This window comes from Gorilla gorilla, chromosome 4 (genome assembly GCF_029281585.2).
Source record: "Gorilla gorilla gorilla isolate KB3781 chromosome 4, NHGRI_mGorGor1-v2.1_pri, whole genome shotgun sequence".
Classification (NCBI taxonomy): domain Eukaryota; kingdom Metazoa; phylum Chordata; class Mammalia; order Primates; family Hominidae; genus Gorilla; species Gorilla gorilla.
In genome coordinates, this window is record NC_073228.2 from 137,036,894 (window position 1) to 137,613,609 (window position 576,716).

Consider the following 576,716-nt stretch of genomic DNA (forward strand, 5'->3'; position numbering starts at 1 on the left):
TGGCAAAAATTATTATAAAGACATAGGAGTTGATTTCAGAGCCTAAGACCAGGAAGGAAGCTGGAACTCGGGAATGGGTGGAGATTAGAACCTGGAAAGTTGTCAGTTTCCTTGCTTCCTCCCTTGCTCCCTCCCTCTCCTCCCTTCGATTCTTCTCTCTCCCTCCCCCCTTCCACTTCCTCTCTTCTCTCTCCTCCCCTCTTTTTTCTCTGTAGACCAGCTTTCTCTGGCCATAACGGGGAAGACGGCCACCCCCACACTCTTTGAGCTTTACTTGGCTCTCAGTTCCAGTCCCACGAGGAAGTTAATAACTGAGTCTACCTGGAGAAGATTCTCACTGACCCACCTTGGGGCAGGTAATCTTCCCAGGTAATAGGTTCTGTCACCTCTGGCCAGGGAGATGTGCTTCTGAGGTGCACACATGGCTGCCGTGACCCACACTTGTGGTGTGGGAAGGCAGTTTTCAGGACAATGGGATGACCCATGGACTGGGTGAGTCATCCCTTTAAGGTGTTTCCCGCAGGAGGCACTTATGTGACAAATACATCACCCAAGTGGGGGAAATGCTTATGGGGCTCCTGTTGCTATTAATGTGGCTAATCAGACTACATAGGATTTTGCACTATTGTCTGAGCAGTTTTCCATGTTATTACAAACATTTTATAATAGAGACTTTAAGTGACTTTATTACAAATTACTTAATAAGAATCTCATTGTGGGACAGGTTTTAATTTTGTTTCTACTATTAGAGGTAAAACAACAGTAGTCATCCTTATGCATAGGCCTCTATCTAGGTTTTGGATTATTTTCTTTGAAATAGATTGCCAGAGGTGGAATTATAGGTTAGAGTTTTTATTTGCAAATGAGAGAATCCACTTTCTCTAGATGTTGATATTTAAGGAGAAAGGAGTCTTTATAGAAGATACTTAGCCACTTTGGGGGATGGGTGCAAAGAATCAGGTTGGGATATGACAGCAAGGAATGATGTTGCTAGGATCAGTGCTCTGCCCCATTATGGGACTTTCCAGTGAAATATCGGTGCTGCTGCGGCCTGCTGACTGGCACAAATGACCCCAGGGGTGGTCTTCAGAAGCTCTGCCATAGATTCTCTAAAAGGACCAGTTTTCTCCAACAGCATACTACTAGAAGACTGAGCTGCTTGCGCATGGCTGTCAATTCATCTCCCCTTCCATCCATATGGTTGGGTCTGATTGGCAGAACCCGGGACACATGTCCTCAGTGTAGAGTGAGGATGTCTGATAAGTGGGCTTTGGCTTTGTAGTACAGGAAGGTAGGACACATGAGACTGCCAAAATATCAAGCGGTTATTAAAAAGATGCCAGTTGTCTATGAATGGTGGATACCTACTATGTGTTCAGATGTAAGTTTAGAGGAAAAACTATACAGGCTGGAGCAATGGCTCAGTGATATTGTTAAAAGCTCAGGTGCTTTCTCTCTTCCAATGTGTTGACAGAGTGTCCAAGGAGGAAAGGAAGGTATGGGAGCAAAGGCGATTTATTCTTAAGAGCTCTCCCTTTCCAGGAATCAAAGTCTCCAGCAGGGCTGGGCACAGTGGCTCATGCCTGTAATCCCAGCACTTTGGGAGGCTGAGGTGGGAGGATCATTTGAGCCCAGGAGTTTGAGACCAGCTTGGGCAACATGGTGAAACCCTGTCTCTACTAAAAAAAAAAAAAATATATATATATATATATATATATATATATATATATGTGTGTGTGTGTGTGTGTGTGTATGAATATATATATGTATATGTATATGTGGTAGCCAGGCATGGTGGCGCACACCTGTAATCCCAGCTACTCAGGAGGCTGAGGCAGGAGAATCACTTGAATCCAGGAGGTGGAGGTTGCAGGGAGCCGAGATCGCACCACTGCACTCCAGCCTGGATGACAGAGCGAGACTCTGTCTCAAAAGGGAAAAAGAAGTCTCCAACAGACTTTCTTGTAATGGTGTAAGTCAAGTACCCACTCCTAGACCTATCTCTGGCAAAGATAACGGGACTACCCTGGTTGCATCAAGGCTGGGGACATTGCCACCCAGGCTGGAGTGCAGTGGTGTGATCATAGGTCACTGCAACCTCAAACTCCTGGCCTCAAGTGATCCTCCTGACTTAGCCTCCCAAGTAGCTGGGACTGTAGGCACATGCCATCATGCCTGGCTATTTCCATTTTCTATTTTTATAGAGATAAGTTCTCCCTATGTTGCCTAGGCTTGTCTCTGACATTTGGCCTCAAGTGATCCTCCCGCCTTGGCCTCCCAAAGTGTTGGGATTACAGGTATAAGCCACTGTGCCTAGCCTCAGCTGCTAGGTTCTGTTAGCAGGAACGAGCAGCTCTTGGGAAAGTAATAGTATCTGCCACAAGGGGTATTAACTTTTTTTGTATGAACGTTTTAAGACTCTTGATGCATATTGCCAAATTATCTCCAAAGTGGTTGTACCAACTCAAATTCTTATGAACAGCATATGGGTCTATATGTTTTACCACATCCTTGCCAGCTAGTTTCACATATTTATTTATAACCATAGTACTGAACTCTATTCTTAGTAGTTCTGATAGTTTTTTAGATTAAATGACCTTGAATTTTATAGAAATACAATCTTATGAATGAATAAGTGGAAATGATTTTAGTCTCATTTTTAATGGTTACATTTTATTTATTTATTATTATACTTTAAGTTTTAGGGTACATGTGCAGAATGTGCAGGTTTGTTACATATGTATACATGTGCCATGTTGGTGTGCTGCACCCATTAACTCGTCATTTAGCATTAGGTATATCTCCTAATGCTATCCCTCCCTGCTCCCCCCACCCCACAACAGTTCCCGGTGTGTGATGTTCCCCTTCCTGTGTCCATGTGTTCTCATTGTTCAATTCCCACCTATGAGTGAGAACATGCGGTCTTTGGTTTTTTGTTCTTGTGATAGTTTGCTGAGAATGATGGTTTCCAGCTTCATCCATGTCCCTACAAAGGACATGAACTCATCCTTTTTTATGGTTGCATAGTATTCCATGGTGTATATGTGCCACATTTTCTTAATCCAGTCTATCATAGATGGACATTTAAGTTGGTTCCAAGTCTTTGCTATTGTGAATAGTGCCGCAATAAACATACGTGTGCATGTGTCTTTATAGCAGCATGATTTATAGTCCTTTTGGTATATACCCAGTAATGGGATGGCTGGGTCAAATGGTATTTCCAGTTCTGGATCCCTGAGGAATCGCCACACTGACTTCCACAATGGTTGAACTAGTTTACAGTCCCACCAACAGTGTAAAAGTGTTCCTATTTCTCCACATCCTCTCCAGCACCTGTTGTTTCCTGACTTTTTAATGATTGCCATTCTAACTGGTGTGAGATGGTATCTCATTGTGGTTTTGATTTGCATTTCTCTGATGGCCAGTGATGATGAGCATTTTTTCATGTGTTTTTTGGCTGCATAAATGTCTTCTTTTGAGAAGTGTCTGTTCATATCCTTTGCCCACTTTTTGATGGGGTTGTTTGTTTTTTTCTTGTAAATTTGTTTGAGTTCATTGTAGATTCTGGATATTAGCCCTTTGTCAGATGAGTAGGTTGCAAAAATATTCTCCCATTCTGTAGGTTGGCTGTTCACTCTGATGGTGGTTTCTTTTGCTGGGCAGAAGCTCTTTAGTTTAATTAGATCCCATTTGTCAATTTTGTCTTTTGTTGCCATTGCTTTTGCTGTTTTAGACATGAAGTCCTTGCCCATGCCTATGTCCTGAATGGTATTGCCTAGGTTTTCTTCTAGGGTTTTTATGGTTTTAGGTCTAACATGTAAGTCTTTGATCCATCTTGAATTAATTTTTGTATAAGGTGTAAGGAAGGGATCCAGTTTCAGCTTTCTACATATGGCTAGCCAGTTTTCCCAGCACCATTTATTAAATAGGGAATCCTTTCCCCATTTCTTCTTTTTGTCAGGTTTGTCAAAGATCCCATAGTTGTAGATATGTGGCGTTATTTCTGAGGGCTCTGTTCTGTTCCATTGGTCTATATCTCTGTTTTGGTACCAGTACCATGCTGTTTTGGTTACTGTAGCCTTGTAGTATAGTTTGAAGTCAGGCAGCATGATGCCTCCAGCTTTGTTCTTTTGGCTTAGGATTGTCTTGGCAATGTGGGCTGTTTTTTGGTTCCATATGAACTTTAAAGTAGTTTTTTTCCAATTCTGTGAAGAAAGTCATTGGTAGCTTGATGGGGATTGCACTGAATCTATAAATTACCTTGAGCAGTATGGCCATTTTCACGATATTGATTCTTTCTACCCATGAGCATGGAATGTTCTTCCATTTGTTTGTATCCTCTTTTATTTCCTTGAGCAGTGGTTTGTAGTTCTCCTTGAAGAGGTCCTTCATATTCCTTGTAAGTTGGATTCCTAGGTATTTTATTCTCTTTGAAGCAAATGTGAATGGGAGTTCATTCGTGATTTGGCTCTCTGTTTGTCTGTTATTGGTGTATAAGAATGCTTGTTATTTTTGTACGTTGATTTTGTATCCTGAGACTTTGCTGAAGTTGCTTATCAGCTTAAGGAGATTTTGGGCTGAGAAGATGGGGTTTTCTAGATATACAATCATGTCATCTGCAAACAGGGACAATTTGACTTCCACTTTTCCTAATTGAATGCCCTTTATTCCCTTCTCCTGCCCAATTGCCCTGGCCAGAAGTTCCAACACTATGTTGAATAGGAGTGGTGAGAGAGGGCATCCCTGTCTTGTGCCAGTTTTCAAAGGGAATGCTTCCAGTTTTTGTCCATTCAGTATGATATTGGCTGTGGGTTTGTCATAGATAGCTCTTATTATTTTGAGATACGTCCCATGAATACCTAATTTATTGAGAGTTTTTAGCATGAAGGTTGTTGAATTTTGTCAAAGGCCTTTTCTGCATCTATTGAGATAATCATGTGGTTTTTGTCTTTGGCTCTGTTTATATGCTGGATTACATTTATTGATTTGCGTATGTTGAACCAGCCTTGCATCCCAGGGATGAAGCCCACTTGATCATGGTGGATAAGCTTTTTGATGTGCTGCTGGATTTGGTTTGCCAGTATTTTATTGAGGATTTTTGCGTCAATGTTCATCAAGGATATTGGTCTAAAATTCTCTTTTTTGGTTGTGTCTCTGCCAGGCTTTGGTATCAGGATGATGCTGGCCTCATAAAATGAGTTAGGGAGGATTCCCTCTTTTTCTATTGATTGGAATAGTTTCAGAAGGAAGGGTACCAGCTCCTCCTTGTACCTCTGGTAGAATTCGGCTGTGAATCCATCTGGTCCTGGACTTTTTTTGGTTGGTAAGCTATTAATTATTGCCTCAATTTCAGAGCCTGTTATTAGTCTATTCAGAGATTCAGCTTCTTCCTGGTTGAGTCTTGGGAGAGTGTATGTGTCGAGGAATTTATCCGTTTCTTCTAGATTTTGTAGTTTATTTGCGTAGAGGTGTTTATAGTATTCTCTGATGGTAGTTTGTATTTCTGTGGGATCGGTGGTGATATCCCCTTTGTCATTTTTTATTGCGTCTATTTGATTCTTCTCTCTTTTCTTCTTTATTAGTCTTTCTAGCGGTCTATCAATTTTGTTGATCTTTTCAAAAAACCAGCTCCTGGATTCATTGATTTTTTGAAGGATTTTTTGTGTTTCTATCTCTTTCAGTTCTGCTCTGATCTTAGTTATGTCTTGTCTTCTGCTAGCTTTTGAATGTGTTTGCTCTTGCTTCTCTAGTTCTTTTAATTGTGATGTTAGGGTGTCGATTTTAGATCTTTCCTACTTTCTCTTGTGGGCATTTAGTGCTATAAATTTCCCTCTACACACTGCTTTGAATGTGTCCCAGAGATTCTGGTATGTTGTGTCTTTGTTCTCGTTGGTTTCAAAGAACACCTTTATTTCTGCCTTCATTTCGTTATGTACCCAGTAGTCATTCAGGAGCAGGTTGTTCAGTTTCCATGTAGTTGAGTGGTTTTGAGTGAGTTTCTGAATCCTGAGTTCTAGTTTGATTGCACTGTGGTCTGAGAGACAGTTTGTTATAATTTCTGTTCTTTTACATTTGCTGAGGAGAGCTTTACTTCCAACTATGTGGTCAATTTTGGAATGGGTGTGGTGCTGAAAAGAATGTATATTCTGTTGATTTGGAGTGGAGAGTTCTGTAGATGTCTATTAGGTCTGCTTGGTGCAGAGCTGAGTTCAATTCCTGGATATCCTTGTTGACTTTCTGTCTCATTGATCTGTCTAATGTTGACAGTGGGGTGTTAAAGTCTCCCATTATTATTGCTTGGGAGTCTAAGTCTCTTTGTAGGTCACTAAGGACTTGCTTTATGAATCTGGGTGCTCCTGTATTGGGTGTATATATATTTAGGATAGTTAGTTCTTCTTGTTGAATTGTTCCCTTTACCATTATGTAATGGCCTTCTTTGTCTCTTTTGATCTTTGTTGATTTAATGTCCATTTTATCAGAGACTAGGATTGCAACCCCTGCCTTTTTTTGTTCTCCATTTGCTTGGTAGATCTTCCTCCATCCCTTTGTTTTGAGCCTATGTGTGTCTCTGCATGTGAGATAGGTTTCCTGAATACAGCACACTGATGGGTCTTGACTCTTTATCCAATTTGCCAGTCTGTGCCTTTTAATTGCAGTATTTAGCCCATTTACATTTAAGGTTAGTATTGTTATGTGTGAATTTGATCCTGTCATTATGATGTTAGCTGGTTATTTTGCTCGTTAGTTGATGCAGTTTCTTCCTAGCCTTGATGGTCTTTACAATTTGGCATGTTTTTGCAGTGGCTGGTACTGGTTGTTCCTTCCCATGTTTAGTGCTTCCTTCAGGAGCTCTTTTAGGGCAGGCCTGGTGGTGACAAAATCTCTCAGCATTTGCTTGTCTGTAAAGGATTTTATTTCTCCTTCACTTATGAAGCTTAGTTTGGCTGGATATGAAGTTCTGGGTTGAAAATTCTTTTCTTTACGAATGTTGAATATTGGCCCCCACTCTCTTCTGGCTTGTAGAATTTCTGCTGAGAGATGAGCTGTTAGTCTGATGGGCTTCCTTTTGTGGGTAACCTGACCTTTCTCTCTGGCTGAATGGTTACATTTTTAAGTATTATTTTTATCTTATATGTATTGATGAGGCCTTTCTGAACAGTGTTAGATAATGGTGGTGATGAACTCCTTGTGTTTTCCTGATTTTTTTTTTTTTTTTTTGAGATGGAGTCTCACTCTGTTGCCCAGGCTGAAGTGCAGTGGCACAGTCTCGGCTCACTGCAACCTCCACCTCCTGGGTTCACGCCATTCTCCTGCCTCAGCCTCCCAAGTAGCTGGGACTACAGGCGCCCGCCACCATGCCCGGCTAATTTTTTGTATTTTTAGTGGAGATGGGGTTTTACCGTGTTGGCCAGGATGGTCTTGATCTCCTGACCTTGTGGTCCGCCCACCTCGGCCTCCCAAAGTGCTGGGATTACAGGCGTGAGCCACTGTGCACAGCTGTGTTTTCCTGATTTGAATGTCAAAACTACAGTGTTGTTTTGGTAGGTTTGATGTGAGTTGTTCGTTTGAGATATTTCTTATTTTCTCAAATTAAGCTGTTGCTTATAAGATGCACCAACTTAATAACAACTTTTGGAGGATGGAGTGGGGAGAGGAAAAAGCTACTTAATATTAACCTTACACGTTGAAAGATACTCTTATTGCAATGAAGGTAAATGTGAAACAAACGTACCTTAGAATAACTAAAGGAAAAATTATATAAAAAATTTTCCCTTCCATTGTTAGTGTCATAATTAAATACACAGTCAATTGATGTAAGCAGTATCCTCACAGAAGATAAGTTCTTTTTTTTTTTTTTTTTTTTTCCTGAGTTGGAGTCTCACTGTGTCACCCAGGCTGGGGTGCAGTGGCACGATCTCAGCTTACTACAACCTCCGTCTCCTGAGTTCAGTCTCCTGCCTCAGTCTTCCAAATAGCTGGGATTACAGGCGCCTGCCACCACACCCTGCTAATTTTTGTATTTTTAGTAGAGACGGGGTTTTGCCACTGTTGTCCAGGGTGGCTTCAAACTCCTGACCTCAGGTGGCCCGCCCACCTCAACCTCCCAAAGTGTTGGGATTATAGGCATGAGCCACTGTGCCTGGCCAGATAAATTCTTTATACAGTATATACTTTATGATGTTCAGCAAATATCATTCTATTCTATTTTAGAATTTTCATGAGAAATGGATGTTGAATTTAACAAGAGTCTAAGCGTAAGGCTATCATTAGAAAGACTGATGCCTTGATATGAATAATTTCCTAATGCTAAACCATTTTTGCAATCCTGGGATAAACCCTACTTTATTGCTCTGTATTATTCTTTTAATAGTATGTTGAATTGTATTTCTGATATTTTATTTAGGATTATTACAGCTATTTTCCTAAGTGAGGAGGATCCATGGGATTTTTTTTTTTTTTTTTTTTGCCTATTCCTGTCAGATTGTGGTGTAACAGTTATGATCATTTCATTACATAAACTCGATGGTTATGCATCTTTTTTTAATGTGGTAGAACAGTTTATATGACAAAAATTAGCAGTTCTTGAAAGCAAATTCAACATCTGGACCTAGAGTCTTTTACGGAAGTAAATATTTGGTAACGTCTTCAACTTTTTTCTTGATTATTGGTCTTAAAAAGCCTTATAGGGTCAGTTTTGAGAATTTATATTTTCCCACAGAAATTCTTGTCATTGAGATCTTCAAATTCATTAGCACATGATAGTGAAGTATCTCATAATTTTTAAGTCTTCCCTTTATCTGTTTCATTTATTTGTTTTTATTTTTTATTTTATTTATTTTATTTTGAGACAGAGTCTCGCTCTGTTGCCCAGGCTGCAGTGAAGTGGCGTGATCTAGGTTCACTGCAACCTCTGCCTCCTGGGTTCAAGCAATTCTCCTGCCTCAGCCTCCCTAGTCACTGGGATTATAGGCGTGCACCATGATGCCTGGCTAATTTTTGTAGTTTTAGTAGAGATGGATTTCACCGTGTTGGCCAGGCTTGTCTCAAACTCCTGGCCTCAAGTGATCCACCCACCTCAGTCTCCCAAAGTGCTAGGAGTACAGGCATGAGCCATTGCGCCCAGCCTGTTTTATTATTTTTGAATTAATTTACTTAGCTACTCTCTGCTTTTATTGAAGTCATCTAATGTTCTCAATCTAATCAGTGTTACGTCTCATCTCATCTCTTTTCTTCTCTTTTCTTTTCTTTTTTTGATGGAATCTTGCTCTGTCTCCCAGGCTGGAGTGCAGTGGCGCAATCTCGGCTCACTGCAACCTCTGCCTCCTGGGTTCACACCATTCTCCTGCCTCAGCCTCCTGAGGAGCTGGGACTATGGCTGCCCGCCACCACAGCCAGCTAATGTTTTTTATATTTTTAGTAGAGACAGGGTTTCACTGTCTTAGCCGGGATGGTCTCAATCTCCTGACCTCGGGATCCACTTGCCTCTGCCTCCCAAAGTGTTGGGATTACACGCGTGAGCCACAGCTCCTGGCCTTTTTTTTTTTTTCTTTTTTTTGACAGGTGGCGAGAATTGGGTTCCTACTTTGACCTGTGACAGTTTTGCTGCTGATTTTCAGTGTTTCGTCATTGTTCTGTGAGTAAATGCTAAGGGGAAAGGGGCTTTGTTCTTTCACTCTCCGATGTTTCCTGAGCATCTAGAACACTTCCTGGCCATAGTAGTGGTGCAATACTTATTCATTGGTCAAATGAGAAAATGACTGTGGGGAAACAGGTGAGAAGCTGTCAGAAGCCTCCTTTTCAGGGAAGACCTCATAAGGACAGAAAGAAGTAGGCGACAGGTCTTCTCCTGTCTGCAAAGGTGAACTTTTGCTATGACCACTCCCCGCCTCACCCACCCACAACACCGACCACACAGTTCGAAGGGAATTCTTTCTTGGAGTTGTTGGTGGGTGACTGGTGTAAGGGACTGTTCCCTCTGAGCTCCCTGCTCCCAGGCCTGAGCTTTCAGGGCAGTGAGGCCTTCTGATCACAGAGATGCGCAGGCAGGAGCATGATGGTGGGGAGACAGGCGGGTTCCTGGAGGTGGAGAAGGTGACCGCTAGGGCAGGAGATGAGGGGCTTGATGGAGGAGGTCTTGGGACAGGGGTTGAAGTAAGAAGACAGTTACTTTAGGTAAGGTTTAACTTCTGGTCCTGGAAAGCTCTGAGCTTGAGCCCAGGATAGCTGAGCTGTGGCTGCTGACCATGAGGGTGACTGCATCAGACTCTGCCTTAGGGATGAGGGGGGCCCTGTGGGCTGGTCAGGAGAGGCCCTGAAGGTGGACACCTGCCTTCACTTCATCTTCAGCTAGAGTCGCCAGATAAAATGCAGGATGTCCAGTTAAATTAGAATTTCACATAAATGATGAGCATATTTCTTTAGTATGAGTTTGTCCCATGGATTTGGGACCTCTTGATTTACCCATCTCTGAGGCAGGAGACTCCCAGGACCTGGGAGGGGCTTCTCACTGGGAAGGCAGGAAGGTGCCTCCCTCTACCCTATATCCCCCCAAAATATTCCCAGCAAAAGGGAAATCTTTAGCTGCCAATGAGCAATACCCCTCCTCCCTCATCCACTCTTGCTTCTCAAATGGAAGCATGAACTAAGCACACTCTCTATACCCTCCTCTGCTTGGGGGTGGCCTTCTGGCCAGCTTTATAGGCTCTGCTGGACACAGAGAAGAGCGTGAGGAGTGCTTACCTTCCAGCAAGCCACAGTCAGTCAGAGCAAGGTGAGGCATAGGCCCCGGAAATAGGAGTCTAGGCAGGCTGGTGGGCTTCTGTAACCTAGGGCGAGGGGCATAATCAGGATAGTGGGCTGGAAGATCAGGTGGGGAGGAGGGGCAGGGAGGAGGTGACCAGAGGCCGAGGGGAGAAGCCCAATGGTGTAGAGTGGCAGGGGCAAAGCAGGAAGGTCCTGAGCACCCCCTCCCTGGTACTTCCTCGGTGCTATCTGCTCCCAGGTGTTCTGGAAAAGCTGAAGGTCAAATTCTAACTTTCTGGGCTAGACAGTAAGCTTTGGGAAGTAAGTGTTGTGAAGGAGACAACCTCTAGGTATTGTCACAAAGTTTGTGTTACCCTCAGATTAGCCTCATTTATTTCTGGCAGAAGGTCAAAAACTATACAAATAATTTTTATGAACATAATTATGTTCTCATCCCAAAATAATGTGGCACAGTTCCATAATTACTCAGAAATGATAATTGTGTGAACAGCTATTAATTAGTGAATAGCTTTGGAAAAAAGTTTCAATAGGTTTGGGAAGCATTGCTAATAACCCATTATGATATGTCTGGGGGTCAAATCACCATGTCATGTCAAAGCGTAGATTTATAGTTCCATTTTAAATCATTTCAAAATAATTAAGAATGTGCTGTGCATCTGAGTGGGCAGAGTTGAGGCACAAAAACCATATATCTGCATTAGGAAGGGAACGGATCATTTCCGGCCAAAATGGAGATCAGAGCTCTTTCAACATCCATTTGGCAAGAGCACGCACATTTTATGGCTTCTCAAGAAGTATCAGTGATTTTAGATAAATAGCATTCAGCTCTTCTTTCCCTTTCCCCATGGCCTTCTTGCAAGCCAAGAGAGGAGAATTACAAATCATCAGGAACTTCTGACCTTGACTTAGAATTTCAGGTGGGAGTCCAGCCATATGCGCTCTTCCTGGCAGAGTGGGGATATTTCTACATTACTCTTTGCTGCCTTCTAGAGTGGGTCTGGGGGAGACAGCTCTGGCTCTGCTCTTTCCTCTGAGACACATTCTCTTTTTGGGGTATGTGTGCTAGAATACCTTTAGCCCAGCAACCTTCCTGCCTCCCTGGAACGTTAGGGCACCTCTAGTCTTTTGGAGCTGCCTTTCCTCCTGGGCGTCCTTGGAGCCCTTGTTGGGGAGGGGAAGGAAGCTGTTCCTTACTGAGTGCTGATGTGCTCCGGGCCCTCTGCTGCACACTTCATGCACATGATTGCAGCCTCCGATTGGGCAGGTACTGTTATTCCTGTGCGGCCAGGGAGGAGATGGAAGCTCAGAGAGATGAGAGGATTTCTGCAAGCTTGGGAAGGAAGCCTACAGCTGGAGGGAATCTTTAGGTTCAATATGCCATATACCCTCAGATGTTCGACCCCTCTCCCCCACTCCCTTTTCTTCTTTTTTTTTGAGATAGGGTCTCATTGGGTCACCCAGGCTGGAATGCAGTGGTGAACAAAGCTCACTGCAGCTTTGACCTCCTGGTCTCAAGTGATCCTCCAACCTCACCCTCCTAAGTAGCTGGGACCACAGGCCTGTGCCATCACTCCCAGTTTATTTAAAATTTTTTTTGTAGAGACAGAGTTTCGCCATATTACTCGGGCTGATCTCCAACTCCGGGCTCAAGTGATCCTCTTGCCTTGGCCTCCCAAGGTGTTAGGAATCCAGGTGTGAGCCACGACACCTGGCCTGGCTCCCTTTGGTGACTTACCCATGATGAGGTCATCTAGTCCAGGCTTAAACACCTCTTGTGGAGTGGCGCTCACTGCCAATGACATGTTCCATTCAGCATAATTAGTATACACCCATTGTTTAAACCAAAAATGCATATAAAGTAAAAGATGTTGGCTTCTCCTATGCCCCTGCTAATCCTATTCCTCAGAGGAAATCACTGTCAGCAGTTGGGTGTGTATCATTCCAAATACCTTCCTACGCTATATATATGTACATTGAAAACATATCAGTAGAATCATACATACTGATGTGCTTTTTCACTCAATAAATTGTGGATGTTCACTCAGGTGTATGTATGCACCTACATCATTCTATCTATTGCCTGTTGACCTAGCTCTCATTGACATTTCTTTCATCTCTGTTTTATCTCTTTCTATTTATTTGTATAGTTACTTTTACTTCTGTCTTCCAAATATGATCTTCAAAATAGATCTTACCATTTCTCTCACCTTGTCCGTCTCTGATGTGGACTATTATCATAGCCTCCTACCTGAAATCCCTGCTTCTGCCCTGGCCCTGCCCTATAGCCTGTTCTGAACCCAGCAGGTGTAGTGGGCCTTTCAAAATGCAAGTTGCATCATGTCACTTCTCTGCTCAAACCCTCTTATGGCTTCCCTCCCATCAGAGTTAAAGCCCAGCTGTCCCACAGCTTGGAGGCCATCCATGCCCCTGTGCTCCTGCCGTCCTGCTCCTTGTCTTTGGCTTCGTCTCCCCATTGTTTTCTCTGCCCCTGCTGTGCTGGCCTCATTGGTGTCCTTTGGACTTGCCAGGCCTGCTGCTACCTCTGGGCCTTAGGACTTACCATTCCTACTGCCTGTAAAGTTCTTTCCAGAAATCCAGGTGGCTTGCACTCTTACTTCCTTTCAGATTTTTGTTCAAATGTCAGTGAAGGCCTTCCCTCCCTACCTCTCTGTACACTGATATGATGTCTTAAGGTGAGTTTAAAAAATCATCTACACATATACCCCAAGTCAAAGCTGGCATTATACTTACTGATGAAACAATGAAAGCATTCAAATTAAATGAGGTACTTACGTACCTGCACTGATGGTCTGGGAAGAAAGAGAAAGGACAAAGAACTGGAGGGTCTGGAGTGGTCAGTGATTGTCCGGTGTAGCAGTAGTCTAACAAGCTGGAAAGGGAGGGTGTGGGCATGGTTTGAATTAATGATACTCATAGGGGAGTATTATTGGTGGATGACAAGGTCCAAGATGGGATGCTGAGCAGCCAAGATGGAGTGAACGAGGACACTGGAGTGAGGTGGTGATATGGTTTGGCTCTGTGTCCTCACCCAAATTTCATCTTGAATTGTACTCCCATAATTCCCAGGTGTCATGGGAGGGACCCCTTGAGAGATAATTGAATCACGGGGGTGGTTCCCACCTACTGTTCTCGTGGTAGTGAATAAGTCTCACGAGATCTGATGGTTTTATCAGAGGTTTCTGCTTTTGTGTGTTCCTCATTCTCTCTTTGCCTGCTGCCGTCCATGTAAGACGTGACTTGCTCCTTCTTGCTTTCCACCATGATTGTGAGGCTTCCCCAGCCACGTGGAACTGTAAGTCCAATTAAACCTTTTTCTTTTGTAAATTGTCCTGTCTTGGGTATGTCTTTATCAGCAGCATGAAAATAGACTAATACAGGTGGTGAAGGAAGTGAAGGTCAGGGTGCAGGTTGGGCCGTCCGTGTGGATGTTGGTTGCCTAGGAGGAAGGAAGGCCTGAGGGTGGAGGGGAAGATGGGCACTAGGTGCCCAAGTCTCAGATGAGTTGCCCAACCTTGGTCAACACAGTGAGGAGGGTCCTGGCAGTGGGGAAGTAATGATGTAAGAGCAGAGAGGACAGGGACTCCACTTCCCATCCCTGAGGGCCCTGGGGAGGTGGCATCCACTGTGGAAAGCCAGGTTTCATTCAAGGCAGAGAGGCCTGAAGGCTGGTGATATGGAAGGGTTTTGAGTAGAGGCTGGTGATATGGAAAGGTTTTTAAGTTGTGGAGCTGCAGCTCTGGAAGGCCCAGCGGAAGGCTGGGGTGTTAAGAGAGCCTGTCCTACAGACTTGCAAATAGTAAAAGTCTTAATAGAAAATTTCAGACATCCTAGGCCAGGTGCAGTGACCCACGCCTGTAATTCCAGCACGTTGGGAGGACAAGGTGGGCAGATCACTTGAGGTCAGGAGTTTGAGACCAGCCTGGCCAACATGGTGAAACCCCATCTCTACTAAAAATACAACAAACTAGCTGGGTGTGGTGGTGTTCACCTGCAGTCCCAGCTACTCAGGAGGCTGAGACAGGAGAATCACTTGAACCTGGGAGGCAGAGGTTGCAGTGAGCTGAGATCGTGCCACTGCACTCCAGCCTGGATGACAGAGCGAGACTTGCTTTCAAAAAAAGAAAATTTCAGATATCCTTAATGTATTTATCATATTTATACTTATTTTCCTTCACCGTTTATCAATCTAAGTATAATTATCATCTGATTGAGGCCAAATTCCTGCTTTCTTTCTATATACTTTATGATTCCACTGTTGTCTCAGTTGGCATGTCACCTTCCAAATCTGAGTAAAAGTACCTTCTGCTCTAATTGCATCCCCTCTTTCCATAAGTTCACACCCGAATCCATGAGCCCAGCTGGGGACCAGTATCCAAGACAGCTTCCGGCTGGATTCTCCCCAGCCACCATCCTTCTGAACAGCAGGCCCTGGGCATGGGCAGCTGTGGCAGGAGTGAGGCGCTCTCATCCACAACACTCCCAGAGAGGGCTGTTTGACCTCACGAGTGATCACCCCAGAGACCCCATTTTTACTCATATTTCTGGGGAAATCTTACTTGAGGATCAAATGGGAGAGAGCCTATAAAAATGTTTAGCAAGTTGCTTGGTACATAGTAGGTTGTGTGTTTTGCTAGTCGAAGGCATTCTTCTGGCAGTGGGATGTCCGAGCAGCTTGTCTAGCCTTCTTGTTGCACAAACACTGCTGCTGCAGGCCCTGTCTATCAGAACTGTTGCTGTCATGGAAGAAGTTGCCGATGCACAACCATGAATCACAGTGTGAGAACTGCTCATAATTGCCTTATATGTGTTTTCAGTTCTCAAATTTAAAACCATTTACTGCTGGGAACAGATGTTAAATTCAGGACGCTTGTCAGTTGTTGGCGCGACATACAAAAAAAGATGCTTAAAATTAGAAGCCTGATTGAATTTTAAGTACAGTGATCACAGTGGTTGGGATGAAAATAATTGAAAGGGTGAACAGCTTATTGTGAGAGATGGAAGTACGCAATGGAAGGAGAAGCTGAATTTGAAATTGGAAAACTCATGATGTGGAATTGTAATAGGGATTCTACAATGATCATTAAGTTAATTAACAGTTAATTGTAATAGAAACTCTCTAACAGCACTTAAGGAACATTAATACCAGATAGACTCATTCATAACTTAGGTGATCACAAGAAAAGCCATGTGGATTCAATAATGATAACAATGATTACTCTTATGTGTTGGGCACCTACTATGTGTCAGATAATGGACTTGAACCTGTATCTATCTGATTAGCGTTTAGACCACTGATTGTTCTTGGAGACCACGAAGAACTGGCAGTCCCTTGCTTTGGCCAATTGAAAAAAATTGTGCTAAAATCACACAAAATTTACCATTTTAATTATTTTGAAGTGTAAGATTCAGTGGCATGAAGCAAGTTTACAACACTGTGCAACCATCACCACTGTCCATTTCCAGATCCTTTTCATCATTTCAAACAAACTCTGTACATATTAATATTAAACAGTAAATTTCCAGTCTCCCTCATTCGCTGGTGGCCTCTACTATTCTTTCCATCTCCATGAATTTGCCTAGGCCAAATTTGGTAACACTAATGTCACCTCTACCTCACCCCAACTCCCAAACTGCTCATTGACGACAAGGTCTGCTGTCCTCATTGTGCTGATCCCTCATGGCATGCAGAGCTGGGCAGGCTGGCTGGAAACACCTCTGGACCCCCAGAACGTTCTCTGAGGCATTAGAACCAGAGCAACTTCATCTTGAATAGGAGCTGGGTAAAATAAGGCTAAGACCTACTGGGCTGCATTCCCAGATCGTTAGGCATTCTAAGTCATGGAACAATATAGGAGGTCGACAGGAGATACAGGTCATAAGACCTTGCTGATAAAACAGGTTGCCATAAAGAAGCTGGCCAAACTCTACTAAAACCAAGATGGCGACAAGAGTGACCTCTGGTCGTCCTCACTGCTACACTCCCAGCAGCGCCATGACAGCTTACAAGTGCTATGGCAACATCAGGAGGTTACCCTATATGGTCTAAAAAGGGGAGGCATGAATACTCCACCCCTTGTTTAGCACATCATTAAGAAATAACCATAAAAATGGGCAGCCAGCAGCCCTTGTGGCTGCTCTGCCTATGGAGTAGCCATTCTTTTATTCCTTTACTTTCCTAATAAAGTTGCTTTCAAGATGGACTTGCCCCGAATTCTTTCTTGTGCTAGATCCAAGAACCCTCTCCTGGGGTCTAGATTGGGACTCCTTTCTGGTAACAACATCACAAGGAGGTCGTTCTCAGAGAAGGCTGGACACCTGCCATCAGGCTGCGGTAGGCCTGCTTCCCCTGTGAAGGCCACGTGCTGGCTGCTGGCTGCTGGCTGCGTTCCTCATCCTGTCAGGGCTCAGGATGGAGCGAGCACGTGGAGGGTAAATCCTCCCATATTGCACACCAACTGCAGCAGCTGCTTCTAGTTTTGTGAGTGGGCTACAGCCTTCCTGGCTTCCAGGCATTTGGACATGTTGATGCTTCTTTCAAGAACACTGGCCCCTCACTGTCTCTTTTGCTTTGCAAAGCTAACTTATAATAATTAAGTCTTGGCTGAGAAGTTCTTCCAGGAAGCTTCACTGCTTCTGCCAGGGTGCCCCTCCTCTGCCTGGTATGGTGTTCAGCATCCTCCCAGGGTGTCCTGTGTGTCTTGTACCCCAGCTCTGATCACACTGGGCTGCCGGCATCTGCTCACCGGTCCATTTGTCCTCCTAGCTCAGGGGTTGTATGAGGAAGACCCAGGTCCCATTCACGGCTGCAGCCCCCATCATTGGCACCAGGCCTGGCACATAGTTGTTATTCGGTAAGTGGGATGAATCCCCTCCATAGCCTCTGCACCCCGGAGAAAAATCACAGTACGCGGCCCCTTCTCTGCCTGTTTTGACTGGCATGTGCCCGAGTTCCCATGCTCCTGTACTCACAGGGTTGCCCAAACACATGGACTTCTGGGAATAGATGTTTATGGAGGGTCCATGGAGAAGTGACAGAAAGGGGAGGAGGCTGCCAATCACCCCTGCTCAGAGGCTGCACTTTGGCTCCCTGAGGAGTAAGTGTATTGTGTTGCATAGAAATGGGTATTTGTTGAAATTCAGTGAGTTCAGGTCACGACTCAGTTTGTTTCCTTCTGAAGTTTGCTCCTCAGCTGGGATTCCTGGCTGCACATGTGAGCTGTGAGTGTCACAGTCTTGCTTGCTTCCTGTTGTGGACTGTGAGCAAAGTGAATTTTAATTTTCCTAAACCTACAAATGTTATTTCAGTTTGAAATGAAACAGAGATATCCTATTTCTGCCTTGTTATCTGTTTTGTGTGGTGGGTGAGAAAATTATGATGTAAATACTGTGTGTCAGGCCTGGATCTTACATAAAGAACTCGATGAAAAGCACCAAGAGGGTGCCAGCCATCCAGGGAAAGTTCTTGGTGATGTTGCAGAGTCCGAGTTCAAGTCTCCATTGTGAGGTCTTGACATGGAAGAAGCATGGCCAGCACTGTCCATCAGTGTGAACAGAGGACTGACATGCAGATTGGGAAAGTCAGAGCCCCTCACGTCTCTTTCCTTTACTGAGTCCTTTCCCAAAGGTGCATCTTAGACACATGTGTCCATAAATTTGTAATTGCCACAAGGCAGTGAATGATTAAGATAGAGTAGATTTGAGTTCAGGTTCTGTCACTTATTAGCTCTGTGACTTAGGGCATGTTACTTACCTCTTTGGGCCTCAGTTTCCTCATCTGTAAATTGGAGGTGACAATTCCAGCCTCCTAGAGTGGTTGTGAAAACAAAATGAGACAAAGCAAGTGCTCACCACTAGGCCTGGCACAGCATGAATGTTAAGTATAGGGTAGGTATAGTTTTAGTTCAGTTACGACTTAGAATTGCTAGCACACATTGAATTTGGGTTGCAGTCTCCCATGTGCTACCAGACAGACTGGTTTCTATATTCTTTCTTCTTTCCAGAGTAGAATCATCCGTGATTCCTATCCTGAGACTAATTTATTCTGTGATTGAATAAAACATCTGCAGGAGGGTGTTCCAGGCAGCTGTGTGCCTCCCTGCTTGGGGAAGACTCTTCTGTCTCAGGTTATTCCTGCTTAAGGTGTTTGGCACTACAACCATGAAGGAGAAATGTTTGGTGTGGTTGGGGCAGGTAACAAAGGACTTCTTGTGGCAAGTCTGGGTGTCCCTATACTATCAATTGTGTGCTCCTCAGCAGGGGAGGGCCGTACGCACATGGGCATGTGCGCGTACATGGCCACGGAGGCCTCACAGTGCCTGCTGGGGGCCTGGGATTTGCCCAGCTGTCTAATGTTGACTAAAGCTGCTGCTGTGACAGATGTTCTTTTGCTTAGAGATTCACTGTGGAGTATTTAGTACAAGAACTTGGGGTAAGCAGTTACTGCTTGAAGATTCATACTCTACATTAAAACTTCTTTATTAGCAATCTGATTTAATGGGCAGATAATCCAGAGTCCTGGAGACAGTCATCTGCCACCGTTTGAACACATTTTATCAGATAATGGTGTGAGAACTGTCTGGGCAGCAGCCCTGCAGGGGCTCAAGTTGCTCTCAGAGCTCCCAGGATCTAGCAGGGGTTGTTCTTTTTTTTTAAGTGTCTAAAGGTATCCTCCGTTTCCACTTTATCTCAGTCCTGCTAGTTTTTATATGCAAAATCCCTGGTGAGTAGAGTCAGAGGGAAAGAGCTGGGCCTGGAAGTCAGGCTCTGCTGCTTATTTGCTATGTGACCATTTTGCCTCTCTGGCCTGGCCTTGTGACCATGTCACTACCTCTCATAATACAGGTTATGGAAAATTCCCTCACAGCCCCTCTGATGCAGAGTTCTGGTCTCACGGAGGAGAATGGGTGATCACTCAGCTCTCACCACCCTTGATGAAAGTGCTCTAAGCTCCCAAAGCTTTCCATTTATCTTCCAAACAGCCAGGGTTATAGGTCCCTTGAGAGGGTTGCTGCATGGGCCTGGCTATTCTGGGGTTAGGAAACTGTTAATGGAAACAAGATGCAACGTTTGTCAAACTCCCCTTGTGTTCTGCCTCCTGGGGTCTCTCTCATGGGTATTTTGTTCTTGGTTCTGGAAAAGTCTGAGGGATGGTGGCAAAGGCAGCTGGAATGCCCATGATGCCAACAGATATGCTTCCTGCTCAGGACACGGGAGCCTGGTTTGCTGGTTAGCTATAGAATTCTTTTTTCTTTTATATTTTCCATTGTGTGTCTCGTATATTGCCTCTTTTCAAAAGCATTAGTAGGTAGTTTTCTTAAAACAAGAAAAAGGGGCTGAGTGTGGTGGCTCATGCCTGTAATCCCAGCACTTTGGGAGGCAGAGGCAGGCAGATCACCTGAGGTCGGGAGTTTAAGACCAGCCTGACCAAGGTGGAGAAACCGTGTCTCTACTAAAAATGTGAAATTAGCCGGGCATGGTGGCACATGCCTATAATCTTAGCTACTCGGGAGGCTGAGGCAAGAGAATTGCTTGAACCCGGGAGGCAGAGGTTGCGGTGAGCCGAGATTGCACCATTGCACTCCAGCCTGGGCAACAAGAGCGAAACTCCATCTCAAAAAAAAAAAAAAAAAAAGGAAAAAAAAAAAGGGAGAAAAAGAAAAATAGTTAGATTGAGCCAAAGCAGGAAGAATATTGAAAAGTAAGATCCTTATCTAGTTTGTCTAGCTTTGCAAAATCTTATTTATCTTGACTAATATTTCCATATTTCATCTTATTCTTCCTTATGTATTCATACATTAAATCAATGTGCTGTGACTTGCTCTAGTAAAGTGGAACTGAAGGTCAAGAATTCAATTGCCCAGTAGCCACAGGGATACTCTTTGGTGTAACACCTGACTGGTTAACAGATGGATTTCTGGTTATGGAATCCATCAGGGCCTTCAGTGGTCCTCACAGTTAACTCTCACAACAGAAGCGTGGCTGCTCATTTGTAAAGCCTGTATCTGCATTTGAGGGCTTCCTCAGGCATATCCCCAGACTTGAGGGAATGGTGGCACATGTGTGCATCTGGCTTTCCATTCTCCTGCGAGAACCCCCTTCCTGGTGTCAGGAGCCATGTCTTGGTCCATAGGGCAAGGAGTGGGCCTGCAGGGCAGGCAGTGCAGGCTTATAGCAGATCACTTTGCTAAAGCTCAGAGAGTGTTGTTGGCCTGGAAAGAAGTTGTACCCAGTCGCTAGCTTTCCTCTTTCACCTGGACCCAAGCCTATAGAGGTACATGGCTCTTTGTGGTGGGGTTTGCAAGGGCATCAGAAAAGTCCCCCATTACCCTGAAACACAGGTAATTTCATTACCCTGAAACACTGTCCCCACCAACTTGCATTTGTGTTTGACATCCTAGGGCGCTACCCTTTTTGTGTTAAGACACTCCCCGCCCCCATGAGGGAGTATCCATATAACTATGACCATGGTGCTGGAGGACACTGGTGGTTCAGCTCCTTTCTCCAAGGTCAGGGCTGGGCCCCGGGACCGGTGAGGTAGAATCTCCAAAGCCATACGGGGCCTGGGAGCTTTGTCCCATATCACACTGTCAGTTTGTTTCAGAGTGATGCAGTCCTCACCAGCCTGGTAAAGAAGAACTTAGTCACTGAAGTGAAGGTGTTTCCTGGGGCTGCTTGACTTCGGCCCTGGGATTCAGTAAATTCTGGGATTATAAGAGCTGAAAGGGAAACTGACAAGGCTGGGTGCAGTGGTTCATGACTGTAATCCCAACACTTTGGGAGAGGCAGGAGGATTGCTAGAGCCCAGGAGTTCAAGACCAGCCTGGGCAAGATGGCAAGACCTCATCTCTACAAAAATTAAAAAAATAGCTGGGGTAGCCAGGCTTGGTGGCTCATGCCTGTAATCCCAGCACTTTGGGAGGCTGAGGCGGGAGGGTCACTTGAGGTCAGGAGTTCAAGACCAGCCTGGCAAACATGGTGAAACCCCATCTCTACTAAAAATACAAAAATTAGCTGGGCATGGTGGCGGGCGCCTGTAATCCCAGCTACTCAGGAGGCTGAGGCAGGAGAATCGCTTGAACCTGGGAGGCGGAGGTTGCAGTGAGCTGAGATCATGCCACTGCACTCCAGCCTGGGTGGCAGAGCAAGACTTCCTCTCAAATTAAAAAAAAAAAAAAAAAGCTGGACATGGTGACACGCACCTGTAATCCCAGCTACTCGGGAGCCTGAGGTGGGAGGATCACTTGAGCCCAGGAGTTCGAGTCTGCAGTGAGTTATGGTCACACCACTGCACTCTAGACTGGGTGACAGAGTGGGACCCTGTCTCCATTAAAAAAAAAAAAAATAGTGATATGGATTTAGCTGGTCCAAGTTCCTTGCAAGCCCCAGTCTCAGAGAAGAGAAGGTGATTGGAAGAAGGTGATTGCCAGACGCAGGTGCTGTGTGGAGATGGCCGGCCTCCGTTCCCTGTGTCCTCGTTGAACTTCCTATACGGCCAGCTTCCCCAGTCTCCCTTAAGAGGATGCCCTTAGCAGTTGGGCCCCTCTCCTCCTTGGTGTCCTTCTCTCCTCTGTAGCTCAGTATTTATCTTTGCCAGCTCCTTAGCTTCTCTGGCTCAAAAAAATCTCTCAGTCCTATCTGTGCTGTGGTAGCCCCACTTTTTTCTCTTGGAGTTTTCTGGTGGCTCTCTGGGGCCTTAGGTGGGTCTCTGTATGCAAAGGGGCTGAGCTTCAGGCAGACGATTGGCTCGGGTGGGAAGGCCCAGCTTTCCTCAGTGTCCTTGTCCTGGCTTAGTGTCTGTGAGGGGCAAGGCCGGGGCTCCTGAGCCCTGACAGGAGGCCAGAGTGTCTAGAACAGGGTGGCTTGTAGGGATGGGTGTTCCTAACCCTAAGGAACTCTTCTGTTGGGGGCTGCCAGGGCCCCCTCCTGAGGAAGTTGTGTTCCAAGCTCTGCCTGAGCTCCTCCAGCATGCATCTCTCCTGTGTTATGTTCCTGTTTCCGGACTGGGAATGACAAAGCTTGGGCCTGTGTGCTGGTGCCTGGCCTCTTCCAGGGGTTAACGAAGGTGCCAGGTTGGGGATATTTGAGGACTGGGTGCAGTGAGGGGGATTTTCTCTTGGAGCTCAGTAAAATGATCATGGGTAGAAAGAAAATGTTCCCACAGCCACAAAGCTGAAAACAAGGGGAGCATAAATAATTAAGACAGAAAATCCTTTGGGGCTCATGTCTGAGGTGGGAGATACAGATTTGATAATCAAATTTCATCAAAGTGCCACATGCAGGCTGGGTAGCCAGACCAGTGAGCAGCAGAACCAGGATGTCTCTCCAGCCTGGAGTGTGGCACCATCTGATGCAGGGGAGTACAACAGAGATTCAGCTAATACCTGTAATTTCCAGAGAAATAATTTAGGTGTCACAATCAGAGCATGGAATTGGAGTGAAGAAAATGCCCAGGAGCTGATGAGTGTCTTCAAAAGGAATTGGAATTTCGTGCACTTTTTTTTTTTTGAGACGTAGTCTCACTCTGTCACCCAGGCTGGATCTTGGCTCACTACAACTCTACCTCCTGGGTTCAAGCAACTCTCCTGCCTCAGCATCCTGAGTAGCTGGGATAACAGGCGCCTGCTACCACGCCCGGCTAATTTTTGTGTTTTTAGTAGAGACAGGGCTTCACCATGTTAGTCAGGCTGGTCTCGAACTCCTGACCTCAGGTGATCCACCCACCTTGACCTCCCAAAGTGCTGAGATTACAGGCGTGAGCCACCGCATCTGGCTCAAGCACAAATTTCATATTCACCGAAGATGAGCAGAGGGAGCCCAAGGAGGAAGATGTTTCTTAAATGTTGAGTCCCAGATCAGGCCCTGGGACTTTGCCTAGAAGAGATTGTGTAGAGGATCCTGATGGAGGGGTCATCTTTGTGGTCACACCCCAGACACTAGACAGAGAGGTAGGCCAGTTCTTTAGCCAGGAAAGAAGTGTGTGAGGAATGAAGTTCACTCTTGACTGCATTTGTTCAGGTCAGAACCATTTTGGAGGGCTCTTTCTTGGTCTTTTTGCCCTTTGCAGGCAAGGTTGTCTAAGGTTGTCCTTCCTGAGGGTTGGAACCATGAGAGCCTGGGAGTTGCTGCAACTAGGAGGGGACAGAGGCTCTTAAATACTGGACAGAGCTCATGGCTAGTAAAGACAACAGGAAACCAGCAGGTGCTGGTAGGTGTCACTTCCACCCTTAAAACCTCTCCCAGGCCGGGCGCGGTGACTCACGCCTGTAATCCCTGCACATTGGGAGGCAGAGGTTGGTGGATCACCTGAGGTCAGGAGTTTGAGACCAGCCTGGCCAACGTGGTGAAACCCCGTCTACTAAAATACAAAAATTAACTGGGCATGGTGGTGTGTGCTTGTAATCCCAGCTACTTGGGTGGCTGAGGAAGGAGAATTGCTTGAACCTGGGAGGTGGAGGTTGCAGGGAGCCGAGATTATGCCACCGCACTCCAGTCTGGCAACAGAGTGAGATTCCATCTCAAAAAAAAGCCTCTCAAACATATATACAGTCATGCACCACTTAGGATGGGGATGCATTCTGAGAAATGCGTCCTTAGGTGATTTCATCATTGTGCAAATATCATAGAGTGTACTAGCACAAACCTAGATGGTACAGCCCAATACACACCTAGGCTATATGATATGGCCTGTTGCTCCTAGGCTACAAACCTGTACAGCAGGTTACTGTACTGATTACGGTAGGTACTTGTAAAACAATCCTAAGTATTTGTGTATCTAAACATAGAAAACGTACAGTACAAATATGGTATTTATACATATATACATATATGGTATATTCTATGTATCTACATAAATACAAATATACCCATTGAAAATTCATAGTACTTGTGGGTATGTTTATGTGTGTGTTTAAAAATAGGAGAGGTAATAAATACATTCTACAAACTTGCTTTTTTCATTTAACAAAATTTCTTGGCTATCCAGCCACATTATCAGTATCTAAAGGTCTCTTATTTTTTAAAAACAGCTTCAGGATTGTGGTAGGCAGAAGAATACACTCTGCCCCCCAGCCCTCACCAGATGTCCACTGTGAATATATTATCTTCCATGGCAGAGGAACTTTGTAAATGTGATTATGGGTAAGGACCTTGAGAGGAAGAGATTATTTTGGATTATGAATGTGGGCCCAATCTAATTAATGGGGGCATTAAAAGTGGAAGAGGGAGGCAGAGGGTAGGTCACAGAGAGGCGATGGGAGAAGGACCAGCTGTTTGGAGGGTGGAGGAATTGGGCCATGAGCCAAGTGATGCAGCAACCTCTAGAAACTGGGAATGGCTCTCGGCTTGCAGCCAGCAAGAAAGAGAACAAATCAGTAGGAAATGAATTCTCCCCGCAAGCCTCCAGAAAGGAACACAGCCTGGAGACACCTTGATTTTAGTCTGGGGAGACACGCACTGGACTTCTGAGTACCAGAACTGAAAAGGAATAAATTTGTGTTGTTTTAAGTTGGTAATTTGTCATGGCAGCAATGAAAAAGACCACAACAGTGTTCCTTGGGGTAGCCTCCCCATGGTTTATTTAGCTATTCCCCTGTTGGTGGCGGAAGTTTACATTCCTCATTTTCTTTAATGGAATGCTTTATGGGAAGTGTGTACACAAGGAAAGGTGTTGTTCTAGGACAGGGTTTTCTAAAAATATCTTTGATAATCTGCGGTAAGAAATACATTTTATGTAATGATCCAGTGGACATACCCTCATATAAAACAAAACTTCAAGAAACTATACTTGTCCTCAATACCTGTGTTACATTCTGATTATTTTCTGGGCTACTCTATTCTATTCCATTCAGAACAAATGCTGGTTGCCAGCCACTAACTTTATTTCACAGTTCCTGAATGGATTTCAACCGAAAGTTTAAAAAAATACTACTCTAGAAGCCGCTTGGCTAGGCTATCATGTGGTAAACTAAGTGCACGTGTGCTCTGATCACCACTCAGCCCAGCAGGGACACCAAAAAATGAGGATTCATTTTTTTTTTGGTTCTTAATCTTGAGGATTCATTTTTTGATGACATAATCTACAATTCTGCCATCAGAAAATTTAGAAATAAGTGATTTTAGCATATGTTTTATGGTTTAGTATTGCTCTTATTCATTCAATTTAAAAACTTTTTATTTGGAAATATGGAGTCCCAAGAAGTTACAAAGACACTACATAGAAGTCCTGTGTGCCCATCATCCAATTTTCCCCAATGGTTACATCTTACATAATATTTTTTTGAGATGGAGTCTCACTTTGTTGCGCAGGCTGGAGTGCAATGGTGTGATCTCGGCTCACTGGAACCTCTGCCTCCCGAATTCAAGCGATTCTCCTACCTCAGCCTCCCAAGTAGCTAGGATTACAGGCACCCACCACCACGCCTGGCTAGTTTTTGTATTTTTAGTAGAGACGGGGTTTCACCATGTTGACCAGGCTGGTCTGGAACTCCTGATCTCAAGTGATCCACCCACCTTGGCCTCCCAAAGTCCTGGGATTACAAGTGTGAGCCACCATGCCCAGCCACATCTTATATAAGTATAGAACGAGATTGAAACCAGGAAACTGACATTGGTATGATGTATTGTATGGTTAATATCATTTTATCAGTTGTGTGGATTCCTGTAGACAGTGCAATCAAGATACAGAACTAGTATCTTCCTGTAAAGATCTCCCTGGTGCTACCCCTTTGGAGTCAGACCCATGCCTCTTCCTCAGCCATTCCGAACCTCTGGAGCCACTAATCTATTTTCTGTCTCTATAAATTTGTCATTTTGAGAATGTTATATAGATGGAAAAATATGTGACCTTTTAAGATGGGTTTTTTTTCACTTAGCATAATGTCCTGGAGCTCCATCCAAGTTGTTGCATGTATGAATAGTTCATTCCTTTTCATTGATAGTAGTATTCCATGGTATGGGTGTTTGACCATCATTGTATTAAGGGAGGTTTTTATTGTTTCCAATTTTTGGCTATTGTAAATAAAGCTGTTATGAATAACCATGTTCAAGTGTCATATGGATATATTAGTATTCCTCATTGATTTCTGGGTCATACACAATTGCCAGTCATATGATAAGTATATATTTAATTTATTTTTTTTTTTGAGATGGAGTCTCACTCTGTCGCCCAGGCTGGAGTGCAGTGGCGTGATCTCGGCTCACTGCAAACTCCGCCTCCCAGGTTCACGCCATTCTTCTGCCTTAGCCTCCCGAGTAGCTGGGACTACAGGTGCCTGCCACCATGCCCAGTTAATTTTTTGTATTTTTAGTAGAGACGAGGTTACACCATGTTAGCCAGGATGGTCTCGATCTCTTGACCTTGTGATCCACCTGCCTCGGCCTCCCAAAGTGCTGGGATTACAGGCGTGAGCCACTGCACCTGGCCGTATATATTTAATTTTTAAAGAAATTGCTAAGTTGCTTTCTGGAGTGGCTATATCAGCAGTGTGAGAGAGATACAGTTTCTCCACTTCCTTGTCAGCAGTTGGCATTGTCACTATTTATTTTAGCTGCTCTAACAGCTATAGTGATAGCTCATTGTAATCTTGATTTGCGTTTCCCTAATGGCTAATGATGTTGAACATCTTTCGTGGGTTTATTTGCCATCTGTATATTCTTTTCAGCGAGATGTCTCTTCATGTGTATTGTTTTTTATTTTGAGAGTTTCATGCTAGTCTGTTGGGAGATGTGGTAGAAGCACAATATTTTTTGGTGATTTTTAGTGCTGAATGGATACTAAGCTTTGAAATTTCTGGTCTTTGAATAATCAGACATAGACAAAGTGACTATAGTAGTTTATACTTCTAGCACTTTTTGGGGTGCCTGTTTCCACATACCTTCATAAATATTTAATGTTGTTAACCTTATTCTTTTTTTTTTCCAACTTGATGTGTCACAATTGATCCAACTATTTTAATCTGCATTTGACTGAATACTAGTAAGGATAAGCATCTTTTTATAATGTTTTGGACATTTGTATTCTCAAAAATGATCTGTTTGTAGCTTTTGCCACTTAAAAATGAATCTTTAATCACACAAATAAATTACATCTTATTTATTTATTTATTTATTTATCTATTTATTTATTTATTTATATTTTGAGACAGAGTCTGTCTCTGTTGCCCAGGCTGGAGTGCAGTGGCAACATCTTGGCTCATTGCAACCTCTACCTCCCAGGCTCAAGCGAATCCTCCTACCCCAGCCTCCCGAGTAGCTGGGATTACAGGCCAGTGCCACCACACCCAGCTAATTTTTGTATTTTTAGTAGAGATGGGTGATTTGATTTGGCTGTGTCTCCACCTAAATCTCATCTTGAATTGTAGTTCCCATAATCTCCACATGTCGTGGGAGGGACCTGGTCGGAGGTTATTGAATCATGGCGGTGGTTACCCTCATGCTGTTCTCATGATAGTGAGTTCTCGTGAGATCTGATGGGACACTTCTCCTTCCTGCTGCCTTGTGAAGAAGGTGCCTTGCTTCTCTCTCACTTTCTGCCATAATTGTAAGTTTCCTGAGGCCTCCCCAGCCATACAGAACTGTGAGTCAATTGAACTTCTTTCCTTTATAAATTATGCAGTCTCAAATATGTCTTTATTAGCAGTGTGAGAATGGACTGATAACAAAGGGGTTTTGCCATGTTGTTCAGGGTGGTCTCGAACTCTAGAGCTCAAGTGATTTACCTGCCTTGGCCTCCCAAAGTGCTGGGATTACAGGCGTGGGCCACTGGGCCCAGCTTGTCTTATTATTCTTAATCATTTTTTTTAAAAAGGAAAATTATCGGTAAGGCTAAAGTCCCTTTGAATACCATTCTGTCTCTTAACATATCACCCCAACACTTAGTTGCTTAAAATGACAATCATTTATCCATGAGTCTACAGGTTGGCTGGGTAGTTCAACTGATTTGGGATGACCTTGCTCATGCATCATGACCTTGGTCAGCAAGCTGGATGCCTGTGGTGTAGTTGGTCTGATGGCCTGGACTGGAACGACTTTGCTTTCCTGTTGTTATCTTTCATATCCTTCCATTAGGGTATTCTGGGAATATTCTCATCACGTGAGTCCAAGAAACATTCAAGCACTTTTTGAAGACCCTTCTTGCGTCAATTTTGCCTCTGTCCATTGGCCAAAGCAAGTCACATGGTTAAGTACAGAGTTAGTGTGCAGTGATACTACTAAAAGGCACAGATAGAGGGAGGTGTGAAACTTTGGGGCCACTAATGTAGTCAGTCTACCATTGTGCACTTTTGGCCACAACTAACCGTATCCCTCCCATACGCAAAATATGCTCACCCCCATTCTAGGATCCCCAAAAGGTTATCCAATCACATCATTATGTTTGAAGCCTAGGATCTCATGATCTATATCAGCTCTGCTTGTGGCTCCTTGGATGAAATTTCTCTTGATCTGGGGACCTATGAACTAAAAAGATAATTTATCTCCCCCTCCCAACATACAGTGGTAAGACAGGGACAGGAAAATTGCAATAGGTACTCCTACTCAAAAGAGTGGGAGGCACATTGCATCACTGTCGGTAGCAATTCTACAATCCAGCTTGGAAAACATTGTCAGGTTCCCCTGTTTTGGGAAGAACTTCACTTGCAGATACCCCTTACCACAGGGGTGGTGAATATCCCTTCATTAACACCCAATTCTGCTCACTCAGAGTGGCTTTCTTTTCTTTTCTTTTTTGAAAGAGGGCTTCTAGTTTCTATGAAGTTTTCAAATCCACTATTTTCCAAGGCCCTTGGCTTCACCCTTTGAGGTGTCCTCCTTTTTCCATTATCCTCCTTGGCCACTTCTGAAGACAAGATGTGCCCTTTAAGCAATGTCCTTCTCAGCCTTCTTCCTGTCCACAGACCTTTTTTCATTTTGAATAATTTCTACTCAGACTGGGGGCATTTATGACAATGGAACATCCTCAAAAACATTGTGGGTTTTCTAGGCTTCTCATTGCATTTAATGCCATTTGTCAAAAACCACACCCATAATTTTTTGAGAACTTTCTTTTTTAGACTTAACCACTGCTGCTCTGGGCATGTCAGACATGTTTTAAAGACTCCTAGGTTCCCTTTCTTCAGGGACAAGAACTATAAGGCAATACCAAGTGTTCATTCAAGCTTCTGCTTATGCTAAGTTTTCTATTGCTCCATTGGCCAAAGCAAATATGTAGCTAAGCCCAGTGTTAGTATGGGCAGGCAGTGCAAGAGGGCATGGATTCAGGGAAATATGAAAAATTGAGGCTTTAATGCAATCCATCTATCATAAAAGGTAATTTAAAAAATTTTGGTGTGATTTCTTGTGTGTGTGTGCACATGAATATTAACTGTATATGATTCTGCATCTTGCTATTTTCACTTAGTAATATCTTTTCTTTGATAAATTTCTTTTAACTGCTATAAGAATTTCATAGTACAAATGTATAGTGCATTTTACTGAGCCATTTCTGTGATGAATGAACATTTAGGTTATTTCTAATTTTTTCACTATTACTTTATACAGTCTGAGATGTACTTTCCCCCCCTCATTTTATCATCTCTGATATTATTATGATACCTTACAAGTATTTGGAAGTTTTATTCTTAGTATGTAGAATAACAATGCATCTTGTAATCAGTGTTGCTTTAGGTTTGATAAAATGTGATACAAATGTTTATGAACATTCTGCTTGGACTGATTGCTGAATCAGTTTAACCGTTTATACTCTCAGCACTGCTTTCCATCCTTGCCAATAATTGGTTCATAGTTAGTTTTTCGTGATTTGCCAACATGATAGATGTGAAATGGTATCTCACTGCAATTTTAAATTTACTTTTCTGATTACTAGTTAGGTTAAACATTGCTTCATATTTCTTGGCCATTTAGGTTTTCTTTCTGTGAATTAATCTGTTTAGATCTTTTCCACATTTTTAGGGTTGTCTTTTTCTTACTGATTTGTAGAAATTCTTTATATATTATAGACACTAATCTTTTGTTGGTGTGTTGCAAATATCTTCCTCCATTCTGAAGTTTAACTTCTTTGTTTGTAGTGTTCTTTATTATACAGATAATTTGAGTTTAATGGAGTTGAATTTTAAAAATTAATTTTTTAATGGTTTGAAATTTTTGTGTCTTGTCTAAAAAATTCTTCACTACTGTTACTACTAGTAGTAGCAGCTACTATTTCTCCAACAGTTACTATGTGCCAGGCACTGTTCCAAGTGTATTAACTAATCCAATTATCATAACTCTTTTGGATAGTTTTTATTATTAACCTTACCCTACACCTAGAAAACTGGGTGAACCAGTTTGTGCTAGGTTAAATAATGCACCACCTCAAAGATAACCACATCATTATTCCTGGAACCTGTGGATATTACCTAAAGGATGGATTTTATATGGCAAGATATATAATTGAGGTGAAATTATCCTGAATTATTTGGGTGTGCCTCCAGTGTAATCATAAGTATCCTCATGAGAAGGAGGCAGAGGGAGGTACCACACAGTAGAAGAGGAGAAGGCAATGTGGCCACAGAGGCAGAGGTTGGCATGATGCAGCCACAAGCCAAGAAATACCAGTACCACCAGGAGCTGGAAGAGGCAAGGAACATGGAACATACTTTCACATTATTGTCTATGGTGTTTTTCCTCTTTAATAAATTGCCTGTCTATCCACTTTCCTGTTGGGTTCTCTTTTTTCCTGGGAGATCTTCATATAGACTGGATACCTAGTTATGTGTATGATACATACATATTTTCCAGTGTGTAACATGACTTTTTGTGTTGCTTATGTTGTTTTTCGCCAAAATTTTACATTTTGAGTTAGTCAACTTTATTATTTTTTCTTTATATACATCTGTTTGTGATTATTATGTATGTTTCTAGAGACAGGGTCTCATTCTGTTACACAGGCTAGAGAGCAGTGGCCTGATCATGGCTCACTTGAATCCTAGTCTCAGGCGATCCCTCCATCTCAGCCTCTGGAGGAGGTAGGACCATAGCCACCCATCACCACAACCAGCTAATTTTTTTTTTTTTTTTTTTGAGACAGAGTCTCACTCTGTCACCCAGGCTGGAGTGCAGTGGCACTATCTTGGCTCACTGTAACCTCCGCCTCCTGGGTTCAAGTGATTCTCCTGTCTCGGTCTCCCGAGAAGCTGGGATTACAGGTGTGTACCACCATGGCTGGCTAATTTTTGAATTTTTAGTAGAGGCAGGGTTTCACCATGTTGGTGGTCTCAAACTCCACCATGTCAGGCTGGTCTCGAACTCCTAACCTCAGGTGATCCACCTGCCTTGGCCTCCCAAAGTGCTGGTGCGAGCCACCACGCCCTGCCTAATTTTTAAAGTTTTCTGTAGAGGTGGGGGTCTCACTGTATTGCCCAGGCTGGTCTTGAACTCCTGGCCTCAAGAGATCCTCCTGCCACAGCCTCCCAAAGCACTGGGATTACAGGTATGAGCCACTACACTTGGCCTGTTTGTGATTTAAGAAGATTTTCTCAAACTTTATATTGTCTTCAAAGCTTTGACTTTTTGGAATATTTAGGTTCTTTCATCTATCTGGAATTTATTTTTGAGAATAGTGTGTAGGGACATAATTTTATTCAAAAATAGAGAGTCAGTTGCCTCAGTACCATTATTAACACATCCAGTTTTCTCCCACTGACTTGAAATGATGCTATCTACACATGAACCCATTTCTGAGCTCTCAATTACATTTCTTTGGTCCATCTCTCCTTACTCTAAAACCAAACAATATTAATACCTATAGTTTCATAACATGTTTTGATACTTGGTAGGGCAAGTTCTCCTCTTTTCATTTCAAAACAGTTATTTACTATGTTCACATATTTACATTTTCATGTGCATTTTAGAATCACCTTATGCAAGTCCTTGCAAATCTTGTTTTGGTATTGGGATTGTGTTTGCATTGAATGTTTAGATTATTGGAAGGGAGCTGAAAATGTTATTATAAAAAATCTTACTGTTCTCGAAAATGGTTTCTCTCTCCGGGTCATTTTCATTATTGTTCAGTTAAGTCTTACAGTTATACTATTTCTTGCACATTTCTTATCAGGTGTATGCCAAGGCACATTATGGTACTGATATCTTTCCTTTCCTACTACAAAACTGGTTAGTGCTAATATATAGGAGCAATTGATTTTTTGCTATATAGAAGTTTGACTTGGTTGTAGTTGTAGTCGAATTTATGATTTTTTTTTAACTTTAACAGCTTCTAGATTTTAAATTATATGAAGGAACGTTCTCTCCCAATCATCATGTTGGATATTCACCTGTGTTTTTTTCTAGTACTTGTATGGCTTCAGTTTTTAACTTTTAGGCCTCTGATCTGTTTGGCATTTATTCCAGGGTTTGGTGTAAAGGATGGACCCAGTTTTATCTTCTTCTCCATGACTATCCTAGTGCACCAACTCCATTTTATCCCTAAAGCCTATCTTTCCCCACTGATTTGAGATACTGCCCTAATGTAAACTAAATGTTCTTATTTCTGAGTTTTCTCTTCTGTTCCATTAATCTGTCTAGTCATGCACAGTACTCTACTGTCTTAACCATAGAAGCCTTATAATGAGTTTTCATGCCTAGTAGGGCTGGGTGTGTGTGATTTATTTATTTTGGCATTTAGTGGGCCCTTTCATTCTGCAGACACATGTCTATCTTCTGTTATGGGAGGTGTTTATTTTTCTTCCTTCTTCTTTTCCTTTGCTAATTTTCTTGTGTAGTTTCTATCATTCTATTCTTTGGTGACCATTTCTGGAAGAGCTCTGGGCCTCTGATTCATTCTTTAGATGTGTTAATTCTGCAACTCAGCGCTTTTATTATCTTCTTAATATCAACAGTTCAATTTTTATTGAGACTGGTTCTTTTTTCATTGCCTGTTCTTTTTACTTAATGGATGTGGTATCCTCCCATATTTTTCTAAGTATATAAAATATTCTTATGGTAAAAGATTCTGTTCGAGTCACGCTATTGACCCTGTTTCCTTTGAGCTCTCCTGTTTGGTGAGTTTGTCTCTCCCTCATGGCGTAGACAGTCCTCAAATGTTTGGAGATCTGTCATTGTGCGCTTATTTTTAATGGAGAATCCTTTAGCGCCTGTCTGTTGCCTGTTATGATAATTGCCCTATTAAGTCACCTCTGACCCAAGCCTTCTCTAGCTCTGGGTTTCTACTGTGAGCATGAAACATCTTGTGTGTTTTTTTTTTTTTTTTTGTCTTTCAGGGACTTCTCATATTTTGTGGTCAGCCAGAGTGTCCCTTCTTGTTTTAAGCATGAGTATATAGTAATTATTAAAATTTTGCCCAGTATTTGAATAGATTTGTTGCAGGAGTGGGAGACTATCCTTGATTCAGTTCATCATCTTGAAACTGCAACTTCATCATGTTTTCTCTTTTCTTTCCTTTTTAAAATTTTGAAATAATTTTTTTCAGGATTCATGGTAATTTTCCCCCAATTAAAAAATATGTTGGAATATACATAACATAAAATTTACCATCTTAACCATTTTAAAATGTACAGTTCAGTGGTATTAAATACATTAATAATGTTGTGCAAACATCACCACCCTTTTTCTCCCAGACTCTTTTCATCTTATAAAAGTGAAACTGTGTACCTGCTAAGCTACTTCCCGTTAGCACTCCCTCCAGCCCCTGGATGCCACCATCCTACTTTCTGTTTCTATGAATTTCACTACTCTAAGGACCTCATATAAGTGGAATCATATAGTATTTGTCTTTTTGTGACTGGCTTATTTCACTTAACATAATGGCCTAAAGGTTTATCCATGTTGTAGCATATATCAGAATTTCTTACCTTTTTTTTGTTGTTGTGTTGTTGTTTTTGAGACAGAGTCTCGCTCTATCACCCAAGCTAGAGTGCAGTGGTGCCATCATGGTTTACTCCTCAACCTCCCAAGTTCAAGCAATCCTCCCAGCTCAGCCTCCTGAGTAGCTGGGACTGCAAAGTGCATGCCACCACACCTGGCTAATTTTAAAATTTTATTTTGTAGAAACTGAGTCTTGCTATGGGCTCAAGGGATCCTCCTGCCTTGGCCTCCCAGAGTGCTGGGATTATAGGTGTGAGCCACCGTGCCTGGCATTCTTACCTTTTTATGGCTGAATAGTATGTGTATACCACATTTCACTTATTCATTCATCTACTGATGAATGCTTGGGTTGTTGCCACATTCTAGCTATGGTGAATAATGCTGCTGTCAACATAAGTGTACAAATATCTCTTTGAGACCCTGTTTTCAATTCCTTTGTGTGTATCCTCAGAAGTAGAATTGCTGGATCATATGGTAATTCTATTTTTAATTTTTAATTTTTTTTTTTTGAGACAGACTCTCGCTCTGTCACCCAGGCTGGAGTGCAATGGCGCGATCTTGGCTCACTGCAGCCTCCACCTCCAAGGTTCAAGCGATTCTCCTGCCTCAGCCTCCTGAGTAGCTGGGACTCCAGGCACACGACACGACACCTGGCTAATTTTTTTGTATTTTTAGTAGAGACAGGGTTTCACCATGTTGGCCAGGCTCCTCTCAAACTCCTGACCTTGTGATCTGCCTGCCTAGACCTCCCAAAGTGCTGGGATTACAGGTGTGAGCCACTGCACCTGGTGTATTTTTAATTTTTATGGAAGCCTCATACAGTTTTCCACAGTGGTTGTACCATTTTACATTCCCACCAGCAGTGCACTAAGGTTCCAATTTCTCTACATCCTCTCCCACATGTTATTTTCTGTTTTATATGTTTTTTGATAGTACTCATCCTAATAGATATGAGGTGATAACTAATTGTAGCTTTCATTTGCATTTCTCCAATGATTACTGGTATTGAGCATCTTCTCATGCTCATTGGGCATTTGTGTATCTTTAGAGAAATGTCTATTCAAATCCTTTGCTTCTTTTTGAATCAGATTTTTGTTTTTTTTTTGTTCTATTTTGGATATTAATCCATTATCAGATATATGGTTTGCAAATATTTTCTCCCATTTTGTGAGTTGCCTTTTTACTTTGTTGATATACAGTTGTCTTCTGATGCACAAAAATTTTAAAGTCCAATTTGTCTATTTTTTCTTCTGTTGCCTGTGTCTTTGGTGTCATATCCAGGAAATCATTGCTAACTCCAGTGTTGCAAAGTTTTTGCCCTGTGTTTTCTTCTAAGGCTTTTATGGTTTTAAGTCTTGCATTTAGGTCTTTGATCTATTTTGAATTAATTTTTATTATGGTGTTAGGTAAGGGTCCAACTTCATTATTGCACATGGATATTCGGTTTTCTCAGTATCATTTCTTAAAAAGACTGTTCTTTTCCCATTGAATGGTCTTGGCATCCTTTCAAAAATCATTTATTTGACTATGAGAAAGTTTATATCTGGGTTCTGTACTTCTTTGGCCTATATGTCCATCTTTCTGTTAGTACCACACTGTTTTGATTACTGCAGCTTTATAGTATGTTTTGAAATCAGGAAGTGTAAATCCTTCCACTTTGTTCTTCTTTCTCAAGATTCTTTTGTCTATTTGAGTTCCCTAGTGATTCCATAAATTTTAGAATGGGTTTTTCTATTTTCGCAAAAAAAATCACTGGGATTTTAATAGGGACTACATTGAATCTGTAGGTTGCTCTGTGTAATATTGATATCTTAACAATATAAGCCTTTCAATCTATGAATGTGGAATGTGTTTCCATTTATTTATGTTATCTTTAGTTTCTTTCAGCAATATTTTATATAATAATTTTTGTTGTTTAGTCTTTTACCTGCTTGGTTAAGTTCCTAAGTTTTTATTGTTTTTGATGCTATTGTAAATGGAATTTTTTTTTTCTAACTTTCTATTCAGGTACTTCATTGTCAGTGTATAGAAATGCAACTGATTTTTGTGTGTTGATTTCATATCCTGTTGTTTTGCTGACTCATTTATTAGTTCTAATACTGTTTTTGTGGAATCTTTAGGGATTTCTACATAAGACCATATAACCTGTGAATGGAGAGAATTTTACTTCTTTCTTTCCAATTTGGATGTCTGAAAAGATTTTTTTTTTTTACATTCCATCAGTACCTAGTTTATTGAGAGTTTTTAGCATGAAGGGCAGTTGAATTTTGTCAAAGGGCTTTTCTGTATCTATTGAGATACTCACGTGGTTTTTGTCATTGGTTCTGTTCATGTGATGGATTACGTTTATTGATTTGCATATGTTGAACCAGCCTTGCATCCCAGGGATGAAGCTGATCTGATCGTGGTGGATAAGCTTTTTGATGCTGGATTCGGTTTGCCAGTATTTTATTGAGGATTTTCACATTGATGTTCATCAGGGATATTGGTGTAAAATTCTGTTTTTTTGTTGTGTCTCTGTGAGGCTTTGGTATCAGGATGACGTTGGCCTCATAAAATGAGTTAGGGAGGATTCCCTCTTTTTCTATTGATTGGAATAGTTTCAGAAGGAATGGTACCAGCTCCTCTTTGTACCTCTAGTAGAATTTGGCTGTGAATCCATCTGGTCCTGGACTTTTTTTGGTTGGTAGGCTGTTAATTATTGCCTCAATTTCAGAGCCTGTTATTGGTCTATTCAGAGATCCAACTTCTTCCTGGTTTAATCTTGGGACGGTGTATGTGTCCAGAAAATTATCCATTTCTTTTAGATTTTCTAGTTTATTTGCATAGAAGTGTTTATAGTATTCTCTGATGGTAGTTTGTATTTCTGTGGGATTGGTGGTGATACCCCTTTATCATTTTTTATTGCATCTATTTGATTCTTCTCTCTTTTCTTCTTTATTAGTCTTGCTAGTGGTCTGTCAATTTTGTTGATCTTTTCAAAAAACCAGCTCCTAGATTCATTGATTTTTTTGAAGGGTTTTTTGTGTTTCTATCTCTTTCAGTTCTGCTCTGATCTTAGTTATGTCTTGTCTTCTGCTAGCTTTTGAATGTGTTTGCTCTTGCTTCTCTAGTTCTTTTAATTGTGATGTTAGGGTGTTGATTTTAGATCTTTCCTGCTTTCTCTTGTGGGCATTTAGTGCTATAAATTTCCCTCTACACACTGCTTTAAATGTGTCCCAGAGATTCTGGTATGTTATGTCTTTGTTCTCATTGGTTTCAAATAACATCTTTATTTCTGCCTTCATTTCGTTATTTACCCAGTAGTCATTCAGGAGCAAGTTGTTCAATTTCCATGTAGTTGAGTGGTTTTGAGTGAGTTTCTTAATCCTGAGTTCTAATTTGATTGCACTGTGGTCTGAGAGACAGTTTTTTGTGATTTCTGTTCTTTTACATTTGCTAAGGAGTGCTTTACTTCCAATTATGTGGTCAATTTTAGAATGAGGGTGATATGGTGCTGAGAAGAATGTATATTCTGTTGATTTGGAGTGGAGAGTTCTGTAGGTGTTTATTAGGTCTGCTTGTTGCAGAGCTGAGTTCAATTCCTGGATATCCTTGTTAACCTTCTGTCTCATTGATCTATCTAATATTGGCAGTGGGGTGTTAAGTCTCCCATTATTACTGTGTGGACGTCTAAGTCTCTTTGTAGGTCTCTAAGGACTGCTTTATGAATCTGGGTGCTCCTGCATTGGGTGCATATATATTTAGGATAGTTAGCTCTTCTTGATGAATTGTTCCCTTTACCATTATGTAATGGCCTTCTTTGTCTCTTTTGATCTTTGTTGGTTTAAAGTCTGTTTTATCAGAGACTAGGATTGCAACCCCTGCTTTTTTTTTTTTGCTTTCCATTTGCTTGGTAGATCTTCCTCCCTTAATTTTGAGCCTGTATGTGTCTTTGCACATGAGGTGGGTCTCCTGAATACAGCACACTGATGGGTCTTGACTCTTTATCCAATTTGCCAGTCTGTGTCTTTTCATTGAGGCATTTAGCCCATTTACATTTAAGGTTAATATTGTTATGGCTGAATTTGATCCTGTCATTATGATGTTTGCTGGTTATTTTGCATGTTACTTGATGCAGTTTCTTCATGGCATCGATGGTCTTTACAATTTGGCCTATTTTTGCAATGGCTGGTACCGGTTGTTCCTTTCCATGTTTAGTGCTTCCTTCAGAAGCTCTTGTAAGGCAGGCCTGGTAGTGACAAAATCTCTCAGCATTTGCTTGTCTGTAAAGGATTTTATTTCTCCTTCACTTATGAAGATTAGTTTAGCTGGATACAAAATTCTGGGTTGAAAATTCTTTTCTTTAAGAATGTTGAATATTGGCCCCCACTATCTCTGGCTTTTAGGGTTTCTGCTGAGAGAAATGCTGTTAGTCTGATGGGCTTCCCTTTGTGGGTAACTTGACCTTTCTCTCTGGCTGCCCTTAACACTTTTTCGTTCATTTCCACCTTGGTGATTCTGACAATTGTATGTCTTAGGGTTGCTCTTCTCGAGGAGTATCTTTGTGGTGTTCTCTGTTATTTCCTGAATTTGAATGTTGGCCTGCCTTGCTATGTTGGTGAAGTTCTCCTGGATAATATCCTGAAGAGTGTTTTCCAACTTGGTTCCATTCTCCCCATCACTTTCAGGTGATCAAATCAAATGTAGATTTGGTCTTTTCACATAGTCCCATATTTCTTGGAGGCTTTGTTCATTTTTTTTTACTCCTTTTTCTCTAACCTTGTTTTCTTGCTTTATTTCATTAATTTGATCTTCAGTCACTGGTAACCTTTCTTCCACTTGACTGAATTGGCTATTGAAGCTTGTGCATGTGTCACAAAGTTCTTGTGCCATGGTTTTCAGCTCCATCAGGTCATTTAAGGTCTTCTCTACACTGTTTATTCTAGTTAGGCATTCGTCCAATCTTTTTTCAAGGCTTTTAGCTTCCTTGTGTTGTGTTCGAACATCCTTCTGTAGCCTGGAGAAGTTTGTTATTACTGACCTTCTGAAGCCTACTTCTGTCAACTCATTAAAGTCATTCTCCACCCAGCTTTGTTCCATTGCTGGCGAGGAGCTGCGATCCTTTGGAGGAGAAGAGGCGCTCTGATTTTTAGAATTTTCAGCTTTTCTGCTCTGGTTTCTCTCCATCTTTGTGGTTTTATCTACCTTTAGTCTTTGATGTTGGCGACCTACAGATGGGGTTTTGGTGTAGATGACCTTTTTGTTGATGTTGATGCTATTCCTTTCTGTTTGTTAGTTTTCCTTCTAACAGTCAGGTCCCTCAGCTGCAGGTCTGTTGGAGTTCGCTGGAGTTCCACTCCAGACCCTGTTTGCCTGGGTATCACCAGCGGAGACTGCAGAACAGCAAATATTTCTGCCTGATCCTTCCTCTGGAAGCTTCGTCCCAGAGGAGCAGCTGCCTATATGAGGTGTCTGTTGGCCCCTACTGGGAAATGTCTCCCAGTTAGGCTACACGAGGGTCAGGGACACTTGAGGAGGCAGTCTGTCTGTTCTCAGAGCTCAAACGCCATGCTGGGAGAACCACTGCCCTCTTAAGAGCTGTCAGACAGGGACATTTAAGTCTGCAGAAGTTGTCTGCTGCCTTTTGTTCAGATATGCCCTGACCACAAAGGTGGAGTCTAGAGGTAGTAGGCTTTGATGAGGTGTGGTGGGCTCCACCCAGTTCGAGCTTCCCCGGCCGCTTTGTTTACCTACTCAAGCCACAGCAATGGCAGACGCCCCTCCCCCAGCCAGGCTGCCTTCTGGCAGATCCATCTCAGACTGCCACAATAGCAATGAGCAAGGCTCTGTGGGCATGGGAGCTACTGAGCCAGGCACGGGAGAGAATCACCTTGTCTGCCAGTTGCTAAGACCTTGGGAAAAGCACTATATTTGGGCAGGAGTGCCCCATTTTTCCAGGTAGCCTGTCATGGCTTCCCTTGGCTAGAAAAGGGAAATCCCCTGACTCCTTCGGTTTTCCGGGTGAGGCGATGCCCCGCCCTGCTTCCGCTTGCCCTCCGTGGGCTGCACCCACTGTGCAACCAGTCCCAGTGAGATGAACCAGATACCTCAGTTAGAAATGCAGAAATCACCCGTCTTCTGCATCAGTCATGCTGGGAGCTGCAGACTGGAGCTGTTCCTATTTGGCCATCTTGGAACGCCCTCCTTTTTTTTTTTTTTTTTTTTTTGAGATGGCGTCTTGCTCTGTTGCCCAGGCTGGAGTGCAGTGATGCAATCTCGGCTGACTGCAACCTCTGCCTCCTGGGTTCAAGCACTTCTCCTGCATCAGCCACCTGAGTAGCTGGGATTACAGGTGCCCACCACTACATCCAGCTAATTTTTTGTATTTTTTAGTAGAGATGGAGTTTCGCCATGTTGTCCAGGCTGGTCTTGAACTTCTGACCTCAGGTGATCCACCTGCCTTGGCCTCCCAAAGTGGTGGGATTACAGGTGTGAGCCACCACACCCAGCTGAAAAGAATTTTTTTTTGAGACAGAGTCTTGCTCTGTTGCCCCCAGGTTGGAGTGCAATGGTGTGATCTCGGCTCACTGCAACCTCTCCCTCCCAGGTTCAAGCAATTCTCCTGTGTCAGCCTCCCAGGTAGCTGGGATTACAGGCGCTTGCTACCACGCCAAGCTAATTTTTGTGTTTTTAGTAGAGACAGGGTTTCATCATGTTGGCCAGGTTAGTCTCGAACTCCTGACCTCAAATGATCTGCCCGCCTCAGCCTCCCAAAGTGCTGGGATTACATGCATGAGCCACTGTGCCTGGCCGCTGAAAAGGATTTTTATTTATTAAAAAAATTAGAAAATTATATCCAACATCCAGAGTTACATTTGTATGTGTGAATAGATGATCACAATTTATGGTATATACTTATTTATTTGTACTTTAAATAATAAAAAGTATAGCAATGAGTTATTTGTTTAAAATATGAAATACAGTAAAGTATAAAAGTTGGAATTCTCTCAAGTTTTTTTTTTAAATGTATCAGTTATTTAATTAGGTTCTTTGTAAGACATTTAATTTACCAATTTGTGAGGATAAACTCCTTTCCTCAGGGCAAATAGATCACAAGTAGCCCTGGAGATGAGAAATAGCTTTGATTTTTGATGAAATTTTCAAGTCCACATCTTTCTGATCAACCCTGCACTGCTTTGTAATCTCATATTTCTCTTTATGTGTCAAAGATCTCACTTTCCTGGCTTCTGGGCTTTCTCAGCTGCTTCTTGACGTAAGCATCAGTGAGATTATTTGGGATTTTCACATTGCTGATATTAATTTTTATGGAGGTGGCAATGATAATTTCTGGTGTGTTCTATAAAGAGGAACTTGCTTGAAGACCAGAGGTCTAGTCACAAGTAGCTCAGCTGCTTCAGAAAAGCCACCCTCTTGTGTCTGTAGTGCCCAGTGATGATGGTCAGAGGGTCCCGGGAGCGATGCTGGCTCACAGTTTTCTTGGATGTTGACTGAAGGGTTTTCACCATGGCTTGGCAGCTTTAAAGGTACATCTTCAGTAGGGTAATATCTAGGCATTTTGCAAAGTTTACCCACCTGGGTACTACCATTCTCATCACCACCAGTTTTTTGGTTGTGTGACAGTGGCAAGAACCTTCTCCTTTTTCTTTTCAATCCTGGATTTAGTGGCTGAGTGTTTCCTTTTTTACTGGAATACATAGCAGATAGGGAATATCTGCCAGTTCCTCTGATGAGGACAGGATTTCAGCTGTCGTGGGGCTTCCCCTTCTTGGGATTTTTGGCCGTGAGGTTATCCTTTTTCACCTTGCCACCAGCATCAGCCTTCTTGGCTTCACATTTCTTCTTTTTAGTATCTGGCTTCTTGACTTTTTACCTACCATCTTGCAAGAGCTCTCTCAAGATTCTTGAATTATTTACAGGATGGGTTTAACTTAAAAATTATATTCATTATGTAGAAAAGTACAGAGGAGTGTATAGCAAATACTGATGTGTAATCATCACTTACTCTTTGCTACTCTATCAAATGTCAATGCCATATTTATTTAGGTTAATTTTATTTAGATTAAAAAATAATAGAAAAAGTCGTATAGATACAGTTGAATTCCATTACACACCCTTCCCTTCTCCTATTCTTTTTACTTCTACTTCTGAGGTAACCATTAATATGGATTTTTTGGTTGTCATTATCATGTATATTTCACTGCATGTAAATGTAGCAATGGACAATGCATAGTGTAATATTTTGCATATTTAAAAAACTATATAAATGGCATATTGTGCACATCTTTATAAAATTTCCTTTTTGTTTTCTTTTTCCTTCTTTTTCTTTTTGTTTTTAGACAGAGTCTTGCTCTGTCACCCAGACTGCAGTGCAGTGGCATGATCATAGTTCATTGTAACCTCAATTTCTTGACCGTAAGTGATACTCCCACCTTAGTCTCCTGAAGCATTGGGATTACAGGTGTGAGCCACAACACCCGGCCTAATTTCCTTTTTAACCTTGCTTGACATTTATCCATTAATACATGTAAATCTAATTCATTCATTTAATATTTCATTTTGTAAATATACCACGATTTATCTGTTGTTTTGTGATGGTCATTTAGGTTGTTTCCAGCTTTTCTCTATTACAAACAGTGTTACTGTGAACCTTCTAAAAATGTTTCTTTGTGCATATGTACTAGAGTTTCTCTAGGGTATATACTTAAAAATGTTACTGCTGGATTGCAGGATGTACACATCTTTAACTTAATTAGATTTTGCCAAATTGCTCTCCAAAGTGGTGGTGTCAATTTGCACTCCACTAGAAGTGTATAAGATATCCTGTGTTTCCAAGTGCTCATCAACACTGGGTGTTATTGAACCTGTTAATTACTATCACTCCTCTGAGGGTGAAATTGTATTGCAATGTATATTTAAACAGCATTTTCCTGATTATTAATGAGATTGAGTAACCTTTCATTTGTTTACTGGCTATCAAGTTTCCTTCTGTGATCTGCATGTTCATATCTTTGTCCAGTTTGTATTAGATTATCTTTTTCTTAAGAATTTCCTTATGTAGTCTGGATACTAACGCGTTATTTATTGTATGACTATAAATATCTTGCTTCAAATTATATGCCTTGTGTTTTTACTTTGCTTATGGTGTCTTTTGAAGTATAGACTTTAAAACACTTGTTTGTAAAATAGGTCGTATAATCAACACTATTGTAATTACTCAATTCCATTGGGGTACATTTGTCTGTCCCTACAGCAATACAACTGTGTTTTAATTATTATAGCTTTATAAGAAACCTTACCTGGTAAGATTAATTCTGTCATTCCCTGTGCCCCAGATTGTCTTGGTTATTCTTGGCCTTATTGGCATTTGATTGGATTTAATTGGAATTATGCACTGCATAATGATGTTTCAGCCAATGATGGACCACATATGTGATAGTGGTCCCATAAGATTATAATGGAGCTGAAAAAGTGCTTTTCTATGTGTAGATTCGTTTAGATACACAAATACTTACCATTGTGTTACAATTGCCTATAGTACTGAGTACAGTAACATGCTGTACAGGCTTGTAGCCTAGGAGCAATATGCTGTACCATATAGGCTAGGTATGTAGTAGGCTATACCATCTAGGTTTGTGTTAACTATGATGTTCACACAATGATGAAACCACTTAATTATGCATTTCTCAGAACATATCCCTGTCCTTAAGTGGTGTGTTACTGTACATAACATTTATGGATTAATTTGGGGGAAAATTTCTATCTTTAGGATACTAGGCCTTCCTAGTCATGAACATAACATATATCATCATTTAAAAAATTTTATTTATTTATTTTTTTGAGACAGAGTTTCACTCTTGTCGCCCAGGCTCTAGTCCAGTGGTGTGATCTTGGTTCACTGCAACCTCCGCCTCCCTGGTTCAAGCGATTCTCTTGCCTCAGCCTCCCAAGGAGCTGGGATTACAGGCCCCTGCCACCACGCCCAGCTAATTTTTGTATTTTTAGTAGAGACGGGGTTTTGCCATGTTGGTCAGGCTGGTCTCAAACTCCTGACCTCAGATGATCCACCCCCACCTCAGCCTCCCAAAGTACTGGGATTACAGGCGTGAGCCACCATGCCTGGCCATATCATCATTTACGTAAGTCTTTATAATGTCTTTTATAAACATATAATTTTCTCCATAAAACACCTGCATACTTTTTGGTTAGACTTATTTTTTGGTATGTTGTATTTTTGTGCTATTATACATTATTACTTTAAAATTACATTTTCTAATTGTTGCTATTATATAAGATCACAACCAACTTTTCTATATCTATTGGCAAAGTTACCAAACTCTTATTAGTTCTTAATAGTTTATCTTTAGAAACTCTTGGATATTGTATGCATTTACACCCACTGTAAATAATGATATTTTAATTTTTTCATATGCAGTTCTTATGCTTGCCATCTGTCTGTCTCTCTACCTTACTACACTTGCTAGGACCTCCAGCTCCATACTGAAAGGAGGGAGCCATCCTTGATTTGTTGTTGACTCTAAAGCGAATGGGTTTAACATTTCACCTTAAATGTGATGTATTGTTTCATTATCTCCGTTAATTAAGATAATATTAATAGCGGCTATAACAAGCATCAAAATCTCAGTGTCTATAATAAGTTTATTTCTTGCTCAATTAAATTTCAAAACATGTATTGCTGATGGGTGGCCAGTCTCCAAAAGATCACTTAAGTGGGCTGGGTGTGGTGGCTCATGCCTATAATTCTAGAACTTTGGGAGGCCAAGGTGGGTGGATCACTTGAGCCCAGGAGTTCCAGAGCAGCCGGGGAAATCCTGTCTCTACAAAAAAACACAAAAATTAGCTAGGCATGGTGATGGGTAACTGTAGTCCTAGCTACATGAGGGGCTGAAGCAGGAGGATTGCTTGAACCTGGGAGGTCGAGGCTGTAAGTGAGCCAAGATTGCGCCACTACACTCCAGCGTGGGTAACAGAGTGAGACCCTGTCTCTCGCAGAGTTGGATTTCATGCGCTAGGTCTGGAAGTGGTGTGCACCACTGATGCCTGCTTTCGAATCAAACTCCAGGTGATGTGCAGGCCTCTCCTTTAAGTCCTGACATAGTTTCTTGTCATGTGGGGATCCATGAACTCAAAAGACAAGTCCCCGCCTCCCCCACCCCCCGTGCCCCCAGTGAATGACCGGTGATGTTGCAAGCACAGGAAAAAGCACAATAAGAATTTGTACTCAGAAAAAGGAAGAGGAGATACATAGCCGTGCCTGGTCAGTAGCAATGATTAAAAGCTGCCAGGTAGGCATTGGGAGGTCGCTCTGCCCACTCAGTTTCAAGTGCCAGCAGTCTCATCCAAAGATCATTACTAGAGGGAATTCTCAAATCTGACTTATTTCCTAAGGAAATTGCCATCTATTCCTAATTTATTAGGAGTGTGTGTGTTTTTATTAAGAGGGGGGGTCTTGCTGTGTTGCTCAGGCTGGACTTGAAGTCCCAGGGTCAAGGGCTCCTCTTGCCTCAACCTCTCGAGTAGCTGGGATTACAGGTGCATGCCACTGCACCTGGCAGGAGTTTATTTTTTATTTTTGTTTTTTAATTTTGTGACAGGGTCTTGCTCTGTTGCCCAGGCTGGAGTATGGTGGTGCAATCTCAGCTTACTGCAACCCCCTCCTCCCAGGCTCAAGCAGTGCTCCCTCCTCAGCCTCCTGAGTAGCTGGGACTACATGTGTGTGCGCCACCATGCCTGGCTAATTTTTTAATTTTTTTTGTAGAAATGGGGTTTTGCTATGTTTCCCAGGCTGGTCTTGAACTCCTGAGCTCAAGCGATCCATTGGTCTCAGCCTCCCAACATGCTGGCATTACAGGTGCGAGCCACCATGCCCGGCCCAGAGTTTTTTTTAAACGATGAATGGGTATTGAATTTTATCAAATGTTTTTTCTGTATCTACTGAGGTGATCACAAATTTTTCTTCTTTAATGTGTTAATGGAGTGAATTACATTAATAGATTTTCTAAAGTTGATCTACACTTGTATGACTGGGATAGTCCCTTCTTGATCATGAGGTATTCTAAAATCTGATTTGCTAGAATTTTATTTAGAATTTTTCTATCTATTGCTCTTAAGTGAGATTGGCCCATAATTTTCATTTCTTTTACTGTTCTCATATGGCATTTGTTTCAGGGTTTACTAGTGTCATAAAATGAATGGAGGAGCTTTTCCTTTTCTATTTTCTGAAACATTTTATGTAAGATAGAACTGCGTCTTAAACTGTCTGGGCCTAGTGCTTTTGTTTTTGTGTGTAGATTAACTATTGATTTGCTTCCTTTTATAGACTTACCTGGGTTTTCTATTCCTTTTTGAGTTTGTTTTGGCAAACCATTTTTTCTAGGAAATGGTCCATTTCATTTAGGTTTTTATATGAATTGCATAACGTTGTTCATAGTGATCTTTTGTTTTAAAACGTCTTTGCTTAATCTGTGAAAACTGTGTCTTCTTGTTCATACTTAATATTGTTTATAGTCTTTTTCCTGATCAGTCCTGCTGTGCATTTGCTATTCTATTAGTTTTTGCAAAGAGTCAGCTCTTGTTTTTTTCAATCCTTTTTACAATTTGTTTTCTACTTTTAAAATGTCTCCTCTTCCTACTCTATTTTTGGCCTTCTACTTTCTTTGGTTTTACTCTGCTGTTCTTCTTGTGATTTCTTGAATTAAATGCTCAGATCTCTGATATTTAACCTTCTATTCTTTTCTAATGTAGGCATTCTTTTGTAATGTATACATTTCTATTACTTCATGTGCAGTATAAAGCTCTGATATATATCTCTAATATATCAACTAGTATATTTATGATTTGATATATCTATGCATATCAAGATATATGTATGTATATGTATAGTTATATCTCTGGTAATTTAACTGGAAATATTTTCTAATTTCCATTATGATTTCTTCTTTGAGTTCTGGATTAATCATACCTTTTTTTTTTTTTTTTTGAGATGGAGTCTTGCTTTGTCGCCCAGGCTGGAGTGCAGTGGCACGATCTCGGCTCACTGCAGCCTCCACCTCCCGGGTTCAAGCGATTCTCCTGCCTCAGCCTCCCGAGTAGCTGGGACTACAGGCGCATGCCACTGAGCCCAGCTAATTTTCATATTTTTAGTAGAGATGGGGTTTTACCATGTTGTCCAGGCTGGTCTCAGACTCCTGACCTCAAGTGATCTGCCTGCCTTGGCCTCCCAAAGTGCTGGGATTACAGGCATGAGCCACCGCGCCCAGCATAATTACACATTTAAGTCTCCAAATGTATGGAGATTCTTTGGTCAGCTTTTTAGTCACTGATTTCTATTTTATTGCATTGTGGTCAGATAATATGTTCTATGATTTTGATTCTGTGGTAGTTATTGGAAATTTTCTTTGGCATTGTACCTAGTAAATGGTTAGTTTTTTGTATAGTTTCATGTGAGTTTGAAAAAAATTGTATTTTTTTCTAAATTCTATATGTAAGGTTCTATATACATCTATGGATCAAGCTTATTGTGTGGCTTAAATATTCTGTATTTTCATCAGCTTTTTAAATGTATTTATTTTTTAAGTACAGTGGTGTAATCTTGGCTCAGTGCAACCTCTGCCTCCTGGGTTCAAGTGAATCTTGTGCTTCAGCCTACTGAGTAGGGATGCTACTATTACAGGCGCATTAGGATTACAGATGTGCCACCACACTCAGCTAATTTTTGTATTTTTAGTAGAGACGGGGTTTTGCCATGTTGGCCAGGCTGGTCTCGAACTCCTGACTGCAAGTGATCCACCTGCCTCGGCCACCCAAACTGCTGGGATTACAGGTATGAGCCACTGCATCTGGACATTTTTATCAGTTTTTATTTGTTCAAGACAATTACTGAGAGAGCTATGATGCTCTTTCTCTCTCTGCTGTGATGATAGATTTGTCAGTTCCTCGTAACACTATCAATTTTGCTTTATATATTTTGAGGCTATGTTTTTAGAATTTGTTGTATCTGCCTAGTGAGTGGACACTTTTATCAGGTAGTAACTCTCTTTATTCCTGCTGTTTGCCTTAAAGTCTATTGTCAGGTATTAATATGACTACAACAGTTTGTTTTTAAAAAATTATTACTTGGTGTGTATTTCTAATCCATTGTTTAAAAAATTTATGTATATTTTATTGAGATATAATTCACATACCGTAAAATCTATCATTTTAAAGTATACAGTTCAATGGTGGTTATAGTTTATTCACACAGTTGTGCAATAATCACCACAATCTTTTTCCAGAACATTTTCATCTGCCAAAGAAATACTATAGTTAGCTGTCAATCTCCATTTTCCTCTCCCCTAGCCCCTGGCAGCCATGAATCTCTCTGTCTCTATAGATTTGCTTATTCTGGGCATTTCATATAAATGCACTCATATGACACATGCCTTACTGCTGTGCCTGTCTTCTTTCACATAGCATAAGGTTTTCAAGGTTCATTCAGGTTGTAGCATGAATCAGTATTTCACTCCTTATTATGGCTGAATAGCAGTCAGAGTTTTTTCTGATACTTTTTCATACTTTTTCTAGTTTCCCTGAGCTAATGGGTAAATTTTTCTCCAGATCACGCTCCCTGAAGATAAATTCCTTTGAGTGTCTCAGGTTTATTCAGGAATCTCAGTTGACAATGTTTCACCTCGCTTGGGTCCGAGGTTTTATCTCTGTTCACACTTGTGTATCACAACCCAAGCCCCAGTTTGTCCATACTTTCTCGTATTTATCTTTTTCTTTATTGTTTTTTGTAGTTTTTCTTTTTCTTGGCTGTACAGTTTTAAAGGTATTTGTTTTCTTTTCTCCTGCATTTCTGGGTAGTAGTGGATTTTTTTTTTTAAACATGGTTCATGATATTGCCAGAAACAGAAGTCTTTTAATAAACATTTTAATGTAAGATATAACATAATGCACAAAGTACATATAACATAAATGTACAGTTCCATGAATAATTATAATCACTACCAGGCCAAGGAATAGAACATTGTAAACACCCAAGAACCTCTCTTTGTGCCTCTTCTTAGTAGTAATCTCTTCTCTTTTCTCATGATTCTGACTTTTGGGATAACCATTTTCTTGTCTCTCTTCATAGTTTTATTACTTATGTGTGTCTGTGATAAAGGACAGTTTAATTTAATTTTGGCTGTTTTTGAGCTATGTCTACCCTTTTGTTTGACATGTTTGTGAGACTTATTTGTAATGTTTTGTGTAGCTGTACTTAGTTCATTTTCATTGCTGTATTCCATTATATAAACGTATCATTTTTTTCTTTGTTCTGCTACTGAAGGATATTTGCATTGTTTCCAGCCTTTGCTATTACAACAACTGCTGCAGTGACTATTCATGAACATGTACCCTGGTGTATGTATTCCAGTAACATTTATTGAAAAAGTTTGTCTTTTCCCCACCAATCTGGAGTGCTACCTCTGCTATAGATAACATTTTCATATATACATATATTTATTTCTGATTCCTATATATATTTTTTCTTTTATTATTATACTTTAAGTTTTAGGGTACATGTGCACATTGTGCAGGTTAGTTACTTATGTATACATGTGCCATGCTGGTGTGCTGCACCCACTAACTCGTCATCTAGCATTAGGTATATCTCCCAATGCTATCCCTCCCCCCTCCCCCCACCCCACAACAGTCCCCAGAGTGTGATGTTCCCCTTCCTGTGTCCATGTGATCTCATTGTTCAATTTCCACCTATGAGTGAGAATATGCGGTGATTGGTTTTTTGTTCTTGCGATAGTTTACTGAGAATGATGATTTCCAATTTCATCCATGTCGCTACAGAGGACATGAACTCATCATTTTTTATGGCTGCATAGTATTCCATGGTATATATGTGCCACATTTTCTTAATCCAGTCTATCATTGTTGGACATTTGGGTTGGTTCCAAGTCTTTGCTATTGTGAATAGTGCCGCAATAAACATACGTGTGCATGTGTCTTTATAGCAGCATGATTTATAGTCCTTTGGGTATATACCTAGTAATAGGATGGCTGGGTCAAATGGTATTTCTAGTTCTAGATCCCTGGGGAATCGCCACACTGACTTCCATTGTGGTTGAACTAGTTTACAGTCCCACCAACAGTGTAAAAGTGTTCCTATTTCTCCACATCCTCTCCAGCACCTGTTGTTTCCTGACTTTTTAATGATTTTCATTCTAATTAGTGTGAGATGGTATCTCATTGTGGTTTTGATTTGCATTTCTCTGATGGCCAGTGACGATGAGCATTTTTTCATGTGTTTTTTGGCTGCATAAATATCTTCTTTTGAGAAGTGTCTGTTCATGTCCTTTGCCCACTTTTTGATGGAGTTGTTTGTTTTTTTCTTGTAAATTTGTTTGAGTTCATTGTAGATTCTGGATATTAGCCCTTTGTCAGATGAGTAGGTTGTGAAAATTTTCTCCCATTTTGTAGGTTGCCTGTTCACTCTGATGGTAGTTTCTTTTGCTGGGCAGAAGCTCTTTAGTTTAATTAGATCCCATTTGTCAATTTTGTCTTTTGTTGCCATTGCTTTTGCTGTTTTAGACATGAAGTCCTTGCCCATGCCTATGTCCTGAATGGTATTGCCTAGGTTTTCTTCTAGGATTTTTATGGTTTTAGGTCTAACGTTTAAGTCTTTAATCCATCTTGAATTGATTTTTGTATAAGGTGTAAGGAAGGGATCCAGTTTCAGCTTTCTACATATGGCTAGCCAGTTTTCCCAGCACCGTTTATTAAATAGGGAATCCTTTCCCCATTGCTTGTTTTTCTCAGGTTTGTCAAAGATGAGATAGTTGTAGGTATGCGGCGTTATTTCTGAGGGCTCTGTTCTGTTCCATTGATCTATATCTCTGTTTTGGTACCAGTACCATGCTGTTTTGGTTACTGTAGCCTTGTAGTATAGTTTGAAGTCAGGTAGCATGATGCCTCCAGCTTTGTTCTTTTGGCTTAGGATTGACTTGGCAATGCAGGCTCTTTTTTGGTTCCATATGAACTTTAAAGTAGTTTTTTCCAATTCTGTGAAGAAAGTGATTGGTAGCTTGATGGGGATGGCATTGAATCTGTAAATTACCTTGGGCAGTATGGCCATTTTCACGATATTGATTCTTCCTACCCATGAGCATGGAATGTTCTTCCATTTGTTTGTATCCTCTTTTATTTCCTTGAGCAGTGGTTTGTAGTTCTCCTTGAAGAGGTCCTTCACATCCCTTGTAAGTTGGATTCCTAGGTATTTTATTCTCTTTGAAGCCATTGTGAATGGGAGTTCACTCATGATTTGGCTCTCTGTTTGTCTGTTGTTGGTGTATAAGAATGCTTGTTATTTTTGTACGTTGATTTTGTATCCTGAGACTTTGCTGAAGTTGCTTATCAGCTTAAGGAGATTTTGGGCTGAGACAATGGGGTTTTCTAGATATACAATCATGTCGTCTGCAAAGAGGGACAATTTGACTTCCTCTTTTCCTAATTGAATACCCTTTATTTCCTTCTCCTGCCTAATTGCCCTGGCCAGAAGTTCCAACACTATGTTGAATAGGAGTGGTGAGAAAGGGCATCCCTGTCTTGTGCCAGTTTTCAAAGGGAATGCTTCCAGTTTTTGTCCATTCAGTATGATATTGGCTGTGGGTTTGTCATAGATAGCTCTTATTATTTTGAGATACGTCCCATGAATACCTAATTTATTGAGAGTTTTTAGTGTGAAGGGTTGTTGAATTTTGTCAAAGGCCTTTTCTGCATCTATTGAGATAATCATGTGGTTTTTGTCTTTGGCTCTGTTTATATGCTGGATTACATTTATTGATTTGCGTATATTGAACCAGCCTTGCATCTCAGGGATGAAGCCCACTTGATCATGGTGGATAAGCTTTTTGATGTGCTGCTGGATTCGTTTTGCCAGTATTTTATTGAGGATTTTTGCATCAATGTTCATCAAGGATATTGGTCTAAAATTCTCTTTTTTGGTTGTGTCTCTGCCAGGCTTTGGTATCAGAATGATGCTGGCCTCATAAAATGAGTTAGGGAGGATTCCCTCTTTTTCTATTGATTGGAATAGTTTCAGAAGGAATGATACCAGTTCCTCCTTGTACCTCTGGTAGAATTCAGCTGTGAATCCATCTAGTCCTGGACTCTTTTTGGTTGGTAAGCTATTGATTATTGCCACAATTTCAGATCCTGTTATTGGTCTATTTGGAGATTCAACTTCTTCCTGGTTTAGTCTTGGGAGGGTGTATGTGTCGAGGAATTTATCCATTTCTTCTAGATTTTCTAGTTTATTTGCGTAGAGGTGTTTGTAGTATTCTCTGTTGGTAGTTTGTATTTCTGTGGGATCGGTGGTGATATCCCCTTTGTCATTTTTTATTGCGTCTATTTGATTCTTCTTTTTTTCTTTATTAGTCTTGCTAGCAGTCTATCTATTTTGTTGATCCTTTCAAAAAACCAGCTCCTGGATTCATTAACTTTTTGAAAGGTTTTTTGTGTCTCTATTTCCTTCAGTTCTGCTCTGATTTTAGTTATTTCTTGCCTTCTGCTAGCTTTTGAATGTGTTTGCTCTTGCTTTTCTAGTTCTTTTAATTGTGATGTTAGGGTGTCAGTTTTGGATCTTTCCTGCTTTCTCTTGTGGGCATTTAGTGCTATAAATTTCCCTCTACACAGTGCTTTGAATGCGTCCCAGAGATTCTGGTATGTTGTGTCTTTGTTCTCGTTGGTTTCAAAGAACATCTTTATTTCTGCCTTCATTTCGTTATGTACCCAGTAGTCATTCAGGAGCAGGTTGTTCAGTTTCCATGTAGTTGAGCGGTTTTGAGTGAGATTTTTAATCCTGAGTTCTAGTTTGATTGCACTGTGGTCTGAGAGATAGTTTGTTACAATTTCTGTTCTTTTACATTTGCTGAGGAGAGCTTTACTTCCAAGTATGTGGTCAATTTTGGAATAGGTGTGGTGTGGTGCTGAAAAAAATGTATATTCTGTTGATTTGGGGTGGAGAGTTCTGTAGATGTCTATTAGGTCCGCTTGGTGCAGAGCTGAGTTCAATTCCTGGGTATCCTTGTTGACTTTCTGTCTCGTTGATCTGTCTAATGTTGACAGTGGGGTGTTAAATTCTCCCATTATTAATGTGTGGGAGTCTAAGTCTCTTTGTAGGTCACTCAGGACTTGCTTTATGAATCTGGGTGCTCCTGTATTGGGTGCATATATATTTAGGATAGTTAGTTCTTCTTGTTGAATTGATCCCTTTACCATTATGTAATGGCCTTCTTTGTCTCTTTTGATCTTTGTTGGTTTAAAGTCTGTTTTATCAGAGACTAGGATTGCAACCCCTGCCTTTTTTTGTTTTCCATTTGCTTGGTAGATCTTCCTCCATCCTTTTATTTTGAGCCTATGTGCGTCTCTGCATGTGAGATGGGTTTCCTGAATACAGCACACTGATGGGACTTGACTCTTTATCCAGTTTGCCAGTCTGTGTCTTTTAATTGGAGCATTGAGCCCATTTACATTTAAAGTTAATATTGTTATGTGTGAATTTGATCCTGTCATGATGATGTTAGCTGGTTATTTTGCTCGTTAGTTGATGCAGCTTCTTCCTAGTCTCGATGGTCTTTACATTTTGGCATGATTTTGCAGCGGCTGTTACTGGTTGTTCCTTTCCATGTTTAGTGCTTCCTTCAGGAGCTCTTTTAGGGCAGGCCTGGTGGTGACAAAATCTCTCAGCATTTGCTTGTCTGTAAAGGATTTTATTTCTCCTTCACTTATGAAGCTTAGTTTGGCTGGATATGAAATTCTGGGTTGAAAATTCTTTTCTTTAAGAATGTTGAATATTGGCTCCCACTCTCTTCTGGCTTGTAGGGTTTCTGCCGAGAGATCCGCTGTTAGTCTGATGGGCTTCCCTTTGAGGGTTACCCGACTTTTCTGTCTGGCTGCCCTTAACATTTTTTCCTTCATTTCAACTTTGGTGAATCTGACAATTATGTGTCTTGGAGTTGCTCTTCTCGAGGAGTATCTTTGTGGCGTTCTCTGTATTTACTGAATCTGAACGTTGGCCTGCCTTGCTAGATTGGGGAAGTTCTCCTGGATAATATCCTGCAGAGTGTTTTCCAACTTGGTTCCATTCTCCCCGTCACTTTCAGGTACACCAGTCAGATGTAGATTTGGTCTTTTCACATAGTCCCATATTTCTTGGAGGCTTTGCTCATTTCTTTTTATTCTTTTTTCTCTAAACTTCCCTTCTCGCTTCATTTCATTCATTTCATCTTCCATTGCTGATACCCTTTCTTCCAGTTGATCGCATCGGCTCCTGAGGCTTCTGCATTCTTCACGTAGTTCTCGAGCCTTGGTTTTCAGCTCCATCAGCTCCTTTAAGGACTTCTCTGTATTGATTATTCTAGTTACACATTCTTCTAAATTTTTTTCAAAGTTTTCAACTTCTTTGCCTTTGGTTTGAATGTCATTCCGTAGCTCAGAGTAATTTGATGGTCTGAAGCCTTCTTCTCTCAGCTCGTCAAAGTCGTTCTCCGTCCAGCTTTGTTCCATTGCTGCTGAGGAACTGCGTTCCTTTGGAGGTGGAGAGGCGCTCTGCTTTTTAGAGTTTCCAGTTTTTCTGTTCTGTTTTTTCCCCATCTTTGTGGTTTTATCTACTTTTGGTCTTTGATGATGGTGATGTACAGATGGGTTTTTGGTGTGGATGTCCTTTCTGTTTGTTAGTTTTCCTTCTAACAGACAAGACCCTCAGCTGCAGGTCTGTTGGAGTACCCTGCCGTGTGAGGTGTCAGTGTGCCCCTGCTGGGGGGTGCCTCCCAGTTAGGCTGCTCAGGGGTCAGGGGTCAGGGACCCACTTGAGGAGGCAGTCTGCCCGTTCTCAGATCTCCAGCTGCATACTGGGAGAACCACTGCTCTCTTCAAAGCTCAGATGGAAATGCAGAAATCACCCGTCTTCTGCGTCGCTCACGCTGGGAGCTGTAGACCGGAGCTGTTCCTATTCGGCCATCTTGGCTCCTCCCATCGATTCCTATATTGTTTCATTGACCTGTTTGTCTAATGTTGCTCATACTGTCTTAATTACTATAACTTTATATTAAGTCTTGTATTTGATAGAGTAAGTCCTCCCAAACTTTCTTTCTTTTTTTTTTTTTTTTTTTAGATGGGGTCTCACTCTGTTACCCAGGCTGGACTGCAGTGGTACAATCTTGGCTCACTGCACCCTCTGCCTCCCAGACTCAAGCGATCCTCTCATCTCAGCCTCCTGAGTAGCTGGGACTACAGGTGCACACATCCACACTTGGCTAATTTTTGTAGTTGTGGTAGAGATGAGGTTTTGCCTTGTTGCCCAGGCTGGTCTTGAACTCCTGAGCTCAAGTGATCCATCTTCCTTGGCATCCCAGAGTGCTGGGATTACAGGCGTGAGCCACTGTGCCCAGCCCTTCCCAGACATTTTTCTTCAAGAATTTCTTAACTATTTTTGACATTTTAAACTTCCATATAAATTTTAGAATTAGCTTGCCAAAATCCTTTCTTAAAATTAATTGGGCGGGCACCTGTAGTCCCAGCTACTCAGGATGCTGAGGCAGGAGAATGGTGTGAACCTGGGAAGTGGAGCTTGCAGTAAGCTGAGATTGCATCACCACACTCCAGCCCGGGCGACAGTGCGAGACTCCGTCTCAAAAAAAAAAAAAAAAAAATTGGGATTGCAATTATTCTCTAAATCAGTTTGGGAAAAATTAACATTGTTATATTATTAAATCTTCCAATCAACATGGTATATCTTTCAATTTAATGTTTCTAATGTCTCTCAAAGTTCTAGAATTCTCTTTAGAGAGATCTTGTATATCTTTATTGATTTTATTCCTATTAAAAATGTTATTATAATGGTTTTTTTAAAAAAATGCGTTTAAACTGTTGCTGTTATGGAAAAATATAATTATGTTTGTTGTATTAATTCTTCGTCATCAACCTTGCTAAACTCTGTTGCTAATTTTAATAATGTATCTTGTATATTCATTTTAATTTTCTTTTTGCTGTGTCGCCCAGGCATGCAGTGGCACAGTTATAGCTCACTGCAGCCTCGCTGGGCTTAAGCAAGTTTTCCAAGTAGCTGGGACTACAGACATGTGCCACCATGCCCAGCCAATTTTAAAATTTTTTGTAAGACTGAGTCTGGCTTTGTTGCCCAGGCTGGTCTGGAGCTGCTGGCCTCAAGCAATCCTCATGCCTTAGCCTGCCAAATTGTTGGGACTACAGGCATAAGCCACCTAGCCCAGCCCCCTCATTTGAATTTTTTACATATACAATTATATAGTCTTGTTTCTTTCCAATTCTTGCACCTTTTGTTTCTATTTCTTATTTTATTGATCTGGCTAGGACTATAGTGTACAGTGTACAGTGCTAAGTCACAGTGGGTCCTTGCCTTATTCCCTGTATAAAAGAGGGCACTCTCAATGTTTTACTTTAATATTTTTACTTCAGTGAAGCATGTTTGCTATAGACCTTCATCTCTAATAATTAAGACAATTTCTGTTTCTACTTTGCTTAGAGGAAATCATGAATATGAATGAATTTAGGATTTTCTCAATGCTTTTTCTGTGTCTCTTGAGATGCTCATATGCTTTTCCTTTAAGCTGATAATGTGGTGAATTACATCAATTTTTTTTTTCTAATGTTAACTTTGCATTTCTGGGATTCATCCAACTTATAATGCACTATCCTTTTTTGTAAATTGCTGGATTTAGTTTGCTGATATTTTGTTTAGCATATTGGTATTTACATTATGAGTAAAATAGGCTTGTAATTGTCCCTTTCTGGGGTTGTTCTTGTTTTCTAGTATTGCAACATGAGTTGGGGATTTTTTTCATCCCTTTCTATTCTCTGGAAGAGTTTGTGTAAAACTGGTGTTACATCTTCCTTAAATGTTTGATAATATTCACTGGTGACACCATCTGGGCCTGGAGGTTTTTGTTTTTTCTTTTGAAATAATTACAGATTCACATGCAGTTATAAGAAATACTATAGCAAGATCCTGTGTACTTATGCTCAGTTTCCTCCAAAAGTAACATCTTGCAAAACCATAGTACAAGATCACAGCCAGGATACTGACATTGACACAGTCAAGATACAGGGCATTTCTGTTGCCATAGGATCTCACATGTCATCCTTTTATAGCCACACCCAGGTCCCTCCCACTGTATCCCCCTTCTGCATCCCTGATGATCATTAATCTGTTCTTCATTTCTACAATTTTGCCATTTCAGGAATGGTATATACATATATACAGTATGTAATCTTGGAATGGAATCATGTACAGTTTGCAATATTTTGGTATTGGCTTTTTCACTCATTTTAATTCTCTGGAGAGTCACTCAAGGTCGATGTGTCTATCACTAAGTCATTCCTCTTTATTGCTGAGTAATATTCCATGGTATGAATAGACTGCAGTTTGACTCCTCACCCATTGAAGAACATCTAGATTGTTTCCCATTTTAGTCTGATATGAGTAAAGCTGCAATGAACATTTGTATAGAGGTTTTTGTGTGAAGGTAAGTATTTCTGTGGGATAAATGCCCAAAAGTACAATTATTGAATCAAATGATAGTTAAATGCTGATTTTTGAAAAAATTGCCAAACCGTTTCTCAGAGAGTCTGTACCATTTTTTATATTCCCATCTGACATGCATGAGTGACCCAGTTTTTCTGCAGCCTCAGCAGTGTTTTTTGTCACTATTTATTTTATCAGGGTAGTATTTTCACAATTGTAATAGGTGTGTAGTGATATCTCATTGTGTTTTTAATGTGCATTTCCCTAATGGCTGATAATGTTAAATTTCTTTACATGTGCTTATTTAACATCTATATATCCTCTTTGGTGAAATATCTGCTTAAGAATTCTTTTTGCCCATTGTCTTTTCTTTCCCTTTTTTTTTTTTTTTTTTTTTGTCTGAGACAAGGTCTTGTGCTTTCACCCAGGCTGGAGTGCAGTGGTACGAACTCAGCTCACTGCAACATCCAGCTCTGGGGTTCAAGCAATTCTCCTGTCTCAGCCTCCCAGGTAGCTGGGATTACAGGTGCATGCCACCATGCCTGGATAATTTTTGTATTTTTAGTAGAGATGGGGTTTTGTCATGTTGGCCAGGCTGGTCTTGAACTCCTGACCTCAAGTGATCTGCCCACCTCTGCCTCCAAAGTGCTGGGATTATAGGTATGAGCACCTGGCTTTTTTTTTTTTTCCGCCTATCTTCCAATTGAATTGTTTGTTATTTTACCATAAGTTTTGTGAGCTCTTCATGTATTTTAGATACTAGGCCTTTGTTGGATATGTGGTTTGCAGATATTTTCTTCTAGAATGTTGTCTTTCTGTTGTTTTAACAGGATCTTTTACAGAGCAAAAATGTGAAATTTTGATGAGGTCCAGTGTATCAAATTTTCCTTTTATGGATCATGCTTTTGGTGCCAAGTGTAAGAACTCTTTGCCCACCTGTAACTCTTGCCCCCATTTCCCTGTGAGGCCACTGGAAGGAAAGCCCAAGTGTGTGTGGAGAGGCAAGCGCTGTTGGGAGAGAAGCAGCTCCCTGCCCTGCCCTTGTCTCTGGGCGCTCACTTCTCCATTCTTTCCTCACCTCCTGGATGATGTTCTTTAACATTTTTTATTTTTAAAAAATTTTAAAAAATGTTTTTAGTGGTAAAATTGTTCTGAATGATTTAATCTTCTCCCTGAAGAGGAAGGGAAATCTGACCATTGTTTCTGAGGTAGAAGTTGGTGAGGCACTTACATACTTGGTGGTAGCCCAAGGGGAATTCTTGCCTGGGTGTAGGAATGAGTCCATCTTCTTCGGCTCATCTGTTTTGTTTTCCTTCCCTCCTTTGCGCAGGAAGGAATAGGTAGGATCTACAGGCTCTGTAATCGTGTCTCACTCTTGGGAGATAACAGTCTCCCCTCAGGGTGCCCCTGTTCACCAAAGACATGAGTCCTTGTTCCTGACTGCTGCAAAGGGAGCAAGGGTGGACAGGGAACCATGCTGTCTGTGTTGCACCTGTACCACTCACGAGTGAGTGCCAGTGTCAGATTTCTCTTAATCTTGATCACAGAAGTGATACAAACAGTTTACTGTAGAAGTTCTAGACAATAGAAATAAACATGTAGAGGAAAACCAGATCCACTTATAATCCCAGAACACGGTGTTTGACATTTTGGCCTATTCCCACTTGCCCCCGACCCCCGAATTCTACTTTTTTTTTTTTTTTTTTTGAGACAGGGTCTCACTCTGTCACCCAGGCTGGAGTGCAGTGGTGTGATCTCGGTTCACTGCAACCTCCACCTCCTAGGCTCAAGTGATCCTCCTACCTCAGCTGGGACTACAGGTGTGTGTCACCACACCCAGCTAATTTTTGTATTTTTTGTGGAGATGGGGTTTTGTCGTGTTGTCCAGGCTGGTCTCCAACTCTTGGGCTCAAGTGATCCACCCACCTTGGCATCCCAAAGTAGTGCTAGGATTACAGGCAGGAGCCACCAGGCCACCCACCCCCAACTCCGCCCGCCCCCGCACTCCAGTATTCTTTTATAAAATGAGAATATACAGCATGCATTTTCTTATATCCTGAAGAAATGTGAGTGAGCTTACTTAGCAGTGCATCAGGAGATGCTGATTCAGATTGCCTTGCAGGTTCCAGAGAGCCTGATCAGTGGGAGCACAGGGCCTGGCTCCTTTTAGGGTTCCCCAAGGGTCTGGTCTATAAGTCACATTCTCTGTCTCGTACCCCAGGGATGCTGAAAGTCTCCCTGTTGTTGCTCTGCCTGGGAGTGCATTCTCCCCATTGCATACAGGGTGGGTCCTGGGGGCCGTCACTTCCCATCCCTTCTTCCTGGGCCACCCAGTTCCACTGGTCACTGCTGACCAATATCTCCTGCTTGGTAACTGGATTTCACTTCGGCAGGAGACTCTGGTTCAAGGGGAGGAACTCTGAACATGGGGATTATGGCCAGTGGCCTTGGATAAGTGAGAGTTAAGGAAACATAAACTAATTTTCTTTGGATGGAAGTTTACACATAAAGATGATACTCACCTAGACTTGCAGATAATATGATGTACTATTTATTGCATAAATACATTTGATTTTAAAACAATATTAATTTTAGCTCTGGGCATATCCAGCCTTAGCTAACTGAGAATTGTAGCTCTGGGACCATCTGCTGGCTACTCTCCAGACTGCCACACCGGTCTGGGAAGCTGGCTCTCTTGGGATGGAGGTTAGAGCAAAGCCCCTGCTATAGGTAGCTTGTGCTTCCCGGGGTCTGCAGGGAAGTGAGGCTGGAGCAGCTGCAGTTCAGACATTTTCATGGTGGTGGATATCTCAGGCAGCAGGATCAGCAGTTACAGTATGCGTTCTGACCACAGACATAGATTCGGATTCTGGCTCTGCTGCTCTGAGCCTCAGCTTCCTCTTCTGTAAAGTGGGGATAATAATAACACATACCTTGTTGGGTGGTTATAAGGTTTAAAAACAGGTGCTTATTAAGTGCTTATCACAGGGCTAAGCACATGGAGTAGTTTACACCTCCAGGAGAGATGGGGAGCAGTACCTTGTTTATGTCACTGTGATGATTAATGTTATGTCAGCTTGGCCAGGCCACTGCTAAAGACTGAATGTTTGTGTTCCCCACAAATTCATATCTTGAAAACCAGCCCCCATTGTGATGGTACTTGGAGGTGGGGCCTTTGTGAGGTGATTAGGGTATGAGAGTGAATGGGATTGGAGCCCTTAGAAAGAGGCTCCTGGAAGCTCCTTTGCCCCTTCCACCACGTGAGGACACAGTGAGAAGATGGATGCCTAGGAACCAGGAAGTGGCCTCTCACCAGACACCAAGTCTGTTGCTGTCTTGATCTTGGGCCTCCCAAACTCCAGAATGATGAGAAATAAATTAGTTTATAAGCAACAAAGTCTGTGGTATTTTGTTATAGCAGCCTGAACAGACTAAGACAGCCGTGGTCTCTGGTGTCTAGTCAAATACTACTCTAGATGATTCTGTGAAGGTACTTTAAAAATGAGATTAACATTCATTTCTTGGTTTTTATTTCTTGAGACAGTGTCTCACTTTCTTACCCAGGCTGGAATGCAGTGGTGAGATCATGGCTCACTGCAGCCTCAAACTGCTGGGATCAAGGGATCCTCCCACCTCAGCCTTCCAAGTAGCTGAGACCACAGGTGCACACCACCATGTCTGGCTAATTAATTAATTAATTATTATTATTTTTTTTTGTAGAGATGGAGTCTACCTATGTTGCCCAGGCTGGTCTCAAACTCCTGGGCTCAAGCGATCCTCCTACTTTGGCCTCTCAAAGTGCTGGGATTACAGTCATGAGCCACCACGCCCAGCTCAGATTACCACTTAAATCAGTAGACTTGGAGGAAAGCAGATTACCCTCTGTGATGTAGGTGAGCTCCATTCAATCAGTTGAAGGCCATAATAGAAAAAGACTGGCCTCCCCCTAAGGAGGGGATTCTGCCAGCAGGCGGCCTCTGGACTCAAACTGCAACTCTTCTCTGGGTCTCTGGCTGCTGCCTACCAGGCCGATTTTGGCCTTACCAGCCTCCATAGTCACATGAGCCAATTCCTTAAAATAGATCTCTCTTTCTGTCTCTTTCTTCACATATACACACATACCCTAGGGGCCCTGCCTAATACTGTCATGGCATAGCCGTCTTTAAGCTCACTAAAGGCAGGTGCTGTGTCTCCTTTGTTCAGCCCTCTGTCGGTCATACCCAGCACAGTGTTGGCTCCCCGTTAGTAGCCTGGTGATTACTGGGCACTTCCCACTTTCTATGTCTCAGTTAGAAGGTCTGCCCCAGTGACAGCCAAGAGTGGGCGGGGTAATGGATTAATGTCTGGGGCTATAGTGAATTTTTAGTGCCTGCCAGGGCAGATGGTGGGCACTTTTGAACCAGATGTGGTTGTGCATTTTGGGAGCTGAAACTTCCACATGGAGAAGAGAGACTTCTGGGTCCAGATGCCTGCCTTTGTCCAGCCACTCTTTGGACTGGGCCAGAGCATGACTATCGCACTGTGATCAGCAGGAACCTGCAATTACGATGGAAAGGTGGGAGAAGGACGCAGAGTGGTTTTGCCTTAATCAGTTCTCACTTTAACAACTGCAAACAGACTGGCACCAGAAAAAGGGGACTTTTCTCAAGTTTTATTGTAAAATCCTCAGAAAAAGAGCATTTACAATGACAATAGTTTATGATAATTTGGAGTCATGGTTATACCAAGTGGTACTGTAAATACACCATGTGTTCGATACTGTGTAATAGGTCAAAGTAAACACAAACTTATTTCAAATGCCACATACAGTTACTGTGTTGGTACAAATTTCTACTAAAGTTGATGTATTAAAAATAATTTATATATATTTTATAAATAAGGAAAAATTCACATGTATAATAATTACAGGAAGCCTTTTGAGAAATACAGGTGATTACAGAAAATATATTTTGGAGGCTAGACAACGGTTCAAAATAATGTAATCTGCCTTGACATGAGAGATCCGAGAGTTTTCTGAGGTGGGGAAGCATGAGACTCGAATAGGACAAATGATGTGTGTGGCTTCACATCTTGAGGGTCACTCAGCTGCACTACAGCATGAAATGGTGTGTGTGACCACGCCAGCAAAACTCCATGCCCAGTTCTGCTTTGAGATAATCTCACACAGCCTTTGGGAAGCATGAGAAGCAAGGGAAAGGTAGGAAGCCACAGGGCCAGGCTAGGAAGGATGAGGGGGCCGGCCAGCCCCAGGAGCCAGGCAGGGAGGGAGTCGGGAACTGCGGGTCTGTGGTATGCGGCTTGCAAACCTGTTTCTCTCACCTCTCCCAAGTAGCACAGGACTCACAACTCTTCAACCTACGGCAGATGTCATGCTGGGCAGTGGATAAAGGTTTAGATTTGGGGCATTTTCTCAAGTTAGAGCTCTTGGTCCTCACAACCCAGCCAATACTGGTTGCTCTTACTCAGAAACAAAGCTCTGATCTTGAAGAGGGTGCCTCTGAAGGGCAGCAATCTCTGATCCGGCCGAGCACATGTCGCCAAGCTTGGTGTAGGGGCAAGTCAATAGTTATTGCTTTGTGGAGTGCTGGCTGAGCCCTCGAAAGCCCTCTAGGGCGTGGCCTATGTTCTCTGGGGCCACATGAGCAAGGGCTGGTTCCATATATGTAAAGATGAGCTTGGAAAGAAGCGTGCATGAATTGTGTGTTTTTTTTTTAAAGTGCATGCTAAATACTCTGGTGCTGGCTAAAGAAGCCTCGCTATGAATTTTGGAGGATAGTCCCCGCTCTTGTATTCTCCATAATTTCATACATTGTTATTTAGTTAAATTAGGCTTCCCCACTTGCTGCCCACAGCTCCAAAGGAGGATGTGGATGCACAGGACAATGCTTGTTTGTGTCCCAGGGTCTGCTGTGTGGCTGCTGCCTAAAGCATGCAGGCCCAAATAAGATGCTCAAATCCTCATGTGACTTAGCAGGTAACCTGGTATAGATAAAAGCAGGGAGTGGATTGCATTCCACTGGCTACTTGGGGTCTTGTAGTCACACCCTGAAGATAGGCACTGTATTTTTTTTTCCCTTGAATTTTTAAGCATCTCTGTTTTATGATCTCTATAATTTTGGAGAGAAACCAAGGCAGCTAGTGACTTTCTTGAACAAAATTTCTTTGCCTACATGCCAGTTTGGGAGCACATAGTAGTATCTGGCATATGAATGACTTCTGGCTTGTACCCCAAAGCAGGAAAGCGGCACGGGCAAAGACCACGGGGTAGGGGCCGGTGTAGCAGTCAGGTCAGTTGCTCCTTGAATGGTAGGAGCTGTTGTGGAATGGCTCATGAGCAGGGAGCCTGAGACACAGGAATGGAACAGGAAAGAGGGGAGAATAAAAAGGGAGTTGGAGGGAGGCTGCAGGGGCTTGGGTCCTCTGAGAGATGATGCTTGGCTGAGATGTCATGGTCTCGCTATTCCTGCTGGACGACACCTGACTTCCCTGATGGTTTCCAGCCAGCTCTCTCTAGTCTTGGTCATCTAACTCCAAAGGTCTGCAAGCGAGGGTTTGGAGGGTGTGATTCTGGGCAGCAAGGGGCTGTGTCCCTATGGGTTCTGACTGTACTTGGAGTGGAACCTGGGGTCCTGGGTGGGGGAGGCTGTCGAGGACTTCTGTGGCAGTGCTTCAATCTTATGTTACCTGCCTGGCCTCCTGGCTGGGGGTGGAGGGGAGTAGCATTCCGGGGGTGCTGGGTGCAGGGGCAAGTGTGAGGTAGATTGGTGGATGCATAGGAAGGAGCTGGGAGTGGTAGTGTCAACTCTCCTGGAGGCTTGCTTCTGAAAAGGAGGTTTGAAGAGTGGGAGAGAGTTGTGGGATTTGCTAGTGAAGATGGTTTGTTGTCTGTAATAATGGAATGAAACACATCATGATAAATGATCAACTATACTTTTTAAGCCCCTTGTAGAAAAATATATCCAGAGTGAATCTGTTTCACATCTCAGTTCTGAAATCTTTAGTTCACAGGTTATTGGTCAACAGAAAACAAGATGTGGCCGTACAAAGCCAACTCCTGGCTGCTTTCCTAAATGAAGACTCAGTGGTTGCAATCTCTATGGCAGCAGGCCGTTCTCTGCTTTATTTGGGGTTGAAAGCCGGCTTCCAGTGCCTACCTGGAATGGGGAGCCTTGTCTGGACAGATGGAGATGGGGAGATGTCTGGGTTGGGGGTGGGAATTGTAGGGGTTGAGTTTCTGTCTCTGGTGATGCTATCTCTAGGTCAAAGTACCTGATGTTTGGTATTAGTAGTTGGCTCCAGCCAGGATTTACAGGGCTCTTCTAGCTTCTTCCTGGAGCTTGGGGAAAAGTAGGACACTCGAATGACTTGGAGACTGAAGAAATAAGCCCAGCCCCAGGCAGGGTGGGCTGGGTCAGTGTTGGTGAGGCTGGGATGATAGCTTTGGCCGTGGGTGCGATGCCCATCAACCCTCCTCATGCAGGCAGGTCGTGCCATCGTCCAGAAGCTGACAGTCCCCCTTCCTGCCATCCGTCTGGGGCTGCCTGGGTGGGCTTTTGGACCCGGAGCCTTTATGCAAGGTTCTGCCCACTGGAGCAGAAGAACGAGGGCCTCTATTTCAAAGCCTTCCTGTCACCACAGGTGCAGATTATTTGTCATTTTGGGAAAAAAAAACTATCAAATTTTTGTAAAATTAATTTTATTTCAAAATGACTGAGGGGGTTTATATAAATAGCTTTCTTGATGATTCTTTTGGTAAAGTCAGTACTTCTTTAATAGCTAAGATATCAGTTGTGAATTGACCTTGTGGGTTCCTTAGGAGGATTACTGGCTGGGCTTGCTACAGGAGGCCCCCCTGTAGTGAGGCATTTCCTCCCAGTGGCTTTCCAACTGTGTCCCATGAACCTCTGCTGGGGTGAAGTATGGGAGAAAGGGCAGGCCAATCTGGCCTTCCTCCTCCTCCTCCTTCTCCTCCCGCCCCTGACTCCCCACCCAACCAACTCTATTGGTTTTCCTGCCAAAAGGCATTTACCTCCCTGCATTGGTGACTTTGCCTCCTGGGGCTGGACTCCTGAAACCCTGACCTAGGCTTCAGGCCTGCTTCGATTCAGTTGTGTCTGGCATGCTGTCAGTGAGACCTAAGTCTGCCGTCTCCAGGAAATGCACTCTGAGGACAGCAAAGGGCAGCTATGCTTTTTAGACACATTCCAAGATGGAAGGGACAGTGGGGGAGAAGCAGGTGCTGCAGAAGTTGACTCTGTCACTCCTGATTATTTTAAAAGGCCAGTTTGGGTCGAACTGGTCTTTGACTTAGGAATCCTGCTGCCCAGAGGGGCTCGTGTTCTGGTCTGGTAGTTGGTGGGACTTTTCCTCCTTTAGGCTCAGAGATCCTTTTTCTGTCAGGGGCTGATACAATGGAAATTTTTCCAAAAAAAAAGTTTATGAAAGTTGGAGAATTTTAGTGGTAAAAATGGGAGATTGGGAGTAAACATATCAAGATATTGAGGCAGGAAAAAAAAAGGGGTGAGATGGGTCATCCATGCATCCCAGCTACTGTGAAACTGCATTCTAGGCTTTTGAGGTGAGCTTCCTCAACTTATATCTACATAGCATATCTTTTAAAATAAAAAACAGACGTACCTGTCTAGGCACACCCCAGGGAGTCGCAGGGGACAGGCGTTTGGTGGACCAAGTTGCGTGAGACATACAAGTGATTGATCTCATGAGATCTGGGGCGGGGGATGCAGGTGGCTTGGCAGTCAGGCAGGAGTGAAAGGAGCTGTGTGTGTTGAGAGTGACACAGAGTCTAGGGTTTCCTCTCCTTGAAAGAGTTCATTCCTCAATGGCAAAGGAAAATCCTGGTCATGTCAGTAGGTGAAGGTGGCCAAATTAGCAAAGACGTCTGTGGTGAGACCACCTCTCCCAACCCGTGTGGCTTGCAAAACGATCATTCAAACCAGGACACATGTAAGTTCCACTCATATGTGGGAAAGGGATGGCGAGCCTGTTTTTGCTGAGTCTCTGATCTAGGCGGTCTCCAGAGGGCTATGTGGGTTGTACTTCTTCGATGGCCATGTGAGAGTCACCACAGCCTGAGACACATAAGGAGAATGCAGTAGTGCCAGCCTGTGGCCTTCTGTTCTGGGTTCTGCAGTGTGTGTGTATTGATTGGGGAATGTGGGTAAGAAAACCCTCGCCGAAATGTGTTCTCTCTGCAGTGCTGATGCGGGGATGGGGTACCAGAGATGAGTGGATGGGCCACAGGTAGGAAAACAAAATCTGTTTTGAACAGGTATAGCTTCAGGAACTCACCTGGCCCCACTCGTGTCCTTGGGGTTTCTGCATTGAGCCTGGAGGCCACCCATACCTTGCCAGGCAAGCCCAGTCTGCCCTGAATCTGGGGTACCAGACCTGACTAATGAGATGTCTCCCTTCTGTGCTGAAAAGGAGGCACGCAGAACTTGTTCTGGTTTTTTGGGGTCCCAACACAGAACCGAGTCCTTACGGATGAGGTGGCCTGGTCTGCTCTTGGAGAAGCAGGGTGGCAATAGTTGACAGGGCCAGTATTCTCAGATGACCATTGTTCTTTCTGGCTGTGGAATGTGGGGTTGTGACCAACCCCAAGACTCGGCCTAAGGCAGGGAAGGATATAGTTGGACCTCGGAGAGCATCTTTCTGCTTACTAGCATTTGAGATTATAAAAATTTTTTTTAATCAAAAATTTCCAAAATAAAGTGAGTGATTTCCCCATCCCCCAAGATGCAGTAAGTCTTGTTGGCTCTCCCTCAGGCTTACAGCAAGTCAAATGGAAAGAAAAGCAAGAAGCAGCTGCGAGGGAGAAGATGCGGTCCCACGCGAGGACGGATGGGCTTTCAGTTCGGGAGGGAGGCCCCTGCTCCTGGTCGGCCTCTGCTTCCGGGCCACTCCGTCAGGGCAAAGTCTGGCTGGGTCTGGCGGTAAGGGACAATGACTATGTGAAGGCAACTGACAGAGGTGTCTGCTTGGAGAGCAGGATCCCTTGGTTCCATGATGTCCCCAGGTCACTCGGTGTGCAGCTTGGCACAGAAATGATCCCTTTACACAGCAGCATATGTTCTCATCGTAGCTCAAGGCATAAATCATACTTCCTAACGAAAAAACCCCAATCTTGGTAGCAGCGCATACCTTATACTAGGAAACTTGCAAGGAGACCAGTGTTGAACCACAAAGCGAGTACAGGTTTTTGCTTTTGTCTGTAAAAATGTACAGCGCACCTGCTTGAGGCTGCAGTGTCAGGACTAGAGGGTGTCCCTTGGCCCAGGGCTCTGCTCTGGGCCCTTCATACCTCACCCACCCACACCACTGTGGTCCCCCCCTTTATACCTGACACCTCACACCGCAGCGTGTTTTGTCTCCCATTGATGAGGAACAGTGACTCTCGGGCTGGTGTGAGGAGGTACTGTCCAAACAGCCCACTGTCCCTCATGATTCTGTGGGCACCCCCCCAGGGCTGAGCTGGCCCTGTGGGTGGCTCCTTTAAGTTCTTCAGCATGCCCACCTTCCCCGTGGACAGCTCCAGGAACAGCAGGTCCGGCTCCGTGTGCAGAGCCGCATAGATGTTATATTGATTGCTTTCAGTGAAGGAGTGCTGGAAGGCCAAGTCTGAGATGCCCGAGTTTATCTGCAGGTCATACAGGGTCTGGATCTCGCCCTGCACTGTGATCTCCTGCACGTGCAGCCAGGGGCTGTCAGCTGCAGCACTGACTATGAAGCGCCCGTCAGGGGATGTGTGTGGGGTGCCTGTTACATCACCATTGGGGCCAAGCACAGAATCTGTGACACTGTCAACGAGCAGCTGTCGGGCAGCAGAGGTGGGGCTGTCCTGTCGGCACTGGATGAAGAAGTAGCCGCCCAGGTGGGTGTGTGCCATGGCCTGGGGCACGCAGCCATGGTGGTGCAGGCCGATGGTCTTGAGGGGCATCATTGTTTCCAGGTCCACCTTGTGGACTGCAGGATCAGACTTGTTGAAGATGAAGCCAAACCTGGGAGGGGAAGAACTGAGGTCAGAAGTTGCCTCCAGGGGTGGGGAATCTGTCATTTGTCTTAAACAATTACATCCTCTGCCTTTTCCCTTTATTATAATCTTTCAGTGATCTAATAGCCTCGTAATAAGATCTATCATTCTGCAGGGGATGTCTGCATAAACAAATAATCTATGATCTCAATCCAAACGCAGTGGAGTTACAAATGTTCCTGGATTTATGCTCTTGTAACATGCACTCATCGTTGGAAATCATTATGGAGGAAGGTGAGAGGCCCTTCAACTGCTTCTCCATTTATAATACTTATGATCTGTTTCCCTGAGGCCCATGCCAGCTAGAAAGGGGAGAGTCTGTGTCTGGATGGTGAGCATGGAGGAAAAGGGCAAGAGATCCCTGCCCCGATTCTGCCTGTTACAAAGATAAGAAAAGAGTTCTATATCCTTGCTGTTTTCTAGACTAACTGGCAAGTTAGAATTTGAGGATGCAGATGCAGCCGAACAAGTGCAGATGTCCTGTTAGTACCCTCTTCCCCTGGAAGGGAAACATGCTGGGGCAGTCTCTTCTCTGACCACATTGGTGATGCAGGTAGGAAGAACCCTGGGCATTGGGGTTGAGGACAGCTTTTCCCTCTGGAGCCAGATGGCCTGGTGCCAGCACACTGCCCTGCTAGCTGCAGAGCCTGGGGCAGGCTGCTTGCCTCTCTGAGCCTCAGTGACTCTAACCAGGTTAGCTCCTTCCTAGGGCTATTGGGAGGATTTGATCTAAGAGGGAACTTTAGCAGAGGGACTCAGGTAGGTGGGAGTTGCTCACATCTGGATTTTCTAAAATTCCTCTTTGGAGGCTGGTTGGAAGTATGGAAAAGCCTGACTCCAGGCAGGACTTCCCTTTGATCTTGAGAGCCTGTGCCTAAATCCCTTGCTCACAGAGGCCTTTTGGTGCTGTGTACACCTGCAGGAATAGAGCAGAATCTCTTCTGTAGTTTTCTCTAGAAAAACTGTACACCAGAGTAGAGGAAAATACTCCCTCCAAGGCACATCTTTAAAGCATCCTTAAAGAACCAGAGCATGGAAATAGCAAGAAAGAAAACTCTGCTCTTATAAGAAACTTTAAGTTAAAAGCCACACATAGGAACTGCAGAACCTCTGAATGTGCCCGACCCTCAGCTGAATACAGCTGCTTTATGAGGGCTTCACCATTTAATATACTCTTAGAGGCTCTTGCACAGGCTCTCTCTGCAGTGGGAGGGTTCATAAAGTGGCTTTCTTCCTTGGGTGAGGGTGAATGGGTGCATCTCCAGCAACAACTTGCAAAAACGAATCATTTCTTTCTGCAGAGAGGTGCTTGATGGCGGATTATAGAAAGGTATAAATAGTGCTACAAGACATTTGGGGTCTTGATGGCTTGGAGACAGGCTTGGTTGTCTGGCAGTGGTAAGTTTACAGAAGATATTGGGGGCTCTCTGAAGTGAATACGGATGGGGACTGACCATGCTGGGCCGAGGTCTGCAGTTGAGGCCATGGATCTTATTATTGGGTGTTGTTTTAGGTAGTGGCAAACCATGGCAATCAGGAAGCCTTGTCTCTTTGTGGGCTCCCCGCACAGATGCTCTGGGAGCTCCTAAAGTATTATGGGCTGTGGTTAGATGGGAATGTGGAAGAATGGTGCACTGAAACAAGACTTGGCTTTACATTTAGTCTGACTTTGCCAATTCCTAGCTGTGTGACATTGGTCAGTGTCTTAACTTCTCTGATCCTTATCTATAGCATAGGGGTTAAGACCACTTGGACTAGATTTTTGTGTCTAGCAAGCAGAGGGTGCTCAATTTACCGCTACTGTTTCTTTCTTTCCTCTGCTGCCTTTACCTTAAGGATGGGACTTCCTGACCTTTCTGGGCCACTGAGGGCATTAGGAGCTGGGTGCCTTCAGTATAATAGAGTTACTGACCCCAAGCAATGAGGACTAGGCTCTGGGTCTGTTTTACTGGACCTTCTCTGTTCCTTCGTGATGGGGTCCAAATCCAGCATGGGAGTGGAGGAGACAGAGAAATGAGCAGGTCCCATGCTGGGCAATGCTGCCCCTTGCAGGGCTGAGCTGGAGCGGGGAGTGCCTTAGAGGCATCATGGGCCAGTCTCACCTGATGTGGTTGATGATGAGGTTTGTTGGGGGAATGAAGAAATCATCCACTCCTGCGAAGGGTGTGCGGATGAGGTGCTGGCTCTGGCCGGCGCTGGCTTCTGTGATCACCTACAACACAGAGTGGGAATCCTAGTGAGGGCCCATGCAGGTGGGGGCTGAACCTGGAGACACCTGTATGCTCAGGTGGAGTCACCCCGGCAGAGGGGTGCTTGGGAGAGAGATGACTAACAAACCTCAATCTCAGGGAAGAGGCAGGAGCAAAGTGGAAGCAGTTCAGGCACATCCTAGGCAGGGACCCGTTCTTCCTGAAAGAGGAAGTGGTGGGACAGGACTGATTGCCCGAATTGCTTCTGCCCCATGGTTAAGCCTGCCTTGCTGCACTTTGTCAGCCACCATGATGGCAGAGTGAGAACCTGAGGGGTGGTGGTGGGGTTTCCAAGGGAAGTCTCCAGAATGGAAACATCACTGTGGTTGCTCAGAGACCACCTCCTCTCGTAATGGGGAATCCTACCTTCTCAACATGTAAGCCAGGCTAAGGAAAGTGGGAGAGGGCTGTCAATCATGAAAATGTCACGTGGTGGAACTGTCTACTGGGAGTTCATTTTTCTCTGGTGCCAGATGCCTGGGCCAGTTTGTTGGTAGTCTCTGTCGGATGCTACTCACAGGCATTCTCTGAGGTGCGACTCCAGGACTGATGAGAGAAAGCAGACATCCTATGGGATGCCACTCTGACATGCTGGGCTGTTTAGATGTCTTGCAATTAGAGTGCTGGGAAGAGGTCCTGGTCTCACACAGGAGACTTGCTGTAGAAAGTCAACAATTAGGCCCTGTGCCTTGTACAGATTGGTAGTGACAGAGCACGGCTGCCTCTGCTTCCCTGGAGGTAACGCTTTCTCCCCTGTGGACTTGGCAGGAGACAAGAGCCTTTCCCTGGTGTGTGTCCCAGCTGCACTCATGTCAGGGAAGGCACAATGGCAGCTCTGAGCAGAAGCCAGGTGGTGTGTGAAGTCAGATAGGATGAGTGAGTGGTCCGGAGTCCCTGCCATGAAACCCCTGTGGTCAGGCTGGGCAGCCCCTCTGTCAGCTAGTGAGGCCCAAGCCAGCCAGACTGTGTCCTCCTGCCTTCTGCATATGCTCATCAGCCTTCAAGTTCTAGGCCACTGCCCAGAAAGCAGCAGACCAGTGGCCCGATGAGGGGCTTGGCCAACTTATAGGCCCCGAGAAGCCCAGACCCTCTGTGCAGGAGAGGAGGCAGATGGTGGGCCCCTGAACGGGAAGGTGAGACACTTTTTCTAATCATGATATTGTGGCCACACGTGTAGAAAGGAGGGTCTAGATTTCTGCAGCCTGAGGCTTGGCCTGCAGGGTGAGAGCTGACTCTGGTGGGGGCTTGTGACTCCCATGGCTGAGAGCTCTGGATGCTTCTACTTTTTAGGAATGGAGCTGCCTTCTGGCTTTTACTTTTATGACAAAACAAACAGCACCTGGCCTGCCTCCTCAGGCTGGCTGGAGGCTTGTGTCTTTTTTTGTCTTGCTTTCCTCTGCAGTCAGCAGGCAGAGTGCTGGGCTGGAGTGATACAAGCCATGATTTTCAGGTTTGAGGCAGTCCTCATGTTGCATTAGGTTATTTCTCTGTGATTTTTTTTTAAGAGGCCAAATGATTACTTCTATGGTAAGCTCATAGGAAAAAACTCATAGAAGTGGGTGTTAAGAAAATATCAGCATTTGGAAACTGGATCTTAGAGAGTCTGAAAAGAAAATGCCAGGGAATTCCAAGAAGCCATGCAATCATTGCTTGGTATCAGGCCTGTCATTTTAGCTCATAGTAGAGATGGAAAATTACAGGCTGTCATTGGTCAATGTCATTCACGCTTCACTGCTCTGACACCCTATATTCAGAGGTTACTTCATCAAAACGCAGTGCCACGGGCCATTGAACTGATGTGGGCATGTCAGCCTCGTTTCTCTGAGTCACGAGTTCCTCCTCGGCTTTTTCTTGTGTCCTAACACATAGCTGGGCCCACAGTGCCCTAAAGATAACTGTCAAGCCCCTCACATTTGCTGCCGTATGGGCTTGGTACAGGAGATGCATGCATGTGTCTGAATCTCAGGATGTGCCCATCAGTTGGCAGGGTGGGGACAGCAAGGCTGGGCATCTCCCTCAGAGGGGTGTATGAAGCCAGCTGGGAAGTGGCATGTGGAGGGGTGGGAGAACATGGTATCCAGAGGACAGGCTGGGAGGCAGCTAAAAGCTGGCCTGAGAAAGGGGGTGGGCCAGAGAGTGCTGGGCAGCATTGGAAAAGATGCCAAACCTTCCAAACCTGGGTGCTGAGGAGGGCTTTGGTGGAGGGAGCCTCATTTGTACAAACACGTTCATGTAGTCTTCCCAAAGTGTGTTCAACAAATCCTTCAGTGTTGGATATTTAGAAACAATATTAGGATATTATTTTTAATCTCTTGCAAATACAAACAATGCAGTAACAAACATTGTATTTGTGAGAGATTAAAAATAAATGTCATAGCTCAATTTTTGTCCACATCCATGGTTATGGCCTTTGGAAAAATTCTGAGAAGTCAAGTTGCTGGATCAAAAATTACTCTTTCACTGGCCAGGCATGGTGGCTCACACCTGTAATCCCAGTACTTTGGGAAGCTGAGGCGGGCAGATCACTTGAGGTCAGGAGTTTGAGACCAGCCTGGCCAACATGGTGAAACCCCATCTCTACAAAAAATGCAAAAATTAGCTGGGTGTAATGGCATGTACCTGTAATCCCAGCTACTCAGGAGGCTGAGGCACGAGAATTATTTGAACCCGGGAAGAGGAGGTTGCAGTGAGCCAAGATTGTGCCACTGCACTGCAGCCTGGGTGCAGAGTGAGATTCTGTCTCAAAAAAAAAAAAAAAAATCTTTCAGGCTTTTGGTTCACACTTCCCAATGGCTCACCACAAAGACTATGCCAGTTGACTTTCCAGGAGCAGTTTTTGTGAGCAATGGTTTCTTTAACCCTAGCCCACAGTGATGAAGGTAGGTTTATTCAAATGATTTCATACTTTTTTTTGTGATAATGCATATCCTAGACTTTCCAGTTATGAGAAGGGAAGCGTCATGCTGTAATTCCTGGTATTATGCTTTCAGTGTTTTGTCATTTAGGCAAAGGTAAACTATTGGTTATTGGTTTTGGAGAAGTAGTCTTTATTATATTTAAAGAATTTCCTTCTATTCCTATTTTTAGGCTTTTTATTAAGAATGCCTGCTGTATTTAATTAAATGTCTTTTCAGTATTTATTGAAAACGTCCTACATGTTTTCTCTTTCAATTTGTTGGTGTTATGAATAATATTGACTGATTTCCTGACAGTGAACCATCATTGCATCCTGGGAATGTGTTCCCTGCTTGAGCATTTAGACACATTCCTGGATTCTATGTCTTTTTCTTTGCGTGTGTGTGTGTGTGTAGTGTTTGTTTATACACATGCATCTCTCCTGTGAAACTCCCTTTTTAAAATAAATTATCCTTGCATAATATTCCTGGATTTGTATGTTAGACAAGGACATGGGTCCAAGTCATCTCTTGGATTCTAGTCATTCCTGTAACCAAAACCAATTCTTCACAATTTATTCATTTAAAAAAATCATAAGCCATGTGGTTTCAATGCGCTTTAATTTGAATTCAATTAAAAAGAATTTAACAAGTCAACTTTTCCCAAACAAAACTTTATATTCTATTTTCTTTAGGAGCTCAGTGAATCTAAACATTAAGTTTCAATATAAAATCTTTAGAAACACCGTAAAACTATGTAGTTTGCATCTCTTTGTTTGTAATCACTGAGCCCATGAAATTCAAAGCCAGACAAATCCTTGTACTACTAAGGGTCATAAGCCAGAATGTCTTAAAAAATATCCTCAAAGCTTTGGAATCCAGTAAGAATTAGGAAATGAGTCGGAGTCAGACACCCCGAGCACAAACTAGTGCAACCCCACAAAACATGTTTGAGTTTTCATCCTGGACTCTATTTCTAATAGTATGTTAGAATTAAAAACAGAATTCTGCCTCTGTATTTATAAGTGAGATTAGTCTACAGTTTTATTTTTATACTATTTTAATCAGGTTTTATAATCACAATAACACTGGCTATTTAAAACAAACTGTATATTTTCACCCTATGGTCTTGGGATAGTTCAAGTAAAATTATATTTTGAGGACTTGACAAAACTCAGCTGTACATTTTTCTATGGTAGATTTTTCTTTAAAAAATCCATGGTAATTGCTCTAGCTCAAGTTTCTCTTTTCATAAGTCAGTTAATTTTTTTAAAACATTTTGCAAGCATTCACTCATTTCTTCTAGGTTCTAAAATTTCTTGCCTCAGAGTTGCAATGTAGTGTTATTTTTTGAGATAAAATCTCATTCTGTCACCCAGGCTGGAATGCAGTGACATGATCTCGGCTCACTGCAACCTCCACCTCCACCTCCTGGGTTCAAGCGATTCTCCTGCCTCAGCCTCCTGAGTCGCTGGGATTACAGATGTGCATCACCACACCCAGCTAATTTTTATATTTTTAGTAGAGACAGGGTTTCACCATGTTGGCCAGGGTGGTCTTGAACTCCTGACCTCAGGTGATTCATCCACCTCAGCCTCCCAAAGTGCTGGGATTATAGGCATGAACCACTGCGCCTGGCCTATTTTTCAAGTCTTTTCATCCTCCTGTATCTGCAATAAAATTCCCTTTCTCATTCCTCATTTTGTCTATTTTTGTTTGCTTTTTTCTTTATTGGGGTTGTGAAGGATTCATCTTTTTTGTTTTGCTTTCTATTAATTTTAGTCTCTATTCTTTCTTGCAAGTTTTGTTCTCTTTGAATTTCTTAAATACTTCCTTTTCAGGCTTTTAAGCCCCAAGAATTCCTTGGTACAGCTTTCTCTGTATCCTGTAAATTTTGATATGAAATAATAGTCTCTTTTTCTTTGCTTTTGAGACCATTGGTAGTTTTCCTTTTAATTTCCTCTTTGATTCAATAGATATATCCAGGAATGTTTTCTTAATTGTCAGAAAATATAGCCTACAACATCTACTTTTACAAAAATTTAAAGTTTCTTTAGTGATATGCTTTTTTATATGGAGACATACTAAAAAATTCTATTTGGCTGATGAAAGGCTTTCTACGTTTTTATTAAACCAAACTTCTTGTTTATATTCAATTTTCCTGTCATCTTGTCTCTTCGTATATTTTAAATCAAGCTCTTCTATGTTAATCACTCTTGTTTTACGTATTCGTTCTGTTGATATAGATCAGCTGTTCAGCACCTACTGTCTCTCAACATGCTTAGTGCTCTTAACCCTAAATTCCACATTGCCTGACGCTACCATGCATGCATGCTTTTTTGTTCACCTGTCATCACTATTCTCACCCCTTTAAGGGCAACCTTTTATTATCACTTTATGTGTGTTTCTTGGAAAAAAGTTATTGCTAGTTTTTAAACCCAGTCTGCTCATCTCTGCTTTTAATTGGGGAATTCAGTCATATTTGATATAATGAGATGTTCACTTCTCAACTACCAATTTCAAACAACATTCTCTGTATCCTCTCTTATCCCAATAAAATGAGGTTTAAAGTGAAGTTTTGAGTATTTTTACTCCCCCTTTCTGCATACTCCCTACTTTTGTTTATTTTTTGAAACAGGGTCTCACTCTGTCACCCAGGCTGGAGTGCAGTGGCATGATCTCAGCTCACTGCAGCCTCCACCTTCTAGGCTCAAGTGATTCTCCTGTCTCAGCCTATCAAGTAGCTAGGACTACAGGTGCATCAGCACACCTGGCTAATTTTTTTTATTTTTTTTTTGTAGAGATGCGGTTTTCCAAGGTTGCTCCTGCTGGTCTCCAACTCCTGAGCTCAAGTAATCCTCCTGCCTCAGCCTCCCAAAGTGCTAGGATTACAGGTAAGAGCCACTGCACCTGGCTCCTACTCTTTTTACTGAAACAATTTATCTTTAGTTACAGCTTGGTATCAGAATTTCTTTCATTGTCTCTCTCCTCATTCAAATGTCCTCACCTAGCACTTATTGTACATTTCTAGATAGCCTCTCCTCATCCATTTTACTTTTAATTTTAGATCTTCCTCTCCTGGTTCATTACTTGCCACTATCTATGTCCACCTTGATGTCTCTAATCTGGCTCATCTGATGTTTGTCTAGTATCTTTCCTTAGGTGTGGCGCATGAGTGATGGGCTCCCTGAGTTCCTGCGTACCCGTATATCTTTCTTTTGTCCTGACAGGTAAATGATGTCTTGCTTGGGAATAGAACCCTTGGAGCGTGTAGATGGGATACCATGGTCTTCCAGCTCCTATTGCAGGTGAGAAGTCCACTGTCAATTTGATTAGTTTTTCTTAAAACTTGGAGTTCTGGAACTTTATCACTAGTGAAGAGATGTGTCATTTCTCATCAGTTTAGCCTGGACTTGTAGATGCCTTTTAATTTACAGGATTAAGTTTCTTCAACTTGAATATTTTATTGGAAACTTATTTAATGTTTGACTCCATTCTAATAGTTATCTTTTCTTTCTAAACTTCTGTTCTTCCCACTTCACGGCTCAAACTCTTCATGGGTTTGCTCTGTGATTTGAGAGAGCTTTTCTTGTTCTTTATCTTTCAGGCTACTATTTTGGGTCTCAGTAGAAACCATGCATTTTTCTTTTTTTTTGTTTTTTGAGACAGAGTCTTGCTCTGCTGCCCAGGCTGGAGTGCAGTGGTTCCATCTTGGCTCACTACAACCTCTGCCTCCAGGGTTCACACGATTCTCCTTGCTCCTGAGTAGCTGGGACTACAGGTGTGCACCATCACGCCTGGCTAAGTTTGGTATTTTTAGTAGAGATGGGGTTTCACTATGTTGGCCAGGCTGGTTTCAAACGCCTGACCTCAGGTGATCTGCCCACCTTGGCCTCCCAAAGTGCTGGGATTACAGGCGTGAGCCACTGCGCCTGTTCACATTTTTCATCTATTGCAGTTTTAAACTGGGAAATCTTTTTTGTTCTTTTTCTAGTGGCCCCTCCTCTTGAATTTTCTGAAGTGCTTTCTTATTTTTTGTTGGTATTTCTGGCAGCTGTATTTCTTTGGGCTGGTACTCTGTTCTGAGTGACCTTTATTGTGGTGTCCAGGCTCTCTGATAGGTTATTACTATTTTTTGTCACCTCACTGGACCCAAGAATGGCTGGTGGCTTCCCCAGTGTGACAGTGGCCTCAGAGTATAGAAACTGAAGTTGTGAGTGATGCAGAGGTGCAGGTAGGTGGTCAGTCCCTAGAAGGAAGCTTCTCCAGACCCTGGTCTTTCTGCCCTCTTGCCAGTCTTGGTTCCAGAGGGTTCTAGAGGGGAGTTAGCTCCATTTGCAGCCCTTCTCACCTTGGGTTCTGAGAGAGAGAGAGAGAGACCCTAATCTCCAGAGGCATCCATTATATGTAATGAATTAACTTTTCTCCTGTGCACCCAGAATGGTTCTTTGCACCATCTTTGGGAGAATTGAGAAAATAGGCATTCAAATCACTTTACAGGGCTCATTCCTCTTATGGATCCCTGATGGGCAAGGCTGGGCAGGGCATACTCAAATTACTCAAGTCAGGGTTGCTATTGACCTTTCTTGGCTGATGGGGGAAGGGATCCCACGGATCTCTGGAGCCCAAGCTCTACCCAAGGGAGTGCTAGATGTTTGGGCTCCAGAGCCACACTGTCTAGGGTGGACCATAGGCAAATTATGGAACTTTTCTGTACCCTAGCACACTGTAAGCACTTGGTAAGTGGGCTTTTGTTTACAGATATAATTGCTGCTGCTTCTCCTTCTTCATTGGCTAACATCTGCTGCTTGCTTTGACACTATTCTCCAGCCTCCCTTCTGGACCCCAGAGCCTCATTCTGTTGGGACCCAGGAGCTATTGGCTCAAGAGAGGCAGGATTGTGGGGCTGGATGGGGATTGGGTGGCACATTCTGATTGTTGTGATGTCAGAATCCTATTCATCATCATTATTGCTGTCATCAATTGCCTGTGAGGGGCATTGGCCTGAGGCTGTTTCCTACTCTCTCCTTGAGCCTTTATGGATATATTTTGGATAAATGTAATTAGCTACCCGGGGAAGCAGGAGATACTTATTTTATAGGGAGAGAGTTCTTCTCTCAGTGGAGTGTGGGTATCAGCCTCCATGTGCTCAACATACCTGGAGACTTGGTTGGGACTTGTGCACATCCCCCCAGCTCAGGACCCACACTTGGTCATGTGACTTGTCATAGGACAGCTTAGCCGGCAGAGGGTCCACACCTATGGACTTGAAAAAAAATAGTGACATGTTGTGAAAGCTGACATGATGGTCATTTCTGGGCGTTGTATGCATGGGCATCACTCCTGGGCGAGGGGAAAGCCAGTCTAGAAGCCTTGCCAATGGTTCCATTTGGGAACCCAGGGCAGAAGCTTCCCATCTGTCTTTTTTCTCAGAGGCATAATTATTATTATTATTATTATTATTATTTATTATTAACTTTTGAGACGGAGTCTTGCTCTTGTTGCCCAGGCTGGAGTGCAATGATATGATCTCGGCTCACTGCAACCTCTGCCTCCCAGGCTCAAGAGATTCTCCTGCCTCAGCCTCCCGAGTAGCTGGGATTACAGGCATACACACCACGCCCTGCTAATTTTGTATTTTTAGTAGAGATGGGATTTCTCCATGTTGGTCAGGCTGGTCTCAAACTCCCGATCTCAGGTGATCCGCCCACCTCAGCCTCCCAAAGTGCTGGGATTACAGGTGTGAGCCACTGTGCCTGGCCCAGAGGCATAAAATTAGTGGTCAATAATGTTCCTTATTTTCCTGCATGTTTTACTTAAAGGGACCTAGACCAACATGGCAAAAGTCTGAACACAGAGGCTAAGTTTTTCACTCAGGAACCAGCTCCAGGGTTCCTTCATTCTTCCTGAAAGTCTTGGACCCTCAGCATCCTTCCCTAGACTACTCTGTGGCCTAGATTCTGGTGAGTTGGTCCTCCCTCCTAGGTCATCTGAGGTGGACTTTGAGATCATCCATTATCACCCCTCTCTATCTTTGTTCTACTCTGGGCAGTTTCTATCTTGCACAGCCTTTGACTGGCGCCTCTGGGTCTCAGACTATGGCATCAGCAGACGTGCTCTTTTTTAACTGCAGTACTGCTATCCCCTGATGATATAGCTTCTCCTATGGCCCTGTCAAATGAAAGCTGTTTTCTACTTCTTATAGATTACAAGCTCAAAAACTCTGTTCTATAATGCTCATGCCACTAGACTATGGCACCCTGCTCTTCTTCTTGTCACTGGTCAACATTCTAGTCCTCCCTTTGCTGTCTTCCTCTCTACTACTCACTTGGTCACTAAGTTTGGTGCCTTCAATCCACATGGAAGAGTCATCCAAGGCCCTCCTTTCTTAGTTCCTTCTTGGTTTCAATGATCTTTTCCTCCTCCCCACCTCAGCCACCATAACTTACACTTTGTTTTATTTCACCCACTCATATTCTAGTATTCTAGTCTCTCCGATGAGGGGGAGAAAAACTGCATCATCTCTGCCTCCACTGGTCAAAACTTTTCTAAAGAAGTAAGCATTTCTCCTTAACTCACTTTCACCAAGTTTCTGAATTCATGCCGAATTCAGAGATCATTCTGTAATCCTATTTGACATTTCAGTAAGATTCCACATGATTAAACCACATGATTGATTAAACCCTTACATACCCTTCCTTACCTCACGTGGCCTCCCACCTCCCTGGCTTCTCCTCTTCATTCTGACTTCATCTTTGACTGTCTTCTCTCTTTCACTGGAATGCCATGGCTTCTAATAACCCTCTATACTCTGATGACTCTAGAATTCATTCATCTGTTGATGATCTCAACCTAACATATAGAGAATTGAACTCTTGATTTTTTCCCACCCTGCTGAAATATATCTCTTCTCCACTCATCACCATCTTTGAAGTCTCCCTTTACTCTCTTGCTTTAATTACTCTCTTGCTTTAATTAAAAACTCTTGTCCCCTGAGCCTTAAGTAGAGGCTGTTTTTTGTTTTCTAGACTTTACATACCCCAAGGCCTTTGTAGCCTCCAGCTACCTGTATTTGTTCCTGCTAGTTTCTCTTCATTCACCAAAGGCTTTAGCACCTGACACTGTCTTCCTCTACTGAGAGCTTCCTAACCCATCAGTAATGGTACCATCTTAACAACACATTCTCCTCCAGCTATCCTGTTAAACTTCCCTCAAGTTAGGACTTTAGCTGTTCTCTCTCCTTTCTGCTTAACCTTCTCCCATTGGATTTCATACTCTTATTCTAAGGTGGTATGGAGCAGGAGTCCAGAGAACTTAAGCCAAAAATCATTTAAATTCAGGACAGAATTTTTCTCAATGTGCTGAGCAGCAAGGCTATGGCAGCCAAGAGATCTGATCCTGGCAAACAAGCCCCAGGATTAGGGGCAAATCAGAGGCAGGCTGAGCCCTACAGAAGCTTCAACTCAGTCTCTACTCTCTTTGCCTAGCAGAGGAAAGTGTAATCTTCTATATAGAGTGTTTGCCATTAAAAGGCTTATTAGAAACAGAAGATAGTTGATAGAACATATCCAAATTGAAGCAGAAAGAGACATGTGAGACCCAATGGGAAGTCCTAACTTTTTTTTTTAGAGTTCCCAAAGAAGAGGTGAGAGAGAATGAGGCAGCAGAATATATGAAAAAATAGTGGCTGACATTTTTTTCAATCTTTTGAAAGATATCAGTATACATATTCAAGAAATACACATATTCTTTGTAAATCCCAAATCATAATAAATACAAAGAATTCCATATGCACACACATAATAAACTGCTAAAGATCATGGAGAAAAGTCTGGAAAGTAGAGAAAAATGATACAGCACCTTCAAAATAGCAACAATAAGACTATCAGCAAAAATAACTGAAGATAATGAAATGATACCTTAAAATGCTGAAAGAAAAGAATCGCTAACATAGAATTCTATACTCAGTGAAGAATAGAAAGTAAAGAAAGTTTTTTTTTTTTTTTTTTTTTTTGAGACGGAGTCTCCCTTTGTCACCCAGGCTGGTGCAATCTTGGCTCACTGCAGTCTCTGCCTCCCAGGTTCAAGTGATTCTCCTGTTTCAGCCTCCCAAGTAGCTGGGATTATAGGCCTGCACCACCAAGCCCAGCTAATTTTTGTATTTTTAGTAGAGACAGGGCTTCACCATGTTGGTCAGACTGGTCTCGAACTCCTGACCTCAGGTGATCCACCTGCCCTGGCCTCCCAGAGTGCTGGGATTACAGGCATGAGCCACTGTGCCTGGCCTGAGAAATACAAAGTAAAGATATTTGAAAAGAAAAACTGTGAGAATCTGTTTCCAACAGATCTTCAAGCAAAGTTGGTGTTAGAACTATTCAGGAATTAATGGTAAATGTGTGGGTGAATATAAATTAATGTCCTGTGGGGTTAAATTACATATACAGATAAAATTCATTACCGCAACAATGCAGAAGTAAGGGGTAGGAGGGTTGAAGGAGTTGAAGTGTTTTATGGTTCTAGCATTATTGGGGATATTAAGTAACAATTTGTATGAGACTGTATTGATGCAATGATGCATGTTATAATCACTATTATGTTAACAACATAAAAGAGTGCATCGTCAACAACAGAATAATTAAAATGTTTGGCAAATCCACAAGAAAGCAAAAAGGAGAAAAAAGCAACATAAACAGGTAGGTCAAATAACAAAAGTAACATAGTAGATAAAAATCAACTATATAATTAATTACATTAAACATAAATGTATCAAATACTCCAAGTAAAAGACTAAGATGATTAAATTAGATAAAAACCCAACTACACATGGCTTTATAAAAGAGGACCTTAAATATAATGACATAGAAAGGTTGAAAGTTAAAAGGAGGGAACAATTATACCATGAGAAAACTAATTAAAATAAATCTGATTTAGCTATACTAGTGTTAGACAATAGATTTTCAGGCAAGCAGCATTACCAGAGATAAAGAGGGATATTTTGTAAGAATAAAAGGAAAATGATATAATGTTAAAGCAAAAATGAGTAGCACTTTGAGAAATATAGTGGAAGATGTTAACACACCTCTCTGCAGCTGATGGACTAAGCAGACAAGAAAATCACCAAGGATAGATCTAAATCACCAAGGATAGATCTGAACAATACAATGAACCAAGTAGATATAATTGACACATATATAGAATACAGTATCTAACATCAGAATGCACATTCTTTTAAAGTACACATGGAACATTTACCAAAATTGGTCATAAACTCAGTCATAAAACAAGCTTCAATAAATCTCAAAGGATTGATATTATTCAGAGTATGTTCTCTGGCCAGGGGAATCAATAACAAAGAGACAGTTGGAACACGTCCCATTGTATTTGCCAAGAGAAACACGACCCTGGCTATTTCCAACTTTCTTCATATAACAAGCCTTTACTGGGGAAACTGAGCATTGTTGAAGAGATCCAACTCTGGTCTCACTTTAAATTTATACCCACAATTCTTAAGTGGGCCCTCATTGTTGCCCAGCAGTCCTATCATATTTGCCTGGCCAGTTCAGTCTCATGTTGAACTTTTACCTCTCTCTTCAAACCTCCAGGCTTGACTGAGAAAAAAACAACTCAAAAAGAAGTTCATCTAACTACCACCCATTGCATCACCTATTGTACTTGTGCCTGGATGTAAGATATTCCATTTCCTCCTGTTATAATGAAAGGATGTGATTTTTCTCTGGGGCTAGATCTCCACTTGTGTGCTTTGGATTTCATTGACTCCTGCCTAGAGTCAATGCAGGATGAGGATGCAGGAGAGACAGAGAAGAATTGTGGGAGTAGTTATTCTCAGTAGCATATAGTGCTGTAATGTCACCTACTTTAAAAAAGTTCTTTTGTCATTCCCTTCCAGGCATTGCCTCATTTCTTTACATTTACTCACCTTTACAGCAAAACCCTTCCATATGATTGCCTGTATTCACCATCTCCATTTCCTCACCTACGATTCTAACTTGAATCCACTCCAGCAGGCTTGCATTCCACCATTATCCTATCTGTTCCTGCCAAGGTGATCCACGACTCTATGGTACCAAATCCAATGGTCAGTCCTCAGTCTTCATAACATACACATGCTCATCACAGCATAACTCCCTTGAAACACACTCTTCTTTTAGCTTCAAGAATCTCTCTCTTTATCCTAATTTTTTCCTATCTTTCAGGTTACTCCTCCTTGGTCTCCTTTATTGGTTTCTTCTCTCCTTACTGATCTTTAAATGTTGGAGTGCTTCAGGACTCCACTCTTGACCTCTTCTCTGTCTATACCACCTCTTGGTAATTTCATCCAGTTTTCTGGATTAATACAGTTCATATGGTGACGATACCCAAATCGATATCTCTAGCTTAGGCCTCTCCTTTGACTCCAGACCTGTTTATCTAACTGCTTACTTGACTTCTCTACTTACACATCTAACAGTATTTTAAACTTAAATCACCCCCCAATCTGCTCCCTGCCTTGCCCGAAGTCTCTTCTCTTGTAGTGCATGAGTTTCATATTGCTGTAGTAACCAATTATTAGAGATTTCATGGCTTAAAACAACACATTTACTCTCTTACAGTTCTGGAGACCAGAAAGCCAAAATCAATTGAAACCAGCACTCCTAGAGGTTCTAGGGGAGAGTATGGTTCCACGCCTTTTTCCAGTCTCCAGAGCTGCATTTCTTGTATCCCTTGGCTTCTGGCCCCTTCATCCCATCTTCAAAGACAGCAATTCAGCATCTTGTTTCAGTTCTCACATTGCCTTTTTCATCTTTGCAGTCAAATTTTTCTTTGCCTCCCTCTTATAAGGACATTTGTGATTGCATTTAGGGCCCATCCAGGTAATCAGGTAATCCAGGATAATCTCATTTAAAAATCCTTAATTTAAACACATCTGCAAAGTCCCTTTTGCTATATAAGGCGACATCCACAGGTTCTGCAGATTAGGATGTAGACATCTTGGGGGCTATTATTTAGCCTACCACACACTGTAAATGGTATCACCCTTCTATAGTTGCTTAAGTTAAAAGACAACTTAAATCCTTTTTATCTCAAGCCTTATATTCAATCTGTCAGAAAGAATCTATCAGAAAGTCTTTCAGGCTTCATGTTTAAAATATGTCAAGAAACTGATCATTTTTCACCACCCCCACTGCTGTTGTCATCTCTTGCCTGGATTACATCAGACCAGATCCCTGCTCCATCTTCCTGTTCTTTTGAGACAGAGTGTCGCTCTGCTGCCCAGGCTGGAGTGCAGTGGTGTGATCTCAGCTCCCTGCAACCTCCACCTCCTGGGTTCAAGTGATTCTCCTGCCTCGGCCTCCCGTCAAGTGATTCTCCTGCCTCAGCCTCCTGAGTAGCTGGGATTACAGGCACTTGCCACCACGCCTGGCTAATTTTTTGTATTTTTAGTAGAGATGGGGTTTCACCACATTGGCCAGGCTGGTCTCAAACTCCTGACCTTAGGTGATCCGCCCACCTCAGCCTCCCAAAGTGCTGGGATTATAGGCGTGAGCCACCAACCCAGCCCGTTTGTTAACACAACCACCAGGTTGATTCTTTAAAGATCTAAGTCAGATTGGATCAATCCCCTGATGAAAGCCCTTCTGTGACTTTCTCACTGAAATGTCCTCACTTTGGGCTTTGTTTAGCTCCTGACTGGCCTCCGAGGCCCTGTGTGAGTGGGCCCTTGCTTGGCCTGACTTCATCCTCCTACTCTACCCCTCATCACTGTGCCTTCTCTCAGAGTCTCGGTCCTACCTGGCATCTCATTCACCTTGAGGGAAAAGGCCAATTGAAAATAGTCTTCCTGTTCCTCTTTTGCTTGGAACCTGGTTTTTCATAGTCCTTATTACTTATAGTTCTCTAAAATTCTGATTTATGGTCTGTTCCCCAACTAGAATATGAGTTCTAGGGAAATTATTGCTCATTCATGGCTGTTTCCCTACATAGTAGACAATCAATACTTCATGAATAATTACACATGAATCTTTTCTCCCTTCAGTCTGACCGCCTGGCACAGGAGCTGGGGAGTAGGCAGAAAGCAAAGAAGAACGTGGCAGGCTGTGCCCCAGAATTTGAAGTTTTCCTCACTCCATTAAAGAGGTGTACCTGTAGGACTTTCTGGGCTTGGATGTCGACCACAAGGACTCTGCTCAGTGCTGGCTGGGCTACGTAGATGTACCGGTTCCGGACGTTGACTGCAGATACCCACTGGCAGGGCTGGGTGGCATTTTTTTCTCTTTGAGGACAGATTTCTTCCTGCAAAGGAGATAGGCTGTCATATATCTTCTTAATTGCCCTTGCCCTCCAACATCTCTAGGTACTCTCTCCCCTGACCCTCCTCTGTGCCTTTCTTCCTCTCTCTTAGAATCCTTTGGATCCATAGAACAGGGCACCCAAGCCCTCCAACATCACTGACTTCTCACTTAACATTCCTTTAATCTTTTGGGGCTAAAACTCCCTTTGCACCCGCTCAGTTAGCAGCTTCCAGGTTCATGTTCTTCTATTCTGTACGCTACCTTCTCCCTCTCCTCATCCTCATTTTAAAAACTTCTGTTCATGGCCAAACTTCTGAAAGAGTTGCCTATACTCCTCCTCCACTTCCCACCTCTTGCATGCTCATTAACACTCTGGCTGTAGTCCTCAGAGCTGACATTGTTCTCCCCAAGGTCAACATGGACTCCTCACTTATTACGTTAAACCTGTGTTGACTCCCTCTGTTCCCTCCCCTCCATCCTCCCTCGGCAGCTGATCCTCTGTTGCTGGACTCTGCTCAGTGTGCTGATCTCTATATGCTAGGGTGTCCAGGGTTCACGCCTAAGTTTCTTCTCTAAAATCCACCCCCTTGTTAATCTCATTGAAACCTATGGCTTTAAATACATTCTATGTGCTCACAACTCCCAATTCATACCTTTAGCCCAGGCCTCTTCCCCGAACTCTAGACTTCAATAACCAACTGCCTAGCTCCACTTGGTTGTTCAAAATCAACTCTTGATTTTACTTCCTAATCCTGCTCATTCTACTGAAAACCCGGCAATTCTGCAGTTTTACTTCCATAGGCCAAAACCTTACAATCTAGTGAAGTGAGGCCATCCTTGATGCCTCTAACCTCAGGCCCCATCCAATGTCTCACAAGTCATTTCAGATTTACCTTCACAATATATCCAGAAATAGGCTCTGACCATTTCTGCTCCATCACCCTGGCCAGGTCACACTACCTGCCACTTAGGTGACTGCTATAGCATCCGTGTATGCTCCTGGATTCCACCCTAGCCTCCCAACCTGCTCTTGACACAGCAGCCACAGGGATCATTGTAAAATTCAAGTCAGATCATGTGACTCCTCTTTCTCAATTCCCCCTCACTCCCAATAACATTATTTCTTGTTCAGAATAAAATCCCAAGTCTTTCCTACAAGGCCCTCTACATTCGGTCTGCTGCTTTTCTCTCTTACCCACCCTACTCCACGCCATGGGCATGCCCAGCACACTCCTCAATCATGCCACTGTCCTGCACCAGGGCCTTTGCCTTGGCTATTCCTTTTGCTTGGAATGTCCTTCCCCAGATATCTACAGGGTTTATTTTCTCATTTCCTTCAGGTCTCTGCTTAGTGTCACCTTATTGGGAGGTCTTCTCTGACCTCGTCTATCTCAGCTCTCCTTGTACCCTTACTCTCTTACCAGCTGCATTTTCCATTTACCACTTGACTTTCTGCATTCATTTGTCTACCTGGGCACAGCCTTTCCTCCTTCACTAGATTGTAAGTAAGCTCCTTGAGGGCAGGTCTTTGGTTCACTGCTATATGATTAGCACCTAGTACAGTGCCTGGCACAGAGTCAGTGCTTAAAATGTATTTGTTGACTGAGTGTAAAAGGGGACCTTCTTTTCCCTTGTCTTACATGATATACAGTCTCATGGTTTTCCTTGCGATTGTGGCCCAACTCTGTCTCAATCTTCTTTGTGGTTCCTCTTAGTCTGCCTGTCCCTGAACTGTTTGTTGGTGACTCCAGGGTTCTGTTCCAGATACCCATCTCAAATCACTTGCACATGCCCTTGTCTGTCCCATTTGGACAACACTTACATGCTAATGGCACCCAGATCTGTCTCTATCTCAGAACCTTCTCCAGCTCCTGCTTGGTTCTCTCATGCCACCCCCCTTTCTCTCCTAGGTGACTGCAATAGCTTTGAAACTAGTCTCTCTCCTTTTACTCTTGTTCTCATATTTAATCCTTATATAATCCCAACTTGCCTATGAGACAACTGCAGCTTAGAGAGGCTAGGTAACTTTTCTAAAGCTACTTAGTCTACAGAGGTGGGATTTGAACCCAAGTCTACCTGACTCTGAAGGCTATGCCTTTATCTGTGACATCACGCTGCCTCCTTCTGGAAAAAGTAGACATCTAAGCCAGCGGAGAGGCCTGACGTGGGATGCACCAATCTCCTACTCACCAGCCCTTCAGGAAGAGGCTTGTCCCATTGTAATTCTCGTTAGGTGTTTGAGCATTTTCTAGATGGAAAATCGTTCTTTGGGATCATTCCCCAGCTCACTACAGTCTTATATTGCCTGAAACACCTTCAGGACCTCTCTGCGTCTTGTGTCTAGCTTCTTATCCAGGAAAACTAAATCCCGGTTAGGATTTGAGAGAGTCCCTCCAAGTTACAGGTTAGGTTACTACAAATATATGAGAAATTTGTGCCAATGTGATGGAGTGCAATTATTTAAACCTAATTGCTGGAACTCTTTCTAACTGGCTTCATAGCTGTTATTAATATATGGAAGGAACATTGATGGGAAATAACACTTCTAAAAAATAATTAACTCAAATGAAACAGCCTGGAAAACAGCTTTTCCCAAAGCCACAAATGTGAGAAATGGAACAGCCTGAGATATACCAATAGCTAGCACAGCAATGCTTTAGGAACTTGCCTGGGCCAAGCCCACTTCCTCCATGGGCTCCAAGCCCGTAACTATTCACTGAGTGAATTGTGCACAGTTATTTCATTTTGTACAACTGAGGACACACTGTATCCTCAAGGGGAAGGCATATGGGGCATTGACATGACCCTTTGGGATTCAACACTATAGTCCTGTCCTCAAGGAGCTCAGGGTATCCTGCAAGGCCAAGTGGGAAACAAGCCAGAGGAACAGAGGCCTGGTGTGGGGGCCACAGCCCTGGGGGAGGCCTCCTGAGGCTATCCTGGAAGGGCTTTCCTGGATCCTCTATCAGCAGTCATCTCTCCTGCCTCTGCCCACTGAATGTTCCATCGTTATTTTCTACCTGGCCTTAGTTTCCTGAAGGCTACTGAGAAAACACCTGTTTGGCAGCTGTCTGTTCACATTGCTGTCTCCATCGTTTGACTGTGAATTTCTGGAGGCCAGGAACCCATTTGTACCGCCTGGGCCTCACCTGAGGCTCAGTGCAGAGAAGTGGCTTCTGGATGAAGGAATGAGAATTTTAAATTCTCAGCCTCATCTATTCCTCTCTTAGCCTGGGAAAAAATTTGGAACCACACCACATATAGCAAATGGAATTTTAGAAATCAAATGGCATGCCTGGTTAAAGATGGACTTTTAGGATTTTGCCTGTGTATGATGTAGAAGCTGCCCCAGGCACAGATACTTACATAGCTCATGAAAATCTTTTCCGTGGGTTTGAGGTGCCTCTGGATCTCACAGTCCACAGGATGGATGACGATGATGCCGTCGTCGGAGAAGACATAGAACATGTTTCCCACGCTGAGGCCTGGGAGGAGCAAATGGAATGGGCATGCCCTCCAAGCAGTCGGCCCCTGGGCAGGGTCACACGCGGCATTGAACACACAAGAAACCGGCCACGTGGATGCATCTGGTGCAGGCACGAGATGCAATTCCTGGTCAGGGTGGGGTAGAATGAGCAGCCAGCTTGTAGCTGGATGGGTACAGAGAGGGCCCCCCAGGACTATGAATCAGTAAAGCATGTCACAGGCTACATACAGCTGCCCTAAGTCATCTAGAGTTGGCCACAGGTTTTCAGATAAAAGCCTTGGCTTTGATGTACATTTGACCTTTCCTGTTCTGAAAGGGAAAGCCTCCCTTGATTGTTTATAATATAATATATATAGTATAATATTATAATATACTAGTCAAATCAGGATGGATCAGTGGATGCCAAAGTAGCAAAGGCTTTCATTTGCTTTTTTAAACCCATGTATGTACAGTGTCACTTCCTGGAATGTGGAGTCTAAGAATGCTGCCCTTTGCCCAAACTCTGTCCTGGCTGTGCTGGCCAACCCCTCTTTCCAGACAGCTGGCTCTTACTTCTGTTCCCTGCCCCCTGCCCCACCGCCCCCCACCGTTTCTCTGGCAGCCCGTGCCAGGCAGCAGAACCTACACTCCAGTCATGCCCCACTGCCTGCCCTGACCCCGGCCCAGGGCTGTAGCTGTCTGGGGAGAAGGTCTAAGCAAACCAGCTGAGAAGGGGCCTTGGGGACCAGCTAGCTCAGCCTCCTTATTTTAAATACAAACTGAGGTCCAAGGAGGGAAAGGGACTTGTCTGAGGCCACCCGTCTCTGTGCCAGAGCTGGAGCTAGACCCTGGGCCCTGCATTCTGGCCTCTGTCCCTCGTTCTGTCTCTATAAAGGGGGAACAAGGTACAAAGAGATGTAAGCTCTAGAAGGTACAAAGAGATGTAAGCTCTAGAGCGCTCCTTCCCTCTTTCCTTCTCCCTGTCTCCTCCTGACTCTGTCTCCTTATTTCTATCTCCCCTTTCCCTTCCTTTCTTCATTTCTTTTAAATCTAGAACATTAAGATCTCTGTAAATTCTAGGGTAAATATGTAGAAAAATCTCTTTCCTAGGTTTTTTTTTTTTTTTTTTTTTAGCATGCTGAGAAAACTGGTATGCTGGTTTAATGGACTATCTGGGCAAGTTTTTAGTGAGTTAGAAAACAACAAAACAGGAATCACTGTTTTACTTTTTTCCAACAACTCTGCATGCAGTTTTCTGGGCCTTGGGTCCTTGGCACCCAGAGGCACTAATGTGAGTGGTCCTTGCTGTTGAACAAGGGGCTGACTCTATGATAAACCTCAGCCGCCTCCAGCGTCTGTGCTGAGACAGGCTCTGGGCAGGAGGGCTCCTGCCACCAGGAGCAGCTGGAACCCAGCCTCTCAGAAGCTGTGAACACCAGGGAGTATCCAGCATAGCTCTCCATAAGCAATCCCGGGAGACTCAGGGGCGCTGGGCAGCCCGTTTCTCAAAAACCAGATGAAGCTCAGCTCCCGCCAAGAGTCAGTCTTAGCTTCACAGCATCTCAGTGTTTGGAGCCAGCACTCCAGCACACACCTGCCCTGACCCCATCTACCTCCCCCACAGCATCTACCTCCCCCACAGCAGGAACTTCTCTTCTGTACTCTTTCACCTGACAAACTGCTTCCACGCAAACCTAGGGGCCAGAGGGGTCAAAGTCCCCACTAAGCCACAAACTCCAGGAACAGCCTCCCAAGACTGCTTAGAAAATCGGTGGTTGGAAGAACCTCGGTAGTTGGAAGAACCAACATAAGATTGAAAGCATAATAGAGCCCACATGGGGTTTGTGGCTGTAGCTACATCCTGGGCTGAGTGCAGTACCTTGGCCTTGCTCACAGTCGGCCCTGGAATATGAGGCTCAACAAACAGTCATTCAACAAGTAATTGACTTCATGGGATACCCAGCCTCCTGATCCAGCTCCCTGGAAGCTGCCTGAGTGTAGCTTCTGCTAAGAGGGCCCGAAGGAGCTGTTTTTGCTTTTGTCTGTTCTCATTTCTCCTGTTGAGACTTGTGTGTCCCCTGAGGCCTACTGGCCTCTTCATTTTGGCTCCTTATCCCTATCTCCAGACCTTGAGTTTCAGGAGTGAAGGGTACAAGCATCTAGCTACCCAGGCAGTATTGAATTTGTTCACTGCTCAATTGTTCAATATACACACCAACCCTATGCCCCAAGGCGGCTGTGGGTCTTTAGCGGGCACTTGGGTCTTTATAGCTGATTTCACATCCCATAGGGCCTCTTGCATTCTTGGTAGGTCTCTACTTCTGAAACTTGAGACCCTTTGTAGTAACCTCCCCTAAGGAAAACACCACCTCTTAAACACTTGAGTGACTGCGCATCTCAGCCTAGATGCTGCTAGTTCAGCAGCTGTGAGAGTCTAAGGGGCTGCTGTGATCAGCGACTGTTGCTATTGACAGCAGTTCCTCGTTTTCTGGGCTCTGCCTTTGTTTTGTTCCCAGACTTATCATGTCAGCTTTCGTTCCTGACGTTCAGGAAATTGTTCTGAGTATGTGTCTGCATGCATATGCCAGACTGCAGGTAACACCGTGTGAAGTTCTTGAGGAAAAAATGAGATGGGAAATGTCTTGGTTTTCAAACAGGGAGATTTTGTGCTTCACCCATCAATCACATGGCACCTCCTGCTGCTGCCCACTGAGCTGGAGAATGAGTTACCACAGGGGGATTTGGACTCAGATCTGGTTGTGGGGACACAGTGGGGACTGGGACCCGGGCATGCACCTGCACCCCACACAGTGACTCAGGCTCTGCCACCAGCTCCCACACATGCCCACTATATTTTCAGCCATATGAAATTGTCAATATTAGACCACTTTGATGCACAAAAATGGCAACTTCATATGGCTCAACTTACTAAAGATTTGCTTGATAAATATGTTTCTAAACATCTATACATTTAAAAATATACATTGGCAGAAATCATGGCAGCTTTTTTTCCTCAGCATTTCCTCAATCAAAGCATATTTAAGGTACAGTAACTATCTAGTAGAGATCTACAACTTTTGTCTTTTTAAAACCACACAAGATAAGCAAAACACTAAACCCAACACCAGTCAGCTACTGGAAAAAAGTTTAAGGCCCAGATCTGACCAGGAACCCTTACCAACTGTTCTGCTTCAGCAGAGGTTACAAGCCACTTTTAATGACAGCTCTGCATTTAAAAATTTCTCATTAAAGACATGAGTACATTTTAAATTTGATTCAATGCATATGCCACTTGAATTTGACATTGACTTCCTGCTCCCATAGGGCTGCTTTGTGTGGGAAAGCTGATGGCAGACCATGGAAAGACGGCCCATCATAGAACCACACACACGTGATCACAGGCATGACGCAAAACAATGAAGCTTGGTACCTTCCTCTCGCCACAGGATGTTTGCAACTGCAGCAGCAGAGAATGAGGAAAGCAGGAGTGTGATGGAGGGAAGGAAAAAGAAGAAAGCAGTGTTAAACTGTCACTGTAGTGATTCCATTTATGAAGATCCTGGTACCTAGTCCATCACTTACAGAATCTATACCACTCATTGCCCTGGGAACAGTATCTTGGGGGAAGCTCTGGACATGAACAAATGCTTTCAGGTCTCCAGACCCTTTTGATTCTTAAGTGAATCTTTGAAATCATGCCCTAGGACCACAGAAGCTAATGGAATTTCTCACATTTCATGGATGATCAAGAGTAAGCAACATCTCTCCCAGATTTCCTGGACAACCAGCAGGAGAAGTGACTTTCAACTAGGATTCTCCTAAGATGACCACGTGAAATACTTCTGATTATCTACTTTGATGAAAATGGCTTAGCCTGGAGTCTTTGACCATGATTAACACCCATGTCTATGAAATCACACCTGCAGGCCTACCTGGGGAGCGGTGGTTATGAGGAGAGCACGCTTAGCACACCGATGGGCTGGACCCCTAGCGTAAAGGCTACCACACTCCCAGTGGTGTGCATGTGTGCACAGGTCAGGTTCTGGGCCACTGTGGGACATCATGTGGATGAAGGGCAGAGGTTCAGGGCATACAGCAAGTAAAAAGCAGAGCTGGGACTCGACTATTTGGGCTTCCTTGTGTTCCTGGGCTCTGTCTGCTGTCCAGGGAATCTCCCTGTCTGTTTCCAGAGTTGTTCTAGGTTGCCAGGGAAGGCCTGCTCACCTCTGGGTGCCCTCCAATTCCAGCTTTATGCAAAGAGGGATATGAGGCTTACCCCTGTCTTCACGGGCTCATGGTTGGCAGCTGTGGCCCTGGTCAATTGGTGCCCTCCCTTGCCACCCAACACCTCCCAGCCAGCTCAGTGAGAAGCATAAACGTGTGTCGACTTACGGGTCTTTCTAGCTGAGTCTTCAATGAAGAGCGAGGAGATATCTTCATCCACACCCACTTCATTTTTGGCAATGCAGGTGTACGCCCCTGTGTCTTCATACCGAACACTGCTGATGTGGAGTTCGCTCCCATTGGCTGCAGACAGGACAGCGCTCAGGGTGGACTGCTTAGCTGGAGACCCACTCACTTTCCTTTATGGGGCCGTTGAGAGTGTTAGGGCTGCCCAGCCCCTGGGCAGCCAGCAGCCCTGATTATACGCCCAGGAAGGGCTGGCACATCTGAAATGCACTGAGGGTGAGCTGGACCTGAGTGACAGCTTCTCATCATTGCTCTCAGAAAGCCCCAAAAGATCTGTGTGAGCCCAGATAACAGGGAAATTTGGGAGCCATCTGTTCACTCCTAACCTGTCTGACTTATAAACAAATTATACCTCTCATTTCCATTCCTGGAGTCTCAGCTTGATTTGAATGGGAATATCGCATAGACGTCTACCAAGGGCAGTTCTTACCTAAAAGGGAGAGCTGTTTAGACATCTGAGTTGAGACATCCATGCCGTTCTTCAGCCAAGTGATTCTGGGCATGGGAATGCCCTCAGCATGGCATCTCAGGCTGGCTGCCACTCCGGGCTCCTGTGCCTGGCTCTCTGGATAGACACGGATGACTGGCGGCACTGTGGGTGAGAGTCAGTGCTGGTGAGAAAGAGACGGCCCTGACCTGGACTTGGGCCTGTGGCCCAACCTGAGACCCTGCTCCAGAGGGGGTGAACCCAAGAGGTGACTGGAGTTCTGTGTTTAACCAGATTATAATAATCCTGTCCAGCAACTCAAGCTCTAAAAGAAAGGGCTATAAAATGGATTGCAGATAATAAACATGTCAGACTTTGTACCCTATGACTCATGGCTTTCATCATTATTCTAAATACGATCAGAAGGCCATCCAAATATTTAATGCTGTTCAGCTGCTACATGTAAAGAGCAGCAGCCACTGAAATTTATTTCTGAATAAAATTTAGATACATTCCCTTTCTGTTATCAGAAAGCCATTGGATAAGGGTTAATTTCTTGCAGGAAATGTATCAGAAAGCACTTACGGCACTGACTGGCAGGGCCTCTGTTCTGGGGAAGTTCATTCATTTTCCAGTGGGCCATTCTCATTTCTCCACTTCTCAACCCCTGGAACATGGGTGAAAGGCCAGGTGTGCCCTCCTCAGCTTGGAGTGACTCAGCCATGGGCCCTGGCAGTCAGGCTCAGGGTTGGGGGTGTGAGCCTGCCCACTCACCAGACGAGCATGGGTGGGCAAGGCTCCAGCACCCTCCACAGAGCTCTGGCCCTTCCTACCCAGCCTGGCTGTGGGGAGGGGCCTGGAAGAAGCAATGACGGTCTGAAGGACCCTCCCTCTTACCCCTAGCTCTGGGTCCAGGAGATAAGTATCATTTTTAGTGGAATTGAGGGTTCTTCCTTATCTATAGCTTTTACTTTACACACTTCCAAAAAAGATTTGTGAGATGTAAACATACCTGCATATTAAACTAAACTAAACACACTGTCCCTGGAGATGGGGGAGATGGATTCTTCTTGAAGTGGACAGCTACATTTTCCTAGAGTTAGTTATCTGGAACTCCCTGTTGTTCAGTTAAAGAAAGCATCCCAGTACTTCTTTAGAATAGAGAAGATTTTTCTTGGAACCAGAGCATAGAACAAATTGGTACTTATGTACAAAAGGCAATGGTGTGGATCCCAGGACCTGAGTGGGGTAGAATTTTTGTGATGCATGTGGGGTGGGCAGAGGATAAAAGAAAAACTCCACAGCCTCCCTGTGAGAAATGAACTCTGTAGCTCCTGTCACAGCTCCTCAGGGGCTGCTCATAATTCTATCAACTCAGTCTGAATTTCAAGTCTTTTCTTGATCTGTGGGACACAGTTGGAGGCAGAGGTGAAAGCTAAATGGACAACTGCCTAGGGAGACAATCCCATCCTCCAGTGGTCCAGAGCTGTTTCAATAACATGAGCTCAGAGCACCCAATGCCAAACCACACAGAGACCCAAAACAATAAAGTCAGAGTCCTCGCCTCAGTTTTTCTTTGTTTGAAGCCCTGGGGGAGAATGCCAGGGAGTGGCAGAAAAGCCTGTCACAAGTCAGGCCACTAGGGGTAGAGGAGGTCCACGGAGCTCCAGCGGAGGCATGTCTGGAGGACTGCTTCCAACATAAATGTGTAGCTCTCTTCTCTGACCCGTTTGATCCAAAGAGGAAAGAAAGAAACTTCCCTGCTTGATTCAAAGAGGAAAGAAAGAAACTTCCCTACACCTTGCCTTGGGTAGAGGGAGGAGTGGAGTTCCCTTTGAATAGATAGAATTTTGGTCGGAATTCAGGAACCCAGAGAGAGAACCAGGAGTACTGGCCTTGGGGGTGGTTGGAGAAGGTGGTAGCATAGAGCCACCAGAGTTCTAGAATAGGAATGGCCAGGACCTGGGGTTAATAAGCCTGGGTTCTTACTAGATCACTGTCTATTTCTACAAGCCTGCCTGGCAACCACAGAGTAAACTTAAAGAATCAATGGAGACAGAAGCATAAATGAATGAATCAACCAGAAAGCTGAAGAACAGAACTGGTAAAGAAATCTAAGAGCTGTTTGTAAAAACCAACAAAACAGCCAAATTCCTGGGATGTTTGATCAATAAAAAAATAGAAAAAGAACACAGAAGGGATTAAAAAATATGAGAATGCTGTATTCAATTATTGGTAATAAATGTGAAAGTCTCAGTGAAATGGATCATTTAAAAGGAAACTTTAGGCCAGGTGCGGTGGCTCATGCCTATTATCTCAGCACTTTGGGAGGCCGAGGTGGGCAGATCCCTTGAGCCCACATGTTTGAGACTAGCCTGGGCAACATGGCAAAACCCCACCTCTATCAAACATACAAACATTAGCCAGGTGTGGTGGCACACACCTCTGGTCCCAGCTACTCAGTAGGCTGAGGTGGGAGGATCCCTTGAGCCCGGAAGGTCGAGGCTGTAGTGAGCCATGATTGTGCCACTGCACTCCAGCCTGGGTGACAGAGCAAGAACCTCTCTCAAATAATAATAATAAAAATAAAAAAAGGAAACTTGGAAGTACCAGCATTGAGTTAAGGAGAGAATATTTAAAACAACTGTAAAGTACTACTAACTCAAAAGGCACTCTGACAAGTTTTATCAGATAATTCCTTCATTCATTTAAGGAATGAATAATTCCTAGAGCATAGAACAGGGAAGATGTTCCAAATTACATCATGAAGGTAGCATAACCTGGACACCAAAACCCGGCAGAGAATGCAAAAAAGACTACACACTGATCTCACTTAGGACGTGATACACCAAAATTCTAAGTAAAATATGGACAAGTCAAAACTAGCATGGTATTAAAATAACATACTGTGGGCAAGGGTAATATGTTTCAATGGCTAACTATTAGGAAATCTACCATTAATCATTCCAAAGTCAAGGAGAAAAACCATTTGACTCTCTTGCTAGACACTAGAAGGGCCTTTGAAAAAAGTTCAAAATCAATTTCTTGGGGAAAAACCCTCAATAAAATAGGAACAGAATGATATTTTCTTCGTGCAATGAAGAATATCTCTATAAAAAGAAGAAACGACACCATTCTTTTTCAAATGGTGAAACATTAATTTGGGAAAAAAGAAAAAGGACAAAGGAAGAGAGGCAATACCAGACTCCCAATGTCACACTGGATGTTGTCAATGGAAGGCAAGAAATGAGAGGCACAAATAGTACAAAGATGGAGAAAAATCATATGTAATTATATCCAGGTAATGCACCAATAAAGTTATAAGGATTAATTGGTATGTAACGAGGCCAGTACTAAAATATACAAAATTAACAGCTTTCTTATACACCAGCAATGGCCAGACAGAAAATATAATGGAACTCAATGAAGAAAACAATAAAACCTCACTGATGACATTAAAAAAGGCTTGGATAATTGGAGAGAGATGCTCTTGGATAGAAAGACTTAATATCGTTAGGAAACAAATTAAAAATTAAGCCATATGTTTAATCTAACGCCAATTAAAAAATCAGTTGGTAGGTGCCAGGCACCATGGCTCATGTCTGTAATCCCAGCACTTTGGGAGGCTGAGGTGGGCGGATCGCTTGAGTCCAGGAGTTTGAGACCAGCCTGGGCAACGTGGTGAAACCCTGATTCTACCAAAAATACAAAAAATTAGCCAGATATGGTGGCATGCACCTGTAATCCCAGCTACTTGGGAGGCTGAGATGGGAGGATTGCTTGAGCCTGGAAAGTTGAGGCTGCAGTGAGCCTAGATCATGCTATTGCACTCCAACCTGGGCAACTGAGGGAGACCTTGTCTTAAAAAATAAAAATCAGTTGGTCGGGGCTTGACAAAACAATTCTGAATTTAGAAGAAAAAATATGCAAGAACAGCTGAGGAAATTTTGAAAAAAGGGAGTGATTGTCATTTTGCTATATCAGATATTACAAAGTTAGATAATACCAAATGTTGCAAAGTGGGGTGCAGGGAGAGAGGACTGAGGAAGAGCTGAGGGCGTTCTGAGTGTGGCACCGCCTTAATGATCTTGATGCATTTTACAAAGCTGTCAATTCAATACTGTGCAGCCAAAGTTTACTAAATGCCAGCCAAGTGTCAGGCATGTCACACATAGAAGTGGGGAGATAGCCTCAGGCCCTACGCTCATGGAGCTTTCTGTCCGGGGGAAGTGATTCAAGAATGAACCATGAGTGAGACAGTCACTTCCAGAGGGAGCTTTGGGAGCACAGGGACAGTGGTCCCAGAAAACTGTCAGAATAGGGAACAGACTCCACCCTCTCACTTCACCCAGGAAGTGCTTCCTGATGTCTATGGTGCCTGTCCTTTTACTGGCGATGGGCTTGTCCAGTGAACTGGAAACTCAAGGAATGAGCTTGCCTCTGTATGGTGGGTGGTACACCGGCCCCTCAGTGAGGTGGCCAGCACCAGGGCTGGACACTGGCCTGTGCCTCAGCCCTGCCCTCTGATAGGAATCCTGCAGACCCACATGAATCGCACAGGGGCAGGTCGGGGGAGCCTGGTAAAGCACGATGCTGGGCTCACCCCCAGCGTCTGATTCCTAAGATCTGAGATGGGGCTGGAGGATGTGCATTTACCTAACAGGTTCCAAGGGAGACCCTGAGTCAGTTGTGACTTGGAAGCTCTCCCAGACCAATTCAGGGCTAATTTTGAACCGAAGTGCATGCCAGTGTTCTAGAACAAAATGAAACCTGACTGCAAGTCAAGGGTGTGGAATGAATCATTCACTTAAAAATACATGACTAAATGCAAGACACCTGGGTCTCCATTAGCAGGGGCAAAAAGATGGCTCACATGTGCTTAGAGTGAGATGCACCCTCTGCTGGTCTTGAGGTTTTTTTGAGCCAAAGCGGGTAAGATGACTCCTCACTGGCCTCCAGCCCTTCAGCAGGACTAAAGAGGGGGCCTCAGATCTGCCTGCTCCACCTCCGGTGCCCCTGTGTCTCCCCAGTTTTGCCCCATCTCTCTACTGGGGATCACTAGGCCTCTTCTCCTCCTGCGCCTTATCCCAGATCATGCCAATCTCCACTAGAAGCCTAGGCCTCTGGGGCATCCCTCCTCCCCAGAACCTTCTGTCGTGCCTTCTGGAACTCATGTTCTGTCATTAGCAACATCTCCCACATCCTCAGACTCTTCTATGAGCACTCCTTCACCTTCTTGCTCCAGTGGAAACCTGGCTTCCTCCTGAGGATGCAACTTCTCCTGCAGCGGCTTCAGGGGCGGCCCCTTCTCTTGGTACCACTAGGGTGGGAGGTGGGGTAGGCGTCCTCCTGGGCCCTCGTTGCCACTTCCAGACCATTCTCATGTCACACCCACCTCCTACCTAGACACCACCCCTGCTCGGACATAGCTCCCACGCCTCTCACTCCTGCATCCTGGTCCCCTTTTATACTGGATTTTTCCTGTTAGCCCACACAATGCTTTTATTTCTCCTACCTTGAAAAAAGAAAAAACCCTTCTCTTTATCCCAGTTTCTCTCTCAACTATGCCCCATTTTTCTCCTTGAAAACACCCTGAAGTGTTGTCCATACTCAAAGTTAGAGCCAGCTCTGGGCAGCTCCTACCTGTGCCAGAGCTCTGGATCCAGCCTCCTGCCAGGAGGATGGACCAGTGTGGACAGGGAGGGTCTATGTGGGTGTGTGAAGTTCCTGGGGCCCTGCCAGGAAAGGCGGAGACCAAGCTCTCTGCCAGCAACGTGGCAGAGACCCAACTCTTTCCTTTGGCCCTGATCTCCTCTTTTGCTTTTGTGTTAATCCACACATTAAAAATAATGTGAAATTAATATATCCTAGGCACACACATTCATTTTCTTTTTTCTTTGAGATAGAGTCCCCCTCTGTCGCCCAGGCTGGAGTGCAGCAGTGCTATCTCAGCTCATTGCAAACTTCACCTCTCGGGTTCAAGCAATTCTCATGCCTCAGCCTCCCAAGTAGCTGGGATTACAGGCACGTGCCACCACACATGGCTAATTTTTGTATTTTTTGTAGAGACAGGGTTTCACCATGTTGGCCAGGGTGGGTTCGAACTCCTGGGCTCAAGCAATCCAGCCTCAACCTCCCAAAGTGCTGTGATTATAGGCGTGAGCCACCACACCGGCCTCATTTTCTCTTAAATTTGAAAATCTTCAAGTGAAAACATTTGCATCCATAACACAAAGGCCCACTGTCTTTGGGAAACACCGACCATTCCCAATGTGAAAGGCAGCGTAAATAGATCCTTAAGTAAGAGGCACAGTCACGAAAGTAGCATGCGGGGGTAATAAACAGATTCAGGAGGTTATTATTGTGTTTTTGGGAATGAATCGCTACTTGTCTGAACTGTGGGGAGGTCAAGGGTGTTTTTAATTTAATGGATTAATCATTTATGTCTGATTTCTTTTTCCTTCCTATGAAAGCAATGCAAGAGGTTTACCCAAAGTTATAAATCACGTCAGTGCTCGGGCCGCATCTCTGGGAGGTCTGGGCTATGGGCAAGTTATACTAATAATTTGAGAGAGGAAGTAGTTGCTGGAATGGTTTCTTTAGTCAACCGAATCAGGGCAGAGTCATGGAAGGGGACGTCCCAGAAGGTGGTGGCCGCGCCTGTGCATGGAATCTTGACCCCACTGCTGGCAGTGTGGCAGCTCCAGGGAGAAGCAGCCTATATTCTATTCTTGGCTTGAACATTTTCTCTGGGTCTTGATTTTCCAAACTGTATAATGGGAAGGAGGCTCTCTGAGGGGCCACCAGCTCTGACCATCTGTGTCCACCAGCTATAGCTAAATTTGGCTTGAGTTACACCAACAATCACCCCCGTATCTATCCTACCTTGGACTTTGAACTACATCCTCTGCCAGGCATTTCCCAAGCATTATATACATATTCTATTTCATCAGACGAGGTTGAGGCAGCCAGCAGTGTGACCTAGAGGTCAGAGTATGGGGTCTGGATCCAGAGCAACCCCCAGCAGTTGTGTGACCCCAGGCAAGTGACCTTTTTTAGCAAATCATCCATGAACTGGATTAAAATACGTGGATGGGAAGGTCCATGTGAAGTGCTGAGTACAGGGACTGACCAAGGCAAGTGCTGGGAAAACCCTGGCTGCTGTCATCAGGAGGCAGTGAATTCTTCAGTTTCTGGGACTCCTGGCAACACAGGGCCTGTGAGAATCAAGGAAAAGCTTCCAAGCCTCAGTTTCTGTCCTGGCTTGGCTAAGATGAGGCTCATTGGGCCTCCTGGGGAGGGAGACGGACACAAGCCCTTGTCGGAGGAAATAGAGCCTCCTAATTGAACAAGTGATATGGTTCCATACCACCTGGAAGGAGTGGTGGATTTCAGTTTCTGCTCTCACTAGACCCAGATGCCACAGTGGCTCACCAGCACTGTGTTGCCTAAGGGGCATGCTCCATGCTCCACACGGTCTGTGGCAGCCCCAGCTGCTGAGCGTGACTGGCCTGAATGGCTCACGCCATGGCACTTGGATTTGTTTCACCTGTGGAGGCTTTGGGTGGAGCCAAATATGAAAATTGGTCAACAGACTTTGCCCTTTCCACACGGTTCCCCTTTACTTATAAGAGAGATGATATATTTTGGGGTTAGATATTTCTTTAAGATGACAGAATACAGGAGGGGGCGAGGGTTGATCTGAGCAGCAGTTTGGGGAGGCTATGAGAGGACAACATGCATGGAGCCATTTACTAACCATTCACCTGCAGGACGTGGGTCTGGAACAGCTGCTCGTGGCCGGAAGCATGGCAGGTGTAATTGCCCATGTGGATGGTGGTCACCTTGGTGATGTACAGGGAATCATCCTCTCCAAAGTCCTGCACAGGGCAAAGAGGACGATGAGACTGGCCTCTTTATTGAACGGGCTGGAAACCATAGCTGTCTCCTGGTTTTCCAGAAATCCTGCAGCTGGGAGAGAGTTCCTTTCTGCCTGGCCCTTGCTCAGCCAGAGCTGTCTGCAGGGGTGAGCCGTCCTGGGGAGCAGCAACCCCATCTTGCCTCCACATTGTGGGCCCAGACCTCTGCATCTGTTTAAGGCCTTGTGTACCTGGCCCCTCCTCCACGAGGCCCGGTTTGAACACTTCCCCCAGCACACGCCCTCTCAATTTCAAGCAACTAGGCCCACGTGTCCCCCCATTTACCAGCTGCCTGCTTGTTTCTCAGGGGTGTTGCTCACCTGATGAGCAGCTCTGTTTCCGGAGGCCAGGCCTTGTTTAGAGCAGGGGTTAGCCGACTTTCTTAAGGGGCTAGTGAGCAGATATTTTTGGCTTCATGGGTAGCACAGTTTCTGCCAAATACCCAACTCCACCATTACAGCATGAAAATAGCCTTCACGACACATAAATTAATGAACGTGGCTGTGTTCCACTGAAGTTTTATTTAAAGTTGGTGGCCTGGATTTGGCCCATGGGCTGCAGTTGGCCTGCCTATGGTTTAGATCCCACCTCAATCCCAGCATGATTTCAGGCTGCTTGCAGAGATCTTGGTAACCCAAGGGAAGGGAACTAGAACTAAAGGGAAAATGGGGCAAACAAAAAAACCAGGGCAGGAACATCAAAGAGCACTAGGAAGGGCGGATGCCCATGGGTTCCACAGGAAATGGCTCAATAAGCCTCAGCACTGTCATCTCTGCAGCCTCACACGATGGGTGGGGTCTTACTGGGCCAGTGCATAGAGGAGGGATGGGCAGGAGGGGCTTTTGGCTGCATCAGAGTCCACTGATGAGCACTGGGCACCAAGCACTTGCCCAGTCAGCTGCATTCCCTTTTGCAGACCTGTGCCCAATGCTGGCCCTTCCAGGCACCAACTACAGACATGCCAGGAATCGGAATTACCCGTTTTCTACAGAGAGCCCACATCAGGTTGGGCCTTGGCTACCAAACATTTCCCAGGATATGGTGCTCAGAGCTGATGGTACAGAGAAGGCCCAGGCTCACTGATGAGCAAGAGGGCTGTGCACTATCATCTGCGGGGAGTGATGGGAACTCAGGACATCCAGGATTCAGCTTGAGCTCTGCCATTGACCAATGTACCCAGTCTCTCTGGGCACTGGCTTCTCCACCTGTAAATCGTGGACAATATATATGGCCTGCCTGCCTTATGTGGTGTTGGGAGATCCGGTAAGAAAATGCATGTGAGTGTATTTTTGAATGTGGGATGCATGATATACACAGGGGATGTTATTTTTCTTGTTATTATTAGCAGAAGATGCAAAACTCCTCTTGATCCCTGGAGCAAATACCAAATCATCCCTCCTGCCTTTCCCTGGCCCTTTCTGAGCTCCCTTTTCCCACAGAAGCATTCTGGTGGCAGGAGAGAAGGCTGTGGTGGCATGAGGGCTAAAAGCAGCTGAGGGCAGCTCCCTGGATCCTCCGCTGATACTCATGTGAGCTCCTGTTCCTGAAATGCTGATGTTCTCTCTTGCTAACACTCCAGAGGGCCCGGCCACAATGGTCCCGAAACCCCTTAAAGACACTTTCTGAGCCGGGCATGGTAGCTCATGCCTGTAATCCCAACACTTTGGGAGGCCGAGGCAGGTGGATCACTTGAGGTCAGGAGTTTGAGACCAGCCTGGCCAACATGGTGAAACCCTGTCTCTACTAAAAATACAAAACAAACAAACAAACAAAAAAATTAGCTGGGCGTGGAGGCGGGCGCCTGTAGTCCCAGCTACTCAGGAGGCTGAGGTAGGAGAATTGCTTGAACCTGGGAGGCGGAGGTTGTAGTGAGCTGAGATTGTGCCACTGCACTCCAGCCTGGGTGACAGAGCGAGACCCCACCTCCAAAAAAAAAAAAAAAAGACACTTTCTGGCTAATTAGCTGGATGAAGGGGTGCCAGCCCAGAGTGAAGCTTGGGGTAGGGCAAAGGCAGGAAGTAGATGGTGAGCACATGCAGCCTGCTTGCAGGGAGGGTCAGGATAAAAACTCCTAGCAGTGCTCTCAAAGAAGTAAAATGTTGCAGAGGGCTGCAGAAACCCTGAGAGTTTGTTGTGAAACACTGCTCTGCTTCAAAGAGCCCTTTTCTACCATTCTGCGGAAGCCTCCATGATAAAATAAAACACCAGATAGCTGATTTGTCCTGTATCATAAGAATCATAAAAGGTTCATATCTGAGTTGTTTATGAAAAGTTAATGACTAGTCAATTCTGGGACCGACATATTTCTAGTCTAAGCTGTTTCCTGTGTCAAAACCTAAGTCTGGAGGAAAATCTGTTTAGCTTGGAGTCTCAGTGGTGAGATGGCATCCTGAAATGGTACAGCCATTTCAAAGGGAAAAGGGTGGCAGGGCTTGGAAACTCCTCAGCGTCCCAGTTGGTGGGTCCCAGGGCAGACACCATCCGAGACGGCAAAAACCAGAGCTGCTTGCAGGGAGCCTGGCGCTGTGGACCTGCTGGCATTTTCCCTCCACACTGCCTTCCTGAGCCTTCACATCCACAGCCCCTTCTCATGATGGCCCTTGAAGCTGGCCTCAGGCTCTGGCAGGCCCTGCCCTCATCACCACCTGTGTGGTGTTGTTTAGTCATCAGCACCACCACATTCCTCAGGTTGAGATGGGCCCTGGGCTCTGAGGGCTGTTCCAAGGCCACTGTTCCCAGATACCAACCTCAGGTTGACACCCATCAATACCAACATACGGTCTTCAAGAGGTTACCATGTGCCGGGAACTTACATGTCACCTTGTATGTATTTAATCCTCAGGAAAAAAAACCCCTGAAAACCCCAATCCAGAAAACAAAAGCCCAGTTCCCCAGGGGCTGAGACACTAGGCTCTCCTTGCAGATTCATTCAGAGTGGGGTCTTCTCTCACCACCTCCATGGCTCCTGCTCTGGCCAGCTGCCACCTTCCTGGGGGATGCCAGGGACCCCGGCTTCCGGCCCACAGACTCTGCCCTGAGCCAGCCACATCACGCCTCTCATACTCAGAGCCTTGTTTGCTGGGGGCCAGCCCCTCTCAGACCCTACCCCCTCGCACACTCCCCTTGCTGTTGCTCTAGCGTGCCAGGCATGCTCCCCTCCTCCCAGGCTGTCTGTCTGTCTCCCTTTCCTGCAAGTCTGCTCCAACCTTGTCTGGCAGCCCCATTTCTGGAGCCTAACCTCTTCCCCACACCCTGCTTGGCACCTCCTGTGGATGCACTGCTGTGCCGCCTGCTGCTTTCTGTACTTACCTTGTTTGCTGTCTGTCTTCCCCTGCAGAATGTGAGCTCTGCAGAGGAGGGCAGGGAGGCTTGTGCCCTGTGTGCCTGTCACAGTCCTGGTGCACAGTGGGCCCTCAAAAAATAGCTGTCGAGTGGACTGTACAGGGCACCGAGCTAGGCTTTCTGAGGGGATTCTTTCAGTTTGACAGCCGAGGTGCCCACCTGCCTTCCTGTCCACTCAAATATTACCCACCCACACAGGCTCAAAATGAGGCAGCTGGCGGGAGGAGCAGAGCACTGGTCTCAAGTCTCGTCCCCACTTCCCCACTTGTCCCCTTCTCCGTCCTGCAGCCCTCGGGAGAACTTGAGGCTCTTTTGCACTCCTCAGGCTGGGGCACGCTGGAATTGACCAAAGCTCAGAGCAGCAGGAAGAGATGGAAAAGCCCATTGCGCATGGATTCCCACCCGCTACTGATGACTTGTGCTGTGCCTCCAACACAGTCATTTAACCTCACTGTCTGTTTCTTTCCTGCTTACCAAGTACACATCCCTGCTCCCCAGGAGCAGAGACTTAACTCTTGGGCAATCACTCAGGTGCTGAGGGGGGTGTGTGTCAGCCCTTGGAGGACTTGAGGGGCTGCTGGGTGTGTTATGGCTCTTCCATGAGAACCTAAGCATTACCTGCCTGTGGCTTCAGCTCGGAGGAGAAGCTGACTCTGTAATAAGTAAAATAACGTCTCTGGGTGAAAATGATAGGCATCATATAATTACAGAACAAAGCGCATATTGTTTTCTGGATATGAATACTGGCTACAGAAATCAAATTTACCTCATTGGATGTGAGAAAATTACTTTAACAATTGATTTATAAGAAGCTACATAAAACTAAGCCTGCAATCCTTCCTCTCCTGAATGTTCTTTGAGATGCATCTGAATACTACTATCAACGCTTGATTGCATCTCTGTACTTGTCTCTTTATGGATGGCTTTTTTTTGCTCTGATGCATAGAACTGTATTAGCAAAATCAAGGTTCCTTACAGAAATAAACAGATGTCAGATTAGACCATTCTTTGTATTGATGCATATCTGTTTTCTGGGAAAGAGACAATTTTAAAGACATGGTTCTCACCTTTTAAAAAGCGATTTTCTAAGTATCTGCCCTTAATAAAGAACACAATTAAATGAGACTTAAGTATTAAACAACAGTTAAGCAGAGATGAGATGGGGGATGTTGTCATAGTGATCCATGGGAGTCAGGTATATATGGAAATGAGTCATCAATACTGAATATTTAGAGACTAAATGTTCAACGCAAGGACTCCAGAGTAATATTAGAGTTTAGGTTAATGATACTGTCAATGTTACAAGTTCAGACTCAGTTTAGAAACAATTATTCAGAGCTTTTCTGACACTGCCCTCCTCAGGAGCACCCCTGGTTCTCTTTGCGGGAGGAGGGAGCAAAGGGGGGGTCTCTCCCCCAACAATCCTTCAATTCTGGCCCCCAGAATGCCACTAACTGTAGCATCTCACCTGCACAGTCAAATGCAGCAAACTTAAACACAGAGTGACATGTGGTGCCTCGGTGATGGCCATTCCTCGAACATGTCTAGACTTGCCTGGCCCTTATCCAGACCAAGCCAGGACCACATGCACATGTGGGTGAGCACACACAGGCATCCACATGGACACATGCAGTACATGCGAGTGTGCACACATGGGGGAGGGAGCACACCCAAACATCTACATGGACACGTGGTACACATGATGATGTACACGCATGAGTGCACACACGTACCAACATACTGGCTCCCTAGTGCTGACCTTCCCGACCAACACTGAGGTTACAGCAACATTCACTTCATTCTAGCCCCTCATAGTGAGAGATGACAGCGTGCTGGCAGCCCTCGCAACCCTCGCTCGCTCTCGGAGCCTCCTCGGCCTTGGTGCCCACTCTGGCCATGCTTGAGGAGCCCTTCAGCCCGCTGCTGCACTGTGGGAGCCCCTTTCTGGGCTGGCCAAGGCGGGAACTGGCTCCCTCAGCTTGCCGGGAGGTGTGGAGAGGCGCGGGCGGGAACCGGGGCTGTGCGAGGGGCTTGTGGGCCAGCGTGAGTTTCGGGTGGGCATGGGCTCGGCGGGCCCTGCGCTCGGAGTGGCTGCCAGCTGGCAAGCCCCAGGCAGTGAGGGGCTTAGCACCTGGGCCAGCAGCTGCTGCGCTGGATTTCTTGCCGGGCCTTAGCTGCCTCCCAGCGGGGCAAGGCTCAGGATCTGCAGCCCACCATGCCTGAGCCTCCCCCACCCCCGCCCCCCTCCCTGCCAACGTGGGCTCCTGTGCAGCCTGAGCCTCCCAGAAGAGCACCACTCCCTGCTCCAGGGCGCCCAGTCCCATCAACCACCCAAGGGCTGAGGAGTGCGGGCGCACGGCGCGGGACTGGCAGGCAGCTCCACCTGCAGACCTGGTGCAGGATCCACTGGGTGAAGCCAGCTGGGCTCCTGAGTCTGGTGGGGACTTGGAGAACCTTTATGTCTAGCTAAGGGATTGTAAATACACCAATCAGCACTCTGTCTCTAGCTCAAGGTTTGTCAACACATGAATCAGCACCCTGTGTCTAGCTCATGGTTTGTGAATGCACCAATCGGCACTCTGTATCTAGTTATTCTGGTGGGGACTTGGAGAACCTTTATGTCTAGCTAAGGGATTGTAAATACACCAATCAGCACTCTGTCTCTAGCTCAAGGTTTGTCAACACATGAATCAGCACCCTGTGTCTAGCTCATGGTTTGTGAATGCACCAATCGGCACTCTGTATCTAGTTATTCTGGTGGGGACTTGGAGAACCTTTATGTCTAGCTAAGGGATTGTAAATACACCAATCAGCACTCTGTATCTAGCTCAAGGTTTGTAAACCCACCAATCAGCACCCTGTGTCTAGCTCAGGGTTTGTGAATGCACCAATCGGCACTCTGTATCTAGATACTCTGGTGGAGACTTGGAGAAACTTTGTGTGGACACTCTGTATCTAGCTAATCTAGTGGGGACCGTGGAGAACTTTTGTGTCTAGCTCAGGGATTATAAACACACCAATCAGCACCCTGTCAAAACGGACCAATCAGCTCTCTGTAAAACAGACCAATCGGCTCTCTGTAAAATGGACCAATCAGCAGGATGTGGGTGAGGCCAGATAAGAGAATAAAAGCAGACTGCCAGAGCTAGAAAAGGCAACCCGCTGGGGTTCCTTTCCACACAGTGGAAGCTTTGTTCTTTTGCTCTTTGCAATAAATGCTGCTGCTCACTCTTTAGGTTTACACTGACTTTATGAGCTGCAACACTCACCCTGAAGGTCTGCAGCTGCACTTTTGAAGCCAGCGAGACCACGAACCTACCAGAAGGAAGAAACTCCAAACGCATCCGAGCAGCAGAAGGAACAAACTCTGGACACGCCGCCTTTAAGAACTGTGACACTCACTGCGAGGGTCCGCGGCTTCATTCTCGAAGTCAGTGAGACCAAGAACCCACCAATTCCGGACATAATAGACAGACTTGCCATCCTGCAAAGACCTGAGGAACCATCCTCTTTCTCAGAGTCCTCTCAAGAAAAAGAAGTCTCTGCAACTTGGAGCAATCTCTAAGTAGCTGACTGAGCCCCCTGGAAGAGCGCTGTTGTGGGCAGCTGCGTTAAGTGTGAGCAACCCGGAGTGGGCCTGTCCTCCTGCTCGTTCCCAGGTTCAGGCCTGGAAGAGGGAGTTGGAGGCATGAGAGAAGCCACTGTGGGGAGAGCACCTGGTTCTTCCAAGGCTCGGGGCATGTGTGGTCCCTGGCTGACTTGGGTGTCCTCTGGTGTATGCGGTCAGTCTTCTTCTGACTGTGGATGCCAAAGGGGAGGCCCTTATCTTTTAGCGCATGACTCATCTCTTCGCGCATGACTCATCTCTTTGTGCATGACTGTATTATCTTCAGCGTGTCCTGTGGTTCCTGGGAATAACTGAGCTCAATGAATATTTGCTGACTTCAGGGAGTGTGTTAGCCTAGGATGCTACCTCCTGGGAAGCCCTGAGAGGAAGGATAGTTAAGAATTCATATTACCCAGGGAGGTCTGGCCTTGCCCTCTTTGGCTACAGGGAGGCAATCTCTAGGCTCTGGAATGTCACGCCTCATAGGGGTCTCTTTATTTGCCTGGGGTCTTTGGGCCAGGTGGTACCAGTTCTGTCTCTAGAGGGGCTGGGGACGAGAGGGCAGCCATGTGGGCAGTATTTGAATGAGCTCCAGCAAAAGCTTTGGACACCGAGGCCTGGGTGAGCTTCTCTGGGAAATTGACACTGTGACAGTGACATGTCTGTGACTCCACTGGGAGAGGAGAACAGAGGTTCCACGTTTAGAGCCCTCCTGGGCTCTGACCTGTGGGCTTCATCACTTGGCTGACTTTAATCTGTACTCTTTTTGCTGTATTAAACTTTAACTGTGAGTATAACACTTACAATGAGTTCTGTTTTTCCAGCAAATTGTTGAACCTGAGGGTGGTTTTGGGAACCACCTGACTTCCAGTTTATGTCAGAAGTGAGGGTGTCTTCTGTCGAAGAGCCAACTTCAGTTGGCTCAAAAACTCAAATAGGGAAGTTCTGACCTAGTGGTATGCGTGTTGAAATTGCGTATAGGGACAAACATGATTATCTGGGTATACACAGGGGCCCAGGCACCTGCAACAGAAGGCTCATGCCAGAGACATTGCTCTGAGCCCTCCACTTGTCCACCCTTAGAGGCCAGCAGGCAACTACCTCTTGACATGCCAGGACTCCAGAGTGTTATGTAGTAGGGGTGGCAGCTAATGGGGCCCTCTGGTGAGGTGCAGGCCTGAGCCCTTGAATGGGGCTTTGGCTCCTTGGCTAATTAGCGTGGCATCCCCAGCTGGGGCGGGAAGGGACTCAGGTTCTAGACTGCACTGTAGCAGTCATCTGAAGTTCCAGACCACCTCACACCTGCTGCTTTCCTTTGGGTAACCTGCAACCCTCTTCCTGGGGATCCTTGGATCCTGAATCCCCAGGCTGAGAAGGCCTTACCAAGGGTTTCAGCTCCTGACTCTAACCTGGACCACACTCACAGCCATGACAGCTGATTTCTGTCCTTGAGACACTCTAGAGAGGATTTAAATAAATTTCCTTCTATGGCTCATTTCAGGGACCAAGACGACTTTCAGTTAGGAATTTCCTCCTGACACGGTGTTCAAAACTCTTACACATTGTTGGAGAGGGCGTAGACTGGTGCAGCCATTTTGGAGGGAGATTTGGCAAAACCCATCAAAACTGAAAATGCATCACTTTCGAGAACTCATCTTACACGTCAACTTACACACATGTGCAAAGAGGTGGGTATAAGGATGTTTACTGCAGTCTTGTTTGCTGTAGACAAAACCTGAAACAGCTGCATGGGGCTGGGGAGGGGGAGCCCAGGAAGAGCAGTGCTTGGGCATGGCTCATGGGCCGCAGGACCTCCTGGTGACTCCCTTGTCCTTGCTTAGTGCAGAGAGTGCCTTGGAGGGGTAGGCTCCAATCTGTAGTGGCCAAGAGAGGCACCAATCGGCCTCCTTCATTGACTGGGCCTCTGTAGGGAGGCAGTGAGGCTCAGGGAGGAAGAGACTCTGTGGGGGGAGTTCCTGGGTTCTGCAATCAGGGTATAGAAGCTGAATCAGAACCTTCCTATGGGACCCTGTACCTTGGAGATGGGGCCGGAAGTGGTCACTGAGTACAAATCAAGCCCTGAGGCCAGGGCTTCCCCTAAGGCTTTCCCCTAAGAGGGGAAAGAGGACCTCGAAAGAGGCACTGAGAAAGCAAAGGCCAGAGGAGATACTTGGCAGGGCAGAGTCACCCCACAGGTTCCACAGGCTGGAGTACCATAGGCCCCGGCCCCCATATCTTGGAGAGCTCTGGACAATACTCCCAATGGTTTGAACACATTCAAAACTCTAAAGAACTGGATGTTCAGATGTTTTCGACACAAGCTACAGAGAATTGGCCAGAGTCTTTAAGTGCTTCAAATGTAGTGTTTTCTAAGATTTTAAAACAAAATGTACCCAAGCATTTAATGAGATTATTTTAATGCAGAGCCTACAACCACTGTCTATTGTGGTGCAAACAGCTCTCCACGCTAATCAAATGCCTCTCATCTTTTCACAATGAATTCATGACTGGTTCATATAAAGACAATAAAAATGAAATGAGTCATGAGCTCCTAAATCATTTTCTTTTGGTCTTTTTAATAACTCCCTTCCAAAGAAGAGCTAGCTGAGAGCATACGCTTCATTAGAATTATTTGTTCCTGGTTTTATACCATTTAGGTATGGGGAGAAAAGTGAACATTTTAACACATCCTTCAAACACTGCCACAAATACTTTCTTCTAATGGGTTTTGTTTTTTGCTTTTATCACCGTACTCTGCCTGCCGACATTAGAAAGCCCCAAATAGCGAGATTCAGTGAAAAAAAACAAACCCAAAACAAAAAAGAGTGGCTCTTTCAAGTCATTTGAAATATACCGAGTTTGTTGTAGGCCTTTTTGTTTTTTCTGTTTTTTTTAAAAAAGAATACAATAGAAAAATGTTTTCTCTCCCTGAGAATATCCTGGCTAAACAATTCCACGTGCTGGTCTCAGAGCATGTTGCTTCCTTCCTTGCTGGGGCCAGAGGCCAGCAGCCAGTAAGAATAGGAGCTCCACACACAGGGACCCATATCCAATTTGATACATTCCACTGGGGCCTGGGAACTACAGACAGCCCCACAGCAAAGATTTGGAATTGCTGGGGGCTAGATATTATGTCCCACAAGCAAGGAACCCAGAGAGCTCTGGGCCAGGGCATGTAGGTGGCTGTAGGCCCATGGGCAAGTTCTCCACTCATCTGAATGAGTTAACCCCACATGCCTCATGGGGCAGGGGTATGGGATGAGCTGATGCTTATGACCTGACAACCGGCACGGAGCCTGCACTGTGTATGAATGGTAACAACACTGGCAACAACACTTGTGATGGTTCAACCCAACAGCCATTACCTGTGACTTTTGAGATGCCCTGTCCTTATTTCTGCCTGTTCCTGTCTCCTGGCCCTCAGGATCATAAAGGACAGTGAGGAAGACAGTTATGAGATGAAGGGTGGGTGACATTGTTGAGGCAGGATGTGCCGACTAGGTTTGGGGACAGTCACTTCACCCTCCGAGTGGCCGCTGTGCAGGCTGGGTGGTCAGAGAAGCAGAGGGCTGAGGCTCAGAATGGGTTTGCATGTTCTGTTTCTGCAGAAAGTGAGGCAGCACCCCATCCTTCCCAACCCCAATACCTAGAATGGGGGCCAGAGTAGGGAGGGAATGTGTGGATCTGCTTCTGAGATGGGTCTCACCCCAGCCCCCAAAGCCTGGACCTGAGTCCCCAGGAGACAGGGGCTACAGGGGAAACTCACCAGGGAATGGTCCCTTGTGGGGGCCCCACAGCAGGGGCTGGGGGCAAAGTCTCCCCTTCTGCCAGACACAAGCACAGGCACACTCCTGGGGGCCGCCTAGCCCAGGCCCAGGTCATGCAGAGCACAGGGTGCTGCTGGTGGCCACGCCTCTGCTTAGCTTCTGAGGTGGGGGCAGTGGGCTGTGCCTCCTCAAGGACTGAGGTGAGTGGGGACACAGGGCCAGGTCAGAAGCACATCCAGACACACAGCTGCTTCAGTAACAAAACCCACAGTCAGCCAGGAAGTAAACAAATTACAGGCTGCACTTTGTTAGCTCTGGGGAACATGAACGTGAGCAGACACTACTGATTTCTCATCAAACGAACAGAAGGCCGCATCATGATCCAGAGACCCACTGCCAGGAGGGGCTGCAGCATGTGCCCTGGGCTGCTGATCTGCTGGGGAACACCTGTCTTTGGGGGCCTTACACCATTCGTCCATAATTCTAGCCTCTGCTCAGTGGTGGATTTGTTTTCCCTCCTGCAAGCTGGGCTGGGTAAGGCTGAAGCCTCCTGCAAGGCAGTGGCTCAGGTGTCCTTAGGAGACATACCAGGTCCAGGCCCAGGCTGAACTTCCTGACAACCTTAAGAAGGCAAAGGCCAGGTACGGTGGCTCACACCTGTAGTCCCAGCACTTTGGGAGGTCGAGGCAGGAGGATCACTTGAGCTCAGGAGTTTGAGGCCAGCCTGGGCAACATAGCAACACCCCTCTCTACAAAAAAATAAAAAAATTAGCCAGGCATGGTGGTGCATGCCTGTGGTCCCAGCTACTCTGGAGGCTGAGATGGGAGGATCGCTTGAGCTCTGGAGGTCGAGGCTGCAGTGAGCCAAGATCATGCCACTGTGCTCCAGTCTGGGTGACAGAGAGAGACCCTACTGCCTAAAAAAAAAAAAAAAAAAAAAAAAGGCAAAGTGAAGACATCATGAACTGAACCACTGCCCCATCAGGGGAGACTTGGGTGGAAGCCAGGGGGACCCTGGGGCACTGCTGCACTCCAGATGTGCCATTGGGGAAGTTAGAGAGGAGGAAGACTCAGAAAACATCAACAAGGCTCCCCTCACTTCTGGGCCCTCTGTTATTTGAACTCCCTCTTGGATGCATGTTTAATCTTAGGCTGGAAAAGGCGCTCCAGACTCTTGCAGCACACACATCTGACCCTGTCACTCCCCCATCAAACATCTGCGCTTCCCCACTGTCCACAGGGCAATTGCTAAGACTCTTAATGTTAATATTCAAGGAGTTTTATGTTCTAGCCCCAGTCTGTCCCTATAGACTTCTTTCTCACTCACTTATTCCTGTCTCCTGAAGCCCCAGTCAGAAGGGCTCCTTTCTCTGGCCCCCAGAACAGTTGCTAGTGGTTACTTCGCCTCCCTGGAGGCTGCGGACAGTGTCTTTGTTCTCTACTCTGGTATGGAGCTTGTGACTCTCAGGCACTTAGCAAGTGAGTCAACCCAAATGATGACTCCCCATGTACGCCACCTGGATGGGCCACACACGATTGGGTGACTCATAAGTGCTTCTGAGAGCAACATTACTCGCTGCAGAATCTGACTGACTCCTTCTTACTTGGCTCCAGGCGAGAGGGGTACATCTACTTTCTGATCAAATATTATTCTGATGCTCAGGGCATGCTTGATGTTTGCAAGTCAGAAAAGTTTAATTACATGTGTCATTAGAATGGCATTCTGTAATAGCTCTGTGACTGAATTCATTAACAGAATTCTTAACAGATAAGACAAGACAAATTAATATTTTGTTGCTCATGAAAGCTTCTCATTAAGAGAGTAGTGAAAAAGTGGTTAATATTTTGTTGCCAATCAAGATGTCTCATACAAACGACAAAGAAAGGAGGCCCACGCTCCTTCGTGCTCTGTGATCTCCCCGCCTTGGGTTTTGAAGGCCGATCAGCTTGCCCCCGTGCAGCCGTGTTTGGGGGTCACCACTGATTACAATGCCGGTGATCGTATTTCATCTCCCACTGCCGTGGGGTGAACGTGGCTGCTGAGACACCTCAGGCCGAGGGACTCTGGGAGCCTCATCAACCCCAGAATCTTTGCTGCATCAGTGTTGCACTCCTGGGCTGTTCTCCCCTAATTCTTGCTTCAGAAATGCGAGTGAATCCCGATGACCTGGCTTTAGCCCCCTTCAGCCTGATTTCTTCTAAGGGTTGCTTTCCACACCGTCCCAAGTGGGGCTACTGCTTATGAGCACCTCTTGTGTGCCAGGCACTGAGCTGGGTCCTTGGTACACTTCAGCCTGAAAACGCCCATGTAAGGAGCACATCATGCTTTTTCTCCACAGGCTCAGAGAAGTCCAACAGCTCACCCGAAGCTGCTCTGGATTTGCTGGAGGCAGAGGAGCAGTGCCTCTCTCCCTGGGTGAATCAAGGCTGACGTGGACAGTGAGACCTCCGTTCCCACTGCGAGCAGTGGGGGCATGCCAAGGTCCTATCTGCCTGACTGGGGAGCCTCACCCAGCTGTTGCTGGCTGCTTGGTGGGGACTCAGGCTGCAAGATGCTGAGAATATTATTTAGCAGCAGCAGGAATAATAATACAATAATAATATTAATGATAGTAACAATAGTAATGATGACAGTGATAATAGCATTTATAGAACACCATACGTGAAGAGCCTTACATACATATTGTCATTTAGTCCTTACTGGAACCCTGTGAGGCTGGTACCATTATTTATCCCCATTTCACAGAAGGGAAAACTGGAGCTTAGAGCAGTCAAGGTTACTAGACTAGTAACTTTCCAAGGTTCTAGTTAGTAAGTGGCAGACCCCAGGCTCATGCCCTTCCCTAGCAAGCTGTGCCGCCTCCTTCCCTCAGGTAGGGGAGGTGTGCATGTGTTTTGTGTGTTTGTACACATCAGGCTTGGACCCCTGCGGGGCTGGTGCTGCCCTGCTCCCTCGTGTAGGGGGTTCTGAGAAGCACTGGGCCCTGCCTATTTGCGGGCTACTGACTCAACCATGAGCAGCAAGTGTTTCCTGGGAGATAATGAGGGGCCATTCATCTCTGGTTGCACCCACAATTACCCAAATTGCTAACCTTATTGTGAAAAGTAGAAATGCAATTGAGTTGGTGCTGGAGGCATGTTTGAGGGAGGGGAAGACCACTCAAAGTAATTTAATTAACTGATGGCAAGTACATTAAGTGGAGTTTTGCCTCTGCTTTTATTTCTGATGTCTTTCAGTGGAGCGCCAAGTAATGCACATGAAATGCTCCCACAGACACAGGTGGAGCTGTCCCAGTACTGATCAATCTTTCCTGGCCAAACATGTTTAAAAGCTGGCACTGCACCTTGTGAGCAGGTACAGTAGAGGACATCACACTCACAAACATGCACCCCAACACAGTCCAGTCTTTACAGATAGGACACTGCTCTTTCTTGCTAAGTTCTCAGACAAGCCCTGGCCATCGCAGGCCCAGAAATTGAAGGGTTCTGCCCATCCAGCATCTGTCCAGCAAGCACCCACCAGGATTGTGCTGCATTGACATTCAAAGTTGTATAGGATACTGGCTATGTTCACCATGGTGGGAAATCACAAGAAAACAATCCTGTCCAGTGTGACAAGGCTAGGGGAAGGGCACTCCTTGGCAGCTCTGCCCAGGGTAGAACCTCCAGAGTGGCCCCCTCTTTCCATCTGCTTCCCCCATGACCCCCAGGGTGTAGCTGAAGGGGCCTAGAGAGTAGGAGAGGACTAACTTTGGTGGTTCCTGCAGCATTTCATGCTGGGTCTCTCTCCCCACAAGTCTCAGAGTTGGAAGGGACCTCCAAGGTCACTGGGTTTAGCTGCCCTCTTGTGGCTAGCAGCATTGCTGACCACAGTCCCTGCCTGAGCTTGCATATGCCCCTTGGGATAAGGAGCTCAGTGCCTCCTGTGGCGGCTCTGTCTCCATGGTGGGGCAGGTTTGATGGCTGGAATGGGGTTCCATCTAAGGAGCCCAAATTGATCTCCTTTTGAGGTGCACCTTGTGCTAGTCCAACTCAGGGAGTCACACAGCCCAGGTCAGCTCCCTTTGCCCCAGCCCCTACCCCACCACCTTCGAGATGTTAGCAGGAACTGACCATTCATCCCACGGGTCTTTCTTCTCTGGGCAAGCATCCCACTGTGGACCAGCTGTCCTGTCCTGAGCCAACAAGGCTAGGGCTGCCTTCTCTTCTGCATGAAAATTATATTCCTGTTACTGTAACCTAAGACCCGTCAGCTGTCCTGGCAGCTCACTACATGGGTGACCTCACTCTGTCTTCTCATATGAACTTCTGGGAAGCCACATCACCTCTTGTGCCAAACCTGGACCAATAAATATCCTTGAATTATGCCACTTCTTTAAGTCTAATAGAAGGGAAGTATTGCTAACGTTTTTCTTATAGATTAATTCATTGAGGATCGGCAGGTTAAGAAATTACTCAAAGTCACAAAGCTGACGCGGGTGATGCTGGGACCCCAACGGAGGCTGCCTGGTTCCTCAGGGCACAGACGTACCCCCTGATGGCCACACTAGGCTGCATGAGCTCAGTTGCTTTCTTCTTCCACACAGCAGCACTTAACTCATCACACCCTCATTCCCTTACCCAGCAACGAACGTCCCCAAGGTGGCTCCCCTCTGGCCTGACCTGGTTTCCCTCCACCTTCTCATCTGGCACCTGGCATTTGTCTTCCAGCCAACCCAGCCCAGTGGCTCACCTCTGCCCTCCACAGGGACCACCCCTTCCCTGCACACAGCTCTCTACAGCCTACCCAGCACTAAGGCCCAGAACCTCCTCCTAAGGTCCCCCAGCCCACTATTCTCTCAGCTGTGGAGCCTGCTGCACTCTCTGCTGGCCTGTGGTCCATCTCTCTGAGCCCTGTGAGCAGGCCCACACAGTCTGTTCTCAGGGTCACCTCCAGGCCTTTGCTAATGCAGCCCCGTTCAGAGGCCTCCTGTGTCACCCATCGCATCTCTCTTCTCTTCCTTAGCCGGACATAGCATGGCCACCATTCATCTATTTTCTGCTGTGGTGGGACTTGGATTTTCTGATACTGCCAAGCTGACAACAGGCTAGAAAAGCACCAAACACAGGATGTTAAACTAAAACTCTCCCGTCCTGCCACTGCCTGTGGCATCTTACCCAGTGTACTCTCCCAGGGAGGTGTGCTTGAGCTCAGAGTGAATTCCAGGTGACTTACATTGATGTCTTCCAAGTCCAGGAAGTTCAGGGTGAGCCCGTTGCGCTTCCAGATGATTGGTGGCCTCAGGTCTCCACGGACGGCGCAGGTCAGCACTGTGCTCAGCCCCACGGTCACTGTGGTCACACTGACCCTGTCCTCGGGGGCGAGGCTGAGCTCAACCACTTCTGCAGAGGGAAAGGAGGAGGCACAGTCAGGTGCAGGCCCAGGGAGTGGAGTCTCAACTCAAGGTGAATAGCCATGAATTTCCTGGGTAGAAGAGGCCCAGAAGGGCTTCATGACTCCCTGAAAATTGTTTACAATGTGCTGACTAAATGTAGAGATAGACACTTTTGCTGGGCGAGGAGCCAAGACTTAGGTCAAATGCCCAAAAGGCTATGTGAGTCCAAACAGGTCAAAAACCATAAGTAATGTGCTGGGGACAATCTGGGCCATAGATTTGTGTCAAGCCAAGAATGTGGGCTGCGAAGGCCAGGGGGCCCACCACAGAGAGACCGGGGGGCAGGGGTGCAGCGCCCTGCTCACAGCTCCCCTGGCCTATTGGAGTCTGGGCCTTGCTAAGTGCAGACAAGGTCTGCTGAGTGAGCTAACAAGTTTCTCATCCATCTGGGGTCAGTTTTAAAGGTTGTGCTGTCTGAAGTCTGGGGAATGAACTGGCTGATCTTTGAAGGTTTGTTTCTGTCTAAGGATTCGCTGAACTTGGATTTGGATTTCTGTCCTGTGACCATGCATTGTAGCTTTTAATTTTCTGAAGAATACTTCAGGCTGCAGAAACGATTAATCCTTGCCATTTTGCACTTGATAACTGGCATTAGGACTGATCATTCTTCAGGCAAATGGGAAGAATCTAAGATAGTTCTCTGCAATCACAAGCTTTTTGAAATTCTCAGGATTTATGAAAAAATTAATCAAACTCAGGCTGCTCAAATGACCAAATGGGATCAGGCTTTGGGGGACAGTCAGCGGCCCACTGATGGGACTGGCTCCCTTTTGCTCTTCCCCCAAATCTGTGCACTCAGGGAGGCTGGGGCAATAGCCAGAGGTGGCATAAGCTGAGGGAGCCAGGCTGGCTCTCAGTGCAGTGGGTACTATTTTGTCTATTCCCTATTCATGCTTATGACTCTATTGGGACCTGGGGGACCCCAACAGATGTATCCCCCTGAACTGGAACGAAGCAGAGTTGGGAGCTGAGCTCTGCTATTCTGCGGGACGCTTGTGAGCTGTGACCAGGCAGCAGCAGCCCCGCAGGCAGCACATCTGTGCTCACACCCTCTTGCCCGTGTGTGTGGGAGAAGGGAAGAGGGAGCGAAAACAGCCGCAGGTGCAAGGCACAGCAGAGCAGCTGAATTGAAACCAGGGCCCTGAGGTCAGACCCTGAGCAGCAAAGCCCTCCTTCCTCCACAGGTGCTGAGTGGCTCCGCCTTGGGCTCACAAAGATGAACAAGCTACGCTAGGTGCTTCATCAGTGCTGTTGGATGGATGGATGAGAAATGGAGAAAATGAAATAAAGAAGTAAAAGAGCCAATAGGCCGGTGGGGAGGGGACAATCACACACAGGAAAAATGTGACTAACGGTGAAGGAACCCTCAAGGAAAGATAAGCACCCAGTGATGGATGCAGACGCAACTGGCATAATATTTTACCAACATTAAAGTGATGCATTTCAAGTTCCCCCTTAAATCAAGTTCTGCTCACTACCCTCCCATCTCCGAGTCATGAGGCTTATTGCCCAGGGCAGGAGAGAGAAGGCACTAACTCTGTAGCATGACCCGGCCTTTGGAGAGGGGAAAGAGAGAGAATGAGAATTTGCTAAAATGGTTTAGCTCCCACGGTACTCTGCGGGTCCGTAGGACTCAGACCTCAGCATTCTCCCCAAGAGTAGAGGAGGCATCCTTTCCTCATCAGATGACCACGAGGCTCCCCTGGGCCACGAGGCTTTGTGCCGCTTCTCCTGCCACCTGGGGCAACCGCATGTATCTGGGCAGAGAGCCAGAACCACCTTGGCTCCTGGTATGGAAACAGGCCCAATTTTCCCAGATAACTGAAGCTTGAGAAACTTAAATTTGTTTCATCTGAGTTCTTTTAACAGGAAACCAACCAGCAGGCCTCCCAGATCACGGCATCCAGACAATGAGACACACCTGCTGCCTATTGGCCATCTCCTGTCTTACCCCTCCCTAATTCCCTGCTATCTAAACCCCGAACTTTAGTCAGAGAGATGGATTGGCAACTGGTCTCCCATTTCCAGGCTGATGTCACTGAGATTAAAGCCTTTCTTCCCTGGCAATATTCCATCCACTCAGTGATGGGCTTTCTGTGAGGTGAACAACCAGACCTAGGCCGAACCCCTGATGTTCAGCAACATCATATCTGGGACCTGAGAACTGCCTTGGGCTGCCAGACCAAGGTCCAAAGGGAAGTGCCCCTGGCCTCAAGGGGCATGGAGGCCAGTGGTGGCTGTGGGAGGCCTTGCTTGGGGGAATATCCTGACCCGCGAGTCCACCAGGCTGTGAGCCCAGATCATGAGCACACCCAGGGCTGAGCTCAGCTTCAAGTGACCTCAGACAGGGCAACTCAGAGTCCCTTGCCGTGGGAAGTGAGGCCGCAGTGCACCACCACGCTGCTTCCCTGGACACTCAGAAGCCAGCCGGGGAGAGCAGCTGGGACGTGGGGTGGAAGCTAGAGACACAGAGCAGTTTTTAGACAGAGCACTACTTACGTGGACTGTTAAAATCGTCAGCTCGTGCTAATCTTTACAATGGATTGAGCATTTAGTTGTGTTTTTCTCCCACTGGGGTGAGGCTTGTAAAGTCAGGTTAGTTACAAAAGGAACCAGATTTTCCCTGCAGGTCTGATCTGTGGTCAGACTAGAAGGAAAAGACCAATTGGGCCATCGGGGAGGGGCTCTTGGAGGCAGCAGCAGGGCTTCCCCTGGGCCCTAGAGATCCGCTTCTCAGGTGCGGCTCCCCAGCCACCTGTATCATATCTCTGGGGGTGGGTAATTAAAACACAGATTCTTGCCCCTCTGCCTCAGGCTGATGCAGATGCTCTGGTGGGCTGGATGGACATCCAGATTTTAACAAGTGGGCTGGGTGGACATCCAGATTTTAACAAGCATCCCAAGGGGTTCTGTGGTGGCCTGAGAACCACTGTGTTACAAGATGAGAAGGGCTCTGGGTACATAGAGAGGGGGAATGCAGGTGGGAGACAGGGAGACGAGGCAGTCTGGTAGGCTGGGGTTTCCTGGGGCTCTAGACACAAGGCTAGGAGCATGGCCCCTCATTTGGAACATAGGGCTGATGTGAAAGGTAGGATCCCCTCCTCCATGTGGCCCCAAAGTCATATATTCCAAGCGGCTCTAGAGAAAGGTCTGCAGGAGCCTCAGACATGGGGCTAATAGGAAACAAAAATCCAGGTGGGAGACGGAAGTCTTCTGTGTCCCTCTGGTCCTCTGCCGGCTGGGATAACTGGCTGCTGCATCCTCCTTGAGTTATCCCCAGTCATTTGCATGTAGAAGATGTGCACTTTGCACAGGAAAAACTCATGCAAAATTAGAATGTGTGAATACTGATAGAACCATCGTAATTCTGCTCCTGTCAGCTACATGAATATTAACCAAACAGCAAATATTTGGATCACTTAAAGTTTAATTAAATGAATGTTTTATTGGATTTAATTTGTGTCAATATTCCCCAGCTCCTTTCACAATTCTGAAGGGATTTATGGCTACTGAGCCCTCTCCTTCCACCCTCACTCCCCGTTATTTCCTGGTCAACAAGCCTCCCCCTGGCGGGTCCTCCTTCCTTGCTAAATGGAAAGAGTAGGACTAAGTGGCTTCCCAGGGTGACTTCCAGGGAGAGTAAAAAATGAGACAGCATCATGTGCTGGGCCCCGAGTGAGCAGGGCAGGCCACCTGGCCCCCAGGCCTGGCTCTGCTGCTGACAAGCTCAGTGGCCTTGGCAGCTCCCTTCCTGTCACTGGGCCTCAGTTTAGACATGGATACAATGAGGGCTTGGGCCCCCCCTCGCTTTTGACTCGGAGCCGATTATTCTATATTCATGTCCCTGGAGACCCCCTGAGTCTTGCAAGTGCTCCCACTGCATCTTTTCTTGCCCCTAAGTGTCATCTGCCCCTGTTCTTTGCCCACTTACCCATGATGGTAAAAGTGATGCCTCAAGTGGCAGCACCAATGGGTGCCAAGTCCCACTAAGGCTTTCCTCCTGATACCCTTTGAGGACTCCCCTGCCCCATCCCAGGCCCCCTATAGCTTCCTTCATGGTGACCCCTCCAGTTTGCCCCTGCTGCCTGCAAGTGTCTTGTTGCCACTGGCAGAACAAGGTACATCTCAGCCCTGCTCAACAGCTGTCAATGGCTCCCTATTACCCACAGATCACCACATAGAATCCAGAAGAGTCCCCAGTCTTGACCCTGCTGTGTCTCCAACATTATTTACCACTGCGCCAGCTGGCTCCCCATGGCATTTGTGTCTTCAGACCTCAGCGTGGGCCTGCTTGGCACCTGCTGCTCATCTATTCTGAGCTCCTCACACTACTGGCCCCTACCTCCAAGATGACCTCATGGGATGTTTCTGGGACCCTGAAGTTTTAATGTAAAGAAACACTTGGACAGATATTAGGTGAAGAAGATTGAAAGAGACTGTCCTGGTGAATTTATCAGAACTTTTTCAGGCTTAGTAACAGAAACACTCAGAAATGCTCAACTATTAATAGCTTAGGGGGAAAAAGGTGGTTTAGTTCCCACAATGGGAAATCTAAGGGAGGTGGAAGAGGTTGCAGGCATCCAGGGCCTTCGACAGTGGCATTCTCTACTTGGTTGCAAGATGTCCATTGGTGGCCCCACACTCACATTGTTTCTGTACGTGGGATCCCAGAGGAAGGGAGCAAATCTTGCCTGAGAGCCCTGGAAAAAGCATGGAGGAGCTCTGATTGGCCACATACAGCTCCTGTGTTCTTCCCTGAAGCAAACACTGAGGGCAAGAGGACTGAGTATTGTGCAGGTGTGGGACTGATTGGCCCATCAGGCCTGGGCCGTGTGGCCACCTCCAGGGGCAGGGACTAGGTGTTTGGGCTGGGGTAAAATGGCTAATGGAAAGGGTATATTGGGCAGATTGACAACCTATGACCATCATAGGGATGCAGAGAGGGCCCCCTCCCTTCCCCCTATCTGCATCACAACTGCATCGGGAAGCCTGGGCATCGTGCGTGATCAGGGCAGATAGCCGCAGTCATACAGTGAAGACGGTAAGAATCGTCAGAACTGAAACCTGATTTAGGCTACTACAGTCCTGCCTCCACCCTGCGCCTTCTCTGGAGAATGATGGGGGCAGCTTTCACAGGGAGGAGATGTGGCCCAACTAAGCAAACCCCACCATCCTGTTGAGCCTCACATCCTGATGGCGAGGGTCTGGAATTTGTGGAGATGGCCTTTTGTGTTCAGTGATCACACATCTCCTGAACCTCACCCGCGCTGGCCACATCTGCAGGGCTGTGGACCAGTTAAGCCCCAGGCCTGGTCTCTGCTCTGGTGGGGAGCCAGGCCACATGAGAGGAAGATGAAGATGCCACATGCAGCCCTCTAGGGGGCAACGAGTGGTCCTTCTGGCTCCTGGCTGTGGCTCCAATGCCCCCGTGTTGACTGACCATCTGTGGGCTCATTAGCCACTATGTGGGAAGGTTTCCAAGGTCCCTGGACGACCAAACGTGATATGCCCAGCACTCAGAGTGTGATCGGGGGTCAGTGAGAGAGGGCTCAGCCAGATGCTGTGTCTGGGGTGAGAATGTGTCTACACACTGAGGCTGGTGTCTTTGGAAAGAGACGGCTGGGTTGGGGGTCAGAGCAGCCCATCAGGGAGCTTGTCTGGCACTGCTGGGCAGAAGTCTGTGCCCACAGAGGGACTGACGCCCTGCTATGAGAACTGACATTGGAGAGCTGCTCTGCAAGTAGGGAATCTGAGGAGGGCAAGGGAGTTGGGGGTTTCTCAAAGCTCAGGGCTTCCCATGATATCCCCCTGGGTCACACTGCAGTGATGGCCCAAGTCAGTGTGGGTTGGTTGGCACAAGACAGAGCTTCCTGGACCACTAGCTAGGCTGCGTGTCCCACAGTGGGATTCTGGGCAGGGCTGTCTGGCACTCTGGTGCCTAGCACAAGGCGTGGCACACAGTAGGTGGGCTCAAGGCCATGACCTATCTCTCTAGGCCCTTCAAACCAGTGCAGTAGCATACCCTTGGTTTTCCAGACATGAGATGCCACAAACACCCGTCCTCACCTTTCTCCCTGAGTCTTGGAGCTTGGAGAGAAGAGGCAGTCACAGGGAATTAATGGGCTTACCATAAGCAGGCTAACAAACACCCTTCCTGAAAGCAGGAGGCCATAACATTTCAGTTGTTGGAGAATTGGGTTTTAGTTCCTATTACAGCTTTCCCTTAATCTCAGGCGCTATTTCTCACACTGACTTGAACTCGATGAGACACTCATAAACCCATCAGCACCCTCTCAAACAGGATTCTGGTGCTTTGTAGTGATAGAAATTAAATTTCTCAAATTCTTGTCAAGCTGGTGTTAGTTTTCTTATGTCAGAAACACACTAATGGAACACATTCCTACTGGGATATTTGCCATTTTTCAAATGATGCCATTGGTGAAAAAAACCCTGTCAAAAGCTCAGTAACCTGCCTGCACATCAATATTTTTGACTGAGCCTCGGAGGGCAAACTCAGGCTCAGGGGCCTGCTTGGGAATGAGGGCAATTTGGAGAGAGCACAGGCCAGGCGCTTAGACACATCTCTCTAACTGCGGCCTCTTCCCACATTGTTCTCCTTCTAAATTAATGTGCTTTCCTGAAACAAACCCCTCAGGTGACCTGGGTGCCACCAAAGAAGCTGTGGCATTGGAGTGACAAAGTCTATTGATCTGGTCCCATCCCTGTGACCAGAGTCACACTGTGAAGTTGGCAAGTAGGGGAGGAGCCAAGGTGGAGTGCGCATGCCCAGTGTCTCCTGAACAAATAGGGCAACATCTCCCGGACCTTGTGACTTTGGCTGGTGTTTACAGAGTGAAGCTGCTTTGGCGTATCCTGGTGAGCCGGGCAAGGCGGGTGGGAGGGATGGTGTGCTTTTTGTCTCCTCTGTTCCCTCTACCAGAGATTGTCACTCTGGGATCCTTTCAAATAACTGCTGAATGTTTGTGGATGGGAGGCTGGGGACAGGATGTCTTAAAGCCTTTCATCTTGACATTCCTGTTTAGAGCACCAGGGTGCATCCAGCCTGCACAGGTGGCTCTGTATTAGCCAGACTTGCTCCAAAGCCACACAAGAGAGCACTTGCATCTGTCCCAAATCTCCTGTTTCCTTATGTGTAACCAGATTCAATCTTCCTGCCATTGTCATTCCCTCTTGCTTGCTTCATTTTGGGGATGGCAATAAAATTACTAGTTAATTACCTGCGGGTCAGTGGGTAATTTACTTTTTCAACTGGCCTATGTTGCTTGATGTTGCTTCAACTTTTATTACAGTTTAGTTATCAAGTTCCGCTCTCTGGTGTGAACAAACACCTTTGTAAGCTGCATAAAGGCAGAGACTATATCTGTTTTATTTATGTTGTATCCCCCAGCACCTAATACAATGCCTACCATGCAGAAGGGACTTAATAAGCAGTTTTAAGCAAGTGAACTATTAGGGTAGTGCTCAGTCAACAATTATTTATGGAGCTGGTACCAGGAGCCAGGATACAGTGGGAATATACTGGCAAGAAAAACAGGCCCAGTGCTTGCTAACCTGGAGCTCATGGCTTAGCAGAGAAGACAAGTGTGAAGTGGGGAGGGAGAGCAGAGGCCTGAACCTGTCTACAGACCCCAGGTTAAGGGCCCGTGACTCCTGTAAAGCCTGGTTGCCCTCTTTCTTGGTAGAGCCCTCCCTGTGTGCCCGGCCGACCTGTGTCCTGCTATCAAGACATCCTAGTCTGATGTAGTATCCTCCTTGTTTGCAGGAGGGGCCGGCCTGTGCAGGGGCAGGGTTACCTGGGCATCCCTCTGGGCTCTGGGGTTCCATTTAGCCTCCTCTGGCCAATACATCTTTTTAGTTTTGAGAAAACTAAACCTCAATGTGACTGCTATGTGCAGACGAACAGGAAGTTAGAGCACAACTCAGTGCCCAGGGGCTGTGACATCACCATCCTGGGTATCATGGGGTGCCACAGTGTGGCAGGCAGGAGAGGCATCCATCAGAAGGGGAAAAGGGTCCTTGCTGAGGTGGAGAGCACAGGGCCTCCTGGTCAGCAGGGGCATGGCTGTCACAGTGCTGCATACCAGCTCTTCCACCTCCGCTGGTTCCTGTGTGTGGGGTAGCCTTGGTCAGCTTGGCCACTCTATGTGTCTCTCCCACCCTACTGAGTCTACACCCAAAGATGATGGGCATACTTCTGCTCAAGATATTTGCAAAAGGAGAGTATCCTAACTGCCTATTACTTTGGTGTCTTAAGGGGGAAAAGAATGTATTACCTTATGTAATTATACAGAGCTACTCAGAATTTACAAAAATTCATACAGATCTCTAAGGTTGGATCCAGAATCTCCTGAGCAAGTCAGTGGAGAAGAGCAAACAGTTTTTACCTAACTAGCAAGAGGGGGCCATGCTGTGTGTTTCCAAATGCCAGCTCATCTTCCAATTCCTGTGCACTCATTATGACTATTTCCTGGCCTCTCTTGGAGCCAGAATGGGGCCATGTCATTGGGTTTGACATGGTAGGTGATAGGAGGTGACCATGCCTGGCCACACAACCTCTGTGTCATTGTCTTGGTTAGTTTTATGTGTTACCTTGACTGGGCCACAAGGCACCCAGATATTTGTTCGAGCATTATCCTGGGTGTGTCTGTGAGGGTGTTTCTGGATGAGATTGACATTTGAATCAGTAGACTGAGTAGAGCAGATTGCCCTCCCCAATGAGGGCAGGCCTCATCCAATTCGTTGAAGACCTAGATAGAAAAAATGAGCCTGGGTAAGAGGGAAACCCTCCTGTCTCACTGCTGAGCTGGGACATTGGTCTTTTTCCTGCTTTCAGACTGAAACTGAAACACTGGCTTCAACAGAAGCCAATGTTTTATTGGTTCCGTAGAAGACATATACATCTTCTGTTGGTTTTATTTTTCTGGAGGATAACACAGTCATCATCCATGCTCTCCTCTCTTCGTCTTTGGAGGTCATGCATTTGATGAGAGTGAAGAACACGGTCTAGTCACTGTTTAGGGAGAGCTGCCTGACCCCATCGGACTTGATGAGGATGGGAAACCAGCCTTTACTGTACTACACTACTGAGATTTTGGGATTTCTATAGCAGCTGGTGTTAATTACATAACACACCCCCTCAGAAGGGAAAGAAATACCAGTTAACGTATTTCCACTGAAGAAGTCATAAGGAAATGGGAAAGAACCTTTTGACAGGCCAAGTCATCCAGGTCAGGAACCTTCTGAGAATGTTCTAACAAGAGTAGGTCCAACTTTGGCTCCAATCCCCAGAACATCTTCTGTACAAGGAGCTCACTCCTTCACTCCACATCTGTATCTGTTGCTACAGCGTCCAAACTGCTGGACTGAGGGAGCAAGGGCTGGGGGTGGGGGGTGTCTCAGAATAGGCTGGCAGAGAACATGCAAACAAATTACACAGTACAATAAGCATTACGGATAGAAAGAACAAGATGAGAGAATACCAAGAGAGTAGCAGGGGAGGGCTATTAAGGTGTGCGTGTGGGGGGTGGGTGCTGGTGTGGGGGGAAGCCTCTTTGAGTAGAGAATATTTAAGTGAAGATCTTTAAAATGAGAAGAAGCCAGCCAGGCCAAGAATGGGAGCAAGGACATTCTAGTTAGAGAAAACAGCCCATACAAAGGTCTTGAGGCAGGGTGGGGGCTTGGAGTGCTCTGGGAGCTGAAATAGACCAGTGCAGCTGAAGCACAGGGCACAAGGCAAGGGCATGTGGCACAGATGCGGTCAGAGGCAGGAAATAGCTAGTTAGAGCAGGCAGAGCAAGGTAAAGACTGATGGCTTTAATTTAAGGAGATGAAAAGTGATCAGAAGGATTTTTTTTTTTTTTTTTTTTTTTTTTAAGGAGGAGTCTCGCTCTGTCACCCAGGCTGGAGTGCAGCGGCGCGATCTTGGCTCATGATCAGAAGGATTTTAAGTCAATCAGGGATGTGACATGATTTGCATGCTAAAGAGTCACTCCGGCTGTTGTGCAAATAATGGACTGGTGGGAGAGAGGGAAAAAATGCAGGGGGACCATTTAGGAGGCCAAGGCAGTAGTTCAGGAGAGAGACAGGTGGTGACTGTGGAGATGAAGAGGAAGGGACAGGGCTGGGAAATAGTTTGGATGGGGTGTCAGGAATGACTCCCGTGTTCCTGACTTGATCCTCTTGCATAATATGGTGTGATTTCCTGTGGTGAAGCAGGCTGGGAGGGGAGGTCCAGGGACCCCACACAACATTGAGGTCCCATCTTTGTCTTGATGATAACCCCCTAACCCTCCCAAGGCATTTGATTTGAAATGTAATTTGGGATCACTTTCTTGGCCTCCTCCAGTGAATGAGATTTGAAGATGATTTCTAAACTGTGGCATTCTTGTTACTAAAAACCCTCCTCCAAGGAAGCAGAATAGATGCAAGTCTTTATCATCTGGGTCCCCGTCGTCCCAAGTTTCCTGGGGTTGGACTGTGTCCGGCGGGCCGCTCGAGCAGCCGAAGGCAGACACAGAGCCTCCCCCACTGCATCCCTTCACCATTTCCACCCCACAGCACAGGCTGTGCCGTCTCCAAATGGGGGACTGTGCTTCACATGCAGGGAGGGGAGAAGCCACTGGGTCCTGAAAGAACATGAATAAATATAACTTGTTTTCTGTTTAATTATCCAGTCTCCTGAGAATGCTCAGTCATGGCTGTGTTTTGTAAACAGGCATCTGCAGACCATTTTGAACAGTTTACATCAGTGTATTTGTTTTTGATTCCAATTTCCTGAGTGTGCCACAGTGGCTGATGAACTCCTGATGAGGGGTTCCTGTGCCAGCCATCAGCTCTGCTGCTCCCAGGGACCACAGAGCTCCTGCTGCCTTCTTTTTGTAGAGGAAACATTGCTCACAGCCTCCTGGCCCCTCTCTAAGCACGGCTCCCAGGGACCTCCGCCCTCCACCTCCTGGTCCAGGGGAAGCCGTGATCAGACTCTGTTTCCCACTATGAGAGACTCTTGGTATCCTGTTTTCAGGGCTCACCTGAGAAGCTCTTACAGCTTGTTTGCTGAATATTTAGTAACATGGCAGGGAGCTCAGCTGAGCCCAATTGTTGGAAGGGCAGGGGCACTGGCCCCTGATGGCCTGATTTAGACTTTGGCAGAGGGGTTCAGGAGTGGGGTTTGGAAGAGCCTCATCCCTCTCCAACTGGTGACACTGTGGGCATGAACAGAAAGTGGAAATGTGGAGTAAGGAAGCCCTCTGGGGGCAGTGGTAAGAAAGGAGGCTGGAGATGTTGGGAGGAGGGCTGGCGGGGCCTGTGGTCTGGTAAGGAGTCTATGTTTGATTTTCTAAGAAGCTGTTGTAGGATTCTAGGCAGGAGACTAAAATGGTCTGATTTACACCTTTAAAGACCATCTGTGTATTGGTTGAGATGGTCTTCAGCTGCATTAACAGAAAATCCTGACTGGAAATGGGGCTGGCTAATTTGGAAATTCTATCTCCATCACGAGAAGGCCCCACTGCATGTTTCCTGGGCAGGTTAATTCCATGGTTCCCGAATGTCACCAAAGCCTCAAGCTCTCTTTTCTGCAGTCCTCAGCACGCTGTCTTGATGCCCGTCGGGGTTACTGGGAAGCCTACAAACAGGTGGAGGCATCACACGTAGGTACATATCCGGTGGAGAGGATGTGAGTTTTAAGAACTATAAACTAAAAATAAAATCCTAAGACATCCACCAAATGGATGGACCCCCCTCTTAGCCAAGAGGACCCCAGAAAACTCTTAAAAACTGACTTCCCAGCCACGATGGGAAAAAACGTTAGACACGCCTTGTTATATCCACTCCGTTTTGCAGTTTAGACACAACAATGGACCAGCATTCATGTTAAAACAGAGCTCATGAGAGTGACAGGCCAGGCGCGGTGCTCACGCCTGGAATCCCAGCACTTTGGGAGGCTGAGGTGGGTGGATCATTGAGGTCAGGAGTTTGAGACCAGCCTGGCCAACATGGTGAAACTCCGTCTCTACTAAAAATACAAAAATTAGCTGGATGTGGTGGCGCACACCTGTAATCCTAGCACTTTGGGAGGCTGAGGCAGGCGGATCACTTGAGCTCAGGAGTTCCAAGGCCTGCCTGGACAACATGGCGAAACTTCATCTCTACAAAAAATACAAATAATTAGCCGGGCATGGTGGTGTGTGCCTGTAGTCCCAGCTACTCAGGAGGCTGAGGTGGGAGAATTGCTTGAGCCCAGGAGGCGGAGGTTGTCGTGAGCTGAGATTGCGCCACTGGACTCCAACCTGGGCAACAGCAGAGTGAGACCTAGTCTCAAAAAAAAAAAAAAAAAAAAAAAAGTGACAGAATAGACTCTTTGTGGTAATAAAATACCAAATTATAAATGGGACCTAACGCCATGTCAGGCAAGGGTTAAGTCTTGCACCCCCTATGCTTGAATAAACTGCGCTCTACCTGCCACTAGGCTTTTCCTTTCCTCCAGCAGCTAAACAAGCACTGGCCTTGAGATAAGCAATGCTGGAACAACTGCAGCTCCCCTGGAGGCCGACTCACTGCCCCAGCCCCTGTTCTACAAGTCACAACTACAGCTTCGACTGGACGAGAGACTGATTTCAGTAATTTTCTCCTGATAAGAGGACCACTGACCCTGGACTGATTCTGGCTGCTTTACACAGGCTGCACACTTGAGTGCCTTTGCATCCTGAAAAGACCTTTTCACCTATAGGGCCTAATTGTAATAGAGTGAAATGTTAACTTTCCACTCCAAAGTGAAAATGGGTCATATGTTACATGCATGCTTGTTCAATACCCATGCGCCAGGACCACCTTCCTAAATGTCCACAGCTCCTCCTGTAACCTGTAGAATATGTCTACTTGGCCAACCACATTCAGCATAAAGCTCCGACCACAATCCCTTCTCCTTCCAAGCGCCTGTCTCTGGTCTTTGCTGCAGGCTGCACTGCCCAGCCTGCGGGATGGTAACCTTGCAGGCTGTAATCCTTTATAAGAAAGAAAGTCTCCTTTTCTAAATTGACACTTATGTGATTTTTTTAAGTTAACAAAACAAAGAAGCTTCTCCAAGAGGCCCCCAGCCAACTTCCCCTCAGGTTCATTGGCCAGATCTGTGTCACATCACTCCTAAACAACTGTGGAAAAGCCACCCTGACTGGCATCAGGTGGTGTGGGGGGAGGTGGGCAAACAGGTTCTGTCAGGAAGGAGGGAGGGGCTGAGGGTGTTGGGACAGCACTCTGTTGGTTTGGGTGTCGCGGGGTGGGTGATAGAGGAGGCTGCCACCCAGGCATGGCGCTCTGGACCGAGCATGGCTCTGAGAGCAGGTGCTGGGGGCAGACTGATCGGGCCACCTGCTGGAAGAGGGGCCAACAGGCTTGACTGGATGGGGAGATTGAGGGAAAGGGAGGAATCCAGGATGAATACTGGGGTTTTGGCCTGAAAAACTGTGTGGGTGTTGGTTCCATTTGCTGAAAGGCTGAGGGTTAGGGGAGACGTTTCAGCTGAGATGCAGAGTTCTGTCTCCTTGGGGCTCAGGAGAGTGGCCTAGGCTAGGTGTGCAACCTTGAAATTTATTGATGCATAAGCAATACTTAGAAACACAGGATCACATGAGATCCCTGGGGAGAGAGTGTGGAGTGAGGAAAGAGATCTGAGGGTGGAGTTCTGGGACCCCCAGTGTTTAAAGGCGAGAGGATGGGCAGGGGCCAGTGAGGAGGGTAGGGCTGAGGAAGAAGGGCCAAGGAGGGTGTGGGTCACTTGTGCCCAGTGTGGCCGAGAGCTCCAGGTGGATGAGGAGTGAGATTTGACCATGGGCTTGGCAACACAGAGGTCATTTGGGACCTCTAATGTTTCGTTAGAGCACTGGGGAATGAAGCCATCTTTGGAATGGGTTGGACAGAGAACGGGAGGTGAGAAGGTGAAGAGGCATTCTTTAGAAGGGTTTTGTCATGATAGAGAGCAGAGAAATGGGATGGTAGACAGAAGGTCAAGGATATTGGGTTGTTATGTTTTTAAGGTGTTGTGTTTGTATTGCTAGTGGGAGTGATCGGATAGAGAGGGAGAATTGTATGCTACAAGAGAGAGAAGGGAGAATTTCAGAAGAAAAGTCTCTGAGTGGGTGAGGCGGGGGCATGGAGCCTGAGTGGGGGCCCAGCCTCTGATGGGGCAGAGACCTTGTGCATTGTGACAGAGGGTGGGCAGAGCCTGGAGTGTAATGGGGATGTGGGGAACTGAACCCAATGGTGGAAAGATTGGGTAAAACCCATTTGGTATATACATTAGTGCCTCTCAAACAAAGTGAGTTTTCTTAAGAGACGTTTGGAAATGCCTGGAGGTATTTTTGGTTGTCACAACTTGGGGAGGGGGTGGTTTCTTACTGGCATCTGGTGGACGCAGCCTGAGGATGCCATGGAACAGCTCAAAATACACAGAACAGTCTCCATGACAAAGAATTAAATGGCTCCAAATACCAATAGTGGTGCTGTTGAGAACTGTGCTATATATTAATAACCACAATGCTAGCAATAAAAATGTGACTTGCACACCCTTAAAATAAATACTTATTTTTCGTATGTTGGGAGTGACTGCCCACCCACTACCCTGCCCGAGGAAGGGGAGATCACCTGTGTGGATACATCCCTGTCCTAACTCACCCGTGTCTTGGTGGTTACACTCTGGGGAGGCCCCCTGTCATTCCTCATCCTGAGCTTGACAAGGCCAAACCTTGCCCGGGGGTGTGGCTATCACACTCTCCTGCAGACACCAGGCTTGGGGGGCTCACCTGCCGTTCCTGGTGGTAGAGGGTCTCTGTGCAGGCAGCTGACTGGGAGGGAGACTCAGAAGAGTGGGTGTCACCACCATTATCGTTGTGACATAAAACCAATTCCTTTGCCTTTGCCAAAACCTTTTCTGTGTTAGGCAGACGCATGGCAGCAAAGTTTTAAAGTATTGGGATGCGAGAAATCTCTTTCCCTTATATGGGACATTTCTCTGTCTCTTCGTCTTGGGTAGGTTCTTTAAATTATCTTGCAGTGAGAACCCTATCATGTCATGTATGCTTTGTCCAAGGACAGGTCTTGGTAAGAAAAATGCCTCTTGTTTCCTCTCCAAAGACTCCTCCGCCATCTGTCAGTTTGGAAATCTCCACATCTTGACCCATGGCAAATTGCTTCTCAGCAGCACTGATGTGGCGCTTGCCTTAGGAGGCACAGGCAGAGGCTGCCAGCTGGCTGAGTGAACGGTCCATTTTAGGGATGAATGAACCAAAATCTCGTCCACTCTCCCCATCTTAACAATTACAGCCAGGCACCCTCCCACTCCTCTGAAGCCACACTTTTCTCTTCATCCCCTCTGTGCTGCTTCTAGTAGGGACTGCAGCATTTGGTGGCAGGAGGTGGCCTCTTCCCTGGGAATGCTGGCCATAGGGTGGGTCTGTGCAGCACCACCTCCTAGGCCCCGTCCCCCCACATCATCTCGGAGGGAGCGGGCTCCTCTGCCTGGCACTGAAGGCCTGCTAGCACCTGATTTCCAGCCTCATCTCCCACAACTCACACTGAGCTGGACACAAGCGGAACTGCCGGCCACTCTCCAAATGTCCTGGGCCTTCCCCCGTTGCTGGCCACCAGGGAGGGCACCACCTCACAGAGGAGCTCAAAACTATGCAAATATGCCCAGATCATCTCAACTCAAACTGGGCAGCTGAAAGTCAATGTGAAAGTTCCAGGCTTTAGTGACATCTCTGCCCTGCCCTTACCCCACCCTGCCTCTGGAGGTGACACAGGTGTGGTGACTGCCCTGCACCCAGTAAGGATGCCTGTCTGGGGCCTCTGGGGCAGGGATGGGGCAGGGCACAAACCCACAAAAATAAATTTCAATGATCACAAAGGTAGGGGTGAAACTAAAGGTTTGAGAAAGTATCTTTTGACAAATTTGCCATGTGGTGGGTTGGGTTTTGGAGAATTGGCCTGTAGTCTGAATGCAGGGGAGTCACTCCCCCTCCCACTAGGGACCCACAGGCTGGCAGGAGATGCTCCACAGGCTGCCCCTCCCCCAGCACCCCTGCACGGCTGGTCATCCTGGACCTGATGCCACTGACAGGCCTGTCCCATGTGGGGATGTGAAAGCGGAGGCCCAGAGAGGTACTGTGGTACTGTGGACACTAGCGTGGGGGCCCTCTCCTAGGGGCCTCATTTGCTGTGCTGAGTGTGGTTGGGACTTCACAGCCTACCACCCACACGATGGGGGATTGTCGAATGGCTCCAACCAAAATGTACTCTCCCTAGAGGCTAGTGGCAGCCCTACAAGTCCTGGTCATGTTGTCCCCACCCAGGCCCACAGTGGAGTGGCTGAGCCCTCGCTAAGGGTGAGCGCACCATGACTACACAGCTGGCAGCCCAGAATCCCACCGCCTGAGCCTGAGCACTCCCAGGAGGCCCTCACTGGACATCGTGAGCCCAACCAGCGCTGGCCAGACAGCTCTGAGCATGCAGAGCGCAGAGCCTAGGCGTGGGGGCCCCTGTGGGCAAACCCAGGGTACACAGACCACAGCACGCACACCCAACATGGCTGCTGACTATTTTCAAGGTCCTGACCTTGGCAGCTTCTACAGACGGATTAGGAAGTTGTGGGCAGAACGGCTTTGTGCTGTCCTGAAACAACACTCTGATTTAATGAACTCCCTGTACATGCAGGGCAATTGTCAGTGAAATCTGCCTATTAAAATGCATGTGGTTTGGAAGGACGCTTGGCCCTCTCCCGGCTGAGGCCGAGGCCCTGCCCGGATCCTGCCTCTCCACCCTTCCCCAGGGCTGCCGTCCACATGGGCTCGGAGAGAAGGTGGTGAGCCAGGAATGCTGTGGAGCAAATCGCTGCATGTCAGCAGAACCTGGGCTTCAGAATGCCTTTGTCCTTCTGTAAGAAGCAGGTGAGGCAGCTGCCTAGCTCTGCCCAGTCTCTCACTGATTAAGGAGTGGGGGAGTCTGTGGCAGCAGATGGTAAAGGACACTGTCCACTCCTGTCCTCTGCTTGCCTGGTGTCCTGGGAGCCAGGAAAGCTGGATCAGGCCTAGGACTCCCTCTTGGTCAGCCTGCAGCAGACAAAGCAGCCTCTGCTGCCCTGCTCAGAGAGAAGCCTGGGCAGTGGAGGTCAGGAGCAGTGACCACAGCTTCCCCCTTGTGGGCTCCTCACTCGGTGTCCTCAGCTTTGGGAGGGTCCTGACGTTTCTGGATCACCCCCATGGGAACCAGAAAAGGATGTGCATGTCGCTGCCCCCAGTGCCTTCTAAGAGCACAAAGGTCCCCACAAGTCACACAGGTGGAGGGTCTGGCCTGCCAGCTGGGCAGGGTGGGCTCCTGTGCTGTGTCTCCACACGTGGAGTCTTCCCAATCCCATGTCTCAGGACCACTTTTCCCGGGAGGAGGAACGGTAGTAGGAAAAACTGGGTGATGATTCAACAGGTTCTGGGGATAGGGGAAGAAAAGGGAGGAGATGGGGTCTGGGAGGAGGAGGTGCAGGATTCTGGTAGGGGTTGGTGAGGAGGCGGCACAGGACAGGCCCAGCACCTGCCATCTGAAAGCTGCAGACTGTGTTTGCATGGGGCCATGAGGGCCTGTCCCTGAGCCCTGGCTTAGGAGGGCCCCAGGACCCATGAGAGGGCCTGGGGCTGGGGTTAAACAGGCAGGGGCAGTAATGACAACCTGTTCTTCACAAAGCATGCTCATATCCACAGCTGCATAAGCCCCACAGGGAGGCTAGGTGAGGAGCATCTGCCCATCTCACAGATGAAGAGGCCGAGGCTGAATGAGGTGAAACAATTTGCCCCAGGTCTCAAGTGGATCCTCTCCCCTGATACCCAGGCTGGTCAGAGCAAGGGAAGCCCCATGGCCATAGTGCTCCTGGGGTGCCCTTGCTAAAGGGGGGACTTGGTGTTGCTCTCCTGCCAGTGGATACCTGAGTCCATCACTGAAGATGTGTTTCAGAAACTGAGACACACCTGGGAAGGAACTGCCTGCCATGCTGTCAGTCATTAACACGCAGGCAGAAGAGACTGCTAGATAGGTTCCAAGTAGGGGAGGTGTGATTTGCTTGGGGCAGAGGTCAGGGTCCAGAGAACAGGAAGAAGGTCATGAGACATAGGAGGCAAACTCTCCCGACCTCCACATTTCCCTGGCTTGGCTGGGGCAAGAAGGGCTGCGTTTAGAAGGCACGTGAGCTACACATTCAGGCTCAGCAGAAATGAACAGTATCATTGAGGAGCTGTGTCTGCCACTGACTCTGGAGGAATTTGCTTTCAATAGCATTAGCCATTTAACTGAAATTTTACCTTAAAAAAATGCCAAAACTAATGGGCTCAAATAAAATGTTAGCTATTATGTAGTAGTTTCTGAAAAATCCAGCTGGTCACAACTCAAGCTTTAAAGGTAGTTCACTTGGAAAACCAAGGTGCCAGAGATATCAGGTAATCAGAACAGAACTGATAAACCCACTCAACAGGCTTTAGCATGAGCACTGTCTTCACCAAGAGCGGAGGCTAGATTCCCCTTCCTGGGAGCTTCATCTATTGTCGCCCAAGCTCCCAGGTCATCAGTTTACAGCACAGAACACTTTGGGTCCGGTCAACTTTGGTCTGTGCCTTCCCACACCACATGATGGAGAATTCTATGCTGACTCCCAGGGCTCCAATTCCTCCCTGGCCTGTGTGCTGTCCCCTACTTTGAGTGAGACAAGTCACTACCCCCCTACATGGGTGTTGTTTGAAAGGCTGGGCTAATGCACATTTGAGTTCCCGGGTGACTGAGGAGTCCTGGGGAGTTCTGAGGACTTTGCAGGTCAAATGGGAGGTGGTGGAGGCCCGGCTCACTTGTCTTGGTAGCCCGGCTTCTGCAGGAGCACGGTCCAAGTGCAAACCTCACCTGCCTTCCTGCTCATCCTGAGACAGGGAGGAGGGAGTGAGCTGTTTCATTTTTTCCCCTAACTTTGGAAACCATAAGACATGGAGACAAGAGCCAGTCACTTTTGGAAGAGTTGTCAGGAAGCCTCTAGTGAAGGTATCCGATGGTATACTTGCACAGATGTGCAAAGATATCTGTGACCAATGACACCAATTGCAGTATTATCTAGTGAAAAACTAAGAACAACCTGAATATCCATCATCAGGGGATTGGTTATTATGTTTTGGTTTCAAATAGAATTTGAAAGAGCCAGGCAGGCTGGGCGCGGTGGCTCGTGCCTGTAATCCCAGCACTTTGGGAGGCCGAGGTGGGTGGATCACGAGGTCAGGAGATCGAGACCATCCTGGCTAACACGGTGAAACCCCATCTCTACTAAAAATACAAAAAAATTAGCCAGGCGTGGTGGCGGGCGCCTGTAGTCCCAGCTACTCGGGAGGCTGAGGTAGGAGAATGGCGTGAACCCGGGAGGCGGAGCTTGCAGTGAGCTGAGATCGTGCCACTGCACCACTCCAGCCTGGGCGATGGAGCGAGACTCCGTCTCAAAAAAAACAAAAAAGAAAGAGCCAGGCAAATCTATTTGTACTGACCTGAAATGGTTTTAAATGAGAAAAGCAAGTTGCAAAACAATGTGTGGAGTCTGATCCCAGGTCACAAAAATACCTGTGCGGTGTTTGTACATGCAGGAAAGAAAGCCTGTGTGGGTCCAAGCAAATTGCCAATGGTATTTATCCATGAGGCGTGAGACGGGGGATAAGAGAGCAGTGGGGTTTGGGAGGGGTTATCTTTCAACTTCTTATGTGCAGTAGTGTACAATTAGCATGTATTACTTTGAAACAAAATATATTCCAAAAGAAAGGAAAGAAAACCGAGGAACATCCGTGTCTCAGGGTCTAACGATGGCCACACAGAGGCAGCTAGACTTGAAGGATATGTTCTTACGAACTCATGCTCATTTGGGTTCTGGAGTTTTTCAATCAGCCCAATGCTCTGGCCCAAGCCCTCACTAGAGATGGTCCTTTGTCTGCTCCATGTAAGGGGTGCTGGGCCTGTTAATCCTGTTTGCCTTTGAGCTCACTTTGGTTGGGGTCTGGAAAGTTCTACCAGTCACATCAGTGTGTCTCTCTCATCTTACATGCTGACTGCAGACTTCACTGCAGCTGGGACCCTTATGAATATGGGTTTGGTGAACACTGTGCTTGTAAAGCTTAGAGAGGAGGTCTCAAATTTGACGGCATCTGTTGCTGCCTACCCAGTTCCGATGGAAGCCTCCATGCCCACGCACCTGCTCTGCTTCTCTCTCTCTCCTTTCCTCTCCAGTTTCTTTAATTCAGATCAACCTTCCCTGGTAGCCCCTAACTCAATAAAGCATGTGTGCCTAACATGGCCCTTCCTGCAGGGTTCCACTTCATTATCTCCATAATCCAACCTGGGGCTGCGTAAGAAGAGCACAACCACTCTCCAAGTGATTTAACAGGATGCTTTAATGATGTATTGAAAATGAACATTGATCCCAGGTAAGAGGTGCTAAACTGATACTTTAAAAGCACACCATCCATTTCGCTCTGATGGACTCTCCTCCTTAAATCACCGTGTTGTCATTTTTACGATGCAGATCTAGCTATTGAGGCTACAGGACTGTGAAATGTCATATAAAAAAGCCAATAAGAAAAAAATAAAATTAAGTTGCAGAGAGCGTGCATTAGCATTTCAAAAATGTTCTGTTGCATTATGCTATTATTCTCTCTCTGTCAAGGGGCACTGGGATCCTGTCCTCCCCATAAAGAGACTGTGCCACAGAATGTATTAGCGCTCCATTCCTGAAACGGCGTGGCAGTTGAAGGGCATAGTTACAATAATGGCAAAATACATTCCGGACTAAATTTGATAGGACGTGGGGGCAGTCCACCTCCTCTGATGACAAAGTCCTGATTGCTTCTCTCCTTGTTGGCTCAGTCCTGTGGCTTTCAAAGTTTTGACAAATGAATGTTTTCAGCATTTCTGCCCTGCAAGAAAGTGAGGAATGAGATCTGCTGAGGTGAGGGTCCGACTCTCGCATTTCAGATGACAATGCGGGGGCTGGGATTTTGTAAAGGGCAGGTCACCCCTACTCTATGCTCTCCTGCCCCATAGCTTGTATGATAACCCCCACATTATCCAAAGCCCAGAACTATTCCAATTGCTGGGTCTAGGGCTGCATAGTCATGACCCGCTGTGCCATCTGGAAAGGAAGTTTAATAACTCACAATGGGCCTCGGTCTTCAGGACTGGAAGCCTTTGAAGAACTTTACCTCCATCCTTGGAACTCAAACACTTGGCTCTCAGGTTCCATTGTAAGTTGGAGTTCAGTTAGAGCTACTTCCTGAGCTCTGCTTCCAGGCCTGAGTTGGGCCAGACGGAGGGAAGTGGCTGCAGCGGGAAGAGGCTCTGCTTGCCCGTCTTGAAGGGCCCTCTCAGTCTCCTGGGTAACTGTGGGAATGTGATTCCTTTCGATGGCTCTTAATTTGCCCAATTGGGGAAGATGAATCTAGTGCCCCTGGTAGGTGATTACATTAAGCCATTGAGACAATTATAGTGCTTTATCTGGGACTTTCCAGAAAGCTGACTTGTTCTTTAGGAGCCATTGGCTTAATGGAATTCCACTGTGTTATTTTCCAGTGTGATGTGCTGCAAGATGGGTTTGATCAGCACTTTGGTTTGGGGAATATATTTTCATCTGAGAAGATGCCTCTGCTGGGCTTCTTGTGGCGTTGGTTTTGGAAGCACAGATTCTCAGCCCAGCCGAGGGAAGGCCACGACACATACAGGGTGCAGAGAGCACAGACCTGCTTTAAACTTCTTGCCAGGAGTGGCTAGCCTTTCCTGCCCCCCACCGCTCCAGCATCAAGCCCAGCTAGTGAGATTCTGTTCTGAATTGAATTTTAGCCTTAATGAGATACCAAGTCCCTTCTGTTCTCAGTAACAGAGACCTTGAGATTTTTTATTAGAGAGTGAGTGAGACAAAACTTTTCACTGTTTTTCATGTTCCTAATAACAGCCTAAGTCGTAACCTGAATTTTTATGTAACTAATTATGACTGTGACTTGGGTATGAAAGATTTATACAATCAGAAAAGAAATTACCTGGGTTATCTCTGAGCAGGCGGGGGATGAACTGCATAAGGAAGTTAATCAGTTTTCTAGGTCATACAAAAGGCACCTGCACGGTGCTGGGTGGCATGGCCAGTGGCAGAGGGAGGGAGGGATGAAGGGGATGCCCTCCTGGGACCTCAACAGAGCTGCTTTTCCTCCTCCACCCTGAAGAGCAGCCAGCTTTGACTGGGGGGCTTTGGAATCGACACTTTCTCCCAACATGACTTTCTCACCCCCTGCTTCCTAAGAGCGACTCATGGTACTCAACAGTCCCAGGGAAATTAAAACACAGTGAGGTGAGTGGCTTAATGGGAAACAGGAGACATCCCAACAAGGGGAATGCGCCAGGAATGTCAATTCCTACAATCAGAAAGGAAGCCAGAATTCTATTAATTTTTGCACCTTAAAGTTTCATTTCAGTTAAAAACAGGGACTGAAAATGAATGACGCGGCCATTTCTTGAAGCCAACAACCAAAGGAATGAGTGTTTGCCAAGAAGCAATAGCTCTTGTAACACTTACACTCACTGCATTCTTAACACATTGTTTATCTGTGGAAAAAGCCGTTTGCCCAGTGTGGTGGTAAGGAGGGCATGATGGAAAGCCGGCGTGGAGGGAGAGAGGAGGCACACGCGTGCAAGCGCCGTGACGTGCATTTAGTTACACGACGGCTTCTGGAGGCCCACAACTGATTAATACACACGGGCTTGTTCATTTACTCAGCATTATGTTTAATCATTTAATTTCGCAAGAGTTTTTAGATCTTTTAATCATCCTAATATTCTTCTTATTGAAACATATTACTAAGCTGTTAGTTCAGTTCAATTAAAAAGTGTCATCCAAAAGTAATTTATTCCATATGCGTCGTTAAGTGGATACCCCAGATATGTCTGCATTTTAAAGGAATAATAACTCTTCTGATTTTATTAGTCTGTAAATGAGTGTACTGCATTAGCACTAAAAGCAGCATCGCGAGTGGTGAATGTTTGTAGGCATTGATGTGGCAACAGATCTATAACTGTTTCTCTGGATTTTGTACTAAAACTCAGAAGAGAAGATGAAAACTTGGGCCATCTGTTAGGACTTGTAATTCTCAGGTGGCCCCTGAAACCCAGTTTGACTTTCTGATGCTGATAATATTTGTCATAGAACAGCCCTTCAGTTCCCCTTCTGGGAGCTTCTTGCCAGGGTTTGCCATCCCCTGCAGGAGCAGGACGGATTGGACCATCAAGGGCCAGAGTTGCACGTGCTGGGGGCCAGCGCTGGGCATGGGGAGAGGTTAGTCCCTTGTCACAGTTCTGACCTTCCTGGTTGACTCTTGTGATATTTCCTCTGTTCTCTCCAGGGAAGTGCTGTCCAATGGTATGGCAATGCAAGCCACATATCTGATTTACATTTCTTGTAGCCAAGTAAAAAGAAGAAACAGCTGATAGTAATTTAATAATATCTAAACTACTCTTTTAACATAAAATCAATGTAAAAATTAGTTAATGAGATATTTACCTTCTTTTTCCACAGAAGGCTTTAAAGTCTAATGTGTATTTTATACTTACATCTCAATTTGGACCAGCCTAATTTCAGGTGCTCAGCAGCCACACATACCTAGGACTTGTAACATAGCCATGTTGGAGACTTAGCTCTAGAGTCCTCCGGCCTGGGGCCCTGTGTGGCCTGTGGCTGTGGCTTACCTGGGCCTGTGGCTCCTCTTAATGGAGGAGGGAGCTACTTGGGGTCAGGGTTACCTGGGAGATCTTCCTGAAGAAGTTGGCAGCCCTGTTCTTCGAGCTTCTCCCAAGGCGTGCAGAACAGTGGATACTGGCTACTGATGACGTTTGAGGCTTGACTTACCCTGAGGTTGCAGGAACCCAGCAGGCCCCAGGCTGGTGGAAAGAAACAGCTGCAAAGATGCTTGTGACCACGTATCTGTGTTCACAGGCCTTTGCGTAGCTGAAGGGAAACCTACGTTTGCAGGCAGCGGAAGGAGTAACCCACTCCAGGGATAACAGGGAGCTCTGCCCAGGGAGGGTCCATATCCGCCTCTCACTCCACCGTCCTTCCCCCAAGCATGAGTCAGGGCATGCAGGAGGTGCTGATACACAGCGGAGTTCCCTTCTGTGCCTCCAGCAGGAGACTAGCCTGATTACTGAGCTCAGAGAGTCAGCTTGGTCCTTAGCCTGCTGTGTCCCACAAGGAAAGATTTACTCTCCTTGGGGAACAAAGTCTTCCATGATGAAGACACTTAGGATGTTAATGTCTGCACTTTGAGGCCCAAGTGTTCATTTTTCTTTGGCAAACTCTCAACATGGCCAGGGCGGTGGCTGGGGCTGATGGAGTTGCTTGCAGAGATGTCCTCTGGGCAGGCAGGGATGTTATTTAATACTTGAGTCTGGTGACAGCAGCCAACGGTGGTTCCCATTTCCTGAACTTTAAGCAGTTAATCCACTCAGCCTGTGTCCTATTTGGGCCAGCAGAGGAGCCTTGAGAAGTGAGGGACAAATAGAGAGACCTTGCAAAATCTTAATGCCCTTCTCTACTTTTGCAAAATGCTGTGCTTATTAATATCTCATTCTCAGAAAAAGGGCAATCTGTGCTTGTTTTTTTTTTTTTTTAGGAGAACAGCAATAAAAAAGGAAAATTAAATTAGCAACTCTGTCTGAGCTTCTCATCCATTCAAGTGTCTTCAACTTCATAACCTGTTAACTTAAACTCTGGCCACCTATTTAAGAGGTTTCAAGAAGACAGCAGTATTCTGCCTGACCCCATTGGAATGTCAGCCTAAGAGACACAGGTCTGAAGCCTAGGGGCTGGTCCCGAGTGAGAGGGCTTTGGTGGGGTGGTGTGCTCAGACCGCCCACGTGACCCAGAAAGCTAATCCTTCCATCAACACAGCAGTCCTCGCTCCAAAGCACACACTCAACTCCAAGAATTAGTCAAATACAATTACACACATGAGGTGGCCTCTCCACCCCTATTAAATAATGGGAAGATAAAACTGTCATCAGAGGAAAACATCACAAAGAATCTGTACTTAGTAACCAGGACAAGGTACCAGTAATAGCTGCTAACAGTTATTGGGTGCCAACTGTATACCTGACTCTGTCCTATGCATAGGACCTGCTACATAATTTACAGGGCCTTGTGTAATATAAAAATGCAGTTCCCTTTGTTTAAAAACTTATAAGAATTTAGGCTGGGCACAGTGGCTCATGTCTGTAATCCCAGCACTTTGGGAGGCTGAGGCGGGTGGATCACTTGAGGTCAGGAGTTTGAGACCAGCCTGGCCAACATGATGAAAACCTGTCTCTACTAAAAATACAAAAAAGTTAGCTGGGCTTGGTGTTGCACACTTGTAATCACAGCTATTCGGGAGGCTGAGGCAGGAGAATCACTTGAACTCATGAAGTGGAGGTTGCAATGAGCTGAGATTGCACCACTGCACTCCAGCCTGGGTGACGGAGGGAGACTCTGTCTAAAAAAAAAAAAAAAAAAAAAATATATATATATATATGAAGTTCAAAATGTGGCCAGGCACAGTGGCTCATGCCTGTAATCCCAGCACTTTGGGAGGCCGAGACAGGCAGATCATCTGAGGTCACGAGTTCGAGACCAGCCTGACTAACATGGTGAAACCCTGTCTGTATTAAAAATACAGAAATTAGCCAGGCGTGGTGGCGGATGCCTGTAATCCCAGCTACTTGGGAGGCTGAGGCAGAAGAATCGCTTGAACCCGGAAGGTGGTGGTTCCAGGGTGCCGAGATCGTGCCACTGCACTCTAGCCTGGGCAACAAGAGAAAAACTCTGTCTTAAAAAAAAAAAAAAAAAAGGAATTTCAAGATGTCAACAGCAGAGCATTAAAGCAAGCATGGGCCCCTTCTGAGTGTGGACCCCTGTGTGACTACACATGTCTCAAGCCAGAAGGCTGCATTGCATCAACTGGTTTAATTCTCATAACAAAATACATACGAATACCCTCTCCATTTTATAGATGAGCAAAGCAAGGCTTAAAGAGCTAAGGAGACTGTGGGAATGAAGGTTTCGAAGTGGTCTGAATGGAGAAAGAAGCGGTGGGAGAGCTGAGTCATCCTGCAGCACACGGCAAGGTAGTAGAAAACCCTGGAGAACAACAGCAGCCTGCCCCAGAGTCAGCCATGAGCGCTGATTTAGTTTCAGGAAAACAATAACACTTTGTCCCATTAAATTAATGTTGTTAATTTGAAGTTTATTGGTTTTGCAGTTTGCTTTTATTTCATTTATAAATTTGTTTTAGCTTTATGGCTGTGAGAGAGCTCTCTGCATAAGGAACGTGTACCTGGTTTTATGTTTGTACATATTTAAGTAACATTATACTAAATATAACTCAAGTCAACAGAGAGCAATCACAATGTTTCCCCTTTAAGTGGGGTCTGCACCTTCCTTAAGGAGGGAAATACATCTCTTGTCCCCCAGGGTGGAAGCCATAGAGGGTGCTCACAACCCTGTCTTCAGCTCGCGGCCAGCAGGGCTGTCCTGGCTTGCTTGGGGCCTGTGATGCTGGACCCCAGTGGAGAGGGAGGGCACGCGTAGGTGGCTCCTCTGAGCAGGTGGCTGTCTACAGGCTGGGGATGGCGGGGCCCCGGAAGGTCTGTCCCGCCCTGGCCTCCCTCCTGGCTGCTGCCCTACATTCCTCTGTCTTGGCCCGGGAAGCCCTTAGCCTTATGGCAAATTCTTGAAAAGTGTCCCTGACGCAAAGGCAGGGAGGGCCCTGTAGGAACACCCAGGGTCTCAAGGCCATGGTGGGGGAAATAATAATGACCCCTCAAGACTGTGTCCCAAGCTGGCCCTGAATGGGTGGGTACCTTGGGGCCAAAGGCCATCCCTCGCCACTCCCCACCATGGTTAGGTGTCTACTCTTATAACAGGAGCATGTTTAAAACCAGGCATCAATATCTTGTTACTCTGTGCATATTCTCCACCAGCAATTTGATGCGAAGAGATAGATTTCCGACAGAAATGCATACCAAAGGCTTGCACAAGAATATTCATAGGACCATTATTTATAATTTTCCCAAACTGGAAACAAGCTGGTACATCAACCCAGGTGGCATATTCTTACAACAGAATATTATCATCAATGAAAAGGAACAAACTCCTGCTATAAATGAAGTGACAATAGGCAAATCCCACAGACATAGTTTGAAGCAAGCAGCCAGGCACACAGAGGTCATTCTGTATGAGGCCGTTGATACAAAGTTCAAACATAGGCAAAATTACTCTGTGATATTAGAAAGACAGGGTAATAGGCTGGGCACGGTGGCTCACTCCTGTAATTCCAGCACTTTGGGAGGCCAAGGCGGGTGGATCACCTGAGGTCGGGAGTTTGAAATCAGCCTGGCCAACATGGTGAAACCCTGTCTCTACTAAAAATGAAAAAATAAATTAGCTGGGTGTGGCGGTGTGCCCCTGTAATCCCAGCTACTTGGGAGGCTTAGGCAGAATTGCTTGAACCTGAGAGGCAGAGGCTGCAGTGAGCCGAGATTGTGCCATTGCACTCCAGCCTGGGCAACAGAGCAAGACTCGGTCTCAAAAAAAAAAAAAAAAAGAAAAGAAAAGAAAAGTGGGATGATAATTGTGTCAGGTAGGAGGATGGGTATGGGGATTGGGTGCAGGCAGGAGGAGGGCATCTGAGGTGCTGGCGGCACTGTATTTCTTATGGGGACAGTGGTTGCACAGCATGCTCTTGTCTGCTTCATTGAGCTGTGCACTTTTCTATGTATGCTGCACTCCACTTACTATCTAAAAAATAACTGAAATATTATCATAGAAAACATAGGGCTAAACAGCAAATAGAATCTTTACAGAGGAAAGAATGTATTGCTATTCCCCATCAGATTCCTTCTCTCTGCCCCTGGGCAAGTCCTGGGAGGAGCCTGCAGGAAGGCTGGGGTCCTCCTAGACCTGACTTGCCCCTTGGGGTGGCCCCTGATGCTCTGGATAAAGCAGCCTCATGAGTGGGGCTGACTCTGGGGGATCCTGGGGCCCTGGGCTTTCTTCCCCCACCGGCATGATGTAGGAGGAAGCCCTCTTCTGAACTGTTTTTGGGGGTTCATGCCAGGGACACTTGGTGCTGATGTGAAGCAAAAGATAAAGAACAGCCAGTCCGGAGTAGGCGGGGGCCTCATAGCAAAGATGCCACGCGACAAGGCATTTCATCACCCTCTGCCCATTCTTGTGACCAGAGCCGTGTGCTCTTCTGAGCTCAGTCCCATGGCCTGGAACATGCGGCCCTCACCACAACAGCAGGAGGGTGAGCCTAATTCACAGGTGGGAAAACTAACCCCAGGAACCTTAAGAGATTTGCATGGGTGCCCCCAGGATCACCCCCAGCACATCAGAGGTGACTGGTCTCATGGCCTGTACAAAGGGCTGCTGGGCTGACACAGTGACATTCAGAAGCAGAGAGGTCCCATGACTGCCTGCAAGAACGGCCAGTCTATAGGAGGGCTAGGCATCCTGTCCAGAGGCCTGTCTCCCTAGAGCTCTGGGGTTCCATGTGGCATGTGTGTTTGGAGCAAAGGGGTCTTGTGAAGCCCTGTGTAACTCTCTCAGCTCCCCAGGCCCTCTGCCACACCTCGGCTGCAGTCTTGGCTTGTGTTCCCAAACCCTACTTGTCCTCCAGCCACATGGAGAGCCCTTCCATTTTCAGGAGTCCCAGCTCCCAGCAGGGCTCTGTCTGTGCTGGAACTTTCTTTCCCATGTTCTGTCAGGGCTGATACCAGTGAATGCTTCCTGCCCTCTCAGGAGTTGGGTGTGTCTTAGTGATTACTTTTTCTCTGCAACACAGTCTCAGGGAGCTCAGACCTGGTCTTCTGCCTGTCCCAGAAGGCCATACCAGGTGAGGTGGCATCAGGAAACCTCTTGGGGGACATGAGAGGTGCAAGGAAGACCTCAGTGGAACACTGGACCCTAGGAGCTGAGCTCAGATGGACATGTCCCTCCCTAGAGAGGGTTCCGACAGGTCTGCAGGCCACTGCCATCTAGAAAACACCAGCCGCTTCCTCACAGCTATGCAGGGGTGTTTTTTGCTCCAGACCAAGATATTAGGCAGGCATGAGCCCTTCAAGACAATCTGATCCCCTGTTCCTCCCACAGACGAATCAACTAAGGCCCAGATGGCAAGGTAGCCTCAGGTATACAGGGCAGTAACAGCCTTCCTGGGCCTGAGTAGCTGAAGATGTAGCTGCACATGTGTTTTGCCCGCCCTGCATTGGGAGGCCCCAGCAACTTGCCAGCCCTGGCCAGCAGGCTTATACTGTGTGGTTGCAACTCAAATGCTGCTGTGAAGCTGGGGGTTCATGCAAAAGAATGTCAGTTCGTATAGAGAAGTTCTTTAGAACTGACTGTGTGTTCTCTGTACTCCTAGTGCCCTAGACCAGGGGTTCCCAATCTCTAGGCCGTGATGGTCCATGGCCTGTTAGGAGCCGGGCCGCACAGCAGGAAGTGAACGGCGGGCACTGAGTTCTGCCTCCTGTCAGATCAGCAGCAGCATTAGATTCTCAAAGGAGCACAAACCCTATAGTGAACTGTGCGTGTGGGGGATTTAGGTTATGTGCTCCTTATGAGAATCTAATGCCTGATGATCTGAGGTTGAACAGTTTTGTCCGAAACCATCTCTGTTCTGCTCCCCCAACTCCCAGTCTGTGGAAAAACAGTCTTCCAGGAAACCAGTCCCTGGTGCCAAAAATGTTTAGGAATGCTGCCTTAGACTGTTGCCAACAGGTGGGGCCCAGGAGCCTGGCAAGGAGATGCAGGCTGAGTCTGGGTTGGCCACGTGCACACATCTCCTAGGATGGTCCAAGGGGAATGTGAGCATGGGGAGGATGGAAGCCACAGGATCGGAGTGGTCAGGTGGGGTGGAGGGGCCACAGGGCTGGTAGGCCTATGAGACCCGCGTCAGGGCATGAGGCAGGGTCATGTGGCAGGGGCATCCTCCTTGGGGCCTATGGTGGGTTGAGTAGTGTCCCCAACCCCTCACCAAATTCATGTCTATTAGAACCTCAGAATGTGACCTGATTGGAAAATAGGATCTTTGCAGATATAATTACTTAAGGATCTTGAGATGAAATCATCCTGGATTTACTGTGGGCTTGAATCCGCTTACTGGTGTCCTTATGAGACGAGGAGAAGACATGGGGGACAAAGAAGGAGGCCCTGTGAAGATGGAGGCAGACACTGGAGTTACATTGCTGCAAGCCAAGGAATACCAGGAGCCACCAGAAGTGGAAGAGGCCAGGGCCTGGAGACTTTGAAGGGAGTGTGATCCTGCCAGCACCTTGATTTCTGGCTTCTGGCCTCCTGAGTGGTGAGAGGACACGTTTACGTGGTTTAAAGCCACCGTGTGATCATCTCTCATACCAGCCCTAGGAAACCCATGGAAGGTCCTTATTGCACTCAGGGAGCAAATCAACCTCTAGCACCCTCTAGGCCTCAATGTGGCCACCTGCTCTGACCCCTGGCCAATCATTTCATTGCCAACCACAGCCTCATTACATGGACATGAGTTCAGGTGGCAAGTGGCAGGTGGGCATGGGGAGGGGGTGAGGGGAGAGACCTTGAAATGGCAGGTTGCAGGCTCAGTTGGCCCACTCAGACCCTCTGCAGTTAGCACAGAGCTCACCGCCTCAGAGCCCAGGCATAAATATTTGTGAGTTGAGTTATTCCCAGTCAAGATTGATGCCATTTGGGACATGGACTGGGCCAGGGGTGTGCAGATGAGGCATAAAAGTCATCCCCAACCTGCTCTGAAAACTGCTCTCAAAATGTGGCAGCACCAAGTCCCCAGCCCCAAAGCAGGTCTCCAAGATACTGCCCACAACTGGGAGGCTCCCCTCAGCTGCCTGGTCTTGCTCCTGGTGTTTTGCCAGGGCTTAGCAAACAGCCTGGGAATACATATCCTCCAAAACCAAGGCCCACTCAGAGCCACAGGGTAGCCACTGAACACAGAGTAAAGACCACCTTCCTTCTGCGATGGCCTCCCCTACAGCTTCCCTGGCCCTCCACGTTCCAGCCACGCTGGCCTGCCTCCAGCCCTTGATTACAGCAAGCGCCTCCCTGTCTCCAGGTCTCCTGGACATCTGGCTAATTCCTCTCACCTTCCTGTCTCCTCCTTTACATTATCCCTCAGACAGGTGCCCTACCCATAACTACCCTATCTAGAGTAGACTGCCGCTGTTTTCCTATCTTTCTCTCTAGAACTGTAAGTTCTCCAAGGGCAGGAACCACATCTGGCTTTGCTCACCATCAAATGCCAGCAGCCTGCCCAGTGCCCCACACATGGAACGTGCTGGGTAAACAGTTGGTGGGTGAGCAGTGAGCCTGCACACTGGTCCCTGTGTCTGGGACACCCCCTGGAGTCACTTGTGTCCTGCCCCTTCCACCAGCCCAACCTCCTTGGAGCCCTGAGCCAGCTGGTTCTCTCCTTTAGCTCAAATCCTGGGCCTGGTATTTGTGATCTGCATTAATGGCCTTGGGGGACACTTCAAGGTCTTGAGTCCAGAGACCCCAGAAGGTCCCTGCTGACTGTTGCCTGAAACCCTTTTCCTAGGAAAATATCTCTGAAATAGGTAGGACTTAGGAGGCAGATAATAACAGTAATAAAATCTGACATTCCCTGAGCACCCTGCCTCGCACTCTGCTAAGCCCTTTACACACATTTTCTCCTTGAACCCTCAGAACAATGTTTCTGTACAATTACTTCCATTGTACAGATGAGAAAACTGAGACTCTGAGAGGTAAATCTGCCCAGCTCTCCAGGATTCCCAAGTTGAGCTCCCTAAAAGCTGCTGCAGTTCTGGGCCAGGACTCTTCTATGATTTGGGCTGAATAGCTGGAACCAGAGAATAAAAGTGGAAGGCTGTGATGGACATGGAGACGGAAGGGGAGTGGCCAGGGAGGGGTTTTCTTTTCTCCTGAGCTACCAGTTGAGGGTCTGCACTGGCAAGGCCCCCTGTTCTGGACTAGGGCAGTCCCAGCCCCCAGGACATGAAGAGGGGATATAGATTTTGGAGGATTTGGCTTTTCCAGGGCATGGGTTGGGTCTCAAAGGAGCAGGTCATGGGGTTTGGGTCAGGACTTCTGGGGAGTGTGGTGGCTGAGATTTCACTAGATGAGTTGTTGACAAACCTGGGTCTGAAATCCAAGGTTCTAGGCTCCCAGACTAGAGACCAGGCCAGAGCCTGGCCTATCAGGTGGGTGGAACTGGTCAGGAATCTGAGCACCTATGTTTTCCCCGAAGCATGAATTCATAGAGCACTCATGATGTGCCAAGCCCCATGTAAGCTCTTGGGAATGGCGGATGAGTGAGTCCAGGGGAGGCAGATGAGAAGAGACATGGGAAATGCTTGGTGGGCATCTGTGGTGTCCTTAAGGCCTCTCTGAGCAGGGCACACTTGAACTGAGTCTTAAAGGAGTTTGCCCAGAAGATGGGAAGGGTAGGGCCTGAGGAGGGGCTTCCAAGCAGAGGAGACAGTATGTGCCCTTCTGTGGGCACACATGAACACGGCCAGCAGCACCAAACCACGTGCTCAGGCAGTGGTAGAAATTCCTGAAACACTGGGGCCCCAGAGGAGTCTTCCTGGTAGATCCTTGCATGCTCCAGGGTAGGAAATCTGTGGCCATTTGAGGGAGAAGCCACCAGTTCTGGTTTCTGGCCAGCTCACAGTTGCATTGTTGAGTTCCAATTAACATTCACGGAATAATTGAAATATGTAATTGGAAAACTCAAAATGCATTTTAATCCCGTTAGCAGCAGGATCATTTCTCCCATACGATTCTTCTTGGGGGTGAGCTGGAGGTGCAGCAGTGGCTCCTGTGGGTGGGAGCAGAGGTCTTCCGTTCTGGGAATGACAGCCATCCCCTCTTCATGCCCTGGGGGCTGGGACTGCTCTGGTGTCCCCTGAACAGAGACCTGAGTTGCTTCACCGGTGAGTGAAGCCTGCTGACTCCATCTGGTCAATGGGAACTGCCCTGAACCCTCACCTGGGCTCAGCCCCATTGAACCAGGGGTTTGTCACCCTTGCCCTAGTCATCTGAGGCCCTGAACTACTGCTCTGAAAGGGTCTGTGCTGACCTTGTTACCACAAAGAGCAGAAGCCCCTTTCCCAGGAAGATAACTTTCTCTAAACAAATACTACAGTCTTGCAATGCTCATCTGACACTTGTCTCTTTCCAAAGAGATAGCCATTAACACTTGTTAAGTTCTGAGAAATGATTTGGGAGCAGAGGGACATGGAATGTCTGTTAGCACAAGGTTGGGGCCCTGGGCTGGAGGAGATGTACCCCATCAAAGTAAACATGCCATTGTTTTCTCACCAGGCACAAGGGAAACCTGCTGCTCACCTCTGAGAGCTGCTCATTGGTGACAGAGATTTTCAAGAGCGGTGGTGGAGAAACTGGGTGTCCTGAACCGTTTGCATCCTAAAGGTGCGCTGCGCTTCCTGGGGTCCTCTGGGCCTTTAAGCCTAGCTTGTGTGTGTGTGTGTGTGTGTGTGTGTGTGTGTGTGTGTGTGTGTGTGTGTGTTTGGCAGTGTTCTCCAAGGCTCTAACAGGGCCATGCCGTGCCTTGAGACTCTGGCTGGTGGGGCTGGCCCTTGTCCAAATGGTGGACAGTGACCTGGGCCCTGTCTTGGAAAGATGTGTCCATTGGCAAGTGACAAAGAAAGCAATAGAAGAGACACAGCTGGTGAGGAGTCTATTGCATGGTCCAGATCCAGGGGGACAGTCTGCTTTCCACTTCTCTCTCTCACCTTCTTGTTCATCCCAAATAATGCCAGACACATGGTGGCATTCCTTCCTATACAGACCTGGGGCAGCAGATCCCCAGGGGTAATGAAATTCTAGTGCTGCTTGGGGTAGAATTGAGAGCAGGCCCTGGAGATGTTTGGCCATAAGGTGCATTTGCCGGGGGCAGTGGCTCATAGAAACCATTATGAGGAACTGGACAGTGGGCTGTTGGCTCACAGCACTGCATGGGTGTAGGGCAATATATTGGTCTGTTCTCACACTGCTATACAAAACTACCTGAGACTGGGTTATTGATGAAGAACAGAGATTTAGTTGATTCACAGTTCCTCAGGCTGTACAGGAAGCATGGCTGGGAGGCCTCAGGAAACTTACAATCATGGCAGAAGGCAGAGGGGAAGCAAGCATGTCTTAATATGGCAGAGCAGGAGAGAAAGAGCAAAGGCAGAAGTGCTACACACTTTTAAAACATCAGATCTTGTGGAAACTCACTATCATGAGAGTGGCAAGGGGGAAATTTGATCCCATGATCCAATCACCTCCCATCAGGTCCCTCCCCCAGCATTGAGAATTACAATTCAACATGAGATTTGGGTGGGGACATGGAACCAAACCATATCAGGCAAAGACCAGGAGACACATGTAGAAGGCAAGATGTTATCTGCACAGATGTGGGAGGGGGCTGCCCAGCACTGTCCCTTCTCTCACGCTGATCCAGCCCCAACCTCAGAGAGACCATCTGCAAATCTGGAACTCCAAGCACATCATAAGGAGCAATTCTCACAAGTCCATGCTCCCAGGTCAGACCGCTGCTAATCAAAGTGTTGCTTCCTCTAATTAGAGTGAGTCAAGTCATTAAAAACACTATTCTTCAATTGTTGGAGTGTGACATTTCTTCTTGATCCTAAGACAGATGCCCCTCAGGGCAGAAGTGGGACTGGAGGGAGGGGAAGGAGTGGGCAGAGGGCAGAAGTAGTTTTGCTGCTGACGCCCTGCTGATGTGAGCAGTGCCTGCCCGGGCAGTCTCCTCCCTCTACATCCTTGCCATTATCCTCTTCCTCTTCCCACCCAACCTATGCAGACACAGCCCCTGGCATGTGCTGCTCTGGAATCACTCCTTGGACTCTGCCTTGGACACTGGCTCTTTTTCTTAAGTCCTTGGGCAACCCTCCTGGAGAAGATTCAGGCATCCAAGATTTGGATGAACCCCCACAGGCCAGTCTTTTTGGCATTCTCTACTTTGAAATGGTTATAAACTGTCTCAAGTTGGAGAGGATGCTCAGTGTCAGATGCTGGAGGATATCTGACATGGTCCTTGCCTTCCTTAACATATTAGCTTTTTTCTTGGAGGAAGTCCTGGGGTGGGGTAGGGGAGTAAACAGACCCACGGGAAGAGACAGGCTGAGTAGGGTGTCAGGGTGCTGTGAAAGGACTGGCTAGGGCACGAGACCTAATGAGCAGGCAGAGGTGCTCAGACTTGGTGAGGTGGGAAATAGGGAGCCAGCGAAGGCTCTGGAGTAAGTGGGCACAAGATGATAGGTGATGCTATGGAAGCCCCACTGGGCGGCCCTGAGAGTGGTCAAAACATGGCATTGAGTCAATAGGCACACCCTTGGTGTTGCCCCTTCTATGCCTGGCTAGTTCATGAGGGAACAGGGAGATTTGCACAAAGTTTATTTGTCTTCTGATTATAAATGGGCAGGGCACTGTTTGAAAGAAGAGAGAGAAGTCAAGAAATATTTGTAAACAATGAGAAGAGAAGCGAGAAGACAAATGGAAATCTTGATGGAGGTGGCACTGCTAAAACCTTGAATAGTAATAATATTTCAGCTTTGACCAGTGTCCTGGCAGAATGAGGGGAACACATACAGCTCAAGTGAGGTTCAGTCAGGTGCCAGCTGGCTGGGACCCTAGCCTTTCCCTGAAGGCTGCCTCTGGTACCAAAGGTTCTCTCTGACTTGGGCAGGAAAGGTACCCCATTCCCTTGGCCCTAAAATATTACCCTCAGAACTGCCATGGAGTAGAATCTGAATTCTCACATTTTCCTCTTAACGGTTCCAAAGGAATGATTTCCCTGTTTCCTCCAAGGCCAAGGGCATGTCCTGCCACCACAAGGAGCCTCCCTCACTCATCTCACGTGATCTTCCTCTGTGAGGAAGTCACACAAAGCTCCCAGCTGTGGAGTCAGTCAGTCACACAAAACTCCCTGGAGAGTCAGTCTCTGAGGATCACTCAGACTATGAGGTCCAATGGCTCCTTCGCTGCCCCAGCTGCACCCAGCTCAGCACCACCTGGCCCGGTTTGATGATTCACTTTCCATAAACCTCAGGATGGGCCTGCAGGCTAGGCCACGCCCAGGCATAGACTTTGCCAAGACCCGTCCACTGGGCTGTCAGCACTCTCAGGGTTGACCACTTGCCCAGAGCACGAAGTCCTAGGAAGGGAGCTGGATCGGTGGCCCCACCTGCCAGGGCACCAATAACTAAGCTCTGTGCCAAGCCCTGTCCTGGGTGCCTGAGCACAGCAGAATCTGACCTGCCCTGTGTCCATGGCACTTGCAACCTAGGTGTGTGTGTGACATAGTCATGACACAAGGCTGACCTGTAAGCATCCCTGGGTGTGATGTTGTGCAGTGCTTAGGAGCCTGGGTTCTAATCCCAACTCCACCATTTACTGACTACGCAACCTTGGGCAAATTTCTTAACCTCTCTGGACCTCAGTTTCCTCTTCTTTAAAATGGGACTCAGAATCTGCCTCATAGACTTTTAGTGAGGACTGAATATGTGAAAAGTATTTAGCATGTATCAGGCACACGGTTAACACTTGCTAGGTACTAACAGAGAGGGACAACGGACCTTAGAGCTTTGGAGGCCCTACCCAGATCTCCACATTCAGACATGTAAAAACACTTGCAATGAGACCTAACTTTTTCTGAAGAGATCTTGTTTCTGTGGAGCACGTTTTTGATGTACATCCACCCGCTACAAGTTAATCGCCTCTTCAGTCTTGACAAAAACCTTTCTTCTCACCCATAGGCTATGGTTCAAAAGGCTTAAAAAATCAACTCATGACCCCTGTGGCTCTCTGGAGCCCGTGGATGTTGCCCCAGCTGGAGGCCACATCATCACATTGGGGACCCTCCACTATGCATCTGAAGCAAGGTAGGACTGCAGGCAGGCGACTTAGGGAGGGCTTCCTGGAGGAGGTGGCATCTGAGCTGGCCCACAGTGGACTGCAAGGATCCTAACAAGCAGATCAGCCTTCTTTGCTGCTTTTTGGAAACAATTTTGTTTCTCTCTGTTTTTACTTAAAGTGTCTGTGAGCGTCTGGAAGTTTTAAGACACACTGATCACCTCAATGCTGCCCTCAGACCACATCTCTCCATGGGGCTTGAATGGAGAATTTTCAATCCCATAAAAAGAAAACCTAATTTGAGAAGTAGTGATTGTAAATATCATTCTGTCTCTCTTACTTAAAAACAAACCCTTGACTCTGGGCAGCCCCTGCATTGCCTGGTTGCATTCCCATCTTTATGTTCACAAGTCCAAATACCAGTGCTTTTCGGGCAGAAATCCTCTGCTTTCAGTGTGTTAAAGCTTTGTAGGTTGGCCGGACACGGTGGCTCACGCCTGTAATCCCAGCACTTTGGGAGGCTGAGGCGGGTGGATCACAAGGTCAGGAGATCGAGACCATCCTGGCTAACATGGTGAAACTCTGTCTCTACTAAAAATACAAAAAAATAGCCAGGCGTGGTGGTGGGCACCTGTAGTCCCAGCTACTCGGGAGGCTGAGGCAGGAGAATGGCATGAACCCAGGAGGTGGGGCTTGCAGTGAGCTGAGATCGCACCACTGCACTCCAGCCTGGGTGACAGAGCGAGACTCCATCTCAAAAAAAAAAAAAAATGCTTTGTAGGTGACTATTCTACCAAGGAGGTGAACACTACTGCTGGGAGTCTGTGAATGACAGCTGCATGCACATCTCTTAAATCAACAGTGGCTCGGGATGCTACCTGGGTGCTAGCCTATGATGGAGGCCGCAGTTGGGTCATTTCATTTCCTAAGATGCAGGCATGGGCATCCCAACCAGCTCAGCCCTGGATCTGCTTCTCCCCTGCCCAGAGCTTTGGATGGCTGTTCTTGGCCTCTCATTCCAGGCCTCTATATTCTGACTGACCTGACACTGTGGTCCCCACTGCCCCCTGCTGCCTGCACTCTGCTCTATGATGACAGCAGTGCCGTTTCTTGAATGTATTCTGTGTCCTCCAGCCTCAGTGTCTTTCTTTGCTCCCACTGTTCTTCCTGCCCTTTACTCCAATCACACACAACCTTCTGGATGCCATTCAAATGCCAAACACCACCTCCTCCAGGGAGCCTGCCTTCCATGACTGCCACATCACAAGCACTCTGCATCTCTCCCTCATGCCATATCCCCAATCTCCTGCCTCAGGAAAGCAGAGAAAGGCTGTTTGTTTTGGACTTGGACTTGCTTGGATTTAATCCCAGCTGTGCTATTGCCCAACCTCAGTCATCTCATCTGTAAATTGGGGTTAATAATAGTACCTGTTTGAGGACTGAACTACATACAATATAAATGATTTAATGTAGTGCCTGGCACAAAGTAATGCCTCAGTAAAGAACAATTATTATTTTAAAAAATGATTAATGTATTTTGAGTATTCCAGCCCCACCTCTTACTAACTAGGTAGCCCTGGGAGTGAGTGACTTAACCTCTCTGAGGGTGGGGCTTTGCGGACTCTGCAGGCCTTAGATGAGAGTTTTGGAGACAGGCTGCAGGGGCCCTGTAGTAGAGGCCCCTCTGTCCCGGGGGTCCCCCATGGTGGGACAGGGAGCCCCAGGCGCCCTCAGCAGCACAGCCAGGGAGAGGCTGCTGCCTGCCCCTCCCAGGCCTGTCTGGGTCTGCCCAGGCCCCACTCCTGGCCCGCTCACTGTATTGAACTGTTTGGAGCGATGTCGCTGTTCATCTGGAAACAGCTTCATATTCAGTACCCACCAGACCAAACACAGACCCTGCCCAGCCACGAGGGGCTCAAACCTGTCACAGTCACAATGCTCAGAGCCCCCAGCAAGAAACTCATCAAGATGAAGCACCAAGCTTTTAAAGAGACTCTGCCTGAGCCCCTTGGCCCTGGATGCTGGGACAGAGCCTGCCTAGGGAGAGCCTTTGTGTCCTGCAAAGTGGAGGTAGACCCAAGGCCCCAAGGTGCCTGTGAAAAGGGCTCTGGCCTCGCTTGACTGACCTATCTGAGTGGCAGCCCCTGTCAGGACAGCTGGACAGCGCTGGAGGGGGCATCTGGGGACTAAGCATCACTCCATTTTTCTGGGTCGCATGTCCACCTTGTTAATTGTTCCTCGGTTACAGGAACACTGTCTGCTCTCTTTCTACAAAGACTGAGGTGAGGGTCTGTCAGAGGCTGCTCTCCATACCCTAGAGGTGGTGCTGTGCCATCCTCCCATCTCTGCAGCCTGGGCTCAGAGGCACAGCCTGGCCTAGAGGAGGCCCTTGGGCAAGGGAGCTCCACAGAGTGTATGCCCCTCTTTCATGCAGCATTTCTCAGGAGCAAGGTCAGCTCCCAGCCGCCCTTCGGAACTGGGATAACAGTGGGAACCTTGGGGGCTGCGAGGTCTGGAGCCTCAGGGCAAAGCAGGGCAGAGCTGAAAATGAGGTCACTACCCCAACTGCCCCGCTATTGATCTGCCCACCTTTAGCAGGTATTTAATACTGAAGGAATTATATTCTTGAATCCCCACTCCTAATCCTTCCTCTGAGCCTTTCTCTTGCCTTGAAGTAGAGCCCTTTCCTTCTCTATCTGTCCAAATCTATCCCATATTCATTCTTCAAGATCCAGCCTAAGCCCATCTTCTTCTAGGAAGCCCAGATGGTTCCACAGCACCTACCATCCCAACCCTGTGGTTTAACACTTGATATTCACATACCTCCTTCTTGCCTGGGAGCCCCACTTCCCTAGATGGGTTGGGAGCTACTGAGAGCGGGGCCTGGGCTGCCACTTTCTCCCCTTCCTGAATGAATGACTGCATGTGTCTCCCTTCCCCAGGATCCATGCTGAAAGAAAAGGCCTCTAAGACACAGGGCAGAGGGGCAGGTGTCCTGCTGTGGTAGGCACCTGTCTTCCAGCTTGCCTAACTCTGGGACTAGTCCTGCAGCCTGTCCTGGCACAGATGTAGCCCAAAGCCTGACTTCTGCCTCCAGAGCTGCCCAAAGACCAGCACCAAGCCCTTAACTGGTAACACAACCTGATGGTACCATGTCCCAGTGATGGGTGGGGGGACTTATTTCATCTGGCTCAGCCAGGCACAGAGTTGTTTATTTCAACTCTCTTTGGCTGTCAGTTCACTTGATGAGAAACAGAAATGGAGCAATGACTTCTGAAACAAAAAGAATCTTGTCTCAATTGCATTTGTATTCAAATGGGCAAAATAAATTCCAGGGCCTTTCTGAGAGTGTGCCGGGAGTGAGGCCTGCGTGCAAAGTGGGTGCTGATGGCTCTCCATCCCCGAGAGAGTGGCCAAGATCAAGAATTCAGCCTCAGAACAAACCTTTGGCAGCCAATCTGTTAGGCAGCTGCCCAGGTGCAGCACCAGCAGGGTGTGGCCCCTCGCAAAAGCAGCCTGATGATTAATTATTGTGTCTTGCCATCCAGGACTGTGAGGAGGAGAGTGAATAAACAACAGGGAATTTTATGTACCCATGATGAGCAGGAGACAGGTGAGACTGTTTGCTGCTCTAAGTGAACAGAATGTTTGGAGCTGCATCAGAGGGCACTCGCAATGCCTGCACCTCTGCTGATGCCCTCTGCCGCCAGCACTGGGCGAATGAGGAAAATGGAGCTGGGGGCAGAGCTCCTGTGAGGGCCATCGGGGAGTCCTTGAGCCTCTGTGGCATGGAGATAAGGCAAAGCTTCCAGCCTGGGTCTTCCCTCTTCATCTGGCATCCCTGCTTCCCAGCAGGCCAGCAGCCTTGGGGAGGGGTCCCACACGGGCGACTGGAGCCCCAGGGAGTTTTACTTTCCACTGGGTCTGTGGATTATGACATGGCTATCTGAAGCCCCTGAATTTTAGCTCTAGGCATTATGCCTAGGCTGTGTGGTCTCCTAGGATGAGGTAAAGCAGGAACCACAGCAGAGGGTGGCATGTGGCCTCCAACACAGTCCCCGCCCCTGGAGCCCTCTTGGATGGCTCTAAGCACTGCCCTCAGCTCAGTGACCTCAGCACACTTGGGGATGGACAGGTCGGCAGACAGGGGCCCATGGCTCCAGGCCACCTGCCCTTGGCCTGCGGTCCCTCGCCTGCAATATGGACTGCTTCTTTTCAACATGACCCCCTGTGGGACCCCACTGAAATGACAATACAGCTGAATGCTGGCCAGCCCGTCAGGGAGGAGATCGAGCCCAGTGAGTCCACAGTGCTGGGCTTCCCACTCTTGTGCCGCATCTCCCAGCCCCTCAGTCTCCCTAGAGCCTCCGTCTCCGACTCCCCACCCATCTCCTGAGCCTGCGCTCAAGGTCACGTGCAGCTCTCAAAGACTCAACCGCCCACTTGGAAGCACTTAACAATCTGATTACAAAAGAAGTACAATGGGAAGGGGGAAAATATGTTGGTGAGACAGGAGACACAGGAGGGGAGGTGAGTTTGGGGGAAGAGCGGGCAGTTGAGTCACACTAAGTGTGTGGTGCCTCTAAGTAATGACCCTTGGACCCCTTGGTCCCCTTGGACCTTAGGGACTTCTGAAGACCTGGTGCTGGAAACCTCATGTCTGGAGGCGTGGGTGGGACAAGACCCTCCCCAGGGCAGAGTAAATTGAGGGGAGCAGCACACCTGAGTGTCTCAGACAGGCCCTCCATCTGTTTTTGTAAATCAAGTTTTACTGGAACACAGACACATTCATTTGTTTACATTTTATCTACAGCTGCCTCACGTTGCAATGTCAGAGTTCAATGGTTGTGGTAGACACTGTATGGCTTACAAGGCCTAAGATGCCTACATCCTGGCTCTCTACCAAGAAAGTGTAAGGGGCTGGCAGGGGAAAGGAGCTCACTTTCAAATAAGATGGAGAACAGGCGGCCAAAAAGGTGGAGAGCAAATGAGCGTCTCAAGGAGGGAGAGGTCCGGAGGGCCTGATCTGCAGAGAGGTCAGACTGGATAAAGATAGGAGTGTTCTCTGCCTATGCCAACCGCAGGGCAAGAGTGACCTGTTGCAGGCCTCAGTTCCTGTACAGGTGTAGGGGAGGTGGGGAGGGTGTGGACGGAGCACAGAGGGAAGCCAGGGGTCAGGATTAAGGCCATGGAGTTGATGAGAAGAGCCAGCCTTTCTGAAGACGCTTGGCTAGTTCAGTGGGAGGGGAGAGGGCTGTGGGCCATAGGGTACATGTTTCAATCAGCAAGCTCTTCGATTTCAGACTTAAGCCTTGAACACTTTTCTAAAATATCAGAGACTGCTTTCCTACCTTGGTTACAACTGTCCAGCAACTTCCCAGACTCGGCCCTGCCAGGCCTTGAGTCTCCACCCAGCCCATGGAGATGGACACTGGCAGATGGAGGATCACAGAGAGAGGGGAGTGGCAGACCCAGGGCAGAGCCCTGGGGTCGTGCTGCCCTGGTACTTCCCGAGCCTGGGTCAACTCGCCAGTTCTTTCTCCATCTCTGACCCCTTTTTCCACACCAGAATGCAGAAAACAAGTCCACCTTGCCATGCAGCCTTCTCTGACCCGTGGCTCCCAACCCTTCCTCCTGGGGCTGCCCTGGCCTCTGGGTTCTCTTTGTGGCACAAGAGCTCAGACCACCAGGCCTGCCTGGAAGGGGCCAAAGGGTGTGAACCACATGCCCTTTCCTCCAGGCCCCAGTCCTCCTGCCTCTACATGCTACCTCCCAAGGCTGTGCCTCCCTGCCCCTACCTCGCACAGCTTGAGCACAGTGGCCACTCCAGGAGGGGTTGAGTCAGCCCACTGGCCTCCTGGGGTGTGCCATCATGATTCATCACAGTGGTGCCACAGCTAGGCCTGAGGCCCACCTGTGAATAAAAAAAAAAAAAAAAAAGAAGTGTGAAGTAGCAAACTCATCATTTGAGACTCTCACGCTTCCCAAGATGAGATGATTCCCATTAACAAAACACCTTCATTTTCAGAAAATCCATGTTCACAGCTTGCTCTGTAGAGCCTGCCCCCACAAGTTATGATTTATATTTTATTACAAGGTGAAAAGAGACAAAAAAAAATCCTCACAAGGAAAAAAAAAAGCCCACTGACTCTTTACAGCAACTCCCAGGGCATTTGATTTAAAGGGGCATTGTCATCTTTAATGTTTTCATTCCGAGGAATTAGAGAGCGCCACTGTGATAATTTAGAAGCTCCTGATTTAAGGGGCAGCCTTCGTGGTCTAGCTTCACTGTATTTCCCTTTTTATGATTCCAGAGAGTATTTTCTGAGAGATAACAATGTTGGGTGATATTTCTCCTTTGTCAGGTGGAGGCCTGAGAAGAAAATTAAAAGAGATCCTTTCTTCTCCCCTCTGTGAGGCCAGGCTATGGACTGTGGAGGACAGTCACAGCCACCTCCCGCCACTCCATCTCCACAGGGCCTGACCCTGCCTTCCGGCGCCCCCAGCGCTGAGAAGGAGAGGCAGGCGGCCATCTTGGCCCTGTGGCAAACTCTCGGAATGGTCTTCACTGTTCAGCTCCTTCTCTCCCAACCGCCAGCCCACGCAAGGGCCACAAGAGCCTCCCAGAATCATCTTTCTTTTTGCGCCCTTTTCTGTTCCCACTTTTGCATCTGTGTTCAGGTCTTCTACAGTCTCTGAAGTTTCCTAGTCCTCACTCTTCCCTGTTGGTGTCTACAGGTTGGTCCTCCTCAAACTGACTTTGACCACACCCTCCATGCTTCCCTGGCTTCCTTGACATGCCCAAACTCTGTGGCCTGCATGTCTTTGGCAGCGAATGCTCTGTGTTCACCTCAACCTGCATCCATTCCCTCCTGTGGACACAGCTGGACTACATTTCCCAGCTCTTCCTGTAGTTGAGGCATCCATATGACTGAGTTCTGCCCAGTGGAATGTGTCAGGAGGGATGGGTGCAAGGGCTTTGCTGGGCTCCAAAACAGCTCCTGCAAGCCTCTCTACTCTCTCCATCCCACTGTATACCGGCCAGATGCAGCATCCAGTAAAGGCATCTGAGGCCCCAGGAGACGGAAGAACCACATACTGAAGGTGTCCGAGTCCCCATGTCACTGTGTGCATAGAAACTGAACACCAGCCTTGAGCTGTTACAGGAATGGAGAACAAATCTTTGCACTAATAAATATTGCACTAAGCCCCTGAGATTTGGGGGTTGTGTGTGATTGCATTTAGCTCCCTAACACACGCCCTTGCTGTTATCGTTCTAATCCCTCCCTCCTGCATCATTTCTTCTCTTTTATTTGTCCATGGCACGGGATGAGTTGGCCATATTAGATGGTCTGGAGCCTTCCCATCTGTTCTTACGCTTAGGCTGTTGCCTCTGACTGGGATGCCTTTTCCCACTCCCATACCTGCCTGTGAAATCCCATCTGCCCTCCTTTGTGAAGACTAATAGCATTATTTTGCTTAGCTGTGTTACACCCTCCTCTCAGTTTCCATGGCATTCTTTTGGCAACCGTCCCACAGCCTTTTGCCTTGTTTTTGCACACGTCTTGTTTTCCCATAGAAGAGTGGACTCCTTGGGGCCAGGGACCAAATCTCACTCATGGTCAACCTGTCTGTGTTGGAAGGTACTCTGTGTGGTGTCCAGGGTGTTAATTTTGGAGGACATCCCCTGATTTGAATTTCATCTCTACCACCACGTACAACTTTTTGATGCCTCCGTTCCTCTTCTGTAAAATGGGCATAAAAAGAGACCCTGCCTCAGAGAACCTGCTCTCAGGGAGAAAGGGAAACCCCCGTGCATGCTCCACGTGCCACCCACCACTCCTCTTTGCTGCAGTCATCTGCTGACTCTGGGTTATGCCCCACCCCATTTCCTGTGTTGTAGCCTATGGCTAACAGTAGTCTCCCTTATATGGCACCTGTGTAAGCTCCAGGTAATTTAAACATCCAAGTTGATTACCTGCCAACTCTCCACCTTACAGGTGGCCATATCCTGGAGTCCAGACACTGTCATTACAAATTATAGCAGCCTGAAAACTCATATCTACAGGCATCCTACTCTCTGATCACCTCCCATCTCTTCTGCTTTATTCTGTCTGGTATCCAGACTCCAAGAATTCTTCAGCTCCACCGGGAATCTACTGACCAACTGTATGCCTGTCACCTGTGGTGATGTTGCTTCCTCCTTACCATGGAATTCCATGGAATTTAAATCACTGGAATGATACTGTTGCACACACTCAATTCCCTTACCCCCTCTTGACAATCCTCCAGCCCTGGTGAAATCTGTCTGGGTGCTGTCTGCCTATACCCGGGTAGGTGAACGTGCTGGGCAAACGGCCACCCTGCTGACTAGTCTCACTTTGGATTCAGGACTAGGGCCCTCAAGTGGGTCCCAAAAGCTGTCCAGAGATCACACCGCCTCCTCTGCATCTGTCCCTCTTTCACTCTCCTACACAATCGTTCCCGACCTTCTTCTCCCTCCTCAGACTTCCACATCTCTTCCCCTATCCTCACGCTCAGCCATGACCTTGCTTCCTGATTCACTGAGAAAACAGATGTCTGCACACGCACCCACCACACCGACCCACCCATCTCTGTCGGTTCACACTCTCAGGCTTCTTTCCTGTTAACTGGGTCTGCCACCCATGCATCTAAGACAACCTCCAACCTGGGCCCTGGATTCCACCTCCCCTCGCCTACTCAAAGAAGTCATCTGGTTGTACTGCCTCTTCCTTCCACAGCCTCAGTTTCCCCTTTTTACTTGACTCTGCTCATCCACAGACATGCCGGTTGCTCCTGTGTGTTTGCAAAAGCCTTCTTGGCCCTGCTATCCTTTTAGCTACTGCCCTATTCTGTTCTTTGCTGCAAAACTCCTCAGAAGATTTATCTTCATTTAGTTTCTCCAGTTCCTTTCTTCCCACTCCATCTTAAACCCAATCCAATGAGACTTTTGTACCCTCTCCCATCCCATTGCATGGAAACTGCCTTTCACGCCGAAGACCTCCAAATGACTAACACAAGTCTCTTTTCCTTGTCCTCATGTTAACTGAGCTTTCAGCACTTGGGACAGCTGACCGCTTCCTGACTCACTCTTCTCTTGGCTCCCAGGACATTGCACTTGCCTGGGTTTCCTCCCACCACTCTGGCATCTTCCTCTCATTCTCTTTTGGGGCTCCCACTCCTCTTCCTGACCTCTTCCCATCAGAGGCTCTTAGGGCTCTGTCTTGGCTTCTCTTCTCTATCCACAATCACCTACTCAGTGATCTCATCCAACACAGAGCTTTAAATGCTGTCAGTATGCTAAGGGTTTCCAAGTTTCCATCTTCAGCCTAGACCTCTCCTCGTCTATCCAACTGCCTGTTCAACACTGCCACTTGAATGTCTGATAGCATCTCAAACTCAGTATGCCCCCAAATTAACTCCTGATCTTCCCTCCCAAACCTCCTCCACCCATGGTCTCCTCTGTCTCAGTTAATGGCAACTCCGTCCTTCCAGTCCTCATGCCCAAAACCCTGGAGTTATCCTGGACTCCTTTCTTTTCTAATAACCACATGCAACTCATCAGCAAATCTCTTTGGCACCGCCCTTCAGAATACACCCATGATCCAGCCTCTCCTCACCACCATCGTGCCCATTAGATGGATTATTGCAACAGCCTCCTAACTTGTCTACATGCTCCTACTTTTGCCCTGTAACAGTCTTTTCTCAAAACAGCAGCCAAAGTGCTTCCTTTAAAATATAAAGTCAGATCACATCCCTTCTCTACTTGAAGCCCTCCAATAATCTAGTTTCACCCATTGTGAAAACAAAAGTGCTTAGGTTAGCTTCCAGGGGCCCCCAGGACCTTTGACCCTGCCCCCAGCTTCCCATACCACTCCAACCATCAGATCTATTTTTACCTAGGGGGCTAGGACACATCTTCCCCCAGTGACTGTGTGGCGAGTGCCCTCACCCCTTCAACACCTGGCTCACATAGCCCCTCTGGATGAGGCTTTCCCTGGGCTATCGTATTTAATTTTGCCCACCCCTGCCCTGCCCTGCCCTACCCTGCCCTCTGTGTTGCTGTTCTCAAAAGTACTACTCACGTTGTAATCTACGCATCCATTGTTGTTTATCTGTGTCTCCTCCCTGCAATGCAAGTTCCGTGAGGGCAAGAGTTTTTGTCTGTGTTGAAACCTGTTGAATTTCTGCAGCCTAGAACAGCTCCTGCCAGGAAGTATTTGTGTGAATGACTGCACACTGCCTCCAGGGCTAAGCGCTTTTCACCTGCAGGCCTGCCTTGGGGGCTGGGGCTGGTGGGGACACTGCAGCCTCAGGTGTAGGTTCTGAGGGGGCACCTCTAAGGTCACATGGGCAGGGAGTACCTGCCTACCTTGATGGCATCAGGAAGTCTTCCAGAGTTCATAATTGCACCCTTTGATGGAAAGCATTTTGAAAAAAAGCTCTCTACAGGAGAAAAAAGGACAATTTTTCATGTCAAATAGTGTTACCAAAAAAACTGATTTTGCACAAATGGTATCCTACGTGCAGGATCTCAAAGCATTTTGCAAATGCGTGTTAATTGGTTATTACAACATCCCTGCCAGACAGAGGAAGAATCAACCTCCTGAATAAGAAGAGAACACTTGGTTTTCATGATTAAATCAGGCACAAAGATGGAATGTGTGAGCCCCAGGGTTCCAGGGGCAGAGGAGGGTGCTCCCACCTGTCCTCAAGCCAAGGCTCGGTGGGACTCCTGGGTGGCAGGTGGCCTCATCAGATGTGCTGATGGAGTGCTGGAGCCATCATGCATGGGTTGGAATTTTTGGTCTACTGGGTAACCGCAGGCAATGACTTAATCTCTCTGTGTCTCCGGCTCTTCACCTCCAAAATGAGACACATGGTATCTTTTCATAAGGATTGAATGTCACTAAATGAGATAATGTTAAGCTGCTTAACACTCAGTCAATGTTATTAGTAATAACAAATGTCACAGCACCGCCACCAGCCACAGCCTCCTGCTCCCTGCCTCCTTCATGAGAATCCTGTGCACCTGACTGGCCCCAGCTCTCACAGAAATCTAGAGTGGGCATATGAAGTCTCAAGAAGTGCTTGCCAAATTGGGTGTAGGACCCCTGAGGCCTCACTGTAGTCCCTCCTGGACTCTGCTGGGTAGCACAGATTCTAGAAGCCAGGGTGTTTCTGATGGGCTGGCCCTTGTGGGACAGGATGCCAGGTGGGGTGGGCAGCGTCGGGACCAACAGTCCCCCATCCCTCATCTGGACCAGCAGTCCTCTATCCCTAGCCACTGGTACCTGCCAAGTTTGAGGCACCCAAGGGGTCTCCCGAAACAGACGCTGGTGACCAAGATTGTCTAGAATGACTTGAGAGGCAGCATAGCTTAGTAGGTAAGAACACAGGCTTGGAAGCTGAACTCCTGGGTTCAAACCCTGCCCTGTAACTCTCTAGCTGAGAGGTGGGCAAGTTACTCTAGCATGGTGCCTCTGGGCCTCATCTATAAAAAGGGGATAACGATAGTTCCTCTCTCATAGATTGTTGCAAGGATTAATGAATTCACTTAGAATAGCTTAGCATCAACTATGAATGCTGTATGATTACCTGAAATTAATTATGTGGCTTCAGAGGCAAGCTCTGCAACAAATGGTGAGCCCTGCAATGCTCTGCTCCTTAGGTGTGTGATACCTCTACACCAGGTGCTGGGCAAGTGTCTACCCATCCAGCCAACACTCCATCGTGGGTGGGCTTCCCCACTGTGGGCCCTGGACTAGTTTCTTAGTAATCAACTTGCAGACAGGATGACAGGGCCAGGCTTGTCACATCACCGTTCTTTTCCCAGGGCTCAGTCCAGAACTTGCCTGGGGCAGATGGTAGGCATGAATGGATACACAAGAGCAAATATTCACCTGTTGTGTTGCTTCAATTTGGGGCGTTTCCTTAAACTCCTGCCTACTCAGAGCTGAAGCCCAAAAGCTTCCTAACCTGTTGGCTTTGTGACTTCAAAGACCATGTCTGTCACATCTGAGAGCAGGAAACTCAGCCATGGTGCTGGTTCATATGGCACCTGCAGGGGTGTCTCAGTTCGCTCTGGAAGCTTACTGTCCTCTGCAGAGAACTGAGGGACAGCCACTTGCCAGGCCATTCTCCCTGGAAGTGCCCATGGCATCAGAACATCTTCATCTGAGGATCAGGAACCGGGGCTGGAGACCAGGAGGCCAGTCCCTTTGGTGAGACCGAGGCCCAGGCCAGAGCCTTTGTGGTTGTGCCATTGTAAGGACCGCACTTCTCCCCTGGGATGAGGGCTACTCCCTGCAGCCTGGGCATCTTGGTAGACATTTGAGGTTACAGAGCTTGTAAGGGTCTGAGCCTTCTGAGACACTGTTTTCAAAAGGAACAGGTTGGGTGCAGTCAGTCTAGTCTAACACAGACTTTTTAAAGTCACACTGCTCACTCTGGGGCCTGGGAATATTTCATCTGCTCAGCTGCCTGGCCAGGGCTGCTTACAGAGGGGCTGGGGCCTGTGGTCTCAAGGACAGGGATCATAGGCTTGGGCTGAGTCCGGCAAGATCAATTACCTCTCCTGACTTCAAAGGGAGGTGCACACATGAGTGTGAAGGCTCAGGAAGGGCCCACATGGCCAGATGTCCCCAGTCTCTCTCCTTATGTCCATTTAATGCTGAGTTCCTCCCTCCTCTCAAAAACCACTATTCCCCAGAGCCCTTAACCAGCAGCACATCCAGTTGCTTTGAGTTTCCCCCACCCTGTGCTGTCTCTGCTTCCCCTTCACATGGGCTGCCTTCAAATTCTAACCAGGCGGTGGCTGGCAGGTGGGAGGCAGGGAGGCTGTGGAGAGTCTGGCATGAATTTTCCAAAGTGGACAGTCAGCCTCTGAATGATGGAGAGCTGACTCTGGGTCTGGGAGCCCTGCTCAGCCCAGGCCTTTATTGTTAATTTAAAGAATTCGAGGGAAGCATCCAGAGGGGAAGCCCACTGGCATTCCTTTCCAATTAGATGCAGCTACCAACTGCTTCTCCAACCAGCAGAAGCCAGAGCTCCCTGAAAGGCTGCCCCATTACCGCTCCTCCTTGTGTCTGGGAAGGTGTGTGCACATCTTTAGTTGAAGGCAAGGGGAGATAGGTGCTCTGTGATTGGGGGGCTGGGGAGGGTGAGACCCAGGAAAAATGAGCAGAACTTTGAACTGCATGGAATACAATTAGTCGGTACACTGTCTACAGGGCAGACATCTGCATTTAGCCTGAGACACACTGGGTTGCCTCCAGGGCTGCCTTTAAGGTGTGGCCACTATTGCTCCTTTTCCAAAGCCCCACCTTCCTCACAGCTGGCCCTTCTGCCACAGAACATTCCATATTTTCTGTGTTTTCCCAAACTCAGAAGCCCTTAGCTTTACCAGGAAGCTCTGTCCATCGCTTGGCCACCATTCACAGGACAGTCATTCTGTAAGTGCCCTAAGCCCTCAAGCCTCAAGGGTGTTGGTGGAGGCCCGGGATGCAGGATGGCCGGATCCAGCTGTACCTTGCACCTACCCTGCTCCCTCTGCACTAGGGGACATGAGGAAGGAGACATGGTGGCCACATCTCCCACAGGGACACAGTCTGCTTGTTACCAAGTCTGCTCTTTCACTCAGCACCTCCAGGTGTCAGGGGTGGCAGGGTCCTGGGCTAGCTTTGTTCTAGAGCTTCTAGATGCTGAGTTATTTAACCTGTAGTACTTTTAGGCCCCGTTCCCCACCCAACCCTGTTTGTTCTGTCTGAGCCAACCAGGAGTCGACTCCACTGTCCTTAAATCCCCTACTGTGCCCTGAGCACGGAGCAGTGGCCTCCCCAGCTGTGGCCTGGTACAGTTGCTGCCTGGACAGTATTCAGCCTGGGGCTTCCTGCGAGCTCCTCTGAAGGCTGTCAGCCTTCACCAAGGTGTCAGCAATTTACCGAGGGATGGGTGTTTCGAACACCCATGAAACGCAGGGATGTGACTTCTGTTTCCAAGCCATCGTTCCCCTGATGTTGAACCTGCTGCCAAGCATCAGCACATTTCCAAGCACCATGGCACAGAGGTAGACTATTGAGGGTCAAGACCAACACCAGGGCTGGAAGTGGCTCAGAAGAGGAGTCTCTGGAGGTGCATTTATTTATGGGAGCTGAGAAGGAGTGGATATTTGATGGGGTTTGGGTTTGAGAGAAAGCAGCCCTCCACGGGACACCTGTTCTGAATAACAGGTCTACTGCTCGGGCCCCGCTTTCTCTGTGGAGCCGGAAGCCCTGAGCTTTGTCAGGAGGTTGGAGGCGTCAACTGCTACGGTTCTGCAGGACAGTAATCCTGCTCCTTTCACACTGTCATCTGAAAGGGACCCAGGTGAAATGTGTCTGAAAACACCTGTGGCACACGGACTTCAGAACACAGAAAGGATGCCAGTTCGGGGGCCCTGCCATCTGCCGCAGCACAGGTGAACAGCTCCCAGAGAGGGTCTGTCTCACTGAGCCCACCCTCTGCCCACCCCAGAGTCACACATCATGGGGGAAGACACAAAGACTCCAAAGAGTCGTGGCTGGAGCAGAAGTGCAGCCAGCATCCTGCCAAAGTGCGCAGGTCTGGAACTGCCACACCTCGCTGTGAGTTGGGCTCTGCAGCCCCAACCTCCTTGGGCCTTGGTTTCCTTACTTTTGGAACTCGGAGGTCAGGAGAGGTTCTGCCTGCCAGATGCTTCTCATGGCATCTGGCACACAGTGAGCACGCAGCCTGCAGTGGTTGCTGGGAAGCAACGGGCTCTGGAGAGTCATTAGCAACTCGCTAGTGGAGGCTCTGTCTGAAGGGGATTGGGAAGATGAGTAAGCCCAGAGACGCCACCCAGATGGAGAATGTGGGGTGGACTTGGAGGTGCCGCTCCATACACTGCCCATCCCACCACCTGTGGAGGGGGAGAGAGTCCTTTGGGGCCCATTCCCACCCCACCTGGATGCGTTTTGCAGTCCCAACAAGTATATAAACAGTTGTTCTGCCTGAAGCACCATCTGACGAAAAATTGCCCATGCCATCTGGAGAAGGACAGCTCTCCAAGGGCATAGCTTGCAGGCTGCCCCAGGTGGCTCGCACAGAGGCCTCCTTGCACCTTCCCTGAGAAGATCTAGATGGGGAGTGGGGCCGGGATGGGACTGTTGCTGCAGTGTTGGAATTCTAGTGGAAGCCCAAAATGGAAAGCCATTACCAAGTACCCCCAAGCTAAAGAGTGACAGAAAGCCACCTCGTGTTGGCGACCAAACTGCTGAGCGGTCCTCAGCTCATCACCCTCCTCAGCCCACAGCCAGGGGAAGATTTGGATTCACCGGGAAGTCTGAGCAGAGGAGAACAAAACTCTTCTGCTTGTACCTGTGCTGAGTCCAGCCTGTAGTTCCACAAACTAGTTACGAGCGTTCGCTTGTCCCAGTCAAAATCAGGATCCCAAGGGTCCAAAGATGCTATCAGCCTTCATATGTAAAGGCAAAAACCTGGGACCTCCAGAACCCCTCCAAATCCTGTGTGAGCTAAATGAGAACTCGGGGCTCTGAACATATGGCCGTTACGTGTGCCCCCTTCTACATAGACTCAGAACATCTGCTCCTCCATCCACGGGGAAGATCTCCCATTGGTTTATTTCCAGGCTGCACTTGTGATGACCTTTCTCTTCCTGCTTATCAAGAACACAAATAAATACCCAGAAAGATCAACTTCCACAGCCTCTGCCATCCTCTGACTTCACAGGTCTTCCAAAAAGGGAAATCAGATAAGACTTGGGTACGCACACTTTACTGAAGAGCACATTTTAATCCCACTCTACCTCTTACCTCGGGCCTCCTTATGGTATCTGGGGAGCCTCTGGGAGGCATTTGGTAAGGACAGATGCTCTGTTATAAAGGGTGCTAGGGTGGCTTGGCACAGTCCCGTGGAAGGCCAGCTTTGGGGGAAACAGGAGTCCCACCAGGACAGCAGTGAGTAAACGGGAGCATGGTGCCAAACCGAGGGGTGACTGCAGCTTCCATGTCCCCTCTCTGCCCCTCAGCCACCAGCTCACAGACCACCGTGTGGAACCATGGTGAGCTGCTCACCCGGCGCGTGCCACATGTGGGCAACAGGATGATTCCACCATCAAGGGGAACCCTCAGGTCTGTTCTTCATTCTCTCTGGGAACTGCCACAACAGCTCTGAACATTTTCTCTTTACTACAACTTTTAAAAAGTCCACCATGGTCTTTAATCCTGGTGACAAATGTTTGTCAAGCACCTACTCTGTGCCAGGCTGAATGCCCACCACATGGAAAGTGCTAGGCTCCTCTTCTCTGCTCTGCTGGTCTTGTCCTCCCGCTGGAACAAGAGCCTTGGGCCATAACCACCCTGCCAGCTCTTCGAGGTCACCCCTACTTTCCCTTTGTCCTTTTGTGCCTCCTGCATTTGTTACTGTCTAGCCCTGCTGCCGTCTTTGCATACACTCATTAGTCCTGTGGCCTCTGACTATATTTCAACCACCTGGTGACTCTCCTGCTCTCAGCCTGCCTCGGTCCTCAATCCAGAGTGAGGGTGTGGGGAATGGCTGGCCTCTGGGCTAGAAGAGGTGCTCCTTAGCCTTTGGGGCTAAAGAGCTGCTCAGGAAGGGCCACGATAAGTAGGGATCAGTATTGCTGATGCTGAGAAAATCTCAGATGGGGCACTGGCCTATCTTCTGGGGGTTTCCAGCTCACTCCTCATCTGCTGCTTCAGGCAGGCAGTAGTAGCTCAGGTGTCCAATGCCTCTCTCTGCCTAGCCAAGGACTGTCTGTCCCCAGGGTCTGGCTCTCCAGCCAGCTCCTATCAGGGGCCACTCTGGTGCCAAGGCTTCTGAGTGCCCTGGCCCTGAGTGCGGCCCACAGCTCTTCACCCAGTCAGTCACTATGTCCCATGTGAGTGGAGTTCCTCTTACATCCCCACCACTCCCTAACCCCAGGACACAGCTTGTTCCCGTGCAGCCCACAAGCTGGGCCTTGTAGTAGTGGTGGTGGGGTTTTGCAGGGCACTGTCATGGAGCCTGAGAACAGGTGACCAGAGAGGAAGGAAAGAGCAACAAGCTAGAGAACTGGTGATTGTGCCCTAAGCATCCTTCCTAGACTGGTACAACCTCAGGCAAGGTTTACCTTTCAGAAACATGCCAAGGTGGGTCTTCTCCACACCTCAGTACACCTGGTGGTTATCACTAGGTACCTCAGAGCTCACACCACCCACACCCACGCGGAGACAAGGGCAGTGCTGGCAGGCCAAGGAGGCAGTGGGCTTGGGGGCACTCCCTGTTACCCTCAGTTTGGTTTCTGGGCTCCTGCCTGGAGCCTGGGAGGTAGCCTTGGCCATGCAAAGATCTCCCTTGAGATGTGAGCTCTGGAAGGCTCAGGCATTCACATCCTAAGCCCGTCAACACTCCAATCCAAGGGAGCAAGCTGAGAAATCGGGAATGTGACCTTCAGTGCTTAATTGCACGTTGAAGTCCTCACAAAAGCTTTGCAAAAACATGGAGATTTATGAGGACAATACGGTGCTATCCTGGTAAAAAGCTGACATTTAAATTGTTCTCATTTTATATCTTTGTAATGAAATTCTTGTTTCCTCTGCAGCCATTTTTGAGTATTTACTAACATTCAGAGAGCTCTCTCCTGCATGCAAAATTTCGAGCTTTATGATGTCAGGTTGGGCTGTGTGACACATGAACATGAGGCTGTTCTGCAGCTCCTGGGGGAGTTCTTACCCCAGGAATAGTGAAGGACAAGGTTTCCAGCCACCCTGCTCCTGCCTCTCCCTCCAAGAGGAGGGTTTAAAAAAATCACCAAAGCTTCATATTTTAATGAGTTTTCTTTGCAATTTGTATATAATAGATTTTCAATAACAACCTGTAATTAGTTCATTTTCTGCTATTCAATTGCTCTGCACGGAGGCCATTGACAACTTCCAGCTGGGATCTTTAAAAATGGAAAGTGCTTGAAGACTCAGCTCCAGACAATGACTAGAAAGTGCCCGCTCCCACCACGCAGCTGTTAGAAGTAAACGATTGAGATGGGAAAGGGGCAGTCTGGGTTTGAAACTTCCAAGTGTGGGAGAAGAAGGAACTGGTGCAGGGTGCACTGGCCAGCAGTCATCAGTTCTGGTTCAGAATTGAGCCCTCTGTGGTGTAATAGGGGACAGAGATTGTTCCACCCAGAACCCCAGTGCACAGATGGGGGCCCCATTCCTGCCACTCCTGTTCCTCATGCAGATGAGTCACTCATCAGACACTTGCCAAGGGGCTCCTGACAATTTTTCCTGCACAGCAGGGGCAGGTGGAGGCAGATGCATGCACTCAGCTGTGTTTCTGTCTTTATATAGCAAGGGAGAGCCAAAAAGGACAGAGTCCAGACCCCAGAACATCAGGAGGTCTTAGATAACAGCTTTAGGTCCTAGGAGGTCTTAAATAACAGCTCTGCTTGCATGTCTGTCCCAACAGTCATCACCAGAGGCCTTCAAAGGCCAAGTCCAGCTCTCCAGCTGATACTCAGTCCCCTCTCCAGAGGCTTGCAGGCTGGCATACCTGCAGTGATGGGGACTCACCACTCACTGGGCAACTCTGGAGAGGCTGGGGAGGGTCCCCCTCACAGCCGAGCTAAGCTGGCCTTCTCCAAGCCCTGGCCTCTGAGTCTGAGTTCTGCCTCCGGGGCCCTAACTGTGGTGGTGGCCTTTCTACCCTGGGTATTGCCTCTTCCCTCAGTCAAGCCCCTTGTCCCTTGGGATCACATGCTCCCCTCACCTGCTTGGGACACCTTTTTCCTCACCCTCTGCCTAGTTATCTCTAGCTCGGCGTTCAGGTATCCACTCTGATGTCCCTTCCTGACCTCTAGGGACAGTTGGTCCTCCTGCACCCAGGACGCTGTCTCTCAGCTCCTACTTTGTTTATTGGGTCATCTTTCTGCCTCTCTACCCCCTGCCTCTCTACCCAGGTGGCAAGCTCCCCATGGGCAGGGCCTGCTGTGGTCTTGCTCACAGCTGAGTCTCTGCCCAGTGCTTCTCCGAGAGTGAGCTCTGTGTGCGTTTGCTGACCTAACACCACCTCATCTTTCATGGTTCTCCTCCTCTTGTGCTTCCCAACCTCAATTCTTCACCCTTTCCCTGTGCTGCTCTCCCTGCCCTGGTCAGGTTCCTCTGAAAGGCTCAGGTTGGTGGCCTGCCTCTTCCATGCCACTCCACGCCAAGTGTACAGATGGGAGATGAGACCGGGCCTGCCCCTCCCTGCCCAGGAGCTCACCCTGCTTTCAGAGAGCCTCAGCCTACAGCAGCTTCAGGGCAGACCCGCTGGCCTTCCCACGGTGGTCTTCCTTCCGCATTTGTCCTCACCTGCAGTGGGGAGCTTGAGTATTTGTGGCCGACGGTTTTGCTCCAGAGGCCTGCCTTGCCAGCCTGCCAGGGCCCAGCATGGAAATACAAACCCATATTCTATGCCTATAAATTATTTAGAAGGTATGCAGATTTGCACAGCCAGCAAAGCTGACCACCAGGTGAGGTGGCAGGAGTTGGGCTGGGTGGGGCTGCTGGTCTTGGGCTGCTGCAGCCAGGGTCTACTGCATCACGAGGGATGTGGCTGTAGGCCAGCAGGCACGCAGGGCTGAGGAGCGGGCCAAGCGAGAGCCCTCCTCTGCATACGTGGCTGCCGGAGGTAAAGGTAATTACGCAGCCTGCCAGCCGACCAGAGCACTTACTCTGAGGAGGGCTGAATGGCCAGTTAGCGGCCCTGGGGTCAGGACGAGAGCTTTCTAGTGTGAGTTACTTTCATCTTCAATAAGGCATCATTAGCCCATGTGAGAAGCAGGGGCTTCCCTCACACCCAGTTGCTCATCCAGTGATTAGGGATGTCCAGGCTGGGGATGTCCAGCTGGCCTGCTCCAGCCAGGCTGATGCTTCTCTACCAAGGGCTCCAGCTGTGGGGCCCCAACAAGGCACTTCCTCTGCCCCTGTTTTCTCAAGGCCCCCTGGAGGCATGCAGAGACCCTCTGGGATCGCTGGCCACAGCTGCATGTCTGGACTCCTCTCCTTGCCCGATGTATTTCTCCATGCCCTTCATGCCCTCAATGAGCAACTCTGACCAAGGCCTTCCCGGGTGCCATACCCCATGCTGAGCAGGAGTGCAGGATGGGTGAAGCAGCCTGTATCCTCAGGGAGCCTGTGGTCCCTGAGGGGGAAGGACAACAATGGCATGGCACAGGGTGATGGGGCACACACAGAAATCTTCATCATCACCCTCACCGCCGCCATCATTGACCTGGTTAATGTTTGCCTAATATTTACTATAGGCAAAGTCTCATGCTACTAATCACTTTACATTAAGTAGCTCCTTTAGTCCTGAATAACTCTGTGCATGGTTGTTATTCCCATTTTACAGATGGGAAAATTGAAGCCCAGTTTAACCTCTGGTAGGGAACTGTCCAAAGTCACACAGTTAGTCAGTCGCAGAATAAAGATTCAAAACCAGGTCTAGCTTGGACTCTGGAGTCCACACTCTTAATAATCAGGCCACAGCCTTGTTAACCCAGGGCTGTGGGCACACAGAGGAAGGTGTGTGGGGCTTGGTGGAGGAAAGAGAAATTGACAAAGACCTCCTGGAGGAGAAGACCATTGAGTTGGGGCTTGAAGTTTAGGGAAATCACTGTGAGGACAGTGAGATTCTCTTCAATGGAGAATGCAGATGTGTTGTAAAGTTTATTTAAATGCATGAGAAAGTTCTAGAATCAGACACGCCCACTAAATCCTGACTCTGCTACCTGCTGACTATGTGATCTTGGGTTAGCTACTTCTCTGAGTTTCAGTTTCTTCATCTGTGAAACTGGACATAGTGTACAGTGCTGACACATGTTAAATGCTGGGTATCACTTTATACAACTGGAGTACTAAGAGCCTATTACTAACTACAGCGATATTGACAAGCAAAGTCATTCAAATGGAACACTGACTGTGAACCCCGTCCTCCAGCGCTGGCCTCAGGAGACTCGGCAAGCTCACGTGGCAGTGGGCTTCTTGAAGCCCTCTCTATGCACTTGAAGTCAGGACAGCACCCCCAACTCTGTCTCTGGGAGGAGGTGGTGAGACTCACACCTTCTGTCTTCCAATTTTCTTTTTCATTTTTTTGAGATGGAGTCTCGCTCTGTTGCCCAGGCTGGAGGGCAGTGGTGCGATCTCCACTAACTGCAAACTCCGCCTCCTGGGTTCATGCCATTCTCCTGCCTCAGCCTCCCGAGTAGCTGGGACTACAGGCGCCCATGACCATGCCCAGCTAATTTTTTGTATTTTTAGTAGAGACGGGTTTCACCATGTTAGCCAGGACGGTCTGGATCTCTCGACCTCATGATCTGCCCGCCTCGGCCTCCCAAAGTGCTGGGATTACAGGCGTGAGCCACCGTGCCCGGCCCTGTCTTCCAATTTTCAATTCCTCCCTTGGCCACTCCAGCTTTAACTGTTTTGTGCCCTTGAGAAAATGAGGGACCAAGGGCAGTGAATCAGTTCTTCGGCCACTTTATTTGCAAATCCTGTGTGGGAAAACCAGTGTCTTCCTTTGGGGTAGGGGGAGTCACTGGCACCCATGGTCTTGGCTTCAGCCAAAACTGAGACCAGCCCATAGGCATTGCTTGCTCTCCAAATTCAAGAGCCAAGTAAATTCAGATAAAATTTTTGATGAACCCCATGCTATTTAAAATCTTGTTACTTACTATCCAAAACTCAGGAATGAAATGGAGTAGAACAAAGCAGTATCCTTGCCATCTAAGCTCCTTGTCTGAACTCACCCTACCTAGATAAAGAGCCAGATAGATCTGGGTAGTGAGGATGCTTGTGGTTGCTTATTTTACCATCCTGCTCAACACAGGGTGGGTGTGAGGATTGGCTGAGATAGCGTGTGTGGAAGTCTGGTATGGGGCCAGGCACTATTAGTTCCAAAGGATAGTGGTGTGGTAAACAAAACTGCACTATCCCTTCACTTTGCAACAGAGACGGCGAAAAAACAGATGCAAATTCACCAGATGACCATATCATCTGTTTCATAGAGTTGCCCTGGCTGCAGTGGTAGTGCTGTAGATGAAAACACTGTTTTCCTTTCTGCTTGCCTGGAGCTTACACATGTCAGAGGTGAGGAAGGGTGTTTGGCTCCCCTACATTCAGCACCCCAGGTCCTCCTGACACTCTGCCTGTGTGGTCACCGGACCTTCACACGTGAAGCCCTTTATCTGCTAGCTGCTCAAAACCTTCCCATGCATCCAACACATTCGTGGGCTTTGATCTCATAGGAGTAATTAAAAGGACAACTATTTTCTAAAAAGCAGAAGAAACTTGCAATGAATTTGAAGTGAGAAAAATCCTTGTTTTAGCAACGTGTTTTCCCCTGATCCCAACCTGAGCACTCAGAACAGTGCAAAAACCATGCATTATCGAGAAGCTTTTTAGATGAGCAACTTTGAGGTTAATTTACTGTGATGAACAGACAGGGCCAGCACACACCTTGCTTATGGTGACCCTGGAGCCTGGGTCTCTGCCATGGCAGGGACAGGTGGCACTACTCCTTGTTGGGGTGGTGGGGGGTGGCGTGGGGAAGGAGAGGCAGAGGGCACTGCTGGAGAAGGACACTGAGCCCTTAGTTCCTAGATCAGCCTGTGGTTTGGGAAGCCAAAACAATGCAAAGAGAATGTTTAGTTGACAAAAGGAGGAAGTGGGGGCACCCTCATATTTCATTCCTGTCCCTGTACAGAGAGAGGCAATTGGGAGCCTTGGCTCCATCTGACAATCAGAAAGAGACTTAACTGACTCCCATGACTAGGCACTGCCTGCCACCCTGGAGGAGAGTCACCTGTTCCTCAGAGCCAGGAAGGGGGTACAGCCCCATCATGAACCAGCTCAGCACAGACAGCCACCAGCTGTGGGACTCCTAGCATCACCCCTGACCAGCTGCAGACTGTGGCAAGCATGGCCCAGCCAGGGCCAGGCCAGCTGCATGGGAAGACATGATTCAGGAGACCACCCCCACAAACCTCAAAAACTGATAAATACAACTTCCTTCTCTGGGTACAACAGCCCCAAACCCATCATCCTTTAGTAAAGCGATTGACTCCGCATCGGTAGGCTACTGAGCTGGAGTCACCCCACAGACCTCACCCTGCCTTATACCCAAGGACGCCAGCAAAATAGAGACTAGAAAATAAAATGCTAATGCCTCAACCTCTGCCAGCCCATCAGCTCTAGTTTTTAAAATTAAATCCAGAATGTTGTTGCTGAAATGTTTGAGATATTACTTTCTGGGTTTTAGTGAGATTTCTTTAATGCCCATCGATTGCTGGGTAATAACTTGTACCTATATGTCTCATTTCAGTTACCTATTTAAAATTTGCTGAACCATAAATCTATTACCAGAGCTATGGGAATTTAGTTTAGAGTTCCTGTGACTTTGAAAAACCATTGATCCCCATATGCTCCAAGTGGCTGCATGTCAAGCCTTTATAGTGGGGGTTAACTCATTTTGCGGCTTCCTTAATGGCTGTGAGTTTACGTTTTATTGCATATCTATTATTTGGGCTGGGCTGTGATGAACGGTTTGGCTGTCTGGTTCAAAACAAGTCCAAAGCGACAGCAGAATCTAATTTGCTTTAAAAATGATGATTATAAAGCTTTCCAAATAATAATCCAGGAACGAAGGGAGCTGACACCACATTGCTCTGTATGAGACATGTGGCTGGAGGTCAGGTAATGACGTCCTTCCCTTTCCAGGGTAGCTCATGTTTATAATGACCTTACTAGGGAAGCTGGAGAGGCCTTCTCTTTCATCATAGGCAATAGGGATGCTTCCATTTCCTTGAGAGCAAAGCCAAGAGCTTGCTGTTTGGCCCCAGACCCATTCATGGGAACTGTGCTCATAAAGCAGAGGCTGCTATGGTACCAGGCACCAAGATGGTGCCCAAGCAGTGCTATAATCTGCTTGATGACGGCATCTGGGACATTAAGTAATGATGTCTGGTATGCCCCACAAATCCCTGAAGTCCAGTCTTGGCCTCTGGCTCTAAAAATGCACTGAGCTTTTCCTTCATAACTCCTTTGGCAGAGGGGTCTAGGCTCAGAGAGTGTTTTTGGGAATGTCTTGGAACTATCCCCAGAGAACATGTTGCTGCTTTCCTGACTCAGAGAGCTGCTGTTCCTGTAACCTGACATAGCTGCTTGAGCCTACTGTTGTTCATGTTCCATGGAATCATCAAGGAGTCTCAGTGAGGGGAGGCGGGTGGGGAAGATATTGCCAGAAGTGGACTCCGAGGGCAGGAGAGAGGGTCTTGTCCAGTGATATGCAGGTCAATGTTTAACAACCGGCTCCCTAGAGAAGAAAAAATGTCCCCCCTTCCCCTTTTTGGTAGCAGATGTGTGGTGTGAATTTCTATGATGTAAATATTCCCAACGTGGCCAATTTAAAGCGACCAAGTGTCTAACTGTTTGCTTGTAAAATTCCTGAAAATTTAACAATGAGCTCTCATGAACCAGGTGTGGGGAGTTGTGGATACTTCCACACATTCCAAATGTATTTCCAGATGTATTTCTGGAAATAATCTCTTTGGCCCACAAGACAAACACCTCCGCAGCAGGATAAGCCTACCAGTCACTCTCACCTTATTATGAACCAACATAGGCAGGTATGAGTTTGACTAGTGGGCGGGGAGGAGGATGACGGGGACCCTGCACAGTCACAGTAAATCAAGCAAAGCTCTGGAACCTGGGGTGGACTTTGGTGCTACAGATGATATGAACTGGAAAGGCCCCTGCAACCACGTCAAGCTCATGGACACTGCCCATAGGGAAGAACCATGCTTGTTTCTCTCCTCTTATGTCATCCAAGTACCTCTCTATTTGCCACAAGAGCCCTTCTTGCCAACAAATCACAAGGATCCCTCTTCAGGCCTTGTGAAGGTGTGGAATAGCAACAGCCCAAAGAGATGTCACTCTGAAGCAGGAATACTTTGCTGGAAAAAGGGAGTCCAGGTAAAGGCTGGGGTTGAGGGAGGATACCAGGCTCTGTGGCTCAGGGTACTCAGTGCCCCTGGGGGTGGGGTGGGCTTGCACCCACCTCTTGAATGCCAGGGCTTGCACTTAGGAACTGTGAGCTGGCAGGTCACACCCAAGGGTATATGCATTGCCCACTTTAAGCAGAGCTTGAACATCTTCCAATGTAAGGGGCTTCATCTCTTTTGGGCCAAGGATGTCCCCTCTAGTCTCCAGCGTGGGCCCAGCACTGCCCTTTCCTCTCCTCTCTGCTGACCCCTGCCTGGAGCTACGCATGGCTCTTGTATCTTGCATTTCTTGTAAGCCCTGTCCCAGCACCACCTCTGGTTAATGTAATCTCTTGGAAGATCACCTCAAGTAAAAGATACAGGTCCTGAAGGCATCCCCTCCACTTGCATATGCATGAGGCACTCTCTGGAGGGGCACTCAGAGTACCTCCTCTGTTTTCAAAGAGCACCCACTTTCCCTTCTTCTCCAGGGATCCCCTCCCTCTCTTCACGTTGGACCCTCACTCTCCATTGTCCTTGGGTAGTCACTGCTCCCTGCTGCTGCATAGCCAAGCCTCCAGGCCCTCCTTCAGGGTGTTTTCCTCCAGGCAGGGCTCCCCACATGGCCAGGCCCTAGCCTGAGGATAGCCCTAAAATCTGCTTCCTTCTCCTTCAGTCATAGAACCCCCAAAGGGTGTTCACAGTGCCCTCACAGCTATGCTTCAATTACAGTCCTGGGCCCCTCAAAGAGCGAGAAAAATCTTTATTCAAAAGGAACAGGGCAAGCCCTCTCTGGCCCCATCCACTCTCCGTTTAGTCTTTTCTTAAAGCTCAGGCTTTTTGCAGAACAAATTCACCAGCTTTCCTCTGTATAAGAAACCAACCTGGGAGACAACTGAGGACAGACTCCAGGCACCCAACAGCATTTTGGTGCAGGAGCACCTGCAGAAATAAGCCCTTTTCCCACTGGGACCCAACTTACGGAAGGCCATGTAGAACTCGCGGAGGGTCAGGGAGCTGTCACTGTTGTAGTCGTCAAATCGGAGGAGGTCACCTGGTGAGCAACCAAGTAAGTCTTCATCCAGGTCCTGCTTCTTCAGCACATGCTGTGGGGTGAGGAGGAGAACAAGGCCAGAATCAGGTGAGTTTAGAGTCATAGGCATTGATGAAAATGACTCAGGCCAAGAGGGAATCCAGGGACAGCTCAGTGGGCCTTGAGGGGTACCTGAAGCTCTTTGGTTTTGTCTTGTCTGACTCCTTCATTTTATGGATGAGAAAACTGGGGTTCAGAGAGGGGAAGTGGCTTCCCCAGGTTCACACAGTGCTTGGGGCAGAGTCTAGACTAGAGCTCAGGTGTGTCTTTTCCTTGTCTAGGCAGACAGACCCAGACAGTCTAAGATGGGAATCCTTGAGGCCACGTGCTCTACTGCTGTGTGCTATAGATGGGGAGACAGGAGAGAAAAGACCCCATCGGATAAACCCAGCAAACAGTGGCTGAACTCAGTGTGGGGACAGAGGTCTGCCAGCTTCCAGCTGCATAGAGCTGGAGGTCACTGCTGCATCATGCACCCACCCATCAGCCCTTACCCATGGCAGGCAGTGCTGCCCAGACACAGCACACTCCCAGACCCGTCCGTTCTATCCACCTAGACCTGAGCTTCGCCCCTGCCTGCCTTGTCCTGCCCAGGACACAGATGTCCACCCTTGTGACTCTGGCACGGAGGCTACAGACATAGGCTCTGGTAAACTCCTCTCTGGTTGTGGTCTGAACCATAGGACACAGAGGCTGCCCAGCATGATCAGCCACACGTCCCAAGGTAACTAAGGGTAGAAATTCCAGGCACCCTCACTAAGCTGGAGCGACAGCCAGAAGCCAGTGTGCTCGGAACTGAAGGTCTTGCAGGGAAAATGCTCAGAAGGAAATCTCAGAAGAAAGAAAATGATTTTATTTTATTTTGGTGCGGGGGGAGGGGGGCAGAGGCATTTTCTCTTTATTTAACATCCTCAGCTTGGTCTGCTGTATTAAAGGCAATTTAATGTGATAATGTTAAAAAAATGACCCTTCACCAAGCAAGTAAGAGTGTTCAATAAAAGGGAGATCAACCATAACGCCTGAGATCAATCTTCCAAAGATGGAAATTTCCCTTTGTCTATTTCTGCATTGGAAATTGATTAACTTTTCATAGGACTGACAAGTTCTTCCCCAGCACCTTTGATTCAGTGTCAAGGAAAGGCCCACTTTAGCCGGGCTCTGCTTGGCAGATTTATGAAATGGACTTTAACTATATTAAATTTTAAAGAGGAAATCATTGTCCAATTACCACGCTTGTTAATGGCTTCAGGTGCCTCAGGCCACATATCTGCCAGGTTAGAATGAAGTGCCTGGTAAGGCTCTGTTTACCTGGAGCCATGTGGGCCTGGATACCAAGAGCTCATAGCAGCTTCTGTTCAAGACAAGCTGATGCCACCTGCCCTTGGTGCTCCCTGCTCGGTAGTTTGAGGAATTGCCAGGTGGTTCTTCCTGCAAGTAGCTGTAACTATCAGGACCTGGGATTTTCCCAGAGCAGCCTGAGTCACCTGCAGGTCCCTGGCCCTGCCCCTCAGGGTCTTAGCCAGAGCTGGGGCCTAGTGCTGATGCAGGTGGTCACAAGCTGGCAGGGTGGTTGCCCCGGGGGCAATGGGCAGCAAGCCTCCTGGGATGCAGGCCTTGAATGGGCTTGCACGAGCCACTCAGGTATGGGTGAACAGAGCAGAGTCATCTGAGATTCCCAACGTGCTTCCTGGAAGCAGGCTCAGGACTGGGTGGGACGGAGGGCCTACATTCCAAAGCTTCTGGTGGCTACTCCTTACTAGGGTTCTGGGGGTACTTGCTGTCCCTACAGACCTTGAAGGAACCATGTGGTGCCTCTTGGTGGGAGCCATTCTCTCCAGGGAGATTCCAAGTGCCCTGAGGAGAGCAGGTGCATGCAAGTCAGCCTGCCAGGGTTTCATCTCAGTTCCATCATGTCCCAGGCAGTGAACAACTCAGGCAAGTTGTCTGATTTCTTAGAGCCTCAGTATCCTCATCTGAAAATATCTGTGAAGTGGGATAATAGTCGTCCCCTCCTTACAGCAGAGGATGGTCGAAAGATTTAAGGAGGAAATAATAATAATAAAAATGATGATGATGGCAACAATACTGATGACCTCTCTATTGAAACACACCATGTGGCCAGGCACAGTGGCTCACACCTGTAATCCCAGCACTTTGAGAGGCCAAGGTGGGAGGATCACCTGAGGTCAGGAGTTTGAGATCAGCCTGGCAAAATGGTGAAACCATATCTCTACTAAAAATGCAAAAATTAGCTGGGTGTTGTGGTGTAAGCCTGTAATTCCAGCTACTTGGGAGGCTGAGGCAGAAGAATGGCTTCAGCCTGGGAGGCAGAGGCTGCAATGAGCCAAGATTGCGCTACTGCACTCCAGTCTGGGTGACAGAGCGAGACCATGTCTAAAAAAGAAACATACCACATGCCAGGTACCACTCTAAGCCATTCACTATCTTAGCTCATTTAACCCTCATGATGACCCTGTGAGGTTCACAGCTGAACACAGAGGCACAGCGAAACGACATTGTCTCCCAAGGTCCACTAGCTCATACATGCTGGACGCAGCACTTGACCTTAGGCAGTTTGACTCTAAAGTCTGCATTCTTTGCCACTATCCTACATAACAACGAACTCTTCTGTGTTTATTAATCATAGGTCAAGGGCCTAGCTCAATGTCAAGCACATGGCTCAATGAATGTTAGGGCACTCCCCACACCACTTCTTCCCAATGACCGGGCCACAGCCTTGAGAAGGTCCCTGTGCCATGTTTAAGACATCTTTAAATTGGCATCAAAGGTGGGGACCTGTCTTTATTATCCATCCACTGGGTGGACAGTCTGTGGTCACAAGAAAAAGGCTGCCCACCGCCCCCCACCACCCAACTCGGGGAGGCTGATCTCACTCTCCTTGCAGATCTTGCACCTGCCTGGTGCGGCTCTAGGGCTACAGACCCTTAGAAACAAACCAGTAAGCAGAAGTAGGAATGCAGGCCCCTCCAGCCCACCCCAGCTTTTCTACCATCAGGACCCTACAGGCTCCTCCCTGCAACTGGCAGTGGCTGTGGCCCCAGTGAGTGAGGTCACTCTTTCCTTACTTTCTATGCTGCAGACACTAACTACCCCTGCACCACCTTGTAGCTCGACAAAGGACATGTGTGCTGTGTTGAACACTGCAGTCTCAGGGGAGGGAGGCAAACCACAGGGTGTAATGCAAGTGTTTTCCCAAATGAGAGCAGGGCTTGGTGGGGGTTGACGGGTAAACACAGGGCTTTCTGCAAACAAGCAGTCCAAGGTTTGGGTTCTTGATCTTTGGATACTAAGGAGCAGTGATGTCCTAAGGTAGAAGACTTGGGGACTTCCAGGTTATAGCTCCAATGGTGTTCAATGGAAACCAAGCACTGCTTCCTTGTAACTTTTCTGCTGAGTAACTAATCCTACTCAAGGAAGAAAAGATTGATTTCCTAGTCAAAACATCAGAGACCAGGCCCTCTGAAGTGAGTTTTTTGCCAGATAGCTGAGAGGGCCTGAAAGCTTGTTTGTAAATAGAGGCTAAAGGTGGCTGGTGGGAAGAACCTGACCTCATTTTGTTTGTGAGATGTTCTCAGAGGTATTGAACACATGCTCTTAGACACCAGGGGGCCGGGGTGGGAAATGGAAAACTGGATTCCTCCGTCATGTGACTTTCACTGAACATGATGCCCACCTGAGCCAGTTCGGAGCTGCTGAGGTGGCCATTGCCATCTGCATCTAAGTCCCTGAACAGAGATTCCACCAGGAGGCGCTTCTGGGAGGCAGGGTCTTGTCTTCTGTCTCCTTCTTGGAGTGGCTGCAGGCGGGTCTGGAGTGCCAGAAGGACATTCTTCAAGCGGGCGTAGCCGGCCATGGTGCACGTGTCACCTGAAAGAGAAGGTGAGGTTATTATTTTGAGACTTATCCCGTGGTCTTGAGAGAACATTCTTGCCGCTGGTCCATTCATCTCACTCACAAATAGTCACTAGGCATTCACTATGTGCAGTGCATGGTGCAACTGTCGTCGATGGGACTTGTTTGTGTTCTGCTCACCAATCCATCCCATAAATATTGATCGAACATGGAATGCATGCTACACATGATGCAAATGCTGGAGGGAATCTGTCCATCCGACAAATATTTGTTGAGCACCACTACAAGCCAGACTAGAGTGACTGCCAGATGGAATGGGAAATTCTTCCAGCAGAATATATAGCGGCAGCCCCACAGAGGCTTTAGGAAACCTGCCCCCAATTCCATTTTGTAATCGCTGGTTTTTGCCTTAATCCTACCTTAAAGGCTGCTTTTGAATACTTGGCCTCCTAGATTAGGGAGTTTTAGTTAACAGGACTAATAAGCCCTGCTTATGTTAATTAGGCACCCTCCCAGAGCTGGATTACTTCAAAACAAACATATACACAAGTCTATGACCAAGAAACAAAAAGAAGCTTTACAACGTTAAAACCGAAGCACACAGCTTGTTTTATCCCAGGCGCGCTTGCTGAACAGCATCAGAACCGTGCAGTGTTTGGGGAAGTAAGGCCTGGGATGCATTGCAGCATGGCACAGTTTATCTTGCTGGTGACGGGCTTCTAGGATGGACATCACGCAGGGCAAGGTCCATACACTGGGACTGCAGGAGTGTCAGCGGAGAGGGCAGTCCCTCCAGCCCCACTTCCAGTCTCCCTGGGGGATGAGTACTTCCAGCGCCTGACTTTGCTGAATCCTGGAGAATACGCATGGGCTCCTCACTGACCATTCCAGGTTGAAGGCCAATGGGTTGCTGGAGCCTGGGGCTCTTCTCCTTAATTCCAAGGCCAGTTTAGGGCCTGAGATAATATCCCAGAGTTGGAGAGTCAATAGAAAGAAGTGTTAGAGAGCATGAGCTCTGAGGTCCCCTGGGTTTGAGCTCTAGCTCTGCTGCCATCAGGCATGTAGCCTTGGGCAGGGTGCCTCAGTGATCTCATCTGTGAAGCAGAGATACCAGTGCCTCCCACACGGGTTTGTTACGAGGATTAAGTAAGATGTGCACATACAGGCCTTTGCACCAGCGTGGCACCCAGTAAGGGCTCATAACATGATAGCTACTCTCTCCCTTGTCATTATGGGAACCACATTTACTGAAGAGCAATCATCAGGGAAGCTACTGGGGGGAAAGGGATGATGGGGAAGTCTGTCTGTCTGTTTCTCTCTTCCTCCCTTCCTCTTTTCCTCCCTCATACCCTCCCTTGATAAGCCTGGACAGCCCAACCACTTTTTCTTGTGCTTGTTTGTATTTCTAGATTTTCTTCCAATTTGGGGTCAATTGATTTCCGTCAGAAACAGATGCCCATTACCATTTCCTCCTGCATGTTTGTTTAGAAAAAAATCAATTGTTGTGTTCAATATAATCAGATCTATTTGCTCTCTGGGAGTCTTCATGCTCTGACAAGAATGCCTCTCTCCCACCCCCTCACCTTGCCTGCATCCCTCTTTTGCCTGGTAGGATATTGATTCCTGGGGGTTCTTGGGGCCTCCAGTTGGCAAACCCAATTCTCAAGTCTGTAGAGCTACATGGCATTGAAAATAGTGGCTTTGTGCCCCTACAAAACTTGCTGGGTTTTTCCTTTTTCTGGGCCTGGATAAGGATCAGTTTTGGGGAAGGGGAGGAATAGTTTTGCCTGAGTCTAGCTCCTTACTCCCTGAAAGAGGCTGAAACTTTGTCCTGGGAAATAGACCAGAAGTGGGGGTACAGAATGAAAGTGGAGGTGGGGCCAGCTGCTGGGGTAAATGGAGATGGATGTGTGCCTGTGTGGAGGGTCTGCAGGAGCCAGCATTTCTGCAGCCCCCAGGACTTCCTGGAGTGGGGGGCATTTATACCCAGATACTGAAAAACTGATGTACACAGCAGGTGGATATGGTGTCAGGAAGAGGCTGTACTCAGAAACACCAGTGGACAATCAGGCTCCGAAGAACATGCTGCAGCAGGGCCACCTGAAGGTGAGGACAAGCCGGGTCAGAAGGGCAGGATGCCCCATCCTTGCAGATCCCCCCAACCTTCCTCCTGGACCTTGGTGGGGCGTAAACCACTTCTGAGCTGCCTGCTGCCCTGGGCAAGATTCCTTTCTGGGAGCCTCTTGTTTCGTCTCAGGACCCCAGTGGCCAGGCCGGCCTAAGCACGGAGAGCGCCCTGGGAGTTCTTGGGGTCACCAGCTGGCAAACCCATTTCTCAAGTCTGTAGAGCTACACGGACTGGCGTCCCCCTGTGAGCAGGGGTCTGCAGCTAGACAACACCTCCAACACTGGCAGGTGGGGGAAACCATCCAGGTGGGTCTTGCTGGGATGGAAGTGGGGTGCTGCAGCATCCTCCCCAGGCTCGGCCCCACCTCACATCCTCACAGCTGCCTGTGAGTGCAGACTTCTGGCTGCTTCACCCTGGCAACTGCCCAACAGACACCTTCTGGTCAGGAAGGTATGTGTAGGTCTAGAAGTCAATCATCTGGGGGAAAGGGGTGGGTCCTCCAGGTCTCCAGCATCAGCTCCCTGAGCCCACGGTCCCACCCCCTGCTAGGGCCCACACGGGCCAGGCCACTCCCATCCTTTTACCAGTGTTTATTTACATACTGTGTGCCCGATGCCGGGCAGCCTCTAGTCCTGGGCACTGTGGGTGCCTGTGGTGTGAGGCCAAGGGAGGGATGTTCAGGATGAGACCTGTAGGATGAGGAGTTGCGGGAGGAAGCAGAGGGAAGAGCAGGCCAGGAGCAGGACTGCGCGTGCAGGAGCCATGGTGTGGCACGTCTGGAGACTGGTGAAAGCTGGTGGGGCTGGGCTAGAGGGGCTGAGTCAGGTGGAGAGTGAAACAAGACAGGCAGGAGAGGGCAGTGGGACAACCCAGGCAGAGCCTCCAAGGCTTTGGGGAAGTGTGTGGCACCGCACATCATGCTGTTCAAAACTTCCTTTGTCATTTCTTCCCTTTACTGAGGGCACTCCATGCCCGGGCCAAGCTCGCCACTGGGGTCCTGAGATGAACCAAGGGATTCCAGGAACAGAATCTTAAATCCTTCTTTACCCCAGGAGCAACTGTGCTTTAATGAGTTGCAAGAGAGAACTTTGCCCAAACTTAAATCATGAAGTCATTTGTCCGAAATTACTGAGCTCCTCTGGTGCCCGACAGCACTGGGGAAGGGCCGTGGACCCTGGAGGAAAGGCGGCCTGATGCTCAGAGCTCTGCTTCTGTGCATCCTGATCACAGTGATCCTTTGGGATCACTCGAGATCCCAAAGTCCAAATTCGCTTTTTGGGAAGGCTTTTGAGCCTTCATCTCCAAGGGCTGCCCTCTTGGTGGCTCCCTGCCTTCACTCCCTGCCTTTGTCATCCGAATTCCACAGGGCTTGAGGTGGAGTAGGGGAAGGAAAACTTCCTTCTTTGCCTTCTTCCAGCCCCCAGAGGCAGACGCCCCAAAGCTGCAGCCTCCAGCTCAGTCTCCCTGGATAGCTTTCCTCCCTCACAGCTGGCCTTGGCTTCCAGGATAGATATCTTCCTAGCAAGGTGTGTCAAACTCATAGGTTACCAAATTCCAGTTTTATTTTTACATCCCTGCCCCCTGCTGGTTTCACCGTGGGGTCAGATAGGAGTGACTTAGCTGTGTGAAGCACTGGGCATTTTGGACACCACCGGACATGTCTTCAGCTAAAGGCTCCCTCCCCTCTTCCAGCTTCAAACATTTGTCTAATTCTAGAAGAAATACATGCCCATCAGAGAACCACTTGGAAAGTGCAAATAAATATAAAGAAAAAGAAAATAAATCATCCCGAAATCCACCTCCCAGATGCAGCTGCTGTCAACACACTGCTGGCCAGATGTGAAGCTGGGCCCTCTCCATGAGTGACACTGAGCCTATTATTGAAATGAGCTCTTTCACGTAGTCCAGCCCTCGTCTGCTGTGTGGGCTCCGAGACCTGTTTTCTGATCTTCCTCCTATTCTCCTCAAATTCCAATCATTGGCCGGGCGTGGTGGCTCACGCCTGTAATCCCAGCACTTTGGGAGGCCGAGGCAGGCGGATCATGAGGTCAGGAGATTGAGACCATCCTGGCTAACACAGTGAAACCCCGTCTCTACCAAAAATACAAAAAATTAGCCGGGCATGGTGGTGGGCGCCTGTGGTCCCAGCTACTCGGGAGGCTGAGGCAGGAGAATGGTATGAACCCGGGAGGCATAGCTTGCAGTGAGCCGAGATCACGCCACTGCACTCCAGCCTGGGAGACAGAGCGAGACTCCGTTTCAAAAAAAAAAAAAAAAAAAAAAAAAATTCCAATCATTTTGGGCAAGAAAGTGTCAACACTCAAGGTTCATGTCTTTCTTATCTTCACCCCAGTCAGCCCTGCCTACCTGCCCAGCAATTCCACACAGGTGACTACAAGAGAGGTGGGGGGTATGGAGGGACCGAGGGGACTTCAGCGGCACTGATCACTGGGCATGCTCCTGCCCAGGGGCCTGGCATTGACTATCCCCCTGGCTGGAGTGCTATTCACCCAAATCTCCACCTGGTGTACTCATCTTGGCCTCTGCTTAAACATCACCTGATGTAAGCTGGCACCCCTTACCTTCATGATTCTCCGTGCCCTGACACTGTGTGTGTTGGGCCTGGCTCCCAGGTAGGGAGGGAATCACATCTCTCTGGACAAGGGCAGGGTCCAGTCTTTGCCTTGGTCCACAGGATACTTTACTCCTTCGGAGGGAAGGTCCCTGGGGTGTGTGGCAGAGGCTTGGGGACCACCCCACTCCTCCCTGGTGCCCGTGTGGGTGATGGTCAAGATGATGTTGAGAATGATAGTGGCAGGCCGGGCGCAGTGGCTCACACCTAGAATCCTAGTACTTTGGGAGGCTGAGGCAGGTGGATTACCTGAGGTCAGGAGTTCGAGAGTATGGTTCGAGAGAATGCCATAAGGAGCCCTGAGCTGGGGCCCAGATCCCATTGCCAGGGCCTCTCTAACTCAGCCTGGGATGGGGAGACTCAGAATACAGTTGAACTTCAGCATTGATTAATCCAGAGGCGTGACTCTTCCAGAGAGAAGGTGGGATGCTTGCATATAACCTTGACGTCCATGCCTTGAATGAGGCTCAGCAGGGGCTGCCAGGTTGGGACCCGCAGGGGACCTGCTTCATGAGTGGGCAGGACCGCCGTGATTTGGACTGCAGAAGTTTCTGCCCACATGTTTGGAAAGTCATTTCAGTGTTTTCTCTGAGTCTTGCTGGTTTCCAGGTAAAGAGAAATTTGTGTTGTTATAAATAAGGGGATTTTGTTTTTGCCTTTGTGGTAACCTTGGCTAAGTCAAGCCTTACAGTGAGGTTTGGAGAATTTCAGGGAAGCCTCCTCCATAGCTGGAAATTCCCTAAGCTCTGAACACAGCTGCCCTTTCTCATGCTGCCCCACCCCCTTCCTGTCTTCAGGCCCAATCCACCTTGTCTGCAGGAAGCTTGTCCACTTACACACACACACACACACACACACACACACAGACACACACACACACACATGCACACACACACGGGACTGCCTTCTCCCTCAGCTTTCCTTTCTGCCTGCTATGAAATCCTTTCTGGGTGAGGCTTGCCCCAGCCTTAGTTTGGGCTCCCCCAAAGCAGTCCCTGAGATGAGGATCTAGGGGCAAGCAGCATATTTGAAGACGATCCCAAGAAGTGCTGGAAGGAGCAAGAAGTAGACTGGGAAGGGAGAAAAGCCAACAAAGGGTTCACTCATGAGTGGGTTGCCGCTGTGGGCAATGGGGGTTCAACCCCATGGGGTCCTCAGAGGGACTGTGTAGAACACACCGCAGAATTGCTTCACTGAGGTGGGAGGGAGCCGGGATATTTTTCTACTGACTTCCATCCCTATTAGCTGAGGTTGCTCTTGGAGGAATTCACCACCTCCAGCTAGCAGTTCTGGACCTCCCAAACGAGGACTGAGTCCACGCCTGAGACCAGAAAATGTCCTCAGGCTGAAGCTGCAGGTGCCTGGGATTGGATGCTCTTGGCAAGTGTTATGGGGAATCGTCCATTCAAGCTGCACATTACCTCTGGGGTTGACTGAGGGAAGCTGGATGGGTGGCTTTCAGCATCTGCTATGTCCCCTTAACGGGATTACATGTTCTGAGCAGGCAGGAATTGAAGTGGACAGCTCCCCATGCAGCATTACAGTATGAAATGCTTGTTGAATGAGAGGACCAGAGTCCTGTGGCTCCAGGGCATTTTCATGAAGCTGGAGCCTGGGTGATGGGCTCACCCTGTAACAACCTTGTCTAAGGTCTTTAGGGGGACACAGACTTCATCATAGGCTGCTGTGTCTACCTGATATTAACACTGCTAATGACAGTCACCACAAGATCAGACAGAACACTGGATGGAGGATCAGAAGACCACCTGACTTCAGCTGTGAGACCTTAGGAAAGGCATTCACTCCCCTGCCCTTCCTACTCCTATTCCCTATCTTAACATGGGGATAATAATAGCTTCTTATTGCCTTCCAGGGTCATAGCATACAAGGAAATGTGAGGACTTAGCAAGTGGTTGGCGAGGCCTGGGGTCTTCTCTTGGTGAGATGAGCTCAAAGCCCCAAGGGAGGGGTATGGCTCATTTGTCTTTGTCCCCTTTACTGTGGGGTCTGGGACAGGTTGGCAACTAAATCAGTGCTCACGGCTAAACAGAAGACAGAAGATGTCCTGATCCTCTCCCTCCCTCCTGACCGCCAGTGCACATGCCCCATCTGGGGCTTCTTGGGGAGAGATGCTGCATGTCCTGGTAAGCCTGACACTGACAGAGTCATTGGCAGGCTCTGTGAAGGGCTCAGCCACCTTCCTGCCAGCCTGGGTGCCCTCCATGCCACAGGGCTGGCCTGGCCAGCCCCTGGCCCTGGCCTCAGACTCCTTGCCAGCACATGCGTGGGGCTCCTCCTGCTCCCAGACCAGGCCTGCTTTGGCAGATAAAATACTGATCAGCTTGCTGAGGAGCCCAGAGTGTGATCCTATTTTCATGTCAGAACTTGGTAATGAACTACATTTATCAAGCCCGTTCTCCATGAGAAAGGTCAATCGCAGATCCGGCTAAGTTGTTATGACACCTCATTAATCTAGTTCCCTCAATAATTGTCCCTCTTTGAAGATTCTAATGTTCTCTCATTCCCACTGCACTCCCTTCACACAGAGGAAGATGATTATAGCAGGAGAACAGGCACATCCACATTTAATTTTTGAGCAGAGGGAGATAGGTAGCAGGTAGCAGTCTCTGGAATTAAATGTCCATCAAAGAAACACTTTCTATTGCAAAACAAAGGGAAGCAAGGGAGACATTGTAAATATTCCATCAGCCACTTGTGCCCCTGCCAGACTGTGCTCAAAGGGACCATCTTAATTCTGTGGCAGGTGAAGCTCCTGTAAAAGGCGTGGGTGGGGCTGGGAGACTCCGAAGAGTCAAGGGGAGGGAGGCGTTGTGTAATGTGGGCAATGTGGAAAGTGCTACACAGGCCGTCGGGAGCTCAGATTCTGAGAGCGAGACAGGCCATGTGGTCAAGGCCCAGGCCTTGGATCCTAGGGGTGAGGCACCTGCATGGTGGTGGGGCGGGAAAGTGGGCTCTCTCTTGCTGCCCTGTCCTACTCTCTCACTGCAAGGTGTTTCTTCACCAATTCCTTCAGCCTCCCTCGCCTAACACACCAATCCTGCCTAACGGGGACCCTCGTGTGCTGCCCTGTTCTCTCTCGCCAGCCTTCTCCAGCCTTCAATTTCTGTGACTTTTTCATCGACTGTGGATCATCAGGTTCCCTGTTAGACTGTGAGCTCCTCCAGTGCAGGGGGGCCTTGCTTACAGGTGTACCCCCAGCACCTGGCCCAGCATCCACACATAGAAGGGGCTCATTCAGTGTCTGTTACCTGTATGACTGTGGAAGACGGGTGGCAGGTGGGCTTGGAGAGTGGCTACAGCCCTGCCCTGAAGAGGAGACAATCCCAGCCACCCTGCACCATGGTGACGGGTCTGGATCTCTGGAGGGGGCTAGTGCCTGTGTCACCCATCATGTCAGTTCCTTGGGGGGCATGCTGACCATGTGGTACATGTGGCCATGCTCACTGAAGCCCAGACCTCCATACCTCACCCAGTGGGGACAACCCAAAACATGCAATGCTGTTCCCATGGAGTGAACTCCAGCATGGCCAGGCTAGGGGTGGTGGCGAGGTGGTCTCTGGACACTAGGTTGCATAGAAGTGTGGTGGGCACAAGGCAGCTGCCTGGGAATTGCTTCTGGAGAGGAGGAGGAAAGCTTCTGCCCTCTTGTCTTGGCATTGCTGGTCAGGAGAGCCGTGGATCACCCTGTGAAGAGGCCAGCTGGGTGCCCTGTGCTTGAAACAGCCACCCAGGTAAGGAGGCCTGTGGATGAATTTGGCTATGGCACAGCTTCAGGAAAGACCGTGTTTTTTGCCCCGGCTCTGATCAGTAAACGAACAGAGCCGACCCTGTGGACCATCTGTGTTCCTGGGGACAGCTTTATACACAGGCAAAATGTGGGGTCAAGGTGGGTGGGGGGAATCCCCAGGCCACTATAAGACCCCAGCCCCATGAGTCTCCGGGGTGCTGGAATCTCCCTTCTTGGGGTCACTCTACTCTCAGGAGTCCCCCTTTGAAGAATATCCAAAATGTACTGGAGAGGGGAATGCAGGACATGGCTCAACATCATGAAAGAGCTCAGCTGCCACTGCTGGAAGCAATCCCTTTGGGGAAGGGGGTGTGGACCTAAGGGCAAAGGCATGGGGAAGAAAGACTTGCCTGGGTGGGGGATGGTGGGTCTGCTCTGAATGCCAACAAATGGGGTGAGGATCTCTCTTCCCAAACCAGACACAGGCCATCCCTGCAGAAACCACATAGTAACCAGCCACTCTCTGGAGCTGCACTCACTGGGCTCCAGCCCCTCTTCAACCTGGCAGGGTGGCTAGAGCTCAGATCCCCAAACCTCACCTGAGAACCCCCCAGACAGGCCCAGGGGAGAGACAGGACATGCCCCCATCCTCTTGGCTGCCTGTCCCCCAGACATTAGCAACACTGGTTCCCACACTTGCCCCATTAGCCTGGTAAGTCATGTCATGTGCTGCCCCAGCAAAGCTTCGATCTTCACCACCAAAGCAAAAACCTGGCTTAATTGTCTGGCACCCATGTTATATAGCTCAGCGTGGCTGCGTTACAGGGGCCTCAGTTGTGATGTGTCATTCTGAGGTCTATTTCGAAACTGCTAAGCTGCGCAAAGAACAAGCAGCATTTTACTCCCAGATCTAATTTAGGAGCTGCTGTAACTTTGCTGGAGTTTAGCTTAAGAGGAACAGATGTTTAACTTGATGTAAATTCATGAACATTAACAATCTTTCTGCTGCCATTTCTGGGAAAATTCAATTAACAATAAATGCCAAAACCAATGGGCTTATCTTTAAGATACATTTTAGCTAACATGATGTCGTTTCACTGACAGTGTTGACTGAGCCACAAAACTCTGAAAATTCCAAGAGATTGTTACACACATATGATACAGTCTTCTCACAATCCCCAAACAAACATAGACAGGTGTACTGGAAGTCGTGCCACCTGGTAACCCACTGCCGCTGTCCCCTGGGGTCTGTGACTTCTAAGTGAGTGGGTCACTATCCCCTTCTCTCAGCACCCTGTGGCGGTGTTTATGCCTGTCATTGGCCTAAAACCACTGGCTACTCTAGCCTTGAAGGCCCTCCCAGTGGTCCCAGTCTGGCTCCACTGACTTCCCAGTCCCTGCCAGAAAGCCCACCCGCAGAGCTCGCTCCCAGGTGCCCCACTCCTGGCAGACCCTCTCTTCAAATCTGACTTTTCTGCCAAGGCCCAGTTCCACAGAGCTGTTTCCATCCATTCCAAACCACACACTCTGGACCTTGGCTCTGTGAGCCTGGAGGGGTTTGTCCTTGTCCTATCTCCTAGACTGAGCTTCTTAATGCAACGACTGCTCCCAGCATCTTTGCATCTCTTGGGTGAATAGCTTCACGTTCTTAGAGAACACTGCTAACAGGGACCTACGGTGGGCATACCTTCACCAGGTGCTGCAGCCTGCCCATGGCCTGGAGGAACTCAGACTGCCTCCTGTCCCTTCCATCACTTGGAGCTCTCCCTGGAACACTCCTCACTCCTTAGTCCCAACACCAGAACCAGCAATGAGCCAAATGCAGTCATTAGACAGATGGGAAAACTGAGGCCCAGGGTGGGGAAGGGACATGGCTGGACCACAGGGCAGACTAGTAGCAGATCCAAGATCAGAACCCAGATCTCCTGACCCTGGTCTTTCAACCACATAACACCAGGGCCTCAGGAAACTCAACAAAGAACGTGTTTACTCTGGCTTTCCGTAGAGGAAGCCCAGGACAGGCCTAGATGAGGAAACACAACGGTATGGGAGAGCTGCTATAGATTCTCACCTCTAGAAGGTCTGCAGGTCTGTTAGAAACAAATTTTCAGCTTCTAGAAGGGTAGCAAGTATGGGGTGAGGCCCGGAAAGCTGCATTTTAAGAGTCTCTGCTGATTCTGGCACAGATAGTCCACTGAGCACGCTTTGGGAAACACAGTTTTAGCAAACATGCTTACCTTCCCCCTACCGGACAGGGCTCACTTGGCCACCTTGCTTGAGAGCTGACTGGCTCTCAGGAGGGGCCTGGAAGGGAAAACTACCAGGGATTAAGTCAGAAAGAGAAACTGGGTAATAGCTAGAGGGTGCCCGCCTCTCAGCCAAGACCCAGAGACAGAGCCGAGCAGTTCCTTCCAAATCCTGGCTCTTGCTTCCCAGTAAGGCATGGATGTGCTGGTTCCTCTAATTGGGAAACAGAGGCCAGTATAAGGGCTTCAGTGGGAGGAGGGCATGGCTACAGGACTGGGTCTGTCTCTTGTTGAGCTGAGCTGACAGCTATCACAGGCAGCTGAGTTTGCGGCTGAAAGGGTTGGTTCTCTCAAAGGTCACCTGCTGGCATTTGGCCATGCCAAGGTCCTGGGATCCTACATAAGGATTTTGGCATGTGGGTACTCTAGCATCCAGGGACTGGCTGAGGGAAATCAAGTGGTTACAGCCTCTTAGATGCAGCCCCTCATCCTCCCAGGATTCAAGGAGGGCCTTGCATCAAGGCTGCCAAACTATTCTCGGTCAGTTTCCATCTGGTCTTTTCCCTGGAGTCCATATTTGTCATCTCAGCTAATTTTGAATTTTCTAGGTTGAAGGTACTAGGCTCACTTCGGAACCACAAACAGAATCTGCATGTCTAAGGCTTGACATGGCCTTTTACCCAGGGTTAAACACACACAAGGCCATGCAGACCTTGCGCCTGGTTCCCCGGCTGTGCTGCACTGGAGCAGATCCAGCCGACTCCAAGGCTGGTGGCAATATCCACCTCCACTTGCACCTGAATCCGCAGACAATGCCTCATCTCAATTTGCACCCCAGCATCAGGTCATTTAAATTAACAAAACCACCCAGACCTTTGTTAGATAAATGGTACATTTGCTTATGAATGCCTGGCTCAATTGATGTTGCTATACAATCTGCCGTCTGACATTTACAATCCTCTCTTTTATTCCTATTAGAGAAAGCAAAATTGGTTGGATCCCTGGGAGAGGGATCCACATATACTTTTTATGGTTGACTGGCAAATCTATCAGGTGGCCCCAGAGTGAAAGAGCACTGTATGAAAACATGAATAAATGCTAAAGCTCTCCTGGTATTAACAACTTTATTTTTTACTATTGTGTTAGTGGAAAACCTCCACCAGCTAGATTCCCTAACAGGTCAGCATTCCTTGTGGAAGGTGGGTAACAGCTTCTTATGAACTCCGGCTCCCCCTTTGCCCTGTCCAGCAGCTCAGCCCTCCTCCCACTCTCCCTGTCACCAGCCTCAAGAGCAGAAGCAGTAGTGGTGGACTAGAGGTCAGTCACCAGGCAGGGAAGTCGGAGGGGATATGGGAGTGTGGGTGCCTTCCCCACCTCCTGTTTAATTTTATTAATTTTGTTTCCAAGACTTCCTTGGGAGGCTGCATCCTCCCAAACATCTAACTAAGGGGAAAAGGCCGGCTGTTGAGCTGGCAGTAACTTTGCTCAGTGTCAGCGAGGCAATGGCGTCAGAGAGGTCCAGAAATGTAGCTGCTTTGAGCTTGAGCTACTGTGGTCTTTGAGTGGCCACTAGACTGAGTGGTGGGCACATCCACAGAGACACTGCCGGGTCTGAGGCTGTCGCTTCCTCCGCGAGTGATCAAGATGAGGGTTACTGGCTCCAGACTGAGGCTGATGGGTCAGGCAAAAGGAGCACTTAGCTCCCACATGGACTCATCGCACATGCAAGGAGTCTCTATAAACGGTCTCAACAAGGGCAGTGCTGTCCCCAAGAGGCGTTTTGGAATTTTGTGGGGGTGTTTTTGGTTGTCACAATGATTGGAGGGCCTTGGTAGCACTTAATGGGTGGGGCCAGGGGTCCTAGCGATCCTGACCTTCACGGTACCATCCTGCACAAAAACTTCTGCTGGCCTGGTCTATTAGTCGGGGTTCTCTTAGAGGGCCAGAACTCAAAGGAGATATATATATATATATATATATATATATATATATATATATATATATTTATTTATTTATTAAGTATTAACTTACACACCTGTAACAGGTTCTGTTTGCAGCTCTCACAAGGTCCCACAACAGACTGTCTGCAAGCTGAGGAGCAAGGAGAGCCAGTCCGAGTCCCAGAACTGAAGAACTTGGAGTCTGATGCTGGAGGGCAGGAAGCAACCAGCCTGGGAAAAAGATGTAGGCTGGGAGGCCAGGCCCGTCTCTCCTTTTCACATTTTTCTGCCTTCTTTATATTTGCTGGAAGCTGACTAGATTGTGCCCACCAGATCAAGGGTGGATCTGCCTTCCCCAGCCCCCTGACTCAAATGTTAATCTCCTTTGGCAACACCCTCACAGACACAGCCAGGCTTAATACTTTGTATCCCTCAATCCAAACAAGTTGACGTTCAGTATTAACCATCAACCTGGCATCTCATCTGAGTTTTTAAATGTCTCATTCACGGCAGCAAAACATCTGGTTACTATTACTTGAGCCTAGAATCTAATGTGTTACACGACATTCACCCCCTTTGCCCCGGGTTTGGCAAAGGCATTCCAAGGATGCACCTCTGCTGTCAATTGTAGGTTTTGTTTACTATTTTATCAAGAATCATTCACCATTTTGGAGAATCCCATCTCTAAAGCGACAACACTTGAATATTCAAGTTGTCAACATAACAGACGTGTAACAGGTTCTGTTTGCAGCTGTTGTGTTCTTAGGGTTCCACGTGTAGGTGCTGACATCTGGCCTCCATGAGTGCAGCTGGTACCCAGATATTTACATACTGAAAGGTTTATTTTATGCTCATCACTTTTCCTGCATTTCTCCTTTTTATCACATTGTATTAGGCTGTTCTTGCATTGCTATAAAGAAATACCTGAGTCTGGGTAATTTATAAGAAAAGAATTGGCTCACAGTTCTGCAGGCTGTACAGGATGTATAGCGCTGGCAACAGCTTCTGGTGAGGCCTCAGGAAGCTTTTACTCATGAAAGAAGGTGAAAGGGGAGCAGGTATCTCACAGGGCAAGAGCAGGGGCAAGAGAGTGGGCAGAGAGATGCCACACCCTTTTAAACAGCCAGATCTCGCAAGGACTCACTACTGTGAGGACAGCCGTGAGGGATGGTGCGGAGCCACTCATGAGAATCCCACCCCCATGATCCAATCCCCTCCTACCAGGCCCCACCTCCAACACTGGGGATTGCATTTCAACAGGAGATTTCAGGGTACAAATATCCAAAGAATAATACACCACACATATATGGGATAGAACTTAGATATATCCTTTATATCAAATATATGTCATATTTGATGACATGTATCCATTTCAAGATAATAAAGGGGGGCTTTACAAAAGATTAGCTATAAAAAGGTGGCTTTAGGTCTGACAGGGGGTAAAGACAAGTGATTTACAAGAGCAACCCAAATCTGTGGCCTTACTTCTTTTCACACTCCCAGGTACCATGATTTTTAAAGAACAGCGGGAACAGTGTGGGAGTATGCCTGTGTGTGCATATGTGCTGAAGTGTGAGTGTGTCCCTGTGGTTATGCTGTGGACACACATGCACCTGTGTGCAAGCTCTGCCAGCATGGTCAAAAACAGGGGGGCAGGGGATTCAGGGTCATGCCTGGGGGCCATGGAGGCTCCTGGCCTCTAGGAAGGCAGCCCACAGCAGCCCCAGAGGAAGAGGTATCACTTCTGTGCACTGGGGTAGAGACAGCAAGCCCCGAGAGGGAAAGCAGCCCTGCATAGGTCCTGGCAGGGCCTTCTCCAGAACTGGGCTCTCTCCTGTCTCTGTTCTCCCAAGGCACCCCCAGGCAGGGCAGGTGTGCCCTGAAATAACAGGTGGGGAGACTGGGGCAGTAGCAGTTTCTGAGCGGGCGTCTCACAGGCCTGGCAGCTCATGGTGTTTTTCTCTCCTCTGTGTTGATCTTCAGCTTCTGAGCCAAGCCAAAGAGTCACAGGGTTTTCAAGACAACAAGCAGAGATTCTGATCCTCTGATGTGAGGGGTGCCTGGACTGCAAATCAATGCCATTGAACTGCAGTCTCCAGGAAGGAACTCCCCAAATGTTAACACATTCCACATTCACCTGCGGAAGGGGCTCCTGGGGTCATTTACTTTAGAAGAAAAGGTGTTAGAGGGAAACTGCCTCAGAATGCTCTCAGAAAACGGGTCTGCTATAAGCCGAGGATACGTGCTCTTACATGAGCTTGGCAGGAAATGGCATTTCAGAGAAGAATGACCCAAACAGAGGGTTTTAGACCTGAGACGGCTCAGAGAAACTTCCTGAGGTTTGAAGATTTATCTTAACCTCTCGGACTTGAACGATTGACAGTAAATCCCTGGTCAAAATAAAACAAAACTCCACAACTCTGAAAGCGAACACCAGCCATTTCGGGAGATCTTTGGAGTATTTCCAGGGCTTGAGCCTCTGGGAGGAGAGTGAGAAGGCTCTCCTTCCCCGTCACCTGCACTGCTGTTCTGAGGATTATCTACACGGGAAACATCAAAATGTGGGCAGCCCGTGGAGGGAGCTGCAGAAACCCTCATTTCTGTGAAAGTCGGTGCCGGGCGGAACGTGTGGGTTTTTCAACCAGAAGCTGCTGAGCTGATAAGCAGGCTGTGGTCTCAGCTCACATCCAGAATGCAGGGCCTGGCAGTGTGAGAAGCCGGGGCTGCCGAGGGAGGGTTGGCAGTGGGGATAAACAGCAAACCAGGTGTGGGTCCTCCGAGTGCTCAGAAAGCCCTCCTCTTCCAGCGATGGAGTTTGATTCCAGACACATCTCAGCCATAATGCATCTGCACTGCTCACTCCCTGAACACCGGGAAAGGAGCGAAAGCAGCAGCCTGATGGGATTTGGCAGATGTGCTGGCTCTCACTAGACTCACACACTGCGCAATGACTCCAGCCTGCTCTCTGCCTCCGTATTTATCAGTTCCCAGAGCCTGAGAATGGCCTCCTGGCTGCCTTGTCTGTCATGGTAATGGATTCAGATGCTTTGAGAGGTTCAGGATCCACAGTTGATGGGAGTGACAGGGACCCTCTTGGATTCTCCAAAGAAAAGTGTACACAGCTCAGAGAACACCTGGGGCCGGAGAGGCGGAGCCAGTGGCCTGCAGCCTGAGGGTCTTCCCATCTGAGATCCCAGCAGAAGCCCTATGCACCTGTGTCCCTGTGGATATGGTGCAGATCACGTGTCACAGAATTAGCATGTTTTGCTTCAGGATGTGTTTACCTGTCTTCTGACTTACGCTTTGAAAATGTGGTTAAAATATTCATAAAGAACTTTCCAGGCAGAAGGGCAAATACTGAGAAATCACCTGGTAAGTGAGGCTCAAGAAATGCCACTTGATGATGTCATGGCTCCTAATAAAAACAGGAGCCATCAGCTAAATAAGCCAATCACACTCTCACCTCCATTTTTGTTTTTACCACGAATGGTGCTCTGTGTTTGGTGAGGATAACACTCTGGTAAGAGTTTCACAAGGCTGGGGTGAGAAACTCTTTCATTTCTTTTGGAGGCTCATGGCACCCAGTATAGACTCAGGTGCAGAGAGGACACTGGAGAATAGGTCCTTGCACGTGCAGGTGTCCTCTCTCTGTCTCTCTCTCTCTCTCTCCGTCTGTCTCTCTCTCTCTCATGCACACACATACACACACACTCACCCACACTCTCACACACAGCTGTGGATCTGGGTGTGAATCCCAGTGACACTGTACCTGTGGCGGCAGCTCAGCCCCAGCCCCATCCTGCACCCTGTTTGCCTCTTGGAGGCTCCTACGCAGCTGGCCCATCACAAATCCCAGGTCATAGAGCCCAGGAGCAGGGATAAAGGTTTTGGAACGATGTAGTCCAGGCTCCTCATTTATTGATTAGGAAACTGAGGCCAAGGAACAGTGAGAGGCCTGGGGCCCCGGGCAATGGCGATGCAGCCAGGCCGTTGCCTGTCTGTCCTTTTGTGCCCCACATTCTTTTTTTTTTTTTTTCTGCCCATCTCCACCTCCTTTCTCTCCTGCTTCCAGCCTTCCAGCTCTAACTGTGATGGGAGAGGACAGGAATCTCTATAGCACAAGGACCACGTTGAAACCCTGCCCAGGCATAGGGGCCCCTTACTGGGCAAATCTTATTGTCACTAACACACTGGCACATCCTGCCTTTTACTGCCCACAGCTGTGGCTCAGAAATCCAGACGTCTGGGCTGGTCATCTATCTCATCCAGGGCTGAGAAATGTAGGGAACACAAAGATGGGATTTCCAGGTCTTTTAACTGACAGGAATGACCTGTAGCCGATTCCCGGAGCAAGGTACCCTTTGGAGCAAGCAGAGTCACACCCAGCGAGGGCATCTCCACGTCAGGCAGAGGCTGACCTGCACTGCGCAGGGCCTCCTGCATCAGGCAGAGGGTAATGTCTGAGACTGAAGGGAAAGGAAATCTGGAAAGATCTATGTTGCAGGATGTTCTTCAGGGCCCTCAGACACAGAGCCATGAGTACAGCTGCTCTTGGGAAGGGCAGAGTGAGCTGGACCCCAGCCTGAGCCAAGAGGGCCCTTCAATGCCCCATGTCTGACCTCTGAGGCATTGGAAGGGCCAGGCCCCACCCAGGTCCCGAGGTCTCACCTAGAGCAGGAGGAAGCCTGAGTGCCAACAGGAGATCTTTGTTTTCTGCTCCACTGGTAATTTGTATCGCTTCCACTCAAAAGTCTGTCTTCCTTTGGGCGTAGAGTCTAGAAATGGTTCGAGTTCCAAACTGATATTGCAGCCGAGTTCCAAACTGATAAAGCATCTGAATCCATTACCATGATGACAAGTTCCTAGGTGATTGCTTCAAGTTCTACATGCAGCTTCCAGTCACAGTCGGCGAGGGTCCTGCCACGCTCACTGGGTCCTTCTCTTCCACACGCACATGAAGCTTTTCTTTACCTCATGGCCTCTGCACTCTTCCCTGTTTTCCCTCTACCTGAGCACCCCTCTAAGTGGCAGTGCTGGTGTTAGCCACCCTTCTGCTTTGTCACAGTCATGCCCTCTCCTCTTTCAAAAGGCTACCTGAGTAGTGGGTATGCTTGGGTGGGTCACACTCGAATAGAGCATGGTGTGGGGTGCGTCTGGGCACTGGTAAGATTCTGTCTTTTGGTCTGGGTGCTGGTTACGCAGATATGTTCTCTGTGGAAGTTCACTGAGCTATACACTTATGATTTATTCATTTTCTCTCTGTGTTATGCTTCAATGATATGTTTATTTAAAAAAGGTAACCTGATGTTTCTCAATATGGCTGAAAGACAGCAGTTGCTTTGAGTAGACAGTATTTGTCCTCAGCCAAGCCCAGGCCTAGGTACATGAGGGAGGGGTGGGAAGGTGCGGGGCTCACAGGAGAGGGTCACTGATATGGAAGTGGCGGCAGCTCATCTGGTCCCTGAGACTCTGCCATCCTGGGCTGGGCATCCCTTCAACCCAGGGCTTCCAGGAGGCCTGGGGTCTCTGGGGAGGAGGCTGGGTGGGGGTGTGGGTTTTGCCAAGCAGCCTTAGGAGAAGAATACAAGGCCTAAGAGTCAGGGGATCCCCACTGCCCCAGGGCGTCCTGGCCTCACCCAATACTCAGCTCCAAGAGGTATCTAAAGGAGGCTTAGTCCAGGAGCTAGGACACCTTGGGGTGTCCTACACAAACACTGTGAGCAAGGCTCCCGAAACACCTGGCAGTCTGTGCTGACACGGCACCACCTCCTCATGTTGAAGGCGTGGCTGGCCGTGGCTCCTGGCTCAGAGGTATCAGTATGGAGGCAGGTGCTCAGTTAGTCTATTCTCGGTGAGGGTTTGTCATGGGCCCTGACATAAAACTGGGCCTCCTTGGAGACCTCTGAGCACACAGGGCCAATGTGTAAGGCCTGAGGAGCCTCTCACAGGCCATGCCCTGGCCTCGTCTGCCCTGCTCTCCCCTCCTGGGCTTCTCAAGGGTTTGACGACTGAAGTATGGACTCAGGCACGGCTGGGACTCGACCTTCACAGCCCTGGCTGTTCAGCTCACGTGACACAAAAAGAGACGTCAAGGGTCTCCTGCCCAGGAGGAATCAAGATGGACTTTTCTGCCCCTTCCCCTCATAGTCCAGTCATGCCTGACTGGCCAGCAAGCCACCCCTGGACAGGCCCAGCCTCCCTCCCTCCAGACCTTGCATGGTTGGCCTCCTCTACCTGAAATGTCCCCTTATCAACCCCTAAACTGTCCCCTGGGGACAGCTTCAATCTCTTTTTCTTTCTAGAAAGCCTTCCCTGAACAGCTCACCCCTCCCCTTTCTTGGAGGGGCAATCAGAGTCCAAATTCTGCACTTGACTTTCAACATCAACTGCCCTATAAAGCTGATTCTTCCTCCAGCATGCAGTGTGATGCCCACCAAGCAGATGGGCCCTGATGCACCAACACTGGGATCCTTGGGACAGGAAGAGTTTTGCCTTCTGAATTATTATACCCACCACACCCATGAGGGATGCTTCTTAATTATTTGGAATGAACTAATGGATCCCAAGCTATGTGGTTTGCATTGAGGGAGCAGAGGGACCTCTACTTGACAGTGGGAGATATTTATAACCATTCCAAATATCTGGCTTGGCAGAGATAGGCAACCCATAGCTTACCCTGCTCTGTGAATTCATGAGCATGTGAATTACTACCGGGACTTACTGTAACTCTAGATCCCAGATTGAACATAGACCAAATAGGCACAAGGCGAAGAGCTCCAAACCATAACCACGGGACAGCAGCCCTCATCATTTTGAGGCCCTGGAACTGTCCCTGACCCTTGCCGCATCCTCCCCAGCAAAGCTGGGCTGTCCAGCTCGGGGAGGAGGCAAGGGTGGGGTGGGGAATGAGCACAGCCAGCCCTGAACAGTCCTCATCACTCAACAAACAAGCACTGACTCCACCCTGCCTTCCACTACGCTGAGGTGTGAAGTGGGTGGAGAAGGGGGCGAGGCTCGAGCCCTGCTCTCCAGAAGCCCATGCCCCAGGACATGAGAAGATGTGGGCACAGCTGGCTGAGCAACTTCCCTTCTGGCTGTCTCTCTCCCATCCTGCTCCCCTCTCCTGACCACAGCCTCCTCTGCAGTCAGCGTTGAGTGCGGAGAGCTGTGTGAATGCTCTTCTGTTAAGGAGGGTGAGAAAAGGATGGTACGGATTTTATTCCCTGCCCCCATTGACCCAGGGCAGGGGTGAGAGGCTGACTGATGAAGTCACTGCCTAGACTTGTCATCAGGGCCCCCACATCTTCTTCAACACATCCTCCTGCCCACTCCATCTAAACAACCCTACAGCCAGTTCTGTCCCATGGTTCCCTGCAGACCTGACCCTGTATGTCTGTCTTTCTATTGAGCCAGCCAGGTCCTTCATCCTCCCTGGGGCCTTTTCTGATTCCCCAGCCTGTGCTGGTCTCCCTTGAGCCCTTCTAGGCATGTGGCATCTAATACTTGAGGAGAGTGAGCACCATTTCCACCACCACACTGTGTACCCCGGGGCAGGGGCTGTGTCCACCCCTTCCCAGGCCTCTCCAGATCCATGGGGATGGCGGGCTCGCAGTATGTGCTCAAGACCTGTGACCACTAATGGAATGATGAATGATTTGCCCTATCACAGCAACATACCCCTGTCTCGGGAATGGGACACCTCTGGCAACTGGGCACAGGCCTGTGTTCGGGGATGGCGGGCTGCAGGCCCACAGTGCTTGATTTGGGATATCGTCCTCTCCGGTAAGGCCCAGAGCCCCCAACCTGCCCTTGCACCAGCATGGGGCTGTGGTGGGCAAGCTTACTTCCAGACAGTGTGCACCAGGATGATGAGGCAAACCACTGAGGGACATCATGATTGCATTCTAGGTGGGGGCTTCTTGCACCTGTGACCCAAATGCAAGGCCAAAGGTACATTTTCCAACTAGGAAGCGGGCTGTTAAGCGTCCTCTGCAACGGACCCTTGCCCACACTTTCCCTAGTTTTTAAATGCAGATGAGGTATAACTCACGGGGGCAGCTGGCTCTGCTTGTTTAATTGGGGTGCATTAGCGCTGAATTGGAGCCCGAGGCTTCTTCGAGGAGCGGATCTGGGTCCACTTATCTGGATTGCATCCACCTGAGCAAACCGCCGTGATTATAGCTTTTAAATGACTTCCTAGAGCTAATGGATCACAGAAAATAGTGTGGGACTAAAAGTAAATATAAAATGAGGGAGTTGGCTGGCTTGAAAGCTGGGCTGCCAAATGGGAATACCAGCAATAATTACATTTGAAATGCCACCCATGTCTTAGGAAATTTTCCCAGCTTATGCCTCCAAGTTTCAGGCTGGATGTTACAGAGTCGATGCTGCACACCACTCAGAGCTTTCAACATGCTCCAAGTAGCTAAGGGTAGTTGTCCCCTCCATCAGAAAGCAAACATAAGAGCTGGAGAAGCATCTTTTAAAAAGTGAGCCAACTCAGTGGAGTTGATTTGACTTTTAAGGCGCTAGGTAGTGAGCATTTTGGAGGATAGGATACTGTTTGAAGAAATGGAGATCAAATGTGAAGACAGTCATGGTTCTTGCCTACAAATCACTTACAATTGTGTGGCCTTAGATGAGGGGGTTTGGGTGGTGAGTACGCGTGCGGAGGGCTTCTGGCAGGAGAGCTCCAGGGGTGTCTTTGCATCACAGGATGTATCCGAGTGTGAGCTTGACTCTCTGGGTCCCTGGTGTGCACATAAGTCTCCCAGGTCACCCATGGGGAGATGTCTGATTGGCAGGTGTAAATGTCGATTGAGTCATGTTTCTAGATGACTCGGGTCACTCACTGGCCCTGGCCCTGATGAGCCCCCGGGTGTGTGCCCCTATCCCTGTCTGCTCCATGCTTAGAGGCCCTGGTGGGGTGTGCTGACCCATTTATGCCAGTGCACACTCTGGACTGGCTCCTGCGGGAGAACACAAGCGTGGCCATGGAACTGGCCTCCACCATGCTCCATCTTCTCACCCTGGTGTTCTCAGGCCCCTTTAAAGGTGGTCATTGCTGAGAGTATTTGGCTGCTTCTCCTGCCCCATGCTTTTCTAGGTTCCCAGAAGCTGTGGTTCTTTGGGACGTGGAGTGGCATAAGCTATACAGAAACTTCCCTCTGCTCCCCCATGGACACTCGGTTCCCTCAATCGAGGCTGGTGCAGGGGAAGCTTGGAGCGGTGTCTACTCACTATCCAGCCCAGTATCCACTATCCTCTCTTGAGCTCCTGATGTCCCACCCCACTGTTGGCCTGACATCTCCCCACATTGTCCCACAGGCCCCTCAACTCAACATGGCCCAAACGGAACTCACCGTCAAGATTGCTCCTTTTTTCACATCCCAGCCTCAGCCGACAACCCCTCCACCCAAGCCCCCTGCTTCCCAAATCGCACACCTGGCACTACCTCACCATCTTGCCCATCCCCAGCCAATCAGTCCTGGCTCAGGTCATTTCTACCACTGTGTCTCTCAAGGTGCCAGTTTCCCACCACTCCTACCACCTCTGCTCTAGTTCAGGAAGCCATTAACACCCCCAGATGACCACTATGCCTCCGATCATGTCCCCACCAATCCTCCCCCACTCAGTAGCTGGAGGAATCTTATGGGGGCTCCCACTGCCTTCGGGCTGGAGCCAGGCAGCGCCCTCCCTGACTTGCCCTGTTATGTCTCCAGCCTCATCCTTCCCCACTCACACACCCGTTCTGGCGACCCTGCACCACCTCAGTTCCTTAAACATGCCTGCCATCACCTTGGGGCTACAACACCACAGCTAGAATCTTGCCCCCGCCCCTTTCCAAGCCTCTTCAGATCCATGAGGCTGTGCAGAGGGCTGGCTTGCAGCATCTGCTCAAGACACGTGGTCACTGATGGAATGATGACTGCTTTGCTCTATCACGGTAGTGCAACCCTGAATAGGGAGCAGGAATAGGACACCTCTGGCAACTGGGCACAGGCCTGCTCTCAGGGAGGGAGGGGTGGAGGGCTTTGGGTCTTAGCTGGCACGTGGCTTTCCTGCATGTCACTATCCTGACCACTCCTGGCTGGGTTCAGCCTCCTGTGTATTCTGAGAGCCCTGGACACCCCCTCAGAACATCGATCATCTCTGCTTCCTCTACTTGTCCACATGTCCCTCCCACCATCGACATGAGCCAATGGGGGTCCTGGCATACAACTAGCACTCAACAAACATGTGCCAGATAAACAAAGAAACGAACACATGGCTTTGTCCACAGTTGCTTCTACTGAGACATGCACGGCCTCTAAGTTTCCTTTGACCCTGAGTCCAGGCTGCCATAGGACAGCCCCTTGGTAAACTGAACAAGAATACTCCATGCTCACAGGCCTTCCCTTTTGCTTCCCCTGGAACTTTCCTCCAGTGAAATCCAACCCCTTTGCCTAGGTGAGAGCAGAAGAGAAACCATGACAAATAAATCCAAGTGTGAGGTGCTCTAGCTGAGAGCCCTGCCCCTGGCTAGGACCAGCCTTGATGACCTGGGGTCTGTTCTCCTCTTCAGAGATGGGGAAGGGAGCTCCACGCAGTGTGAAAAAATATGGGGATTGGAGTCACTGTGGTTTGAGAATCCTCCCAGTTCTCTCTTTTGCTTTTATTTCCCTGCATGGGTGCTCACAGGATAGGCCGGAGGGCATGGGGTGCTGTTTCCCCCCACACTCGTGTTCCAGGTATGGGGAGTCTCAGAGCAGAGCAGCACCCACTTGCTTGCTTGCTGGAAGCCCAGGGCTTCTCTCCCTGGGCCTCATTTCCTCATCTGTCAAATGGGGCTGATAACCTCTGTCCTGTAATTGCTATAGGAGCCAAGGCCCAGAATGGCACCTTGCCTGGCCTGGCTCCAGGGGAGGAGCACCCCGGATGGCAGAGAAATACTCTTTGAATTTTAGTGGTCAGATTTTCATCCCTCTGAGGCATGGGGTGAGTGTGGGGTGTGTGGAAGGTTCTGGGGGTCAATCTCTCTCCAGAGGAAACCTCCAGGGGTTTGATCCCAGGGAGTCCACAGGATCCAGGGTAGATGTCCCCTCCTGGCAGAACTGTGTGTGTGGGGTGCTCATAAGGTGACTGTAATGGAAACATAAATTGTCCTGCTTCAAGGCAGCCACTTCAAAATGTTGTAATAACCATTATAAACCCATTCTCTGCACACCCACTAATAAATACCTTAGTCCCACGTCACATTTCCTGGTATCTCTAAAGCCACCAGGAGAAGGCAGGAAGGCCATAAAAGAAACATAAAAATACAGTTGCAGATGAGCCTAAAACCCATTTCTTTGAAGCTTAATTGATGGGAAAACTTCTGGCCCTAGAGAACTTAAAGGCCTATCGTACAGATATTTGATTAAGTGTCCTCATATCACAGACCAAGCTAAACTGGAAATCATTATGTAATAATTGCAAATACATTAATAAAATGATGATGTGGGTTTGCTCAGGACATAAAAAGGAATAAAATAATTCACTCAGATAACTCAACAAAAATGAGCAGGCTGCCCCCGAGACAGCTAGAAGAGAGCCTCCTGAGACAGTGCCTGGCCCTCTATTGTCAAAAGCTTTTAGGGTAAGTGGATGCATAGCTAGGCTTCAAAACCACCCCAAGGCCCAGGTGCGGGTTGCCTGAGGGCGCTCCAAAGTCACTGCCCACAGCAGGGGCCGCCAGCCCACTCTCATTCGCATCACACAGCAGGGAGAGACCAGGCTCTAAAGACAGTGTTTCTTAGATGACTTGTGCAGACATGACCTCTCTTCGAAACTAAGAGCGCAGGAGAGAGTTCACATTAACTTTACCAGTTAACGTGAATATGTTTGAGTTCCTGCTCACATTTTTTTTTTTTTTTTTTTACTTAGGGGAAAGTAAAAAGAAAAACATGTGCAGGAACTCAAACATAAAAAATATGTGCAGGAATTCAAACACATGCACATTAACTAGTTAAGGTCTCAGACAAGGTCAAGGTGACTCCCTAACCATGAGCTGGCTTCCCACAGGATGTGAGTTGGGCTCAGCGGCTGGCTCTCATACCCCAGAACACAGCCTCTCCTGGCATTTCCCTTGCACGTGGTCCTAGGAATTCCCGCCAAGCCCCTGTGTGAGTGCATGTGAAGGAAGCAGCAGAGGATGAGGGACAGGCCGGTGGAGACCTCTCAGACGGGAACCCTTCCCCCTCTCTGTCTGGTGCTTTTTTGCCAAGGGAGCACAGCCACCTACCAACACCTCTGTTCTAACTCCAGGGCCTGTCACCTCTCTGTGCCATTCTCTCCAGCCCCCGCTCTCTGCTTCTCCATATCCCATATGTCCTGCCAGGCCCACCTTGAAGCATTCTTCCTTTAGGAAACCGTAGGTGTCAACCTTGAATGTGCCACTTATAAGCTATGTGACCTCTGGTAAGTCACTTACCCTCTCTGAACCTTAATTCTGTCATCCATGATGCAAGAACACTAACAGTATCTTATTGATGTAGCTGTGGCCCTCCAATGTATGACAGTCAACCCCCGCCTCTCCAGCCTATAAGAGAGCTAGTAGCTTTGCCACCAGGCCTAGTACCTGCTCCAGCACTGTCTCTCAGGCACTCACGGCTTCCTGTGTGATTTCTCTGAGGCTAGAGCCATCTCCTCACTGGCTCTGGCAACTCGCACAGACCCCACACAGGGTGGGGTCCACAGAGGCCCCAGGAATGGACAGGGAATCAGGCAGATGAGTGGCAGGAAAGGGAGCTGGAAGGAGAGCCTTCCTGTTGACAGGAGGGGGCACCGAAGGTCTGTGGTGAGGTCGCTTGAAGTTCAGGGAATGGCAGCATTGGCAGGAGGGAAACAGGCGCTGGACCCCCATGTGGCTGCAGAGAGAGGCGGCAGAGGTGGGAGGAGAAGCTGTGGGGTCAGGCTGGTCGACACCATGGAGGGGCTTAGAGGGCACCAGGGGCAGGTTGCAGAGAAGGGGCAGGGGAAATTTTAGCTTGGAGTCAAAGAAAACAAAACTGTGCCTCTGCCAAAGCAAGGAAGTGGAAAAATCCTGTGTCAGTTATCTCTGAACAAGCAGCACCATTCATCTTCTACTTACAGCACTGCAGTGAGGAGGCAAGCTGTCAACCTGCTCGTCCACAGCGCTTTTACCCCAACACCTGATGAAGGAGGAACATTTGGAGTCGGCCTCTGCCTGTCTGCTCTGGCCAGGGCTGTGTGTCCCATGAGTCTTTCTGGAGGGCCTACTATGGACGTCCAGCCTGAATCAGATGCTGCAGGTGAGCTGAGCAGAGACACCCCAGACACAGGGCAAATGTCAGTTAAAAGCAAATTAACATTGTAACCCTAAACATTCCCCTTTCATGGGGACTATGAGAAAACTTGGGAAAAAGAAAAAAAGAATGACTAGTGATTCTCAGACCCCTAACAAGGCCACAATGATTTGTGCATACCCCCTTGGTCGTTTGCCTTCATGCTGTGTGTGTTTGCACATGGCAGCCATAGAACCCATGGTACCCAGAGTATGCCTTTCCAATAATCTCCCAGAATACCCTGGTTTCTGATTGCTCACGGATCCTTACACCATAAGGGGAGCTGCTTCCCACCATCCCTAGAAAACCCACCTGCCTGTGATTGTCCTAATGACTGTGGGAGTTGAGGCCTTTCCTTCTTCCTAGAAGCAGGCCAGGGACCACCCCTGCCGGCCCATCGAGATGAAGGATGCTCTTGTTGTACGGGTGATTATTGTGCATCATCACAAGGGCTCAGGCCACTTGTCCTGGAAAACTCTATTTTATTTCAGTTAGCAAGAGGTAAAGCAGGGTGCAGATTCCCTCAGAAACTCTGGAAGAAGAGAGAAAGTTCTGAGTCCTCTGTGAGGAGGACAGAGGGAGGGTTGACGCTAGCTCTGATGTGAAATGTCTCCTTAGGGCCACTAGCGGTGCCAACAGAAAGCAGACATACCTTGGCTGGGCTGGACGCTCAGCACGGGTGTGGAGACAGCCTGCAGCCAGCATCTGGGCTCCCTGGGAGGCTGGCCCATGGCCACCTCTCTGTTCCTGGGAACACCTGAGCAGCTTGGCAGCTTCACACAGAATGTGGAATACAGAGGACTTTTCAAAACACTGCGGCATCCTTCTGAACCCTGGGGCTTGAGAATCTTAGGTCTTCCAAAACCACACATATCAGAAATACATGTTTTGGTCAAACTGCTTAGCGCAGTTGAAAGAAGACTCTGACCTTATACTTGAAACAAAGTTTTTTATAGCCGGGAGCTGCGGTTTGGTGATGTTTGGTTGTATTCAAGGCAGTAACAGACATTTCATCAAGGGTGCAGTTCCCATCTACTGGGTTTCTGTTTACTCTGCAAGACCTAATTCTGTATTGTCATTCCGTGAGCAACACCGCTTGAATTCAATTACTAGATTTTGAATTTCCTTAAACAACTTCTATTTAGTTGAGGCCAGAATCTCAGTGGGTGGTAATAAATATCAAAGCACAGGATGGTTGAGGGAAACAAAGTAAAAATCCCAAATCAAATATGATTATTGATCAACGCTGAACTGCTTTAATCATTTCTATGCTAATTCCAGATATATACACACATATTGGCATTTTCATTACATAAATACATTGACATTTTCAACTGAGAAAATATATTGAGCAATTTAAAATTGCAATCTTTGGAGAATGGCAAATAAATAAAAATATAGTAAAAGGCACAGAACAGAAAAGGCAGTGAATTCTTATAGGCCTGAAACAGCCTGTGAAACACCTTCAGATATTTAATATGGCACCATTTTCTTGAAAATTTTTAAAAGCAAAAAATGCGTACCGTAAAAAACAAAAACTGCAAATAATACAATTGGACCAATTAAACACCCTTTCTTGCCCCTTCACTATGGAAAAAATCAATTCCCTGATCCTTCCCTGTTACTTATACAGTCTAAAACATTAATTTTTACCTCATTACATTCTGTAACTCTAAGTAATAAGTGTAAGTTTCTATTCATTGACTCTAAAAGTGAAAATGAATAAAGAACATTATCAACATTCTGATGATGTAACCCTCATCCATGGCAGAAAGATACAGTGAACCTCACGGCAGGGGAGATGTCAGCCCAGGTGACTCACCTGTGCTGTTTGAAGGAGATTATTTTAAGCTTCATAGTTAAATTGTTCTCTTTCTTCATCTTCCTTTAATTGCTCAAAATCGTGACATATTTTAGTTTGCTTAATATTTTATGATGTCTTTCTGGTTTAGCAATTTGCCTTCCCCAGAATTTTTAACTGCCTTAAAAAATTTATTGAGGGATAGCACATATGTATTCTTCATCATATCTCTGAGGTCTTCCAGTTTCTTCATCTTATTTTTGTTCAATGGAATTAACTTTCTTTTTGAAGACTTGCTTTTCAGAACCTTCTGACTTTCTGTTCTGACTTGAATGGATTCTCTCCCAGGTTTCTTACACAGTTGTCCCACACGTCCTGCCGGGGTTTTGTTTCGCTGGATACCTGGCTTAGCTCTTCTGTTTCTTGGACCAGCTCTTCTTCTTTCTAGGTTCCTTTTCTGTCTTGCTGGATTACACTCCTCACCCTCCATGCCCCCACTTTTTTTTTTTTTGAGACGGAGTCTCACTCTGTCTCCCAGGCTGGAGTGCAGTGGAACGATCTCCACTCACTGCAAGCTCCGCCTCCTGGGTTCACGCCATTCTCCTGCCTCAGCCTCCCAAGTAGCTGGTACCACAGGGCCCCCACTTTTTAAATCAGAAAGATATACAAGAAATCTCATTTCTTGTATACTGAAAATGTTTTTATTTGATATAGAAGTCTAGGTACAAAATTGTTTGCCCTTAGAAATGTGAAGGCAAGTGTCTGTTCATATCCTTTGCCCACCTTTAGATGGGGTTGTTTTTCTATTATAAATTTGTTTAAGTTCCTTGTAGATTCTGGATATTAGCCCTTTGTCAGATGGGTAGATTGCAAAAATTTTCTCCTGTTCCATAGGTTGCCTGTTCACTCTGATGATAGTTTCTTTTGCTGTGCAGAAGCTCTTTAGTTTAATTAGATCCCATTTGTCTATTTTGGCTTTTGTTGTAATTGCTTTTGGTGTTTTAGTCATGAAGTCTTTGCCCATGCCTACATCCTGAAAGGTATTGCCTAGGTTTTCTTCTAGGGTTTTTACGGTTTTAGGTTTTACATTTAAGTCTTTAGTCCATCTTGAATTAATTTTTGTATAAGGTGTAAGGAAGGAGTCTGGCCAACAAACATGAAAAAAAGCTCATCATCACTGGCCATCACAGAAATGCAAATCAAAACCACAATGAGATACCATCTTACACCAGTTAGAATGGCGATCATTAAAAAGTCAGGAAACAGATGCTGGAAAGGATGTGGAGAAATAGGAACGTTTTTACACTGTTGGTGGGAGTATAAATTAGTTCAGCCATTGTGAAAGACAGTGTGGAGATTCCTCAAGGATCTGGAACCAGAAATACCATTTGACCCAGCAATCCCATTACTGGGTATATACCCAAAGGACTATAAATCATTCTGCTATAAAGACACATGCACATGTATGTTTATTGCGCCACTATTCACGATAACAGAGACTTGGAACCAATCCAAATGCCCATCAACGGTAGACTGGATAAAGGAAATGTGGCACATACACAACATGAAATACTATGCAGCCATTAAAAAGAATGAGTTCATGTCCTTTGCAGGGACATGAATGAAGCTGGAAACCATCATTCTCAGCAAACTAACACAGGAGCAGAAAACCAAACACCACATGTTCTTACTCATAAGTGGGAGTTGAACAATGGGAACACATGGATAGAGGGAGGGGAATATCACAGACTGCGGCCTGTCAGGGGGTTGGGGGCAAGGGGAGGGAGAGCATTAGAACAAATACCTAATGCATGCCGGGCTTAGAACCTAGATGATGGGTTGATGGGTGCAGCAAACCACCATGGCACATGTATACGTATGTAACAAACCTGCACATTCTGCACACGTATCCCAGAACTTAAAGTATAATAAATAAATAAAAAATAAAAATAAAAGAAATGTGAAGGCAATTACCTCACTGCCTTCCAGTGTTGCTAATGCCAATCTGCCAACAATGATTCCTGATCCTTTGTTGATAACTTGTCTTTTACCTCTGGAAGCTTTGAGAATCTTCTCTTTATCCTAAATGTTCTGAAATATCAAGAGGATACGCAACTATACAACTGTGGGTCTTTTTTCATTCCCCCCTGCTTCTGTCTCAGTGGGTCATTCCTTTTGAAGGTCTATATCTTAGCTCAGCTCTGGGGAGTTTTCTTCTGTTATTCCTTTGGTAATTTCCTGCTCTTAAATTTCTTTGTTCTTTCTTTCTGAGTTGATATTAGTTAGATATTGGTATTGCTAGTCATCTGTGTTTCTCAGTTTCTCTCTTGCCTTTTCCATTTCTTTGATTTTTAATCTAAGTTGTGGGATACTTCCTTGACTTATTCTTTGGCTCCTTCTATGGAAGGTTTAATATTGGTGACTGCATTTTTAATTTCCAAGAAATACTTCTTGTGCTATTTTCCTTTCTCATAACAACCTGTTCTTATTTTATGGAAATGTTTTATCAAGTCCCTCTAAAGGTTTTTTTTTTATTAGATTTAAAAATTTAAAAATTTTTCCTTTGTTCCCTATCCCCCATGGCCAGTTGCTCTTTTCCTTCCTGTTGGTTCTTCCCTTTTGTGCTCTTGGCTTTCTCAAAATGTCTCATGATCCCCGTTTGTCTGCTGCATTGTGCATGATGGGTTGATCAGTGCAGGCAGTAAACACCGGTGTGCATTGCCTGTGGCTGTGTAGGTCTCTGTCTCTTCCCCTGGGAGGGCTGCATGTGAACTCCCTCTGTCGGGAGGTGTGTCACACAGCAGGCTCAGTTTAGTATGATCCCTGGGCAGCATACAGGTGACCCCACCCAATCCTCTTGACTTCTAATCTTTTTTATTTTTACTTTTTTTATACAGAGTCTCTGTTGCCCAGGCTGGAGTGCAGTGGTGTGATCTCAGCTCACTGCAACCTCTGCCTCCTGGGTTCAAGTGATTCTCCTGCCTCAGCCTCCTGAGTAGCTGGGACAACAGGCGTGTGCCACCATGCCTGGTTAATTTTTGTATTTTTAGTATAGATAGGGTTATAGATGGGGTTTCACCATGTTGGCCAGGCTGGTCTCGAACTTCTGACCTCAAGTGATCCACCCACCTTGGATTTCCAAAGTGCTGCGATTATAGGCATGAGCCACTGAGCCCAGCCTTGACTTTCAATCCCTTGAGGTCAGATGAACACCATGTATTTTCCTTTTCTTAGTCCTCAAGAGGACCGTGAATAAGACAATGATTAATAAAAACAAAACAAAAACAAACAAAACCTCCCTTATTATTCATTAATGGCCCACTCTGAGCCAGGTATGTTATAGCTGCACTATTTCTAGTTTCCACTTTAGAGATGAGGAAACAGACCCAAAAAGTGTAAGACACCTGCGTCATAGCCAGGAAGAACCTGAGAGACTAGCATATCCAGCCCCTCACTCAAAAGACAAGGAAACTGAGGCCCAGTTTTGTCCAAAGCCATAGTTTGGTGAGGATAGTATTTCAGAATGATGGCCAGTGGTTTTTCATTTTCAGTGAATTGTTTTTTTCTCCTAAGTTCTTCCACCATTAAAATAAGACATGAGGCTGAATGTTATGGTCTCAGAGAAGAGTATGGTGCACAGAGCATAAAGGTATCAAACTCTTGGTTCTTGAAAATCATACCAGAGACCATTTTCTGAAAATGAAGGCTTTTGATTTGCAGAAAACAGGCTTTTTCTGAAAATGAAGGCTTTTGATTTGCAGAAAACAGGCTTTTGAAAGGTAATTTATGTCTAAAGCTGCAAAATCTTAGCTTTTCATAGCAAAGAATAAAGCTATGGAGTCCATAAAGTTTGGAGTCTAAGCAGAGGCACTGGGGAGAATGTGTAGGAATTTCAGAGCTAGTTTTCCCTCCCAATGAGAGATCAAGTCACTTGTCTGGGAGGGAGAGGGGAAAGGAGTTTGGAGATGAGAACAGTAGAGACAGCCACTAGAAGGGGAGTCTACATCCCATTCTCCTGGGAGGAGCAGATCGTAACCCCATAGGAGTTGGTGGGGGTCCCAGGATGCCATGGGAAATGGGCTGGAAGCCTGTGAGAGCCCCCAAGTCTGGCCAGGCGCAGGAGCTGAGGGGCAGAAAGGGCAGGAGTGCTCACGGAGGTGACTAGGCGGGAGCGGGCCACTCTCAGCTGTGTGTCCTCCACTTCGCAACCTGTGCCTCTCTAGTCCAGCTGCTCAGAACTCATAGCCTGCTACCTCTGCTTCCTTGTGGAGGGACTGTGGGCTACTTATCTGTGCCTCAGTTTCCTCATCTGAAAAATGGGGATACTAATAGAACTTGCCACACTGGGTAGCTGTGAGGATTAAGTGAGATGGTGTATGGAAAGTCCCCAGCATGGAGCCTGGAACAGAGAAACTGCCTGGAAAATGCAGCTCTTATAAGACCAGCTTTAAAATCTACCCACCTGAACCAGCAGAACTAGGGTACTCCTGCATGGAGGCCAATTAAAACAGCTAAGTCATCACCATCTTTTCAATAACTGCCACTTAGAGTCCTGACACCAGGGCTTGTGGAGTTTCTAATCGTATTCAGTGAGATCTCAGAATAGTTCTCTCAAGTACACAGACCCCGTGTCCTCGTGAAAATAAATAAAACACATCTTGTGACAACTTCAGTCCTCTTTGCAGAGGGAAGGCTGGGATGTGGACACCTGCCTATGTGTGAGACCCACAAACCCAGAGATGAGCAGTGGGTAGCCCTGGGGGAAGAACACCAAACACTCTTTTAATTGCTAAAAGATGGAGTGCAAGGGTGCTCCCCTGTTGAAAGCCTCTGTGTGTGTGTGTGTGTGTGTGTGTGTTTCTCCATGTGTCCTCTTCCCTGTAGCCCCATCTCTCTGAGGAGCTTCCAGCGGTGCAGAAGTCATTGACCCACAAGGCACAACCTCATTGCACCAAAGAAGCTAAGAGTGCAGCCAGCACAGCAGAATACTTCCAAATGTCATGCTGCCATGCGACTGTAAAGGATCAATAGGATGGACTTTATGTTTGTCATGCTGCCATGCGACTGTAAAGGACCCATAGGATGGACTTTATGTTTGTCATGCTGCCATGCGACTGTAAAGGACCCATAGGATGGACTTTATGTTTGTCATGCTGCCATGCGACTGTAAAGGACCCATAGGATGGACTTTGTTTGTCATGCTGCCATGCGACTGTAAAGGACCCATAGGATGGACTTTGTCAGGCTGCCATGCGACTGTAAAGGACCCATAGGATGGACTTTGTTTGTCATGCTGCCATGCGACTGTAAAGGATCCATAGGATGGACTTTATGTTTGTCATGCTGCCACGCGACTGTAAAGGACCCATAGGATGGACTTTATGTTTGTCATGCTGCCACGCGACTGTAAAGGACCCATAGGATGGACTTTATGTTTGTCATGCTGCCACGCGACTGTAAAGGACCCATAGGATGGACTTTATGTTTGTCATGCTGCCATGCGACTGTAAAGGACCCATAGGATGGACTTTATGTTTGTCATGCTGCCATGCGACTGTAAAGGATCCATAGGATGGACTTTATGTTTGTCATGCTGCCACGCGACTGTAAAGGACCCATAGGATGGACTTTATGTTTGTCATGCTGCCATGCGACTGTAAAGGACCCATGGGATGGACTATATGTTCTTTCTGTTCTTGGAGATAGTGTCATACACCTACCAAGAGTGATGGTTATTAGAGGCACTGAGACAAACCCCTGCTGGGGACCAGCACTGCTGTGCCCGCTGGGGCCCCAGTCTGCTCCTCTGTGTCCAGCCCCATGAGAACCCGCTGTTGCAGGAAGGGCCCACACAGCACGGGCAGATCTTTCCTCCAGCCCCAGGCTCTCAGGGTTGACTACCTCCCCTGGTTCTTCACTCCCTCTCTTCCTTCTCAAGGTTTCTCTCAAGGTTTAGGTTCCTGTTTTCTTTCCTACAATCAAAAGCTCTTTGGCATGAGTGAAGATTAAATTTTCTGTAACAGGTACCATCCACATAATGGATTAAACAAATGATAAATTTTGCTGTCTTTATGTAAAAGAATACAGAGGCGGGTGATCCAGAGCTGGCATAGTGTCCTCCATTAACTTGTCAGAGACCCAGGGTCATCTCAGTTCATCATTCTGCCATTCCCTGGGTGTGGCCCTGGGCTCCATGGTCCAGGATGAAGCTAGCCAAAATATTCTCCTTCCAGGCAGTGACAGGGAGGAAAGGAAGAAGGAGGACATCCCCTCTCTTCCTTAAGGTGGCTTTCTGGAAATTTCACATAACACTTCTGCTCCATCTGATTGAAAAGAACATGGTAGGAAGGCTAACTTAGCTATAAGAAAGGCTGGGAAATGTAGTTTCTTATCGGAATGGCAATGTGTCCAGGTAACTTCAAGATTTTGTTACTAAAGGAGGAGGTGGGAAGATGTTTAGTGGAAGGCAACTAGTAATATCTGCATATGTAAATTTTTTTATTTTGGCCAGCAGAGGGAAAGCAGCACAGATGTCTCCACTGCCCCTTTGCTGCATTTCCAGTCCCTATACCTGAGCCCTTTTCGTAGCTTCTAATATTATTCCATTGTGTTCTGGCATCTGCTGTGTTTCTTTTCTGTCTATATAATTGTCCCTTTGTAGGTAATGTCTTTTATCTCTGGTTGCTTTAAGCTTTTCTCATTATCTTTGACATTCTACAATTTTACCATTAAGTCTTGAATCACTTTTATAATTTTGCCTGGAACTTATTATACTTTCTCAATCTGAAGATGAAAGTATTTTTCAATTCTGGAAAATTCCCAGCCATTATCTCTTCAAACATTACTTTTTCATTCTTGCTATTTTCACCTTCTATAACTCCTATTAGATGTATATGGGTTCTTGTCATTGTCACCCATATCTTAGCTGCTGTTTTATGTTTTCCTTTTCTTTTTCTCTCTATGCTATATTCTAGGCTATTTCTTCAGCTGTCTTCCAAATTTTTAATTCTCTCTTCAGCTGCCTAATCTATATTTTTAATTTTTATTTTTTTTTGAGATGGAGTCTTGCTGTGTCTCCCAGGCTGGAGTGCAGTGGCATAATCTCAGCTCACTGCAACCTTCACCTCCTGGGTTCAAGCAATTCTCCTGCCTCAGCCTCCTGAGTAGCTGGGGCTACAGGCATGCACTACCTTGCCCAGCTAGTTTTTTTATTTTTAGTAGAGATGGGTTTTTGCCATGTTGGTTAGGCTGGTCTCAAACTCCTGATCTCAGGTGATCCACCCACCTTGGACTCCCAAAGTGCTGAGATTACAGGTGTGAGCCACTGCACCTGGCCTTATATTTTGAATTTTTAATTAAATAGCAATTAAATTTTTCCTGTAAGTCTAGTATGGCTCTTTTTTTTTATTTTTGAAGAGTATTTAGATCTGTCACAATTTCTTATTGCTTTAAATATTTTATTTTGCTTTTTTTTGTTGTTCTCAACTTTTAGAATTGGGGGTACATATGCAGGGATGTTACAAAGGTATATTGTGTGATGCTGGGGTTTAAAATATGACCAAATCCATCACCTTGGAAGTGAGCATAGTACCCAATAGGTAGTTTTTCACCCTTGCTCAGTGCCACCCCCTACCCATTAGTCCCCATGTCTTTTGTTCTCACACACATATATATATGTGTGTGTATATATATATATATACACACACATATATATATACACACACATATATATATATATAAACATATATATATATATGGTTTTTTTTGAGACAAGTTCTCGCTTTGTCACCCAGACTAGAGTGTAGTGGTGTGATCTTGGCTCACAGCAACCTCAACCTCCTGGGCTCAAGTGATCTTCCCACCTCAGGCCCCCAAGTAGCTGGTACTACAGGGACATGCCACCATGCATAGCTAATTTTTACAATTTTTGTAGAGACCAGGTTTTACCATGTTGCCCAGGCTGGTCTCAAATACTGTTCCCATCTTTATGTCCACATGTACCCAATGTTTAGCTCCTACTTATAAGTCAGAATATGTGATATTTGGTTTTCTATTTCTGCGTTAGTTCACTTAGGATAATGACCTCCAGCTGCATCCATGTTGTTGCAAATGACAGGAACTCCTTCTTTTTTATGGCTGCGTAGTATTCCATGGTGTGTATGTACCACATTTTTAAAAAATCCAATTCACTGTTAATGGGCACCTGGGTTGATTCCATGTTTTTGCTATTGTGAATAGCTTACTGCTTTAAATATTTTAAACACTCTTTAAAAATTATATTTTAATCAAAGATACATAAGCCCATAATTTACAGTCCAATAATTATTTAAGGTTTTTAAATGGAAAACAGCAGATCTGTCCTCTTCTTCCCATTTCTCTCCCCTTCCAGCCCATTTAGTTGGTTCTTTTGGAATTTACCTTAAAATATCCTACTTGTGCACTTGGCATCTATTAACTTCCCAGTATAAAGATGAGAATTTAGCTCTCTTTTACACACTTCCCCTGCCCCCTTTACAAATAAACACCCTCCTGCTCCTCCACCCCTTCAATAAAGACAGATAGCATTTTGGTTAGCTCCATGTTTATGTAATTGGGCCTTACAAATGCCATTCACGGCCAAGCCAGGAAATGCACTGTGAAAAGTTCTTTTCTTGAATGGCTTCTTTTCTCTCCTACCTAATTTTTGGTGATGAACAAATAACCCCTCTGCAGAGGAGGAAGCAAAGGTCTGCATGTGGGCTGGAGCCAGGCTGCTCCCCGGTCTGAAGGGAGGCCCCAGGCGTTCCTCCTGCCCTCCCCTGGAGTTTGGCAGGAGAGTGTCTGGGGCACCATTTCTCAGATGGAAATAACTAGGAGTGAAAATGAGGGAATGTTGTATAGAAAATGAGGGACAGAGCTAGGTGAGGTGGGGGTGGGACAACCAGAGTCATACAATTTGGATCAACATTTTCTAGAAGTTTTTCTTAAAAAGTTGCCACCTGACAGTGTTATAGCAGAGGCCATAAGGCCAAAGACAAAAATAACTGTACACAAGCGCACACACACAGTTGCCATCTGAAATAACAACCCCAGAAGCAGGAAGGAGGCATGCTGCCTGCAGGGCTTTGTTCACCACGGGCCTCTGGGTTGCAGTGGCACTTCCCAGAGGCCAGTTCTTTGAGCAGCGGCAGGAGCCCTGAGCGTGCTGGACAGCGTTCTGGACATGCAGGGGCAGTGCTCATCCTGCTTGGCTCTTCCCTGCTGAGGACAGGCAGGCCAGAGTTACTGAGACTGGGGCAGAGGTCAAGGGGTGGGCTTTTGAAAACAGGCCCCTGCAGCTATTCTGCACTGGCAGCCAGGTCAGGAGCTGCATCTGGTCTTAATTCTGCTCCTGCTATGTGGCCTCAGAGAGGTCACTTATCCTCCCAGAACCTTAGTTTGTGCATCTGTAAAATGACCCCTATTATACAGGACTATTATAAGGATGGAGAGATAGCGGCCAAAAAGAAAAAAAAAAGCACAGGGAGTTGATGATGCTACGGACCAGGTGGGAAGCCCTTAAGGCCTTCCCAGGGTGGAAAGAGACATGGGGCTAGAATGACACACGCATAAGCCAGCGCCATTTGGCCCTGCGACAGAGGAGAGCACAATCCCTATTGCTGAAATGGGAATGTGATCAGCTGGTTCTAAAAGGGGTTCCATGAATGTTTTCAAAGATGGATGGAGATGACTGGGTAGGCCTGGAAGCTCCTCCAGCTCAGCCCTCGTGGTTGAGTGTGCATTGAAGTTTTGACATGCAGAGGACATCCTGGAGAGCCTTGGTGGCCCAGGCCCAGGTCTCACTGAGGAAGTAAAGTGAATCCACACCCAGCAGTAACTAGCAGTTCCTTTTACTTCCTCAATGAGACCATGTAAGCTCCTTGTGAACAGAGTTTGAACTCATCCCTCCTGTGGCCTCAGAGAGTGGGCAAAGGGTGGGGCACTGGGCAGGGAATCCATGAGACCAATCCATAGATACTGGTATAAGTAAGGGCACAGCACCAGTCCTCTAGCTGATGGCCTTGAGACAATCTTATAATTCAAAGGCCACAGCTGTGCCCATGCAGATCTCACGTCACCTACATCACACCTGCAGCCCCGGAAGCACCATCTTTCCACCAGAGAGTGAGACTGACGGCACCCAAGTGATGACAGTAATGTACATGCATGTGTGGGATAAGGAATGTCACTGCCGTGCTGGCCTGGGCCTAGGCCTGCTCTGTGCCTGCTGGCTCCTGTTATGCTGATGGTGGGCTCTGTCTACTGCTAATTGAGTCTAGGAAGCCCTGCTGTCAGCAGCGGTCTCCGGCTGTGGTTGATGCTGAACTCCTAAGGGCAGATTTTATCAGCCCTAAGCAGTTGTTGGTATGTAGTTTGCATGTTAAAAGAGGCGTAGCATCCTGACAGGTGCTACTGGAATTGCAGAATACATATTCACAGGTGCCAGCCACCTGTGCTAGACGTCTGTGCAGCCTGGCTGAGGAAGGCAGTGCTCTAGACACTTGAGTGCTCTCCTCAGCTATTCCCAGACAGCTTCCCAAGTTTTGAAAACAAATAACACTTAGCATGAAGCTAAATTGAATATGACTGAATGTTTCTTTGGGTTCAGAAGACACACTAAGCTCTAGCAGAAACTTAGGACTAGCATTAACAATGTCTAGTTTTGGGCTGGGCATGGTGGCTCACGTCGGTAATCCCAGCACTTTGGGAGGCCAAGGCGGGTGGATCATGAGGTCAAGAGACCGAGACCATCCTGGCCAACATGGTGAAACCCCATCTCTACTAAAAATACAAAAATTAGCTGGGTGTGGTGGCGCATGCCTATAGTCCCAGCTACTCAGGAGGCTGAGGCAGGAGAATTGCTTGAACCTGGGAGGCGGAGGTTGTGGTGAGTAGAGATCGTGCCACTGCACTCCAGCCTGGGCGACAGAGTGAAACTCTGTCTCAAAAACAAACAAACAAACAAACAAACAAAAACAAAAAGAACAAACAACAACACAACAATGCCTAGTTTTGTTTTAAAAGAAAGTAGGAAACAAATCTTCTAGTTATTTAGGTTTTAATGGCCAAGAAGGGGTTTCTAATCCTTTATTTCAGACTCAGAATTCTGTTTTTGTGCTGGTCCGTGCTCCCCTTCACAATCCTGAGAAACTCCTTGAAACCAACACCCGTGGCTGTGCCCTGGTCCCATGGGAAGATGGATCGAGAACTGTCTGACTGTTAGTGAGGACCGATATCCAGGCATCTCAGGAAATCCTCGCATGGCTGGTGTTCTATCTTTTAAGAGGAAGAGGCTCAAGGTCTCTTACAGAGGCATGGGGGCCTGGGTCCCAGGGGGCCTTCTGGGTCCTGGAGGCCAGTTATAACTGCTGCCCAAACCTCCCCCACAGCCAAGGGCTAAGGGGGCTGTGCTGTAAGAAGTCCTGATCATGAAAACACAGTCTTTTCATGCAGACAGCTATGTACACTATGAAATAATTCTTATTTGCCATAGATTCAATCACAAACACATACTGTGTGCCCACCGTGTGCTAAGCCCTGGGGACACCACTGTCATCACCAATCAGCCCCTTCATTCATGGGCTCATGGCTTGTGGGCGCCAAGACAAATTTGGGCATGCCCAGGTAGTCCACTGATCTCTACCTGGATATGCCACTGAACCTGGATTTAGAGATGAAGTCTGGGAGGGCCTCTAGGAGGAGGTACTGGGAGGGGGAATTTGAGAGGAAGAAGTATGTCATGGAGAGTTTTGATGGCCAGGGCCAAGTTTTAGACCCGAGGTCCAGCCACCTCCTTGGGGAGAGGCCAGGCTGAGAAGGACAGGTAGACGCCCCTGCAGCATGTTTCAGGAAACCTCTCAGCTTTCTTCAGATGGGACTGGTTACCAGAGAGGCCCCAGGAGCCCATTGATGAGTAAGTATATGGTAGTGACAAGCGAGCAGAAACCACTTTGTAAGTGTCAACTGCAGGGTTGCCACAAGACTAGAAACTTAAAGGGAAAAAAAGCATGAAAGACCCACCTGTGTGGTGTGAAGCATGGCTGCCTCCTGGCCTGCCTCGCAGGGATCCCTCAGGCCCACGCAGTCTTTTTGGCAGGGGACCCCTCACAGCTTCCTGCAGGACTTTTATGGGGACAATGCTGGGCATGCAAACGAGGCCCTAGGCCACATCACACAGCCCCTTCCCTGCCCATCAGGAAGTGCCTGTGCTGGAGGCCGAGCTGGTAAAGTGCCATGCCACCCCCTTTTCCATTCCAGGTTGGTTTTACAGTCTAGGGCCAGAGTGGGGCCCAGCACCCAGCTAAAGGTTGCAGTAACTCTGGAGTCTGAGAAGTCCATTGGGCACAAGTGTGGAGCTGGGGCGGACTGCAAAGCCCCGGAAAGACCCCGGGCAGGGACCAATATAGCCTGCTGGTCAGTGTGGCTAGATCAGATCCCTGGCAAGTGGGACGGGAAGGACAGCATGTTTGAAATTTGGTGTGATTCACCTCAGCTGGCCTTGGAAGAGCAACTCTGATCCTTTGGCAGAGTCTCAGTCCCCCTCCTGTTTGTGCTGTCCCCGTGCCCTGCCCTGCCCCTAGGAGAACTCCCCGTTGGCCTCTCTGTCTCCTCCTCCAGACTGGAAGCACTTCCTTCACTTTCTTCCCTCTCTTCTGCCCCCAAGGCAGAAGCTCCTCTCTCTAGCTGCACCTTCAGCCTGGCTCACAGGAGATGCTGATAGATATTCATACAAACAACAAACTAGCAGTAAGGAAAAAAGGGACAGGGATTGGGAGCCAGGGAACCAATTTCTAGTTGTGTTTGGCCTATCAATGTCTGTTTACAGTTTAGAAGGGGCTGATTTCAGCTAAGGCTTAAAGCTGACATCATCCCTTGTAAAGCAAAATGGAATTCTTCCCAAGTAACCTAACCGTGAGAACGGCCATTTGCTTCCAAACCTACAGGGCCCTTTCATTGCTTCATTGGCTTCTGCAGGCTCTGCAGACCCAGGTTTCTTGCCTACCTAATTTCTTAAGATTTACTCCTTCTGGCCTCTCTCCCTAGCACCCCCCACACCCCCTAAAATGAGGCCAAAGCAGTTGACTTGGGCTCGGAGACACCAATGCTGAGGTCCCCAAAGGAGAAGTGTGCTAGGGCCACAAAACACCTGGGGCCTTCCGGAGGCCTCTGCCGCCCCCAGCTTCTCAGCCCACTCCTGTTCTGGCTGAGTCTGGGCAGAGGCAGAACAGTTAGTGCTGGTGCCCACTCAGGAGGACCAGTCGGCTTGGGCTGGGCATAGAACTCCAGCCATGCTAGCCAGTCTGTGGTCAGCTCAGCCTGGCAAAGTGTGCAGTGGACCCAGGGCCACCTGCCATCTGCTCAGCTTGTCCTTGCCTGCTGTAGGATGCCACCTGGCCTGACTCATTTCAGCGCAGCATCCTCAAATTTCCTCTGACTGACCCCCATTCACATGGCAGGAACCTTATGATTACATAGAGCCCTCTCGGATAATCCAGGATAAACTCCCCTGGGTCTACAGCCTTAAGTTCACCTGCAAAGTCCCTGTGCCATGTAAGGGGACATACTCACAGTTTCAGGAAATTGGCTATAACTATCTTTGGGGAGGGGGAAGCAGCATCCTGACGAACACACTGGCCGATTCAGCCCGTCAGCTCCCAGCATCAACCTGGGAAGGCTGATTAGAGGAATGACGGCTTTACGTGTTGTTCTCCCAGTGAATCAAGCAGCAGGGGCAGGACTCTGAGAGCAAAGGCAGCCCCCAGCAGGGAGGGCGAGGGGGCCTGGGCTGGCTATGCCGAGTGCTGTCCTCCCCAGGCCCTGAAGCCCGTGCTGCTGATACCCTGTGTTCACTTGCACGATGGGGCCCATCCCAGCCAGGGTTCTATTTCTTTTTTTTCTTTTTTTTTTTGAGGCGGAGTCTCACTCTGTCACCCAGGCTGGATGGAGTGCAGTGGCGCAATCTCAGTTCACTGCAACCTCCGCCTCCCGGATTCAAGCGATTCTCATGCCTCAGCCTCCTGAGTAGCTGGGATTACAGGCGCCCGCCACCACGCCCAGCTAATTTCTGTATTTTTCCTAGAGACGGGGTTTCACCAGGTTGGCCAGGCTGGTCTTAAACAAGTGATCCACCCGCCTCAGCCTCCCACTTCCTTTAAATAAAATGCTATTTCCCGATTGCAAAACAGCACATACTCCCTGAAGACAAACTGGAATATAAAGGAAAGAACTAAAAAGGAAATAAGTCTCCGATGATCCCAACATGCAGAGTGAGCATTCAGGTCTGGTTACCCATGTGGAAATTCTCACACGGTGGGGTCTTTCTGTACACCCTAACTTTTGTGCTCTTAACCTGTTGGCATTTCTTTTGCCATTGGCCGCTCTTCTAGCTAGAGCGTGATGTGTAACAATGCATAGGATTTGGTCCTTCCCTTCTCCTATAAATGATTTAATCTTTGGTGGCCATTCTGTGTGCCTTTCTCACTAATATTGGTAATGCTGCCACCTACATCTTTTTGTATCATTGTGATAGTTTCCTTGGGACAGATTCCTGGTAGTAGAGAAGCTGCGTCAAAAGGCGCATAGTAAACTCCAAGAAGGCAGGGACTGTATCTATCATTTTCCTGGTTTATTCGCAGTGTGAATTCCTGTGGATATGTGAAGACTGACTGACTATGGGAGACTGATGAATAAAGGTGATGAATTTCAAAAATATTCAGCCAAGGAAAAGAGGCCAGACACAAAAGAGTACATACTATACGATTATGCTTACAAGAAGTTTTAGAATAGGCAAACGAACTTATCATACTAGAAATCAGATCAGCAATGGCCCTTGGCAGGGCAGTGATGGGGGGACTGACTAGGAAAGCACCGGGAGGAAAGTTCTGGGGATGACAGCAATGGTCTGTATCTTGATTGGCATAGTAGTTACATGGGTGTGATGCCTTTGTCAAAATTCACTGAATTTAGCCACTTATTGTTGGCAGTAATATTAGTGTCTTGCTTCTTATAGATTTAGAGTACACTTGAATTAATGAAAGGCCCCACATCTGCCCCACCCTCATTCAGCTTTTAAAAGCATTTCCTTTACTCTTCTTTGGCTTAATTGAAACTCTTCTCTGAGCCCCTTTTCCTACCCGTTCTGCTGCTGGTGATGGCCTCAGTTGTCCCTCACAGGAGCTTTCCTGGGGAGCCAAGGAGGCCAGGGCAGGTGTGGAAAGGCCTCTACCTGACTCCCCGTGCTGCTGAGACTGCCCTGGCAGACTGGGGAGCCAGTATTCTGAGCTCCAGCCTGCCTCAAGGCTCTCTGCTTTGTAAACCCCATAAGTGGGTTCCAAGAGAACAGATTTCCTGAAGCGCTGCCCAGGAATCAAACAGCCCTAACAGTGGACCCTCAGCGTGGCCTCCCTTCCCTGCAGGGCTGGGGCCTTCATGGGAACACACCCTGTCCCTCTCCTCTTCGTCCCCAATCGGGTACCTATAAAGTACACTCCAAGTACAATCTTCTCAACGTTTACTCAAAATAGGAAAGAGAAATTCTGGCGATTTTCCTCCCACCAGCACCTCGCTGTTCCTTGACCTTTTAAAGCCCATTTGATGATGAGAAAGAAAGAACCCACTGTTGAATTCAAAGCTGGCTCTAAGATCTGACCTTAACACATGAAAATGTGTTCTGGTCCAATGATCATTTTGCAGAATCTAAGTCTGAAAATATTCTTGCTTCAAATCTTAAGTTAAAAAACATAAACATCACTATAGTGTCTCTTAGAGTTTGTTTTCAGGCAATAATTTTTTTTTTTTTTTTTTTTTACAACAAGTCAGCTTTCATTATTTGTGAACAATCTTTAAATTTACCAAGTTTGATAGGCTGGAAAAGGAACCTAGACAAAGCAATAAAATCTCAACAGCAAAGTTCCTATTGATGTGATTACAGTTTTAAAGAAACAAGAAATGATACATTTAAAAAGTAAACTTTTTATATTGTCCAATTATGCTCAGTAAAAATAAAAATAAGCTCATAGAAGGGCTATGTTTTCAACGTCCACTTTAATTTCAGACAGTTAAGAGCAGCAATGCATTACCCTTCAAAAATAATAAAGTTCCAGAGTAATTGAAAAGCCTCTTCATCTCTTCTGAGATGGCACGTCCCATTCTCTGTCATGTTTCCCAATTATCACCGTGAGTGATACTCCCTAACGCAGGGAGCTTAATTGCCATCTTACCGTGTGTTGCATTTACCATGTATTCCTAAAGCAAAATTTGGGAAATTAAATCTTTGAGAATAAAACTGTTCAATCACAATAACACAATTGTGTAGGACCTTTTATTCTCTTCTTGGAGTTTACAAACCTCGAAATTCTGCTCTGAGCAAGAAACCAATTTTAGAAATGAGTTAAATGACCCAGAGTCAGGAAAACATCTAACTTTTTCTGAGCCCTTGAAGCCGAGAGCAAGTCTGAAACATGATTCCCGACCTCTTCTCGCTCTAATAAACTTTTCAAGGAGGGGTCGCATTCCGACCCTGCAGTGCTGGCTTCTTTCCAGAGCTTTCTAATGACTTGGTATTGTCTCTGGATGAAAACCATCCTGGGAGTGGGAGACCCTTACCTCTGCCCCTTTGTATGTCATCTTGAGATTTCGCGGTTGACTGCGATAATCCTTTATAGTTATTTACTATCTAATTGAGAAGCACCCTTTCTGTCATCTGCAGTTTCTTCTACAACAGCAGCAGGCCCTCTCTTGCTCTGCCTGAGCTCCAATCTTTCCTCTTTTCAGCCTTATCTGCCCAAGGATCTCAGGGCTCCCTGGAGCATCAGACCAGCACATCTTGGCCAAAACGCACAGGTATCTCTTTCAGAGTCTTCTGCTCTTGCTTCCAAATGTCCCTTTTTACCCCAAAAATTTCCCTAAAAATTTTGAGACTGGGAATGTATAGCCATGAGGAAACCCAAAGGAGGTGTCAAATGCCTTCTAGTCCTGACAAGTTTCTCCCTCTAAGACAGTGGTTCTAAGTGGGGCAGAACTGCCTTGTAGTGGTTTTTTTGGCAATCACTGGGGCATTTTCAGCAGTCTCAATGATTGAGGTGTGGATGGGGTTGCTGTTAGTATTGAGTGAGCAAGGACCAGGGATACCAGACGTTTTGCATTGTATAAGACAGTCCTTCACAACAATACATTGTCACATGCCCCCATTTTTTGGATATCCCATTGGATATTCACATAGTTGAAAACATATTTATAATTATTTGAGCCTAGAACCTAACTCTAGTTATCCATGAATACAAAGTATTTTGTGCATGGCTTAATATATTTGGAATTTCTCTGGGATACAACTACTATAAAAACCAAGGAATGAGTACACATTATTTTGTTCAGAACTTTATCAACAGTTGTTCATCATTATCTCGTTGCCAATGGCAACACAGTGTTGTGGTATATGAGTTGCCAATTCCATAAACCTGTATCAGTTGTATTTGTAGAGGCTGCCTTCATGCCAGCATCTGGCTACATCATTATGAATTCCACTGTGGTCTTGCATATTGAAATATGTAATATTTTACTACAAATTACTTTCTTTGTATTTCTCATTTATATTTTAATTAGGACATCATATTGTGAAATTAAGTGTGGAAGTGGATTACATTGTCTATAATTTTCGTTTCAGGGCAATACATGGGGTGTTATTAAATATTTGTTCTAAAAAGTCGGCACTGGATCTGAAAGAGTTGAGAACCAGTGTTTGAAGATTTGGCAGTGGAACCCAGTCACTCCTCCCAAAAGAGGGCAGGAGGAGCCTTTGTTCACTTGCTTGTGTTTTTTGATAAGTTTTCACTCACCCAGCACATAGCCTGAGCGCTTTCTCAGTGCATCTGTGGGGCTCCCTGTCTATGCGTTCAGGATTTCTCTGATAGGTCTGGGGGCTGAGGCCTCTGGGCCTGCTGTGTGCCTGTGCACATGGAAAGGCAGCCCTTGCCCATGGAGACTGGAAAATGCTCCCTGTCCAGAGCAGGCAAAAGAACACAAGGGCGAGGCTGAGCACAGGAGGTGCTTCCAGGCCTGGCCCCTGCTCTCCGGGAACTCCTTCCCATAGTCTTAGCAGCCATTTCTAGATCCTAGTTAATTTCTATTTTAAAAGCATCATCTCATACTTTTATTTTAACTCATTAATTACTATGCCTTTAACCTATCTCCTTTTTAAATCACTCATTTTAAAATTCATTTTTTTCTTTCTTTCTTTTCTATTTCATCTTAAGTTTAATATCTGAGATTTAAATTCCAGGCTAATTCCTCCTCTCCTGTCTTCTATAGCTGTCAGCCTTTTAGAGCTCTTATTTTAAACCTCTTCTGTTTTATTGATTTCTCTCTCTTCTAACTTCTTCCCTTTTTACCTCCATTTGGGGTTTTATGACTGCTCTGTCATTCTTAAAGAAAAATAATTACCCTTCTTTATTTTCTCTTTTTGAATAATCTGCATACTTCACAGAGAAAAAAAAACATACAAACAAAACCAGGTGTACAAATTACCTCATGGTTAAGCATGTGGTGGGGGGCAGCAGCGACAGGTACCAAGTGCCCACAGAAGCTGCCCACATTTCCATGAGTGGGGGTGTTCCAGGAGGCCCTCAGCTCTAGTACTGCTTTTCCTTTGGGGGATATCAGGTTATGGGGGAGTCATTTACGGTAGCCCCCACAATCCTTGTTTTCCCCCAGCAACTCTGGAAATTCCCACCCTTAATGACTTTTCTTCTTCTACTTGTCACAATCACGCCTTCCCCCAAGCTTGGCCACTAACAGGAAGGTCTTCCCTGACCACCGCAGCCTGAAGTACTCCGTCCAGCCCTGAATTTGAATGGCCAGCCGCAATGTAGGTCTAACTATATGAAGTGCCTTTTCATTTCACTTTCCTTGCTCTTGCCTTAAAAATAACATTTAGCATCCACGTGGGAGGCCAACAAGGCTGCTCCTGAACCTCCAGCCAGTGTACTTGGCGATACAGCCAGGATGAAACCTGGGCTGAGGGAATCTCAGAGCTGGCAGGCTGCGGACCACAGGGACCAAACTCCTGCTTACTACCTTGGTCGAGCTGCAATTTCACATCCCAAGGGTTGTCTAAAATGAGGGCTGCCCACACCCTGCCCACCCCTGTCTTTCCATCAGCCTTAACAGCTTTGTGCAGGCCCTCTCACCGCTGAGCTGGCCTCACACTGAGCTAACTCTAGTGTTCTAATGGCTGGGTTAATTCATAGACGGCGGCTTAGAGGGCACTGAATTAACACTTGCCACTTTGCAATAACTCACCAGCCTTCCCGTAGATGCTTTAGCCCACCTCTGGGCCCTGAATGTGCTGCTGGGGACAGATCTTTAAATAATTCCCTTCTCACTGAACAGGGCAGCCTGGCTAAGGCAGGACACGCCTGACATTCCAGCATCAGCAGGCGATTGACAACTCAGAAATATGGAACCAAGTGGGCCCATGGGGTCAACAGTTTCCAACACTGCTCAGCAAGGGACATGTTCAAAGTGCACCTTGAGCTAGGCTCTATTTCTGAAAGTCCAGGTCTCCAGACTGCTTGTAACAACTAAAGCCCGGTTCTGTTGGGGGTGTGGGGGTGGGTGGTGGTGGTCACAAGTAAAGCCTGCTGTCTCAAGGCCTGAAACTTCAGAGGGGACTCTGAGTGTACTCCCAGTGGGCACCTAACCTCCTGATCGAGGTGGCAGCAGGCCACCGCAAAGGAGGAATTGGCAGGGGCTGCCCCATGCCAGGGGCCTCTTACACCTGCTGAGCCCTGATTCAAGGTCCTATGATGAAGACTCCCTGCTCCTCCCGCAGGAATCATCCCGCCTGACACATTAGCAAGCAACGTTTGGGAAATTGTGCAGTTATGAGGCAGGCACCTAAATGAATCCTGAAGGAGATGGTACATTTTTTAAGCCACTTAATTGAATCTGTGGCAGTAAATCTTTTAGTCTTCTCTTAGCATGTAGAATTTCAATTTAGTCCATGGATTTTTGTGCTCAACCCCCAGTAAAAATGAACATTTGTGCTGAAAAGCTTTTAATCAACCGTTCTCAAAATGTCAGTCCCCCTTATCTCCAAAGCCCACTGAAATCTTTGTGCCCGTGGTTTTAAAAATATATTCTGTGTATGCTGTTTCTCCCTTTCAGATTCTAGCATTCTTTATCTTGGCTTAATCAGAGTCATTTTTGATGTTCATCCCTCTCTTAATCTCCTTAGATTTCTTTTTAAGGTGAGCTTTCCACTTCAATCCAGCTTCACTGATCTATTAAGATTCTCTGAGGCCGCTGCCTCACAGATGAAGACACGCTTCTGTGGAAAGCCCTCAGAAAGCCCTCTATTTTAGCGCACAGAGGGTTAATTGCCCAGTTTTTAATTAAATCAGTCATTTTTCTTTAATGTTGTTTGTGGAACTCCGTAGTAAATTAAGCCATAAACCTGTCCTCCTTTTATGAGGAGTTTGAGTTTTGACTGTTCTTGCTTGCAGTCAAAACTCAAAAAGGCTGGTCATGGCAAAAGTTAATTTCTAAAATAATAATAATAATAATAATAAACCTTAATGGAAAAAGAACACAAGATATCCTGAAAGAGATCAAATTTTAGGGATTTTAATGGCAAATGTTTTATTTGGGGAAAGCTGCTTTTTAATAGTTTTCTGGTAAAATGGTAACAATCTCCAGCCAAGTTGCTGAGCCAGGGGGACCACCCAGGCAGGTCCAGATGGGACCTCCCCTCTGGGGTCGTTCAAATGTGGCTGTCATTTGAGCGGCCACCAGGGGACAGCATGCCCCCACCTGCTGATTTGCTAATCAGCACCCCTGCTGCCCTGACCCCCTGCACGAGGCAGGATGTTCTATCGATTTCTCCCTGGCCCTCTGGTTTCCCATGAGCCTAATCAGCGGTGCAGTCTTCAGTCCTTGCTCCTTGATTTGTCAGGAGAATGAGTTATCCGAGCTGACGCTCCCTGTGATTTGTAGGTTGGAGAACTCAGCCGTACTGCTGTGACCTTTTCAATATTCTGTTATTAGATGGGCTGGCCATTTCAACTTCCTCCTGAACAAAGTATCTTCAACATGTGCTGAAGAGGGAGAATGGCCAGTTAATCAGAACACCGAATGCTGAAAAGGTCGGACCAGGGCCACGGGTATTAACATTCACCATCTGCGTCAGCCTCCTGCAGCCTGCAAGCCTCACGACTGGCAGGGGCTGGTGGTACCCAACAAAGGGATGAGGGCTAGCCCTCAGCCCTTCTTCCACCCCTTGCAGACAGGGACTGCTTCTCCCAGTATTACCCTCCTCTAATGGGCAACCCAGACTCTTGTCATCCACAAGGCCCCACCTGCCTGGGCTTCTGGATCCTTCTCCAACATCATCTCCTACCACCCTCTCACTTTTGATGCTGCAACCACAGTGGCCTTTGTGTGCCACCTTGAATGTGCCAAGCTCCTTTCAGGTTCAGGGCCTTTGCACTTGCTGAGCCTCAGTGTGGGTCTCTCTTTCCCCTGATTTTTGGATGGCTGACTCCATCTAAAAATGCAGCTCTCATCTCAAATGTCATTGCACAGAGGCCTTCCGAGGATACCCCAGCCATTGAAACTCCGCACTGAAACATCTCCCTCAATGCTTTTCTTTATGGTCTTTACCACCTGTCATCCTTGTCTGTTCATGTGTTTATTCTCTGTCTCTATTCAAATGTGAGTAGCTTGAGGGCAAGGATACCGTCTGACATGGTCACTGTCGTATCGCCGGTGCTTGACACAGCACAAGTCCACAGCAGGTCCTCAATCCATGTTTACCGACAGAGTGACAGTGACATGCAATTTATTTTTTTAAAAATCCGTAACTCTGACTCCTCTCTGGTCACTGAAAACTTTCTTCTGCCTGCTTCCCCATGTCCCTTTCCTCACTTTCTTCTTGGAGGACCCACAGCACACCCTCTGGTGACTCAAGAAGTCAGGTGAAACCCAGCACTCAGAATCTGAACTCACTGCAGCTCTTCAGTCCAAGGAACATCAAAGGACCAATCCAAGATGGAAGCGTCTCACACAAGCACAAGGCGGCATCCTAATTTATAGTAACGGGACCATTTTCAAGACTCCAATTTTGAACTGAGGTCTACTTAAAATACTAATAGCTTGAAAAGGCCAAAAAAATTCCTATAATTCCCTTTGCTTAATTTTTTGGTGCAGAGCATTCTAATGCTGTTAAATGATATATTTAAATGTTGAAGTATTTTAAATGAATATTTAAATGTATTGAAATGTTGAGCCAAACAACAGCAGGATGAGAAGGCATCCCCAGCCATTCAGGGTCCTCCCCTTGAAGGTCTCTCCTGAAATAGTGACTCTGTTAGCTGCTTGGGGGCAGACTTTGGTGGAAGACAGCTGTTCTTCTTTCCTGGAAGAGCTCAGCTGGGGACTAGGAAAGGATGAGACAGAGCCAACTGATCTGCTTAGGCAGCAATGAGAAGAATGGACACCAAGATGTCCATAGGCCCTACAGGGAATAAAGACTCAAGTCAGCCAGTAATCCCTGTTCCAAAGGCCTGAGATTCATGTCTATATCCCCACAAAGTGGAACAAGACTGGTTTTTAGCACCACAAAAATGTGTGAGGTTGGATGTGTTGTCTCTGAAACAATGTGGAAGATTTCAGTCCAGAATGTCTCTCTTTAGCCCCAAGGTAAACAAGAAAACAGCCATATGGCAATGCTTTACTCTCAGAAGTTTTCTAGGAATCCAACCAAAGCATCCCAGAAAGGCCTGCGTTTTTAATTCCTTTCCAATTAGACCCTGGGATTTTAGGACAGCAACATGGGGAGGCTTCACTGCCACAACATGTGCCAAATTTCTGCTTTCGCTCCAGATCTTGGTCGGCAGCAGGCAGAACCATTTGAACAGCTGCAGCTTGGCCACGCTCTCTCTCCTTGGCTCTCCCGAACCTCAAGGATGAAAGATGTTAAGAAGTGCAAGGAAGTGGGTTTCCCTGCTACTGTGGGGTTTCTGCAGTAGGCCACATCAGGAGTTGGAAACAAAGATCAGGAGAGTAGAAAAGGAAATTTAAGCTAATGGTTTTAAAGAGCCTGCCAGCTATGATCCTTGGGAGAGAACAAATCAAACACAGTTCCACAGGTGACACAGGATGTACCTGAATAGAAACCTAACACAGTTTCACATTTCATTTGGCTGGAACTTTGTTCTCCATGTTCTGCTGTGAATAAACCCAGATCCAACAGGCAGGATCAAGATCCCAGAGTCTAAGACTTTGGTGGAACCAGGAGACCATCTTGTCTAGCCTCTGCATAAGAAAGATACCCTTGTCCAAGGGGAGTTCTGGCCTTTGCCCCCTGCCCCTGGGAGGGGATTGCTAAGCCCTTGGACTGTGCTGCCTGATAAGAGCATCTTTGTTTAGCTGGGGGCTTTGGGCCATGACACAGTCTATGCTAACAATGTGATTTATGGTGGGAGGCCACGGACCATGTGGTGTCAGCTCAACCTCTGAAAGGCCAGACACTATGGTCAGCCATGCAGCCAGCCAGCCATATCCATGTGACTGAGTCCCAGTAACATCCTTGGATGCCAAGGCTCAGGCAAGCTTCCCTGGTTGGCGGTGCTCTGAGTGTATTGTCCCACACCAGTGCTGTCTGCACAACTCCACTGGGAGGGGACACTGGGGAGTTATGTGCTTGGAACTCTTCTGGGCCCCATGCCCCTCTTCCCTCTGTTGATCTTAATGTCTCCTTGTGCTGTAATAAACCCTAACCATGAGCATAAAGGTTTTTGTGAGCTCTGTGAATCCTTTTGGTGAATTATTGAGCAGCTGATGTCAGAAGTGAGGGTACCTTAGGGGACTGCCAACCTCTGTAGAAACTAAGGTCCAAAGAGCAACAGGAAGAGCCTGGGAGAACTCAGGTCTCTTGATGCCCAGTTGAGTTCCCTAGCACGGGAGGTGCATCACACACAGATTCCTGAGCCAGGAAACAAATGTGCACCAGAACAGAACCAGTGGGTAGTCATTCCTGTAGTCTAGCCCCATGGGCAGCTGTGCCCTTGGCCTTGCTGTCAGATGTACTTGGACCCTCCAAGCCAAAGTCTACTTGGTCCCCTCTTTGTCCCCCAACTGTGGACATGTTGGTTTGTCATCTAGCCCATTCTAATAATTCTATTTCACTGAATAAAGATCAGCTGGCAGGCCAGGACTTTTCCTAGTGCCAACTGGCTTTTTCTGCATAAAGGGGATTTTCCAGCAGACGGTGCTTCAGGGATTCAGTTTGTCTTATGCTGGGAAAAGTCAGTCTTGAGCCAAATGTAGGTACCCATCCCAATAGACGAAGAAGCCTCAGGGACTGACTTCCAAGGCTGGCTTGGGCTCCATGCAGGGTTCTGGTAGGCACACCCACACGTGGCCTGCTGAATGCCACCAGCCTCCAAAGCTACCCAAGTTTGTCCTTTTCTTGTTAATGTTAATCTCTGTATCTTCCAAAGTTTAATGCCCATCTGGCATATGAGGCTTGGCTAAAGAGAATCATGTCTCTTAATAAAACAAAAAGCCAATTACACAAGTTGTTACATTTGGCAGCTGGTATCTTGCTAATCTGCAGCATGGGCCGTCCCTCTGTTAATCCCCTCCCTGTGCTCATTGCTCCTGTGTCTCCTCAGCAGGACCTGGGTGGAGAGCCACACCGAGACATCTCATGCCACTCACAGCAGAGTCTCAGAATATCATGATGAGAAGGGGACTGAGAAAACAGTAAGGCCAATCCCCTCTATTGCACAGAGGGAGAAACTGAGGCCACCTGGCAGGGGGTTGGGTGGGAGGACCAGGCTTGTTCCGTCACAACCTGGTGAGGTTAGAACACCAAGTCCTGGCACCCAGCCTGACACAGCCCCTCCCACTGCCCAGGCACCTACTTTCTTATTCTCCACAAAATGCTCAGCTTAGGTGGGCCCCATTCTGACAGGTGGGCGCCTCCAACACAGTGTGATTTTAGAGACTCTAGCAGGCTCATTTGGCCTCAAACGACACAATTAAGAGCAACACACTTGTGCCATTTGATTTACTGGGTGGGTTCTGTCACCTGGCATCAGCAGGGCTTAGTTAACCCATTAGGCACCCCACTCCAGATGGTCTCAGAGCTGAGGAATCCCTGGTGGCAGAGGACACAGGGCAGCTAGCTATGACACAGGTAGAAGAGCACCTCCCTCCCTCCCTCCCCAGGTGCCAGCGAGGCGCTGCTGATTTGATCCCTTTGTTGGGGTTGGTCCTATCTAGCAGGGCTGCCCTCCACCCAACCAAGCCAAGAGCATTCTACTGGATTCCAATCCCCCTCCTCCAGGAAGCTTCCTGGCCACCCAGCTCTTACTGTTCTAGTTCCTTTGAACTGTCACCGTGTATGTGGTCATAGCCCCACAACCTTCATCTTCAATCATGCCCTAATATTTTCTGTCTGCCCTGATGAGACCCAGAGTTCTCCAGGGCAGAAGAGGAACATGATTTCTGCCCAGAGACTCTGCTTGCCGCTGAGGAAATGACAAGGTCGCTTGGAATATGGCAGCTGTGGTTGGCAGGCTGGGCTGTGGGCAGGGAGACAGGCTGAGACTGAGATGGCCCCTCACTTGGTATCTGCCTGCAGGCCAGCCTCTCTAAAGTGAAGCATCTGGATCCTATTTAAGGAGCCTCTCCCTGTGGGAGAGTCCTAATTTTTTTTTAAACATTAGCCATGGCTGGGCAGGAAGCCTGCTGGAGGATACCCAAAGTAAGACAGGGGTCCCAGGCCTGAAGGGAAACAGGACAGTAGTTCTCCCAGGCAAGCCAGCATGCTCAGGGTCCTGTGTGGTCTGGCTTCCTAGGCAGAGTTGTGTGAGGACAGGCTCGGGGAAGGGCAGCATGGGCCCTCAAGCATGGTCTCTGGGCAGTCTTGGGGTTTGGACTCCTGTCCCGCCAGCTGGAGAGAAGGAATGAGGGATGAGGCGGTGCTGTGGGAAGTGGGGAGAAGGGGTAGGCAGGTGTGAGGCAGCAGTGAGTCAGAGGCTCAGGCAGCCTCGCCCTCAGAGCAGAGGGGGTGGTTTCAGGAATGAGAAGAAGGAAAGAAAGCCAGAGTTCAAAGACCCATTAGGGTCTAAGGCCCCATGGAGCAACAGGGAAAGGCAGGTTGGGGTCATCGAGTGGGTGCTGGGGTGCTGAGTCAACCCAGGGCAAGAGATTGCTCTCCCCTGCCATGACTGGCTGCAAACTGGGTTCCCAGCACAGACGTGAGCTTGGACATCAGGCCTGTGATGACAGAGGCCCTGGCTGCCTCCCTGGCCAGTACCAGCCTGGTTCTCTGAATGCCTGGGTAGTTCTGGGCAATGCTGGCAAGCAGGGCCCATGCAGGGATGGGGCATGGAGGGACAGTGCACAGAGGGCCAAGGGTCCTGAGGACTCAGAGGGTCACCAACCCCAGGCCATCAAGACCGGCCAGCTCTGGGACTTAATGGAATGAGCCACACAACCTACAAAGGGTGTCCACTCCGAGACTCTGACCATGTAAGCTCTGCCCAAGTTTTGGGGCTGCCCAGAAGCCAGCACTGCTTTCCCAAGGCCCTCACTGCAAGAGGCATTCCTGACATTTAACATATCTACTCCTGAGGGTTTATCCCATGTAGGTCTCATGAAATTTAAAATCATGGCTAGTGTCCCTAAAACTCCCAGGATGGGAAAAAGCAAGCATGAGGGAAGAGGGTCTACGGAAAGTGTGGGCCTGACTCCTGGTGGCAGGACGGACCTGTCTAGGGTGTGAGAGCCGCTGAGTGTCCCTACAGGGCCTCCCCTTGTCTGGCACAACACAAGAGCTCCCAGGGGAAAAGCCTCCATTTGAAGTGCCTGTAAAGTAATGCGGAATGTGTCAGATGATTCATGTGCGTAAATATCAGTTGGAAGACAAGGAAATGTCATTTTCACCTTTGTTCTCAGATTCTTTTGAAGTGTGAAAAAAGATGGTTTCAGCGATCACTGGGCATTGTTTGTTACAGGAGCATCATTAAAGAAACTGATTTGGGGCTTGAGAAACACTGAGGTATGAACACTGTCTATTAGAGCTGGAAGGACTCCTCATTGTCAGACCTCGCTCCTAGGGCAGAAATTCCTCCGCCTCTTCCCCAACAGCCTCGGCTGCTGCTTGTCCACTCCCAGGGACGGGAAGCCCACTTCATCACCGGGAGGCCCATGGCAAAGACAGCCCCAGCTGTCGGAAGGCTCACCATTTTATGGTGGAAACTGCTTCCAGGAGAGAGGAATTGAAATCCATGACACTGACAAGCAGGGCATTTGAAATTGGCCTCCCTGTCACCCACCCACAGGCCGAACATCTGCCTGCTGGGGCTGCCAAACACACCTCATCAAACTTCCAGGTAAAGGGCCATCAGCTTTGGAGACAGTTTTCATGTTTCTCCCACCAAGGAGATAATGCTTCATGCTGAGATTTGAGGACTGGCAGGGGAATTATCTATCTATGTATCTATCTATGTATCTATCTATGTATCTATCTATCTATCTATCTATCTATCTATTTTTTAATATTTGTTGTCCTGTGGAATAAAGATTTTAGACTGTGTGTGATCCTAGTCTTTGCCCCCTGGAGGTCACCTGTGTGTCAGAATCCCCCTAAGCATGTGACACCAAGGAGAGAACACATAACTGAGCTCAGTGTTTACCTTGGTATTAGGACTGGGTCATGGCCCAAGGCTCCTAGTCACCAACCTTCCAGGCCTTTCCACAACGAGCCCTGGAGTCAGCAGGAAGCCAGCCAACAGGCTTCTGCAAAGGAACTTTTAAAGGTAGTAAAAAGCCAATGAGGACAACTGCAATTCCAAGCAACACTTGGAGTGGGAGCCATAAAACCAGCCCCATGAAAGAGAGGTGTTGTGTTTTAGTGTTAACATCACTTATGGGGGAATGGATCCAGACACATTCTGAACAGCCTTTGTTTCCCCTTGGGTAGCCAGCTCCTCTCTGGAGAGTTCGGGGAATCTGCATATCAAATGTGGCATTTTATGGTGCGAACTGAGCCTCCAGTGGGGAGGAACTGAAATTTCTGGCATATACAGGCCGGGCACTCTGCTTTAATTGTGCCCAGAGGGAGGGTGGCTCCTTGTAACAGGCTTCTTCATGTTCTTTGTCACAGCTGCTTTCTCAGCAGCTCCCCCCTGTGAGAACATCATGGCTGGCTGCTATGGACTTAATGTGTCTCCCCAGAATTCATACATTAAAGCCTAAATCCCCAACGTGAAGGTATTAGGAGGTGGGGGGAGCCTCATGAATGGGATTAGTGCCTTTCTCAGAAGAGACATGAGAGAGGATCTCTCTCTGCCATGTGAGCATGCAACAAAAAGGTGGCTAAAAAGCCACCCCAAAAAGGTGGAATAAAATTTCCATAGTTGTTTAAATCACCTATTTGGTGCTAGTCTGTTAAGGAAGCCCAAATGGACTATTCTAATCCCTGCCAGGAAGGCCTGCAGCTATTACGAAGAGCCCCCAGGGCTCTGCAGCCAACAAGAGCTGACACGACACCACCAGCCCACTGCCTTTTGGGGTGATGCAGGAGGTGGGCGGTCAGCACCTTGAATCTTGGGCTGTGGGAATTATAGGGATTGGAAGAGTTTGTTCCGAGGGTAACTTCCTTGAAACACATCCTGAGAGTAAGAATGTGAAATCCATGAGTAACACCACCATGTGGGAGGGTTGCACAATGAGCTATATGTAGAAGCAGAGATCCACTGGATGCACATACAAGAAGGAACCAGTGTGAACAGGCGGCAGCACCAATGTGAAAATGAGTGAGCTGGAATATACTGCTTCATGGCCAAGCTGATCCATAACTTAACACCAGGTTGGGTGTGTGCGATGCTGGCCCCACACTGAACAACTGTTTGGGCGGACCCCACCAAACCTACCCTCCCTTCTTGGGAAGCCTTGATCATAACCTAGTCCATGTAGACTGGGTTGGGGCCACAGTGCACCCTCCATCTCCCTGGGTGGGGCACTAAGGTGGGTGACCAGCACAAGCACCTGAGCAGCAATGGTCCCCAAAATCTCAGGATGAAGCATCACTTGCCTCTACCTTCAGCAGCATGATGCCCTTCTCTATATTGGCTGAAATAGAACTGGTCACAGAGCTTCAGAGTTATCCCCACCCTTCAGGAAGCATGGGAAGTTTCCTCCCTTAGACTCCAGCTCTCTCCTGCAGTAACCACACTCAGCAGCACAGATGTGAGGGCTAAGCTGCTTGCCTCTGCCTGACCTGAAATGAAGTCCCTTGGGCAGGGAAACCCTAAGCCCCACATTAATCTAGCTAGCCATGCCCTGAGTGGTAACTTAGAAGGGTGATTTCACAGGATCTGGGAAGGTCCTCCTGCCCCCTCCCCTGGCTTCCCTATCCTCCTCCAACTGCCCACACTCAGACTTACTGACCTGGGCACAAAGGATTTTATTTGATAATTACAGGTGGTTAGATGTGCAACTTTCTCCTATTCGGTCATTATGGAGGCAAATTTATTCACGAGAAGCCCCTTTCTGGACAAGGGTCCATTGTACTGGTGGAGCTGAAGAGAGGAAAGGGGTCCACACAGGGATTCTGGGCCCAGGGCACACAGTGATTTTACCAGAGACAAGCCTGAGTTCACCATCTCTTCTCTGTGGAATTGAGCTGTGCAGATGAAATGGTCTTTTAATATTATCTCTTCTAGATAGAAATTGTGACAGTACTACCATCTTGGTTAAATATGAACTTTCCAATCATATTCTTGGTGGGCAGTTAAACAAGCAAACCAAAAACCCCCAACTATGGACTGAATGTTTGTGTCTCCCCAAATTCATATGCTGAAGCATAAATCTCCAATGTGATGATACTTGGAGGTGAGGTGTCTGTTAGGTAATTAGTTCACAAGGATGGAGTCCTCATGAATGGGATTAATACCCTTTTAAAAAAAAGACAGGAAGAGATGATCTCTCTCTCTCTCTCTCTACCATGTGAGGTCACAGCAAGAAGATGGTCATCTGCAAACCAGGAAGAGGACCCTCACCAGACACAGATCTGCTACCACCTTGATCTTGGACTTCCCAGCCCCCAGAACTGTGAGAAATAAATTTCTTTAAGCCACTTAGACTATGATAATCTGTTATAGCACCAGACTGACTAAGCACCCCTCATTTCAACAACTCAGGCCTATGACAGTGTCAGGTGACATGGGACCACAGATCAGACAGAAATCTTGGAGTCCCAAAACTTTAGAGTTGGATGGAACCTTGAGAGGCAATCAAATTCACGTCAGCCATCTAGAAATCAGTAGGTGGTATTCGAGGAGTGAGCTGGTGCATAACCTGGTTGGCAGTCTCAACTTAAACACCTCTGTCTCTCCTGAAGGGATTCTCTGCACTTTCCCTGCAGCACTCTTGAGCACCCATTACCTGCTGTTTTCCAAAGAAAACAATGGTTTGACTTACTGTTGAGTAAAGAGATCCATTTATAAAGAGCTATTTTGAAAAAAAAAACCCAAAACATAGGGTGTGCATGGCATATATATATATATATATATATATATAGAAAAGACTCTAAAGTTACATACCAAAATATTATCCCTGGTTCTCTCTGATGGTAAATCACTTTTATTTTTCTCTTTTGTGCTTTTCTGTATGTCCTAAATTCTCTGGAAATAATGCATAATACCTTTGTAATCAGAAAAACGACAATAAAAGGAAAGCAACAGCAGTTACTTTTAAAGACCCCTAATCAATATTTTCCTGCCTTGATTGAAATAGCCAAGCCTCATGCTAGTTCCCCATTGTCAGAAAACAGCTGGAGTGTTGGTGAAAGCATGAAAGGAAATAAACTGGTTAGTAAAAAGCAGTGGAGGAGCTTTAAAGTAGGTGCTACTTTGTGATAAAAATGTACCTTATTCTACTCTCACTCCTGTTGGGTATAGTTGATCCATTAGAGGCAACTACCAAAAATATCTACTTGTCTAGAAATCTGGCTTTCTGTCACATTGGGATCAGTAATAGCCTCTAAAGTTAATTTGTTCTTCCCACATTGACATGATTTAAAGTGATATGAACCCTTGTGAGATAAGTGGAGATAGTAGAAAATATTACAAGTTTCTGGAAGATCCATGGCCTTAGAGAGCACACATATTGCTTGCATCAGTTGATATTTATACTTAAGTAATGGAGAGATATACTATGTTTACGGATGGAAAGCCACAGTCTTGTAAAGATGTTGATTCTTCCTGAATTTACCCATAGACTCAATGCAATACAAATCAAATTTCTAGCAGGTTGTGTGTATACACATATGTGTGCACTTGACAAGCTGAATCTACAATTTATAAACATATACAAAGTCCTGAAGACAGCTTCAGTGCTCTCAAAGAAGAAGGACAAGGGCTTGCCCTATGAGATATCAGAACTTACTATATAAAGCTTTTATAATTAAGACATTGTGGTATTGGTGCAGGAATAGATCAACTGAACAGAAGAAAGAACTCTGCAATATGCTCTTGCAGAAACAGACATTTGCTACAAGACAGAGGCAGTATTGTAGATCTCTGGGGGAACAGATACACTTTTCAATAAATGGTGTTAGGGCAAATTGGAATTGGAATTCATGTGAAAAATAATAAAACTAGGCCTTTGCATTATACCATTCACAAAACATTAAATCCAGGTAGACTAAAAAAATAAACATTGGGTCCCGCTTTTAGAATTATGGCATAATGAACTCTGTAGACATGCTCTTCAGAGAAATAAATATAAATGGTGAAATGATGATTTTGATTTAAAAAAAAACACACACACTCCAAACCCAACCGGTTAAAGTATCTGGAAATTTTCCTAAGTACCTATAGCACATGAAGAAACATTTATTCAAGAAAATCTACTTTTGGGAGGCCAAGGTGGGTGGATCACCTGAGGTCAGGAGTTTGAGACCAACCTGACCAACATGGTGAAACTCCATCTCTACTAAAAATACAAAAATTAGCCAGGTGTGGTGGTGGGCACCTGTAATCCCAGCTACTTGGGAGGCTGAGACATGAGAATAGCTTGAAACTAGGAGGCAGAGGTTGCAGTGAGTCGAGATTGTGCCATTGCACTCCAGCCTGAGAAACAGAGCAAGAGTCTGTCTCAAAAAAAAAAAAAAAAGAAAATCTACTAAATTCAGTAAAAACAGCAAGAGTCTTACTTGAGCCATGACCTGCTTGCTCCCTCTCTCTTTGCCAGCTAAATGTGAAGGAAGCTTCATTCTGGATGGAAGTGCCAAGGAGACAGGGTTCCCTCTTCCCCAGCTTCCAGTCAAGGTATATAATATTTCCCTGGGAGGTCAGGATGCCAGCACAACTAATCCCCACCAGCTCCAGGCTGTGGAGACTAAATTCCAGGCAAATGCAACTGAGCAGTCTGGGGCTCTCATCTTCCACTCAGCTCTGACTCATAAGATGGAGACTCTACTGCTGGTGTGACAGGGCAGTAACACTGGGACCCGAATTTCCCTCACCCCAGTTTACTCATAGGACAGAGATTTCATGCTGGGAGAAGTGAACTGAGAGACCAGAGTCTACCATGACAACCAGGCTAGAATTACAACTAAGGGTGTCATTCTAAGAGAACTGGGCCATTATGCCCACACCAAACTCTGGAGCAGTGGCTTGGAGATTTTGGCCATTGGGCGAGACAGGCCATTAAAATGGAGAGCTCTGACTGAGAGGAATTTGGAACAGAGTATGAGGAAGTTTGAGCCTAAAAGTACTCTTAAAACAATGAACATTTTGGTGGTAAGTAATTAAGAGGAGGCTGGTAGCTCCATGAGAGCAACAAGCTAGACTGTAGGCCAGCCAGTTTACTAGGGAAGAAAATGAACCAAACAAAAAAAAAATGAACAAAGCCTCAGAGAAATGTGTGACACCATTAAGCACACCACCATATGTGCAGTAGAAGCACCGCACCAGAAAAAGAAAAGAGAAAGGAACAGAAAATTATTTGAAGGATTAATGGCTAAAAACTTCCTAAATTTGATTAAAAAATTAATCAGTACATCCAAGAAATTCAACAATCTTCAAGGAAGATATACACAGAGATCCAGGTACACTCTACTAAAAATATAGAAAACAAAGACAAAGAGAAAAATTTGAAAGCAGCAACAGATTTTTTTTTTACTCATGTACAAAGGAACTTCAATATGATTAACAGCTGACTTTTTGTCAGAAGCTAAAGAAGCCAGCAGACAGTGGAATGACATATTCAATGTGCTAAAAAACAAAACTGTAAACAAAGAATCGTATATCCAACAAAACCACTTTTCAAAAACGAAGGCAAAATAAGGACATTCTCAGATAAACAAAAACAGATAATTCATTGCTACATACTCAATCTACAAAAGGTGAAAGAAGCTTTTTAGGCTGAAAGCAAGTGACCCCAGATGGTAATCACATCTACACCAAAAAAAAAGAGCACTGGCAAAGATAACTACGTAATTATACAAGACAGTATAAATATACATTTATTCTCCTTTCTTGTTAGCTGATTTTAAAAGCAATTGTATAAAATAATATGTTTATAACTGTACGATTGTGCCTATAACATACAGAAATATAACATACTTGAAAATAATAGCACAAAGGGTGTAGGTGGGTGCAAAACTGTATTGGAGTAAGGAAATGATATCAAATGATAACTTGAATCTACAAAAACATTGAAGAAAACCAGCAATGGTAAATAAGAAGGTTAACATACAAATTATATAACTATATACTTGCTCTCATTTATTCCCTCAGCTTCAAATGACAAAATTATTTAAATCAGTAGATTTAAAACATGTATTATTGGGTTTGTAACATATATAGTTTTATTTTGTGTAACAGTAATAGCAGAAAAATGTAAAGTGTAAAAAACATATAGGAATAACATTTCTATATCTCATAGAAATTAAAAGTTTTAGTATGAATTTGAAGTAAATTCTGATAAGTTAAGATGTATATGGTAAACCCTAGAAAAATCACTAAAAACACCCTCCAAAAATGTAGGAAAAGTATCATTAAATGACTTAAAATGCTACAACAGAAAATGTTCAGTTAATGCAAAACAAAGCACTAAGGGAGAAACAGAGGAATAAATAAAATGAGACATATAAGAAGCAAAGTAAAATTTCAAATGTAAATACAACTATATCAATAAACATATTAAATGCTAATGAATTAAGCAATCCAATCAAAAGGCAGAGATTTTCAGACTGGATAAAAAAATAATATTCAAATATATGCTGGCTGTAGAACACATACTTTAGAATTAAAGATACAAATAGATTGCAAGTAAAAGCATGGAAAAAGAAACTATAAGAAAGCTGAAAGAGTTATACTAATATCAGACAAAATTAACTTTAATACAAAACAATGCTACTGGAGATAACCAGGTGTTATATAAATAGATAATAATAAAAGGGCTAATCAATTTGAAAGATTTAATAGTTTTAAACATATACACATCTAACAAGAAACCCCAAAATACACGAAGCAAAAGCGACAGAACTAAAGAAAGAAATAGATGACAATAATAGATGGAGGCTTTAATATCTCACTTTTAATAATGAATAGAACAACTAGGAAGATCAACAAGAAAATAAAAGACTGATGAAACTATAATACAACTAAACCTACTAGATCCCGCTGGAACACCCTATTTAACAAAAGCAGAATGCACATTTTTCTCAAGTGTACATAGAACATTTTCCAGGATAGACCATATACTAGACCAGAATAGAAAGTTCAATAAATTTAAAAGAACTGAAGTCACACAAAATATGTTCATCTACCACAAGACTGAAATTAAAACCAGTATCCAAATGAAATCTGGGAAATTCACAGATACGTGGAAATTAAACAACACACACCTACATAACCAATGGGTCAAATAAGAAATTACAAGAGAAAACACACTTTGATATGAATGAAAATAAGGACACAACATATCAAAACTTATGAGATGTAGCTAAAGGAGTGCTTAGAGAGAAACTTGTAGCTATTAATGCTTACATTAAAAAAGAAACAGGCCAGGCACGGTGGCTCATGCCTGTAATCTCAGCATTTTGGGAGGCTGAGGCAGGCAGATCACAAGGTCAAGAGATCGAGACCATCCTGGCCAACACAGTGAAGCCTCATCTCTACTAAATATACAAAAATTAGCTGGGTGTGGTGGCGTGCGCCTGTAGTCTCAGCTACTCGGGAGGCTGAGGCAGGAGAATGGCGTGAACCTGAGAGACAGAGTTTGCAGTGAGTCACTGCACTCCAGCCTGGTAACAGAGTGAGACTCTATCTCAAAAAAAAATAAATAAATAAAATAAATTTCAAATCAATAACCTAATCTTTCACCATAACACACTGTAAAAAGAAGAGCGAACTAAACCCAAAACAAGCAGGGCAAGCAAGTAGTAAAGATTAAAGTGGAAATTAATGAAAAGAGAATAGAAAAGCAATAGAGTAACTCAACAAACCCAAAAATTGGTTCTTTCAAAAAAAAAAATCAACAAAATTGACAAAACCTTTAGCTAGACTAACAAAAAAATTTTTTAGAAGTCTCGAATTACTAAAAATAATAAGGAGGATGATATTACTACTGACTTTACAAAATAAAAAGGATTATAAGGGAAAAGTATGAACAAGTATATGCCAATAAATTAGACAACTTTGATGAATTGGACAAATTTGTAGAAAGACACAAACTATTGAAAGTCAAGAAGAAATAAAAGAACTATATAAGTAAAGAGATTTAGTTATTTAAAAATTTCACACAAAGAAAAGCAAGGGACCAAATTAATTCACTGGTAAATTCTATCAAACATTTAAATAAGAATTAATAACAATTCTTCATAAACTCTTCCACAAAATAAAAGAGAAGGGAATATGTTCCAACACATTCTATGACTTCAATATCAACCTTATATCAAAACCAGGCAAGACAACACAACACAAGAAAACTACTGACCAATATCCGTTATGATTATAGATATAAAAAAATCCTCAACAAAATACTAGCAAACCATATCCAGCAATATATAAAATATATATCATATATATATAACATAAAATAAATTTATAAAATATATATATTTATCCAATTATACCTAATATCAAATCCAGGGTATAAAAAGGATTATACATCATTACCAAGAGGGATTTATCCCAGGAATGTGAGATTGGTTTAACATATGAAAATCAATTACCGTAATAAACAATAGGAAAAAGGGCAAAACCCTCAGTAGTTGCAGAAAAAGCATTTTGTCAACAAGGGGTTTTATAGTCACAAGTGTTAGTAAGAATATGAATTATGGGAACTCACACACTGTTGTTTCCAAGGAAAGCTGGTCAACAATTTTGGAAAAGAGTATGGTGATATCTAGAAAGGAGAGTGAAGTACAGTGCCTAGCGTACACGCTAGAGGAACACTTTCACAGGTGCACGGGAAGACATATCCAAGAATGATTCCAGTTGCACAGCTTGGAATATCTCCAAATGGGAACTAACCCAAATGCTGGCTGTCAACAGTAGAATGGATACATCGTGGCATAGTTATACAAGGGGATATCCAGGAATGAAAAGAACAAGGTATGACTATACCCCATATGAACTAGTCTTACAAATCAGATACTCAGTGTAAGAAATAAATCTGAAAAGAACACCCACAGCATGGTTCCATTTATATGGAGTTCAAAAACAAGAGAAAGTAAACTATGTTGAGACACATTTATGAATATAAATTTAGATAACTATAAAGAAAGCTGGAAGATGATTATCACAGAACGGACAGGCAGGGAGGAGGACGTTGAGTAGGGAGGGGCATGAGAGAGGGAGCATTTCTAAAGCACAGCCTAATTCCTAAAACACGGCTCTTGTCTTCATGATCATTCTTTTAACTGCATGTACATATTTTCATCCCATTGTCTGTATGCCATACGTCATAATAGAAAATGAAGAAAAACATTTCCTTTTCACCAAGTGGCTTCCCTTCCAATTCTATGAATATGCCAGTAGGTCAGCCTTGCACGTGGACACAGCTATGTGCGGGGTTGTGTGTTCAAGCGTTCCTATGAGCACTCAGCTCTCACTCCAGTTAAACACGCTGGCCGGGATGCCGTGGACTGAGGAAGAACAAGAGGAAGCAGGGCCTGTGTCCTCCATGGAGAAAGTTAGCCAAGTTAGCTGTGGCTGTGTGACTTACTTTTCCAAGGAAATGGAGGTTTAAGTGAATGTGTGTCAATTCCAGGCTCTACGTTGGGGTCTTACTCCCTCTTCACATCCCCTTCCCCATCCTGCACTTCCTCCTGGTCATCCCAGAGCCCAGACCATGGTGGACTCAGCAGGGTCTGCCCAGATACCCCCTGAAGGGGTGGGGAGAGACACCCTCTCACGGAGGAGGTTTGCTCAGCCTCTCCTGCCAAACCCTCCTGCCAAAATCCTCCTGGTTCTCAGATGCCTGGCCTTCCCTACATCACTGACTGCAGAAGGCCATGTGGGCCTGGGTCTGTGAGCTGAGCCCCTGCGGACCCATGCTGGATGTACTGCGTGAGTGAGAAACTTTTACTGGGGTGCCGAGGTTTTGCAGTTGTTTGTTACTGTGGCATAACCTAACACTCCTCTGAAACCTCCATTTCTTTACGTGGGTAATAATTTCCACCTACTTGTGATGATTGTTAGTTCTCATCATTCCCTCCTCCTCCTCCTCCTCTCACTTTAAACTGGATGCAAGAATACTGAGCAATAACTCATTTGTTGAATTAGTCATTTACTTATAATCCAGACTGTGATTGTTTGGAAAATTGGAGAGAGGAATTTCTCCAATAAAAGACAAACTTGCTGGCTCATGTGGGGTTGACAGCATTCACAGGACCATGAACGGTCAGATGGCATGGTTCATCCCCTGATGCTGGGGAGCATGGGTGATCATCTATTTCAGACTGTCTCAACTCTGCTAGGGAAACTGCTTAATTCCCTCAACATAGAACTAGTAGCTTGCACCATGTAATACATACTCCCAGTTAACTGAGAAACACATTATTTCAGTCACTTGTTTTAGATATGTGTAGGCACACTCAAGTCAGACCTCACAGGGAGGGCACGGAAAGGGAAAATGAAATAGGAGGTGAGAAGATGAGGAGGAGTACAGGGAAAGAAAGAGGGCACAGAGAGAGACAGGGAGAGAGAGAGAAGGGGGGTGGGAGAAGGAGGAACAGAGCGTGCAACTGCCTGGTGGATATTCAGGTGGCTGGAGCAGGCTCTGCGTGCCCACATGGACTTTACTGACATGTTACTCCCTGGTCCATTTTGAAATGACCTCTCCATTGGCATGACCAGCTACTCCCCAGCTGGCCAAGCCCGGCCCACCCTGATTTTGTCCTACCCTGAGTTTCAAATGTCTCCCAGTCACAGCTCTTCCTGTGGCCCACATCCTGCACTTCCTCCTGGCCATTCCAGAGCCCAGACCCTGGCGGGCTCAGCAGGTGCTGCCCAGGTACCATCTGAAGGGGTGGGGAGAGCCACTCTCTCAGGAAGGAGGTTCGCCTTCTCCTGCCAAAATTCTCTTGGTTCGCAGATGCGCAGCTGTGCTCTTTGGCTTTGAGATTCCTGGGGCTAGAAACTCCCAACCAGAGAGTCTCAGTGGTGGTGCTAGGGTCGGGGGAGAGGAGAGCCTTTCTGAAGGACGTGTCCTTTCCTGGGTCAGGCAAAGGTACTTGTCAAAACCAGATCTCCGTCCCATTGAATGACAAACCAGTGCCCACTTCCCTGGAAGGAGTTTTTCTCCAATTAACTTAAGTCATGTACCTGCCTGTCTGACTGACAGGCCCCAGGGCCCTGGGAGAAGACAAGACGTCCCATCACTCGGCGGGGACACCTCAAACATTTGCTCTGTTAATTGGCTGCTGCCTTATTAAGAGGCGGGTCTCTTGCCGCAGCCTTCATTACCGATTTCCAGGAGTAACTAGGCTCCCCCATGCTCCAGTCACCAAGGCGGTTGATTAAATACCCAGATTCCCATGTCTTTGAACTCAGCAGCTTGCTGGTCGAGGCGTGCATTTCCCAGACAAAGGTATCCTTAGAAAGGAGGCACACTTGGATCTAATCAGCAGCCTCTGCGCTCTGCCACTCCTCCCCCTCCAATTGTGGACTGTTCTTTTGTTCTGAGAAATCCGACACCTACATTCCCCTTTGGTCTTTCTCCCCTTAAGTTTGCATCTTACATTGTTTAAGTGTTTAAATATAATTTCAAATGGATATTGTTTAAATTATTAAGCTTCTGGAGGAAAAGAAGACTGCTGGGAAAAATGTGATTGGCAGAAAGCACCTCTGAGGCTGGTGGATGAGGAGAGGTAAAGACTTCTGGAATCAAGCTGCTTCCCCACCCTCCTGCGGAACCCCTGCGTACTGGAGGCGGAGGTTGCAACTCAGGAAAGGAAGGTGCAATGACCCTAGAGTGCAACACTCCATCCATCTATAGTCCAGGACAGGGACTGAGCCACAGGGTAGGAGAATCATACTCTGACTTCGGCATCCAAGCCACATTTCCTTTCTGAATCAGTGGCCCACTTTCCAGATGGGGTGGTGACAGGGTGCGCCCTGACGAAGGGCTGACACTTCCACAGGACTGTTCAGGGCCCAGCCCAAATGGGAAACTTGGCTCGTGTCAGTTGAAGGATTTCACTCAGGCCTCGCTGGGATGACTTATACTTCTGCTTAGATGAGGACTGGCTAAGGATGGAGGAAGGCAGTTAGAACCATCCTGGGGTGGGCAGGTGTGATGGTTAATTTTCACAATCAGTGCCTGGTCCTGCTGACTGTATTTTTCCTAAGTGATTCTCCGGTCTGCCCACTCCCCCGATTCAGGCCTCTGTGTGGCTTTGATGAATGTCCTCGATGCCTCCTGCTGGGCCCCTGCCTCCAGGGTCACTCTGTCCCAAGGACAACACAGCTGATCTTTCTGAACACCAGGCCTATGGTTTAAAACCCTAGAATGCTGCCTCCCCTTGCATCCAGGAGAAAGTCCACACTCCTTAACCTGATGGTCCAGGTCTGGCCCCACCTTGGCCAAAGCTCCTTTCCAGGCTTGCCCTTGCTGCTTTCTCTCTGCCCTAAACTCTATATTTGGAGAAACACCAATTGGCTTGTGGCTCCCCATGCTGGCTTCATACCCTAACCCTTGGCCTAGAAGACTCCCCTCCTCTTTCTCTAACCCATTTCTCATCATTTAGTACTCAGTCCAGATGGCACCCCCTCTTGGAGGCCTCCCTGTTCCTTCCATAACAGACTGGACATGCTCCGTTGTCGCGCTCCCCACCCTGGTTTACAATAGGCAGGGGGTGTGTGTCCCCTCTCAGCTCCCCATGGGCAGGGCCCTCTCACACTCCTCTTGGACCCCCGCCACCGGGCCCTCGACTAGGCCTGGTACACAGCAGGCACTCAGCACTGTTTGTTGAAGCAATGAAATGCGGAATTGCAGAAGCCTGCCAAGGCATGAATGGCCCAGATACAAGAATCACAGATCTTTCTATGAAATCGTGAAGCACAAGAATGCAACTTGATCGGTGCAGTGTTGAAAACAGGGACCACTACTTTACTATCCTCAGGAGTGTGAACAAACAGGCAGGATGAGGTTTAGAGCACATGCTGGTACCACTCATGGGTTCCTGTGTGATGTACACGAGAGAAGCTCTATCCCTGATCACACCCACGTTGAATTCCTTTTCCAAGGCTGCCATCTCGGGCTGCCCCACAGGCTCCTGGTCCCCCTAGAACCCAACATGGGCTGCACAGAGGCTGAGTCCACTGGCAGCAAATGTAGTTAGCAGCTCGGTCCCGAGCCCACCCTGTCCACTGGCTCCTCTGAGGTGAGCCATACACAGTCCCCGGCTTTTTGCTAATTTTGAACAAGGGAGAGACTGCGCAGGTGCTCACTGCAAGGCCTCCTTCCTTTTTTAATTACAGAAATCATTATATACATAGACAGTGTGGCATAGTAGAAGGAACAAAGACAACAAAGAAAGATTTTCAAAAACCATCGCAATTTCTTTGTCGAGTCAAGAGTGGCTAACAACACGGGCACATGTCAGCTACACGTGCAGAAAGTTGCCTTCAGAACACAAGTGAGAGTGCAGGCACAATCTGCCCAGCTGCTGAATGATAATCACTATGTGTGTGTGTTTTTTTTTAAATTATACATGTAAGAGATGTGGCAGAGCAGACAGAGCAAAGACAACATTTAACATTTCAAATCAGTCTTTATTGCAGCTCTCCTCCTCACCAGTTGAGTGGTGTTGGGCAAGTCATTAAACCTCTGTGAGCCTCAGTTTCCTCACCTGCCAAGTTAGGGGTAATAACAGTCCTTACCCTGAAGGGCTGTCATAGGATTAAAGAACAGAAAGTGCACAGGATGCTCAGCCTTGGACCTGGCATGTCATATGGGCCCTTTGAGTTAATTGTTACCCTGCCCTCCATTCTCATCCAATCTCTGGTTTTTTAAAAAGGGTAGGATGTGTAAAATCACAATCATTTGCTGCAAAGCTTGATGATTATAATCACAGCCAGCAGTCTCCGTGGGGCTATAGCCACAGGAATCCTGGTGGTGCCTTCACTCCAAGTTCTTTCCTTCCCAGCCTTCTAGACAGGCACGCTCAACTGTGCATCTTGTTTTGTGCCAGTTGTTTCTCTAAATTAGTATATGGGCTTCTGTCAGCATGTTTTACAGAGAGAAACCACATTTCTCAGCAGTGGACTTTGCCTTCCTTTTGTATAGATTCCCCATTTCTTCAGGTCTTCCTGATACCCACAGTTGTTTACCCTGAGAACCACAAAAGTTTTTAATATGGAAAGTTTGTTCCTTTAAAATTGCTAGGAGAATGTTTATTGAGACAAGCCTGGCACATAAACAAGATCTTCATGTCACTGAAATTTGGCAGGGGGCAGAGGTGGGGACACTGGCGAGAAGGAACCCAGGCAGAAGTGGAGAGACAGAAAAGTGTGACCGAGAACTATGGACGTTTTTCTTCCTGTGCAACGAAGCCCTCACCCTGTGTTTCACGTGGCATTGGCGGGGACTTTCTTCCTTTGTAATGTGCTCACTGGGGTTGTCACGTCACATAGCCACGTGGAGACAGCCACTGAAGTTCAAAGACAAGATGGGTGTAAATGTGATTCAGTTCATTAAAACAACTGGATATACAATACTTGATGTCTGCGGTAACTCTAACTTCTCCTCATTTCCCTTTAGGGGAGTGAGAGTTTGTAGGTACCTGCTGTCTGATCAGTTGCAAGTGCCAAGTCTGGTGGAGGAGGAAGGAATGCAGCCATAACATCAGCAAAGCTGCATGAAGTCTTTCCCCCTGCTGCTGCCCCTGCCCTGTACCTGGTTGTTCATGTCCCACCCACCCACTCTTCCAGGTTCAGGTCAAGCCCCACTCCCTGACAAATATCTCTCCTAATCGTGGGAGTGGCCACTGACACACACTGAAAGGGGATGTGCAGGTGCCAGTACTGGTGCAGTCATTTACAAGTTCAGTAACTGGGAAAGTTATTTGGCTTCTCTTTGCCTCTCAGTAAACACCAACTAGGAAAAGGAGTGCATGAGATGACGTCCATACAGCCCCTGGCGGTGGGCTGGCAGCCTGGCACATTCTCTGTGAATGAGAATGTGTATTTCCCATGATCCTATCCACCCCACCCTGATGGCCATTCCTTCTTTTCTGCAAGGCTGTGTCCCATGGTGGCCCTTTATTGCCTTGGGGGTTGAACTTCTACCTCTATCTCTTAACAGGGCAGCTCTTCTACCTTCTTTGCCTTTTCTTGGCAACAGAATTTGGCTCTTATGCATTTCTCTCTAATTGGTTAATCACATTGTATTGACTGCAACATTAGAACCAATAGTTCAGGCCTTCCCAATTGTCCTGACCATGTCACTGGCATACTGACACACGCCCATGAACAAAGGCTTCATCACACAGGGAAGACACACTATGACCCGCTGAGGGTTTCTTCCACTTCAGTTGTAGCCCTGCATGCTTTCTGGGGAGCACACTCTAGCCACCGAGATGAAGGCACGGGGAGGCCCGACCGTAGGTCGAACACGTCAGTCAGTGGCTGATCCTTCCCATGGTCTCTGGATACACCAGTGAAGGCAGGAGGTGAAGTCTCTCAGGTCACCTGGGAACAACCACGGACACTTGTCTGGGGCTGTGTGAGGTTCGTTCTGGGCTCTGATGGAATATTGCCCTCATGTATGCTTTTTAACATACTGAATCAAGGATTATGCATGATATGTTGAAATTCCAATAAGTCAGTCAAGAAAATTAAGTGCACTTAACCTCATCATTTACCCTTTGCAATTTTTGGTAACTATATTTGAAAAAGTTATTTAGACACCTTCCCATTTCAAGAGCCTCTGTGCTCACCTAAGCCTTGAGTTCCTCTTTGTCAGATTCTCTGATTTCTCTGTAGAATGTGAAGGGTTCATCTTTCACTTTTTTTCCCAGCCAAGAGTACACGGATGGTGTATTATTTGAACCCTTGCCCAGCAGAAAATACTTTTTATTGTTTCCATACATGGATCACCATTTGATAAGTGTAGAATTCTTGCATCATGGTCTTACCACCCCAAAACTCTACCAATGTTCTTCATTGCCTTCTTGCTTCTTAATATCGCAGAAAAGTCCAAGGACAGAATGTTTTTTTCCTTCATACCAGACGGTGTCTGAGACTCACCTTTGACACAAATGTAACTGAAGGGGAGAAGCTGCCCCTGGGCAAGCCGGTCAGCTGAAACCACTCAAGAGCCCCCAGTGCAACACCAGGTAGGATTTTTTTTTTTTGGTCTGCTTTGTTTTTCTCTTTCTGGATACTTCAGATCACCTTAATTTTTTTTTTCAAAACCTAAAATGTTAGCAATTATATTTTGACTTATTTGATAGATCTTTCAGCATAGGGCACTTATTTTTTTGGATCTCTCTTTGCTTATTGTGTCCATTTGAATTGCTCTGAGGTCTTTAAGATAACCAATCACTATTATTTTAAATCTTTTATCTCTGTCTTACATAACTATCATCCTCTCCCACATTATTTTTTAAATCTTCTTCTCATTCTCGGTGTATTTGGGGAGCGGTTTTCAAGTTTGTTCCCTGTATTGGAACAACTATGATTTCTGTACGGTTAATCTTTCCTTTGACTGCTTGAAGTAGAGAAGGAACTTCTGCAATTGTATTTCGGGTTCTTTATATTCTTTCCTTACCTCCCCCAGCTTCCATTTTATTTTTGACTGTGGCTCAGCCAATTTACAATCCCATTTTTTATCTCATTTCAGAGTTCATGTTTTCTTGCATTGGGAGTAGAACACAGTTACTGTCTAAAATGTGCTTCTGTTTCTTGTAATAATTTTTCCCCAAAGCATGCTCTTTTGCTGCATCTTAAGTGTGTGCTCTCCTCCTCCTCTGTTGCAGAAGCCAGCTTCCCTTTCATTCGTGTTCAGACAGGTCTGTTCAGGCTTCACCTCTGTTTACTCTCACTGCAGCCCAGTGAGATTGACCAGACTGGAATTACAGCTAAATCCATGGTCACTGCCACGACATATTGCATCTGGAGAGGGGTCTTAACTTCCCTGTAACCAGCATTCATGGCTAAACAGTTGAGAGATGCCCTTGAAAATCTGGAGTTCTGCAGGTGGGTGGGAAGGAGAACAAGCAAGCTCACTCTCTACGGAATTAGGATGATGTGTCACTGACCCTTTCTGACACCCCTGCCCCTACCCTGGTGTCCCCTTCTGAAACCTCCTCCTTTGTCTAGGTTATTTCTTCTTTTGTAGCTTTAAAAGAGACATCTTCCTTGCCCCTGCTTTCCTGTCCGTCACCCACCTATCCAGAAAGGTTCTGCCCTTCATATCCTCTGAGGTCTCTAATCTCGGGTTCCCCAAATCATTGGACAAGCTTGCACGGGGAAAAGATTAAAGTCTCAGCTATGAGGACTCATGCAGACCTGGGTCTGTACAAGCTCCACCTGACTGGATATAAGCAAAGATCTCTGAAAATCACTATAAAAATACCTTGGGTTTATTATATTTTGATGGAAATATGGATCACTGGATGAGCATCTGAGAAACAGAGACAAAGATGGGGTGGAGGAAGGCAGAAAGAGACAGAGATGTACAGGTGTATTGGAGGAAAAGTCAGAGAGCTAGCCAGGCCGAATGAGTGAGGGAGGCAAAGGCTCAAAGAGGCATTTGCTGGACCACTGTAGACCAGGCCTTTGGGCATACCTTAGCCAACTGAAGGGGGCATGGAGTGCACTGAACACAAGCAGTGGAAGAGAAAGCACAAGTTCCCTAAGGAAGACAAGAAAAGAGAGATGGCTGCTAAGTCCCTGGATGAGCTCTTTTTTCCAGCTACAAAGAGAAGTGCACAACTCAGATCACCCTGCTTATAATAAGTGGACAGAGTTCACTGCATCTGGCTATTTTAATTACCTGCAAGCAAAGTGATTTTGCTACTTTCCTTTAGAGGAGCTTTTTGAAAGTAGTTTTCACTCCGATTACTTTCATTAACAAGTGATCAAAATGCATCAAAGCAGAAATGAGCACAACAAGAAGAAAAGCAGAGGGAAGAACTCTCTAGGAGATGTCCAAACTCAGTAGTCACTGTTAAGTCTGTCTTCCCTCATTAGCCTGGAGAATACATGTGTTCTGGATCTGGCCCTCATGAGGCACCCAGGTGCAGGACTGGGCACAAGCTCACCTACAATCAGGAAGCATGGGTGGTTCCCGGAGACCCAGGATGCTGTACAGGGCTGGGCCCCAGCTTTCTGTAGTTCTGTCCCTCAGTTCTCCTGGCTGAGGACTCAACTCCACAGACCTTACATTCAGTTGTTTGGTGTGGTCTTGTTCCTCCTTCATCCAACAAGCCTGCTCTGCTGGGAAGTGTTTACTCCTGAAGACACTCTCTGCTGATGGAGATGAGTAGTCATTTACTCTCCCCGGGGTCACTGCCTCCTGATCCCCCTCATTTATTTCAGTTAACTTGACACAGTGGCAAGTGCTCCTCCCTCTCTTTGGAGAAGATGGCCCAAACTGGGTCACTGCTTCCCTGTCCAGAAAAGCAGGCAGAGAGGCTGAGTGACCATGCGAGGCACAAGGGCTGGGGCGAGGGAGGGAACAGCCCAGCCCCCAGGCCTCTGCTCAATTCTTGTACCCACTGTCCTCCCAGCCACTGGCCCCTTCAATGCCTTATATCACCAGGCAGCAGAGGAACCTGAAAGGGATCCCACATGTAGAAAAGAGCATGAAAGTCCTGTCCTCGAGCTTGCTAGTGGGCATAAAACACTTTGAGGCAGGCATACAGAGACCACGTATTTGAGTTGTGGCTGGTCTGACAGCTGCTGAGTCTATCACACAGATAATTAGACAAACTGCTTGAGCACAGAGATTCAATACATGGTGTCATTTAGCGGCTGCTACACGGGGGCCTTGATCTTAATTGAAGGCACGATAGGGGAGAACCTTAAAGGAGTCCCAAATCCACTTCTTCCTGCTCCAGTAATTAAACATCTGGCTCCTGGTGATCATCTGAAACCTCTCGAGTGTTAGGCATAGGGTCCGCTCACATGGATCTGAGCACCTGAGCCACCGGCACCCCTCCTGTCCACACAGGGCTTTCCTCAAACAGCCTTCTGCGGAGAAGCCTGGGGAGGAGGCTCCATGTCACTCCCTCCCCTCATCAAGGCCACTTTTGGGTGGGCCTCATGGAGTAATGAGAAGGGCAATATAGCCAAGTGGCAAAGAGCTTGGGCTTCCAATGGCCAACAGAGCCCTATGGGGAGATCAACCCCATCAGCCCTCTGACTTGCTCAGTTTCTCTCTGCTTACTTACCCTGGTCCAGCAACTCTGGCCCCCTTGTGAGCCCCCAAACACGCTAGGCAAGCTCCTAACTTAGGATCTTTGCAAACTTTGTATTGCCACTGCCTGGGATACTCTTCCCCCAGATATTCAAATGCCTCACTACCTAACCCCCCGGCCTGCTGCAGGCCTTTGCCCAAATGTCACTTCTCATATCAGAGGCTCTGGCTAACTGCCCTCCTGGCTTTATTCTGCTCCATGGCACTTGTCACCATCACATAGACTTCATCTCTTGTTTACTGTTTGTTTCTCCCACAAGACTGTACCTGCCATGGGGACTGAGCTCTGTTTTGTTCCCTGCTGTGTCCCCACATCTCCAAATAGTATCTGGCACATAGTACATGAATATTGCTGAACAACTGGACAGAAGGGTTCGAGCAGGACAGAACCATGGTCAAAGTTCCATCTTGGAAAGCTTACTCTAAATGCCATATGGAAAGTGGATTTGAAGAAGCATCTGACCCGGGGCTCAGAGAATAGCTAGGAGGCCATAGAGGTCATCCAGCCAGGAGATGATGGTGGGATGGACCATCCCAGGTGGAATGAGAGGTAGACTGAAACGTGAGGAGAGGTCAGGGATGAAGATATGGTTGGGTCTTTGCTCATGGGACAGTCTGGGTCTTTGAGGCATGGCTGGAACTGTGAGAAGACAGCCCCAGGGGAAAGACCTGGAAGCAGCTGCAAGAGAAGGAGGGGTCTATGGAGAGTCAGAGGGATGGGGGCTGGTCCCTAGAAGACAGTGGAACAGGGTTGCAGGGAGGATGACAGAGCTCACTGCAGGAAGGATGCAGCAAGACCAGGCCTGGAAAGTGCCTTCTTGGCATTTAGAAGGGTAAGGTGATCTTAGCAAAATCAGTGGCAGGGGTAACAGGACAGGAGCTAGGTGCAGACCCTAGAGGGCAGAATTCAGGGAAGTTGCAGAAGTGGAGACAGCCAGTGCAGGAAATGCTCTGCGGCCTGACAGGGAAGAGATGAAAGGCTACCTAGGAGGATGCTGGGACAACAGCCTGCTCCTCTGGGCTTTAGGATGAGAGAGACTAGGCCGCCAGCAACCGACGGGACTGAGGAGTGCACAGCAAAGGAGGGGTTGGAGAAAGAAGGACAGGATGCCAGAAAACAGCAGGAAACAATGTGGGGGACTCGGAGGCTGTAGCTTGTTTCCATAAGTGAAATCAATGCACCACGAGACTTTCTCAGCTCAGTAACTTCTTAGCAATTTTTAATTACTGGAATGTAATTAATTCATTCAAAGTGCAGCAGTTCTGTGGAGCACACCACACATGCTGAACTGATAATATTCTTGCACATTTGCAGGGTGCTCACACCAAGACAGTTCCTTGCATAAAACCTGGAGGAAATATCCAAAGAACACACATATTTGTTTTAGGTCACTTTTCTTGATCCTGGAAGCAGATACTGTAAATGGGACAACTGAGCTCCCAGGGATGCTGGACTATGGGGCTATGAGTGAACTGTCAGTTCAGTCAAGTCCTAGTTGTTTTCACAGATGCTGACAGAATCTGCGGAGGAGTGAGGAGAGGGTATCCAACATGAGAGACAGTCCGTAAAGATTCCCGTTTGTCCTTGAGGTCTTGGAGGCATCTCTGGCTAAAGTAGCTCCCAAAGGATAACCCAGAGGGTGGAGATGTGTGGCGTTTCTTTTGGCTATAAATTCCTTGAGGTCAGGCCCGGTGTTCTGATCATACTGGTATCCTCAGGTCCTGGCACAGCCTTAGCACCAAGTGGGCATTCAACAGATGTCTGTGAAGGTGAGTGGCTTGGCAGAAAATAGCCAAACCCTCTTCTGTGGAGCTTAAAGTGAAGGCCAGGAAGAGGGCTGGGGACAGAGAGATCCCTTTGCAAAGACGGAAAGAACAACAGCGGCTACTGGACAGAAATGTGGGTAGGCCCAGAAGTGGAAGGGCAACTGGAGGGACAGGAAAGGGAGTCTGGAGAGAAAGTGGAGGCCAGCTTCCAAGGCCAGACCAGGCTGAAGGTAGGCTTGTCCCCAGAGGCTCTGCCTGCTTTTGACCCCAGGTTCCCCTGGTAACCTTCTGGGTATCCCTGAGTTTCCTACTCTTTCCTTAGAAAGGAGACAAGGGTCTGGTTTCCTGATGTCCAGAAGCTCTGTGAGTTTGGGATGATTGAGCCAGCTTTCCCTGGAGAAGGTGTAGCTGGCTTCTTAATGACCTGCGGAGCAGGGAAGCCCCACCCAGCAGTGGCACGTGAGGCCCTTTCCACTGCCCATGGCTCCTGAGCCTTCCTTCCGCACCAGGAGGTCTCCTGGGGAAGAAGCATAAAGCAATTGCATCTGTTGGGGACATGCCTTGCTGAGCCCTAACTAAAAACAGCCACAAAGCTATGGGTGCCTTTGAAGGGCCTGCCGCAGCAGCAAAGGCTGGGCCCTGGCTTGGCTCTGCCTGTGTGACTTGGGACAGGTACTAGCCCTCTCTGGGCTTCACGGTCCCTCTTTGGGAAATGAGAATGTTGCAGTAGCTTATCTGACACTGAGAGGTGACAGCATGCTGGCAGCCCTCGCTCACTCTTGGCGCCTCCTCAGCCTCGGTGCCCACTCTGGCCATGCTTGAGGAGCCCTTCAGCCTGCCGCTGCACTGTGGGAACCCCCTCTGGGCTGGCCGAGGCTGGAGCCAGCTCCCTCTGCTTGCGGGGAGGTGTGGAGGGAGAGGCACTGGCGGGAACTGGGGCTGCGTGCGACGCTCGTGGGCCAGCCTGAGTTCCAGGTGGGCATGGGCTTGGTGGGCCCTGCACTCACAGTGGCCAGCTGGCACCACTGGCCCCGGACAGCGAGGGGCTTAGCACCCGGGCCAGCAGCTGCGGAGGGTGCGCCGGGTCCCCCAGCAGTGCCAGCCCACCGGGCTGTGCTCGAATTCTCGCCGAGCCTCAGCTGCCTCCCCGCAGGGCAGGGCTTAGGACCTGCAGCCCACCATGCCTGAGCCTCCCCACCACTGTGGGCTCCTGCGTGGCCCGAGCCTCCCCAATGAGCGCCGCCACCTGCTCCATGGCACCAGGTCCCATTGACCGCCCAAGGGCTGAGGAGTGCAGGTGCACTGCGCGGGACTGGCAGGCAGCTCCACCTGCAGCCCAGTGCGGGATTCACTAGGTGAAGCCAGCTGGGCTCCTGAGTCTAGTAGGGACTTGGAGAACTTTTATGTCTAGCTAAGGGATTGTAGATACACCAATCAGCACTCTGTATCTAGCTCAAGGTTTGTAAATACACCAATCAGCACCCTGTGTCTAGCTCAAGGTTTGTAAATGCACCAATCAGTGCTCTGTGTCTAGCTAATCTAGTGGGGACTTGGAGAACTTTTCTGTCTAGCTCAGGGATTGTAAACACACCAATCAGCACCCTGTCAAAATGGACCAATCAGCGCTCTGTAAAACAGACCAATCAGCTCTCTGTAAAATGGACCAATCAGCAGGACGTGGGTGGGGCCAGATAAAGGAATAAAAGCAGGCTGCCCCAGCCAGCAGTGGCAACCTGGGTCCCCTTCCACCCTGTGGAAGCTTTGTTCTTTCGCTCTTTGCAATAAATCTTGCTGCTGCTCACTCTTTGGGGCTGCACTGCCTTTATGAGCTGTAACACTCACCGCAAAGGTCTGCAGCTTCACTTCTGAGGCCAGCGAGGCAACTAACCCACCAGGAGGAATGAACAACTCCAGACATGCTGCCTTAAGAGCTGTTAACACTCACCGCAAAAGTCCGCAGCTTCACTCCTGAAGCCAGCGAGACCACGAACCCACCAGAAGGAAGAAACTCTGAACACGTCCAAACATCAGAAGGAAAAAACTCCGGACACACCATCTTTAAGAACTTGTAACACTCACCGCGAGGGTCCGCGGCTTCATTCTTGAAGTCAGTAAGACCAAGAACCCACCAATTCTGGACACAACACTGGTCAGCGTGAGTTCAGACTTCCCTGCTTGGCACACAAGGCCTTTTCCCAGCTTGCTGTGATCCACTTGTCTGCCTTTATCCCCAACTATGCTCTCCCCTACACCCAGGATCCCATAATCACTTGCTCTTCCCTGAGACTGGAGGTACTTCATGCCTGTACCCCTAGAAAGCCTTCCCCACACTCTCAACCTAGCAAACCTTCCCTTGCTCTTCAAAATCCACCTTGAAGGTCCCCTCTCCTCCAGCACCTTCTCTAAACATTCTCATCCTCAGGCAGATGAATTCTTACCCCAGGCTCCACTGGCATTTCCTGAGAGCCCGGAGGTACATTCTAGGAGCTTTGTCCAGACTGGGGATCAGAGATACCTAATTCTCCCCTTGCTTTTCTACTAACCTGCTAGATGAACTTGGGTGGCTCCTTAACGTCTCTCAGCAAGACAGAGAAAGTGATCATTAACTTTGATCAACTGGAGGTCAAATTCTAGTCATTCATTAAATAAATATGGAGGGCCAATGTTCTTCTCTCCCCTCATTCACAGGAGGACCCACCACCCCTGACCTCTTAGCTCATTACAGAGTTGTCACATAAATGGGCAAGGGTCTTATAGCTTGTTGCATCTGCTCCTTGAACAAGCCGTGATGTTACAACGGCACCAGCATCATCCCTAGTGCTGTTGACACTGCTTAGAGAATAATGCTCACTGCATGCCAGGTGCTGCTCCTGTCATACTCACAACACTCTACGAGGTAAGTGCTGTTATTATCCCCATTTTACAGATGAGGTAAATGAGGCACAGAAAGCTCACGTGCCAAAGCAGTGCCCTTGAGCACGTGCCACATTGTCCCATCAGCCTGGGCCTCCCTGATGCTTCCACAGGCCCCAGCACCTCTTGCTATAGGGACTGCTCCAGCAGAGTTACACCAAATCCCCTATCAATGCCTGACAGCATCACAGCCCTGCAGCTGGATCTCACACATCCCAGGAAATGAGTCTCCCGCTGAGAGCTGGACTGGGCTGACAAAGCTGGGGATGTAAGAAGCTTTCCCTGTTAGGACAGAGAACACTTGTGGAAGTGTAGAAATGCCCCTGGAGGTGTGGGGTCCAATTTAAATTTCTAAAGTAACAAGACTCAAAGTAACAACAACAACAAAATAACAAGAAGAAGAAGAAAAAAGGCTCTTTGGCAGCAAGCTCTATTTGCTCTGCTAACTTGCAACAAAATACTGAGTTTTTATGTCTGTTTAGTAACAAGTAAGAAAAAAAGATTTCTTAGTGAGCCTGTAGTATGTTTAACTTGTTTCCAAAAATGGAAATGATTTCCTGTCTTTCATTAGCTTGGGAACTCCCCTCTGAAGCACCCAAATCCACCTGCAACCGCCAGCAGGCTGAGGAAGCTGAAGGCGCCCCTTAAAACAGAACCTCTAACAGTCCCCTTTCTTCCATAATTTCATGGTTTGTTTGGAAAACTGCCCAACTATGACATTGTATCATCTGGTATAATACAACGCTGGCTTGGTGAGTGATTGCTGAAAGGGAAGCTCATCTTCGTGAACAGCGTAGGAGATAAAGCGTGAATTCAAAACCAAGAAAAATGAGTTTAAAAGTGCCAATAATACACAAATAGGAATGCGATGTCACAAGATAACTTTGAAAACACAAACTCTATAAGAAGTTAAACAGTGAAATCCACCCAATATCTTGGCATTCTCTTGGTAGGATTTGGTGCTGAGGAAAAATGTGACTCTAATTTTGCTACAAGAAGAGATACATCTTTCCCACACCTCCTTTTGTCCCAGACTTTCAGTGAGACCCTGCTTGTGACTCAGGAGATCTGGGATCAAAGCTGTAAACTCTAGCTGCAGCAATCCTTTTCAGTCTGGTTGATTTCCCGTACATGCTAACGATCCCTAAATGATATATTTCATTTTATATTCACAAGGAATCCCATTGCCATAGCAACTGGAATGTGATACCAGAAGTTTTCTTGTAAATGGGATTTAGAATGCTGCCTCTTCTCCCTTGCAGGGTGGTGAAGGCTATGTGTCCCCCACCAGTCCTCAGGAGAACCCCCTGCCTGACAGGAAATCAGGGCCTCTAGCCACAGACGGGAGCTCTGAACTGCAGCAGCTTAGCCCAGAACAACCCATCACTTCTCTCCTCTTGCTCCACACACTCCAGCTGCACAAGGACTTGTCCTAATATTGACTTCTGGGGACAGATAAAGTCCCAGAGAATGAAGTCACAACTTCTTCTTGTAAAGTCTGATAGAAATAGAGAATGAAAGATGGATGATTTTAGAATTTTTGCTTGCATGAAAAACAAGGTATTTTTTTTGTTTCCTGTATTAATAACTCCCTGGAAAATTGGGACAAATGACAAACTGTCATTCGTGGACCTCAAGCTGTTATTAAATATTCTGCTGCCATTGTGGGGTGGGGACTGTAGGAACTTGTTCTTTACATCCTCCTTTGTTCCAGGACCCTCTGTCCCCACAGAGGTTCCCGACAGAGCCTCTGTCATCTATTTCATTCTACTCCCCCCTGGAGCCATGGTTCTGGTGAAGGTGACGTGCTCACCCCAAGGCACTCACCTCGGGGCTGGCCTGCCTTCCTTCCGTCAGGCTCCTGTGAATCAGTGCCCAGGTCTTTCCTGTTTGCTGGGCACTCCCTATGGGAATGATCGAGGAGAGGCAGCCCAGCTCTTCTGCCCTCCCACCAGGACTACAGCTGACCCTGAGGGTGAGGCACTGAAGGCTTTCCACTGGAGTCCAGACCCAAGAGGCCATCTGCAGAAAGAGAAGCCCTGGCTCTAGGTGGACATTGCTGGGAGAGGCCCCAGCAATGAGTGTCTGCTTGACGCTCATGTCTTCCCTACCCACTCTCCAGCTACCATTAAATAATCTGGGCCCAGAAATCTCTCCCCAAACCTCCCAGACAGAACCCTTGCTCCTGCCTCTGTGTTCTTCACAGTTTGTGCCATCTCTCTACTCTCGGCCGGTGGCCACGCTGGATTAAAATAAATAATGATGGCAGGTCTCATGAACACCAAATCCATGCAATGCACCAGGCAGTGTGCTAAGTGGTGCTTGTGCAGCCCCTCCTTTACTTCTCTCCATGGCTGCAGCAGGTGGGTACTGCTGTTAGTCCCATTTTACAGTCGAGGAAAAGGCCCAGAGAAGCAGAGTGATGCAACCAACACCACACAGCTGGGAAGTACCAGAGCTGGGATGCCACCCTTGGTCTTTCTGGGAGCTCACAGGCACCACTCTCCACCAAAAAGGGGTCCTTAAGAGAGGAGTTCTGCTATACCAAGTGGGCGGCAACTCACAATCTGTGAAAACCTCAATGAGTCAGAAGGATTCAGTGGATAAATTCACTCAGCATTAAGCAGAACTGAGCCCTGAGATCTGCTCAAGGCTGCCTGCTCCCCCGCTCCACGCCAGCTTGTCCCCATCACTCCTCACCTCGGTGGGTTTTGTGGTGGCTGGTTTTTCCCTCCCATTAAATGAGAAATGTTGTTTGAATAACCGGTGGTGAGGGAGGCTGTGCACATTCTGATGCAGAAATAGAAACCTTTAGGAAGATGCAATTTGAAGGATATTGGAAACCAGAGAATGGAACATCAGTCTATAAAATTCAACACGGCCAATAAAGCTGGAGCAACTGGTCAAGTGTTTTAGTGTGCACGGTTGCAGAGGAACTGGCGGCACGTGGCTGGGCAGTGCTTCCAGACTGGGGACGTTTTTCCTAGGCTCATTTTGGCCTCATTTCCATAATGTGTCTCATGATCTCTGAAGCACCTTGGCATTAGCATCATAAGCACAGCTGTGAAAGTGTCCAAGACTATTGTCATCACCGGGTAAACACGCATTTCCCAAGCCCTGCCCTGCCTAGCACTCCATGCTGCCACGACTGCTGAGTGGAGTGGCCCATTAGGTGGGTGCAGGTGACACAGATGGATGTAACAGAGGCCAACACACCTTTGCTCCACCACCTCAGCCATGAATCCGCCTCCGCTTACGTGTGTCAGCATCATACCATCCTCAGTGGGGTTCTGTGAGGGTGAGGCAGGAGCTCTGCCCCTTCCCACTTGGTGCCCAGGCCTTTACAGCCTGGACTGCTCTCATGCCTTTGTCTTCTAGTGTTGCAGGCACTTGGCAGGTCTCTAGTCCAAGCCTCCTCCTCTCCTCCCTGTGCAACCTAAAGCACATTCCTGACCTCACGTAACTCCAAGTGGGATCTCCTAGCTCAGGCTATGTGGGCCTGTTCCCATCTGCCTGCAAGCTGCTTCTGTCTTCTACACATTTCCTAATTCATGTATACCCATTTTGTACACCAATATTTGTATACAATAAATAGTTCCACAGGCCACGGCATGTACTATTTACGAGGGCCACATCAATCAACCCAGGATGTGCATTCTGACTCTTGTATCTTCAAGCATCTGGGAGCCGTTGAGCATTTTCTTGGTGCAGGGCACAGTGCTAGGTGCTAATACATAAGCGCATAAGACAGCCATAGCCGCTGCCCTAATGGCTCTTACCGTCTAGTGGGAGCTGGTACTTCCCTTCTTTTCTGACTCAATCTCAGCCCAAAGCATGAATCCTTGGCCCCAGCTCCACAGACATGTTCTGATGTCCATGCAGGGGCTTCCTTGTCTTGCTCAGAGGTGTTCTGGACAGGCAAGACATGGGATGTCTTCCCATCAACAACTGCCCCAGGCCAGGGTTTGTGTCTTGCCATGCTGGAAGACATTGCGCTGGTGTCTGCCTGACCACATTCTATGCACAGCACAGCCTCCTGATTCATGGGACTCTGTGCAGAAGGGTAAACATGGTCCTTGTCACAACCTTGCAAAGGCCTGTCCTATGTGGAGACCTGGGTAGTGCCCTGTTGCCTGGTCCCTAGTGAACCTGTGCCAGCCAGGGTTTAATTTGACCTGCCTGGATTCTACTCCCCAAGGAGCTTCCTCTAAGGGCAGGGGTCTCTGGAGGTGGGACACAGAGTATGCATCACCAAAATGCCACTGCTGCTATTCTGTTACACACCAGTCTTTGTCTTTATTTCCTAAACATATGTAACTTGTAGACTCAGCACCCAGGTCACTTGTCAAAAAGGCATTGGAAGATCCATCACAAAACCCAAAACCACAGGGCAAGGGCCCTGTTCCTACCTTTGAGGAAACAGTCCTTGCTGTGGATGACGGTGATCCTCTTTCCCAGGAGGCAAGCAGCACGGTGGAGCTTACAGTGGTTTTCATAAAACCTCCCATCAGAGCCGCACACAGGCACGTAGCTGGGCCTGCATGCCTCCAGGCACTGGCATTCGGGCTCCCCTGTCTTCCTGCTGAGCACGCACCGGCTCCCTCGGCTGCAGAACTTCTTCCCGCAGGAGGCCAGCAGCTCGTTGTGGCTGGAAAGCCCTGCCAGACACACAAACACAGAGGGTCAGCTATAAACACTCAGAGGGTCTGGGGTCAAGGGCTTCCTTTGTAGCTCACAAGCACAGACTCCATTTGCCTGTGCAGCCAAGCTACTCAAGGTGGGGCCTGGGGGCTCGGGGTCTCCTAGGGAGTCCCTGTCCCTCCATGAGGTGGTCACTGGTGCCAAGAAGGGTGTCCTGCCTTGCAGAGCTCAGGTTTCATGGCTGACTCACTCTGAACATCTGAAACACAACACCTTTCCATTCTAGGACCCAGCTGGGGGCTTTTGATCAACTCTTGGTTCTTTCTTAGGCTTACTTTTCCTGCTTCCAGTTGAAAAATGAAAACACCCAGCTATTCCATGCTCACAAAGAAGCACCTTACACAGAAGGACAAAGCCTGCCACTACTGCTCCCAGGCTCACAGTCAGCCTCCTGGACTACAGGCCTATTAAAATCAATGACTTTTTAAAAAAGTGGTCCCCTCCGCCCCCTGCCTGCAATACCTTTTCCTTCCTTCTTTTCCTTTACTATGTCATGACTTTGGACCAGTTTGTGTCCTAGGCACCTTAGGGGTCTCAAAGATGAACAAGTCATACCTTTCCCTCTTTCTGACTTTGTCATTCTGTAAGGTGGTGACATGTATGCAGATCAGGCAAAGAGCATGGGAGCCAGGGAGCTAAGTTTGGAAGAAGTAACTGGGAGTGGCGGAGATCACGGAGCGGGTGATGTGCCAGTGGGCCCTGCAAAGGAGAGAAAGGTTTTCCCAGAAACACAGCAGGCTTGAGCCAAGACTCCCCCAGCCACCCTGTGGGTGGCATTTGCAGGTCTCAGGTAGAAGACTAGATGTGAGTAGGAGTTTTGTATAGTGGTGGGGTCAAGGTGTGATTTCTGGGAGACTTGGAGAGCCAAGCAGAGAAATTTAGGTACGCTACTGTAGGCACTGGGGAGTCACTGCAGGGAGGAAATGTGGCATAAGAAGAAAGTCATGCTCCAAGTGTTAGGATGGGGGTGGGGGTAGCCGAGGTAGGGAGACCAGAGGCTGGCCATTTCCTCGGGGGAGAATGTGGTTCTCCATGACACACGTCATCAGGGGAGACACCAGCAGCCTTTCCCCACAGCCCAGTCCTTTCTAGCACAATGTTGCAGTTATGGGCAAGAAGGCTGAGCCCCTGGAAATGGGAGCTGCCACATTGCTTGAGTGTTCCCTGCACCCTACAACACCCACAGTGATCTCAGGCAGCAGCACCCAGAGCTCACACACCAAAGAGGTCAGGGCAGCTGGAAAGGGCACGTTTAAGTGAAAGGCGAAACAGGCATCCATCACCAACATCACACTGCATTCTGGGAGTCTGGAAATGAGATAATCAGCACATGTCACTAAAGGTACAGATGGAAAGTTGAGAATTACACAGGGACACCAAAAGACAACTGAAATGTGAATACAGATTTTTACGGCCTCAGAAGACTTTGCTTTAAGTGTTAATTAAATCTCCATCAAAATACTCAGCAAGACAGAATGGCCCTAGTAATCATGACCAAACTTTCAGCCCCGGCTCCTACCCATGGGATTAAAATATCTAAGCAAAAAAGAAGAAAAAAAAAAAAAGAAAGAAAAAAATCTTTTTCTTGTTTTTGGTTAAGTCTGCTTTTCATCATTATAGATTTGAAAGGAAAAAAAATCAGTTATCAGCAGATTAACTGCTTGATTCAATAATTCATTTAAATTCCTCCAGCCTTGGCAAACTAAGAAGTATTGACTTTTTCTTGAATCATAATAAACTAGAAGGTCAAATATCTCTGAGCAGTGTAAAAGTGCAGATCCTAAGCAGGCGGGAATCTCTTTTATCCACTTTGCTAATTGTTCGCATGTCACCATGAAGGCCCAGTGGCATTCAGCAGCCCCTCTGCACACCTTCCTGTCAAGGTTCATGGTGGCGGGGAGGGAAGGAGGCAGAAGGCAGGCAGGCACCTGGCAGGGAGGCTCTGGGCTGGAGGCCCCCCACTCACGGTGTTTATGGCCACTTTGCATATTTGATTAGCGTGATTCTCCTGGGTTGTTGGAAAATGGGTTACCCTAGAAAGTGCTGGTGCCTACTAGAAGAAACTAACAGCTCCGAAAATATCAGCCTTTGTTTCTCTCCCAAGACAGGGCCAGGACGCAGAGCATTGCCATGGGATCACTGTTTTAATAACCTTCCCATGCAGATAGGATGCAACCCACTAATTGCCCATTTTGAAGAAACAAGAGGCAAAGTCTCTGTGCCCTGGCCTCTCTGAGCCTGCTTCAGAGCGTGTGCCCTGGCCCCCATTGCTTTCTCCCTCTGGCTAAACCAGCTCCAAGTCACCCTTGTGGGCATTTCCTCTATGAAGTGCTTGCTACCAGCCCAAGTCCAAGTGTCCCTCTCTGAATCCTCCTACCCCAAAGTGCCTGCCCTGCTCTGGCCTCAGGAGGCCCCACAGGTGCTAGGCCTTGCTCCTCGTGTGGCCCCAGTATACTCAGGTTTTAAGAAATGCAGAAATTTTCAGAACTGATCTCCTGAAGGCTAATTCAGTGCAGTTAAGAAGCCAGGCTAGGGGCTCGGATGGGAAGGGTGGTGAAGCCTCACATGTGTTGACCCGGTAGGGGTACATTTTCCCTTGCCTTCTCCAAAGCGGGCAGGAAGGAAGTGGAAGGATGGAGGTATGAGGGGAAGATGGATGTCCGTGGAGGTGGGTCTTCTGGAGTAAAGAGAACTAGAATCCTGGAGAAGCAGAGTTGGAAGGGGCTTCAGAGACCACCTACTCCATCCCAGGCAGGCAAACCAAAGCCAGTTCATGGGGGGCTGGGGGAGAAGCTACTTTCCCCGATCCCCTCCTTTGAAAGCTGTGTGTCCAGATGGCAGTGAGCACCTCTGAGGCCCAGCGTCACACAGGGCAGCAGGCACTCACGTTTGCTTAGCTTGCTGGGGAGGCTCCGGTGGCCTTCCCTGCAGGCTGCACTCCGAGGGGTCAGTGTTAAGGAAACACTGGTGCCAACCTGTGGCTGCTGAAGTTGTCAAGAACACTCAGGTTCTCCCTGACATGGAAATTGGCTGTCAGCAAATATTTGATTCCTGATTACTTGCAATTAAGACAAAAGTAGCATGAAGGCCCTGCATATGCCCTTCACAATGGCCCCACAGAGGGCTGAGGATACCCCGGGTGGGGTAAGGCCCAGAATCTGATCCACAGCTACACAGATGCTGACCCAGGGGTGGGCTCCTCATTAAACAAGCCCCTTGTTACCACTTCCTCCTTGTCATTAAAACAGAATGAATTCCCCACCTACCACAATGATGATAAAACAGTAATGGGAAAGGTAACCAAGTGAGACTACCAGCAACTGCCTATAGTATTTATGAGGACAACCGCAATGCATGAAAAGTACAACGTGCTTAATTTATAGTCATCAAGAAAGCCATTTACTCAGGTTAACAACTGATCATCTTGCCAAATAAGCTGCTTTCCAACACAAATTAAATTTACTGAACATGGTAAGAAATGGGAACTGTTATATTAACATTATGGCGGCAGGAGAAACGAGTCTATTGGTACTAGTTGGTGCTGAAGACTCCCTCTGTGATCTGAATAAGGATTTTCAATAAGAATGTCACAGACCCAGGACTGCCATGAACTGGGAGCATAGATAGGTACAGGTGGTGTAATTGAGCGGTTGTGGAAGGCAAGCCCGTCTGACCCCGGTGGAAGGCATAAAAGGAGGCTGAGTCCTGAGATGGGCCCCAGAGAGAGTGAGTCTACATCCACACGGAGCAGGAAGCCCCTCCGTTGTTCTCCCACAGCCAGCCACAACCAAGAGCACAGACAGTTGGGTAATTTTGCTTCCAAACTCTGACTCAGCCTCTGTAACCGCTTCCTGGGCCCAAAGAAAACTAACGAGTGCTCCCTTCTCAGGGACAGTGCCCCAAGTGGCAGTGAGGGAAAACCCACGAGCTCTTCCACTCTTGGATGCCAGCGGCCTGCTGGCATGTTCTTCCCAACACAGCTTTTCTGTGTCTCAGACCTCATCTCCAGCTTGACTATTGATGACAGCCCTGTCTCTCCTGACCAGGCCTTGGGAGCTCCCTGCTCCCATCTCAGCCAGATGTTCTGCCTAGGCCTGCTCCTGAAGGCTGTCAGTGCCCCCAGCACACGACCTAGCACTGAATTCCACAACCTCACCCCAACTCACTATGAGGCCTCAATGAGGTGATGGCTCTGAGGAGGCAGTCACTGGAAAGCCCAAAACTGGCTGAAAAGAGCAAGGCGTGAATGCAGAAGACCAGAGGCAGTGTGTGCAGCATCAAGAACCTCAAGAACCTCAACTGCCACCTGCCACGAACCCTGGCCCAGTACAGCAGCTGTCTCCACCTTCTGCAGACAGAGGTACTTGTCCAGCCAACTGCCTGCCCATGGGCAGATACAGCCCTTACACATGGCCTTATATACTTTATCTTCCAGGTACTGACACACCAACACACAGGGGAGCGGCAGCCCTCGCCTGGGGTCATGGTTGGGTTTCTCAATGACCCAGAGCGAGGCTTTGCCTGCGGAAGAGCCATGTACATGTAGCCATGTGCAGATATGTGGGGTGCGCATCCAGGGATTGGACGTAACGGTCCCAGTATTCTTCCCCGCTTTAAGATAACTTATACCCTCACACGTGGCAAGGTGGTCCAGGGACAGAGAGTGCCTGTCAGTGTTGACTCTCTCATTGCAGAAACCACCCAAGTGCCTGGTATGCAGCTGCAGAATTCAGGTTTGTGTGAGAGCCCGGCAGAGGCCCGACGTTCCAGTCCCATGCCATGTCTACCCTAAGATGGGGTGGGTGGTAACAATGGGGCACTTCCGGAGTTCCTGCCTGCCAGCTCCCCCCCTATCTATCCACCCAACAAATATTTACTGAGCACCTGCTATGTGCCAGTCCCGATTCCAGGTGCTGAGGATTCAGACAGAATAGGCTCCTATCCTCAGGGCACTAACATGACAGTGTAGGAAGACACACAACAGGGTGAACTGGCAAACAAAAAAACAAGACAAGTGTAGATGGTGTTAAACGTGAGGAAGGAAATAACCAGGGTGCTGCAGCGGGCACACTTTACTCTGGTCAGGGAAGCCTCTTTGAGGAGGTGAGATTAGACCTGAGACCTGACGGTGAAGATGGCAGAGACCTGGGGGAAGGAGAGAGTGGAGCACCCTTGGGTGCCCTGGAACCTGGCATGCAGGGAGAGGAGGCCTGGTATAAGAAGAGGCCTGGCTCCTAAAGCCCTGCTCCAAGGTAAACATCACCAGGCAGACTCAGTCTGCAGGGAGCTGTGAGGCAGATGGAAAGTTTCACCCTGCCCAACTGTCCCACCTGGGAAGTGGGGTGAGGCCCTGCCATCCCACCACTCAGCCCTCCCAGCTGAAAGAGGTCTACCCTCTTAGAGGCCAGAAAACTCTCGGCACCCCTCAGGGCTGCTGGTGGGAAGAGAGCAGCCCTCTCTGAGCTCTGACTACAGGCTACCTTGGTGAGGGCCTCCACACTCCTAGATGCCCTGGATGCTGGGGCTGCGTCAGGTCCACCTCCACCCTGTAACGCCTCATTTATATTCAGGGTTGGGATGAGAATCTGTGATTCCTCCCAAGGACATGTGTGTGTTAACACCCAGCCAGAGAAGGCCATGTGTAAAGTGACTATTATTTACTGAGGCAGGCCCACCAGGCACCATGCTAAACTCTTAGAATCTATGAGCTCATCTGATGCTCATTTAATCCTCCTTAAAGCTCTATTAAGTAGACACACAGGCCCTACTCAGCACATATTTGTGGCATGAATATATGCCCATTTTACAGATTAGGAAACGTGAGTCAAGTGACTTGCCTATGGTTAGACAGCAAGTAGGTGGTAGAGCCTAGCTTTGAATCAGTCTCACTCCAAATCCCTTGAACTTGGGATAACCTGCTCAGCTGGTGATATGGTCTCTGCTTCAAGTTCAAGGAACTCATGCCTGGAGGATCTAGATGTCCATAGTGCGAGCTTCTCCAACATCAGGATACATCCACACATCAGCAACCCTGGCCTGCAGGATGGCTGCTGCTCATCCACCTCATGGACACATAGCTTAGAGGCCTAAGTAGCAACTTCTCTAAAGGCTGGAGGTTTACAGGGCTGCAGAAGGAAGCCCTGCTTGGATCTGTGAACATCACAGGCCCAAACCCACTCCTTGTCATGCATGGACACCTGGCCATTAAGCCCCTTACCTCCCACTATGATGTTTCCATCTTCATCACCTCCCTGTCTCCTCTCCTGCTATTTTGCCTGAAACTGGACAGGTGACTGCTGGGCAGATGTGATGTATTCTCAGTGACCACAGGTGATTTCAAACTCAACCGGTGAGCACAGCCTGTATGCTGAGGTACTTGTGCACTTGATGAAAGCAGTTTGACCAGTTCTGAAAGACTTGACCACATTCTCCAATCCCAAAGCTCAACAGAAACACATGGTTATCCGTTGCTGGAAGGTAATGCAACCTGCCATGCATAATGTTTACAGATCCTAACCTGAGGTCTGACAAATTGACTTCAAAGTCAGAAATACCTGGAACCAGAAGAGAGAAGGAACTCCTTTCATCTGTCAGGAGGCCTCTCAATTCTGCCAAAAGAGTTTCTATGTAACCAATTTGTATCAAACCAAAGCACAAATAGGTTTCTACATATTGTCTAATGTCCCTGGGCACGGCTTCTGGAGGTGGTTATTTCTGGTCACAGCTGAAGATCAAACACCAAACACAAGTGCCAAAGCATACTTTTCAAAAACTTAAAAATGTGACTGTCACGATAATCTAAAGTAAGCATATGTTAAAGCTGTGTTTGCTTTCTTAATGAGAGAGCCCGCAGTGCAGAGGCTGATTCAGAGGAGGACTTGAGGAGCCACATGGGCACTGGAGAAAGAAGGTTGGGATGAGATGCCTAGGCTAGGCACACAGTAGGTGAGTGATCTGCAGGGTAAGAAAACCACAAACTTTCGGGTTCTCTTTTCCACCAAAAAGAATCACGTGCATTTTTACTGGGAACAAATGTGCAAGTTAACATGTCACTGCACAGTCTGGGCCTTTAATCAGCGGCAAATTGTGAGTTGAACAAAGATGTAACCCTCTAGCCTGGATCAGTAAATAATCCTTGGGCAGATCTAGTAAACAAGGTCCCAGAGGGAGGACTTGCCACCCTCTCTTTCCCTTATTCCCAAGTTTTGGATAATTTTCTCAATACCACCCAAATCCCTACAGTAACCAACGTCACCTGAGGGAGCTGCCAAGGACTCTCATCTCTTTCTTTTGCCTGGGGCATCTTCCTTCAGAGCCCCCAGCCTCACAAAAAGACCCCAGAAAGGCAGGAACGTGAGGCTCCAAGCCACTTAGCTGAGACTTACTGAGACAGAGAGAACTTTCTCCTGGGAAAGGCCCCTGGTGGAGCAGAGGGAGAAGGGGCTGGAGCCAGAGGCCATGCTGCTGTTGGGGAGCTGACCGAGCTGAGGATGCAGCTTCTCTTCACTGAGGCGGGGGTGGAGCGGGGGTGGGGTGGGGTCGGGGGAGTGCTGCAACAGAACTTCCTACAGTGCTTGTGTTGATCCCGCTGGGTCTCAAGTAACACAGTAACACAGTAAAACCTTGGCCTCCACCCAGTCCTGTGCTCCTTCACAGCTGATAGCTGTGTGAGCCCAGGCAAGGTTCCACCTTCTTTTCCCTATTTAAAAGTGAGGATAACAATGGTCGTTACGGGATTGCCCCTTACAGGATTGCTTTGAGGATTACATGAGATAATTCATGTAGAGAGCTAGGCACTTAGAAAGTGCTCAATTCGGACACTCTGAATTGGTGAAAGGTTGAATAAATAGGACTGGAAAAGAAGTAGCCATTTGGTTTTACTGATTCAAGTGCATGAACATGTGGGGTAGTTGCTGTCTTCGGGAGGCCAGCCTTAATGGAAAGGTGAACATATTTATATTGAAAGTATTGAATGGTTTTTAAAAAGGCAGATGCAAAATAGCATGCTTCAAAATACCCCAAGGAAATGCTTCCCTTGCAATTTCCCTTGCGCCAGGGCTTCACTGGACCCTTATAAACTCTGCCCAGCTTCCAAGGTAGGGGAGTCTGAAATTATACATTCTTAGGGCAAAGTGACTGGAACTAACTCACAGCACAAACTGCAGGCTCTACTCAACACCTAAGGGCAGTGTCAGGTAGTCACCAGGGCCGCTGGCCTGCCAGAGGAACACTGGTGACAGTTTCAAAGGCATCCCCTGACCTGGGCCCAATGCCAGCATATCTTGCAAACCTCTCAGGCTCACCTGCTACAGACAGGTCCTATGGTTTCTCCTCCTTCTGGGAGCCCTTTGCACTGTGTGTCATCTCCCCATCTGCTGTCTGTGACAACAGTGAAGCTACCTGACTCACCATTTCCAGAGCTTTACCCCCAGCCCTCCCAGGTCTCCTCCACCTAAAAGAGGCTGCCAACCTGCTGGCCTGAGGACCCCGCTCCTGTGGTTCCTTAGACAGAACAGCAGGCCCTGAGGCAGGGCCCCAGCAGCACCTTCACAGCTGCTCAGAACTCCAGGCTGGGCGTCAGGCAGTGTCTGTGGTTTCAGGGTTGGGACCAGGCTCCACTTCATTCAGAGCTCAGCACCAGGCCTGGCACAGATTGGGCTGGGTGGAGGACTGAATCTGATGAAGACGCTGCAGAGACCCAAGATTGGCTGGATAGAGAGCTGAGTAATCGACCAATGGTTTTACAGAAACAGACATGGTCACAGATTGAGTGGAAAGAGTGGAGACTGTAGAAAGCCCTCGGTGGGAGAATAGCGACCTGGGATCTACAAGGTGTGTCTCTTTCACATGCAACCCTCAGTTTCCTCGGGGGTACGTGAGAGGGCTGTATAGAGATCCCTGAGATGGAAAAAATTATCCCACATCTGTGAATTGAGGATGTACATCAGAGCCTGTGTTTTAACTTGGATGTCTTCTGGCTACAATAAAACTGCACAAACCTTTTTCTTTTCCCTCTATTTGTCCTATCAAGTTATCTCAACCAGCTTTTGAAGGGTTATTTTGGATACCTTCTTGGGAAGAAAAGCTGCATAAAAATGTCAAGTACAATAGGATTTCTGCCCTTGGGAGAGTTTCTTTTACAAAACGGCTTTGTTTTAGACACTTCCTCCAAATATATTCCTACCCCCCAGTTCCTTTTCTTTGCCTAAAGCCTCTTCAGCTCGCATCTGTCTTATTCCCTATCACCGGCCCTCATTTTTCCTTCAGGTACTTAGCTCCTTTGTCACTTTCCCCAGCTCCTCTGGGCTCCCTCTGTCTTGGAGCCAAGGGGACCAGATGTTGCTGCTCTCCACGGTCTGCACCGTCTCGCTGATGTGCCACTACGCGGGTTCCTTCCTGCTTTTCCACCAACTAATGATTCAAGGCCGTGACACCCCAGGCTGCCTCCAATTATTTCAAGAATCACTGTGGAGTTACTCTGTGAGCCGCCGTGATGCTCCTTGTCACTTTATCCTTGGAGACTTGCCAGCACAGATGTGGAGCTAAATTCTTCCAGGGCCCTTTACCTGCCGTACAAGGGCCGCCCCGGTCCGCACCTTGCCTTGGTTGGATCACTTGTCATAGATGTGTCTCACAATAACAACATGCTTTTCTCCTTCATTCTACTTTTAAAGAAAAAAATGGGGGCTCAGTTAAAATATCTAATATTAGCACAGAAAACTACCATTTTCTAATCAGGAGCATTTCAATTTCTCCTCTCAAGGATCTGCCCTTGTCTCTCAATGGGATTATCAGCCATAAAAACATGCACTGGATAATATCAAGACAAAGCTTAGTAACGACATCGGACAATTTGATTTCATCTATTCTCAACTTCAATCCCCTGGCTCAACCAAGCCAAGCAGTGGCTGAGGCCTCTGACAGGTGGGCCTGAGGGTTCTGGGAGGCTGGCTTTCCTGAATGCATGGGTGGGCTGGTCTGCTCTACCCCTGAGTACAGAAAAGCATGTGGAGACCAGGGGTCTCCACTGGGGCCTGACAACCTGTCTACTTCTATGAGAAGCTCACAGGGTCAGCAATTGCCGTATCAGGTACTCTCTGTGAGACCACCACCGCCTTAAGGTACTTCAGTGTTGCCTTCAAACAGGCTATGGAAAAGAACCATATACACTGGGAGCTCCAGCCTCTGAAAAAATGACTAGAATTACAGCTACTGCAGGGGAGGAGTGACACCTTAAATAGTGACAACAAAATACCAAAATGCCACGAGAATCAAGCACAGCACAAAGAAGGTTTTTGGGGGAACTATGATTTTTGAGCCAACAAGAAAATCAGGAGAATTTCAGGAAAGAATTTAAGGAGATAATGGTCACTATTAAGACATCAAGTCTTCCAAGGTTAAGAATATCAGGGCAATTTAAGGAGAGAATGGTCACTATTAAGACTCCAGTCTTCCAAGGTCAAGAAGAAGACATATCTCAAAACCTAGAGTGAAAATAGAAATAAAGAAAGTCTTAAAATACAGTAATAATTCCATTTAAAACTCTAAGGACAAAGAAATAGAAGAAAACTCCTTAAATAGCCAATCACTAACTGTTTCCAATTAAAATCAGGAGCCAGACAGGGATATTTGTTATCATCATTCTTATTCATAAAGGAAGTATAATAAGACAAGACAATGAAATAATCATTAACATTTAGAAAAGAAAGACAGCTAACAATGATCTCTTTTTGATGATTATGTATCTGTATACTTAGAAATCCAAGAGACTCCAGTGAAAAAATATTAAAATTATTAGAGAATTATGAAACTAGTTGGACAGATGATAAATATGCCAAAATTAATCATTCCTCTCAACAGTAGCAATAAATAATTAGAGGTTGAAAAACGGAAAAACCATCTACTCATAATCATGGTAAAAACCATAAAATATTAGTAAACAAATTTGACAAGAAAGCCACAGGACCTATATAAAAAAAGGCTGTAAAACCCTATTGAAGGTCATAAAATAAGATTGGAACATTTCTTATTCGTGGGTAGGAAGACATTCTCATAAATACACAAATTTAATGCAATCATTTTAGACTTAGATGAAATGATCTTAAAAAGTTCATTTGAAGTAATAAGTGCCCCCAGATAACCAAGGAAAATAAGAGAAAGAATACTGTAGGGGGATGTGCCTTCCCAGATACTAGAACATTCAACCCAGAAAGCTGCTGTGATAAAATCAATATGAGATCAACCTAGGAAAAGGCAAATCAGTGACTGCAGATTTGGCAATAAAATAGAAAACAGGATCCAGAAATAAATGCCAATGTATATGAAAATTAGATGTATAATAAGAGTTACCACTCCAATGGGAAAATGATAGCTCTCTGATAGATGATGCTGGGGCAACCTGCTATCCACCTAGAATGAAACAACATTGGAAACCTATTTCACACCACACAAAAAATCAAATTTGAATAACTATAAATGTTTAAATTATTTCCATTAAATAATGAGTAGACAGAAAAGAACACTTATCCACTCTATGGATGGCTTAAGCATTATCGTACAACAAACGGATGAATCCATTCATTTAAAGAAAAAGAACGGTGTCTTTCATTTTGAATTTTCCCATGTGTCCCTCTCCAGTTCTATTCCCTCATTGCCACTCAGAGACCGTCATTAGCCTGAATTTTGTGTTTATCATTCTTTCGGTTTATCTCACCTTTGTATTTCTATGCAGTATGTTGTTTTCCATGTTTTCAAACTTTATATAAATGAATCACACTCTATGTACTCATCAGAGACTTTCTTCTTTTGCTCTCCCACGATATTTAGTTACACCCATGTCTGCATATAGTGGTGATTCATTCACTTTCCTTATAGTACCCCCACATAAACATGTTATTTATTTAGTTTATATTAGATTGTTTATTTGCCTTTTTCTGTGGTCCTCTTTCTCTCTTTTGTTTCCTTATTTTGAATCAAATACTTCACCCTGATTTTCTTCTTCTACTCATATAAAAATTAAATATCTCTTTTATTCTTCTACTGTTTATCTCAAATTTTACAATGTATAATTAAGCCAAAGTCTATAATCAACACTTTAACCCTCCCCATGAAGAACCTTAGAACACCTTAGAACCTTTCCTGACCTAACTATATGACAATACTGTATATTGTGAGTCTATCTTTATTCCTCATAATTCCTTCTTATACCTCAAATTCTCTTTATGTTTGTCTAAAATGCCTATTTTATCCTAATTTTAAAGAGTTTTTTATGCTGTGTAATTATTCTTATGTTCGTGTATTTTTTTTTTCTTTCAACTTGATAAACATTTTGTTCCCCTGCCCTCTGGCTTTGTTGAGATGTTACCTGATAGCCTTTTCATTCCCTTATAGGTAATCCATTTTTGATGTCTGCATAATTTTAACATCTTCTCTGGTTTTCTGCAATTTCTCTGTGATGCAAACACACATATTTCTTTGCATTTATTCTGCTTATAATTCATCAGGTTTCCTGAAAGTGAGGATTTCTATCTTTCATCAATTCTTGAACATCCTTACCTATCTTCCATTAAATGGTATCTCTATTCCATTATTTTTCTCCCTCTTTTCCAGGTATTCTAATTAGAAATATGCTACAAATTTTCATTCTATTTAAGTATCTCTTATCTCTTTCACATTTCCCATCTTTGGTTTTTCTATGTTGCATTCTGTATAATTTTTCAAATCCATCTTCCAGCTCTTAAATTAACTCTTCAGCTATTTCTAACCTACTGTTACACTCTTCCACTGAGTTTTGAATTTTGAATTTTCAGAAGTTCTTTTTAGCCATTCATAAAGATGATTGGCCATTTGTATAATCTCTTGATTTTCAATCATATTTTTAATTTTTTAAAAATATTAAATATACATATTTTATATTCAGTATCATTTTGTTATTCACAGATTTTGTTGGTTCTTACATGGCATTCTCCTTTTGGTGTTTTGATTTCTTTTTAAAAGAGCTCACATTTTCTGGAATATACTCTGTGAAAATTTTTTGAGATATAGTTTGGATATAGGCTCTTCTTGATTGTGCCGGGCACCCAAGGACTCCACCATTCTGGGTTAAACTAAATTTTATGTTTGAGATTTTTCAGATTACTCAGGTAGTTTGCATATGAGCTACAATTCCTTCTGGCGATAAGTCTATGGTTATAAATTTTCAAGGAAATTTCTCTCTCTCTACTCAGTGCCAAGATTTGAGACAGGAACATTTTCTTGCCAGTCCTTGGGACTGGGTGGATTTCTTTCTTTCTTGTTCACCCTTACACTGCAGATATAGCACTTGAGGGGCCCAGGTGTATATATATAGGGGACTGGGAGTGGGAACCTTCCACATATGCCTACCTCAGAAGGACCCTGGGATTTGTCCTTGGTATCCTGAGCCACGGAGGGTATGTAAACCAAAACCAACGTTCACCTAGTTTGGCAAAAGCCCTCAAGGTAAAGTCAGTCTCACAGCTATCTTACCTCTCTGGATTCCTGATTTCACTTGTATTTTTAGCCTCTAGGTAGTCCTTATTTTCTTACCAAGCACATCAGTGTTTAAAAGGATTTTAAAAAATATTTATCTGCTATATTGCCAGAGGCAAAAGTCAGATTATGACTTTTAAAAACAGAATCCAACAATTAAAGAAACACTTCGAGGTAAATACAGGGGTATTATTTTCAACATGGCACCATTTAGCCCTTTGGAGAAGAGACAAGAACAATTCCTGTTGCAGAAGAACCCTAGGAGCCTGGGTTATTGCCAGACAGCCTATTTTCATTTTCCTGAGCCCACCTGCACGTTAAAAGCAAGTTTAAACTCTCCTGCCACCAGGAATTTAAACAATAAAGAGAAGCCTATTAATGGGATACAATCGAGGAAAAAATGGACACATTTGTTACCAATAACCTATGCACCTCTCTTCCACCTCCAAACCCAACTTAGAAGCCCTTAGCATCAGTACTTTCTTTCTTCAATATGTAGATGTGGCTGGCTACAAATACAAGGTCAGTGACTAGTTCCTTTTGAGCCACTTCTGATAGAAGAAATCAAAAGACTGAGTTGAGTTCGAAGTATCTTCTGAGCAGGCAATGCCTTGCTTTAGGCAGGCCCACCACAGTGTGGGTCTTGACCTATAATGTCATCTGATCTCTCATCTATGTTGGTCAGGACAAGCCTGTTTGACTGTCCTGCTCTCCTGAGATGGTAGCATCCGAAAGTGAAGGCTTTACCCTCCACTGTCGTTGATGTATTTCCACCTAAAGCTTGGACAAAAGTCATTCTAAGTACTGGCTCAGTCTTACTTATGGTGGCAAAATTAGACAATCTTAAAAATCAAAATATTCTTCTGAGCAGGTCACATTAACCAAAACTAAATTATTTTTGATTCTTGTTAATATACTTAGATCTCAACTCTAAACACATAAGAATGACTTTCACCTTTTTTTAATTCCAAGGAGAGGAGATTCTAACTATGTTTTATCTTCAAAAAGTCATAGTAAAGAGGAGGTGGCGGAGCATGGTGGTGGCCAAGTGGGGGTCAAAGCCATCACAAGGAAAGGGACATCACAAGTGGGAGGGTGGCTTTGTCGGTCTCCGGTAGCAGCTGAGGCAGGTGGTGGCAAGGTGGGATTAGATGCAGGAAGGTGGCTGAGTGGTGCAGCAGCTTGGCAGGGTCAGGAGGTTATTTTATATGCAGGAGAATCTAAGAGTATATAAATATATTGAGGACAGTGGGAACTAGGTTTTTCATGGAAGAAGAGAATTACAAATATGAAAAGAGGGAACACTAGAATGAACTCTGTGGTTGGACTGGCATTGGAGGTATTGAAGTGAACTCACAGTTTATAGCTCAAGATACATGTGTATGTGTCTATGTATACATAGGTCCTTACCCCGCTTTCAGAGAGAATCTGCAAGCAGCAAAACCCCAATAGCAAGGAGCACGTTTAACGCTCACATCTTTGCTTCTCAAAATAGCTCACCACTAAAAAGAACCAAGGCTCTTTGAAAAAATGGTTTGTTCCAGGGAAGGGGCAGGGAAAAAATAAGAATAGCCTAGAACATCTTGTACCAGAAAGTAAGGAATCACTTAAAGAATCATGAGATGCATCAAAAAGGACATAAAAGGCAGTCTGAAGAAGCTCCTACTGGCCAAGTCTGGGACATTTTAAGCATGAAAATCATAAGGTCGTAATGGGTAATAGCTTTCTGTTAATTTGGTGGAACTGATTTTTAAAAAGTGAGCAAATAAATGGGGACAAGAGAAACTCTTCTTTACAGTAAATTTTAACTTGTAAATGTAGAAGAAATGATGGAACTAGAACATTTTCATTTGGCAATCACAGTACTAGTTAATTCTGGTTACAGAATTGAGACATGTTAATATTAGCGGGTGAAAGAGAAACAACAGGATATTTACATAGTCTCAAAGTATCTCATCCGAAAACATTTATTACTTTTATACATTTTATTAATTTAAAGAAAAACAGGACAAGTTTATAGTGGAGAAAGCTGGCAGATATCATTTTACTCAAGTGATCAAAATTAACATTACCAATGGTGTCACCAGTTGACATAAATTCCTACTTGATGGGATGTGGGAGAAGAGCTTGGCATAATTTCAGTAATATTCTTGCCAAAAGTTCATGAAGAAACATCAGACAAACTCTAATAGAAATAAGTGGCCTGTAATTTTAAAAACTGCTAAGGACATAAAGATCAAGGAATGACTCAAGCACTGTTCTGAATTGAAGTAGGCTGAGGACAGATGACAGCTAAGTGCAATGAGTGCTCTGGTTTGAATCTTCTTTCTATCGAGGACATATTAAGACAGCTGGCAACATTTGAATGAGGTCTTTGGGTAAAGGATGTGGGGAAGTTCTGTGTACTGTACTTGCAGTTTTCCAATAATATTGAACATACTTGAAAAAAATAGGGCATCCAAAATTGCGTACACAGAATTCTACTTCTAACTAGGATACAGAAGTTTGAAAAAGATTGTTGTTCTCATAACGAAAAATGCCAAATAAACTAAAATTCATATCTTTTTAAAAGCCATGGGGCAGTAATGAAGGAATATATGTCTAAGTCAATCATATTCCAGAGAAGAACAAGCCTTTAGTAGAACTGATATATACAACATCTGAAATAAAGGATTAATGGGCTTCGATAAGATTAAGAGCTGACTGGACATAGCAGAAAAAGGGATCAATGAATTCAAAGACAGGCCAATAATAAAAAAGGCCTGTACTGAAGCACAGAGAGAAAAAAGAATGAAAAAAAAATTAAACAGATCATTAGAGAACTGTGGGACAATAAGAATAGGACCAACATACATGTAATTGGAATTTCAGAAGGAGAGGAGATAATGAATAGGGCAGAAGGAATATTTGAAAATATATTGGCTAAAAATTTACAAAACTGAAGAAAGACAACTCAATATCTGAAGCAAGGAATCCTCAAGCAAAATAAATACAAAGGAAACCACAAAGGCAAATTATTATCTAACAACTGAAAACCAAAGATAATGAGAAAACATAAGAAGCAGCCAGAGGAACAAAAGACACATTATTTTCAGGGGAACAATAAGAATGAGGTTTCAGCTGGGTGTGGTGGCTCACACCTGTAATCCCAGCACTTTGGGAGGCTGAGGCAGGTGGATCACTTGAGGTCAGGAGTTTGAGACCAGCTGGGCCAACAAGGTGAAACCCCCATCTCTATTAAAAATACAAAAATTAGCCAGGCGTGGTGGTGCACAACTGTAGTCCCAGCTACTAGGGTGGCTGAGGCAGAAGAATCTCTTGAATCCGGGAGGCGGAGGTTGCAGTGAGCTGAGATTGCGCCACTGCACTCCAGCCTGGGTGACAGAGTAAGACTCCATCTTAAAAAAAAAAAAAAAAAAAAAAAGAGGTTTCACTTATGGTCAGAAACAACGGGAGTCAGTAGACAGTGAACTAACTTTCCACCTCAAGAATAAAGAAAAAGGAAAGAGTGTACCAAAAGGAAGCACAAACAACAAAAGTAAGGAAAAGACGTCACTAAACTAGAAAATGAGTAATAGAGAAAAATCAGCAAAGCTAAAATGTGGTTCTTTAAAAAAATTATGAATGTATAAATTCTTAGCAAGTCTGATCAAGGAGAAAAAAGATGGATATTATAAATTACCGATATCAGGAGTGAAAGAAAGAGTATTTCTATAGATATTACAGACATTAGAAATTATTAGGTGATATTAGAAATTTTACACCAATAATTTGACAAATTAGATAAAATGAAAAATTCTGTAAAAAGCATAATTCATGAAACAGGTCAATATGCTCATGGATTAGAAGACTCATATTATCTAAGATGTGGATTCTTCCTAAATTTACCTACAGATTTGACACAATTTCATTCATAATACCACCAGACTTCTTGAAAAAAATCAACAAGCTATTCTAAAAATTATACGGAAATGGTTATAGAAATAAGGAAATAAAGTTTATATAGAATATGCAAAACAATCTTGAAAAAGAACAAGTTTAGAGAACAAATGCTACCTTAACTCATGAATTACTATACACCTACAAAAAATAAGACCATGTGGTACTTGAATAAGGAGAGCGACTGAGAGGCTGGAAATAGCATTATACTATACAGTCATTTGACTTTTAAGGACACACCTTCATTGAAGTATAATTGACAATTAACTACACCTATATACAGCATACAATTTGAAAGATTTTGACATATATGTACACCCATGAAACCATATCACAACCAAGACAACAAACACATCACCCAAGATTCCTCATGCCGCTTTGTAACCCTCCCTTTGCCCCTCCCTGTCCCTCCAACCCAAGTCTGATCTGGCTTTTGTCATCAGACATTAGTTTGGATTTCCTATAATTTTATATAAATGGGATCACGTAGTAGATGCTCTTGTTTTGTGTGGCTTGTTTTACTCAGCATAATTATTTTGAGATTCGTTCATGTTATAGAATACATCGATAGGTTTTAGCTTCATTAAAGTTTGCCATGTGTCAATAGTTCATTCCTTTTTTATTTTTTATTTGTATTTTTTGAGATGGAGTCTCACTCTGTTACCAGGCTGGAGTGCAGTGGCGCAATCTTGGCTCACTGCAACCTCCCGGTTTAAGTGATTCTCCTGCCTCAGCCTCCCGAGTAGCTGGGACTACAGGCACGTGCCACCATGCCCAGCTAATTTTTGTATTTTTAGTAGAGACGGGGTTTCACCACATTGGCCAGGATGGTCTCGGTATCTTGACCTCATGATCCGCCTGCCTCGGCCTCCCAAAATGCTGGGACTACAGGCGTGAGCCCCCACACCCAGCCAGTTCATTCCTTTTTATTGCTGAGTAGCATTCTACTATATGGATATACCACAGTTTGTCTATTCATTCAACTGTTAATGGACATTTGGGTTGATTCTAATATTTTACAATTTCGAATAAGGCTGCTATGAACACCTATGTACAGGTATTTTTATGGACATATGCTTTAATTTCTTTTGGGTAAGTAGGTAAGAGTAGAATGGCTGGATCATATGGTAGATGTACGTTTACTTTTTAAAGAAACTGCCAAACCATCTTCCAAAGTGGTTGTACCATTTTACATTCCCATCAGCAGATTATGAATGTTCTGGTTCCCCAGATCCTTGCCAACACTGGCTATGGTCAGTCTGTTAACTTTTAACCTGTTTAAATTTAGTGGCATATTACTAAATGCGTAGTGGTATATCACTGTGATTTCAATCTGTATTTCCTAATGACTGATGATCTTGAACATCTTTTTATGTGCTTATTTGCCACTCATAGGTATATATCCAAGAGAAATGAAAGACTATGCTCACAAAAGGACACATATAAAAATATTTATAGAAGTTTTATTCATAGTAGTTCCCAAATGGAAACGAACCTAATGTACATTAACAGGAATCACAAAACAAACTGTGATATAGTCATACAATAAAATACTACTTAGCAATAACAGGAACGAGCAATGGATTTTCCCAGCTACATGGATAAAACTCAGTGTTATACTGAGTTTGAGTCAAAGAAGCCACAAAGTTTCCTTACTGTATGGTTCCACTTACATAAAATTCAAAAATAGCTAAAACTAATCTATGATGCTAGAAATCAGAACAGTGCTTGCCTCTGTGAATGGGAGGGTTGACTAGAAAGATCATTTTCTAGGTTGATAGCAATGTTTTATATCTTGATTGAGTGATGGTGTATACATTTGCTGAATATCATTGACAAAAATCTATGCATTTAATTGTATGTAAATTATACCTCAATTTTAAAATAATTCATATTCAGGTTTTACTTTTTGTTCAAACCACACTTGTGATTAAATAATCTCAAGTGGAAATTTAAGAAATCTTTTATTCCTCCCAAATCTTAACAAGCAATCCAGGGCTTCACACCTGTGCAGGCTGGCTGGCTGGGGCTCTGACCCACTCTAGGCTCTGAAGATGAAGGGGGCTCTCAGGCAGGGACTACCGTGCAAATTCCCTGACCTCAAATGATGGTGCCACCATAGCAGCAGGAGCAAGAAGACAACAGGGACCTAGTGTGGTCCGGAGCTGCTCAAACTGCAGAGATGCTTCTAACACAGGAGAGGGTCACAGACCCATGCTGGTGGGCCCTCTGTTCGTGGCTGCAGCCAGGGCTGGCCCATGGGTGCATGGCTGTAGAGTAATACAGGGTCCCACATTCAGAAGGGCCTTGAGCTTGGGGCTTACTGCTGGGGCTCTTGTCTTGAAATGCTTGCTGATCCTCTTTGAATTTGTGTTCTATACGAGAAGGGTGACGGGACAGTGGAGAATGTGCCAGGGCTTGCAGCCTCGGCTCATGTGTGGCCCTGACTCTCACCTCCTCCTCAGCATCCCAGAATGGCTGTCTGCTGCCTGCTTCTCACCCCTATCCCCTGGATGGCCTCCGCCACTCACCCCTGCTGCTGCCTTCAACCTTGAACAGTGACCTGGTCACACTGGGGGAGGGAGCATTCTGCCATTGCCCTCCACCCCTGGCAGGGGCCTGGGTGTGGGTATGGGTGAGGCAATGGTTGGGCCCACACCACCAGGCATCTCAGGGCGGGGCAAGGGGATGGCTGTTGTTGCCCAGGCTGGTAGCACCATGGTGCACACAGTGGGCCTCTTGTTCACCTTCAAGTCAGGTTTTGAACACATCCTGGTACAGGGGTTGCAAGCTGTTGGACGTTGTCTGTCTGTAGAGGGTTGGGCAGTGGGCCCAAAGGAAACCCCTAGCTGAGGCTCTACATTTGCCTTCTGCAGTGGGTCCTACAAATTATGTGGCCAGTTCTGGCTACAGCCACTGTCGGGGGACTCCCCTGCCTGCTGTCTGTATACTTTCCCTTGCATAATCCCAGGCCCGACAGCTGAGCATATGGGATAAGAGTTTCCCCATTCGCTGAGCTCTTCGCTTGCCCTTGTGGTGTGCATTCCACAGGGTGGCCATTGCCCTAACGGTGGGTAACACTGGCAAGCTGGTCCAGGAGGGGGAGCCATTTCCAACGCCTTATGTGCTGTCTTCAGAAATGATCTCTAAGTGCTGCTCTCGGGAGGATAACAAGTGAGCCCATCCCGCCACCTTGAATGACAGCCCATAGGACACAAAGATTGGCAGCAAGCTGCTTTGGGTGGGCATCATGCTCACTCATTCATTCATTCATTCATTCAGATATCTATTGAGTGTGTGCCAGGCCATATTCTAAGTGCTAGAGATATAGCAGTGAACAAAACATACAAAAATCCCTGCCTTTATGGAGCTTATATTTGAGTGGAGGAGACAGGCGGGAAGTGATAAGTACCATGAAGAAAAAGAAAACTAAAAAAGGAGATGAGGAGTGAAGGGACAAGGGATATTTAGATAAGGTGGTCAGGGAGGGCTTCTTGGAGGAGGCAGCCTTTCAGCATGGAGTGAGGGAACAAGCTGAAGAGGATCAGAGTCCAGACCGAGTGCCAAGTCCCTCAGGTGGGAGTGAATTTGATGTTTTCAAGGAAGAGCAAGAAGGATGATTGGTATGAAGGAGAGAAGAAGGACGTGGGAGAAGATGGGGTTAGAGGCGAGTTGGGGACAGAGCAGCAGGGCTGGGTGGGGAGCTCTGGCTGTGTCCTAAGTGTAGTAACAAGCCACTGGTGGATTTTAAGCAGGAGAGTGGTACAATATGATCTATGTTCTTACAAATGCATGCTGGCTGCTGGGTGGAGGATTGACAGAAATGTGGCAAAAGGAGAAGCAGGGAGGCAGCCTAGGTCTGAGCAAGAGAGCCGGGCCTGGACTGGGGGGCACTGAGGAAGAGCGGAGGGCTTGGTGAGACAGTGGAGGGTAGTGTGAGTGAAGGAGGCGGGGTAAGAAGGTTTGCAGCTGAACAATGAGAAGGATGCTGTTTACCATTTACTAAAAGGGGGAAAATGTGTCAAGACCAGGTTTGGAAGGAAAAAAAAAATCAAAGAATTTGTTCTAACTACTTTAAGAATGGGATGGCTATTACGTGTCTAAGTGGGGAAAATCAAGGGGTAGTTGTCCATGTGAACCTGGAGCTCAGGAGGGGAGGTGTCCCTGGAAATGCAGAAATGGAAGATTTTAAAGTCATGGGACTAGATGACATCACCTAGGGAATGAGAGTAAATAGAAAACAGTGTCATCCTACACAAATTACTCTTAGACAATTATCGAGCAAGGTAATTTGTGAAATTTAACAATTCTATCTCTACATTAGGAAAGGTGTGTTTGACTTGAAAATATGTGTTTAATTGGGTCATTCAGATCACTTCAAAACTCTTGCCACATTTATTTCATTTTTCCTTTATGGCTGCAAGTTGTAATGTCTTAGAAACAACACCCAAGCCCCTCTGGGCTGAAGTGATTGTTCTGATGAATGAGGGTTTTTGTCTTCTGAGAGAATGAGGCTAAATGAACAAGAAACAGGTCAGTGCTGTGCAGGCTCTGAACGGCCGAGCTCTAGTTTTGAAGTTTCATTTGTACAATTGCTGTCTGGGGGAAATGGAAAGAAAAAGAAAAGATCCCCTGGTATTTCTGTCACAACAGGTTGGAGCTGGCCCGCTGGCTTTGTTCTTGGACCGCACGAATGAATGGGCGGCTTGTTTCCTGGCCCCTTTTGACTGCTCTGCACTGCTCACCTGGATGAGGCGCAGTCCTGAACTGGGGTCTTGGGACATTTCCAGCATTCGTTGACATCAGCAGAAACTTCAGTCCTAAATGCATCCAGGCGGTACCTCGTGCTGTCCTGTCTGCCAGCTAGGAGCTGGAGAAGGCCCATCCTCCCTCTGCCTTGCTCTCTTGGGTCCTTCCTGTCCTCCTTCCAAGAGCCTTTCACAGCACTCTCTGTGGAAGAGGCCCTCAGCCTCCCTCCTGGAACCTCAGCGGGCAGGGCTGCCCAATTCTGCTGCTATGTGAGGAGTTAGCCCCTGCTACAGGAGTGACGGAGTGCATGGGGTGACAGTAGTAAAGGCAAAGGTGGCTGTGGTCATCGAGGGGTGGTGGGGATGATGGCGGTGAGGCGGTGGTGATGGCTAATGGTGGTGGAGGCAATGGTAGTGGTGACGGCAGGGATGGTGGTGGTTGATGGCAGTAAGGATGGCGATCGGGGTGGTGACGATAGACGTGGTTAGAAACAGCTCATTTTCTTCCCCTCTGAGAATGAGTACAGACAAATGACTCATGACTGAGGCCACGGGACTGCTCTCTGCACAGAGCAGGAAGAAGACATACATAACTGAGTATAACTTTGTCACAATGGAGTACTCGATGTGTGCACAAGACTGAGTGTGCACGTGCCAGGACAAGTCCCTCGGCGCACACAGCGCACGTGAGCTGGAGCCCAGCATGGAGGTGAGGAACAGCGCTGGGGTCCCGGCGGTTTACCAGCTTACCACCAGGTGTCGCTGTGTGCACGAGGGCAAAGGGCACCCGCAGACCAGCAGGGCCGAGCCGGGCTCTGCAGAATCGGACTGGGCTCCCTGTGGGGAGACCACATTCTGTCTGACGCCAGCAGAAGGAGTGCCTGTCCCCAAGATTTCAGGGGACACCTCAGACCCGAGTCATGCAGCAGCTCCGAGGCAGGTGGTGCCCCTGAACTTTCTAGCCGTTCAAAGTCAGTGCACATCCAAGCGTTTGCTGAGTGATTCTGCTGCGCGGGTAACCAGCCAGACCCGTGAACAGTGCAGGAGGCCAGTTCGGAAGTTATCATGAGATGATCACCCAGCATGATGCAAGCATCTCCTGGGACCGGCTGACAATTTGGGAAGTTTACAGAGCACTTGAGAGAGACACAACCGGAGGGGACTGTTTTGGAGATGGGAGATAAAAGGAGATGATATTTGTATTCAATACCTTAGAGACAGGAAATGACATGTTTTGTGAGCTTTGCATTTCCGAGCATTCTCTCAGATGATGGTCTTTAGAATGTCCAGGGGCACCTGGGTTCTCTACAACTTCCCTGGTTGTGCTGTCCCACGGCGTCTCCGGGTTGGTGACACTCAAGCACTACAGGAATACATGATGGTGTCCTCTGAGAGGCACTATGGCACATCTCAGGCCAAGGGAAGGCTGGTCTGGACAGGGAAGCTGGCAGTGACCATGTGGTCACTAGGGAGCATTCCCATAGCTGGGCTCACTTCTAAATACCACGTAAGGGAGAGAGTACTGGCTTTGGAGTCTAACGATCTTGAGATCTTGAGTCTAATTCTCCCATCTGGAAAATGGGAGAATAAGCCTTTCCCTGAAGCCCGTAGAGAGAAGCACATGCCATAGTGAAATGTAAGGCACTTAGCATGGTTCCTGGTGCACAGTGGGTGCAGAAAATGCTAGGCCTTTCTTCCCTTCCCATCAAATAGATAACCTAATCAAAAGAAAACCTGTAAAAACAAAACAAAAGATATAGCAACATTTCTTATGCGCATCAGACTGGGTCTAACTATTAGACTGTGGATTAATCTATTTCAAGTGAGTATTGACAGAAAAGATCTATGGGCTCACATGTATTGCACATTTATTGTGTTCCAGACACTATAAGGACTTGATGTAGATTTTGTTACAGATTTTTCACAACACTTTATTATAAAGTTTTTAGTTTGTAAATCTTTTTAACATTAAGATTTCTTCAAAGTGACCTGAAAAAAAAGGTACCTTAGCTAAGTTCGAGGTTTGTCTTAGGAGCTGCTCTCAAGCTGTTTGAATGGCCTGTCCCAGCCTGGTCTTGTCTCCCAGCAGGATACCCAGAGCAAGTCAGCCAGAGGCTGGCAGAGATAATGCCATCCCCAGGTGGCAAAGCTGTTAACCGCCATCGCCAAACCCTCCAGGCCTGAGGTTTAACAATGCCCCACAGCAGGAGTTGTGCTGAGATATTAAGAAAGAGACAAAAGGGAAAGCTATTTCGAATGTGAGTTCAAATTGTTCAGCAGAAAACCTGGAAAAGTAATTAGCAGACTCTTGTGAGGAAAGAATTAATGCCCAACTGACCTCCCAAGACTCTGTAATATCTGAATTTCCACTGTTGGAGATTCATTTCTTTGAATAGCCCTTCTGGGTTCCTCTCTGAAACTCTACATTTGAACTTTAAAGTTAAAGCATTAATTAATTAATTCACTCATTGAATAATTCTGTGTTCCTACTGTGGGTGAGATGCTAGGTCCTGGGACACAGCAGAGAATAAGGGAGATATGGATCCTGCCCTCAAAGCTTATGATCCAGTTTCTGGCTGTCAGGTGTAGCCGTGTGGTTTGTCCACTGCACGATAAGCCAAGTGGCGGAAGAAATCCAGAAGCTGGTTGGGTCCAAAGGGAGAACAGGGACATAGGATAAAGAGCCTGCATTTGAAGTTAGGGTGAGGAGAAGGGAAGCAGGAATGACGTGGGGGGCTCTAGTCTTCCTGTCTAAGTGCTGAGGACCCCACCCTGAGCAAGACCCTTCTCTCTTGGCCTTGGTCTTCTCTTCTTCCACATATGGGGAGCTGGAAGTGGACCAGTCTTGACTTCCTCTGTAGCTTTCACCTTCCTCATTGCCCCAATGTCCCTGAGAGTATGCCTTTGATCTCAAAAGAAGTCATCTTTCCCAGTTAGGAATTTTTAAAGCACAGAGTGTGCTAGCAGAAGACTGAGTGTTGTCCTTCAAGCCTGACCAAAGGAAAGTCTCTCCCATGAAGGGAGGACACAGGGAGCAAAGGATAGCCAGGAGTCTGGGGATGTGAGAGGGGGAGACCTGCCTCCGTGGCTCTCCTGGGCTGTGCTGACCCGCAGGACCAGTGGCTTGGGTCTCCTGCATAATGAGCCCATGTCACTTCATGGGGGTTCTGGGCAGATGAACAGCGCTGCCCTGCCCCCTCCGCACTCCCTAATTGGAGAATGTCATGAAGTTGGTCTCCAGACAGAGATCATCAGGAAGAGACTAACAATTCTGATCACTCATAACGGAGCTGTCATGGCCAATTAGCAGCAGAGGAAACTGAACTGTACCGTGGGTTGGGGAATGATCAATGCCGGCATTGTGCATTCTGGCAGGGTGGGTCACTGGGTGGCTGGGGAGTGGAGGCAAAAGTAGTGGAAGTGGTGGCAATGGGGGCTATGGAGGAGCAATCTCTGGCTGGAGGCACAAGCCTCAGTCCTGTTATTTCCCAGGGAGACAGTCAGCCAGTCCTGCTTTAATAATGCACTGATAGAAGCTCCAGTTCCCTTCTTTAGTTTAGCAAACACCACTGCTACTGCAATCCAGAACCCAAATCAGGCTAAAATGTTTCCTTTTTCCGAAAGTCAGCACAAGTTCTGGGAGGAGTAAGCTGAGATTTCAGGTTCTAAAACAACCTAAATCTCAGCATGTCTTATGTTCTCAGTGTTCCGTCTCTCAAATGTCCAACGGCCCAGAGGAATTTTGGTTTATCAAACCTTGAAATACCCCAACATTCCTCACAGTACTCTTCCATCCTATGAACTAGCTCACACTGCCCCCCAAGACTACCCCAGCAATGTCACCACTGGAGAACACACAGGCTCTGGAGTCAGGCAGCCCTGGGTTACAATCTCACTTCAGCTGTGTGACCTTGGACCAGCCACATAACCTCTCTGGGCCTCAGTTTCCACACCTATAGAGCATGGATAACAACTACTATCTTCCCCAAGGACGAGAGACGGCTCATGTGCAATGCCCAGCACAGTGTGGGCCACTAGAAGGTGCTCAGTAACTGGAAGGGTGCCTTGTTTTATCAGCTCCCACAGCTGAGCCATGTTCTCAAGGAATGAACCCAGGAGCCTGAGAGGATGTAGCCCCTTTTGGCAGTAGAGATATGAGAGTCCACTTCCGAGGCTTGCCTTTCTCAATCTGCAGGGCTACTGCCTTCTCCAGACCTCCCAAGCCCAGGAAACTGTTGGTAAGTGAAAGGGCGAGTGAGTGTGTGTTGCGGGGGTGGGAGTTCTACACAACACAGGCGGCTCTCCTCATGAGTGCTTCCAGCAATTAGTGCACACAATGCCGGGGGGGGGGGGGGGGGGGGGAAGGGCGGGAATGGCGGGGGCGACACGGGTAAAAATGCAGATTCCTGGACTCCACACCCAGTGACTCTGTTCAGTAGTTCTGAGGCAGGGTCTAGGAATGTGCCTTTTTAACTAGGACCGTGGCTGAGTTAGGTTACAAAGCTGTGGTCTTAGATGACATGTTGAGAAGCCCTACAGGGTTCCAACTTCTGCCATCAGGACAGACAAGGCTTCGGTTCCTTCTCAGAGGTTTCATCTGGCCATGTGGCTCCAGAGAAGTGTGAGGGTTTGGGTTTCTCTGGGGAGGTGCACACAGGACCTTTGCTGTCTATAGTTGTGCCTTCTGGAAACATTGGGCAGGCACAAGGGGTGAGAGATGGAGCTGGGGAGGCAGCTATTTCAAGAACTCTTCTGAAGTCCCTAATGGGAGAAAAATCACACTCTATACCCAGATATCAACTTCTGTGAGTTGGGAGGTCACAAGTAACGTGTGAATAACAATACCTCAGGTGTGCTGAGTTGGAAATGAGTTGTTTTATGATAATGAATTTCAAGTGGATTTAAATTTATCCCTGTAATAATATCATTGCCATACACTTACACAATGAAAAACTGTGTGTGTATAAAAGGGATTGCAGCCAATGTGTGGAACTGGGCAGGACTCTTGATCTATTGTACCTGGGTATGCCAGACAGATGATGTAATCTGTCATACACGTCACGGCAGAAGGAGGGCCTGCTGCACCATCTGGGCTGTGATCTCTGACTCTCTGGCTTGCCCTAGCTGCCCTAAGCTGGTGCCTTACTAAGCTCACCTTGCTGCCACCTCCAACTGGACCATGGGTAGGGGCTGCCCAGGGCCTTGCTTGACATGCTTGTGGAGTGTACCCTATCCAGAGCCAACAGGACACAAACAACAGAAGGGTCAGGTCCATTCTGGGTTCCAGCTATCCACTGTGAGGCATCTGCTAAGGACATCCTCCTGGGCATGAGACCTGTGTGAACTGGCACCTGTGCTGTTCTCAGCATGGCAGCAGCTGCAGAGACCAAGGCCCTGAGCACCAAGTGGTCACACAGCACAAGTGACTGCCCAGGTGCAGAGGTGCTGCATATGGGGGCTCCTGTCCTCACTCTCTGCAGAAGCAACCTCGACTCCAGATATTGAGGGCTCTCTCATCCTGGATGCTCCTTGCCCTATGGCCACCAAACTTAACATGACTCTTCCAAAGGGTTTTTCTGTTAATTGTCAATGCCAGCACAGGGCTGGCATGTAGTGGGCATGCAATGCTTCATTGTTAAGAGTAAACTACGACACACAGAGGCACCATTTCCGTTATGGTGTGAAATGCAAATGTCATCATCCTAAGCAGCTTCCCCAAGTCTCAGTTGTAGTTTCCAGAAATAAGTGACTGCCTTCTTATCCACATGCAGGAACTTCAGTTATTTCTTCCTGGCCGTAGTGGTGGGATCCTAAGGATAGCATAAATCAGGGGAAGAAACCCAACACTAAAGTTTCCATAGAGCATTACCCTGTGAAAGCCTCTTCTCTGGAGGGCCCTAACCTGGGTCCCAGATGTGGTTAAACTGATTTGCCCCTCGTTGGCTCACATCAGCAGATATCTGCTCGTAGGACGCCCACAGCCCATGGAATCATGAATGCCGAGGAGCTGCCCCCTTCATCTTTAATTCAAATGAGCCTGAGGATGACGATGGCAATGGCACTGATGTGGGCTGAGCTCTTACCACATGCCAAGTTCTGCTTAAAGTGCCCTCTGGAAATGATCATCTCCACAACAATCTCACAAGGGAGGTAGAAATAATACAACCTATTTCTATTTTCTAGGTGGGAACACAGGCTGAATGAGGATTCTACCCCAGGACTGCCTGGTACCAGGTCTATGCTCATGACTCCCCCACCCCAGGGATGAAGGGAAGAAACCACATAAGCTGGAACAACAGTCAAGCCAAGAGAAGGTATCAGGAATGGGGGCTGACTTTAAGCTCACTCTCCCTCCAGAACCTGCCTTCTCCAAAAGTAGGCCTGTCCTCTTGATTGTGAATCTCCAGGCTCCTAAAGACTTATCAGGTCATTTGGATTCCCCGTACTACGGGTTTCTGGACTCTTGGATGCACCGTACTATGGGTTGCTGGACTCCCTGGGTTGTCTACAAGAAGAACAGAGCACGGTAAGTTTAGGAATCCATTCCCCGTGAGGCATCCACCTTCAGCATGAGGCCACCATCCCTCAGTGACCTCCCAGAATCCATCAGCTCACTCCACCTCAAGATGTAACTCAATTAGAGGATAAAGTCCCTTCTCTCCTATTTCAGGTTAATTGGGTCTGTGCCAGAGTTCACATATTCTTGTTTTTGCATCTCTATTGATTAATGGGCAAATCATTGGTAATAGACAGACACTGCATACTATGAGTATTTGAGACGTGAGCTGTAAATAAATGCTCATAATTAGTACTTGGGAAAGATTGGACAGCCATAAGATATACAAAGCACTTGGAAAATGTGAGGTGCAATTTTTCCTTGTCCAAACAATTTTCAAACTCTAGATAGAAAGCTGCTTGGGTGTGGAATGTAAGTTGAAAGTGAGACTTTCACACTAGGGGCAAACTTTGCAACAGAGGAAACAATTGTAGAAAAACCAATTTAGTTAATTGTCTTTGTTTCACCTGCTGTTCATGTGTACCTGGAGCTTGCTGCTCCGCTGAAGCCTAGTCTTGCTCCAGTTTGAGTGGCCCTGTGGGGTAGGTCTTGCTGCTTCTGCATGTATTTCCACATGTCTCAGAGGTTAGGGTTAATGAAAAAGTGGTATTTGCAAAGGGTTTGAGGAGTGGCTCAAGGACAGTGATGTTTGTTGCCATGGAAACGAATACAGTCTCCATCACTATCATCTCAGCAGGAATTGGGAGAGGAATAGCCAAGCCAGAGACCTTACAAGTTTGGTCACAGATGCACCCATGAACTAGCAAGAGAAGTGGAGGAAAAACTGTTCAGGCATGCCTCGGCACCACCTGTGTCTTTTTAGCCAAATTAATACCAAAATCTTACTCCACAGAACAAAAGGGTAAAATATGACTTTCCAAAATAACAGATTGGCTTGCTCTTCCCTCCCTCTTTCCCTTCCTCAAATTCCTGATGTACCTTTCAACATGATTCCACTGGTGGAATTAGACACAAAACATTGGTGATATTCACTGACTGTTTTTTGAAGAATGCACCCATAACTGGATATTGAGATGCTTAGCTGGCTGTGCTTAACTCTAACTTGGCAAAACTATACAGGGGGGTCAGCAGAGTCTTCAGTAAAGGCCCCGCAGAGGAGGCTTAGAGGAAAAGGACACGTTATACAAACAAGAGTTTCCCCTTCATTCCTGCAAAGTGGTGGTGAACAATAAAGTGTTCTATTAAACTTCCTGGTGGACAATAATTAAATGCAACCAGAATGGACTTTTGATGGAAAAAACAGCACATATATGTTGATAGGAAGAAAATAGGAGAGACCTAGAGGGGTGCATCATGAGGGAGAAATTTCTAAGTCAAAGGTTGCAAATATAGGGCCCCCAGGCCCCCATTCCCCCAGCAGAGAGTGGTAAACATCCGGCACTTTCCCACTGAACCCAGGTGTGGCCTTCTTATTTACCTCTCACATCACTCCAGGCAGCCACTACCAAGAGAACTGTGTTACCACCTGTGGTAGGTTAAAGATGGCAACACATTCCCTGATGCTCCTTCCTCTGAGACGTAGAGTACAATTTTTCTCCTCTCAAATTAGGTGTGGCCTTAGTAACTTGCTTGAACAATAGAATGGAACAGCCAAGGCTTGACTTCTGAAGCTAAGAAGGCTTGCAGCTTCCACATGAATGTCTTGGAACACTCACTCTTAGACCCCTGAGCCACCATGTAGGAGATCTGACTACCCTGCAGGAGAGACCGGGAAGAGATACTCTGAGACTACAAGGGGTGGAGGAGTACAGCTAAGCCCAGCCTTCCAGCTGACCCTGTCAAGATGCTAGATGTGTGGGTAACACTGGATAAGGCCCTCAATTATAGCCCAGCCAGCAGCTGAATGCTACTGACACTACTGAGTAACCCCAGTCAATGCCACCTGAAGCAGAAAAATCACCCAGCTGAGCCCTGTCTTAATTCCTTATTCACACAATCATGAACTAAAATACAATGGTAGTTGTTTTAAGCTGCTAGGTTTTGGGGGTAATTTGTTACACATCAGTAAATAACCTGAATACCACACAAAGCAAAACTCACTGGCCACCTGGGTCTAGATAAAAATTGTATTCAGGGTCCAGAATGAATCCTTGGGGTTTTTTTCATTAATAATTACAATAGTGATACTAGCATTTATTAAGTGCAAGATACATTGGAACCATTTTATATATAAGAACTCAATTACATGCAAAATCCAAGTACCCAAGGGTAGACACAAATCCCCATGAACTGAGCCAAACACTGATGGACCTACCTCAGTTGAGAGTTAAATAACAATTCAGTAAGACAGAGGGTGTAAGTATAAGTTGTCAATCACATCTGTTCCATCATTGCATTTCACTATACCTCCATTCAAGCAGGGCAAGACTGGTTTCATTATCTTTAAAAAAAATAGATTAGAAAACTGAGGCTCAGAGAGGTTGTGATTTGTCGAAGTTCACACAGGTTAGTGAAGGAGGTAAATTTGGAATCCAGATGTGACAAGTCCAGGACCAATGGCCTTTTTGTATGTCACAATGCCTCTCTAAACATTAGCTAATAGAGAGAAATTCTCTTCATAATGACATTTCTGCCTCTCCCACAATATCTACCCAATGCCATGAACATCAGACAATACCCTGCAAAGGAAATAAACTTTCAAATAGACATGCACTGCACGAGAGATTTGTAGTACCTAATTTCTCAGGCTCCCTTCTGCCAAACCTACCTTGTGGGGGTGGTGTGAGAGTTAAGAGTTCGAGTTGCTATGAGACTTGAGCCAGGTGAGGCACACAGTGAGTGCTCAGTAAATGGGGAAAATATTACTTCTCCTTTAACTTATTCAACAATTATTTACTGGGCATCTGCTATCTGCATGTGCTGTTCTAGGCACCAGGGATTTGGTGGTAAACCAAATAGGCAGAAATCTGCTCCTTACAAATCTTATATTCCAGTGTCAAGTGGAAACCTATGGAAGATAGGATGCTGGGTGGGTGGGTGGCTGGCGAGGCCCACTCACTTGGTAACAGACTGATTTTCACACAGCAGCATTGGATTACACTTGATTCAAATTTATCCACAGCAACATAACAAATCTCCATCTTTAGAGATCCCTGCAGTACACCCCAAGCCACAAGCACTAAATCTGGCAATTTTTCATATGCTTCTGTGCCTTGCTCTGTGTGGTCATGGCCCAGATCTTTTAAGCAGTACTAAGAAATGGCTTACAAAGAGAGTGCAGAAGGCTTCTTGGGTTCTCTCTCATTAAAAGGCATCTGGCTCCTCTATTCTCTCTGCCCCTGACTCCTCAGGCTGTCAAAGAAGGAAAGAGAAATTTCAGGAGTTGCAAGGCAAAGAAAATCTAAGCTGTTCTCTTTTTCAGTGAACTAAAAGCCAGAGCTGAAATCCTGCATGTTTAAAACTGGAGCTCATTGGAATTCACCAAAACCTGGACAAGTTCCCCAGAGACCTGCAAAAGCTTAATAGTCCTATTTGTTTTTGAAGTAAGGGACACTGTGCAAATCCATTCCACCTGCCTGTCCATATTAGTGTCATTTTCTGGTCTGGTGGGTTAGACGGGGGAAGGATTACCCACTAACTGGCAACGGGGTACCCACGCAAGGGTAGGGCACCCCTTCAAGCCTGGAGATTTTCCAAAGTATTTGATTTTTTTGAGCACTGTTAGTAAGTCAAGCTGTTTGGCATGATTTACCTTTTTCAGTTTCAATGAAATGTTTTTGGTTTGATTTCTATTTCATTCATGTGGCAAGCATTTATTGCCTACTAAGTGCCAGGCAGTGTTCTAAGTGAATATAGCAGCCTGCAATGGAATTTATATTCTCATTGGCAAAGCTTAGACAATACAGAAAGGAGTCAGTTAAGAAAAAAAATCAGATGGTCGTGAGTGCAGACAATTAAAATACATTGATTCGATAGGTAAAGTCAGGGTGGCAACTCTAGGTGATCAGGAGGCCTCTTGGAGGAGGTGGATTTAAGCTGAGACCTCAGGAGAAGTCAGCTCTGTAAAGAGCTGGGGGAAGCACGGCAGGCAGAGGGAAGAGCTGGTGTCAAGGCCAGTGCAGGTATCTGGGCCAAGAGGGGAGGCTAGAAAGGCTGAAGCAAGGCGGGAAGGGAGCGTGGCAGGAGATGAGGTCAGATAGGGAGGCAGCAGTGGGATTCCAGGGGCCTCTGAGCCATGGCAAAGGGAAAAGCTTAGGATTTTTTTTCAAGGTGTGATGGGAAAGCCCTGGAGGGTTTTAAGCAGGAGGTAATACAATCTGATTTACATTGAAAACAGATTACTCTGGCTATTGCATGGAGATTGGTCTGCAACAGGGCAAAAGGGGAGGGAGGGAGACCAATGGGAGGCTTCTAAGTTTCTAAAGATGAAAGATGATGGTGGCTTTGACTAGGGCATAGTAGTGGTGATGAGAGAAGCAGACGAGACTCAAGGTGCGCTTTGGAAGTAGAGTTGATAAGACTTGGTTTGATGGATTAGATGAGGAGCTGTGGGGGAATGTTATAAAATAAATGGAATGTGTTTCAGAGAGAATAACTCCACATTTTACTATATTTCACCTTAGTCTTTTCCAGTTACATAAATATACATATGTACTTTATAAAATTGGAATCTGGAAGTAGTTTTATATCATGCTTTTAAACTTAACATTCTATTTGTGACTATTTCCACAAGTCATAATTTTTAATGACTGAATAATATCTCATCATATGGGGCACACCATATTTCCTTTAACCAGTCACTGCTTGACATTTGGGCTGCTTCCAAAACTTCTGCTTTGACAAACAAGGCTACAGTAAACATCCCTGAACATAAATCTTTAGGCAATCTCTGATTTTTTTCCTTGTGATAAATTGCCTGAAGTGGAATTACTGAATCAAAAGCATGTTTAAAAAGTGACTTAATAAATAAGTACTGCCAAATTACTGGCCACAGAGTTGGTGCCATTTTATATTTTCATTGGCTACATTTGAGAGTCCCCTTTCACTCTATCCTTGCTAAAACTGAATTTTATCATTAAAAATTGCTGATCTCATAGCCAAAAATATATTATGTTACTGTTTTAATTTGCCTTATTTTGATTATTAGGAAGGCTCAGAATCTAATATTTAATAATGATGTGTATTTGGTGGATGGACGTGAATGTCTGTGTGTGTGTGTGCCCTCTGCTCATGTTCTTCACAAACTTTTCTGTGTGGATGGTCATCTTTTTTATTGATTACTAAGAGCTCTTTCTATAGTAAAGTCATTCATAACTCCAACTATTTTTCCCCAGTTTTTCATTTGCTTTATGATATACAGAAGCTTAAAGATTTTATGTCATCAAATATATCAACCATGTCTCTAATTGTATCTTCCTTTTTTATTTGGTTTAGGAAAGCCCCACTCCCCTTAGTAAAAGTACAAAAATATCTGCTCATATTTATTTGAGGTCTTTTATGATTTTATGTGTTTTATTTAACTTTTTAAGCCACCATTTCCCAAGTGATTTCTGCAGAACATGAAACACCAGTCTCACAAAATACTCAAGTAATTCTGGGAATAGCATGTGCTATAGTTCCCTCTTGGGATTGTAGCATGCACAGTAGCACCAAAGATGGTTAAAAGTCCTGCAATAAAAATATCTGCTTAACTTTGCTTACCATGGTGTTTTGCAGATGTATTTGACTCCAGAATCCTTTTCTTGTTATGTTTATGAATGTCCTGTAAGAGCGTTTTGGGACAAGTGCTCTAGAAGAGCCGCCATATCCAACTGCAATGTGAAGTCATCCACCTTATTAAAACAAATACTTAATCATTTGGCCCAGTACCATTTGAAAATAACTGATGATCCTTTTTCTCACAGTTTTGAAATGCTGTGTTAGGTTAGCACTGTGTTCTAAGGTTTGTTCCTGGCCTTTCTGTTCAGTTCTACTGGTATGTTAAACTCTCACACTATGATTGTGCTCCTATTTTTCCTTTTATTCCTAACAGTAATCACTGATATTGTGTTATTTGGTACATAAAGCTCCATGACCACAGCATCTTCTTCATGGATTTTATCACCATAAAATGGCATCCCTTTTTCTCATTTAGTGTTGTTGCCTTGAATTCTACTTCCCCTCTAAATTGCTACCCTTGCTTTCTGTTTTTGTTTTTGACTAACAGAACTTCGCCCACTCTTTTTCCTTTAATCTCCTTATGCCATTTGGCTTTAAGTGTGTGTCTTTTCATTCTCTCATGCATCAGAAATGTATTAATACTTCCCACATGCCAAGTGTTAGGCACTAGAGAATACAGTGGTAATCACAAAAAAATACAATGCTTATCCTCTTCTGAGGGTATTCTAAGTATGGTATTTATTCTAAGTATAGTATAAAAGACAGACATCAGCCAATAGTTTCATAAGTATATGTAAAATTACAATGGTGGCCTATGTTTTATGGTATATGGCATTATGAGCTAAGTGCTACAAAAGTTTACAATGGAATGACAATTTAGTTTGGTGGAATTGGCTCAGGAAAGACTTTCCTAAGGAGGGGACATTTGGGCTCAGCTCCAAAAGATGTGTTTGTTAACTAAACTGGGTAAGGGGGAGGCACTGGGAGTGCTCCAGATGGAGGATGACCTGTGGCAGGAAGGAGTGTGTGGTCAGTTAGTGGGGTTAGGCATGGAGAACAAAGAGAACATGGTGTGAGTTGAGGCTAGAAAGGTTAATAGGGTCAGACCATGCAGCATCTTTTGGATCCTGCTGAGAATTTGAGCCTTTATTCTAGAAGCATTGAGAAGTTATTAAACGGTTTTAAGCAGAAGTTTTACAAGCAATGATGTGCTGGAGACTACTATTTATAAGGGCAGATGATTCGTATCTCTTCCCAACTCTGTGTTCCATGACATCACTGGACTGGTCAACTGAAGTCATCCACGGTAGTAGTATTTACACTATGGAAATTGGCAAATGCTATAAATTAGGACTTTTCCCACCGAGAGCCAGTTGTTAAACATTTATCAGCACACCACTGATTGACATAATCACCAATTGTGTTTTGAAAAGAAATCACTCTGGTATTTGGGTGGAAAACAGATTCCAGGGGAGCAAGAAAGAATACAGGGAGACTGGTTAGGATGTGATTATGAGAGTCTTGTTGAGAAAAAACTGTATTTTGAATTAGAGTGGTGGTATTGGAGATAGAGAGAAGTGAATGGATTTGAGATGTGTGTAATATTTAGAGCCAAAAATATTAATGATGGATTGGATTGAGTTGCTACAGGAGAAAGAGGTGACAAAGATGGCTCAAAGATCTATGGCTTATGAAGATGGATGAAGGGTGGTACCATTTACTGAGATAGATGCACTGGTTGGAGAATGGTGCTTTTTTTGGGTTTTTGTTTATTTGTTTTTCTGGCAGGAAGGTTAGTGATAGGGAAAGACCATGAGTTTAGATTTGGATATTCTGAGTTTTAGTTGCCGGTGAGGCACTCAAGTGCCTTTGTCAAGTAGGCAGTTGGACATATTGGCCTGGAAATCAGAGCAGAGGTCTAAGTAGGAGCCATCAGTGAGAGTCACCGCACTTGGGCACTATTTCAACCTTTGGGCATGGTTGAGGTAGCTTGAGAAGGGAATATGGAATCAGAACACAGGATTGCTCATTTAATCTCTAAAGATTTGAGCTTGAAGAAAGAATATTTAGTAGCCAACATTTAATGCAAAGTGTATATAGTATATAGTAAATAGGTGTTTTGTTTTTTGTTGGTTTTTTTTTTTTTTTTTTGAGATAGAGTCTCACCCTGTTGCGCAGGCTGGAGTGCAATGGTGCAATCTTGGCTCACTGCAACCTCCGCCTACTGGGCTCAAGTGATTCTCCTGCCTCAACCTCCCAAGCAGCTGGGATTACAGTTGCTCGCCACCACACCCGGCTAATTTTTTGTATTTTTAGTAGAGACAGGGTTTCGCCATGTTGGCCAGGCTGGTCTTGAACTCCTGACCTCAGGTGATCCACTCACCTCAGCCTCCCAAAGTGCTGGGATTACAGGCATGAGCCACTGCACTTGGCCAGTAAATGGTTTTTTTTTAGTCAATTTGGAGTCTTTGCATTATCATTGAGAAGTTGTTCTCTTCACTTTCTTTTAAACATTTTTTCATTATTTATGTTATTGAGCTTTCTCCCTTTGTCCTTTTCCTTTTATTATTATTATTGTCTTCAGCTTTGTGGGCCAACTTTTCTTTGGTTGGAATTTATAGCTACTGAATTGTAATGTATTACTCTAATTATATATACTTAATTCTATAATTGACTTGTTTGGAATCTCATGGCTCATTCTTTTATGATACAATATTTTGATTCATTTATCAGTTAGGTGGAGCATGACTTGAAGTACTTCTTTCAAAAAATAAGAAAAAGCAGGAAGATGGTGTATATCTGAACTCTTGCATATCTGAGAATGCCTTTCTTTTGCCTTCGACATGAACAACATCTAGGCAGAGGACAAATTCTTGGATCGTAATCTTTTGTCCTTGAAACATTCCAAATACTGCTCCATTATCTTCTGGCATTCAGTACTTACAGGCAAGAAGTCATGAATTGATTTAATTTGTTCTTCCAGAATGCTAGTAGAGTTTTTTGGTGTGGGTATTTCAAAACCCTTTCCAGGATATGTCCATGCAGCAGATGGTATTGATTGGAAGGAGAATATATGATATTGGTGGTAGGAATCATGTTAGGGGTTGTTAATAGAAAAGAATATATGAAGTCCCTGAATTTAGGGACACATGTACATGTCGTTAAGATGTAGAGAAATAGATACAGGGTGTGGAGGAAGGAGGTGGATCTGGTGGAAACTGCAGAACCTTTACATTCACATGATCACAAGTGTGGGACGAGTGAGGAACACAGTGGGAGTTTGACTAAGTAAAGATTTCAGTGCAGGCTGAAGTGCAAATTCATCATCCGGATTGCCCTGACAATGGGGCTCACACCTCATGGAAATGACATTATAATGAGGAAAACCCACATGCAAGATATAAATTTGATTTTGAGGATGAGCAGAACTGATCTAGTTAGCTCTGCCTTTGGGGAAGGTCTGAGGAGGAGTTAGGGAGGTATCTGGCTGCAGGCTAAGAATGGGGTTATGTGAGAAACAATTTACATTATATAAAAAAGGGCTGGGATGAGCGCGGATGCTCAAGATCTTCTGGAACCTCACGCGCCTTTGATTCCTCCTGCCCACTTTGGTGGAAGTCAGTGTAGGTAATAAAGCATGTACCTGTGAAGTCACATTGTCTTGCTCTTATTCTACTTATTGTAACACTGTCTAGAAGGAAGCTTGGACGGAGAAATGGCCAAGTGTGTTCCCTAATAGCTTGGGATGAAGTGATGGGCTGTAGGGATTTTCTCCCAGCCCTTGCTAACATCTAAGCAGTTTGGGCCACCTGAGGATGGGGTGGGGTGGACAGGGTGGACAATGGGAATAGAACAAGAGTGTCTAGGCATATCTTCCTTTTTATGTTTCTAGAAATCTATGAGACCTTTGAATCTATTATTTATTGACTTTAAATAAAACATTCTTTTTAGAAGCCTTTTGACATGACCGGGCCCAAACTTGCCAATATTTGGTTACTCCTGGAGCCATGAATTTCTACCTTCAATCAGGACAAAAGCTATCTGAGGCCTCTGGGTGGGACTGCGATTGATACCACACATTAAATTTTTCATTCTGTTGTTGTCAGGTGGGAGGCTGGCTGTCCTTTCTACCGCTGAAAAGAAACAGCTCTGGAGGACCGGGTTGCTAGCTAACTTAAGAAAACGCCTTGCCTTCATCCCTCCTGCTTCAGAGGTCTTCAAGTGCCAGCTCGTGGGGGTAACTGGGAGAGTCCCTTCCCTCTTGGGGCTGATCTCTCCCTTCGTCTAAAACAGGGCTTAGAATAAGAGGTGCTGCAAGCTCTGGTACCAATATCTATGAGGGCAAAGAGAGGTTCATTCTCCAAAGACGGCTGTGCCTGACAGCGTGCAGGCTCCCGATGCACATGGGAGAGCAGGCCACGCCACTGGGAAGGCTTTGCCGAAGGGGGCAGGTACGGGGTTTTCATGTACTTAGCCCACCCCCACCCTCTTTCCCACACCTGGCACCATCAGTGCTAGAAATGCCTTCATCAGGAATTCACTTCCCCAGTAGTAGGCATTGTTTTATTCAGGGCGTGGACACCCTGGGAGGGGTCAGACGTTGATCTGTGTTAGCTGTAAGCATAGAGGATCTGTTCAGTCATGCTGCAGACCCACCGTTCTTAGTGAGCAGAGCCCTGGGGGTGGGGGACATGTCGGGGTTGGGAGGAGGGAAAGGAAGAGTCACCCTGGAGCACAAGCCCTGGCTGTGGAAGAATGGCAGGTCCAGCTGGGCGAGTAGTACAGGAGAGAGCTCTGGAACCTGGGGCTACACCCATTCACTGAATAATTTCTGGGCGCTGTGGAGGGAGAGGGCATCAGCGGGAAAGGTGGGCCGCTGACAAGGTGTCTTGACAGGAACAAGACACATCATTTGGGTGGCTGTGGGCAGCTCAGGGGTGCCCGTAAGATGCCTCACCAAGCGTGTTTTTGGCAAGGGTTTGGACTTCAAGGCCCTTTCTTGTGGAAGGCTCAGCATCTGTCAGCTTCTGCTCCACAGGCCCATGGGGAGCTCTCAGCAGCCAGCCTAATGTGGGGCTGCACTGAGCCCTTACATCTGGCTGGCCGACCAAGCTGCTTATGGCAATGTCAGGCTTGAGCTGAGACTTTAAATTCAACTTCCTGGGAGAAGCAGTCGGTACTGGACTTAGCTTATCGCCTCCCCAGGATGGATGTGCCAAGGAGTGCTAATAGTTTTCCATGGAGCTGGGTCACCTCCCTGGAGGCACAGGGTAGTGGCCTGAGTCATTCCACTGGCAGAACACAACCTCTGAGAGGCCTGGGAATGTCCAAGAAGGGGGAAGAGAAGACAGTGGAGACTGCAAGGGGCCTAGCCCAGACACAGCGTGGAAGACACGTTTCAGGCAGGACATGAGAACCACGCCCCCCAGCCCTCACCCATCACTTCTCCACACCTCCACTGGGCCCACCTCAGCACCACACAGAGGAGGAATGTGTCTTAGAGGCTCGGATACAGTGGACTACTGCCTCCTGCACTTGGCCTCCTGGGTCTGGGTCAGGGCCAGCCCTGCTCCTGAGGATAGTCAGAAAAAGGAAGAAAACACTCCCGGTGTCAGGGCCTGCACAGCACAGGGCCTGGCTTGGGGCAGTCTTGACGTGGTTCCTCTGAAATCAGACTCTGAGTAGGACTTGAATGCAAATATATTGGGAAGTGATATCCTAGGAAGCACTGGTAGGGAGATGGGGAAATGAAAGAAGGGAGAGAAAGAAGCCAAGACAGGGCAAATTAATGAGCAGGTTATCACTGTGGGCAGCTGGGATTAAGCCTGCCAGGAAGGCACCTGGGAGATGGGGCAGGATGCCTTCCTGCACCTGAGGGGTGCAGAGCTGGTACTTATCCAGCAGCTCTTGCTCATTGTTGGTTGAAGGCTACTCCTGGACACATGAACTCCCAGCACTCCTGGCTTGCCCTGTGCACTGACCAGACATGCCCCTGCATCCTGGTAGCACCCCGAGGGGAGACAGAGAGTTGCAAAAGATGCCTTCAGTGTGTAGGAAACAATGAGAGCACTGCCAGTATCTGCTACAGTGGCCGAGAAACTTTTAGTGCAGATAGGCAAACTGTGCCTCCAGCCCTCACCCATCACAGTGACAGAGGGATGCAAGTGGAAAATCCACCAACACGGAGCACAGGACAAGGGAGGGCCACCTGCTTGGAGGCCTGAGGCAAGCAAGTGATAGACAGGGCTACTGAACCCCGGAAAAGTCCAGGGAAATTGAGTCACTTCCATGAGGCCCTAGAGATGGCTGGTGGCAAGGTCAGGACTAGAGAACTCAGATTTCCCCACTCCAGCAATGTTGCCACCAGAGCCCACTCCCTCCCACAGGCATGCTCCAGTGCAGCAGGGTCGGCTGACACTGCTCCGCACATGGTAGCTTCACACAGTAAGTGACTGGCTACCTGGCAAGCCCAGCTTCTCTCTTGCATGGATTTTAGTCCAGGCTGGCAAGGCCTGGGACAAGTGGATGTTCACTGGTGGAGCTCTTTTCATGCCTCTGAATGGGTATGGGTGGCCATGCTGCCAATCAACCAGTGAGTTGCTGGCATTGTACCCACAATGGTGAGAAGCTGGGTTGGTAGGGACAGCCCCTGTCACATGGAGAAATCCCATTCTGTGGATTTGAGCTGTCAATAAATTCTCAGACGTGCAGTTCAGAGGCAGGGCCACACAGCATCCTCCAGGAGGAGTGAGAATGAGTCTCCATGCAAAGGTCTCCAACTGATTATTTGAGGTGGCAATCACCTTCCAATGGCTAATTGGCTAAGGATAAACTACTCAGTGGTTAAATCCTACATGTCCGCGCCATGGGATAACAAGATCCTAGCTATCAATCTCCTTCTATTTGGTTACAAGAAGAGACAACAGGACTGAAAATTGATGACACAGGCATCCCTTTCAGCTCCCAATAACTTCTCTTTGTTGCTAATTGTATAGTTGTGGTATCTGGCCATTAAGTCATTAGAATGAAAGATGCTAAATAGAGCTATGCTTGCATGGAGTCAGATCCATTTTTATTGAGCCTTCTCTTCTGCAGCTTTTCTTGAGATGTGATGTTGATGCTTTTTATCTACTATTCATCAAGGTTAAGGAAAAAAAAAGTCCTCATCCGTTTTTGACCAGAGTCAATAAAAGCATGTTCAGCAAAACCAATATAATATAGCATGGTGTCATTCTTTTATTTAGTTTTTAAAAAATGCTCACGCAGTGGTACATAATCTTGAGCCCTGGTAGAAGTGAGAATTAAAAACATGGAGGCATCTGTGGTATGACCCCCTGAGTCATAGAACCCCTAAATTTCATGTCCTCCCTTCTCCTGAGTCATAGAGGCTCAGTCAGGCTTTTGGAGTCAGCAAAACAAAAACCACTCAGTGGCAAAGCCTGCATTATACAACTGATCCAACACCATTAGCATCTCTAGACTTTATACCTGATCTATCTGTTTCATTTTCATCGTATCCAAGTACACACGCCATACCTTCTTCAAAGCAACAACAGGTATCCTGTATATCTTAATAAGTTTAATAAACGTGAGCAAGGCACAATAAGTCAAATCAGGTGATTTTTAAAGAATAGTTCTGAAGATTCCATTTATCAGAAAATTGTTACCTCTAAATACACCTGCAGAAATATCATTCTTGTTCCATATGGACCACCTTTATTTCTGCACATCCTCAACCTCCTTTGGAGAATGTCTTCTGCACGACACCTTGTGTTCATAAGGTAAGTGTCACATTCTAATTAGAAATCAAACATGGGTGGTGGAGTCTAAATGTGGAATCTAAATTCACTCAAGGTCCAAAAATAGCCACTCATTCCTATCTGAGATTTCTTCCAGGTGCAAGAAAGTGATAAGCGGAGCTCGATTCCTCTAATTTGCCTTAAAGAAGAAATTGCAACATTTAAGGATTCCCATCTGGGAAAGCAAAAACTCCAATGTTCTAAACATCCAAGCTTGAACTGAAATTGTCACACTCTCTGGTGTTGGGGCAACTCATTCATGGTGTTGGGAGGTCCCCAGACCCTTCTGCTAGGACATCTGTTTCTTAAAACCAGGGCAAATGGTTAACCCTTCAGGCCCATCCCTCTGGAAAAGGGGAAATACTGAGCTTTTACCTAACGTGGCTGCTTTTTAGATGATGTTCTCCACTCTGAGCCTGGGTGTGTCTGGACCTGGAGTGCTTTGGTGGTGCTCTGACTCCTCCTAGTCAAGAAATCCAGCACCTCTCAGGCCAGCCCGCCTGTGGGTTCAGCCCGATATTCTGAGGAGGGCACAGACTCACTCACTCACTAGTGGGTCAATTACTGCCCATAGGGACCCTCCAGCCTCATAGGAGGCCCCATCCCATCTCTGCCCCTTGCACCATATTCCAGCCACACTTCACTGTCTGCGGAAACCCACTACCCCATATGGGGCTCTGTCTGGCCTGGGCTTTCACCTACGCAATTCTCAGTTCAGAATACTTCCCCTAACTCTCTTGCTTAAGACCGTGGTGTGCTTTCAGTTTAGACATCACTTGGTCCTAGGCACCCATCCTATCTCTCCATTCTGGGACTTGGGGTTCCTCCTATATGCTCCTACACACCCCCTTCTTTTCCTGCTGGGCACTTGTGCTGGGCTGCAGTTGCTCACCCACCATGGCACATGGAGGGTAGGAGCCACGTCTGGATTGGTGACTGCTGTATTTCCAGTCCTTACAGTGTCTGGCTCAAAGCAGGCACTCAACCAATGTTTGTTAAATGACTAAACAACTGAAAGGAAGGAAGAAAAGAAAAATAAAAACAAAAAGACAGACAGATAGGTAGGCACCTTCTTGCCCACAGTCCCCATGGGAGGATTCGCCCTCCAGACCGTTCATGATTTCATGATGGTTAGAAGCACTGAGCACAGTTGGGCCACCCGGCTTCTCCAGGGCCCATCACCAATGAAGGCCAGTCCTGGGAGCTCCAGCACCCTCCTCACCTACAGCCACCCTGCCTGGCAGTGCCCGGCCCTCTTTGGGGACCATACTGGCCCTCTGTTCCCTCTCTTGCCCAGACATGTTGTGCTCAGACTCAGTTCCCTCTGTTCCATGCAGGGTGATCAAAAAAGGTCTGTTATGTCTTTTCATTTTTTCTCTCTTGCTAGACCAACGTGTGCCCCCAGTGCTGCTCTATCCAGGCCCTGGCCAGCTTTGAATCAGAGGCCTTGAACTGCTGGGCCCTGGCTTCCCTTCTCTGAGCCTAGCTATAGCCTGTGGGCTCTCAGGGACCAGGCAGGAATGAAAGTGAAGTAGGGGCTTCTGCAGGGAGCTGGATGGGCCTGTCCTTGGGGTAACTCACTCTTTCCCCAGATATGTGGTGCTTATTAGCTGTGGGCCCATGGCACGGGTAATGAGATGAGCACACACGAGGGCTCAAGCAGCCCCTCACCCACTCCACTAAGCCCATGGCATCTCTCCTTCCAGCTTCCATTTCTGGGGCCAAGGGAGGAGGGCGAGATGCCAGATTGCTCCTAGCCCCTGTTTAACCCCCACTGTCTCCTACTGCCACCACTGACCTTGGTGCATAGCCTGTGGAAAGGTGGAGGCAGCCTCCAAGCTGGGCGCAGATGGAAACACACACCTTGTAGCCAGCATGTGTGAAAATACATTAAGCCCTGCACCTAGTGCATAGCACCTCTTGAAGGGTAAGGACTGAAGACCCAGCAATCCAGACCTGCTTCTGCTCCCAGTGTTTTCACATTCAAGCGAAAGAGCAAGTCTGCCTTCTTTTGGCATGGGAGGTGCCGTTTACTTTCAAAATCGAGAAGCAGAGGGGCAGCTTCCAGCTAAAAAGGCCTTACTGGTGAGGGTCCATCTATGGGGATTTCCAGGTGAGGGACTGGCCTGGCTGCAGGAGTGCTCCCTCAGATCACTGCTGCGGGGCAGCACAGGCCGGGGAGTGCTCCCTCAGATCACTGCTGCGGGGCAGCACAGGCCGGGGAGTGCTCCCTCAGATCACTGCTGCGGGGCAGCACAGGCCGGGGAGTGCTCCCTCAGATCACTGCTGCGGGGCAGCACAGGCCGGGGAGTGCTCCCTCAGATCACTGCTGCGGGGCAGCACAGGCCGGGGAGTGCTCCCTCAGATCACTGCTGTGGGGCAGCACAGGCCGGGGAGTGCTCCCTCAGATCACTGCTGCGGGGCAGCACAGGCCAGGGAGTGTGGGTCTGGCCTCGTCTGGGTCACCTATGGGCCGGCTGCCACCCCATTGGCCCTGCCTGCCCTGACACCTGGCTGCAGTGCTGGGGTATGCTGTCTCACCCAGGCCCTCTGTTCAAGGACTCCCAAGGATCCTTGTAGAACCTGGGGATGAAGTGCCACTCCTGGGAGCCAGTTGGCCCCACCTGGGAGTCTCTAAGATACCAAGCTGAGAGCAGACTGGGATGGGTAGCTGGGAGTATGCCAGGAGGGGCTTCAATCTGGGGCTTTCTTCCCCAAAACGTGCACAGGCCCTCCCGGGTCCCCAGGCCTGTGTATTTGCCTGTCAGAGCTGCAGCAATATTTAACAGAGAGAAATTCTTGGGGATTATTTAAGTGAGTTTTGAATTTATACTTGAGTTTTAAAGGAGAAAAAAAAAGACAATCTTCTTTAAACAACTTCCATGAAAGGTTATAAAACACAGATAATTTACATACAGGAGCAGATGGCAGGCTGGGTGCCATTCTAGGCAAACCACGTGTCCCCTGGCAGTTCTTTTTAATGGATACTACAAGTTTATATGTGGTTTATAAACTCAAGGGCTAGCCATTTCCCCAAGTGATTGACTGTAGGGTATAAAAATGATGGCAGTCATGACCTTCATTTCATCTGAGGAGACTTCTCCACCCCACCCCTATTTGGGGGCAGCCAGAGCTATCTGAGCCCCACCAAAACCTGCAGGCTCTCGGGCCAGGCTCGGTGGCTCCCGCCTGTAATCCTAGCACTTTGGGAGGCTGAGGCATGCAGATCACTTGAGGTCAGGAGTTGGAGACCAGCCTGGCCAACATGGCGAAACCCTGTCTCTACTAAAAACACAAAAATTAGCCGGGCGTGCTGGCAGGCACCTGTAATCCCAGCTACTTGGGAGGCTGAGGCAGGAGAATCGCCTGAATCCAGGAGGTGGAGGCTGCAGTGAGCCGAGATCGAACCATGCCACTGGGCTGCAACAGAGCGAGACTCTGTCTTAACAACAACAACCCCTCACGCTCTCGTCCACTAGTGGGTTCTGCTGGCTACCTGTTCCACACTGTGGGGCTCTCTTCTGCCCCAACATGCTGACACTGGCATTCCCCCCACTCCCCCAAGTGTTCTCTTTCGAGTGGTTCCTAACCAACTATCAGGAGAGCCTGCCTGGAACACACTGGGGCTCCTCCCTCCCGGGGCCCTCCGCAGGTGGGAATCAGGAGCCGGTCCTCTTTCAGGCAGCCGTATTCCCACAGCCCAGCCCCCTCCCAAAGTCTACAGCAAAGGTTCCGGTTTCAGCACAGGCCCCTAAGAGGACATGTCTGCACACCGCTGCTCCCTCTTCTGATGGTGGATCCAGGTTCCAGGCCTCTCCCCGGTCCTCCCCAGCTCTGTGGCTCCACTCATCCTGTCCCCTCTGTGGACCTCAGTCTCAGGCACTCTGACCATCCATGACTGGGCTGGTGGCTGAGGGGGTTCTGGAGGCAGAGGAAGAGAGCACAGGTCTAGGGTATTCAGACCACAAGTGGCTCCTGTAGGCTGAAGAGAAAAGACAGCTCCTACAAAGTATATCTTTCAGCTCTTCAGGACCCAGGAGACTGTTCACTGTGGGCTCCCCTGCCGATGCTCTGAGGCCACCCATGTGCTGTGATGTCAGGGCAGCAGAAGAGGCAGTAGGAAGAGCAGTGATGCTGATATACAGGAGGACTTGTGTGCCAAGCCCTGGGACAAGCCTCTTGGTGAGGTGTCACCACCAGCCCGTGTGACAGCCGGGGAAGTCAAGGCACAGAGTGTGGGCACCACCTGTCCAAGCCTCTATATGGCCAAGTGTCCAGCCCAGGTCACCTGATGCCCAAGTCCACCCTTTAAACCACTCTACTATTCTATCTTTTCTAAAGGCCAAACTTTTATCTGATGAATCAGAATAGTACCTGATGCATCTCCCAGAAATTTCCAAATCCTGTGCTTTTGAGAAGCACCTGGCTGGCAGATTAGAAAGAATGACCCGCTTCATAAGATGGTAGGTCTGGTTCCTGCAGCTCGAATTCCATAAAGTTCACAGAAACACATGATAAGCAACCATGTATGTGGGATTATAATTTCTTTTTCTTCTCTTTTTTTTTTTTTTTTTTTTTTTTTGAGACTGAGTCTCACTCTGTCGCCCAGGCTGGAATGCAGTGGCACAATCTCAGCTCACTGCAACCTCCATCTCCTGGGTTCAAGTGATTCTCCTGCCTCAGCCTCCCAAGTAGCTGGGACTACAGGTGCCCGCCACCACATTCAACTAATTTTTGTATTTTTAGTAGAGACAGGGTTTCGCCATGTTGGCCAGGCTGGTCTTGAACTCCTGACCTCAAGTGATCTGTCCGCCTTGGCCTCCCAAAGTGCTGGGATTACAGGTGTGAACCACTGCACCCAGCCTAGGATTATAATTTTCTAAGATGTCATTTTAGTGCAAGCTACATAATCCCACCATTCTGATGGAAATTTCCTAATTTTTCAGCAGAACTCTCCTTTTTTTTTTCTTTCTTGGAACAGATGGCAAGATTTTTTAATTTCAGGTACCTTCAAGGAGGAAACTGTTATTTCTCCTCTTTGTTTGCATGTGTGAGTACACCATGTTTCACATTTAGCATGAAAGTAGCCGTGGTTTAGTCTTTGCTCACACTTGAGATGCTGAGAACACACTTTAAATTAAGCACTATCAGTAAACAGTGATCATAAAGTAGCAGGAAGATAACATTCCGTTAATTTGCCCCTGCTGAAACCATATGCTGCTTCCCTCCCCAGGGCTGCCCTGCCGAATGGTTTCTGTTCACTCTGTAGTCACAGTCATGGCTTCTAGACTTCTCCCTGCACCTCTATTTTCCACAGGCCCAGGGACCGTCCTCAGTGGCTCAGGAGATCACCAGGCCCAGCACCCACACCGTCTGAAGGGGAGAAACGGGGGGCCCCCGTATGCTGCCAGTGGCACAGCCCAGAGTGCAGGTGTGTGGATGGCTCTTTGTAACCCGTCCCCTCCAGGTGCCACCCTTGGCTTTTCAATGCGTTCCCTCAGAGCACACGATGTCAGGTGTTCCCTGCTCCCGGGGCTCACAGTAGGGGGCACACAGAAGTTAAAGGGCGGTAACAACAAAGTGAACGGCAGCAGTGGGCACTTGCCTCTGTCAGAGCTCAGCTCACTGTCACTGTCCTCACCACGACACCATTGGGAACACACTAACGTCCCCACTCTCGAGACAGAAGACTGAGGTTGAGAGGTCGCTGACAGCTCCCAAGGTCAGACAGTGCGGCTTCAGAATCCCCAGTGGTGCGGGGGCCGGGGCGGGGGGTGCCTCAGAATTTTCCACCTTTTGCGCAAACTCCCCAGATGCTTCTTAAACACAATGAAGTTTGACACCCAAAGGTGATAAGATGGGGTTTTAAATTCAGGTCCCCAAATCTAGTTCTCTTTTTAAGCCACAGCTGCCACCAATGTTTAGGTAATCAGCTGACTAATTCTCACCCAGATGTTTAATGGCGATTGACTAATTTATACTGGGGAGGTAATTCTGACAACTCCCAGATAACATTTCCATTTTAGTGGTAGCCTTCAGGCATATATATATATATTATATAGACAGGGGTTGAAAGGGAAGGGAGCATCTCTGCAAACAGCCCCACTCCTCTGATCCCCTGAAGATGACCCCAAAGAAGCACTGAGTGTTCTACAGAACGATCCGCCCCACGTGCCCCTGTGCCCCTGCGTCTGTGCACACCATAGGCCTGGGGGGTAGGGTGGCCTTGCCCTGCACTGCCCCTTCGCGCCTCACCTTGAACCTGCTTGCCAGGTGGATTCCTGGCACTGAGATTACCCCGACACCCCTCTTCAGAACGCTGGGCCTGGTGCCTTGTTTGGGGGACATCTCAACCCCATCATGTGGAGTTCCGTGGCATCAGGCACTGCACAGAACCCTTTGGGGTTGTGAGAGGGAGGCTGGCATGACACTGTCAGCTGAAAGCTAGCAAGGCCAAGGGAAACCATGGCCAAATAGTCTAACACACGTGGGCCTCTGAAAGGCAGGAGCTGTGGCTGGGGTTGGGGCCTGGAGACAAGCCCGTGGTTTGGGACCCAATAAAGCAACCAGGAGTGATCTCCATGTGGGGAAAACCTGGAAAACAGACAGTGACTGAAAGGGCGGATTACAGGGAGAGCCTTCCTCAAGCAACCACCCCAGGCGGGGTCCGAGGTGAGGCATGAGGTCTGCGTCCCTCCCATGTTTCAAGGTCCATCACAGCAGTTCCCAGACTTCTGTCTGAGATGGCGGGTGTTCCCTGTGGGGTGCGCGCTTTTCCTCTCCCTTCCAACACCACTGTGCAATTCATTTTCCCTGCGGGTCTTTTAAGTATTGGCAAATGCAGGAAATTTTTTTTAAAAAATGAAATGGAGGGCAAATTGGATTTCGTCCTGAGCGAAAGGAATCTATAGAATTGATCCCCAGGACCTCTGCTCTTGGGGTCCCACTAGGCCTTTACTGGGGACACACTGTGGTCAGTTGTCTAGCAGAAGTTACAATCCAGGCTTCTCTTTCTGGGTTTAGGTCAAGTTTGCTTCAGAAATGTGAAAGGGCTTTTGTGTTGGCAGCCCCTGTACAAGTGGCTTTGGAATAGCCACTTACCAGCTGGCTTTGAAAGAATTCTTTTTGCTAAGAGCTTTACCTAGGTTCCTCATCAAACACAAATACTAGTCTTTCCTCCATCTCCATGCCCAAGGAAAAAACAGCCCATGATGCAAACCCACAGCAAGCAAGATGATTTCTATCAGGGGAGACTTTTACAGGCAGACCAGCTGTAGGGTCCATTCTCTTTATGACATGCATTATGGATCTCCCCAAGAGAAGAAGGCAGAGGAGGTCACCTGAGGGTGAACCTACTGAGCCCAGAGTGATGGGCCCCTCAGGAGCTGGGAGGCTCAGCCAGGACTGTGCCCTAATGGCTGGGGGAGGCTATGGGCTCCTGCCCTGCTGCTTCCTTTTAGCCATCTGCACACATACCGAGCACTCACGGCCCACAGGGCCCAGGGGAGCTCTGAGAACCACCACCGGTCTTGTCCATCTTTCATAATTCAGGAGAATCAGGGTTAAAAAAAGTGCATGAGCAATCGACATAATTTATATGTTGCTAGTGGACACGCTGGCATCCTCTCACATCATAAAGTTTAAATAATGGTGGTTTAACACCAGATGTAAGTGCAGCTGTCCTGAGCGGAACGCCATTAACTCCATTACAACAGGAGATGGTACTTTCCCCAGTTCGGCATCCCCAGGAAAACATCACACCTGTCATCTTGGTGCCACAAGCAGCTGACTTAATGCAGAGTCTACCGGCACCTTTTCAGATCAGATCCATCAGGGAGCTGGAGCATTCACAGAGGAGGGGAGATCAGGGCTGCAGACCAGTGGGGGAGAGCCAGGTGATGCCAGCCCTTAGTACATGCTGGACAAGACCCAGACCCCAGGTGTTCCCAGGTAGCCAGACTCTTCACCCTGGAGGGGGAATGGGGTGAGTGGAGGGAGACAGGGACAGAGGAGGGAGAGGCATGATGGGAGGGAGGAAAGAAGGGGAACTGGGAGAGGAAGAAGAATGGAGGGAGAGGAAACCAAAAGGATGGGAGTTAGATCTGGGCCTAAGTAACTCGGAGAAGGAAGCTCTTTCCCAGTTATGGCAAAGTCCCTAGAGGGCAGGTTGAATTGATTTAGGCAGGCAGGGTCTGCACACATCGATTTGTTCCACCTGCATTGGCTGAGGGTCAATGTTTCCCTTCCAATCAGGAAGCCTTCTGAGGGCCTGCTGTTTACGAAAGGAAAGTTTGAGAATGTTGGCCAGGCACGGTGGCTCATGCCTGTAATCCCAGCACTTTGGGAGTCAGAGGCGTGCGGATTACCTGAGGTCAGGAGTTCAAGACCAGCCTGGCCAACATGGCAAAACTCTGTCTCTACTAAAAAAAAAAAAATTAGCTGGGCATGGTGGCAGGCACCTGTAATGCCAGCTACTTGGCAGGCTGAGGCAGAAGAATCACTTGAACCCAGGAGGGGGAGGTTGCAGTGAGCTGAGATCATGCCACTTCACTCTAGCCTGGGCAACAAGAGCAAAAGTCTGTCTCAAAAAAGAAAAAAAAGAGAATGTTAACATCAGGAAAAGGCCAACAGGACCAAAACACAGCAGAAACACATGTGTGGAGCAGAGCCACCACCTCTGTCTGTACTTGGGCTAAGCCAGGGTCCATGGAACACTTTGCTGGGTACAGAGCAGCCTCATCTCAGAGGTGAGAAACTGAGGCCTGGGGGGAGGGACAGGAACTTCTCCAAGGCTCCTGAGGCATTTGAGAAGGAAACAGAATTGTTCAAGTTGGGCAGAAGAATTGAATATTTCTGTTTGTCTGGCAATGGATTTGCTGTACCTCTCCACCAAGGGAAGACAGCATCGAGATTGCCCATGAGCTATAGGCACCAAGGCAGCCACAGCCAAAGAGAGAAGGAGCCATTTGTCCTGCTGTCTGCCTGCCTCCTAATGCTTCCCTGTCAGGCACTGTAGATGCAGATATAAAAAGTATGGTCCCTCTTCCCCCAGGAGCCCACACCTGGCTGGGGAGATAGACCTACAGAGTATCTGGGGCTGCCGTGGAGTTCCACACAGCAGGCTGTTGGGGCACAGAGGATGGAGCCCTCCCAACTTGGCAGAAGAGCCTTGCCAGGAGAAGGAGAAGCTGGCTGCCTGGCCTCACTCCCATTGGAAATATAAAAACTCTAGCTGCATGGCAGAGTGTCACTCTTGCCTATCTGATTACCTGGGGAGAAGCATGTCTAAGAAGATACAGACTATTCTTGTTGTATCATCCTTTGCTCATATCTCTCAAGTACCAAACCAAACAACGGAATTTTTTAAAGGCGACAAAGGTATTTGTGTTTCACTGAGCAATGAGAGGAAAACAATGCAGGAATACTTAGAGGGATCTGCAGCCAGAGAAATTTTCCTGAGCTAAGAGATTTCTGTGCAGGCAATTTCCATAGGCACTTCTCATTTAAATGGAAATTCCTCCAGAAACACCACCACCACCAACAGCTAACATCTAGTGCTTCACTAAGTGCTAGGCTCTGAGAGGTGCACATGTATTAACTCGTTTAATCCTCACAACTTCCTTATGAGGTAAGTGCTCGTATTAAATGTACTGTGTAGATGAAGAAATTGAGGCTCAAAGAGGTTAAGCAATCAGTCCAAGATCACTCAGGTTGTAAGTAGTAGAGCCAGGCTTTGAATCCAGGAAAGCAGGAGCTGTGCTTGGGCAGCCCCAGTGGATGCTCTTCCAGGGACCCCAGGCAGCTGAGTGGAGTGTCCTGTTGCTATTCCTGCCAGAGAGAACACACATGGCACAGCTCTGCTGTTCTCAGACCACATCTAAAAGACAGGATGATGACAGTTCTTTATTGCAGGCGCACTCTGTGCAGTGTCCCATTTAGTCAGAGTCCTACCAACAACTCTATGAAGCAACTGAGGCACAGCAGTGAAGTCACTTGCTGGAGGTTATACAAATGGTGCATTATGAACTTGAATTCAATATCAGTGCCTAGAACAATGCCTGTGCACATACAGGCTCAAAAATGAATGAATGAATGAATGAACAGATGAGTGACTCCAGATCCAAGCCCAGGCCACCCCTCAGTGTGCCATACTGTATCTTCTATGTCACTCTTCTACATCCAACGACAACACAGACAGTGAGAAGGCAGTAACAGAACATGGAATTTTTTCTCCTTCCTGAAGGGCCCCATTCATGCCACCTTCTCTTGAAGTCTGTAGTTCTTCATCATCATCATCATCATCATAATTCCCACGGTCTTCATATGACATCTGAGTGTATGCAGACTGCATAATAGCTTTTCCAAGATCTTGTATTCAGACTAGATGAACTTCTGAGTGGATGCTCCCACCCCCAGGCAATGGAACCTGTCCCTGGGAGTAGCACTTCACTACACCTGGGCAGAGGGGCCTCACATAGGGACCTATGCTGTCTTATCTTGGGCTATCTCAAGACAAGTCCCTCCTGGACCCAGGCCAAGGAGCTGGGGACCAATATCTGCTTGAGCTTAGACCTTGGGGCCAGCCCTGACTCTTGCCCACCCAAGGCTGTCAACTTGGAGAAGGAAATGGAAGAGAAGGAACAAGCCACCTTCTTAGAAACCTCCTAGTGGGTCTGTGGCTGGGAGCCACAGCACGCCCCAAGCAAGGGCACTGATCCCCATGAAAGGCCACCATGTCCAGCACAGAGTTGGTGTCCAATAAGGACTCTTAGGTCATCTCATGACTAATCAGGAAGAGGGGGCCAGGTTGAGGGCATGGAGGCTTTGGAGGAACAGTAGCTGCCCAGCCTCTAAGGCAGTGTTTTCACAGTCCTGAAAACATTACAGCATTTTTATATTTCCTAAGAAGTGGAAACAACTAAGTTGGGTTGGGATGAGGCATCCCAGCAACACAGAAGATGTCAGAAGAGAAGCACAAACCATTCTCAGCAATATAAATATCACATTTCCTCCTCAATCAGCGAGTTTTAATTTATTTATCTAGCTGAGCCATGATGGATACAGTCTGCCCAAATATATTACATGAGGATAATGCAATCTCTTATCCAGAAAACCACCATATTATAGATACTATCATGCTAATTTCTCAAAAGCATTTGGTACCCTAGCAACCAAAAAAGAAAAAAAAACAACAACAACTAGGACATAAAAATTACATTGCATCTGCAATACTTTGTTGAAATTGGTTTTGCAATAAAGCATGTATTGTAAAAACAAAGGTTTAATGATATATCAGTTTGGTGAAAATCTGATTACAAAGCAAAAATACGTACATCTGAGTAAAGTTGCAGAGCTTTTAAAAATGAAACTTGGCAAGGAAATCCTGGACAAGCTTCAGCTGGAAGGGTGCTGGATTTTAATTTTTTCTGAATGGCGGGTTTTCAACAGCGATACCCCTTCCTCCACACACAACTTCAGCATCAATCCTGAATCTGAACCTTCAGCAGCAGTCGCTGGATCTCATAAGCTCACAGAGGTGGCAGATGGCTGTCTGGACATAGAAACTATTTGTCAAGAAAGGAAAATATCTCTGCCCTCAAAGGCGGCATTTCTCTCACCATGGAATCACACGTCAGCTGGGAACATTTGAAGGGAATTCATGAGGCAGCCGAGCGCGAGTCACGATGGCTGCCCCGCTCTGTGATAAGCCACCACCCACATTCTGTTGACCTAGAATTTGTCTGTTCTGAATACCACACAAAGTTTGCCAGCCACCCTCTGGGGCTTGAAGGCTCTTTTTCTTTTCTGTGGGGGGTGGTCCCTCAGCAACCAGACCAGGCCTGCAATTTCTGAGACCCCAAGATGTGTGGGCTCCTAAAGCATTCTCTCCTATCACAGGGGTCTCCTCATGGCATTTCATTTTAGAGTTTTCTCTGTTGACAATCTCCTTCACAAACTGAGATCACCTTGAGGGCAGGGCCTTGTCTTGTTGACTCGGTGCCCCACTCCCAGCCCAGTACTTGGTGCAGAGTAGGCCTCACTCAACACAGGTTGGTTAAATGAAGGCATGAGTGCCAGGCTCCATATTAAAGGAGGAGGGTAGAGAGATGAGGGAGACGTGGCCCCTGCCTTGTGAGGTTTGTGGTTGAGTTGAGGAAGAGTGGAGAGGGAGAGGTGCACATGGCACATTCAGTAATCTCCCCATGTTTAGATTTCCTCCTCTTTATTCTTTCATTTACCCAGGCTCCTCTTCTTGGTACTTCCTAGCCTTCCTGCTTTAGAAAAAGGACAAACTCATCCTATGAAAATGCTGGGCAATTATCTTGAGAGGTATTTTTATTTCCCAAGAAAATAATAGGCAAGGAAACGCTGAACCCAAAAGAATGAATGAGAGCATTTCTGGCATAGTAACTTCTGGGCGAAGGTAAAACATTGCAACTGCTACCGATAACACAGCAAAAGATAAAAGAAATTAGTTTTTTAAGCATATATATATATATATATATATATATATATATGTGTACCTCACTGATTACATTTCTTAACGTATATTGATTGCGTTTTCAAATACCTGCTAGAAAGGCCTAGGCATGCAGACTTAGCCAGCTGAAGCTGACAGGAGAGGGTCTTTGAAAGAGGCCTGCAAAAGAGAAATGTCTAGACGGAGAGAAAAGAAGGAAAATCCCATGGGAAGTTTTATGTCAGCTCAAGACCAGATTCAAGGAGGCCTCAAGAGCAAAATGATACTTAAGGTCTTAGAAGAGAAGTGAATGGTCAAATGGCAAAGGGTTGGTGACATGGAATTATGAACAAGACTCCTGGCCTGGTGCCCACACTCCACCACAGCCTGAGGACATGGACTTCTGCAAACCTGTGCTGGCCTCCTGCTCCCTTGCCTCCAGGGAATGGGAATGCCTCCAGCCTGGGCTAGCACCCAGAAGTTCATGTGCATGCTCCCTCTGAACCCACAGGGAGGCTCCTGGAGGTCTGACAGTCGCCGAATATTTCTTAGGGTCCCAGCCCTCGTAGTGTCTTGCCATCAGCAAGTTCTACTTGCTACGTGTAAGGCAGGGGAGGGCGTTCTGGGGATAGTAAGTTAGCAATGCAGGTATTTCCTGTAAAGAGCCTCAGCCATGTGGATCAGCCTTTTGGGCATAATGTCCTGGTTACATTAGGACCCCAGGGACTCTTGGAGGAGCTCCTTAGGGTCCTTCTGTATCTCTGATTTCTGCAGCACGTCATTCACTGACTCACATGTGCACATACACACACCCTAGCCCAAACCTCCTGGTGGGTGGAGATGAAGCCCACTGGCTGTGAAGCTGGCCGTCCTGAGACAACAAGTGGGCCATGCTTGGACTGGACGCCAACTTAGGCCTTGTGATAGCTTTGGCTTCTACTTTTTGCCTTAGCTTTGATGTGCTCTGGGTTACACACTTGACTAGTGAGCCCTGCTTTTGGGGGATGGTCACCCTCCCCTTTCTTCAGTGTAGCTTACGCATTAGTCCAGCTTAGGGAGGGGGAAAACCAGCTGATTCTCTGCCTCCTGCCTACACTGCCTTCAAGACCCAGACACAGGCTTTCCCTGCTCAGGCCAACAGCCCTTGGTGGTCACTGGCACTTTGGGTTAGGACCCAATAGTATGAAGCTTTCTTTCTTTCCTTTTTTTCTGAAGACTTGTCAATGGTCAAGGCACATTATACAAAGTTGTACTTAAAAAAACAAAACAAAACAAAACAAAAAACCCTGAAGCACAAGTAACACACCACATAAGCATGCAATTTTCTTCACTATGGTTTTGCCCCAGCATAGGAACAAGCCCCCAACTATCTGTGACATGAATGGTTCTGAGTTGAGAAGAGCTGGGAGCACACACAGCCTGGCTGCACCCAGAGGATGCCCCAGGACACCTGTCTGCTTCCTACCTCTGGTCCATTTGTGCCCTGCTGACTTTTTGAATTTCTGCCCTTCAGATCTCCACACAGTACAGGAACTTGCTGAAAGACCTCATGAAATATGACTGGTGAGATTCCATTCCACTGACCCTCAGCAAGGATGGAGCTAGATGCACTGGGTGGAATTTACAACCTATAATTTTCTGTAACATTTTCCCTGGAGTGGGGAGATACAGAAAGAAATAAAAAAAGAAGAAGAAAAAAAGAAAGCTAAGAGAAGGAAATATAATTTCAATTCATTCATGATTTATCTATTCCCTCCCTGTGGCTGCAGGGGAATTTTAACTTGGTTGCAAAATGGCCTGGTTGTGCAAGATGCCACATGCCATGGAACTGCAAACAGCATGGGCACGTTAACCTTTCCTTTGCTGGCTGCTTCCAGCCTTTCACCCTGCTGCTACCTGGCCTGACATTTTATAGATTTCAGCAACTGGGCAGGACATCACGGGCCTTCTGGAGCACACAGGTGGGTGGTACCTGGTATGCATAGACTCACCCCTTTCCCCGCACAAACAAAACTCTGTAGCCAATGTGAAACAGAGAATGTTTGAAATCTGTGTCCTTTCCACTTCTGCTGCATTCTCCTTTATCCAATGCCTTTCCTTTGAAATGCTGTGAAGCCCTGAAGGGATGCGAGTGAGCTGTGAAGAGGAGCCTCTTAGAATTGTCAGTTTCATGTTAGCCAGCCAAGGCAGCGGGGCCAATCAAATGCTTCTCAGCTGCCTGTGTCATTTGCACCGACGGGCTCCATCTACAAAAGAGTCGTCAGCATCTCAAGTCTGCATTGCCCCACTTGGTGTAACAAAGCCCTTCCCCATACATTTCCCCATTCAATCTGCTTCTGCCATTTAATCAAGCATTCTTTAACTTCCAGAAGAAAAGGGAACACAGTGACCTTGGAAGGAGTGGATGAGGCCATTAATCAATTGTCTCTGCATGTAAGTGAGGAGCAGCCAATTCCTACAGCTGAGCATCAGATTCCAATTAGTGCACAAGACCGAGTCCGGGAGGAAGGGGTTAATGTCAATGTCACCAGGCAGAAGAAACACAGGAAAATTCATTCCCATAGCCTGGCCTCCGACAAGCATCTATCTACCTATACGTTCAGCTGAACTTTCCTTTCCCATTCTGCGCAGTGAACAGTCATTGTTTAAAAATGTCATGATAATAATCAGCTTTTGCGGCAAAGATATGAAAAATGTATTTTAAGATCAAAAGGATGATATTGTCTTCCAGCAGATTACACATTCCGCCCACAGAAAAGGCTAATCTGATGTCCTCAGAGAGGAAATAGGTAAACATTTTCAACATTATCACCATCTGTGTTTCATTTCTTTGGGCCTGCTCAAGAAAAGTTATTTATGTATTAATAAAAGGGAATGATTTTGTCCTTAAGAAAATGGTAATGGCAGCCTTGAAATATCTGCCTTGGGTTTTACAATCCCAGCTGTGTACACCCAGGAAGAAACAGGGATGCCATCACCTCACCTCCTTGGGTAGTGAGCCTCCTTCCTCCTCGTTCTCTGTCTTCATCCCAAATTGAAGTTAGGTCTGGCATTGGCCAAGGCAGCATCTCATCCCATGTATTTCATGAGGAGAGAATAGGCTTCCTTAATGGGAATGCCAGAGAGGTGCCCTGGGGTTGGAATCCCCATCCTTCTGCATCTGGCAAGCCACATGTCCTCTCTGGGCCTGGGTCCCATCTGTGGACTGGGGATGGCCTGGCCTCATGGGAATGCCCCCAGATGATGGGCAACTGTTTTCCAGTTACCAGGGCCTCACAGACACAAGCACTGGCATCACTGTTGTCTGTGGGAGTATTATCACCAAACACAAGGTGGGAGAGGAGGAGGGAAGGATTGAGTGCTGTAAAACCTGCAACCTTTTAGATTGTTTCAAGTGTTGGCTTGGACAGCCTCCTGCGAAGGCCCCATCACATCCTCCAGGAGCTCTGGAGCAGCAGGGGGTAGGGTGCACACACACCTGTTGTAGAAGGGGACAGAGGAGAGGCGCAGCGGACATTAGACACCCCAGCTCCCATGGCCTCTGAAAGTCAGGCTGGTGCTGACGGATGGTTCAGACCTCTGCCTTAGAGGTGTGGTGTCACTGCCCCCACCTCCAACAGACCCCACCTGCCTCTGGAAGCAGGGGGGCATGTGTGGGGCTGAAGGCTCTCGGGAAGCTTTCAGCCAGCAGTCTTCCAGAAACTGCAGAGATTCTACTGTTTTTCCCCATTTCCTTGGGCCTGAGAGGCTGAAGCAAAGGGCACATATGTTTATTCTGAGGCTAAAAACAAAGAGCAAAGCAAACCCACCGACAGTCCCCGAGAGTGCTTTCCCTTTCCACCACCCTGGGGTCCGTGCGGGGCAGCCCTTCCTCCAAAGCAGTGGAGAGGGAAGCCCGCATCAGCCACCACCCATGAAGAGTCTGCATGTGGAATTAATACCATACCAAGAGTCACTCAGTATTTAGGACAATTAAATATGACGAGGATTAGATTTTTTTAATTCCAGGTTAAAAAAACCCCACTTATTTAGAACTTCAAGTGTCAATACAAAATAATGTTTTTTAAAAAATTGTTTTGCTCTCAAAAATCTACCTTAGAGTTGAGTAAATTAAAAATTCAATTAGCAGATATTATCAAACATCTGCAGAGGAGACTGTGGAGAATTAACAACAAAGCAAAACCAAACAGACAGTCCTTATCCTCCAGCAGTTTGTAGTCTGAGGCAATGGGGTCACACAGGAGAGGAAAGAGGCTGTGGGGGCCAAGGCTACCTCTCTCATGGGAGAACAGGAGACCATAAGCGTCAACTCAGGCTTTGGGAAGTGAAATGCTGTGGCATTGAGTTTTGGGTTATCTTTGATGAACTCTGGCTTATCCACACTGGACTAGTGAGCTGTGTGTCTCACCACCCTCCCCTTTCCCTAGGCAAAGAATCATGCCACACTCTCCCCCTGCCCCTGTCATGGACGCAGGGTCCTCCTTTGAGGTAGGAAAATAGGATCTGGAGGCAGGAAACACATGAGGCTGATTCACACTTCAGCTACGAAAGGAAATATCCTCCCCATAGGGTGTACGCCGAGTAAATGACTTTGTAACTTCACTTCATCCTCTTCATTTAAATAGTCTGTAAACCAAGTAACCAGTGGAATCCTCTAGAGGGTATTTAAGCCCCCATAAATTCTGTAACGGGGCCCTTCAGGCCCTATGCTCAGGCCTGCTCCCACACTGTGGAGTGTACTTTCATTTTCAATACATCTCTGCTTATGTTACTTCATTCTTGCTTTGTTTGTGCGTTTTGTCCAATTCTTTGTTCAAGACACCGAGAACCTGGACACCCTCCACCGGTAACGCCTTCCCCAATGCTCTTTCCAAGGGCAGCAACCAAGCCACCGGGGGGATGACAGCGCCACCTAGTGTGCAGCTGTCTGTCCGCCATCTGATTTTGGGGTCCCAGCTCCTCCTTGCAGGGACCACACATTTTCTGCTCCTGGTCTTTTGCAGTTTCCAGCTCAGTTAGTTTCACCTTATCGTTGCTTCTCGCATGAACACACATTTCTTTTCTTTCTGTCTATGAGCTCCAGGGCTCTATTCCTAGAGAAGCCTAATAGTCGCAAGCCTCATCTCCGTTTTAAGAAGTAACAGGGCATGTTTTACAGTGAAACTGAAAAAAAGTCGACTTTCCAGTGGGGCCCAACGCTACCTAGGGGATCTGACTGTCTCTTTGGAAACTTTCTACAGGGAGTACTCACTGGGTCAGGGCAGGCCTGAATGCTAGTCACACTGCTGGCTGTGTGACTTTGGGCCAAACACCAAATTTCTCTGAGTCTCAGTTTCCTCGTTTGATAAATAAGGGCTTGAATTGAGCTCTGGCTCAAACGCCTTCCAACTCTTGCATGCTATGAGGCTAGCTTCTCATCCTCTTTCAGTTAAATCTGTTTCCTTCAGGTTACGCCAAGCAAGAGAAAATAAAGGAACAATTTCCCTTTCAGTGCTACAATTTTTCTTATAACACTGGGTTCCATGATATTAATTGTATGTATAAAGTAGTTTTTAGCAACATTGAAGGTTAAATAAAGTTTTGGACACTAGTCCAGAAGTCAAACCACATTCAGGAGAATACTCCTGTGGAAAAAAATGCATTTTTGTTTTCAAAGGTCTAGATGACTGCCTAATGCTAAACTGCTGGGAGCAAAACTCTCTTGTGAGTTGTGGACTGCTTGCACAAATCACTTACACAAATTCCATCTGTCAATGTGGCTCTGATATTAAAATTTCCAATCTAAAGGGACAATACCCTAACTAGCATGGGTTTCAATCCACGACACAATATTGGGGCCTCCATCCATCCTCACCTGTCATAACAGACTGATTACCTCCAGAAGTGGTTCTTCAAGAACAGGGTGACTGTCACATTTTTGGCATTTTGGCCTCTTGCAAGGGACTTAATTACATTTCTAGGTAGTTTACTGGAGCTTTAAACATTTTTCTGTTCCATATCCTAACTCTACAGTGCAATCTCCCAGTTTTAGTTCACCAATGTTTGTTGCTGTAAATCTGTCCTTGAAATATCCTGGGATGAATGCAAATTTGATTTTTACCCCCCAAACAAACAAACAAACAAACAAACCCTCCAAATTAGCAAAGAAATTCTACGGAAGTTACAAGCTAGGCTCTGTTGCTGACTGACCGGACATATCTGGGGCGCCCAATAAGATATTTTTCACTCCAGTGACCTTGCAGAAGGGTTGGATGCTTCATCCTTATTCACTATTCTGCTATTCATATCAAAGCATTTTATACCATTTATATGATTTATCATGCCATTTGATCAGCCTGCTTAATAAATCTCATAAGTTGTCTTCATTTGAGAACTTTACTCCCCCAACACATTTAAAAAGAAAAGACCGAGACCTAGGATGTTTAAATAAGAAAATAACTACACATTCTCACAACCACACCTCAGAACCTCCTGGCTCTCAGCAAGGATGAGACAAGCTCTAGGCCTATGCAGGTTTAGAGGAAGAGTCCTGCCAAGCACAGGCCCTGCTGCCAGCCATGATATGAGAAGTAAACAATGGTCTCAGGCAGCAAGTGGGGGCCATCTGCTTTCAAAAACCATCTGACCTCACTTGAGTCCATCACAGACACTGTCCAAAGAAGGGGCACTGGGGAGAGAAAGGTAGACACAGATCTCAAGACCACATCCTCACTGGGGCAAGAGAGCCACGACAACTGCTTCTGCGACATGCCCCGATGTCCCCTCTGGCCCCCCAGATGATGTCTTCTCAAAGAGAAAGCTGGCCAGGTGCTCACACACAGGCTTGGCACTCATAGCCCTTGAGGGGCAGGGCCTGGGAGCTTGGTCCTCCCTCTCCCCACACCCTGGAGAATTCCTAGGAAATATGCCAAGCTCTGTGTCCCTTTGGTGCCAGGGCACATGCGTGCTCTTGTTCTCACTCCAAGATGTAGAAAACACCTTAATTGTCTTTCAGCCCATTAACACTCAACTCTGTGGCCCAGAATTCAATTCAACTCAAGTGGACTCAAAGTAGCACATGTGGAGGATGCAGGGGTTGACTCTGGAGCCTCCACTTCACTCCTAATGATTAATCAAAGACACTCCTGAAATCCCACTTCCATGACAACGATTGGTTCGGGAAGGAGCCGGTAGACTACCCTGGCCAATGAAATGTGAGGAGCGCTAAGAAGGATTCTGAAGAGATAGTCTTTTTCCTTGGATGTGGGTCTGTGAGTGACTCTGCAGGGTCCAGCTGGAAGGCTAAGCTGGCCCACGAAGGATGACAGAGTGGAAGGAAGCTGGCGCTTGATACTGATGATGGTTCTGAGCCTGGGGCCTGCCCTATTCATGGACTTGGCAATGTGTAAAAATAATTTTCACTACTATTTGAGCCAATTTGGGGCTTTCTGTAACCTAGAGAGCAGGTGACCTGACAGCACACTCAGTTTCTGAGCTGCCCCTGGGCCAAGGTCTCAGAGATGGGAGACTTTGTGCTCCTGGAGTTCGCAAGCAACCAGAGTCTGGCTTCATCTTCCTTCCAAAGCCTGGCTGAGGAATGCCGTGCGAGGCAGGAAGTCTCTTCTAGGTCTCAGGGATTTGACCATCTTTACTATTCATGAAGCACCAGCAAGCAATCATGGCAGGCCCAAGGCCACACCAGCATCCTTAGTGACTGTGTGTTAGGCCTCACAGACACTCCCTGTCCTATGAGTACCTGGTGACAGATATTTGAACAAATTTTAGTCACGCTTTTTTGAGCCCTCTGCTTTGCAGGGCCTAATCCTTGGTCTACTGGGCCCAGTTTTAGCAAAGAATCCTGAGAAGCCAGTTTATCCAGGATCCTCCACTCTTGATATCCAATCAAGTGTCTCTTCCTCCACCTAGATGTCTAATCAAGTTCCCCATCCCCTACACCAAACTAAGCCCTCTTCGTAATTTTCCATCCTTTCCCTTACTCCACCAGCTATAAATCCCTACCTGTCCCTATCGTATTTGGACTTGAGTTCAACCAAGTGTTAGAGCAATTTCTCTTCACCACTGGCCATCCATTTTCCCCTTGTATCTGTGCTTTGTGTTTCTTCTCTGGGGTGCAAACCCAGACAGCAAGGCAGGGGAAATGGTCTGTTCCCTAAAGCACACTCTCCTCCCTCATCTTGTCCTGGCTTCTCTACCTCCTAGGACAAATTTTTTACATAATCAGAGGACTGGGTTTTTCATACAGCTATGAAGATTAAAGTACAATATCCTGTGTCAAGGAGCTTGACTTTAATATATCCTGGCATAGATGACTGATAGCCTTTCCTGAGAGCAAATGAGGAGAGAGAACGAATACAAGTGACTGCATGAATGAATCAATTACTAAATGAAGGTGCTGAGCACCTGAAGGCAGGCTGGAGAATAGGAAGGACCAGCAAAGTTAGGTGGAGGCTGGGGAAGCCAAGGACTGGCTTCTTCACTGGCATTAAAAATTTGGTGCAGAGCAGTTCCAAGCCTTCTTGCCAAACTATTCTTCAATGTCAGTATCGATTCATTGTTTTGAATTCAGTCTCAATCACCTCCCAAGGTGACAGTCCCTGAACCTGGAGTGTGTACTCACTGACATATCACAACTGTGATGGACCAACCGTCTCACGTCTCAAGGTGCCCTCGGATGTTCCACCTAGAAGCTCTGCTTCTGAGATGACACTTACACTAAGCAGTGTTGGGGCCACCCCTCCCCGTCTGCACAAGACATCTGTAGCCCAGCCCTGCCTCTGCTCTATCTGAGCGCAAATCCACCAGGCCAGGTGCGGCAGTGGAGGTGCCCAGAAGAGCCCAAGTTACTAACTTGAAGGCTGCTACATTTTCCCAATAATAAAATCACTCTTCATTGCTGAGTCCATATGCAGGTTTTTCTGGTTTAATAATGAGAAAGACAGTCCCACCCCCCCACCACCAAATACCCCAAACAAAACCATAGCCCAGGCTTAAAAGGTTCCAGTTGTTCAAGGGATATTTCTCTCTCTCTTTCACAAAAGGAAAACCTTTACTGGTTTTACAAACACAGCATCAGCAGAGGAGCCGGCCTCGTGGGGAAAAGTTCATTTGATTCCTGTGGCACAAGCAACTCTCCCAGACCAGCAGCTTCCAGCACTGAGCTCATACTCCTACCTTCCCCCCACGGAGGGAGAGGTGCAGGTCAGCCATGAAGGAGGGAGAAAGCTGCTGCAAGGAAACCTGGGGAAAACTTGGTCCCTGGACCTGGAGGCCACACAGAGTCGAGCCAGGGAGTTGCTCACCCAGCTGCAGGATTTGATCGGGGAAATTCTCAAAGGTTATGCAAAAGAAGAGGCTGTTTTCATACTTTTTATGTATGTATTTCATACAAAATATAGCGGAGTCAACTAGTAATTTAAGTGGGACCTTTCTGTGACCTTCCCTGATAGGAGCAGTCTCTACTCAACCACATCTACAATACATCTCCAAGAAGTCAGTGCTTGGCTTCCCCAACCCCCACCTACCTTTGCTGGTCCTTCCTATTTTCCAACCTGCCTTCAGGTGCTCGACACCTTCGTTTATTAATTGATTCATGCATGCAGTCACTTTGTATTTACTCTCTCTCTCTCCTCATTTGTTCTCAGTAAAGGGTATCAGTCATTTATATGAATGGTAATTTGCACATAGGGCAGTCTGGCCTGCCATCTTTGCTAGTCCCTGAAAGGCGCTGCCACATTGGCCTCCCCTGGCCTCTGCCCATGCCATGCTCACTCCTTTCTTTGCCTGGTGTTCCCTCCATTGGGAGCACCCATTCTATTTCTTACCCACCCTTCAAAGTCAGGCTCAAGTTCTTATGGCCTCTCAAAGTCTTTCCTACCTGATTTAACCCATATTAGTCTCCTCTGAGCTCCTCTCATCTGTAAGACCGTGCCACAGAAATATGAACAGGATTCTGTGCTGTCTTGTATTATCCTGTTACTTTCCCCCCAAATAGAGAATAAGCTTCCTGAGGCCAGGTCCCATGCCACATATTCCACGAAGCCCCAAGCAGGGTGCTGAGCCCAGCCCATGGTGGGAGTGGTGGCGATTCAGGAGTGAGGCAGACTAGCTCTGGGTTCTAGTCCTGGGTGGGTGACCCAGAACCAGTTCTTGCTCTGGGCAGGGGGTGGGGAGGCCACTCCCCACACACATGGAGGAGCACAGTGGGGTCGGGCCAGTGCTCACTGTCCTGGCAAGGGAGCAGTTCCTCTCAGACTTTGGTGAGTGGCAGCACAGCTGCAGGTGGGCCTGGGTGACAGTGACTGTGTGAGCCTGAACAGAGGGTCAGTGCTGTCTAAGGTGGGAGGAAGAAAGTCTTAATGAGGACCCTGACAAAGCAGCATGCAACATGGGCACTGAAACCAACTCTAACAGGGATACTGGATTTCCAAGTGATTTTATCGACGATTGAAGGCTCAACATCGTGGCTAGCTTATTGTAGAGACCAGACCTCTAACCCCTATGCCAACAAGCTTCCGGTGCTTAAGGGAGAGATTAAGTTAGGATTTGTACATTTTCCTGCAGTGGGGCAGGGGGAAGGAATAATTTGTGCCCCTCACTTGGTTGTGAGTGGAAGGAAACGGGACATGGCCTCTGCCATCAAAGTGTTTACCCACTTCTTGAGCAAGTTTCTCACCACATCCTGCTCCCCATATGGGAAAGGAGGGGGCAGGGTGGGGACAGAGTCCCTGATGAGCCAATCCATCAATCTCTGTCTTCCCCAGGGTTCTCATTTTGAGTGGAGTTGAGGTAGAAGAATTCCTCGGGACAAGAACACTTACCGGCCAGGTGCGGTGGCTCACGCCTGTAATCCCAGAACTTTGGGAGGCTGAGGCGGGCGGATCATGAGGTCAGGAGATCGAGACCATTCTGGCTAACATGGTGAAACCCCATCTCTACTAAAAATACAAAAAATTAGCCGGGTGCGGTGGCGGGCGCCTGTAGTCCCAGCTACTCGGGAGGCTGAGGCAGGAGAATGGCATGAACCCAGAGGCGGAGCTTGCAGTGAGCCGAGATAGCGCCACTGCAGTCCGGCCTGGGCGAAAGAGCAAGACTCTGTCTCAAAAAAAAAAAAGAACATTTACCAATCCTCAGGGTTACTCATTCATTCAAAGTTCATCCATCCACCCATCTACCATGTATCCGGTCAACATTTATTGAATTCCCTCTGAGTAATAAATAGACCCTTTGCCACATGACAGGAGTACAAAGTGAACAGGGCAAGGCCCTGCCTCTCTCAGGCTGCTCACAATCTGGCAAGGGCAACAGAGAGACAAATGGATGCAAGACAGTGTGAAATTGAGATAAGTCCTAAGCCCAGCATGCTGGGGAAGGCTTCACAGGGAAGGACGCCTGGCCTGAGGAATGAGGAGCAGTCTAGGGTCAGAGTGTGAGTGTGTGTGTGTCAGTGTGAGAGTGTGTGTGTGTGAGTATAAGTGTGAGAGTGTGTGAGAATATGAGTGTGTGAGTACGAGTGAGTTTATGTGTGTGTATGTGTATGTGTGAGTGAGTGTGAATGTATATGTGACAGTGTGTATGAGTGTGTGAGCATGTGTGAGTGTATGTATGATTGTGTGTATGAGTATGTGTATGTATGTGCGCATGTGTATGTGTGAGTGTAAGAGTATGTGTGTATGTATAAGTGTGTGAATATGTATGTGGGTGTGTGCGTGTGTATATGTGTATGTGTGTGAGAGTGAGTGTATGAATGTGGGAGTATGCGTGTATGTGAGTATATGAGTGTGTGTGAGTATATGAGGGTGTATATGAGTATGTGTGAGAATGAGTATATGAGAGTGTGTGTGTGAGTGTGTATGTGTACACCACTGCATTCCCTGGGACAGAGGCTCAGTGGCATGACAGAGTGAAGGTGTGAGAAGCCAGGTTTCCCATGGCTGGGCCTGCAGGAGGAGGCTGGCTCTCCCCTCCCTGATGCCAAGGGTTGTCTGATACGTTGTCTCCTAGCTTACAGGAAGCCACAAAGCCGTTAAGAAGTGGCAAATTATGATCTGATTGTGTTACTTGTGTCTTGGGCCGCCCCTACTGCGACTGAAAGGAGGGCAGCTGGGAGGAAGACAGTGAGCTCAGCACGGGCTGCTGTAGAAATCCGGGTCACAGAGGGTGGGCCTGAGTCAAGGCTGTGACGGAGGGGATGGGCAGAAGACAGAATCCATAGGTCTTGCAGGCAAGGGGGAGAGAAGGGCAGGAGTTCCCTCAGAGAAGCCAGGAGTAGAGGCTTGCACCCCCACCCCGATGGAGCACACAGCTCACCTCATAAAGGCCTCAACCTCCTGAGCAGCAGCCTGTGCTCCCTGGTGACTGCTTTCTGGCTGTTTGCTCAGACACTGCTGGCTGTGAACTAAACACTCCTAAAATGTTTCTTATACATTGCAGACGTTTTTCTACCTTGAAACGCTCGGGTGGTTTAATTTGTTTTCTGAAATAACAAAAGCAATTAGAGTAATTGCCTTCAGAATGGGGCACTCATAGGGAACAACCTCAACCCCACATAGGAGGCGCCTGGCAGATTCCTTCCAGGTTCATAATTTATGGAGCAATTTGCCTGTCCTGTCACAGGCAGGAGCCTCTCAGCAAGAGGAAGGTGTACCAGGCACCAGGTGCTTACTTGGTAGCCTGTTTGTAGCTCCTCTTGCTGGGAAGATGAAAATAAGAGATAGTTACTTCCCACCATGGGGAAGGCTGGGGGAGGCAGGCAGGGGGAGGCTTGCCCACCCAGCACAGGACCTCTGGGCACCAACAAGGGCTCTGTGGGTCTTGTCTTAGTGCCCTGTGGGTGTCCCTACCCCAGGGCATCGCTCTCCTGGTTTGCAGATGACTCCATCCCACTGAGCTAGAACCAGACCCTGGGTCCCACAGTCCAGGATGGGTGTGAATGATAAGCTGGATGTGGTCCATGGCTGTCTGTATTTTGGTTCATTTCCAAGACAGGTGATCAGCAGTATTAGGGTGAGTTAAGAATGGAAGAAGGTGACTGTAGCTTCATCTCTTCCTCTGTTTTCTTATGAAGGCCGACTCGAAGTTTCTCTGAGAGAATTACTAGACCTGCCCACTAAGGCAGAGGAGCCCAAGCCACGGAGCCACTGCCTTTTCTCCCTCTAGCCATGTCAGCATTGTATCAGCAGCACCACCATTCAGGCCGCAGGTCAGCTAGCTGCTCAGCAAGCCACACCCCAGCCTAAGGTCCAGGTCCCAGACCTGAGACTCAGTGTGGCAGCACCGGGCAAACTCCCCCAGTTGCTCCTGTGCTGCAACCTCTGCCAAGGGACTTCTGACAGGCAGGCCAGCTATGACCAAGCTCACCTCCAGGACTTTCCAGCTCAGTGCGGGAAACAGACGGCTACCCAACCAACATGCATGTACAGGGCAGAATGACCTATACGTTACACAATAAGACACATGAGGGAAGAGCTGAGAGGGTGGAGGGGGTGAGAGATTCCCTACAAGTGCAGGAATCATGAAACTTTCTTGAGGAAATAGCATTTAATCCAGGCCCTAAAGGAAGGGCAGTATTTGAAAGGCACGTATAATTACTTTTAATTGCAAAAACCACAATACTTTTGCACTGACCTCACAGAAGTCAGTGCATCTCAAGCTGAACAAATGCACAGATATGTGAAGGCAGAAGATGTGTCTGAGAGGGGACTGCTGGTCTCACTTGGCCAGAGGGCAGGAGCCAGAGGAAAGCAGAGGGAGGTAAGGTTAGAAAGACCCCTCAGGACCGGATTGCGAAGAGGCCGAATGGCGATCAAGGTGATAGATTCTCCTCTGTGTGCTGGGAGAGCCAATGCCGCCAATTCTGAAGACCGTGGGCTGCATTGGCCAGGGATGCAATGGAGCCAGGAACTCTGTTGGAAAGATCTGCCCAAGGAGAAGAGAACAGTCCAAGAGCTCATAACCAGAGCTGCATTGAGATGTGGATATGGGAAAGGGATGAATGACAGATGACCCAGTTTTCCACTTTAAGCAAGTGGGTGAATTTTGGTGCTGTTCCCTGCAGCCAGCATGACTGGAGGAGATGCAGATAGTGTTGGACCTGGCAGAGGGGATGGAACAGCTTTGCTTTGGGCATGTTAAACTGGGAATGCCACACACTAATATTAGAAAGCCAGATGTTTCAAACATTTTAAAAACAAAAGGAGAGGGTTCAAAATGACAGGGTAGGTACATGCATTTCTTTCACCTGCTGAGACTCAATTACAATGTCTTTAAAAGAGTAAATTACAACAGTAAAGATAGTGGAAGAGGCACCCTTGGTGAGCAAGGGATTTAAATACATTTCCAGAACATTCACTGGCGCACAGGACAGAGGACACCTCAGTCCACAGCCCACAGCCCAGAACATATGCAGAAGAGGCAGCCGCCGTACAGGGAGCCCACCTCCAAATAACACCTCCCTCAGAGGCACAGTCAAGATAAGGATGGGGAAAAATTGAAGCGCTATATGTGGAAAACTCTCTTATGCAGAAAAAAAAAAAAGAAGAATTTTTTGCCTAAAGAAATGGAATCCACAGCCTGCGGAGAACCACGGTGGTTCCTGTGGGTGTTAGCACCTTCCTTACTCTGGAAGGGCATTGCGTAGGGGCTGCTCACGTGACATCCAGCTCCCAGCCTGCTCATCCTAAAGTGGAAACTGCCAGCTGACAGGCCCTGCCCTGGAATAAGAGCTTCCAGTCAACCCTTGTGCTGTCCTTACTTCCATATTGGAGTGGACAACCAAGAATTGCCAGACCCACAACAGAAAACACACAGAGCAGTACCACAGATGAGCTGAAAACAAACAGATGAACAAACAATGACAGCTGACTAAAAATAAAACCCAAACAGAGATAATCCATGTGACAGAAGAAAACTAAAAGTAAAAGCATAATTCCCAAAGAAAGCCAAACACGGCAAACTAGTATCCTCAGCCGGTTTCAACAAGATGCCACTTCTAGGAATCAGAAAGCAAGAAAGTGTGCTTGAAAATTAAAAGCATGAGCCTTAGGCTGGGCGCAGTGGCTCACGCCTGTAATCGAGCATTTTGGGACGCTGAGACAGGCGGATCACCTGAGGTCAGGAGTTTGAGACCAGCCTGGCCAACATGGTGAAACCCCATCTCTACTAAAAATACAAAACTTAGCCAAGAGTAGCGGCGCGTGCCTGTAATCCCAGCTACTCAGGAGGCTGAGGCAGGAGAATCGCTTGAACCCAGGAGGTGGAGGTTGCAGTGAGCCAAGATTGCACCACTGCACTCCAGCCTGGGGAACAAGAGTGAAACTCTGCTTCAAAAATAACATAACATAACATCATAACATAACATAACATAACATAACATAACATAAAAATAAATAAATAAAAGCATGAGTCTTGAAATAAAAAGTTCAATACTCAGATGAGATGATAAAGCCAAGAGAATTTTCCAGAATATAGAATAAAATATATAGAACAGACACTTTAAGAGAAAAGTAACAGAAAATATTGATACAGGAGGTCTCACATGCAATTAAGATTTTTAGAAAGACAGAAACCTGAGAAGAGGAAGTTGTTTAAGAAAATTATAATTGCTTTTATTTGAGGAAGGATATATGTCTTTAGGCTGAAGGACTCACAAAAGGAACCACAAAGTGAGACACATCATTGCAAAATTTTATAACATCAAGGACATTAATGTTATTTTGTTCATCATGGATTTTTTTGCATTAATTTTGATTTGTAAAATATTGCATTAAAATATTATTTGCTTTAACTACCAAGTCTTTGTGTTGGAGGCACACACCCCAATTGCCTCACTCTGATCCTCGCCCTGTTTTGTGCCAGGCATAGAAACTGGAGATAAGTGAGTGAATCAGCTTCTACTCTCATGAACCTTAAAGGGTTCATGAAGGAATTGCTCTGGTCCCAATGCTGTGTCCCCCTCAACTCATATGTTGAAATCTTAACCCCCAAGGTGATGGTATTAGGATGTGGGGCCTTTGGGAGGTGATTAGGTCAGGAGAGTGGAATTCTCATGGATGGGATTGGTGCCCTTATAAAAGAGACCCCAGAGAGGCCTCTGCCCCTTCTGCCATGTGAGGACACAGCTGAAAGGTGCCATCTATGAACCAGAAAGTGGGCCCTCACCAGACTATGACTTGGCCAGTGCTTTGATCTTGGACTTCTCAGCCTCTGAAATTTTAAATTTCTGTTGTTTATCAGCTACCCAGGCTATGCGATTTTGTTATAGTAGCCTCAGTGGACGAACACAGGGATGATCCTAATAGCTTCCAGATAGATTAAATGGGTCACCCACAAGGAATAAGGATCAGTCTAGCATTGGACTTTTTACCAATGACACTGCTTGCTTAAAGATGATGCCTTTAAAAGTATGACGGTGTGGTTTTTCTCTCCTGGATACACAGTTACACTACACTTTTCATCCCCCTTGCTCTAGAGGGGGCCATTCCACTAGGTCTCACATACAGGGTGTGAGTAGAATGATACGTCACCTCTGGGCTGGATCAGTTAAGAGCTGCTGGGCCTTTTCCATGTTCTTTCAAATCTCCCTCTCATCCTTGTCCATAGTGACCTTGGGGGCCACACTATAGAAGGAATCTGGTTTCAGAATTACCGTGTGGAGCAGAGAACTCCTGCACTCCAACAGGGGAATGAGCAGCCTGTGCTGTGAGTATACAATCAACTGTATTATACTACTGATATTTGGGGGTTATATAGCAGTTATACTACCCTGACTATTAGAAGAAAAATTTTCAACCTGGAATTCTATATCCAGCCGATCTGTCAATCAAGTACAAGTACAAAATGAAAGCATTTTCAAATATTTGAATAATAGAAAGTGGAACTCCTGTGCACACTTTCTCAGGAAATAACATAAAGGTGTATCCCAGAAAAAAGAAAGTGCAAGCCAAGAAAGGAAATTCAGGATATCTTGGGAAGAAGAGTGCAAGCAAAAAGAACATTCTAGATTAGAATAAGAAAAAGGGGCTCCAGAAGAAAGGACTCCATAAAAAACACAACTGATGATAAAAGAAATCGTATTAGTGAATGCCTAGAAAATGTGAGGATATGTAGAAGGCAATTGATGGAGGGTAAAAAAGGAGAATTTATTTCAGCCTGATACCAGAAAAGAGTCTTCACTGAATGGCTCAGAGTTGGTATGCTGGATGCATAGAGAACTAAATGAAATACTAGGACATGATTTGACTCTCCAACAATGGCATCTCATAGTCATACTAATGTAAATGCGATTTATTTGTCTTCAACTTTCAGAATCAGCTTATAGACAAATGATAGAAGACCATCCAAATGCTGACATGGCAAGGACATCTTGGTCATCAAGTCTAACCCCAGCCTTGAAAGATGAATACACCAGGGTTTGAACAGGGATGTGATTTTCCCAAGGTCCCTGAGTGTGTAGCAGGGGTTGGAGGGCAATGGCCTTGGTGCCTGTACTCCCAGTCCCACTGTGCCCTGACTCTTGTACTGTTCACCTTGCCTGGACTCACACTCACAAGCCATGGCAGGGGGAGCTCCTGCCCATGACCTTGCTTTCTCAGCAAAGGCTATTGTGACTCCTGCAGGGTTTATCATCTAGTTCCAGTTCTGACACGCCTTCCCCTCCTTGTCTCTTTAGACACTTTCCTCCCAGTAGGGGCAGCTGTCGATTTCTTCTCTAGAGAAGATAACCTTGCCTGTCCAATGTGTTCTAATCTAGTGCTCTGTTTCTACAGTTTTCAGATGCTATTGGAGAGACTCTGATTTGAAAAGAAAAGAAAAAAAAATCAATGGTGTGTTTTGTAGAGGTGACACGTCAAAGCATGTCAGCTGCTTGGCAGTTTGACTCCTAACCAGCCGGTCTGCAGTATCAGCGACAGGGTAGAATGCTTGGCCCTTTGGTCGTGACTGGACAAAGTGGCTCCTAGCTGCATGCAGTGTGTCCCTCCCATGGTCTGAGATCAGCACCGACCAGTCATGCTTGGCCCCGTAACCACTTGGACAGCCATCAGCACACGCTGCAGCACCACACATGCAGTGTGTGGTGAGGGCTGTCCAACTGTTTACGGGGTCAAGAGGTTATTAGGCCAGACCTCTGCCTCCGCATCAATACATTACCTATATATGCTTGAATAGAGGAGTCTTCCACATTTGGAATCTCTAAGAAAGGTGTAATAACAGAGATAGAACCTCTAGAGAAATCTTAGGTATTAGTCTGTTCTCATGCTGCTATGAAGAAATACCTGAGACTGGGTAATTTACAGAGGAAAGAGGTTTAATTGACTCACAGTTTCCCATGGCTAGGGAAGCCTCAGGAAACTTACAATCATGATAGAAGGCACCTCTTCACAGGGTGGCAGGAGAGGCAGAGTGAAGAGGAGAAAAGCTCCTTATAAAACCATCAGATCTCGTGAGAACTCACTCACTATCATGAGAACAGCATGGGGGAACTGCCCCTGTAATCTAATCACCTCCCACGAGGTCCCTCCCCCAACACATGGGGATTGCAATTTGAATTACAACTCAAGATGAGATTTTGAGTGGGGACACAGCCAAACCATGTCATCTTGCTACAGGGATGGTATGATCTAACCCACAGTAAAGAAAACAGATTCTAAATCTCACCTCAACTCCGCCTGCTGTATTTTCTTTCCACCTTAGGCTCATCTTCAGGGGCAGCTGAGACATGGGGAGTGCAGCATCTGGGGTGGCCTCTTGCATACAGGTGGTGCCTAATAACCAGGGAGTGGGACATTCACACAATCCCTCCATGCCCCAGTTTTTGACCCCTGCATCACCCTCTCTCATCATGTCCTCCACCCATGCTGCCCAAGAATGGGAGACGGGGCCAGGCTCTTGCTGAGAACTAGCAAGTGCCAGTGCCCAGCTAGAGAGCACAGCACCCTCCGGAACACAGGTTCAGGCTGGGCATTTTCATCTGTAGCCCCCATGAAGGAGTGTCCCTAGCTCCATCAGTGCACTGAGAAATGCACAGGCCAGTGGAAAATGCCAGGATTTGCTCATTTCTGTTAATGATTCTATTCTGTAGCTGTCATTAAAGGCATTCTGTGCTCAAGGATGGGCAAAACTCCATGGCTTTCGTGACTTACAGGCAGGCACTGCAACATTAAGCAGCTATTTGCGAGGAAGAGCCTTCATTTTCTGCTTCCCTACCCTGGCATTAATAAGGAAAGCACATCTAATTGCCAAAAATGGTTGAGGCAATGAGAGAAAACTCCGAGCACCAGGGTCAGTGGAAAGGACTGGCTCACCAACGATTACTCTTAAATTATTTTTCCTCTGTCTTAGCAGCTTCCTTTAAACGCAGTAAACAAACAGCAACTGCTTTGCAGTTTTGACTCATAAGTATCTCATGAACGAGGCCCGTAATTTTAATTGATGGCACCCACTTCCTCCCAGTGCTCCCAACACCCATGGGGGAACTCAGCCTCACAGTGTTCGCGGGGAAACCCAAGTCATTCCGTGGCCCCGAAGTCATCCTAATGTTAGGTTCCCAAAGGCTGTCCTCAGCAGAGAGAGAATAAAAAGGAATGCCTCAGCTCATGTGTCACAAGCAGGCTGTGAGCCTCGTGTGCAGCCCAGGCTGGCCCCAGGACATGGCCCGGGCAGGCATTTAAGTATGGGAAGCAGGGGAGCTGGACGTCCATCACATGTCTCAGCTAAGAACTAAAACTAAGCTTCAGGCTCCTGTTCCCGAGAATTTGCTCCGTCCTGACAAAAACCGCATCAATTTTCCCAGTTAACTACCAACAGGTGGGAGAGAAGGGCACACACCAAAATGTCATTTATAATTTAAAATTCATTATTGAAAAGGGCTCTGCAGTAATAGTTCAACCTCAATCATTTCAAAGATGCTTTCACAAAGGCGGCGTCCGACCGTGGGAACGGGGAGGCCAAGAGGGTTTTCCAGGGCTGCCTTCCCTGTTCCCTGTACCGTGCCTCCCCCCTCCCTGCCACAACCCTCCTGTCAGAAAGCTATTTTATCTCTGGAGAAATTTTATGCCAGGGATATATGACCAGAATACATGAAGGTCTTTTGAATTTATTTTCAGTAGCCCTGCTACTCTCTTCTCTATGAAATATTTAGCATTTAACTCGTTATTTCTGCTGCTGGCAAAGTCTCAGGTGCAGGTGGCTTTGTAGAGATGGCAGAATGTCACACCAAGGTAATTGTTTGTCTTTATTCCCTCTAGATAAAGAATAAGTAATAGGCAAGTCGGAATTATCGGGTGGTGCTTCCATCATGGGCTCCTGTGATAACATAAACTGGGAGATTGAATTTGGAGTGGTCTGCATAATCAGCCCTCCCCTCTACTTCAACAATTTGCCTGTGAGTGAATCTGCATTCGTGAGCCACCTCTGCTACCCTGCTCTCACGCGTGTGTGAGAGTTCCTGCCTTCTAGGAGCTCTGAGTGGTGGAACTCGCTTTTAATGTCCACCCTCCAGAGGGGTCCGGGCGAATAAGGCTTATCTTGTGGGGCTCTCTGAGAAGGTGGCAGGAGGGTAAGGTGGGTGAGGGGTGCACAGCAGAAGCAAAGTTCAGGAAAGGAGGAGGATGAGAGAAAAGGAAAGTAGCAGAGGCAAAGAAAGGTGCTGAGGCCAGCAGAAAGGTGTGAAGAGAGAGGCTGCTGGGGCAAAAACAGGCAAAAACGAGATCATCACTCCCGGACAAGAGGCTTGCTGAACAGCTAAACCAAATGGAGTCAGTCTCCAAACATTTGGAAGCTCTGTCATTCAGCTTGAGGCAAATTCCATTAAGCTCAGTTACAAAAAGATGAAGGAACTGGGTGGCCAGTGAGTGCTGCATCTTGGGCAATGAGCTTATGGCCCCTCGACCGCCTTGTCTTGTGTATACCTTATTGCAGTTTGGTTTTGATGCATGGCTGACATGGGCTTGACATGAACACTGGTCAAGGCCCTCAGTTTAGCAGCACATTGTTATACCAATGCTTTCATAGCTCTCAGGAAAATTTAAGACTGAGAACAAAGTTTGTTCCTCCAATCCCCGGCATTTTAAGCAGGTGTAAATATTCATGCATGATGGGAAAGCTAGTTAGAGAGAAGTTGTTGTGGAGAAAATGGTTCTGTGAATTTTTTATAGCCTAGCCACTTACCTCCTTGGTAAACTCACACAGAAAAAAAGTGCACAGATGTCAAATTTCCACCTTCACTGACATATGTCCATTCTCTCAGGATAGAGGAGAAATCTCTGTCCATGTCCAACATGTCCTTCTGAGCCCTCTTTACCCAACTACAATTCCCCTATTCAAGGGTCAGAGCTTGTCCTTTCTCTGTAGAGTGGACCTCACTGACCCCGAGTCAGTGAGACACTCATTGAGCCATCTTTATATGTATATATATGGTGGTCATGGGATCCTTCTTCACCTGAAGATCAAGCCAATCAGAATGAATCTAACTGACCCACCTAAAGGTTACACCCATGACCTTGGCCTCTTAGGCAAAGTGCCTCAACATCTGGGGGTGGGGCTGCATCTGGCACACAGTATGTCCTCAGTAAATCATTTTCTTATTGAAGACTTTTGTGCCCCTGCAGCCTTATTCTGCTGTCAGCATTTTGCTTAAGGAGCAAGCAAACTAATACTATTGACATGAAGACGTTTACCCACTATTTAGGTTTAAAATTTGGTTTAAAATATGTTTAAATGATTCAATAATTATTAGTGAATAAAAATCTAGAAAGAAAAAAGAAAAAGAAAAAGCTTAAAATATATTCTTCAAATCTGCAGATAGCTTAGTTGGCTTATACAAATACTACTCTGATTTCTAAAGGAAAGGAGTCAAATTTCTCACAGATAACCAATAAGCAGTTCAGCCATTTTCTCTCTCATTTGCTCTACTATTCTAACAAATTCCATTCTTTTTAGGTCTTTTCAATAGACTACCATTATGTTGGGCATTTACTTTAGGCCTGCTAGTCTGTGTTCAATGATTTTCATACAATTCATTTAATCCTCCTAGCAAACCTATGGAGACAGGGTTTAACTATGTTCCCAATTTACAAATAAGGAAACTGAGGCTGGAGAGCACATGTGGCTTGCCCAAGGCCAGCAGAGTTGCAAATCAAAGAGTGCTGTGTGATTCCCCAAACCCCGCTCTTAATGGACTCAAGTTCTTCTCTTCTCAGGAAGACACGGGGGGAAAATGACCCTTTAATGTTTTGTCTGCTTCTCTTCTCTTAGAGAACAACCTGCTGAAATTTTATTTGGTTTGGGCGGCAACTTTTCTGAAAGCATCTTCTTCAAACTTTATCTTCAAAACTCTGCAAAAAATGTTTTTTTTTTTTTCCTGAGAAGCGCCAATTTTCCAGAGAATTCAGACAGAAATTTGCCCAAATAATTAATGACTCTGTCTTAGGTACTGAGGCATACCTCTTGTTGGGGACATTTCATGTCACTTTATGCTTCAATTACTGGAAAGTTCCCATTGTCTGGCCAGTGTGGCTTTGACAGCGACGACATCTGAGGGAGACGCCAATCATTAATGCCAGCCATACAAGTATCTCTTCCTGATTTTCACTGTGGTACCTATCGTTGTGTGAGTGAGTTTCATTAGGAGGCAAATTATGTTCTTCTACTGAAGGTCCCCATTGAACCAAGAACCACTTTTGATGTTCTTCCAAGATATTACTAATGAAAAATGTGTGGGAATGAGCCACATAACCGATTCCCTGATTTTTTTCTGTTAATAAAATGTATGCTGCATAAAGCCCACATTGTGGCCCCATTTGGATTTAGGCTCACTCAGCTACCTTCATCTTCACGATTTACGGTGTGACTATACACACAAACAGTCTAAAAATATCTTGACTGCTCATCTGAAATTCTAACTGTATTGGTGAGCAAGTCGTCTGTCTCTGGACTGCTTCCATAACCCACTCGGGTTCAGACCACAGGAAGGAGCATCCGTAGCTGTGGTAACAGGCGGGGATAAATAATGCATTTTCAGGAGAGAGCCTTATTTTGCTGCAGTTGTTAGAATGCATTTCCCATATTACAGGCTTGCAAATTTAATCTTAATTTCTTCTGTGAGTTTCTCTCTAAGATTCTCCATTGATCCCCTGAGTCAAGAAAATGTGTAGTTTATCATCTGCTTGATCAACAATAGCTGAGTTCCTCCAAGTTGCCTCATCCTTTTCCTTACATCAGATCAGGACAAGATTTTAATTTTTCATGAAGAGTAAAACTGTAGCTTTCTACATGGCCAGATAACTGGGGTAATTTGCTCACACACACGAGTGCAGTTTCAGCTTGGGGCTATTGAGGCCTCTGTGATGACTCGGATTGCTGAATGGAAAGGAGGGTGCCTTGTTAGGCAGGGGTGGCAGAGGGAAGCAGGGAGTCCTTCACTGACCCCACAAAGTATGGAGAGAAGCCGCCCCATCCACAGGAGTGTCTCAGTCCCTAAAGCATACAGATAAAAATGATTTCTCACCTCTTAAATCTTTGCACATTTTCCATGTAAAGTGAAATGTATTTGGATAATTCTTTAAGTAAAATAGAAATGTCTATTGCTGGGGAGAAATTGAGAGAAGTTTAACTAAAATTAAAAAGCAGAAAAATTCTAAAGTCCTTATTATATGTCTCCACATTATCTTATTTGATTTCCTTCCCAGCACTCATCACTACCTAACACTCACCTGCCTTGATTTGCTCACTTACTGCTTGCCTGCATGACAATCCCATGAGGCAGGGACCATGTGTGTCTTACTTGCTGCAGGGCTCCCAGGGCTGAGCCCAGTGCTGGGCACAAAAAAGGAGTAAATAGGTGTCAGTTTCGATGAGTGAATCAACCAGAAGGCACTGGCCTGGGCCAGCCAGACTCCACTGATGATGTCTATACCGAGGCCGTAAGACTTCTCTAGGATGCAGTTCTTTTTCCATCTAAAGAGGGTAATACAATAGCCAAAGAGTGGAAGCAACCAAGATGTTCATCAGCCGATGAACGGATGCACAAAATGTGGCACATGTGATGGAATATGATTCAGCAACCAAAAGACATGCAACAACATGGAAGAACCTCAAGAACACTGTGCCCAGTGGAGAAAGTCAGAAACAAAGTGACACATTGTGTATGAGTCCACGTGAGACAGGCCCAGAGGAGGCAAGAGTACAGTGACAAAAAGTGAGTTAGGGGTTGCCTAGGGCTGGGGTGGGCATGGGGGTGCCTGGATATCGGCATAAAGTTTCTTTTGCAGGTGATGAAAATGTTCTAAAATTAGATTGTAGTGACAAACTAATTTTAGAAAATTCTGCAAACAGACCAAAAATCATTGACTTGTACATAAAATGGATCAGTTTTCTGGCATGTAAATTATATCCCAATAAAGCTGTTAGAAAATGAAATACTATGTTAATGCCATGAGTTTTTTAGTTTTTTTCCTGTGGTCTTTGGGAAATGCACAGCAGTGTGGCTAATGTGTCTTTTATCTGCTTAAACAAAATAAATTGAATAAAAACTCCAAAAAATTAGAAAAGACGGGGACACTCTACCCTCCCTATAAGGATCCAATGGGACAATGTTTGTGACAGGACCTAACACCGAATGCAAGGGAGAAAGGCAGATGTGGACCCCAGGCGAAGTTGACCCTGCTGGTCATACCACCCCCGCATGCAGTAGGCAGATGGGGAGGGACTCACAGGCTGGAGCCAGACTGCCTGGGTTCAAATCTCAGCTCCACCACTAACTGGCCTGATGCCCTTGGGCAAATTACTTCACCTCTGTAAGCCTCAGTTTCCTCATCTGCAAAATCAGGACCATAATATTACCCCTTTCATCGTGAGACCTGTACCTGGTGCAGAATAAGCCATATGTAAATATTTGCCATTACTACTATTTGAGTTTCTCGCAGAAACCGAGGCGCTTAAAATGCCACCAAAGTGCTTCATGGTCGTCCTGCAGCACTGAAGGTGAGAGGTGTGGGTATAAGTGACCTCTGGAATAGCACACATGGCTTTCAAAGTCACCAAGGTTTTGCCTAAGGGGACATTCTCTGATTCAACCCCAGCCACTCCTTGTCCTGGTTATACCTGGCTTGGATCAACGTGAAGCCGGTTCTACTTGTGGGCCCAGCTCCTGGAGAGAGGGTGACAGAGCCCTGGTATGGACGCGGTGGGAGCCAGGATCTCCTCTGCCTCAATGTTTTCCACTGTATTCTCCCCAGCGAGGCCTCTGGGCAGTCCCCTTGCAATCTAACATCTAGACCTTGAACCTCTGCTCCGGATGCTGCCACCCCAGCTGAATAACCTTCTTCATGATCCTGAAGAAATGCTTTAGTGGATGATAGTTCTGTTTCTCTGGGAAGTGGAAACTTGGTTTTTAAATGAGATTTCTCCCCAAGGCTTCACCTACCTTTCAGCAAAACTTCCAAGAAAAGAGCAGCTCCCGACACCAAACAGCACGTGCCGCACATCACATTTACGGCCCTGTGTGTGGAGGAAGGCAGGCCAGCCCATGACATAGCAGTGGTCCGAGTAACCCGCTGGGTTCCAGTGGAACCCAGACTGGAAGGGATCATGGCTGTTGGCCTAATAAGCCCTAACAAGCTAGCCTGCCAGGGGCTGTGCACTGCGCTGTTTACCAAGGATGTCCTGAGGTCAGTACATGTGACTCCATGAGCAGTGAGCATGTTGCTCTCTGGCCTTGAGATGTTTAACTCTTGGTTGGCGTTAATCTGGATTACAAGTTTTATTTCTGAGACTGATCATTCAAGAGCTATCAAGCATTGGTCAGGCACGGTGGTTCACATCTGTAATCCCAGCACTTGGAGAGGCTGAGGTGGGTGGATCACTTGAGGCCAGGAGTTTGAGACCAGCCTGGCCAACATGGCAAAACACCTATCTCTACTAAAAATACAAAAATTAGGTGGGCATGGTGGCACACACCTACAGTTCCAGATACTTGAGAGGCTGAGGCAGGAGAATCACTTGAGCCTGGGAAGCAGAGGTTGCAGTGAGCCAAGATTGCACCCCTGCACTCCAGCCCGGGTGACAGAGTGAGACTGTCTCAAAAAAAAAAAAAAAAAAAAAAAAGCTATTAAGCTTTTTTAAGGGAACTCATCACAGGTAGTCAGCTGCTCAGCTTGAAAGAACATTCTATTTATTTGTACATTCAATAAATATTTATTGAGTGCTCACTATGTGCCAGGCTCTGGGCACACTGTCTGGGTTCACAAGGGTGAACAAGTCAGACATAGACCCTACCTACATGGAGCTTACAGTCTGATGAAGAAGCCAACAGAGCAACCCAGAATTGACCAATTGACCTGTCATCAAAAGGAAGAGGTCTGCTGCTGGGACAGCAGCTCAAGTGCAGTCATAATAAAAAGGGCTGTAAATCTCCAATGCCTCTCTGTGCCATCTAAGAAGGCATTCATACTCCAACAAAAACCATGAGAATAGGCAGAAAGTGCTGGGTCCAAGCTTTGGGGAATTTATCTTGAGAAGGAGGGAAGGAGCAAGGGAAGCTGCCACCAACATGGAAAAGGAAAACATCTGAAGATGAACTGGGCTGTGGTCTGGCGATGTCTGCCTGCAGATGCAGTGCTAGTTTCACTAACAGCTAATGAAAACTGATGCAAAAATGTCCATATTGCAAAGGAAAAGTAGAATCCCAAGACTGTTGATGGAATCTGCTCAGTATGGAAGGAAATGCCATGCAAATGTGTGTTTGAAAGATAATCAGGAAGCCGGACTGCAATGCCAAGAAAAATAAAACCAGTCTGATAATCCAGACTACCCTGGGCCAAACAGCCAGATCTGAGCATTGCACAGGTTTCTGGCTGGCACTACCCTAGCATCAATGCTGCAGAGCAACATTTACTACAAGCAACTGAAACAATAAGAGAATCTGTTAAAAATAATCAGGCTCCCATGAAACATGACTGGCAAGGGTAGGGGCTGCCCAGAGCTTAGTCTGGGCTCAGCCATGGTTGTTGCAGGCCCTCAAGAGTTCACAGAAATGGACTACTTCCAGAGAATGCTGCAGGGCTAACAGAGGCTGACCCCTCACCTTGCCCATGGTGCACTTCTCCCTGCCAGAGAATTAGCCAGGCCACCCACAGCACAGCCTCACAGCTCCACAGCAGAAACAGATGCCAGGGGCCCCAGCTATGGTGAAAGTGAGCAGGTGGCAGGGGCTGTCTCACCACAGCACATGGCTTGCAGGGTGTGCAGGTAAGGAGAAGGTGTTGGTATGCACGAGAGTGGGGATCCCAAGGCCTTCCAGGGAGGGCAGGGGCTCTGAGATCCCTCAGCTGTACAAATTGGCAAGAGGGAACTTCAGAGCAAGCCTACAGGGAAGCTCTGCATTTCCTGGGAATGATGACTCTTGGGCCCCTTGCTGATAATCCAGACTACCCTGGGCCAAAGAGCCAGGCCTGAGCATTGAAAAGGAACTTGCAGGCTGTCATGGACCAAAGTCACCTTTGGAGAATGATATGGTTTGGCTGTGTCCGCACACAAATCTCATCTTGAATTGTAGCTCCCATCATCCTATGTGTCGTGGGAGGGACCCAGTGGGAGGTAACTGAATCATGCGGGCAGGTTTTTCCCATGCTGTTCTCATGATAGTGAGTAAGACTCATATGAGATGTGATGGTTTTATAAGGGGCAGTTCCCCTGCACAAGCTCTTGCCTGCCGCCATGTAAGATTTGCCTTTGCTCCTCCTTCACCTCCCACCATGACTGTGAGCCCTCCCCAGCCATGTGGAACTGAGAGTCCATTAAATCTCTTTTTCTTTGTAAATTGCCCAGTCTTGGGTATTTCTTCATAGCAATAAGAAAATGAACTAATACAGAGACAGCATAAATGCCCAGCAAAGGGCATGTGACAGAAGGCCGGCCTTGTTCAGGGATGCAAGTGTACATGCCTCTACATGAGTGTGGACTGCAGAAGCCCATTCCTAGCACCCATCCCAATAAAAGGGCTAGGATAAGCTGGCTGGGGCTCTGACTGGACCCTTTTTAAAGCCTGACCATTTAAGCCCACTCCAGTCCCCCATGGATGGGCTAGTTATCATCTATTCGTTCACCTTCTGACACTGGCTTCAGAGTTGCCTCATTATTTAGCCTGGAGGCCAAGGCCAGGTCATGATCCAGCCTTTTCCTTTTGGTGCTTCGGAGCTTCTCATGATCAGTCTTTGTGTTTCAGTAAGGCACAGGCGGGGCATGGTAGTGGGAGACATCAGTAGGTCTCCAGGGCAGGTAGGGGCCTCTGGGTAGGGGCAGAACGTGCTCAGCAGGAAATAAAATCCTTTCCTGCTGCCAGTTCTGTTACACAGCTCCCAGGCTGCCTCCTTGGCTCTCACCCAGGGCAAGGCCTTGCCCAGCATTCTGCACTACAGAGGTGCTGGCTATAAAGGCTTTCCTGTCTGTGGCTCCTCCCTGTAGCCTGCCAGGCCTCCAAGCGAGAATGTCCACTCCTGCTGTCTTTCTCTGGACTCTTCTCTCCCTACCCCTACCTCAGATCTCCAGCTCTCCTCATCCTGGCTCCAGCCACCTGGCTGCCTTTCACTTCCTTCTACCTTCCTCCACATACACCTCTGCCTAAGTAGGAGGTCCATATAGATTCTCTCTCCCTGGGTGTGGCACCTTCTCTGCTGTACAGCAAATTGGGCAATGTCCTCCTCTCCCAGGCATGGACTCCTGAAGCAAACAGAAGGCCCTGCACAAGTGGCACCATCATCATCTCTGAGCCCTCTCTTTGCAGAACATTGAAATGGAGGAAGAAAAAAGCTTTAAGCAGCATTTCATTGAAAGGCTTCTCACACAGAACTTTGACGATGACACTGGGAAAGGCTACTTATAAAAATAAAACTTTTTAAGAAATAGAGTTTTTCTTCACTCGGTTTTCTTAAACCAAGATTTAAGAAATCTCGGTTTTCTTCAGTAGCCCAGGAGGAAGGAAGAATAGAAGATATCTACTAGCCCACATGAGAGAAAAGCTTTATTCTCTTACATTTATAAGAATCATCATGTGTCAAAGAAAAATATGCTATTCCATAAGGTTTAAAACAGGTCATCTTAGAATTCTCATCCTGCCTTTGCAAAACATAAAGAGAATTTCTCCTGCTTTCTAGACCTCCACTGCTTTATCTGCACTTGGTGGAAGCCCTTTCTACACGCTGCTCAGCAACATGGTCTCTACCGTCTCTTAAGTAACAACATAACACAGTGAAAAGAGCCTAGTGTCAGCGGTCAGGGTCAGGACACTTGAAATGTAGCCACACTTCTGCAACCAATGTCAGTGTGAGGGCTTCACATTCCCCTTCTGTAAAATGGGGATTCCTTCCTTCTTACTTTGCATGGGTGTCATAGAATTAGTTGAGATCGTGAATGTGACAGCTCAGAGCTTTCTAAATGTAAGCACCTTGTATTTATTAGGTAACAGTTCTTATTATTGCTGCAGGGAAAGGTGCCATGCAGCTCAGAATCAAGCTCAATTCAGGCATGGTTTGAAGGGTAACTTCACCCAAAGAACTTTCTAGCTCTTCTCTTTTTTCTTTGTCAAGGATTTTAAAACATTAATATTACCCTTGACAGTAACCATAAATTTTGGTTTAAAAATGAAATGTGTCTGCCCCAGGCAGTGCCATTTCTCTGCCCAGAAAATAATTTCATGAGACATTCCAAGAGTTTCTTTCAATGGCCACAAAGAGGACCCTTCAGCAGCCCCTGCTGTACGAAAATGTGTTCTCTTAAGCATGTGCTTCTGAACAACCAAGGAGGCAGAGTTCACATTCACAGCCAGCTCTTGGGAGCAGATGCTGAAGAATATCTGCCTGGAGACTCACAGAGAAAGCAGGAGGGAACCCTTTATGGGCAGGTAATGGCGCAGCTTCCCATGCAGGCAGACCTTGCTGGTTCAGGCTAATTGGGAGGACAGCCAGCCTGTGTTGGCAACAGCTGAATTTGGGAACATTGAAAGTGAAAAGCAGTTTAATTTCAGTATATGCAGCAACCCAAATTAGGCTAAGGAAGCATGGCCAGGACTTGCTGCTCAGCAGAGATCCTTTAAACCCACTTTAAGAGAGGTAAATGATTTATAATCAGCACATTCCAAGCAAATATGCAAATAGCAGGAGCCATTGCAGCTGCAAACAAGCTGTGGTCCTAAGTGCGCTGGCAGGGCAGGCAGGAGGCACTCCTTCAGGCTGCAGCAATGTTCGGGTCCTCGGCAAGCACTCTGGCCCTGGAAAACTCAGCCCAGCTGCTGGCTAAAGAGTCAAATACTGTGCAGGACCAGGGCTGAGTTGCTGAGGTTTGCCTCGAGTGCCTGGGAGCATCTTACCCACTGTACATGGACACGTTTTGTTCCTGATCCACAGTTATCTGACACATTACTTGTCACAATGGGCTTCTTCCAGAAGACAAACTCTCCTTCAAGTGGCAAATCCCAATTTTCTCCAGTTCTGGACTATGGAGCCTGTCTTCCCATTGGTAAATGGGCATATTCCCAAGGGAGCAGGAAGTACAAAGGACCAGCTCCTGGGGGAATGGCACTCACGGTGAGAATGGCTCACACTCATGAACGTGTGGCCTTCATGCGACCATCGGAAAAACACGGGCTCATGGAGGAGAATGAGCAAGGTGTGGGCAGAGGGGCCTGAGAGACAGAGACAGGATTAGGGGAAGGAAGGAGAGAGAGATCGGGAGCAAGAGACTGACACACAGAGACACATTATGAGATATCAGAGAGAGACGTAAAGAGGAGGACAGGGTAGGAGGGGCGGGGAGAAACAGAGACCAAGAGAGGGCAAGGAAGAGAGATGCACAGAGACAGTGAGAGACTGAAGGAGAGTGATGAAGAGCGGGAGGGAGAGGAGGGGAGAGACAGGTTGGGGGAGAGGAAGAAAGAAAGAGAGACGGCAGAGGAGGGGGGATTGATTTCTCTGAGGAACAGGAGAAAGGGACATAATCGCGGCAGGCGTTCCCTCTCCTGTTCTGTCCTTCATTTTCTTTAAAACTAGCTTAATCATCAACCACATCTGAAAGCGCATTTGAGGAGATAAGTTGAAGAAAAACGTATTTCCCTATGAAAAATCCATCACCCGACACAAGCTGCTCTCATCTTTTGTGCTAAGAAAGCCAAAACAACCCTGGTGACCCTTTACAGTTGTGTTACTGCAAAAACCTAGAAACGGCCCCCTCTTCACCCTGCCAAACCCCAGCTCCTGGTCTGAAGTGATGGTCTCACAGGGGCCAGTGATCCCAGAGCAGGAGCTGGCGGTGGGTGGGCGGAGCACGAGGAACTTTGAACCACACCTACTTAGGCACAAACATACATATTGAAGCGCCACAAAACAGAGCAAAGTAGTGTTATCCCTGTTTGACCTATGAGGAAATTGAGGCCCAGAGAGGATAACTTGCTCAAAGTTATGCAGCCAGTAGGGGAGAATCCGGGGCTCCCACCTGACATGTGACGCTGGCAGGAGGCCCCTGACCCTGGCTTCTGAGAACTGCACACCCTTACAGCACACAGCTTTGCCATGGAGTGCCACTTACTTATTTTACCCTTGCCAGCAGCTGTATCTGGGGGTAGTGGGTCTGATTCTGGAATCCTATACACCAATGAACTGCATAGAAGGACCCTGTGAGCACATTGCTCAAGAGGACGCTCTGATGTAGGCATTTTCCTCTCTGAGCACGTGGAAGGCCTGACACAGAGCTCCTGGTCTCACTGCCCAAGTCATGCCCTTACATCTCCCTGCACTTGGCACGTGGCTCTGCACTCCTCCCAGGGTGACTGGGTTCAGGATGATCACACACAGCAAAGAGAAGGTGCCTGTGATGTATGTTGCTGCTTGACATTCACTTCCTTCTGCAATCTGAGCTGTCACCATCTTTCCTTGCAGATGATGGAGCATGAGCCACTCTGAGGTTCAGCATCACTCACAAAGTCCCTGCATGTGCAATGGCAGAGTCCTTGTCTTGGTGAACTGTTCTGCTGTTCATCAATCTCTGTGACCTCAGGTGAGCTCCTGCCTCTGAGCCTCAGGCTTTCATTTATTAAATGTAGAAGCTGTACCCCATAGGGTTGTTGTCAGTGTTTCCTGAGTTGATGTACATTTCAGCACGGTGCCTAGTTGATGACGAGTCCTCTCTCAGTAAAGGAGGGTTGGCCATGGAAAGCTTCTCCCTATGCAGGTGCTTCTCCCTGTACAGGTGTGGCCAGGGACTGTGTTCACCTCACCATCTCAGGATGGTGCTGACCACCCCCAGCAACTGCCCCACTGAGCTCATTCCCAGCCCTCCACTGAGCCACAGCTAAGGACTAGCATGAGCACTTCGTGACTGTCTCTGAGCTACTTAAAATCCTGAAGACACTGGGTCTGGCTCTAACTCTGCTGCTGAGGACACTTGGGCAAGTCTCCCCACTGGTGTGGGCCTCAGTTTTGCCATCTTTAGAACCAAGCATAGATCATCAGGTCTGAAAGAGACCAACCAGTCAAACACCAGCCTTTTGCAGATGGGAAAACTGACATTTAAAGAGGGAAGTGCTCACTACTAATACAAAGATAGTGAAGGAAATAGAATTCAGACCTCTTCCTGAACAGCTGATGCTTTAAAGGGCTGGAGCTAATTTGAATATCTGCTACCATATACACATACGGTTTTTAGCTGGCATTTTATAATTTTGATTTTTGCTGATATAATTGTCTTGCATTGTTTAGGATTATTTTAAAAAAGAAAAGCCAAGATAGCTAAGATAATCTTTGCGACGAGCTCTCTTTTTTAGAGATGGAGTCTCACCCTGTTGCCCAGGCTGGAGTGCAGTGGCACAATCTCTGCTCACTGCAACCTCTGCCTGCTGGGTTCAAGCAATTCTCATGTCTCAGCCTCCTGAGTAGCTGGAATTATGGCCACCCACCACCACATCCAGCTAATTTTTATATTTTTGTAGAGATATGGTTTCGCCATGTTGGCCAGGCTGGTTTCTAACTCCTGACCTCAAGTGATCTGCCCACCGCGGCCTCCCAAAGTGCTGAGATTACAGGCGTGAGCCACTGCACCCAGCCAAGCTCTCTTTTTATGGTAAGAAATCTACATAGATTGATGACGGGACATGTCCTTTCATGGGCAGGGTAGAAATCATGTTTATCTCTAGATGAGAAATATGCTATTAAAAATGTAGATTTGGAAGTAAATTCCCAAACCATTGTCAATTTTTATTCTTGAGGAAAATGAAAACATAGTAAGAGCTTCTGTGGGATGGGAGTGGGTATGGGGGTGTTGGCTGCAAATGAGCCATGAGTGCTTCAGAGGGCCACCTTCACCCCAATCTCATGGGCCCAATGATGCCCCTCACCCCTCCCACTGCCTCTAGATAACTAATCCTACTCTCTGGCATCTGGAGACTGCCCGTGAGAGATTCACAGAGCCTGAAAACTCCAAAGCTCCTGCTGTAGGACGTATCCAAAAGGCCATCTTGTCAACCCCCCATTGGACAGAGGGTAGGGGTACTGAGAGGGGCCAGGTAGCAGGGGTTAAATGAGCACAATCAATGCTATTAGATGGTTGACTCCTCCTTCCCCTGGGTCCTATCCTGGCACGGGGTGCCACTACTAATCAGGCCCAGAAGCATCCAAAATTCTTAAGATAAATACCAAACTCTGGACCTCTGAAGTGATAGGGCAGACCCTCTGGAGAACCCATTTCTCGGCTAGCCTTCTGTGGGGCATCTGCCTGGCCTAGTCCACTGCAGAAACCTGGTTCCTGTTCAGAGATGTTCATTGCACTGAGTGTTGGGATGGGGCCAAGTGTCATGAGAGGCGAGGAAGAACTCAGTCAGCTAAATAATGTAATAATCCTACACATGTGGCAGTTTATGCAAGTGACTTCCATTGCCACCACCTAAAGTAGCACAGAGGACCTCCATTTCTCTTTTCTTTTTTTTCTGTCACATGTCTATCCCAGAGGCTTCCATTTTTCAAGAGAGAAATGCTAGAATGCCTTTGAGGTACTATCTAGAAGGTTCTGCTAGCAGATATCGCCTGTAACATTCAGGAGAACTTGGGGCTAAGACTCTCAAAATATTCTTAAGAAGACATGCAAAGAGCCAGGCTCAGGGACCAATGCCAGTTCTGGTGGAGGAAAGTTCCCTTTTAGCACACAGACAGCACACTGCCTCTGAGCAATGGATACATAATATGTCACCCCCAAAATAGCCCCAGCTTTTCCACTCCATGTTGACCAAGAGAGCTCCTTGGCTCTACCTGTAGGGCCCTGATGCCCTCCCTAGGTGGTGACAAAAGACAAGGAGACACTTATCACTGACATTTGAACAGATGCCCATGAACATTAGTTCTACCTCTAGCCCTGAAAGCCAGCCTCCAGCCTGAAACCAGTGACATCATCTCCTACAACTGCAACCAGTGACATCATCTCCTACAACTGCAACCAGTGACATCATCTCCTACAACTCGTTCCTTTTGCCAGGAAATACCTGTTTCCATGCTAACCTTGACTGCCAGGAAACATCTCATTCCAGGTTCTCAGTACAGGACATTCTCCTTTTTGTCAAATCAGTTTCTTGCCTTTACAAACTTAATTTTACCTGCCCTGGTTTACGTGTATTTTCCTCATAAGTCTCCTATCTTTGCCTCATTGTTTTTTTTTTTAAATCAGCAGGGTGCCATGAAAAATGCAGGAATGTCCTACAATAAAAGTGTTTTGTTCAGGTGTCACACAGTACTAGTAGCTGTGTGGTGGAATTAATAACAAACTGATCTACTTCTTAGGTCATTTTGACCTTTGAGTGAATTAAAACATAATTCACATAGAACAGTCTCTGGCACATAAGCATTTACTGCCAGTCTTGTCAGAGTTTGACAATTTTAAAAGTTTTTTTTTTTTCCAGGGGGCCAGATTTTGATTTTATTGATCCTCACTATTGCTTCTTTATTTTCTATTAAGGCACGCTCTTTTCGTTATTATTTTTAAAGTTTGAGTTGAACTACTGGCTCTAATTTTCTAAAATTATACTGAAGGCTATAACTTTTCCTCCAAGTATTGCTTTAGCAGCATCCTATATATTTTAATATGCAGTGAATTCATTATTGCTTGCTTCTAAACTTTCAGCGATTTCAGTTAGGACCTATTCTCTGACCCTTGAGTTATTTCAAAATATGTTTTTAAGTTTCCAAGTGTATAGGTTTGTAGTGGGCTTTTTATTAATTTATAATTTTGGTGCAAATTAGTTAAAGAATATGGCCTATCAATTAGTTGGTATTTGTTAAAACTTGTTTTGTGGCCAAGAATGTGGCTAATTTTTGTATTGTGCATGCAAAGAATGTGTATTAGGTGTGGAGTTTTACATATAATGAATGGATTAATCTTATTAGTTATCATTTTCAAATATCCAGTTTTTATTGAGTATACACGGACACAAAGAAAGGAACAATAGACACCAGAGCCTACTTGAGGGCGGAGTTCAAGTGAAAGGAGTGTAAGGACTGAAAAACAACTATCTTTACTATGCTGTTTACCTGGGTGACAAAATTATCTGTACACCAAAACCCTGCAACATGCAATTTACCCACATAACAAACCTGCACATGTACCTCTGAACCTAAAATAAAAATTGGAAAGAAAAAAAATTGTTTTTAATAAATTTTTGTTTGTTGACATCATTTTATAAAAATACGTGTCACAATATCCTATTATTGTAGATTGTAAATTTGTCGATGTTATTGTATAAGTTCCTAGGCTTTGCATTATGTCTGTTTAGGAGCTGTGTTAAGTGCATATAGGTTCATGATTATTATGTGTTCCCAGTGAATTGTTTCTTTTGTCACTGTGCAGTAAACCCAATAATGCTTTTGTGCCTTAAACAATACTTTGATATTAATGTTACTACAAATAATTTTTTCTTTTTTTTTTTTGAGACAGAGTCTCACTCTGCTGCCCAGGCTGGAGTGCAGTGGAACTATCTCGGCTCACTGCAAGCTCCACCTCCCAGGTTCATGCCATTCTCCTGCTTCAGCCTCCAGAGTAGCTGGGACTACAGGTGCCCGCCACCACGCCTGGCTAATTTTTTTGTATTTTTTTTAGTAGAGACAGGGTTTCACCATGTTAACCAGGATGGTCTCAATCTCCTGACCTCGTGATCCGCCCACCTCGGCCTCCCAAAGTGCTGGGATTACAGGTGTGAGCCACTGCGCCTGGCCTAATTTTTTCTTTTATTATTTGTTAGCATATATTTTCAATTAATTTCATTTCAAATTTTGTGCCATTATATTTAGACATGATCTTTGTAAATAGCACATCCGTGTATTTTAAAAATTCAATCTGAAAATTGCTGTTGACTAACAGATAAATCCAATCCACTAAAACATATTACTGATATATTCAGTTTTTGCCAACTTAATTTGAGTATTTATTTAATATTATTTTTATTTCTATATATTATTACCACTTATGATGCCTTTACTTTGCTTCATTTTGTCTACTTCTCTGCTGTCTACTGAACTGCAATCTACTGAGCTGTCTGAATGTTATTTATCCAACTCTTTTTTTCCAGACTCTTTTGTTAGAGGTTATATTCTATTTCTTTTCTTTTACAGGTTACCCTTAAATTTTCAATATGCATTCTGACTTAACGCCTAAAGTTTTTTAAGGCCTAGTATCTTCTCAAATAACACAAGAAGCATAAAATTCTTTAGTACTGACCATCATCACCATCTCTTGTCTCATATTTTAAATGCCCCCAAATTAGTCATTTTATTATCAATGCTTTTCTTCAGTCAACACTTACTTATAATTATGCCTATGTTTTTGCCTATTCCCTTTCTCACTAGCAATTATTGTATTACATTATTTTCTTCTGGGGTCAATTGCCTTCCTCCTAAAGTATATATACCTTTAGTTCTTTCAGTAAGAGTTTATGTAACCTCTTCAGTAACCTCTTAAATCTTTATCAGAAAGTATCTTTGCCCTTCACTCTCAAACAGAATTCTAAGTTGACTATTTTACCTCATTGTTTAGAAGATATTATTCAATTGCCTTCTGGCTTCCATTGTCGCTAATGAAGTTTGCAATTAGTAATTGTTCCTTTGCAGAGAATCTTTTCTTCTTTGGTCACTTTTTATCTTTGGTATTCTGCAGATCATTGTAACATAATTTGTATTTATACTGTTCATGATTTGGAGTGCTGCTTTTATCTAGGCATTTGTATCTTTAAAAAAATTTTGGAAAAGGCCTAGCTATTATCATTTCCAGTGTTTCTTCTCCCTCACCTCCTCTACACTTTTCTTATGGACTGCCCTACTTGTTCTTCAAAACTCTTAATAATATCTTTTCACAATATTTCTTAATATTTCAATATCTTAATATTTTCTCTTAATATCTGTTTTACATTTTCTATCTTTGTGTCTCTCTGAGCTCTTTGCTGAGTAATTTCACAGCTATCTTCCTGTTCAACAATTCTCTCTTCAGCTGTACCTAATATGTTTTTAAATCATTTATTATATTATTAATTTAAATAATGTTAATTTCTAGAAATTCTACTTTTCCAAATTTGCTTGTTTTTCCCCTACAATTCCTTCTTTATAATTCTCTTCTTTTTATTATTCTAATAATTTCAAACATAGATTTTTAAATAGTTACTTTTACATTGTTTTATTACGTGAAGATTCTGAAGGAGCTAACCCCAGTGTGTGAGTCTGGGGTTAACTCTTCCCGATGGCAAATTAGTTCCTTATGATCTGCAATTTTATGTTGTAGGTTGAGATTTTCTTTTTCCCATCAGCATCCTGTACATTCTGGTGTGGAGATTGTCCTTTAGAATGGATTTGCATGTGTTTCTCTAGGAGCTCTAGTGGTTTTACTGATCTGGGACCTAACTTTAAGTTTATTTCTAGGTTTAGAATTTCTGTAACATGTAAGTAGTGTAAATTCAATGTGGTTCAAAGTCTAGGCAGACCACAAGCTACTTGCCACATTCCTTGACCATTAGGTAAAATTTTCTTAGTCCCCATTTTCACAGAGAGGGCAGTCCTCCCAGGTCTCAGCCTTAAGTAGAATCCTTTCTGTATTGTGCAGGCCCAAAATACACTTGCTGTCCTGGGATGGAGATAAAAGCCTTTGCTACTAGCCCTGATGTGGCCCATACTGGGTCTGACGCTGCCCCCTCAAACCTCAGGGTGCCATGACATTGGCTTGCTCACTCATCACTGCCTTTGAGAGTGGTTTGTTCATTTTTGTACCTAGAAATTTCTCTAACCTTCAAGTCCAGTCATATATTTAGAAAAATAAACATTTTCCCCAGTAATATTTTATTTTCTATATGTTTGGATTGAGGAGAATGGAGGGGTCCAGGGTCAACTCAGATCGTCCTTCTGCCGGATGTTGAACCTTCTAGCCCCTTTCTTCAATATTTATTTTCTTCTGAGACAGAAACCAGCCCCCAGCCAATCACTGCTTCAGACTACACAAGGTTATGAGAAAGAAATCCCAATAGTGAATTACAGAGCTTCAGCATGTGTAAAAACAATAGCATATTTACTATGTGCCAGACACTGTTTTAAGCACTTTAGCCATACTAAGATATCTGGTTCCTACGACAGCCCTGAGAGGTAGGTATTATTATCCATTTTACAGTTATGGATACTGAGGAACAGAGAAGTTAAACACACTTACTGTGTGCTTAATAACATGTAAACCACAGCAGAAAGAAAAAAGAAAAGGAAGAGATTTCCACTTCCCCTGAAATCTGGGATGACAGAGGACTTCATGTGTGATGGTTTTGCAACTTTTACCTGCCACTGGGGCCTTAACACTATGTTATCCTGCCTAAGATGATACTTGTGATATCTTTTTTTTTTTACAACACTGTGTTGTATGAATGTGTAATTTAATTTCCTTAAAAGCTTTCCAAGTCTAGCATCACACAGGAGTGAGCTCACTGAATCACTGGTGTTGTTACTAATGTCCCCAGCAGACATTAACACAAACGGAATCCTGCGCTGAAAGCACATTTTCAGGCATTTTTGGATATCCTGCCAGCACAGAATACACTGAGAGGCAGTAATTTTTGAAGATAAAATGTTCAACAACTGCGTCTTTTGACCTTCTGGGATTCCTATCATACGTTTTGATCAACTTAGTCTGAATTCCACGGGGCTAAACTGTATGTGAGAAAATGTGAAATCCTGATATCCCTTTGAAGAGTATGACCTGGTTTATGTGCACATTTATTTCAATATGACATTTAACAGAAGAGGGCCTGTGGCCCGGGTGTGCTGAGGAAACCCCACTCCTGAGACTCTCACCTTGAGCACATCCCTCTGGCACACAGAGGGGCACCGGCTTGCATTTTAAGGCATCTTATGCAAATGTTTTTATCAACATGGAAAGTGAACTGTGTGTTTTCCTTCCTCTCAATCCTGGAACTGTAGGTTACGTTTAGTAAATATTTTGACTGGTGAGGCTGTAAACAACTGTCTCCATTCTGAGGCAGAAAAGCAAACATATCCATGTTGAATCAACAAAGCGGATGGGATGTCTCGTGTCTTGTCCCATAGCATCCTGACAGGAATCCATCCGGGGAAACGAGCAGCCAGAAACATTTGTGAGAAGGATCCACACACATGCTAGCCCACTTACACACTGGTTGGGAATGAGGCATTGTAGCCAGTATGAGAGATGGGAGAATCGTGCTATTAATGAGCAAGGCCAAAACTTAACCAGACCTCTGCGGGGAAGGGCTGGGTGGATAAGTGGGTAACTCTGAGCTCAGAGAAACTCTGCAACTCATCTCCAGGCCATTCACTGTGATTGCTGGAGAAAGGAGCAAGGATCCCACAATGTGGCAGGCACACCCAGGTGGCAGCTGTTCTAACAGTGGAAGAAGTAAGTGCCACAAATCATTCTCTAAAATTGGTTCATTTGCGGACATCTCTAAGGGGATGAGCGATAATCCAAATAACTGAGCTTAAGGCCTTTACATGACAAAATATGTTTTATTCTAAGTGTAAATATTTTGGATGGAGTTCCTGCTCTGGGGTATAACACACTTCCACACTTTCTACAAAGAGAGAACTGAAAAGTGTCTGGAGCTTGATGGGGAAGTTAGGATCATCACAGTGAACAGCAATGATGAGCCCATGCTCTGCTCCGGGGACCACTCCGGGGCCTAACGAGAAATTAGAGGGAGGTTTGAGGCAACCTTGTGTAAACTAGTGGCCTTCTGTCCACTTTTGCAATTTGCATTTGGGTGGCCACCTGTCCCCTGCACTGTGACCACAATCTGTCTCTGAGAGCTCCTTTCCTGCATCTAAATGTCCATAGGCCATGAAATCAGATGATCAAGGTGGTTAGAATTATGTTTAAAGCAGGAGACACTAGGCTGTGAGGACACCAAGTGGGGTTCCTCCACTGAAGTAAGTAAGAGCATAAACGCAGGGACAGTGGCCTCAGCATGGGTAGCTTAGGGGTCTTTGGGGCTCCTGCTGGGTTTGACGATGTTCAGAGGCAGATGAGGGCAGATGTGTTGTGCTGCAGCTCTGCCGCTGGGAGCAGAAGGACCAATGCCACCTCCAGCACATAACCTGAGATTCCATCCTCCGATCATTCACTTCTGACTATGCCACTACACTCTACAGCATGTGCTCTGACATCCAAGCCCACCTACACCCAATTCCTTTAAGTAGAATGTATGCAACTCTGCAAAATAAAGCAGGGAGATGTAGCAAATGCTCTGTAGGTATGGAAACAGTCAAACAAACAAAGAAAGCAATCTTGTAGATAAAAATGCAGTGTGCTTTCCAAGATGTTAACTTGGAAGAGAAGAAACTGCCCAATTCCGTGGTCTGACACTTAGCTCTCTCTCTCTCATGCTAACCCCCTTCAGAGGGCAGGTGTGCAGACATCTAAGATTTAAGACAAAAAAACCACAGTTGACTTAGCTTCTCCAGTAAACCTGGCCACATGGCCCTCCCACCAAAGGAATCAGGGAGCCCCGGGACCTGTGTTGTAGGCAAAGATCTAAATTCATGGCATGAGGCTTTGAATCAACCCAGGACCAGGAGAGGAGGCTCCTGCATTCCCTGACGTGGTATCTCTGGCCACAATACCCTCGCAGATGCCCCATGATGAATGTCATGGGAGGCTCCATAGGAAATGCGGACATGAGGACAATGAGGGAGGTGATCCTGGCCTGCTCTTCCCCTGCCTTTGCCCCACTCTGAGACTGGGGCTGTCCCAGGAGGGAGGTTCTAAGGGACGCTCAAACCACTTGCAACCAGGCTGCACTGCCAGTCTTTCCCCACCAAGCCATCGTAAGCCACTGTCCCGCCCTCTCCCACTCAGCAGCTAGTCTTGCTGTTGTCCTCCCTGTACGTCCAGTTGGACTGCCCAAAGCCCTGACTCCCCCTTACTGCCTCCCGCCCATCTTCTGGTCTTAGCCAGCCCCACCCCAATCCTCTTCCCTCACTTGTCCCCTAGGGGTACCTGGGCTCCCCACGAGCCTCTGCCCACCTCAGCCCAGGGTCTGCTGTTCCTTCATGGGTGCCGTGCTATAAACATACTTATACTGACAAAGAAACCAGAAATCTCTTCCCCTGGGCCCATCCTCACTGGCACTGCCCACGGTGCCCAGCTCTGAAGCAATGGGTCTACCACAGCATTAGCTGAGACCCCCACTTCCACATGAAGAAGGAGCCTTCCCTGGAGGGAGCAGGTCACTGAGCTCTAGGCTCAGGCACATCTGAGTTCCAATCCTGGTTCTGTCACTCAGGTGGCTGTGTGACCTTGAGATGGTCACCTTCCTTGAGTTTCCTCTCCCAATGAAAGAAGATGGATAATAAAGCCTACCTCATAGAGGGGTTGGGGAAATCAGAATAATATACATAGAGCATTGCTGAACACATAGTGCATGCTCAGTAAGTGGTAGCCATAGCTACTGAGAGTATTTTTGCTGTTGTTTGCCTGAGGGGCAGGAGAAGCCTCTGCATCCCCTTCAGCCCAAGCTCAGGCAGCTCCTGAGGCATGTTCCTTATCCTCACTCATCAGGCCTCTTTCTCGGACATCAGATCCTGAATCTGTGGGGGTCACGCAGGCAGACAGGGGTACTGGGGCTGAAACCCTCTGACCTGGCACTGGGGGACTGCAGTCTATGATGCATAGACATCCATCTCTGATAAACTTAGAATATGATTCAGACCCAGATGCATGAACTTGCTGCTTCCAGAGAAGTCCTGCCTACATTTTCCCCCTTGCTCTTTAAATGGCAAGCATAATAGAACATGGTTATACAACTAAAAAGAAAAATGTTTTCTAAGTAGGAGATGCTCTCAAGAAAGACCAGATTTAGGTGAAGGTTTACAGAAAGGAAATTCGCATGAAAGATTTTATCTAGAAGGTGCTTCTGCTGAACGCACACTAAGTGGTCAGAGGGGTTTCTGAAGGCCCAGCTCTGTGCACTGGGCTTGTCTGTGACTTGCGGGGTCTGTCTCCATGCATGGCACCCAGCCTACACACTGGTGGCACTGAGGGGCAGCTGGAGAGAGGGAAGCCTCTGCTATCCCATAATATTCTTTAGCACCCCCCCGCCCCCAATAAATACATACTGGGAGTTGGAGCAGTGGGTGTACTGTGCAAATGAGACTTCCAGATAAATCCTCAGGTGCCTCACCGCATGGTGACTGCCTCTCCAAGCTCTTCTCCTTAGAGCTTCCAGAGCTGCTGTTGGGGCTAATCCCACATTCTCTCATCTCTGTCTTCAGCGAAATAATGTTTGAGAAAGTTTCCTCTCCCCAAGACTCATTATTCATGGTCTTGCTTACTAAGAATTGCAACACAGAGGTGGATAGAAGCCAGGATTATTATTACGGAGTCTATACATCTATACATTATCGATACGTCTATACATTTAAAGTTATCCTTTAAAAAATAATAGATCAACCAGGCGTGATGTCTCACACCTGTAATCCCAGCACTTTGGGAGGCTGAGGCAGGCAGATCACCAGAGGCTGGGAGTTCGAGATCAGCCTGGCTAACATGGTGAAACCCAGTCTCTACTAAATATACAAAATTAACTGGGCATGGTGGCACACACCTGCAATCTCAGCTATTCGGGAGGCCGAGGTGGGAGAATCACCTGAACCCGGGAGGTGGAGGTTGCAGTGAGCCAGGATTGCACCACCACACTCCAGCCTAGGTGACAGAGCGAGACTCAGTCTCCAAAAAAAAAAAAGGATCATGCCTTTTAAGCCCTTTCCAACTTTCCAGAGTACTTTTCAGTTCTCATAAGTGACCATATTCTCCCCTCCCTACATATTCAATCCACACCAACTCACTCACTTTTTATTGAGCACCTGCTGGGGACTGTCTTCTGTGAGGTCTGTTTTAGCAGAACTAGAGACGGGAGTAGGAACAGACACAGACCCTTGTCCTCAGGGAGGCTCTTGGGAATCAATGCCTGGAATCCCAAAGGCCACCATGTTTTCAGCAGCAACAAATTACACAGACACACACACACACACACACGTTGCACTCGCAGGTAATTTTCTAAATATGTAACAATGGATATAGCATGAGCAGTGACCAATCAGAATGAACCCAAGTCGTATATGCCCAGTTCGACCACACAGTTGCAGACTGAGTGAATAACAATTCTTCTCATGACCATGTTTCAAAAACTACACACAGGAGATCTGCAAAGCAGCTTTCACGCCATCCCTGTCTAATGTCCTGGGATGGCTGGTTTAGCTCAAATCTCTGGAGGGATCTGACCATTTGAACAGAGCCCTCTCATGGCTACACACATCACTGGGTCCTGGAAGTGCCTGGGAGATGTGGTAGGATTCCCCTAGTAAGTAACACAAGGGGAATACACACACACACACACACACACACACACACACACACACACACACACAGTGTGTGAGTGTGGATCTAAGCAAAAGTCAGACATCTATGAATCTGTGATCCGGGCTCTGAGGGTGGCACGTCTAGTATCAGCTTGCACAAACTGGAATTACCAACTGCTTCCCCAAATCCAAACCCAAGAATCAACCTCCTAGGTTGCAGTTCAGCTGAAATGTGCTGTTCATAACAGTGACAACTCATATTTGCTTCAGTGAAGCACACTCTTACATGATTTTCAATTCCTTCTGTGACTGAGCACAGGCTCAACTGATTAATCCTGTGCTGGGGATTTGGGGCCTCTGACATGCTGCCAAGGCCATGCCACCCAAGCCTCTCTCTCATCCCTTTGAAGTCCTTGAGGCAGCAATGATCTCTACCCATCTCTACCTCCGACAGTACACATTTTAGCTTTATTATGAGATCCTGGAAAGGTAGAGCCTAAATCCTGCCATGTCAAATTTTGCTTGACATTCATTTATTCGATCAACCAATATGTATTTAATGGCCCACTCTGAGCACTCTCATCTTTACCACTAGACCAGATGGGCTGCAAACCATGCCGCATATTTCCTTTTTATCACCTCTCATGGGCCAGGAAAAGGCTGGGGATGTATAGGGCGCTTCATAAACACTTAGAGCATTGAATCAATATTTGCTCTGCTACAGAAGTAGAGCAGGAGTTCTAAGAGCACGTCCTGGGCCCCATTTTAAGTTGAAGGCTTACGTTGAGTCTTTTTATTGCCTGGGCCTGGCTCACCATCCTCCTCTTCCCTGAAGTCTTTATACTTTCATTTCTGTGAACTCATCTGATCCTTGAGTGTCCCTGGAAGAGAAACTGAGCTTTCACTTTGCAGACAAAGAAAGTAGTTAGCTGACTTGTCCCTGGTTTTGTATGCCAACGAGCCTTAGCATTGAGACTGGAGCTCATGCTTACTGAACTCTGAACTTGGGCCTGTCACCCTGCCTGACTCTGCCTTTGAACAAAAGGTAATGAGATCTGAGGTATCGGTTCAATTCCTTCCTCAGAAGGAACGCCTCATCATCCTTTCTTCACAGAATGCCCCACAACACAAAGCTTTGGTTTCCATGGGTCCAGTTAAGACCAGATATGCCTGGAACTTTACCTTGGCAACAATAAGACCCAGCCTCCTGACTCTAGGGGTGTCATGTCATCTTGGGGGTACAAAAATCAACACACATACCCACAAAATAATGAAGGTGTTAATTTTCCAAGCTTGCACTCTCAGGCTATTTTACAAAATAGTCATGTCAAAAAAAATTAAACTGATTAACATACTAACCTTTGAGAATGTAAAAGCTGATAAAATAGCCAAACCTATTTCCAAAAAAGATTTCCTAATGACTAATTCTACCTCTAACCTTTCTGGATAGAGTAGATGATCATATAATAATTTAGCACAATTAAATTCTCCAAAGGAAATTGCCCAGAAGAGAACAAACTGGACACACAGTGGGAAGCCATTCAGTTTTCAACATTCTTGTAAAGCACAGAAACTGACAAGACTCCTGTTCGCTTCATGAAAAAAAAAAAGTCATCTGCTTTAACTTTTGAATTTGCTTGACATCTGGAGGAAGGGGAGATAAAAGGGAGACTCTAAGTGCTGTGTAATTTTAGCCAGTTGCAGATGGAACATGGCTATCACTCATGGTGGGAAATGCGCTTCTGGGGAAGATGAAAAGAGAGGGCAGATCACAAGGTGGCCATAGAGACGACTCCAGCCTTAGCCTGAGTGTGCTAAAGAGTGAGGTACAGCAGACGGCTGGGGAAAGGAAGACATCTTCCAACCAAAACCATGTGAGAGAAAATGCAGAGCAATTTGTTATATGCCTTACAATTTTAAGAAAAGAAAATAAAAAGCAAAAGCAAACTTTCCTTTGCTGGGAATTGGAGCATAAAATTGGTCATGTTTGAAGGATGGAAGAGTTCTTCATTTTCACTGTGTCTTGTACCAAATATCGTAATCAGCTCAGGCACTGAGTTTCTAGGAGTCTGCCTTTCTGGAAGGAGAACAATGCAGTCCATGAGAAAGTCCCGTTTGTTAGGCAGACAATACTCAAAACTGGAGGAAGGAGGAACAGGTATAAACTGAGGTCATCCAAGGAGGCACCATGGATGACATGGGATCTATTTTTAGGTAAGTCAGCAGATGAGACAATTATTTAAAGGGCACCTTTGAAGATTATGGTAGGCAGAATTCTAAAAATGCCTCCTCACCACCCAATATTCCATGCCGTAACCCCTGGGACCAATGAATATGATGAAGTACCATTCATGTGATTATGTTCTATTTTGTTACATGGCACTGTTATGGGTTGAATTGGGTCCTTCAAAAAGGTATGTTGAAGTCCTAACTTCCAGTACCTGTGAATAGGACTTTATTTGGAAATAAGGTCTTTGCAGATATAATCAAGTAAAGATGAGGCCATTGGTGTGGGCCCTAATCCAACACGATTACTGTCCTTATAAGAAGTGATAAGTTTGGACACAGACACCACAGAGAGGAGAATGCAGACACACAGGGAAGAGACCATGTGAAGACAGAGGCAGAGATTGGAATGATGCTGCCATAAGTCAAGGGACACCTGGGGCTTCCAGAAGCTGGAAAGGGCAGGAAGGCCTCCTTTCTTAGAGGCTTTGGAGGGAGCACAGCCCTGAGGACACTTTGATTTTAGACCACTAGCCTCCAGAACTGTGAGAGAATAAGTCATTCCCAATGCTTTAAGCCACCCATTTTGTGGTACTTTGTTACAGCAGCCCTAGGAGACTAACACAGGCACGGGTGATGCAAAGACAGAAAGGTTATCCAGGCAGGACTGATAGAATGACATAAGCCCTTCAAGCAGAGAGCTTTGTCTGGCTGGTGGCAGAGGAGAAGTCAAAGGGAATCAAATCCTGACAAGGATCTAACATACCACTGCCAATTTGAAGATGGAGAGCCACACGGGAAGGGAAGAATGCAGGTGACTTTTAGGAGCAGAGAGCATCCCCTAGCTAATAGTCAGCAAAGAAAGCAGGTGATATGGTTTGGATCTGTGTCCCCACGAAATCTCCTGTGGAATTGCAATCCCCAGTGTTGGAGGTGGGGCCTGGTGGGAGGCAACTGGATCATGGGAGCAGAGTTCTCATGAATGGGTTAGCACCAACCCCTCAGTGCTGTTCATGTGAAATGAGTGAGTTATCATGAGGCAGTTGTTTTAAAAGCGTGTAGCACCTTCTCCCTCCCTCTCTTCCTCCCGCTCTGGCCATGTGAGACATGCCTGCTTTTCCTATGCCTTCTGCCATGACTGCAAGTTTCCTTCTCCTCAGAAGCAGAAGCCACTATGCTTCCTGTAGAGCCTGCAGAACCATGAGCCAATTAAACCTCTTTTCTTTATAAATTACTCAGTCTCAGGTATTTCTTTATAGCACTGTGAGAGTAGCCTAATACAGCAAGGATCTCAGTTCTACTCTCACACAGCACTGAATTCTTTCGATTGATTTTAACTTTGTGAGTCCCTAAGCAGAGAACCTCATTAAGCCCTCATGAGGACTCCTAATCTACAGAAACTTTAAGACAATAAATTTGTGTTAAGTTGCTATGTTTGTGGTAATTTTTTACAGCAGCAATAGAAAACTTATACAGAGACTGAGGAGGTTCACTGTATCAATGTAAAGTCATTTGCTTACTCGCTCATTAGCAGAAAGGGCTGGTAATTTATGACAAAATTAGAGACTTTCCAGAGAGATATAGAAATGATCACAGATCATGCTTACTCCCAGATTCCAAGGGAAAGAACCCACAAAGTTGCACTAGAAGCAAAGATGAGTTGGTTAGAAACAGAGATACGCTGGTAAATGTTAAACAACCAGCACTCCAGGAAGAGGGAAAAATAAATTTAAAATCTTGATTAGTAGAATTTGACAATTTCCATGTGTGATTGCTCCTAACATGGGCAGTATCAAACAAGTGGCTCACAAAATTCCTGCAAATTTAACAATAAGCTCGCATAAGCCAGTGTGCACTGGCTCCGGCACACCACCGGGATCATAAAGCAAATGGAGGGAAGTTGTCTTGAGGGAATTCAGACAGGCTTGGTGTGAAGGAGACAAGGAGACTCAGCCTCAAATGCATCCACCTTCCCATGAAAGAGGTCGGTGGCTCTGGCTCTCCAGGCCCTGTGGTAGACCTTCTTCTCTTCAGACTCTACCTTCTTGCCCCAGACAATTTCAGCCACTTATGGCTTCTTTTGCCATTCACATGCTGATGACTCCCAAATCTCCATATTCAGCCCAGTTCCCTGTGATGCATCCCAGCCCAACATAGCCAACAGCCTATGTGCTCTCTCCTCTCCCATTGGCACATCTAACTTAACACGTCTAAACCAGAGTCCATCATTGTATTAGTCCATTCTCACACTGCTATGAAGAACTGCCAGAGACGGGATAAATTATAAAGGAAAGAGGTTTAATTGACTCATAGTTTCCCAGGGCTGGGGAGGCCTCAGGTAACTTACGATCATGGCAGAAGGGGAAGAAAACATGTCCTTCTTCACAATGGTGGGAGGAAGGAGAAGAATGAGAGCTGAGCAAAGGGGGAAACCCCTTATAAAACCATCGGATCTCGTGAGAACTTACTATCACAACAATATCATGGAGGAAACTGCCCCCATGATTCAATTACTTCTCATCGGGTCCCTCCTACCACACGTGGGGATTATGGGAACTACAATTCAAGATGAGATTTGGGTGGGAACACAGCCAAACTGTATCAATCATTTACCCCCAAAAGACCTGGTCCTCCCCCCGAAACTCCCTGTATTAGTGTTTAGTGCCTCTGTCCAGGTGAAAAAGGCAGGAATCTAGGAAGTATCCCTGAAGCTCCTTTTTCACTTTCCATATCCAGTAAGTCACCATATCTGATCAAAACGCTCCTCAAACATAGGGAAAAATAGGTAGAATCCATCTATTTCTCCTATGCCTACCATTGTACTATTCCAAACCACAAGTGTTGCTCTTCTAGGTTATTATAGTAGTTTCCTAACTCAGCCTCCATAATCCCCATTTTTTACAACAGAATAATCCTTTAAAACTATAAACCTCATCAAGTCACAACCCTGATTACAACCTATTGATGCTTACCACTGCTTTTAGCATAAACTCAACATCCTTCACTGGGACTCTGAGTGACCTAGTCACTGCCTACCTCTACTGCATTACCTTGTCCCGTGTATCCCCTCACTCCCTAACCCATGCTGGCTCTTCTCAGCTCCCAGAGCTCTCATCTTCCTCCCACTCCTATCCTGGGCTCTCTTTTTCTAGATAACCTTTACTCAGCTACCAGCTCTTGGCCTTCACGCCACTTCCTCAGGGAAGCCTTCCTGATTTCCCTAGACTAGCCAGGTGCCCACAGCCCTCTGTTCTTTTCCTTCATAGCTCTTATCACAATTGCAATCAGATAATTACTGGTACAATTATTTGTTTAATGCCTGCTCTCCCCCTGTGAATATGAACTCGAGTAAGGTCAGGACCCCTGTGAGAGACTGGTCATTGCTGTATTTTCACAGTTCAGATGTTGTCTTTATGCAGAGATGCAGAATATATTTTTTAAGTAACAATAAAGAAAAAATATAGTGCTAAGTGAAAAACCTCAGGTCATAGAATAGATTGTACAGGAAGATTTCAATTTGTACAAACAACATAAATGCATTAACAGAGAATAGGCTGGATATAAATCAGAATAATAACAAAGACTATTTCTAGGTGGTGGTATTACAAGTAATTTTTGACTTCCTCTCTCTATTTATATATTCAATTTTTTCTAAAAAGGACAAGTTTTGTTTTTATAACCAGAAAAAAACTATAAAAGGTATTATTTTTAAACATAGCAGAACGGGCATTGTGTCTGAGGTTAAAGAACAGAGGAGGTTCCTGTCCTTCTCCATTCTCCAGTCATCAGCAAGTCACTGAATAAATGAGCACCCTGAAAGCACATCTGTGGCAGCAGCAGGTTTCACGGGCAGATGTCTGTGTCCCAGAAGGTGCCTGCCCCAGTAGGTGCCGAAGACAAGATTCTCTTCCTAAAGTCTGATTAGCCCAGAAGACAAACAGTAAGAGAAGAAAAGCCCATCCTTACAAGTCCTTCTTAATCAAAGCCCAGGAGATATTCTGAGCCATTAGACAGGATTTTTATTTCCACTGGGATGTAGATATTTTGGAATAAATTCTCTGTCTTATTCCTTAGAATGAATTCTTTAAAAGAAGGGATGCATTCCCTACAGCTGCCCAATTTTTTCACAAGTGGATGAGAAACTGCCAACTCTATCACCTACGTGATAAATTAAGGTTCCTACTAGCAGATGAAGCAACGGAAGGTTGTTTATAATGTTACTGCTCCTGAGGCCTGAAATCACAGCATCAGGGTTACATATCAACATCTGGCAGAAACAAATCAGTTGCAAGATAAAATCCAATAAACTACACCTCTTCTCAATCCCCATCAAAAGTACCCATCCTACTTGCTTCTGAATATATTCTTCAAGTAGGTTTATTTAAGGAAAGACAACTATAGAATCCCAGACAGCGGGCAAGTAGGCTGCCTGCCAATGCTGGCAAGGTGGGAGTCTCTTTTGGAGCTGGGGAAGGACCTTCACCTTCAGGAAGTCTTCATTGAATGGAAAATCATCAGAGCTGTCACCCAAACCCACCTCTTACAGAAAATGCTGGTAATTGTTTTGTAAAAAAATAACGACTGTCAATTCATTTGATTGTCCAGGGATTTGTGACATGGCAGAAATATGCTCTTACCTCGTTGGGAAGTTTTAGTCCATGTGTTTCCCTAACTCTAGCTAACACAGGATCCGTTGGAGCCAAAGGCAGGGGATTTGTTTGACAAGCTGATGACCTTGTCCCAGGATAGCAGCAAATGCACAGCAGGATAATATTAAGCCATTATTAGCTTCCCAACCATTCACACAGATGAGTTGATTCTATCAACTTGTCACTCTGAAAAGTCAACAGCTCCACTCTAGAGGAATGAGAAAGGGGACAGATTTGGTCTGATGAGCAGGGAGGAAACAGAAGAAAGATTGGAAGCTCAAGTGGGTAGACAAGACAAGCAGGACGAATAAAAATTCTGGGTTTTTTCACTTATTCATATGGTTCCTATAACCGCTACACAGTCTTGGGCTCCATTTGCTCACTTCTGTAATGGGGGAATAATTTGCCCAGCATTGTTATGAGAGCAGATGTGACACAAAGTATTTCATGAATTTGAGGGTTAAGGCAGGGCACAAACAAAGGTGAGAATTAGGTTGAAAACAAAGTTGTCTAAGCATCCATCTTGGCTCTCAGTGCTCAGATCAGTCCCTGGCAAAAGTGAGGTCATTCAATAAATATTTGTTGGATAAATATTTGTTGGAGGAATGACAGTTGGCTGAATGAATTAATAAATAGCACGTATTTCTGAAAGATTCACCTGAAATAAATTAGACTGGGCCTTTAAAAAGCAGGCAATAGGCCGGGCGCGGTGGCTCAGGCCTGTAATCCTACCACTTTGGGAGGCCGAGGTGGATTACCTGAGGTCAGGAGTTCCAGACCAGCCTGGCCAACATGGCAAAACCCCATCTCTACTAAAACTACAAAAATTCGCTGGGCATGGTGGCACATGCCTGTAATCCCAGCTGCTTGGGAGGCTGAGGCAGGAGAATCGCTTGAACCCAGAAAGCAGAGATTGCAGTGAGCCGAGATCACGCCACTGCCCTCCAGCCTGGGTGACAGTGAGACTCTCGTCTCAAAAAATAAAATAAATAAAATAAAATAAAAAGCAGGCAATATAAATATTAGTTTAGTTTAATTTTTTAAATAAAAATGAACAGAACAATGCAGCATGCTGTACCAGCTCTTGATAATCTCCCCAAGCATGCTGAAAGTGTTTGAGCCCCTTGGGTCCTTTCTGCAGACGGATCAGAAAGATGCTTTGGAACTAGCTCAGAAACTACCTTCGCCATTTCCAGAGTCTACTGCTCTTTTTTGAAAGTAACTACGTACAGTCGGCCCTCTGGATCTGCGGGTTCCACATCTACAGATTCAAACAATGGAGACTTGAAAGCATTTTTTTTTTTTTTTTTTGATACTGAGTCTCGCTCTGTCGCCAGGCTGGAGTGCAGTGGCATGATCTCAGCTCACTGCAACCTCCACCTCCTGGGTTCAAGAGACTCTCCTGCCTCAGCCTCCCAAGTAGCTGGGATTACAGGTGCCCGACACCATGTCCGGCTAATTTTTGTATTTTTAGTAGAGACGGGGTTTCGCTATGTTGGCCAGGATGGTCTCAATATCCTGACCTCGTGATCCGCCCTCCTCGGCCTCCTAAAGTGCTGGGGTTACAGGCATGAGCCACTGCGCCTGGCTGAAAGCATTAAAAAAATAATAATAATAAAATAAAGTAACATAACCATAAAAAGTAGAATTTTTAAAAAATACAGTATAACAACTATTTATACAGCACATTGTGTGAGGTATTACAGTCACAGATTGCTTAATGATGGGATCGGTTCTGAGAAATGCATCATTGGGTATTTTGCCTGATGTCATCATTGTGCAAAATTGTATTATGAAAGGGAACAGCAATGAAGTTTTCTATTAGCTACACTGGTCCCTGGTTGCATGAGTGTGGGCCCTCTAATTATGTTACTAAGTCTCTTTGCACCTCACTTTCCTCATCTGTTAAATGGGGATTAGAATAGCACCACCCCCTCAAAGTGATGAAAATTAAATTGCAGGTAGGATTGGTGCCTGGCACTCAGCAAGCATGCAGCGAATGTTAGCTAACTGTTATTAACTATTATTCTGCCATGGGGATGGGTGGGAATCGTCTTAAATTGCAAGGATTCTAAAATAGCCCTTTCCTTTGAGGTCAGGTCTCATGTGTCAAATGCTTGGCTTTCTATATTGAAGGTCTGAGCTACCTTTGGGAGGGTCACCTATGGATAAGCTAAGTACTCCCCAGCATATTTTGCAGTAGGTTTGTTTACACCAGCATTGCCACAAACACGTGAATAAGGATTATGCTGTGATGTGATGACAGCTATGACATCACTAGGTGACAGGAATTTTTCAGGTTCAGTGTAATCGTACAGGACTTCCACTGTATATGCGGTCTGTTGTCAACTGAAACATCATTATGCAGCACATGACTAAGTAATCCAGAGATCATTTAAAGTGTATGGAAGAACGTGTGTAGGTTATATGCAAAAACGACACCACTTTGTAGAAGGGACTTGAGCATCTGAGGATTTTAGTATCTGTGGAAGTCCTGAAACCACATGAGTGAGAAGCAAATAGCTTTAAAATAGCATTAACAGTATAATCTGTTTAATGCAAACTGCTAGGATGTATTTTGCCCAGATCCTGTTTAAGCAAGGCTTGATATTTTACATGCTCCTTAGAGTCTGTCTTGTTGGGCCTTTCATCTTACTCTTATATAAGGTAAGTGTTGATCTTGTTAATCATCTTACTCATATATAAAGTAAGTGTTAATCTTGTAATCCTTCCTTGTTTCTCAAGGAAGGAAAGCATACCTCTAGAAGCACATTAAAGGACTTGCTATTGGTTTACTCTGTAAACCAGGAACCTGACATAGTTGCTGGTTTCTGAGTAACCACAGCAGTACAACAAATGAAAGGAAATAAATCTAGTTTTGATTTTCAAAATGCAGGCCTATTCCAGCCACCCCATCACTTTCCCATCCCTGTGTTTAAGCCTCCTTCAGACCACAGCAGAGCTACCCTGCTACACTGGGTGAGCCCTTCTCCTGCAGTTTTGCCCTGGCTACAGAGCTGCAACCCCCACACCTCATCTCCTCTGGGCTCTGGATTCTCAAGAGACAGAAACCTCCTCTTTTTTACAACACAGCAAAGACCTGGCCAACCTTCTCCGTCTCCTCTTTTTCATGGCCTGTCCAGATTTTTGCTTTTCTAATTTCCTCTTCTGATTCTTTATCAGAGAGGAGCCTTTGTGGTCCAGGGCCTGCCTCCTCCTTGCTCATTTCAGCCAACACCCAGAATACCCTCACAGAGAAGCAAATCACTCAGCAAGCACCAATTTATCCCAAGAAAACCTTTTAAGGGGTTGAGACCAATGAGTGTTCACTCTCGCTATTTAAACGGTTATTGCTCTCAGCCCAGGAGTATGGCTGTTGGAGCTTTCACTTGTTTTCTCCTGGAAATGATTCATTTCATAACAACAGAGTCCTTCAGCGAAGGACTGCAATAGCTTCTGGGTTGCTAAACACTCTGAATGTTTCATTATGGATAATGGGCCTAACACGATAACATATGTAAGCAACCAGGAAAGGAGAACAGATACAAAGACAGCCATGAAGCTGGGCAGGCAGTGTGACAGCTCTGTCTCTCCTGCTGCCCTGGGCAGTGCCCACTGGCCCAGGGCCTTGACCCTGAAATGCTTGCTCTGAACCTTGGCAGGAACCTCAGAAGTCATGCACATGTTCACTGACCACAGAGCTCTAGGGACAAACATCTGGTTTCAGATATGGAGTGTAGGCAAAAGATCTGGTCCACTCACTCATACTTCATAATCATAACCAATGATTTAGTGCCCACTGTATGCTAGGCCCTGTGCCAAGGTATTTAGTACGTTATATCCTTTAATCCTCAGAATAACCCTATGAGGAAGGCACCAGCATTATCCCCATTTTACAGTTGAAAGAACTGAGGCATAGTGTGATTAACTAATTTGTCTAAGGTCAGAGAGTTAAGTGGCATGGCCAGACAATGGAACCTCGTTGCTTTACCCTCAATGCTGTGAAACAATAGACAACAGCCCACAGCAACACCCTCTACACAGTGGTTCTGGGCAAAACACCTTGTTGGCATCATATATTAACAAATCCACTGACCCCCAAAAGACCATGTGGTAAGTTAAATGAGCTCCTGCTTATTTCTATATAAAAAATTACCTTTCAAACCCCAAGGACTGTGCATGGATATTCCCAGGTTGTGCTAAAGCTCATGTTGTCCAGGTGGTACCTTCCTGTCAGCTCTCCACGATTCATTTATGAGTCTGGAGTTTGCTACTGGACCTACCCAACAATGTTCCCAGCCTTCCCTGAGAACAGACCACGCAAGCTTTCAGGAAGATCAATTTTTCCAGCAGAAGGAGAAACCACAAACTCAGCTCCCTACCCAGATTTTATCTCCCACTCCAAGAGAACTGGGGGAAAACAAAACATTTTAAAGGCAAACAGGAACAAAATGTAGTGTAAATGTTACTGAGAGCGCTGTCTTCATGGAGCCCTAGGGAGTCCTTTCTGGAAGACAGGAGCTTTGCGATCCTGTCCTCTGCCTCTACCGGTGAGTCAGCAAAATGGATCTGAGCGCAAGGTTAGAGCCACAGCCGTGTCCCACTCGATAAGGTTTCCGCTGGTTCTCTCCTCTGACGTCAAAACCCATCTGTGAGATGGGGACGTGAAAGCCAGCTCTCGCTCAAAAAGGGTTTCTGTATAGCTCTCGGCTGGCCCCTGTTTCAGAAGCCATTCTTACAGTGATTTTGTAGCAACTGGTGTTTCTCTTGCTTGGTCATCTCTCACCTCCAGCTCAAGGAGTTTTTGTGAGCTGTTTATGGGCCTGAGATGAGATGTATCCCCTCTGAGTTCCATCAAGGCCACAGGCCATGCCTTCAAGGGCACCCCAAGCACAGCCAGACCAGCTGTGGGCCAGGCTCCTCTGGGTCCCTCAACCTAAGCTGGCATCTCTCTGTGGCACAAGTGGTCTGCCATGGGCCTGGGTCCCTGGTTAGGACATGATCAGCACCCTGAGATACTCAGGATCATTCAGCGATGGAGTTGCATGTGCTCTTCTTCTTTCCAGCCAGACCTTAAGGACAAAGAACCAGGCTTCTGGATTTGCGCTGTTCCCTCTTCTCCTCCCCAGTAGCCAGCAACACCATACCAATCCTGTCAACCACGATCCTTACCATACCCACGGCCTCTTCTAAGGAAAACTGTCTTGACTGCAGACCCAACTGAATAAGTAGCTCCAGGCAGCCATATTTTGTACCCCACAACTTGCTGTGACCACGTCTAACTGGAGCAAGGGGCACACATGACCCAAAGGCTGCAACTCCAAAGACTCTCTTGTGACACATCCTAAGAGGTGAGCAGAGCCAGCTGGACAGAACTTTTTGAGAATTTACACTGAAAAAATGATTAATTTTTCAAGCAATTAATCAGTTTGCCCCAATAAAAGTGAGACTTGGAGGAAGCTTCAAAATGAGGTATGCCAGGAACCAGAGGGATCCAAGCCAAGCTGAGTTAGGAGGAGGCAGAAGCCAGGAGTATTCAGAGGCTGAGAGGCAGAGGAAAGAGACAGGGCAGCAGGGATGCAGCCAGCTGACATGGCCATGGTGGGTGGAGCAGGCAGAAGGGGGCCAGAAGTGAAGACAGAGCTGAGCGTCATTCAAGGTGGAGTGATGGAGTGGTGGGTGAGGAACCACAGCTGCATGGTGGGAGCCAAATGCTTTGGACCAGTTCCAGTTTCATGGCTCCACCATGTTTGTAGTGTTCAGCATTCTGCAAGGTCCTTGCTCCCTTACTGCCCCTCATGTAACCCACAGTACCCTCCTTCTACATCCTTCACTGAGGAAGATTCTACAGGACATGCATGCAGGCCCACACTGGGCAAGGCCATTCCTCCCTCCTCCAAAGCCCAAAGCCCACGCATCACCCTGCCTCGCCACAGCGTCACTCTTTCCCTGGGGCTGTAGGCGGCAGACCGTGCTTCTCACCTGTGTCCTACCCACCTCTCTCTCTGCCACATGTAGTCTAACACACAGTTCAGACTCGATACTGACCATACAAATCTCCCCACAGCTCACTGGATTCTCTTCAAGTCCCTCAATAGGTGCTGCAGATTCCCAAATGACACAGCGAGCAAACAACTATGATCTGTGATCTTACTTAGAGGGCTTGGATCTCAAATAGATTGGAGATTTGGAGTTGAAAATCAGCTACTGTCCAGTGAATTTTTCCAGTTTGTTTTTTAACAGAGATTTGACATAGAATAATGTGGGTAATTCTTTAAAGAATTTTACACATTAGACTTTTATAGTACATGTCCTTCAATTATACTGCTACATATCCCAAGCAGTATTTTAGGCACTTGAATGTGTTTTTCAATCTCTTTTCACTCTGCTTCATAAATTATGTAGTATATTCTGTAATAAGATAAATGTATACCTTCACACATATGTATATACCCAGATACCTGTACACTCAGAAGGAAGAGCAATGGCTTATGCATATGATGCTGCGGTAGCCTTAGTTGCCAACAGGGAGGTAGGACTGGGTGGAAAGGTGATGCCCAGAGACTGGATAAGATTTTCTTCCTTTTCTTTTTTGAGACAGTTTTGCTCTCTCTCGCCCAGGCTGGAGTGCAGTGGCGTGATCTTGGCTCACTGCAACCTCCACTTTTCAGGTTCAAGCGATTCTCATGCCTCAGCCTCTTGAGTAGCTGGGACTACAGGCATGAGCTACCATGCCTGGCTAATTTTTATATTACTTTTAGTAGAGATGGGGTTTCCCCATGTTGGCCAGGCTGGTCGTGAACTCCTGACCTCAAATGATCAGCCCGCCTCAGCCTCCCAATGTGCTGGGATTACAGGCATGAGCCACTGTGCCCGGCCTGGATAAGATTTTCTAGTATCTCACAGACCTCCTCCAGAGAGCTGCGCCTTTGCTAATCCTCTTCTGTAACAGGCATTTTGCTTTGATGATGCCTAACTCCAAACTGTAAGCATGGAATATCTTGGTATACTTATATTCACATCATATATGTTCCAATAGGGCAGAATTGTTTCTTTTTACAAATATGCATATTATTAATTGCTACATGAGGAGAAACGTTGAATTGTATTCTTTGGTCACAGAGAAGAATGGCTACCACTAGGACAAGCAGGAATACATGAAATTCACACCGACACAGTGGGTAAGAGCAGAGACCCCAGCAGCAGTATACACTATGAACTGCAGTGTGTCCTGTGCCCATCCATGTGTTCAGCAGGGCAGAGCAGCAGCCAGCGGGGCTGGAAGAGGAACTGCATGAAGTGGATTCTTCCTATAGAATTCTTCCAATTCCAATTCTATGGAATTGGATGCTATTAAACCTGTCTTCAGCCATCCACATGGACAGACGGCAAGGACAAAAGCTTCTAAACATCCTGACTATTGGTCAGCAGTGACTGGGAATGGATCACTTCTTTTTCAGTGGTAAGTAAACGAGATTTAAACCCAAAATGAGGCCTGGTACAAAGGAGTGGGGATAGAGGTGGGAGTAGAATCTGTATATTGCGACAAACAGAACATTATCCTGAAGGGTCCTCTCTGAAAATGATCTACTTTAGAATTCAGAAGAAAACGTAAGAGAACTTCGGCACCTCAAGAGAATTAAATAAACCATCGGGGCCGGGTGCGGTGGCTCATGCCTGTAATCCCAGCACTTTGGGAGACCGAGGCCGGTGGATCACGAGGTCGGGAGATCGAGACCATCCTGGCTAACACGGTGAAACCTCGTCTCTGCTAAAAATACAAAAAAAATAGCCAGGCGTAGTGGTGGGCGCCTGTAGTCCCAGCTACTCGAGAGGCTGAGGCAGGAGAACGGCGTGAACCCGGGAGGCGGAGCTTGCAGTGAGCCGAGATCGCGCCACTGCGTTCCAGCCTGAGCTAACGAGCAAGATTCCGTCTCAAAAATAATAATAATAATAATAATAATAATAATAATAATAATAATATAAAAAATAAATAGTCGGTTCAGGGAGAACAGGAGGAATCCCTAGAGAAGAGGAACAGATGAAGAAACAAGAGGGTGAATCAAAGGCTCGAGAGAAGAGGATAAAGGAAAAACATTAGGAAATGAGAAGCGAGGTGACTTAGAAAAAGGAGTGCAAGAGGTGGAAAATGCATTTGCATAATTAGCATCCACATAGGAGCCAGTAAAGAGCAGAACTGAAATGATACAAAACTCAGTCAATGACATGTTGGACAAACTTTAGAAGCTTTCCCAGAGTGCAGAGAAGAAAAGGAGATGTGCAGGGCAGGCAACAGAGTTTCCACTACACACAGATAATTTCAGAAGACAAGGCTAGAACAAATAATCAAGACAAAGACATAGTTGTGGGAAATGTTCCTAAAGACTGAAACATAGATTAAAAGCATTCATCATGTTCCAGAAGAAAAAATGGTAAGAAATCGATACTATACTTACCCAAATAAACATTTGGATAATGAAGACAAAGGACAAGTGGTTCTAGCATTTTAGCCAGAAAACCACAAAACAATTTATTTTTTAAACAAAGGAAACAAACCAGGCCTCCCTTAGACTTTTATTCTGGAATACAAAATACTGGAAGATAATGGACCAATGTCTACATAGTTGTAAGGGAAAGTAATTTTATTTAGGAAGTATAATAAGGAAGGTCGTCTTTACTATATAAAAGTAATACGTTGTATTCTTGGACATGCAGTATTCCAGACAATATAACACTCATGCATTCTTCATTCAAAAACATCGCTTGAAAATGTAAGATTAATATAATTAACCTAAGAAAAGAAAATTAACATCTGAAACTATAATATAGAAGAATCCCTGATAAGCCATGCAACCAAACAAATAAGAGATAAATCTAAATAAATGCTATAATGTTGGTTAATAAGTTGAATAAATTGTCAGCATGTTTTAGAAAGAAAAGACTAACAAAAAGTTTTTCATTGGTTGGCTCCAAATTCCTAATAATAATAGAAACTAAGAAGTGGTACAGGGCTAGGCATGGTGGCTTACACCTGTAATGCCAGCACTTTGGGAGGCTGAGGTGGGAGGATCACTTGAGGTCAGAAGGTCAGGGCTGGAATGAGCCATGATCACACCACTGCACTCCAGCCTGAGCAACAAAGTGAGACCCCCATCTCTTAAAAGGAAAGGAAAAAAAAAAACTTCCAAAAATTTTAAAGGTAACCTATGGGAGATTTAAGATTAGGGAATATATGAGGCACTGAGAGATGATAATAAAATAACAACAGTTTATAGAATACAATACAGGAAACAAAGAAAAAGAAAGCATAAATTCAGAAAACAAAATAAGCTGCAAGAAGCAATTCTGATCATAACACATATTATAATAACTATAAATAGGTTAAATATTCCTGTGATAACATAAATAATTCTCAGATTGGCTCAACAAATATCACCTGCTTTTTTTTTAAAAAAAAGCAAAACATACAAAAAATATAGATTAAATGATAAACCAGTAAAAATTAGTATTTAGAACATAGTATGCACTCAAGAAATATTTGTTGGCAAAGTGAATATCAGAAAAACCAAATGACAAAAAAGCAAGGTTGGTAATAACATCAAAGTACTTAGGAGGGCAAACAATATTCAACAATTCCGTATATTGAAAAAATTGAGTTTCTTAACTCATTTTCAAAGTGCATCAACCACCATATGAGAAATAAAATGTAAAAACTAAAATCTACAGCTCATGAAAAGTAATGCAAAAATAAATAAATAAAAACCTTAAGTAAAGAATACCAAATCAAACCTAGCGCTATTTTTTTTTGAAAGAGTAACGTGCCATGACCAAGGAGGACTTATTCTAAGAGTTCAGTGATAATTTACCAATATCATTTTAATGGACCACTTAGGAGCAATCCTTTTACTTTTAGAATTAAGACAAAGAAGCTCACGTACTATGTACTAAGACTTTGTTTCCTGGAAGGTCTAGACCCTGCAGTTAGACAAGAATACAAGATAATAGTCAAAAAAACATTGAAAAGAAGAGGAGAAAATTATCATATTTTCTGGAAAAAAATCTACAGTTCACAAAATTACTATTTTGTGAAATTACTATTACTATTACTATTAGAACTTGTAAGAGATATAGTAAGGCACTGTATTATATAAATTAATACAAACACATACACAAAACCAGAAAATTATAATGACAAAAAATCCAAAAGCAACCAAAAATATAAAATGTCTATAAAATGTGCAAAACACCTATGAAGAAAATGACAGAAATTTATTGAGAAAAATAGGAGGGTTGAGTAAACGGAGAGACTCTGTGTCCCTGAATAGGAAAATTCAGGATTGTAAAGATTTTAATTTTCTCCATATTCCCCTATAACAGTAACACAATTCCAATAAATTGTGAATGGGATTTCTTTTGGGAACATAACAAAAATTATTCAAATTCACTCATGTGGAAAACATTTCTAAAAAAAGATTCAGAAAAGGCAGTCTGAGGTGTTGACTTCTCTAACATTAAAGTGCATTGTAAAACTAAGGTTAGCAAAACAATGGGGTATGGCAGCAGGAACAGGCAGATCAAAACAACAGACTAAAAATCTAGGAAGATACATGTAAATAGGGTGTCATTTCAAGGAAAAAAAGAAAGGATATGTCATTCAATTTATGGTGTTGGAACAATTAGTTAACCACATGGAAGATAATTAAATCAAATCTCTGCCTCTCTGCCTGTCTGCCTTGAGGCTGGGCTCCTATAATCCCAGCACTTTGGGAGACTGAGGCAAGAGGTTCTTTGGTCCCAGGAATTCGAGGCTACAGTAAGCCATGATTGCACCACTGCACTCCAGCCTGGGAGATAGAGTGAGACCCTGTCTCAAAAAAAAAAAATCTGCCTTATAGCAAACATTGAACTCTCAACCGACTAAAAAATGTACAAACTGGCCAGGGTCAGTGGCACATGTCTGTAATCCCAGCACTTTGGGAGGCCAAGGTGGGTGGATCACCTGAGGTCAGGAGTTTGAGACCAGCCTGGCCAACATGGTGAAACCTGTTCTCTACTAAAAATACAAAAATTAGCTGAGCATAGTGGCAGGTGCCTATATTCCCAGCTACTCAGGAGGCTGAGGCAGAAGAATTGCTTGAGCCTGGGAGGTGGAGATTGCAGTAAGCCGAGATCATACCCATGCATTCCAGCCTGGGTGACAGAGTGAGACTCCATCTCAAAAAAAAAAAAAAAAAAAATATACACACACACACACACACACACACACACACACACACACACACACACACACACTGAAAGCATAATAATACTAAAAGAAAATATAAATAAACATTTACATAATTTTTGGCTGTGTATTATTAGAGTTCTATAGAGAAATAGAACTAATTGTGTGTGTGTGTGTGTGTGTGTGTGTGTGTGTAGGGTGATTGAGAGAGAGGGAGAAGTAGATCTTTTTTAAGGAATTGGCTCATGTGATTACAGAGGCTGGCAAGTCCAAAATATGCAGGGTAGGCTGGCAGGCTGAAGTCCCAGAAAAGAGCTGATGTTACCATTCAAGTCCAAAGCAGTCTACTGGCAGAATTATCTCTTCTTTGCGGGAGCTAAGTCTTTTTTCTACTAAGACCTTCCACTGACTGGGTGAGGTCCACCCACATTATGGAGGGTAATCTGCTTTACTCAAAGTCTAGTAATTTAAACGTCAATCCCATCTGAAAAGTATCTTCACAGAAATATCTAGAATAATGTCTGACCAAATATTCAGGCACTATGGCCTAGCCAAGCGGACATACAAAATTAACCATGCCAAATTGGAAAGCACTTTATACGCATATAAACGAATGCTGATACCATAAAGGAAAAAAGTTAAACATTTTTGACTAAATAAACATTACAAACCTTCTGTTTGTCAAGCCTACCATAAACAAAAGACAAACGACAAATTGGGAAAATACTTGCAAAATGTTTGCTGAAAAGTCAATGTCTTTAATATATAAAAGTGTTATTTTACAAATCAATAATAAGAAGAAATACATCAATAGAAAAAAGACAAGGAGTAGTCAAACTACAGAGAAATCAATACAACTGGTGAATAAACACATGAAAAAAATGTTCATCATCACCAATAATCAAAGAAAGGCTAATTAAAACAATGAAGTACCATTTTTATACCATCAAATTAGTAAAGATGTTTAGAAATATTAGCACCCAGCAAAGGATAGGTGGGGCAAGGGGCAGCATTATCTTCAATTTCTGGGATGTGAATTGAATAACCTTTCAAAATGGCAGTTTGACACTATAGTTCTAAAGATCTGAAACTCTGCATATATTCTGCTCTACACTCCAACAATTTTACTACTAGACTCTATGTTAAGGACAAAATTAGGAGTATATGGAAAAGGATATAAGAACAGAGATGCTGAATGCTTGTTTTTCTTAACCCATGCATAGGAAAAAGCTTGGTTGGGAGATACATGCCAATAGTAATGGTTTTTAATGTCTGGATGATAATTTAAAAATATTTTTATGTGCTTTGCTATATTTCCAAATTGGCTACAATGCAAATTTATCTGTTTTGTAATTGGGGGAAAAATTTAAAATCGTTCTTAAAACCAAATTACAAAGGATATTTATTCCCTGACCCCCCATGGAATGCATTAAATTAACAATAATCTTTGTATGTGGTTAGTACTTGAGTCTTTCATCAATCCAGTGAAAGAAGAAAGACTATTATTAGCACCACTTTACAAATAAAAGTATGAGACCTGGAGGGAAGAAAAAACTTTTGTAAAACCAAGCTCTCTGTTTTGAGGCTCACTTGTCAGGCAGAGTACAAGGTGCTCCATGCAAGGAGGGGGTCCCCTCCTGCCTCTGACCCTTAACATTCCATTGCTTGTCCTTATAATCTAACACTGCTCATGGTACTTTCCAAAGGCCACCATTTGTTCTGATTGTTGTAAAAACACACAACACATTTCCACCCCAAGGCTTCTCTTCTATAAGCTGGAATGCGCCCCTGCTTTCTGGATGTACATTGACTAATCGGGCACTAGAAGTCACACATATGGCTGGCTTCCTCCCAGATAAACACCTCTCAGACAGGGACCAAGTCCCTTCTGTTCCTATCCCAGCACCTGGCACTTTGTGAGGTGCTGAGCTGGCCTCAGGAAGCAGGTGCTGGGTTAGTGCCTTGAGGCTGTCATGCCGCCAGTCACCAACATGCACGCTTCTTTCTGTCTGCTCGCTCCAAAGCAGCAACATAAAGGAAAGCCGGGATGGCCACAGTTGATTTCAACACGTCAGCCTTTCCGAGAAGGGCAATAGCAGTAATGATGGTGCCTGGGCCCCTTTGGTATTTTTCATGCAATAACTACGTGTACTTTTCCAACCAAATATTATCCCTCCTTCCCCAGCAAGATGCCTTTTATAGAGAATTTTGTTGTTTAGCAAGAACCATTTCTGCCCTAAGAGGCACAATCAGGAACAAGAAATCAAAATAAGTCATCCTAAGATCTTCTAATCGGAGAGCGAGGGCACTGAGCCTTTGACCCTGCAAGTCACATGCATTTCATTTTGGGTCTAATGACAATACTTAGGCAGGAGATGTAGGTGTCACCCTAGCAAGGTGAGCTACAGAAGATTGAGGGTAAATTTTTTACATGAAATTACTTGGGATAAACAAGTAGCTAGAGTAGACCGTGGGCAACTCTGTATTGAAAGAGTAACAACATAAAACAGATGCACATGAAAAGAACCTGCAGGTGGCAATTGCAGGTGGGTTTCCATATTTCTTTTCTCAATTTTTCTTCTGCTTTTTTTCCTCTTTTCTTCTCCTTTCTCAGGACCCTCCCTTCTCCTTCCCTCATTTTCTTTCTTTGCGATGTGGCTGCATTACTTATGTACTTAAAACCACAGGTTTGGGGAAGAAGGTGTGGAGTGGATGGGTGGAGAGCTCTCAGAAGGTGTCACAGGACACTGGAGGAGGTGCAGTGAGCAGTAGAGACGGCCGTGTGCCTACTCCTTCCCTTCCATGCTGCAGGCCTCTTCTCATCATCTCGAGAAAGCCATTCCACTCAACCATCCAGAGCACACCACGGAGGGCTGTGGGGAGCACCAAGATGGGAACCCCAGGGCTGCCCCCAGAGATATTTGGCGTTGGGGTGGGGGTGGGAGGGGCCAGAGAAGAAGCAGCCAATGATGGACACACTTTCATAGGACACAAAGGACCTGCCCTGGAGTGTAGCACTTCAGGAAGAAAAAATAGTGCATTCTTCCAACGGCAAGGTGCTAAGTGTGAAATTAGGGGGCTGGTGGGTTCCTGCTGTCAGAAAGTGTAATCTTTGCCTCAGATCTGTCAGAAGGCAGGGGAGGATAGAGAGTGTTCACAGAAGGGGTTTTTAAGAGCAGGGTTGCTTTTATGAAAAGTCACATATATCATGCAGACACAGGTATGTGTGTGTATTCTGCATACATATATTTCTCACTGTGCATAATATAGAATGATGTAGCATTTGGGGCAGCACAAAGCTAGGCACTGAGAAGAAGGTGTGGGCTAGATGGGTTCTGATGGGATGGAGGGGTGGGTCTGAATCACTGGAAAAGCTGATGTGGAGGAAGAACGTGGTTCTGGCAGCGGGGACTAGGCAAATATTTCTCCCGCTGCTTCCTGAAGAAGCACCATGTAAGGAAAGATGTGGGTTCGAAGTCCCTGTGTGGATTAAACTTTCTGAAGTTTGTTTAAAAACTTTAAAAAGTAACTACCTTAAAGAAATTTTTTTTTTCCATCAAGCATTGACTGTTCCTTCTTAGGGCAAGCATGTCCTGAGCTTGCTTTAGCAAAATGACCCCAGCCCCACTCTTAGGGTGAAGCTGACCCCCCATCCCCAGCAGCAGGGGGAAAACATGTCTCCACTTAACCTTAGGTACAGCAGTCTTTCCTTCTCTATATAACTGGTGTTCAGGGATGGTCCCAGGACCCAAGCTGGTCCAGCAAGAGGAAACCTCAGAGATTCGGCTGAGCAGTCGGGCAGGCTGTCACTTGCTTCCCTGCTGAGCCCTGAATCCAATCCAGCAATAATATGGAACCAGTTATCACTAGTCTTCCCAGTTACAGATCCTTTTCTCCTGGCTTAAAGCACTTTGGGTTGCATTTTTGTCACTTGCAGTTGGAAATCCTAATTCATGAGGACTTGCAAGCTCACCAAGGCAGGAGCTTTGTACTGCCTGCCACCCTATCTTCAGCACCGGGGAGAGTGCCTGGCATCTAGTTGGCTCTCAGAAATCTTTGAGGAATCATCAAATGAATGATTCCAAAATAGCAACTCCTTTGTGAACCTAATACATTTTAACAGAAGAAATGATTCTCAATAAACATTATTTCCTTTTCTATTTTATTGCCCATTATCCTATCAACTCTTTCTAAATTAACTCCCAGAGATGAACCCTATTAACTCTTTATTTGGCTATTAATGTCTTGTGAGAATTTTTATTTAATTCCCTCTCATGGAGAGGCAGAGTGAGCAGCCATGACATTGCACCCATCTTTAATTTCTAAGTAAGAAAGCCGCTAGACGTTTTCGCCACAAAGGGGCTTCACAGGTCATCTGATTTGATCTCCTGCCTCCAGGTAGATGGATTTATAAACTGCAGGGTTGTCCCAAGAGCACTGTGATGCAATTAAGAAGAGATGCCAGAAGGCAGAATTAGATGATGTAAAGCTCTCTAAGTGCCAAAGATGTGGAAACTTCAGGAGACACTGTGCAAAGCAGAATAAGGGTATAGATCCCCAGGTCCTCAGAGTTCCCCACAGTGACATATAGCTGTGGGGAAAATTATCTATGAGGAGCAAGAATTCTACCAGGTGGGAGAGGCTTGAGTCTATACACATGAACCATTCCAGACAAATAGCTGTCAAGACAGGACCACCGATAGTGCAATTCCCTTGCTGGGAATTAATTCAGCATTTAATCACACTAAAAATCAAAATGATTGCTTCTTTGCCTCCTCCACTTCTCTTATGCTGGACTTGAGCCCATGACTCCTATTAAATTTCCCAAGAAAATGTTAAACAGTTGGTCAGCATTCTTCCTTTAACGACCCTAGAAGATAGTAATTACCTATGTGCCACAATCTCTTGGGCATTGGGATTTAAAAAATAAAAAACGCAACTCTTATCACCTTTTCTCATAGCATTATTTTCTCTCCCTTAATTCATCCTGTTGTTTATTTCTGGACCTTCTCCAGCTTTCTCACATTCTGCCTAAATTCTGGAGGCCAAATCATGACATAATGCTGATGCAGACATCTCTCCGATGTGACTTGCAGACTAAACAATTTTCAGTAGCATCTTTCACATTTCCTATTTCAGTGGCTGCCACTTTTTAAATTAAGCTAATTGATTATCCAATTGACACGTTCTTAGCATGTGTCTGCCCCAGTGGCCCTTCAGGGCTGAGGGGCTTCAACAGGGGCATCCAGCATTCATTCTAAAAGCCCCAATTATCATTAATAAAGCACACAACTCAATGAGTCTGAGATTTGAAACACTAAGTGCCTCGGGGGCAGAGATCACATATTTCAATGTTTTCTAGCCCTCAAGCACTGATTGGGAACTGTTAACATTACTTTTGTATTTTAATCAGTTGGGTATAATTAAGGCATCGGAAAAAGTGTTTTCACAGAATGTGTAAGGGACTGAATTGTGCCCCTGCCCCCCACCCCCCAGTCCCCCCTACCCCACATTCATGTTAAAATCCTAACCCCAGTGTTACTATATTTGGAGTTAGAATTCTCAAGGAGGTAATTAATGTAAAATGAGGTCAGGAGGGCGGGGCTCAAATCTGATAGGACTGGTGTCCTTATAAGAAGAGACGCCAGCCATCTCTCTCCCGGCATGCCTGCAGAGGAAAGGCCATGTGAGGACACAGCAAGAAGGTAGCTGTGTGCAAGCCCGGGAGAGAGGCCTCACCAATCCTCCTGGTACCTTGGCTCAGACTTCCAGCCTCCAGGACCGTGAAAAAATAAACTTCCGGTGTTGAAGCCACCCAGTCTGCAATACTTTGTCATGGCAGCCCAAGTAGACTAACACAGGACAGACATAGGAGAAATCTGAATGGACTGGCATCCATGCCTGGAGCTGCATGGGTGCAGAATGGGTGGGAAAGGGAAAACCAGCCAGCAGGGAAAACCACCAGATAGTGGATGACATAGCAAGTTACCTACTTCTTCTTTAGAGAAAGGGCATGGGTTTCTGAGCCAGTCAGACCTGGGCTTGAATCCAGGCTGTTACGCCTACTACAAAAGTGAAAATCAATGTAACATTTGTGAATCTTGGTTTTTTTAATATGTTTTTATATGTAAAGTGAGGTTGACAGCACTGGTCACTTGGGTTTGGTGTGATGATTAAATGTGGAGCCTGACACATAACAGGTACTCAATAAACAGCAACTACTACTATCATTGTTGCCATTCATTCATTCAACAGCAGTCCAGGGACCTAATATACAATTTATTATTTATTATGTCACCCATTTATTACAATTGTAAATTTGAAACACATTTTAAAATACCAAGTCTGAGAGGACATTTTTGTCTTAGAGCCGACATCCTAGTCCACTGTACAGACATTAAACAATAAATAAGACAATTTCCCATAACAATTGCTGTGAAGAAGCTAAAACAAAGTCACAGGTGGGGAGGGAAGAGGGGCGTCCTTGTGACAGGAACGTCAGTGGTGGTCTCTCTGGGAAGTTAACATCTGGGAGACACCAGATGAGACAGCAGCCGTCACAAAAGATCCGAGGGGAGCTGCTCAGGGAGAGGGGACAGCACAGCATGTGCACAGGCCCAGGGTGGGAGCAGGTGTGTCCTGCTTGAGGGGCAGAAGGAGGACAGGTCAGCGTGTCTGGAGCATGGGAAGCTGGAGAGAGAGATGGACGGGCTTGAACGGAGAGAGGCAGGCAGAGGTGAGATCACACAAGCCCTTGGAGGCCTGGGAAGAAATTGGATTTTATTCTAAGCCTAATGGGAGATCACTGACAATTTAGGAAGATAAATCATTTTCATGACTGTGGGTTTTCCAAGGTCTGACATGATAAAGGGAAAAGGCTTTGTGATGACTGAAGAGTGAAGAGCCAGAGTCACAGCCTCTGGCAATGCAAGAAGAAAGGCGAGAGCAGTGTCAACCCTGAGGAGTTTGTAGGGAATACACACCATTTGCCCGTGTGTCACTTTGCCTCATTCAAGATGCTGTAACTTGCAGAACAGAGGGCTAAAACAACTTCGCGCAGAGAAGCCTGCTGTAGACAGGGGCACCACAGAACGTGTGCTTCCTCCAAGCTGCATCTCTTTGGACCCGTACTTGCAATACTAACAGGTGCATAGAGGGCCCTCTAGAAATGCACTCCCCACCCCGCCTCTGGGTGGGTTGTACAATACTGCAGTGATTCAAACGTATAGCGCTAAAGCCAGGAAAATCACAACCAACACACAGCCCCCATGGGCCTCTGCACACAAAAGGCAGCCATCCCGCTGCCTGGCCCAGCTAGTGAGTGAGGCCACCCACTGGGCACCCACTCAGATGCACTGGCGGATGTTAGGTTTCAGGACTGAATTTGGCCTCACTGTACTCAGTCCTCCTCACAGCCCTTTGGAGTCACCTAATCTTGCTAATTTGTCTGTAAATGCTTTAGATGAGGAGTCCCTGAACAGACACATGCACCACTAACTTCATGGATCAGAAAGTCCTCTGAAACTTTTACCTTTTTAACCCTGTTACATGGAGTCTTCCCAGCAGACAGGTGCCCCAGCCTTTCCGCTGTTCTGGCAAAACAGGCCCACAGTCGATATGTCAGTTTGATGTCTCAAGGGCTACCATTAATTATGTATCCCTTTGGTTAGAAATGCAAATGACCCTTGGCAGTCATTTAGATCTCCATGTGAATTCACTTATCACGCACATTCCACCCCAAACAGAGCTGGCCAAGCCAAGCTTGATGCTTGATGAGGGCTGGGTTGTTTCTCCCTGCACTGCCCAAGTCCATGTCTGGTTAGCCTGTGCCTGACTTCTGCCTCACAAGGATACACAGAGTTCCCACTCAAAGGCAGCTTCTTTGTTTCCCACTGAGAAAGAGCTGCTTAGGGAGAATTAGAGCAAGCTAAATTAGGGGCATTGAAACCATCCTGCCCAGTGGTGTTCCCCAGCTCTGGATCCATAGCTTTCTCATTTGATGGTGAGTGGGGGGAGTTTCTTATTCATCTTAAGCAGTCTCCTCACGGTCTCTGTTCTCCTGAGACTGGCAAATGATCATCAGAAACCGTCCTGGCCTTGGCAATGATGCCGGCCTCACTAACAAGCTATATCTCAGCAGTGTAATTGCCAGTTAAAGAGCACTTCGTCCTAATTAACCTCTTCAGGGAATGAGTAAAAGCATCAAGAATTCCAGAGTTCACAGAACCTGTGCACAAGCCCTTGTCATGCAAATGAAGAAATTGAGTCTTGGGGTGATCAGGATCCGAGGTCCCTCAGCTGACCAGTGCAGGACTCGGACCAGCATCTGGACTTCTAGACTGACTCCTGAAGCCCTGGTTTACTCCATCAGCCAGGGGGAACTGTCAGTATTCTCCTAGCTCTTTATGCCTTCAAATATGTCTGTCAAAGACATATTAGTTGAGCATGTATTACATGCTCAGCACTGTGCTGGGTGCTAGGGTCATGGGGGAGACGGAGCAGCTTGTTATTCCCTCAATTGTCTACTGAGCACCTCTCACAGGACACACACACTGAGGGCCCTGAGGAAAGCACTACTTTAACAGATGAACAGCTTTGATAGCTAGCACTGTGATTTTCTAACTACAATGAGACATTGATACTTATCACACACAGTTATTGGACATACTAAATGCCATGATATTTATGAGGCCTACGGTAAGTGATCAATACACTGTAGCTATTTTTATTCTCTTCACTACATAGCTGGGGAGATGAAGCAATTCATGAAACCAAGGGGGTAGCCTCATTATCAAGCACTGGACAAGGAGGGGTGGGTTTTGAGTGTTGAGGGAAAGAAGGTGAACAGGAGGGAACTGAGAAGTCTTTGCAGAGATGAGATCTCAGCTGGGTCTTGGAGGAAGAGGAGAATCCATTCGCAAATAGGGAAAGCCCAAATGTACAGCCAGAACGAAGGGGACTTGCTGGGTTAGGGTGCGACTCCTGTTGGAGAGGTAGGGTAAGGATCCCCCACGGATGGTCTTGAAATTTGGGCAGAAAAAAAGTGAGGGTTCCTAATGACCCCTGGAGGCCATTTAGATCTCCACGTGGATTAGCTTATCACACACACTCCAACCCCAGCTGAGCTGGCCAGTGGTGAGAAGATAACATTTGTGGACGAGTTGTGAAGTGGCGCTGTGCAGACAGGGTCAGGGAGGCTCATGGGGAGGCCTTTGCAGGGAGCTGGGGATGAGGACTTTGACCACATGGGAGTAGCAGGAGGAGGTGGGATGAATGCGAAACAGGAGAAGGAGCAGAACTTGTCGGCCAACCTGGACAATACAGACTTGGACAAACAGGAGCTGGTGAACGGGCTGAAGTTTTGAGCTTGAGTGGACAGAGTTGCCAGTCAACTTCCTTCACCTCCAAAAGGCTCTCTGGAGGCAGTTTCCAAGTCCTCCTTTTTCCCACCCAACAGAGGGGCAACTGGCAGCAAGCTGCCAGTTGTGTAAGTCCACACAGCCACAATCACTGTGGACGAGGATGAATCCTGAGTGCAGCCCTCTGTCCTGAGAAGCTCATCAGGTCTGTGTGGGTATCTCCAAAAGACTGCTAATGCACTGATTCTCAGTCCCCACATGTCCTCTCATCTCTTGTTTTGTTTCTACACTGCTGGAAAATGAGAGGTTTCAGCAGAAGATGGAAAATTATCCTTTATTTTGATTCTGTGTTTGAACACCTTCCACTTCTCTGCAAATTGAGGGGTATATTTTAGTATAATGCTTGGCTAACGGAACCAGAGAATCAAAAATTAGTCAAGTCTCCAAGAAGACTGGTGAAGCTTTATGCCTCATAGAGACATGCTACTTTCACTAGAAACCGCTTCTGACTCCTCATGAAGACCAGGGTTCACCCCCAAATCAGGCAGGGCTAGCCAGTGTCTGTTCTCTCATCCTCTCAGTTGTGATCTCTTTTGCTCTGAGATGTGCACGTGCACATGTACACACACACACACACACACACACACACACACACCCATAAGTGCATTCACTGCATAACTGACTGATGTTATAAGCATTCCAGACATAAGATGCTGTTAAACAACCAAGCATCATCCCTGAAAATGCAGGCCTGAACCGATCCTATAAGAATTATAAACTGAACAGCTGGGGGAACTCAGAGTAGCAAGAGTCATTCACATTATAGAAATATTCTCCCCTTCCCTCCATTGCACTTTTCCTTATTTGGAAACGTGAAGGTGAAGGTGCAAAAGACACATCACACACAGACTGAGCTATGGAGTGATAACCAGCAGGGTGCCTGGCCCAGACAGCTATGTCAATTCTGGGCCCAGACAAGAGAGTCCAAGTAACCCCCCTGATATCCAGGGGTCAGCCACCCCACATGGCAGCCTTGGCCCTGCTTGGCTTCCCACCCCCAAGGAACACTGGGCACTCACATGCAAGTTATTAAGACACAAATCTTATTAATTTAGCTCCTCCAAGCCAGATGCCTATGTTGGGAAGGAGGGTGAACCTGGTCATCAGGGTTAGCCCAAGCACCACAGAATAACCTCGGTAAGTGTTATCATCTCAGGGATTTGGTTCAGGTGTACACGGTGGAACAGGTAGAATGTGGTTGCAGGTAAAATGCCATGTCCCCTCTTGCTGTTTCAGCAACAATTTCAAAGACACACTATTATGGCTCTAAGAAATAAGTCACCTTTAACAAAGGGGGGATTTCCCACAGAAAGGTGAGCTGCCCATTAGGCCTCACTATGGCCTACAAGCTCTGCCAGCCTTTCTGGTAACTCTTGGCTTCTTCTCCTCCATTTAACATCTGCTCATATTGAGTTTTTGTTCCTAACTCAAGCCATGCTCTCTTGCTCTCAGGACCACTGCTCATGGAATTTTCTCTGCTTTAAACACCCTCCCTCCACCTGGCCCCTGCCCCACCCTGCCCCTGCTGGTCCATCTCCTTCTGTTCTCTGGTTAGATGCCCTATCCTTGGGAAGGATGTCCTGACCACCGCGTCTGGATTCGACACCACATGCAAGCTCTCATGCTACATGTCACGCTGAACTGTGATTCCTCCTCCCTGAGCTTGTCATGGGATGACTACATCCCTAGCACCCAGGGCAGAGCCTGGCACGCTCCTCTGTGAACACTTTTGGAATTGAGTTGTGCTGCTGAGACACCAGCAGAACTCCTGCCCCACTCTTCTGCAGGCCAAGGCTACTGTTCCCAGCCAACAACTCCCTTGTCCACACAGCTCCTTCCATCCCAGGTGACTTGATATCCATTATAGTGCATGGTTCCCCCAACAACCCGTGTAAGTCAGCATGGCAGGGATACCACCTCATATTTTAGAAATAAACAAATTGAGATGTCTAGTAAAACCTGTTCTCCTTGTTTGGACACAGAGCTGTTCGCTATCTCCAGCCTCTCTTGCCATTAGATGTGGCCATGTGATTAAGTCTCCTCTATGAGAATGTGCATGGCAGTGAGCAGTGCCACCTCCAGGTCTGGCCCATGAGAACGTCCCACAGGCATGGGGGAGCCTCCATGCTCTTTCTCTGGCTGCCTGGGATGCTGATTCCCAGGGTAATCTTGGAAGCCATTGTCAGCCTGGATCCACGAATGACCATGTGGAAGACAGCTGCCTTGACAATCTGAACACCTGCTCAGAATTGTTCCTGGAGCAAGAAGTAAATATCCATTGTGTGAAGCCACTGAAATCATGGAGACTATTTGTTATTGGAACCTAGCATTCCCTGTGAATACCCAAAGTCTCAGAAAAGATAAATGACTTGCCCAAAATATTAACAACAAATGCCAGCACCAGAATCCACGTTTTAATTAAGAATCCTCACATGACTCTGTGGGGAACTAGCATTCATCACAAGGTATTTTATTCAGGTGTCTCCTTCTCTGTCTTCCCTATGAGACAAAAACCAACCCAGACACAAACAGTTGGCCCAGGAACCTACCGAGCTAGCACCAGGCCTGGTACATTGCAGGCTCCCAATGCTTTCTTGAGCACACACTGACATAATGCTTACTATGCACCAATCTCTGTTTTAAGATTTTCATAAATTTTAATTTATTGAATTCTCCTAACTTTATGAGGTATGATTATTATCATCTCCATTTTATAGATGAGGATAATTAGGCAACACTGCCTCCCTGTTGCCTGATCAAGGAGCTAAAAAATCCCCAACCCAGACAGGGCATTTCTGGTTCTAAACCCTCTCCTAAACAGAGGCTCAGCAAATGGTAAAGTTCTGCTTCGTTGAAGACTCGCCCTTCAGAGTTGCTGGTTTAGAACTCTGTTGAATGGTTTTTTGTATATTGCTATTCATCTGTGTAATATTTATTTTCTATGGGAAGGGAAAATAAAGCAAAAAAATGTTTCGGTTTTTTTTTTTTTTAAAGCATCCTGTCTGATTGGATTTGTGCAGCAGTCGTCAGAACACGGATCCAAACCAGTACATGAAGACGTGACTTTGTGTAACCATTTCTCTTTTCTAAGGCAGCGAGTCCAGCTTTTTGGAGTGTGACACCCAATTTGCTTGTTTGGATTTTGTTAGACTTTTTTTCTTTCCTGCCTCCAAATTCAGCTAAAACTGCTGTATTCTGTGTATTTGTTTTTTGTTTGAAGCAAATGGTTTTGAGACTTCTGTGCCAGCCCTTGAGACAGCTGGAGACACCCTGGGGTGCTGTAAAACCGAGGGTGGGAATCACTGATCTCAGAAAGAAGAAAAAACAGTTCAGGGAAAACTAGCAAATCAGCATCTTCTGAAGCTGCAGCATGAGCCAAGAGCACTGCGGCCCTGGATAGCACCGTTAGGAGCCGCAGAAATGCCTCCCCACTCATGCTGGAATTCAAGGTTACAGCAGGTTAAAAACACCTTGCTGGACTCCAGGTGCCCACCTCAGCACCTTCGCTGCCTGCTCAGGGACATTCACAATGGAGCAGTTCTCAGGGCCCACGTGTAATCCTCAGTCATGTGACATGCATTGTGTGCTCAACACTAGCCTAGGCGCCTTGAAGACAAAGACAAGTAAATAAGCTTAAATGAATCAAATCTAGTTTCTGCCTTCAAGGAGATTGTGGTGAGGAAGAAGATAAGACACAGGCGTAATATCTTGCATGTGTCCTGGAGAACATATGAGTTTAGCTAGAAAGAGAACCTCATCTCCTCCAGCTAGAAATTGCTGTGTGGCTGTGCCACTTGTAGGTGGACCTATGGCCGGGGACCCTGCCCCGACCACAGGGACCCTTCACCATGGAGCCCCAAGATAAACAAGGCACATTGGCAGAGGAGGGCCAAGAAACCCCTAACTAAGGGCTATACCCAGGCCCCACACCCCAGTGCAGAGACCTGGCAGGCTGAGCTGGGCCAGAGACTCAGACTCACACAGGCCCTGAGTGGGCTCTCCGTGGTCTTTCCCTCTCACACCCACAGACTCTGATATGGGATCTTGCCCCAGTGCCCAATGCTGTGCAAGCCTGGACCACAGTAGGCTGTGCCCAGACTGGACATGGGCCAGACTCACATCTAGAAGGTGGGACTGAAGATAAGGCTGGACCCTGGATGGGGCCGATATTCTTCTTTGCCAGGAGAGCGAATGCAGAAAAGGATGGGCTCAGACACACGGACTGACCCCTCCTTGTGTCTCACTGGCTGACCATTGATGGGACGCTCTCTTCACACGGTTTCTTTCAACACCTTTCCATCGAAATCTTAGCAACCTTCTTGTCAGCATGTTCCTTTAAAGCAATTGTTACAAGGCACCTCTTTGGAAGAATGTGCTGCCCCCGTGCCCCAGTGCTATGAGTGAGGCATGAAAGGGGAGGAGGTGAGATGTCTGGGGCCCTGACTTTGGCCCTAATCTCTGTGGTCACCTTGTCAGAGAGGGACCCACATCATGAGTTTCAGGATTATTCTTACCCATGACTCATGAGGCCTTGAGCGTCCTACTTCTGCCATGGAAGATCCCCTGGAAAGACTGAGGGCCAGGGCTGAGTGTGGAGTGGGGATCCCTCCACACTGGCAGCAGCCAAGCCCCTCCACACTGCATTTGTTCCCTAAAAGATCATTTTTCTAAGCAGGCCTCTCAGCTCTGGGGAATGAACAGCCATGGAGTGAGCAACAAATTGTTTCATTTGCTAAGACTGTGAGCTACAACTTGCAATAAATCAGTGTGAAATGAGAAAATAGAAAGGGAAAGATGATCCTTCTCCAATTGCCAGTCAAGCTTTAGTTTACAGCACCACAGGTTTGGCGATAGGGCGGAAATCATCAGACTCCTCGCTCACAATCATATTCTCAAAGGAACCATACTGAAAGCATTCCAGTGAGCTCATTCCTGGCATCCATCCCCGTAGGACACAACCCTTCAATAATCTGCATGCCTTTACTGTGGGAAGGAAAACCAAGTACACTGCAGGTCAGGGATGGAACAGGGCATGCCAACGGCCCCACAGATATCCACATCCTAGGCCTGGTACCTATACATATGTTCTCTTACACTGCAAAACGGACTTTACAGAAGTGAGTGAGGTAAGGATCTTGGATGGAAAAATTATCCTGCAAGATCCAGGAGGGCTCAATACAATCACAGGTCCTTCTAAAAGAGAGGCAGGAGGGTCACAGTCGGAGAAGGAGACATGATGACAGAAGTAGACAAGTAGACGTCAGAGTGATGTGGGGCCACAAGCCAAGAAGGCAGGTAGCCTCCAGAAACTAGAAAGTGCAAGGAAATAGATTCTCCCTTAGAGCACGTAGAAAGAAGAACTGCCTCTGCACTTGTTGGCAGCCCCATAGGCCAACTATTACAAATAACTTCCAGGAATCTACAGTCACCACAAAATGCCCCACATTATCCCCTCCATGCTGTGTATTTTCTACATTCCTAACATAGAGAATTATGTTCAATATCATCTCCAGGTCTGATTGGGAATAGAAACAGCTTCCTTTTTGGTTGTGTAGGCACATGGCAAAGCCTCTATTGTAGAACAAGGCCAGGGAGGGAGGTATTCCGGTTAACCCAGGACACTGGTTACTTAAGAGCTCCTAAGGAAGACCCTGCTAGACAGAACGGAGGCCCCTCTCATGAGCCACTCATAAACAGGACTCTGGGTGTCAGAACCAGGCCTTATCTACCCCATAAGGACTTCTGATTCTCTGAACACAACAGGACAAAAATGTACATTGCATGGTAAACATACGCTGGATTTGCTCTGATAACCAAGGTCAGAGCCTCCTTTAACAACGTCATTAGGGGCAATGTCACCTGTGGCCATCCTGGCTCAGAAAGGCCGGTCACAGATGGGCTGGCCAGCCAGAGTCCTAGAGTACCAATCCTGAGTCTCCCCTTTGGTCAAGGGCCCTGGAGTCTCCCCTTTGGTCAAGGGAGTACCTGGAAAAAAACCATTCAGAGGACAAAACACAGCCAGGGCAGGTGATCTCCAAACCCCAAGCATCCAACCAGAAATGAACCCCAGAGACCCTGTCTCAGCTGTGAAACTTCTAGGGCACAGTTCCAGGGATTCCTGCTCAGCAACAAACAGCACTTCGTGGATTCTACGAGTTTATGCAAGAAACAGAGGGGACTTGTGGGCTTTATCATGGAATTAGAGCTACCAAAAATAATCCTCATGGTCATGATGTAGCTTTCACAATCTACATGATGTAGATTTTAGCTTAGTGAAACTGATCTTAACTTCTGACTTCCAGAAGTGAGATAATAAGTTTATGGGTATTTGTTGGGTTTTGTTTGTTTGCTTGTTTGAGACAGGGCCTCCCTCTGCTGTCTGGGCTGGAGTAAAGTGATGTGATCTCTGCTCACTATAGCCTCAAACTCCCTGGAATCAGGTGATTCTCCCATCTCAGTCTTCTAAGTAGCTAGGACTACAGGCTTGTACCAACATGCCCAGCTATTTTTTTGTATTTTTAGTAGAGGCAGGGTTTTGCCATGTTGGCCAGGCTGGTCTTGAACTCCTGGCCTCAAGCAATCCGCCCACCTCAGCCTCCCAAAGTGCTGGGATTACAGGCGTGAGCCACCACGCCTGGCCAGTAAGTTTATACTTAAGCCACCCAGTCCGTGGTAATTTGTTACAGCAGGAATAGGAAAACTAAGCCAGGCTCTCCATGTTCACAGTTATCTCCACCCTGCTTTGGGCAGGACAGACCTTCAGCAAAACCTAGTGAGGAGTGGAACAAACATTCGCTTCATCAGCAACCTCATCCCACATTGGAAATGAGTCACCCTGAGTGCCCACCCCAGAGCAGATGGACTGTGAGCCTCAATACGGAAGAGTAGGTGGTGGATCTAAGTGCCCCTGAGGAGTCTTCATCCTGCCCCATCACCCTTTCCTGCCCCAACTTCTCTCTCCAGGTGCTCCCACAGCTCAACTCCCCCGAGTCCTTGCTCCTGCTGCAGTGCTCCTGCTGCAGTGCTCCTCATCTACATCTCCTCCTGAAACCTCAGGCCTAATACTGTACATTGGGCCTAACATTCTCCTGCAGCACTTACTTGTCTTCATCTGTTTTGTGCTGCTATAACAGAATTATCTGAGACTAATTTATAATAAACAGAAAAGTATTGGCTTATAGTTCTGGAGGCAAGGAAGTCAAAGAACCCATCACCTGGAAAATAAACTGGTTGTATTTAAAAAAACCTGATTGTAAAAAAAAAAACCAAATAAGTAAATTGAGTCTCCTATGAAATAGTGGAGACTCCATGTTAAAGCTAACAAATCATCCTAAACTATCAGATGCAAATTATTTTTCTGTCACTTGAGTTTAAGAAAAGGTCAGTAAGAAATTCCCTCTGCTGTTTTCCAGTGAGTCAAGGCCTTCTCTGCCTTCTAGAATTTGGTCCTAACTCTGGGACAAGTCCAGGCACGGGGGCAAACTGAGCTCCAGGATAAAAAGTGGATCTTTTCTAATACATTTAACTACAGTAATGAATTCCTTATATTCTGATGTATTTCTTCACACTATTCCTGTTACTTTTATGCCTAGTGATGAAGTTGCAGATAGCTCTGCCCTCCATGTGCCCATGATGACTATTATTGTGGAAGCATTAAATTCAGAACTCATAAGGTCCAGCCTCAGAAGAATAATGTGGTTGAAGGAACATAGCCCCAAGGTCAAAAATGATTTTAACAACACAAATTCTTTCCTTGCTTTTTTCAAAAATGGTTACTAGGATACAAATACCTAATTCATGGAGACATTTGATAACATCCCTTCTTTTCTCCCCCAGTTCCCTCACACGCCCAGCTGTCCCCAGCATCACATCCCTAGCTGTCCCCAGCATCTCTCCCAAAATTGTCTTAATCTCTTCACTCCCAGCTTCTCTGCAACTCCCTTCCTTTTTTCCATGCAACCTCCTTTTCATCCTTTTAATATGTGAGCTGACCTGCCTCTTAATGAGAAAAGAAGGAAAAAGGGGTGCTATGAACTGAATTGTGCTCCCTCTAAAATTCGTATGTTGAAATTCTAATCCCCAATGTGACTGTATTTGGCATTAAGACTTTCAAGAAGGTAATTAAGGTTAACTGTGGTTGTAAGGAGGGGGCTTATCTGACAGGATGGTTGGCCTCATAAGAAGAGGCACAGAGAACTCTCTCCCTCTCTCTACCATGTGAAGACAGAGCAAGCAGACAGCTATCTACAAGCCAGGTAGAGCACCCTCACCAGAAATCAAGCTGGTCAGCATCCTGATCTTGGACTTTGCAGCCTTCAAAACTGTGAGAACTGTTGGGAGCAAGCCCCCCAAAATCTGGCCATAAACTGGCCCCAAAACTGGCCATTAAAAAAATCTCTGCAGCAATGTAACATGTCCATAATGGCCATAACGCCCAAGCTGGAAGGTTGTGGGTTTAAGGGAATGAGGGCAAAGAACACCTGGCCCGCCCAGGGCGGAAAACCGCTTAAAGGCATTCTTAAGCCACAAACAAAAGCCTGAGCCATCTGTGTCTTAAGGGCATGTTCCTGCTGCAATTAATTCTGCCCGTCCCTTCGTTTCCCTTAAGGGATACTTTTAGTTAATTTAACATCTATAGAAACCATGCTAATGACTGGTTTGCTGTTAATAAATACGTGGGTAAATCTCTGTTCAGGGCTCTCAGCTCTGAAGGCTGTGAGACCCCTGATTTCCCACTTCACACCTCTATATTTCTGTGTGTGTGTCTTTAATTCTTCTAGCGCTGCTAGGTTAGGGTCTCCCCGACCGAGCTGTTCTTGGCAGAGAACAAATGTCTGTTGCTTAAGCCACCCAGTCTATGACATTTTGTTATAGCAGTCCAAGTAGATTAGGACAAGGGGGATAGAAATTGGGTTAGAAATTATGGGATTTTCTTTGGTGGACTGAAGGAAGTGAAGAGGAAGTAAACATTCTCACACTAATGAGTGTCGTCGTTTTGTGTCATAAGAGTGCATATGGCACTAGGTTATTATTTATACAGAGACTGAGAGACTGAACTGCTCCAGAGTAGGGACAATGCCTTGTTCATCTTTCTTTCGCTATCACCAAGCAGAGGGCCTCTCACATACAGCAGATCCTCAGCAAATACACACAAATGGTGAATAAGCAAGTGAATGAATGAATGAACTGAGCACATGACGGCAAGGCAGGCACTGGTCTCTGGTTAGCATCAGATTTTGCCCCCATTATAAAAGTAGTATCTGTTTATTGTGGGAAAATATTAGAAAATACAAATAATAATGAAGGAAAGAAAAATTATTCCAACTGACTAGTCAGAAATAAACCTCAATTTTTAGTCTATATTCTTCCATATTTATCTCATGTATTAATTTATTCAGATTAGAAACTGGAAACCTACAGTACATTCTATTTTTAGAACTTGCTTTTCTCCTCCCTTAACAGCATATTGTGAACAACTTTCTATTTCAACAAAATACTTGTAAAGGTGTAACATTGTTTTAAATATTTGTTTAGTATGCTATGGCATGATTGTATTGTCATTATTTCAGTCAATTACTTTTGGGGGACATTTAAAGGTACTTTATTATTATAATCAATGCCATAATAAATATTTAAAATTTCTTTAAAATTATTTAACTTATGAATAGAAGCAAAGTAGTTATAAAGTATATGTGGCATATAAAATAACAATACAGTGATTATCCATGTATAATTTATGTATAATAATTTTACTTGTTTTTGTCATTGCTTCTTTTTGCCAAATATTATGTGCCTGAGACTCATCAATTTTATTACATGTAACTGTAATTCATTCATTTTCACTCTGGGTATAGTATTCTAGATCTATCGCTTTATATTCTGTATATTATTATAGGATAATTGCTATATTCTTTATCACCGTAGACTATATCACAATTTAGAATCTATACATTCCTCTGTTCCTAGATCTTAAAATTGTTTATAATTTTAAATTATGAACAGAGGTGCTAGAACTTTCTTGTTCATGTCTCCCAGTACAAATATGGAAAAGATTCTATGAGAGGTTGCTCCTGGGAGTGGGGTGTCTGGTTCCTAGAGTACGGCATTTTCAGCTGTATTAAATAAAGCCAAACTGTTTCCCAAAAGAGTTGCACAAGCTTCTGCTCTCACCAGCAGTGTCTTGTGCTATTTCTTTAGGGTGGCCATCATTATTTCTGGTCCTTTGGTTTCCACATAAATTATAGAACCTGCTTGTCAAATTACACACACTCATTCATATACTTTTTATAACAAGTTAATATACTGTTCATTTTGGGGGAGAATAAACTCCTTTACAATACTGACCTTCTTATTAATTAATTAGCCCCTTCAACAAAGTTTCATAATTTTTTCTCCATGAGGACCTTACGCATTTTAGTTATATTCATTCTTGCTTTATATTTTTGATGCCAGTAGTGGTATCAATTTTAAATTACATTTTCTCTTTGTTACTGTTATATAGATAAGCAATTACATTTTGCATGTTGATTTTGTATTTAACAACCTTATTAAAAGATATTAGTTATCCTAGTAATGTATTCACAGAGCATTTGGCTTTTCTACACAACCATATCATTTGTGAATAATCACAGTTTTGTTTCTCTCTTTCAAATTTTCATATTGTTTATTTCTTTCTCTTGCCTTACTGCACTAGCTAGGACCTCCAGTGAGGTGAGATAGCAGGTGCTCTCATCCTGCTCATGTTTATTTTGATATCACTTCAAACTCACAGAAACATAGCAAGAATAGTATAAGGATCTCCTATACTTTATCTCAGATTTAGCATTTTGCCCCATTTGCTTATCATTTCTCTCTCACATATATATATACACACACACACACACACACATAGATACACATATATATATATAAATATATAGGCATACATGTATATATTTATACATATATAAACACAGTACATACATGTATTTTGGGGGGAACCATTTGAGAACAAGCTAAAGCCCCATGTGCCTTTAATCCTAAAGTGTATATTTCCTGAGGTCAACACAGCCTCCTACAGTATAACTGTAGAAATCAGCATTGTTATGATGCTTTTACCTAATCCACAGTCCATATTCAATTTTTGTCAATTATCCCAATAATGTCTTTATATCTATTTTTTTTTCCTAGTCCAGGTTCGAACCCAGGATCACAGATTGCATTTAGTTGTTATGTCTCTTTAGTCTCATTTTATCTGGAACAGTTCCTCAGCCTTTCTGTCTCTTGACCCTTAATATTTTTGAAGGGTACAGGCAAGTTATTCTGTAGAACGTCCCTCAACATGGATTTGTTTGATGTTTCCTCCTAAAATTCAAGTTATAAATTTTTCACAGGAATACCAAAGAATTGACACTTTGTCCTTCTTAGTGTATCACATCAAGAGGCATATGATGTTGATTCATCCCAATATTGGTGATGCTAGCTTTAACTGCTTGGTTAAGGTTATATCCACCAAGCGTCCCTAAAGTAGAGTTACTCTTTGTCCTTTTGTAATTAAAAAGTAATGTGTGGAGAAACACTTGCAGAATATGTAAATATTCTGTTCCTCATCAAATTTTGACTGTTGGTTTTCTGTATCTGCTGAGACTTTTAACTCCACCTTTCCTTCTATATTTCTTATCTGGCATTCTACCAGGAAGAGCTTTCCTTTATGTCCATCTACTTATTTATTCATTTATGTATGTAGGGACTCATGCACTCCTATTTTATTCAGTGTGTTATAATTATTTTCCAGTTATGTTTTGTTGTGTAACCATTCAAAAGCCCGGGAGTTTGACACAACACTAATTTTATTATCTTTCACGGTTTCTGCGGGTTGGGAATTTGGGATGGACTCAGCTAAGTGATTCTGGCTCTGGGTCCCTCATGTGGTTAGAGTCAGACAACAGCCAGAGCTGGGAGAGCGGGGGGCTAGCCAGCTGGGGGCTTGTTAAGCGTCTCTCTTTCTCTTCGTGTGGCCTCAGAGCATCTCCACGTGGTCTCTACATGTTGGCTCACTTGGGCTCCTTCACAAGACGGTAACCTCAGGGCACTGTTTATATGGTGGTTCGGGGATCCACCGTGAGCAATCTAGCCAGCAAGGTGATGATTTGTCATTTGTATGACAAAGCTTTAGAAGTCATATAGAATCACATCTGCCACAGTTACAACCTGCCCAGATTCAAGAGGGGAAATAGATCCCATCTCTACATGGAAGAAAGGTCAAATTCATGTTATAAGGATATGCGTGATGAGAGATATTGTTGCTGCCAACTTTGGAAAATCAGTCTGCTATGATCCACCCTCTGGCCACAATTCACATCCCTCCCATATGCAATAATCCTCTCTCTAATATCCCTAAATCTATTAGTGCAGCAGCACAAAATCCAGGGACGAAATCAGGTTATCTGTTATCTAAATCAGGTCCAGGTTCAGACAAGACTTCTCAGGTGAGGTTCCTACGATTCAGCTCCTCGCACACCGTTCCTCTGAATCTGAAGACCTGTAAACACTCACTCCACAGGCCCATGCATAACAGTGGGGCGGCACAGGACAACTTCTACAGATATTTTCATTTAAAAAAGGAGAAAATGTGAGGCACACATCAGGTGCTGATCCATAGCAGTCCTGCAATTTAGCCAGTACTTGTTTCTAGTCCCTTGATTAGGGCTCCGGTCGACTCCAGGAATAATTCTCCAGGGCTCTTGGCTCCACCCTTTTGAGTCTTTCTTCCTTTCCATACAAAGTAACCCATGTTAAGTAGTTTTCTCAGCCTGCTTCCTTCTTGTAGAAGTTAGGACATTCAGAGGCCTCTTCATTTTGCACTGTCTCTATCACTTACAGTTTAAGCTTGTATAATTTTTGAAAAAACAAACTTGCATTCTTTTAGTGTATCAGTTTACAATGTACTCTGTGGTGATTAGTGTGTCATCTTGGCTGGGTCATAGAGCCCAAATATTTCATCAAACATTTTACTGGATGTTTCTGTGAAGGTTTTTTTTTTTTTCTTTGATGAGATAAACATTTTAATAGCGACACTTTGAGTAAAGCAGATTATCTTCCATAGTGTGGGTGGGGCTCATCCAATCAGCTGAAGGCCTTAATAGAACAAAAATGGACCTCCCCCAAGCAAGAAGGAATTCTGCTAGCAGACATGGCCTTTAGATTCAAACTGCAACCCTTCCCTGGGTCTCCAGCCTGGCAGCTTACCCCATCAGATTCTGGATTTGCCAAGCCTCCACAATTGCAAGAGACAATTCCTTAAAATAAACACATTTTTAAACACACACATACACACACACACACACACACTCATTCATTCTCTCTCTCTCTCTGTTGATTCTGTTTCTGCAGAGAACCCTAATACATACTCTTTCCAAGAAAAGCCAAACTCACAAATCTCTTCAAGATAAACCCTACCATTTCCTGGGCTCCCTATGGGACAATGCTCTTAAGATGCTAGAAGCCCTGTTGTTCAGCAGCAAGGCACACCTTAAGATCTGTAAAAGTCCTCCTTTTTTTCCTGGATGGAAGGGTCTATGACACCTTGAATATTTCTGAGGTTTTTAACAAAGAACCTTATAGGTACCCCTCATGGATTTTCTTTTTGCCCTGAAATCTTTTCTTAATTTGACAAGTTTTCACCACCTTTGAGAGGCTGGAAATGGAAGAAGTTTGACTTTCAAGCCTGGTGAGTCTTGGCTCTTTTATATTTAACAGTTTGTTCTCCAGCTCACCTCTCCCTCTCATGTTTTAACATAGGCAAAAAAAAAAAGAAAGAAAAAAACAAACAAAAAAACTAATCTGGTGGTACTTTCTAAGTTCTGTCTGATAACCTCTTTAGTGGAATCATCAAGTTTATTTAGCATATTTCCTATCTTATTGCATTACCAGAGGTGACAATATTATTAAACCACCCACTACCGCACATCCAGGGTTCTTCCATCCAACTTCTTGGAATATTTTCCTCCCTTGACTTTAAGTGCCCACTGAGAGCCTCCTCAGGACTCTGCCAGCCCGCTCACACAGCCCCTGCAAGCTTTCACCAGCAGTCTCAGTGCCTCCTGCCACCAAAACCAAAGTCAGGTGTTTTGAGGTTTTGTCATGGTGTCATCTCATATTTTTGTCCCCAATCTATTATGATTACCTATTGCTATGCAAAGACTTTGCCACAAAACGTAGTGACTTAAAACAACAACAAGCGTTGCATTATTTCTCGATATTTCTGTAGGTCAGATATCTGGGGAGGGTTCAGCCAGGTGGATTCAGCTCAGGAGCCTCTCACATAGTTGTTGTCAGATGGTAGCTGAAGCTGTTGGGGGCTGATGTGGCATTCTTCTCTTTTCAGGCTGTCACAGGCTCTTTCCATGTGGTTCTTCCACATGGACTAGTTTGCACAGGGACCTCAGGACAGTTAGACAGTTGACGTGGTGGCTTAAGCTCCAGGATGAGTGTTCCAGCCAGCATGGTGGAAGCTACCCTGTCTTCTATGATTTGGCCTCGAAGTCCTATAGCATCACTTCCACAAAAGTCCCCAGGTTCAAGGCGAGGGGACATAGACCCTGCCTCTCAACAAGAGGAGGGTCAAAGACACATTGTAAGAAGAATATGTGAAGTGGAAGATACTGTTGTGGCTAGCTTTGAAACATACAATATGCCACAAATCCATTAACATGTTTTTTTCTTTTTAAAGCTCAAATTGTCCAGATGTGGCCAGCATGAGTCCTTTAAGTTGACTATTGTATCGTTTTGACAAGTCCCCATGATGCTTTGAGTGCTGCTTTATTTTTCTGACACCAAACAACCTTCCAGATTCATTGCATACTTTTTCTGCTCCATTTCCCCACTTCTCCAGGAAGCTTAGTTCCCTTCAGTGGAAAACCTGGCTGCTAGGGTTGTACATTGCTACTGGAGTATCACTGCTTCTGTGCCTTCTCAGCACACAGAGCTAGAGAATGTTACAGACACACACACACACACACACACTCTTAACTTTAAGCAATACTTAACCGATACTTCCAACTCCCATCTGAAAACAAATGTACCATTCTAGACTTCCCACTTTCCATATCTGTAAAACCCTTTCCTAACAGTGAAAAACCTTGCTCGCATTATATACTAAATACATTTATTATTTGCTACTGGTTTTAAAAAAAATAGTGTTTGAAGTTAAAGAAGTTCCCTTCTATTTGGTTCTCCTAGTGTAAGAATTTTTTCTTACACTAATAAATGAATGGATATTAGATTTTTAAAATACTTTTCTTACATCTATTGAGATGATTATATGACTTATCCACTTAAAATTGTTCTGTGGTGAAATACATCAAGAGACTTCTAGTGGCAAACAAATATAGTTTGAGATAAATCCAAATTGTTATGGTTTCTTATCTTTTATTAATAGACTGCTAAATATAGTTTGCTAATTTTTGCTTAGGAATTTTGTATTTATGTATAAACTGGCATTTAAAAAAACATTCTTGCCAGGTTTTGGTGTCAAGTTTATGTTATTCTCATCAATATACCCACTTTTTCTGGATTCTGGAATAGTTCACATGAGATAAAAATTATTGTTGTTGGAAAATTTGTTAGTACCCACTGGTAAAATATCTGGATCTGACATATTCTTTGTGGGAAGATTTCCAGTTAGAAATCTGATTATATTTCTTGAATGATGCTAAGACTGATTAGGTTTTTTATTTCTACTGAAGTGAGTTTGGACAAATTTTTTTTTTCAGGAAATTTGACCAGCAGAGCTTTCAAATATATTGGTGAAATAAGATTCTATTATTGTTTTGATTTCTGCAGCTTTAATTATTACATCTTCTTTTCATTTCTGATATGTGTATTTATTCCCTCCTCCTCCCTCTCTCCTCTTTCCTTTATTACTCTTGACATAGTTTTGTTAGTTTTATTGGTTCTTTCAAAAATCAGCCTTTGGCTTTGTTGAACCTTTCTGTTGTACTTTTTTTTTTCAATTTTATCCATTCCTTTTTATTATTGTTCTTTATTACTGCCTTCCTTCAACTTTATTTGGGTTTACTCTGCTACTCTTTTCCTAACATTGTGAGGTGGAGATGTTTAACTCATCAACCTTGGTCCTGTCTTATTTTTTCTTTTCCTTGCTCTGCCACCAGGCTAGAGTGCAGTGGTGCCATCAGAGCTCACTGCAGCTTCAAACTCCTTGGCTCAAGTGATCCTCCCACCTCAGCCTCCTGAGTAGCTGGGACTTCAGGTGTGTGCTATCATGCCTGGTTAATTTTTTTATCTTTTTGTAGAGACAGGGTCCCACTGTGTTGCTCAGGCTTGTCTCCAACACCTGGCCTCAAGCAATCATCCCACCTCAGCCTCCCAAAGAGTTGGGATTACAGGCATGAGCCACCATGCCTAGCCTCTTTCTTCTCTTCTAATGGAATTATTTAAGATTATGTAATAGCTCCCATTGTGATCATGAGCTTGTCTATTTCTCCTTATAAGTCTGTCAATTTTTACTTTACATGTTAATCTGATCTTACTCGGTAAATACATACTTGGAATAGTTATTTTCTTCCTGGTGAATTTAATCTATTATTACTTAGTGGTCCTCTTACTCTCTAGTTATGCTTTATGCCTCTGTTATGTTGTGTTTCACTTTATTATACCTATACCAGGCTCTTTCTGCTATTTTTCTGGAATATTGTTTTTCATCTTTTATTTTCAGCCTTTATCCTTGTATTTTAGATATGTTTGTTTGTCAAACAGCTGGGCCTTTTTTTTCTATTCTGATAACTATTATCTTTCAATTGGAACATTTGGTTTGTTTACATTTATTGTAATTACTAATATACTTGAATTTAAAGCTAATATTTTGTATTTTCTATTTTTTCTGCCTTTTCTATTTTTCATTTTCTCCCTTGAATTCTTCCTAGATTTTTTGAATATTTTTCTCACTTCATTTATTGTCTACTACTAAACTTGAAAGTTATGCTTTGTTAGTGGTTTCCTTAGACATTTTTACCCTCTATACTTATCAAAATTAAGTTTATAGGTATCTTTTTTCTTTTTCTCAACCATACAAGGATTTCAGTACAAAAATTCGAAGTTGTCCTTTTTTGACTGATCTGCTATATTTTCACATATTTTCTGCCAAACTTTTAAAGTTATGAGACATTATTATTTCAAGCAATTAATACTTAGATTAACACAAATATTCCCACTTTTAATTAATTAATTAAAATTAAATTAATTCCCAAATATTAACCCAAATATTGCCACTTTCTTTACTCATTATTGCTTCTTATATCTTAGACTTTCCATTCTTCCTGTTGCAAAACATCCATTAAAATTGCCACAAATTAAGGTGTGTTAAAAATCTTTTATTTTTTTTTTCAGAAATGTCTCCATTTTAAAATTTTATTCAAAGATATTTGATGGTATAAAGTTCTATACTGAGGGAATATTGGCAACTTATGGTTCTGGCTTCAATAAAATAGCTGTTGTTTGACTTAAAAATCACCGTACAGCTGGACTACAACAGTAAAACAATTCTTTCTAGGCCCTGGAGGCAGGCATCATGTGCTGCTATTCTTGAAAGAAAGAAAACACACGAGATGAGCACCACACTCACCCCCGTTTTCTTCCTGAGGGTAGTTTTTAATGGGTTCACGGCCCAAACCTTGTCACAGGGAAATGGAGCTCAAGTAGAGAGCAGCAGTCTTACTAGGCAGAAGAAAAAGATGTCAAAGTCTGAAATTTCTGAGGCTGGAATTGAGCTCAGGATAAGAGCAAGTTACAGAAAAGGAGCCCCAAAAGCCTGAATAGGGTTTCTCTTTGGTCCCGGACTAAATCCTAAGCTGTATGAACAGCAGCAAGATTTCAGGGGCCTGGAAGTATTTGGGGAGCTAAGAGCTCAACAGAGATTTTACAGGTTGTATAGCACTGAGTAGGTGAAATTCTGGCCCAGTCAAAGTATAGAGAACTTAGTAAATACTCTGAGCTTTTGGGCAGTGGAGACCCGGTGGTATAATAAAGAATTTGACTGGTATTTGTCCCTGGTTTCTGAAAGGGAGAAAATCCTTGGAGTAACAGGAGTGTCTTTATTATTTATCACACCTTATATCACACCCTTATATCACACCTGAGTTTACATTAAGAGATGAGATGGCTCAGGACAGGGGCTGGTCACCAGAAATATCAACCATGTGAGTAGAGGGTTAGGTCTTAGAGCTAGCCTGACTTCTGGACAAAAAGAGGTCCCATATATGGTTTGAGAGCACTCCCCAAGATTTCAGTGTGAGATCTGGTCCCTGTTGTGGCAGTGTTGGGAGGTAGAGTCTTTAAGAGGCGATTAGGTCACTAAGAGGGATTCATGCCACTCTCGCAGGACTGGATTAATTCTCGAGGAAGTGAGTGAGTCCTTGCTCTCACAGGACTGAATTATTTACAAGAGTGTGTTATTATAAAGCAAGGCTTCTCCCTGAGTTTTCCCCTTTTCACACCCACCCACTTCCCTGCTATATTATGGCATGATGCAGCATGAAGCCCTCACCAGAAGTCACCCAGATGTGGCTGCCTGATCTTGGACTTCTCAGCCTCCAGAATTGTGAGCCAAAACAAACCTCTTTTCTTTATACATTACCCACTATCAGGTATTTAGTTATAGTAACAGAAAATGGACTAAGAGAAAATTGACACAAAAAGTGGGGCTACTGCTATACAAATACCTGAAAATGTTGAAGCAGCTTTTGGAACTAGACAATGGAACAATTTTGTGAATTGTTCCAAAATTGTTCCAAAAAAGTGAATGCTAGAAAAAGCCTATATTGCCATGAATGGAGGATTTAGGGTAATTCTGGTGATGGTGCAGAAGAGAAAACTAGGGATAGTCTAGAACTTCTCAGAGATTATCTAAATGGCCATGAGCAGAATGTTCACAGATATGTGGACAGTAAAGGCCATTCTGACAAGGTCTCAAATGGAACTGAAGAACAAGGTATTGGAAACTGGAGTAAAGACTATAAAGTTGTAAAGAACTTGACTACATTGTGTTCATGACCTAGGGCTCTATGGACTGTAGAACTTAAGAGCAATGAATTAGAATATATGGTGGAAGAAATATCTAAGTGCCAGCAAAGTATTCAGGCTATTATATGGCTACTTTTAACCACTTACATTAAGTAGTGAGAGAGGAAAAAATGACTTACAGATGAAACTCATAATCAAAAGGGTAGCAAAGTGGAAAGACCTGGAAAATTCTCAGGCTGGCCACATAAAGAGTGAAAAAGTGGCTGGATGCAGTGGTTCATGCCTGTAATCCCAACATTTTGGGAGGCCAAGGTGGGTGGATTACCTGAGGTCAGGAGTTCGAGACCAGCCTGGCCACATGGTGAAACCCCGTCTCTACTAAAAATACAAAAATTAGCCAGGCGTGGTGGCACGTGCCTGTAATCCCAGCTACTTGAGAGGCTGAGGTAGGAGAACTGCTTGAGCCCAGGAGACGGAGGTTGCAGTGAGCTGAGATCATGCCACTGCACTCCAGCCTGGCTGACAGAGTGAGACTTTGTCTCAAAAAAAAAAAAAAAAAAAAAAAAAAAAAGAGTGAAAAAGTGTGTTCAGGAAAGGAAACCAAAGATGTGGTCCAGCAATCTTTTGCTAAGGAGATTAGTATAGACAGAAGGGATAAGCAAGACAATAGAAGACAGATCTTGAAGGTATTTCAGAGATCTTCAAGGCTGCTCCTTGCATCACACACCCACAGGCATAGGAGAGCAGAATGGTTTCAGGAAATGAGCCCAGGGCACCCTCCACAGGCTTGCTTCCCAGGGCCTCCTGAGGTCTCTGTTCCCCACATTCCAGCGTAGCACTCCTCTGCCAACCCAGCTACGGCTTCAGGTATAGCTGGTGCCACTGCTCTAGAATGTACAAGTTGACCTTTGTGACATTCATGTGGCATCAATTTTGCAGGCATGAAGAATACAAGAGATATGGGGGCATGGCTTCCTCCCCCCAGATTTCAAAGGATATTGTGAACACCCTGGGGGCCCAGGAAGAGACTTGTAAGAAGGATTGAGCCACTGCAGAGAGCCCCAATTAAGCAATGCCTAGTAGAGCCATGGGAATGGAATCACCATGGAGACTTCAGAACCATGGAGCTACAGCATGCAACACCATTCTGGGAGAGCTGAAGTGTGAGACATGGAGTCAAAGAAGATTATTCTGGAGCCTCAAAACTTAATGTTGTTCCCTGTAGGGCTTTGGACTTACTTGGGGCCTGATACTCCTTTCTTCTTGCCTGTCTGTCTCTCTCTCTCTCTCTCTTAGAATGGAAATGTCTATCTTATACCTGTCCATTCATTGTATCTTGGAAGTAGATAACTCATTTTGATTCCACAAGCTGCTCATAGGTAAGACTTTGGATTTTTGAGTTTGTGCTGGAACAAGTTAAGACCTTTGGGACTATTAGAATGGAATAATTGTATTTTGCATTGTGAGAAGAACATGAAATTATGGGGGGCAGGTGTGAAATGCTATGGTTTCAGTGTGTCCCCCAGAATTCATGTGTTAGAAATTTGGTCCCCAGTGTGGTGGTGTTGGGAGATGGGGGCTTTAAGAGGTGATTGGGTTGTTAAGAGGGATTAACACTGCTCTTACAGGACTGGGTTAATTCTTATGAATGTGGGAGTCCTCCCCTTCATGGGACTGGATTAATTACCACAAAAGCAAGTTGCTGCTATAAAGTGAGGCTGTCCTTGCATTTGCCCTTTTGGCAAGCACTCAGCTCACCCTCATGTTATGATGAAGCATGAGACCCTCACCAGAAGATGATCAGATTTGGCAACCTGAGCCTCTAGGATCATGACCCAAAATAAACCTCTTTTTTTCAAAAAATAAATAAATTAACCAGTCTCAGGTATTCCCTCATAGCAGCAGAAAATTAACTAAGACAAGAGGGGAAGCTGGATTACATGGCCAATCATTAAAGTTACCTGGCCAATCATTAAAGTGATAATACCTACAAAATAAAATCCCAATTAAAGCCCTGGACACCCAAGCTCAGAAGAGCTTCCTGGTTGGTGAACACACTGATGTGCCAGGAGAACAATGTAGCCTGATTTCATGGGAAGTGGGCATGGAAGCTCTGCATTTAGGACCCTCCCAGACCTTGCTCTATGTATTTCTTCATTTGGCTTCATCTGTATCATTTACAATAAAATGGTAGTCAAAAATATAGAACTTTTCTGAGTTCTGTGAGTCACTCTATGAATTATCAAACCTAAGGGTGTCATGGAAAGGATTTATGGTCAGTGTTTATAGTCAAGAATTTATAGTCAGTAGGTCAGAAACGCAGGTGACTTGGGGGAACCCTGAACCTATGGTTAGCGTTTGAAGTGAGAGCAGTCTTATAGAGGACTGAGTCCTTAACTTAGGGGGTCTGCTAACTCCAGGTGGTTAGTGGCAGAAACGAATTGCAGCATACTAGTTGATATTCAGACTACACAAAAAGGCTTTGTCCTATGGGTAAGAATCATATCCTAGGAATAAGGCCTATACATTACAACTGAGGGAGAAACCCAAAAAAAAATCTCCTAACAAAGTCTAAACATGAACAGCAAAAAATGGTTACCTGTAATCATGAGATAAAATCATCAGTTGAGGTAAACCTAGAGATACTAACACTATTGGCATTAGCAGACAGAGGACTTCAAAATTACTATCATCTGTGTGGCAAAGAAAAGAAAGAGCAGCTCAACAGAGAACTGGAACCCATAAGACAGAATCAAAAGGATCTAGAACTGTAAAATATTATATTGAATTTTAAGAATTCACTGGCTAGAATTAACGTAAAAAAACTCTGAAGAAAAGGTTAATGAACGCAAAGGTAGATTGAAGCTTGAAGGGGAAAAAAAGAAGGGAAAAAACAGAAAATAGAGTAAGAGTGTTGTGGAACATGGTTACTAGGTCTAAAATTCTAGATTGACCCATGTTTTCTCTCAGCATATTAAAGATATTCCAATGCTTTCTGATTTCTACTGGGAAATAAACTGTAAGTCTCTCATAAGTAATCTGTTTTTTCTCTCTAGCTACTTTGAGGGTTATCATTTTGTCCTTAGTATTCTGCAAGTTTATGTTGTAGATAGCCTTACGTTTCTTTTTGTTTATCCTATTTGGGATTTACTGGGCTTCCTGTATCTGAGGATAGCTGTCTTCCTTTAGTTTTGCAAACTTTTTTCAACCATTATCCCTTCCAATATTACTCTTCCTGTTTTCTCTCTTTAACCCCAATTACAGATGACTGAGTCCTCCTCATCCTAGTCTCTTTGCCTCCTAAACTTGATAGCTTTGTCTCCTCCTTGCATTCTGGTTACATTTTCAGATATATCTTCCAGTTCTCTTCAGTTATGCCCTGTTTGCTCTGAAGTCTATCCTTTGATTTTTAAAATTTCAATTACCTTTTTTTATTTCTAGAAATTCAATTTGGTTATTTTTCAAATAATCAAGATAGTTTATATAGGCTTATTCCTTTTTTATATTTTCAGCTCCCTTTTTATTGCTTATAACATAGCATGCACAGTTTTTTAAATGTTAATTCTATTATCTGGTCTTCATAGTTCCTTTCTGCTGGCTCTTCTTTTGGTGTTTTGCATCCTTTCATTTTTACAAATTTTAACTGGGAGCTCATATTCCTTGGATGGAAAACTGTCAAAATTATTTGAGGCCAATGCTGAAGAAGAGTTCTTTTACATAGGATTTGTGTTTGCTCTGCCATGTACCTAGGAACACTATCAACCAGGCAGGACTGTTTCAAGCAAAATTCTTGGCTGAGGCTTTCTCAGACTAGTCTGTTATATGAATCCTACTGAAAGCTTAGCTTGTGGTTCCTGTTCTCAGAGGAAACATTTTGGCTCCCACTCAGCATCAAGGTTTAAGGCAGGTAATTTTCTTCACACATCCTTGAGAGAAGACAGGGCATGTTTATTTTTATTTCATCCTTACACTAGAGAGGTAGCCTACTGGGGTCTGTTGGGGTCTCAGCTTTTATGTAGAGGAGGTTTTCTAACAGACTGATCTGCCCTAGGCTTGACTCCTGTCCCCATATCTCTTGAGGTTGTAACAATCAGAGCTCAAGGTCACCTGCATTGGGCAAATACTCTCAAAGCAAAAGTCTGCTTCAGAACCCAACTTTCTCTGAGTTTTTGGCCTCTTACGAATCTTTAGTTCCTGCTTTCTCACTTAGGTATTTAAAAGATTGTTTAAATGTTTTATCCATTATTTAAAATTGTTTTAAGTGGGAGAGTCAGCTAAGTTATCTAGTCTCCCATATAGCCAGAAACAATAAGCTGCATAAATAGTTCTAAAATTTTCATGTTATTAGTATCTACTCTTTCTGAAATGGTGGATAAATGTGATTACTCAGTTTTGAGGAAAGAAAATAAGTTGGTCCAGTTAAATCCAAGGCTTTCTAACCCAATGCATTTCAGTAAGTATTCACCAAAGACATCCTAGTCCCCCATACTACAGGCCCACTTAGAATTAGAAGTCGCAACCCCAGGCAACCCCAGCCCCAACTGTGGGTGAATAATAGCCAACAATGACGGCTAATATAGAGCCTACTCAGAAGGTGGGCCAGTGCTATGCTAAGCTTTTTAATATGCATTTAATCCATACAACTGCCATAGGAGGTAGATAGAACTATCACCACTATTTTAGATGTGAGAAAACCAAAGCACAGAAGTTTAAATAACTTGTTCAAAGTAATATAACCAGTACATTGGATCATACTCAGAATGTCTGGCTGTATAATTTTGAAAAACTACACTGAATAATTAGAGAACACAGAAGGAGACAACTCTCAACTCAATGAGATCATATGAGTAATAAGAGTAGGATAAAGTCCCAATGTAATGGTGGCTGGAAATGTTATAGAAAGCCAACTTTTAGGTAGAATGGAGTTTGGCTTCTTTTCACTGTATGAGCGATGATTTTCTTGTCCTTTTATACAGTGTGCCATATTATGTGGTCATTGTACACTTACAATGCCTGCCCCAAGCTGGAAAGACTCATCTTGCTCCTCTCCTCCTTTAGGGAGGGAGGTTAGAGTTTCCATGCAGACCCTGTTAATCCAACTTTCTTAATATTACTTAGAATATGTTTCTAATAAACCTCCTGGGATTCATATAAGTTCTTTCATAGCAGTCAAGCAATTGGGAATGAACCATCCTAAAGACAACGGGCGAGCCACCCAAAGCAACCAACAATACCACCAGCTTTGTTTGCCTGGGTCTTGCCTCTGTTTACGATACTTGGGGAACAGCAAGTGTGGGAGGGAGGATAAATCACAAGATAGCTTTTATAAAATGACTAATGAAGAAATAATGGGAACCCGATAACAACCAATTACAGAGGCAAGAGAAATAATAAAAATAATAAAGCAGAAAATGTACAAAGCAAACAATTAAGACTATTTTATCAAAACAATACTGCGACTCAGCAAGCATTAATTCTCACTGCACAAGGGCAGTAACTGTTTATCATCTGAATTTTGTACATTAAGAAAATGACACCAAGGGAGTTAATAAGTTCCTCCAAGCTCTAGGACACTTCGGAGCCCGGATTAAAAGTTAGCCATGCTCATGCTCTGCTGAGATGTCATCTCTCATTAAAGTCTAAATCAGCTCAGAGAACACACCACATTTATTATTTTTTATAAAATCGTGTGATTCTGGAGGAGCCAACAGTATCTTTGGGATAAACACACTGATAAAAAACATACTTTTAAAATGTCTCTTTTTCTAACCCAGTGGACCAAATATATAAATTAGAGCTATTCTGGTCTACTGAGTACTGTAAATGTATATTTAGATGTAACAAAATATCAGTTGGAAATATCTTTGGAAAGTAATTACTCTGCAATATACGCGGAATGTCTTAAATGCTTAAAGCAATTGCCTCATTTTAAAGACATAACTTACATAGAGAGGCACAAATATTAATTACCAAGCTTGAACCTTGCTTGTAAATTTACTGCCTAGAGTGAATATTTATAGATTAAGGCACAAATATCAAAAAATAAGATAGAATGATGCAAGATTTAACTGCCTAAAGCAAGGACCCACTTATAGACACCAGCATCATTAGAGACATTCAAGGAGGGCTGAGGAGGTAAAGGGTTGCTTCAGCCTTTACTCTAATTTTCCCCACCTTCCCTCCTGCCCTCCACTTTCCTCTCTCCCCCATCTCCTTACTGACATCTGACTCTAATGGTCCATAATTAACAAGTTCTATACCTTAGTACAAAACAGGGATTGAAAACTCAAATGTCTATGGAGGCCACACAAGTAATTTAAGGAGCATGGGTCTTCTGGAATTTCTACTTGGTCATATTTATTCTACAGAACTGTATCTAACACACTTAGTCTCGCTATGAGGAATGCACTAGGGAGTGGTGAGGACTGTGGAAAAGCAGGAGAGCATGTATTCCCTTCAGAGACGCGGCTTCTCTCACCCAAGCCTGTTGCTGCCATGAGGTCATGTGGGCCCAGGGTTATCAAAGCATTTTGCTTTCCAAGATCATCTGTATATTTGGATATTTGAATCTGTTGGTAAAATGCCCTTATTTTCAAATGATGGCAACTCATTCATATTGAAATATTTTTATGTTTACAAAAAACCTCTGCAGGCCAAGATGGTATAAATCAAAATATGGCCGTAGGCTGAATCTGGCCCACGAGCCACCAGTTTGAGACCTGTCATATGAAACAAATATGGAACAGAAATCGGGCTCAAGGGTCTTAGGAGAAACCTGTCTTAGGTTTTCTTATGAAGAGGCAGACAGGCTTGGTGAGTTTCCAGGTAGGAGATGATGTGGCTCAATGAAAGTTCAGCTGTTCCTTCAGGACCCAACGTGACTTTGGGGGTATTCATAAGGAAACAAGGGATGAAGCCCTAACAGTGGGTGTTCTAGGAATTAGCAGCAGATAGGAGAGATATATGTGTGCAAGTCTTTTCTGGACACTTGCACATGGTAGAAGAGCCACAGAATTCTCAACTGTAGGGTTCAGGGCAAGTGACCTCTGGGTAAAGTCTCCTGATCCTGCCGTTCCCTGTGCTCCAACTTCAGTGGCTACTTAGTCTCTTGCCATCAGGTCTCTGGGCCTGGAAAACGTAACTCTCCCTCTGACCTCCAGGGGGCGCGGGAGAGAGAGTGAGTCCCGCGGTACCCGGAACCCACAGTCTGCATCAAGAGGGAGGAAGCCTAGGCTTGTCCAAGACTAATAGCCTGGACCAGCATCTTCCCCTCTTTTCCGAGGCATGGCAGCATCTTCTCAGTGTCTTGCCTCAGACGTTTCTTTTCCATTTCCCTCTGTCCTCCACATGTTCCCCTCCCATCAAGCACAGCTATGGATGCGCCTGCTCTTCCTAAGCTTTTCAAGGACTGTCCATTTAGAAGTGACCTTGCAGACTTGCCTTAGAGCTGAGAGTCCTCAGGACAAGGGTCCTAGCAAAGCTACAGTAGCAAGACACAGGGACATCCCACCACAAAGGACTGAATATTTAGGTACAGTGAGTTCAGTAAATAAGTCACCAACTTACTGAAACACCCAGCAAACCAAATCACAAATCCTTTCAAAGCTGTGTCTTCTCATTTCTAAAACAGAATATCACACTATCTGGCTACATTGGACTATTGTGAGTGTTAAAATAAGTGAACTTAGCATAGCATATGGCATATGGTGGAGGCTTTAATAACAACAGTTGTCATCATGTGCCCCCTCCCATATAATCTCCGATCCCCTAAGGCAGGAAAACAAAACACTTAGAAATAACTTAAACGAAAGTCAAAACATAGAACTTAACTAGAAAACTCAGTTAGCCAGGACCCCCATCACTAGGATATGGCGGCTAAGTCTCTGGGATATGTTGGACACTGTGCCACCCTACAGAGAAGGGAGAACCTGGACTCAAGGGTGGGAAGCAAGGAAAGCAAGCAAGAAAAACAACCCAGAGAGACCTGAGAACTAAGAGCACTGGCTTAGAGCCCCAAATCCCTCCTCTGCTACTCACTAGCCCTGGGACCTCAGGCACGTCACTGTACCTGTTCAAGCCTACCTCATCTGTACAAATGAGGGGTGACCCTGTGGGGCCTTTGATCTGGAGTTGGATCATTTGGATGATTCCATGAATGGTAGAGACTAGAAGCAAGCCTGACCTTGCAAGAAGGGAATGGTCACCGCCATGCCCAGCATTCAGGCAGGCTGCTTGGTGGATAGAGTGCAGTCGTGAAGACTGGCTACACAGCTGACCTTTGGGAAATCCAGACAGAGAGCCTGGGGAGATGGGGGGGAGGTGCCTGGACCACAGTGGTGGGCACATCTAGTGCTCTCTCCAGGTCATCTACATGGGCCTCTGCTGCAGGTAGCATGTTTCTCGCTATATTTCAAATGTCTCTGATCCATGACACTCGCGTCCTAATGGATCCTGCTGTCAGCAATGGATGAGCATTGAGCTCATAGATGTCAAACAGCATTTACATTTCTGAAATGGCTTCATCTGCTCCCGCTCCCAGGACTCTCCAAAGTGAAATTTGAAATGCGGACAGACAGGTCAGCTCTGGACAGCTCCACTTCCAGAATTCTCATGGGCAAGAAACAATTATTTATTTTTCCCTAAACAGACAGACAGTGCTGAGCTTATTCAACAACAACAAGCTGCTTTTCAACCTTGTCTTCTTGGAAAGGCATGCAATTTCCTAAGAGGCACATGGAAATATCTGTCACCTTGTAGTTTAAATAGCATTCATTCATTCATTCAAAGCACACTCACAATGAATTATCTTGTTCATTAGAAATTCTGCAGAAGACCAGTGAGAGGTTTGGATTGGAGAGAGCATGGGGGAGTTTAGCATCTGCGATGTCGTACAAGAATCAAACCGCGCTGCTAGATTCACCCAAGCACCCTCTGCATATTGACGGCAGGGTCAGAATGGTATTCTCAATCTGGGTTTCAGTAGCAGGGACATCTGTAGCTATCAGAAAATGCTGCAGAATCATCTGTCTAGGGACCATCTGTATTTGGGGGTTATTCCAATGTAGCACCTGACACATGATAATGAATGGATTTTTCTGGCTCTCTCTGGCTCTATTTTAAACTGTCATCATTTTAAACCATGAAATATGTCAAGTGATAATTAAACCTCACCACAGACAGGTACTGTGAAAATGATTAACTTTTACCATTTCCTCCATACACATTTTGAATATTTTGAATACCCCAGGTATGGGATCATTACATTGACAGATGAGAGAAGTCATCTTTACAATAATTTATTTTTAAAAGAACCAAAACAGGACTGAAAATTCTGTGTTTTCCCACTGGGTCTTAATTTGAAAACTTCTGCCATAAACTCTTATTTTCAGAGAAAGCCTTGGTGGGAGTAATACAGAACTGGATGCCATAATCTCCAACTCTGCCTCAATTAGCTGTGTGACCCGGGGCAAGTCCCTTGCCATCTCTGAGTATCAGTCTCCTCCTCTGTCAAATACCAATGACCATATCTTCACTCTTCCCAACTCACAGGCTTTCTTGAGCATATTAAATGAGAGGACAAATGGGAAAGCTCTTTGAGAGCAAAAGGCACACCGGTTACACTATTTGAATGTAAGGTATTATTTTAAATTCTGTATAAAGGGGAAAAAAGTAATATGCCAGCACAGCTTTACAGGCCTACTGTTTTTAAAAAATAAACACACACACACAAAACAGAAACCTCAACTCATTTTATTTTCAGCTGAAGTTTCTGAGCAGGAGATTAGATCTGACCCTATCAAATCAACGTCCCCTCTGAGCCACAGGACTCCCATTTTGTGTCCAAACATGCAGGGGCTCACACAAATGATAAAAATTCAAATGAAGCAGCCAAGCAGCTGGATGGGAATGTTGCTTCCAGCAAAAAGGGAGAGCAAATAACTGCTAAAATTAGTAAAGCGAACAGACTGAAATATATTTTTACACCCCACAACTCATTGCCCAGACCCGTGGGTTTTTTTACAGGCCTATTTCTTCTGAACTTGGGGTTCTCTACTCCCCTTTGGTAGCAGCAGCAAGACACAGCTCCCCAAGATGGGAGGTTGGGGGAGGTCCCAGGACCTCTGACTCTGCAGGCATGCTGACTATAGAACAATGAATCCACATTTTTGAATACGAATATTTCAATCAGAATTACACAAACATTATCAGATTCCCATAGAATGTATCTTCCTGAATGACCTCAGTGAAGCCCATTTTAATTCTTTGATCAATTTCCTACAGAGTACAAAAGGTCCTCATTTTTTAAATTTACAAAATAAGATTGTAATGCCTATCTCAGAGGCTGTTTATGAAGATTAAATAAGAAGTTGAATGTGAAAATGTTTCCATTTCCAATCTACAGAATTTATAGTAAAGGACTAAAACTTTTGCCTCTAAATTGTCTTGAATGTGTGGACACACAGGAAATTACTTACTAAAAAGTGGCTCCTGGCGGGGTGCGGTGGCGCACGCCTGTAATCCCAACACTTTGGGAGGCTGAGGCAGGTGGATCACCAGAGGTCAGGAGTTTGAGACCAGCCTGGCCAACTTGGTGAAACCCCATCTCTACCAAAAAATACAAAAATTATCTGGGCGTGGTGGTGCATGCCTGTAATCTCAGTTACTCTGGAGGCTGAGGAAAGAGAATCGCTTGAACCCAGGAGGCAGAGGTTGCAAAAAGTTCAGGGCTCCTGAACAGCAGCCCTGGTTATAGGTGAGGTCCATCCCCCATCCTGTGTTCCTGTCTGCCACCCCATGCCCATTTAGAAGGAGCCAGCCCAGCAAGCCTCCACCAACCCCTTCCCAAGAAAGAAGGTGATCTCTTAGGAAAAATGGAAAATAAAAGCTTCTGACAAACATCATCAAGGAAAGGACTGAAGCCACTGCCAGGTGAGGGGCTTGCTCCTTCACTTTTCTCTCTATTTTGGGTGATTTCATCATTTGATGTTCATTTGCTTTTCATCCTTATGTGCTTTGGCTAAAGGGCTAAAGAAAGGATGTCATGTTTGGGGTAAAACCCCTCTCAAGTTTTGGCTAGTGAATGCTTGATGCACCTCCCCAGGTACCTCCTGCAGCTACCCTAGGGGACAGGGCAAAAGAACAAGGTGAAAGAACCCAATCGCTGGAGGCAGCTGTGATTTGAAACAACAAAAAAGTGACCTTTATTTGTCATCAGGGACCTGAGTTCAAACTCACACTCTGTTAGAATCTCCTGTGACCTTGGGTCAACTGCTTAATCTCTTAGCCTTGGATTCCTTCTGAAGATAGAAGAGAGCACCTCCCCCTGAAACGCTAGGTGAATGTTTGCTGATTCTTAGCCTGCTTTTCAGGCACTCAGAATCCTTTTAGGGGTGGAGGGTGTGAGAGACACCCAGATGTGAAATCATTAAGTAGACGTTAATATGCTTAGGGAATTTCCTTTTACCTTCCTGCTTCTGTGTCCCTTATTCAGACCCAATTGCCATTTGGGGATCCACCTTCCTCCCACTCTCACTTCATGATATCCTGACCAGGGGTATGGCTGGTGACTGTCAGGAAACCCAACAGCACACAGCATTAATTAAGTGCATGAATCACATGACCTGAGTCTGTCCAATCCCAGTGAGCTTTAGCACTTTTGTGGGATACACTGGACTAGAGGCTATCTGTCTTCCACTGGACCTGGAGCTGTGAGGAGGGGAGGCTGGCACTCACCATGAAGGGGAACCCCCAGAGAGGGGCAAAATGGAGGGAGAAGCCAGGTCCTTACACTCCATATCAAGTATATCTGAAGCCCAGCACTCCTCACCTTCCCCCCTCACTGGACTATCCAATTACATAAGCCATAAGTCCTCTTTTTGTTTGAGCTAGTTGGGTTGGGGTTTGTTATTTGCAACAAAAACGTCACCACTGGTACAGTGTGCCCTTAAAAGTCAAAGGGGACCCTCTGCTGAGACAGCCATGCTTTGGAAAAAAGATCCTGAAACTTCACCTCCACCAGAACATTCAGAGAGTTGTTCTCCCAGATTCCAACATCAATTACACTGAACAAATGCTCTCTCTATGTTGCGGACCCAACTGAGAGGTGGCTGGCCATGGTGAAGGTACACCAGGTAGACATCTGTCTGCAGGACGCTTGGGCATCTACTCAACTGACTCATCTATAAGGGCAGGGACTATGCCGGGTCATCTCTGCACACCAAACTCCAATCAGCCCAAGGAAACTTCTATAAGCAACCAATAAAACCTCAACAAACTCTGAGAATCGTATTCACCTTTCCAGAGGAGTCATTTCTCCATTGCAAGTAGTAGTTATCAAACTAGAGTCCCAGATATTGTTTTTGAGGCACTGATGAGGTGAGAGAGCCATTGAGGGGCAGAGAATGGAGCTGAGAAGCTGGAGCTCCGAAGAACAAGGTAGGGGCAATCACTGGCTTGCAGTACATGGGAGAACCAGCTCTGTGCACCATCCAACTGCACTGACTGCGCTCAGACCCCAGCCCAGGTCTCCCCACTATTGGCTGCACTCTTATTCCAGAAGGCTGTGGGTCACTGTCTCCATGGAGCCAGTGCCCATCCCACCTGCTCATTTCTGGGACACACGCTCCCTGACTTCCTGGAGAGTTCAAAGCAACATTCAACATTTTGTGAAAAGGTTTTTTTTATTTTTCTTTTTAATGCAGGCTCTGACGCATTTCTTAGAACCCAATGGCAACCTTGGCCAAGAAATATAACCCAAATAAGAGCATGTAGAGACCAGTGGGGTGCGTTAGAATGCACAGGATTTTCCAACCCTGGTTGCCTGATCTGCCAAGACGCCGTGGCTTATTCACCAAGCCCAACTTGTACACCTTGGAAGCCCTCACCACAGCCACAGGAGAGAAATGGGCCAAATGCAGAGTGAGTGAGGCCAATCAGGAGAGAGAGTGTTGGCAGGTCTTGCTAATTTAGAGGAGAGGTCTCCCCTTACAGATTATTTCCAGTCCTGGCTCTGCTCCTGCTGAAGCAGAGAGATTAAAGATTTGTTAAAAAACAACACAATCTTAAAATAATGAAAAGACAGGTTTGTTGTTTTTTACAAAAGAGCTTTAAAAGATGAACTCATTTTGATGAAAAGAATAGAATTAGAACATAATGGTCAGTTGCATCCTGTACTTCGTTTCCTAATAAAGAAAGATTGCCAAGCAGCAATGAGATAAAAGAGACAGAAACAAATGATTTTAACTCACAGATAATTAACCCCAGAGGCTTGTGGATAGCACATTAATATGCTGGGGCAAATAGCTTAATGAGGTTTGAAAAGGGCTTCAGTGTTTATATGAAGAAGATAATTTCAAGGGTTCCTGAAAAGCAAAGAAATGCCTCTGGCTTGGGGACCGGTCAAGTAACGAAGATGACAAATGTCAAGCTTAACTTCTGCTGGGATCTGAGAGATAAGGGTGTCTCCTGGGTAGGGTGGGGACCTCAGCAGGTATACAGGGAGCACCATCATCTCTCTCCACTGGTCCTTGAGGGGCAGGATCAGCGTGCTTCAGGCTGGCTGACACCATCCTGTCTTTTGGTCCTTAGGAATGTGCAGTGGTTCATACCCTTTAGGGGTCATGACCTCTTCGACAATGTGACTCTTCCCCACAAATTCCAGATAGTGACCTATGCCCAAATATTGCAATGCAACCTCTAAGGAGACCGCTAGGCAAGCATGAGTGATTAGGGGTTCATTATCCTGCCCACACCGACCTATAGCTTGCCCGTCATAACCACAGAGGTTTAGCTCATGTGCATGAACACAGTTTAAGCTCCTTCTAGCAGAAGGACCCACAAGTTGTTAGAAAGGGCAGAGGAGCTCTCTGAGGATGGTAGTTAAGGAAAGTGAGCATTCCCAGGCACTGGTGGGAAGAGCAAGCTCAGCAAATAGGACCAAGTATCCTGGAGCTACGGGGTTCACAGTCAAACAACCTGGAAGGCCCTGTACCTGTGATCTGACCTTTGTGAGAAACGGAGAGATGACATAAAGCCAAGTCAGCCCTGGGACATGCCAGGCATCTAACACTTTTTCAGTGCCCACTCTGTGTCAGGGACAGGGGACCCTGGGAGGAAGACATCTGACCCCTGCGTTTCCAAAACTTGTGCCTGCACAGCAGCATGAGAGCTGTCCCAGGGCAAAGGCTACAGGTACCAGGTGAGTGGCGCTGTGGCTCTTGGGGAGGATTTACATACCTCAGGTTCAGATAGCATCACTGGCAGATCCATCATGAGCCCTGAGCTATCCACCACAAGGTCCTGCTGCCTCCAATCCCTGGAGAGAGCTGAGCTCAGCCAGAGGATGGGATGGTTTATATCTGTAATGCTTAAGGATGATTTCTGACCCCAGTGCTCAGAAAGCCCCTGATCTTGGGAGAGAAGTTTATGTTTGTCTTTAAGTCTCACTCTGTCTCCCAGGTTGGAGTGCAGTGGTGTGATCTCAGCTCACTGCAACCTCTGCCTCCTGGGTTCAAGTGATTCTCCTGCCTCCTGAGTAGCTGGGACTACAGGCATGCACCACCATGCTTGGCTAATTTTTTGTATTTTTAGTAGAGACGGGGTTTTCACCATGCTGGCCAGGTTGATCTTGAACTCCTGACCTTGCAATCTGGCCACCTCGGCCTCCCAAAGTGCTGGGATTACAGGCGTGAGCCACCGTGCCTGGTCGTTTGTCTTTAAGTTCTTAAAGGCACCATCTTAAAGGCTTAGTTCTTCTGATTGTAGAATGAGAGAATTAGAGCATAAAGTTAAAGAAAGACTCTGACAGAGGAAAGCGACCAGAATAGTCCCTTAAGATAATTCTTCGGCCAGGAGTGGTGGCTCACACCTGTAATCCCAGCACTTTGGGAGGCTGAGGCGGGCAGATCACGAGGTCAGGAGATAGAGACCATCCTGGCTAACACAGTGAAACCCTGTCTCTACTAAAAAAATACAAAAACTTTAGCCGGGCTTGGTGGTAGGCACATGTAGTCCCAGCTACTTGGGAGGCTGAGGCAGGAGAATGGCATGAACCCGGGAGGCTGAGCTTGCAGTGAGCCGAGATCGCACCACTGCACTCCAGCCTGGGTGACTGAGTGAGACTCGGACTCAAAATAATAATAATAATAATAATTCTTCATGGAAAAGTCAATAGGCCACAACATCCAGGGTCTCATGAACACATCTTGGAGACAGAAGAATGAACTGGCTTACTTGAGAAAGGCCTCTATGTCTATGGCCAGGCCTGTAAGAGCTCTAGTAAAAATTACCCATGCACTGAGCACTGCCAACATTGCCCGTCCTGTGCCAAGGGGTCTGCACACACAGTCACCCCTCCCAATATGTCCACAAGGCTGTGTGGACACCGAACACATCCCTGCACAGAATCTTCCTTTGAGGACCAAACCATTGCCTGTGGTCTGGATGAGGATGATTTTGCAAACCCTGAGGGGATTTTTCTGGTGTCATTCTGGGGGAAAAGTTTCACCCTCTGAGATGGTGAGCAGGCAGGACTCTGAGCTGCAGCTGCTTGTGGCCATCCTGGAAGGCTACCTGGAAGAGGCCAATGTGCCAGGAGAAGGAAGGACAGGAAGAATGTGAGAATCCTTTTATCAGCTGTTCTTGAAGCCATATCCACCCTTAGATTCTGTAGCTTCATAAGCCTTTCAGGCTTCAGCCAGCACAAGTCGGGTTTCTACAACTCAGAATTGGGACTGATGGTTTGTACTATTACTATCCGCATCCTTTTTCAGGTAAGGTGAGTAACTTACCTGAAGTCACGCTGTGAGTAAGCTGCCTACCAATTGGTCATGATCAAAACTGGGCACCAAATCACTACTTAAGCAGGACACATCAGCTAGGTGCGCCATGCACTTCCCTTTCAACTTCAGGCAACTAGGCACAATATAGTTTCCCAGCAGCTGAAAAAAGGCAGCGCAACCCAGAAAGAGCCAATTTCTGTGAGGTTGGGAGACAGGAGATAGATGTCACTCTCAACTTATTTGAGCCCAGTGACTGTAGAAGAACAATCAGTGCCCCACTGTATGTGAGAGAGGGTGGAATGGGGGAAGGAAAAGCCATCTCTTTCCCCAGATGGCAGTCTTGAATTGAAAAAGACCCATGGCTCCAGGCACTGTCAAATCTGGATGGCTCCCTTTTAAATTCCCTACATCTGCAGCTATTAAAGAAGTTACCTCAAAATAACCTAGGAGTTTATTAATCTGTTTCATTGAAGACAGTCAGCCACTTCACATTATACCAAGATAGATTAGGCAGGGAACTGAGAGATCCAGAAAACATCTGCTACACAAAATCAAAATTAATGGTAAACAGAATGCAGTTCTTGATAGCTGAAGTTCACCCAGATGCAGAGAACTATAAAGGGGCTATTGGAGGCAGCTGCCAATTAGGGACCGATTCCACGGGTTTTCAGAAAGTGAGGCTCTAGTTTCACACTTGGGACTGGCAGGTCATGTTTGCTTAGGAGATCTGCACTGCAAAGGAGCCAGAGCCATGCTGAGTGTGCATGTGATGGTCACCCCCCTTTTTTCCTTTTCCCTGAAGACAGCAGCAGCCCTCCTCTCCCGGGCTCCCTCACAGCCTTGCTAGAAGCCAGGCCAGGCTGGACAGGGCTGGAACATGTGCGGGAGCCAGCGCTGGGAGGTGGGTAATGCAACATGACATTGGTGCTCATCCCCAAACTCGCAGCCCCTAATCACAGCACAATCACAGACATCTGGAATAGCTTACAGATAGCCCTATGCTCCTCAGAGATGGCTGACAAGGGCTGAATTATCCCAGCCATTTGCTCAGCTTACTCAAGTGTTCGCTCATGGCTGTAATTCAACGTGGTGGGATCAGTCAGAGAAAAGTACCGGTTTGAGTAGATGAATTTCGGCAGTCACAATCAGCACTGGCCCTCACAGTGGACACGGGAGTATCTTAGAGATGTAAGGGTGGCACCTTTTGCTCAAGCTTCAGAAGAGGGTGAAATTAAATTTTAGGTGTCTGGAGGGAGTTATAAAAATACCTGCATTGGAAAGCACAGAGAGATGCAGCCATCACTCTTTCCCATGCAGCTTGTATAGGGAGGTCCCAGGCATGAATATCCAGGGTCATACGGAACTGTCCTGAAGGAGGAATGGCTCTGTCTCCCTTGGGGAGGCATGCACCCTTCCCAGAGGACACCCTATCAGTCTCGTAGTCCTGCCACAATCTTTGCTACTGTGTCTACCTTCAAGTCCCACAAATCTAACTTGGAAATAAAGCACCCCCAGCAAATCCCTCTCAGCTCTCTGGGCTTGGCAGCCAACATAAGGTACAGACACCCTTGGATGTGATGAAGCAAGATCAAGTCACTCAAGCAACCACCACTCACTAAAGAGAGGTTCAGGGCATCAGACAGGCACGAGCCCAGAAGCATTCCTCATCCCTACTAAAAATTAACATGAAAAGGGAGGAGTCTCATGTGTGCAGTGCTATCTGCTCTGTGTCACAGGTTACTCAAGGGAAAGGGAGGTAAAGAACGTGAACATTCTCTGAAAACATCAGAACAACCAAGAAGATATTCTTATTATTGCTGCCACACTGTTCTGTACATGCACAGCCCATGGAGCACAGTCTGGTGCCTGGGCACTCTGAGGAAGCTCTGCCTCTTCCTGGGCTCTCTAGGGCAGGGTTTGCAAAAGGCACTGCATGGAATGCCTGCCCTGAGATGGTCAAAAACAACACAATTAATTCTGTTAAATCCCACAGAAAACCAAGTTTGGAAAATGCTGCATATTATATTCCCTGTTGAGAGTGACATTTTGTCTATGAAAAATCCTGAGAGATTCTCCAGTCAAAATATCATCATCATCAACAACAATGAAAACTAAAGTTTACTGAGTCCAACATTTTCCAAGTGTATTACTGTCCTAGGGCCACCATAATAAACCACAAACTAAGTGACTTAAAACCAGAGAAATGGATTTTCTCCCAGTTCTGGAGGCTGGGAGTACAAAATTAAGGGGCTGGCAGGGCCATGCTCTCTCTGAAGGTTCTAGGGATGGAGGGTCCCTTGCAACTTGCCAGTTCATGGTGGTTGCCAGCAATTCTCTGCTTCCATCATCACACGATGTTCTCCTTGTGTGTCTGTGTCCAATTCTCCCTTTTCTTGTAAGGACCTCACTATTGGATTAGGGCCCACCCTAATCCATTATGACTTCATCTTTATATCTGCCAAAACCCTATTTCCAAATAAGGTTCCATTCATAGGTTCTGGTTTAGGACTTTGACATGTCTTTTTGGGGAACACAATTCAACCCATAATACCAAGCTTACTTGAATTTTCTTCAGTGCATCAGCCAGGAAAATCTAATGATAGCCATAGAACATTTCTTTAAAAGTGCCTTTCTAGAACCAAAGGGCCCAGTGCCTCACTTGTATATTACTGGGAAAGGCCAGAATGAAAAGGCAACACACACAAAGCAAATGTGTAGCTTGCACTTAATTTAAGAAACAATTGTTGATTAACTACTGGCCCTGGGCTAGAGCTGCGAGGAATTTGGGGATGAAGAAGGCAGGAGGGTCTCTGATCTCAGGAAATTAACCTGATAGGAGCCCTTCCCTCTCCAATTAGATAGGGTAAGCTAAACACTTCAAGAAAGAGAGTTGGAAAGGATGAAGGGGAGGTGGATTTGACAAGGATGAGGGACAAGGCATGCAGGAACAGTGTAAGGCCAGAGGCAAGAAAGCTAGACAGCATGACATCTACGGCTGGAGGGGAAGAGGGGGAAATAGGGCAGAGGACAGGTTTAAGGCATGCAATGCATTCACTTTGCCCTTACTGTTGCTAGTTCCCACTATGATTTGGCTTGGACTCGATTTCCACTGCTAACATTAGCCCCTCTCACTTCTCAACACACATACTTAGTCAAGAGTTTCCAAAAGTCACATAATGTGAAGTTGCAGTTGGTTAGCCATTTGTGGCCCTAAACCTTCAATGGAGGGGATGCTCCTGAGTCAGGCACAGTATTGAAATAAGGCAAACCAAAACAGGAAACCTCCTCAGGTTCTGTGACTGGGAGCTTCCTCTCTAGACCTGAAGACTTTCTAGACTCTCCTGGGCCTTGTAAGCTGTGCAGAAAAATCAGCTATTACTCATCTGTTCCTCTTTCAGTCCGGGGTCGAGTCAGAGCTGGGAACCAACCCAGGTGTTCATTGCTAGACAATATCTTACTTTTCTTTGAAAGAAAAATAGTTTACTGAAGCACCATAGTGCTTCTATTCTTTTTATACTTGTACACTGTTCTGGAGAAGATTAACAACCCCACAACCCAAGTCAGTGAGTCAGTGAATTCCCAGACCTAAAAATACTTAGAACCAGCCGGCAAGGTCCCACTCCTTTTCTTCCTGCCAGGTTGTAAGCATTGACGTTACAGCACTGGGCTATTTCAGGAACTCTCAAACATTCAACTTTGACAGAAACAAGCAAGAAAGACATCAGTGCACAATAGGAAGAAAAAAGTTTATGTGATGTTAGAACAAATTTGCTAGTACAAACCCACAGTGTATGTTCCTAAGTCAACCATTTGCGAAGGCTGACACTTCCAGCGGTGGAGAGGTTACAGATGAATGGAGTGCAGCCTGACTACACCTTCACTCCTCCTCTGGACACTCTCATTCTTCTGGGAGTTTGAAGTCATAAGTTCAGTCAGACCTTTTTCATGCATTTGAATAGAAATACATGGCTCTTTTATAACCCCTGCCTTATTAGAGACATTTTCAACACAAGGACAGTAAGATTCCAAAAAGGTTAAGTTTATATGTGATTTTACAATGCAAATCAATTCCAAACATTCACAGTCGGGATTCTGGCATAAACAGAATATTATTCAAAGCCAAAGTTCATGTCAAAGTCTCCTCTCCTTATGGCTATTTCTTTCCAACTTACATGGTCACAGTACCCATTGTGAACACTACTTCCATAAGAAACATCCTTCCCAGCTCCATCAACCTTCATCCATTTGGTTTTGATATTCAAACAATGCAGTTTGCTTTACATATTGTCCTACAGTTCAGAGGACATCGAGTCCGAAGCCAAAGGTAATGGCAAATGGGAATGTAAGCCAGAAAGTTCATCTTAGAGTCAGATTATCCAGATCCTATGACCCTAGGGATCCAGCACCATGGACAGCAGCACACTACCAGCTGGACTCAATATAGTGTGAAAAGTTTGTGTTACCAAGGTCCCAGGCATGAATATCCATGTATCAACGCATGTTGATAACATAGCCATTCTATGTCTTTTGCTGTGTTGCATAACACAAGAACTAATCAGGAGGCAAAGCAATGTTAGATTTAGTAGTCAATATAGAATTTGCTAATTTCTTTTAGATTGTCTCCCTCTTTGGAGACAGTACCACAGAGAAGGATGTGGTGAAGGGTAAAACCAAAGCCACATTCTAGACCACGAACTCATTTTCGTTTCTGATCTCATCATTCTATCCATGTAATAAAAAGATGATTGTTAATGATTCCACAAATCATACAAAAGGCATCCCTTATTAGAGACCAGATATTACTGAAAATGAATAAGGGAAACTTCAATTTCCACTAAAAGATTTCTGAAAGTAACACCCATATATGTTTACCTCAGAGACCATAAAACAAATGTGCTACAGGAACTCTGGCAGGGGAAACAGAACATCATGGAACTGTTTTCAAAAGGAAAATTAATTAGTTATTTCTATTTCAGCTTAGCTGAAGCTGTAAGAAATCTATTCAGAAATATTTTTCACAGTGGCATCTCTTCCCAGATATTGAAATACCACAAACCATAAGCCATTTTTTGTGTTGTTCACGTTGCTTTCTGGGTAAAACTAATAATTATTCCAAACTTCACTCAAGAATGAGGCTTCTCTTAAGAGACCAAAAACATGATTGTGAATGAGCCAGTTCTTCAAGTATCCCACCTCTGGTACTTGAAGGTAGAAGTCATAGTTTTCACAAGCAAACCTGGCCTTCAGTCCATCCAGTCCCTACGGACAAGTGCTAAGCAGTCAGCACCCAGAAAAGGCCGCATGAAATTTCAAAGAATGAGCTGCCCACAGTCTGAAGTTCATCTTAGTTTCAGCAAACTACTTCAAAAATGTCAACACTGAAAATAAAATGGGTATGAGTGCATTTTTCCTACCTTCTCTTCTTGTGACTTCAAAGCTTCTGGGCTCCTGCAAGAAAAGAAAGACTTTGTGTTTTTTGAAGAATAATTCATATGTACAGATACTTGCAAATATCTCCTCTCTTGTTAGTCACATATTTATGAAAAGGTGAACAATCTACTAAGAACATGACACTGAGCAATGTTGGTCTACTAAACTCTCAACATGTACATCTATAAATGTCAACAACTTGTTGCTTTGAGGGCTTAGGCAAAAAAAAAATCCTGTTAATCACAAAGTTTTTAATGAGCACAGCTAATTCTCAGGGCCTTCCTTATTTGGAATATGGGCTGGTACCAAGTGTTAAGGAAGACCCTCTTCCAGGTTGATGACCCACCCTCTGCCTGAACTGTAGGTGCTTTTAGGGACTGAAGAAAACATAAGCAGATGGGCTAAAATTATCTGGCCAGCAGGAGGTTCTGTTTTGTGGTGCTATGGTGAAGACCACCACTGCTACTGGATATGTCACTGACATCACCTGATAATAGATTAAACACAATTTATAGTTTCCAAAGGGTGAGATCCTATGAACAATTTGAATAGCCAGTTCATGCCACTGGACTAAATTAAGCCCTTGGGTTTTCTTAATTCAATCCTATCTTTATTGATGCTTACTATATGCAAGGCAATAAGCAAAGTGTTTCAGAAGTTACCCAGGTAAAACTGAGTACCTGCATTGATATTCACAGTTGATTAGGGGGCTACAGAACAAACACAAATTACTGAGAAATGAAAGGGTGATTTGTCTTGTAAATACCAGCATTTCACATTCCAATTGGAAACATGAGGAAAAGTGTTTTTAAAAGAACCTTTGAAAATAGCACTGAAGAATAGGCAGATTTTCAGACAAAAATGGGGGAGGGAGGGTGGACCAGGAAGAGAGAATGGCATAGGAAAATGTTGGGTGGTATGAAAATTCAGGGTAGCTCTAGAAGAATGAAAAGTCCTGGTGAGAAGTAATGGGGGGAAAGACTAGAAATGCATATTGCAGTTTCATAACTAATATAAAGTATCTCCAATTCATCATAAACGACATGTTTTGGATAAAAAGCCTAAGGTTAAAAATAAGCTGGAAGTCCATACTAGCAACTAAAGAAGAGAAGAGAAAACACCAAACTGGGACTACCACCTCAACACCGCAGCCAAGAAGGTAATTCAGCAACAGTGCTTTTTAAGGTAATAGCATTGTCTTTCACACCTTAGCATTCTTGTCTAGCACCCTCTTGTTAGAAGGGGGAGGCAATATTAGAGATGAAACTAAGAGGGCACTGGGAAGGTTGTCCTACCCAAATTACATTCCCTGACTGCTACCTTTCTACTGAGCAAAAAGCCCTGGTGGAGATCAGTGGAAGATCCATGTCACATGCCAACAGCCCATCACACAAACCAAACTCTGGTTCCTGAAGGAGTACTCATCAGGTAAGGGTTCAGAGGAGGAGGCATAGAGATGACAGGTTAATGCAGGAAACATGAGCCACAGAGCATATTTTGCACAAAGCAAACCCAGCTCCTCCCAAACTCTTCCTCAGTAACCTGCTCCAAGGCCTGGCACCTCTGTTTCTTGAAACAACTAGTATTCATGGAACAGGAGATATTCATAATCAGCTCAAGAAAAAAACTATGAAATTTTTGTTGTGGTTACATAAAATTTATAAATTAATTTAGGGAAAGCTGACATCTATATAATGTTGCATGTTCTTATCTAATAACACAGGATTTTAATAATTGTTAGAGTCTACTTTTGCTTCTTTCAAGAGTATTTTATAGTTTTCCTTGTGCATATTTTGAATATTTCTTTTTTGTATGTCTTTTGTTATCATAAATGGGATGTTCTCTTATTATTTCTTCTAGCTGATTTTTGTTTGTATATTTGATGGCAATTTAAAAATAATTTTTATATTTATTTTATAACCAGCTTCTTGGTTAAATTTTACTGTTTGTAATAGTTTTTCCATTGATTCTTTTGGGGTTTCCATTTGAGTATTTATGTAATTTGCAAACAGCAATTATCTTATCTCTTCTTTCCAATTCCTATACTTCCAGGTGTTTTCTCTTGCCTTAGGGCTTTAACCAATTCTCAACCCATGTTAGGCGTTGTGTTCATACTGGGCACCCTTGTCTTGGCTTTTGCTTTCAGAAGAAAACCTTTAGCATTTCCCCATTAAGTGACAGGCTGGCTTTTAGCCTGAGATATGTTTATTATATTAATGAAACCAATATACATTTTACTGAGTTTTAAAAATAAATGTATGTGCTAGCTGAAAAACAGCTTGTTCCTTTACTCATTTGTTTATTGACTGTTTCCCTCTAGTGGAATGTGGGTTGGGATGGCGCCAGTATCTTTTTCACTCTTGCATCATCAGTGCTGTAGCAGAACAGATGCTCAATACATATTTGTTGAATAAAAAATAAAATAAAATAAATGTGTTGGATTTTATCAAGTACTTTTCTCTGGCATTTAAGGAGATAATCATATGATTTTTCTCCTTAGTTTTATTAGTAGGATGACTTACATAGTAGATCTCATAACATTCCACTACCCCTGTATTTCTAAAACAAGCTTTTCTTAGTCATAATATACTTTTTAAAACATGCTGCTGGATTCTGTTTATTATTGTAAATATGTTTTACATTTATTGGTCTATAATTTTTTGTACTGATATTCATAAATGAGATTGGTCTACCAATCTCATATTTTTCTTATCAGATTTAGAAATTGCCCAGGCACGGTGGCTCTCACCTGTAATCCCAGCACTTTGGGAGGCTGAGGCGGGCGGATCATGAGGTCAGGAGATTGAGACCATCCTGGCTAACACGGTGAAACCCCATCTCTACTAAAAATACAAAAAATTAGCCGGGCGTGGTGGTGGGCGCCTGTAGTCCCAGCTACTCGGGAGTCTGAGGCTGGAGAATGGACTGAACCCGGGAGGTGGAGCTTGCAGTGAGCCGAGATCGCGCCACTGCACTCCAGCCTGGGAGACAGCGAGACTCCATCTCAAAAAAAAAACCAAAAAAAGAAATTAAAATGAAACCAACTTTATGTAACGAATTTGGAAGTTTTCCTTTTATTATACTCTGAAATAATTTAAATAAAAATAGGATTATCTTATTTTAAAATTTTTTTATTTTTGAGACAGAGTCTCACACTGTGGCCCCGGCTGGAGTGCAGTGGCACGATCTCGACTCACTGCAACCTCTGCCTCCCAGGTTCAAGTGATTCTCCTGCCTCAGCCTCCCAGTTCTTCCACTTCATTTCTCAGAGACTGACTGAAAGGGAGGAGAGGTTAAACTTGTCCAAGGTCTCATATTTTGGTCAGTGGCCAGCTAAGATTTAAATCCCAAAGTCTGATTCCAATGCCTATGCACACAGCATTCCAACTTTAAAAATAGTCATGATAGTTAATTCCTAGGGATATTGTGAAAATTTTATGAGATAGACTTCTTCTTTGTGCCATAAAAAGTAGCTTGTATGAGACTAATCCTTCTGCTATCAACAACTATAAAAGTGGAATTAAAAAAAAGTTTTTGAAGGCATCCAACAGCAACAAAAGCAGCCAGAATTTAAAGGAAAGTTATGAGAGAAAAGTCCATTGAGATGAGCCCCATATTCACTGCCACATTTCCCCTTTGTGACATTTGCTGTTTTGCATAGAAGCCAAACAGAATATAATATTCTAAAACTTAGAGAAGTCTCTCTGAGATGGGAAGTAAACACCAGAGTGCAAGGCTACCAAAGAAGCCAGAAATTGAGGGTCAGAAACCCTGGAAAAGGAAACCAGAAAGAAGTGAGCTCAACATTTTCGGCTTCCCCTTGAGTTATATGATTATGCCTGAGCTACACACATAAAGGGCAAAAGGCTGAGAAACAAGTTAAAAAGTAGCCTTGAACAAGAAAAAAAAAAGCCTCAAATAATAAAATCTAAGTATAGATTTTGAAAGTACATGGTACTAAAGAGACAAAAATTAGGCTTTCCAAGAAATAATCGCCCTGACAAATGCAGCAGACTTACTGCTAAGACCATATATTCTCAAATTATTCCTATTCTTGAGTAGATAAAGATGATATTCCAGGACTCTATCTGTCTAACAAAGAAAAATAAATCCTCTGTGGAAATCAATAAAGTGATCCACAGGCTTTACAATTTTTCATATATAATCTCCAGCATCCAGTCTAAAATTACCAGGCATAGCACAAAATGGGATCGAATGGCTAAAATCCAAGAAAACAGACCACAGAAACAGAGCCACATGTTACCCAGATCTTAGAATTCTTAGGCACAAGCTTTAGAATAACTATGGCTAATATGTTTAGGAAAATAGGAGAAAAGATGCTGAATTTCATTATAAAACTAGAATCGATTAAAAGACTACACATTGGGTACACTGTACAATGCTCAGGTGATGGATGCACCAAAATCTCTGAAATCACCACTAAAAACCTGTAACCAAACACCACCTGTTCTCCAAAAACCTATTGAAACAAAAATAAACAAAAAATAATCAAACAAAAATTTCATAACTGAAAATGAAATAACTGAAAAATTCAATAGGTGGATTTAACAACAGATTAAACACAACTGAAGAAAGGAATAGTAAGATGGAAGCTAGATCAGTAAAAAATAACCACACAGAAGATCTGAAAGGAAAAAAGATAAAGAATGAAAAATACAGAAAAAGTATGAGACACTGTAACATCGTGAAGAGTTCTAACAAGCATGTAATTAAATTTTCAGAGTGAAAATTCAGAGAAAATGGGCAGAATCAATGTTGAAAGAGACGCTGGTTGATACTTTTCCAAAACTAATGAAAGACATCAAGCCAGAAATTTGGGAATCTCCACAAGTCCCAAGCAAGATAAATACAAACACAACCATACCTAAGTACTCAGTAAAATAGTTGAATATTCAAAGACAAATAGAAAATCTTTAAAACAGCAAAAGGGTGGGTGGTAGAGATGGGGAGAACACTGCCTACAAAGGAGCAACAGTAAGTGGGATAGCTGATTTTTCAGGAGGAAATAATGGAACCAGAAGACAATGGAATGCCATCTTTAGTTTTTAATTTTTTTAACTTTTATTTGAAGTTCAGGGGTATATGTGCACATTTGTTATACAGGTAAACTGCATGTCTTGGGGATTTGGTGTAAAGCTCACCCAGGTAATAAGCATAGTACCCACCATCTTTAAAATTTGAAAAAAACATTAGAATCCAATGACAATATGGGTATTCATAAGGTGAAATAAATGAAGGTAAAATACAGATATTTAGACAAAAAACCCTGAGAGAATACATTGCCAACAAATTAACACTAAGAGCAATACTTTATAGCGAACTTTTAAGGCAAAAACGCAAAAAATTATTCAGATGAATGTATAGCTATGCAAGAAGAAATAATGAGCACCAAAAAGCATAAAAAAAAATAAAAATACATTTCGGCTACTTAACACAACAATAATGCACTGTAAGATAAAAATATTTGTAGAACTAAAATACATAGTAATATGATTTTTTTAAAAAAGATCAGGAGGTCAAATGAGATTAAAGTGTTATAATGTCCTAGTACTGTCCCAAAAATGGCAAAATTAGTGCTATGACACCAAAGGAATGAAGTAACCAAAACTGTCTCATCCAAAAGAAGACAAGAAAGGCAGAAGAGAAAAGGAATATAGAACAGAGAAAACACGGGTTTATATTTAAACCTATTTAACTATAAGTGGGCTAAATAATCCCATTAAAACACAAGGATTGGGCTGGGCGAGGTGGCTCATGCGTGTAATCCCAGCACTTTGGGAGGCTGAGGCAGGAGGATCACAAGGTCAGGAGATCGAGACCATCCTGGCTAACACAGTATAACCCTGTCTCTACTAAAAATACAAAAAATTAGACAGGCATGGTGGTGGGCACCTGCAGTCCTAGCTACTTGGGAGGCTGAGGCAGGAGAATGGCGTGAACCCGGGAGGCAGAGCTTGTAGTGAGCCCAGATTGCGCCACTGCACTCCAGCCTGGGAGACAGAGTAAGGCTCCGTCTCAAAAAACAACAACAACAAAAAAAAAACAAAAAAAAAAAACAAAATAAAAAACCACACAAGGATTGGCATAATAGAGAAAACAATATCCAACTATATTCTGCCTACAAGAGACATATCATAAATATATGTTTACAAAAAGGCTGAATGTAAAGATTTAAACAATAAACCATATTAACTTCAACCAAGAAAACATGGCTATAGATAAAATAGGCAAGAATTATTATTAGTGATAAAAAGGGATGGTTCATAATTAGAAAAGGAACAACTTAACAGGAATATATAGCAATTCTAAACTTGTACATACCTAGTAGCATAGTCTAAACATATGCAAAGCCAAAACTCAAAGAACTAAGAGGAGAATTTTTTTAACCCACAATAATGGTTGGAAAATTTAAAAAATCTCTGTTTTTAACTGATAGAACAAGTAGAGGAAAAAAGCATCAGTAAGGATATAGAAGAGTTGAACACTATAATTTTAAAACTTGACCTAATTGACAGACATCAAACACTGTACCAAATAGCACTTCAAGTGTCCATTCAAGATTTATGAAAATTGGCCGTATGCTGAGCCATAAGCAAGTTTAAACACATCATGGCAACCTCATGGAAAAAATGTTGGACGTATCTTAGAACATACATAAAAATCATTTCCTGATGGATTGTAGATCTACATGTGAAAAGTAATGCAACTAAGTCTCTATAAGATATCAAGAGTATCTTCATGACTTTAAATACATAGGTGAAAATTTCTTAAAGAGGATGTGAAAAGCAAACCAAAAGAATATCTCAGACTTTATTAAAATTAGGACTTCTGTTTATTAAAAGATAGGATCAAGACAATGAAAAGGGAAGCCATTAAGGAAATATATTTGCAATCCATATATCTTACGAATGACTTATTGAGAATATATAAAATACTTTTGCAAATCAATAAGAAAAATACAAATAACCTAATTGAAGAATGAGTAAAAGATTTGAATAGGCACTTCACAAGTTGAAACCACAGTGGGATACTGCTATAAACCACATATAATAGATGACATTAAAAAAAACTGTTAATAGTAAATGTTTACAAGGATATGAAAGAACTATAATTTTTATAACCTCAGAGGAACCAGCACCAGCAAAACTTTCCTCATTGGTCTGAGTCCCAGTATGGAGAGGCTCCTCCCCTGGAGACAGTAGTGATAAAGGTATTCCTTCCTGCAGGTACTGCTCTTAACTATTGCAGTGTTTCCTTTTCCACCTTCTTAATCCTTTAATATCTGTTTAACCAATTTCCTGTAATTAAATTATGTTAAAATAACTATTGTGACATCTATGTTCCTGACCCAACAATTTAACTCCTAAGTAAATGTCCAACAGAAGTACATTCATGTGAGCACCAAAATGCATGTACAAGAAGGCTGAATGCAGCATGATATGCAATGCAAAAGTCCACCAATGGTAGAACAGATAAACTGTGGCATATCCATACAATGGAAAACTTCACTGCAGTGCAAAAGAAAAAACTCTGCAACATGTGATAATGTAGCTGAATCTCATTGTCACAGCACTGAGGGAAAGAAAGCAGAAACAAATAGTACAGTTTATAAGATTTTATTTTTATAAATCTCAGAAACAAGCAAAACCAATCTCTGATGATAGATGAGTAGTAACCTTTGCCAGGATAATGACCGGGGGGACATAGAATGGTTTGTGGGATGCTGGAAATGTTCTATATTATCATCTTGGTGGTGGTCACATAGATGTGTTCACTTACAAAATATTAACCAAGTGCTACACTTAGGATATGTGTCTTTACTATATATTTGATATGCTCCAGTAAAAATTTTTAAAATAAGACAAATTACCCAGGAGTAATCAGAAGTTTGTTAAATAGAGGGAACAAACCCCACTTTTAATTTACAGATGAAGAAAGATGTACTGAGGGAAAGACTGTAACTTGCTGAATTTCACATGAGAAGTGGCCACATCAGGACTAGACTCAAACCTCTGAGGTCCTACCACTATACTCTACTTCCTCCAAGGAAATGCTCAACACACATTCGTGAAAAATATGATGGGGATTAAGAGTGGGGGCCAGCTGTGCCTCTGTCACCTTTGTTGAATTATTTAACATTTCCTTAGTCTCTGTTTGTTGATCTGTAAAGGCAGAAATAGCACATTCCTCATACAGTAGTTGTGATGATCAAATGAAATAATAATAAGCTTGTCCCATGCTTAGCATGGTGTCCAGCACATAGGCAGTCCTCCAACATGTGCCACCATCATCATCAACATTACCATTCATGAAAAGAGCTAAGAGAGGGAGACGATCAGATTATTTTTGGGAGGTAAATGAGTTCAATGGCTTCCTCAACTATTGAGGCTAAATAAGAATCCATCTTTCCAGTGCTTAAAAAAGCAACCCCTCAAAAGCTGTAGCAGAAATGTAAGGAGTGAAATTCATTGACATAATGACACCAAGGCCCTGGATGCATTGTCTAAGGAAGAAATTATTTTCTGCAGAAGCTTCAAACCAGATGGTTATAAATGAGACTTAGTGCATGGGCATTACTTAATGACTAAATTTAACTAAAAATCTAATTTTATTATAGTATAAATCACACTTTCTTGAAGCAGGGAATTAATTTTAGATTTTTCATTCTCTGCTCATAACCTTTCTGCGAGTTTGACAGCCAAATCATTTAAAATGTCATTTATCCAATACAATACAACAGCTTTATTCCTCATTGTGCCCTTCCTGAATCCGTTATCTCTCGCTATAATGTAGAAGAACTTAAATAAAAAATTACCATTCTATAAAGCTGTATTTTACTATGCAGTTAAACTACACAGTCTTTATTTTTGAATCAATATAATATGAGTGCTGAGCAATATTTTTCATAATCCAAAAGCCGATTACAGATTCTTAGCTACCAAAAAACAGTTTGAAGGCTGCTGAAAGAGTATAAATGAGCACTCTCAAATTCTACCCCTAGGTCCATCCCATGTCCATCTTGGGCACAGGGGGTGAGGCTCTGGAAAAGGATGGTGAGGCCCTGCCCCAGATCATAGTCACGCCTCTGCATCCGTGCTCTCAGAGGTCTTTGGTTAGGGAGTAAACCTCAGTCTGTCACCCAGAATATTATGGGATTCACTGGGAAAATATTGGCTATGTGGGTTACGAAAGTGGGGGATGAAAAGCATCCACACTGAGAAGAGAATGCAATGAAAAAGTAAATGGAGTGGAGCTCCATGTGACCAGATCTTCGTAGACAAAGCAGAATGGAGTGGAGCTCAACGTGGCCAGATCTTCATAGACAAAGCAGAAAGGAGTCCGCTGTACAAGGGGCCCGGCCTGAGGAGGTCCCTGTGCCAGTGTCCTGAAGATGGGCCCCTGACTGGCAGCACCTCCATCCAGCAGCAGAGGGGCTGAGGAAGCTCCTGGCTTCAGAGTTCCTCAGGCCTCAACTTCCTGAAGACACACAAAAGGAAGCCCATGTGCCCAATTTATGAACCAATTAGTACAGATGAGATGGAAGCTTTGCCATGGGACTCATCGCTACTGAAATTCTGACATCTAAGTTCTAAGTTTTTCATATCTGAGATGCTCTTAAAATGAATGCTTCTTTAACAATCTTTCTTACAATTTTTCATTTATTCACTTGAATTTTAAAAATTTGACTCTAAGCAGGTTCATTTTTGCTAGCAAGACACTATTCTGCAATTAAAATCTTCACTTGGACTGACAAAATACAGCTAAATAAAGTGGCGCCTTATGTAGCACATATTCCACTGCTGGCTCCCACTTACTGTGCACACAGTAAGAGTTTTGCACACTTTATCTCATTTATATGGCTGAGTTAAAGGCAGAAGGAAAACTATTGAGTTGTTAGATTTCTCAGCACACCATGTCTGGGTCTTCAAAGCCAGAGAAGGTTAGAGAATTAACCCTAAATCCGGGGCTAGTTTGAAAGCCAAGCTGAATAATCCAGCAAAGAACAGCATATTCTGGAGGAGGGTCTAAACACCCACTGCTCCCTCCAGTTATGCAGAGCTTGCTGCAAGTGCTCATGAAAAACACCGAAGGGGTGCTGGCTCTTGAGAAATGCCACTTAATCGAGGGGTCAGTGTTCCCCTCCTGCACCACAGAGAACAGTGTCAGATGGCTCTGGGGTTAGGGAGAGGTGTGTGTAGCCCCGGTAGATGGGCTTACTGCCTTAAAGGACAGTCAAAGGTGGGGGAGGCACAGCTGCCAACACTAAACCTTTAGGGGCTTAGATAGCTGAAGGAGTTTGATAAAGGCCAGGGGTCCCTGCACCTTTCAGCTAGCCCTGCCTAGGAGTTGCCCAATCAGCAGAGGCTGAGCTTGCCTTTCTCATCTTCCCAGAAGACCAGATGTGAAGGGGAGAGGACTGGGCATGGCCATATAGGCAAAGAATGTGCAAGTCTCCTTTGAGCCCAGGAGTTCGAGACCAGCCTGGGCAACATAGTGAAACCCCCATCTCTACAAAAAAATATGAAAATTAGCTGGGCATGGTGGTGCCTACCTGTAGTCCCAGATACTTGTGAGGCTGAGGTGGGAGGATCACCTGAGCCCAGGGAGGTAGAGGCTGCAGTGCAGCACCACTGCGCTCCAACCTGGGTGATAGCGTAAGACTCTGTCTCAAAACAAACAAACAAACAAACAAAACAGTGCAAGTCTCCAGCACTTTGGGGCTGAAACACAGATAGCACAGCAAGCAAACTCTGTGTCCCCTCTATTGCCTATCTTACAATAAATGACAATAAATGGATCAATGTAAGGAAACCAGTATTACATGGGGCTGGGAAGTCTAAAATAACTAAGCCAGAGAGTTTAAAGGGAGGTTTATCAAGACAAAAGGAAGAGATCATGTCACATGACTTTTTAAAAATACCAAGGAAATGTCTTTACTATTAAGGTACTCTTTTACTTTACTAATTTAAAAAAGAATCACCATGATAAACCCATCAATAGCTTCTTGTGGGCAGACCTGGGAATACCAACTTTATTATGCCCATGAGGGCAAAGCCTCCATTAGGTCTGAATCACCTGATTGTTTCAGTAGCTGCTCCACCAGCTGCAGGCCTGAGGAAGCCACCCGAATACTTCCCACTCCAGTTTGCCCATCTGTAAAACGGGCAGACCCGACAGCCCAGCCAGGACAATTGAGGCGATATCTCAGAAACATGGGCAGAGTCCCACAGAGAGTTCTGTCCAGGGCTTTCTGACAGGAAGCAAAGGGTGGTCAGTGAAGGAGAAAGCTGTGATACTCTAAAAAGAAATGGAATTAATGGTGATTACCAGACACTAGACAGAAAAGAAAGCAAAAGGATAGGTGCCCATCTTCAGAAATTAAGATGATTTGGAAATATCATATGAGGATTTAGTGATTTTAAATTCTAGATATCATTTAAAGCTTTATGCTAAAGGTTATTCATTTACAATTTAAAAAGAAAAGTTAGCCCTGAATTTAAGACAGCCTTTGGTAGCAAATCCACCAATATGAGTAAACACTCAGTTACATTTGATGAAATAAATGTCAATAACTGATTGATCACTGCTCCTTGTTAAACATAATCGCCTGCACACAGCCAGATTAAGAGACCAAGAAGGCAAGAGGGGAATTTTCCAGTTGTATCTCTCAGACAACCCAACAAATTAAAAACTAATTAACTTTTTGATTTGGAAAGTAATCCATCTCTCAGAATGAGCAATCACCACGTCCAAGACCATCACAACAGTTAGCAGCATGGGGCTCTAACTCAGCACCCCGAGGAACGACCTCATTAACATGTCATTGTTATTTCCACTGACACTAGCAGGGCTCAGCCTAACACAGGCATTATCTGCAGAGCTGCTTAACCCCAAAAGCAATGGTCGTACTGGACTGTAACTACAAGAGGGGTGTCCATCTCCCCCAGGGTCCACGTCTCCTTCATGTCTTACTGCAGCACAGCGCCTGGCATAGCGTAGGCCCTAAACACATTCTATTGCTAGAATGAAATCAGATTATCCCAAGATCTCCTGGTAAGAATATGGAGGTGAGTGCAGTTTCCCAGCTGGCTCACGGAACATACTGACTGTCACTGAAGCCTGACGTTCTCTATTTTTCCTTTTGTAGGTAAAGTTTCTACAGAAACACAGGGACAGCCTGTGATGCGTTCCTCATTCTGAGACACTTCATGTCTACCAGCTGTCGATCGAACAAGCTTCTTTCCTGCACTGACTTCATTCCAGCAGTCCATGATCCATAAGAAAATCACGACAGTCTTGTAGGTGTCTGGGGGAGGAGAGAGGACAGCGAGGACAAGTGGCTCTTGAGAGGAAAGGGGGCAGGAGTTCATGTTTAAATTATTTATTACACCCTCCAGGAACCATCCAATAAATGATACAACTTAACATCCACCTGTTTAACATGATATTCCAATCTGCTACTTTTCTTTCTGCCAAATGCAAGCCCAAGATGAGGTTTAGAATAACCTGTGCCTAGAAAATTAAAAGACAAAAAAGGAAGAAAGTGTGCCCTCCAGTACAGTCCTCATGTCTGAGTCTATTTTTCATTATTTGTTTTGCACAGAGTTAGGGAGTCACAGATACAGACGGTCTGACATAAAGATGCAAAATGTGCCAGAGTCATGGTGGGGCCAGCGGTGATTGATCGGGCTGGAGCCTCTGAGAAGGTGAGCAAGCTGGGAAAGAGCCTGCTGGGGGCAGGACTGGGTGCAAGTGGTGTCTGATTGGGATAAGCTGAAAACACCCAAAGTGGCCAGTGCTTAAGGTCAGGCACACCCTCTTCTCCAAAGGGACACTTGAAGATCCCTTAATCCAAGACTTCCAACCAGAAACTGTCATCTGACACAGCAATAGGTCCCCTCCCCTTGGATCTTCCTGCTAGCTAGTGTTCCCTCTGTCCTCCTGAGCATCTCCTCTGGCCCCTCTTCACTTCCACTCCCATCCCTCACAGCCTCTGTGGCTCAGCTTTGTGGATGCCTTCCCGTCAGGTCCTAGCTTGCAATTCCCACCTCCTTGACCCTCCCCAAGACCCTCAGCCCCATCACCCAGGTCTCTCAGCAGAGCTCTTGACAGGCCTCCTGAGCAATTCATTTCATCATCCCTTCGTTTGTTCATGTGTTCACTCATTCAGTAGATATTTATTGTCCTGGAGATGTAGCAGTGCCAAGGCAGCCCCAGCCCCAGTCCTTATGAAGCTTAGGATCTCACTGGAAGAAACAGGCAACAAACAAACAAACAAACAAACAAAGGAAATGTAGAGAATATCTCATGCTAAGAAGTGCCACGGTGCAAAATGAAACAAGCAAGGGGGATAGACTGCCACAGGGGAAAGGATTTGCTGTGTGAGATCAGGCGGTCAGGCCATGCCCCTCCTGGGGGCTGGTACTGGAGTAGGTCTCTACTTCAATACCCAATCTGAGCACATTTGTCTGCTCAGGACTGTTCAATCCCTCCTGCCCACTAGGTGAGCCTCTCTCTTCACTGTCATCTCCCTACTTTGTAGCTGTGGCACCAGCAGTAAGAACTAGCAGGGGAAGCAGCGGAGGTCCTAGGGATGGCAGTAGCATCCCAGTAGCAGCTTCCATTTGCTGAGCAATTACCCATGCCAGGCTCCATGCTGAGCCCTCTCCACACCAGCCTCCTTCAATCTGCACGGCCCCCAGAGGAACTTCTGACTCCTACCCACACTCATGAACCTCCACCATGTGTGCCTTACTCAGAGTCTGGTGATTTTGGATTGCTGTCTGAATAAATCATTGGTTTGGGCTCCCACAGGCTTTTTGTACAGGGAGATAAATCCCCATACACACTTTGATTAGAAGGCACTTTCATTGTACCACTATAACACTTATATTAAAAATGGAACTTAAAGTAGTTTAAATTAAATGAGTTATATTTAATTAAAAAGCCTTTAAGGCACAATAAGAGTGTTTTTCAATTTTCTTTTACAACAGAGTCAAAAGGAAGAAAGGCCCCCAGTGGTCAGCAGAGCTAGACTGGTGTTTACTTAGGACCTGGCCCATCTGAGAATCCCAAGGAAAATCCAGTTTTATTCCCTGTCCTCTTTCTGTTCCTTAGGTAGGATGCACCATGAACTTCAGTTTCCTCGTCTGAAGAGGAGATTGAAAGGTGCTACCTATAAGATTGTCGTGAGAAAGGAATGAGGGAGCATGCGGAGAGCATGCAATGTCACTCCTCAAGTAGAGAAATACCTGCCCCACACGTGCCACATCAGGAATCACGCCAGCCTTAGCCACCCACTCCTCCCAGGAGGGGCCTTGTGCCTGGGCAAAGGCACAGGGAAGCTTTGTCCCCTGCAGCCTGAATCAGTTCTTTCCCTTGAGGAGTAGGTGCTGAGAAAGACAATGAGGACAGAAGTGGGCATTTTGCCTGCACTTCTCTCATAGGCTAACCCAGCAGTTCTCAAATGGGGACATTTAAATAATCCAGAGTATAGGCCATACCCTAAACCAATTAAATCACAATCTCTGGGGGTGGGACACAGGCATCAGTATTTTTTGAAGCCACCCCAGTGGTTCTAATGTATGGACAAGTTTGGGAACCACTGGGTTAATCATGCATCTTAACACCTTACAAACTCTTGCCCCAGCGGGCCTGGCCAGTGCTCTGCACCATGGTGCCCAGCTGCCTCAGACAAACCTCTGCAGGTGCCAGTGGGCTGGCAGGGTTCTCCAATGAGGGTGCCCTGCTACTCCCACATATGGGGAAGGGTGTCCCTTCGTAACAGAGGGTATCAGCTGGGTGTCACAGGCACAGAAACTACTGTAAACAGTGGTGCCAGTTTCTCTTCCCAGCAAGAGTCAGTGGAGCCAGAGGATGGCTTGGGCAGGCCCACACTCGCCTTCCATGAGGGCCAATGCCAGCTCAGTATCCAGAACTCGCTGGATGCAGGTGGGAAGAGTAGGCTCGAGCAGCCAGGACTGAGAGGCCTCCTGGTGACATGGAGAATGGGGCCACTGGGCTTGCAGTGCACGAGACACAAAGGGGCTCACCTGCACCCCAGACCCCCGGCACTGGGTCACCATATACATGGCATTAACCTCCAGGAGCTTCAGTTTCCTCATCTGCAAAATGAGGTAGGGTAGTGTCTATGAGACTGCAGTGAGAGCTGAGAGAGGAGGGCAAAGAGCACTCAGTATCTGGTAGCTGCTGTCCACTTGCCAATTTCCACCCACAAACGGCATCCTGGCTGTGTCCCCAGCAATCAGCATAGCACCCAGCCTGAAAGAAGTGCTCATCATTGTTTCTGAGACTCTGGAGTGGGGAGGGGGTCCACTAGTTCTACTGTGGTCAGTAGGCAACAGCTGGGAGACACAGGTTGGGGGAAAGGCATCTGTTGGTACAGTGTCAACCCATGGGCCATGGCCAACCCCTGTCAACACTGCTCCCTCACACCTCTTCTTCCTTCCATGCTAGGCTCTTACCCATGACTTTCTCTCAGCCTTTGGGGCTGCCCATTGGCTCATTTGTTCCAACCCACTTGAATGCCAGGATGCCTTCCACTTGGTCTTCTGCAGGTGTAGATACCTCACGTGTCCTGGGCCCTGTATGTGCCTGGGGTATCCCTGTCCTGCCCTTCGAGATGCCCTCCTCTCCTCACTCCTGGGCAGCTCTGACCACTCACTAGCCATGGCCATCCCATAGCGCAGGGGTGCTCATCCACCTAGATGAAAGGGGCATATTCTGAAGGAGCCACCACCACTCAACCAATCTTTAGTACTCAGTGTGCCTGGGGGTGCCTGACACTCCCACCTCTGAGGAGGAGGCTGTCCCTCCATGGCAGCACCTCCAGCAGAAGTACATGAGCTTGCCTCTGGCCTCATCCCAGCAGCAGCCCTGCTGCTGTCTCCAGCGGCCAGTGGAAGAGTCAGCAAACACCAGCACATTCCCACTGGGTTTCCTGACCCTCCAAAAGCCCTTCACAGTAACCACAGTTGGTATCACAGTAACCAACTTGGCTGCCAATGCTGGGAGTCTTACCTCCTCCTTAAGATCAGGGCCCCAGAACCTTGCTTCTGAAAGGGAGACTGCTGTGGTCAACCCTTAGGAACTTCCCAAGGCCAATTCTTAAAAGCAGAAACAGAGACCACCAAGTATCACACACTTAGTCCTCCACCCACAGACACTGCGCTCACTGTCCCATGTGAGGGCAGTAGCTGCCAAGTCCCCACTGGAATCCTGGAAGAAGTGCAAGGAAATAGCCAAAGGAATGTTAATATGTTAATTCTCAGAGGTTCAGTGGCTGCCTGATGGTGAAAGAAGAGAAATTGTTGGGGAGGAGGGTGAATAGGGGCAGAACTCATCTCTCCCCACAGAAGGTCAAGAGGCCACCCACAGCCCAGCCCCAGAAGGCCACCTCAAACTCTGCTGCCCTCCAGGAGGAGGGGATGCCTCCTCTGATGTGACGTTGTCTGCTTTGGCCTTCCAAAGCTCAATGTCATCAAATGTCCTTTCCCTAGATTCAAAAATATGTCCTTGGGGATAAGAGCACAATACTGTGGTTAGGAATACATGCTAGATAGTCAGAAAGCCAGATGCAAACCCTGGCTCCACCACTTACTATATGGGAGATCTCAAACAGCTCACTTATCTTGAAGCCTCAATTTCTACGTGTGTAAAATAAACAAATTAATAATACCTCATAGACTCTCTTTGAGAAGTCAATGAATTAATCCACTTAGTGCTTTGGCAAAATGAAAGCTGTTTATTAATTCTATCATATCAATAGCTATGGAATTAAGAAATTCATATTAGGAATGAGAATTCCTACTGGGAATCTCCTCTTTATTTATTATTTATTTATTTATTTATTTATTTATTTAAGACACAGTCTTGCTCTGTCGCTCTGTCACCAGGCTGGAGTGCAGTGGCGTGATCTTCCTCTTTATTCTTATAAGAGAAGGATAAGAGGAGCCATTCAGACTTCCAGCCCAGAGCTCCAGATGACACTGCCCCCTTTCATCCTCACCCTAGAGATGTCCCTGGTTCCCTAACCCTCTCTAACTCTTGGCTACACAGAAAGAGACATCACAACAAAAACCAAATTTTTAATGCAATAAGACTTTGTATCTAGCTGGGAGCAAAGCTGAGATTCAGAACTGGGGAGGTGGAGAGTGCATCTATCTCATCTTGTCTTCCATGATGACAGGCCAAATTATCCCACAGCAGCTCAACTATTTTGCTTGCTGGATTTGGCAGGGTGGTGGACCTTCTAAGAAGAGGCATCTGGTCAAGCCATGACTCCCCTCCCATGTAACCCCTCTTTCTTCCCAAGAATGATTCCAGCTAAACCTCAAAGCAGCTGCACTAAGGAGCTCCATACAGCCACAGGATATGTATCTCTGGAGTCACAGGGCCACAACTGAGCACCAAAGCCTGCTCCCCTTTAGTGAGTTTGATGGGTCAGGCGTGGACACAGGCTGCCTTAGTCCATTTTGTGCTGCTGTAACAGAATACCTGAGACTCGGTACTTTATAGTGAACAGAAATTTATTGGCTCACAGTTCTGGAGTCTGGGAAGTCCAAGATTGAGGGGCTGGCATTTTGCAAAGGCCTCCTTGCTGCATACTCCCATGGTGAAAGGTCAAAGACAGAGAGCAAGAGATCCAATTCCCAGTCTCAAGGCCTTCTATAATCGGCATTCCTGAGGATGGAGCATGGAGCCTTCGTGACCTAAACACCCCCATTAGGCACCATCACCCAACTTGTGGCACTGGGGATTAAGTTTCCAACACATGCTTTTTGGGGAACACATTCCAACCATAGTACCCCAGGAGCCAAGGGCACTGGCACCAGGATGGAGGGTAGGGCCAGGGTAGTGACTGGCAAAATGCAAGTCGGCCTGTGGAGGCCAAGCCTGTTTTACAGCCTGTCTGCAGGGACATCCTAGGAATGGAGAAGTTGGGCTTCTGAGCTGCCCAGCTACAGACAGGCCGGGTTGGTGAGGCAGGGTATGGCGAGGGTGCTGACAAGACAGGGAGAGGAAGGCAGGCAAGCAAAGCAGGGGAGCAAAGATTTAAGAGCACAAGGCAGGCCTTACTGCCTTGAAGATCCCTGCTCTGAAGATCCAAAAATGCAACTCCATAAAATGCCCCATGTTTATACAAACTTGGCTCACATTTCTCTGTGTGCTTGCTGAGAGGTTTGAGGCTGGCTCTGCAGCCTCACCAACTGTCCTCCACCCACAATAACCTCCTGCTACTCCTTCACAAGAGCCACCCAGCGCTGCACCCACATCCTCCCCTCAGAGCCCCTGGAGGCCCCCTCACCCACTGGGACCTGCCTCCTGGCCACAGGCAAATGGATCTGGGAAGATATTTCCCCAAGCTAAGCCAATAAGGCTCTGCCCCTTGAGAACCTGAGGATACAGACAGAACTCAAATGAGACAGTCTGGGGTCCACAGCTCTCTGGAAAGACCAGTCTCTGGAGAGAACAGGCAGAGGAGGGAGAAATGGAGAAGGGAGACAGTGTAGCTCAGAAGGGAGTTGGGAGACAGACTGCCAATGCCTCTAAGCCTGAGCCCATGAAGGCATCCTGCCATTGGCTTTGGGAGAAGGTCTGGGGCCTCATGACAACCCTTCTTTGTACATGAGCATGTTAGCAGGTGATTCTGCTCCTGGCCACCAAAGGGTCCCTGATGAATCCCCTGGTTCACAGACCCAGACACCCACCTTAACCAATCTGTTCTGTTTTCCCCTCCTGACAGATATGGCCCTATTCCACCCTACACCTAGACTCAGAGGGTTACTCCTCCTTAAATACTCTAATACTCTGCCCACCCAGATCCTGGTCTTCCTCTCCAAGTACCTCTGCCTCCAAGAGGTCCTTCCCAATCCCACCTTCCACCCAGCGCATTTCTGTGCTAAATTCTCATGTCACTCACGGTTTGGCCTGTGCTGCTAACTAAATATGCTTTGTGCTGCATTCACCGCTCACCATTGTGCTCACCACATTCTTAAAGCTGTTTGTGATTATTCTTTCTTCTTTCTCATAATCCCATGGTGAGATATCAGATAAGAATTTCTTGTACAGTGCAGTTCATGATCATCTTTACTTGTAACACAAGAACAGTCATTTTGAATAAATTCAGATTTAAATTATATATACCATTCTCTTCTGGAATGGATAATGAATCATAGATAATTTTGTTCTAGTCAGCATGGTCATAAAAGTGTTTCTGTTCCTAAGAATTACTGGACAACTGGTGCTATGGTTTGGATGTTTGTCCCCTGCCAAACCTAATGCCAAAATTTGACCCTCAATGTTGGGGGTGAGGCCTAATGGAGGTGTCTGAGTCATGGAGCTGGATCCCTTAGGAGTGGCTTGGTGCCATCCTTGCAGCAATGAGTGAGTCCTACCCTACTAGTTCCCAAGAGAGCTGGCTTTTAAATAGAGCCTGGAACCTCTCACTCCCACCTTGCTTGCTCTGTTACCGTGTGATCTCTACACACACCCATTCCCTTTCACCTTCTACCAGGAGTGGAAGCTTCCTGAGGTCTCACCAGAAGCAGATTCTGGGGCCATGCTTCTTGTACAGCCTGCAGAGCCATGAGTCAAATAAACTTACTTTCTTTATAAATTACCAGACTCAGCTACTCCTTTATAGCAACACTAAATGGGCTAAGACAACTGGCCACAATCAACTGGACCAGGAAGGATACCTGGACCAAGGTGCAACTCTACAGCAAGGAATAAGACCTCCAATAGGACAGTTTTGGCCACCGGGGTGGTAGTGTCACATGCTGCGGTACCCTAAGCAAGATGAAGGACGACAGAGGAAGCTGGGAGTCTCTAAGTGTCACCCACATAGGATAGACCCAGTGCTGAATGTGGCAGCCCTGTGGGTGTCCAGAACCTCAACAGCCCCTTTCTTCACCCTCTTTCAACACCACCCCTGGCCCTGAAACTTGTCCACCAGCAATAATGAGCACCCACATCCTCTACACTGCCAGCCCAAGTCCTCTGAGGGGAGCTTAGGTGTCACTGAGCCAACAAGAACACAGCCATATCAGGTGGAACCACTTCAGGGGAGAGGTCCCAGAGCAGTACAGGCTCTGGTGGATAAGTTTTGGGAGGGAGTGTTGAAGGACCATAAAGGAGGGGGCTGGTGGAGGTTCTGGACACCAGAGGGCTGCTGCATTCAGCACTATGTCCATCCTATGCAGGTGACACCTAGAGACTTCCGGCTTCCTCCAGCCCCCAACCCGCACTCTTAAGGACTTTAGAACAGCTGAGCCAGGGGCCAGGACAAACCTGTGATACCAGATCTGCTATCAGCCACATGCACCTGGGCAGGGAATGTCTGGACTATGAGCACAAGTGTCCAGCCCTGGGACCCAGCGTGGGGAATCCGGGAGGCAGATGGACTTCTTTCTTTATTGAGATGTACTTCTTTCTAATAAAGATGTACTTCCTTCTTTATTACTCAATAAATACGCCTGCTTTTCTTTACGCTAAAGGTGAGAACTTAATTTCGACATTATATACAGACTAGAAAAAGATCATTAACTAATGGAGGTGATTCCTTCTGCTAACTTGGAATCCATTCTGAAGCAGCTGATTGCTCCTACCTCCCACCCCCACCCCAATGGCCCTCAAGCCTCAAGGATAGAATCACAAATCCCATTTCTCTTCAACCACTTAGCCAGCCTTAGTACAGGGCCAGGCACACAGCTAGGTGCTCAGTGGATGTCTGTTGATTACTAAGATTTAAGTCAACCAGATGTCCCGATTGGCCAAGCCAGCCCAGGGCTCAGAGACCCTCTAGGTAGGGATAAGAGAAAGTCAAATGGGAATTTCTGCTTCAGGACACAAAGATATGATCCTAAGCCATACTGCCAGGCATGAACACTCAAGCATGAAGCAGAGAAGCCTACTTTGTTTTTATTGAGACAGTCTCACTCTATTGCCCAGGCTGGAGTGCAGTGGTATGATCTTGGCTCACTGCAACCTCCGCCTCCTGGGTTTAAGCGATTCTCCTGCCTCAGCCTCCCAAGTAGCTGGGATTACAGGTGTGTGCCACCATGCCCAGCTAATTTTTTTGTATTTTTGGTAGAGACTGGGTTTCGCCATGTTGGCCAGGCTGGTCTCGGACTCCTGAACTCAGGTGATCTGACCGCCTTGGCCTCCCAAAGTGCTGGGATTACAGGCATGAGCTACTGCACCCGGCCAGAAGCCTGCTCTTCACTCTTCAAATGCTAATATGAGAACAGCAGTAACAACCAAACAGAAAATAGCAGAGGAAGAAGAGGAGGCACCATGGGGCATATTTTAGAGCCACTCTAATTAGAGTATCTGCCTGGCAGGCCTCTCCCGTTTGACACCTCCCAGCATCCCCACATGAAAGCCTACTTACCTGGAATGGACATTCAAAATGTGGCATCAGCAGGACCAACAGAAACTTGATGTCTTTTCTATAGAGACCAAAGTTTTCAAGGACGTTTAAATGCGAGGCCAGAAAGAGAAATAAATGGAAAAAGAGTTCCGTTCTCTTTACCTAGAGAGCAAGCTTTAAATGATAGCAGAGCTCAAACAAGCTTTCAGTTCAATTGTCCTAAGACTGGCATTAAGGAAAGCCATCAAGAGTCTTATACCTACTTAATGACATTTTAAAAGAGTAGTTCTGCTCCTTTCTGCCCTCTGTGAGGATGGCTGGCAACCACCTACCCTGGAGCCACAGACTATTTCTACTGACCCTGAAAATTCTAAGCACAAACAAAGCATCCTGCATTTGTTTGACTTTACATTTCACTCTCTGGATTCATGGTTTTGGCAAGGGTCTGGCTGCCTGCCAGTGATGCTGGCCTCTGCAGAGGAAATAGTCAGAGCCAAGCAGGCCCTCAAAGCCATTCTAGGAAGGGGATGGCAACTGAGTCAGGGTCCCACCTGTTCCTACACACATCCCATACAACTCTCTGAAGCCTCTCCTGGTTCAAGAAGAAAGTTAAGAAGATTTGAAACTGATGGGATTCTATCAGATGTGGAAGCCAAAGGCAGTCCAGTGACTATCTCCTGGGATTTCTTATGTAAGGAGTCCCAAAACTCAAGACACCTTGTCCAAACCCCATATGATGACAAAAGGAATAGTAAAAGATGGCTGACTCATTCACTTATTCAACAAATATCTGAACATCCTGCTGTGTGCCAGGCTTTCTGGACACTGAAGATATGGGGCCCAGACCCAAGATATTTACCACTCCACTGGAAAGAGGACCCTCTCACTCTGAGGGCTGCCTTGCTACATGATATGTGGCCATGGCCAGCAGTGACAAGAACTGCAGCAGCTGAAGTTGACACATCAGACTGTGGCTCAGGAAGGGCGCACAGTCTTCTTGACAGCCACTGACTGAGGTTCTGGGATGACAAACACAAAACCACAGCTCTGTCTGCTGTGTTCTGTGGAGGCAATCTGTGCCGGGCACCTCATGTACCATCTTAGTGCTCATGACAACCCTGAAAATGGTATTGTTATGTTGCCTGTATTTCACTCGTGGCAAACCTAAAGGCTGGAGAGGGCGATTCCCTTAGCTCCAAAGCTGGCTAGGGAACAAACAGATTTTAGCCCCCGGGGCCCTCCGAGTTGAGGGTGCACTTGAAGCAAAGGCAGGGCCGGGGATGCCTTAGGCAGCAGCACAGGCAACAGGCAAAGTGATTCAGCCCCAACAGGAAAAACCAATTATGGGGTTTTAAAACAACAAACATCCTGGAGGAGAAAGTGGCAACATGAAACACACAAGGTGAGAGTTAACAGGGTTCTATGGTGGGGGAGGAGGACAGCAGCCATTTCTCCCAGGAGCCTAGAGAGCCGTGCACATCAGCCTGCTTATACCAGCAGCTAGCCCTGCCACCAGCCAAGCAGGCCACCAGAAGCACTGAGGACTTTCAGCCTGAGCAGGGGAAGAGACGTCCTCTGAAAAAGCAGGCCATGCTTCAGGGGCCCAGGCCCCTGGCTGGGGTTGAAGTGTGGGTTGTGCTGGAGGCGTCTGTCACCTCTGAGGCTAGGCCAACTCCCTCACAGGTGGGGAGGCGCTTCTGTCAGCTGCATCACAGACTCACTGGTGGTCTCACTGATTCTCTGGAAAGGGCTTTTGCAAGAAACAGAATATGACTTCCATTCTCAACTCTTAAAAAGAAAAATACACACAGTTTTCAATCTAGATCCCAAATAACACAAAACCTTAACCTTCAAAGTATTTTAACAAAAGCAACAATGGCAGCTTCCGTCTCCAGCTAAGCCCTCCAGAAGGGTTTCGATTTGCACCCAAGGCCCTCTTGGAACAAAGGAAGAAAAGCCAAGGGCTCAGTGTCTAGACACAACATCAAGCAGGTAGACAGGTGCTACCTTAGCCCGGTCCCACCGACCAAGGGAAGACAATGCTCTCAGAGTCTCCTAACCAAAGCAAGCACCAGCACCAGCTCTCCCAACCCCAACCCCTGTGCAAGATCAAACTGAAACTCACCCTGTGATTGAGGGAAGACCTCAGCCCCGCAGGCCACTCACACTCATTCTTCACCTCTGCCAAGAGCACACACTCCTGGCAGGAGTAAAACAAGGCTGATTTTTATTAGGAGGAAAGAAATTGGGTTTCTCTTGTTCCAGACCTCCTGACTGAAGGGAATGCCCCAAAGGATGGCTACCCATCAAGAGAGAGGCGAGGCTGGTGGACAGATGGCTTCTCAGCCACCTGGCCACACTTCCTCCCCCCAACACCAATGTGCCAGCACCCACCACAGCGTCCTCGGTGTCGCCTGCTCAGAGCACTGGGCCCATATCCTCCCACATCCTCCATGTCTAGTTCCAGTATGCTCCACCTCCCAGGTGGCTGGTGACAAGACAAAGCCCGGGAGCCAGTGGCAGAGACCACAGCCATGGAGGCAGAAGGACAATGGCTCTGGCTTGGCAGGCTCGAAGAGTAGAGCCCACTCATTGGGCCTTGTTAGAGCCTGCCTGACACAAGGACGACTTTTACTTCCATCCAAATGGGAAGCAAAAGCAATAACCCACAGGGTGTAGGGGATAAATCAAGCAGATGATTGGGACTTGGCAGATCTGTGCTGCCAACTCCCCAAAAAATAGAAATTGGAGCCCCATTTACAATGCACAGCCTGATGTCCTCATTACAAGGGTGGGAAGTTTCCTACAGGAGTATAGATAATTTAGCAACAGAGGAATAAATAAAGTAGTTAGACAAGTAAATGCTAAATTAAGAGGAAGAAAAATAATGGGTTTCTGTGAACTCATAAATGCTCATTTTCCTGGGTCACAGAACTTTTCAGGGCCAATTAAAATTGTCAACTATGATCTCAAAATACCAAAGAGGCACACAGTGCACTAACTGGTACAGTGTGGAAGGGCTGGCTGGGAGCAGTGGAGAGGACACAAAGAACAAAGACAGTGACTTTCCCTGTTCAAGGATAAAGAGAAAAACAAGACTCCAAAACAGCTCACCAATGCAGCAATGCTCATCCCCAAAACAGGCTGGCTGGCCCTAGGGACAGAGACGGTATAGGACACCAGAAGGGGAGACACGGTGGTAGCGAGAAGTGAGTGCGCTGTTGGTCCTTGGAGCAGGGGGTGTGGGCTAAGCCTCAGCATTTAAAATCACCTCTCTCAGAATTTAAAACCACCTACAGACAAGCCAGGGAGGAACCATGGGTTCCAAGAGCAAGAGTTACCTGTCCAGCTGCTTGAAAACAGGTGCAAATGACCCTAGAACCAAGGTTGTTTAAGTTCATCTTTCCCATCTCCTACCTGCCCACTAAGCTAGTCTCATCAAGCTATTTTCCAGCATGACTGCAGCCTGCCCATTTCTCTCCTTTTCCTGACTGCAGTCAGCATCATGTCAGCAAGAACTAAAAAAAGGCCAGAGTCAACCCAACTGGGATTCTCCTTGTGTGTGTGCATGGGAGGAGGCAGGGGGCTCCTCTAAGGCTTTTCTGCCCAGTGTCCCCCAGGATCTGAAGTATCAGCATCACCTGGACCTCAGAATCTTGGGACCCACCTCAGATTTGCTGCATTAGAATCTGCATTTTAACAAGATCCCAGACCGTTCACAAGCACATTGCATCTCAAGAGGTGCTGGCGCAGGTTACAGCACACCCCATTCTGTAATTGGGAATGGGTTCATCCCAATGCCCCTGAGACCTTGGGAGGTTCTGCCACCATCATTTGCCTTGAAAATTATAAATGTACTGATAAAGTCTATAGGTGGGAGGTTGTGCCCTCCCAGTTGTACCTGAAAAATGAATATCCACATCCTCTGACTCAGAATAATCAGCAGAAAGCCCTGGCTAAGTGTTAGGGACCCAGAGAAGTGGCCCCCACGTCAACCAGCACCGCACCTGCAGAGGAAGTTCTGGATCCTTTTGAAAGGGATATGTGGTTCGGTTATCCCAGGGCTCCATGGCCCTGGGGAGAAGACCATTCTCGCCTCTTGCTGAGAGACCTTGCCCAGGGTCTCATCTTCTTTGAAAGCAAGTCAAGTACTAGAATTTGCAATGGTGAGTATCACAAGGGTGATGTGGCAGAAAAGCCATGAGAGATGCACACGTACTACAGGTGAGGCTTAAGAAAATGCGAACGTCCAGCTTGGACCCCCGTAGGTTCACCGGGAAGAGGGAGTTCCTTTTATTTATGCCCACAAACCAGCTGAGGGCCAGGGTGAGTACAAACACCAACGGGCAAATCTCAAGCCCTATAGACGACCAGCTGTTCTTCCCCAGTAATCAATCAAAGAGCACAGTCAGGGTTATGGGTGGTGGGGAGAATTTTATCAGAAAGGGTGGTTGGGGGTGAGGGACACTAGCGTTAAGACAATGAATACATAAGAACAGTGAAAGTGTTTTTGTAAAAATCAGTGCTCAGTCTTAGCAGCCCAAGTACTACTGAATGCCCAGCCAAGGCAGAACGAAGCCACGGAGCATCTAAGGACTCTGCAATTTGAGGTTGCCATGCCTCGTGGGGACAGGAGTGCCATGCCTGCCATCAACACTTGTAGCAAGGGGAAGGGGCCGGGCAGTCAGGGTAGGATCAATGCTGTCTTAGGCTGACCCCTGAGGTTAGGGAGGCAGGGAATCATGTTTAAGTTAGCTGACACCACTGCACATATTTCTTCTGCAAAGACTTTACTTTGAGAGAATTTGCAAATACTGAAAACCCATGGTGTCTGAGCTCAAAACCTATCTCTGATCTATAAGCACTGAGGCATATGAGATGACAATTTAAGAAAGAATCAATATTAACATGTACAGGTATGTAGTACGTGACTATGTATATGCCATGGGTAAGAGTCGTTTGGAAAAAGTTCAGTAAAATGCATGAAACACGTATAAGACCGTGTAACACCCACCATTCAATCTCAGAGCCCAGCAAATGGGTGAGATGCTGGTGCTGGAACACGACACCCAGGCCCCAAAAGTGGGAGGCTCCCACCATAGCACCCAGGCCCCAAAAATGGGGTGGCTCCAATGGCAGCACCCTAGCTCCAAAAGGGGAGGCTCCCGCCACAGCACCCTGGCTGCAAAAGTGGGGGGCTGCCACTGCAGCACCCAGGCCCCAAAAGTGGGTGGCTCCCACAAATGCCTATTTCTCAAAAGCAGGTATGCTCTCTGGAGGCTGCTACCATATCACTTCTCACCCCTTCCTGGTTCCTTGGTTCCCCCTCAAATACAAAATTCTATCAATATTGATTTTACTACTATATTTATCTTGACCAGTGTACAGACAGTCCCTGACTTAGGTTTGGTTTGACTTAGGATTTTTCAACATGAGCATAGTATGAAAATGATACACATTCAGTAGAAATCGTACTTTTAAGTGCCCATACATCCCTTCTGTTTGTCACTTTCAGTACAGTATTCAATAAATTACATAAGATATTCAACATTTTATTATAAAATAGGCTTTGTGTTAGATGATTTTGCCCTAAGCGTAGGCTAATGTCAGTGTTCTGAGCATGCTGAAGGCAGGTCAGACTAGGCTACGATGTTTGGTAGGATAGGTGTATGAAATACATTTTCGACCTATGATATTTTCAACTTACAGTGGGTTTATTTGGATGTAACCCCGTCATAAGTCAAAACGCAACCGTGTAGGATAAAGGGGGGGGGGGATATAACAACATTTCATTATTTCAATAAATTGTACCTCTCAGAATTGTTTCCTCTGAATTCAGAATTCCATTAGTATTCTAGGGCACGTTCTGCCACTCCACTCTTATGAAAGAGGCACTCCACCCAGCTGTATTTCTTTTTATCTATGTCTGTAAAATGGTAAACTCCTTGAAGCTATTTCCACTGCAGTCTTTGTAAATAAAACAATAATTTAACACTTGCTACAATTGCTTTAAAAATATGTGCACACACACACGTTGGTCATTTAATTCTTATTTACCCTTAGGTCAATCAAGTAATTGGTATAATAACTGTAAAGGTAAATCAAATCTTATTAACGCTTTCTAAGTACTTTAAAAATCTTAAGTCAATGAGTATTTGTGTGAAGTACTACTACTGGGAAGAAACACAGAAACATTTTAATATCTGGTTCCTGAAAAAGGTTTTTCACTTATTTAGAGTCTCAGGAAACTCTGCTGGTTTTGATTCTTCCAGGAAATAAGACTGTCTGCGGAAACTGCTAGAGGAGTTTAATATGGTTTGGACTGTGAGTTATCGATACATTAATAGCTACAGTTCAAATAATAAACTACCCAGAAACTATAACACGCAAGGACTATCTTGGATATTAGGATGCAAGCCTGCCCGGCCTGCAGGCTGCTCACAGATTTGCTGGGGAAAACCATCCACGTCCCCACTGGGAATGAACCTGCTGTGCAGGGAGGTATGCCCTGCGCTGAAAAACCTGATGGTCTGGTCTGAATTTTGGAAGCACCAGAGTGACTTTATGACCAGGACCAAAGGTCACATAAATATCGATTGGCTTAAAAATGCATCGAACCTCTATTTTGCTTATAAAATTATTAGACACTGTAAGGAAGAAAAGATAAATAAGACAGGCTCCATCCATATGCTAACGTAAAAATAAAAGAGTAAGAAAACAAAAAGAGAGGAAGGACTAAGAATTCAGAAAAAGAGACCAGGTGTGACCAAGAGTGGTCAAAGAAGGTTCTAAAGAAAAAGTAAGAACCAGAGCTGGCCCCTGAAGGAGGAGGAGAGTCAGGTGTAGAAAGCAAAGACATAGAAAGGAGAGACAGCACGCCCTGCAGGAGGCCCCTGGTGGGCAGGGGCATGGGGGTGCATGGAGGGATGAACAGAGTGTGAGCAAGGGCTGCAAACAAACCGATTAAAATAAATGTTCTGCTCTCTGTTTTCTTTTTTTTCCTTCGAGTTTTTTCTTTTTCTTTCTTTCTTTCTTTTTTTTTTCTCAGACATGGTCTCACTCTGTCACCCAGGCTAGAGAGCAGTGGCACAATCATGGCTTGTTGCAGCCTTGACTTCCCCAGGCTCAGGTGGTACTGCCACCTCAGTCTCTCGAGTAGCTGGGACTACAGGAGTGCACCACCACACCCAGCTCACTTTTGTATTTTTAGTGGAGACAGGGTTTTGCTATGTTGCCCAGGCTGGTCTTGAACTCCTGGGCTCAAGTGATCGGCCCACCTCTGCCTCTCAAACTGCTTGGATTATTAGGTGTGAGCCACCATACCTGGAAGTGTTCTGTTCTCTGCAGCTAAACCTTTAACCTAGGCCATCCTAAGCCCTAGGCCCATTCCCATTATTATCATCTCATTTAATCACTGATAGAAACAGTTTCAATGATTAGAAGTTATAATACTGCAAAAACAAAAGCTATAGCAAAAAACTATATATATGATCAATAGGGCAATAGTTCTTGTGGTGCAGAATCTACACAGTCATCACTTCCCTTTCCTGAAGCAGCAACATTCCTGCACTTGGAAGACAAAAGCTACCCTGGAGCAGGGGTTGCAGGGGAGCAAAATAACAACCCCCAAAAAGCGTTACTTCCTCCCAATGACCAGCATCTGCTCCTTCTTGTTGGCACACAAAGAATTAGGGTGTTAACAGCTAAGATAAAGAGGCCCTGGGTTGATATTAACTTACCTTCAATTTACCTCCAGCTAAATCCCACCTTAATTGACTTGATACTTTTATTTGAAATAAGTGGTTTAAAACAGTGGGCCGATGAGCCCCAATAGTAAGAAGACTAAGCTTACCTGTGTGTTTGTCTGTTTGCTTTGTTATTAAATATTCAACAATATATGTGTAGGATTTAAGTGATCATTTTCTCTTCATATGGATATGAGTGTACTGATAAAGCTGTTCCCATAAGGGAAATGCTGTTCTCACCAGCAAGCCAGCCTCCAGACTCTTTCAAAAGAGCATTAAATTGCGTCCTTCATGGATTTAGATGGCAGAGATAGCGTTTCTGTTTAATCATCTGCTCACCACAAAAGGAAGGCACACTAACTTCAGCAGGAAAAGTGTACATTAAATTACTTCTGTGGCTCCCCAAAGATTAAGGCTGGTAGGTTTGGGATTGCATTACAATTAAGTAATAATGAAAGAGAAATCATGTCTTTTGATCAAATAATGCATTAATCCTACCCTACACTGAGTAACCTTATTCACTCTCTGGGAATGTTGACTTTCTGAGGTAATTTTTATTTCTCATTCCGCAGGACAGGAAACAGGGACAAAGAAAAAGAGAACGGCAGGCATCAAGGAAGACAATGGGAGGAAAAGTGCCCTGGAAAGCTCCCTATTAGGAATTAGTATTCATCACGGCATAGAGAAAATCCCAGGTGGTTTTAATGGAATGGTGAAGTCATTCCTTAAGAGTCAGCACACACAAAGCATTTTCTGCAGAAAAATACATTTTGCCCATGAACCCCAAATTCATGGGACCTACTACCTTGGAGAGGGCCAGGTTGCAGTTTATGGATCCTCTTTACTACATAAGACCAGGGTTCACTAAGCAATTAGCAGAACATCCAGACTCTCCAGGGAGGTATTTGAGAACAAGTTTTTCAAGCACTTTAGAAGCATTTATATATACCTAACATGCCATTAATCATTCTTATCTGTTCATTAAAGCACTCTCCCTTAGGACCTCCACTTGCCAGTTCTTTCTCAGCCTGGTGCTTTTTATCTATATACCTGAAAAGTAGTCCATTTCTTTTCAAATATATTTTATAATTAAAATACTTCACTAATTCACATGGGTGTGCTCCACCAATTACTCTGCATTTTCAGAGTTTTATTAAATATACAGAAAGGCCATTCTCCTGAGGGTCTTTGTAGAGACTAACCAGGCAACTCAAGCTTGGTTTCGGAATACACTTTCAGCATCTGAGAGGTTTTAGAGCCATTACTCACGTCGTGTTATCAACCTCTTGTCTGTATCCACACAGGTTGCCTTCTTCTGTCCCCACCAAAAAGGAAGCGCAATTTTAATTTACTTTGTGATCGAACTGACCTAAACTAAAGATGGAGGGGAAATCAGATACTGTAACATCGGAAAGCAATCAGTTTGAAATGTTATGTCCGCAGGGATTTGACTATACCTCTGCCTGTGACTCCCCCACACCCACATCCGGGCCTCTGCTGGTTCCTGGGTCCATCCATCCCAGCGCGGCCGGCAGGGAGGCTCCGAGCAGTGTGAGATGCAGCCAAAAGCCTCCTGGTTTCATTTTGATGAGTCTGTTGAAGAAATGACAAATGCTGAGAATAAAACATTGTGAGATGGATATAGTAAGTCACAGTGAGTTAGTATGTGTTCCCCAGAATCAGATAAGCCTGGGCTTAAATCCTGGCACCAAACTTCTGTTCTACCTTGGAGAAGTTATATTACTTCTGAGCCTTAGTTTACTTATTTCTAAAATGGCAATAATATGTACCTCGAAAGGCTTTTGTGAGGATTGAAGGAGTTAGTGTCAGGCATAGAGTAAGAACTCTATAAATGCTGTTACATGGAAACCCATTTGAAATGCCACCTACCGTTACATCTATAAGAACAAACCAGGGTGAGGCAGGTGGGTCACCTCTATTAGGCTGCCATATAGCCACGCCTTAGTTTCCTGAGAAAGCATTTGGGGCTAGGCACACAATTAGTGCTCGAGAAACTATGATTATGGCTGGGCGCAGTGGCTCACAACCTGTAATCCCAGCACTTTGGTAGGTGGAGGCAGATGGATCACTTGAGGTCAGGAGTTTGAGACCAGTCTGGCCAACATGGTGAAACCCAGTCTCTACTAAACATACAAAAATTAGCTGGGCGTGGTAGCGGGCACCTGTAATTCCAGCTACTCAGGAGGCTGGGGCAGGAGAATCGCTTGAACTCGGGAGGCGGACGTTGCAGTGAGCCGAGATCATACCTCTGCACTTTAGCCCGGGCGACAGAGTGAGACTCTGTCTCAAAAAAAAGAAATGATGATTAAGAATTATGTTACATCTCTGGCACCTCATTTGCAGCCGACACCTCAGTTTATAAGACAGTGAGCTTCAACATGGCATCCTAAGGTCTAATATCTTAGTTTCAAGACCAACCATTTTTTGTGGCAGAATCCAAGCATCCAATGATAACAGAATTTCAATAACCTTTGAGGTGTTTCCTGAGGCTCACTTGATAACATTACTGTATACAGTCCTAAAAGACAAGAAGTGAGCAATTCAAGGTAATCAAATAATCACATGGATGAAAAAACTAAGGATCAGCTACAACAAATATTCAAGTCCAAATCATGTGCTAAGCATTGTGCTGAGGAAATGAGGACGCAGACTATCTTACTTGTCCAATAAGCTGTACTTTTTTGGAAAAAGTTTTCCACTGTGAACACAGTCCAACCATAATTTCAGTATTCTGACTATGAAACATAACCAGATACAGCTCATTATGCAGTACTTAGAACCCCTACTCCAGGAAACTTTAGGGGTTATTGATTTCTGCTTGTGCCACACAATTTAGTGCTTAATCACATATGGTCCACACTGCATCCTGATCTAGGCTGGTGAGTTAAAGACACCGGAGCTCCTTGGAGGCCAGCACCCAGCATGAACTGGCCTAGGGCTGGTCCAGAACAGACATCCAATTCAGAAAGAAGTGGGTGCTTGAGGGACCTGGCAGTCCATCCCTGCTCACTGCCATAGGCAACAGCTTTGGAGCATCCCTACTTTAGACAATGGGGTGGAAGTTGTCACATAGTCACTAGTGCTGAGTCCAGGGCTGGCAAACAGTTACACTCCTGCCACATTCCAGGTTTTGTTTGGCTGCTATCCACATCCAAATAGAGCTGCCTCTCCACATTTGCTTTATGTCTCCAGCTGGAGACAGAAATGCCCACAGGGAGGAGAAGTCAGACTCAAAATTGTGGGCCTATAGCACTGGCCTATGAAAAAGCAAGGTTATAAGGCATGACTGTCTTTTAAGAGAAGGTGTCTGCTTGTTTTAAAAAGAGTCCATAAGCTCCCACTCTTATATCTGTTTCTTCGGTCACTCATCTTTGACATCTGTTGACAAAGCTGAGCTACCAGGAAAAGAGTCTGTGTGGTCAGTAAATATAATCTGAAGGTCACAGTCTCACCATCAGCACCTGCCCCACACTCTGAAGAAGGCAGAGTTGAGTGGAATAGTGCCGCTTCAGCTGCCACCTGGGAGAGGACTGTGAGGACTGCGGCAGTCACAGCACCCCCTCCCCTGCCCCCCAATGGCTTCTGCACTCTTGATCCAGTGATCTAGCTAGGGTGTGTGAAATCTTACAGGGAGAAGGAGCAGGAAAAGAAAATCGTATTCGGACTAAGAATAAAAATGTCTTCCCCAAACTGCAACCTGTTTTTCTTGTTTTCTTGAGATGGAGTTTCACTCTTGTAGCCTGGGCTGGAGTTCAATGGTGCGATCTCAGCTCACTGCAACCTCCGCCTCCTGGGTTCAAGTGATTCTCCTGCCTCAGCCTCCCGAGCAGCTGGGATGACAGGCATGCGCCACCATGCCCAGCTAATTTTGTATTTTTAATAGAGACAGGGTTTCTCCATGTTGGTCAGGCTGGTCTCGAACTCCCAACCTCAGGTGATCCACCTGCTTCGGCCTCCCAAAGTGCTGGTATTATAGGAATGAGCCACCACGCCCAGCTGCAACCCATTTTTCTAAAAATAAACAAGATAACTCCCTATTCTCCATAAGTGATCCTCTTCTGAATGCAGAGCCACTTTCCAGAGACTGCAGAAAACAGCGAGTGGATTTTTGGAATTTTTAAAAACCAGCCATAGAAATTTAAGCTAGAACTAGAAAGACATTGCTTCTTATTCTCATTAATTTTGTCCTACTTATCTACTATCAAACATTGCTCACAGAGTAAACACACAGAGTAAGGTCTACTTTTCTCCCTTTCCATGTCTCCTAGCTCACATAAACGAAAAACAGCAAGATAATCCAAATCTATTCTAGTTAATGTACAGATGTCCACTCCTGGAGTTATGAAATACATAAGACACAAAATCTGGTATTTAACTTTTAATCGGCTTTGTAATCTAAGATCAATTATGTTTTATGTTTGGGTACTAATGGGTAGCATTAAAATAAAATATATTCATTTCAACTGTGATTTTCGCAAGCGCCAAATCAGTTCATAAGAGGATGCACCAAGACTGCTGCTTTCTGGGTTGTGTTTCAGGAGGCCCAAGATCCAAGCCTGGAGCTTGGCCTGGAGTTGCCACTGGTTTTATCTGGTTTGTGTTTATATTTCCTGTAAGACTGTATTTGGAAACAGGAAAACACATGAACCAGGCCAACTACTGAAATACTCCTGGGCAGCTTGTTTGTAAAGTTTAGCTCAGTCTGTCTACCACTAGCTGTGATTTCATTTGCACTGTGGATGTGTTTTAGATGTCATTTTATACTTAACGGTGATTGACAATTCATTATATCTACAGCACCAACAGCCTGGAAATTTACAGCTCAAGTTTTATGACAGTTCAGTTCATAAAAAAGAATTAATATTGGGTCTAAATCAATTTTGATTATCTGTCTAATAATCAAATAGAGACTATCTATTTGGTTAACACTTATATAGCAATTACGATGTGTCAGGCACTGTTCTAAGCACTTCACAGGTATTAACTCATAACCCTCCTTTTTCTACTCCACGATGGGGGCAATGATTATCCCTCAATCAGATGACAGAGGAGATGGGGTCACAGAGAGGTTAAGGATTCTGCCAAGGCCATGTGGCAAACAAGTGGCAAAACTGAGATTCCAAGTCAGGCACGTAGACCCAAGACATCTATTCTCTTAACTCCCACCTGCTGCTGCCTGTCTGTTTTGTTTTGTCCTGCCTGTTTTGTTTTGATAAACAGTTGTTTTTAGTATAATGGGGAAAATCTAGAGACAGTAAGATAGGAGGCCCTGGCCCCGAGACTCTCCTTTCCTCCGAAAGCTGCCACGAGCTGCTCTCCTCCTCATGGCTCCAACCAAGAGCAGAGAGCCAAGCTGCTCACCCTTAATTCCCACATTCTACCCCGGGATGGGGGCCCCTGGGCAGACTCTCCTCAGTCCTCACTGCTGCTCTATTTATGGGCTAAGAAAAAATATGGTAGAAGGAAAGAAGGGAGGGAGGGAGGGAGGGGAACCATAAAAAGATGCACAGAATCCCAGGCCGATGCCCCTCAGCTCATGGAGAGCACCAGCATCATAAGGCTAGTCACTCTGGAGAAGTAAATCTGTTAACAAATTAATTACTCCTCAAATTCAAATAGTCCTACTGGCCTTCAGATAGAGGCAAATGCAAGAATCTCCCCATTATAGAATTGGGAAGGTGCCATCCATAAGGTCACAAATCCCCTTTTTAACCTAGAGCTCCTTTTGAGATCAATTTAGATTAATAAGTTTCATTCAATCCTTGCTAAGCCTTAAGTATTAATTATAAATCTACCTAGGACTGTCCACATATAAAGAGCTGAGACTACCTTTTGTTCCAAACAAGTCATAAAGTACACTGACTTGATACTTAAACCATCTTGTTTGGAAGGGAGGTGTTTCATTGCTTCCCCTGTGGTTTCCTACCAGAGCTTCAACAGACATCCCCCCAGTCAGGAGAACCTGGTGCTAACCTGGCTGCCGCATAGATAGGACACCAGAAGACCAGAAGGTGGACGAATCCACCCAGGTTCAAGGACAAATCAGTGGCTAGGCCTAAACTGGAACCCAGGCATCCTGCCCCCAGGGCAACTGTTTGGTTCCTTATATTATGGCACACTTACACCTAGAGTGGGAGTTTGGATTCTTTGTTTAGATAGGCAGATTTTGCTTTTCTCAATGCTGAAGAACCTCCACTAGATTGTCTACCTCCTTGTGAAAACCACAGGATTTTCAGGTGTTCTAAAATAAGCTAATATCTGTGCTATTATTTATCTGTATTTAGAATTACAGAGGTATTACAGGTTAGTATGATGTAATATTCCAAATACTGACTTGCTTTTTGAAGAAAGCTGAAAAAGCATGAAATAGGAATGCAAATTGTTAGGGAGAAATAGGTATTCATACGAAAATACCAAAATCTGCCCCACCCAGAGAATGCACACAGGCATGTAAGCTGTCTTTATTGACCAAGTTCACAGGCCAGAGAGAAGCAATCCCATTAAACTGGCAATGGGTTTAATACAAACTTCTCTTTCTATTCCAGGAAACAGCCCTGTTGGGAAGAATGGGAATTCTGGCCCTCAGAGTTTCGGTGGCATTGTTCATCCATTCTCTCTCTCAGCCTCTCTCCCAGAACTTGGTAACTTTACCAGACTAGCCATTAAGGATTAGCCATACAGAAATGGCTTCTTTTTGTAATCAACAGGACCAGAAATTACAAAGATGATTTGGCAGAACCAAGCAATGCCACCCAGCCTTGAAGAGAACAGTCAGATTTGTGACCCTGAAGCATCTGCATTCTCAACCTTTCCAAATGAAAAAGTGTCTGCCCTACACACACTGTAGGTGTGTAGCGTTTCATACATGGCAAGTTGGCAATCAACATATAAAAATCAACTGGGATTCTGGAATTCCAAATACTGACTGAATACAACCTGGAATTCTCTTCTGCATGTCTGCTCAAATTTAAAAGGGGGAAAAAAAGCCACATCAACCCCAACGTGAAACCAGGAGGCTGTATGGGAACCTCTCAAAGGCTTAGGACCCTAGTTTTGATATGTGAGTGTTTTAGAAAAAAAGAAAGTGGTACAGATTTCCTAAGACAGTCCCTAAAATACCAACCCAGGGAAATTAGGCATGGAAATATAGCAAGCTAACCTTGCAGCAAGCCCTAATGAAGTTAAATTGCATTTCCTATTAATTATCTACTCTATATCATTAGTTAATTCTTCCCCAACACTTGATAAATTAGATGCCTAAATTATTCTATATGCCATGTATAAATCTATATTCCTATTTACTCTGAAGTTTAGCACAGACACACATGTGACTTCCAATAACCTTTATCCTTCCAACCTTCAGGTTATACCTCTTAAGAACCACATTCTCTTGACTGCAGTTCTATTTTATTGGAAATTCCATGCCTTATGTTATGCATTGAGACAGAAAATGTAAAGAAATATGTGCTCTTGAAATATCTAATTGCATTAAGCTAGGAAGCACACAACTAACCGCACATAAGCAACTCAAGAAGGTTGAGTTTGCAGAGAAACACTCAAACAAGGCAAGGTAGGAGTTAAGGTAGTTTTATGAAATAATGACTATTCAATGCTAGTCTCTGAATATAGTGTTAAGTCAAACAAAAGATCATAACGTGAAGGTCACATTTAAAAAGTCCTACGGCCCTTAGAAAAAGGAAAAAAAGTCCTCAGTGACTGACTGGTCATGGTGGAAAAATCCAACCTCCTCTTCCCTCACCCACCTCCAGGGCACAGCCAAAAGGATAAAAGTTCTCCTAATACCCAGAAAAACAAGCTGGCCTTTTCCAGAAGAAAAAGAGCTTTCCTAGAATCAACAAAAATTGAGGATGATCATAAAATTCTAAGAGAGAAAAAAGCACTAGGACAACTCTAACGAGCAATTTTAATACATTACATCAAAGTGGACTATTTTCTTATGTGAACTTTGGCTCAGTCTGAAGTCTTTGGAGAGGGTGGTGCCTTTTTTTCCTAGGATGGGAGGGAAAAAGCGAACATTCAGCAGAGTATGGCAGAAATGGTCTAGTGATGCTGCAGTGCCTCCTTCTCACAACGCTAAGATGGGAAGCAGACACGTGCCCTGTAGGGCATCTTTTTATATGTCCGGCTTGAGCTCCTGCCTGAGAGTTGCTGTGGCTCTGGAGTCTCAGAAGCTGCATCACTCACACCTCTGACCATTCCCTTCCCAGGTGGACCACCCCCCCCCCCCCACCAGACCCAGAGTCTGTCCTGGGGGCCAGAGGGGCAGGCACAGAAACTGGCGCCTGGCCCCCAGGATTAAGAAGACACTATTAAAAAGCATCGCTGGTTTCCCCTGAATTTGGCAGTAGGAAAATAACTTAGGACTTTCAAGAAGAGTCCTAGTCGCTCACTGATCCGTCTTTTCCCCTCACAGATTGTGACACAGGCCCATTCCCGGTGAACATTTTGGCTGGCAGTTATTTCACCACCTATTGAAATTCTGTTTACGTTTGGCCCAGAGAACCTGGACGGATGTTTGTATCTCGGGGGCCCCATCGAGTACAATTCCTGGTGCACAGGCTTGCAACAAATTTACGAAGGGAACAGACCAAGCTGCCGGCGCTGTTTTTCACTGGAGGAAAGCTCCGCGGAAGCGACACCTAGAGGGGAGCGGCGGGCTGTGGCCGAGCCATTCATCAGTGTCGGTGGCCCGCGGCCGCGAGCGAGGGCTGCTGGACAGCGCCCCGGCACCCGCTCTCGGGCCGCGACACCGACCTCGCTGGGCCCGCCCCGCTGACCCGCGCACTCCTAGTGCACTTGCCGCGCCGCCCGGAGGCTGGCCGCGCTCTGGAAACCAAGAAACCCCACTGCCTCGGCGGCTTTCGCTCCCGCAAGAGTTGCGGGCACAAAGTCCTCAGGTGGCAGGCCTGGGGTTGGCGCCGCTTTGTCGGCTGCAGGGAGCCCCCAAAGACTAGCGCCAGCTCGTCCCCAAACTCGAGGCGACACGCGCCGAAAGCAGAGTGCTGTGCCTGCCTCGTCCAGGTCCCTCCTGAAACTCAGAACTCGTCTTCGTTTTGCGGGCGCAAAGAGGGCGGAGATCATCCACAGTGCAAGCTCTCTTAGGACCAAGCCCCCAGCCCGAACGCTGAACGCCCCCAACACACTGCTCCCTAGACACCTTCAAGCGGGTACCCGGGGCCGCTCACTCTGGACCGCGGCCGGCTACGCACAAGCAGCGCCGCAGGCTGCCTGGAGTCGGGTCGTGCCCGGATTCCTTCCTCCCCAGCCTCACACGCGGCGGACCCCGGGGTAGCCAGGGCCAGGCGAAGCGCAGCGGGCCCTTTGGGCTGCAGCGAGGAGACGCAAGTTTCCCCGCAAAGCCGCGGGGAGGAGGTGCTGAGAATGCCTGCCCGGCGCCCCAACCCGGAGCCAAGGGCACCGGGTCCGGGCCGAGGGGCCGCGCTCGCCTGGCTCCGCCGGGGCCGCTCGGGGTCCTGAACCCAAGAACGGCGCCTGCCGGATTTCGGAGCCGGGCGCGAGCTGCGAGCTCGGCCCGAGCGCTTCTGCGTGGCGCCCCGCGTGCCAACCGGGTCACTCCGGTCCCCACCGTAGACCCCGGCCACGAGCCTCGGCGTCCCAGCCTCTCCTCGAGTCCTGGCCTTGGCCGGGGTAGCCCTGCCGAGCCCTGGCCCAGTGGTCCCTTCCCCGCGGGCAAACTTGGCTTTCCCGGCGCGGGCAGTAGGGACAAGCAAGCGCCCGCGCCGGGCCCTGCAGCAAGATGCGGGGCCGCTGGCGCCAGGACCCCAGTGGGGTGCAGCGGGACCGGCTGGTGGCGGCGCCAGCGACATGGCACCCTCCCCGCGCCCGCTCCGGAGCTGCGCCCGCGTACCTGAGACGGCCGGGGCCGAGGGGAAGACCAGGTGGCCGGACTTGGGCGGGAGGGAGGGAGCGCCCCGTGGCGGCGGCGGCGACCCCGCCCCACGTCCTTCGGCTGGTTTCTCGGGCTGTCGGCGGGTCCCGGGCTCGCTGGAGGCTGTTGAGGCTCCAGCTCCCTGAGCCGCCGCTGCCCGCTGCTGTGCCACCGCCGCCGCGGCTGCCCTATTTCTGCCGCCGGGACCGGAGCCCGTGACGTCACCCTCCGGGCCCCGCCTGCCCAATCGCCGCCACCTGTGCGCGCCGCCCGCCCGCCAGCCGGTCAGACCCGCGCGGCGGCCACGGCAGGTGCGCGGAGCAGGCGGGCGCGCACGCGGGGCGCGATGACTCGGGAGCGCTGGGGCCATCTAGGGCCCGGCGGGAGGAGGGCCAGCGTAGCGCTCCTGCCTCTGGCTAGCGTGGAGCTCGGCAAGTGACAGCCCCTCTTCACCTCTGCTCTCCTCCAGGCTCCTTTCCGGGCCAGGTTCCCCAAAGCTGTGCTCTCCAGGCGCACAGGGGGTCTCTGAATCCGCGGCCATTGCTCGTGGAGTCCAGGCGGGCCGGTACACCACAGCAGGAGAGCTGTCCCTGGGGACAAAGTGGGTGAAACCCCCCGCCGTTGAGACCCAACAACCTGGGAAACAGCAAAGGTTTTCTCTTTTCTGAATCTTCCCTCTCCCAACTACAGAATCTTAAGACATTCTGGGCATACAGGGGCAATCCCAAGTGACATTTGCCTACCTGACCTAGCTGGGCCCAGAGGGTCCCTTCTCCCTTAGAACAGGATATTTCCCCATCCTGATCCCATCCCCAAGCCTGGGGCTCCCAAACTTTTCTGGATCCCTCTTTAACGTCAGCAGCTTTTGAGATCAGTCTTCCTTCCCGAATGAACTGGAAACACCTTTGTAACAACTAGGGGCCCATAAATGGTCATACCGTAGCCTCAGTCTGGCAGGAAACTTAGGAGGGAGCCCCTATCCAAGCCAGGCTGATGGCCAGGAGACTTTCTGAGGGCCTGCCTCCTGCTCTGGCTGCGTGGGCACCAGGGGCCTTCCTGGCTTAGGTGAACAGTGTTCTGTCCATGCCTCTGTAATCTCTCCTGGCCTGGGGGAGGTGACAGAGGGGATTTTTCTGAGGATGAAGTTAGTTAAATATAAGGAAAAGGGGAAGAATAATGGAAGGCTGACCTGAAGAAAGAGATATTACATTTGTTTTTTCCTTCCACAGATTTTCCTGCCGCTGAACCCCTCCAATGCAGCAGGCACTGTGCTATTAATAGTTGCTAGAGATACAGCAGTGAATGGGCCAGCGTGGTCTTGGCATCACACAGTTTTGGTCTGGGGTCCAGCTCTCCCTCTATCACTGCCAAGCTATGTAATGCAGAGCCAATCGTATCTCTACTGTAGGTATCAGTTTCCCCACTTGTAAAATGAGGGGTTGGACAAAACCTGGTTGACTTCCCATGTGGATACCATGATTTTTACTCAGAAGGATAAAGGCTACTCCATCCTCAGTGACCCTGGGCCCTAGCCAGTGTGATGCTCTCTCAGATTTGACTATGAATCTTTGCCAAGGCCACCATGACTGAACTTCTGGGGCTGGCTAGGGACCAGATTCTCCGTGGCAGGACTGGGGAAGGGATGGCACTTTTCATCTTGGGAAACAGAAAAGAGAAAATGAGTATAAAAGGAAGCAGGGAAGTTTGGAAATGTGCTGTGCCTCCCTCTGAAATGTAATTCTAAGTCTGTGGTCAGGAAGGTACACCATGGCTTAGAGGCTGGATTCGGCTCTCCTCTCAGACATGAGGTATTTGGAAAAGCAGATTTCTATTCTCAGCTCTGATCACAAAGTCCCTGAGTCAGCCTAGTGGCCTTATTACATAATCAAAGCAGGACTTTGTGTATTTTTTGTTTTTTAATAACTCAAGGTCATATGTAAATCAGGGTCTATAGGTTGACCAAGATCAGAAATAGCTCTGTTTAATGCAGTGAACAGGCACTGAACTTCTACACGCTTCCCAAAGAAGTAGAAGAAGGTAGTTGCTGCAAACCAGATGTATGGAATATTCCTTAGAGAGAATGCTAACATCTGAAGTGAGCTGTTTGACTACTGTGCATAAAATAAGAGTGAAATTAAAAGTCACCTTGGAATGAGAAAGGTGAAGTGTGAATGACAAAATAAAACAAGGCTCCAGGGAAGCAGCATCAGATGCTAGTAACCTTGACACCTTTTTGAATTGCTCTGTGCTTTTACCTCTCAGTGTAATTTTTTGTTTAATACTACACCCCAAATTGGAAAATAGGCTAGATTTCATACAGAGAATTTCAAAATTTGCCTGAAACCCTGTTTCAGAACTTGCAAGCATACTGATTCTCAATAGCCAACTAGGATTCTTAGGGGAAATAATGGTTAAGTTTTGAATTTCATGTAATTCAATAAGCTTGGAATAGGGGAGCTAAAAGGAAACATAAATTCCAGTTACTGCCCCCCAGCCCCACTCTAAGTTTTTGGTGAGTGGTTCAGCCAGAGACACACATAAAAACATTATTAATATACTTTTACAAGATCAAAAAGTTTAAGCAACCCAAATATTTTTTTACGTTGCTGGTTTAAAATCTTTTTTCTATTTCTAATCCTTACCAAAAACACAACAATATAATGAAAAACTACTGCCAAACGATGTATGTCTCTTTTAGGACATTTCAGATTACACCTGCATATCAGGATACTCAGAGATGACACATAGCCATGGGAATCAGGAGGAAGCAAGGCACTTTCTCCAGATCCAACCAAAAGTATCTGCATCACTAACTGTGGGTCAGCTTACCCTTGGGAGTCCCCACTAGGCTGGTCAAACAGTGCCTAGAAATACCCATTAGAAGCCAGACTGGGAAGTCATGTGAGAAGGTGGGAAAAGGCAGGAAACAGTCTTCCTTGTCTTGCATAATTTAACGTTCTGCTGCCTGTTCAAAAAATGTTTTTGTAAATCTTCAAACCAAACCATGCAGTTTACTGAAGAGCCAGCCCTGTGCTTAGGAGAGCCCTGGATGGGGGCACAAGGATGGGGTCTCTCTCCTGCCTCAGCCTCTAGCGCTCAGTGAGCCTGGGAGAGTCACACCTTTCCCAGAACTTGTTTTCTCTTCTTTTAAGTGGGAATTGGGGATGGGTACATGGGAGGCAGTCATACTAAATGACATGTCTAAGACCATTTTCAGTTCTAAAGGTCTATGCCTTTATTTTGCCTGTATTTATAGAAGTTCAGTTATTCTGATCTAAACAGAGCTATGATGTTGAAGTTTTCCTCTAAGTCTAATATTAATGCTTATTTTTAAGATGATAATTCATTAATCATCTAGAAATTAAGGGAATGTAGGCAGTAAGTTCAAGATCCTAGACTTAAGATTACACATACATAATTGTTTTTAACTTTATTTCAGGGAGAAAAGTAGCTAGCATGGAGATAAGGTATTCATTCAAGGGACAACTGTGATTGGGGAAATTTTTCGAGACAAAGAAGAAGTGGTATAGAGTAGGAATTTTAATGAAGAAGTTGGGATAAATGAGAAGATGCAGTGATGGAAAGAGAATTGTGAATGGTAAAAATGGAGGGAGATGAACATAAAACCCTCACCATGGCATTGTTACCAAGGCAAATTCCCAGCAAACTCACAGGGGCTGGATTGATGGCACAAGGGGACCAAGAAAGGTGCTGATAACAGGAGGAAACTGAAGTCTGCTACTCTTAAGAATGTATTGTTTACAAGGGATAATTGGGGATGAGATGGCCAGGCCTACAACCACAAACTGTCATACCCTACTGAGTATAGGCAAAAGGGATGAAAGAGGGAACATATTAAGAGGAGAGTGAAGAGAGGGGCCAATTTCCTTTCTTCGAAAGGGACAACATAAATTTTTATCATGACCCTGTTTTCCAACTCACCAGTATAGAATCATAAATAATGTGAAAATCTAAATCTATCTGTCTATCTATCTATCTATCTATCTATCTATCTATCTATCTAATTTTAAAGGTTAACTGCTACCTTAGGGAGCTTCCATTTTTTTTTTTCCTCTTCTTTTCTTTTTGAGACAGGGTCTTACTCTGTCACCCAGGCTGGAGTCCAGTGGTGGGATCACAGCTCACTGTAGCCTCAACCTCCCTGGGCTCAGGTGATCCTCCCACCTTAGCCTCCCAATAGCTGGGACTACAGGCATGCACTACCACACCCAGGTAATTTTTGTACTTTTTGTAGAGACGGGGTCTCCCTATGTTGCCCAGGCTGGTCTTGAACTCCTGGGCTCAAGTAATTTGCCCCACCTCGGTCTCCCAAAGAGCTGGGATTACAGGCATGAGCTACCTGGCTGGCTGAAGCTTCCATTCTTCTAAATAAACGTTCCTTTCAAATGAATATGCAGTATTATGATGGGTCACCTCAAGGGCTATGAAGACAACTATCCAACCTTCAGGGGTATAAGATGGTACTGGACTTAGTTGATAGGCCACCCTAGATCTGAGCAGCCATTCTGACCTCTTTGACCCTAACCTGGACCAGGGCTTTGGACACTTACTTGTCTTGCTTCCTAGCAAGAGTGGCCCTATTAACTGTTCCATGCCATCTCCACAGTCTTAGAGCCAGGTCCCCTCTGCTGTTACTGCCACTACTTCAGATCAAGAAGTCCTGTCTGGCTGGTCATGGTGGCTCACGCCTGTAATCCCAGCACTTTGGGAGGCCGAGGCAGGCGGATCATGAGATCAAGGGGTCGAGACCATCCTGGCCAACATGGTGAAACTCCGTCTCTACTAAAAATACAAAAATTAGCTGGGCATGGTGGCACGCGCCTGTAGTCTCAGCTACTCAGGAGGCTGAGGCAGGAGAATCACTTGAACCCGGGAGGCAGAGGTTGCAGTGAGCCGAGGTCGTGCCACTGCACTCCAGCCTGAGCAACAGAGTGAGACTCCATCTCAAAAAAAAAAAAAAAAAAAAAAAAAAAAGTCCTGCCTGAGGCACCAAATGACAGCGAGAAACTGGCCTCCATGCCTATGCATTTGTCAGACTCAAGACCTGGGGCTCTGGCTTCCCCAGAGACCCCCTGAAAAGGCTACTCAATACAGCACAGTTAATGCCCTGAGGGCTGGACTTTGACCAGTGGGAGACTGGGCACAGGAGGAAGCCAGCAGACAAATTCCCCCTTGTTTCCCTGGATGGTCTCTACGGAGATGCAGTGCCCCAAGTCTTCTTTGAAGATACTGTGGAGGCCCAGCACACACACAGCTGCACTTGTTACAAGGCTGTGGCCTGCTCAGCATTTGAGCTTTCTCCTTCCCTGCACCTGCTTCCCTAGGATTTTCCTTCTCCTTGATAAAGTGTTAGCTTATAAACTTTGCCTCCAGTTCTGTATTCTAGAGACCCCAGACTGATAGAAGTAACTGGAAGTAAGAGTGGTAACTTTTCAAGAGGGCAGAGGACAAAGTTCTTTCACAGGGGTGCTTAGGCAGAGATATGATTAGATGAGGGCGTGACATACGAGAAGATCTAGCTGGGAGGGCATTTAGGCAGAAGGCCTAGCAGGCATAAAGAAGGAACTGGCTGATGTAGCTAAGCAGAGGGATCCAGGCAAAGAGTTGCAGAAGAAGGAGAGGGCTAGGCAAGGACCAGATCACACAGGGTCCTGACAAATGCAGTAGCCCTTCGTTATCCACGGGGATATGTTCCAAGACACTTAGTGGATGCCTGAAATCATGGATAGTACTGCACCTGTATATACTGGTTTTTCCCATACATACATACCTATGATAGTTTAATTTATAAATTAGATACAGTAAGAGATTAACAACAACAATAATTCATAACATATAACAATATATTATAATAAAAGTTATGTGAATATGATATATATATCTTCCTCTCAAAATACCTTATTATATGTAATGTTTCAGACTGCAATTGACTGCAGGTAACTAAACCTGTGGAAAGTGAAAGTGAAACCTCAAATAAGGGGGAACCACTGAAAGGACTCTAGATCTGATGTTAGGTGTAAGGAAAGCCATGGAGGGGAGGAGGGTGAGCAAGGATCTATAGTATGTTTTTAACAGATGTCTCTGGCTGCTGTATGAAGAACAAACTGGATAGAGAGGATAGTGACCAGATGCAAGAGTGAAAGCAGGAAAGACCAGATGCTCAGTAGTCAAGAGGTGCAAAGTGATGTCTAACCCATTATCGTCATCACTATCATCCAACCAGCACCTAAGGTTTATTGATTGCTAACTATGCCATGGACACCAGCCCTAGCACTTTATATGTATTGTTTTTCCTAATCCTCATGACAACTCTGTAAGATCCTTATTGTATGAATTAAGCTCAAAGAAGTCACCCAGTTTATCTAAGGCAATTCGGCTGGCAAATGGCAGAGCTGGGATTTGACTCAGAGCCTGTCCTCATAATCACTACACAATTCTGTTTCAGTTACACACTGTGTGTGTATATGGCAGCTATCACATATCTCAGGATTTACGTACTACAAATAGGTGCCTAGAGAACCTTCTCTTCTGAATCTATTGGTATATTTAATTAGTTGCCCTCATCATGAACCCTTGTCATATAAAATCAAAACCAAACATGTAGTCTAAGAAATTACGGTAGACATTGTTGATTGGATACTCAAAGTATATTTCTCTCTTCTTCTCTGCATATAGAATGTCAGTTCCATTCAGGTGTCTCACCTTCAGCATGGTCTAAGCCAATCATGAAGCTCTTTTCCAGTGGTCATCAGGGAGCCCAGTTCTGGCTGAGGAGAGGTGAGAGAGTGTCAGCTGGGGAGACAAAGAGGTACACAGGAAGAGGTGGTACCTCTTTTCCCTCTTGATACTTTCATTAAGTATAAGACACCCCTAGACCCACAGCCACCAACTTGTGACCCTGTAAATGGCTAAGTTGGCTCATGGAGGATGGTGGAACAGGGAGAGAAAAAGAACCTAGGTCCTTAATGAGCTGCAGAAATAACCCATTCTAAAGCTGTCCTACCTCAGGATTTATTTTCCTTCCTACTTAAATCAATTGAGTTGGGTTTTTCTGTTACTCAAAGTAGAAAACACATCAAATGAAAAAGAAGTCAAAATGTAAATAAAAACCTGATGCATTATTTGAATGGCTTCAGGCACACAGCATGGGAGGCAAATGCTATTAATATGGGCATCATCCCCACTTTCCATGTCGAGATGCATTTTGTACATTATTTGCCAAGAACCCCAAGCTGGTCAGCGGTTGAAGTCTCCTGACTCCAACCCAGTGCTGAGACATATGGTAATTTTCAGTTATGGAGAACATTTAATTAACTAAGACCCTCCATTTCCTAATTGCAGTAAATAAAAACAGTGGGCATATAACAACTGACATGAACAGGGTGCTTTAAAGCTGACAAATGCATGCACATACATCAGCATTGCCTAGCCATATGTGACCTGCAAGCCTTTCACTACAACCCTCTTCAAAACATTTTAAAATAGTCTTACCATTTTGGTGTAGTATATAACAAAGAAGTGATTTGAAGTTTAAACAAATTATTTCAGAGTATCATATTAAATGTTATCTTCTAAAATTGGCTTTAATGCAATCATTAATAACATTCATGAAATATAGTCATTAAAGTTCCATTTTGTATCATTTAACAACAAGTATGTAATATTTAATTTTTATTTAATTAAATGAAATAAAGCATCATTGTCTGACACATATGCTAAAAAATGGTGTCATATCTAGTTAGGGGATAGAATGTATACAAAAAAGTGTTTTAGGACTAAAATCCTTGACAGTGCCTCAAGTATAGGCAAAAAACTGTCTTTCAAGAATTGGTGCCTAAAATTCTGGAATTTCATGCTTTAAAACACTACCATTTTATTTATATATTTTCTATGTTTTGTTTATAAATGGCAGGAGGGGAAAGATTTCAGGCCACTATTTCCAAGCACTCTGCAAATAACATATTGTGGGTGTGGATACAGCCTTTATTCTCAACACATGAAAAACCAAACTGAATATAATTGTCACTCTATTTTTCTCTTTTTAACACTGTTTTTGAAGTATGAAAGACAGCTTGATAGTCTATATATAAGGATTTTTATCAGATGAATGCAATTTACAGATTGGTGAAGGTAATTTTGAAGCAAAATTGTAGACTTAACATTTTTTGCTCTTAATTAGCTTGTATTTCATCATCAGGTTCCTTATGTTTCTAGTCTTTAAACACAGCCTATTATGGGCACAAATCAAAATATATGACTAAGAAAAACACCAATTTAAAATTATAACAGTCTCAAGCATCCCAGCAGTCAGTGATGTTCAACCAAGAGATAAACTGAGTAAAGGAATCATCAGTGTCCTCATCTGCCTTCCTCCACCTAACCACTGTGTGTGCTTGCTTGTTACATACCAACAGGCTTCCACTCTTTTATTACAAATGGAAAAAACTGTGGTGATCAAGGAACACTTCTACACTGCTGGTGGGAATGTAAACTAGTACAGCCACTATGGAAAACAGTGCGGAGATTCCTTAAAGAACTAAAAGTAGAACTACCATTTGATCCAGCTACTGGTTATCTACCCAGAGGAAAATAAGTCATTATTCGAAAAAGATACTTGCACATGCATGTTTATAGCAGCACAATTCATAATTGCAAAATCGTGGAACCAACCCAAATGCTCATCAATCAAAGAGTGGATAAAGAAACTGTCGTATATATACACGACAGAATACTACTAAGCCATAAAAACGAATGAATTAAGAGCATTTGGCCGGGCTTGGTGGCTCATGCCTGTAATCCCAGCACTTTGGGAGGCCGAGGTGGGCGGATCATGAGGTCAGGAGATCGAGACCATCCTGGCTAATACAGTGAAACCCCGTCTCTACTAAAAATACAAAAAATGAGCTGGGCGTGTTGGCATGCGCCTGTAGTCCCAGCTACTCTGGAGGCTGAGGCAGGAGAATGGCGTGAACCTGGGAGGTGGAGCTTGCAGTGAGCCGAGATCATGCCCCTGCACTCCAGCCTAGGCGACAGAGCGAGACTCCATCTCAAAAAAAAACAAAAAACCAAAAACAAAAACAACAAAAAAAGAGCATTTGCAGTGACCTGGATGAGATTAGAGACTGTTATTCTAAGTGAAGTAACTTAGGAATGGAAAACCAAACATCGTATGTTCTCACTGATATGTGGGAGCTAAGCTATAAGGACAAAAAGGCATAAGAATGATACAATGGACTTTGGGGACTTGGGGGAAAGAGTTGGGAGGGGGTGAGGGATAAAAGACTACAAATATGGTGCAATATATACTGCTCGGGTGAAGGGTACACCAAAACCTCACAAATCACCACTAAACAACTTACTTATGTAACCAAATACCACCTGTATCCCAATAACTTATGGAAAAATAAAATAATAAAAATAAAAATAAAAACAAATGGAAGGAAACCAATATATCACTTAGTGATTTTTTGATTTTTTTAATTTTGAAATAATTCTAGATTCACATATATTTGTAAGAAATAATACAGAGAGATCTTGTGTACTCTTTACCCAGTTTCCTCCAATGGTAACAACTTGAAAAACCATAGTACAATATCACAACCAGGTAATTGACATGTATAAAATGAAGATACATGGCAGTCCCATCACAAGAATCCTTTCTGTGGCTTTTTTATGCCCATCCCACCTCCCTTCTCTCTCTCCCTCCCCCCTTATCCCTAATCTCTAGCAACCTCCATTTTTTTTCTCATTTTTATAATTGTGTCATTTTAAGAATGCTATGTAAAGGGAATCATACAACATGTAACCTTTGGTAGATTGGCTTTCTTTGCTCAGCATAACTACCTTGAGAATCATACAAGTTGTTTATGTGTCAATAGTTTTGCTCCTTTGTATGACTGAGTAGTATTCCATGGTATGGAAGTGCCACATTTGTTTAACCACCTGGCTTTTTCTATTTTTTGGTGATTACAAATAAAGTTGCTATAAATATTTGTGTACAGGTTTTTGTGTGAACATAAATTTTCATTTTTCTGGGATCTATGCCCATGAGTACAATTGTTGGCTTGTATGATAGTTACATGTTTACTTCTTTAAAAAAGTGGCCAATTTCGAATAAAAATGTTACACGAAAAAGCCAAAAAATAAAAGAAACAGCAAAATTATTTTTCAGAATAGCTAAACGATTTTACCTTCCTACTAGTAATGTATGAGTGATTCCATTTCTCTGCATCCTTGTCTGCATTTGGTGTTGTCACTATTTTTTATTTTAGCCATTCTGACAGGTGTGTGGTTTTAACTTACATTTCTCTAATGGCTCATGATGTTGAACATCTTTTCATGTGCTTATTTGTCATCTGTATATCCTCTTTGGTGAAATATCTCTTCATTCTAATTGCATTGTTTGGTTCTTTTACTGTTGAGTGTTGAGAGTTTTTTGTACATTCAAGATGCTAGTTCTTTGTTGGTGTGGTTTAGAAATGTTTTCCTCCAGTCTCTAGCTTGTTTTTCCAATCTCTTAACGGGTCTTCTGCAGAGCAAAAGTTTTTAATTTTGATGCAGTCAGACTTATCATTTTTTCCCTTTTGTGGGTCTTGCTTTTGGTGTCAAGTCTAAATACAAAGTCCCAAAGATTTTCTCCACTTTTTAAATAAAAGTTTAATAGTTTTATGTTTTACAATTAAATCTGTCCCCATTTTGAGGGAATTTTTATACAAGGTCTGAGACTCAGGATGAGGTCTTTTTTTTTTTCCTACAAATGTCCAGCACCATTTGTTGAAAAGCCTATCCATTGACTTATTTTATATCTTTGCCAAAAATCAACTGGGTAGAAATTGCAAGGGTCCCTGAATAGCCAAAACAATCTTTTAATAGAAGAACAAAGTCAAAGGGCTCACACTTCAACGCTTACTACAAAGCCGCAGAAATTAAAGTATGGTACTGGTATAAGGACAGACATATAGACCAATGGAATAGAATTGAGAGTCCAGAAATACACATCTATGGCCAAATGATTTTCAACAAGGGTTCTAAGACTATACAATGGAGAAAGAACTATCCCTATGACAATTGGCCCTGGGATAACTCGATATCCACATGCAAAAGAATGTGTTTAGACCCCTACCTCACACCAAATTTAAAAACTGACTTAAAATTGAATTATGACCTAAATAAAAGAGCTAAAAACATAAACTCTTGGTGGGAAATCATAGGAGTAAATCTTCATGACCTTGGATTTGGCAATGTATCCTTAGATATAACACAAAAAGCATGAGTAACAAATATAAATAAATTTGAGTTTATCAAAATTTAAAAACTTTTGTGTATCAAATAACCTTATCAAGAGAATAAAAAGACAACCCACAGACTAAGAGAAAATATTTGCATATATATCTGATAAGGAATAAGAACTTGCATGACTCAACAACAAAAAGATGAACAACTCAATTAAAAGCTAGGCAGAGGACTTGAACAAACATTTCTTCAGAGAAGATATACAAATGGCTGAATATTTGCCTTAAGGAAATACAAATCAAACCACAATGATATACCGCTTCATACCCACCACAAGGAAGGCTATAATAATATATATTTTAAAGGAAAATAACAAGTGTTGGTGAGGATATGAATCACTGGAAGCCTCATACTTTGCTGATAGAAATGTAAAATTGTTCAGTCGTGGAAGACAGTGTGGTGGGTCCTTAAAAGTTAAACATAAAATGGTCATATGACCCAGCAATTCCACCCCTAAGTATATGCCCAAAAGAATTGAAAATAAGTGCTCACAAATTTGCACATAAATGTTCGCAGCAGCAATACTGACAACAGCTAAAAGGTAAAAATGACTCAAATATTCATCAATGGAAGAACTGATAAATGAATTGTGGTATATGCATACAACGGAATATTATTTAGCCACAAAAGGAACAAAGTACTGATACATGCTACGTCATAGCTGAATCTCAAAAACATGTTAAGTGAAAGAAGGCATACACAAAATCTCACATATTATATGATTCTTTTAATATGAAATATTCAGAATAGGTAAATCCATAGAAACAAAGCAGATTGGTGGTTGAAAGAAGGAATAGAGAGTAATTACTTCCTATAAGGTATGGGGTTTTATTTTGGGGTAATGAAAATGTTTTGAAACTAGCTAGAGGTGATGGTTGCGCAACATCGTGAATATGCTAAATGTCACTGATTTGTTCATTTTAAAATGGTTAATTGTATATGAATTTCACTTCTAAACAAAAAAAAAATACTCAAGCACATTTTGTGGGTTTATTTCTGGGTTCTCTATTCTGTTCCATTGATCTATGTATCTGTTTCTCTAACAATATCACATAGTTTTGATTTCTATAGTTATGTCTTGAAATCAGTGATTCCTTACAATTTTTCTTTTTTTCAAAATTATGTTAGCTATTCTTGGTCTTTTATCTTTCTGTATAAATTTTATAATCATCTTGTCTACATCTACAGAAAATCTTCTTTTAATTTTGGTGGGAATTTTGTTAAACCTGTGTATCATTTTGGGGAGAATTGATATTTTACTATGTTGAGTATGTCTCTTCATTTATTTAGAGCTTCTCTCATTTCTTTCATTACTTTTAGTAGTTTTCTCTTTATTTCTCTTGGTATATAATTCTTTTTATATTTTGTTGTATTCTCTGCTAATATTTCCGTTAAGAATGTTTGTGTCTATATTCATGAGAGATATGGGTCTTTAATGTTTTTTTTGTAGTGTTTTTGTCTGGTTTTGGTATTAGGGTAATACTAGCTTCATAATATGAACTGAGACATATTCCTTCCTCCTCTGTTTTCTGGAAAAGATAAGTGTAGAATTGGTGTTAGGTCCTCAAACATTTTGTAGAATCCTCCATTGAAACCATCTGAGCTGAAGATTTTCTTTTGGGGAATTTTTAGTTGTTAATTCAATTTTCCTAATAGTTATAGGACTATTTAAATTACTTTAATATTGGAGGAGTTGTGGAAGTTTATACATTTTGAGGAATTATTTCATTTAATTTTAGTTGTCAAATTTGTGTGTATAGAGTGGTTAATACTACCTTATTCTTTGTTTGATGTCTATAGAGTCTATAATAATAGTCCTTGTTTAATTCCTGGTATTGGTAATCTGTGCCTTCTCCCCTTTTTATTTTTGTCAGACTTTCTTAAGGTTTGGTGTCAATTTTATTGATCTTTAAAAATAACTCTTTGTTTCATTGATTTTTCTCCATTGGGTTTTTCTTTTCAATGTCATCAATTTCTTTTCTTATTTTTATTACTTCCTTAGTTCTGCTTGCTTTGGGTCTATTTTAGTCTTCATTTTCTAAGCTCTTGAGGTGTGAGCTTAGATTATTTGGGACAGTTCCATATATATATATATTCCATATATATATAAATTATATATATATTCCATATATATAAATTATATATATATTCCATATATATAAATTATATATATATTCCATATATATAAATTATATATATATATATATAATTTGTGCGTGTGTGTGTGACAGAGACAGGTTTCTCCCTGTTGCCCAGGCTAGTCTTGAATCCTGAGCTCAAGCAATTCACCTGCCTCAGTCTCCCAAAGTACTTGGATTACAGGTGCGAACCACCACACTTGGCCCTCTTTTCTAAGGTATGCATTTAGTGCTATAACTTTCCCTCTCAGAACTGCTTTATGTCCCATAAATTTTGATATGATGTGTTCTCATTTTCGTTCAGTTTAATATATTTTTTAATTTCCTTTGAGACTTCCTCTTTGACCCATGGATTATTTAGAAGTGTGTTGTTATGTTTCCAATTGTTTGGAAATTTTCCTGTACCTTTCTATGTGGATTTCTAGTTTTGTTCCTTTGTGGATGGAGAATGCACAGCACGTGATATAAATTCTTTCAAAGTTAGTGAGGTTTGTTTTATGGCCCAGTATATGGTCTATTTTGTTACATGTTCTGTGCACACTTTTAAAAATGTGTATTCTGCTGTTGTTGGGTGGAGTATTCTGCAACTATTGATTGGATCCTGTTTGCTGATGGTGTTCTTGAATTCTTCTTTACCTTTGCTGATTTTCTATCTAGTTGTTCTAACAGTTGTTGAGAGAGCAGGTATTGAAGTCTCCAACTACAACTGAATGTGTCTGTCCCTCCTTTCATTTCTTTCAGTACCTGCTTCACATATTTTGCAGCTCTATTTATGCTGCATACACATTTAGTATTGTTATATCTCCTTGGTAGACTAACCCTTTTACCATTATATGATGTTCCTCTCTGTCTCTTTTTTTTTTTTTTTTTTTTTGCTATGAAGTCTACTGTATTAGGCTGTCCTCACACTGCCAATAGAGACATTCCCAAGACTGTGTAATTTATAAAGAAAAGGGGTTTAATTGACTCATAGTTCCACGTGGCTGAGGAGGACTCACAATCATGGCAGAAGAGCAAGGGATGTCTTACATAGCAGCAGACAAGAGAATGAGAGCCAAGGAAAAAGGGGTTTCCCCTTATAAAACCATCAGCTCTCATGAGACTTACTCACTACCATAAGAACAGTATGGGGGAGATCACTTTCATGATTCAATTATCTCTCACTGGGTCCTCCCATGACACATGGGAATTATGAGAGCTACAATTCAAGATGAGATTTGTGTGGGGACAGAGCCAAACCATATCATCTATATTATCTGCTGTTAATATAGGTACTTTGAATTCTTTTGATTAATGTTTGCATACTTTTACATTCAACCTGCCTATAATGTTATATTTGAAGTGAATTTCTTACAGACAGCATATAGCAGGATTATGTTTTTTCATCCATTCTGAAAATGTCTTTTAATAGCCTATTTAGACCATTTACATTTAATTGACATGTCAATGCTTAAGCCTACCATTTTATTTTTTGTTCTGTGTATGTTTTCTCTTTTTCATTTCTGTTTTCTTTTTCCTGCCTTCTTTCACATTGAACTTCTAAGATATATTTATATATAATATTTTTGCATTATTTACATTTATTTTAATTCAATTTGTATTTATCTGTAGTGTTTCTGAGTATATCTCTTTGTATCACTTTTACCTGGCTGCTTTAAGAATTACATTACATAAAACTCACTCAAAACCACACAACTACATGGAAACTGAACAACCTGGGTAAATAAGGAAATTAAGGCAGAAATAAATAAGTTCTTTGATACCAATAAGAACAAAGACACAACCTACCAGAATCTCTGGGACACAACTAAAGCAGTGTTTAGAGGGAAATTTATAGCACTAAATGCCCACAGGAGAAAACAGGAAAGATCTAAAACTGACACCCTAACATCACAATTAAAAGAATTAGAGAAGCAAGAGCAAACAAATTCAAAAGCTAACAGAAGACAAGAAATAGCTAAGATCAGAGCAGAATTGAAAGAGATAGAGACACAAAAAACCCTTCAAAAAAATCAATGAATCAGGAGCTGATTTTTTTTGTTTGTTTCTTTTCTTTTTTTTTTTTTTTTTGAGACGGAGTTTTGCTCCTGTTGCCCAGGCTGGAGTGCAATGGCATGATCTTGGCTCACTGCAACCTCCACCTCCTAGGTTCAAGTGATTCTCCTGCCTCAGCCTCCTGAGTAGCTGGAATTACAGGCATGCACCACCACACTTGGCTAATTTTGAATTTTTTAGTAGAGACAGGGTTTCTCCATTTTGGTCAGGCTGGTCTCAAACTCCCAACCTCAGGTGATCCACCCACCTCGGCCTCCCAAAGTGTTGGGGTTATAGGCGTGAGCCACCGTGCCCAGTCACCAGGAGCTGTTTTTTTGAAAAGATTAGCTAAATAGATAGACCACTAGGCCAGACTAATAAAGAAGAAAAGAGAGAAGAATCCAATAGACACAATTTAAAAAATGAACAAAAAAAGAATAAAAAAATTAAAAAATAGGAATTCTTGTGATTTTTGCACATTGATTTTGTATCCTGAGACTTTGCTGAAGTTGCTTATCAGCTTAAGGAGATTTTGGGCTGAGACAATGGGGTTTTCTAAATATACAATCATGTCATCTGCAAACAGAGACAACTTGACTTCCTCCTTCCTATTTGAATTCTCTTTATTTCTTTCTCTTGCCTGATTGCCCTGGCCAGAACTTCCGATACTATGTTGAGTAGAAGTGGTGAGAAAGGGCATCCTTGTCTTCTGCCAGTTTTCAAAGGGAATGCTTCCAGCTTTTGCCCATTCAGTATGATATTGGCTGTGGGTTTTTCATAAATAGTTCTTATTATTTTGAAATACGTTGCATCAATACCTAGCTTATTGAGAGTTTTTAGCATAAAGAGGTGTTGAATTTTATCAAAGGCCTTTTCTGCATCTATTGAGATAATCATGTGGTTTTTGTCATTGGTTCTGTTCATGTGATGGATTACATTTATTGATTTGCATATATTGAACCAGCCTTGCATGGGGATATCACCACTATTCCCACAGAAATACAAACTACCATCAGAGAATACTATGAACACCTCTATGTAAATAAGCTAGAAAATCTAGAAGAAATGGATAAATTTCTGGACACATACACCCTTCCAAGACTAAACCAGGAAGAAGTTGAATCCCTGAATAGACCAATAACAAGTTCTGAAATTGAGGCAGTAATTAACAGCCTACCAACCAAAAAAAAGCCCAGGACCAGACAGATTCACAGCCAAATTCTACCAGAGGTACAAAGAGGAGCTGGTACCACTCCTTCTGAAAGTATTCCAAACAATAGAAATAGACGGACTCTTCCCTAACTCATTTTATGAGGCCAGCATCAAGCTGATACTAAAACGTGGCAGAGACATAACAAAAAAAGAAAATTTCAGGCCAATATCCCCGACGAACATCAATGCAAAAATCCTCAATAAAATACTGGCAATCCAAATCCAGCAGCACATCAAAAAGCTTATCCACCACGATCAAGTCAGCTTCATCCCTGGGATGCAAGTCTGGTTCAATACATGCAAATCCATAAATGTAATCCATCACATGAACAGAACCAATGACAAAAACAATATGATTATCTCAATAGATGCAGAAAAGGCCTTTGATAAAATTCAACACCTCTTTATGCTAAAAACTCTCAATAAGCTAGGTATTGATGCAACATATTTCAAAATAATAAGAACTATTTATGAAAAACCCACAGCCAATATCATACTGAATGGGCAAAAGCTGGAAGCATTCCCTTCGAAAACTGGCAGAAGACAAGGATGCCCTCTCTCACCACTTCTACTCAACATAGTATCAGAAGTTCTGGCCAGGGCAATCAGGCAAGAGAAAGAAATAAAGAGAATTCAAATAGGAAGAGAGGAAGTCAAGTTGTCTCTGTTTGCAGATGACATGATTGTATATTTAGAAAACCCCATTGTCTCAGCCCAAAATCTCCTTAAGCTGATAAGCAACTTCAGCAAAGTCTCAGGATACAAAATCAATGTGCAAAAATCACAAGAATTCCTATACACCAATAATAGACAGACAGCCAAATCATGAGTGAACTCCCATTCACCGTTGCTACAAAGAGAATAAAATACCTAGGAATCCAACTTACAAGGGATGTGAAGGACTTCTTCAAGGAGAACTACAAACCACTGCTCAAGGAAATAAGAGAGGATGCAAACAAATGGAAAAACATTGCATGCTCATGGATAGGAAGAATCAATATCGTGAAAATGGCCATATTGCCCAAAGTAATTTATAGATTCAATGCTATTCCCATCAAGCTACCACTGACTTTCTTTACAGAATTAGAAAAACAACTTTAAATTTCATATGGAAGCAAAAAAGAGCCCGTATAGTCAAGACAAGCCTAAACAAAAAGAACAAAGCTGGAGGCATCACGCTACCTGACTTCAATCTATACTACAAGGCTACAGTAACCAAAATAGCATTGTACTGGTACCAAAACTGATATAGACCAATGTAACAGAACAGAGACCTTGGAAATAATGCCACATATCTACAACCATCTGATCTTTGACAAACCTGACAAAAACAAGCAATGGGGAAAGAATTCCCTATTTAATAAATGGTGTTGGGAAAACTGGCTAGCCATATACATATACAGGGAAAACTGACACTGGACCCCTTCCTTACAACTTATACAAAAATTAACTCAAGATGGATTAAAGACTTAAACGTAAAACCTAAAACCATTAAAAACCCTAGAAGCAAACCTAGGCAATACCATTCAGGAAACAGGCATGGGCAAAGACTTCATGACTAAAACACCAAAAACAATGTCAACAAAAGCCAAAATTGGCAAATGGGATCTAATTAAACTAAAGAGCTTCTGCACAGCAAAAGAAACTATCATGAGAGTGAACAGGCAACCTACAGAATGGGAGAATATTTTTGCAATCTATGCATCTGATAAAGGGCTAATATCCAGAACTTAAACACATTTACAAGAAAAAAAAACAAATAACCCCATCAAAAAGTGGGTGAAGGATATGAATGGACACTTCTCAAAAGAGGACATTTATGCGGCCAACAAACTATGAAAAAAGCTCATCATCACTCGTCATTAGAGAAATGCAAATCAAAACCACAATGAGATACCATCTCACGCCAGTTAGAATGGTGATCATTAAAAAGTCAGGAAACAACAGATGCTGGAGAGGATGTGGAGAAACAGGAACACTTTTACATTGTTGGTAGGAGTGTAAATTAGTTCACACATCCTGCAAGACAGTGTGGCAATTCCTCAAGGATCTAGAACCAGAAACACCATTTGACCCAGCAATCCCATTATTGGGTATATACCCAAAGGATTATAAATCATTCTACTATAAAGACACATGCACATGTATGTTTGTTGCAGCACTATTCACAATAGCAAATACTTGAAACCAACCCAAATGCCCATCAATGATGGACTGGATAAATAAAATGTGGCACCTATACACCATGGATTACTATGCAGCCATAAAAAAGGATGAGTTCATGTCCTTTGCAGGGATGTGGATGAAGCTGGAAACAATCATTCTCAGCAAACTAACAGACGAACAGAAAACCAAACACCGCATGTTCTCACTCATAAGTGGGAGTTGAACAATGAGAACACATGGACACAGAGAGGGGAACATCACACACCGGGGTCTGTTGTGGGGTGGGGGTTAGGGGAGGGATACCATTAGGAGAAATACCTAATGTAGATGACGGTTTGATGGGTGCAGCAAACCACCATGGCACATGTATACCTATGTAACAAACCTGTACGTTCTGCACATGTATCCCAGAACTTAAAGTATAATAATAAAAAAGAATTATATCATATATACATAACACTACACAGTCTTACTAGTTTTATAATTTCACCAGTTCAAGTAAAGTATATTACCTCCCTTTACCCTCCCCTGTTTATAATATAAGGGTCTTAAATATTTTCTCTACATACATTTATAACCACAACAGATGGTGTTATAATTTTTGCTTCAAATATCAAACATAATTTAGAAAACTCAGGAGGAAAAGGAAAATCTGTTGCATTTATCCATATTTCTGCTTACCATGATTTTTCTTCTTTCTCAATGTTCCAAAATTCCATTTTTATTTTTTTTCTTTTTAGAAAACTTCCTTTAGACATTCTTTCAGGGTAGTTCTGCTGGAGACAAATTATCTTAGTTTTCCTTTTCCTAGGAATTGTCTTAATTATCATTTTATTCCTGAAGAATATTTTCTCTAGATGTGGGATTCTGGGTTGACAGTTGTTATTCTTTCATCAGTTGAAAAAGGTTGTGCCACTTCCTTCTGGCCTCCATAGTTTTGTGTTTTTTGTTTGTTTTTTTATTGTTGTTTTCTTTTGAAACAGGGTCTTGCTCTGTTGCCCAGCCTGGGGTGCAGTGGCATGATCATGGCTCATGGCAGTCTCAACCTCCTGGGGCTTAAGCAATCCTCCCAATGCAGCCTCCCAAGTAGCTGGGACTGGAGGTACATGTCACCACACTCAGCTAATTTTTTTTGTATTTTTGTAGAGATGGGCTTTCACTATGTTGCCCAGGCTGGGCTTGAAATTCTGGGCTCAATGATCCACACAACCTGACCTCCCAAAGTGCTGGAATTACAGATGTGTACCACTGTGCCTGCCCAGCCTCCATAGTTTTTAATAACTCCTCTGTCATTCACATTATTTTTGCCAAATAGATAAAGTCTCATTTCTCTCTTGTTGCTTTCAATATTTTTTTATTTGTCCTTAATTTTCAGAAATTTTAGAAATTATCTTGGTGTGGATTTATCCTGCTTGGAGTTTGCTAACCTCCTTGAATGTGTAGATTGAGTCTTTTGTTACATTTGGGAAGTTTTCAACCATTATTTCTTTGAGTGCTTTTTGAGCCCTGCCCTCTTTCTCCCTTCCTTCCAGAATTCTAATAACATAGGTCCCACAGGTTCCTGAGACTCTGTTAATTTCAGTCTATTTTCTCTACTATTTTCAGATTGGGCAATATATTGTTCTATCTTCAAACTCACTAATTATTTCCTCTGTCCCCTCCAATCTGCTATTGAACCCATTCATTAAATTTTTTATTTCAGTTACTGTATCTTTCAGCTTTTACATTTTTATTTGGTCCTTCTTTATATCTTTTATTTCTTTGTTGAGACTTTCTCTTTTTTTTCATTGATTTCAAGTGTGTTTCTAATTGCTTACTGAAGCATTGTCATGATGTCTGCTTTAAAATCTTATCAAATAATTCCAACATCTCTGCCATTTCAGTGTTGGCATCTGTTGACTGTATTTTTCATTGTTTGATATCTTCCTGGTTGGTTGTATGATGATGAGTTTTGAATGAAACCTGGCCAATTTGAATATTATGTTCTGAAACTCTGGATCTTATTTAAACTTTCTGGTTTAACCAGCTTTCTCTAACATCACTCTAGTAGGAGAAGGGACAAAGGTGTCATCTGTTACTCCCCAGTGGGTATAGAAGCCCAAGTTCAATACTTAGTGTCCGTTGAACCGAGAAGAGGGAGAGGCTCCTTCTTGGTGGTTGGCAAGGGTAGGAATTCAGTCTTCCTATTAGGCCTTCACTGAAACCTCCCTGGCAGGGAATGATAGGAGTGGCTCATTATGGCTCACCACATGGCTTCCACTGACATCATGGGGTGGAGAGAGGTGGTGGGAGAGTGGCCTTGTTACCAAGGGACAAGCAGTGGTAGTAAAGGTCCTGACTCTCCACTAGGCCTCCTCCAACGCTACCTCAGTGGCAGAGAGAAAGGGTGCCTTCTTCCTGCTGGTGGGGTCAAAACCAAACTCCCTATTTGGCCATCTCTGACACCATTGTGGTGATGGTACTGGGGCACATTGTTGCAGCCTGGCAAGTATGGTAGTCTAGGATCCCTACTTGGCCTTTGTTGGTGTGTGTAGGGATGGGGTCACGGGTCTTTCTGGGATGGTTGGGTGAAGCAGACTGGTTAATGTCTAAAAGTTTTCTGTCTTGCTAGGCTGCCTCTTTCCTGGTCCTTTGGCTAGAGAAAACAGGCTTTTCTCTCTCTTTTTTTTCTTTTTTCCTCTGTACCTGTTGGCATTTCCAGATTGCTGCCTCTTCAGCTCCAAGTCTGGAACATATGAGGCAAAGAAAAAACCCAGAGAACTCATCTCTGTGACAATCTTTGGGTCCTAAATTCCCTAATGAGTCTGACTTCTTCTCCTCACCTTATGTCTCCTTATAATGTCCAGAGATTTTAACTGTATTTAACAGGAAGAATGGGGTGGGGGTGAGGAGAAATGTCTACTCCATCATCCTAGAAGTGAAAGTTCATTTGTTTATTGTAAAAATAGCAATCTGTACTCTCTAGAATATCTCCAGTTATGAGGTACTTACACAGATGACATCAACTGAGATTTGTGATATGTCAGGCATGTTACTAATTGAGAAAATAACTACATGATAAGGTTCTCATGCCTGTTCCCCCACCGTTCTTTGTCTAATCTTCTCCAGAGAGTACCCTCATACTCTACAGCAAATAGCATGGCAATTAATTTCCCCCAGGATTCAGACACAATGTGGATTGGAGAGTCCTGCCTTGTTCATCTAGAGCTTAGTTATAAATATATTGTTTTTAAAACAATAGACTCCAGACAATAGGATCTCTTATTTATTGCATCCTTGGTGGAAGGTAAAGGAATAAATAGTTCCTCTACTTGGCACTTTATTGATCTCTTGCCTATTTTATTCTTTAAAAAAAAAAACATAGACCCTATAATGTCACGCCATCTGTTCTTTATGTCTAAGTTGGAGTGGAAAGCAGGCCCCTGCTAGTTTACATATGAAGGCAGTTAGGAAGAGAGGATACACTGGTTTCAGGAGGCTTCCGTGATGAGTCATATGCATGATGTACTCTGAGGATCAGACTCCACAGGGAGTGAATGATTAAAACTCAACATGACTACTGTGGTCAGAGAAGACAAGGTAGCCTCCAGTAAGCACTGCACTTACATGCTTAATAACAGTAGGTCTTGATGTGAAGTAATCCAATTGCTTCCACAATAAATGTGGAAAAGGATGACAGCTACATCCCTGATATATGTATATGGGAAAGTATGTGGACCAGAAGTCTTACCAGTTCCTTAAAACTGCCTTGGCGGCTGGGCACAGTGGCTCATGCCAGTAATCCCAGCACGTTGGGAGGCCAAGATGGGCAGATCACCTGAGGTCAGGAGTTCGAGACAAGCCTGACCAACATGGAGAAACCCCATCTCTACTAAAAATACAAAATTAGCTGGGCGTGGTGGCACATGCCTGTAATCCCAGCTATTTGGGAGGCTGAGACAGGAGAACTGTTTGAACCCAGGAGATGCAGGTTGTGTTGAGCTGAGATCACACCATTGCACACCAGCCTGGGTGGCAGAGCGAGACTCCATCTCCAAAAAACAAACAAACAAACAAACAAAACTGCCTTGGCTCCTACTTTCTGTGTTTGCAAAAACAAAGAGTGAAAATATCATCACTCCTTTCTCTTCCCCTAGAAAAATCCAACCCAGTTCAACTTAAGCCCAGTGGTGAGAGGAGAGGTCCTGCCGTGGGCACGAATGACCATGGGTATGAGAAGCAGGCAGTAAAATCACTATAGTACAGTGTCACCTCATAGTGCATGGCATCACATGAGCAGGGACTCTGTGCTGTCATCATTATATCCCAGGGCCCAGGTCGGCACCTGGCCTATAATAGTCCCTCAATAAATGTATGTTGAATGAAAGAATAAACAACCTTGAGGGGCTGTTAGGACAAATGGCTGTTTCGTAGAAGATATTTACTGGCTTCTGGTTATATTCAAGGCAAGACCAAGAATCAAAGACCCAGAGGTCCCAGAACAGAAGCCTGATATTCACTGGGGAGTCTATAGTCTGGCAGGGAGAGAGGCTGGGCTCATCTGCCACAGTGAAACTCAGCAGCCTGAGAGCTCCACTCTTTGAGTGGGATAGAAAGGAAGGGCTGTGGGAATTCCAAAGTTGTGTTTTAGGACGCAGCGATCAGGAAGCCCAGCCTGTGGGCTCTTTGAGGACATAGGCAGGGTCTTTTACATGTCTAAACCCCGTGGTGTCCAGTGCTGGGTCTGATTCACAGTAAACACTCAACAAAGGTTTACTGAATAGTGAATGAATAAAATGACCTGGCTCTTCCACCTATGAGCTGTGCAACCTGAGACAAGGCACCTAACCTGTCTGTGCCTCAGTTTTCTCTTCTACAAAATTGGAACAATAATAGAACCTACCACTTAGGGGTTACTATGAGGATTAAATGAGTTAATATATGTAAATTACTCATTTAGTTGAGAGTAAGCACTATGTAAATATTTGCTGTTATGATTATTATTGTTGTTATGTCTAAATGAATGGATAGTTTTTAACAGGATCCTAGAGATGATTTTAATAGATGGACTATGGTGGGGGTTGGTAGAACTAGTAAAATCAAACATGAAAAAACAGGAATAAAAATTATTGCTATGTTTCGAACAACAACTGAACATTGGTGCTTAACAGCCCAATGAGGAAAACATAATTATCCATACTATACAGATGAGGAAACTGAGGCTCAGAGAGGTTAGGCAACTTATTCATGGTTACACAGCTCGTAAGGAACATAGCTGGAATCTGCACTGTTTGGCTGGAATGGAAGCATAAGTAGAGGGATAGTAAAAGGCAAGGTCAAAGGATAGACGGCAGCTGGATTATGGCAGGAGAGTTTGGAGTTTATTCTGTAGTGGTGCAACAATGACAACATGAAACCCAGGCTCTTGAAAGATTACCCTATTTACGATGTGACACGACAGACTGGACTTGATGTCATAATTCTTCCACCTAGAAGCTCACTTCTCTCTTTTCTGTCTTGTGCTTGCCCTTTCTTCTCCCTGAAACCTACTCCAAACAGGCTTTCATTGTCACCACTCCACTGAAACTCATCTTGTAACGTCATCTACGACCTCCCCATTGCTATTAATACATCCAATGGCCAATTTTCAGTCCTCATCTTATTTGGCTCTCTTATTCACTCAATAAAAATTTTGGTTGAGCATCTACTATATTCTAGGTCCTAGTTTAGGGGCTGGAGACTATGCATAGAATAAAATAGAAAAATGTCCCTGTGCTCATGGAAATTGCAGCCCAGTAATGAGTAGAACTAGACACAGCTGTTCACTCACTTGTCTTAGAAACACTTTCTCCACTTGCTTTCTGGGACATTGCACTCCTGGTTTTCTTTCTATCTCCTTGGCCACTTCTTCTCAGTCTGCTATGCTGGTTTCTCCTTATGTCTCTTCCATCTAAAAGTTGGGATGCTCTGGGTCCTAGTCCTTGAATCTCTTCTCTGTCTCACTTGTATGGAAGAGCTCTTCCTCTTCATGGGTTTTGTCACCTTGTATAAGATGGCAACTCTGAAACTTACATCTCCAACCTGGACCTCTCTCTTGAACCCTAGACTCCTACATCCCATCACCTGAGCACTTCCACTTGAATGGCAAATGGGCTGTTAGCTGACTTAATGGGCTCCAATCGCCGAGATTGTGCCACTGCACTCCAGCCTGGGCGACAGAGTAAGACTCCGTCTCAAAAATAATAATAATAAATAATAATAATAATAATAATAAATTAAGTAATGGGCTCAAATCTGAATTTCTGATCTTACTCTCTGCAAAACTGTTCCACCCAAACTTTCTCAAATCACATCACAGCAGCTCCATCCCTTCAGTTAATCAGTCTGAAAGCCTTGGAGTTATCCTTGGCTCTTCTCTTTCTCTCACATTCCAATCCAATTTATCAGCAAATCTTAGCTCCACTTTCCCAATATAGCCTAAATCTGACAGCTCGTCACTGCCTTTACAGCCACCACTCCCTTACAGGCCACCATCAACTCTCAGCTGCATCCGGAGCTCCCTTCTTCCCCTCCTCACTCCCCAGGACTATTCTCAAAGCAGAAGCAGAGCTATCCTGTGAAATAGCTATTGGATCACAGCACCCGTGTCTTGACTCCCTCCTTCAGGACTTCTCATCTCACTCCAAGGAAAAGCCGAAGTCTTCAAAGGCCCCACGCAATGAGGCCCCTGTCATCTCTCCAACTGGGGTCCTACTTCTCTCCCTCTGCTGCAGCTCCACTGGCCTCCTTGCTATTCCCAGGATACTCCAGGCATGCTCCTGTCTAAGGACGTCCCTCCCCAGGTACCCAGTGGGCTAACTCCCTCCTCTTCCAGACCCTACTTCTCAATGAAGCCTTTTCTGACCAGCCTCCTTAAAATTTCAGTTCCTCCCACCCTAGTATTACCTGTCGCCTTTCCCTGCTTTTTCTCCCATAGCACTTACTGTCTTTCAGCATACTCTATATTTTGCTTATTTCTTTTGTTTTTTTCTGTATCTTCCCACTGACATAGACGCTCCACAAGGGCTGGACTTTTTTAAATATACATACACTGCATACAATTTGTAAATTGCTTTTTTTTTTTCACTTAAAAGTATATTGTGAACACTTTCTCATGCCCCTACATACTCATAGCTTAGCTCCTGTCATTAAGTATTTCTCTATTGACATGTATTTTAGGTTTTTTTTAACCTTTTAAAGCGTGCTTTATTGGAACTTTTATTATTTATTTTATTTTTTGTTTTAAGTTCTGGGATACATGTGCAGAATGTGTAGGTTTGTTACATTGGTATACATGTGCCATGGTGGTTTGCTGCACTTATCAACTCGTCATCTAGGTTTTAAGCCCCATATGCATTAGGTATTTGTAGCTCTCCTTCCCCTTGGTCCCCACTCCCTGACAGGCCCCAGTGTGTGTTGTTCCCCTCCCTGTGTCCATCACTCTCAGCAAACTAACACAGGAACAGAAAACCAAACACCATATTTTCTCACTCATAAGTCAGAGTTAAACAATGAGAGCACAGGGCTGCACTTTTATCTATTGGGTTCATTACTACGTCCTCAATACGTAGACTCATATGTGGCAGTAGTCTGTGCTCTATAAATATTCACAAGTGGGATGCTGAGATTCAGAAAAGGGGGGTCTGTGGACAGCCCTCAGGTTTTTCCCAACCTCAAGTGAACAAAGAAACTGTGTGAGGCCCACGGGGTGAGCTTGGCGAGACACAGGATTTCCCAAGCAGATAAGAAAGCCTTTGCTCCTTCCCTGAGAAGGGCCCTTGCCCTGTTCTCAGAGCTTGCCTTGCTTCCAAAGCAAACCCAGAGCTTTGAGTCAAGTCAGAAGGTTCCAGGCAGGGCAGAATCCCCGGTGGAGGAAGAGAAGGATCTCCTACTCTCGGGCCATCTGTGGAAGCCCCATGGTGGGCAGGGAAGGGCAATAGGCACAGAGGAACCTTGGGGGGAATGCCTTCTCTCTCTACCACGTTACCTCTGCCCATGTTCAGGAGGTCCCATAACAAGTGGGACAAGCAAGCTTTTATCCACATCTTATGTGCTACCAGCTGGGGGTTGAGCTTGCATGCAAGACAAATGTCTTCACCCCACCCAGAGTGATCTTTCCCACAAACTCCGAAGGGTCAGCACCTGAGACAGGGACAATCTCCAGGCCCACACTCTATGAGCCAAGAACAAAAATAGAGTCAGCACTGACTTCTTAGAAAGAAAAGAAAGACTCTGCACTGGTTTTGATTAACATTGAAATACAGACCCCATTCACACCCACCACAGTTACGTTAAGCAAACACAAAAGTAACAATAAGCATGGTGCAATGACAGAGGAGCCTACAGTTATCACAGTGACAGGGTGTGCCTTGCCCACAGGCCATTCTTTAAGGCTTTTCACTCTGATGATGCATGAAATTACCCACCCTGATGGAGCTGTGCCTACATTCATGCCAACTAGCAAGATGGCATCTCCTCATTAGCCCCTTGGTCACAAATCCACCCGGAGAGATGTGATTAATGAGAATCTCATAAAACCTGGGGGAATGGGCCATCTTAGCTGCCTTGGAAGGGAGACATTGTCATTCACAGCCACATAAATCACCATGTGTCAATCCCTGCTTTCTCACTGTCACACCTTGGTGAGCTGCCCTACCGCCTCCAAGATGTGACATGGTTTCTAGGACAGCAGAACCTCCTGCTGTCTGGGACACCTTGTACCTAGCTTCAAAGCAAGGTCAGAGTTGAGCTCTAATTATCCCAGTACACTCCTGGCTCTGAGACCTGCTAACAGGGTGAAGGAAAGGAGCAGGATGTTAACATCAGGAGAAATACCAAATGTGGAGTGCTGGCCTGATTCATTTCACAGCTGTAGTCTTTTTTGATTTGTTTGTAATTTTCTACACTACTGCTTCCAATTTGATACTGTCTGGGCCTGGGATGAAAATAAGAATGGGATAACAGATGATGAGTTCAAAATACTGAACACAATCATACTCACCCTGCATATATGTACAGCCAATATGTCATTTGGAAGAAGGGACCACTGGCCGCTGGGCAAAGTTGAGAATGTAAAATGTCACAGAATTTAAGATGCATTTCTTATGTACTTAGGAGCTGTCACCACAGCTGCCTCGCTGCTCTAGAGAGGAAACTAGGCTTCATGTTTCATAATCAGTTACCTTACACAAATGAATTAAAAGTCCAAAAGGAGTATTGGAAGAATTTCCATATGACTGCTCTTGCTTTCCTTGGCAGGGGTACCATGTACTGTTGTGCAGGTTGTGTACTGCACTATTCAGTGGGGCACAATTCCCATAGACTACATCTTCAAATAGCACCTCCTAGAGTCATGAAGTCATTACCCTACAACCATATGCAGCAGCCCTGCTGCTGATTGAGTAACTTGGAGTATTTCTAAGGGCTCATGGGAATGTCACAAATAGATCACAAAGACCCAACCATATAGTGCCCACACTGATAGCCTAAAAGACAAAACAAAACAAAACAAAACAAAACACACACACACACACACACACACACACACAAACACACACACACAAAACCACGTACTGATTCATGAATTACTAATACAGTTGGCTTACTGTTCTCAGGCTCAATAGGACAAGGGGCCATTCCATTTATTCTAGATATTCTGGAATAATACATTTTTCGTATACTTGAATATTTTTAAAACTCCCTAAACTTAACAACTGTTTTAAAAATGATCTTTCTTTGCTGAGAGGCACTTCTGCAAACTTTTGGGAAGACAATGTTATAATAAGTATAAATATGTTAGATTTCTAATACTCTGGGACCAACACTTCTACTCCAAAGAATCCTATAAATAAAAGTGTATGAATATATTTGCAAGTTTGTGTATATATGTGTATGTGTATATACACATACATAGTCAAAAATGTTCACTATAGTATGGCTTTTAGTAGCAAAAAATAAAGGAAATTATTTGAATTTGTACTAATAAGGGATTTGCTAATTTACAATATATGCATACAATGAAATACAATGCAGTCTTTAAAAGAATCCACATAGCTACTCGTACTTGTAGAAGACTATTCTTCTTTTTCTCCTCCTCTTCCTCCTCCTCCTTCTTCTTTCCTCTTTCTTTTCTTCTTCTTCTTACCTTTCTTTCTTCTTCTTCTCCTTCTTCCCCCTCCTCTTCTTCTTCCTCCTCCTCCTTCTTTCTTCTTCTTCTTCTTTCCTCTTTCTTCTTTCTTCTTCTTCTTTCCTCTTTCTTCTTTCTTCTTCTTTTCTGGATTCCTAACAGCTCTTGAACACTCTTCTAATGTTTGAGAAATTAACTGTCTCTCAATACCCTCTTCCCAAGGTAGAAGGCAGACATCACACTTCCGGGCTTCCTTTGCCACTAGGTCCCAGCTATGTAACCTCATTTCACCAGTGAAATACACCACATAAGACTTCAAAAGGGAAGGGAGGAAATGGGATCAGAGAGGGGCAGGGTTTTTCTGGCAAGAATAGTGCTTGAAACCACCTCTTTTGGCACTTACAAGGCTAGCTTCTGAGATAGAAGTGCTACCAGCATTAGTGGCAGGGGCAGTTTCAGCAAAGATGAGTCCCCAACAGAGCCAAGCACTGCATCTGAACGGCTTACTGGTGGCAGCACTGGCGTTTTCTCATCAGTACAGTTCTGCAGTGTGGGTTTGGCCACTGTTCCTCAAAGCAGAGTTCCAAACCTACTTCTTTGTCCCTCCAACACTTCTGTGAGCTGTTTGATCTTCTTTTAGTAAGCTTCTTTCTTTTTAATGAGCTGAGTCAACTGCCTGCAAAGACATCCATGATACATGATCCTTAACTTTTGTTAATCCACACTTCTGTACACCACCCATGGAGACCCTCCAAGCCAACATTCAGATGCCAGATTTAGACCTTCAGAACTCAGCAGAAGAATGCATATGCAAATTTTGCAGGGTGGAACTGCCAGCCTGTCCCCAACCTAGGTTAAGGAGCATGGCCATCTCTGTCTGCACAGCAGGACAGAATTGTACAATTATGCTCAAATATTTTATTGCATTATGCTCTTGTTAGCTTAGAAAAATAATAAGAAATTTAAATGTTGACATGTACAACAAGAAGACAAGGTTTAGTATATGCTTAATAAAATTGAAACAAAGAAATCACGGGGGTATTACAAGGAGGAAGTCTTTGGCCTTGATTTGCTACTCGTCGAACTTGAGCTGGTGGACTTGGTGTTCAACCATAAAGCACAAGAACAAATTGCAAGAATGTGAATGAGATGCCAAGATAATTTAGATCTCTGAGACTGCAGTAACCTTAGAAAATGTATGTCTATTATTCACTTTTGCATATTTAACTTCCAAACATCTTTTCAGAAGTGTATTATGTGTGAAAGTCGGAGACTGCCTATATATTCTAAAGTAAAATAAGTAGGATGCAGAAGAGTGTGCATAGGTTTGAACTCAGCTTTAAAGCATACGTATATGTATATGTATGTATTTTATATAGGCATTGAACAAATCTGGATGTATACCCTGCAAACTCTGAAAAGTTGTTAACTCTGTGGGTTGAGATGGTAAAGAAATTTCCTGTGCTATTTCACACAGCCTTGAATTATTTGAAATTTTGCAATAAGCAAGTTTTTCACGCTGTTATAATCATCAAAAACCCTATAAGGCATATCCATTGGGAAGAAAAGGCACAGTGGCTCTTCAGAGCTTCCTGAGGCCTGAGGCCTGAGGCTATTGTGTAGGGATGGGCCTCAGACCCTAGGTCTCAGGAGGCCTTTGTCCTCCTCCAAACTTCCTTCAGGCTGATGTGTGGTCGGGTGCCTGCCACGCCACCCCTCTAGGCCTTATGTCTAATCCCTAATATTAGCGGGTTGGCACACACTATCCCGGTGGTCCTCTGGAGTTCTTCACAACAAACACAGGACTCAATCCACCAAGCAGGTCATCCACCCCAGACAGATGCTCCTTGCATAAGCAGACAATAAACACAAGAACTACGTCCTGTCTTAACAGACAGTGCCCCGATGATGTAGTGTGGTGTGAGCAAGACTGATTGACTATCCTGCCTAATAAAGTGAGATCCTGCCCTGAAGGGGGCATAGGCCACAGAGCTCACAATGATCAGAGAGAAAATCGAATGAAGCCAGTATTACCCCATACGTACAAGGAGGAAGGTGAGAGCCTTGCAGCAATTCGGGAGAGGATGAAACAGCATAGGATGGGATGAAACTGTTCTTATGTTAGTGCTTTGCAGGGAGGCCATTTACACTTTCTAACACTTCTGATACTTATTCTATTCTTCTAGTAAATAAAATTAAAAGATTTCCTAAATTCAAGTGGTTATCAAAGTAAAATGATGGTGGGAAAAGGGTAAAGGTATTTTACTTGGTAAAATGTGTCCTTCCCAGGGCCACAGGGATGCACTGTGCTAGGAGAAACGAAGGTTCACTGGACACACAGAGGAGATGCGTAATCTGTGCTTTCAGCTGGAACAGCCCTTCTGGTCGCTAGAGTCCGAGCTTGCAGCTGTGCTGAAAAAGACCATTTCATTGCTCATCCTTTTCTTTGTTCCAACTTCTGAGTAAAAAACTAAAATCTTTTTTGTGTGGTTTTTTTTCTTTTTAACCCTGTGGCAGGGGCAGGAACTGAACCGTGAAACCCACAATGGAATTAACTTGCTGAGATTCCTCTGTCTGGTCCTTGTTAATGTCATGGTGGCCTTTAGCCCCTGCTCTCTGCAAGTCTCTCCCTCTGCTGTTGGTTCAGCATCTTATTTCACAGTGGCTGGGCCCCAGAGTGACAACAGTAGTGTAATTGTTGGGATGAGGATGCGGGGAAACCACCGTGACGGTCCTGTCTGCTGACCTGGGAGGACAGCTTTGGTGGAGAAGACATGGAAGGAAAGACCAACTGGAATGTTCCTACCCATTGTTCACTTACATCAGACCAAGTGACAGCCCGATTATTTGAACAAAGGCATTGCTGGGAACCTGTTCTGCTGGTTGCTTTCCATTCGCCTCTCCCCCAGACCCATACCCTGCCGTCTACCTGGCTCTGTGCTTTAAGAGGCTGACCTCTATGGATTGTGGTCAACATCCACAAGCTCCTTTTTCCTCTGGCTCTAGCTGGGTTCTGCCAACTGCTTACACCAGTAGATCAGAGGCTGGAAGAACAGATTGGGTATTTCTTCACTGGCCCCTCCCTGATTTGGCCCATCTCTCGGTGACTATAGCTCCCGACAGGCAGCTCCCCTCCACAGCCTCAGTTCTCACAGGGCTCTGTGAATGTTATTTCCTCCCCTGTCCCTTTGGTCCTAATGGTGGTAATAACTTCCCAATGGGGACCTCATGACCCTTCGGTTTTTTTCTTCACCTCTCCACTATAGAGTATTGTAGCTCTCTTATTAAAATGTCTTCATTTGACCCATCTGCATCAATTCTGTGTCCTTTCGAAATCCTGATACATCTGCCATTCTTTTGCTTCAGGGGTCTGCTTTTTCCTCCCCAGTGGGTGATGCAGAGGGTCTCTGAAACTGGGGGTATACCTATATGAAACTATACTATGAAACTGAAACTTTATCTGTAGCTCTGAAGTAAGAGAAGCCCCAAGAGGTGTGCATGGTTCTAGGATGGTGAGTGAAGCAAGTGCCTCGAGTGTGTGGGCAAGTGCTGATGCAGGATGGCAAGCACCTCTTGGGAAGGACACCCAAGGACAGGCATTTCTAATCAAGGGTAAGGGCCCCTGAAGAAAGCTGGCTGGTTTCTCTGGTACTACCTTTTTTCATTCATTCAACAAATGTTCTTTGAGAACTGACTAGGTGCCTGGCACTTCACTAAGTATAGTAGGCTGACTGGTAACCTCCCAGAAGGATACATCCATGTCCTCAACCCCAGAACTTGGGGATGCTGCTTGTATGGACAAAGATGTGATTAAAGAGTTGGAGAGGAAGAGTTTGTCCTGAATTACCTAGGCAGACCCTAAATCCAATGACAAGTATCCTCATAAGAGTGAGGAAGAGGGAGATTTGACAGGCAGCAGAGGAGGAAGCAATGCGACCATGGGGACAGAGATTGGAGTTATGTAACCCATCAACTAAGGAACACCTGGAACACCAGAAGCCAGAAAAGGCAAGAAAGTTTCCTCTTCTAGAGCCTTTGGAGGGAGCATGGCCCTCCGAACACCTTGAACTGGGACCAACTGGGTGGCTGCAAACAGCAGACAGAACTGTGCAAGAATAAATGTCTGCTGCTTCAAGCCACCCAGTTAGTGCACTGTGTTATGGCAAGCCCAGGACATGAATATACCAAGTACTGGGGATCGAGTCATGATCAAGAAAGACATGGTCCTACCCTCCTAGAGCATGCAGTCCAGGAGAGCAAACAGATAATGATCAGGTGGACAAAAATACACAATTACAAACTAATAAGTGCAATGATGTGCTTAGATAGACAAAAATGCAAAAGAGACCTTATTTAAACTGGGGGTCAGGGAAAGCATCTTTGAGGAGGTGACCTCTGAGCTTGGACCTAAAGGATGAGAGAGAACCAGCCATAGAAATCTCTCAGGGAAAAGTGTCAAGGCAAAGGAGAAAATAAGTCAAAGGCTCTGAGTGAGGGAACAGACTAACATGTTCAAGAAACTCAAAGAAGTCTAGTATAGTTGGAATGAGGTCAGAGAGGTAAGCAGGGCCAGGATGCACAGAGATTATGGGCCATGGTAGGGTCTTGGGATTTTATTCTGTGATGAGAAGACTTTGGATGGTTGAGAGCAATGGAATGCCGTGAGCTAATTTAAGGTTTTACATCAACCCGTCTGGTTACTGGTATGGAACAGGTTGGAGGGAAATTGAGAGAGAGCAGGGAGACAAGTTAGTAGACTGTCACAGCTTTCCAGGGAAGCGGTAAAGATGAACTAAGGTGGTTCCTTCAAGGTGCAGAGGAGATGGATTGAGGACATAGTTTGGAGATAGAACTGTCAGGAATTGGTGGATATGGGATATGAGAGAAAGACATGAGTTAAGGATGACACCAAGATTTTAGGCTAGAGTAACTGGGTGTATGTGGTGCCATTTATCGAGTTGAGAAGATAAGAAGGGGTGAGGAAGACCCAAGAGAACGACATAACTGGGAAATGTCCCCACAATCCCTTCACATTTGTTATCACAGTCTTCTGAGTTAGAAAAAGCTGTACCATTTTCGTTGTTTTAGAGGCCCAAGAGAAAGTATCCTGGCTCCTGCAAAGGTGTTACTGGAACCATTGGTCACCTAGATTTAATCACTCTAGCACCACAAAAACAACATAACAAGGAGCAGAGAAAAACCACGGAAGTACAAAGCTGGGTCTTCTAAAGGCAATGTTTGCTTTGTCTCCTATGCTGCATGAAGAGCGGCCCAATATAAATTGTGGGTTCCATGGATTGGGATCTAATCTAGCCACACCCCACCCAGGTCTATCCACTCACTGTGGTCTTGACTCCATTGAAGGCATCAGGAGAAGATACAGCAGAGGGAGTAGTTGAGAGATATATCCTGAATATCTGAACAACCCACCCCTTACCAAACACTCCACTAAAATCACTGATGTTTTAGCCAAATGTTACCTCAGTATATTGAGTTCCGTAAATTGACTACCCTTCTCCCTCAAACAGGATTATGAGAAAGTGGCCCTGAGAAGGAATAAAATACCCACATCATCTAAACCTTCCTCAACTACTATTCTGCCTTCCAGGGAGCAGAGACAAGGCAACTTGCAATGATAGAGCCCACACAGGGCCTACTAGCAAACTCTGCAGTCTTATATTGAAGTCCTAGATAAGACCCTTTCTGGGGAAGTCATCTGAAGAATAATCTCCCAAACCCATAGGTTATTTCTTCATCCCTTTCCAGGATATAGCACACAGCTAAGAACCAGGAAGAAGGAAAGATGCACACACAGCCTCAAGCCGTAAGCTAAAGGCTTATGCATATTTCTCATTGGAAATCCAGAAATCCATTCACTCTAGTCTCTTTACCCTTCCTAGGGTTTACTTAATTTCTTATTTTAAGGTCATGCCCAACTCTAACATTCTTGATGATCTGATTACTCAAGTTAGATCTTAGCAGTAATAACTATGAAGGGAAGTGATATGGTTTGGCTGTGTCCCCATCCAAATCTCATCTTGAATTCCCACGTGTTGTGGGAGGGACCCAGTGGGAGTAATTGAATCATGGACGCAGGTCTTTCCCGTGCTGTTCTCATGATAGTCAATAAGTCTCATGGGATCTGATGGTTCTATAAAGAGGAATTTCCCTGCACAAGCTCTTTGCCTGCTGCCATCCATGGGACATGTGACTTGCTCCTTCTTGCCTTCCACCATGATTGTGAGGCCTCTCCAACCACGTAGAACTGTAAGTCCACTAAACCTCTTTTTCTTCCCAGTCTCGGGTATGTCTTTATCAGCAGCATGGAAATGGACTAATACAGGAAGTAAAATAAAGTACAAACCAGTGAGTGACACCTAAAAGCATGAGAAAAAAGGAGGTGATAGAAAATACAAATTAAAAACCAGAAACAAGAATTGGAAAAGCTTAGAGCTAAATAGTGCCAGAGCAAATGTTCCAATTCAGTTTAGTAGCCCAAGGGGGCAGCTTTGAATTGCTGCATGGTTTAATAATTGATTCCAAGCACAGCAACTGGACAAGGAGGGTATCCCTTGACTACAGTTGTCAGGCCCAACCTTTCCAGGGCTGGGCTCAGGGTAAACTGTCTCTCTCTGGGCTACCCCCATATCTGACCCTCGGCAAGAGGGGGTCACATAGCCCATAAAAGTAGGCATTCATCAACCCCCTATGGTACATCCAACACAATTCTAAGCCTGGGAAGAAGCTTAATGCAGCTACCTCCAGAGTCATGGGATGCTTATCAACCACAGTTCCCCTGGCTTCAAAGGGTCTGTTGAGCACTGACACTCTGCAGGGCAAAGAAAGGGACCCAGTGCTGACTTTTAAAAAATGGACTTTATTTTTTAGAGCAGGTTTTAGGTTCCCAACAAAATTGAACACACAACACAGAGATTTTCTACATACCCCCACCTCCCACATGCATAACCTCTCCTACAATCAGCATCCCCCACCAGAGTGGGACATTGGTTACAATCAATGACCCTACATTGACTCATCCTCATGTATGTGTGTCTATAGTTCGCATTAGGGTTCACTCTTGGTGTCGTACATTCTATGTGTTCGGACAAATGTAAAATGACATGTATCCACTATTATAGTATCATACAAAGTAGTTTCACTGCCCCAAAAATCCTCTTTGCTCCACCCATTTGTCCCTCCCTTCCCCAGCTCCAGGCTACCACTGATCTTTTCCTGTCTCTATAGTTTTGCCTTTTCCAGAATGTCATATGGTTGGATCGTGTAGTACATGGCCTTTTCAGGTTAGCTTCTTTCACTGGGTAATATGCATTTAAGTTTCTTCCGTGTCTTTTCATGGCTTGATAGCTCATTTGTTTATAGTGCTGAATAATATTCCATTGTCTGATGTGCCACAATCTATCCATTTACCTACTGAAGGACATCTTGGTTGCTTCCAAGTTTTGCCAATTATGAATAAAGCTGCTATAAATATCCATGTGTAGGTTCTTGTGTATAGAGTTTTCAGCTCCCTTGAGTAAATACCAAGGAGTGTGATTACTGAATCTTATGGTAAAAGTTTTTTTAAAAAAGATATGTTTAGTTTTGTTAAGAAACTGCTAAACTGTTTGCCAAAGTGGCTGTACCATTTTACACTCCCACTAGCAGTAAATGAGCATTTCTGTTGCTCTACAATGTCAGTGTACTGGGTTTTGACCATTCTAATAAGTGTGTAGTGATATCTCATTGTTGTTTTAATTTGTATTTTCCTGGTGACACAGGATATGGAGCTTGTTTTCATTTGCTTATTGCTATCTACATCTTCTTTGGTGAGATGCCTGTTAAGGTCTTTGGCCCATTTTTTAATTATAATGTGTGTTTTCTTATTGTTGAGTTTTTAAGAGTTCTTTGTGTATTTTGAATAAGGGTCCTTTATCAGATGTTTCTTTTGCAAATATTTCCTCCCAATCTGTAGTCTGCCTTTTCATTCTCTTGAGAGTGTTGTTTCCAGAGCAAAAAAGTTTCATTTCAATGAAGTTCAGTATCTTAGTCCATTTTGTGTTGCTATAAAGAAATAGCTGAGGCCAAGTAATTTATCACAAAAAAAAAGGTTTATTTGGCTCACAGTTCTGCCAGCTGTATAAGAAGCATGGTGCTGAAATCTGCTTGGCTTCTGGTGAGGGCCTCAGGTTCCTTCCATTCATGGTGAGGGCAAAGGGGAACCAATGTGTGCAAAGATCCCATGGCGAGAGAGGAAGCAAGAGAGAGTGGGGAAGTGCCAGGCTCTTTCTACCAGTCAGCTTTCATAGGAACTTACAGAGTGAGAAGAACTCACTTACCCCAAGAGAGGGCATTAATCTATTCATGAAGGATTCACCCCCATGACCCAAACACCTCCTATGGGCCCCATCCCCAACATTGGGAACCAAACTTCAACATGAAGTTTGAGGGGACAAATATCCAAACCATAGCATGTACTTAATCAATTATTTCTTTTATGGGTTGTGCCTTTGATGTTATATCTAGAAAGTTATCACCATTATCACCAAACCCAAGGTCATCTAGATTTTTTCATATGTTATCTTCTAGGAATTTTATAAATTTGCATTTTAAATGTATGTCAGTGATACATTTTCAGTTAATTTTTGTGAAGAGTGAAAAGTCTATGTCTACATTCATGTTTTTGCACATGGATGACCAGTTGTCCTAGCATCATTTATTGAAGAGGTTGTCTTTACTGCATTGTATTGCCTCTGCTCTTTTGTCATATTTATATGGGTCTATTTCTTGGCTTTTCATTCTGTTCCATTGATCTATCTGTCTGTTCTTTCACCAGTAAAACACTGTCTTGATTACTATGGCTTTATAGTAAGTCTTGAAGTTGGGCAATGTCAGTCTTCTGACTTTGTTCTTGTCCTTCAACATTGTTCTGGCTATTCTGGGTCTTTTGCCCCTCCACATAAACTTTGAGATCAGTTTGTCAATATCCACAATCCATATATCAAGTTGGAAAAAACTAACGTCTTGACTATGTTGAGTCTTTCTATCCAGGAACATGAAATGTCTCTTCATTTAGTTTTTTGATTTCTTTCATCAGAATTTTGTAGTTTTCCTCATACAGATCTTATATATACTTTGTTTTATATGAAAAGCATTTTATTTTTTGAGTGCTAATGTAAAAGATATTATGTTTTTAATTTCAAATTCACATGTTGCTGGCATACAGAAAAGCAATCGACACTTGCATTTTAACCATGTATCTTGCAGCTGTGATATAATTGCATATTAGTTCCAGGAATTGTTTTTTGTCAGTTCATTTGGATTTTCTACATAGACGATCATGTCATCTGCACACAAAAATAGCTTCATTTCTTTCTTTCCAATTTATATAACTTTTATTTCCCTTTCTTGTCTTATTGCACTAGCTAGAGTTTCAGTATGATGTAGAAAAGCAGTGGTGAGAGGGGACATCCTTGCCTTGTTTATAATCTTAGAAGGAAAGTTTCAAGTTTCTTGCTAAGTATGATGTTAGCTATAGGGTTTTTTTGTGGATATTCTTTATCAAGTTGAGGAAGTTCCCCTCTGTTCCTAGTTTACTGAGAGGTCTTTTTATTATTATGAATGGGTGTTGGATTTTGTCAAATGCTTTTTCTGCATCTACTGATATGATCATGTGATTTTTCTCCTTAGCCTGTTGATGTGATGGATTACATTAATTGATTTTTGAATTTTGAACCAGTCTTGTATACCTGGGATAAACCTCACTTGGTCATAGTGTATAACTCCTTTTAAACATTGTTGGATTTGATTTGCTTATTTTTTTTTTGAGGCGGAGTCTTGCTCTGTCGCCTGATTTGCTTATATTTTGTCAAGAATGTTTGCATCTATGTTTCTGAAAGATATTGGTCTGTATTTTCCTTTTCTTGTAATGTCTTTCTTTGGCTTTGGTATTGGAGTAATGCTGACCTCATAGAATGACTTAGAAAGTATTTCCTCTGTTTCTATCTTCTGAAAGAGATTGTAGAAACTTTATATAATTTTTTACTTAAATGTTTGATAGAATTCACCTGTCATCCATCTGGGCCTAGTGTTTTCTGTTTTCTTAAATAGATATAGGCCCTTTCAGATTGTCTATTTCTTTTTGTGTGAGTTTTGGCAAATTGTGTTTTTCAAGGAATTGGCTCACTTCATCTAGGTTATCAAATTTGTGAGCTTAGAGTTGTTCATAGTATTCCTTGATTATCCTTTTAATGTCCATGGGATCTATAGTAATGTCCCCTCTTTCATTTCTGATATTAATAATTTGTGTCTTCTGCCTTTTTTCTTAGCCTGGCTAGAGGCTTATCACTTTCATTAGTTTTTTCAAAGAAGCAGCTTTTAGTTTTATTGATTTTCCCCATTGATTTTCTTTTTAATTTTATTGATTTCTGCTCTAATTTTTTATTTTTTCTTTTCTTCTGATTACTTTGGATTTAGTTTGCTCTTCATTTTCTAGTTTCCCAAGGTGGAAATTTAGCTGAATGACTTTAGATCTTTCTTCTCTCTAATATATGCATTCAGTGCTATACATTTTTCTCTTAAGTGCTGCTTTCACTGCATCTCACAAATTTTGATAAGTTGTGTTTTCATTTTCATTTAGTTCAAAATATTTTAAATTTTCTTTTGAGATTTCTTCTTTGACCCATATGTTATTTAGAAATGTGTTGTTTAATTTCACAGTATTTGGGAATTTCTTAGCTATGTTTTTATTTGCTTTTACTTTTTGCTTGCTTTAATTCCATTATGGTCTGAGAGCAGACATTGTATGATTTCCATTCTTGTAAGCATGTTAAGGTGTGTTTTATGGCAAAGAAAGTAGTCTATCTTCATGAACATTCCACATGAACTTGAGAAGACTGCGTATTCTTCAGCACTGACTTTTTAAAATCAGAAACAAGGACCACACTTATTCTGGTTAACATTGATATCCAGACAGTATTATAATCAAGCTATAGATGTATTAAATAAACAAAAATGTGACAAAGAGGTGATCAATTAGGAGAAGTAACTGCACCCATCATGGTAACAATGGGTGTCTTGCCCACATTCCATCTCTTGGGGGTTTAATTTTCATTATAAAATTATCCACAGACTGAGATCTTATGTCCCTGCCAGGACTAGATTCATATACCCAGAAAATAGTCTATACAGAAGTGCTCATTCCTTGTGAGTGCCAGCCAAACGCTGCATTAGGCTTTAGACAAACAAGACATAACACATACACCTACATGCACATACACATTCACACCACAGAGCACAGGCATACTGAGTCAGGCTGTAGACTGTTAATGCTAGAAGGAAGGGCCTTTAACGATGACGTACCTCTGCCTCCTCCTGAGGGAAAACTCAGGTGAAGGAAGGAGAAGTTCTAAAATCCCCTCAGTTCAAACATGTCACCATCCTGACTCACAGACGTATGTAGTTCACATAGCATTTGTCCCTGGGGCCTCATCTCCTCAGCAGATGATGAACTTTCTGAGGTGAAGTACAACCCACAAGGCACCCCAGCCAATTGGAGGCCTCCATAGAATCCTAACCACTCTGGGTCACAAAGAGGCGCCCCGTGTGAACACTAGCTCTGGGTATCTCCCTCGGGACTGTATCCCTCCCTGCTCCAACTCAGGCCCCTGCCTAGAATCTTCTTCCTCCCACTGAGGATTTAACTATTCTGCATCTTCGGCAGGAAATGAGTTCTTTGCTGTTTATTGTGGTCAAATCCTAAAATGAAGTCAATCCAGCGGTAAAGGCTGGATAAGCTGATGTCTCTTTATTAATGCACGAGGCACTTTGCAGTCCACCACTGTCCGTGCTCAGATTGATGGAAGCTGAAAAGGAAGTGTAAGTTAAATTATGTCTTTGATAACTTCTGCTTAACTTGTCTGTCAGGGTCCAAGAAGATTAAACATCTGTGATTTATTCCCATGTTAATCTGAATAAACACATGCACACACTCACACACTCACGCACATGCACACATGGCTGCTCATGAGAGACTGCATCAGGCTGCATTGTTAAAGGCAATTCTAACAGTCTGCAGTGGTCTGCACTGACAGGACAGAACAGAAGGTTCATTATTCCTTTCTTTATTCCTTCATTCCTTCGTTCATTTGCTCATGCAAGCTTTCCTCATTGGCTTCTGTTCTTGCTATGAAGGGCCTTGTGCTGGGCAGGAAGAAAACTCTAGGGGGCCTAAAGTTTGCCAGTTTCTAGGCAAATGGTCTGGCAGTAATTAATCTAGAGGCTTATTTGAAGCAATTCCTAGCAGCTCCAGCCCTTCTCTCACAGGTGAGGCTGTCTGCAACCAGCTCCCTTTCCCCAGTCATTCTTTCCTCATGAGCAAACGGTGAAACAAGAGTGCTTCATAATCATCGCAGCCACCATTTACTGACACTCATTATGCATGGGGTCCTTTACATGAATTATTTTAGTTAATCCTCCCCACAGTCCTCTGAAGGAAGCACAGTTGTTTTGCTCTTTTTACAATCTGAGGCTCAGAGAAGTTACATAACCTGTCCAAAGCCACCAAGGCACGAAACAGGGATTCTAAGTGCAGAAGGTAAGACTTCAGAGTTCATGTTCTTAACCCCCACATCAGACTCTGAATACAGTCCTCATACACTAGCATCAAGGCCAGGTGGGTGATCTTACAGGTCTTTGGACTGCTCTGGGCCACAAGTGCTCATTGCCTGCATTCTCTATGGTTTTCCAGGGATCAGCTTGCTACTGTCTTTGAGTGATGCCTTCATGCTACCTTTTCTTTTCAGACTTCTGCTGATTATGCTGGTCATGTGGAAGGGACTTGTCCTAGCTTGGCCTTCAAGGACTCCAAGGGCTGAGTGCAGAGCCATGGGGATACCAGGCAAGAGTGGGGAAAGAGGACAAAGTGATCAGCATCCTTGATGGAGAGTGCCTGACACAAGTGCAAAGGGACCCACAGGGATCCACGAGTTCAGGTCCTTCCCAGAGGTAACAAAAGCCTCAGGGCTGCCCCGGCCACCTCGAAATCTCAGGAAAGCCCTCTGGTATTGCTTGAGATTCTCCTTGGACATAAGTTGGTGATCACATCTCCTCGCACTGCTTCAACCTTCCCTATGCTACAACATATCCATGAGTTGATGTCTCCAGTCCCCACGTTACTCCTAAGCTGCAGACCAGAATATCCAATTGGATACCAACATCTGTCTCCACCAGGTACCCCCAGAGACTTTTCCAACCCAATATAGCTCAAGCTAGATTCAATGTCCTTCCCCTAAACCTATTTCCTCCTGTGCTTCTTTTAACTCTCCATCTAGTCTGGAACCAGGCTCTAGACCTCAGGTTCTTCCTTCTTTTCACCCTCTCCTAATCAGGCCTTTCTCTTCTTCCCCATAATTACTATCTGTGTTCAGAATCTCTGCATTTCTTATCTCTTCACCTTAGATTAAGCCAGAGCCTCTGGCCCCACCAGCCTCTAGCTATCCCAGTCCATCTGCACACATACTGCCAGAATGGGCTTCTGGAAACATAACCATGAATCAAGTCACTTCTCTGCTCTAAGCCCAGCAATGCTCAACCCTGCCCCATGACTTCACAGCAATTTTCAAATTGCCATCTTATTGGGCAATGACAGGTACACAGTGAGGAGAATCTTTAAGAAGCTTTTAAGAATGGTGTTCATTAAGAGTCATTTACTAAACAAATGTCTCTTGAGTATCTCCTATCATCCAGGCCTTGTACTAGGAACTGGGGATGCATTGGTGAGCTATACGTTGAATAGTTGTGTTCATGGACCCAGAGGCCCGTGAAGGGAGATGGAAAACATAAAATGAACAAACAGCCTTGAATATAATATCAGATAGTAATATTTTCAGTGGAAAAAAAAGACAAGGTAAGGGAAGAGAGAGTAACAAAGCCAAGACTTATTTTAGTTGGGGTGTTCAGGAATTGCAAAAGATGTTTATGGAGTGCTTACCTCATGTCAGGCTGTATTCTAAGTGCATCATATTTATTAATGCAGTTACTAATCATGGTAAACCAGTGAGACAGGCTGTTATTATTACTCCTCGTTTTGCAGATCAGAAAACCGAGCATAAAAGCTCAAGTTCACAAAGCTAGTGACTAGTGGGATCATGCTTTTATTCCAGGCAATTTGTTCCCAGAGCCCGCCCTCCTGGTCACTATGCTGTGCTGCTTCTCTTGAGACATGATGTTTAAGTTGAGAACTGACAGGGTAGGGGCTACCTTAGTCTGCATTCTCCTAGAAGGAAACCTGAGACAAGATAAGGATTCATGGGCAGGTAGTTTATTTAAGAGGTACATCTCAGGAAGCCCTGGTAGGGGAGTGAGAAAGTGAGACAGGGAAGAGAAAGAAGCCAACAAGGATTGTGTTGTCAAGCAAGTTACCACTGTGGGCAAATGGAGCTTAATCCCACTGGGAACTCTGGGATCTAGTATAAAACACATGTCTCTAAGTCTCCTTCCCACCCAAAGGGATGAGGGAGCTGGAGTGTTTATACAAAAATTCCCATTTCATTGTTTGAGGGCTGCTGTCAAGGGCAGTAATTTTCTGGACTTATGACCTGCCATTTGCACAGGCAGTGGCAGTTCTCATCTGAGAAAGCCCTTGGGCAAGGAGGCACAGGTGCTGGCAGATGGGAGTCTGGCTGAACACATAGAAATGTTGAGACTCAGGGGGAATACAGCCAAGGCACCAACAGCTTCTGCTTGAGCATTCTGGGTGGAAGGGACATCACACGTCAAGTCTCACAGGAGAGAACAGGCTTGGTGTGCTCAAGGAGCAAAGAGAAGGCTCTGGCTACTGGATTGATGAAGTCAGTGTGTTGAGAATGGCGTTAGAGGCCCAGCCAAGTAAGGATGTGTGGGCCTTGATAAGGTATTGGCATTTTACTCTAGGTGTGATGGGGATGCAGGAGAGTGACTTTGATTTGTGTCTTTAAAAGATCACTTTGGTTGTTGGATGGAGAATAGACTGCAGGGTGCAAGAATAGAAGAAAGAAGACCAGGAAGGAGACTGACAATAGTCTAGGTGACGGATACGTTGACTTGCACTAGAGTGGTGTTTTAGTTGTGGTTGGATTCTGGCTATTGTTTAAGTTTACTGTTGGTAAGAATTAATGATGGAATGGTCAGGGGTTATAAGTGAAAGAGAAGAGTCATTGACTAAGATGGAGAAGATGAGAGGAGATTCAAGTTCAGAGCAGCAGGTGGGGAAATTCAGAAGTCAGGTTTGGACATTTGGTAAGTCTGAGATGCCTATTAGTAAGTAGATTGTTAAATACAGGAGTCTGGGGTTCAAAAGAGAGTGATGAAGTCTGCTATGCTGTGCTGTAACCCCTCCCACCTTTCCTTGCCACTCAAGGAAAGCCCCCGCTAGACACACAGGGCAGTCTGTAGCACGTGTGGCATTGAGTGGCACATAGTTTGCAAGAAGGATGGTGGGCTTAGAAACACGGTGGAGAGCTGTGATGTAGGAAGACCTATAACTCTAAGATGACCAGGAGAAGAGTTAGCCCCAAGAGATAGCAGTTACCATAGCACCCAAGTGACTATGTTATATGAGGTGGACAGGGACTTCTTTTCTTCTTTTGGTCCTCAGGTGCACAGAGTTGAGTACAACACATTGCTCACTTCAGTGCACACAATGTCCATTGGTTCATGAAGGGCTCTTCTCTAGTTTTGTTATTTTATTATTTCTCCTAGTTCCCTGTTTCCATATCTATTCTTTTCTGCCCATAGGCACCTTCTCTAATGTATGTATTAATGTTACTAGATATCTGGGTATCCTTGAAAAATATGTAGTGTTGTTTTACATGTTTATATAGTTCAAAATGTTATACATTTCATTATTCTTTTTTACTCAACACTATTTTAAGATCTATTTGCATCACTAAATGTAAATCTAGCCTACTGTTTTTTGTGTGTGTGTTTTTTTTTTACCAATTTCTGTGTAGATTTTTTCTAAAACAGATGTATAAACTACATTTTCTCCTAGGGACACCTGGGCTCCCTTAAAGTACTCCTTCATAAATAATGCTACAAGAAATAACATTTAAAAAAATTAGATTTTAGTAAATAGCCTTTGTTAAGATTGGAAATTTTCCATTTATTCTGGTTTTCTCAGAGTATATTTTAAAATAATGAATATGAATAGGTGTTGAACTTTCTCAGATATTTCATTTGCAGCTCCTAAAATGATCATGAGATTTTTCTTTTATTCCATTAATAGACTGAATCACAGTTATAGATTTTTTAATGCTTACACTTCCTTAAATTCTAACTTGATTGCATGTTTTAAAAGATAAACTGTTACATTTGATTAGCTAATATCATATTTAGGATTTTCACATCTATGTTCATAGGAAATTGACCTAAAATATTCTTTCACTGTATTGTTTTTATTCATTTTTAGGATCAGGTTTATACTAACTTGACAAAGTTATGTGAACAGTGTGCTCTTGATTTCAGATTTTTTGTAGCAACATTTTCAGATTGGGATCATCTATTCCTTGAATGTGTTGCTGAACATAGCTGTAAAACTATATGGAGCTGGAAATTTTTTGGAAAAAATGTGAATGATTTCATTTCAGTTTAAGAGTTATAGTTATACTGAGATCTTTTCCAGAACTTTATCTAGTTCCTCTTTTTATCTCACATTTTTAAAAATTTGCATTTCCTCTTTTATTGGTGTCACCACAGGCTTATCTATTTTACTAGTCTTTCTGAAGAACACTTCCAGTTCATTTCCCATTGTTGTTTTTTTTCCTCTGCATTTATTAATTTCTGCCTATCTTCTTATTTACGTTTTTCTTGTTTATTTGGGTTTACTCTGTTTCCCCTTTGAATTTTTTAAGGATAAAGCTTAACTGTCTTACTTGCATTCTTTCTTAATTTCTAGTAAATTTATTTAAAGCCATAAATTTACCTGAGTGCTGCTTTGAACATGACTCACATAATTTAGCATGTGCTGCTTTCAAATGGTGAATTTTCATTCACCTCTAAGTATTTAACAATTTCTCTTTGGTTTATTGTATAGCCCAATGCTATTTGGGAGTATTTTTAAGATTTCCAGACATATAGGGTTTTAACATTTAATTTAATAGCATCATGGTCAAGAACATTGCATGTATGATGTTGATTCTTTTAAACTTATAAAGCTTTTAAATCTAAGCAAAGCTTATTTTGGGCTTACCACATTATAATTTGTTTGTGTTTGTTCTATATGCATATGAAAAGAAAGTATTTTGTTTATTGGGATACCTATGAACAGATAAATTATATTACTCTAATGTTCCATATCCTTGCTTATTTTTGTATGCTTCAAGTATTAGTTTTTGAGACTGTGTATTAAAACCTGCAGCTATTTTTTAAATTTATTTCCCACCCCAGCTCTGTCAGTTGTTGCTGTATGTCTGTTGATGACACATTATCAGAGGTGTACATATTCGTTATCATTCTATTTCTTGACATATTACTTGTTTTACCAATATATAGCATCCTCATTTTCCCTTTCTAATAGGTTATGCCTTAAATTACTGTCTTTCTGATACTAAAATTTCTATTCTGGCCTATTTCTGGTATATCTTTTCCTATCTTTTCTGTATCCTTTTGTTTCTAATCTATTGTTTGGTTTTTATCTTGATTGCTTGGTTTTTGTCTTTTAAATTCACTTAGAGAGTCATTATACTTTGATTAATGAATGACTTTAAATTATTTACTATTATTGTAATTCCTATTATAAATATATTGTAATATATTAATGTTAATATTAATTATAAAATATATGAACATTTATTTCTGCTTTTTTCATGTTTTCTATTTTCCACATCTTCTTCTTCCCCTTTCCTTTCTTATATTCTATTAGATAGATGGGATTTTCTTCTGCTAGCTTAAAAGTTAAATATTTTATTTTTATTCTTCTAGGAGTTGTGCTTAAGCTATCAAGAACTGTTTCCCCCCTATCAATTTCTTAAGCTATCAATATCTATTAATATTTTTCCTCTAGAAAAATAATTTCAGAGAAATAGACAAAAACAAGCCCAAGTTATAGAGAGAAGAAAGAGATTAAGGGAAGGAAATAAAGGAGGGAGCAAGAGGTCAGCAAAGAACAGAACAAAAAGAGACAGAGAGAAATAAGTTGACAAAAAGAAAGAGTTAGGGGCTTAGAGAATGAAGCCAGGAGTTTTGTCTACCCAATATGCTCAAATTCAAACAGTGAGGAAAAAACACTAGGCTTCATTGGTTTCTTTCATGTAATGTCCCTAAATCATTTTCTTTTCTTCTTTTGGTTGGGAAAACATTCCAAATTATTTAATGTTTATTTACTAAGCAGTCACTGTGTTCTTGGCCCTCTTTCAGGCCTGGAGACAAAGCAGTGAAGAAGGAGACCCTCTCCTTTCCCTCCTAGAGCTCACAGTCAAGATCAGCAGCTTAAAAAGCAATTACAACAGAGTAGAGGAAGCATAGGGCACCTTAGGAGCATCCAGCAAGGGAAACCCAGCCTGGTCCATGGGAATTAGGGAAATCCTCCTGTACAAAGTGACAGCTAAGCCGAGATTGGAAGGACATAACTTCTTCACCTGTGGTGCCAGCAGCAGAAACTGGCCTTAACTGCTGCCCTCCTGCTGGCCACAGGCCCTCTGCATCCTATGGGGCTATGGGCAGAACATTCCCAGATGTGAGTAAGACCATGGTGCTTGTGCTCAGCATGGAGTCACATGTCTACAGCCTACAGAGAACTGAAGTTGTCTCGGTTCAAATGCCCAGGATTCATAAGGTGCCCACCCTGTCCCTCTCCCCAGCCTGTGCCACTGGGTGACTGCAGACTGATGTCATTTTGTTCCTGAGTCCTACTACTTTTCTACAAAGCCTGCCTACCTATTTGCTCAGTGTCTTAATTTTCTTTTACACACAGTCATAGTCACTAATTTTGATAGATTGAGGAAGGAGTCTGTTAAGAAATCTTTGAAGGAAAAAAAGCAATTATTATTGTTTCCAAGGAGTAAATCCAGTGAGGCCTGCCTTGACTGACATCCACGCTGGTTTTAATGAACAGACAGACACAAACCAGTATGGAAACAGGAGAGGAGCTCGTGAGCTCTAGCTTTAGAGACAGCCACCTATGTTCAAAACTTTATTTTTTTTTACTTTTGTTTTTTTGAGATGGAGTCTTGCTCTGTCACCCAGGCTGGAGTGCAATGGCACGAGCTCAGCTCATTGCAACCTCTGCCTCTTGGGTTCAAGCGATTCTCCTGCCTCAGCCTCCCAAGTAGCTGGGATTACAGATGCGTGCCATCATGCCCGGCTAATTTTTGTCTTTTTGTAGAGATGGGGTTTCACCATGTTGGCCAGGCTGGTCTCGAACTCCTGATCACAGGTGATCCGCCCACCTCAGCCTCCCAAAGTGCCGGGATTACAGGCGTGAGCCACCGTGCACAGCCTCAAAACTTGATTTTACCGCTTACTGTCACTATGACCTTGGGAAAACCACCGAAGTGCTCTGAACTGCAGGCTCCTGGTTTGTAAAGATATAGTAAGAGCTTCACTTGGTGGCGGTGAGGATTAAACAGCACCATGCCTGGCACACACTTAGCACAGAGCTGGTACTTAATAAAAACTCAAAAAGGTAATTGCTCAGCATTTGTATTAGTTTAAGTAATAGATGTAGTATCAGCATTAAACATTAGTATTAGTTTTAATATATTACAGCCTAACCTTGTAGTGGCATAACATCATCATGAAGGAGATGATGTCACTATTTTCTCCAGTTAGAAAGGTATTTTGAATAGAGGCTGCCTGTTGTTAATCAAAGCATGGAAAAGTATGAAAAGTGGTTTCCAATGGATGTATAATACCCAATCTACGGTATCTCATAATCATTTCTTAGAATTGGTTTAAACAATAAACAAAGCTCTTGTTTATAAAGATAACTCTGTAATTAAGTGAGGGCGTTACAACAGATTCTTTACAAACTACTGTGTTGTCCTTAATTGGTTTAATTTAAGAATCTAAGGCATCTGGTTACATTTTTATTAACTTGTCCTTATTCATTTATTTAGTCACTCATCATGTATTCAACAAATATTTGTTGGATTACTATCAGAGAATCATATGCACAAAGTAGACATTCAATTAAAAAACAATTTTATTACCAGAATCCAACCATACATATATGCTTGACTATATTTAAAAATAGAATCAAGTTTGAGTTTTACTTTGCTTAAACTTTACAATAAACTAGCTGATCTATAGCCAGTACATTTTTACTTCTTGAGGATTGTTTTAGAAAATTTATATTTCATTAAACTTTCCAGATTTCTAAAAAGGCTTTAAAAAAATCCAAACTCCCTATATAGTGGCAATGCTATAAATAGATAAGCTCACTAAATAATCATTTACATTCCTAAAACATGAGCAGCTTTCTTTTCTATCTAATCCTCAATTTTTACATATTTTACTTTTCCATTTACAGTTGAAATGCTCTGCAGTGCCATTAATATTTGCCAAATTACAGTGGATATTTTCACTCTGTAGCTAATCACTTCTGAGTTTACCAAAGTTGGAATGGAATTGGAATTTGTACAACTTTTCTCCAGATCAGACAACCCTAGCATACAGACCCCCTATGAAGGCATACACTGTGGAGGGAGGAGGGAACGTGACAGCCTGTTGTCCCTGCCAAAATGCTTTCCTAAAAAAAATATATGGTTTGACAAGTTTAATTACCCTTGATTTTTATTCCTGCCTTTTGGAAACACTGAAATCTTCAGGCCATGAAAAATGTTAGTGTTTGAAAGCACAGAATCATTAGAAGAGGACGGCAGACTGGGAGCTCCCCAGGGCTGTGCTTACTGTGAACGCTCGTGTGGGGTCACCTGGCTCAACGTGGCTCAGGCTGCCACCTCTTCAGGTACTGGCTGTGGGGCTTTGAGTCACTCTTCTATCCTAAGCCAAAGGTTTACTCATTTAACCATGTGCCTTGGAGGGGCTTTGTCACATTGCTCAAGTCTAAAATATAATGCCATCCAATAATTTAAGATCAAGATTACATATATGCAAAAGGTTCCCATGAGCATTACCCTGAGTTAAAAAAAAGGCAGTCTCAAAAGCTTACATATTGTACAATTCCAACGCTCTAGCATCCTCAAAGTGACAAAATTATAGTAGTAAAGAACAGATCAGTGGTTGCCAGGGATTAGAGTTGGGAAAAGATTTGATTATTAGGGGTAATGTGAGACCATTTCTTTGGTGACTGAACAGTCTGTAATTGCGGTGATGGTTACTTGAATCTACACATGTAATAAAGTGTCATAGAACTACACACACACACACGAATACATATCAAAACTGGTGAAATCCAAATAAGGTCTTTCACTGAGTTGAAGTACTGTACTATGCACAGTTTAGACACTGGTTTAGACAAGGTACTATAGTTGTGTAAGATACTGTCACTGGGGGAGGTTTCATGAAGGGAACTAACTCTACATCCTGTTCTTGCAATTTTTTGTGAGCTTTTGGTTATTTTAAAATAAATTTTTAAAAAAGATATCAATGAGCCTTTCTTCACCAATAACTTTTCATGGGACCAAGAGAACAGCCATTGGTTAACTGATGAGTGTTTTTGTTTGAGAATAGAGGTGCTAACACGTGCCTCTTCACGTGCCTCATCTACATTACTGACAACATGAGGAAAGGGGCGTTCAACTGCTGCACACGTGGTCTCATTGCCATGACATGCCTTTCTGCTAGAGTTGAATGATGTAGGAGTGAGATTCAAAAGGGGATCTTTCCAGTGACTTCACTGTAGGATAGAGAAGTTTGAGCAAGGAGGCTTTTCAAGCCAGAAGTGCTCCCCCATGGGCTCTGGGCTGGTGCTGTGCCTTGAGGCAACATGGCAGCCAGGGGAAATGTAAGCTGTGGGGTCCTCAGACCAGGGCCTTTGACAACTTGAACAAGCCAGGGAGGCCATCCGGGAGGTGAGGGGTCTGGAAGCCTCTCTAGGGAATCTTCCAGTGCTTCTGTGAGAGACTCAGCCTGGAGAGCTGGTGTGGGGAGACCTGTGTATATGGGTGGGGGGATGTACCCTGAATGCTATGAGCAAATGTCCAAAGAGCTGTTGAATGGGAGACCAAGTGGGCTTGTACTGTATGAGTGTGGGGGCAAGGCTGATTATCTGCAGGCTGCAGCTACATGAAAGCAGGTTTCAACTCAACACAAAGAATTATCCAGTAGGCCTTCTTTGACAGGTAATAGGTTTCCAGACACTGGAAATATTCGAACACAGATCAAATGATCACGTGTCAAGGAGGCAATCAGGGGACCCATTCAAGGGACCCATTCTACTCTAAGAGGATGACACCAACAGTGAGGATGCTGTGGGCGGTAGACCCTGATCGGAAAACATGGCACAGCATAGCCTGCTGATTCTTTTTTTTTTAAAAAAATTCCAGTAGAATTTCCTAGGCACATTAACTCTTCATTGGTTTATAGTGTCCCAAAACGAATCTCACCCCACCACAGAAGATCTATAGGCCTCTTGATGAGAGGAATATCGCCTTTACTGCTCATCTTCCCCAAGGGAGGCTGGCATGAGGTGAGTCAGAAGCAAAGCTCTGTAAACACCTGACTCCAAATGAATGATAGCTCTGGCATGCCTGAGGCAAGAAGCCAGGCTGGCTGCCCACTCAGTGTCCTCTCACCCTGCAAGTCCATATATTTTATGACCCCACTGTGCTTCCTGGCCCAGACTCTCCAATGGTGATTCATCTGTCCTTTGCAGCTTTGTCAGTGTTTGGGTTTTCTACTTAGTTCTCAATGAACTAGGTATCATAGTTATAGCTCCCTAGAAAATGCCATACAGTAACTCTGTCAGGGGTTTTATTTGCTTAGATGGATTATTTTATTTCAGCAAGTTGTTTTACTAGCTTAGAGCGTCATGAATCACTTCAAACATAGATGAAAAATGACTCAGTATACATGATTTTATGTGGAATGTGGTTCTTTCTATTGAAGATCATGTCTCCTTGATTAGGATATGAAATCAATTTAATTTCATACAAATTATGAAAAATAGAACCATATCAGCATTTCCATGCACCTACCCGACCGGAGCTAAGAAGTTGACTCCAACATGCATTTGGTGGCCACTGCTCAGAAAATTGTCCATGAGCATAGGGTTATAATGGCCCCAAATGAAGCAGTATGAGGCTCCTTCTCTGAAGCATATGCCTTCTTGGGCCCAAACCACACCAACGACTAAGACCCCCAAAAGTATGAGTGGGACTTTGAAAAAAGAATTGCAGTATTTAGGATAGACTCTGCCGTGCTGCAGTAACACCTAAATTCCTAAACCTCAGTGGCTTGACCCAGCACAAGCTTATTTCTTATTCTCACCAGGTTTCAATGAGATTTGGTCAGGCCATGTTCCATGGTGACCAGGAATCAATTCGGTCCTCTTCCATCTTGTTATAGAAAGAACAAGGAGGATAAATAACTCTATGGAGTTTTAAATGCGTGGGCCTGGATGTTAACACCCATTGCTTTTCCTCACAGCCTACTGGCCAGATCCTAGCAGCAAGAGTAACACAGAAGTAAGGGAGCACCCAGATATTCTAAGCCCGACATGCCTCTGCCACGGTGCTTGCCCCTAAGAATAACTTTCTCAGTGCCTAGATATTGCCTTGACCTGTCACCCTGGTGGCTACTGGCATCAAGGTTTGTTCAGGTGTGTATGCTGGACTGAGAAAGCAGCCTTCACTTCTGTGCCTGGAGAAGAAGGAGGCTGCACATCCCAGAAAGCCTATTCTAGAAGCAAAGGCAAGGGTTAAATGTGCTGAACCTGGGAACATCTGGCTGACATAGGGGTACATAACAGAGGGGGCTGAGGGTCTCTTCCCCCTCCTCTGTATTCTAAATCTGAAAGCACCTAACCATCAGAAAAAATGCAGAGCAAGAGAGCCCAGGCCTGTCTCTACACAGCCCTTGCTCAAAGGCTGGTCCTGGGGAGCACCTCTGTTTGAAACCTGCAAGCTGGGCCACTGCAGAGTCCAGAGCATCACATACCTGGGCCACTGGGGATTGGCAGCTCAGCTGCAGTACTGTCTCTAGGCCCTGACCTCACTGGCTTAACCCCGATTAAAGTCCCCTTCAGGAAAGTCAAGAGTGGCAGTGTCCACATATCCTATCACTTGCCAATTAAAAAAAAAAAAAAGGATAATCACCAAAGGAATAGCTGCTAAGACCCAGCAGAATCTCATCTGCACATGAACCTGCCAAGCTACTCAGATATTATATTATACTACTATGGAACTCAAGTTATAATATCTTCAATGTAAAGAATCATTTCAGTGAGCAAAGCACTTTTTTTCTTTTCCAAATCCTGTTTTAATTAGAAAATTGATGGCAAATATGGAACTACCACCCCATAGTTACTTCAAAAAAATCTATTTGGAAGCCTTGAAAATATTGGTGAATTATAAAAGAAATTGAATTCTGATACTTTTCTCCCATTTTATTGTTCCCTATTCCCTGAAAAGCCTCCAACGTTGTATTTCTGTAGTTTGGAATAAGGACATATTTTGCCCTTAGAAACTGTAGGTATTCTAATTATATGTAAATCAGTTCACAGAAATAAATATCCATGGTTAAAGGATATTTAAAATGTTAAAGCTTTTTCTCAACTGTTCTCTGTTTAAAAAAAAAAAAAAAAAAGTCTGTTTCCAGAACACTGGTGTCTTTAACACTGTTGTCCTCTTTCATGAATGCACACAAGAACCTGCTCATGCAATATAGTTTCTGTGATGTTCTCCACTCCGAAAAAGCAATTCCATGTTAACTTCCCTTTCCTGACAGTTAAAACTTTTTTTCTCTCTTATTCAGAATCAAAATATTTAATTGGACAATGAAACTGAATAGAAATTAAGAAGGTTGTTCTCATGTTGAAAAAGGTTTCTTAAGTGTTGTCTTTTACTTTCTGAAAACATTGCCACAGTTGTATTTTTAAAGGATCATTATTTCCCTGATATCTGAATTATATTTTATTCTAGTCTCCTGGCTATAAACACCATCAAAATGATGATGATCCCCAAATTTCTATTTCCACCCCTGAGTTCCAGGCTCATGTAACCAACCGCCTATTTAATATCTTCACTTGGTTGTCTAATAGGCATTAAAAACTGAGCCTGTCCAAACCTAATTCCTGATCTTCTGCAAATCTGCTCCTCCCTAACTTTCTCCATCTCGACAAAGGGCCCGCACCTTGCTTCTAGGTTCTCAGGGCAAAAGCCTTGCAGTTACCCTTGATTCTGCCCTGTCTCTCATAATTCACTTTCAATTTATCAGCTGAATTCTGCTGGCCACCCCTCAACCTATGTCCAAAATGTTACCAGTTTTTATCACTTCCACCATTATTACCCTGGTACAAGCCACCATCATTGCCTACCTAGATTTTTGCAATGGTTGTCTCTTTGATTCTGCCCTTGTCCTCCTACAATCTGATTTTAACAATGCAGCCAGAGTGGTCCTTTTAAAACATAAAGAAGATGATGTCATTTCAATGCTGTAAACCCTTTGTGGCCTCCCATCTCAATCAGTGTTAAAACAAAGTCCTTTAAATGGTCCATAAGACCCTGTTTAGCCTCATCTCCTGCAAGTCTTTCCTGACTCACTCAGCTCCAGCTCGAATATATCAGACCCACTTCTGCCCCAGGGCCTTTGCACTGGCAACTCCTCTGCCCAGAAGGCTCCTCTTCGGATATCTGCAAGGCACTCTCACCTCATCAAGTCCCCACTCCAACATCACCCTGACTACTTACAGTGGCAACATCCTCACTCCTAGCCTGCCCTCCCATCCCTGCTACATCTTTCTTCATATTACTTATCATCATCTGACATACTTTATATTGTACTTATTTGTTTATCTGTTATTTTCTTCTACTAGATTACAGACTCCATAGGAACAGGGATGTTCATCTGTTTTATCCACTGTGATGTCCATGCAGAATGCTGCCTGGCACACAGTAGACAATAAACATTCGTTGAATGAATGAATAAAATTGCATTCAGTGGTGAATCAATGTGTTTGGCTAAATTAGGGACTCATGCTTACCTTTCATGCCTGATAACACTTCTCACTCACATGTTTGTGGAGAGTGAACCAGTGGCTGCCCCAGGAAGCTCTTGTGACAGGACTAGCAGGTGCTAAACCTGTGTCCGGACTTTAGGGATGATTTCAACATCTGAATGTTCTCGTGTGCTGCACACAGCATGCTGGAATACACTCCTGGGCTCGCTGCACAGGGTCAGCCACTGCAGGCACGCTTATGGACTGGTCAGCACAATTCTCTCATATCAGGAACTAAGAAACCCTCAGGAAGACCACCCATCCTGCAGGGAAAACAGAGCTTCAGGGGTCAGGGGGTATGGGTGATTTAGAAGAAAGTCACATGGAACCAGGAAATCAGCCCCTCTCACACACTCTTGGCTGGTCAGGGGAGGGATGTAAGTAAAAATGCAGACTTATTTCACTAAATGATAGACTACCTGCAGACAGGTGTATGACAGAGGAGAGAAGTACCTTCTCAGATACCATACCATGCATCTCTGTTTCCTCTACGTTCTGCGAGCTGCCAGAGCGAATGGTCTGTGAGCTCAAGAGATACTCTTGGGGTATATTACGAAAACATGCAGGAAGGGCTGCAGGCCTGAGTGGCCAGCCTTATGCTAGACCTTCTGACACTGGGTTCTGTTGCTAACATGACCTTGCTAGTAGCCAGAGATTGGCTGGGTCTGGAGACATTTGGGCCCCTTTTGGATGGCAGTTCCAGCTCTGATGCTTGCCTGGATTCTGTCTTGTGACATCGTCAAGCTGGAGGTTAAGGCTGCCCATGGAGGGGTGATTTCAGGTGTGAGATCAGACGTCACCAAAACAAATGAGCCCAGGCCCATCAGGCATAGTGCATTAGATGAGTTCTGAAAAATTCTGAGATGTGGAGAAATCTGATGAAATATGTCATAAGCAGAAAGGACAAGAAATGTTTCCAAGTTTCGTTCACTCTTATGAAGTGACATCTAGAAAGAAAAGGAATCAGATAAAAAGGAAAAAGCAAATTATGATATTAAAAATTCATTCCCATTTAGCAAATTTGCTATTAGCATCACAATTGAGGACATTTTAATAATTCCAGCCTCACAGAGGTAGCATAATTGGATGCTTCAATGATGGGATTTAGGGAACACCAGAAAAATCTCTTCACCAAAATCACTTCTTCAACAGCCTGAGCTCACCCACTACAGCTGGACATGCCAGGTTCTTCCCTGGCTTCTCTTCTAAAATCCGCATTCCCCAAGGGGTCAGCTACGGAGACCCAGCTCTTCCCGGTGAGCAGGTGGGGCAGATGAGGGCCCCAAATCCTGAGATGGGGGGGCAAGAGGGAGCATGAGGTGGACAGTCAGGCTCCAGGCTGGCCACCCTGCACCTCGGGGGCTCATCCTCCCTGAGCACTTCTTCACAGCCTGACCAAAAGTGCTCAGGAGGGCAACATGCTCTGTGTTCTTGTCTAAATCATTGAAAACAGAAGAAGTTCACAGGAAAATGACATCCTTCAGCCAGGGAGGTGTCTTGCCAGGTTCCGGTCAGCAAGGGCTAAAGTGTGCCCTGCCCCCAGCAGCTCGGCTTAGCAGCACCAGCCTGTGGTGTGGCTGAGGACCCACCTGCATCCTTCAGCCAGGCTCCTTGGGAGCATCTGAGACTAGCAAAGGATGCTGCTATTATGTTACCTCAAATATCCACCCTTACACACCAACTGAGAACCAAGCGAGTCCAGAGGAGATGAGCCCTGGTGGAGTCAATAATTCTGAGGCTGCGAGTGCCTCTGCCTTCTACAGCTCAGCTCAGGGAAAGTGAGTTCATTCCCAGGACCACAGATCCACCCAGCCCATGCCCTAGGCTAACCTCCCCCCCACTGCAACCAGAGGGACTTCTGAAGTGCTAGGCTGAGCCTCTCTGCTCTCTAGCATAAGAGTCATTAAGAGTTTCCATGAACCTCAAGATAAAGACCCAAATCCTAGCCTGGGGTCACTAGATGCATGAGATCTGAGTCCTGCCCGTGTCTCAGGCCTCCCTCACCACATTCCCTCAAGACCCCTGTGTTTGCTACACGCTCCGCTCCCAAGATGCCCACACTGCTGCAGGACCCATGTCCTTCCCTCCGACAACACACCCTTTTCCGTCGTCAACATAGCAGTAAATCAGCTGAGAGAGAGGGATATTTGACATAAATTGTGGGTGTGCCTTTCTGAGCATGAAGTGGCTATCATAAAATACATAGAAACTCCACAGTGTTTTTAATATGAATTGAACTGGTAAAAGTACTGCCAGGCTGGACTAAAAGAAACTGAGTCTGTTCAAATTACAAAAAGACCTCTGGATCCTTAATTTTCTATGGCCAGAGAACAGGCTGAGAAAACTACTAAGTTGTCTACATCAACCATTTCTTCAGAAGTAGCCATGGAGTGTGACACAAAGGAAAGCGTGGGCAAGGCCAAGAGCCCAGGGAGTGGAACCAAGAGCTGTGGACACACTGGACTGGGGCATCATTTCCAGGGAGTAGAACAGTGGTCTAATCAAGGGATACTTTTCACCCCAGAGTTGGGGGCCCCAGCAACATTTCCACCCTGTGGGATTTCAGAATTATTATGGAGTAGTGACTAGCCTGTTTCAAACAGGAGAGTTTATTGCTATTATGCTGTCCCTGTCTCATCAGTGCATGCTGAGGGTGTGGGAGACAGATTACTTTGCTCTCTCATTCACTGGGTCTCCAGAACAAAAAGTGCTCCAGCTGGATTTTTATGTAGATTTTATAAGATCCTGAATGTTAAGCATTAGGCCAGGATGGGATGAGACTTTGAGGGTCTTCAGAGGGAGTGAGTATATTTTGCGTGTAGAAGGATATGAATAATTTTGATCAGAAGGCAGACTGGTATATTGGTTGTACAAATGGCTCCAATTCCATATCTACACCTTTTGGGTGTGGCTTCACATCTCTACCCATCAGGACCTGGATTCCATCTCCAGATCCTTTGAATCTGGGCTGACTATGAAATTTCTTTGGCAGATAGGATGAGGAAGAGGTGATGGTGTAACAGTTCCAAGCCTAGGCACATCAAGGCTACTATTCTTTTGCTTTCTTGGTTTCCTGCCTGCTCCATGAAAATAAGCCAATACTAGCCTGCTAAGGGGCGAGACCTTGTGAAAGACAGCCGAGGTGCCCCAGCTGATGGCAGACAGCCTCCAGGAGCAGAGTTCCCTTGATGACAGACAGCTGATAACCCAGGAATGAGACAGCCCCACCAAGACCAGAAAAACTGTCCAGATGAGCCCTTGCCTAAATTGTCAAACTGCAAACAATCTATGTAAATGCTTGTCATTTAGGCCGCTCAAGTTTGGTATGGTTTGCTACACAGCACTACATAACAGATACACATGCACCATCTCTTTTAATCTTCACAACAACCAAAGAGATAGATGCTGTTATTATCCTTATTTTGTAGGTAAAACTAAAGGTTAGAGCAAGTTTCACGGGTATATAATGTTACAAATGCTTGTTCCTCGGTGCCTTAAAGAAATAGCACTTGAACATAAATTTAATTTCCTCAGCAAGGCCGTTTTTACTTTCTGCAGAAAAGTTACACTTGCCTGCAGTTTTGCCACAAGAGTACACCGAACAAAGGAGACAGGGTCATTTATAACCTGATGCATCCACTCTACTGCTGTGTCCGGTTTCCATTGGCTGGAATGGGACCTCACATTCTGTATTTGTCCTGATTGGCTAGCAACTTAGAACTTTTTAAAAGAGGCAAAGGCAGAGGAGAACAAAGGAAGGAGGAAGTAACTTGTGGAATGCTGAGAAAGGTAAAAACATGTTCAAACAAGGAAGAGGAACAGGCTATGACCTAATGCTTGCTTGGACCAGTATAAGCATGCCAGGGCAAATATTTAGGCTAAATTGTGGGGGCTAAGAGCATAAAGTACATTGGTTTCTTTATTATGGCTAGCAGATATTTAAGAATGTTAGCACAGGTCTTTGAATAAATTTTGCTTCTAAGAGAAGTTACTATTTATTCCTAATTAGATGGGGAGGCAAGTCTTTGAAGAGGAACCTCTACTTTACTTTTTACACTAAGGTCGTACAACTAGCAACAGCTTTTAGTCAGCAGAGCTGTTTGTTAATATCCTGGTTCTCCTTCCAGGCACTTGGTGAGGTTAAAGTTGAGGAGAGAGTCTTGGGACATGCTTTGGATGATAAAACTCAAGTGGAAGCAATGTGTATTACTTCCAGGAAAAAGACTATTATGAAATGTATTATTTGCAATGTTTGCTTTCTCTTGCTACTGTACTCGATGGTGCCGTAGATAGTGATGGCTCCTACAGCCCAGGTCTCTCAGTGTGACTTGGAGCACAGCCCCCAGCCACCTCATGATGGGCATGAAACATGATAGTGAAAAAACCCATTTTTGGTTTAAGCCAGTACGATTTGGGACGATCACTGCAGCATAGCATAGACCGTCCTGACTGATACAGTGGCTGAGTTAGAATTAAACCTCATATCTATCTGGTTCCAAAGCCCATGCTCTTATTCACGAATGTGTGAGTGAATAAATGAACTTTGTCCAAAGGACAAGACCAACAGTGCTAACTGAAGTAAAAAAAGGAGAGAGAGAAAAGATTAAAGACAACAAATCAATGCAATTGAGACAGCAGAGGTGAGGGGAACACATTTTCTGTCCAGGGTTCAAAGCATCTATGGAGGTGTCAAGAAAGGAGGTTGTTCCTGCCACAGCCCTCCAGAGCTGTGCTGCAGGGCTGTGAAGAGAGCTGGCTTCTGCTTCTCATCCCAAGAGATTTGGAAGAATCAGCTTGTGAACCCAGGAAATCTGAGACAGATTTCAGTTAATTTAGAAAGTTTATTTTGCCAAGGTTGACTATGCGCCCATGACACAGCCTCAGGAAGTCCTGATGACATGTGCCCAAGACGGTCAGGGCACAGCTTAGTTTTATACATTTAGGGAGACATGAGACATCAATCAATATATGTAAGAAGTACACTGGTTCGGTCTGGAAAGGCCGGACAACTTGAAGCAAAGGCAGGAAAGCTGGAGGCGGGGAGGGAGCTTCCAGGTCACAGATGGGTGATACATAAACAGTTACATTCTTTTGAGTTTCTGATGAGCCTTTCCAAAGGACACAAATCAGATAGCATCTATCTCAGTGAGCAAAGGAGTGACTTTGAATAGAAAGGAAGGCAGGTTTGCCCTGAGCAGTTTCCAGCTTGAGTTTTCCTTAATGATTTTGGGGGTCCAAGATATTTTCCTTTCACAAACTCAAAGCAGGCACTACAGGGCTTGCTGTGAGTACAGGTGTGGCACCTCCAGCCCTTCTCCATGATGCAGGAAGCTCAGCAGTCACCAGGGCAGAGCAGCCCCAGACTGGACCACCCAAACTCCCTCCCAGGGCAGGGATGTTCCCTCCTGGCTCTGCTATCCTGGCTGTTGCTCACTGCCGGATATTCCTTCCCTAAAATTAGGTGGAACAGGGTAGCTTGTCAGCACACCTGTCACTCAAACCACTTCAACTCAAAGGTAACCAAGATTGCCTAATTAACCAGCTCAGATCCCTAATTTGACATCTCACGATGCCTGCCAACCATTGTGGATTCAAATTCAACTCATCTGCTTCTACTTTGAATTCTCCAATTTAAGTGACATTTCCAGATTCCAAACTTTAATTCTATGCAAATCAACACATGCTTATCTAGAGCCTATTATATGCACAGAGCTCTGGCCAGGAAATAAATAAAACATCTTCTCTGCCTCCAGGGACTCACAATCTAGTGAGGGAGAAAGATACAAGTAGAAGAAACCGCAATTCAAAGCAGCATTTGATAAGGGCTGTAATGGAGGGACAAAAGCAACAAAGAAGCCAGGAGGGCAAGACTCAAACTCTCCAAGTTCCTCTAAGTGCCAGAATTAACTTCTCTGTTTTTGTTCTTACTATAATTTTTCACATTGCCATTCTTATTGTTTTTGCCTTAATAATGAGTAGTCTTAGGAACATAATTAAACTTTTGTGATGACCCTGGCAATCACTGTAATGATAACTACAGTGCACGCTGTGATACAGCAACAACAGAGGCCCCCACCATAGCAAAGGTTGGGGGCCTGCACGGGGGCTCCAGGTCACTACATTGTGAGAGGACTGACAACCCTTCTTCCACCAGCGAAGGGCTCCCCACACTGCTGTCTGTGAATCACTGTTTTTATCCTGCCAACTTAAATCATTCCCAATGATCTGGGTGCTGAAGGCTGTTCTGCCTTTCCACCAAGTAAAATGCATCAGCTGTATGACAACAATTTCCCCCTCTGCGAGATATTTGTTCCCACCTACTTCAAAGCTTTTGGCTATCTTCTTAATGGTGGAGGTCACTGCAGTTCTGGCCTTTAGATAAATGGGGATTGTAGGATCATTTCTAATACTACCAGTAACCATGAGGATATACCCTTCACACAAAGTAACCAAAAGAGAAAAAGGATCTTCATGTACTATAATAAATAGGAAAAGCTAACTTTATTAATTTAGATCCCATTAAGATGAAAAGAAACCTTGAGAAATCCCGTAGAGAATGAGACAGGCAGACCAAGGAGCCTTCCGTGTGTGTGTGTGTGTGTGTGTGTGTGTGTGTGTGTGTGTGTGTGTGTGTGTGTGTGTGTGTGTGTTAATAAAAACCAAACCGATGCATGAGAGAGACCTTTTTTGGTTCTGCTGCCTGGGGATCATAGTGTATGTCAGAATACCATGCCTGGCACACAGTGGTGCACAATAAATGCAAATTGAATACAATCAGTGCAATCACATGAGTTGTGTGGGTAATGAAAGGGGAACGTGCTCATAGGCATTAGGGTAGGAAATTGAATGTTCTTCTTCACATAAGCTGGTAGATTTCTCATGATAATCACATATTCATTAATTTAGCCAAGAAACCTATTCAACGCACTTGTATTGAGTTCATCCTATGTCTCAGGTGCTAATTTAGGTACTAGGCTCATTGCAGTGAATAAGTGCTCATGGAGATTGCATTCTAGTGGTGACACACAATGAAGAATCAAACAAACAAACTTAAAAATCAGGTCGTGATTTGTTCTCTAAGAAAATAATCTATAAAACTGTGAGCTGATGGTGTTGGGGCAGGGGAGTCCACGGGGGCTCATGAAGTCCTCTCTGAGAAAATGGCATTTAAGTACAGACCTGAGTGATAAGAAGGCTCTTTCCATTCATGCGACAGGAAAAGCACCAGGGCAGAAGAAACAGCTAGCACAAAGGAGCTCGTGTGAGAAAGAGCTGGGCATGGAAATGGGAACACAGAGTAACTGGAAAAGTGGGAAGTGTGTTTTTAAATTGACATTTTAAAAAAGAGATTTGTTGCCAATGTCTCCAAATCGCAATTTGAAGGAGTCAGCAGAAGCCAAAGATTTTTAAACCAGCCATTCTTTGCTACCGATGGCCGAGTGTGGTGGCCAGAAGGCTGTGGGTCTGCACGGCTGGGCCTCTTGCTCCTGTGGCCGTCAGGCAAGCCACTCACCACTCTGCCCCAACACCGCTGCCCACAGGGGTGTTTATGAGGATCCAATGAGAGAATCCGCTGTGTCAACATTAGTGCTGGTGCCAATGCCTAGCGTGGTGCACTCCCTGGCAGCAGGCAGGACAGTGCATGAGTACCTGCTGGACTGGGTCACATGAGGGCTTTCTGCCAAACCAGGCCCCAGGACTTGAGATTTAACCCTTCCTGGCTAGCTTGTAAAATATGTCCATTATGACCACCCTAAATTGACTGGGATTCACAGTACACAAAAATTGGGGGTTAAAGTGGGAAGAGCCTACTAATTGCACCTGGGCAAATCTTAGAGAACATCTCGGGATTGCAGAAGGGCAGGAAGGAGTCACCATCACTCCTGAGTCTAGCCAGGGGAAGCCTTGGTCTCCAGGCCTGGCAGCAATGCAGAGTCAGCCTAGGAGAGTCTGACAGGCCCTGGGACCAATGGGAATGCTCCAGGGCCCCACCCTTTGTGACTCTGCCATCTAGACACAGGCCCTCCCCACCCCAGACTCCATGACCAGGTCCCAGGGGGCTGGGAGACCCTCAGATGTATGAATGAATTAGAATGTTTACTTCCTGCTGGAGTAGAGGATTTAAGAGGCATTGTTAGAGACCACAGCAAAACACAATATGGGGTGGGAGGATTAATTTCTGCACATCATATTTGTTTTCTAAGAAATACCTTATCCTAAGAATTTTTAAAAAGAAGTTTCCAACACTGAAATTAGTATGGAAAAATAAACGAGGTCTACACATTTCTTCTATCTTATAACCCTATGGACTAACACTACCTCTGAGATTTTTCTGGTTACTTTTCAATCCCTTTCAGATAGATGGAGAAAACTCATAACAATACCTTTTGTTAAGAACACTTTAAATTCCAAGTGTTCTTCATTCTCTTAAAGTGATCCTGTTTCTAATAGGGCTTTTTACTAATTAGTTTCTTCTTTCAAAATTTCAGTTTCCAAAAATCCTTTGAAATGTAGCTGTTCTCCTTGCATTTTTCTTTTTCTTAGAATAGCCTTCTTCTCAGCCTTAGAAAGAGTTTGATAATAACCAATTTGGAGCTTAAAAGCAAAAAACATTAGTGCTAACATTGCCAATTTTCTATTACATGAAGATGTAAGAACACCATGAGGTTTTGCTTTTCACTAAATCTACAGGCTCAGATATTTAAAAGATAGATTGTTCTTTTGGCCTTCTTAGAATAAAACTGAGTCAACTTTGTGTCAGCCTGAAAATTAAATTGTGAATATTGTTATAATGGAAATTTCTTATATTTGCAAACCAGTCCCTTCATCAGAAACTGGGAAAAAAATGTATATTTCTTTACTTCTCTTGTCCAATTCTGTATTCTGTTGAGTCTTTTGATGTTAATAGTTTAAATTACTCTGAGTACTTTTCCACCATGAGGGTTTTAATCCTGCTTTCAAACATCTGTAGATATAATGATGTGCTTCCCCAAATGCTATGAGAAATTTTATGAACTCTTTTAGAACCCTTCCCCGGAGAAGGTGCATGTAATAGACGAAAATGTCATGTTTCATTAGTACATTCGTGCTCACACAAATTTAGTCTTTGGAAAAGATAGTGCTTGTAAAACTGAAACCAAAATTGACAAATTGTGCCTCTGCCTCTGTTTAAAGGCTGAAATCCTCAAATAGAGGATCGTTCACACACACGTCAACCTGAATCCATAAAACATTTACTTTCCCCTGGAATGAAAATTCTTCTGCTAAGACTCTTTTCCTGGGAGGCAAATCTAGAGGGCCCGAGTCCTGGGCCCTGGAGGTCGTTTAGCTGGATTCCATGAGATCTGGGCAGTTTTATCCATGGTTTAGCCCCTGCATGGATGTGGATATGGAATTGGGAATGCCTTATATACTCTCATTGTCCATGCAACAGCACATTAAGGACTTCTGAGGTCTCTGCTGCACTTTGCCTCCAGCTATGAAACCAGAAATGCTTTGTGCAGAAAGATCATTAAGTTAAGAAGCAAAGTCAATTCCATCCACAGGAGATACTAACGGAAGGACAGTAAAAATGTATCCTGCAAGTGAATAGACTTAATTTCTGATCCTAAGAAAATAGTCTCTCCAAGCTTTAAGCAGCCTAGAAAGAAAATACGACGTGAAGAGTCTAGCAGAGCATTCAGATCTGTAACTTTGGACTCAGTAGATAATTTAAATCTGGAATCTGCCGTTAATAACTCAGGGACTTTGGTCAAGTTGCTTAACCTCTCTGAGTCTTAATGTCCTCAAGCAAAGGATTAAATAAGATGCTGTGTTTATTCATTTATTTATGGACAAATAACTACCAAAAATACTACAAGGGCCAGGAATTATTCTAGGTGCTGAGAAGAATGCAATAAACAAGCCAATAAGGTTCCCACTCTCATGGAGCTCACATTTTTTAAATCATTTTTTAATTGACAAAATTGCATATATTTATCACGTGCAACATGATGTTTTGAAATACATGTATGTTGTGGAATGGCTAAATTGGACTAATTAACATATGCATTATACCTCACAGAATTATCATTTTTGTCCTGAGAACATTTAAAATCTACTCTCTTAGCATTTTTCAAGAATATAATATATTGTTATTAACTACAGTCACCATGTTGTGTGTGGAGCCCACATCTTAATGCAAGGAGACAGATAATAAACCAATACATGTAGATGATGTTGGGTGGTGTTAAGTACTAGGCAGAGACATTTTAAGAGCACTGTTCTTGCTGTGGTTGAGAACAAACTCTAGGGAGACAGAAAGAGAGACCAGTTAGAGGGCTGTTGTAATAAATAATTCAAGCAAAAGGTAATGACAGCTTGGACTTGGGGAGTGGCAGTAAAACAGTGAAAGCTAGGCAGATTCTGGAATTACTTTGATGGTGAAGATGATGGAATTTGCTGACAGCTTGGAAGTGGAGTATAATAAAAGCAAGCCAACAAGGGTAATCCTAAGATTTTAGATCCAAGGAGCCATTGGATCAATGTTGGTAGCATTAACCGAGATGGGGAAGCCTGGGAGAGGGGCAGGTCTGTGTTTGAGCGTGTGTGCGTGTGTGTGTGTAGGAGGAAATCAAGAGTCCAGTTTTGGACATGCTCATTTTGAGATGCCACTGAGGCATACAAGTGGAGCTGTTGAATATGGAAGTGGATGTGTGAGTTTGGACTTCAGGGAGAGAAGTCGGGGATGGAGTTACAAATATGAGAATCATTGCTGTCTAGCTGGTATTTAAACCCCTGAGACTAGATAAGATTACCTAGGGAAGGGAGTGCAGATCTAGGAGAAAACAGAGCCCAGGATTAAGGCCTGGAGAAGTCAATATTTTGAGGCTGGGGAGAAAAGCAGGAGCCAGCAAAGGAGGCTGAGAGAAGTGGGAGGGTGGGCGTGGCAGGATACGGACAGAGAATCCTTCTGCATCATCACGTTGTTCCACACCACATTGCTGTCGATCAGGGATCTCATTTCACAGCAAAAGAAGTATAAAAATCTGCTCAGCAACATAGCAAGGCTATATCAGTGGATCATGAGCAGGGAAGACACAGACAGAACCTGGAGGAATCTGTGTGCAGGCTTCCCTATGCCCTCTCCCTCTCAGGAGAGGACACACAAAGCTCACTCTTCCCTCAGCAACATGCATGCAACATTTCTGCCCAGGGAAGCTCATTAGAGCCCAAGGTTTTAATTATAGGCTGGTCACACAAGCACCCTCTGCCTAGCATGTACCCAAATTCCAGACTCCCAGGAGGAAAGCAGGTGTTCAGCATAAACCACACTCTCGGTACAGTTTAGGCACAGTGAGCCACCCTTATCATTTAGGGACCAGCCAAGTTCCCAGACAATGGCCAAGCACAGCCTTGAAAGAAGCCTTTCTGTGGGTAGCAGTCTCAAGCCTGCCATGCTAACTCCTTTTTGCACAGTGGGGATCGTGCTCCCTTAAGCATCTGAGGACTCAGTGCTGGTCTTGGACCATTTCCTAGGAACCTGGGTACCCAAACTCCTGAAAGGCCTCAGAAGGTGTGCCCATCACTTCGGGGAAGCCAAGAAGGGACCTTCTTGGCATGGACTCAGAGAGCTGGAAAGTAGTTGAATTCATTCTAGGCCTCACATGGGAATTCCTGAAAGTAAACTCTGACAGTGCCTGCAAACACGCCACAGCCAGTCATCTATTTGCAGAACAGGCTGTCTGCTCATGTCCTGAGCATGTGGGAGCTTCCCTTCTCCATAGGAGGTCTCTGCACATGGCCTCCTGCTTGTTCCTTAGTCTTCTGACCTCATCCTATCCCAGGCCTACCCAGATCTCAGGCTGCATTTTCCTGGACTATGGCAATAGCCCCTTATCTCTACCCCTGGCACTATACCTCCCTTTCCCTCCAACCAGGTAGCTTCCTGTCACTACTCTCCCAAGAAGTCCACCCCATACTACCCACAAACAGATAGGATGCACGTGTGGCCATGGATAAGACTGTACTAGAACTCAGAAAAGTCAAGATGGTGAGAGGAGCTAGGATGTCAGAGCGATGGGCAGGTGTCTTCTTTTATTTTGATTCTGTAAATCATAAAACCTGATCATGTCAAACAACCTCTGCTGGCTCCCCAAAGTCTACATACTAAAGCCCACATTGCATTCCACAGCATGGCATGGTCTTCCATGCCTTCTCACTCACTCGTTAATTCATACTTTCATTCATTTGCTTGTATGTTCATTCATTTATTCAACACTACTGAGACCTACTATGAGGCCCTGTGCTGAATTCTGGAAATACACAAACAGCACACCATCCTCCGCACTCTATAGCATGCGGCTAAGAGAGGGGGCACACCTATGATCCAAGGATTTCCACCAGACTTGTAGCACCTGAGCCAGCTCCAAACACAGGATCCTTTCCAAGGTGGTGGGCCCTGCCCTTCCAGCCCACTCTCATACCCCCTCCTTCTGTGGGATCCACATGACCAAAAGTAAGCACTCCCTCTCCAGGGTTCCACAATACAAGGCCTCCACTTCTTAGAGGATTACTGAATTTTACCCTCTGATCTCCTCTTCTTGATGATCTCATAGAGGACAAGAAACAGCCCATGTTCATTATTGCGGAAGAACTTGCCTCCCAGTGTGTCCTCAATACACACCTGCCAAATGAAAACTCCTTGTCAGCCCCATGAGACAAGGCTCCTCCTTATAGGCATCCTGTCCCCACCTTTTGGCAGAGGGGAGGGGTAGATACAAAAGCCCTGCAGTTATCTGGTTACAGCAGAATGAATACTGACTGACCTCACAACAGCTGCCATCTGCAAGGACTTAGAGCATTGGGGATTCCACGCTAATGACTTCACGTGTGTTCATTCTTGTTACAGGTGAGGAAATTGGAGCTCAGAGAGGGGAATGCCTTGCTCTAGGTGATGCAGCTCATCATGGGCACAGTCAGAACTGAACCCAGACCTGTGGGCTTCTGGGGCCAGAGTCCTTCTCCATCATGTGCAGTGGCCTCTCTACTCAGGCCTGGATGTCTGAAGGCTGGACAGAGCAGGGGCAGCCAGGGCAGCTGAGGTGTGCATGGCACAGGGCTTGTTCTAATGAGTGTGCAGTGAGCAGTGCAGCACCAATCTCCTGGAGGCAGACAGGCAGGCAGGTGGGCAGGCAAAAGCCCCAGGCTTGGCCTCCTGCTTCGTTTCCAGATCCTCAGTTGTCCGGGGAGAGCAGACCCCGGGCAGTCCTTGGCAAGCAGCCATTCACTCCCTTCTTTCTCTGAGCTCCCCCTAAATAATGTGAGGCCTGGGCCAGAAGCGGTGAGTGAGGCAGGGCAGACCTCTGCCACACAGGCATATGCGCTCCTGCCTCAGGGGGATTGGAGGGGACTGCAACAGCCCTTCTTCACTCCAACAGAACTGAATCAGATGTTTCCCATCTGGAGCTACCAGACGGACTTGGCTGTGGCCCCCATGGAGTCTGTGATCAAGTCCTAGATACGTTAACATATTCTAAAGCCAAAATGTAAGAGTGATTTACTCACTGAAAAATCAAAGGGGAGAATGTCTGATCATCCTCTCACTGAGGAAAAAGAAAAAAAAAACTTGACAATTGTCATTGATAATGTGATGTACTTGACTTGCATGTTTCTGGGGCTCTTTATTACAAAATGTGATTTTAGAAATGCTGCTAATCAGGAGGAATTGGACCCCCCATGAGAGAAGCAAGGCTGGGAACATTCCAGCTGGTGGAAGCTCTGTGTGTTGGGAAAGTAGAAATGACCCATCATCAGAGCAGGGTGGGCCTGGTCTCTGAAGGACCCAGCATTCCAGACTCATCCTTGGGTCCCTCTTGTATAGAAGAGACTGCTGAAAGCCACCCTTTGGCCCCAGCCTACCCTAAAATCCACCTCTAAATGAGACCCGGAGGATGCAACCACCAAGCCACACTCAGGAAATGAGCTCCTGGCATGGAGAAAGTGGGCTGTTGCTGGTGGTTCCACAGTGGTTTCGTTCCATTGCAGAGATTCCCCAGGCCTGCTTGCAGAGGGTAGGCTGGGCAAGTGAGGCTCTCAGTGCTTTGTGATACAGTAAGAGGAACCCCAGTGTGGCACCCACCCTCTTGGCCCAACTGACATCCTCTGCACAAGGATAGCCCCACCCACAGTCTCTGTCTGGAAGGGAGGAAATGCAGCAGCTCAGACCCTATTCAGACATGACATCCATCAGAGTGGAACTAAGGGGCTCTCTGAAGCAGAGAAAACTTGCCAGGGGCAGAAGTGTGAGTTCAGCCTCCCAGGTAATGTCAGAAGCACTTCCTTACTCTCATTCCCAACCCCCCTAGTCTGTCCCAGATCATAGCACCCATCTCACTGCATTGTTATTTTCTCCTGTTTTACTCCTCGAACGCAGGGACTGCCTTGAATTCATGCTGCCTAGAATAGCATAAAGCCCCCATGTGTAACCCAGTGGGTATGGAAAGGACTTACTTGCTAAACACCAATGCTGGCAATATGCACAGCTATCTACTACAGGAAAAATCTTTAAGGAAATGATGCCGCCCCTTTCCAGGCACCTGGATGACGACACATAGCAAGGGGCTGCCCTGGAGACAGAACTTCTGAGAACAACCCAATTTGTGCACCATTTGTCACTGCAGCCATGTGACTGGGAGTCCTGAATGGCTATGGCCACAGAGCAGCCTGAAATGCTCACACATTCCTCCCAGCTGAAAGGAAAGGAGGGCTGGTGGGTGGGGTGGCCTCCTGCAGAAAGAGGATGCCGGGTACAAAGTCCTACAGCAGTCTTGGTGCTCAGGTTGAGAGGCTGCATCATAGCCTCCCTTCCTTAGGATCCATGTGTTGATGCTGAGGCCTGTGTTGGGGCAGTGACCCCAGAGAAAACTACAAAGTTCTCCATTGTAGCAGAGTAAGGCTTGTGTACAGTTACCCCGCAAGATTTGCTTTGGACACCACTGAGCCATCTTGGTGGGAAACCCAAGTGACTAATATCAAGATATCTTTGGAAGAAATATTTATTTAGCCTTTGGGATGTGGTTGAAGCCTTTGCACATCACAGAGAAGCAGAAAAAGAGATTTGACATGGTCCATATTTTCCCGAGTATTTTCTAGGTGTGTCTGCCAAGGGGTGTCGAAGCACAAGGTACAGATCGGCAAGGTTTGCATATTTTGAGACCAGCTACAGGCAGAGGGAAACCCTAATGAGAAAAGATGAATATTATGTTTGGTATGCAGGGAGGGCACCAGTGGACAGTTACATCTGCCATCCCCTAAATTAGAGCTATTTGTCCTCAAAGAATTAATTGCAGAAATAAATAAAATTTATCTTCAATGTTTGGCATGCTATCTTAAAAATTAGAATTCATGAGCTCACATTTTCAATAACTCACATATAAATATAGACAAACGGATGTTTTAATGCAAATTTAATATACAGTAGTTAAATTAATGATTTTTCTCCATTCGTTTGTAATTGAGAAAAAAATCCTCAGAGCCACACCATATAAATCAAACTTGCCAAGCATGTTTGCGTGATAGAGAAGTCGGCACGTTCACAGGCCATGCATCAAGATCCGATTTGTTTAAAATAAATGGCTCCTGTTTCCAGCTCCAAATGCAGCATCATGCTAATACATATTCATAACTGGCCATTTATTTCCTTTTTCCCCCCTCTCTTCTCAGTTGTATATTTTCTGGATTGAAAACATAACCAAGGACGTTGATTCCCAGAGGCCACATGGGTCAGGAATGCTGTGTTCAGTAGGATTAAAGATGTGATGAAGCTTCTCCCACCACCTCAAATGCAGAAAGGCAAGGCACCTGCTTCGGAACTGGACTTGGGTTGCTGGATGGTGCCGCAGGAGCCCTCCCTGCTGGGGCGAAGGTGGGTGCGGGCACAAGGAGATGGTGAAGGACGGGACCCTGGACGTGGGCTCTGCTAATTGCTGCTGCGTGTAGCTCATCTTGCCTCATCCGCAGTGATTGCCTCTTGATTTCATGCTAGATGGCTATACTGCTATCAGGAGCCTCTTGGTGAGTTTGTGGACCATACCAAAAAGGCATTTTTATCACCGACTTAATGCCCCATGGCTGACAGGGAACAGGCGAGAGACAGAAGTGATGCTACTGCTCGGGCATTAAAGGGATCATTAAGCTCTGCGTTCGGAAAGGTCTTGTTTTCAGTTACATGTCAAGCTCAGGGCTGAAAGTGACGGGTAAGCAAAAGGTAGCAGGGGGATGCTCACCTTGTCTGGGCAGCTTCTGCCCTGCACCCTCACCTTCCTCTGTCCTCCCCGACCCTCGCAGGTCAATGGCTGGGGAGGGAGGGTGCAGAGGGGAGAGCACCCGTGAGACTCCAGCCTAAGTCCACTTATTGGTTGCATGCCTCTAGGCAAGTGATTCAGCCTGGACTCCCTCCCAGTACTTGTTGCTTATCTCTCTCCTGAACCTCCCAAGCGCAGAAAGGCAGCTACTAGCACTGACCTTCTCCCTTATCCCAGGCCACTTCTGCAATCAAGACTTCACAGTTTTCTCCCTCAAGTACCCATTGAGGCCTTTCTTTGATGCTTGGCAGACAGAGTTACATACAGATTCTCTGTCAAACCTAATCCCTGGTCTTTCTGCCTTCGAGTATCCAGGGACTCATCATTGAGATATAGAGTTTGTGGAACATAAGCATTCAACCAGGGGACTCGAAGCGTTTCAAGAAATGGGAAATTGTCCTCATGGTACAATTAACTGGTGCATGGATATCACCCACGGTGATGGCAGTCTGGAGAGATGGCTCCATGTAAGGAAGAAGTCAAGCATAATTGAGGGCTGCATAATTTACGGATGACCTGGGGCAGCTGTAAATAATGAACATCCCCAAATTATTATTCATTGTTTTATTAGGCATCCTGCTTCTTTCCAAAGAGAAGCTCCAGGGATTGAGATGTATCTGTGACAAGATTTAAATAGCAGACATGCTTCACTTTAGTCTACACCCAGAAGACCTGCTCCAAACAGCCTATAAATTCTTCTCTAGCAAATGGTTGGTAGCATCGAACTCTAGACTAAATGAACAGGGCCTGTCCAGCCTTGGCAGGGTCAGCCAATCAGTGGCAACAGAAACACACAGTTCTAATTTTCAAAGGGCATGGGCAGCATCTCCTCTGGTGCAAAGGACTTTCAGGAGCCTGCCCCTGGGGCTCAGCATCTCTCCTGGGATGGGGCCCATCCACTCTTTTGGATGGTCATTGGATTTCTTTTGCTAGAAATCTATCTTTGAGATGACAAACCCTTCCCCGTTCGAATTCAAGGTTTGTGCGCTTTGAATATGGCTCCTTGGAAGAAACATGACAGCTGACATTGAGGCACGGTCCTTGGCTGGCTGCGTTGGGAAAGGGAAGCTAAAATGGTCCAAAGAGAAAATCTCCGTCCATATAGCAGTGACCATCAAGAGCCTAGCACATGCTGTGTCTACAGAGAGGAAAATACCCAGATGTGCAGAATGTAGTGATGAAATAAGAGATATGTGTGTGCTTGGAGACAGTGAAGTGCTGCATTCATGAGAGGGATGCTCACCCCTGTGGCTGCCAGAACACTCCTGCTGCTTTCTAGCACCTCCGCAGGCCCCACCCAGGAGGGAACTGCCTCACCCCTCTCAGTGGGATTCTTGAGCCCTCTTGGGCACCCACAACATGATAGTCATGGAAGGCTGGGACAACTAGCCAGGCATGAGCCAGAGGGTATGGGCTTATGGCCAGTGCTGGCAGGAGGCAGGCAGGCCCCAATTCTCTGGGGACAGATGCCTGTGAAATCAGTCCCAATGCCTCCACTGGCAACTGCCTTAAAATCGCACACCCTCACTGTGTCCCAGCCGTGTCCCTGAGGCTTATCAGCTCTGACATACTCCCGACTCATTTATTTTTCTTATTCGCCACACAATCTCTTCTAGAGGGGCATCATTTCCCTGGCAAATGGCACGGTTGTCAGATCACCTGATTAAGAGGTCTGCATTCATTACTGTGAAACTGCCCAGCCCTGCATCTATAAGGAGCCCACAGGACAGCACAAGGGACTCTGTTCTGGGATTTTTGTTTTCTCCCCTGATGTCAAATAAAAATTATAATTATGAGCATCCTACATGTCTTCTATGACAAAGCTGTCATCCCTCTGGCCCTTACTGGCCTTGGGAAAATAATCTGTGTAAAAGTGAACAGCCCAGACCCCAGAGTCAGACTGCCTGCTTTCAGACCCTGTTCCTCTACTCACTAGCTCTGCGCCTTAAGCAGTGTCATCAAACTCTCCTCAGTTCTTCCATCTGTAAAATGGGGATGAGAGAAATGCCCACCTCAGAGAGTGGCCAATAGGATCACATGAGGTAGTGTTACATGAGGTAGTGTTATAAGGTAATATTATAAAATGCTCACATTGTGTCTGGCACATGGTCAGTGCTTTATAAGAGTTACACAAATCAGTCAGGCCCATCCTTTGGATAGTTCATTTTATTCAGTGTCAGAATTAATTGTGTTTATTGGATGTGGCTCAGAAGCCACCCCATTCACACAGCATGGATAACTGACGTGTATGTCCATGTCTGTGCAGAAGCTTACCCTTATCCACACACATTCTGTCGATACCTATAGGCCAGGTGGGATAGGCAGCAGAGGTATTATCATCCCCATTTCACATACAAAGGGACTTAAGGTCAGGGGATAAGGGAAATGACTTATTCAGAGTTACAAGGATAGAATAAAACCAGGGTCGCTTGACTCATGTGTTACTTTCATTGATGTTTACTCTGATCTGCGCATCAGGAATTAAGGTGTAGGCATCCCAGGCTGCCAGAGGGGAAGACTCCGGAGAACTGACCTCTGCAGAAACACATTTTGCAATGGAAGTAAGACTGTGTTGGGAGCAGCCAGGCATGGAAGACTGGTCCGTCTGGACAGTGGTTGGTGGGAAGCAAAGGCTGAGTCTTGGAGGGTGAGATGTTCCCCAGGTGAAGGAGGCAGGAAGGGCACTGCAAGTGTGCACACAACAAAACATACGCAGGCACCAGAGTAGGAAACAGTGGCATGCCTGGGAGCCACAGGTTGCACAGTGGGACGAGCCTGTGGCCCAGGGCAAGTGTCGGGGGAACTGGGACTGAGGACCCCACATGTCACAACTCAAGGAGTGTGGACTCGATCCTGTGGTCAGCAGGGAGCCACTGAGAGGCTAAATAGGGGGGCATGGGTTGTATGGTAGGATCTGCATGATAGAAATACTAAGAAAAGTGATTGTGTGGACTGGACTCGGGAGGAGGGCAGTGAGCCCAGCGGCAGGGAGGCCAGCTTGGAGCCTTATGTCTTTTAATTCAACCAGCCCCTCTTATCTGCCAAACACTCTGCGGTGTGAGGCTAAGTGGTAAGCAAAACAAAGCCGCAGCCCTCTTGGAGTTTACCTTTCAATCCCGCAAGAGGTGATAAGCTCCTCAGCCCGGGTAGTGATATTCCAACGCAGAGAGGAGGAGAGAGATCTGAGGAATACCCAGGGGAGCTTTACAGGGCGTGAGTTAAAACTCATTGCACACTGGAAGGTCTTTGGAAAGCCTTCCATTCTTCCTACTCACTAAGGAATGCCTCCAAATTCGAACATGTTTTGGGTTGCCAAAACCAGAAGGTGGTTTGTTTAGGCACGTTCCTTATTCTCCAAATGCATACATTCAAATTTCAAATTAAGAATTATAATTGATGATCTAGATGTAGCTATGAATAGAGATCCAAAATAGTAGTAGCCTAAAGAAGAGAGACGTCTATTTCTCTCTTGCACCACAACTTGGGCACCATCAGTGCAGGCTGGCGCCGTGGCTATTGCACACAGTGTCAGGAGCCCAGACTCCTTCAATCTGCCTGCTGCTCCCATCCCCAGGGAAGCTGCCTCCTCCCCAGGTCCCAGATGGCTCACCCCCACTATGTTTGCATTCCTGACAAAATGGGAAGGAAAAAGGGGGAAATAGAAGGCAGACCCTTTAAAGGAACCACCTGGAAATAGCTCACATCACTGTGCTCAGCTTGGCCGGAACTCAGTTAACTGGCTAAACCTAGCTATCAGGAAGGCTAGGAAATGTAGCCAACTAAAAACTGGTGGTTCTAGGCCGGGCACAGGGGCTCATGCCTGTAATCCCAGCACTTTGAGAGGTCGAGGCAGGCGGATCACTTGAGGTTAGGAGTTTGAGACCAGCCTGGCCAATACAGTAAAACCCCATCTCTACTAAAAAATACAAAAAAAATTAGCCAGGCGTGGTGGAGTATGCCTGTAGTCCCAGCTACTCAGGAGGCTGAGGCAGGAGAATTGCTTGAACCCAGGAAGCGGAGGTTGTAGTGAGCCGAGATCACACCATTGCACTCCAGCCTGGGTGACAGAGCGAGACTCCGTCTCAAAAAAAACAAAAGCAAGTAACAACAACAACAAATGGTGGTTCTAGAGAACGAGAAGAGAATAGATGTTAGGAGACAACCAGTTCTCTCTGGCATAAAAAGTTTTGGTGCTTTGTCATTGACTTGAAAATGCTTTATGACTCAGCCTCGAAACAGCCCTTGTCCTCCACTGTTCTCAACCCAGTCATTCTGAGGACAGAACAGAGATTCTGTAGACAGAGCTCACACAGAAGATAACTGAATTTAGCCTCCAAGGGAGATAAATAGGTCTCACTCAGGACTCATTTTTTTCTAAAGTCAATGATTCTGACTTCCTCAGTAAACATGTGACTGATGGGAAATATGACAGGGCCCACAGTTCTTATGACCTGCAAGGTAGAAACTTGTGCTTAGCTGCTGACTGTCCTGGACTTTCTGTTTTGTCCCTACCACGGGGCCAGGGATGTCATCTGCTGGAGCCCCACGCCAGGCAAACTAAATTTCAGAGCCTGGAGAAACAAAGTCCTGTAGCCTCCTCACACGGCTTGGTCCTTTAGCTCCTGGGTGTGGGTGGCAGCCACTCACTCAGGGTGACAGGAGTCCTTGCCGCAGGCAGAGCGTCGCTAAGACTCCGGTGTCATTGCTTGGGTCCCCAAGCAGGGCCCTGCAGCCAGCCCCTTGCCATCTGCCCTCCCCGTGGTCCTCAGTGTTTTCCCCTGTTCCATATCTTACTTTTCTAACCCCTCGACCCAGTCTCTCCACAGTGGCCCTGTTGGCCAGCCAGTTTCTTCCTTCCCACCTCTTCAATCTGCCCTTGCCTTAGTTCCAGAACAATCTCCTCAGGGCTCATCTTGGACCATTCCCTTCCCTTGTCCAGATAACTCCCAGCTAACCACACCTGGGGCATGGTACCCTACTTCTGAGGCAGGAGGTCCTCGTCAACAGCACAACTGAACCCCAAACTCGAGAGCAATTATATAAGTTTAGAAAACATTGCTTGAGGCAATCTACAGTGCCAAGCAGCTACTTCAAATTCAGTAAGCCTTTTAAATACATTTGCATTTTTTCCCCACAATAGCCTCAATGTATTCAGGTACAGTAGTGGGTATATGTGTGAGAAAGATTATTTATTTGGTCTACAGATAGTTGCGTATGCTGTGCTGGGCACAGGGATGGGAAGATCTCCTGCACAATCTCTGAGCCACTCAAGGAACCACAGTACCCTGAATAAAGAGAAAACTCTTTCCTTTGGGGATCCAGGTTCCTGTCCTTCTGACCCTGCCCTACTTTTTCAAGCTTATTGTTTCTTATTCCCCAAAATTCAACCCACAAACACAATCAGACTAGTGGTCTCAGCACTCTAAGTGCCCCAATAAAACTTCTCCACCAGGCCGGGCACGGTGGCTCACGCCTGTAATCCCAGCACTTTGGAAGGATAGGCGGGTGGATCACCCGAGGTCAGGTGTTCGAGACCAGCCTGACCAACATGGCGAAACCCCGTTTCTACTAAAAATACACACATTAGCCAGGTGTAATAGCGGACACCTGTAATCCCAGCCACTCGGGAGGCTGAGGCAGGAGAATTGCTCGAACCCCGGAGGCAGAGGTTGCAGTGAGCCGAGATCGCACCATTGTACTCCAGCCTGGGCAACAAGAGCAAAACTCCATTTCAAAACACACAAACAAACAAACAAAAACTTCCCCTGACCTCCCCACCGGAACTTCCCTTCCACAAATCAACTCATCCTCATCTCCATACCTGTGCCCTGCTGGGAACATGCCTATCTCCTCTCTGTCACCTAAAATGACCCCCTCCTCCAATTATTCCATTCATAAGATCAGACATACATCTAGTCCCCGCCTCCAAAAGGGCTATCTGCCTGCCCAGCCTTCTCTGGATCCTATCTCATATCCAGAAAGGACTCCGTAGTTAGGACAAGAAAGAGAACCAAGGTGGAATTATGCCATGCTTGCTGACTTTGTCTTGCAAGCAAAATGCCACTTTCCTTAAATGAAGAATCATGACATATATCTGCTGCACCTCAAATATGCTTGGCATAAGAGATCAATAAATACCTAATGGCAGATTATAGTTATTGAAAACCTAGCAGTTGATTACAGTTCTTAGAGAAGGAATAAACCATTTTCAATTCCTGCCTGCATGCATATAGGACCCCATGTAGGGACTATCAAGCATCTGGGTGAATGATAAATTCCACTGATGCTCCAGATGTTTCTAAATATAAAGATGCAGGGCAAACACTCAGGGGATGAACTGAATTTCTGACTTTTGATGTGAATGTTTTGTGGCTATGCGTATACAACCTGAAATCTTTTTCGTAAATCTTTGCCTATAGAGACAGTAACTTGCACATCCTCTGTCCAGCCATCTCCAAATTCAAAACTTCATATTTGCTTCTTCTAATAATTTTCCTCTGCCCACCTGCCTGCTGCTCCGTTAACATGGGATGACTCAGAAAGAACAAGCCCTCCTTTGCTGTCACGTTTCCTCCACCCTGGCAGGGGCATCTCAGGATTTATGCTGTCTCCCAGAGAGCTCCACAAAAGATGAGCTAACTAGCGGGGAGAACTTTGGGAATCAGGGAAGCTCTGAGCTCGCAATCATAATCCTGCCATGCTTTGGATCCGAGGACACTGAATTAAACCTTTCTTCCCCTTTACCACATCGGTTTTTCAGGATGTCTCTGAAAAATCAATTTGGAAAGGCGTTTTGGGGAGAAAACAAATAAAATTTTGTTACTGAATTTTATTTAGAGAAAAATGCAGTACTTTTCTATAAAAATACAATTTGATTATATTACAATTTCATCCCTAATATGTGTTTCCTATGCCAAAGCATTCTTTAATGGATCAGAAATACATAATTTCCAGCCATATACTCTGTTGCAGCCTCCAGAAACAATGTGTCTCTAATGTCTTCTCTCCAGGGTCTGTATTCTTGGCAACACTCAGCCCAGACTCCCACCCGATGGATGCCCCATCCAGCTGGCAATGTCCTGCCAGCCAGCCCATTATGATTACAGAGGCGGCTCTGACCCACATCTAAATTCTGAGCTGCCCAGAGCTGAGGAATCATTACCTTGAAGGCATGGACCTCCCACATCATTTCCCTACTTATTTCTGAATTCATTGCTTCTATCCCAAGAAGGGTTCAAGGCTGAGTCACCACTGAACTCTCCTTTGGTCCAAGTCTCACACTGAACCCCGCTCTTATTCATCCCTGTAGGACTGAATGCTCAAGACTGGAGTGAATGGAGGGAGGGTTACCTGGCCTCCACACTGACTCACTCAACAAGCAGAGAAATGGCGCACAAGAGGTGCTCTGTAAATAGTGTCAACAGGAAGCCACAGCCTGCACAGGGATAAGGGTCCATGTGAACTGTCCCAGGAGACAAACCCTCTTAAGTAGCTGAGAACATCTCAGTGACAGCAGGGGATGGGACACAGCCACCTTGAGCTGTATCTTCACCACTCACTGGTTTACTGAACACCTACCATGTACCACCTATTATATACAAATTAATAGCACACTACACTATAGATAAAACAGATGTGTGCTTGGTCTCATAGAATTTACAGTTCAGAGGGGGAAAACAAATACAGATCAAGCATCTATAGTAAAATGCAATGGAGAATTACAGCAAGGAGCTGGAAAGAGAGGTGCAGCAGGAGTGATGGGAAGCTGCCCTGAAGAGGTGTTTTAAACTGAGAATGGAAGGAAGGGTAGGAGTCTGCCAGATGGATAAGAGGGCAGAGCCCTATTGGCAGGAAGTGTTATGGGGAGAGTAAGTGGTTTGTGCAAAGACTCTGAGAACAGCATGAGTAGGGCACATTCACGCCCCCAAGATGAGCCAAGTGCCTGGAGTGGACAGAACAGAGGCCACAAGGATCTTGGAGGAGGTTGGAGCCTTAGCATGGGTTTCATCCTTTGGTTACGGGGAACCACTGGGGGTTTGAGCAGGGGTGTGATGTGATCAGATCTCTCCCTCACGAAGATCCCTCTGGCTGTGAAGCATGGCATAGTGGCTGTTGTTAAGTAAGGTAAGACACAGTAAGAAAGGGCAGTGGCCTGGGCTTGTACAAGAAGAGCTAGATTCAGTTCCTGGAGCCACAGCTTGCAAAGCACAGAAATTGACACGGAGAACCCCTTGAATAGAGTGTTGGTGGAAGAGGCTGGGCTGTGGGGGCTCTGACCTCTCCAGCAAAGGTGCAAATTCCATGTTCTCTGAGATGAGATCCTTACCTGTCTGGCCACAGGAGATGTGAGAGGAAGATGTGGTGTCTTCCAAGAGTGAGCAGAGAACAGGTCAGACTCCCTCTCACTTTCTGCTGCTCCCTTGACTTGGGGTTCCAACCTCCCCATCCCGCTTATTATCCAATGACTTCCTACTCAACCTTCACAGCCCAATCAAATATCACTTCCTCAGGGGGCCTGCTCTGACCTCTCCCATTAGGTCAGGTCCACTGCCACCTGCCTCTGCTGCACTGTGTACCTTGCCCCACTGCTCACATCACAGCTGCGATGTTATGCTTCTTAATAAGAATATTTGAGCCACATATATCTCACCCTTATGTGAGTGCTCCATGATGGCAGAACTACAACAGTGCCTGGCACAGAGTAGGTGCTCAGTAAACGCTTTTTGAATGAGTATGAACTAAACACAGCCACATACTGAGGAAGTTCTCTCACTCCTGGCTCACCCTTCTGGGTGGACAGGGTCTTGACAGGGCCATTGCCTCTGCTTTGCTGATCCAGCCCCACTGAAAAGCATATAGCTAGCAGAATCCAAACTTTACACTGACTCTCTCATAAACATTTTAAAAATAAGAAAACTTTTAAAGATGGGCCATTCTGGAGCTCAAACAACATCCTCTCATAATTAGAAGATTAGGGAGCCTTTTATGGGAGCAGAACTATAATCATCACACTTTATTACAAGAAATTATATACAAATTATACAATTATAAAAAATTTGTTGCATCCTCCCAAATTACAATACGCTATGCATCTCCTGAGGAAAATTGTACTCTGTTTCCACCCAGAGGGAAGCAGCGATTCTGATTTGACATTTTGAGAAGAACCGGCATGGATTAGTGTCAGCAGCCATATTTTATTGATAAACTGATTTACTTGGTTGCTGCAGCCCTGACCTCCCAAGGGCTCCAACTGCCACCTTGATATGGATAAGTGCTTCCTGTGCCAGACATTATGAGCTGTCTTAGTACATTTTGTGCTGCTCTAACAGAATATCTGAGACTGGGTAATTTATGAACAATAGAAGTTTATTTGGCTCACAGTTCAAGAGGCTGGGAAGTCCAAGATCAAGGGGCTGCATCTGGTGTAAGTCTTGGAGTCTAAAGGTTGGAGACCCTGGAGTTCTGATGTCCAAGGGCAGAAGGAGAAGAGTTTCCCAACTCCAAGCTAGCGGGGGGTTGCTATTTCTCTGCCTTTTTTGTTCTGTCTGGGCCCCAGCCAACTGGTTGTTGCCCACCCACATTGAAGGCAATTCTTCCCCATTCAGTCCATAGACTCACATGCCTATCTCCTCTAGAAACCTCCTCACAGACATGCCCAGAAGGCATACCTTATCAGCTTTCTAGGTATTCCTCAATCCAGTCCAGGTAACACCTAAATTTAACCTTCCTATAAGCCTTACCTGAACTCTATGTGGAGGTGCAAAGACTTCAAATTCCAGACTGAAATACTCCCTCCCATCCCCAGCAAAGCCATGAAAAGCATCAACTGATGCAATCTGTGCCTAGAATGGGGACAGGACCTGGGAGAGGAGATCAAGAACCTGCCCTCCAAAGGGTGCCGCATCTGGACTGTGCTGTCCCTCCGGGCCCAGAGTGGGCCCCATCTGTGAGTGCCACAAAGGCCCAGATATACCTGAGGGCCTAAAACCGAGTTTGCCTGGGCGATCTGCCATGTACCTCCTCTGCACCTCCACTCCACAGAAATTCTTTAGTCTCCTCCACTCAATCAGCAACATTCACCCACAAAACATTAACTGAGCATGTGCTATGTGCCAAGCACTTTGCTAGGTGCTGGGGCACCGTGGACTGTGAAACTCAGCATGGTTCCTGTTCTCCTGGAGCTCACAGCCTAGCCTGGGGGACAGAAGCTGATCTGCATGCTCCCACATACACACATAAGCATGAGCTCTGTGTGGGAGCACACAGTACCCTTGTAGTGCTCTGGGTTCCTGCTTCCAGCACCTGTGACCATTCATCTTATGTCTTAGTTTCTTCAGGCTGCCACAACAAAAATACCACAGACTGGGTGGCTTAAACCACAGAAATTTATTTCTCATGGTTCTGGAGGCTGCAAAGACCTAGGTGTCAGTAAATCTGGTGTCTAGCAAGGGTCCTCTTCCTGGTTTGCGGATGGCCATCTTTTTCTGTGTCCTCACATGGCAGAGAGAAGAGAGAGCGGGAAGCAAGCTCCCTTTTCTCTTTTATAAGGGCACTAATCCCATCATGAGTGCTCTGCCTCCCAAAGTCCCCACTTCCTAATACCATCAGCTTGGGGGTTAGGGCTTCAACATACAAATTTGGACTGAATACAAACATTCAGTCCATAACGCCTTGTTTTCAGCCACTGTGTTGTGGCATCAGATGAGGGCTAGGACCCTCAGGTCCCTCCCATCCCAGAGGCTTTCCAGCAGATATAGTGAGTGAAACAACAGACTTGCCAGGCCTGCCATGTTGCAGTTGACTGCAACCCTCTTTATTAGCCACTGCTTCCTCATGATCATCATCATCAATGCCATCATAGCTACCAGCTTCTGAGCACCCACCAGCAATGAAGCTTTGCTAGCACATTCTCAACTTTCCCTCGTGGTTGCAAACTGTTAATCTCAACTGTGCATACCAGGTTCTGGCTCACATTCGTGATCTGTGGTCCCAGACACCCAGCACAACAGCAAGCACCCTCACCCACACTATAAGCTCAAAGAGAACTCCACATGTCAAATGTCAGAAGGGAAGGCATGTTTCCCTTCTCAAATGTCAAAGCAAGCAGAACCTTTATTCCCCTTAAACTGTCATTTTCTTCCAAGGGATTTGTACATAAACATAGTTCCCACTCAAGCAGTCCCCTCCCCAAGGACCAAAGAGGTCATAGCTGGAGACCTTACACCACTGACCTAACGGGGACAGCAGCCACAGTAAGGAAGATGCCCGGGATGCCACTGAACCCAACATTCAAGTCCAGCTCCTGCTTCAGCCAAACTCTTTCAACTTGTCATCATCAGGATCCTGAGGCAAAGCTCAGAGCCAGGTACTGCTCCTGTCCTCAGGGGGCCCCAGACGAAGCCAGGACAGCAAGAGACCAAAGACAACCCCCTCCCCTCCCTGCAAACCAGGAGTATATAAGAATGTGGGAAGGGGAGATGGGACAATATGGAAGTAAAGATGTGAGTGACCTCCATGGAGGCCAGCCTTAGTAAGGTCTGTTCTTCCCATGAAGTGGAGCCCAGGTTCCAATGTCTGCTTCTGCTGGCTCTGTTCCTGATCAGGCCAGCCCATCTCCCTCATTCCTTCTGTTCTGAGATAAAGCCACACTTTTCCCAGCACTCCATCTCCATTTAAACTCTGGGACAGAGTCTGTGCTCAGTACTTTGTATTCTTCACACACACAAACCCTGTGAGGTGGCTCTTATTCCCACTGTGTCGTCTAAAGAAGTTGCAGAGTAGCCTTTTCCCATGGCTGGTCCGTAGAAGCCTGCAGGGAGAACGCAGGGCTGCCTGGCTCTGAAGCCTACGCTCCTGACTTCCATATTGACCTCCTCTCTCCTCCTTCTTTGCTCACTCCTGGTTTTCAGGGCATGCAGGGGACTGGGGGGTATCTTTGGTCTTCAGCTGTCCTGGCTTTGTCTAGGGCTCTGAGCTTTGCCTCAATATCCTGCCAAAGCCCCGTGACCGTCCTCTGGGCATCCACCCCATCCACCAGCCTTCCTGCAGGTCCTTGGGGCCCAACCCAGGCCTGTGCCCTGTGCCTCTGCTCATGCTCACCCTGACCCTAGAATTCCCCTGCCTGATCTCCCTGTCCTCGAAGCCCCAGAGCCCTTTATCTGGGCTCTCCTCTGGCATGTTGTACCTCATTTTAATGAGTCGTGTCTCTCTGTCCTACCAAAAGGTCACCTCTGATCATTTCTGCATTGCACACTGCTCTGACATGTGGCTGGCCCTCACAAAAGTATCTGTTGAGTGAATAACTACACGTGGATAAGTGAACAGATGGACAGATAGACAGATTCCCCAGGTGGCTCCAGTTCATCTGGATTAGGCAAGAAGGGCTGTGGGGAAGGAGGAGGGGGAAGCACCAGTGGGCAGCCCCCATGAAGACACCCACAGCCTCTGTGTTAGGTATGCGAGTGGGTGCAGGGGTGTGTGCATGCTCTTGTGTAGATAGGGGTCTGAAAATTATGCTGTGAAATCATCAAAGTGTGAGGCTGAGAGGTTGTCCTTTCTGAGCCATGGCCTGGGGCCCCCGAAGCCTAAATGGACCCCAAGCTTGCCTGTAGGAGAGGAGCCCCAACACCCTAGCGTGAGGTCCTTGGACCAGACAATGCAGCTACCTCAGCCGCAGTGCCCGAAACACAGGGCGATTAGGAGGAATTAGTGGAGGGTAGGGGGAGGGCTTGGAAACCACCATGGCAACTGTGGGCACATCTTTTGTGTGGTGCTCCTCTTTGTCTCTGCCAGTGACTAGCAGGGATATTATATAAGCAGCAAATGTGCTCTCTGTTGGTGCTGAGCCCACACCGCTGGCAGGCCAAGGGCTGGGAGGCACCACATGAGAATCCTGCTGTTCCCATCTACCACCCTGAGGAAGGACTCGGTGGGGCTACAGCCAGGATCAACTCAGGCAACCCCGGGTGAAACACGGCCCTGCTCAATTCAGCGCCCACTCTCCAGATGCAGCCTTTCCGCCAGCCACACTGGGCAGCCACAGTATGGGATCAGCAGGTTCCTCTCCCTGCCCCAGACCGCGCTGACATCTCCCCAATGACAAATATACACATTCATCCTCTCTGTCTTGGAAGCAATGGAAAAGACAGTCTCTACCCCACCTTCTCCATTTGCATGAATTTCCCAAGAAAACCCAAGACACATCAACAGCTAATGAGGAGTGAAAACTGAAGCCCCACTTGCTAGAATCTCTTTATTTTTAAGAGGCTGAATTTATAAAGTCAATCTGAAATGGGCCCCTTCTGGCATGACAGAAAGCTCCATGTAGATGGCAGGTTCCAGCAGTCCCCTCTGCAGGCTCTGGCCCTCAGAGGCAGGGGAAAGTGAGGGCCCGTTGCCCATGGCCCAAGGAAGGGTCACCACTTTCCCAACCTCGCGTGAGACTATCCACCAGCATGGCCTGGCAAAATCAGCAAGGTGCCAGGACCCGTTGCAATTCTCAACAGATAATTTCCTGCTGGAGGGCACATGCCTGCTGTACTCCCCCAGTGTCTGTCCCTGTCACCAGCGGAAGTACCCCCAAAAACATAGCTCCCATAGATGAGGGCTTATCTCCAAGTCTTTATCCTCAATAGAACAGCTTTATTTCTACTTGGGTTCTAGCATTTTCTGGAGGGCAGATTCTTTTTTCCCAATTCAATTCCATGAGGATTTATTAAGCATCACTGTGAATGTGTGGCTTTCATAAAAGAAACCAAACAGAGCAAGCTTTCTCTGACCCCTGACTATCAAAGTCAAAGCCACAGGGAGGAAGCAACTACTTCATACCCTTACTTAACAACCCACACCCTGCTCACATCGAAAAATCATTCAGGCAGCAGCAAGCAGCACCCGCCAGAGACAGGAGGAAAAGATCCAGAAGCCAGGGGCTGCCAGAAGCTTCCAGAGATGGCAGGAGAGCATCTGTACTGAGGGCTGAGCCTCACCAGACAGACTCCAGGGAAGGAAGGAAGGACAGACAGACAGGGACAGTCATTGTGGCAATGAAGAGTACAGTGTGAATCACAGATCTGAGTCCAAATCCCAACTCTGCCACTTATCAGCCAGGTGACCTTGGTGGGCTGGGTGGGGAGCACTGTCTCCGTCAGCCTCCATTTGCTCTTCTGTCAAACATGATGGAGCCGTTGTGACTATCACATGCGATAATGCATGATGATTACGTGCAATAATGTGTGACCATTACATGTGATAATGCGTGACCATTACATACAATAATGCATGACTATTACAAGTGATAATGCGTGTAATGCTTGGCACAGCATCTGCAAAGATATAGGGCTCCATACATGGGAGATGCTTTCCCTGTTAGGTAAGTGAGGAGATCTCAGGACCATCCTAAAAGGCTCCTTGAGAATCTGGAGCTCTCAAGCGTCTCACAGCAATGGCCAAAGTCCCCTCTGGGCTGGAAGCACTGACAGCTACAAAATACAACGAGACCTCGGGAGGCCGGGCAGTGGTTCTGTGAGACCTGGTGGGTTTCCCTCAAAGGAGACAGACCCACGGCTGTCAGGTACACCACCTTTGCTTTCTATTCAGAGAAGCAAATTTATTCCTGAAGCCACAGTATGAACTGCTCTGACGTATCACTTACAGGATGACAGTGACAAGCCAATGCCTTGAGGGACAGCATCTCAATACAGCCAGAAGGAGAGGCAGTCAATGGTGTCCTGGAGGTCGGGGCCCACTACAACCCAGGCCTCTGGACCCCAGCCCTCTCACCAGCCCCTCCTTTCTGAGGGCAGAGTATGACATTTAAAACAGCTAAGAGGAAGGAAGGTGCCCTCACCATGAGACTTGGTATGATGTCACTTAGGCTCACCAGTGTCCACGCAGGGCCTGAGGAATCCGTGCTAGATTCCACTTGCTTCAGCCAGTCAGGCCATTTGGAGCTGGGAAGCCAGGAGGAAACAAAACTAGCCAGAGTCAGCGTCTGCCTAAAAGCCAGACACTCCCCCTCTGCTATAAGGACCATTTGCATCAAAAACCACCCTGAGGAAACTCCACCTGCTCAGAAATGAGTACTTACTACACACCGAGAACTGTGCTTACCTCAGCTAACCCTCACAACTGCTCTACAAGGTTGGTATTAGTGTTTTGATTTTATTCATAAAGAAATGGCTCAGAAGAGTTAGGTACTTCCCCAGGGAGTAGTGCTAGTCTGTTTTCACTGTATAACCAAAAGCTTCAAAAACCCCAGTGCCATGGCCGGGCGCGGTGGCTCACGCCTGTAATCCCAGCACTTTGGGAGGCCAAGGCGGGAGGATCACGAGGTCAGGAGATTGAGACCATCCTGGCTAACACGGTGAAACCCCGTTTCTACTAAAAATACAAAAAATTAGCCAGGCGCAGTGGCGGGCACCTGTAGTCCCAGCTACTCGGGAGGCTGAGGCAGGAGAATGGCGTGAACCCGGGAGGTGGAGCTTCCAGTGAGCCGAGATAGCGCCACTGCAGCAGGCCTGGGTGAAAGAGTGAGACTCTGTCTCAAAAAAAAAAAAAAAAACCCAGTGCCTTACACAACGTTCATTCTTCCAGGTCTGCAGGTTGGCTACAATTTAGCTAATCTAGCCTGGGCTCCGTTGTACCCGACTCAACTCCAGACTTCTTGTCAGATTCACATTTGCCCCCGGTCTTCATTCAGGCCCCTGCTGCAGGATCAACAGCCAGGTGGGATGAGCTTCCTCAACCACATATCAAGTAGCATCAGAGAGCAAGCCACACCAAACCACCACACCAAAACTTCACACCGAACCACCACACCAAACCATCACACCAAACCACCATACCAAACCACCACACCAAACCATCACACAAAGCCACCACACCAAACCATCACACCAAGCCACACACCAAACCACCACACCAAAACATCACACCAAAACATCACACCAGACCACCACACCAAACCACCACACCAAACACCACACCAAACCATCACACCAAAGCACCCACACCAAACCACCACACCAAACACCACACCAAACCATCACACCAAGCCACCACACCAAACCACCACACCAAACACCACACCAAACCATCACACCAAGCCACCACACCAAACACCACACCAAGCCACCACACCAAACCACCACACCAAACCACCACACCAAACCACCACACCAAACACCACACCAAACCATCACACCAAGCCACCACACCAAACACCACACCAAGCCACCACACCAAACCACCACACCAAAAGTTTCTGCTCACGACAGGTCTGCTCATCCTCCAAACAGGCAAGGTGAGTGTGCCTGATGGGACAGGTGCTCTGCCTATGCCAAGGGCACAGATGTATCGCTGTATTCCAGGATGGAGTGCAGCCCCAGGAATGATACCCAAACCTACTGCAAACAGCCCCCAAGGGGCAGAGCCAAAAGAGGTGAACCCAGGCAGCTCATTCTCATTACTGCTCTGCCATTCCAACCACCATGTGACCTCTCAGGACCTCGGGTTTCTCATCCACTCAGGGGGTAACACATGACCTACCTCACTGGGCTTTCTAAGGCTTAAATGGAGTGTGAAGATGAGTCTTTGAAGGGACCCAGGTATACATTTAGAAAGAAGTTATTCCCAGCCTTCATTTGGAAGTTCCATAGGACTCCAAATCTTCCATGCACAGATAATGTCAAATGACAAAAAGGCAGAACTGCCCCATGGACTTGAGAAGGACGGGCCTCTCTCTGCTCATTCAGACGCAGGCTGAAAATTAGGTCCATTTTGTGTAGATAAGAAATGACAGTGTCTTTATCATAATTTTGACAACTGTCCAGGGTTGACCAGGTTGACTGCCCCAGGGGGACATTCCATATTGAATAGAAAAACCAGGTGAGAGCCAGGCATGGTGGCTCATGCATGTAAACCCAGCATTTTGGGAGGCCAAGGCAGGCAGATCACTTGAGGTCAGGAGTTCGACAGCAGCCTTTCCAACATAGTGAAACCCCGTCTTTACTAAAAATACAAAAATTAGCCAGGCATGGTGGCAGGTGCCTGTAATCCCAGCTATTCCAGAGGCTGGGGCAGGAGAATCACTTGAACCCAGGAGTCGGAGGTTGCAGTGAGCCGAGATCACGCCACTGCACTCCAGCCCGGGCAATAGAGGAAGAGTCAGTCTCAAAAAAAAAAAAAGAAAGAAAGGAAAACCAGGTGAGAACCTAGTCAGAAAGACACAGAAACACACACACACACACCCCCCACAGGCCAGCCTCAGTTTCCCTGAATGGCATTGCTGAGGAATGCAGGTGACCATGGTTGGAGGACACAGTTCAGTACTGCACAATAATCTGTTACTGTTCATCGCTGGTTCTTAGTTCTTCCGCACACACCGTCTGATTGGTACCTTCTGATATTTCATTTTCAGATCAAAGTAGCAGCAGGGGTCAAGCTTAGAAATTGTAGCAGGAACACAAAAAGCATAGGGTTCCTTACAAAATGCACACAGTAGAACATGTTTGCATGTTTTCCCCAATAAAATGCATGAGTGTGTGCCCCGTGCAAATGCCTGAGCTCATCCCACTCAGTTCCACAGAAAACAGTCAAGAGAACAGGTCCTGTGATAGCCCTGCCTGGGTTCAACTGATGCTGTGCGCATTCCATAAGGAAACCTATGTAGAGCACACAGCTCAGGTCCTGGCGCCCAGGAAATCCTCAGTAAACTCTACCACTGTCATGAATACCAATCTGCTCTCTTGACAGGCAGCCCCTGAAACCATCCCCCACCCCAGACTTCTCTCCAGCTTTTGTACAGATTCTGGGAACCAGATATCCACATGTCCCTAAAGAACACATTTTAGTACTGAGCACACATCACTGCAATCTGATTTGAAGCATCGCTGTGTAAACATACGACCCTTTAATTCTATTTCAATTCAATTATGCAAATCTCATCACACATTCGGCATCAAACCATTTTTCATTCCTCTCAAAATCTGTCCACCAATAGCGAACTGAACCTAGTATCAATCCTAGACTCAGAGTGAGCAGAGTCCCAGCATCTTAAGCTTAAGCGCTAGAGAAGGCTATGGCTCCTCGGCCCGAGCACAGGGCCAGACCAGCGGCAGGTGCTGGACAAATGAGCCAATAACCCTGGAAACTCAGAGCATTGGGGCAGGAGGTAGGACCAAGAATACCCCTCCAGGCCTGTTCACACTGTGCTCCATGGGGCCCCCAGAGTCCAGGGGCTTGGGGACATCTCTGTGTTGGGGAGCAAGAGGGGTGAGTGGGAACAGGCAGGAATACAGGGCCCATCCTCCATCATCCTTCAACACCACTTACCACTTGCCTGTTCTCTAGATTGGGGCTCCAGGGAAACCTTGGTTTGGAAGAAAGTATGCTTTTATAGATATAAAAGAAGTAGTTAATTAGCCTTGTTCTAGAATCCTTCTTCTAGAAGTGGAGAACTGAGGACTGAGTTCCAGGGAAGGAAAGGAGTTAGGTAAAATCTTGGAGAGCCTGGGAGCCAGAGCTGAGAGCAGATTCCAGGGCAGGGCTGTTCGTACGCAGAGCCTGGCACTCACTGAAGAGGCAGGGCACTGGAGCTTCCTCCACAGGTGCCAGGCACACAGCTGCAAACAGGGCAGCACATACCCATCGCTCTCTCTCCTCCCTACATGGGGACAGAAGTGGAAGATGCTGTGGACAAGGCCCCTGACACAGTCACAATGCTGCCCCACCGTGATCTGTCTGCTCCCATGACAGGGAGGCCCTGTGGGCAGGAGAGCCGTGTCACCTACTGTGGGGAGCACAAGAGGCCTGCAAAGTCTTAATATGACCTTTCTTAGCTTATTAACTGGAGATGGATAATATCTGACAAATGACAGGAGATAAATTGTTAAGCAATATGCAAATATGCCTGCAGCAGGAATGGAAAATTACTATACAGTAAAAACCTTTTATGGCTGCGAGAGAATTCAGAGGTAATTTGTCTCTGCATCTCCTCAAATTCCAATCTCGCTGTTAGCTGTGGCAGAATGCTACATCCGTTACCATTCCAATTAGATCATTTTAAAGGGGCTCCTGCATAGCCATCAACTTTGAAGGGCTGGGAGGAGAAAGCATTTACAAAGCCAGGGTCGGCTCCTCCCAGGGCTCTATCTCTCTGTGGACTGTCACTTAGACAAGAGCCCAGATTAGACACCAGGACTGTCTCTGCCAAATGCATACCCATCTGGGCCATTAACGATCACTGCAGCAGGCCCAACTGACGGTTCTTTGCGAGACACTTCTGTAGAATGTCAGATAGGTTGTGCAAATGACCAGTCTGCCCTGGCTGAAGAGAGGGGCCAGCCAGGATGGAAAAGTCTTTGTACCTGAGGAAACTTCCAGAGAGGAAATGGAGCCATCTGTGAAAGGAGCACCTGCAAGAATGCCCAGGCTCAGCCTGCTGCAGAAACAGATAATGAGATGAGGCTCTGCAGGGTCCCAGGCAGGAAGAGAAGGCCAGGAACTCGCTGAGGGCACAAAAGTAGGCCCCTGAACTGCAAAGCCTAGTGAACCTCCAGAGAGGAAAGCCTCAGAGAGAGGAGGGGACTCCAGGGCCGAGCAAGGGATGCTGCTCCTGCCACTCCAGGACATGCAGCTAGTACAGGCGGCAAAGCTTGATTTTCATTTCGCTCAGGCCCCTTGATTTTCCATTGAGTGGCAATATAGGAGAAAAGCCTCTGAAGGAAAATTGCTGTGTTCAAAACACTCTTGTGGACACCTGCTACTCACCACACGGATGTGAGGCTGGGCTGTCCTAGGGGTGGGAGGGTGGAGGGACAGGGAACAGGGCTGGGGATAGGAAGAGGCTATCATCTCCACACCATCAGAGACAAGATCTTGACTGGTAGCAGAGGGCCCTCTCTGGAGTTCTGCAAACAGCTGCCTACGTGATGGAGGAGGAAACTGGGAAATTCAGTCCCATAACTAATTTGTTTCAGCTTGTTTCCGCTTTAGTATTTGATTATTTTGGCTAATTGTTCTAAGAAATTGTTTTAACAAACAGCTTCATGGAATTGACTGGCAATTGTGAGAACCTGTGGGCACAGCCCTAGTGAAGGATCTAGAGCAATAAGCAGAGATCCAAGAGACCAACTTTATGGTTCCCATGTCTCCCTACAGGCCAAGGCTGGGGTCAGTGACCCAAGGGTTCAGGCCCCCAGGCAGAAGGCAGACCCACAAACATTCAGCTCAGATTGAACCAGGAAATGGAATGCCAGTCCTAAATCCTACATCCTCATCAAAGGGGCTCAAAGGCACCAGGTTGCCATTGTTCTTACAAGGTAAGAAGCACCCAGGTAACACCTGGATACGGCCAGGGGCATGTCTTGATTCAAATTTACAGCAGCTCAAGGGTTCTCTTCCTCTGTGAGGCTCCCCAGCCTGGGCATGATAAGGTACTGTCACCAGTGTGGGCTTCACTCCACCCCCTGGGGTGTACCCAATGCCTGTCATCACTACTTCAGGTGACTGCCTGAGGAAAAGGCCAGTTCTGCCAGCAGTAACCTCTGCTATGTTCAGGCATGGTGTCAGCTGGGTCACACACCAGATCCTAATGGCACACCCACTACTGTCCTAAGATGCAAAACCAACAGAATCAAGGTTCATCTGTGATATGGAAACATGAAAACGCATTTGCCTGTTCCCTGGGAATTATAACTGCAGGTGACAAGACATTTCCTCCATGGAGCTAAATGGCACAGGCATTTGGATACTGGCTAAGTGCCTGATGTCTGTGGTGGGATGTGAAGGTTAGTGGAATATATGTTTCTGTTGTTGTTGTTTTGAGATGGAGTCTCGCTCTGTTGCCCAGGCTGGAGTGCAGTGGCACAATCTCGGCTCACTACAACCTCTGCCTCCCAGGTTCGATAAATTCTCTGCCTCAGCCTCCCAAGTAGCTGGGATTACTGGTACCTGCCATCAAGCCTGGCTAATTTTTTTTATTTTCAGTATAGATGGGGTTTCACCATCTTGGCCAGGCTGGTCTTGAACTCCTGACCTCGTGATCCACCTGCCTCGGCCTCCCAAAGTGCTAGGATTACAGGTGTGAGCCATTGCGCCCAGCCGGAATATATGTTTTACAGATTAATTCTAGCCATAGTCAGGGAAATGGCACAGAGGCTGCCTGCAGGCTCCACACACCTCCTTCTGGAATGGTGGGACCCTGTCTCTCCTCTGCTCTGGCATCCACCAGGCCTCTGTGCAGGTTCCTGCTCACCTCTTGGCTCTGGGGCTGCCTCAGTTGGGCCATAAATCCTTCTCACAGGACCCCTGACAACCACAAGACCCAGGATCACCTTGTGCGTTCCTGTGATCCTGCAGGGATCTTCCTAGGGGATTCATCAGGGACAACCCAGCAGCCTAGGGGCATGGGACTTGGCAACAACAGAACCCCAGTACCTGTGTGAGCAGCATCTTCAAATCTCTCCACCCCTGTGACGGGTCCTCTGAGTTCCCATCCAGAGCCCTTTCCCCTCTACTCATCCTCTCCCTCACATTATTCAGGATCCAAATCAAGTTGCGTCTCTTCCAGAAAGCCTCCTGCAACACACACACACACACACACACATGCACACACACACACACACACACACACACATGCACACACACACACACACACACTGTGGCTCTAGCACTTCTCAGCTATTTGAATCATGTGAATGGCAAGGAAACTTAAGCACCTTGTTTGCATTTCCTTTCTTCTCTGTGTTTGACCATCTCCCCAACTATGCTACAATGCACGGGCTGAGTGCGCCCCTGCCAATGCTCCCATAAAGTCTGCCAACAGTGTAGGTGTCCAATAGCACCGTAATAGGAAGGAGGTAAGCACAGAAATGGAATCAAGTCTATCCCTATCCCTTGGTCTGTATGGTCTTGGATGCACTATTTAATCTCTCCAAACCCTATCTGTTAATTATGGGCTATAATACCTACTTAATAGGGTCATTGGAACAACTAAACAAAATTCATATCAATTATTTAGCACACAGGGCCTAGTTCACAGTTAGCATTCAAAAAATGATACCTATCATTATGCCTTAGTTTCTTGTATATCACCATTATGATCAATACTGGAAAATTGATGGATGATACCTCTTTTACCAAGCATGGTTAGCAAAAGGATGTTCTGGTTCATTAAACATCTTAGTTAAAAGAAAATTACCAGAGTTGCTTAACTAGAATCACCAATTTTTTCAAGGAGTAAAATAAAATACGCTACAACTTAATAATTGATGAGACTGAAGGCATTTAAGACTCTTAGAAGGCTTTCAGTCATCATGGTGAATGCTGACCATCTTTTGTACTGGGAAATTTCATAAATGCCATGTGACAGACCTTTCCGACTGCTAGAAGGATGTTTCATCCACCCTTTACTGTGCAAATTACAGACTTGCATATTCATAAACACTCACAAGCACGTACTTCTGACCAGCCCACTTCCACGAGGCTCTTCCACCTCCAACCAACACAACAGAAACAGGATAGTTTCATCCCATCCCTCCCTCCTGCTATACCAGAGCGCTTGAATTTGGAAACCATGCAATACTGCTCAGGGACAGGATGACATGGAGGAGGAGCGGTAAGGCAATGCAGATGGGCCCCACCCAATAGCAGCTTCCATGATTCTCTGGCAGCTCTTCATGTCTCCACTGGGCTCTCGGGAGGCCACAGCCCACATCCATGCAGATGGCAAGGTAAAGGCACTCTCTCACACTGCATCATCATGAGGTCATAAGCACAACGTTATTCCTTTTATCAGGAGCTAAGCATCCATGAGAATCTAAGGCTTAGGTGAGTTTCCCTCTTCTACAAAGAGGAGTGGTCAGAGGACCAAACTAGTGCCTGGCTAAGGAGCACTGGGCAGCTCCCTGACTCACCTCTTCCCTGCTGCTGCTCTCCCATTCCCTAACAATCCTGTGGCAGGATTTGTTTACATGATAGGTATGATTTCATGGCCCCGTTCCTCCAGGATCCTGCCCACCAGCAGTTGCCAAGCTCCACGGCCTCTGGACGCTCCCCTCTCACTGATGTCTTGCCTATCACATGGTCTAGGAGGCTGATGAGGCCCACAAAATCCTCTGGAGCCTGCCAGTGGCTGTTGACATTTCAAAAGGTCAATCAATCACTCCATTTCATGGAACATAATCATCTTCTGGGACCTAAATGCAACAATAAAACCAAATAGCGCCAAACAATTGGGGAAAACGAATGATGCACACGAAGGAGGAAGGCTATAGCTGGCTTGGAAAGCATCCCTGTAGCCTGGGTCAGGAACAGGAGCCTGGAGCCCAGAGCTCTGCATCTGAATTCTACTCCTTCCATTAGCCCTGAGAAGGCCCTTTCCTTTTCTCAGCCTCAAGGATGAAGTGAATTGGCTTTGGGATGCTGTGCTCTGAGGACTAAACAAACCTTTCCTCAGAGGAGGAAGAACAGGAAGCTGGTAAAGTTTGTAAGGCCCCATAGGGTACCCTGTGGGGTGGGGGTCACCAGGCTAGAACAGCTCTCCAGAGGCTGCAGGAATCCAGTTGGGTTGCAGAGAGGGCTCCTCTCATGCCCGCCTGGAGCCCTTTCTGCACAGTGCTTCCCTTAATTCCAGGCTTCAGGTGTTGCTTGAGGCCCGGGCACTGGGGAGGCTTCCTTGCATTTCAGGGCCCTCCCATCTGTACTCCCAGGAGGCGTGTTTAATTACCAGGTTAGAAATTCGTCTACGGATTCCTCGAAAGCTGAGCATGTGTAACTCCAATGCTTGGAACAGAGCCTAGTACATGATATTGTCAGTAACTAGCTGTGAGGTAGAAAGAAAAGAGGGAAGGAGGGAAAGGGGGCAGGAAAGGGGAAGAGAAAGAGAAGGGGGAGGGAGGGGGCAAGGAACGAAGGAAGGAAGGGAGAGAGGGAGGGAGGGAGGGAGGGAGAGGTGGGGAGGGGAGGGGAGGGAAGAAAAGAGGGAGGGACTCAGTTCATTAAAGACGTCCAGTTGCCTCCTTCTCTCTAGAATGAGGTGGCTTGCTTGTATTTGGCCCTGGCTACACAGCTTCGAAGGTAGGTTTCCTGGCAATGCCCTTTTCATCTCCTCCAGGACCCGCTGTGGGTGGGTCTCTGCCCTATTTTGTCATGGTTGAGGCTGCTATACTAGGTCTACTCCCCAGGTGGTCCCTGCCCTTCACTATGTGACCTGATTACTCTCCAGCCTTATTACTCTCACTGCTGGGCCTGAGTCATGAACCAGAGCCACTGGACCTGACTGTTCCTCCTCCCAGACCCTAGCTTGTCCTGCTCCATTGGAGCAGACACAACCTGCCTCACAGGCTATGTATGGCCCCAGTGGCACAAGGAAATCCACAGAGGAGGGGACAGTCACAACCCCAGTCATGTGTTCCCTAGGCACAGAGCCAAAGGAGCTGCAACTCTGTCTCCTGACATTACCTTCCTCTCTGGTTATTCTCTCCTTTTAAAAATTTGAGAACCAACCAGTCAATGTGGCCCAATTGTAGGCTGGCCCAGGGAGTTGCCTATGATGTGGGGGCTATTGCCTTGGTCTAGGTCTTCCTGAGATGGGGTTGGGAGAGAAACATAGCTGGCCTTAATTTACAGGGAATAGGAGAGCTGGTGAAGTCTATCTCCTCCACCAGAAAACCAATTCCATGAGAGTAAGGGACTTGATGGCTGTATTCTCCACTATATTCACACCAGGCAGTCTCTGGCACGTAGTAGGCATTCAATAAATATCACCTATTATGATTGATTATAATAACAATCCATAACAAACTTCCCCAGGGCATTAAAAAGAGATCTGAGTTATAAATTATTTTATACACAAAATTGTAGACACATGGACTGTGTCAAAGTGAAGCACAGCTGTCACATACAGGCAGGAAGGCCATCTCTTCAGATTACAGACCACCCGGGTCATACCCATTTTGATCACTTTAGAAGGAACTAAGAAGATGGGGAGGAAATGAAGGATTTTTATAGTGATTGGACCAAACGTTTCCCAATCAAGAGCCCATCTATTCACTGGAATCAGCTCCAGTCTTGAGACACCAGCTGGCAGTGTTGTCAGATAAACCACATTCTCTCCTGTATGTGCAAACTCCACATTTGACTTCTATAATACTTGAGAGATAAGCCCTACAAGGACTGGCTTCACTTATTCTGAAAACACTGGCTCCTTCAGTATATTTTCTTCAGTCTATTTTTCCTGCCTTGGCAGCAGGAAGAGCACTTTCAGAGATGTTTATTTTCCCTAATGAAAAACAGCCATCAGCTGCTCTTGGCATGCTGAGCAATGGCTCGGGCCACTCTGCAGCATTTCAGAGCAGGCTGCAACTCCTAAGTCCACCTTCCTGGAACAGTGACTTGTCCTAATCATGCCATCTTTTCCTTCTTCTCCTCCCTCACTGCCAAAATGACCAGAAAAATGATGGTTTCATCTCAAGCCACCTGAAGGGCCAGAGACTTCACTGTAAATATTAAGTTTCCAGACGTAGCATAAGGCTCATCCATAATGCTCATGCCCCCAGCCAGTTCTAAAGGAGCTATTTGTGAGGATAGATCTCACTTTTATGTAGGAGACTAATATTATTTTTATTGGCTTGGAGATGAAGGGGCTCTGACACATCTCTGTAAACTTGCAGAAGCCCAATATGCTCTCCCTGGGCACGCTGGGCAAGAGGACTGAAAAGACACTGAGTTTAGGAAACTACCCCTGCAGAGCCTGAGATGTGTCTTTCCATGCTCTGCAATCCAGAAAGATCTGCATCCAGAGGATCTCAGCCAGAACTGACGCTGGCATGGATGGGCTCAGGGAGGAGTGCCATGAGGCAAAGGTCAGCCCACTGCACGGGAAGATAGTGCTTCTCTCTGCCCTGGACATGAGCCATCAGCTATCAGCCATCAGCCCCCCACAATGCCTATTCCTTGGATAAGGGAAAAATGGACTCTGCAATATGCTCACCATGACAATCATTGGTTGCATCTGACCAAACCATCCCTTCCTGGGAATTTGCAATCTGAATACAAGTCCGGCCCTCCACCAGGCTCAGCCCAAGAGCACCTATCTTCATGAAGCATTCTCTTGACTCAAGTGAACCAAATGTCCCATTTGCCAGGGACAGCCTGGGTTTACACTTACTGTCCATTCTATTTATCAATAGTACCCTCTGTCACTCAAGCATCCCAGTTTGGATGATAACTGGGATGAGTGTCCTCTTACTTTCTTACCCCAAATCCTCAGATGCATGCACCCATCAGAATCACACTGTTTCATGGGGCACAAACCCACCTTCCTGGGATTTGGCAGTTACCCAGGGAATGGAGGCCACATCTCCTTTCTTTTCTCCTGGGTACTCCACAGCCCTTGGCCCCAGCCTGGCCATGCAGAGGTACCCCTAGAGCTGGTTAAAAAGCATGACCCTGGCCTAGGCACTTGGCTGTGCAACCTGGTTGTTGTATAAAACTAGTCAAATCATAAGTAAATTGGCAAATAACCAATATTTGAGGACAGTTTCAGCATCTGTGGGTTGGGAGATAGTGGAATGGCTCAGAACATCCTCATCATATGAGAAAAGAGTAACCAAATAAATGTTCACACAATACCATCACCGTGCCGCCTTTGTCCCAAGACTTAAAATAAATACTGTCAGGAACAGTAAAACTTGCAGGATGAATGAACAAATATATGTACAAATGAGCAACTGAACAGGGGAAACCTCTTGTCTCTAGTTGCACTCTGCGCTCACAGAGCCTCTCTCTTCTGAGCCTCATGGCCTCTCCAGATTCTGGTTGGATGTGCACCTGGTCATGTTCTCAGTCAGAGAATTTAAGTACCAAAGAGCAGTACAACCCCTGTTGGGTTCCAGTGCTAGGAAAATGGAGGCCCAGGTTCCCAGGGAGCTCTGTCTCTGGAGGAAGAAGGAAAGCATTTGGGATGGGATGCAGCTTGAAGACCAACCAGTTTCTCTGGTTGGACAATTCATTCCATGGACTTTGGGCACATTGGGCAGTTTCTAATACACTGTGTGAGGCAGAGGCTAGATGGAAACCCAGCCCCCATCTAAAAAGAGCAAGAACAGCCTGACTCAGGAGCCTGCAGTACAGAAGGAAAGGCACTAACTGGAAATTCAGAGAGGAGGGAAGGAGAGCCAGGAGCTCTTACCCGGGTGGCCGCTGAAAGGGCCAGGGATGGAGGGTGCGAGGGGCCCCACCAACACAACAGACTTGCTAGCTAGCACCAGATCTCTTCCCACGGGAAAAGGCCACTGTTCCTCCCATATGTAGGAGCACACAGTGCTCAGAACTCCAGAAAGGACTGTTCCTTTGTACTCTGCCAACCTACTGGTGACAGACACAGAGCTGAGCACTGTGATTATAGAGAAGAAACAACCGTCATTGAGAACTTCCTGATCTGATCTAGTTTTCTAGGTCATGGACTCTTTGGGAAAACACAAAAACCATGATCGCTGCCCCCTCCAAAATACTTTCATGTGATACAAACCCCTTCCTGCATTCCATTTTGTGGACTGACCTTCCAAGGCCAACCATGGGTGCTGGGTGAAGAACCCTTGGGCTTAGAGGAAAAATGGTGGAAGGACAGGAGTGCTGCCATGTGCTGGGCTCAGGGCTTTAACTCTTCTCACAACAGCACACAGAGATGTTGGCTTCATTTCACAGATGGGAAAACTGATGACAGCTCAGAGAGGTGACATAACTGACCCAAGGTCACACGGCTACAAAATACCCTGCCCAGGGCTTTGCACTATTCTCTCCATCCCCAGGCCGCCCAAGAACAAGTGCCATACAAGGGGCTATGTGACAACCAGAAGGATGAGCTATCCTATTCGGAGCAGGCAGTTAAACTCCGCTGAGGCCAACTCAGAGCTGTAACTCCCCATCACCATGCGATTTATGCAGATGTTTCCCATTAGCTCTAATGGATGTGGGGAGCATAAATTCCAGGGCACAACTCCAGACAGGCTCTTGTGATCTGAATGCCACTAAAATCAATGGCATCGTCCAGTATTGATATGGCAATTGTGGTGCTTTATAAGTAGGCCTGTGGGGTTGGAAGGAGAAGCAGCGTGGGCCCTGCTGCTGCAGCCTGTCTCCATGGTGCCCCATTTGGTGGGAATGGTGCCCCTAGATAGGCAGTCTGGCAGAGTGGGTCGAGAGCTGATTTCAGAGCTGGGTTGACTGGGTTCAAATCCTGGCCCCAGCTCTTTCCAGCCACGTGACTTGGCAAGCTATTGAAGTGCTCTGAAACTCATTCTCAACATCTGTAAAGTGGGGATTAATGAGTTAACACGGGTAATCCCTGAGAACAGTGCCTGGCTCCAAGGTAAAATTTCACTTTGAGAAACACAAAAGGCCTGCAAAGGTCACTTCCAAGGGAACCTCCCCACTGGGTTACAAACCCAAGCTGAGGCTAGAGCTATCAGGTTGCTCATGGATTTGTCCCGGAGACCTTCTAAGCAGATGTCAGCACTGAAGTCCAGTTGGCTTAAGGGCCAGGATTCCCAAGGGGGCCACTTTGAAGGCCTATGCCCACGATGCTGTGTGGCATCTGGAGGGTCAGGAGGGAGAGTGAATGGCCGCCCAGCTCAGCCCCTGCAGGAGGTCCAGGCCGTGTGTGATTCTTGTAGCCATCCTACTTCTTTCTCTCCCCTGCCACCAGATAGATGAGCACTTAAGAAGCTGGTGCTGAGACCCACTAGAAGGCCAGAATTCCATCCTACTCTTGACAGTATAACCAAATCAACATTTCAATCCATATTTTGAAAAAGAAATATACAAAGAGATCCTGTTATCCTAGGATAACAGGTACCAGAAACAGAGCCACAGCAAATCCACACAAAACAGGTACAAAACCCATAGTGAAGGGTGAAGAAAAGTTTTATTGAGACTTTATCTTAAAAATTAACATAAATTTATAAAGATATGTTTACTTGTATCTTATATTTTAAAATCTATGTGATAATTGCAACTCTGCTAATTATTAGAATTAATAAAGAATAAATTATGAGTTGGTATAATCATCTAACATTTGCTTTAGACAAACCCATAAAAAAGCAAAGCAAATTGCATGATCTGATAGGAAGGAAATAGCTCAGGACCTGCCTTGCCTGGCTTCAGCTGCCCTAAGGCTGCCAGGCTACCCCTTGCTGCAAGATCCAGATCTGACTGATGGTACCTTTGCACTGTAGAAAGCAAGCACCCAGTGGTGATGCAGAGAACTTGAGATTGAAAGAGAGACAATAAAAGTTCCCAGGATTCCCAAAAAGCAGGATAGATGCACTGAATCAAGAAGCCATGAGGTCAAGCTAGCTACCAGACAGCTTTTGGAGGATCCTTCCATCTTCCCAGGATACCCCCTGTTTGGGCCAGTCCAACCCCCAAATAGGGAGCTTCATCTGGCTATGCAAACCAAGCCACTGGGTCCTGGGTGGGAGGGGATGGGAAGTGTCAAGTCCTTGATCTCTCTGTCTAAGCAAGATCTCAGAATTTTGGAGAAGAGAAA

At 45.6% G+C, this 576,716-nt stretch overlaps 1 protein-coding gene across 3 annotated transcripts; it reads right to left on the reverse strand.

The window, feature by feature from the left end:
• Positions 1-62,835: 62,835 nt before the first annotated feature.
• Positions 62,836-475,887, reverse strand: FSTL4 (follistatin like 4). Of its 3 annotated transcripts, XM_031011434.3 has the most exons (16): positions 475,646-475,887; positions 467,193-467,328; positions 436,560-436,593; positions 270,036-270,284; positions 185,977-186,170; positions 182,172-182,295; positions 118,892-119,058; positions 102,801-102,921; positions 95,045-95,206; positions 94,537-94,671; positions 93,575-93,601; positions 90,045-90,163; positions 86,530-86,679; positions 79,547-79,654; positions 71,348-71,457; positions 62,836-69,213 (listed from the first exon to the last, which is right to left on the reverse strand). In XM_031011434.3, exons 2-16 carry the CDS (start codon positions 467,316-467,318, stop codon positions 68,511-68,513), a joined length of 2,529 nt encoding a protein of 842 aa, XP_030867294.2. In that variant the 5' UTR covers positions 467,319-467,328; positions 475,646-475,887; the 3' UTR covers positions 62,836-68,510. The 3 variants fall into 3 exon arrangements, with proteins under 3 accessions (XP_030867294.2, XP_055242584.1, XP_055242585.1); XM_055386609.2 differs by lacking the exon at positions 93,575-93,601 and having other exon boundaries at positions 475,646-475,874; XM_055386610.2 differs by lacking the exons at positions 270,036-270,284; positions 436,560-436,593; positions 467,193-467,328; positions 475,646-475,887 and adding an exon at positions 203,518-203,767.
• Positions 475,888-576,716: the final 100,829 nt, after the last annotated feature.

What these genes read in the sequence shown, in the direction of transcription:
- FSTL4 (XM_031011434.3), bottom strand. Translation starts at nt 467,318, where the DNA reads ATGAAACCAGGAGGCTTTTGGCTGCATCTCACACTGCTCGGAGCCTCC. An exon ending in TAAACAGCTCTCCCTTTTAG is followed by an intron (nt 94,672 to 95,044) that starts GTAAGAACTGCC and finishes TCCTGTCTGCAG; the next exon opens with CCAATGGGAGCGAACTCCAC. An exon ending in AGACTCAGCTAGAAAGACCC is followed by an intron (nt 93,602 to 94,536) that starts GTAAGTCGACAC and finishes CTGCTGCTGCAG; the next exon opens with TTGCAAACATCCTGTGGCGA.